Below are 514,516 nucleotides of genomic sequence, written 5' to 3'. Positions count from 1 at the left end.
GAGTGAGGGGAAGGGAGAGGGAGAGGGGGATGGAGGAGGGAAGGGAGAGGGAAGAATGAGGGGGAGGGAGAGGGAGGGGGAGGGAAGGGAGATGGGAAGGGTGAAGGGAAGAATGAGGGGAAGGGGGAGGAAGGAAGGGGAAGGGAGAGGGGAGGGGAAGGGAGAGGGGAGGGGGAGGGAGGAGGGAAGGGAAGGGAGAGGGGAAAGGTGAGGGGAAGAATTAGGGGAAGGGGGAGGGAGGAGGGAAAGGAAAGGGGAAGGGTGAGGCGAAGAATGAGGGGAAGGGGGAGGGGATGGAGGAGGGAAGGGAGAGGGGAAGGGTGAGGGGAAGGGAGAGGGGAAGGGTGAGGGGAAGTGAGAGGGGGATGGAGGGGGGAAGGGAGAGGGGAAGGGTGAGGGGAAGAAGGAGGGGAAGGGAGAGAAGAGGGAGGAGGGAAGGAAGAGGGGATGGGTGAGGGGGCAGGCAGGGGGTTAGGGAGGGGAGGGGGAGAGATGGAGGGTGAGGGGAAGGAAGAGGGGGAAGAGATGGCGGGAGAGGGGAAGGGAGAGGGTGAGGTAAAGGGAGGGTTAGAGGGTGAGGGAGAGGAGAGGGGAAGGAAGAGGGAATGGGAGAGTGAGGGCGAGGCAGAGGGAAGAGGGGAAGGGTGAGGGCAAGAAAAGGGAGAGGGGAAGGTTGAGGGTGAAGGGAAGGGAGAGTAAGAGGGAAAGGGTGAGGGTGAAAGGGTGAGGGTAGGGGAGAGGGTTTGGGGAGGGGAAGGGTGAGGGGAAGAATGAGGGGAAGGGAGGGGGGAGGGAAGGGGGAGGGGAAAGGTGAGGGGAAGAAGGAGGGGAAGGGAGAGGGGAAGGGAGAGGGGAAGAATGAGGGGAAGGGAGAGGGGGTAGGGAGGAGGGAAGGGAGAGGGGAAGGGTGAGGGTAAGGGGAGGGGGGAGGGAGGAGGGAAGGGAGAGGGGAAGGGTGAGGGGAATAATGAGGGGACGGGAGAGGTGAGGGGGAGGGAAGAGAGAGGGGAAGGGTGAGGGGAAGAATGAGGGAACGGGAGAGGGGGATGGAGGAGGGGAGGGGGATGGAAAGGGTGAGGGGAAGAATGAGGGGAAGGGGAGGGGGAGGGAGGAGGGAATGGAGAGGGGAAGGATGAGGGAAGAATGAGGGGACGGGTGAGGGGGAGGGAAGAGAGATGGGAAGGGTGAGAGGAAGAATGAGGGGACGGGAGAGGTGAGGGAGAGGGAGGAGGGAAGGGTGAGGGGAAGGGTGAGGGGAAGGGAGAGGGAGGAGGGAAGGGAGAGGGAAGGGTGAAGTGAAGAATGAGGGGAAGGGTGAGGGGAGGGAAGGGAGAGTAAGAGGGAAAGGGTGAGGGTGAAAAGGTAAGGGTAGGGGAGAGGGTTTGGGGAAGGAAGAGGGTGTGGGGAAGGGAGTGGGTGAAGAGAGAGGGAGAAGGGAGGGGTAGGGAAAGGGGAAGGAAGAGGGAGGGGTGAGGGGAAGGGAGAGGGGGAGGGGTGAGGGGAAGGGAGAGGGGAAGAGTGAGGGGAAGGGAGAGCGTGAGGGAAGGGAGAGGGAAAGGTTAGGGGAAGAATGAGAGGAAGGGAGGGGGAGGGAGGAGGGAAGGGAGAGGGGAAGGGTGAGGGGAAGAATGAGGGGAAGGGAGGGGGTGAAAGGGTGAGGGTAGGGGAGAGGGTTTGGGGAGGGGAAGGGAGATGGGAAGAGTGAGGGGAAGGGAGAGGGTGAGGGGATGGAGGAGGGATGGGAGAGTGGAAGGGCGAGGGGAAGAATGAGGGGAAGGGAGAGGGGAGGGGGAGGGGAGGGGAAAGGTGAGGGGAAGAAGGAGGGGAAGGGAGAGGGGAGGGGAGGAGGGAAGGGAGGAGGGAAGGGAGAGGGAAGGGTGAGGGGAAGAATGAGGGGAAGGGAGAGGGGGAGGGAGGAGGGAAGGGAGAGGGGAAGGGTGAGGGTGAGGGAAGGGGAGCGGGAGGGAGGAGGGAAGGGAGAGGGGAAGGATGAGGGGAATAATGAGGGGACGGGAGAGGTGAGGGGGAGGGAAGAGAGAGGGGAAGGGTGAGGGGAAGAATGAGGGAACGGGAGAGGGGGTGGAGGAGGGGAGGGGGATGGAAAGGGTGAGGGGAAGAATGAGGGGAAGGCGAGGGGAGGGAGGAGAGAGGGGAAGGGTGAGAGGAAGAATGAGGGGACGGGAGAGGTGAGTGGGAGGGAGGAGGGAAGGGTGAGGGGAAGGGTGAGGGGAAGGGTGAGGGGAAGGGGGAAGGGAGAGGGGGAGGGGGAGGGAGGAGGGAAGGGAGAGGGAAGGGTGAGGGGAAGAATGAGGGGAAGGGTGAGGGGAGGGAAGGGAGAGTAAGAGGGAAAGGGTGAGGGTGAAAAGGTGAGGGTAGGGGAGAGGGTTTGGGGAAGGAAGAGGGTGTGGGTGTGGGAAGGGAGTGGGTGAAGAGAGAGGGAGAAGGGAGGGGTAGGGAAAGGGGAAGGAAGAGGGAGGGGTGAGGGGAAGGGAGAGGGGGAGGGGGAGAGGGGAAGAGTGAGGGGAAGGGAGAGCGTGAGGGAAGGGAGAGGGGAAAGGTGAGGGGAAGAATGAGGGGAAGGGAGGGGGAGGGAGGAGGGAAGGGAGAGGGGAAGGGTGAGGGGAAGAATGAGGGGAAGGGAGGGGGTGGAGGGAGGAGGGAAGGGAGAGGGGAAGGGTGAGGGAAGGGAGAGGGGAAGGGTGAGGGGAAGTGAGAGGGGGATGGAGGGGGGAAGGGAGAGGGGAAGGGTGAGGGGAAGGAGGGGAAGGGAGAGAAGAGGGAGGAGGGAAGGAAGAGGGGATGGGTGAGGGGGCAGGCAGGGGGTTAGGGAGGGGAGGGGGAGAGATGGAGGGTGAGGGGAAGGAAGAGGGGGAAGAGATGGCGGGAGAGGGGAAGGGAGAGGGTGAGGTAAAGGGAGGGTTAGAGGGTGAGGGAGAGGAGAGGGGAAGGAAGAGGGAATGGGAGAGTGAGGGCGAGGCAGAGGGAAGAGGGGAAGGGTGAGGGCAAGAAAAGGGAGAGGGGAAGGTTGAGGGTGAAGGGAAGGGAGAGTAAGAGGGAAAGGGTGAGGGTGAAAGGGTGAGGGTAGGGAGAGGGTTTGGGGAGGGGAAGGGTGAGGGAAGAATGAGGGGAAGGGAGGGGGGAGGGAAGGGGAGGGGAAAGGTGAGGGGAAGAAGGAGGGGAAGGGAGAGGGGAAGGGAGAGGGGAAGAATGAGGGGAAGGGAGAGGGGGTAGGGAGGAGGGAAGGGAGAGGGGAAGGGTGAGGGTAAGGGGAGGGGGGAGGGAGGAGGGAAGGGAGAGGGGAAGGGTGAGGGGAATAATGAGGGGACGGGAGAGGTGAGGGGGAGGGAAGAGAGAGGGGAAGGGTGAGGGGAAGAATGAGGGAACGGGAGAGGGGGATGGAGGAGGGGAGGGGGATGGAAAGGGTGAGGGGAAGAATGAGGGGAAGGGGAGGGGGAGGGAGGAGGGAATGGAGAGGGGAAGGATGAGGGGAAGAATGAGGGGACGGGTGAGGGGGAGGGAAGAGAGATGGGAAGGGTGAGAGGAAGAATGAGGGGACGGGAGAGGTGAGGGGGAGGGAGGAGGGAAGGGTGAGGGGAAGGGTGAGGGGAAGGGAGAGGGAGGAGGGAAGGGAGAGGGAAGGGTGAGGTGAAGAATGAGGGGAAGGGTGAGGGGGAGGGAAGGGAGAGTAAGAGGGAAAGGGTGAGGGTGAAAAGGTAAGGGTAGGGGAGAGGGTTTGGGGAAGGAAGAGGGTGTGGGAAGGGAGTGGTGAAGAGAGAGGGAGAAGGGAGGGGTAGGGAAAGGGGAAGGAAGAGGGAGGGGTGAGGGGAAGGGAGAGGGGGAGGGGTGAGGGGAAGGGAGAGGGGAAGAGTGAGGGGAAGGGAGAGCGTGAGGGAAGGGAGAGGGGAAAGGTTAGGGGAAGAATGAGAGGAAGGGAGGGGGAGGGAGGAGGGAAGGGAGAGGGGAAGGGTGAGGGGAAGAATGAGGGGAAGGGAGGGGGTGAAAGGGTGATGGTAGGGGTGAGGGTTTGGGGAGGGGAAGGGAGATGGGAAGAGTGAGGGGAAGGGAGAGGGTGAGGGATGGAGGAGGGATGGGAGAGTGAAGGGTGAGGGGAAGAATGAGGGGAAGGGAGAGGGGAGGGGGAGGGGAGGGAAAGGTGAGGGGAAGAAGGAGGGGAAGGGAGAGGGGAGGGGAGGAGGGAAGGGAGGAGGGAAGGGAGAGGGGAAGGGTGAGGGGAAGAATGAGGGGAAGGGAGAGGGGGAGGGAGGAGGGAAGGGAGAGGGGAAGGGTGAGGGTGAGGGGAAGGGGAGGGGGAGGGAGGAGGGAAGGGAGAGGGGAAGGATGAGGGGAATAATGAGGGGACGGGAGAGGTGAGGGGGAGGGAAGAGAGAGGGGAAGGGTGAGGGGAAGAATGAGGGAACGGGAGAGGGGGGTGGAGGAGGGGAGGGGGATGGAAAGGGTGAGGGGAAGAATGAGGGGAAGGCGAGGGGAGGGAGGAGAGAGGGGAAGGGTGAGAGGAAGAATGAGGGGACGGGAGAGGTGAGTGGGAGGGAGGAGGGAAGGGTGAGGGGAAGGGTGAGGGGAAGGGTGAGGGGAAGGGGGAAGGGAGAGGGGAGGGGGAGGGAGGAGGGAAGGGAGAGGGAAGGGTGAGGGGAAGAATGAGGGGAAGGGTGAGGGGGAGGGAAGGGAGAGTAAGAGGGAAAGGGTGAGGGTGAAAAGGTGAGGGTAGGGGAGAGGGTTTGGGGAAGGAAGAGGGTGTGGGTGTGGGGAAGGGAGTGGGTGAAGAGAGAGGGAGAAGGGAGGGGTAGGGAAAGGGGAAGGAAGAGGGAGGGGTGAGGGGAAGGGAGAGGGGGAGGGGGAGAGGGGAAGAGTGAGGGGAAGGGAGAGCGTGAGGGAAGGGAGAGGGAAAGGTGAGGGAAGAATGAGGGGAAGGGAGGGGGAGGGAGGAGGAAGGGAGAGGGGAAGGGTGAGGGGAAGAATGAGGGGAAGGGAGGGGGTGGAGGGAGGATGGAAGGGCGAGGGGAAGGGTGAGGGGAAGAATGAGGGCAAGGGAGAGGGGAGGGAGGAGGAGGAAAGGGTGAGGGGAAGAATGTGGGGAAGAATGAGGGGAAGGGAGAGGGGAGGGGGAAGGGGATGGAAAGGGTGAGGGGAAGAATGAGGGGAGGGGGATGGAGGAGGGAAGGAAGAGGGAAGGGTGAGGGGGAGGGAGAGGGCAGGGAGAGGTTGAGGGTGAAGGGAAGGGAGAGGGAGAGGTGAAGCTGGAGGGAGAGGGGAAGGGAATGAGAAGGGTGAGGGTACATGGTGGGGGTAGAGAGGGAAGGGGAATGGTGGGGGTAAGGGAAGGGTGAAAAGAAGGGAGAGGGGAACAGAAGAGAGTAAGGGGTGAGGGGAAGTCGGGCAGCGGAGAAGATCGGGGAGGGAAGGGAAGAGAGATGGAAGCGAAGGAAAGTTGATCGGAAGAGAAGGGAAGGGAAATTGAGTATCAAGCCAGTTTCAAGTCAGTTTCAAGTCAGTTTCAAGTTTGGTATCAGTTTGGTTTCAAGTTTGGTTTCAGTTTGGTTTTCAGTTCAGTTTTCGTTTGGTTAATATATACTCACCTTGTTCCTTTAGACCCAGCCCACCCACTTCTTTGTGGAGCCTGGCAGACCCCCGCTGCCTCTGCCTCTCGCGGGCCTCAGCTCCAGCCGCCAGCAGTGGTCCTCTCCGTCCGGTGCCCATGGGTGCAATGCTGCTGCTGCCTGGCTACCAGCTTTTTATACCAAAGACACGTCACAATAGAGACTATGCACCGTGTCATCACCATACATCACTGGCTTATGGGCGATGACAGGTGTTGCAGTGTAAGGGGGGGGGGGGAGCAGGCGAGACACGGCTTTAATTCAATTTCCCGTCGGGAAAAAAAGCTATTTAGTCACAAAAATGATCCGGGATGAACCTCAAAGACGATCCCGTCCTCCCCGACATTCTTCCAAGTCAGTGGCCTCTGCTTGTCTCTGCTGCGGCGGAGGCCCCCCCCCCCCCCCTCGGCACTTGGCGCCGCCCTCGTGACATCACAGTGAAGGGCCCGGCCTGGCCTGTCACAGGGGTTCCACTCACAGGATGCGGCTGCAGGTTCTCGCGCGGACCTCGTGACATCCCATTGGAGGGCCTTGCACGTGACGTCATAGGGTTCCACTCAAAGGATTCTTCAGCTGGTGCTAGCGTGGACATCGTGACATCACACTAGGGCCTTGCACGTGACGTCATAGGGTTCCACTCAAAGGATGGCTGCTGCTGGGAAGGCGCGGACGTGATTGTCACAACTTGCTTGCACACACACATCCACACTAACTCTTACACTGGGGTGTCATTCCGGGGTAACTCGAAAACTCATTTTGGCCTACCCATCCCTTTGGGCTGCGGACCGTCTTTAGAGAGGATAGGGGGGTGCCATAATCTCAAAGGACTGCTGGGACTTCCTTACCAGACATCTAGATAACTTTCAGGGAGTTGCGATCCTAGGTTTCTCCTTGAGGGGGCGGAAGGGCAGCTCTCTTTCTGAAATACCGTGGTCCTGTCCTCCGGGCTCTGCGGTTTCTTGTGTGCCAACCTTCTCTGTTTATATCTAAAATTTGGTCCTCTCACTCAACCAACTTCTTTTTATGACTCATTTCTTTGTAAAGTTGAATATTACATTTGTAAGTTTCTCTTTCCATCGGATCAAGGTTCGTCCTCCACTTTCGTTCCTGTGTCTGCCCGAGGCCACCCGGTGGCCATCAGGAGGGCGGGCCCTTAGTCACAGAGGGCTGCCCCCGCTCCTTGCTGTGGTCAGCCACCCCTCCTCAGGGCAGGCTTTGCCCGGTGGAGGTGGGCGGATCCGTGACGCGCGTCCGGGGGCGGCAGGCAGGGAGAGGGTATATCTCTCCCCCTCGCCATTGTGGTGGCCTCTTTGCCGCTCCGGACGTCGCGCATACCACTTCGGGACACTCTTTCCCTCCCTACCTCTAACCCGGAGTATCAGCTAGGGGGGGGCTCCTGAGGGAGCTTTAATGTGTTTCTTTTTTCGTTGCAGGCGGAGTTACAGGGCAATCCGGAACCAGAGAGGTGCAACACTGTACTTCAGCGGGTACATAGGGGTGCCAGAGCCTAACCTAGAACCTCATGGGAGGTCCAGGAACCCGTGTTGGCACCCCAGTAGTCCTTCGGGCGGTTGTGGGCCTGTGCAACCGGGGGTTTGCCTAGATACGCCCCGCAAGGGGCGTGAGTAGTGTTATTACCATAATGGTGCAGCAGCTGGGTTGTTCGACACTGTGCTGATTGGCTCATCAGGCGGGCAGGTGGCGAGAATGCGGCCTGCCCTTGGATTGCCCGTAAGATAACCCACCGTGATTACATAATGTTGTATGTAACAATAAACCTGCAGCAACTTTTCCCAATCTTAACACTTGTGTCTGTGTGTTATTTGCGGGATGTTGGTTATGTTGGGGCGGGGGGTTCCTGTGGCCCTGATGTGACTATGTCTACAGCGCTGCTGTATTTCGAAGCCTCCGCTGTTCCGTAAACCAGGGTTCAGAAAGGGTCACTCTGTGACTGTTGCAGGGTCCGATGTCTCGTCCGAGGGAATAAGCGCGATATGCTTGAAATTACAATACAATTACAGAGGCTTTATTTAGTGGACCGAAAGGAGAGCGACAGGCGTGTTTGAGGCTGTTCACCTTTTCAGGGGCAAGCAAGGGTCAATTTAGGGTAAAAAAAACTCAGTGCAACCTGAACCAGGGTGCCCAGGACACACAAGAGAAGACGCGCAAACACGCACACTTTACAGAGCACCAGAAGCCCCAGCACACACAGGAGGAGACACAGAGAAACAAAAGTTATCTTTACCTTCCTGCATTTCTGGGATCATGGCTGCAGCAGCTCAGCTCACCAACCTCAAAGATGAGGCCACTTGCTCCATCTGTTTGGAATATTTTATTGATCCTGTGACTATTGACTGTGGACACAACTTCTGCCAGGTCTGCATCACTCAGAGCTGGGAGGGAAGGGGTCGTGGAAACTTCCCCTGTCCCCAGGGCCGGACTGGGAAACAAAACCGGCCCGAGCAAAGTGCTCGGCCGGCCCCCCCTCCCCACTGGGGGGGGGTTGGAGGTACCGCCGAGCTCTTTGCCGGGGCCGGTTTTCAGCCGATTTTGGTACAGGTGCCGATTTTGCAGCTATGCTGAAAAAACGGCACCTGTACCAAAAACGGCCCCCAGGGGCCCAAAACCGGCCCCCACTCGTGCGGCGCACCGGGGGATTGCCCGGTGCCCGCTATGGCCAGTCCGGGCCTGCCTGTCCCCAGTGAAGAGAAATATCTCCTGGGAGAAGCCTCCGACCCAACAGGCAACTGGGAAACATGGTGGAAATGGTAAAACAGCTTCACCTGCCCCCAGTGGGACCCCCGCAAGGGAATCTGTGCGAGAAACAAGGGGAGAAACTGAGGCTGTTCTGTGACGAGGATCAGACACTCATCTGTGCTGTGTGAGAGATCCGAGGAGCACAGGTTTCACTCAGTGACTCCCATAGAAGAAGCGGCCCAAGAGTACAAGGTATCTGTGCAGGTGTTATGGGATCAGAAGTGAAGGCTTGCGAGGAGTACACGGTATGTGTGCAGGTGTTATGGGATCAGAACTGAAGTTACTTCTCGAGGATTATAGGGGAGGCTGCAGAGGAGTACATGGTATGTGTGCAGGTGTTATGGGATCAGAACTGAAGGCTGCAGAGGAGTACACAGTATGTGTGCAGGTGTTATGGGATCAGAACAGAAGTTACTTATCGAGGATTATAGGGGAGGCTGCAGAGGAGTACACGGCATGTGTGCAGGTGTTATGGGATCAGAAGTGAAGGCTGCAGAGGAGTACACGGTATGTGTGCAGGTGTTATGGGATCAGAACAGAAGTTACTTATCGAGGATTATAGGGGAGGCTGCAGAGGAGTACACGGCATGTGTGCAGGTGTTATGGGATCAGAACTGAAGGCTGCAGAGGAGTACAAGGCATGTGTGCAGGTGTTATGGGATCAGAAGTGAAGGCTGCAGAGGAGTACACGGTATGTGTGCAGGTGTTATGTGATCAGAACTGAAGGCTGCAGAGGGGTACACAGTATGTGTGCAGGTGTTATGGGATCAGAAGTGAAGGCTGCAGAGGAGTACACGGTATGTGTGCAGGTGTTATGGGATCAGAACTGAAGGCTGCAGAGGGGTACACAGTATGTGTGCAGGTGTTATGGGATCAGAAGTGAAGGCTTGCGAGGAGTACACTGTATGTGTGCAGGTGTTATGGGATCAGAACTGAAGTTACTTCTCGAGGATTATAGGGGAGGCTGCAGAGGAGTACACGGCATGTGTGCAGGTGTTATGGGATCAGAACTGAAGGCTGCAGAGGAGTACAAGGCATGTGTGCAGGTGTTATGGGATCAGAAGTGAAGGCTGCAGAGGAGTACACGGTATGTGTGCAGGTGTTATGTGATCAGAACTGAAGGCTGCAGAGGGGTACACAGTATGTGTGCAGGTGTTATGGGATCAGAAGTGAAGGCTGCAGAGGAGTACACGGTATGTGTGCAGGTGTTATGGGATCAGAACTGAAGGCTGCAGAGGGGTACACAGTATGTGTGCAGGTGTTATGGGATCAGAAGTGAAGGCTTGCGAGGAGTACATGGTATGTGTGCAGGTGTTATGGGATCAGAACTGAAGTTACTTCTCGAGGATTATAGGGGAGGCTGCAGAGGAGTACATGGTATGTGTGCAGGTGTTATGGGATCAGAACTGAAGTTACTTCTCGAGGATTATAGGGAAGGCTGCAGAGGAGTACAAGGTATGTGTGAGACTGTTATTGGGTCAAAAGTGAAGTCACTCCTTGAGTAATATAGGGCAGCAGGCAATGTTCTAGAGTATGGGCCAGTTGGACCAGGCCCACCCAAGGAAGTGCCCTGGCCCACCCACGGCCTTTGAGATCTGGAAATTCCGCGGTTGTTATCTTATCCCTAATGGTCGCAGCCCTAGGATCACAAGTCCCCCACATCGAGCCCGTAGAGGGGGCTGCAGATATACAAGGTGTGTCTGTAACAGGTCAGACATAACTAATTGCTTTCTTAGGGCTCCATGTAGAATTCTGCCCTGGAGCACAGAGTTGGTCTGGAGGAATTCAGTGATCACTCGTTCATTCCACTGCAAGGTCTCTATAGAGAATTCTGCCCAAGAGCACACGGTGTTAAACCCATAGAAGGGGCCTCACAAGATAACAAGGGATGGTATGTCTGTCACAGCCCTGTGGTCACATGTCCCGCATCTTGAGCCCCACAGTAGTTGCTGCAGAAGTGTACAAAGTGTGTCTGTGGGTGTTCAGGGTTTCAAACAACAAGAGAGGGACAGGGCACCAAATTGACAGCTAGTCAAAATTAAACAATTTCCCTTTGGATGTGTTAAAAGAAGCCCGATTGCCAATCATACACCATTCTTCCCAAAATCAACCAATATCACCAATATAATTGTTGTCATTTCGGCACACTAGTCGAGCATGCTGATTTATTAAACAACTAAATCGACTCAGCCTTGGTTAAAAAAGAGACGTTTTCACAATAGTGGTTTGACCAATGATTTTTTACTCGACTTGTGTGCCGAAATGACAAATATTAATGTCTATGATATTCTCCCCTTGTAATAATATGCATCTTTACTGTTGTATTTTGCAATTATTTATTCTATTTTAGAATAATTCTGGTGTTTTTATTTTATTTGCATATAGAATAACTAGCTTTGAACATATTTATTGTTATAGTGAAAATATTTTATGTATGATATTTGAACAGGTTTTTAAAAAAAATAATACAACTATTCACTGTATTATGCAATTAATCAGCATTTCTTGGTGATATTGGTTGAATTTGGGATGAATGGTGTATGATTTGCAATCGGGCTTCTTTTAACACATACAAAGAGAAATTGTTTAATTTCGACGAGCTGTTCAGGGTTTACCAGTGAACTGACCCGGTCAGTCCCATATAGAAGGCTGCAAAGGATGACACTATTTATGCTTAGATGACTAGAAATACAAGACACGCATAAGATTCCACAGAGAGTGGTGGCAAAGATCACAAGGTATGTGTGCGAGTGTTCAGGATTCATACATGAAGAGACACTTTGTGAGTTCATACAGGAGGCTGCAGCAGAACATAAGGTGTGTCTGCAGCAGAACATAAGGTGTGTCTGCATGAGTTCGGTGATGATCACTCATTGGATTATTAGGGCTACAGAAAAATGACAGCCAAAGAGCAGAACAGACCATGTGTCACAGCTTTGGGGGGTCACGAGGCCAGCACCCCAAGTCCCATAGAAGAGTCAGCGGAAGACCACAAGGTTTGATTGTTATATTATTGTGTCATCTCATTTTGTTTCTCCTATGTCTATACTTGGCTATGTAATTATGTAACCCGTAACTCGCTGATCCTCATGTAAAACGCTCTGATACCCCCGGGTCTAGCCAGCGCTATATAAAACTTTGCAAATAAAATAAATAAAAAAAATTAGACCTAGAATCACACAACCCGCACCTCTAGTCTCATAGGTACGCCTGTTGGTAAACAACGCAACTTTTACCACGCAGTGCCTTTACGACGCAACTTTTACAATGCAAACCATTACAACGCATTGCGCTGGGGGGCGCTCTAGGATAGGGAATGTACTATCCAACACCTTCCCTACTATCCACGGGGGATGTACAACATTACAACGCATGCTTTTACCACGCATGCTTTTACATCGCGAGTTTTACAACGCATACCATTACAACGCATAGTGCTTTGGGGCGCTGGATAGTGAATTATTTAATTTACTATTCCAACTCCAGTCCCCGTGGATAGTAGGGAAGGTGTTGGATAGTAAATTAAATATATTCCCTATCCTAGAGCGCCCCCCAGCGCAATGCGTTGTAATGGTTTGCGTTGTAAAAGTTGCGATGTAAAAGCATTGCGTGGTAAAAGTTGCATTGTAAGTGATGTTTCCCATCCACGGGGACTGGAGTTGGAATAGTAAATGAAACAATTCACTATCCAGCGCCTAAAAGCACTATGCGTTGTAATGGTATGCGTTGTAAAAACCGTGTTGTAAAAGCATGCAATGTAAAAGCATGCGTTGTAATGTCATATATCCACGCCTGTTGGATGCCCCAGAGTACACAGAATGTCTGTGAGTGTCCAGGGATCCTGAGTGGTTCTATCAGCTTGATTTATAAGAAGGCCTAAGAGTTGTGTCTATGAGGCCTTTGGCATCTCAAGCGGTGTTCAGGGATCTGTGAAGAAGGGGACCCAAGTGTGGATGGTTAGTGTGCGTGTCTGAGGATTTCAAGGACTGTGAGTGCTTAGAGGTTTAAAGCCGTCCTGCCTGCTCTATAAATATGTGTAGCTCAAGCAGTGCTCTGTGCTCCATAGAGAAGGATGTCCAAGAGAACACCGCGCACCTGTGTGTTCTGGGACTTTGAGAGGCGTTGTGGGCTTCGTAGTGCAGGAGATGCAAAAGTGCACGGTATGTCTGTGAGAGTTCAAGCACCGTGGGCTCTATAGTGAAAGATGCCGGAAGAGTACACAGTACGTCTGCGAGTGTTTCAGGGATCTCAAGCATCCTGGGCTCTATAGTGAAAGATGCCCCAGGTGTAAACATAGGGCCTGATTTAGAGTTTGGCGGATGGAGTTAGTCATAAATGTGACGGATATCCCGTCTGCTGTATTACGGACCATTATATCCTATGGTATTAGTAATAAGGCAGACGGGATATCCGTCACGTTTCTGATGGAGTAACCCATCCACCAAACTCTAAATTAGGCCCTAAATCTGTTTCGGGATCTCAGGCAGTTCTGTGGACTCTATAAAGAGAGACGGCCAGGAGGTCTGATCCGGGATCCCAGATCTCATACCGTAATCCCAATGTGCAGAAAAGCACAAGGTATTACTGTTGCAGCTCAGGGATCACTAGTCACAAACTGAATGTCCCAGTCCCACAGAAGTGACTGCAGCGGAGCAGACGGTGTGTGTGTCACAGCCTTCGAATCACACTTTGGACAAGTGAGCTCCAGAGAAGAGGCTACAGAAGAGCACATGGTTGATCTGTTACAGCCCTGGGATTACAGGTCGCACACTGGAGCACCTAGACTAGGGAGTTGACGAGCTGGGATTACTCACAACATTCTAGAGGAGGGAACGAAGAACCCTGCCAGGAATGTAACCCGTACCAGCGCTTAGTGACGTGAAGGAAGCCCTTAGTCGCACCAAGGGTTTGAACACACTTGCCCATAGTTTTCATTGCACCCAGGAGAAGATGGTCTGAGAGCTTTTCCTCTGCTGGGGCATGTTCCCTCCAGAGTCTACTCTCTTCTTCAAGTTGGATTGACTGTAGAGTGTTCGATATAAAGGGATTCTTCAGAAGGAGGGAGGAGTGGCCTGGACCCCCTGTGCACAACCAGGGGCGTGGTTTTTGGCAGTAAGAGACAGGAGGTTCATAGGCCCGTATGACCCTCACTGAGCTCTCTCTTTCTCTGTTCTCGTTTGAGCCGCAGCAGCAAATATCCATCCACCCATCCCGAAAAATCTTCATAGCAGAAGATTTAAATTTTGCCAAAAATGCTGTAAAAACAAAGATTATGGACAAGCTTATTGCACCTGCTGCCAAATTGAAATTGGTCTTAACTCACCTTGATGTGGGTTACGTGCTGGTAACTGTTGCCTTCTGGCTCTACCCGGGGTGCTCACATCATGGTGTCCTCATCTGCTGTGCCTTTATCATCAGGTGCAAGCTTGTTGGAAGCCTGTTGTGTCCCTGAGGCTTCAGACCCGGATTTCAGGCTACTTACCCTTGGAGTCAGTCAGTCAGTCAGTAATTCTTTATTCGATGATTAAAAAAGCATCATAAAAGTACAAATATATTTACAAGGTTAAAATATAGGATTAAATTACATCTGAAAATCATCACGAATTACCAATACAAATAGATAAAAATGTGTACTTAAAAACCACATGATTAACTGACTCCTCTTGTGTTTCTTAGCCTCACAGCAAGCCTCAAAAAGTTCATAATACAATAGAGTGTCCATGGGTCATTAGCTCTTTGCAGGTAGAGTCACTCTGGGGTTCCGGGTTCCAGAGATACAGGTATAATCCTTCTCACCCAGGCAAGAGGGCAGCAGGCAGCCAATCAGCAGAGCAGGGCAGCAGTCCTTCAGAGCAGCTGAGTGGCAGTCCTTTCAGCAGCACAGCAGTCCTTCAATTCTTTTTCTTTTTAAATATCTTTTTCTTAAACTTGCAGATGCATAACACACATCACAGGTCAATGGCAGCAATCATAGCATGTATAGTCTTGAAAGCATTCTCATCCCCCAAGCAGTCCTTTTTAGCAGAGTATCCATAGACCAGAAGTAAAATTAAGTGGTGGTTCCTGAGGTCCAGTATACATACCCAGTCTGCCTATGAAGTGGGAAGAAACCTCTAGAGGCAGGCCTTTGACATGCACAGATGTCCTGCCTTTCCTGCCCTGGCTCCAGACTAACGTCAGGGGGAATGCAGCACTTTGTGTGGAGACAGAACATAGCCTATTAAAGTGCAAGTATTCAAGTGGAGACAAGCTCCTCCCTCCCATCCTTCCAGTGATGGCCTTTCCAGACACACCTGTCATGAGTGATGTTTGATATACAATTGTCAACCACACGCTGTCATGTGACCCAGAGATAGGCTACAAGCACCAAATGGCTAAGGCACAAAAACGGTATCTTTCTAAAAGACACCAAATATGAGCTGCCACCTGTTCCCTTATGGAAATTATGCTTATAAAATGTAATAAGGTAACGCCAAAAGGTATCCTATTGGAGAGGTAGGCCTTGCAGTAGTGAAAAACAACTTTAGTCAGTACATGTAAAACTTAAACGTACATGCCCAACTTTTTAAATACAGTGCACTCTGGACTGTCCAGGGCCTACCATGGGGGTGACGTATTTGTATTAAAAATAAAGGGTTGGCCCTAGCTGAATATTTATTTTGTCAGGTCGAAATGGCAGTTTAAAACTGAACACACAGGCTGCAATGGGAGACCTAAGGCATGTTTACAGTGCTACCTAAGTGGCTGGCGCAATCAGTGCTGTAGAACTACTTGTAGCATTTAATTTACAGACCCTGGGCACAGGTAGGTCCACTTTACTAGGGACTTACAAGTAAATTATTGTGCCAACTGGCTATAAGCCAATCTTACCATGTTTTAAGTAGAGAACACAAGCACTTTAACACTGTTTATCAGTCGTAAAGTGCTCGGAGACCTAAAACCAGCAATATAAAGTTAGCAAACAAGAGGGTTAAAAGCAAAACGTTAGGGGGAAACCATGCCAAGGATGCCAGGTCTGACATCTACTTTTCACTGTACTCCTCTGCCTCTACGCACCCATGTTTTGCCCCTCTCGGCATATGCCTTCTGAAGGCCCTGCTCCTTTCCTTCTACTCACCTTTCACCAGCCCCTCTCAGTACATTTTGCAAAAATGTGGTCTGCTAAAGGCACCTCTTCGCACCCACAGGCTGGTCCTGTAAACCTTCTATTTAAGTTGTGTTGCCCACCTACCTGGATCAGCTGCGCAAAATCAAAACTTCTGAATTCATACGCAAACGGATAGGCAACAACAACCAAAAGATAAGTCTTTGACTCCAAATAAACAAAGAAGTCCAGACTTCTTTTATAGACTAATTCTTTATTATTTTTCCAGTAAACAGCTTAAGGCTCAGCAAAACAGCCAGTACGTTCCGCTGTTGTATCACAAGCTCCACCAGGACTGCAATTACAATGTGCTCTGTAGTATAGTGTGCTGTCTAGTGCAGTGCATGATCTAGGACAGTGGGTGCTTTAGAACCGTGTACTCTCTGCAGTGTGCTCTGTAGTATATTGTGCTGTCTAGTGCAGTGCATGATCTAGGACAGTGGGTGCTTTAGAACCGTGTACTCTCTGCAGTGTGCTCTGTAGTATATTGTGCTGTCTGATGCAGTGCACCATCTAGGACAATGGGTGCTTTCAAGCTGTGTTCTTTCTGCAATGTGCTGTGTAGTATATTGTGCTGTCTAGTGCAGTGCACCGTCTAGGACAGTGGGTGCTGTAGAGCTACATACTATCTGCAGTGTGCTCTGTAGTATATTGTGCTGTCTGATGCAGTGCACCATCTAGGACAATGGGTGCTTTCAAGCTGTGTTCTTTCTGCAATGTGCTGTGTAGTATATTGTGCTGTCTAGTGCACAATCTAGTACAGTGTTCCAACTGATGCTCTGGCACAGTGTTTACCTCAGTGGTCTGTCTAGCAGTGTTCTGTGTAGTACAGTGGCTGCCTAATAAGGGTGCTGTCTGTAGTGTGTTATAATAGATTGCATCTTTCAGACAGGTGCCATCTAGTGCAGTCCAGTGTGGTCCTTCCAGATAGGTGCTGCTGGTACAGTACAGTGCACTCCCTTCATGTAGTTGCGGTACAGTGCAGTTTATTGTACAGTAGGGCGAGCCCCTTACATATAGGTACTGTCTAGTGCAGTGTCAACTATTGTGTGGTCTTTTGAGATGGTTCCTCTCTATGGTACTGTGCACTGTACAGTGTACACCTTCACGACGATACATTCTGTGTAGTACAGTCCCGTCTGCTCCTCCGAGATAGGAACGGTCTAGTGCAGTGTTTAATACAAAACGTATGCTCTGTCCAGAGAGGTGCTGTCTAGTGCAGCACCGAACAATGTGCTCCTTCGAGGTAGGTGTGGTAAAGTGCAGTGTGCTTCTTCCAAGTAGGTGCTGTATAGTGTAGTATATTGATAGCTCAGTGTGCTCCTTTCGGATATGTGCTGAGTAGTGCAGTGTAAAGTACAGTGTGGTTCTTTGTGATAGGTCCTGTGTAGTGCAGTGTACCGTACACTGTGCTCTTTCCAGGTAGGTACTATGTAATGCAGTATATTGTACAGTACATTCCTTCCAGATAGATGCTCGCTTGTTCATTTTACGGTACACTGCAGAGAGGTGTTGCTAGTGCCGCACAGTACAGTACAGTGTGCTCCTTCCATGTAGTTGCTGTATAGTGCAGTCTATTGTACAGTGGAGTACAGTGGCCTCTATAAGGTAGGTACTGTCCAGTGCAGTACATTACAGTCCAGGTAGATGTTGCATGGTGCAGTATATTGTACAGTACAGTGCGCTTCTTTCAGGTAAGTGCTGTATAGTGCAGTGTAAATTGAAGTGTAGTTTTTTGTGATGGGTCCTCTGTACTGCAGCTTAAATCTCTAATTCTGAATCTCTTCTCTGCAGTGACGGTGACTCTGGATCCTGACACAGCACATCCTGAGCTCATCCTGTCTGAGGGGCAGAGACGATTGGGATGGACAGAAACATGGCAGCACCTGCCGAACACCCCCAAGAGATTCACATCCGATGATACCTGTGTGCTGGGGAGTGAGGGATTCACCTCCGGCAGACATTACTGGGAAGTGCAGCTGCTGCAGGAGGAGGGTGGTTTGCGGGGATCACAGCAGAGTCTGTGGCGAGGAAGGGACCAAGAACATGGTGCCCTGAGGGGGGAGTCCGGGCTGTGAGGAGGGCGGTGAAAGGTCAATACTGGGCTCTCACCACCCCTCCGAACCCTCTGTCCCCTTATGAGAAGCTCCTGAAGATGGAGGTGTATCTGGACTACGAGGGGGGGGCGGGTGTCCCTGTACAATGCAGGCTCCATGAAGCCTCTCTACACTTTCCCCCAGGCCACCTTCACTCACAGGATCTTCCCGATCTTCTTTCTCCACTTTGAAGCAGAGCTGAGGCTGGTGTAGGAGCTGCAGTCCCCCACCCACACACAGCAGTAGAGTTGAGGCTGGTGTATGAGACCCCTCCTCCCAGGAGCAGAGCTGAGGCTGTTCATTTATCTTACTTTTAGACTGGCGTCCGATTAATTTGGTCAACTGATGTGTTAGAGCAATTGCTGCTCTAAACTGATGCGGTGCTGCCCATAATTGAAATTCAAGATAATTGGTGGGTAAGTCACCTTCCAATTGCTATTTGGGGATACTATTCTTTTTGCTTACCTGCGTGGAGCCCTGGCTTGTCTGACCGCGGGGTGGAGAAGAACCGGAGCAACTCGCCGCACCCGCTTCGCGGGTGCCGCTTCGCGGGTGCCACTTCGAGCCACAGCCAACAGGAGCACCACCTCATCAGGTCCGGAGGTGCCGAGGGCACAGCGGAGTTAACTAACAGCTTGACAGGGCGGAGAGCAACGCCGGCAGGGACTCAATTTCCCAGGAGTCGCTGCCTGAACTGACCGCTAACACCTGGTCGTGCTCTCCCTGACAGCCCCGCCCCCAGGACGCCCGACGGATTAAATCTCCCCGCTTCCTCCTTCACTGCGGGATACTGTTCTTTTTGCTTACCTGCGTGGAGCCCTGGCTTGTCTGACCGCGGGGTTGAGAAGAACCGGAGCAACTCGCCGCACCCGCTTCGCGGGTGCCGCTTCGAGCCACAGCCAACAGGAGCACCACCTCATCAGGTCCGGAGGTGCCGAGGGCACAGCGGGGTTAACTAACAGCTAGACAGGGCGGAGAGCAACGCCGGCAGGGACTCAATTTCCCAGGAGTCGCTGCCTGAACTGACCGCTAACACCTGGTCGTGCTCTCCCTGACAGCCCCTCCCCCAGGACGCCCGACGGAATATATCTCCCCGCTTCCTCCTTCACTGCGGGATACTGTTCTTTTTGCTTACCTGCGTGGAGCCCTGGCTTGTCTGACCGCGGGGTGGAGAAGAACCGGAGCAACTCGCCGCACCCGCTTCACGGATGCCGCTTCGCGGGTGCCGCTTCGAGCCACAGCCAACAGGAGCACCAGTTCCGGAGGTGCCGCGGGCACAGCGGGGTTAACTAAGAGCTTGACAGGGCGGAGAGCAACGCCGGCAGGGACTCAATTTGCTTGGAGTCGCTGCCTGAACTGACCGCTAACACCTGGTCGTGCTCTCCCTGACAGCCCCGCCCCCAGGACGCCTCGCGCTCTACATAGAGGAACAAAACTGCCGCAGGGCGGGCGCGCCGGGCGTGCGCCGGGCTAAGCCCGGGCAAAGGGCGGGCCGTCTGTGGCCGTCAGTGAATGGAAGAGGACGGGACGGGCTACCCCCCCTTATGTCTGCTGCAGTCATCAACGAGGATTGGACAATATAATAAAAGTACTGATATCTGGACCTAACACGCCCTGGCCAATACTGTTCATAGATGTATTCATTTTCTTGCCAGGAGGGAGTATTAATCAATTAGGTAGGGGGTAATACTTAATCACTATCTAATTACAAAAATGAGCCATTTGGGTAAAAAACCAAAACTAGCTGTATCTCGCCCGAATACTAGGCTGAAGGCGGCTACACCACAACCCTTACCCAGTTTAACAGCAATTGATAAGATGTTACAAAAAACTATCGGTGTTGTAGCTACCGCAATTGAAAATACAGAAAGAAGATTTTCAATTACTCCTACGGTATGTCTGCCCCACCAAGGAGGGGACTATTCAACTATTGAAATCAATGCTCCTGACTCAAGCTCCTACTTAACATCTTCTTTCGCCGAGCTGCCCTGTGCCCAAGCTCCTATAGAGGCCCCCGTAGATATTGAGGCTAACTCTTCTGTTTTGAATTCTCCCCCTCCTTTGGAAAACCCTGTTGTAAACAAATCATGCCCCAGAAACAAAAAGGAAAGACTGCCAAAAAAAATGGGTAAAAAAATAAATCTGGGTAATCACAACCTTGTAACACCAACTCTTAATACCCCGCAATCAACTCTAGGAGTACCGTGTTGGGTAACTAATTTGGTGGCTGATCTACAGGCCTGTTTGGCGCAGACTATTGTTACCCACATGAAGCCCTTGGTATCTAAGCTAGATAGATTAGCTTCAACTCTTAACAATATGGTTGTAGGGGCTGTTAAGCCCGTAAATTCCTTGGGGAACTCCGCTCCTTCCGAGCTCGGTGGTACAGTCAAAAATACACCTAGTGATAGAGCAGTGTCACTAAAAAACTGTTTCTCGCAGAATAAAAATGCAAGAGTCCCACCAACTATCACTGAGCCTGTACGCATCTCGACTACCCCCACTCTTACTAATAACGCACATTGCCAAATCCTTCAGACTGTTGGAAACCCTATTCCTAATACTGACAAACCTAGATGTAATCCTAAGGAGGTTAAGATTGGTACCACCCAAACCCACCCCAGTCGAATTACCAATTATAAATTTTCCCCCAGAATCCTTTCCCCACGTTCTAGTACTTACAGGAGTTCCACCTTTAAGTGAGGGGAAAAGAGAAGACCACACTGATCTAAAAAATAAGTGTATCCAATGGCTAAATGTAAACAGGCCTTTGCCTCCAAACGTTTCTGGGGAAATACTTGCTGTTAGAAGAATAGCATGGATCGGGAGGGGTCCCAAAACAACGGTAGGAGATACTGTAGTAATTAATTTTAGGGACACCTTTGCTGTGGATTATATCTGCAACATGCCTCCAAGCAGAACTAATAGCCAAATCCACCCATTACATTTGCCCCACTTCTACCCTGTTCACCATCCGAGATTACCCTATTTTAAAAGTGTCCATCACAGCGAGGGGTATAGGGACCCAACAAATAGAATGCAACAGTGGCGAACAACTGGGGAGGGCACACATTTGTATAAGTTTGCACTCCCAATGTTAGCTCACAGGAATAGGTATAGCGTGTTGGAGGAAGTGGATTGACTCCTGTTGAATGGTAATCCACCACTACAACTGGTAAATGGAGAGTCTATCAAAGGAATTGTAATGAAGGAAAGCGACCCTACCACCTCCTTAGGAGAAGGCACAATACCGTATACTGAGTTGAGGGAGGGTAGTAGTGACACGGGGGATTTGGAGTACCAACAGGGGGCCCGGTTTCTCCACCGAGAAGTAGCCAGTAAAGACACAGGGGACGTATCTAGTCTGGAAAAAAGGGATGAAAACACCTGGCCAAAGGCCCCGATTAGCGATAGACCCCCTGCAAATGGACTAGGGGAACTACAAGGAACAGCTGAGGTAGTGGAAGGATGTCTAAAAATCCTCTCTTGGAATATAGCCGGGTTAAAAAATAAATTGCTCACACCAGAGTGGGTCTCCTTTATGTCAGCACATGATATCTGCATGATGCAGGAGACTTGGGCACTTGAGGGGAGTGCGAGTCCCGGCTATGCAACTTTCGATATCCTAGCAACATCCAGGGGCAGAGGCCGTCCGTCGGGGGGTCTATCGATATGGATAGGCACCCATTTGGGCACCCATGCCACTCAAGTACAAACAAATTCCCCAGACGTTCAATGTGTGCTACTATCACTCCAGAATAAGCCTAAAGTAGCCATAATCAACATTTATTCGAGGCCAGTTAAGAATGGGCAGGAATCGAGCACAATTAAAGCACTGGACATTTTTATTCAGGCATTAGATCCCTCAATTGTGATAATTCTCTGAGGCGATTTCAATTGCCACTTCGAACCTTTGGGAAGCCCTGAGGTGTTTGAACAGGATGAAGAAGATTCGTTTTGGCACATTCCTGACCCCAAGATCCTCCCGGTCAGGGCATGGACCCCGTTGGTCCTCCAAATCAAGTCCCTCTCCCTTGCAACATCTTTGTGGGCGTGCAATGGGAGGTTGGATCCGGACCGTCCAGGAGCAGCTACATTTAATAGGACAGACCAAAACTCTACCATTGACTACATTATGATGGAAACAAAATACTGGGTCAGCTTGAAAGAATTTAGGGTCTTACCGAGGCAAGATAGTGATCATAATGCCTTAGTTCTGACCCTCAAGCCTGGGTCCTTTGGATTAACAAATCCCGAACCCAACCCGAACACTGCGGCCATACCCCTTATACTAACGAATAACAGGCGAAGGGTTAAATGGCCCTATTTCCTGGATTCCCCTAGCAGGCTTGCTAAAATATGCCAGATCGCTGTTCCTCGAATTATCGAGATGGGCGACTCGGCTTTAAACCAACAAGCCGTTGAAATACATAGGCAGCTAGCTGTGGCACTTGGGGACGTGCTTTATCCATTGAGTGGAAATAAATGGCGTGGGGATAAGTCACACCCCTGGTTTGACGATACCTGCAAGAAGGCAAAAAGGGACCTCCTTATAGCAGTTAAAACCAAAGATAGCGTAAAAATTAGGTCAGCTAGACTGCTCTATAAAAAGTCAATCACTAGGGGTAAAAGAGAGTGGGAGGAAACGAGGTGGGAAGAGTTGAGATCTACACTCCTTTTCAAGGATGCCAAGTTGTTTTGGGCCATAGTTAACTCAGGTGTAAGAGGAGGAGGTGAGGCCATTTCCCCGAATGTTGCTCCCTCAGTGTGGGAGGCACATTTTGGAGAGCTTTACACAAGTTCTGAGTGTGATGATCACACGACATTAGGTCTGGATCAGATGTTAGATGGGGCCTTGGCCCTCCTGTCATCCCCGGCCCCTGACTTTTCATATGAGCTTTGTCCACTGGGGGTCGTGGGCGCGGGGTCACGGCTGGACCACCTGGAAAATCGGGAGGCGACACCTACTGAAATCGGAGAGGATATTTCCCTTAAGGAAGTGGAATCTGCCATTGAAAGGCTTCTCCCAAACAAAGCCCCTAGCCTTGATAGATTGCCAGGTGACCTGTTTCGTTCCCAGCCTAAAATCTGGGCACCCTACCTTGCAATCCTGTTCAATGCGGTTCTTAGGGGGTCCGACCTACCGGAAACCTGGTTGGGAGCGGAGATTGTCCCCATCTACAAGAAGGGGTGCCCGCTAACCCCATCTAATTATAGGCCCATTAGCCTTATAGATACAACTCAAAAACTAATGGGTAGGATCATATTGAACAAGATACAGGGATGGATGGAGGAACATGAAATATTGACCACTCTCCAGGCCGGATTTAGATCTGGCATCTCGACCCTGGACCAAATTTTCAGGCTTCAGGTCCTATTCTGGAAAACTGCAAGAGTAGAGGGTGGCAGCCTCTACCTTGTTTTTGTAGACCTGCGGGCCGCATTCGACCTTGTGCCCAGGGAAAGATTGTGGAAAGTATTGGAAGAATTGGGCCTCCCGTCGTATTTACTCGACGTCTTGATTAGATTCCATGCAGGGAATTACGCTCAGGTTAGGTGTGGTAGGAATGGAGATCTATCGGCCCACTTCCCTGTATCTAGGGGTGTTCGTCAAGGGTGCATCCTGGCTCCTACACTATTTAGCCTCTACATAAATGGCTTGGTGGATGCCTTAAATGGTGTTAAGGACAATGACGCTCCCTGGTTAGCCACTGGTCGGGTGCCCGCTCTGATGTTCGCGGATGACACTCTGTTGCTATCCCGAACGTCAACGGGCATCCAGCGGGTTCTGGACGGGTTTGTAATTTTCTGTGCCTCGCGGGGATTGGAGGTAAACTTGGAGAAGATGAGGTTCATGATCTTCAATCCCCCGAGGCACACCCACCCTAACCCTGTTCTGAACAGCATCCCTCTTGAACGGGTAAAAACCTTTGTCTACCTTGGTGTCACGCTGACAGAGGACTTTGATTGGGGCCACCAAATATCCAAATCTGCCCTGAGACTCTCACAGATTATAGGGGGTATCGGTAAACTTCACAAAACATCGGTTTTTAAACCTGTTGCTCCCATCCTTGAGATATATAGACTGCAGGCCAGGTCAGCAGCTGTGTATGGCGCAGACCTCTGGGGTCACAAAAATAAATCGAGCCTCCTAAAGGTTGAACAGTGCTTCATGAGAAACTTGGTGGGCCTCCCTCAGAGTACACCGCTTACACCCCTGCGACTGGATTTGGGTCTGGAGTCTATTAAGGAATTGGTAGCTGCGCGACCCCTGCTCTACTGGAGAAGGCTCTGGTCTGTACCCGAGCTCTCAGCCTACAGAGCGGAATTTATTGCAGTTTGGGGACAAATAAAGAATAAAAACATTCCCTGGCTATCCCACATTAAGGCTCTTTCCTATTGTGTAGGTTTGCCTCAGCTATGGGAGACCCCTGAGCTGACCTGCCCGAGCATACCCAGGCTAGAGTTGCTGGCCCTTGTGAGGCATCAAAACACCCATGCACTACAGTGCTCGACAACTCTGGGGAGCCTCTCTGCTACGTTTCTGTTGGTAAAAGTTGATTCCCAGAGGGAGGAATTCTTAGATCTAGTGCAACCTCCCCTGGCAAGGAAACTATACATCCAACTGAGACATGGCTGCCTGCCCATTGGGGCGTTTACTTCCAAATGGGCCAATACTGATGAGGGAACCTGCCCAGCTTGTAACTGTACCCGAGAAGATGTTGTGCATGTTATGTTCTTTTGCCCGGCGTACAGTAAGATACGAAAATGTTGGCTGATCCCCCTATGTAGAAACTTGGGACTTAGGCAATGTGAGCAGGCGTGTAGGGTTTTAACATATGATACCCCCCCCATTGTCTTTGCTGTTTCCCGTTTCCTACATGGTATGTGGCGCAGAAGGAAAGGCTTTGTTTATGGTCAAAAGGAAGTATTTTGAATTAACTGCACCCCCTTTCCCTTGTTCCTTTTAAATATTTTTTTTTATCTGACTCTTCTTTGATAACTTACTGTTTAATAACCTTTTATTATCCACATCAATTGTTGATATTTATGGATTTTATTATCGTGCTTTGTATGTATTCTATCTGCACTTTTATGGTCTATGACCGAAATAAAGTTATCAAATGGCTATTTGGTTGTCATGTTGTGAATAATTTATACAACAATACCGAATACCAAGGTGTGCAATTAATTACAGCACATCGCATCAGTGTACCATTAGGAGGACCTCATCCGCCCTTTTCCCTTGGAGCGTCCAGCCCCACACAGGTTGTTCGGTTTTCCAACACAATTCCTAGTGTTGGAAAAAGGTGAGCAGTTTTGCCACATAACTCTGTACCCTATGCATCCCAATTCAGATGACTGATGGGTTCTCGTCACCCACTTGTTTTGTAGATTGCTCCCTATGTGTCCTGATGAAGACCCCCCCTGCGAGGCTCAAGTGGCCCTCACCCATTTTAGGGGTCGTAACGTCGATTTTACATTATCAATTCACTTGGATTGGACCTCTTTTCCGCATCTAGATAACATATGAACTCAAAGATGTATCTTAAAAACCCTGGAATGAATTTATGACATTTAAATATCTCCAGCCAGGCTGTTTTCTAATATATCGCTGTGACTATTGTATATATTGTAAATACTATTCTTCACGTGCTATTCTTGTACACTTTTTCACTGAATCACGAGCACCTTAATTCTCACTCTTTTCACTGTATGTGGAGCAATTGTATGATATGGAATGTTATAAACTGTAACGATCTGCGGACGCTCCCTTTTTATAAACCTTTTTGCAACCCATTTGTTGAGGTGTTATTGAATATTGGGTACTAACTAACTAGTATTTGTTAAATTGTTGTTGGGCCCACTGTATTTTGTACTGATTCCAAATATAGGCATCGCTCGCTCCAGTACAGGCACTTGTTTTAATTAAAGATAATCTTGACTCCAGTCACAGTCACCCTGGCCTCATTACAGGTGATGCTAACTTGAAGCCCAGGGACCTCTGACTACAGGCACAAGCATGCTGACTACATACTGCCAATGCTGAATCCAAGCACAAACACTGCTGACTACATACTGCCAATGCTGAATCCAAGCACAAGCACTGCTGACTACATACTGCTAATGCTGAATCCAAGCACAGGCACTGCTGACTACATACTGCCAATGCTGAATCCAAGCACAAACACTGCTGACTACATACTGCCAATGCTGAATCCAAGCACAAGCACTGCTGACTACATACTGCTAATGCTGAATCCAAGCACAAGCACTGCTGACTACATACTGCCAATGCTGAATCCAAGCATAGGCACTACTGACTACATACTGCCAATGCTGAATCCAAGCACAAGCACTGCTGACTACATACTGCTAATGCTGAATCCAAGCACAAGCACTGCTGACTACATACTGCTAATGCTGAATTCAAGCACAAGCATGCTGACTACATACTGCCAATGCTGAACCCAAGCATAAGCACACTGACTACATACTGCTAATGCTGAATCCAAGCACAAGCATGCTGACTACATACTGCCAATGCTGAATCCAAGCACAAGCACTGCTGACTACATACTGCTAATGCTGAATCCAAGCACAGGCACTACTAACTACATACTGCCAATGCTGAATCCAAGCAAAAGCACTGCTGACTACATACTGCCAATGCTGAATCCAAGCACAAGCACTGCGGACTACATACTGTTAATGCTGAATCCAAGCACAAGCACTGCTGACTACATACTGCCAATGCTAAATCCAAGCACAAGCACTTCTGACTACATACTGCTAATGCTGAATCCAAGCACAGGCCCTGCTGACTACATACTGCCAATGCTGAATCCAAGCACAAGCACTGCTGACTACATACTGCTAATGCTGAATCCAAGCACAAGCACTGCTGACTACATACGGCCAATGCTGAATCCAAGCACAAGCACTGCTGACTACATACTGCTAATGCTGAATCCAAGCACAAGCACTGCTGACTACATACTGCCAATGCTGAATCCAAGCACAGGCACTGCTGACTACATACTGCCAATGCTGAATCCAAGCACAAGCACTGCTGACTACATACTGCCAATGCTGAATCCAAGCACAAGCACTGCTGACTACATACTGCCAATGCTGAATCCAAGCACAAGCACTGCTGACTACATACTGCTAATGCTGAATCCAAGCACAAGCACTGCTGACTACATACTGCCAATGCTGAATCCAAGCACAAGCACTGCTGACTACATACTGCTAATGCTGAATCCAAGCACACCACTGCTGACTACATACTGCAAATGCTGAATCCAAGCACAAGCACTGCTGACTACATACTGCCAATGCTGAATCCAAGCACAAGCACTGCTGACTACATACTGCCAATGCTGAATCCAAGCACATGCACTGCTGACTACATACTGCCAATGCTGAATCCAAGCACAAGCACTGCTGACTACATACTGCCAATGCTGAATCCAAGCACAAGCACTGCTGACTACATACTGCCAATGCTGAATCCAAGCACAAGCACTGCTGACTACATACTGCCAATGCTGAATCCAAGCACAGGCACTACTGACTACATACTGCTAATGCTGAATCCAAGCACAGGCACTGCTGACTACATACTGCCAATGCTAAATCCAAGCACAAGCACTGCTGACTACATACTGCTAATGCTGAATCCAAGCACAGGCACTGCTGACTAAATACTGCCAATGCTGAATCCAAGCACAGGCACTGCTGACTACATACTGCTAATGCTGAATCCAAGCACAAGCACTGCTGACTACATACTGCTAATGCTGAATCCAAGCACAAGCACTGCTGACTACATACTGCTAATGCTGAATCCAAGCACAGGCACTACTGACTACATACTGCTAATGCTGAATCCAAGCACAAGCACTGCTGACTACATACTGCTAATGCTGAATCCAAGCACAAGCACTGCTGACTACATACTGCTAATGCTGAATCCAAGCACAGGCACTACTGACTACATACTGCTAATGCTGAATCCAAGCACAAGCACTGCTGACTACATACTGCCAATGCTGAATCCAAGCACAAGCACTGCTGACTACATACTGCTAATGCTGAATCCAAGCACAGGCACTACTAACTACATACTGCCAATGCTGAATCCAAGCAAAAGCACTGCTGACTACATACTGCTAATGCTGAATCCAAGCACAAGCACTGCTGACTACATACTGCTAATGCTGAATCCAAGCACAGGCACTACTGACTACATACTGCTAATGCTGAATCCAAGCACAAGCACTGCTGACTACATACTGCTAATGCTGAATCCAAGCACAAGCACTGCTGACTACATACTGCTAATGCTGAATCCAAGCACAGGCACTACTGACTACATACTGCTAATGCTGAATCCAAGCACAAGCACTGCTGACTACATACTGCCAATGCTGAATCCAAGCACAAGCACTGCTGACTACATACTGCTAATGCTGAATCCAAGCACAGGCACTACTAACTACATACTGCCAATGCTAAATCCAAGCACAAGTACTTCTGACTACATACTGCTAATGCTGAATCCAAGCACAAGCACTGCTGACTACATACTGTTAATGCTGAATCCAAGCACAAGCACTGCTGACTACATACTGCCAATGCTGAATCCAAGCACAAGCACTGCTGACTACATACTGCTAATGCTGAATCCAAGCACAAGCACTGCTGACTACATACTGCCAATGCTGTATCCAAGCACAAGCACTGCTGACTACATACTGCTAATGCCGAATCCAAGCACAAGCACTGCTGACTACATACTGCTAATGCTGAATCCAAGCACAAGCACTGCTGACTACATACTGCTAATGCCGAATCCAAGCACAAGCACTGCTGACTACATACTGCCAATGCTGAATCCAAGCACAAGCACTGCTGACTACATACTGCTAATGCTGAATCCTAGCACAAGCACTGCTGACTACATACTGCCAATGCTAAATCCAAGCACAAGCACTGCTGACTACATACTGCCAATGCTGAATCCAAGCACAAGCACTGCTGACTACATACTGCTAATGCTGAATCCAAGCACAAGCACTGCTGACAACATACTGCTAATGCTGAATCCAAGCACAGGCACTACTGACTACATACTGCCAATGCTGAATCCAAGCACAAGCACTGCTGACTACATACTGCTAATGCTGAATCCAAGCACAAGCACTGCTGACTACATACTGCTAATGCTGAATCCAAGCACAGGCACTATTGACTACATACTGCCAATGCTGAATCCAAGCATAAGCACGCTGACTACATACTGCTAATGCTGAATCCAAGCACAGGCACTACTGACTACATACTGCCAATGCTGAATCCAAGCACAAGCACTGCTGACTACATACTGCTAATGCCGAATCCAAGCACAAGCACTGCTGACTACATACTGCTAATGCTGAATCCAAGCACAAGCACTGCTGACTACATACTGCTAATGCCGAATCCAAGCACAAGCACTGCTGACTACATACTGCTAATGCTGAATCCAAGCACAGGCACTACTGACTACATACTGCTAATGCTGAATCCAAGCACAAGCACTGCTGACTACATACTGCTAATGCCGAATCCAAGCACAAGCACTGCTGACTACATACTGCTAATGCTGAATCCAAGCACAGGCACTACTGACTACATACTGCCAATGCTGAATCCAAGCACAAGCACTGCTGACTACATACTGCTAATGCTGAATCCAAGCACAAGCACTGCTGACTACATACTGCTAATGCTGAATTCAAGCACAAGCATGCTGACTACATACTGCCAATGCTGAACCCAAGCATAAGCACACTGACTACATACTGCTAATGCTGAATCCAAGCACAAGCATGCTGACTACATACTGCCAATGCTGAATCCAAGCACAAGCACTGCTGACTACATACTGCTAATGCTGAATCCAAGCAAAGCCACTTCTGACTACCTACTGCTAATGCTGACTGCATGCACTTGGCACTGCTGATTCAAAACATAGTCCCTGGACACTTAACTACAGACTTCAAGCACAGGCTCGGCTCTTCTGACTCAATCAGTGATAACCCAGTGCTTTGAGTCAGCAGTGCCTGTGACTGGTGTTGGAGATAACAGGCACAGCTCACTCGAGACGCAGGCACTCCAAAGTCCAACACAGGCACTTCTGATTCCAAACACAGGCGTTCCTGACTGCAGGCACAAACTCTCTTGACTCCAACTACTGTCACTTTAGCTTCAAATCACAGGAACTGTAGACTCCAGGCACAAAGAGTTCTGACTACAAGCATGGACAATGCTGATTTAAAAAAACAGGCATTACTGGTCCAGTCGCAGACACTGCTGACTGAATTTCAATTAACTCTGACCCTAAGCAGAATCACTGCTAACTCTGAGCATAGCCACTTTTGACTCCCAGCAAATGCACTGCTGGCTCCAAATGTAGGCATTACTGACACTAATGTAGATAACCTTGATCCCAATATTAGGCACTGGCGACTCCAAGCACATGCACGTCTCACTCAACCTGGCTCCTAGTACAGACACTCCTGCTTCTAAGCACAGTCACTGCAGATTTAAAACACAAGTACTTTTGATTCAAAAGATGGGCACTGCTTACTCTAGGCATAAGCAGTTCTATGAAAGACCGGCACTGCTGAGTTAAAATAGGCACTTCTGATCTCAACCACAGGGACTCCTGGATTCAATTACTACTAATTCATACCAGGCACTGCATAGTTCAGAAACTCCTGAAGCCAAGCAAAGACACCAAGGATTGAAAACATAGGCACTACTGACATGAAATACAGGCACTCCTAACTCAAACCGCTGCTGACTCCAAACTCAAGACTATCATGTTTCACAGGAGAGGAACTTATAAATAAAAAAATAAGTATTGCTCACTCCAAATACAAACACTCCTGACTCAATCACTGCTAATTCTAACTCAAAGCATCAGCACTCCTGACTCCAAACACAGAAACTGCTCACCTCAAGAAGACGCACTGCTGGCTCATTAACAGATAACCCAGACTCTGAGCTTAGGCACCCCTCATTCAACACAAAGGCACTGCTGTTTCCAAACACAGCATTTCTGATTCAAAACAAGGTCACGTCTGAATCAGAATCAGGCAGTGCTGACTACTGGTAGATTTAATGTGATGACATAATCCTTTCTTCTTATTCTGTTGTATGATTTCTTTCAGGGATTTTTTAAACTATCATGAACGTTGATTTACTGATATGTCAGGGGTAGCAAAAGTGACATCACCCTCACTATGATACCTCCATGACATCTCAGGAAGGGATCACAAGAAAAAAGAGCAGTGTTGGCCTAGAAGGTCGCACTGGTGTCAGTGCTTCCACGTGGACACTTAGCGCTCAACCTCTTATAATGCCACTGTTTGGGAATCACCACAGTCAAATAACAAAACTATATACAAAAGGGAACGCTGTATGAAATCAAGGAGTTTCTGAAAGTTCAGTAAATCAAATGTATATCCTTGTTGAACAAACAAATCGTTTTTTAGGTCTCGCGACCTATCGATGCGCGCATGCGCATCGAGCGGAGCGAGAATTCAAGCGGCGAAAACATCATGAAACCACCAGCTTTTTGCTGGCGTTTTCATGGCGTTTTCCTGCAGTTCATGTGAACCACGTGTTCAAACATGAACGCGCATCAGCCTCCCTCCATTTGCCGCAGAGCACAGCGTGCGCTCTGCGGCTTCTCCTCCCCTAATTAGTCATTTTCGCCGCTCCCCTGCCCGCCGTCTCGCATTTCTCTTCCCCCTCCCCTTCTCTGCCTTCCTTTCCCGGCGCACGCATTTTTTTCCAATTGCTCGTCACTTTTAGGTCCTTCCCAACTTTAGTTAGAACAAACAGCCAAGACTTTTTAGAAATGGCTGTCATTTTGGATGTGTTTGGAACAAGGGGGATACAGATCCTTTAATTTGTGCACCCCGTTGTTTGCAAAGTTTATTTACTCCTTATATTATCATGCACGCTACGCTCATTATAAACCCCTTTACATATTTACAGTCTCTGCTTTTTGCAGCACATCTGTTATCTTGTGTTTGTTTTTACGTGGGTGTATTTGTACAACATGCTTCTTTGTGTTTTCATAATTGTCAGGTGTAAGAATCAAAATGTGGTAACGCGAAGCATGTATTTATTACTAGAGTAGATACATTGCCATCTTAACTTTCCCTAGTGGGTATGATTATTTGTTTTTCATTTTTCATTATTTGTAGGACAAGGGCTACAAAATGAATTGCCTATAGGAGCCATGCTTAAATAGATCAATACAAAATATATGCTTCTAGTTACAGTAAGTAAAATAATCTGAACTCTCAACAAAGCGCAGCTGAAGATGAAACAAAATGTAAGAAAACTTAGAGAGATAAAGGGTTGAGGCAAAAGACCTGCACCTGTTATGAGTTGTGACTTGCAGATATTATGATGGTGCTTGCAAAACCAAGGAACACAACCCTATCTGTTCCTTTAAGGACAAAGTCCAAATACAAGACACAAATTGTGGAATCAGCACCCATCAAGAAGTATCGCTCATAATGGTTAATGTCCTTCAATCAGAAATTATAGTCCACTTCAAATGAACAGGTCCGAACTTGATCACGGGATATTTTCAATTCTTTATTGTAGTTTTCACAAAGTAGAAAAATATTCCAATTCACAGCAGATTTATTTCTTTTTCTTTTTTTAGCCAACGCGTTTCGTCTCAACACTGAGACTTCTTCAGGGCTAAAATTAAAACATACAAAAATTCCTTTATCAATTCACATCTATAAACAAAATACAAAGTATTTTTACAAAAAGAGATATTGACATAACTGTAAATCAAAGATTCACAAATATATCCTATATTAGTCCGAGTTATGCAAAAAATAGAGTCACTTTAAAAACCATAACATCTTTATATTTACAAAATTGCTTTTTCGAGACATGATTGGCTTACTGCACATAACCTTACATGTCAAATCAGTACAAGCATTGGAGAGGATTGTGACTAATACAAAAACACAAATTATTTACATAGAAGAAATCAACCACATATTAAAAACCATACCTCAAAAACCTGTCTTTGTGAAGTATGGTGTGAGTTGCACAATTTTTCTAGATCAAGCATCTATTGGAAAGGTCTGGAAATATACATAGGTCATGTTAGGATAATGATTTTATCACATGTTTATAAAGGTCAATGATTCAATACTAGTAAACAAAGAATTGATGAGCCTCATCTTCCAATGTTTAAATTATTTAGTTGATGCTAAGAAAGAATAATAATAACAGGGTGTTTAAGAAAGAATTTAGACCTCTTTAGTCTGCGTTGTTCAATATTATATTTTTGAACAATTCCTACATAATGAAATCTAAGTGAATATGTAAAAGTATTTAGCATTGTTAGGAAAAGAAGACCCGCTAGCTGTAAAAAGTATTATTCCAGCAGTTGTATCTGTTGTAACAGAAAGGCAGAAATGCCCAAAGCTATATCTGAATAGTATATAAACACAAATACCTGTTGTTTCTGATGAATATTCAGAAAGAACTGTTGAGAAAACAGGAAAAAATATGTATATACCTATTAGTAAATAATCGTAAGAATAAGGCTTAATTCTGACAGTGACTCTCAAGAGATTTACTTCAGGCTATAATTCGACATATTTATCTTCTGAATAATCATGTGTAATTCTCCAGACACACGAAGGAGAGATAACACGAGTTAAATCATCTTATTATATGGTATCTAAACGTCTCGATTTTAGAAAGGAGTTAGATTTGATGAAAGCCTATCTCATTGAACTACCCAAAGACCATCACAGACTATTTGACATCTGGTAACCTTTTATCAGTTCCTGCAAAGTAACCTGATATATTAGAAAACATTTGTTGATCGAAAAAGCGTCAAGTTAAAAAAAAAAAAAATGTACACCCATTTTTTATATAAATTGACGAACAACTTAATCTATTATATGGCATTATCGTCTGAGACGTCATTAAATACAACCGTCGTTGTGTTTCAAGAGAAATATTCACACTGATCAATCCGAGAACCCCATAGGCTGTCGGACATCTTGGAACGGCGTATTGACTAACCAACTTCATCTATCAAGTCTAAAGACCACAAATAACATGGTTCCACCGAGAGAAGAAATAAAGCTAAACTATAATATAAGATATTGGAATAACAATTGAATTGGAATCTGTCCCTGCAGCGATAGGGCAGAACCCGCAATAAAACTTACCCAGAAAGACGGCATGGTAGCCCGCAAAAAAACGACCAGTAGAGATTCTGTGATGACGAACAACTGGCTGCAAAATCTCTGGTTTATATAGGAAACCAAATGATTAGATTGATAAAACCTGTTAAGCACCAACTTCCGATTACGTGAAACCGGAAATAGATATCCATGCAGGTAGGAAAAGCGAAACCGGCGGCCATCTTCAAATGTATGTTTATGTGCGTATATACACTACGTTTAATACAAATGAAACCCTAAAAGGGTTTATACCAAACAAAGATACATGAAAAAATGTAAATCCCTTAAAGTAAAACCGGTTGGGACAACAAATACGAAGTTTGTATATTATCGAGCTATCCAGAGTAAATCCAAATGTAATGGCACCAGAAACTCTTCTAACCTCTTTTCAAACCACCGTATGTGGGGAAAAGCTGTGTATGGATGAGATAAGGACTTTGCGGTAGCTATCAAGGTTGGAAAATCTGGAGGACAACATACCATCCGAGTCCAATTTTGGAGCCCGAACCTGTCTTTCATATAATTATAATAAAATAATCAGGCGACCATAATGTACTATCCAATAAGAAATTGGCCAGATTAGTTCATTTGTTACCGAAAAACCCAAAACCGTGCAAAGAAATAAATGAAGGAAAATGAGTAATAGAATTGAGGGATAATTATCGAACCCATGTATCTAATGCCCCCTAAAATTGCAAAGTAAGGGGCTGTGTGTCTTATAGTATTTAAATAAAATCATAAAAGCATAATATATATGAAACGAGACAGTTGAGAGTCCTATAGTAATAGTTAGAATAATCGGGCGGCCATCTTATACTGGCTATGAGAACTTGTCAAAAGGATTAGCTACTTAGGTATAAGGTCACTAGACCAGTATATCCAATACTCCATAAAGAGGGTTGCCAGACCTGCTACTTGGTTGCAAGATGGTTATGAAGCCTATATGTCAAATCCTTCCTAAAATTGCTGAAGATGTAGCTCTATATATTAGTATATTTGCATCAATTGACAGAAGCCTTGTATACATGGAGAGAGGCAAGGATAGTTTCTCTAAGTGCGGATTAAACTAGGTCCTAGAATAAACAGCTTTTTCACATAATACATTCTTTAATCAATACATTCCGAGAGATAATCCTTGTTCATACATGTGATTTTTGTGATTACAAGATGAAAAAATTGAAAAAATTCTATTTGCAAACCAAACACTTATGCTTGTACAATGAACACATTATTGTGAAAATCATTTCTATTGAGTCAGTTAAATTCCATGCAATTGAACATTTACAGACTAATCTCAGAGGTGGGAATCGAGAACGTGATCTGAGACAATTGGAATCCAGATGGATTTGTCGTTTGAAAAGTGTACAGTATGGGATAAATCAAAATAATGAATTTCATCATTTTCTTTGAAATTTCTCATTTATCAGTGTTTCGCTATTATTCAGCTGAATACAATTGTATACTGTGTTTGTTATTTTAAAATGGAATTTGTTATTCAATACTTATAAATTCCCTGTGAGAATGGCACTATCAATAGAAATGATTTTATTCTAACTATTACTATAGGACTCTCAACTGTCTCGTTTCATATATATTATGCTTTTATGATTTTATTTAAATACTATAAGACACACAGCCCCTTACTTTGCAATTTTAGGGGGCATTAGATACATGGGTTCGATAATTATCCCTCAATTCTATTACTCATTTTCCTTCATTTATTTCTTTGCACGGTTTTGGGTTTTTCGGTAACAAATGAACTAATCTGGCCAATTTATTATTGGATAGTACATTATGGTCGCCTGATTATTTTATTATAATTATATGAAAGACAGGTTCGGGCTCCAAAATTGGACTCGGATGGTATGTTGTCCTCCAGATTTTCCAACCTTGATAGCTACCGCAAAGTCCTTATCTCATCCATACACCGCTTCTCCCCACATACGGTGGTTTGAAAAGAGGATAGAAGAGTTTCTGGTGCCATTACATTTGGATTTACTCTGGATAGCTCGATATTATACAAACTTCGTATTTGTTGTCCCAACCGGTTTTACTTTAAGGGATTTAAATTTTTTCATGTATCTTTGTTTGGTATAAACCCTTTTAGGGTTTCATTTGTATTAAACGTAGTGTATATACGCACATAAACGGACATTTGAAGATGGCCGCCGGTTTCGCTTTTCCTACCTGCATGGATATCTATTTCCGGTTTCACGTAATCGGAAGTTGGTGCTTAACAGGTTTTATCAATCTACTCATTTGGTTTCCTATATAAACCAGAGATTTTGCAGCCAGTTGTTCGTCATCACAGAATCTCTACTGGTCGTTTTTTTGCGGGCTACCATGCCGTCTTTCTGGGTAAGTTTTATTGCGGGTTCTGCCCTATCGCTGCAGGGACGGATTCCAATTCAATTGTTATTCCAATATCTTATATTATAGTTTAGCTTTATTCCTTCTCTCGGTGGAACCATGTTATTTGTGGTCTTTAGACTTGATAGATGAAGTTGGTTAGTCAATACGCCGTTCCAAGATGTCCGACAGCCTATGGGGTTCTCGGATTGATCAGTGTGAATATTTCTCTTGAAACACAACGACGGTTGTATTTAATGACGTCTCAGACGATAATGCCATATAATAGATTAAGTTGTTCGTCAATTTATATAAAAAATGGGTGTAAATTTTTTTTTTTTTTAACTTGACGCTTTTTCGATCAACAAATGTTTTCTAATATATCAGGTTACTTTGCAGGAACTGATAAAAGGTTACCAGATGTCAAATAGTCTGTGATGGTCTTTGGGTAGTTCAATGAGATAGGCTTTCATCAAATCTAACTCCTTTCTAAAATCGAGACGTTTAGATACCATATAATAAGATGATTTAACTCGTGTTATCTCTCCTTCGTGTGTCTGGAGAATTACACATGATTATTCAGAAGATAAATATGTCGAATTATAGCCTGAAGTAAATCTCTTGAGAGTCACTGTCAGAATTAAGCCTTATTCTTACGATTATTTACTAATAGGTATATACATATTTTTTCCTGTTTTCTCAACAGTTCTTTCTGAATATTCATCAGAAACAACAGGTATTTGTGTTTATATACTATTCAGATATAGCTTTGGGCATTTCTGCCTTTCTGTTACAACAGATACAACTGCTGGAATAATACTTTTTACAGCTAGCGGGTCTTCTTTTCCTAACAATGCTAAATACTTTTACATATTCACTTAGATTTCATTATGTAGGAATTGTTCAAAAATATAATATTGAACAACGCAGACTAAAGAGGTCTAAATTCTTTCTTAAACACCCTGTTATTATTATTCTTTCTTAGCATCAACTAAATAATTTAAACATTGGAAGATGAGGCTCATCAATTCTTTGTTTACTAGTATTGAATCATTGACCTTTATAAACATGTGATAAAATCATTATCCTAACATGACCTATGTATATTTCCAGACCTTTCCAATAGATGCTTGATCTAGAAAAATTGTGCAACTCACACCATACTTCACAAAGACAGGTTTTTGAGGTATGGTTTTTAATATGTGGTTGATTTCTTCTATGTAAATAATTTGTGTTTTTGTATTAGTCACAATCCTCTCCAATGCTTGTACTGATTTGACATGTAAGGTTATGTGCAGTAAGCCAATCATGTCTCGAAAAAGCAATTTTGTAAATATAAAGATGTTATGGTTTTTAAAGTGACTCTATTTTTTGCATAACTCGGACTAATATAGGATATATTTGTGAATCTTTGATTTACAGTTATGTCAATATCTCTTTTTGTAAAAATACTTTGTATTTTGTTTATAGATGTGAATTGATAAAGGAATTTTTGTATGTTTTAATTTTAGCCCTGAAGCAGTCTCAGTGTTGAGACGAAACGCGTTGGCTAAAAAAAGAAAAAGAAATAAATCTGCTGTGAATTGGAATATTTTTCTACTTTGTGAAAACTACAATAAAGAATTGAAAATATCCCGTGATCAAGTTCGGACCTGTTCATTTGAAGTGGACTATAATTTCTGATTGAAGGACATTAACCATTATGAGCGATACTTCTTGATGGGTGCTGATTCCACAATTTGTGTCATGAAACAAAATGTGTTCAACTTGTTGCTGGGGTTTGAACTCCTTAGAAAACAAGCATTGGCATAGCCAATAGGTCTCGCTTGTAGGACCTTATAAGTATTTAGTTACAAGGATATTGTGCTGCAAAACAAAATACTTATAAGGTCCCACAAGCGAGACCTATTGGCTATGCCAATGCTTGTCTTCTTTTTTAGTCCATCATGAGGCGGGAGCCATAATGTAGTATCCAAAATAGTTTTATTGTTATTCTTTAGACATCACAATCCAGCCCAGCCAACGCATTTCGCCCTGAGGAGGACTTCATCAGGGCAGCTATTAATTCCTTGTAGAATAGAAGAATTTAAACGCGCGACTCTGACTGCCGTGCTTAATTTGTGCTGGTGCTTTGAGGTGCTCAGCACCGGCACTTAATTGCCAGCACCGGGGCTTATGACTGTTGCCACATGGTAGTGGTGTCTGCCAATTTAGATGCAAGCACAACAACTTCTGGTAATTATTTATATTTAAATTTCCAATTAGTAGTATTTGCCTCCAAAGCCATTCTTATAGCTGTGGGGGCCTGTAATAGGATCCATTGTCACACTTTTAAGAGTGTGATGATTAGTAGTGTGTTGCTGCGTTCATTGGCAGTGCTGCCAGGGGCAACGGATGGTGCAAGCTCTAGTGTCCTCCTGTCGAGGGCCCCGGCACTAAGGGGCAGATTTACAAGCCCCTGGCGCCACCCTTACCTCACTTTTCCCCATGTTAAAAAATGATGCAAAAGTGGCGCAAGGGGCTTGTAAATCTGCCCCTACGTTTTTTACAAATTAAGCACTGGACTGGAGCCAGTTCTAAACAAGAGGAAAGTGTTTTATTTCTTACTAAAACGGCATGGTTCCTGGAGTCAATTCAATAACAGCTGCCTCCGGGAAACCGGTCCAAAGCGGCCTAAAAAAGGACTGAAGAAATCTCCATTAGACTCCAGAGCGTTATTACTACTCCCTCCGAGGGAAATCTTAAACCTGCATCTGGTAAGAGTCCTGTGTGCAACTGTCACATCAGGCTTCTACGTTCGATAAACCGAGTACCATTACGCTAAAGTAAGATGGGGGAAGGGAGGGGAGCGAACACAGGCCATACCAGTGAGACAGGGCGTACGCCAAGGCTGCGTGTTGGCACCTACTCTGTTCACACTTTTTGTTAACGATATACCCACGTACTTGGGGAACTGTGTAAATGATTCTCCAAAACTAGGGGGTGAATTGATTCCAGCACTACTTTTTGCTGATGACACCATCCTCATTTCACAGACCCCAAAGGGACTCCAAAATTTGGTGAATTGCTTTTATAGTTACTGTGTGGACAAAGGATTGGAAATTAATTCTTCAAAAACAAAGTACATGTCTATTAATCCCCAGAAAACCTTTAGGAAAAATGTGGCTCCGAACAACCAAAAACTAGAACATGTGGGGAGTTTTAATTATTTGGGAATCATGTTGGATAGTAAACTATCCTGGAAAGGGCAGCTTGAAAAGAGCAGGATAGCCCTTCGTCAGAACTCAATGCCCGTTCTAAAAATTCACGGTGGAAGCCAATCTAAGGCCATCACCCCAGCGTTGGAAGTATTCAATGCAAGGGACCAATCAGCTGGACTTTATGGGGCTGAGATTTGGGGTCCATCCTGCAAAAAGAATTTTGAACGGGATGAAAACATCTTTATACGGAGGTTGTTAAAAATTCCATCTAGAACCCCCCTAGTTCCTGTGTTTCTGGATGTTGCTATCAAACGTACAGACCACCATGCTACTTTAAGGCCTTTACTGTACTGGATTAAGATATGGACCACTCCTGAGTTGGTCAACTATAGATGTGGCCTGATAGAAATTATGCAATTCGATGGGCATAAAAACATCCCTTGGTTCAAACATATTTCTTTCTGGACAAATAGACTAAGGTTATCCCATTACTGGGATGAGCCCTTGTCATTGACACTCTCTTGTAAAAAGTCTTTAAAGTGTGCATTCTGGTCTTATATCAGTAACCCACTAGTACAGGGCACATCTTTTGGTCCACTCACCCAAAAGTTTTTAACTTTTAAAGATACTGGTTCCTTTGAACCCCTCATGGATGAGATTGGTCCACCAATAGCAAAAAGTTTATACTTACAGTTTAGATATGGGGTCCTACAGATAAACGCAAATACATCCAGGTGGGGGGGAAATGCGGATATTTCCCTATATAACTTCTGTACACAGCAGGCGAAGGAAGATGATGTTCATATATTCTTCTTCTGCCCGTTATACAAGTTGCCCAGGGCTCGCTGGATTAGACCCTTGTGCAGGAATATGGGTGTTAGGTCTTGTAAAGATGCTGAACGCATATTGAAGACCAATACCACACAGGTGATTGTGTTTTGCATATCTAGGTTGCTATATAATGTTTTCCTAATCAGGAAGAAGGCTGGGCTCAAACTATAGTGCAATTGAACCGTTTATTTAACTTCTGCTTGTAAATATTAAGTGCTGCTAATATATTTTAAACTGGCTTTTAAACAAATTTTATTATATTTATGAAGTAAAATGTATATTTTTAGGGCATAATTTATACAGCTGATAAATTGTATATCCTCTTTCCCCAAACTTTTTGTAAATGGACTATGGAGTTATTAACTATATGTAATGTTTCTTTTATCTTGTGCTTTTATGGCTAATGTTAGCCGAAATAAAGTTTAAACGAACGAACGAGTACCATTGAGCTGGATGAGGGCTCTCCAGGTGATTGATAAGTTAGCACATTTGAAAGAAAACCTATTAATAACCATAGTTGTGTCAAACTGTAACATCAATTGTTCATTTTGCAAACTATAACAATAGCATGACTTGTATCAGAGATGCAACAGTAAAAGCCCTGAGCGGGTATGGTGGTCAACTGAAAATATTCCTTATTGGATCCCAGTGTCAATGATCCCTAATGTGTTATTAAATAGCCTTCAAAGTGTGTAGGTGTACGGAAGCTTCACGAAACATCGACATTATCCAAGATGCCGCTAAACTACCACACGGGGAGTGAGCAAGTGTTGTCTGTGGCAGCTCTTCCCAAGTGGCTCCGCTAGATCTGCAAACGAGTCACAGCATTTTCATTTAACCTCAATGTGTGATCCTGGGTAAATCAAAGTTAGCAGTGCCTAGCAATGGCAAGGAGCCCAATATAAGTGGTGTACAAATAAAGGGGCTCTGCTCTATTATATGTTATGTGTATGTATGTGTAATCTCCCCTTCAGTAGGTGTCCACATTCCTAAATGAGAACAGATCAGTTTAATTTCGAGTTTTCTTCAGTACTCACTGCTGCACGATGGCCTGTGGTTGTGATCGCAAGTGTGGCCTTAAGTGTCTCAAATACCTTATAGTGTCCTGGAAAAAGGGCTCATCTATTGTCCCACCTAAACATTTTGGAACTGACCAGAAGGGTATTTTGAAGGTAGAGCTGCACATTTTAGGCTGTGTGATGAAATTGTCCCCACTGTATTGTTTTGCGCTTACTACCCCTGACGAGGCGTCAACGCGCTTTTTCGGCAAGTAGCACGCTACTCCGGGACCCCTGGAGGATTAGTGGGAAGCCCATAAAGGATTAGTGGTGAATTAATATGGTGAAATATGAAGTAATGTCAGAGGTGGATATTAGTCAGTTATTTGGAGTGAGAAGGATAGCGGAGGGATAAAAGGGTAAGAAAGGTTTGCATTCATTTAGCACTTGTTACCCCTGATGGGTGTTGAAGCGCTTTTCTGGCGAGTAGCACGCCACTCCGGAACCCATAAAGGATTAGTGTTGTAATTGAGTATAGTAAAATATGGAGTAATTTGAGTAGTGGATATGTTATTCAGTTATTTGGGTAGAGAAGGGTAGGTGGCGGGATAGTAGAGGGAAAGAGGTTTCTATTTATATAATGCCTGCTACCCCCGATGGGGTTTTGAAGCGCATGTAGCACGCTACTCTGGAACCCATCAGGATTAGTGTTGAATTAGTATGGTGACACATGAAAGTAATTTTAGTGGTGGATATGTTAGTCAGTCAGTTATTTGGATTGAGAAGCGTTGGGGAGGGGTAGAAAAGAGGGAAGAGTTTAGAAAGGTTTGTTTTAGGGGATCAGTATAGTACAAGAGTTGTCAAATGATGCAAGGAGGGGTAGAGTAGGAGAGAGTCTAGAAAGGGTTATTTTGGGGGTCATAGTAGTAGTATGGGGTTTGGGATAAATGAGAGAGTGGATGTAGAGGATATATTGATAGATGTATAGGCTGAGAAATAGGGTAGTGCATCTGAAATGCTAAATTAGAAGAAAGTGATAAATATATAGATCCATAAGAACATTGAAAGTATATAGATGCATAAAGGAGGTAAGTATATTGGGCAGCATTTCTGGCCCTGGTCCTGGTCAGTCTCGAACAGGCTCAAAACAAGGATGGGGCGGGGATTATAACATACATTCAGGGGGAAGAGGAGGCAGAACTTTATAGTGTGCTGAAGGAAAGATGGACTGTAAAAGGGTTAATGGTTGGGCACTACAAAACAAGTCACCTTAATTTAAATTTAATTGTTATTATTGGGAAAGTTTGTAGGTTTGGTTTACAAATTAAAAAATAAGCTACACTTTTGGCTTTGCCAATGCTTGTCAAAATACCAGCCTATGACCTGCCTGAATTATTAACAGGACTACTATGTCTCTACATTTCCACTTTTCATCAGGCAGAAGGCGATGTTTGGGCTTTCTTACCCAAGTTACAACCTCCTCAAATTCAGTGCAATGGGGACAAGCGGAGGGATTGCTGTTGAAAACTAAAAAGTGGGTAAAGAAATCAAAACTATCTGTGGTCAGCTGAAACAAAGACTAAAGACTGAGTGAGCCATGTGAAAAACTCAGACAGGAGAGAGGACGCCAGATAGTAGGAGACGCTGGGATAGATGTAATTATATAGCTTCAGCCATGAATGTCAGGATATTGTTACTTACTAGTCCCGCCGGGGCATTTTATTAGACTTCACACTTGCTGTTTTATTACTGTATCTATAACTACAAGAGTCTTGAAGTAGACTTAAGTCAAAACTAACTGACTCTCCTACACAGTGATTTCCCGGAATGTACCTGTGTGCATTGTTTTTGCCCTCTGCAGTTTGTAATAGTGAATGAATGAGTACGGATTTGTAAAGCGCTGGCTACCCGGAGGCATCCCAGCGCTTTTTGACCCATAACAGAGCAACACCACTCAGCAGAACAGGAAGGTCTTCAGCCGCTTTCTAAACAATAGATGATAGATGGTGTTTACCTGTGTTTTGATATTAAAGGACTTTGAGTTACAAGTGAAAGCTCTCACTGGACAATGAGTTTTAAACTTTTATTTGCTTGATTGGCGAGTTAGTCTCTACTGTACACCACTTCCCTGAGTAAGACTTGGGGTTCTCCACTTTGGTACCCAGAGCGTCTGGTTACTTTGGGGCTCTCAACAAAGTTCCCACTGTCAAGCTATGGAAGCCCCAGCACTTTGAACATGAATTGTATATTTTGTCTGTGATGTTTGTCAAGATCTAAACAGTGCTGATCACAATTTCTGTTGGTGAGGTGATCTGGTGATTTATCAGTGTTAGAAATTGGATTTCTATTTGGCAGAGGTATGTACCCTGTTCAAGCAGGAACCACAATCGTAGTCAGGGTAAGTAAGAAACACACTGTAAATTAACCTGTGCTCACCCTCTGGTAGCTTGTCACAGAGCTGGCAGGATTAACTTAAGAGGTATTGCTTAAATTACTTGTGCCAAACTTCAAACAGCAAAATAGTGAAAAATAGACCTTAATGTAATATAGAAAACAAAACCAGAACAACAAAAATCTAATGCGTAGAACTTGAGATATGAATTTTTAAATATTAAACTGTAAAATTGTGCTTAAAAGCAATAAGCTCCTATTTGGGATATCTGGTTGTGCTGGGCTGGGGCAAAGTCAAATGTTTAGGCCAACTGCGAAGGAGCACGGGCTGGATACATAGACCCACTTTGGCCTGCTGAACAAAAGTACATTGATCCTGGTATTGCCAACAATGATGAAGAAGTAGGGTGCAGCTGAGGCGATGCGTCTGTGTTGATTCCGCAATAAGAGGAGATGCTTATATTTGCTTTGCAAAGTCGATGATGCGTCGTTTCTGAGTGCGATACACTGGCTCCGTATACTATGCTTCGGGTCTGCTCCTGCAGTGGAGAATGCGTCGATTCCGAGGGTGATGCTCTGGTTCCAGTGATGATGTGCTGGGTGTGATCCATACAATGGTAAAGTTGTGGCGATTCTGATTCACGCAACGGCAAAGATGCATCAGTTCTGATGAGGATGAGTGGATTTATCTGAAGAAGCACTTTATTCATACTTTCAAGGGTCCAGGACTGGAATGACACCACTTGGTAGGGCAAGACTCACATATGGCAGGGTCCAGGTGATGTATGTGGGTGGTTGGAAGTCTTTGATGCCCCAGAGACATCAAAACGGGTGGCAATCAATCAAGACCTTGGAATCCCTTTGGTTGTGGGTTGCAGAGATGCAGTTTGTCTCACTACCAGAGAACCACTGTAAGAGCTGGACCTCTGACACCAACACTTCAGTAGACTTCTGGAACTGGGAAGACTGACAGGATGAAGGACTGCTGTGCTGCTGAGGGACTGCCACTCTGCTGGACTGCTGTTTTGCTGAAGTTCTGCCTTGATGTGCTGACCTTCTGCCTGCTGCCCTCTTGCCTGGGGCAGGGGACTGGACCTGCGTAATATGAACCCAGTGTGGCTCCAAGGGCTAGCCGGCTGGCCTCCTGATCTGAAGTCTCGCCGGCTGGCCTCTTTATCTGAAGTCTCAGGGGCATAAAAGACTTCCACCCAGCCCGCTTCAGCACCTGAACTGTGCTATCTGTGAGTCTGCTTTGCCAAGTGGTGCCAGCCCAGTCCTGGACCCTTAGAAGTGGGACTAAGGTATTTCTCAGAACCAACACATCTTTTGCCGAGCACGCATCCCCGAGCAGAATCAACGCATATCCTCAGCTGAGCGGCGCATCTTTGAGAAGAACCAATGTATTGCTTCTGTTGCGTGGATTGGACCTCTGGCAAAAGACTTTCATCGCAGCTGCATCTCTCATCTGGGACTGATGCACCACTTTCGGAACCGACACTGTGTGACGCTTTTCCCGGCGCAAGCTCCTAACATCTCTCATCAACGGCAGCCTAGATGACGAATTTCTGCATTGCACCTTCACCACTCATCAGAACAGATACATCGTCTTCACTGTACCTTGTATCCTCGACATCGACCTTTACATAACAAGTCCTGTTTACAGGATTCTCGATGTCGACGCTTCAGGACCTCGCGGATCCACGTAATGTTCCGCACCATGATTAAGGTAGTTTGATTCAGCGGTGCTAACTTGGTCCTTGTAGCAAGCTGCGCTCAATCGCGGTTGGCTTGAACTTTTGAATTTGTCCCAGGCCGGCGTGACCAGATATCCCCAATAGCACTTTTTGCTTTTTGGCACTATTTTTCACAATCAACTTTAAAATTTAATGTCTCAAGTTCTACTTCTGGGAATTTTGTCGTTTTGGTCTTGTTCTATTTATTAAATGAAGCTCTATTTTCCTAACCTGGTGTGGAATCATACTGTGTGGTGTTTTGACTGTTTTACTGTTTGAAGTGTTCCGCAAATACTTTACACATTGCCTCTAAAGTTAAGCCTGACTGCTCTGTGCCAAGGGAGGGCACAAGTAAATTTAGAGTTGGTCTGCCTTTTAGGATATACGTCTTTCTATAAGGTGGAAAAATTATGGTTTCTCTAACTGCAGAACCAGGAATGTTGTGTACGCAATTACTTGTAGTTGCGAAAAACTATATATCGGAAAAACCAATCAGCAGATCAACACTCGCATCACACAACATAGATCACGAATTAAAAACAAAGTGGTGTCTGCCCCTATGGTCCAACACTTCATAGAAAGGGGCCATACTGAAACTGACTTTAAATGGACAGTTTTGTATACAATCACTCATACAAAACAAATCAAAGATATTGATGATGTCGTACTAAAAAAGGAAGCCTATTTGATATTGCGATTCAATAGCATTCAGACAGGTTTGAACTGCATGTCAGAAATTTCCAGATTATAAAACGTATCGCACTAAATATGTATAATGCACCACGTGCGAGATCGTCCAGTCCAAATGACAAAAGGACTACATATCCCATAATTCCGAAAACCACGTGCTGTAAGTAAATACCACGCCTTGTTCAATATGGCGCACTGACGGAGAGCCACGGTGATCGAGTATAGCAGCTCTGACCAGAAGAATTCGGGTAGGTGAACAAAAATGCGATGCCGACTGTTGGAAATGGGATCCCCGGCTGGCCAGGGCTTTCGCCAAAGTCAGTCAGAGACCACCACACCCAAGTCAGGGCAAGGGAGTTACACGCCAAGATAACCCCTACTCACCCTCTAGGTAACGTGGCGCGAGCAGCAAGGCTAAACTTGGAGGCGATGTAGGCTAAGTATTTGCGCACGCACCCCAGCAACAACAACCAAAGGCCCACCACAAAGGAAACTCCACACAAGGTTATATAAAAATAGCGTTTGTATTACACCAAAACACATTAGATAAAACACACACTTTACCATGTGCCAGAGGCACGGGCAGAATTTACAGGGGATATGTACAAGACAGGGCCACCTGGACCACTGTCAGGAATCAGAAGTAGCACTTTCAGAAATAGCACTTTAGAAAGTAAAATCAGTGTAGCACACAATATAAAAATAGAGCACTCAACCAGTAATCACTGGTAACAGGACCTCACTAGCACCACCTGTACTAGGGAGAAAAACAACCACCTACATGTCACACTACCTGTAGGGGTGTAAAGACAAAACACATGATGCATTAACATTCAGAGGTGTAGCAATAACATTGCGCAAAACTTAGATCAGTCACCACCTGTGACAGTCCCTGTGTCCCAATGTCAGGGCCTAAACGTAGCAGTTGCCCACGAAGTGCTGGGCAACTGGTGCAGGGAAAGTTAGGGCAAAGTTGGAGCCTCTCTGGGCTCAAGAACCACCACTGTGGCACTGTGGAGCCTCTCTGGGCTCTAGACAAGAAATGGCGCCCTGAGCCTCGCTCAGGCACTTCTTTCCAGAACCACTGCCCCAGAGCCTCTCAGGGCTCTCAAAACGAAAATGGGCACCAGAGCCTCTCTTAGGGCTCTCACGAAACCAGCAGGCCCCCTTGAGCCTCTCTGGGCTCGGTAAACAAATAGCGCCTGGAGCCTCGGGGCTCCTCAACCCTGGGGGGACTTGGGGTGCACGTCGGAGCGGCCCTCTACCAACGGGGCCGCTCGAGGAAACAAAGAGAACCCGCCCCCGCACTCACCGGGACTTCACTGGTGCTGCGGGGGGCGGGAACCACTGCCGGCTTCTTCCACACTCACCGGCTGTCTGGCGCTGCAGCTGGGCCGCGGGCGGGGCTCCTCTCCTCTCGTCCCGGGGCCTCAACCAGACGTGGCAGGCTCTGCTCCTTCTCTCTCGTCCCGGGGCTCCCCTCTCCACTCGGGGAGCCTCGGGGATCCGGCCGGCAGCTTCTCTGCTGCGAGGGGCGGGACTTCCGGGTTGCCTGTCTCGGGCCGCGCTGCAATTGGTCAGCCGGCCCAGTGCTTCCGGGTCACCGCGGGCAGCGCGGCGGCTCGCTTCTTAGGCAGGCAGGCGGCTTCCCAGGATCCGAGGAGTGGGCTCCCTCGTGAATCCAATAAATCACGGGCAAACCAAGCGGCAATGAGCGGGGTGGCACTCGCGCCGTCAAATCGCCACACGGGGCAATCAGATGCCGGGTGGGCACCGGCTGTGCTCTCAAAGCGCTAGCAGCGCTAGAAAGGAAGGGCAGGCGCTCCCAAGCGCCTACAGGACAAAACACAGCGCTCACAGCGCTATGGCCAAAATCAAGCGCTTCCAAGCGCTAGGCAGGGGATTTCAGCGCTCCCCAGCGCTGAAGGGCAGAGAGCAGCGCTCTCAGGCTGCAGGCAAGAGAATCCTCAGTGCTCCCCAGCACTGGAGGACAGGACAAGGCTCCAGCAGGGGCTGGAGGCAGGCAGGGGGGGCAAGGCTGGGCCAGAGCCAGCACACTGGGTCTCCAGGCAGGGAGACAGCCCAAGTGGCGGTCCTCCTGGCCCCAGCAGCAGCAACAGCCCCCTCTGGCAGGATCCAAAAGCAGAACAACTTCTGTGGGGACACAGCCCCATTTTTATACACCATTTCATTTGTCTGAAGGTGCAGAGTGGGGGCGGAACCAGTCGCAGCTGGTTCTTGAGTACTCTGTTTACCTCAACCACCCTCTCTATTCACTGGCAGGGCTTGGGTCATTAGACGCACCACAGGGGGGCGGAGCCAGCATTGTGTGGGGAAAACCCAGCCCATCCAGGACACAGGTACACTCCTCCCACACATCACTCATGCTAATCTCACACTCACCACCGGGCAGACCCATCCAGACTTCCTGGAGCCTGGCATGCCAGCCAGCTCCAGCCAATCACGCTCCAGCACCCTCACTGCACACATATCTCAATGTCCAGAAGTAGCACTTCCCTTCTAGACACATACATGCTGCAGACACCATCTCGCAGCATTCACTCTCACGAGTTTACACATACTAAACTCGAGCCTGCACTCCCCACGCATCAGGAACTACCAGGGACACACACATTCCCCATGCATTCCTATGGGAGGGCAGGCCAGCCATGCTACACGCACGCACTTTCACTCTGGGACCCAGGGGAAAGTGCGCAGAGACCCAAAAATCACTGACACAGGGTCACACATAAGGCAAAAAGTTCAGGGGTGAACCAGCCACAAGGCCCGGGTCCAACACAACCCCCTTCCAGCCAAAACGCAGGGGAGAACAAGCACCACCATGATGGACTTCCCTGCTTGGGGCGATAGAACACGGACGCAGGCCCGCCACTGCCGGGACACCCTCCTGTTCTATGCCACGGTGAACCCCTAGGGTTCCTTCTAAAGCTACTGTAAGGACCAGCTGGGCTACCCCACTGGTACTCCTCAGCTGTCCGCGGCCAGGACCAGGCCCTAGGCCACCCAGGTGCCACTGGTTCCTGCCTACTCACGAAGTGGGGGGTAGTAACCCCAGGCCCATAGTAGCCACTCTCCACTTTTCCTGTCTGCAAGACAGGGCCAGACTGCCACTGGTTCTCCAGCCTAGGGTCTACAACCTCAGGTGGACCAAGAGTCTCAGGGAAGGCTCTCCTCCCCTTACCTCTTCTTTTAGGGTTCCTCCTCCCCGTGCGAGGGGGACACCTAGAACGCCATTCCAACCCAGGGTTTAACCCCTCAGGTTTCACCGGGGTCAGAGGTGGGCTCTCCCACCCTCTGCACCCCCTTCCAGAGGTCTGCCCTCTCCCACCTGGAGAAGTTCCTCTGGAAGAAGAACCAGTCAGGACACTGGTTACAGTCGTCCTACCCTTCAGGTCAGGCTGACCCTGAACCTGGCCATCCAACCTCCGGTCTAAAACCTTTGGTGGAACAACTGCCTGGCACTCCAGGACTTCTGGGGACTCACACACAATCCCCCTGAGGCTAACAAATGACACATCTGTTGTGTGACCGTCTGTCTGGCGCAGATCTCCCGCCCTCTGTCCACCTGACAGTGCGTGACGATCCCCCAGACCAGAAGTGGCACCACCCGGGTCCCTCCAAGAAGATCTAGCCCAACTGGCTAGTCTCTGGTCCACTGGTGCATCCACTGGGAAACTCATCCCCCAATCACTCCTCACGCTGGACTCCTGTACCCTCCCTACCGGAGCGGTACTGCCAGCCTCTAGAACCACAGGAGCGCTGGTTACAGACGCTCCAGGTCCTCTACTCACTAGGAGATCCTCCTCAAATGGGCTAACAGGACAGCCTAGGTCCCCAACCTGGTGTTCCCTCAAGAAACCACCCAGGTTCTGAGACAGGGCTTCCGGCCTCTGGGGGCTCTCAGCCACCCACTGACTCCTGCTCCACTGAGCCAGGTGGTCAGCCCCTACACCCTTCTCACTATACTGGGACCTAGCTGGGCTACACTGAGCATCTTCCACCACGCTGGGCTGGAAGATCCCTGAACCACTACTTTCGGAGTCACTCACCAATGACTCTACAGAACCTCTGGTCCCTTCCCAGCGGTCTGCTTCCTCTGCCAGCTCATGAGGATCAAAGCATTCCAACCTCAACAGGTGCTGGCGCAACTCTGGACACAAAATACTGAGGAATTGCTCTTTGAGAACCATGTCGATCACTCCAAGCCACTCCTGCTGCGGGTTAACCTCTAACCAATCCATCAGCATGCTGCTACAATCATCCACATAATTTCCCCAGACCCGGTGAGACGGCTTCCTCCTACTGTTCCTGAATGTCAACCTATATTCCTCCTCTTGGGAAACAGGTACCATACTCGGGGCACTGGGAGTGGGACTTCCTATACTGGAATCTAAATAGCTGCCACCACTGGACTCAACCCTCCCTGGGGGATCCAGAAAATTATGACTGCGGTCAGGGGATAACCTACCCTCTAGGCCTATCTTCTCCCTGGCCAAGGCCCTCTCAGCCTCTGCAGTCCGCTCATTCACACCCAGCTGCGCCATCTCTCTGGCATGCTCTAACCTGAGCTTCTCCATGGCCAGCTGGTGCTCCCTCTCTTCTCTCCTATCCAACCACTCCTCTGGGGACAGGGAAAGGGATGGGGTGCTACATCTGACACTGGACCCAGCAAGGGACTCCCTATCTAGGGGGTACTCGCTCTCTGCTGGCGCCCATCCACTGTCAAACTCACTCTCCACATCAGACTCTTCAGGGCTCCCCTCAGACCCACCACCCTCCTGGTGTGCGGCCCGGGCCCTCTCTCTCTCACTGTACTCACGCTCCCAGTCACTCTTCTGCCACAGGATCATGTTATCCCTAAGCTTGGACTGGGTGTCTGACTCACTCACTGGGATGTCTCTCTCCTTACATAACCGTACCAACTCATGCACACTGTACTTAAACAGGCCACAAAGGTTAAAAGGAGATTCCATCTTGACAGGATGCTCACAGACACGTGCAACACAAGGGACCTTGCAATCTGAAGTAGGAGTACACAATTCCAAAACTTCCACCCTCTCCTTAAAAAAGAACTCACTCATGCGTCCAGGGAAACACACCATTCATCCACACACACCCTCCCCTCGGATCGGTAAGGCAGTTTCTACCACCCCTGACTTCTCAACCTGACCAAAAGTGACACAGGTACCAAACTCTGGAAGCAGGGCGGGGGACAAATGTACTGAACACAATTATAAAATGACACTCTTCAGGAGAAGAAACAATGGAATTTTACCAAAAACAATAATCCCCAAAAGGTGGTTATCTAACAATGTAGAGCTTTGAAGTGCGGCCAGCCCCTACTGTGGTACAACGCAAACACAAATCCTTATCCCACCGCTGCCACCAATGTTGGAAATGGGATCCCCGGCTGGCCAGGGCTTTCGCCAAAGTCAGTCAGAGACCACCACACCCAAGTCAGGGCAAGGGAGTTACACGCCAAGATAACCCCTACTCACCCTCTAGGTAACGTGGCGCGAGCAGCAAGGCTAAACTTGGAGGCGATGTAGGCTAAGTATTTGCGCACGCACCCCAGCAACAACAACCAAAGGCCCACCACAAAGGAAACTCCACACAAGGTTATATAAAAATAGCCTTTGTATTACACCAAAACACATTAGATAAAACACACACTTTACCATGTGCCAGAGGCACGGGCAGAATTTACAGGGGATATGTACAAGACAGGGCCACCTGGACCACTGTCAGGAATCAGAAGTAGCACTTTCAGAAATAGCACTTTAGAAAGTAAAATCAGTGTAGCACACAATATAAAAATAGAGCACTCAACCAGTAATCACTGGTAACAGGACCTCACTAGCACCACCTGTACTAGGGAGAAAAACAACCACCTACATGTCACACTACCTGTAGGGGTGTAAAGACAAAACACATGATGCATTAACATTCAGAGGTGTAGCAATAACATTGCGCAAAACTTAGATCAGTCACCACCTGTGACAGTCCCTGTGTCCCAATGTCAGGGCCTAAACGTAGCAGTTGCCCACGAAGTGCTGGGCAACTGGTGCAGGGAAAGTTAGGGCAAAGTTGGAGCCTCTCTGGGCTCAAGAACCACCACTGTGGCACTGTGGAGCCTCTCTGGGCTCTAGACAAGAAATGGCGCCCTGAGCCTCGCTCAGGCACTTCTTTCCAGAACCACTGCCCCAGAGCCTCTCAGGGCTCTCAAAACGAAAATGGGCACCAGAGCCTCTCTTAGGGCTCTCACGAAACCAGCAGGCCCCCTTGAGCCTCTCTGGGCTCGGTAAACAAATAGCGCCTGGAGCCTCGGGGCTCCTCAACCCTGGGGGGACTTGGGGTGCACGTCGGAGCGGCCCTCTACCAACGGGGCCGCTCGAGGAAACAAAGAGAACCCGCCCCCGCACTCACCGGGACTTCACTGGTGCTGCGGGGGGCGGGAACCACTGCCGGCTTCTTCCACACTCACCGGCTGTCTGGCGCTGCAGCTGGGCCGCGGGCGGGGCTCCTCTCCTCTCGTCCCGGGGCCTCAACCAGACGTGGCAGGCTCTGCTCCTTCTCTCTCGTCCCGGGGCTCCCCTCTCCACTCGGGGAGCCTCGGGGATCCGGCCGGCAGCTTCTCTGCTGCGAGGGGCGGGACTTCCGGGTTGCCTGTCTCGGGCCGCGCTGCAATTGGTCAGCCGGCCCAGTGCTTCCGGGTCACCGCGGGCAGCGCGGCGGCTCGCTTCTTAGGCAGGCAGGCGGCTTCCCAGGATCCGAGGAGTGGGCTCCCTCGTGAATCCAATAAATCACGGGCAAACCAAGCGGCAATGAGCGGGGTGGCACTCGCGCCGTCAAATCACCACACGGGGCAATCAGATGCCGGGTGGGCACCGGCTGTGCTCTCAAAGCGCTAGCAGCGCTAGAAAGGAAGGGCAGGCGCTCCCAAGCGCCTACAGGACAAAACACAGCGCTCACAGCGCTATGGCCAAAATCAAGCGCTTCCAAGCGCTAGGCAGGGGATTTCAGCGCTCCCCAGCGCTGAAGGGCAGAGAGCAGCGCTCTCAGGCTGCAGGCAAGAGAATCCTCAGTGCTCCCCAGCACTGGAGGACAGGACAAGGCTCCAGCAGGGGCTGGAGGCAGGCAGGGGGGGCAAGGCTGGGCCAGAGCCAGCACACTGGGTCTCCAGGCAGGGAGACAGCCCAAGTGGCGGTCCTCCTGGCCCCAGCAGCAGCAACAGCCCCCTCTGGCAGGATCCAAAAGCAGAACAACTTCTGTGGGGACACAGCCCCATTTTTATACACCATTTCATTTGTCTGAAGGTGCAGAGTGGGGGCGGAACCAGTCGCAGCTGGTTCTTGAGTACTCTGTTTACCTCAACCACCCTCTCTATTCACTGGCAGGGCTTGGGTCATTAGACGCACCACAGGGGGGCGGAGCCAGCATTGTGTGGGGAAAACCCAGCCCATCCAGGACACAGGTACACTCCTCCCACACATCACTCATGCTAATCTCACACTCACCACCGGGCAGACCCATCCAGACTTCCTGGAGCCTGGCATGCCAGCCAGCTCCAGCCAATCACGCTCCAGCACCCTCACTGCACACATATCTCAATGTCCAGAAGTAGCACTTCCCTTCTAGACACATACATGCCGCAGACACCATCTCGCAGCATTCACTCTCACGAGTTTACACATACTAAACTCGAGCCTGCACTCCCCACGCATCAGGAACTACCAGGGACACACACATTCCCCATGCATTCCTATGGGAGGGCAGGCCAGCCATGCTACACGCACGCACTTTCACTCTGGGACCCAGGGGAAAGTGCGCAGAGACCCAAAAATCACTGACACAGGGTCACACATAAGGCAAAAAGTTCAGGGGTGAACCAGCCACAAGGCCCGGGTCCAACACCGACCAAAAAAATGGAATGAGAGCGGTAGGTGGCATTTAATCGAATGCTTATAACTTTGACAGGATACGGACCAGACCTCTTGAAATAGAATACAGTAGACGCCGTAGAAAAGAGGAGTGAGAGCGAGCGCGCTGAGCCCGAAACAGAAGGTACATATTTACTACTGGGTTCAGGGCGTTGTCCGTCTGTTTGTGCAAATAAGCTAACTGAACATACTTAGTCACACAAAATACCCTTCACAGGTGTAGAGAGCCACCCGGCCTCTCACATACATTGTTACCACACACACACACGCGCGCCTTCACCCTCGGGACGGGCACGCCCGAGGTATATATAAAAAGCGCGCAAGACCGCTCGGGGTCTTTCCGGCATACCCTACTATCCCTGTGTGTGTGTCTTATTATTTGATCAGCGCTGCGTGCGAGGCCCTGACCTCGCCCACCACACTGGCGACGAGGCCGGTTCTACTCCCACGTGTGCCTGGCCGCCCCGCCGGAGCTGTCCGCTCCTCACCTTTTCTCTGCTGCCGGCCGCCCCTGCTCGGCTGTTTTCCCAGGCCGCGGAGCTCGTCCGCCGGCCTGCTGTGCCTGCTCGAAGTCGGCTCCCCGCCCACGCGCCTCCCTGGTGGGATCGCGTTCAGCTGGCGGGAGCCGCCTGGTGAGTGCCTCGCCCCGCGGCCTTTGCCCGGCCCCCGCGCTGCTCCTGCTGCCATCTGCGGGCCTGTCCCGCTCTGCATCCAGCGCGAGTGCGCTTCCATTGCGTGCTGCCCCGGAGGGGGAGGGGTGAACAGGGGAGACGCTGCACGTCAGCCCCGAGGCAGGAACACGTGGTGCCTCCAACGCGTGTCTGGCCCAGCTGCATCCCGCCGTGTCCTGCGCGCCTGGGTTCTCACTGGGAGCAGGTGGGGGATGTGATCATCTGCTGCAGCGCGAAGGAAGGAAAATAACAATAAAAGGCGAAGGGCACCTACAATAACTTCACGGTGGGCCCTTACACTCAGTTCACTGAAGTCAACATTGCCATCAAGCATTGGCGAGTGCAACTGACAGGAATCAACAGTGCCATCAAGCATTGGCGAGTGCAACTGACAGGGATCAACAGTGCCATCAAGCATTGGCGAGTGCAACTGTTCGATCATTTACTCACCTTTTCTATCTCCAGTCCACGCCACGCGGCCCGCGCAAGTGGGGTGTGATCCAAGGGAAGGGTCGCCATCATGAACGACGCCGCCACAGGGGGTGCGCCCACGTGGACGGCCGCACATACCGCTACGCCACGCCCACCTCCACGGCGCGGAGCTAACACGCACATAGTCAGCCATGCCCACACTGGAGTGGCCCCGCTTCCGCCATTTAGCGAGACTGCGGACCCAGCAACTGCAGCGCCGAGATGGAAGGCGTGGCTGGGGCGTTTGAACCTCAACTTTCGAGGCACCAGAGAGACAGACAGCACAGTGAAAAGATCACTCCTGATCCTGTACGGAGGCCCAGAAATCTATGACCTCTTCGAGTCTCTCCCGAACACCGGCGAAGACGACGACTATGACGCGGCGGTGGCCGCGCTGAATACCCACTTTGACCCCCAGGTCAACACAGACTATGAGAAGTTCAAGTTTAAGCGGGCGTGGCAGACTGAGGCCGAATCTGTGGACATGTATTACGCGAGGCTGCGCCGGCTGGCCAGCAGCTGCCCGTTCACGGAACCACGTGAGGAAGTCAGGGACCAGATCATCGTAGGGTGCAAATCAAAACTTCTACGGAAGCTCATCCTCAGACAACCGGGCATCACGTTGGATGCCATTCTCGTCCTCGCCCGCTCCCATGAACTGTCGGACTCCAGAGCGGACGAAATGGAGCTGGCACTTCGGTCCCCCATAGCCCCGCAAACCGCGCCCAAAATGGCGCCCATCAAGGAGGAAACCGTCGACGCGATACAGAGGAGACCAGCGGGCGGCAAAGCTCGACAGTGGCAGGCCCGGGACGCTCAGTGCGCCTACTGTGGGGGAGACCATGCGGCGACCGCCGTGTGCAACGCGAAAGGAAAGACGTGCTCGAAGTGCGGCAGACTCAACCATTTTGCTGCGGTATGCCAAGGAGGACGATACAGGCCCAGCGCCCAAAGGGCGCGAGGCGGATATGGATCTCGGTCGATGACATCCAGGGTGAGACAGCTGTCGCTGGAACAAGAACACCCACCGCCCGACACAAAGGCCCAAGAACGGAAACCGTACTATGAGGACGAGGAAGACGATGAGGTATATGTGGTATCCTATGTCAGCAGGATATCCACCCGGAAGAGGCCACCACCCATGTGCACGATCTCTGTGGAAGGCTCGGAGATCAGGGCGCTGATCGACACCGGAGCCTCCGTGAATGTCATGGACTCTGACCAGTATGAACAGATGTCGCCAAAACCCACACTAGCCCCGACGAACGCTCGGATCTACACATATGGAGGCACCGAACCCATGCCGCTACGCGGCGTCATCAGCACCACCATTCGTAATGGGGAATACACAACCGAGGCCCGGTTCCATGTAACTGAAGGGAAGAAAGGGACACTACTCAGCTGCAACACAGCGGAGGACCTCGGGCTGGTCTTTTTCGCCAACCAAGTACACCAATCACACGCTGACTCCATACTAGGAGACTTCCCTGCGCTATTCAGCGGCCTCGGAAAGCTCAAAGATAAGAAAATCAAACTACACATAGACACCACCATCCGTCCCGTCGCTTTGCGTCACCGAAGAGTGCCGTTTAACCTCCGCGCTCAGGTCGAAGAGGAGCTGAAGAAGCTCGAAGACCTCGATGTCATCGAGAAGGTGTCGGGACCGACTCCGTGGGTGTCTCCCCTGGTGGTTGCCCCGAAGCCCAAGCAGCCGGGTGCCATCAGGCTGTGCGTCGACATGAGGCTGCCAAACACTGCCGTGAAAAGGGAGCGCCACATCACGCCCACCATGTACGACATCGTCGCCGACCTCAACGGGGCGAAGTGGTTCTCTAAACTTGATCTCAACGCGGGTTACCACCAGTTGGAACTTGACCAGAACCGCCGATACATCACGACTTTTTCCACACATGTCGGGCTCCGGAGATACAAGAGGTTAAGTTTTGGAGTGTCATCGGCGGCTGAAGTGTTTCAGAATGCAATAAAGGAAGTTCTGTCCGGGCTGAGTGGGGTCATCAACCTGAGCGACGACATTCTGATCTACTCGAACACGCTGGAGGAACACCATGCACATCTGAGGGCCACCTTACAGAGGTTGCAGGAACATGGACTAACCCTCCACAGGGAAAAGTGTTCGTTCTACCAAGAAGCAGTGGACTTCTTTGGTTACCGATTCACACGCGAAGGACTTCGAGTTGACCCAAAGAAGGCGGAAGCCATCCAGAATGCCAGCACGCCCAGAAACCCCACCGAGGTGAGAAGCTTCCTCGGGATGGCGACGTACTGTGGCCGATTTATACCTAACTTGGCCGACTTGGCCGAGCCCCTCCGCGCACTCACTAGACAGGACCATGAATGGGAATGGACTGGCGCGGCAAACCAAGCTTTCCAGGAAATCAAGGCGAGCCTTCTGGACAAGGCCACGATGGCTTACTTCCAGCCGCGCAGGAAGACCGAATTGGTCGTGGACGCCAGCCCCGTAGGTCTCGGCGCCGTTCTACTGCAGGAATATGGCCAGAACGACTGGAAACCTGTCGCCTATGCGAGCAAGGCTCTCACGGACACTGAAACGCGATATGCTCAAATCGAGCGAGAGGCGCTAGCCATCAAGTGGGCCTGCCAACATTTCCACTTGTATCTCTGTGGCCAACCCTTCACCATCGTGACCGACCACAAGCCACTCCTGCCCCTGTTCGCCGGGTCCTCCAGGCTTGCCCCACCGCGGATTGAACGATGGGCTGTACAGCTACAAGGCTATAATTTCACCCTGGTCTTCCGGCCCGGCGCCCACAATCCAGCGGACTATCTGTCCAGGCATCCGGATGTCACCAGAAAAGCAATCCCACTGGCGGATAGCCCGTTGGTGGAAGAATTCGTCCACATGGTGTCCGTAGCTGCCTGCCCGGAGACCCTCACCCTGCAGGAGATGGGAAGAGCCACCGCTGAAGATGAGACGCTGACCCGCGTCAAGACTGCCCTGGACACTGGAAGCTGGACGAGGTTTCTGGAAGGAGCTCAAGGACTTCGTCCGGAGATTAGTCATGCCCGACAACAGCTGTGGCAGATCCGCCATGAATTAAGCGTCGGTGACGAAGGCGTTCTACTGAGAGGGCACCTAATTGTAGTACCGGCGAGCCTCCAACAACAGACCCTCGTGATTGCTCACACGGGCCACCAAGGAACCGCCAAAACAAAAGCCAGACTACGCAGCAAAGTATGGTTCCCGGCCATGGACCGCATGGTGGATGAGATGGTGCGCTCGTGCCACGCCTGCACCATCACGGGGTCAGATCCGGCCCCAGCCCCAGTCATCACAGAAGAAGCGGCGACAGCGCCCTGGACCCAACTGAGCATAGACTTTGGGAGTTTCCCGGATGGCCGACACACGCTGGTCGTCGTGGATTCCTTTTCAAAATTCCCCGTCGTGGAGCTGCTCTCCTCCACAGCATTTGGACCGGTAAAGAAAGCGTTGGACTACGTCTTTGCTACTATGGGACTTCCGGAGGAGGTGAAGTCGGACAACGGACCACCCTTTCAAGGGCGAGAGTTCCAAACATACCTGGAGAGCCTAGGGATAAAACACCGCAAGATCACTCCGTTGTGGCCGCAAGCAAACGGCGAAGTGGAGAGGCTCATGCGGACTCTCAACAGGGCGCTCCGCATCGCCGTCAACGATGACAGAGATCCGGAAGCCGCGTTAGATCAATTCCTGAGTGCATACCGACAGACCCCGCATAGCACCACTCACTGCGCACCGGCGCATGTCCTGTTCAAAAGAGCACCAAGAGGCAACATCCCTGCGTCCTCTACATGGACCCCGGAAGAGAGGGATGGTGATGCCATCCAGGCAAGGAGAACAATCACGAACCAGAAAGCAAGCGAAAAAAGACATGCCAGAAACCCAGGGTTGCAAGAAGGAGACGTCGTTGTAGTACAAGATCGGCACCCTGGGTGGAAATTCAGGACCCCGTTCGAACCAGAGAGATGGGTCGTGGAGAGGATTCACGGAACAATGGTGACGGCCCGCCTCGGCCACCAGACTGTCACACGGAATGTATCTTGTTTCAAACGAATAGGAGTGCCGGATGGCACTCCCCAGGAAGCCGATGAAACCATCGATGTCGGCGCAGATGGTCCGGATGATGGAAGACCAGGGGCCCAAAACTCCGTGCCCCTCTCGAGCTGCGACCAGCCAGGAGAAGACAGACGTCACCTTGGTGTACCCCGAAGTGAAACAACTGGGGGCACTTCTCCTTCCCGAGATGAAACAACAGCCCCGGCCGGGGCTGCTGAGTCTCCTGCCCGGACCAACCACAGATATCATCTGCGGCCCAATCCTGGGCCAAGCCAAAGACTTCGAGACTTTATATGCACTTCCCCTTAGCCATTACGTGGGGATAGTTATATGTGAACTAAATTGAAGGAGGGATGTAGAGAGCCACCCGGCCTCTCACATACATTGTTACCACACACACACATGCACGCCTTCACCCTCGGGACGGGCACGCCCGAGGTATATATAAAAAGCGCGGAAGACCGCTCGGGGTCTTTCCGGCATACCCTACTATCCCTGTGTGTGTGTCTTATTATTTGATCAGCGCTGCGTGCGAGGCCCTGACCTCGCCCACCACAACAGGCAGACAAACAGGACCCCTTCGGGCATCCACGAATATGAAATAAAAGTACAACAGCGCAAAAGTGGCGGTTTCCAATCAAAAATGAAGTGACCATGAGATAGGAGCGACTGCACTTGAAAGGTAGGATCTGAGAGTGTTGGTGGAGTCTGACCGCAGGCGATACATTGGAGCAAATAACTGAACCCAGAATATTGGTATTTTTCTAGAAACTTTAACAGAGACAAAAAAAGAAAAAAGTGAACTTAAGAAAACTGCGACGACTTACATTAAAGGTACGCACCTTGTAGTTAATTAGTAGAGCATAGTAATAGTGGGATGGCAATAAGCTAAAAATAGAGACTTACTGATTTCTTTCTTTTGCACATAACTTGCAGATAAAAAGTGATAAAGCCCTGATGAGAACCCGTAAAATAAAATAACGAGTTCGAAACGCGTCTGCAAAATGGAGACAACTAACCTATAGCAGCAAGGAGCGAACTGTCCCTTGGACGACTAGAACATTGATTAATTCTTCTAGTCATATATTTAGCTTTCATTAGACCTGTTTTCTCTCCTTTTGAACGTGACTTTATCTCTTAATGAAAGATAATGTAAATATAGAATATTTTTTGCTGCATAAAAATAGTGCAATGTATATATGATGTGCTTGGATTAATGTTTTTGTTTTTCATGTATAATGTTCTTGAATAAGTGTATGTAAAATTTGTATGTAACGTTTTTCTCATTCAAATGAATTTCCAATTGAAAAAAAATGAAAAAGTAAAAGGGTATAAATAAATGATACCGAACAAATCTAGAAATCAGATTGATTTGTTGCTCTAATTAAGGAGCACTATAAAAATATACTGTAGGGTAAGCACTTTGTTTTTCAAAACTGTGCCAAGGGAGGGCACAAGTAAATTTAGAGTTGGTCTGCCTTTTAGGATATACGTCTTAGAGCTCGGTTCTTGGTAGCAAAACAATTTTTGCTCTGAAGTATAAAAACTGGCTGACTCTTGAAAGATGAAATTGCGCTGCTGTCCCAGATTATCAAGGTTTTTGTTCTGTAAGAGCTGAAAGGGTTAAACTTGATATATATTTATGTTCAGGACACCTGTCACGCTACCACATTTTCCCCCACATGAAAACAGACTGTTATAATAAATTTAAGGCTTGTGTCTTGTACATATGTCAGGTCAGGGGAAGGATTTAACGCACTCTCTCTTGCTGGCCCTCAGAGAGTAGCACGTACCGCTGTATTCTACCCTAATGGGTGCCTGCTTCTTCCTCTTGCAGTTGCGACACTCACTTGTTTTCCGCGCATCTTCTCTTGGCACTGTTGTCCCCTTGTCTAATGGTGGCCTAGCTGCACATGCGTGTGTGACGCCAAAGCGCCCCCACTGGTGGGCAGGGTACCACACTTCATCTTGAGGGCCTTTGTGATGCCACAGCTCCTCCTACACACCTGGAAATCAGGTTGACACACTTTATCTTAAAGCGCGTTGTGATGCCATGGCTCCCCCTTCCCAGCTGGAGAGCAGACCGCCATACTTTAACTTAAGAGCCTTTGTGATATCATAGCTCCCCCTTTAACAGAACAATCTTTGAGATGTCATAGTTATCCCTTTAACTTAAGGGCCATTGTGATGTCATGGCTACCTCTTTAACTTAAGAGCCTTTGTGATGTCATAGCTCCCCCTCCACTGCTGAAGACCAGGTTAGCACTGTAACTTAAATGAGATTGTAATGTCTCTGCTACCACCCCTCTCCCTACGGGAGGGCAGGCTGCAACACATTGTCATCGTCTAAAAGCCCTGTATGATGTCACATCTCCCCCTTCCCCTTTGGAGATCAGTTGGCCAAAGGTTATTTCAAATACCTTTGTGATGTCACAGCTCCCCCTCTTCATTAGAGGACAGGCTATCACACTTTAAATTAAGGGCCTTTGGGATGTCCCGTCTCTCCCCTTCCTTCTAGGGAGCAGACCTCAACACATTTTCTTAATGATAAAGCCTTTTGTGATGTCACAGATCTCGTCCCCCATTAGAGGACAGGCTCTCATGCTTTAACTTAAGGGCCTTTTGTGATGTAACTGCTCCCCTTTCTCTTTGAAAAGCAAGTGGCCACACATTTTTTCCTAAAATAATTTTTGATGTCACATCTCCCTCATCTGCTGTAGGGCCAGTTGTCACACTTTTCCCTTATCATAAAGCCCTTTATGACGTCACAGCTCCCTCTCTCCCACTACAGGCTACTGCACTTTATATTCTTCATTAAAGCCCTTTCTGATGTGACAGCTTCTCTTGTGCTGGAGAACAGGCTGCGCAGTTTTCCTTTAAATTAAAGCCCTTTGTGACGCCACAGTTTCCCATCTTTTAATGGAGGGCAGGCTGCCACAGTATTCCTTCACCCTAAGAGCCTATGTGATGTCACAGCTCCCCTGTCTGCTGGAGAGCCTGTTACCACACTTCATCTTAAATGCATTAGTGGTGTTCACCTCTCACCCCACTCACATGCTAGAGGCAGACCTGTACTCACACGGGGCCACCGTGTGGCACATGATATGAGCTCCTTCCACACAGTTACCCAGTGACAAGCCACTAGCATATGGTGGTGCACAATGTGAGGTGGATACCCCTGCAGAGAGCGTTTCCAACACACATCATGTGTAAGGCTGAGCACAGCGGATGATCTTCGGGTTGTCACAATCTTCCCAGGACATCAGCTGCAGCCTTGAAGCTTCAATTAATTTTTTGGGGAGGCTCACGGGCGGTGACCTGCATAAAGCTCCACCCCCTCTCAATGGCCTCACCCCCTCAGAAACAGTCTTGAGGCAATGGGCTCAATACCCCGCCCACTCAACGTGCCCGCCTCTCCTAGTTGCCTCCTCTCACATGTGGAGTTTTTAGGTCTCGCCTTGCGTTGCAGCGCGAATGCGCTGCACTGATCGCTCAGCGAGGCTTCTTGTAATCGAAGAGATTGCAGAAGTGGTTATTAAGCCCCACCCCTTCTTTTAATTGGTTTGCGTCGTTGTGCATGCTAAACGCTGTCTTTCTATTGTAAAAGAGGCTTCTTAGTCCCTCCTTGTTACCGCCCTGTCTCCTTTTGGCTCAGCCCACCTGAACTGGATCTATTACTTGCGGTGTTAGACTGTCTCCTTCAATTAGTTGGTAGACACTTTCTTTTTTTCAGTCGTCCACGAAGCGAGATGCTGCAGCGCTATGCCCTCTAAATTGTATGTTTTTAAAATTTCTGTGATGTGCACGGCGCCCGCTAGGGACACAGCGTTCACTTTATTTATTAATTTTTAATAGATTAAAGTGAGACAAACTGCAGCATCCCTCACTCTCAGAATGTCCATTGTTCCTCTATGTTCTGGGGGCTGGTAACTATTTACTCATATGCCAGGTGAATGTTGAAGATTCTCTGCTATTAGCTGACTGCTGCTGAATGTAAAAAAAATATGTACTGTTTGGCCGGTCACAGTGCAGATAGAAAAGACATGTCTCTGCTCAGCCAATCAAAAACGGACAAAGTACATCTCCCATGGTAAACCCTCGCGTGCCATAGTCCAATCCACCAATCACGATAGGACAGACAACATTTTGCTGCCTCTTTCTTTGCAAAATCTTTTTTCTTCGGTCAACCTTGAACTCAGTTACCAACAAGTCAAGTCAAAACATCAGGGCTGTGTTAACAAAGGTAGAGTTACAATGTTGGTGTAACTTCACTACTTGGATCTATTAACAAACTACGAGTGTAGTTTTATGAGTTGTATCTTTACGACTGCTGAGAGCTCTGCAAATAAAAAGATAGGACAGTCTCTGGAGTCGTAAATTACTACACGGAAAACAACTCTCCAGTTTGTGAATAGCAAAAAAAACTGTAAACACACACCAACAGTGTAAGTTTATCTTTGTGAATGAGGCCTGCTGTCTCATGACTCAATCCTGCTCTGCGCGCTTCTTTGACAACAAGCGCGCTTTAATCTGAAGCAATGTAGTTTACAGCTCCAGAGCCGACTCCTCTTGTTCCCAGGCAGGTCATGGGAACATATAAGGTTTGGACATTTCCGTCACTCAACCCCCATACTTACTCTTGCTTCTGTTCATTCTCTGATATAGCAATATCAGAAGCACCCACTGTATCCTTTATTTTATCAGTATAAATGAGAGCGGACAAACAGAAATTCACTATAAGTACAAATGTATCATTTACCATGTATGTAAAGTGATCAGAAACAACGGGTGGGATGATCTTCACCTCCGTGTCCTTAATAAAAGTGAAAATTCATAAAATCTGACGTTGTGGCCTGGCGCAAACTGCCATTGTCCCCCCTCGGGCGTCCAGCTCTTTTCAAAATGATGTCCTTGCCGCGGTTTTTATACGCGCTTCAGAACACGTTTGATGTCATTCCAGCGAGCTATTTCTGGGAGGTAGAGAGTTTGCAGAGGCGGTTGATATGGGATGGGCGTTCGCATATCGCCCTCGCCAAGCTGTCGCTTCCCTGGCACGACGGCGGAATCGCACTTCCGGATATTAGGCGATATTATTGGGCCTCTCAGTTGGGAGTGATTAATCATGGAATGTACGGTCCTGCGTTAAATCCTGCGTTTGAGATGGATAAGTGGCTGCTACCGGGTGGAGATTACAACAGGGCGCTTTATTCCAAATCTGCTGGAGGGAAACTTTCGGGACCCACTAAGATAGCGGTGCGAGTGTGGCAATGTGCGAATGCGGCAATGGGATGGAGGGATCGACTGACGCGGGCGACTCCGCTCTATGCGTCTGAACGACTAGGCAGCCTTTGGAGGACGAAAGGTTTTGATAAGTGGGATGTGATCGGTATTTGCAAGATGAGTGATTTCTGGGCCAAGGGTAGGATTAAGACCTTTGAGGAATTGAAGGTGGAATAGGAGCTGAGTGACAAGGAGTTATTCCGTTATATACAGATTTGCCACGCGTTAAGTGCGGTTTTTCCTGAAGGTATTGTTATCCCGGAATCATCCCCACTCGAAGATCGGGTGCTCGACGGATATGTTCCCGACAGCACTATTTCTTTGATATTCAAGAAATTGATTAACGATCGAGCCGACCTGTTGGCGCAACTCAGAGAGGCTTGGACCGGTGACGGTCTAGTGTTGGATGATGAGGACTGGCAATCGGCGATATCCTCACCTAAGGAGGTCGCGATTCTGGCCCGTCTCCGACTTTTACAGCTTAAGATCCTACATCGGGTTTATGTGACCGGCCCTCGCCTGATTCGTATGGGTTATTCTGTGGATGGGTTGTGTAAGCGTGGATGTGGTTCAATTGGGACTTTCCTCCACATAATTTGGGAGTGTCCGGCAGTGGTGGTGTTTTGGAATCGAGTGCATGCTGTGATGGAGGAGGTCACGGGTGTTGCGCTGTTGCCTGAAGCCAGGCGTTGTTTGTTGAATGTTTGGGAACTGACTGATTATGATGTGGCGCAGACTCAGTGGGCGACCCTTGGGAATATGGTTGCCAAGAGAGATATTGCGCAATTGTGGGGTTCCCAGAGGCCGCCCACGGTCTTGGCATGGAAGGAAAACATGGACTGGTGTATGTTTAGAGAGAAGACAGTGTATGTGGCACGCGGCAGACCCAAGAAATGGGGTAAAGTTTGGGGCCATTGGAACTCCTATCGAGGCGATATATGTACGCCTCCCCTGGCGGATATTCCGGATGTTCCTCTTTCCCCCTGACCCGACATTCCTAGTTTTGTTTAAGCCTCAATGTATTGTGACCCTAATTTTCCCCCTGCCCCCCCGCACTTATAATTTGTATTAAATTGTAATGCACTTTCCTGCCTCCTTGAACACGTATCCAGCTGTATTGCCTTTTATGCCTTGTTTGTTTATGTTTTATTGATAATAAAAAGAGTTACAAAAAAATAAAGGTGAAAATTCAGGACGCAATAGCTAGAATCTTTTTTATTATATGTTATGACCGGAGGCTCCAGTTACGTTTGTTCAAAGCACAACAACCGAAGCAACTTCTACCAGAGGGTCACAATAAAACGTTTTAAAGGTTGAATCAGAAGACCAACCTGCGACCTTCACATGTTTTCCAACCCAGACCCTAATAAATAGGCTTTCAAGGCCACAACATCTCTCGCTGAATGTGCCCCAGGTTTAGTGACATCAATACCAGAGTCAGACATAAGTCATGTGACACACCTGGCCAGGGTAGCTGAAGTCACTGGACTGTAAGCTTTCTGGAGAGCAGTAAGTAACTTACCCGCAGAGTCTCGTCTAAATAACCTGGTAGAATCTTCATATGACTTTAAACATTGTACTATTCACAATTTGGGATTTTCAGGAACCACGGGATATGATAGACACCTACAATGTGTCATTGTCTGTTTGTAAACGTAGGATATGGTATATTCCTAGAATGTGTCTTTGTGCCTTTGGAAATGTTACAAGAAATTCCGTCTGGTGAGAATCCTTTACCTGTTAAGTCCAAAGCGTGCATATCAGGCACTCTTCTGCAGGAAATCAGACACAATACAACTGTCATTTTTTTTTTTTTTTAAACAAATTTTATTTGGTTATTCCGAATGAGATTTGGGCAAAGCCCTACAAATACCTGTAGGAAAGCAAAGTGTACAGAAATACCATTATTTCAAAACCTTTGCAATACCTGCAAAAATGCAGGGAACACAACCAAAACAATATGCAGAGAATTCCAGACACACAATTCTGTATCTAATATATGGTCACAGAATGACTAACAATTGCATAGTGTGGAGTGATTATATCCAGAGGAATATACCTATGTGGTAATTTCGGTCAGGGGTCCGGGGATGGTAGCGGAGGGAGCTCGATCCCACGATACTCTGCCCAGCGAGTCCAGATCCTCCGGTGCTTATGGGGGCAACCTCATGCCCGAAAGACTGCAATCTCTGCACCCATACATTTATTTAGCACTGCTTTCCACTTGCCTAAAGTCGGGGGGTCTGGGGGGGGGGTCCCTTTCCATAGCTGTGCGATATCGCGTTTGGCGATAGTGAGGGCCAAAAAGAGGAAATGTTACTTATATTTATTGCCCCCTATCTTATCCGTACTATGCAAGAGGAAGAGTTGCGGGTCATCTGGGAGTTCCCATGATAGTACCTCACTGAGGCAAGAAGATACCCTGCGCCAGAAGGGTTGCAACTCACAGCAGCCCCAAACTGTGTGGAAAAATTTACCTTCTTCTCTGTCGCATCGTAAGCATGTAGGGGATTGGATGGCGCCCATCTTCCAGAGCCTGGTTCGAGTATAATATGCGCATTTAAGTACTTGAATTGAGTGAGACGGTATCTTGTGGAAACTGCAGCGTCGTCGGTCAGGTCGGGAATGTCCTCCCGCCACGCACGTCTGGTCTTGTCGAGGGTAGTCTGGGTGTGAGTGGTCAGTGTTTGATAGATTTGTCTGATTTTGTGTAGGCCTAAATCTCCCATTAAGAGGCGCCCTTCAAGAGGAAGGAATTCCGGTAGGGACTCCAGGGTCTGGATCAGGGGGGTCAGGGCATGGCGGAGTTGGAGGGATTTATAGAACTGGGTCTTATGTAGTTGGAAATCTACTTGGAGTTGCTGGAAGGATTTCAGTGTAGTACCCCGCATCACATCGCCCAGGGTAGAGATCCCCACCAAGTCCCACCCACGGAAACCTCGCAAGACTGCCACCGGACGGAGGTATGTACTGTGCACCAGGGGAGTTGCTTGAGTTAGTGTCCCACGCCACGCCATCTGCTTGACTGTGTCCCGCGAGAGCTGTCTGACCACTTTAAACACTGTCAATTTTGTGGACAACTGGTTCCTAGACTAATCAAAATTGGCTAAACATTTGTCCATGAACCTTAAGACTACATTAACGTCCCATAAAGTAGAATATCTTGGTTTGGCAGGATTAGTGAGTCTAATCCCACTCGGCAATCTACTCATCAAAGGTTCTTCATCAAAGGGCCATGCATCCACTTGGGCATGTCCCGAAGAAGCAGCCAATCTATTGACTGACCTGTAAAACAGACGATCAGCGGCCAACTGAGACAAATAAATTATTACCAGGTGCAAGTCTGGCTCCAAGGAATCCACACTCCGTTCCTTGCACCAACACATCCACTTCTTCCAGTATGAGGAATGTCTCCTACGGGTACCAGAGGACCAGGCCTGGTGCATGTAGAACACAGCTTGCTGCAAAATGGCAGGCATCGGCCAGTTATTTTCTAGGCCTTGAGTCTCAGTTAATCTGTCATTACAATGGGTGTGAGTGACCCACTGGGTCCCGTAGAAGTTGCAGAAAGAGAGTGAACTTAATCGGTTGAACCAAGGACATTTCCACAAGGACCTTGTCCTCCAGATCCGAGTGACCAGAATGAAATCCACTTCCTGCCTCCTCGCTTGTGTTGTTGGTCCCTGGATCATCATGAACAAGGGAAAAGCAAATTGTATGTTCCTGTGCAAATTCTGAAGGAACGCATCTGCCACTTTCACCACCGGATCCATCCTCCAGTTGCAGAATTCAATCAGTTGTCTGTTCAACTGGGAAGTCAAAAGATCCACTGTGCCTCGACCTTGTTGATGTAACCACCTGCAGATTTATTGTCCATCTGCATATGCAACAATTCACCTTTCGAGGTGATAGGGTATTGATGGTAAACAAACCTAAGAGTAGTTCTTATTAATTGATGCCGTCTATCAACTCCATTTCTGACCATCATCCTCTTGTAAAGACTGAGTAACATCTTGCTCCTGAAACCCCACCTACCTATTGGCACCTGCTTTGATGAGCTCTGGCTAGAATTCAAATATGGTAATGTGTTCCACCACAACAGCTCTGTTGTGGCTTCCGTTGACAACTCAATCTGATCCTTAATTCGAAATACCCCTGTGAAGATACTGTATCTTCCACCTCTTTTGTAATGCAACTGACCTCGAAAACTCACCTGCATTGATGATGCCTAAAGACCTACAATGCAGACTAACAGTCTCAATGCCAAGGTCTGCTTGACAAAGGCTGACCTTAATTAGCTTTTTGTGTTCATCATTTTCTGCATCAGCTGCTGTAACAGAGTTTTGATGGAGTGCACTTGAAAACCTAGAAACTCTATACATTTAGATGGCCACAAAACTAATTTTTTTACGTTGATTACAAACCTTGGCTCTTGTAACAGATGGATTGCCCACGACAGACAACGAGTCGCTTGGTCGGCTCTTGAGCCATGATAATCAAATCATCCAGATAGGCTATTAACCGTCCTCACTTAACTCATAGAGTTTCAACTGCAGGTTTGAGCATCTTGAACGAGCACAAAGGAGTTGATTAAAGGCCAAATGGGAGAATAACAAATCTGAACCAAGAATGAAATACTAAAACTGCAGGAACAGTATGGGAGGCACAAAAATTGGAATGGTCAAATAACCATCTTTGAGATCTAACTGGGCAACCCAAACGTCGTTGAGAAGGTTTTATAATAGATGAATAGCTCCCATCTTTAAATACCTGTGCAAAAAACCAGTAGGCAAGCCAACAAGCCCTTGGAGATACTTTGGTTTTGGGATGTAGAGATGCAGGTCCAGTTCTTCTCACTCCCAGGTAAGAAGCAGCAGTGCAACACAGCAAAAACAGTTCAGCAAAGTGGCTTTCCCTCCTAGCAGCACAGCTGTCCTTCTTCCAGGTAGAATGTCCTCAGTTCCAGCAGTGTTCTGATTTGTTGGTGTCAGAGGTCCAGTACTGATACCCAGTTGGGCCTTTGAAGTGGGGAAACTTCCAAGAAAGGCTTTGAAGTGCACAGAGTCCCTTTCGTTCCTGCCCTGGCTCCAGATTCCCTAGAGGGGCGTATGCAACCCTTTGTGTGGGGACAGGACATAGTCCTTTCAGTTAGAAGTGTCAGCTCCTCTCTCCCATCCTGTTCAGGATGATCCATCAGCATGCAGATGGCCACTCAGTCACAACTACCCTTCCTTTGTGTGTGGCTGTCTAGAGGGAAGCAGGAAGCCAGATGTCACCAACCCCAGACATGTATTCCAGAGACACCAAATTTAACAGTCTCATTTCTTCCCATTTGATAATTACACTTATAAATTGTATAAGGAAATCCCAATGTTATCCTATAAGATAGACGGGCCTTTTAGTAGTGAAAAAACAAAGTAAGAGTATTTCACTGCCAGGACATGTAAAACTTAAAAGTACATGCCCTGCTTTTTAAATGCACTGCACCCTGCCCATGAGCTGTTAAGGGCCTACCTTGGGGGTGACCTATAGGTAATAAAAAGAAAGGTTTGGGCCTGGCAAGAAGGTTAACTTGCCAGGTCGAAATGGCAGTTGAAAACTGCACATACAGGCTCATAGTGGCAGGCCTGAGACATGTTAAAATGGCTACTTAAGTGGGTTGCACAATCAGTGCTGTTGGCCGACTAGTAAAATTTGATTTATAGGCCCTGGGCACATTTAGTGCACTCTACAAGGGACCTATAAGTAAATCAAATATGCCAATTGTGTATAAACCCAATTTTATTTTATCATGTTTTAGTCAAAGAGCACACGCACTTAAGCACTGGTTAGCAGTGCAAAAAGTAATGGGAAACTATGCAAAGTGTGCGCGATCAGTTCCAGGACAGTGTTCCACGGTAAAGTCCATAGCCTGTAGGGAGATGGACTACCTCAACAGTTTGAGATTCTCACCCCTCATCTGCCTTAACCATCTGAGGGGTCTGTGGTCTGTCTGAACCCGGAAGTGAGTCCCAAGACTTTAACTTCTTCAGCGTCCAGACCACAGCAAAGGCTTCCCTCTCTATTGCACTTCACCTCTGCTCCCCGGGAAGTGCCTCCAAATGAGGAAGGCTACAGGTTGAACCCGGCCCTCTTCGTTCAGTCATGAGAGCAGAGGCCATATGCCATGCTCTGAGGCATCTGTCTGCACAATGAACTCTTGGGAGAAGTTCAGGGCCTTGAGCACAGGTGCTGTGCACACGGCCTACTTCAGGGTGTTGAAACCTCTCTGGCACACCCCTGTCAAGGTCACCTGATGTGGATGCTTCTTGGAAGTCAGGTCTGTTTTGGGGGCAACAATGGTGCCGTACCCCTTGATGAATCTTCTGTAAAAACCAGTGAGGCCTAAGAAGGCTCTCACTTCTGCCTGGGTCTTTGGGGTTCCCAAGCCAGAATGGTATACATGTTTGGCTGGAGGGGCTGCACCTCTGGCTCTTACTGGCCTTGATAGACCTGCACTCTGCTGAGCCCAAAGCACTTCCTGGGGGTGGTGCAAGTGGTCCTCCCAAATAGAGCTGAAGATCGCATTATTGTCTAGGTAGGCAGCACCAAAGCTCTCCAACCCACCCATGACCTGGTTGGCCAACCTCTGGGAGGTGACAGGTGCATTCTTCAACCCAAATGGCATGACCCGGAACTAGAAGTGCCCTTCTGGTGTTGGGTGTGGAAAAGTAAATTTTGCCATGTTGTATGTGCCTACGTGTTCCCCATTCTATGTTATATGTGCATGATCGATATGCATGTATCCCCCTATGATCGATTAAAGACGCAATTATAGTTGTGTCCAACGTTAGTATGCCATTTTCCAGTTCTCGTGAAAGCAACGAGTATTAGGCCTATGTTGCCACGTTTTACAGTGTGCACGTTAATTCCAAGCATTGTCCCCGTTTCTAGGCCTCAAAAGGGCCCGGACACCAGATTCAAGCTCCAGTCTCCTGAACCCTCTCCGAGGAGCGATGCAGCCCCCACCTGCATCCCTGACCCTTCACTTACTTCCTGCCGCGCGGTGCCCGGCCCGGCCTGGCTCTGCCTGCCTGTCTGCCAAGAGTATGTTATGCTTCTAGCTATCAGTCCAGCTTTCCTCCTTTGCATTCCTAAGCTACTGAACCGCATCAACAGTTTCAGCTATGGTCTAGTCTTTCTGTCCCCATGCAAGAGAAATACTGTATTAATATTCATAGAATATTCCTAGCTCACGCAATACATGTAGAATAGATGCATGCACCAGTCTTAGTGTCAAGTAGCCTTTGCCCTGATAACTTTTAGATTCTATCAACATGTACTCCAAACACCAGATACCAGATATGCTATAGGTACATGTCGTCCTGACACCGCAGACTTTAGTCTCCTCTTCTAGCGCAGAAGTCATAGCCCCCAGTTTTCCCTGGTAACACGTCATTGCCCGTTTGCGCGCACCACTAGGTTAAAGGTCCCAGCTGCTCGAGTAGCCCCCCCCATGTTTCCGCCCCATTCATGACACTTCTGTGACGTTCACATCACATGTCACAGTGCACGCCCTGTACACGCCTTCTTCTTCCACCCATGTGTTCTTATCTTACGTTTGTCATAAGTTACGCCTACTGTATGTAATGTATTTGAAATGTCTTACTATATATATGCTGCACTGTCGATGGAATGGTGCAGCTGCCTTCCTTCCTGTTTTATTTCAGGCTGTCCCGTTCCAGTCCCTTCCCTTTTGCCTGAATAAATCCTTTTGACTCGGACACATCGGATCCTGCCTCTTATTTATTGAGCTATCTGTTATTGTTAATATAGTCAAAAATAGTCCCGGTATTATTTATTTATATACCACATAATGGCGCCCGAATAGGGACGAGCCCCTTCCTCACGCGCTGGCGATGCCACGCAGGTCCCCTGACCCTCTGCAGCCGTGACGGAACTCTACTGCGCACCGGCAGATATTTCTGCTTCAAGTCTCCCTCAGGCCCACGGAGGAGACGGAAACTGCGGTCCGACATCCAGACGAAGCGGTGTGGAATGCGGTTCGTCCCGACCAGAGCCCAAGCCGAGAGAGCAAGGTCCGAAGTATCCGGAGGCCCACCTGTAACCGAAGTTTCCGAAGTTCGTAGTCCGACGTCGTAGCAGTCCAGTCCAGTCCGAGGTCTTCCAGTTTCTGCTTCCCGGTGAGTACCGTCGCAGGGGAAGTATCTAGACAGGGTCATTAGTTTGGTCCTGGTCCGATGGGTTTGGGTACACAGATCCAGTCCGAAGTATTCACCTAGGTGGATACGGGTCCTGACGTGTCTCTTTATGGGACCGGTATGTTCTGTACTGTTTTAGCAGTGCACCCAGTAATTCTAGTAAGTTTCGTTCTCGAGAAATTCATGTGTTCTGTTTTCAGTGTATCAGGTAGTATTCTGTTCGAATTGTTATTCATGTATTTTTATGTCGTGGTATGAGTGCTTTGTTCGCTATTTTATTACTGTGATTATTGTGTATTGTGTTTCCGGAAATGCCTTTGTTCTCGAAATTACGTCAGTTAAAGACCAGAAAAGGGTTACTCGAAGAAGCAGTTCCTGTCCCTCCTAGGGACAGTCCAGGACATTTTATGTATCACAAGCATGGCTTAGATGCCATAATATATCTAGACTTATGGGCGGACTATACCAAGGAACTAGAAGAGAAATATAGATGGCCCGTATCAGGTACATGGGATGCCGAGTGCATCATGCGAGTAGAAGAAGCATTATGGAAAAAGAAAGCCAGACAGTCCCAGAAAGATGCCATCGAGTTATGGCGCAAAGAATCTCATAAAAGAACCGAAAAAGAATTCAGAAAAACAGAATTAAGTAGGGAGTCCGCAGAAAAAGCCCAAGAAAGGGAATTAATCGAAGAAGGTGAACGAGTTAGAGCCGAACAGTCAGACAGACAGAGAAATGCCCTTATTAAAGGTATGTATCCTCTTCTTGCCGAGGGCTTGCCAAAAGCAACCCCGGAAGTACCCTGTCATTTCCCACCACCATTGGTCCCGATTAAGCTACGTCACAAACCGACCGCAGCTGATATTTTTCTCTCGTCCTATTTGGACGATACAGTCCCAGAATATGCAAATCCTATCCCGCCTGCTCCCGTTAATAATGTAATTCCTGCTCCTCCAACCGCTGGTCCCGCGGGTCCAGTCAATGTTACAGTACCTGTTACAGCACCCCCGGCCCAACCCACAGTACATGTACCCGCTTTGTCAGTCACTCTACCAGCACGTACAGTATACACCGACGATTCTAGTTTAGAAGCCGCGGGGGGAGGTTCTCCTAGTACCCCGCCTCAACCAAGACGTCTGACGCTACATGAACTAGCGTTGCAGCGTACGCCAAAAGTGACTACATACGTAGATATCAAGCGAGCCCTTACTGAATGTCGTTATGATCCAGTTCCAGGCGATGATCACATGGTCATATATTCATTACGTTTAAGACGGGTTGCCGGCTATTTGGACACCCTGCCCGATATGGGAGAACATCTAGACAGAATATATCGTTTTATCCGTACAGGAGTGAATCCAGGAAGTATTCACGAAGCCATGGTTCAGAGAAAAGTCGAGACTCAGCTCATGATTTTAAAATTTTTGATTAACTGTTTAATAAGAGAGCAAGATTATCCAGAAAAAGATCCAGAAGAAATGAAAGTCCTGACTAGGTGGAGTGACAATATAGCCGAGGGAAAACACAAGACACAAAATTGTATAGAGAGTATGTACAAGAAAATTCGTAGGGAAATCATAACTATACACGAGAAACGAGAAGCGAAACAAGCAACCGAGAAAGAAGATGACTCTTCTACTGAAGAGGTAGACAACGAGAATCCCGACAGAATAGCGTATGTAGGTAGAACTAGACTTTCCGACCGACATCCACGCCTAGATTACAAGAAAGCTTTTCCTCCTCCAGCACCAGAACAGGGTTCTCTTGAGCAAGTATTCCAAGCTACCGATCACATTCTGAAATTACGAATAGGTTATAGCGAGCTCAGTACAATGCATGAACAAGAACTAGCCCGATCAGCAGTCCGATGGACTACTGATTCTACCACTTTTCCAGACGAAATAGTGGCACAAATGTTTCTGAAACTGCCCCCAGCCGAGCAACGACTGGTGGGTATGTATATGATCCAGCACCTCATTATACTGTATGAGGATCAGCATTCTGATCCAGGTCCGCTACATGATATATTGAACGAGTTACTCCAATACAGATGGAAAGGTCTAGGTACCGATTTAATTAGTGTCATTCTAGAACAGCGCCACAAATACCGAACGTTTCTGAATCCACATTTTGTTCACGTCTCACCCCCAGAAAGTAAATCATTCTACATAGATAGACAGAATCCGTTACGAGAAGTACATTCAGTCAAGAAAGAGGGTGGTGGTCTAGAACGAGTATTTGTTTACACCCCTATTACAAAAATGGAACTCTTAGAGATGAAAAAGTTAATTCCCTGTCACGACAAAGATCCAGCAGGGTTCCACCGTGAATTAAAAGACATGCTCCGTATGGGAGAATACACGTATCCTGATATCATTAAAATGCTAAAGGTCCTGTTGCCTGCGGGCATATATGAAAAACTCAAGGAAAAAGAATGGGAGGTGGGAGAGAAAAAGATAGATTGGACAGCTCTAGAAACTGAAGATAATATACGAGTACCAGGTACCGGTCTTGGGGATAAAGCTAAAGAATTGCCCGAGTTATTGATACAAGTTTTGCCAAGATTACTAGCCACGAAAAAGGAAGATTGGGATGCCATCTCAGCCTGTAAACAGAAACAAGACGAAGATACTAGTGATTTCTATTCTAGATTTGAGAAATGTTTTATTATTAATAGTGGTCTGAAAACAAGTAGTGAGTCGTACCCTCATCTTTTTGTTACCAAACTAGTCGAGAATTCAAGTCCACAAGTTAAAAATAGAGTCCTGAAAGTCGAAAGTACCTGGCAAGCTAATTCTCCGTCACAGATGCTCCAGATGCTCCAGTACCACCAGAACAGAATCAGGGAAGAGCAGGAACACGAAAGGAGACGTATGAAAGACACGAAAATGAAAGTACTAGTTGCACAATCTGTTCCACAAGACAGTCAGAAGAGGGGTCCGAATCAAGCTAGTCATCCTACAGCTCCCGTTAAAGGGACCTGCAATTACTGTAAACAGCCAGGTCATTTTATAAACGAATGTGCAGTTCTGAAACACAATATAGCTACTGGTAAGACCAAAGAGAGACCACGTCCGCCTAGACAAGAACAAGTTTCACAGACTTCTCAGCCACCACAGAATGCACAACAGACAGTTACAGCACCGCAGCCTATCGCTGCAACACAGCATGTTACACAGCAGATGTATCAGTACGCACAGTCAGAGTATCCAGATTATCAGCCATATTCATGAAACAGCCTAGAGAGGGAGGTAGGCTTGCCTCTCATCGAGATTCCTGTAGATCAAGAGGGTCCCTATGTACACAGTCAAGTATTAGGGAAAGACACAAAGTTTCTGATTGATACAGGGGCAAGTAGGACTACCATCAGTCATGACGAGGTTCCAGGGGCTCCGCTCTCAGGCTCTAGAAATGTTTCCCTTGGATTTTCAGGAAAGCCCATTGTTAATGAAATATCGAAACCAGTTACTTTAGAAGTTGGTCCATTGTCCCGAACTACAGACTTGTTACTCACGAAATCTTGTCCAGAAAATTTGTTAGGCATTAAGACACTGAAAGAACTAGGAGCAGTCATATGCTGCTCCCCAGAAGGGGTCCGTCTGTTTTTACGTGACTTTAAAGGTCATTATGTATTACGTGATTTTGATCCAAGATTATTGAATGTACCACAGCATTTATGGGCGCAAGGTCCAACTGATGTAGGTTGTATGCATATCACACCCCATCGTGTGACCCTGAAGCAAGGTGTTGTTTTACCACGAATCAGACAGTACAGATTGCCACCTGAGGCTGTAGCAGCCTTATCCAAAATTATTGACGAGCTCATTGCTCAAGGAGTGGTTGTAGAAACTGACTCCAATGTATGTAATTCTCCTATCATTCCAGTCCTGAAACGTACTGATCCAAATGCACCTCCAGTTTATCGATTAGTGATTGACCTTCGAGAACTTAATAAATGTATCATACCTCAGTACCCAGTAGTCCCAGATATTTCTTCCCTATTGACAGCCATTGATTCTGAAGCCACGTTCTTTACAGTTATCGATCTCAAGAACGCATTTTTCAGTGTCCCCATTCATCCAGACAGCCAGTTCCTTTTCGGATTCTGTTTAAATGGAAGAAGCTATAAATTCACACGAGCACCTCAAGGTTTCACAGAAAGTCCTAGCATTTACAGTCAAGCACTTAAGAGACAACTAGACAATATTCACATGCCAACTGACACTGCCCTGCTCCAGTATGTCGATGATCTACTGATCACAGCCCGTTCTGAACGTGACTGCGAGCGTGCGTCACTTACAGTTCTGTATTTTCTGGCCGAGATGGGGCACAAGGTGTCCCCTTCCAAATTGCAATTCTGTGTCCAGCAAGTGGTCTACTTAGGACACTTACTGTCCAAGAGGGGTAGGCAGTTGACACCTGACCGTATCCAGTTAATAGCACGTCTTCCACAGCCCAAGACACAGAAGGAGGTACGAGCTTTTATCGGCCTCACTTCTTACTGCAGACAATGGATTCCTCAGTATGCATTTCTAGCCAAGCCACTGATACAGTTAACGACACAGGAGGCAGCCGTATCGACTGTCCTCCCTTGGACCCAGGAACATACACTTGTTTTTAATGAGTTAAAGAAAGCTTTATGTAATGCACCTGTTCTAGCAACACCGAACTACAGTAAGCCTTTTACACTTTTTGTCACAGAACGTGATGGTACTGCATTATCTGTTCTTACATAAGATCAAGCAGGACAATACAAGCCCTGTGCTTATTTTTCTAGCACATTAGATCCAGTGGCCCAGGCGTTGCCTGCGTGCCTCAAGTCAGTTGCAGACACAGCTCTAGCTATCAGACAGAGTGATTCCATAGTGTTAGGACACTCCCTGACAGTACAAGTTCCACACTTTGTGGAAGTTCTTTTAAACCGAACACAGACTCAGCATTTGACAATTGCACGTTTAACAGGTTATGAACTGACACTGTTTCAGCCCCACATAGAAATCAGACGCTGCAACATTTTAAATCCAGCTACACTGTTACCGTCAGTTACCTCAAATCCTGCCACACATGACTGTGTGGAAGTTGTCAACACCATGACAAAGCCTAGACAAGACTTGACAGACATTGCATTACCTGATCCCGACCTGACACTTTATGTGGATGGTTCATGTATGAGAACAAGTACAGGAGAACTAGTAGCCGCGTATGCAGTGACTACTGAAACCGAAGTTATAGAAACACATCGTATTGACACTCTGTCTGCTCAAGCAGCAGAGCTTGTCGCTCTGACCCAAGCCTGCATACGTGCCAAGAACCTGAAAGTAAACATATACACAGATTCACGTTACGCATTCGGAGTCGTACACGACTTTGGAGTGCTCTGGCAGGAACGAGGTTTTATGACTTCTCATGGAACCAAGATTCAGCATGGCCCCCTCATTCAAGTTCTGGTAGATGCAATACATTTACCGACAGCTATCGCTATCATGAAGTGCAAGGCACATACGAAAGTCACTGATATCATTTCCCAGGGTAACGATCTAGCAGATCGAACAGCCAAGCTCACAGCTCAGACTCCAGACATTCCAGTTAACACGACACAGACACTCACTCCAGATCAGACTACTTGTATGACAGTTAAGGACCCTACACAAGATGTCATAGATATACAGTTACATGCTACTCCCGATGAAATCAAGAAATGGTCCGAACAAGGAGGGGTCCAGACAGATCAGGGATGGTTAACGAAGGGAAAAGCCACATGGTTTCTCCCCGACTCTATGGTTCAAGTCATTATTAAGTGAAATAGAGTGTTTTCCCTTGGCACAATTCATTTGTTAAGCCCACATCTTAATTTTGAACACTTTGACATTTAAACAAGATAAAACAAACCAATACGTATGTAAAAAAACTTGTACAAATTTATTATTATTAAAAACATAAAGGATCACAAGTTAAAAAATATGGTAGTACCATATTACAAATGATATTCAAAAGGGGAGAAAGAAAGCGGAAAACCTTTTCTTCCAACAGTATGAAATCCAACCCAACACAATCTAATGAGGAAAAATTAAACACGAATCCAACTGACAATACAAATTAAATTAATCAAATTCTGCTACAGCACATCAGAGAGAGACACATAAATACAATACAGTTTTGTCATTACAGCTATAGCACACCGAGTGTATAAATCTCAGGCTGGCAATCTTGGGTACATATACTTATTGTACTTTACAAAATTGACACGGTTACTCAGTTGTGCAGTTCGTTTTGCGTCGACGCGTTTCGATGGCTTATTTCATTTCCTTGCCATCTTTTTCAAGACTGTTATATTTCGTCTCTCTTTATCTGCGGCACTGGATGGTTGCCTTAAACTTAGGAAGGTCCTTTTATTTCATACTCGGGAGGGACTTCTCTGGTTATCCTGCACAGGCATATTATAGGGCAGGGCTATTCTTTATTCATGCTAGGGAATTCCTTGTTGTTTGTTCTTTTCCAATGTTAAAATCAAGCGTCCTGCACAGGGGTTATCTGTGTTTAATGTTGTCTATTTGGCGATAAACCACTGGTCACGACTGCTGGAAGGGGCGGCCCGCTCTGTTCTAATTTGGCTTATATCTTACTCCTCGAGTAGCAGAGTTTATGAGGGAGTGGATACTTGGCTGCACCCAGTCTTTTGTTTTCTGTCTCTCGAAATTCGGCAGTTATCGTGTCTCCACTCCCGGCCGGTCTCGGTCATACGTCGGATTCTCCCGTGGTGTACTCCCCTGGTTTTAAGGGGTCTCTCTCATTCAAATTAAATACTCAAGTCATTATTAACACCGCACATAGTCCAGCACATTTAGGAGAAAAAGCCATGTTAGACAGTATCCAGAACCTTTGGTTCAACAAGCATTTACGAGCAGCAGCCAAGCAGAAAGTACGTACCTGTATGATATGTTGTCAGTTCAATCCAGGTAAAAGTGTCCCGGTGGAACAAGGTGGATTCCATCCTCCTGACCACCCTTTTGAAGTCCTCCAGATGGATTATATTCAGATGGAGCGATGTTGAGGTTTCAAGTATGTCCTCGTAGTTGTATGCGCTTTGTCCAGATGGACAGAGGCATATCCAGTTCCAGATTACACAGCCGCGACCACTGCCAGGCAGTTGGTTCGTGAGTATTTTCCCCGCTATGGATTACCTAGGGTCGTGTATTCAGATAACGGTCAGCCATTCTCATCCGAGCTCATGAAACAAGTATCCCTTCTGTTAGGGTACCAGTGGAAGTTCCATTGTGTACGCCATCCCGAAGCAGCCGGTCTCGTAGAGAGACATAACCAGACCCTAAAAATCCGCATCGCCAAAGTATGTGCATTGAAAGGTGTAGATTGGATAGTAGCACTGCCAGTTGCCCTTTTTTATATGAGAATGGTCGCTCACTCCCGTTCAGGTCTATCTCCCTATGAGATAGTGTTTGGTCGCCCCCCTAACATGTGGGGTACTCCTAGACCCCGTACTATTACCGATATTGACAGTAATATGCTGACAGATTACCTTGCCTCCTTGATGTCTGCACTACAATCTTGTCGTTCACAGGTTGCCGCTGCATTTCCAGACAACACCGAGGTGAAACCGCACAAGGTCGTTCCAGGTGACCTGGTACTTATAAGGAACTTTGATCGTTCAAGTCCGCTGGAGCCCCGTTGGAAGCAACCCCGCCTCGTCCTTCTCACCACCCGGACCGCGGTGAAGGTGGAAAACCGAAAAGGGTGGCTACACGTGAGCCACGTCAAGAAATTTCATGGACTTAAACCTAAAACTTTTCTCAAGGACTGCCCCGAAAATGAATCTAAAATTCCCCTGTTAGAGAAAGCTCCGCAGCAGGAGTATAAAGCAAAGTTGCGGTCTAGTAAGTCAGCCAGTTTAATTGTCTAAGTCCCTCTCGGGTGAAACGGTTAGACAGGTTCCTGACATGTATGAGACAGACCCACACAGTGAGAGAGTTAGTCAAAACTCTAAGAGATGTATTATCATTCTATTCTTTTTATTGTTCCTGAGTCTTATGGTTACATGCATAAGTTATGCGTTACATTTATGTTTTCCTATTTCACATGTACATATGTTTTCTAATGTTACAGTAGAGCACACATTTAGTGATCTGCCTCCTCACGAGTTATCCTATCGTCTTGCTATGCGTAATAATACTTTTATCCGAATGCTGCATTATTCACACCAGACCAGCAATGCCACTAATTGTTGGGTGTGTGGTCGACTCCCCCCTTTTCAGACACCGAAGGGAGTTCTGCCACTCTTTCCTTATCCGTTTTCACATAATGGTTTGTGTGGAGCATGGTCCACGTTAACGTCATCCTCAACTGATATGTCCCTTTTGAATCGAACATGTTTCCCAGACAAGCAAGGTCTTTCCCATAGAACAGGGTTAGATCTAGAAAATGAAGTATATGATTTAGGTAATTATTCTTCGAATTTCATGGTTTTGAATGTTCAGTCCGATACTACTCCAGATTTGCCTGCTATTTCAGTACTACCAGTCAAAGGCGAATTATGTGTCAGAAGGAATGGTTCCGCACATGTAGGACATAGTGATTGTACTACTATGGTCGAGTATAGTGACAGTGGGAAATCTGATTTCAAAGCCTCACGTCATTCTTATTTTGTTTGTGGTCAGACCGCATATGTTCGTCTGCCCCTTGATTGGGATGGAACATGTTACATTGCCTTCCTACTGCCACCAGTTTTCCTAGCCCCATCCGATTATCACAGAAACACACATCTAGTACACGTTAGACATAGAAGGGAGACTGAGTCCCCAATTGTCGATCAAACTGAAACTGCTCTAGAACAATATCAAGACTTCAATAAAGGTTTCTTTTTCTTTATAGGTCCTGTCCAGAATAGTAAGTTAATACGTAGGTTAACCAGAACCCTTGAAGCAGTAGTGAATGAGACTACTTCCGCTCTAGGTAACTTAACCGAAGAGCAATCTGCTATGCGTTTTGTTGTGCTCCAAAATCGTCTCGTCCTTGACGTCATACTGGCCGCTAGAGGAGGAGCTTGTAGAGTCATCGGATCTAGTTGCTGCATTTTCATTCCTAATAACGCGCCGTCTGTTTATTCAGCTATAACCAGACTTCATAAAATTGCCCATCAGTTACACCAGAATCCAGGCACCTGGACATGGTCCGGTTGGCTCTGGAGTATCATATCTGCCTGGGGATGGAAAGTATTGTCGTTCCTAGGTATAGCAGTAATGATCATATTCAGTTGCTGCCTCTGTTTACAATGTGGCCCTGCGATTTGCGGCATGTGTGCTACCTCTTGTATTCCTAGTCCTAAATCCCGTTCCAAGACAATTCGAGACGAGCAAATGATGCTATATGAACAGATAGATGGTATCATGAATATTGATGTTTCCTAATGGAAACGTAGGGCACAAGGAGGGAATGTGGAAAAGTAAATTTTGCCATGTTGTATGTGCCTACGTGTTCCCCATTCTATGTTATATGTGCATGATCGATATGCATGTATCCCCCTATGATCGATTAAAGACGCAATTATAGTTGTGTCCAACGTTAGTATGCCAGTTTCCAGTTCTCGTGAAAGCAACGAGTATTAGGCCTATGTTGCCACGTTTTACAGTGTGCACGTTAATTCCAAGCATTGTCCCCGTTTCTAGGCCTCAAAAGGGCCCGGACACCAGATTCAAGCTCCAGTCTCCTGAACCCTCTCCGAGGAGCGATGCAGCCCCCACCTGCATCCCTGACCCTTCACTTACTTCCTGCCGCCCGGTGCCCGGCCCGGCCTGGCTCTGCCTGCCTGTCTGCCAAGAGTATGTTATGCTTCTAGCTATCAGTCCAGCTTTCCTCCTTTGCATTCCTAAGCTACTGAACCGCATCAACAGTTTCAGCTATGGTCTAGTCTTTCTGTCTCCATGCAAGAGAAATACTGTATTAATATTCATAGAATATTCCTAGCTCACGCAATACATGTAGAATAGATGCATGCACCAGTCTTAGTCTCAAGTAGCCTTTGCCCTGATAACTTTTAGATTCTATCAACATGTACTCCAAACACCAGATACCAGATATGCTATAGGTACATGTCGTCCTGACACCGCAGACTTTAGTCTCCTCTTCTAGCGCAGAAGTCATAGCCCCCAGTTTTCCCTGGTAACACGTCATTGCCCGTTTGCGCGCACCACTAGGTTAAAGGTCCCAGCTGCTCGAGTAGCCCCCCCCATGTTTCCGCCCCATTCATGACACTTCTGTGACGTTCACATCACATGTCACAGTGCACGCCCTGTACACGCCTTCTTCTTCCACCCATGTGTTCTTATCTTACGTTTGTCATAAGTTACGCCTACTGTATGTAATGTATTTGAAATGTCTTACTATATATATGCTGCACTGTCGATGGAATGGTGCAGCTGCCTTCCTTCCTTCCTGTTTTATTTCAGGCTGTACCGTTCCAGTCCCTTCCCTTTTGCCTGAATAAATCCTTTTGACTCGGACACATCGGATCCTGCCTCTTATTTATTGAGCTATCTGTTATTGTTAATATAGTCAAAAATAGTCCCGGTATTATTTATTTATATACCACATGGGAACTCTGATCTTTCTTTGGTCCCCTTGGTCAAGGCAATCTGCCAACACCCAGACATTAAATCAAATGTGCTGAGGAACTTAGCAGCTCCAAGGCGATCTATGATCTCATCACCTGTGGAGATGATTGGCACGTCCATCTTGGTGACCACATTGAGCCCACGGCAGTCCACACAGAGTTCAGGGGCGAGACCTGGTGGGGCAGCCTTTGGGGAGCAAACATTCTGGACCAAGGGCTGTTTGAGGTCCCAATAACCCCTAATGCCAGAATCTTAGAAATCTCATTTTTGATGCTGGCCCTCACTTTGTCAGATAACCTGTAGATTTTGTTCTTCACAGGCACGCTGTCCCCAGTATCAATATCAAGGGTGCACCATGCCTTTGGCAGAAATGGTACACAGAGGCCGAAACAGCTTCCTATTGGCTGCATGTGACAGCGGGATCAAAAGTAGCACATAAGAGGCTGATCCAAGATCACCAACTGGCTGTAAAGTCCATCAGCTGTTTTCTGTGATCTTTGTGGGACCTTGTGGTGATGCAGAGAAATTACTAGAATGCATTAATCTAACCTTCGATGAGTGACAATTTAGCAGGGCTGCCCAGGTCACCTTCAGATTCAACAGGGCACACTCCAACGCGACTTGAAATCGTAGCCCGGCCGGCCGTAGACACCAGACAGTGCTTAATTTGTAAAAAAAAAAAAAGAGGTGCAGGAGCTGAAAATGTTGCCAAGGAGGCCACCGCTCACGTCTTCCTCCGGTGAGCCCCACTTTCAACACTGTCACTGCCTCAGTCTCTATCTTCTAACCTTGATCTGTTGTCTGTCCCCCAAGTCTTTGCTCTAAGAGTCTATCCTCTCACCTCTCTAATTGTTTTCTATCACCTTTGTCACACCCTGTATTTCTGATTTGCCCTATATTAGTTTTAGCCCTGCCCTTTTTTCTCTTCACTTTTATCCATGCTCTGCTTTCTCTCCCCTTGATCTTGCCTCTTTATTATCACTCTCTAGCAGTGATTAGCTGTGTCTCCATTTTATTGTCTGCTTTTTTTCCTCTGTCCTGTCCTCCACATCCTTTCATTCTATGTTCTCTCTTCTTAATGCTCTCTTCTTCACATCATGGCTGCTTTCTCTTTGTATCTGATTTGCTCTCCTCCTTTTCTTCTACTTTGCTCCGTTTTATCTCTCTCCTTTCTTGTTGTTGCTTCTCCTCTTTACTCTTGCTGTCTCTCATCTCTAACACTGCTGCTGCCTTTGACCCCTGTCGTCAGCCTGTACATGTCCCGGCTATTTTGAACTCTGCGTTTTCCTGTTGTCATTCCTAAAGAAGCGGAGGATGACGTGTTTTACTTTCTTACCTACACTGAGTGCAAAAACAAAATGTACACCAAATGAAAATGCTTTTTTGCATATATTAATCAGTGCAGTATGACTGGGTTTATTGCGAACAGAAAGCTTCTCGAGCACAGCCGGCGATGTCACTGCTAGTGCTGCCTGTAATTAGTAGGTCCAGGGATGGCGATGGCATCGGCGTCCACTGCTCTGCTTGCTGTGACCCTGCCTGCTACAGCACAAGCATTGTCCCCAGCCGTAATGCTGCCAATGCCGGTAAGTATGGCTGTGGTGCCTACTGGACTCACTCACGCTCAGCAATTACCATGCTGGGGTGCAGCGAATAGATTCTACAGGTGACGCCATGGCGCACAAAAGTTGTCTTGGGTCACAGCCGCATCGAGCACATTGAGGATAGCAGCAATGCAGAGCTGCCGGATATGCTACTCTGGCTACGCAACAAGTGGAAAATCCACACTTACTTTCATTTATTCTTCCTCAAGAGCCCTCGCTCCCAAGTTCCAAATGCGCTCTTGCAGCTTCCTTGCCTCAACTCCGTCATGAGCCAGCCCCCAGCTACAATTATCCAATGGGAGACTTAGGCTCAGGCAGTGGCATGGTGCAGCAGACTAGAGGAATAGAATGCAAGCCATAGTTTGTCAATGACTTCTTAGATTTGTGATCAGTGTGATGACATCATCACTAACGTGGTGGTGCACAATCATGCCTGCCTGGACAGGCATTTGCCAGCCAGCCTATGAACATTTACCAGCCAGTCACCATGCAATGTATGTTATTCTTTTTATTTTGAATTGAACAATTAATTTTGAGACCATCACCTGCAGGTTCAGAAATTGTAGCCCCGGCCCTGTGAAAGAAGTGCAGGTGCTGAGCACCTCAAAGCACCTGCCTGCTCAAATTAAGCACTGCAGACACACCACGTGGGGATCCATCACAGACAATGATAGCTGGAGCTAATAACTGATAAAAGTGTTTTGTAGTTCATGAGTTTGATTCCTGATATGACCAGGGGTGAAACTTCACACTTCATTTAATGAAAGAATAATTGGTGCACTCCAGGGCACTGACAGGATCCAAACTACAAAGCATTTCCTTCAGAATAAGCCTTTCTAGTTTCCGATCCAACGTGTGGACGGACCACAATTTTTTTGATTGTAATCATCTTTTTATTTACAAGAAAGGCACACAGTTCCCATACGGGCAGAACACACATTCAAGAAGGATGCTGGAGGACAGCACAACTGTCAATCAGGAGCGTGCGCAAAACATGCTTCCTGCACATAGCGCTGATCGTGGAAAAGATACACGCAATAATTGCTTTTATGTGTGATCACTCTAACTGCCTAAACAACACATCCTGATGAAAGAGCCAGCGTTCTACAAATAAGGCACACACGCCCTCCCTCCGTTCCAGAGGCAACATCAACACCGCATGAGCAGATAAAGTGTAAAACACCTGGAAGTAGGCAGGACACGCATAACTGCGGCCGAAAGTGTGTCCATCCCCCCTCCAGCAGGGGGAGCTGTGACATCACAAAGGACTATAATTAAACAGACATACTGTGGCAGTGTCTACCTTTGGGTGGGAGGGGCTGTGACATCACAAAGGTCTCTAATTAAACAGATACACTGTGGCAGCCTCTGCATTTGCGGGAGGTTAGGGGTGGGTGGGGGAGGGAGGGAGGCATGTGACATCACAAAGGTCTCCAATTAAACAGATGTGACAGTCTGAACTTCAGAGGGGATGGGAGCTGTGACGTCACAAAAGCCCTTAGGTGAAAGGTAAAGTGTGTCAGCCTGCCTTCCAACAGTGGGGGCTGTGACATGACAAAAGTCTATAATTAAACAGATACATTGTGGCTCCTGCCTTCCAGCTGGGGAGGGGGAGCTATGCTGCCACAAAGAACATTCAGTTAAAAGAAAGCAGAGAAGGGAGCTGTGGCATGATATATGTCTTTTTTTTAAATTTAATTTTTTATTAAAAACATTCAAAAACAAAGTAACAAACTTCACAAGGCATGAATACAATGAAGCATGGTCATGAGTCCGTGCAGGCAGAGCTCCAACTGTACAGTACGTATAATGCATTCAATATTCGGGGGGGGAAGGGGGCAGCGAGGAAACAATCAATAATACAGTCACTGATAAAAATCGGAATGTCAGGGGGACAAAGAGACATCGGAAGATGAGTCATGTGGGGGAGTACATACATCTCCACGATATGCGTTCCACTGTGACCAGATCCTGCCCCATTTCTTGGGCCTACCCCGTGACAAATACACAGTTTTCTCCCGAAACATGCACCAATCCATGTTTTCTTTCCACTGCAGTACAGTAGGCGGCCTATGGGAGCCCCAGAGCTGCGCAATATCCCTCTTCGCAATCATATTACCAAGGGTCGCCCAATGGACCTGTGACGTGTTGTAATCGTTGGGTTCCCAGACATTCAAAAGACAACGCCTGGCTTCAGGCAGCAGTGGCACACCAGTGACCCTTTCCATCACCACATGCACTCGGGACCAAAACTCAAACACCTCCGGACATTCCCATAGAATGTGGAGGAAGGTACCAGTCATGCCGCAGCCACGCTTACACAACCCGTCCAAAGAATAGCCCATACGAACCAGACTCGGACCAGTAACATACACGCAATGGAGGATCTTAAGTTGGACGAATCTAAGGCGAGCAGGTATGGCAACCTCCTTAGGCGAGGACAGAGCCGATTGCCAGTCCTCGTCGTCTAGTTCTAATCCGTCAGCAGTCCACAAAGCCCTGAGGCGCACAAGCAGATCGGCCCTGTTATTGATCAGCTTCTTGTAGATCAATGGAATTGTGCTGTTGGGCACATGGCCATCTAGGATACGGTCCTCAAGAGGGGAGGACTCAGGAATATCGGTACCCACAGCAAAAACTGACAATAGGGCATGGTGGACCTGAGCATATCTAAAGAATTCTGTGTCACCGAGCTCGTATTCCGCCTTTAGCACCTCAAAGGACTTAACGTTACCTTTAGACCAGAGGTCACCCACCTTGCTTATACCAATCATATCCCATTTATCAAAACCTTTCGCTCTCCACAAATCACCCAAACCTTCAGACTCATACAAAGGGGTTGCGCGGGTAAGTCTATCACACCACCCCAATGCCGCATTCGCGTCATGCCACACCCGTACAGCAATTTTAGTGGGTCCGGCCAGTGTTCTATAGAGCCTCTTGGAATATAGCGCCCTGGTGAAATTACCCCCCGGCAGAAGATATTTATCCATCGCGAAAGCCGGGGCAGGACCGGGAGCATAAGTCGCATGGTTGACCGCACTCAAATGAGAAGCCCAATAGTAGCGCCTGATGTCCGGGAGGGCAATGCCACCATCATACCACGGAAGCGTGAGTTTGGAGAAAGCAATGCGCGCACGCCTGTCCCAGACCAGTCGTCGCTGTAGGCTCTCCACTTCACGAAAATAATCTGAAGGGACTTGGTCAAATGAGTTCTGAAGTGCGTACAAGAATCTGGGCAGCGACATCATCTTAAAAAGAGCCGCACGACCTAGCGGTGACAGTGGCAACTTACGCCATCGTGCAACATCAAGCTTCAGCCGTTGAAGAGGGGGCAACAGATTACGCTCATAGCGCACACTGGGGTCCAAGGACACATAAATCCCCAAGTACTTAAAGCCAGTCTCAGTTACTTGAATTGGAAATCTAAGAGGCAATGGAGGGAGACCTCCTGCCAAAACGTAGACACAGGATTTAGTCCAATTGATAACGAGACCCGAATTCTTTCCGAAGGAGGTCAGAACGTCAAAAAGTACATTCAGGGACTTCCGGGGGGAGGTAAGGTAGAGAAGGATATCGTCTGCGTATAGCGAGACACGATCCTTAAAATCAGGAGTCCACCGAATGCCCCTCCTTGAAGGCTCCCAACGGAGCCATTCCGCTAATGGTTCTAGAGCGAGGGCAAATAGCAGTGGAGACAGCGGGCAACCTTGGCGAGTGCCACGCCCAAGTGTAAAAACACCGGACACCTTCCCGTTAACCACCACCTGGGCCAAGGGCTTCTCGTAAAGGAGTTTCACCCAAGCGATGAACACCGGGCCAAATCCAAACTTCGAGAGGGCCGCCCAAAGGTAAGGCCACTCGATAGTATCGAAAGCCATGGTAGCGTCAAGGGAAGCCAAAATGGCCGATTCAGTGAGCGTCCCAGCCCTCGCGAGAACTCCATGGAGTCTTCAAAGATTAAGGGCGGTGTTTCGGTGTGGGATGAAACCGGACTGATCCGGATGGATCAAGTCCCCGATCACCTTAATCAAACGATTAGCCAACAACTTAGCCAGAATTTTAGGTTCCGCATTAAGTAAAGAAATGGGCCTGTACGACGCGCAGCGATCACGCGGCTTGCCCTCTTTATAGATGACTACTATGGTAGCAAGTTGCTGATCGGCGAGGAGGGAACCAGAATCCAAAGCCTCAAGGAACATCTCCCTTATGTAGGGCGCCATTTTGTCAGGTCGCAGTTTGTACAATTCAATGGGCAAACCATTGGGGCCCATTGCCTTGCCAGAACGAAGGGAACGGATAGCAACCGCGACTTCATCCACCGTAAGAGGGGCCTCCATGAGGTCTCTATCAGCGTCAGAAAGGCAGGGCAATGCAATGTCCCGTAACAACAGGTGGGAGTCCTCCTCATCTCTATCACAGACCGAGGCATACACTGTTTTAAAGTGGTCCACAAAACACTGAACGATCCCGACAGGGTCAATAACACACTCACCGTCAAGCCTCTCAATCACCGGGACAACGCGGTTCACTCTCTCTTTCTTGTCCAACCACGCAAGCAATTTACCGGCCTTGTCCCCCACATCATACAACCTGCCCTGCTGCTCTCTATTCATCACTTTCGCTGCATCAGTAACGAGAGCTCTGTAATCGGCTTGTTTCAAACTGAGGGAATGCAGCTTTGCGCGAGTTACTCCCGATTCAAGATCATTCTCTAGTACAGTTATTTCGGTTTCCAAGCGTACAAGTTCCACATTGTTAGCCTTCTTGGCGGCAGCAATTAGCGACAGAGAGTGCCCACGAATAACCGTCTTAAAAGCTTCCCACAATGAAACAGAAGAAGAAACAGACCCCACATTTTCAGTAAAGTAATGGTCAATAGCTTTCACAAGTTCAGAGCGGATTTTGGGATTGCGGAAGTACCAAGGATTAATAGGGGCAACTCTACCCTCACTGCCCACCCCGACCTCGAAACAAAGCCACAAAGGGGAATGATCAGAAATACCTCTGGGGAGATGACGAACTTCTCTAATGGAGGAGGATTGGGCCGAAGGCATCAAAAAATAATCTAGCCTGGAGAGACTGCCATGGGCCCCAGAATGAAAGGTGTATAGTAACTGCGTAGGATGCATCAACCTCCAACTGTCTATCAGCCCAAAGGTTTCGAGCAAGTCACCCAGCCACATATGGGACCTAGCCAAATCCCTAGGTGGACAACGATCAGAAGTGCCAGAAACCACGGAATTAAAATCCCCGCCGAGGATCAGGAGGCCCTCAGGAAACCCTAATATAACCCTGCCAAGATCGGCATAAGTTGAGGCCTGTAGGCCCGGAGGGATATATACCGAAAGTATGGACAGTGTCTTCCCCTCCCACCTACCAGTGAGCGCAGCGTAGCGCCCCCTGTCGTCAAGCGCCATTTCATCGATTTCAAAAGGGAGAGAGGACCTGATGAGAATGCCCGCCCCCCTGGAGCCAGAAGTAAACCCAGAGTGAGCCACCAGCCGGTATCCACGTCTATTCATGGCCTGACAAGCATTACCTATTAGATGCATTTCCTGCAGAAGGACAATGTCAGGGGAATGGCGTCTAAGGAACTGTAACACAACCCCTCGCTTTATCCTGTCTCCCAACCCATTGACATTCCAGGACAGCAGTCTCAACTCGCCACCCCCCATCCCCAAGAAAGGGGCGGAGCACCCCCCACACACAAGACCCAACGACTAGAGCAAATGAAAAAAACAATGCGATGCCTCGTGAAAAGAAAAAGTCACACAAACACCCCCCACCACCCTCCAACTTAACCCCGTTACAACACCCCCCACCCTGCACCCCTGCGTACGACTCATAAGCCACCCCAACTTGCAGTGTGCCTGTCATAAAACTAATCTACACAAAGAACCCTGGAGGAGGAAGAGTCCCCATTCGCCCCCCGCCACCCTCGGGCCGATCTAAAATAAGAACAAGAAAACCAATGTCCAGACTCAGCTGAAATAGTTGGAAAGTTCAGACGCCAGGATCCACAGTGTCACTCTTACTCCGGCGCACCACCGTCGGCGCCACCGGGGTGTCCGGATAAATCGTCTCTCTTAGGCAAAGAATCGAGCCAGTCACTAACATTGTCCGGGCGATCGAAGAAAAGCGTGCGTTCCTCATACTCGATCCGAAGTCTGGTCGGAAACAACATGGCGTATTTGAGGCCCAAATCCCGAAGCCGTCTCTTTACTCCCTGAAAGCCCAGCCTCTGCCGCTGAAGAAGCGGGGTAAAGTCTGGATAGAAGGTCACGGTGGAATTTTCGAACTTCACAGGGCCTTTGTCCCGAGAGGCTTGAAGGATAGCATCTCTGTCCCGAAAGTGGAATAGTCTTGCAATAATGGGTCTCGGGGGGGGGGCACCCAGCTTCGCCTTACCGCCTGGGGCTCGATGTGCCCGTTCAACAGCAAAGAATTTGCTAAGTCCGGCGGGAGCGAGATAGTTCGTGACCAGGTCTTCCACGAGAAGGTCGGTCGCAGAGGTCTCGGGACTTTCAGGGACACCGATAAGGCGCACGTTGTTACGACGGGCCCTATTTTCATAATCCTCGAGGAGACGGGTCATCACGTCGCGAGAAGAACGCAAGTTACCGATCTCGGTCTGTGCGTTCGTGACATCCGTGATCAGACTGGAAGTCTTCAAATCCAGCGCCTTGACCCTCTCGTTAGTCTTCGCCAGATCTGCTCTAATCAGTGTGACATCAACTGCCACCGTGTCGATCTTAGAGGCAAGGGCCTCATACTGCTGTCCAATGGAGGCCTTCATACCGGTGATAGCACTCATGACGTCTTGCAGCGATACTTCTGAGGTCGCAGCAGAATCGGCCTTAGGGTCGTCAGGAGTGCGGCCAGCACCGCTGGGGGACCCCTTTAAATGGGAGTAATGATCCATAATATTCGTCTTGGTCTGTCCCCCACGGAGAGGTGTCTTGGTCTTGCGTCTCTCAGAGTCAGGTCTGGCGGTCATATTAGAGAAGGGACCCCGAAGGGGCTCGCGCGACCTGGTGAAAATGGCCGGGTGTAGAAAGGCCAAAAAGACAGCTGAACCGGACCAAAGTAGCGTAGGTGCCAATAAAGCTGGAGACGAGGCACTCAACAGGGACAGCACACAGCAGTGTAGTGACACCAGGCCGGCAAAAGGGTCAATCCGAGCGGCGCAGCAAGAGAGCTGAGCCGGGAGTAGAAAACAAAACCGAAAGTTACGCTGAGGTCGGCTGGGAGGGGACCCCTTCGGCTGTTGTTGTTAAACTACTCCTCGGCCTGCCAAGCAACGGAGACCCCGGATCGGCTCGGGGTGGGCCGCAGAAGTTCCAGGCGGTGTAGAAATGGATCCCAACGTCCGATTTCAGTTCTTCAAAGAATATTGAGATCAGCGAGAGTTTGTCAACAAAAGCCCATCTTCAGAATCAGAATGTAGTCAGGATATTTGCGAAGGGCGGCGCGGGTCCGGGGAGCTCTGTGCTCACGCGACCATCTTGGATGCCCGCGAAGCTCCTCCTCCTCATGATATACGTCTTTAATTAAACAGATACACTGTGCCTGCCTGCCTTCCTGCAGTGGGGCGGGACCTGTGACATCATAAATACACTTAAGTTAAAGGTTAAGTGTGTCAGTCTGCCTTCCCGCAGTGGGGCGGGACCTGTGACATCATAAAGACACTTTGTTTAAAGGTTAAGTGTGTCAGCCGCCTTCCAGCAGAGGGGCTGTGACATCACAAATTTCTATAATTATAGATACAGTGTCGCAGGCTGCCTTCTAGAGGGGAAGGGGAGCAGTGACAGCACAAAGGACTTTTGGTTAACTCCTTCGCTGCGGGGCTAATACCCCTGCGGTGTTGGGGGGAGGGGGGCCGCGCGCAGCGCCGCGGTGCTCGCGACGAGCTCAGCTCGTCACGCTGCACGGTGGCGCTGTGCTCATGACGAGCTGAGCTTGTCATGACCACGCCCGTTTTCATGGAACGCTCAGCACAGCAGGGGAATTATCCCCACGTGGGCCTTCCGCGGCAGTCATGACGAGCTCAGCTCGTCATGAGCACAGCGCCACTGTCCCCCATGACGAGCTGAGCTGAGCTCGTCATGAGCACTCAACGGGTTATAGGAAATCTGTCGTGGCCTTCACTCCAGCAGAGAAGGGAGCTGTGGTAACTTAAAGGACTGTGACAAAGTCTGGAAGTGTGCCCTCTAGGGAGCCTTGAGATCACAAATGTAATTAAGGTAAAGTGTGGCAGCCTGCCCTCCCCCCAACAAAGAAGAGAGCTGTGACATCATGTACTACATTAAGAAAGTGATAAAGTGTGGCAGCCTGCCTTCCCGCTCTGGAGGGGGAGAGGTAACAGGGCATTAAGGTAAAAGATAGCGTGTCACAGCCTGCTCTCTAGTGGGGGATGGGAAGTTGTGACTTCACAAAGGGTTTAAGATGAAGAAACCAGAATTACACCTCGCACAAGCTTTGTAATCTCTCAATTAGGAAACATGCAAGTCCTGCAGTAAGAAAACCCAGCACTTTTGGGGGAGTCACGGAGTGCATATGTGAGTCCACAGTCACCCAAGGGTTTCCATGCCACGATAGAAGAATGTGGTGCTGTCCATTGCTACTCTTTTACCAGCTTTGGGACGATGAAAGGCTAAGTGAGCCCAACGTATTTCAAACCTGTGACCCCCAAGTCAGACACAGATCTCTGAAGTAGGTACATTAGTCCCCTGAGAACTAGACTCCGCTTAACAGAAGCTGAGGGCAGTCTTTAAACTTGGGGTGACATCTTGTCATAGAAGCTATTCCCCGGCAATCTCAGATGTTAGCATTTGCTCCGAAGATCGGGGTGTTTTACATTACCACCCAATCAAATATTGGGTGCAGTGAGAGGCCCAAAGCTGGACTTGACTTTACCTCTGGAGAACGCTCAGACATTGCTGCTGTGGCTCCATGCCATGGTGAGGCGCAGGAGACTCTGCATCATGCAGTCTCTTTCCCCCCATGTTGGTTGTATGGTTGGGGATGTATGGAGACCAAAGTACCTATTTGAACAGCTACTATGGGGCCCGCTCAGCCTCATAAGCAACGTCAAAATGTATACCCAGCTTCATGAAGGCATACGCTTTAACGTTTCACTATGCCATCATTAGTGGTTGACACACGCTTGTGTTGGCTGCGCAGATGTGTGGGGGGGGCTATCCTGAATGACCTGGGCCAAGACACGCTACTACATATTGAATATTTTCAGAGTAGACAGTGGACCTGCACTTCATCCTCTTAGGTCACACTCAACTGGATCCGGCCCTCAGATCAGTTTAAGTCATCCCACTGATTGAAGGATTAAATAACATGGTGTCGGAAGGCGACCAATAGGTCTTGCTTTTGGGACCTTCTAAGTATTTAGATATGCAGTACAATATCCTTGTTGCAACCACATCAACTGTTGCGTGGCTAAACACTTATAAGGCCCCAAAGGCGAAACCTATTGGCAATGCCAATGCTTGCTGTGAATGTGTGTGTGGTTGTGTGTGTGGTTGTGTGTGTGTGTGGCTGTGCGTGTGTGGTTGTGTGTGTGTGTGGTTGTGTGTGTGTGTGTGTGTATGTGGTTGTGTGTGTGTGGTTGTGTGTGTGTGGTTGTGTGTGGGTGGTTGTGTGTGTGTGTGTGGTTGTGGCTGTGTGTGTGGTTTTGGCTGTGTTTGTGTGGTTGTGTGTCTGGTTGTGTGTGTGGTTGTGTGTGTGTGCTTGTGTGTGTGGTTGTGTGTGTGGTTGCATGTGTGCTTGTGTGTGTGTGCTTGTGTGTGTGTGGTTGCATGTGTGTGGTTGTGTGTGTGGTTGTGTGTGTGGTGGTTGTGTTTGTGGTTGTGTGTGTGGTTGTGGTTGTGGTTGTGTGTGTGGTTGTGGTTGTGTGTGTGTGTGTGTGTGTGTGTGTGTGTGTGTGTGTGTGGGGTTGTGTGTGTGTGTGGTTGTGTGTGTGGTTGTGTTCTTCATCCCAAAGGAAATAACCAGGAATTGGTAGTGCCCATCTGTTGTGAAGAATGCTGACCTCTTTGGCCACATCAGTTAAGGCGATCTGCCAGTACCCAGACGTCAAATCAAACGTACTGAGGTACCGGGCAGCCATTAGCCAATCAATGAGCTCATCAGCTCTGGGGATGGGGTGCGGGTCAGTCCTGGTGACCGAATTGAGCCCTTGGTAGTCCACACAGAACCGGAGTTCGGGTGTGGCACCAGGCGCGGCAGCCTTTGGGACCAAGACCACTGGGCTGGCCCAAGGGCTGTTAGAGGACTCAATCGCCCCTAATGCAAACATCTTGCAGACCTCCTCCTTAATGTATGCTCTGACCCTGTCAGTCACTCTGTAAGCCTTGTGCTTAACGGAAGGACTGTCCCCAGTGTCTTCATCATGGATGCACCACTCAGTGACACCAGGAATCAGGGAGAACGAATCAGAGAATTGTCCCAACAGTTGGTGACAATCAATCTGCTGCTCAGGGGTCAGTGTGGCAGAGAGGATTGCACCATACACTGACCCATCTTGATCTGTTGCACACAGGAGGTCAGGAAGAGGCTCAGTCTCCTCCTCCATTCCAGCATCTGTCGCTAGGAGCATGCCCACTTCGGACCTCTCTAAGTGGGGCTTAAGGTGGTTAACATGCAGGACCGGCAAGGGGTTCCTGGGAGACCACAAGTTCACCAAGTAGGTGACATCACTCTTGCGCTCCACCACCTCAAATAGTCCGGTACACTTATCCTGGAGTGCACAGGGCTCCACTGGGGCCATGACCCAAACTTTCTGTCCAGGCTGAAACTCAATCAGAGTGGCATTCTGATCGTACCACCGCCTAATCTCTTCCTGGCTGGCTTCCAGATTTGCCTGAGCGAGTTGTCTGAATCGCCTACTCTGGTTCCTGAAGGCCAGCATGTAGCTATATACATCCTGAGGAGGTTTCCTGGGAGCTTTCTGCCAGCCTTCCTTAACCAGACTCAGAGGTCCTCTTACTGGGTGTCCATACAGCAGTTCAAAGGGACTGAACCCTAAGGACTTCTGTGGCACCTCCCGGTAAGCAAAGAGAAGGCATGGCAAGAAGACGTCCCACTTACGCCTCATAGGTTCCTCAAGACCCATAATTAGGCTGTGGAGTTTTAGGTTTAAACCTATAATAACTGATAAAACCCCACTGAAAGAAAAATAGCCCTCACCGGTGAAAACATATAAACACTGAAAAAACACCTGCATAACCACAAACTAAATGCCATTCAAAGAAAGGAAAAAGAAAGTGAAAGAGTCGTTTTGTTCTTACTGAAGGGGTCAATAAAATGTAACTTTGTTATACAAGCTAGCAGTAACAAAGACTGGCTAACATTATTCTGCTTGAGTTTTGTTCTTTAGGGGAGCCACTAAAATATTGTTTCTTCTTCATTTTACTTTTTTCAGTTTTTTTTTTGGTTTTTTTTTATTATAAACTTTTATTGACATAAAGGCATATTAATCAATCAGGATGATACTTTCAAGCTGGTACATTCACATTCGTATAATACAATTCTGGAATCATAATCGGTAGCACCTATGCTGTAGTGTAATCTCGTTCTCCCTTTCTAATCTCTGTATATGCTCTTCCGTATATCCTTACATATGTTACCAGTAGTTAACAATTTTTTATTTATCGGCTCCGTGGTACCCAACATGGGAAACTTTCGTGTAACTTTCAAGAGAAAGTCTCCCCCCCCCCTCCCCAACCTTGTGTCATCACTTTTAATTATGTTGCACACTTCCCTTCTCATCAGCAGGTTTCCTTGTCCCAGTGTCTTCACCCATGCAAGTTATTCCAACACGTTGCTGCATTTAACACGGAGAAGCATACCTCCCTAGCCCTATCCATCACTCCTCCTCCCCCTCGGAATCCAGTTCGTCTCCCTCTGGTAAGGGTTCACAGATCTCACCCCTATAAACATTCCATGCTGTCCACACCTTGTTCCATTTGCGGGGGGCAGCTCGAAGGACATACACAGTTCGTTCCGTGACCATCAGGATATCCATGTTTTTAGCCCATCTGTTTGCAGTGGGCACGTCCGGAGCCCCCCATTTTTGTGCAATATCACGTTTAGCTACTGTCATGGCTAGCGTGGCCCAGATTATTCCGTACCTGTCTAGGTCATTGGGGTCCCATACGTTTAAAAGGCACTTACGTGGTTCTGGTATAGTGGAAACCTTAAGTGTCTGGGATATGGTGCGCATTATTCGCCTCCAGAATTCCTGTATTTGTGGGCAGTCCCATAGTGTATGGAGCAGTGTCCCCTCCTCCCCGCAACCTCTCAAGCAAAAGGGATTGGGCGCTCTATGTATTTTGTGGAGTAGTGTCCTGGTGTAGTAGATGCGATGTAAAATTTTTAGTTGCACCAGTCTAAATTTGGCCGAGATGCCTACCCCTCTTGGGGAGGCCAAGGCTTCATTCCATTCCGACTCATCCATCATACCGATTTCCCCCTCCCATCATTCCTTAAGTTTTATCGTGGGGTCCTCTAAGTTGTTGATTAGTTTTTAGTAAGTGAGGGACGTGGCGCTCTGCTGCATAAAGTCTGTCAATAGTCTGTCCTCAAGTGGCGAGGAATCCGGCAGATCGGTGCCCGGTGGGATTGCCTGGAGCAGCGCGTGCCTAATTTGTACATATCGAAATGTTTCAGTGGGTCTGAGGTCATACTGCTGCTGGAGTTGCGGGAATGGTATTACTGTGTCTTTGTCCCAAAGGTCCCCCACCGTGGAGATACCTATCAAGTCCCACTGCGCGAACCCCTTGTATGCTCTAAGGTTTCCCAGTGACTTTGTGTCCCATAATGGTGTCATTTTGGTAATTCTTCCTTTCCAGCCCAGTCGTGCCTGTGCTATATGCCAGAGGGTTGCTGTGTGTCGTGTCGGGCCATGTAGATTATTAAGCTGCGGTTTATTATACAGTACCGATAGCATGGAGTCTGTCCCTAATTGCGCCCAATCTGCCCTGTACGCTGGGTCGTTTCTCGGGGTGTGGATCCATTGGTTAATTATTTTAAGTTGAGCTGCCCAGTAATATAGCTGAATGTTGGGAAGTGCAATCCCCCCCTCATACCAACTTTTCACCAATTTGTCATAGGCTATTCGCGCTGGACCATTGTTCCAGAGGAGGTTGGAGACCAACGCCGCAATCTGTTTGAAGTATCGCGGAGGGACAGGATGTGGGGTGTTTTCTAATATGTACAGAAATCTGGGGAGTGCCATCATCTTAAATAAGGCTGCCCGCCCCAGGAGGGTGAGGGGCAAGGTCGCCCAGTGCTTAACGTCAGCGCGTAGGCGATCCAGAGGTGGTTTTAGGTTGTTAGCGAAGAAATCTGCTTCAGAATGTGCAATGATAATGCCCAGATATTTGAAGGAGGCCACCGGCGCCGCCAGGGGGCAATTTTCCTGTAGTCTCGGTGCCGGACCCTTTAACGCGTAGATCACCGATTTTGACCAGTTCAGGGTATAACCTGACGTTGCCCCATGTGTATTACAAATTTCCAGCAGGGCTGGGATGCCGTTGTCGGGGTCGACCATGTAAATGAGCATATCGTCAGCATATAGGGAGACCTTGTCTTCCCACCCCTCCTCCCATTTAATGCCTTTAAATAAGGGCGTGTGTCTGATCAGGATTGCTAAAGGCTCGAGCACCAGCGCGAAGAGTAAGGGCTACAAAGGGCACCCCTGTCTGGTACCTCTGCCCAACGGGAACGCTGGTGAGATGTGGCCATTAGACACTACCTGTGCCACTGGTTTAGTGTAGAGTAGTCGTATCCAGGTTATATATTTCGACCCAAAGCCCATATGTGTAAGCACCTCAAAGAGGTATTCCCATTCTACTAGGTCAAAAGCCATTTTGGCATCAAGGGAGAGGATCACCGCCTTTTCTGTGAGGAGGTGCGACCGTGCCAGTACCCCATGAACCCTCCGGAGGTTCAGTGCCGTACTCCTATGGGGCATAAAGCCCGATTGGTCGGGGTGGATCAGGGTGCTCAGGTGCGGCATCAGACGGTTGGCCAGAAGTTTAGCCAGCACCTTGGCTTCCACATTTAGTAATGATATCGGGCGATATGAGGTGCATTCGTCTGGGGGTTTACCCGGCTTAGGTATAGCCACAATCGTGGCCGTGCGTTGATCCAGTGGCAGTTCTGCCCGCTCCCTACTTTCCAAATACATGTCCAGTAGGGGTCCACTAAGTTCTGAGGCCATTGATTTATACCATTCCACAGGCAGCCCATTAGGCCCTAGTGCTTTGCCCGATTGTAGCGATTGTATCGCCAATTGGATTTCTTCTTCCGAAGGATCCGCCTCTAAGTCTTGCGCAGTCTCTGGTGGTATGCTGGGGATGACAATGTCTGCTAGCGAGATTGTCGCCATTTGTGCAGTGACGACATGATCTGGGGTATATATGGTTTGAAAATGATGTGCTAAAGTGCGCACTATGTCCTCCGGGTGTGTTAGTATTTGGCCGTCAGTATTACGGAGTCTCTGAATTCCTCTCGCGCCTCCCTCCCTCCTATCCAACCATGCCAGCATTTTCCCTGCCTTGTCGCCTACATCATAAATTCTATGTTTAGTGTTTGCGATGTAGCCCTGTACTGTCGCCCTGAGGTGGGTCTGGTACTGTTGTTGCCGTAGCTGTAGTGTGTGTGTCGTAGTCGGGGAAGGGTCTGTCATATGCGCCGCGTTTGCATCGTGGAGTGCCAATTCTAGTTCTGTGAGTTCTTTCCGGGAATCACGCTTGTGCCCCGTGATGGCTGCTATTGCAGTCCCTCGTAGGACGGTCTTGTAAGCCTCCCACAGAATCGATGGTGAGGCCACCGACCCATCGTTTTCCGCAAAGTAGTGTGTCGTCGCCAGTTTTAGTTTCTATCGTATTTTAGGGACTTTCAGATAATTTGGGTAAATGGGGTAGATCCTAGCGCATTTCTGTTCTCTAGTAGTAAGGGTGAGAACGATTGGCGAGTGGTCAGATATGCCTCTGGGTAGGATGTCGATCGTGTCAATCGTGCCTAGTCCCTCCCCCAGGAACAGAAAGTAATCTATGCGAGATAGGCTGTTGTGGACGGCGGAGTAAAAAGTGTATTGGGTCGCTGCGGGGTGCAGATGCCGCCATATATCCACAATGCCTAACGCGTCTAAAAAGTCAGGGAGTGGTGTAGTCCCTCTTGAGCGGGCCCTGGTGGGAAAGGCGTCCAACGCCGAGTCCATGATTGTGTTTAGGTCACCCCCAATGATTGTGTCACCCTCTGGGAGGTCCAGGAGGAATTTACCCAGTGCAGGTAACGCTATGGAGTGCAGTGCCGGGGGGATGTATACCGATACCACATTAAGCGGCTTACCCTCCCACTGGCCATGTATCGCTGCGAAGCGTCCCTGGTCGTCTGTTGCATGTTGTGTAAGTATAAAGGGCGACGACTTTTTTAGTAGTATCCCTGTCCCCCTGGACCCAGAAGTGAAATCTGCATGCGTTGCCATTTTATATCCGCGCCTATCGAGCTCTTTGCATGTCGTCCCCGCAAGGTGTGTTTCTTGGAGCAGAACCACATCCGGGCTCTGACGTTTAATAGCCTGCAGTACCAGGCCCCTTTTTATTTTGTCTCCCAGGCCTCTGACGTTCCAAGTTAGCATGCGCAAAGGGGGCACCCCTACCGCTACCGTGGCACTCTCAGTGGGTGTAGCCTGAAGTGGGTTGGCCATGAAGTCGTCGTAAAAGTGTCGGGAGTCGCCTTTCGCGATGAGGGCTAGGAGTATGCCACTATCTAGGGTGGTAGCATTACGTGTGAAGTGAGTGATGACCAGAAACAAAAACGTGAACAATAAAACTGTAACCCCATCCCCCCTCCCTGCTCCCCTGCTCCACGGACAAAATCCCACCCGTTTCCCCAACTTCGCAGAGTGCTTTAGTCCTTCCCCAACTATCTTACTTGCTTGTGGGGTTGGTGAGGCCCCTTCAGGCACTAACTGTGCCCACCTTACTCAGCTGCACCAAGTCCAAGGTCCATTGCGGCACCCCCAGGTCTCCTCATATATAGTCAATCTTCAGATCAGTGCTGTTCGCCCAGAGTCAGCGGATCTTGTGTCGAGTCGGACTCCGTTGCCGCCGTGTCATCTTGATGAGATGGATTGTGGAAAAGTAAATTTTGCCATGTTCTGTGTCCCTACGCCTCATCCATCATATGTTATGTGTGCATGACCAATATGCATATGTTATTCCCCATGTCCGATTAATGACGCAATTACAGTTGTGTCCACCTCTGGTATGTCATTTTCCAGTCCTCGTGAATACTACGAATATCAGGCCTAGGTAAAGTTATGTTGCCACGTTTCTCAGTGTGCACGTTATTCCATTAATAAAGTCCCCGTTTCCAGGCCTCAAAAGGGCCCGGACATCAGATTCAGCTCCTGTCTCCTGAAAGCCTCGCTGAGGAGCGATACAGCCCCCACCTGTATCCTCGACCCTTCACTTACTTCCTGCCTCGCAGTGCCCGGTGCAGCTTGGCTCTGCCTCTGAGTCTGCCAAGAGTATGTTATGATTCCAGCTATCAGTTCAGTCCTCCTTCTCTGCATTCCTAAGCTACTGAACTGCATCAATAATTTCCGTCATTGTCTAGCCTATTCGGCTCCACGTTAGAGAAATACTGTATTTAATGGTCAATTAATATTCTTCATCACGCACTACATGTAGAATAATGCATGGTCCAGTCTTAGAATCAAGTTAGCTTTTCCCCTCATGACTTCTAGTTTATATCAACATGTTCCCTAAACATCAGATACCAGATAGGGTTTAGGTACATGTCGCTCCGACCCTCCAGACTCTAGTCTCTGCTCCTAGCACAGAGTTCATAGCCCCCAGCTTCTCCTAGTAATACGTCATTGCCAGTTTTCGCGCACCATTAGGTTAGAGGTCCCGGCTCCTTAGGTAGCCCCCTCCAAAGTTTCCGCCCATTCATGACATATTCTATTACGTTTGCACCACATGCCTATGTATACTCCCAGTTACACCTACTTTTACTGATATCTCTCGCGACTGCTACGCGTCACGCCTTCTGCTCCACCCACTGTTACGCCTACTGCAATGTAATGCTATGTGTTTGCGCTATGTATATAAGTTGATGTATTGTTATTAAAAGTTAGCGCGCTCATCCCAGACCTAGCCCCAGCAGCTGCTGGGCCTCTTTTCCCCTGCTGGGCCCCGGTTGTCCTGCCGGGCCCTGTCACTCTGTTCCTATGCAGGTTGTCCTGATCCTGTCCTTTATGCTGTAATAAACCTGCAGAAACTCCTACTACCTCGAATCTTGACTCTTATTTTATTGAGCTATCTGTTATTCATTCATTCATTCAAAAATAGATCCGGTATTATTTATTTATATACCACATAATGGCGCCCGAACAGGGACTTGCCCTTTCCCCACGCGTCGGTGAAGCCACGCCGACCCCCTGACCCTCTGCAGTCGTGACGGAACCATACCGTGCACTGGCAGATATTTCTGCTCCAAGTATCCCTCAGGCCCACGGAGGAGACGGAGGAGGCGGTCCAGCATCCGAACGAGACGGTGGAGGAACGCGGCGAGTCCCGACCAGAGCCCAAGCCGAGAGTCCAAGGTCCGAGGTATCCGGAGGCCCACCCGTAACTGAAGTCCGAAGTTCGTCGTCCGTCGTCCAGTCCAGTCCGAGGCCTTCCGTTCCGTGCTGCCCGGTGAGTACCATTGCTGGGGTAGTATCTAGACAGGACCAATCTAAATTGACTCCTGGTCCGTGGGTTGGTGGTGCCCAGACTCACAAACGAAGTGTTCACCTAGGTGGATACGGGTCTTGATGCGTCCCTTTATGGGACCGGTATGTTCCGTACTGTTACAGCAGTGCATCCAGTAATTCTAGTCTGTTCCGTTCTCGAGAAATTCTGTTCTGTTTCTGTTCTCAGTATTTCAGGTAATATTCTGCTCGAACTGTTATTTATAATGTTCTTTATGTATTTTAATGTTGTGGTATGAGTGTGATGTGATTTCGTGTTTTTATTGTGTATTGTATTGTGTCCAGATTACAGTTCAGTCATGCCTATATTTTCCAAGTTACGTCAGTTAAAAACTAGAAAGGGTTTATTAGAAGAAGCAGTTCCTGTTCCGCCTAGGGACAGTCCAGGTCACTTTATGTATCAGAAACATGGCATAAGCGCCATAATGTATCTAGATTTATGGGTAGAGTATACCAAACAGTTAGAAGAAAAGTATAGATGGCCCGTATCGGGTACATGGGATGCCGAATGTATCATGCGAGTAGAAGAAGCATTGTGGAAAAAGAAAGCCAGACAGTCACAGAAAGATGCCATCGAGTTATGGCGTAAAGAAGCGCATAGAAGAACCGAAAAGGAAGTCAGAAAGTCAGAGTTAAGTAGAGAATCCCAAGAACGAGCCCAAGAAAGAGAATTAATTGAGATAGGTGAACAAGTCAAAGCCGAACAGTCAGACAGACAGAGGCATACCCTCATTAAGGGTATGTATCCTCTCCTTGCCGAGGGCTTGCCAAAAGCGACCCCAGAGGCATCTAGTAATTTCCCGCCACCATTAGTTCCGACCAAGCTACGTCACAAACCGACCGCAGCTGATATTTTTATTTCGTCCTATCTGGACGACACAGTCCCAGAATATGCGAATCCTGTTCGCGCTCCGCCAGTCCCTGTAAATCAGGCACTTCCTGCTCCTTCAGACACCGGGGTGCCCTTAACAGCTCCCCCGGGTCAGCCTGCCATACAAGTCCAGCCCACGTTACAATTACCGACCCTGCCAGGACGAAGAATGTCAGTCGACGATTCTAGTCTAGGGGCCGCAGGAGGAGGTCTTCCTCAAACCCCGCCGCCACACAAGCGTTTAACATTACTCGAATTACATGCTCAAGCGTTACAGCGCACGCCCAAACATCAGTCTGTTACAGAAATCAGGCAAACCCTTAACGAATGTGTCTATGATCCAGTTCCAGGCGAATATAATATGGTTTTATATTCCTTACGTGTAAGGAGAGTGACCGAGTATCTAGTCACCTTGCCGAATATGAAAGAAGATCTAGACAGAATATATCGTTTCATCCGTACAGGGGATGATCCAGAAAGTATTGGCGAGATTATGTCTCAAAGGAAAGCCGAGATCCAGCTCATGATATTAAAGTTCCTGATCAATTGTCTAATAAGAGAACAAGATTACCCGTCTAAAGATTCCGCCGAGATGAGAATCCTGACAAGGTGGAGTGATAATATAGCCGAGGGTAAGCACAAGACCGTCAGTGCTATGGAGAGTATGTACAAGAAAATCCGTAAAGAAATAATAAGGTTACACGACCAGCGTAAAGCAGCACAAGTAAGCGAGAAAGAAAGTATCTCTGATCCTGAAGAGGAAGAGAACGAGAATCCCGCCAGAATAGCGTATGTAGGAAAATCTAGATTTCCAGATCGCCATTTACGTCTAGAACCCAAGTCTATTTTTCATCATTCAACACCAGAACAAGGTTCTCTAGAACAAGTATTCCAAGCTACCGATCACATTCTGAAATCACGAATCGGTTATAGTGAGTTAAGTACCATGCATGAACAAGAACTAGCCCGATCAGCAGTCCGATGGATTACTGATTCTACCACTTTTCCAGACGAAATAGTGGCACAAATGTTTCTGAAACTGCCCCCAGCTGAGCAACGACTGGTGGGTATGTATATGATCCAGTACCTCATTACTCTGTATGAGGGTCAACATTCTGATCCAGGCCCGTTACACGATGTCCTGAACGAGTTACTCCAGTATAGATGGAGAGGTCTAGGTACCGATTTAATTAGTGTCATTCTAGAACAGCGCCATAAATATAGAACGTTTTTGAACCCGCATTTTGTTCATGTCTCACCCCCAGAAAGTAAATCATTTTACATAGACAGACAGAATCCGTTACGAGAAGTCCACCCAGTCCAAGGGGCGGGTGGCGTAATGCAACGAGTGTTTGTATACACTCCAATTTCAAAGATGGAACTTCTTGAAATGAAGAAATTAATTCCCTGTCATGACAAAGATCCAGCAGGGTTCCATAGAGAATTAAAAGACATGCTCCGTATGGGAGAATATACTTACCCAGATATCATTAAAATGTTAAAGGTTCTGCTACCCGCAGGGGTGTATGAAAAGCTAAAGGAAAAGGAATGGGAGGTGGGAGAGAAAAAGATCGATTGGGCAGCTCTAGAAGCTGAAGACAAGGCACGAGTACCAGGTACCGGTCTTGGAGATAAATGTAAAGAATTACCAGAATTATTGATTCAAGTTTTACCCAGATTATTGACAACGAGAAAAGAAGACTGGGATGCAATCTCAGCCTGTAAACAGAAACAAGATGAAGATATTAGTGATTTTTATTCTAGATTTTGAAAGTCGAAAGCACCTGGCAAGCAAACACTCCGTCCCAGATGCTCCAGATGCTCCAGTATCACCAGAATAGAATCAGAGAAGAGCAAGAACACGAAAGAAAACGTATGAAAGACACGAAAATGAAAGTGCTAGTTGCACAATCTGTTCCTCAAGACAGTCAGAAGAGGGGTCCGAATCAAGCCAGTCATCCTGCAGCTCCCGTTAAAGGGAACTGCAATTATTGTAAACAGCCAGGTCATTTTATAAACGAGTGTGCAGTTCTGAAACATAACATAGCTACTGGTAAGACTAAAGAAAGACCACGTCCGCCTAGACAAGAACAAGTTTCACAGATTCCTCAGTCACAGAATGCACAACAGACAGTTACAGCTCCGCGGCCTATTGCTGCAACACAGCACGTTACATCGCAGATGTACCAGTATGCACAGTCTGAGTATCCAGAGTACCAGCCATATTCATGAAACAGCCTAGAGAGGGAGGTAGGCTTGCCTCTCATCGAGATACCTGTAGATCAAGAAGGTCCCTATGTTCACAGTCAAGTATTAGGGAAAGATAGAAAGTTTTTGATTGATACAGGGGCAAGTAGGACCACAATTAGTCATGCCGAAGTTCCAGGGGCTCCGCTCTCAGGCTCAAGAAATGTTTCCCTTGGATTTTCAGGAAAGCCAATAGTTAATGAGATATCAAAGCCAGTTACTCTAGAAGTAGGTCCATTGTCCCGTACTACTGATCTGTTACTTACTAAGTCATGTCCAGAAAATCTGTTAGGCATTAAGACACTGAAAGAATTAGGTGCCGTCATATGCTGTTCCCCAGAGGGAATACGATTGTTCCTACGTGACTTTAAGGGTCACTATGTATTACGAGATTTTGATTCAAGATTGTCTAATGTTCCACAGCACTTATGGGCGCAAGGTCCAACTGATGTAGGTTACATGCAAATCACACCCCATCGTGTGACTCTCAAACCAGGTGTAGTGTTACCCCGAATCAGACAGTACAGATTGCCACCTGAGGCTGTAGCAGCCTTATCCAAAATTATTGACGAGCTCATGGCTCAAGGAGTAGTTGTAGAAACTGACTCCAATGTATGCAATTCTCCGATCATTCCAGTCATGAAACGTACTGATCCAAATGCACCCCCAGTATATCGATTAGTGATTGATTTACGAGAGCTTAATAAATGTATTATTCCTCAGTACCCAGTTGTCCCAGATATTTCTTCCCTGTTAACAGCCATTGATTCCGAAGCCATGTTCTTCACTGTCATAGACCTCAAGAATGCATTTTTTAGTGTTCCAATTCATCCAGACAGCCAGTTTCTTTTCGGATTTTGTTTAAATGGAAGGAGCTATATGTTCACACGCGCTCCTCAAGGTTTCACAGAAAGTCCTAGTATTTACAGTCAAGCACTTAAGAGACAACTAGACAACATTCACATGCCAACTGACACTGCCCTGCTCCAGTATGTCGATGATCTACTGATCACAGCCCGTTCTGAACGTGCATGCGAGCGAGCATCCCTGACAGTTCTGTATTTCCTTGCCGAGATGGGGCACAAGGTGTCACCTTCGAAGCTTCAATTCTGTGTCCAGCAAGTGGTATACTTAGGACACTTGCTGTCCAAGAGGGGTAGGCAGTTGACACCCGACCGTATCCAGTTAATAGCGAGTCTTCCCCAGCCCAGAACCCAGAAGGAGGTACGTGCCTTTATCGGCCTTACTTCTTATTGTAGACAATGGATTCCCCAGTATGCATTTCTAGCCAAGCCACTGATACAGTTAACGACACAGGAGGCAGCCGTATCGACTGTCCTCCCTTGGACATCTGACCATACACTTAGTTTCAATGAGTTAAAGAAAGCCCTATGTCAAGCTCCAGTTCTAGCTACACCGAACTACAGTAAGCCTTTTACACTTTTCGTTACTGAACGCGAAGGTACAGCATTATCTGTTCTCACACAAGATCAAGCAGGACAATACAAGCCCTGTGCTTATTTTTCGAGCACACTAGATCCAGTCGCCCAGGCGTTGCCTGCGTGCCTCAAGTCAGTTGCAGCCACAGCACTAGCTATCAGACAAAGTGATTCCATAGTTTTAGGGCATTCCCTGACCGTACAAGTTCCACATTCAGTAGAAGTTCTTTTAAACCGAACACAAACACAGCACTTGACAATTGCACGTTTAACAGGTTATGAATTGACACTGTTCCAGCCACACATAGAAATTAGACGCTGCAACGTCCTGAATCCTGCTACACTGTTACCATCAGTTAATTCAAATCCAGACACACATGACTGTGTGGAAGTAGTTAACATTACGACTAAACCAAGACAAGACCTGACAGACATTCCGTTACCAGATCCCGACCTGACACTTTATGTGGATGGTTCATGTATGAGAACTAGTACAGGAGAACTAGTCGCCGCGTATGCAGTGACTACTGACACCGAAGTTATTGAAACACACCGTATTGACACCCTGTCCGCTCAAGCAGCAGAGCTAGTCGCTCTGACACAAGCCTGTATACATGCCAAGAACCTGAAAGTTAATGTTTACACAGATTCACGTTACGCATTTGGAGTTGTACACGACTTCGGAGTGCTCTGGCAGGAGAGAGGTTTCATGACTTCTCATGGAACCAAGATTCAGCATGGTCTCCTTATTCAAGCCCTGTTAGATGCCATACATTTACCGACATCTATTGCTATCATGAAGTGCAAAGCACATACGAAAGTTACTGACATTATTTCCCAAGGTAATGATCTAGCAGATCGCACAGCCAAACTTACAGCACAGACTCCAGACAGTCCAGTTAACTTGACACATACTCCAGATCCGACTACATGCATGACAGTTAAGGACCCTACTCAAGATGTCATAGATATCCAGTTACATGCTACTCCTGAAGAAATCAAGAAATGGTCTGAACAAGGAGGGGTCCAGACAGATCAAGGATGGTTAACGAAGGGTAGAGCCACATGGTTTCTCCCCGATTCTATGGTTCAAGTCATTATCAATACCGCACATAGTCCAGCACATTTAGGAGAAAAAGCTATGTTAGATAGTATCCAGAACATTTGGTTCAACAAGCATTTACGAGCTGCAGCCAAACAGAAAGTCCGTACCTGTATGATATGTTGTCAGTTTAATCCAGGTAAAAGTGTCCCGGTGGAACAAGGTGGTTTCCAGCCCCCTGACCACCCTTTTGAGGTCCTCCAGATGGATTATATTCAGATGGAGCGATGTCGAGGTTTCAAGTATGTCCTTGTAGTTGTATGCGCTTTGTCCAGATGGACAGAAGCATATCCAGTCCCAGATTACACAGCCGCGACCACTGCCAAGCAGTTGGTTCGTGAATTCTTCCCTAGATATGGACTCCCTAGAGTCGTATATTCTGATAACGGCCAGCCATTCTCCTCAGAGTTAATGAAACACGTTTCCCTTTTGTTAGGGTACCAGTGGAAGTTCCATTGTGTACGCCATCCTGAAGCAGCCGGTCTAGTCGAGAGACATAATCAGACCCTGAAAATCCGCATAGCCAAAGTTTGTAAAGAAAAGGGTGTGGACTGGTTAGTAGCTCTGCCAGTCGCTTTGTTTTATATGCGCATGGTCGCACATTCCAGATCAGGTCTGTCCCCGTATGAGGTCGTATTCGGCCGCCCCCCTAACATGTGGGGTACTCCAAGACCCCGAAGTATTACCGATGTTTCATGTAATATGCTGACAGATTACCTAGCTTCCTTGATGTCTGCCCTCAACTCATGTCGTTCACAGGTTGCCGCCGCATTTCCAGACAATACCGAGGTGGCACCGCATGAAATCGTTCCAGGTTCCCTTGTGATGGTCCGGAATTTCGACAGATCAAGTCCGCTGGAACCTCGTTGGAAGGAGCCACGTCAGGTCCTCTTGACCACCCGTACCGCCGTCAAGTTGGAAGGCAGAAAAGGATGGATCCACCTTTCTCATATTAAACTTTTCAATGGATTGAAACCGGTTTCTAAAAACATTTCCAAGGATTCCCAAGATCTTAAAAACTGTCAAGACATTGTTTTAAAGGACTGTCCCGCAAAAGACATTATTACAACCCCTCCCTTGTTAGAGAAAACTCCGCAGCAGGAGTATAAGTTAAAGCTCAGGTCTAGTAAAATAAGTCAGTCAGTTTGATTGTATAAGTCCTCCCCTAGGTGAAACGGTTAGACTGTTTCTGACATGTATAAAATAGACCCCCATAGTGAGAGAGTCAGTCAAAGTTCAATCAGATGTATCGTTTTTCTGAGTTTTATATTATTCATCAGCATTTTGATTTCCTGCACCAGCTATGCGTTCTATCTGTATTTTCCAGTTCCTCATGTAAATATGTCTGCTAATGCTACAGTAGAGCACACGTTTAGTGATCTGCCTCCTCACGAATATTCTTACCGCCTCGCTATGCGCAACAACACATTTATCCGTATGTTACATTATTCACACCAGACCAGCAATGCCACTAATTGTTGGGTGTGTGGTCGACTCCCCCCTTTCCAGACCTCGAAGGGAGTTCTGCCACTCTTTCCTTATCCATTCTCACACAATGGTTCGTGTGGAGCATGGTCCACGTTAACGTCATCCTCAACAGATATGTCTTTTCTTAACAGTACATTTTTTCCAGACAAGCAAGGTTTACCCCACAGAACAGGTTTAGATCTAGAAAATGAAGTATATAATTTAGGTAATTATTCGTCGAATTTCATGGTCCTGAATGTTCAGTCTGATACTACTCCAGACTTACCTGCTATTTCAGTACTACCTGTCAAAGGCGAATTATGTGTCCGTAGTTATGGTTCCATACATGTAGGTCATAGTGAATGTACTACTGTTATCCAGTATAGTGACAGTGGGAAATCTGTTTTCAAAGCTTCACGTCATTCCTATTTTATTTGTGGTCAAACTGCATATGTCCGTCTGCCCCTCGATTGGGAGGGAACCTGTTACATTGCCTTCCTACTGCCACCTGTTTTCCTAGCCCCATCTGATTATCACAGAAACACACATCTAGTACACATTAGACATAGAAGGGAGTCCCCAATTGTCGATTATACTGAAACTACTCTAGAACAGTATACAGATTTCAATAAAGGTTTCTTCTTCTTTGTAGGACCTGTCCAGAATAGTAAACTGATCCGTAGGTTAACAAGAACCCTTGAAGCTGTAGTAAATGAGACTGCCTCTGCTCTAGGTAACCTAACCGAAGAACAATCTGCTATGAGATTTGTCGTTTTGCAAAATCGTCTCGTCCTTGACGTCATACTGGCCGATAGGGGCGGGGCCTGTAGAGTCATCGGATCTAGTTGCTGCATTTTCATTCCAAATAACGCGCCGTCTGTGTATTCAGCTATAACCAGACTCCATAAAATTGCCCATCTGTTACACCAAGATCCAGGCACCTGGACATGGTCAGGTTGGTTCTGGAATATAATTTCCGCATGGGGATGGAAAGTCCTGTCTTTTCTAGGTATTGCAGTAGCGATCATATTTAGCTGCTGCCTCTGTATACAATGTGGCCCTGCGATTTGCGGCATGTGTGCTACCTCTTGTATTCCTAGTCCCAAGCCCCGTCCTAAATCCCGTTCCAAGACAATTCGAGACAAACAAATGGTACTGTATGAAATGATAGATGGTATCATGAAAATTGATGTTTCCTGATGGAAACGTAGTGACAAGGAGGGAATGTGGAAAAGTAAATTTTGCCATGTTCTGTGTCCCTACGCCTCATCCATCATATGTTATGTGTGCATGACCAATATGCATATGTTATTCCCCATGTCCGATTAATGACGCAATTACAGTTGTGTCCACCTCTGGTATGTCATTTTCCAGTCCTCGTGAATACTACGAATATCAGGCCTAGGTAAAGTTATGTTGCCACGTTTCTCAGTGTGCACGTTATTCCATTAATAAAGTCCCCGTTTCCAGGCCTCAAAAGGGCCCGGACATCAGATTCAGCTCCTGTCTCCTGAAAGCCTCGCTGAGGAGCGATACAGCCCCCACCTGTATCCTCGACCCTTCACTTACTTCCTGCCTCGCAGTGCCCGGTGCAGCTTGGCTCTGCCTCTGAGTCTGCCAAGAGTATGTTATGATTCCAGCTATCAGTTCAGTCCTCCTTCTCTGCATTCCTAAGCTACTGAACTGCATCAATAATTTCCGTCATTGTCTAGCCTATTCGGCTCCACGTTAGAGAAATACTGTATTTAATGGTCAATTAATATTCTTCATCACGCACTACATGTAGAATAATGCATGGTCCAGTCTTAGAATCAAGTTAGCTTTTCCCCTCATGACTTCTAGTTTATATCAACATGTTCCCTAAACATCAGATACCAGATAGGGTTTAGGTACATGTCGCTCCGACCCTCCAGACTCTAGTCTCTGCTCCTAGCACAGAGTTCATAGCCCCCAGCTTCTCCTAGTAATACGTCATTGCCAGTTTTCGCGCACCATTAGGTTAGAGGTCCCGGCTCCTTAGGTAGCCCCCTCCAAAGTTTCCGCCCATTCATGACATATTCTATTACGTTTGCACCACATGCCTATGTATACTCCCAGTTACACCTACTTTTACTGATATCTCTCGCGACTGCTACGCGTCACGCCTTCTGCTCCACCCACTGTTACGCCTACTGCAATGTAATGCTATGTGTTTGCGCTATGTATATAAGTTGATGTATTGTTATTAAAAGTTAGCGCGCTCATCCCAGACCTAGCCCCAGCAGCTGCTGGGCCTCTTTTCCCCTGCTGGGCCCCGGTTGTCCTGCCGGGCCCTGTCACTCTGTTCCTATGCAGGTTGTCCTGATCCTGTCCTTTATGCTGTAATAAACCTGCAGAAACTCCTACTACCTCGAATCTTGACTCTTATTTTATTGAGCTATCTGTTATTCATTCATTCATTCAAAAATAGATCCGGTATTATTTATTTATATACCACAGGATGGTTGGTCTGGCTGTCCATTTGCGTGCCGTTGCGGTGATTAGTCCGATCCTTGCGTGGACGGTGACGGTGCCCCACTTGCCTCCAACCCTCCAGCCAGTCGTGGGCAGCCTCTGGTGTATCGAAGAACCACGTCTTTCCATCAGCTACTATCCGTAGCTTGGCGGGAAATAGCATGGAGTATGGCAACTCCCTGTCTCGTAGTGTTTTTTTTACCTCCGTGAATGATTTGCGGCGTCTGGCTACCTCCGCCGTGTAGTCCGGGAAGAAGGATAAGGTTGCGTTTTGAATCTTAACAGGTGGGGAGACCCTCGCTGCTTGTAGGACTGCATCCCTGTCTCTAAAATTTAAGAGTCTTGCCAGCACAGGCCTCGGTGTTGCTCCCTTCTTAGGGGGTCCGCCCGGAACCCTGTGTGCTCTTTCCACTGAAAAGAAGTGGGATAGTCCTTTGGGTTGCAGTTTGTTCTTGATGAGGTCTTCAACGTAGAGGTCCATGGCCCCCTTCCCTTCCGTTTCCGGAAGTCCAAGGATACGTACGTTATTCCTTCGAGAACGCCCTTCTTGGTCGTCCAACTTCTCCTGCAGGAGTTTGGTGACTTTTTCCATGCGTTCCATGGCTATCTGTAGTTCGGACGTGTCTTCCACCAGAGATTTTGTGACCACCTCCACCTGGGATACTCTTTCAGCCATTTTTTGGAAGTCCGCACGTAGTAGCGTGACTTCAGAGGAAATGGAGCCCACTGTTGTTTTGACTTCAGTAAGGGTGTTCATAATGTCCTCCAGCGTTATTTTTGCGGTCCCCTCCGTTGCCGGGGTAGCACCCGTGGAGTTGCGTCCATTGTGTTGTGATTGTCCGTGTTGGCTGTATGCAAATTTGTCCAGTTTGGCCTGTGTGGACCCACTCCTGGTGCCTTTGCCCGCCATGGCGTCGCGACTTGTGGAGATCGGGGCCGTCCCTCGTTGTGCCGTGGACTGTTGAGGATGATTACTCCTTTTTCCGTCACGTAGGTCAGGGGACTGTAGGTGGGTGTACACTCCGATATTATGCTTGCCTGGGCAGAAGTCCCTCTAACCCCCTCACTGCCGCCACACCGACTCTAGTGCAGGACGCCTCCGGCTAGTACCTGTGTGTCCTTGCGCTGTCGCCGTCTGGAAGGCTGCTGTAGTGGTCGTAACGATTGCGGTGCCTCAATCCTCTACTTCGAGCGGGTAAAGCACTATGTCGCTGTCAGGCACTGGTTGCGTCGTGGGCAGGATGGACTCACGTTAGGTCTCTCGGTTAGGGTTCAGTCGGTCGCCACGTTGCCAGGCGGAGTACCATACCAGTTGCATTCAAGTCTCTCAACGTGCCCCTATGGCGTTGTGGTTAAAGATGTGGTCGAGGTCTTGGCAGGGTGTCTCTTACTTTGGCTGTTGTGGTCGTGTTACTGTGAGCGGGTCAGGACAGCCACTATTGTACCACGTTGTCGGGTGCTGCCGGTTATCCCCGCGTTTATATGCGTATTGATGCCGTTCTATGCTGTCCCCCGGGGGCACTCGCCTTCCCTGCAGTCGGCCTCTCACTCGCGCACTCAGATGCACTATCTCGGGGGGTGTGGGGGGGCAAGCCAGGTGAGTTTCCCCTGTCGGATCTGTCAGACGTGAGCCCCGGATGACTTGGGTTGATCGTGTACTCCCATGGGGGGGGGGGCTCACCGTCTCTCCGTATTCCGTGGCCGCTCCGCCTCTCCTCCGTTTCCGTGTCCGCTTCTTTCCCGCTCGCCGCCGCACACAGACACCGGCAGGTGGAGCGGGGCCACTGTCGTCGGCCGCTGCTCAGAGGGCGCCTCCGCTGCTCCGGTGCAAGTTTTGGGCGGTTGAGTGCTTCCGGTGGGGCGCCGGGCAGTGCCTCCCTCTCCAGGCCGGCCCGGTCTCACTTCCGCCGGGGCTTGCGGGGCACTCGAGGCCGCTGCTTCCTCCCCAATTACAGGCCCCAACGCGCCAGTGCGTGGTTCGGCGGGTTCCGGTCCCTGGTTTCAGCCAGAATTCTACCTGGTGGTGCCGCCCCGACCCCGATCGCCGCCGCTTCGGGTGGGTGATGTCACGGATAAGAGTGTCGGATTAATAATTAGGCCACAGTGCCTTCAGGAGCTCTCGTTCTAAGCTGTCGCCATGTTGGCCGCTAGCCACGCCCCCACTTTTTTCAGTTTTATGGCCTTTGGTCTAAAGATGCAGGGTTTAGTTTCACGTTTTAGGTTTAGTTTAATTATTTTATAAACTGTAGAGAATCAGGACATATCAAACTCACATTTGATATTTTGGCTGTATTTGATTCTTTCACTGATAGGTAAAATGGCTAGTTTCATAAAAATCTTTCCTAATATGTGTCATCACATTAACCCACAGAGAATGGGTAAAAACCCTTAACACATCAGACCATAGTTTCAAGTGGGTCAGTATTGATAGTAGGTGAATTGCCAACACCTCAGGCTTTAAACATTAAATGCAAGGTATAGTGACAAGTATATATATCACCAAGCTTCTGGGATAGTGGTGAAAACGTGACACCAGACTTTTGGAAAACATGAAAGGCAGTGTCACTTATTATGCTCTGCAAAAAAGGTTCTTTCCAAGTTCAACAAAGATTGGAGTGATATTGTTTGTATTTGTAGTGATTCAGCTACGTATATAAAAAAATTGTGTGATGACCTGTCAAAATTGATACCCGAGCTTAACTAATTCCCTGTCGGAGATCCTTGCCACTTGTTAGATGGTATGCTGAAAGCATCTTTACAATCTTCAGAGTTTATGAGGGATGCTATTGAGTTTTTAGTCCATTCTGGTGCACTGTTTTCTTATGCCCAGGAACTAAAATGCAAATATTTATCATTTTGTGCTTTATGTGGCATCAAAGAAAGAGTCATCCCAACTGTGCCCCTTAGCTGACGGTTCTCAGCCCAAGGGGCTATGAATGCTGAGAGGGCCTTTTCACAGAAGTTTACATGGGAAGGAAAGCGCGAGAGCACATAACCAAAGACTCACTGAAGAAGTATTGCATGGCGTACTACAATAAGATTAATTTGCAAAAATCTCTTTGGACCTCATATACACTATACGTACACTGTCTATATGCCATGTTCTTTCAGTGCAGAAAGCAAGCAATGATAAAAGGAAAACGTTCCATAAAAAACGGAAAAACACTTTTTCTGTTGTTTTTAGTGGCGTGAAAATGTGTAACCACTGATAACAACTGTTTTTTAAGATATTGAAAACACTGAAAAAACCCCACCAGAATTTACCAAAAATAGAAACTGAAAACAGGACAGCCTACCCATAATCATGCCTCTGCGGGTCCGGTTGAATCTCTCAACCAGCCCATTACCTAGGGGGTGGTAAGGAGTGGTGAACTTATAAGTTACTCCACACTCCTGCCACAGGGACTTCATATACTTAGAAATTAAGTTTGTACCACGGTCTGACACCAACTCTCTGGGAAACCCCACACGGGAGAAAATCCCCATCAGTGCACGTCCCACCACGGGGGCCATTACTGTCCTGAGAGGGATGGCTTCCGTGTACCGGGTGGCATGGTCCACCAAGACCAGGATAAACCTGTTGCCCATGGCTGTCTTGGGGTCCAGAGGCCTCACAATGTCAATGCCTACTCTTTCAAAGGGGGTACTGATCACAGGGAAAGGTTGGAGAGGAGCCTTGTGCTTCCTTCCACTTATCCCACTTGCCTGGCAAGTTTGACAAGTTCTACAATGAGTATCTGAACTCTTGCGCATCTGGGGCTAATAAAAGTGGGTGACAAGCCTTTCAAAGGTCTTGTCCTGCCCCAGATGTCCAGCTAAAGGTACATAATGAGCCAAACCCAGTAGGAAGGCTTTGAAGAGCTGGGGTACCACCAGCACATGGGCTGGCCCAGGCTCAGCAGCCTTAGGCTCGCTATACTGGAGGTCACTCTCCCAGTAGATCCAATGTGATCCAGACTGTTCACCTGCTGCCTGGTTTGTGGCCTGTTGCCGCAAACCCACAAGAGAAGGGCACTTCTGCTCTGCACAGAATTCCTCCCTGGAGGGTCCTACCTCTTGCTGCCAATGGGTCAGCTCAGGCAGGTTCCCTAGTTCGGCAACTTGTTCCCCTTTAGGTTTCAGGGCATCCTCTTCAAGGTCTGCCTCTTCCTGGACCGTGGAAACTATGGGGTCTGGTATCCCACGCCCCTACCTCTTCTCTTTAAGGCAGGTACATGGGTCATACTTTCAGGCTCCAGGACCTTTTGAACACCCCTACTGGCTGCCATAGACCGAGTGGTCACACACGCCCACTCAGGCAAACCCAACATTTCTAAATGAGACCTTCTCTTCACCTTAGCCCAAGGGGAGCTCTCTAAATCATTGCCCAGCAGACAATTTACAGGCATGGCTGGCCTCACAGCTACTTAGAGTGCCTGAGACCCCCCCCCCCCCACTTAAAGGGAACTTGGGCCACCTCACAGTGGCTCTCTGAGTTGTCCGCAGCAACTACAGTGAAGAATGCATGGGGGAATCATCTGCTCCTGAGACACCAACCGACAACTGACAGCTGTCACACTGGCCCAGGTGTCTCTCGGGACCTACACCCGAAGGCCATTGAAGGCCACCCACTGCCTGTATTTTTTATTGTTATCAGGCAGCTGGGAACTGGGGACCACCTCACAATCTCCTAAAGAGACAAGGGACATTTCTGCGGGACTCAACCAACCTTGGGCACTCATCTCCTCCCCTCCCAGGGCTACACTCGCCACCTGGCGGGGTGGTGCACTGCGATCCTTCTAGGGACACCGGGGATCATACAAGCGGTGTCCCACTTGCTTACACTGAAAGTATGTAGTGGGCCCCCTGTGAGCAGGTTTACCTGTCGGGGGCTCTGACTTTTTCTCAGGGGGAGGCTGGGAACCCTTACCTTGGTTCCCTTGGGAACTACTTTAGGGCCCTTTCTGGAACTCCCTCTGTTTACCCTTGTGCCCCCCACTCTTCTGCTGGAGACCCTGCCCACCCTTGGCGGAGTCTCCCACATGACCCTTGTGGACCCGGGTACTCGCCCAGCGGTCCGCCTCCTCAGCAGGCTTCCTAGGGTTAGTTAGCTTGCTATCAATAAGGTGCTGGTGTAGCTCTGGAAAACAATTACCAGACAAGTGCTCCCATGCAAACAAATCATAGAGCTCCTCAAAAGTACTCACTTTGCTACCCTTCACCCAATCATTCATAGCTCTGCAAAAGAAAGACACATATTCGACCAAGGTGGTTGCCTCTTGCTTTTTACAATTCCTGAACCTCTGTATATAGAGTTCCGGGGTCAATCCATACCTGGTCATCAGGGCTTCCTTCATGTGGGCATAAAGCATCCTACTCTCACTGGGCAGGTCTAACAATGTATCCCTCCCATCACTAACAAAGCGGCCCCACAACCCCGCTCCCCAATCCTTCTCAGGGACCCAGTGGGCCAACATTGCCATTTCATAGGCTGCAAACCACTGCCCAATGTCTTCAAGCTTATGGAAATCTTTGATGACATCCTTGGGGAAATATACCCTGCCTTCTGCAGGCACAGATGGTGCGCTGCCACCAGAGGAACTAATTTCTAAAATGTTTGCCTTAAACTCCACTTCCCTCAAAAATCTCTCATGTTCTAATTTCTCTTTTTCCCTTTCAAAAGCTATTCTGTTATTCTCAAGCACCAGCTTCTTACTCTCTAGGTCCTTTTGACCCTCCACCTTGAGCTTGGCCATCTACATTCTGTGCAATCTATTTCTCTCCCTGTCTTCCAGCTATCCTGGGGACAGGTCCTTGGAAGAAACACTCTGCCTATGGGGGAAGGTACTTTCTCCCCTGCTGGACCCATTGGCCCATATGTATTCTCAGTCGCGTCCACATGCTCAGGGGGATTTGTAGCTTCCACCGAGGCCCTCAGCACCTTTTGGAACTCATTGTTCTTGGTGAGGACTGGAGTAGCAACTTTAAACTTTCTACAGAAGGCTTTCAGCTGTTTCACATTATAGGTATCCAACCTATAACCCACAGACAGATGCATTGGATGCTGTAGTACTCATGGCAATAAGAGTTGTCAGCTTTTAGCAAAAATAACAGTTCCAAGGAAAAGAAATGCTATCAAAATGTATGCGATTGTGTTTTGTCTGGACTCACTAGTAGTGTACACCAATCACTGTATATGAGTCACAAATGTGAGTCCTCACCGCTGACCACCAATGTTAGAACTGGGGGTCCCTAGTTGGCAATGGCTTGCACCTTTGTCCAAATAGAGACCCTTGCTTCTAGTCAGAGTAAGGGGTCTACACTCCTAAATAACCTCTGATCAACCCTGTGGTAGCTTGGCACGAGCAGAAAGGCTTATCTCAGAGGCAGTGTGTAAAGCATTTGTGAACACATACAATAATACAGTGAAACCTCTAAGGCTGGTCAAAACACAGGTTTTTATAAAAAATAAGTATTCTTTATATAGAGTTAAGAAAAGACCCAAATGGTAAAAAAAATCCACAATACAGTATTAAGACAAGCATTGGCATAGCCAATAGGTATCGCTTTTTGGACCCTATAAGTATTTAGTTATGCAGCAGAATTTCCTTGGTGCAACAACACCAACTGTTGCATGGCTAAACTCTTATAAGGTCCCAAATACAAGACCTATTGGCTATGCCATAGTTGTTCTGCCTGGATGACAAGACAAAACCGTGCCTTTCTCTTGCAGGTGGTGCAGGAACGAAGCAGCTGGCAAGAGAGGACACCTTGTGGACACTGGCACAAACTGACGTTTCATTCTGCACTGTCGCTGAGAGCCCGTTTGCTGTGATCTGCTCGGAGGATGCAGTTGTTTGTTTCAACCCTCTTTAAGAAAAGATATTAATTGGGATCGGTGAATCGCCGTCATGGGTCAGAGAAAGCCCGATGTTTACGTGCAGAATGTAAAGCTCTGCAACGCCTCATCAGGGCAGCAAGTTCTGAATGTATAGACTAACAATACCATATGATATTTAGATATCTAGCTTTTAACAGAAGCGAAGAATGCAACGCACAGTCACCGATGACACAAATTATGAAAACATAATATTGATTGCTTTATTATCGAGTTTTGCAGTTTTACCAGTTCTCAAGCCTCCGCCTTCAGGGCACACTACTCAGGCTCAGATTACAATTTAGGCAGACCGACATTGACACACATTTTTGTGTGTGAAATTCGTTCTGGTTAATTACGAGATGTTTGGTATTCACTTGCCCAGTTATACCAAGTGTGGGAGATCCAAACAATTTGTGCGACGGTTAATGCTAGCCGGAAAAACTGCACGCAACTTTGATTGTAGCAGTAGCCAGTCTCATTCTGTGCTAGTTTTCCTAGGCATGGCTTGGCAGTTCGGGCTGGACTGTTCCCATGAGGCACAGGGTCAGACTGATTTGCATATAGCCATGTCTGAACTGGGGTGGCAGAGTGGGCTAAAGAACGGTGATGGATTAAACCCAGATCTTTTGACTGGGTGTGAGTGTTTAATTGGTTCAGATGCTCCGTCCATCACCACCCCCTTTTGTACAGCTTTTGGCCGCCACAAGTGTGGCAGGGTATGCTCAGACGTGAGTCCCTTGCTCACTTTGCCACTGGATTCAAGCAAGCCGGGCTGAAGACGGCTGAAATGCCAGAAACTGGTCCTCGGAAGCTTGTTTCCGGTCCAGGGAAGGCATGGCTTGGCAGTTCGGGCTGGACTGTTCCCATGAGGCACAGGGTCAGACTGATTTGCATATAGCCATGTCTGAACTGGGGTGGCAGAGTGGGCTAAAGAACGGTGATGGATTAAACCCAGATCTTTTGACTGGGTGTGAGTGTTTGATTGGTTCAGATGCTCCGTCCATCACCACCCCCTTTTGTACAGCTTTTGGCCACCACAAGTGTGGCAGGGTATGCTCAGACGTGAGTCCCTTGCTCACTTTGCTACTGGATTCAAGCAAGCCGGGCTGAAGACGGCTGAAATGCCAGAAACCGGTCCTCGGAAGCTTGTTTCCGGTCCAGGGAAGGCATGGCTTGGCAGTTCGGGCTGGACTGTTCCCATGAGGCACAGGGTCAGACTGATTTGCATATAGCCATGTCTGAACTGGGGTGGCAGAGTGGGCTAAAGAACGGTGATGGATTAAACCCAGATCTTTTGACTGGGTGTGAGTGTTTGATTGGTTTAGATGCTCCGTCCATCACCACCCCCTTTTGTACAGCTTTTGGCCGCCATAAGTGTGGCAGGGTATGCTCAGACGCGAGTCCCTTGCTCACTTTGCCACTGGATTCAAGCAAGCCCGGCTGAAGACGGCTGAAATGCCAGCAACCCGTCCTCTGAAGCTTGTTTCCGGTCCAGGGAAGGCATGGCTTGGCAGTTCGGGCTGGACTGTTCCCATGAGGCACAGGGTCAGACTGATTTGCATATAGCCATGTCTGAACTGGGGTGGCAGAGTGGGCTAACGAACGGTGATGGATTAAATAGATCATTTGACTGGGTGTGAGTGTTTGATTGGTTCAGATGCTCCGTCCATCACCACCCCCTTTTGTACAGCTTTTGGCCGCCACAAGTGTGGCAGGGTATGCTCAGACGTGAGTCCCTTGCTCACTTTGCCACTGGATTCAAGCAAGCCGGGCTGAAGATGGCTGAAATGCCAGAAACCGGTCCTCGGACGCTTGTTTCCGGTCCAGGGAAGGCATGGCTTGGCAGTTCGGGCTGGACTGTTCCCATGAGGCACAGGGTCAGACTGATTTGCATATAGGCATGTCTGAACTGGGGTGGCAGAGTGGGCTAAAGAACGGTGATGGATTAAACCCAGATCTTTTGACTGGGTGTGAGTGTTTGATTGGTTCAGATGCTCCGGCCATCACCACCCCATTTTGTACAGCTTTTGGCCGCCACAAGTGTGGCAGGGTATGCTCAGACGTGAGTCCCTTGCTCACTTTGCCACTGGATTCAAGCAAGCCGGGCTGAAGACGCTGAAATGCCAGAAACCGGTCCTCGGAAGCTTGTTTCCGGTCCAGGGAAGGCATGGCTTGGCAGTTCGGGCTGGACTGTTCCCATGAGGCACAGGGTCAGACTGATTTGCATATAGCCATGTCTGAACTGGGGTGGCAGAGTGGGCTAAAGAACGGTGATGGATTAAACCCAGATCTTTTGACTGGGTGTGAGTGTTTGATTGGTTCAGATGCTCCGTCCATCACCACCCCCTTTTGTACAGCTTTTGGCTGCCACAAGTGTGGCAGGGTATGCTTAGACGTGAGTCCCTTGCTCACTTTGCCACTGGATTCAAGCAAGCCGGGCTGAAGACGGCTGAAATGCCAGAAACCGGTCCTCGGAAGCTTGTTTTCGGTCCAGGGAAGGCATGGCTTGGCAGTTCGGGCTGGACTGTTCCCATGAGGCACAGGGTCAGACTGATTTGCATATAGCCATGTCTGAACTGGGGTGGCAGAGTGGGCTAAAGAACGGTGATGGATTAAATCCAGATCTTTTGACTGGGTGTGAGTGTTTGATTGGTTCAGATGCTCCGTCCATCACCACCCCCTTTTGTACAGCTTTTGGCCGCCACAAGTGTGGCAGGGTATGCTCAGACGTGAGTCTCTTGCTTACTTTGCCACTGGATTCAAGCAAGCCGGGCTGAAGACGGCTGAAATGCCAGAAACCGGTCCTCGGAAGCTTGTTTGCGGTCCAGGGAAGGCATGGCTTGGCAGTTCGGGCTGGACTGTTCCCATGAGGCACAGGGTCAGACTGATTTGCATATAGCCATGTCTGAACTGGGGTGGCAGAGTGGGCTAAAGAACGGTGATGGATTAAACCCAGATCTTTTGACTGGGTGTGAGTGTTTGATTGGTTTAGATGCTCCGTCCATCACCACCCCCTTTTGTACAGCTTTTGGCCGCCATAAGTGTGGCAGGGTATGCTCAGACGCGAGTCCCTTGCTCACTTTGCCACTGGATTCAAGCAAGCCGGGCTGAAGACGGCTGAAATGCCAGAAACCGGTCCTCGGAAGCTTGTTTACGGTCCAGGGAAGGCATGGCTTGGCAGTTCGGGCTGGACTGTTCCCATGAGGCACAGGGTCAGACTAATTTGCATATAGCCATGTCTGAACTGGGGTGGCAGAGTGGGCTAAAGAACGGTGATGGATTAAACCCAGATCTTTTGACTGGGTGTGAGTGTTTGATTGGTTCTGATGCTCCGTCCATCACCACCCCCTTTTGTACAGTTTTCCTTTTTTAGCAGGAAGCTGCATACAATGGTACATTATAGAAACTAGGCCTTTACAGATAGCTGGCACAGCCTAAACAAGCCCGGGTGTTGTGTGCGCGCGCTGAAAGAAAAAAAAAAGCATGCGAGTGGTGCGCGCACCGGCAAAAGTAAAACAAGAAAAGACAAGCGGGCGCACCTTACGCTGCAAGTTAAACAAGCAACAGAACATTGGAGAGGCAAACACTTGTGCGCGTAACAGCAAGCTGGTGGCTGCTTTTGGCAGCACTTTAAAAACCCGCTTACTTAATGTCTCGCCAGACCAGCGCATGCGCTGGCTCTAGCGAGACCTAGAAATGACTTTAAGATGATGGTAAATGCGACACGTTTCTCTCAAAGTACCTTAGGATGCGTCATGCAAGATAAACAAAAGGTTCGCAGGGAGAAAGATGCGGTGGTTCCTTGCTTCGGGGGAGGTGATGCGTCTGTTCCTCAGTGCTTGCACAAAGCATGCGTCGGTTCTTTACCGGAGAGGAGGTGATGCGACGATCTCGTGGTGAGTCCTGGTTGTGATGCCACAAGATGGCAACTCGCCGCGATGCGACGAGTCGGTGCGATGCGCGAAGATGCCGTCTTTGATACGATGCGGAGATGATGTGTGCACACCTGACGGCGACTGTAACTTTGGAGCTGCGACAGGCCCTGCGCGCTTCTCAGGTGATGCGACGGCGACCCTTGCGGTAGCGAGACGCTTCTCCGGTGATGCGACGGCGACCCTTGCGGTAGTGACACACTTCTTCGGTGATGTGACGACACACAGCTGCGAAGGAGCCACGCTTTTCCAGTGTGAGAAGGCAAACCGTGCGTTAGCGACACGCTTCTATGATGATGCGACGGCGACCCTTGCGGTTGTGACACACTTCTTCGGTGATGTGACAACACACAGCTGCGAAGGAGACACGCTTCTCCGGTGATGCGACGGTGACCCTTGCGGTAGCGACACGCTTCTCCGGTGATGCGACAGCGACCCTTGCGGTAGTGACACACTTCTTCGGTGATGTGAGGACACACAGCTGCGAAGGAGACACGCTTCTCCGGTGTGCGAAGGCAAACCTTGCGTTAGCGACACGCTTCTCTGATGATGCGATGTCGACAGCTACGGATGCGACACGCTTCTTCTAGTTGAGTCGCACTTACAGCTCCCAACAACACGCAGGCTTCTGCAGACAGAATTCCCAGCAAGGAAATTCAGGGTGGGCTGGTGGTGAAGTCTTGTATCCCTGAGACTTTAGCAGCAGCCAAGCACAGTTCAATCCCTTGGAGATTCTTCTTCAGGATGATGAAAGTTGCAAATAAAAATCTTTCTCCTTTCCTTGGCAATAAAGAAACCACTGCAGGTCAACCCAAGAAAGCAACACACTGGATCAGGGGAAGTAAAAAACTCCTGCAGATTCTCTGGTTCTTCTCCTTGGCAAAAGGTCTGTCTAGATGTCTGGAAGTGATCTAAAGTTCTGGGGTCTGGGTCCCCCTTTTTATGCACACAAATCCGTTGTCTCTGAAGGCAGAGAGTGTCTGTACCTAGTCCAAACCAATTTGGATGCATTCTGCCATTGCACAACTTCTTCCTTTGTCAGAGTGGGCCAGGGTCATCAGACGCACCACAGGAGGTGGAGCCAGTATTGTGGAAGGCAGGCACAGCCCTATTCAGGCCCATGTGCTACTCATCCCACCACTCCCAATGCAGATAGGTCTTTTCAGCCTAGTGCTGACTCACCCTGCCTCCTAGAGCCCACTCAGCCCCTGTCACTCACAAACCAGACATGCAATACACAAACTAGCAGAGGCAGGCTGGATGGTTTAGGCAAGAAAATACCTACTTTCTAAAAGTGGTATTTTCAAACACAGAATGTTAAAACCAACTTTACTAAAATATATATTTTATCATTCTGAGTTCAGGCATACTAAATTCGTTTTTCTACCATGTTCCCTGGGTGAGTTAGGATTATAAGATGTTATAATGAAACTGCCCATTCTGGCCTATGGGGACAGGTAACCTTGCAGTAGTGAAAAACGAAATTGGCTGTAATTCACTATCAGGCCTTGTACACACATCAGGGCATGTCTTACCTTTCACATACAATGGACCCTGCCCTAGGGCCTACCTTAGGGGTGGCTAACATGTAGAAAAGGGAAGGTTTAGTGACTGTTAAGTGGGTGCACTTACCAAGTCACATGGCAGTACTAGACTACACACAGGCTCTGCAACGGCAGGCCGTGAACACATTTTACAAGCTGCTTCTGTGGGTGGCACAACCAGTGCTGCAAGCCCACCAGCAGCATTTGATTTACAGGTCCTGGGCACACATGGTGCACTGTACTAGGGTCTGACAAGTAAATCAAATAAGCCAATCATAGAGTCACTAATCCATTACAACAACTTACAATATGGAGCACTTGCACTGTGGCACTGAATATCAGTGGCACAGTGCCCAAAGCATCTAACCAGCAAAAAAATATCAAAAACAGGAGACAACAGCGAAAAACGGAAGGGAGACTCACGCCAATGGTACAAGGTCTAACAGCAGCCAACGGAGCTGAGCCAGGACTAGGGAAGCGGAATGATAGTTGGGTATCCCAATTATCAATCGTGCCGTGGAGTTTTGTAGGACTTGTAATTTACTTATTAGTCTTTGCTGTACATTAACATATAATCCGTTACAGTAATCCAGTTTAGACAGTGTAGTAACTACCAATTTCTGCATTTCTTGGGGGATGAATGGAAACATATTTCTCAAGATTTTAGGACAGTAGAACAATGGGGATGTCAGCGGATTGATGTCACCCTTTCCTCTATCTTTGCCATTGAACAGGGCTGCACCCTTCATCTCTTCTCTTTAACCTCACCATTCAACCATTGACAGAGGTCTGATAGCAACAAGGCTTTAGGTGGGTGATTTTGAGGGAAGATGGAGTATATTTATACGCGGATAACATCTTGATTTATAAATGCAACCTCGAGTCCTCTATCCCTAGGCTGATGCTGGCATAACAGATTTATGGTGAAGTATTAGGACTTACGGTCACTGGGACCAATACACATTTGTGGCATTCTCCGGGTGTCATGACGAACTCCAATTACATACTAAATTCAGACGAGCCACAGACCAATTTAAAGACTTAGGTATGTACATAGCCCCTAGCAGTCAGAGGACCTGGGACTTGAATAGCGCACCCCTGCACTCGTGGGCCAAACGTGACATGGATACCTGACACTCTCTAGGCCTCTTAATATTGCAGGCAGGGGTGCACTATTCAAAAGGATTTCCCTCCATCCGTTGCTATACATCCTCCAGAACGTTCTCTATGAGATCCCAAATTCCGCCTTTCAGTCATTACAACCAGCAATTACAGAATTAGTGTGGGTGGGGAAAAATGCGGCATGACACTCTGGAAATGTGCCCTATCCCATATGACAGTGGTATTGGCGTGGCAGACATCAGACTGTGCTACTGGGCCAACCCGGTTCGAGTCTCGGCGTCGGTCTCCCCGCGCCAACCAAACAAAAAAAATAAAAATGAATTTGTCCATGTGTAATGTAACTGGTGCCCATGTAACGTTCTCCAATACCTTCGGGTCTAGTTTGCGCTATATTGTTATTGTTATTGTTAATGTCAGTTTATATAGCGCCAAATCACCTGCAGGTCTCAGGGCGCTTTTGACCGCAAAACGTAACAACCTAGTCAGCAACAGGAGAACGAGTAGAAGCTAAACCGGGCTCAATGCTGCTCTGAATAAGATGGTCTTTAGGGCTTTCCTAAAGCGGAGCAGGTTTCCGTCTTTGCGGAGAGCCTCAGGCAGTTCATTCCAGATCCTAGGCAGCAAGACCGAGAAAGATCTTCCACCTTTTGTAGCCAGTCTGAACCGGGGGCACACGAGCAATTGAGCCTCAGAGGACCTTAAACTTCTTTCAGGCCGATAGATCTCTAGCCTTTCTTTGATATAGGCAGGGGCTTGCCCATAGATGGATTTGTGGGCTATGCAGAGACTTTTGAAAACCGACCTTTGCGTCACTGGCAGCCAGTGAAGGCTCTGCAGCAGCGGGGAGGCATGAGATTTCCTTGGGAGTTTAAAGATGAGTCTTGCCGCATCATTCAAGACCACCTGCAATCTGTTAGTTAATACTTTTGGTAAGCCCAGATAAAGCGCATTTCCATAGTCCAGCCTCGACCGTATGATGGCAGAAACTACAGTACGAAGCATGGACTGGGAAAGGAGCGGGACTAGTTTGCGCAATTGTCTTATGAGACCGTTACAAGTTCCCACTACGGTAGAGATCTGGCTAACCATTGAGAGGGCACTATCTATCTTGATGCCGAGGCTTTTGACCGAATCAGCTGGCTTAGGAGTGGGGCCTAGTTCCTGAGGCCAATACAGGTCACTCCAAGGGGAACAGGTAGATGAAACTATTAGCACCTTAGTTTTTTCGGGGTTTATCTTCAGGAGGTTCCTGGACATCCAGTTAACTGTGTATCTGAGTACCTCCTGTGCCTGTGACTGGGCCCGTTCAGTGCCATCTATGCTCAACAACAGCTGAGTGTCGTCAGCATAGTTGAACACGCGGCAGCCCATCTCAGCCAGGGCTTTTATTAGTGGTTGTAGGTACAAGTTAAACAGGAGGGGGGACAAGGCAGAGCCTTGGGGAACCCCACATGTGAGTTTTCCCACTCCAGATACCACATCTCCCAACTGGATCCTCTGGGTTCTCCCGGACAAAAAGGATTCCAGCCATTGATAGGCTGAGTCCCGAAACCCTAACCCAGCCAACCTGTCCAAAAGTAGGGTATGGCTGACAGTATCAAACGCCGCTGACAGGTCTAATAGTATCAGGGCGCTTGGTTTTTTACTGTCGGCCATCCCTCTGAGATCATCCAGCACCGAGAGCATAACCAACTCGGTGCTGTGGTGTGCTCGAAACCCTGCCTGCATCTCATGGAGAAGATGGTTGGACTCCAGGAACGATGCCAGAGATATCAATACATGTTGCTCGAGAACTTTGGACAGGAATGGTAGCTGGGAGATCGGCCTATAATTCTTCAGCACTTTGGGGTCTGCCCCTGCTTTCTTTATTAATGGTTTTACTCGGGCTTCTTTGAAGCCAACTGGTAGCCGTCCTGTGTCTAATGACTTATTCAGCATGGACAAGATATGGTCCTCTAGGCTAAGGCGAGCTAAGCGAAATACGTTTGGGGGGCATGGGTCCGCTGGGGAACCCGACTTTGTTTTCCTCATCAATGTTTCAAGACCTAGTGAGTCAATCAAGGGGAAAGTAGACATAAGGTCCCACCGGAATTTTAGCAACTTGTGGTTCCATAGGGCCAGTGACAGTGTTTTTTATCTCCTTTAGAATAATATCAACCTTATCCAGAAAGTATTTCAGGAAGGTGTCACAACTAATTGTGGTATCCGTATCTTGGGCTCTCTTACTTAGTTCCGCGAGTATTTTAAAAGTTTCTTTCTGGACATTGTCCGCCTTATTAATCCGGTTCTCATAGAATGTAGCTTTAGAGTCCTGTATATATTTTTTATAGGTACGAAGCGACTTCCTGTATTGTTCACAGGATTCCTCATCTTTTTTCCTGCTCCAGTTTCTCTCCACATTACGTAGTTCTGTCCTACGCTCTCTCAGAGCAAGGGTAAACCAGGGAGCCCCTTTACCATCACTAATCATTTTTTGGGACTTCTCGGGTGCGATCAGATCAATTGCTCTGATTGGTATATAAATGTGCCAAAAAAAATAAAAAATCTTGAAAGTATGGCATACTCAACCTTATATATGGCCTGCTCCAACGCCTCGCTAAGGTGTTGGTATCAAGTATTTTGCTGGGGAATATGCTAGCCAGATAACTCAAGCTACTGTGGCCCAACTTCTAAGTTTAATGCAGACCATAACACTACCTTATGGACCTATTTTACATGACAAGGTCTTCCTTTGTTGGCAGTCCCCAATAACACCACCTCGTTCCAAGATGGCGCCCTTGTGGTACACCAATATACCTAGTCCTACCCTCTGTTTTGCCGTTTCTAGATACATTGGGTGTCTGTTGGGTTTTGCCGCTTAGCAACGCGACCGGGGGCACTCTTTACCCCAATATACTCCTTTTTGGTAACAAGCCCTTTTTTACCCACATGATGGTCGATGCGGCCTATATATCCATGACATCCCTCATCAATGGGTATAAGGATGGATCGATTGTACAACCAGAGCACAATGTTTTCACGTTCCGAGTAGACGGTACCATCCCCTTACACATTGCTTATTTAGAGCACTTTTCCCTTTCCAACATGGCGCGCTATTACGGCGCGACGGCATGCAGACGTCATTACTCTTGTCCTGCCCATACGCATCGCCGAGCCTGGTTGGCCGCGGCGCCTAGCAACTAACCCTGGGAGACGCCCACAAACAACGGCCTCGAGGGTCCGTATTTAACAGCGGCAAGCACCGCAGTGCGCTGTCAGCTGTTCTGCGTGCCGAGTCACGCCGAAGTGTGGGGGTAGGTGCCTAGAGGAACGGCCTCGTGCTAACCAGGTAAGGTGGTGTGGTGTGATATACTAAGATATGTACCGGCCCATGGACCTTCCAGCGAGGTCGTCTGGGTCTTACTCTGCCGCCACTCAGGGGTGCCCGGAGACTGCCCTCACCCGGGTATGTGGCGCGGTTGCGACCCACGTGGTACCTTCGGGTCACTGGCCGCCGCGGGGCCACAGTGGGATCACTCTGACCATTGTGCCACTTTGCCTACGACAATTGGAGGTACCGCCACCAGTGGGATGAACCGTAATACATCCCAAGGGGTACACTGTGGTAAGGTTTGGGGCCCGACTGGTGCCCGCGGCTTCTCCGCTTGCGCCGCTGCCTGACCTGAGTGGTATGTCTAACGGGCACCGACGGGTGGGGGGGCGAGACCACAGACGGGTTGTTGGTCGGGTTCTTTCCGCCCCTTCTCCCGACCCGGGAAGAAGGGGCTAGCTAACCCTGCTCTCCTCTCCCCATTTTACAGGTATTTACCTAGCAGCACAGGTCCCACAAGAACAGTCTGTGGGGACCATTACCAGGGATTGAGGGTAAGATCCCAACCTCTCATATTACACACTCGGGATCCCCCTCTTTCCTTACTCCCTGTTCTTTGGGCCCACGTGGCCCCCCATTCCTTGCACAACTAATTAATTGAATCTGACATACGAACCAGTAGCAGAATATTGGTTAGTCACATAATGTGGATACACTTGTTTTTATATAAGCATGAAAAGATGTCTAGCATCGTTTGTCTCTCTCTCACGGTTCATTCACATGACCCCACTGGGCGACAATCCACGCTTGGGTTAAGGGTCTCTTCTTTATATACAGCATTGACCTGCATAGTACAGTATGTATGCGTCTGTGGAGAATATTTACATGTTTATTTTCCTTTCTAGGGCTGATTTCCACGCAGGATACCTGCCTGCCTTGGTTACTGACCCCTCAGGTTGTATATTACACACTTCTCAGCCCGCATCGGGCACACTATGAGTTTATGAGCACAATTAGGTCCTGAAGAATTGCCGATAGGGCATGAAACATGTTGACCAGACTATAGGCGAGGGTTGAACGGGGCCAAACTACATTGTCTTTGAGTCCCGGTACCCCTCCCTTCACCATTTTAACAAGGTATTTAGCTACATGAATAAAGTTGTCTTAGTGGACTATACTAACCTTTTTTAAAAAACACTCTTTCACGCTCACTACCTCACCCCTTAGGCCCCTCACACACACTCAATCAACGGCCAGGAACAAAAGAACTCCACAAAAGCGTAGCACTTTGTGCTACCCGTCAGGCATTGCAGCGCCGGCTTGACGTTGGAGCAGGAAGCCGATGATGAGACAAGACAACCATCTGCCAGAATGACATCAGTCATCAAGCCAATTAGTTGTGTGAGGCATCCTAAGTTCCGACAAGGGATCCCTTTGATTCCCTGACGATTTTACACACATCGAATCAGAGAGAGAGAGACATACTAGCATTATTCCTTGGGGAACTTTGTACACCACTTGGTTACAACACTAATATGGGAGGAAGCCTTGACTGCAGAGACTCCACTGTGAGATGGCTCCTGGGTTAGACACCACAAACCTAAAAAGAATTCGATCTTGGAACCACATAGGCATCTCCAGACTTGGTAATATATGAGCGAGTCACACATTCGACCCTTGTCATACTTGGTAGACACCTACAACATGCATAAGTCACAAATCTTTAAATGCCTTCAGCTGCGCAACACTCTGGAGGCATACATGAAGGACATTCTTCCTGATCACAGCCCCATGGAGGCAAATATTACACTGGCAGCTCTTAAAGGAAAGGGTATATCTCAATTATATCACACTGGTGAATAACACCCCAGATCCTATGTTGAATTTGAGGGACAGATAGGCTAGACACTGCAGACTGAATGGCAACAAATATGCCCCATTGTGGTTTCTATAAGAATGAAGCTCAATCAGCATAAATATCTACAGCGTGCCTACTATAGTCCAACAGGATTAAGCAGAATGAGCAGCCTAGACCCCCACTGTCTGCATTGCGGGACCGAACTGGGCACCTTCAATCAGGGAAACGGCCTGTACAACACAGGCTGAGAATGCAGCACACATGGAAAAAGCAAAAAACTAGGAGAAATTAATAATTTCTCCTCGTATTGCCATTCTAACACCTGGTATTCCATGGTTAGTTTTTGGCGCTTTCTCAGCCTTGTAAATCTGGGGCAGCATCAAAAAGCACTGCGGCCGAAAGGGGCATATTTACAAGATGGCGTTAAGCTACGCTAAGTGGATAACCGCCACCTTGTAAATATGGCAAAATGGCACTACGCCACTGGAGAATAAAAAAAAATTGATGCTCCGTGGAAATAGGGGCTTGTAAATAGGCCCCAATGTGCTTTCAATGATCTTATTTTTGAATTTATCCACACTGAGAGGATGATGCCATAATTGATCGTGCGGGTGGGGGGGAGGGGGCATGAAGGGAAATTATGTATTATGTTTTAGATGATGGTGGGTTATCCAAGCCTGGGTGGTCTTGAAAATCACATTTGGAAATGAGATATCATCTAGGACGGAGACTTTTAGATACTATTTGGTATCATCAGCACATTCATTGATGGTGAGATGGGCCAAAGATTCTCAGAATATCCCCAAGAGGTGTTGGCTATAAGTAGAACAGAGTTTGTGGGAGAAGGCATCCTTTATAGACCCCTTGCAAGAGGTAGTTACTTGCGGTTAGTTACGTATGAAGCAAAACTGTTTGTACTTTTCATTTGATACTCAGACCTATGCCAAAAGTCACCAACAAATTGAACAGCATTTGGAGGCAGGAGTCACCAATGTCGAGGATGTGTAAAATGGCATCCACCTGTCTGGGTGACGGGTATCTCAATATCCTGGCTTAGTCAGGAACTTAATCAGAAGTCATCCAGGATTTTTTAATTAAAATATTGTTTTAGTTGAGCAACCACACAACTCACAATTGTCTTTGCAAGGAAAAAGAGTTGTGAGACAAGAAGAAATTGATTTAGGACTGTCTGGTCTTTTTTTGGTAGCAGCAGACATGTTTTGAGACAATCAGGGGCCTCACCACGAGCAAACAATAACTGTTTCCACACAGAAGCAGTATAATGGCTCAATGTTTTTTCCTGGCAGGGATAGAAGTGATTGGGTTTTAAGTTGTCATTGATTTTGAACAACTCAGTTTGATAATTGCCATTCAAATTTAGCCAGTTGTTCAGAGAATTATTTAAAAATATATATTTTATTTTGTAGCACAAAGATCAAAGGTGCACCTATAAACATTACCATTGCTGGGTTTACGAACATCAATACAGCGTCTGCAGGTACCATTCTCATCAACATGTCCAACATATAGTAAAGTATGTGGTAGACAGGTGATAGACTACAGCTAGCCATACAATGTGTGTTATGAGGATTGGCTAGCAGGGTCATCAGGATTGTCATCCTCCAAATCAAGCTTGTAATATTTATTCCAACTTCCCTAAATCTTATAAAGTTTACGTAGACATCCTCTATTTTTGTAGGTTACCTTCTCAGCCGCATGTATGCATCCATACCAGTCCTCCAATCCTGCAGTGTAGGCGGCTCAGTTGCACCCAATTGTCGGTTTACTTCTCATTTTGCCACTATCGGGCCCAGGTTACTGAATAAGAGCGTGGCTCAGGGGACATCTACATCTGTGGGAACTACCAGGTCGTGAGGGAGGCTATCCCCTAGTATCGTCCCCAGTTCTGATATTACCCTTTTCCCTGGATAAGTGTATAATCGGGTAGGCCCAAAGTGTGTGAAGAAAGCTCCTTCTGTCCCTTCCGCACAGTAGGCAGTCTGGGGGTATCACCCTACTAAACGTATGCAGTCTAGCCCTGTCAAAATAAAACCAGTGCACGATCTTTAATTGGGTTAGCCACAACCTTGTTTTGATTTCCACCTCTCTGGGGTGCATCAACGCAGCATCCCAGTCCTCATCATCTAGATCCCCAATGTCATTTATCCACCTATGCTTCAGGGTCTGCAGAATCTGGGATGTTATCAAGAATGGTCCTTTAAGTGTATGAGGCTGCTTTTTCCTTTAGCTCTCCCATCAACAGTCTCCCCTCCAGAGGTGCACATTCTGGTACATCAGTAATATTTACATTCTTGGCCGTCCACCCCATAAACAGTTTCCCCGTCCAAAGGAGCATATTCTTGTACATGAGTAACATCTAAATTCTCGGCCGTTCATGTATGATCGAGCTGCATTTACTTGTACCTTTGGGTATTTTAAAACTCATAGTCCCGCTGAAGAGAAGTAAAGGGGACCAATCAGCTTTCTTCAATGAGAGTAGATATGACTATTAAGTCCTAGGGCTTAAATCCCTTTAATTTCCCCAGTTCCTTGAATCGTGCACTCACCCATATTGGGGTCTCTTTAGTGATCTTACTTGCCCACCCCGATACGCCTGGTCGCTTTGATCCACGCCTCGATCGTTACTTGGGTTGCTAGTAGCAGTATTCTTGCTCCTTTCCCTCCAAAGATAGTTCAGAGAATTCATATTGTGCATAGAAGTCTTGAGGGATGATGGGAAAGAGTGAAAATTACCAAATAATTTGACATATTCCTCAAATTTGACAACTGGGGAAGTCACAGTAAAGAATTATGAAGATTATGAAGATTTGAAGGCCTGTTCAACACTCTCAATATTTTACTCCGTCACTAATTAATTGAGTTAATTTGTAGTATATCATTTTCTGCCTGAATGTAATTTTTAAGCTCAGAGCTGCGGGACATCATTGCCATTTTTCTCTAAGGTCCCGGGACATTTTTCCTTCATTTAGCTCCTTTAAAAAACACTGTGCAAATAGTTTGGATGATGCAAAATCAAAAGAGAGAGCTAGGGAAAATTTGTACAGGGGACGTCCCTTCCCCAAATTAATACAAGACCTAGTTTATTTTCACAATTGCCACAATAAATGTGTTATTTGCCACCATCATTCTGCACATATTCTGTACTAGGTTGGCTTCTAATAATACTGGCAAAGATGCCTTGTGTGGGTGCTTACCTAGGGGAATGGGTATGGGGAACTCACCTCTAAACTGTCTGTCTGGCAGGAATGCTTGATATCTTAATGCAGATCCTCTTTCTTCAGTCCATACAGTAGATTATTGTACCTGTACTGCATGTGTTTTGGGACTAACACTGCACTATTGATTCAGTGTATAATAATATTTTATTAGCTAATATCATTGCTTCTTGAACTTGTAAATTTAATTAATTTCGCAATCTAGTGCGATGTTTAATAGTTGCCTAGAAGAAAGGGTCTATGCTCAGATATACAACAGGACGGTCACGAATAGTACGTACAAACTACACACTGACCTTTTGTGCCATGACTAACTATGTACCATTTCTGTAACCGTGTGATGTGACCTATGTACTAATAAGTCACATTACAAATCTTTCATGCGCAGGGGTTAGCAGAACAACCTTTCTAATGAATATTAACTATGCGGGTCGCTATTTGCGATCCCCTCCAATTGGTTATGAATACAGATATAGTGGCATGCGAGTCACAGCAGACCACCATTTCTGCGTTCGCAAAAGTGAAATCTTTTTGTATAGCTATCCCATTGTTCCTTAAAGGTACCGGTGCTACTGTTAAAAACATTCTATTGTTGAAGACATCTGGGAGAGCAGGCAGTGGTCTCCTAAATAACATGGAACTCTTATGTAAAAACTGGAACTACAAAGAAATAGCTTGTTTGTGCAGCTTACCAAAAAGTGCAACTAAGATGTATACCAGAAGTAAATGGTACACATATAAAGATATGAATTTCTGTAAGGTGAATTCCTATGGCTGTATTCCAACAGTGAGGCATAACTCAGATCTAGAGAGAAGATGTTATTAGTGAGTTTAGAAGGATTGTCAAAAACTAGATCTTTAAATTGTCTTGGGACAAGAATCAATATTACTTGCAAATCCCAGAGTAATTAAGGGGAAAGTCACACAAGACCCTGAGTTGCACAATGTGCATAGATCACGTAAGGGAAAAACATATAAGCGCTCCTTCTCAGGAATGGCGCCTAGGATCTGGAACTCACTCCCTCCCGAAACCAGGCTTATCTCTTCCACTACACTCTTTAAAAATGAAGTAAAAGCTATCCTCATGGCTAAATACACTTGAACTATTATCTCGAACTCTGTTAATACTCTGCACCGAGCTGTACTACATGTTTGACCCCTTTGCTTATTTGTATTAGTTGTCTTATTACTCACATGATTGGCTCTGCAGCCACCTATTTGTACTGTTTGATCTATTGATTTATCTGTCTGACTATGCTCCCTCATGTACCCCTTCTATGTAAAGCCCTCTGATATCTGCAAAGATCTTGTCCGCGCTATATAAAACTTTCAAATAAATAAATAAAGGGGGGCAAATCACAGATGGGAGAGATGTTGAATCAGTTATCCTTCAAATGTTGGCCACCAAGGAGCTTCTACAGGCAAAATGATAAAGTAGCAACCATATTCAAGTGAAAGTTCAGGAGCTTTCATGCCATGTGATTGAGCATCTTGTTGGCGGTATGCTCAAGTCATGCACCTGCCATATCTTGAGGGACCCTCAGCACTGATGTTCAGTGGCAAAAACAGTACACAGATGTATCTACTGAAGGAGTTTCTTAGGCGACAAAAAAAGTTGCTTGCTAATGGCAAACACATGCATTTTTCTTCACAAGCGTATCAGTTAAAAAATATCTGTCTCCAAGTAAACAACCCAATATGATAAATAATGTTTGGAGAAAAAAAAAGAGCATGATTGACACCATAATAACCCCACCCGATACATTTAATAATGGATTTTTCATGTCACATTGAGACTGTTTTTGGAGTTGACTGACAATCAGCTTGTCTGTTGGCAATAGTATCACAGCATAAACTACACATGAACTACAGGGCATCTGTGAACCATAAAATATTGGAATGTTTGACGGTAAATGTTAACCATTTTGCATTATATATTTGTTGGCAGACTGAAAAGCAAATGGGACAGCCTCAGCGATTTAGCAGATTTGTCATTTACTGCTGGAGAACCATGCAACAAATCACAACTCCTGGGACCGCACATATTTATGAAAATAATTAATTTATTGTCGGGTCTCAGCAGTATTTAAATTTAGTAAATCTTCAAATGAAGAAAAGGAAACATACTTTTTAAGAGAAGTTTTACCATTGTTTTATGTGGTTATAGACATTTTAAATGACTTTACAGTGCTAATCTGATCAGAAAAGTGCTGGAGGAAGTCCGCTTCCGAACAGTAATCGCCAGGAATTAGGTATTTTCCATTTTGTAGAAGTTGCTGTAGAATCTCCACTCTATTGATTTAAAATAAAATAAAATGACATTAGCATATGTGCACTTTGCCAGACGACATCATCAATACAAAATATAATGCATCTGCTCCACATGGCTCCCAATTCATGCACCCTTTTTGTCTCTGGCTGTGCTCTCGGTAAGCCATTTGTATGAGCAAACCCAACCAGCACCCATTTACTTTAGTGCACCATTCAGAGAGACCAAACAACTTGCAGTCTTTTTCTACTGTCAGTGTTTAATGTTCTGAAGGGTACACATAGTACGTCCAATAGGTACACATCTCAAGACGCCATAATGGTTCACTGAGCCCATACTTATCAGATGTCATAATGTCCCATTATGCCCACATTGTTTGTTTCAATTTTGCCAGACTCTGCCCACATTAGGTTTCTTAATGCCCCAATACGACCACAATGTCAGTTTTGATGTTGTTTCTGCATAACCACATTACCAGTTTCCACAAAGTTCAGGAATGTCCACCTAATCAGTTTATGTTCCAAAATAGTTGGCCCATTGCCAATATGCCCACAATTCCAAACTGTTAATAATATTGGGATACTCGGATGAGATGCAGGTCCCAGAAGACTTGATGATCCCACATAACCAGGTTAATTAATGCTCAAGATGCCCGTGTAATCAGTATCCATACTCCCAGTTTGACCGCACTACCAATTTCCATAATCTGCCAGCACTGGTGTCTCTAGGGGGGAGGGTGCTATGCCCCAGCTACATTCGCCCTGCCCCCCACCGCCTAAACGAAGCTGTTAAATGTGACCTTCAAAACACACAGAAAAAAAGAAGACACAAACAGCACAACTTACCAAACACTTTGCTATGCGCACTGTTCACTGGATAGCAGCGAGTGTGGCCATACACGAACATACATATTTACTTAAATATCTAAATGTACATATGTAAATATGTAAACGTGTGTGTATATATATATATATATATATATATATATATATATATATATATTACACCCACTGTGGATTGCACCACCAGAGACCAAATAATACAAGTTTCAATAAAGAATGTCCATAGATTGTTATATAATTTTTTGTTTCTTCTTTATTCAATATTCTTGAGGCAGCCAGCGCGTTTCGTTCATAAGAACTTCATCAGGGCGTGCTGGCTGTGTCCAATGTGCACAGACATCACATCTTGTTTCTCTGTATTCTGCGTCCAAATCAAAGTAAACGGCTGCTGTGCCGAGCGAAAAGTAGCGTCCTCTCCCGAGAAAAAAGTATCCGTTTGAAACGGATACTTTTTTCTCGGGAGAGGACGCTACTTTTCGCTCGGTTGATTTGGACGAAACGCGTTGGCTGCCTCAAGAATATTGAATAAAGAAGAAACAAAAAATGATATAACAATCTATGGACATTCTTTATTGAAACTTGTATTATTTGGTCTCTGGTGGTGCAATCCACAGTGGGTGGAATTTTCATTGTTTTCTTTAACAATTGCCTCTTGGGAGCAACAGGGGCGGTGGTAGTGCACACCACAAGAGATAACAGCTCTGCATCAATCATATTATTGAGACGGGTGGGCCTAAGGCCAGTAGAGAGGTGCGGCACACTCAAAAGCTCTCTTTTTTGTGTGTAGAGTTGAGTTGTTCAAGAATCGGGTCACTTTTATATATATATATATATATATATATATATATCTATATATACACACATACACACACACACACATACACCCAATCTCTCTCTCAAAGTGCACACTTTTCATAATTTGCCCTTTGCAGCAGGCCCCTCAATTGACCTTAGCACCCCTTCCCCCGAATGAATGACTTCCAGAGATGTCATTGTGTGCCAATGTGCTCGCAATAAGTGTTCATACTGCACTATTAATCCTACATTCCAGTTTCTTCATTTCATATTTCAGCATGCCTATTTCCATAATGATCTAGTATGCCCACATACTCTGTATTTAAAATGTCCCAGTATATATACATTTTACTTTCCTGGAATGCCCCAATGCATCCTTGTAACAATTCTGTTTAAAATTTGACCTTTCTGGGTCACGCTTTTGCCTTTTTGCTGAACCTTGTGCACTTTACCCCTGCTGACCAGAGGTAACATGCTTGTGCTCCTCCTTTCAACATGGTAAAATTGGTATCCATCTGATCCTACATGTCCCTAGTATATAGTCTACGTGTACACAGGGACTGTACATTAAATACCACCAGTGGTCTGCAGCACCCATTGTGCCTTCCACTGCAGTGGTACTGTAAAGCAGGTCACCAGGCCTAAGACCCTGGCTGTGCAGTTTTAAACTTCAAATTCAACCGGTCAAAAAAAAACTTCCTTTTAAATATGAATAAGTCACCCCTAAGTAGGCCTTATTGCCTTTAGGCAGGGTGCATGTTATTTTAAAGTAAGGCGTTCAAAAATTGAATGTTCCACATGTCCTTACAGTGAAAAAGTCTAAAAGCGATTTTCACTGTAGCAAGTCTGGCTACTTCCATAGGAAAGCACTGGATTACACTAGTACACCTTATAATGATAATTTTGGTTTGGTATCAGTTAGAAAAAAAAAAATCAAGGACTCTTCAATAGATAGACAAAATTCAACTTTAGCATTACATTGGATTTTGGTTAACTAGTCAGGAAAAGGTACATTAGAAGTTACCTGCTGGCTGTCTAAAGCCTCTAATGCTTTCTGTGACTTCCAGCTCTCATCTGGCTGTTGACAGCTCCTCCACTGGAAGATGTGAACGGCTCCCAGGGCAGGGACACTGAGCCCTGGGTGTGGGGAGGTGTTGTCCTACCCTTGACAAAATGGCCTGGGGGGTTGTGCCCAGCCCCTTGGTGCACTTCAACGAGGCTTCTCCTGTCATAGGTAATTGTTAGCTAACACCTAGGCCTGCACCCTTCTTTTACCCCCTCCAGTCAGAATGCCCCCCATCACAGTGAGTCTCTTGTTAACATCAGTGTCAGTCCTGCTGGAGTATCAAGACCTGCTTGACTGGCCTGCTAAGGATATAGATATAACATTTGACCCAAACTTCAAGGGAGGGAACAGAATACCAAAACGCTTTGTGTGTATCTACTGTCTGTTTGCTGAGTCTGTTGGGAGTACAATGACTCCCCAAACCTGGACTTTAGTGTAAGATGTAGGAGGACACTAGGATTACCATAGTACAGCCCCACGCATTCCCCTAGCCCTCAGAGTCCAAGTTTTGCGTGGCTGAAGACTTCGGCCATGTTGAAAATGCCCGAAGTGGGTAGGGTAGGCCAGGAACCCTTACCTCATTGGTTAGGGTGTCCCCAGGGGTCATCCACACCCACTAGCTAGTGCAAGTATACATATATGTGGCATCTCCAGACCACTCCTGGACCTTGTGAAGATCAGAAGAGGAATAAACCTGCTCTCTGAGACCTAAGAGCCTAGAAGGCTGTATCTGCTCTCCCTTTTGTACCCAGGATAAAGAAGTGCACTCCAAGGGTCATGAGGCTGACAGCTTGTTAAAGCTACCGGGACACAACAAGATACAAGACACCTTTTCCTGCAACTGCTCAGCTGACCAGTGGCAACTGGATGTGGACTAGACCCTGCTGTGGCCTCTTCTCCTTACCTTTTCATTTCAGAGGTCAAACATACAGTACTACATATCCAACTTCACTTGAGGCAGTTGCTAACTTCTACGATGGTGTATCAGGTGAGTTAGCCTGTAGAGAAACAAAGCGATTGCCGTACAGACCAGCTGCAACTCACAAAGGGTAGGCAGACTCTAGGGGTTGTACAGCAGGTCTAAAAATCATTGCAGAAGTTATCAACTGCCACATGTAGACTTGGACATGTAGTATCGGATGGTTGACCTCTGAAATGTAAAAGCTAAGGAGAAGGAGAGTATACCTGATGATCAGGGTAGAATGGGGGTACCAGGATCATGGTGGGGCCTCCCAGGGGAAAGGAGAGGTCTGGCTGACAGGATAATGGTGTTGGGTGTATTGGGGGACTGAATATGGACCACAGTTTAGGTAGGGGTATCAATGGGCACGATGAAGATAAGAGTGGACCTGGAGAAGGGTGGAGTAAAGTTGAAGGCCTAGTGACTTAGGCAGAACCTGAGAGGTCATGTGCAGCACTGTGGTAAGTGATTGGGGAGTACTGGAGGTACTGGGAGAACAAGAAGTATGTGGGAGATAAACAAGTGTTTGTAAGTTGAAATTGGGGCCAGGATATAGCTGGGCTAAACAGAGAGGCCTGAAGGGGTGCCTAGGGGAAAGGAAAGGAGTTTTATTGGGAGACCAGAGGGTGGAGGCAATCACTTTGATGCTACCTGGTACCAAAAAGGAAAAAGGGGATTAAAGGAGTCCTAAAGTAAATGGGGTGAGGATCAGCTGAGAGTCCCTTATGAGAGTGGACGGGGTATGAAAGCCCATGAAGGTACTGAGTGAGGTGAAGGAAGGAGGTGGACGACTGGCAAGATACCAGTGGAGGGTATTATTGAGGGTAAGCTGCCAGAGATGGGGGAAACATAATACTAGGAGATGGAAGTCTAGCAAGGACCGGATGGGAGTGACAAGCTGGCTGACTGGTGTTACCAGTTACGGGCCTTCTGGGGACCCAAGGAAGGTGGGTTGTACTTGATTGTGAAATTTGGCAGGACAAAGATGTTGAACCTAGCAAGGAACACTATTGATTGGATTTGAAATAGGCATGATAGTTTAATGAAGGGTTTAGAAAATCAAGAAGTTTATTGGTGATCGGAGTAGATCATTGTATGTGGTTTGCTAATCAATAAATGTCTGTAATCTTGCATCTTTTGAGCAGTAGATTCCAAGTGAGAATTCACAAATGAAACAGAACTATCCCATCACAGAAACAGGAGTTGTCCTGCAACATATCAAGAAAGTGAATACTCACTGATTGATCAACCAGCTGCAGCCATTCATTGAGATAATTCACAAGGCCAAAGGCATCAAGAATGTTGTCTCCTTCCGAACAAAATTTTAAGAGAATGGCCATGTGGATGCCTTCTGCAGAGCTAAAAACAAGAAAGCAATAGGTTTGTTTTGAATTGCTGGGAAACGGTTCAAGTTTCAATTGAATTAGAACTCACTTTATCCATTTGCCTTCAGTGCATCAGAAAGGAAAATGTTACTTACCCTGTAAGCATCTGTTCATGGCATGTATAACATATAGATACACATGCTCTGCATACTCCTGCCATCTAGTGTTGGCCTCAGACGTGTAAAACTTGTTATTCTACGAAGAAGTCTTTTGAGTCACAAGGTACATTGACTCCTCTTATGACGATAATGCGCATGGGCATCAGCTTCATTGTTAGATTGTTTTCCCTTATGGGGCGCGGATAGATGTGGAGCACACAAAGTGCAGTTTGATGACCATGAAAGAAAAGTGGAAAAAGAAAGTCATAAAAAAAGCATCAACAACCACCAAAGGCTTCGGGGAGGAGAGTGCGTGTATGTGAATCTACAGCGCTACATGCCACTAATAGATGCTAAAAGGGAAAGCAACATTTTCAGTTCATGGCATGTGTAGCTGTAGATAGACATGCTCTGCATAGAATGTAAAGTAGTTCTCTCCCCTAAGCGGTGGCCTATCCAGAGGATGTTGTAGAATATTGAAAAAGTAGACAGAGCACAGCCTGGCTCACTTGAGCTGGCTGGCATGCTAGCACATCCACACAGTAGAGTTTGGTGAATGTGTGTGGTGTGGACTAGGAAGCTGCCTTACAGATGACAGCCACTGGGATATTACCCAGAAAGGTCATGAAGGCTGCTTTTTATGGGTAGAATGCAGCCTGGGGGAGCAGAGTTATGTCTTTTGGCCTTGGCATAGCAGGTTTGAACACACTTGACTAGCCAGAAAGCTATCCCTGCTTTGGAAATGGGAGTGCCTAGTATGTGGTTTAGTGTAGGCCACAAAATGTTGTGGAGTTTTATGAAAAACTTTTGTCCTATCAATATAGTATATGAGGGCCCTCTTCATGTCTAGTGAGTGGAGGGCTCTTTCTGCTACTGAATTTGGATGTGAAAAGAACACGGGGAGTTTAATTGTTGGTTGAGGCTTAAAGGAAAGATCACCTTAGGCAGAAACTTTGGGTTAGTTCTAAGTACTACCCGGTCAGCGTTTTACCTTAAAAAAGGTTCTTCGTGGTATGAGAGCTTGAATCTCGCTCACCTAACTGAGGGAAGTAATTGCGACTAAAAACACGATCTTCCAGGGCAAAAACTGGAAAGAGCAGGTGTGAAGGGGCTCAAAATTGGGTCTCATGAGCCTAGCGAGAACGGGAGAAGGTGGGGGGAAGGAGGGGGAATAAACCTCTTAAGTTGTTCCACAAATGCTTTAATGACTGGGACTCTGCATAATAGTGTTCCATGTTCTGCAGGTATGCTGTAACTGCAGCCAAACGTAAGTGAAAGGAAGTGTAAGCCAGGCCTGAGCATTTCATTTTAAATGGAGTAGCTAGCAGACTATGTCTTGGACTGCAGGCTTGAGTGGATCTATGGGTTTGAAAAGGCAATAGTGGGCAATCGTTTCCACTTTGCTACAGAGCATGCCCATGTAGTGGGACGGCAAGCCTCGAGTATGGACATGCACTCAGCTGGTAAATTGAGATACTAAAACGCTGGGTCCTCAGGAGCCAGATCGCTAGGTTGAGCTGCCTGGCTGTGCCCTGGTGTTGAGTGAGATGGTCCAGCCTGTTGGGGAGCTTCTCGAGAGGGACTATGGACAACTCAAAAAGGGTTGTGAACCACGGCTGCCTGGCCCACGTGGAAGCCACCAGGACAAGGGTGCGGGAGGTTTGCCATAGCTTCCAAAACACAAATGGAAGGAGTGGGAGAGGAGGAAAAGCGTGGGAGAATATCCCTGACCAGTTCATCCATAGTAAATTGCCCTTGGACTGTGGGTGTGGAAAGTCTGGAGGCAAAGCTTGAGCATTTGGCGCTTTCAGCTGTTAAAAACTGATCTATGTTGAGAAATCCCCAATGCTGTAAGTATGGGAGCAGTGCTTGGAGGTGGAGTTCCCACCTGTGGCCTTGTTGTTGCATTCTGTTGAGCTTGTCTGCAAAGTAGTTGTCCACTCTCAGAAGGTACTTGGCTAGCAGATGTACTCTGTGGTGGATCGCCCAATGGCAAATGCTTTGTGCTAATGCCAAGAGTTGGGAAGAGTGCGTGCCTCCCTGTTTTTGCAGGTAATGCACATCAGTCATGTTGTCGGTTTTGCCCAGGACTGTTTTGTAATGTACATGGTGGAAGAAAGCCGACAGAGCCAAATGGACTGCCAATAACTCCAGAAAAGTGATGTGGAAGGTCTGCCTCTTGAAGAGGTGTTGACCACTGTTACAGGCACTCTTGGAGCGAATGCATGTGTAATCGGGCGTGGGGAACAGTGGCCGAAGAGGTGCATTACTGTCCTGACTGTTAGCTGGCGATCTGCCTGGAAAATAGGCAGCAGAAGCTTGAACTTGTGCGGATCTGGGTTGCTGTCACCATGGGAAACGGCCTGATAATCATCCCAGAGTGCTACGTCACATGGGGCATCATAAGGGTCAACGTTTTCAGACTCCTCTCCATATATGATGAATGGGTTGAGCTTTCCAGTGAAGGAGGACCATGTGATGCGAGAGGAGGAGCAGGAGGTGGAAGTGATAGAGGAGGTAGTTGTGATGAAGGAAGAGGAGGGCAGGGGATGAGGAGAGTGAGGAGGAGGAGCAGGAATAGGAGGTAAAGCAGGTTGAGGGGGCAATGGACTGGTGCCTTTTTCTTGATGCCTCTTCAGCTTGGGAGGTAGAGGGGGCTTTAATGCCAGCTGCTCCTCAAATGCAAGGTTTTGCTTGTGGGGAAGCATCTCCTGCATCTTATGTAATGGTTTAGCTGTAATTTTACCCATGAAGGGGGTGAATAAAATGTATCTTTTGCAAGGTGTCTAACTGCTGTCCGAGATGTTGTAGAATTTGCAGTTTCTGATCCTCAGAGTTTGCTGTGGATGGCTGACTGGGCACCACAGTCTGTTTTGGCTTCGAAGCTGGTTTTGATGTGGACCGTTGTTGCGGTTCCGAAGAGCCAGTCGGTGTTTGAGGCCTCAAAGGCTGTTGAGGGCATGGTCAGGCGGAAGTGGGCTGGGTTTCGTGTGGCTGGCTCGGCACCAGGGATGGAATCAGAGTTGGCTCTGAAGTCTTAGAGCGGTGCCGGACATGGCTGGGATTCATTGAAAGACTGGAAGGCGGTGTCCCTGAATGTGGGATTGGACGCCTGATCCACGTAGGGGCGGTGAGTGACCGGATGATGGGAGCGGATACTCACTGTTGCTATTTTCTGATGTTGACATGGAGAGGGATGCATGACTGGAGCCTAGGAGGTCAAGGATGAATTGGGTATCAGACTAAAGGCTGCGGCCTGTTTGAACTCCGCCTCTACTTCCACCTCAACTTTGATATTCTCCCGAATAGGTCGGGGGTATCCTCAGCTCGCTGTTGTTTCATGGCACGTTGAGCAAGCTGATTATCTAAATGGTTCTGGAAGGTCTTTTTGGACTGGAAGGCCAGGCAAGCGGAGTTTGAGTCCTTGTTATGCTCCAGGGATAAGAAGAAGTTGCAAATGTTGTGCTGATCTATCCACAGGTACTTGGAATGGCACTGTGGACAGGAGCAGAAAGGTAGATTTTCCATCATGGTACTTGCATTGTAGAAGGCGAAACCGGTGGGAACAGGCCTGAGAGCAGCATTGACAAACCCCACGACATGGATCCGAATGAAGGGCCAGGATGTTGATGAACAGAAAACGCAATGCAGAAACAATTGTACAAAGTTATCAGGAGCAGAGGACCCGAGAGGCTCTGGCGAAGAGCGCCATGCGCATCAAATCAGAGCGTGGCGATGTACACTCGAACTTGACGGTGGAAGAAAACAATCTAACAATAGAGCCAATGTCCATAAGCATTACCAGTCAAGGGAGGAGTCAATGTACCTTGTGACTCGAAAGACTATTTAGAAGAAAAACAAGTTGTACACATCCGAGCCCAACACTAGATGGCATGCGTATGCAGAGTATATGTATCTACAGCTACACATGCCACAAACATACATTTTATACAAACTTAAAACAAATACTGCATTACTAAAGCATGCTGATAAAGCAGCAGGAAAGAGGGGACCAGTCCCTAAATTAACACAGCTAGAAAAACAGAGAATATGCATCTAGTAATAGTCATTTTATGCACACCTTAATGTGATATGAATGCAGAGGATTTCATTTCCAGCCAGCTCACTAAACCTGGAAAGGAGACAGAGCACAGCTGTTCTTTGTCATCTATCAGCTTATTTTTTGGGTCTCGTGGAATTCCTACCCATCAAACTATGAAAATACACTCCTTTGCAGGCTCCAATTCTGGAACATGGATAGCTTTAAGTTTCCTTGAGTCTCCAGTCCAGATCATCCCTGCACTGATAATGTAAGACTTGAATTCTATTCCTCTGGCACATCTACTGTGGACACTGGTTGCCCTAAAGCCACCCTAGCTAGTTTCTAAAGTTTCTACTTACATTAGCCTTGTTACTGTTAGTGCTTATATGAAAATGCATCCACTATACAGAACAATCATGCTTTCCCAATATATACAACGTCAATGCAGGAGAAAAGGGGAAACAATGAAGATGAAACCCCCCCCCCCAAAAAAAATACATCTTTCAGTGAGACTGGTAAAGTTGGAAATTCAGACTGCATACGACTTGAATGGAGTGCACTTATACTACACTAGCTCTTGAGGAGGCCAAACCGAACAAATAAAGAATACAACATTTTCATCTGTTACCAACAAAAAGAGGAAAACAATTGGGAACAAAAGATAGACCACATGTTGCCAGACCCATTATAGTGGAATAAAAATATCAGCAACTTTACCTTTTTTCCCTATTAGTTTCTACACATTTTCAGCTAAACAAAAAAAGGAGCTTTAACACTCAAAGAAGAATTAATGCTCTATGGAGCATGAACTATGGGAACATTTACCTCTCACTGTATAGTGACTTTGTGATCCCTCCACCAGGGATAATGATCCGTTTCTCAGTCTCATTTACTCCGGGGTAGGCTGCAACCTTCTCCATCTCCTTCCAGTGCAGCCCATGAATTGCATCCTCTGCACAACTCTGCATGGCTGGAGTCAACAAGTAACGAAAAGGAGTGCTTTGAATGCAAAAAGATAACATTTATTTAGCAGTGACTACTAAGCAAAACACAATGGCACAATCACAATAAAATACTAACATGTTAATTGTCTAAAAGAAACACCACCCAACACATTTTGCTGTACTGAATCATTCGATTCATTTCTTTTGAAACACCCTTCATCAAACTGGTTTATAGATATTGGTACCACAAGGACACCGCTGTGTATGCGGCCCATCCGCCATAGCCCAAGTCAGAAACAAAAATCTCCCCGCACACAGAAGCAATCCATCGGTTTCCTTTCCCTATACGCCAATAGAGATCTTGGACACAACACCCCTCTTCTACATTTTTTTGGGGGATCAACTCTTACAAAACCAGATTGCCTTTCTGATCAGGTTTTCTCGTTGGAGCCAACTCCCTTGTTACCAAACCATGAACTACTGCCTTGATGCCACATGGTATATTCGTGCTTTATAAATGTGTTTTTCATTTAATTTCATGTATGTGTTAATGTTTTTGATACTAGGGTGCAGAACAAAAAGTGTTATGGAAATGCTCATGATAGCTTTTATAAACCACTAGTAATATTTTACACAAAACCTAAGTAATTTTTAGTGGATCCATTTTCTCAAATTGATTTTTTTACTCATCAACGGTATGCCTCAAAACCTTGCTAACAACTTAATTGAACCACTTAACATATACATAATGGATGGAATGCAATGTGTTACTAGCCTGAACAACATACCCAAGAAGTTGCTGATCATTGCGTTGATATGCATGGCTGCTGGACAGAAGAATTACTTGTGCAAATTCGCTTCTTTTGATCCAGGAAATCAGCGTTTTACGGAATGATTTTGCTTTATTCTATAAAGAAGCATTAAAAAGGAAACACAAGTTAAACAACAAATCAGAAGTGTGCAGCACACCTAATACTGTTGATTCTTCATCACTCAGGCAAGACAATCTAAACACACATTCTATTCCTAATTTCCACATTTCTACTCAGACATGCCTTAATCCTCACCCTATCTGCCCCTCCCTCCTCCAGCCCCAATTCATACAGCTCTTTGTTTGTAAATCGGACTCTTACCAAATGTTCACTTATGATCTGGATTGTTCCCCTCGCCCCCCACCCTTTAGCAAGGATAGAACAGTCCAAGCAGGAGTCAGTCGAAGTGGAGTTTTATTCCAGATGATGCCTCAACTGGGTTCTCTTCGACTGTTTGGAGAATACCTTGTGGTTAGGTGATGAGACCTTTGGAAGGCCCTCTCTATGTAGGGTATAAAGGCAGACCAGTACCCTACTTGATCACCCAATATTTCCTTCTAATCCAATACTAGATATCAAAAAAGCTGTTAGTCCTAGGAAAGATTCATAGTTTATTTTTTATTTTTTAAAGATGCGATCAGTGCTTGTTTTCTCTCTCCACTGTCCCGCTGCCTTGTTCAACTACTCCTTCAGTTTCAAGTCTAGAAGGAACTTCTAATTGAAGAAAAGAACATTAAGTGTAAGGAATAGTGTAGGACTTACTCATCTTTTAAGATAAGCTCATTTTGGCTCCAATAACACACTTTTGAGTGCAATAAGGGTACTAAGAAACAGGTCACAAATTAAGCAATTACTTTTTCCAAGAGGACTCCGATTTTGCAATACAACCTATATACTAATAGGTTGCATAGCAAAATCTATAGTTTTAGGGGATCGCCGAACAGCCTGCCTAATGAATACCAACATAGGTAGGTCGCAGTTTGTGAACCCCTGTGATTGACTACAAATATATGGATGGAGGCCTGCACGGAACAGCAGACCATCAAACATGTGTTTGCAAATTAAAAAGCAGCCCGTTTTCCTTAAAGGAATTAATATATATATGGCGGACTGGCTGGTCAAATTTCAATAAAGATACTTTGATTGGCACAAGTACCTGGGTCCACTATCGTCTCCTTGTTGTGGGAGAAGCAATGTTAAGCTACGTTGGAGAAATATATATATATATATATATTGTTGGAAATGGGATCCCTGGCTGGCCAGGGCTTTCGCCAAAGTCAGTCAGAGACCACCACACCCAAGTCAGGGCAAGGGAGTTACACGCCAAGATAACCCCTACTCACCCTCTAGGTAACGTGGCGCGAGCAGCAAGGCTAAACTTGGAGGCGATGTAGGTTAAGTATTTGCGCACGCACCCCAGCAACAACAACCAAAGGCCCACCACAAAGGAAACTCCACACAAGGTTATATAAAAATAGCCTTTGTATTACACCAAAACACATTAGATAAAACACACACTTTACAATGTGCCAGAGGCACGGGCAGAATTTACAAGGGGTTATTTACAAGACAGGGCCACCTGGACCACTGTCAGGAATCAGAAGTAGCACTTTCAGAAATAGCACTTAGAATGTAACATTACTTTAGCACAAAAATGTAACACAACCAGTAATCACTGGTAACCAGGATCTCACTAGCACCACCTGTACTAGGGAGAAAACAACCACCTATGTATTACCATACCTGTAGGGGTGTAAGAGGAAAACACATGATGCAATGCATAACATTCATTCAGAGGTGTAAGGCACATGACGCATAAACAATACATTCAGAGGTGCATAGAAAGTACAATTGCGCCAAACTCACGTAAGTCACCACCTGTGACTGTCCCTAGGCCCTCTGGCCTTGTTGGGGCTAGGACGCCCTGTGTCCAATGTCAGGGGGGGCCTAAACGTAGCAGTTGCCCACAAAGTGCTGGGCAACTGGTGCAGGGAAAGTTAGGGCAACGTTGGAGCCTCTCTGGGCTCAAGAACCACCACTGTGGCACTGCGGAGCCTCGCTGGGCTCCTGGACAAGAACTGGTGCCCTGAGCCTCTCTCAGGCCCTTCTTTCCAGGACCACTGGGCCCCAGAGCCTCTCAGGGCTCTCAAAACGAAAATGGGCAATGAGCCTTTCTCAGGGCTCTCACAAAACCAGCAGGCCCCCTAAGAGCCTCTCTGGGCTCGGTAAACAAATAGCGCCTCGAGCCTCTCTGGCTCTAGTTGGAGTCCCCCTCTTGGGGACTCGAATTGCCCAGAAATGCCCCCTAAGAGCCTCTCTGGCTCTGAAACACAAGGGCGCGAGGTCGCGCTGCTGAGGGGGCGGGGGGGGGGGGCGGACACCGACAGCGTGTCCCGGCGCCCCTCCCTTCGCTTCTGGCAACACTCACGTTGGAGCCTTGACGGGCTCGAGATACACACAATGCCCCCAGGTAGGTTCCTGCTACCAGGATGGCACAGGGGGGAGGGGCGGGCACCGGCAATGTGCCCCGACGCCCTCCTCCCTTCGTCTGTACCGACGGAGTCCCCCCAGGCCCGGCTCCACTTACCGGGCGACTTCTTCCTGGAGTGCTGGACTCTTCTCCCACACCGGGGAGCTCCACTCTGCTCCCGGTCGTGCTGCGGCGGCTCTTGGGCTCGGAAGGCAGGCGCCGCTCTCCCTCCTCACTCACCGGATCGGCTCCCGGCAGCTTCCGGCTTCCTCTGTCCTCTCGGCTGCGGTGGGCGGGACTTCCGGTCGGCCGCGCACCGATTGGTCGGCCGGACAACCACTTCCGGGTCGCCGCGGGCAGCGCGGCGGCTCGCTTTTAGGCAGGCAGGCGGGCTCCCAGGTGATCCGAGGAGTGGGCTCCCTCGTGATTCACAACTCCATGGGCAAAGCAAAGCGGCAATGAGCGGGGTGGCACCCGCGCCGCCAAAGCAAATATAAAGCGAGGTGGCACTCGCTTGGGACGGACAATGCCGGGTGGGCACCGGCCTCTGCAGACAAAGCGCTCTCAGCGCTAGAGGGGTGACCACAGCGCTCCCAAGCGCTACAGGGCACAAAATGCAGCGCTCCCTGCGCTAAATGCAAATAAAGCGCTATTAAGCGCTCGGGCCGAAATCAAGCCCCACAGTCCTTCAGCAAGGCAGGGGGGGCAAGGCTGGGCCCAGAGCCAGCACACTGGGTCTCCAGGCAGGGAGACACCCCAAGTGGCGGTCCTCTGGCCCAGCAGCAGCAGCAGCAGCCCCCTCAGGATCCTGGAAGAGAACAACTTCAGTGGGGACACAGCCCCATTTTTATACAGTGCATTCCTTTGTCTGAGGGTGCAGAGTGGGGGCGGAACCAGTCGCAGCTGGTTCTTGAGTACTCTGTTTACCTCAACCACCCTCTCTATTCACTGGCAGGGCTTGGGTCATTAGACACACCACAGGGGGGCGGAGCCAGCATTGTGTGGGGAAAACCCAGCCCATCCAGGACACAGGTACACTCCTCCCACACATCACTCATGCTAATCTCCCACTCACCACCGGGCAGACCCACCCAGACTTCCTGGAGCCTGGCATGCCAGCCAGCTCCAGCCAATCACACGCCAGCACACGTACAGCCATGTCTAGAAATGATACTTCCCCACTAGACACATACAAGCCGCACATACCGTTGCGCAGCATTCATTCTCACGAGTTCACACATACCAGACTCAAGCCTGTACACCCCACGCATCAGGAACTACCAGGGACACATACATTCCCCATGCATTCCTATGGGCGGGCAGGCCTAGCTCAGCACATGCACTCAGAGTGCGCACGCACTTTCCACTGGGACACAGTGAAAGTGCGCAGAATCCCAAAATCACCATCTCCAGGTCACCCTTTCAAGCAAAAAGTCTAGGGGTGAACCTGCCCTAAGGGCCAAAGTCCAACAATATATATATATATATATATATATATATATATATATATATATATATATATATATATATATATATATATATATATATATATATATATATATATATATATATATATATATATATATATATATATATATATATATATATATATATATATATATCGCACTTTAAATAAAAGGTACAATAAGAAATTATGTGTAATATACTAAAGCATGGAAGTAGGTTGTAATTGATTAGGAACTGTCCGTTTTTTCAACCAAAATTGCATTAAGAAGAACTGAGAATAATATGCTCTAAAATGGCCACCATGTTTGCGGTGTAAACCTGGATCATACATTGTTGTGAAATGTGATTGTCCTTTGTCAATGTCGATACCCATATACTGCTGTTCTTTTGTATTTAAAATGAAGTGTACGAGGCATATGAGCTGCAGAACACAACCTGTGCATAGATGGCCACCTAGTGTTGGGCCCGGATGTTTGCAGTTTGTTTTTGTTGTAGAAAAGTCTTTGGAAGTCACAGGATAGGTGACTCCTCCTTTGGATCATACTGCGCATGGGCATCGGCTCCATCCCCAGATTGTTTTTTTCCGCCACCGGGCTCAGATGTGTTTCCAGCGCTTCGTGTTGGAACCGATTTCCTTCGGCGTGCAATCCTCACCAGCTTCGCCGATATAGTTTCGATCGCGTTTCCAGTTGACGCTACTCTTCAACTTCGAAGTCTTCGATTCCGGTCGTCAACGAAGGCCTTCGGGCCCACCTAGGCCTTAACTTCCAGCTCATGGAAAGGACTCCATTTAAAAAGTGTCCTCAATGTGGGTCAAAGTTTCCCCACACCGAACTACATGAGGTGTGTAACCTTTGCCTCTCTCCGGAGCACGAGGCCAGAGACTGTTCAGCTTGTGCCTCCTTCCGGTCCAAAAAGACGATCCGGGACCGAAGAGCTAGGAGAACAATGTAAGTAAGTAACGTAAGTAAGACCGTCGACCCCAACCCTTCCTCGACACATTCAAAAGAGGCTTCGGTCACACCCTCGCCCTTGGGTGCACACCGGGACACTGCTTCCACTGCCCCGCCCTCGGGCCCGGCAAAGAAGCTTACTAAGCCTTCTGGCGACTCGGGCTCGAGTCTGTCGCCCACGGTGCCGGCGCACACCTACCGACACCGAAAAGATATCATCGGCCGCCACACCGACATCGAAACAATCGGCACCGAGGCCTACTGCTAGTCCCTCAGCACCGAAACCCAAATCAGACCCAAGCAAACACGCTTCGGATTCGAAAAAATCATCGGATCAGAAAAATCCATGGGAACCGAAAAAAACGTCGGATCCCAAAACACCATCGGAGCCAAAATATTCATTGGAGCCGAAAAAAGCACCGGAGCCAAAAAAGACTCTAGCTAAAGACACTACCAAACAAGTTTCAAAGCTATATATATATTTATTTATTTTAAAGTTAGGCCCAAAGTTTCCATAGGAAACTTATTTGTTGTTTTTACGAATCTTAACGAAATTTTCAAAAATCTTCTCCTTTTTGGTTCAGCTGCTGTGTTGAAAGGTTCGGGGTGATCTGTCAAGCGGGGGTCGATAAAAAAAGAGGTTCCCAAAACAAGTTTTCCCCATGTTAGGTCTATGGGAATTTTTCGTTTTTTGAACACTACTACAGCAGAAACTGCTGAACGGAATTACACAAAATTTGGTAAAAAACTAGGAGGTTAGGCCAGAAAGTGTGCTTTTTGGGATATGGCGTAAATCTGTTTATTAGTTTCAGAGAAATTAAAGTTTTCAAAATATAGATATCAGGGAGCCCAACAGCCTACTGAGACCCTACTGAAATTTGATTCGCTGCCAACACTTCAACCAAAAAATGTTGGTAGCCATCTTGGTGGGGGGGGGGGGGGGGGCTAGAAACAACCTGACCCCCTAGGCCTCTTGGAGGGGGAGGGGTCCCACTGGAAACCTGCAGGCGCAAAAAAGCTTCTTTTTAAAAAAAATGTTTGGGTGGGTCCCTTCGCCGGGGCTAAAACAAAGAAAGGGCACAGTCCCCTCCTGGAGCCCTAGATGGCCCTGTGGACAGCCACCCCGCAGGGCCGGCTCCAGTAATGTCCCGGGGTGCCCATCCCTGGGACATAGCAGTTTGCTATGGCTTGGCGTGAGCGGTGCCATAGCAAACACTCCACATTCAGCAAGCAAGAGCAGAAAATGCTCTTGTTTGCTGAAAGCTGAGCATGTCCGTTTCCCTGCCCGCTGTCAAGCGAGCAGGAAAACAGACAAATTGCTTTGAGATCCAGAGAGCTGCATGTTAGCAGTTCCCTGAGTCTCAAAGCAATGCCGGCTCGCGCAAGAGTAGAGGAGCCAGCAGGGACCACAGGTGAGGGGGAGGGTTTGTCCCCTTGCCGCCTGAGGGCCTCAGGACTAAAGGCGACTTCTTACCCCAAGCAGCAGTGCACCAAAAGGCGCGTTTGAAGAGTGGTGGAGACAGGGGACATAGCCTCTGACAACCTCACAGCAATCCAGCTGTGTGGGCCTTACTGAAGGTAACAGGAGGACCAGTTGGCCTCCAAGGACTCTCGCGAGCCAAGGGGACTTCACCCCCCAACTAGTAGTGCGCCAGGAGGAATGTTTGCAGAGTGGTGGGGAAAGGGGGTGTGGCCCCCTATTAGGTCTCAGCAATCCCGCTGTGTGGGACTTATTGGAAGTAACAGGAGGGGTAGTTGGCCCCCACGATCGTCATTGAGACTGGAGAGCCAACTACCCCTCCTGTTCTATTCAGTAAGTCCTACACAGTGAGATTCCTGAGAGCTGGTTGGATGCCCAGCCCCCTTTCTCCACTACTCTGCAAACACGACTAATACTTTAAATAAAACTAGAAATTCACTGAAAAAATCCAGAGGTCACAAGTATGTTATGGTTAGGAAATGGATTATAAAAACAAGCTTAGAAATTCACTGAAAAAACAAAGGTTACAGAAACTTTATAGTTAAACTCAGGTTTCACTCATACAAAACCAGAGAAATTCAGAAGTTATAGTTAGCCGAGCTAACTATAACTTGCACCCCCACAATGCACTGCTTATAACCTCACATGTTACATCACTCATGACAGTCAGTGACATCACTCATGACATCTCAAATTACATCACTGATTACATCATCCACAGTCTGATGCACCCACTCACAACCCCATATAACCTTTTATACACTCACTCCAACCTCCACACTATCATTATCAAACCCATTCACACACCCAATAAAAGTAGTTACACAGCCACTCCCTGATTCTTAGGACTACACACACATCCACTCACTCACCCAAACAGACTCTCATACATCCACTCACTCACTAATACAGCCACTGACATCCACTCATACATCCGTACAGCCACTCATACACTGAGTCAGTCACCCATGGAGCTACTCACACACCTACTCACTCACCCATACAGTCAGTCAATCAGACACTTACTCACCCATACAATTACACACACATACAGATACTAACACGTTCTCACTCACCTTAACAGTAACTAACATAAGCACACACTCACCCATACAGCCACTCACAATCACACACCCATAGTCACTCATATATCCCAACATTCACCTATACTGCCTTTCACATACTCAGTTAATCACCCATATACTACTGACACATCCACTCACTCACTGGCACAGCCATACACACACTCACTCACCTATACAGCCCTTCACACATGCACTCACTAACCCATACAGCTACTGACTCACCCACTCACTCATCCATACTGGCAGTCACACACATCCTCACCCGCTCACACAGACACTCATATACCCATACAGGTAGAGACAACCAATCATTCACCCATGCAGCCACTCAGGTACCCACTCACACACCCATACAGCCACTTAGACACCAACTGACACACTGATACAGACATTCACACAACCAGTCATTCACACAATCAGTCACTCACCCATACATTCACTGAGACACCTAATCACTCACTTAGTCAGTCACGCACCCACTGAATCATCCATACAGGCACTCATACACCCACTAATTCACCATTACACCTTGGTATATATATTTAACACATTTTTAAAACACTCACACTCACTGGATGAGGTCATCAGTGATGCCATTTAAGATGTCATGAGTGATGTCACTGACCATGTCATGAGAGATGTAATGTGAGATTATAAGCAGTGCATTGCGGAGGCGTGAGTTATAGTTAGCTTAGCTACCATTAACTGCTAAATTTCTCTGGTTTTGCATGAGTGAAACCCATGCCTAACTATAACGTCTGTAACCTTTGTTTTTTCAATTAATTTCTGAGTTTTTAAAATCTATTTCCTAACTAGAACGTACCTGTAACCTTTGTTATTTTTAGTGATCTATATATTTATATATTTTAGGGCTGCTGCCAGGTGAGGTCCGTGACTTCACAGGGTGGGCGCGATCGTTGTATCGGTGCCCAACAGCCCGGCTGACTCCTGCGGTTGGGGCTAGGGCGTTTGGGGACTTAAGGAAGTGTTGGACATTATCCCAAACTGGGACTTACTATCTTCACGCTGCCCTCTTTTACCAGAATACCAGCACCAATTATGGGAACATTTGGCCTCCGTGTGTAGGAGAGTAGGATCTGCTTACTATGGTTACCCTCACTTTTTGCTGGTGTTTCACTGATTCATCGAATTTAGTCTGGATGGGGCCCTGCTAACCAGGACCCCAGCCTAGCTGCTTCCTCTCTAAACTGATTGCATGTACTTTAGGTACACTCCAGATTGGTTACTGGGTTACCCTTGTGAGTCCCTAGTATATGGTACCTTAGGTACCCAGGGCACCGGTACCCCAGAGGCCTACCAGGGGCTGAAGCATGTATTATGCCACCCCTGGGAATCCTTCCAAAATGGCACCACAGTTCTGCTCTTGCAGCCTGGGTAAGGTGGTGTAGGCACCCCTCTCTAAGATATAGTATACCTATAGTATACCTATATCTACCTTTAAATACAGACACATATAAACCTATAAGTCACTCCTATGCAGGCCTTGACAATCCTGGAGGCAGAGTGCTTGGTTTTGTGTGAGAGGGTGCCCAAGCAGGAGCTGAGCTCCTCTGCAGCTTTCGGAATCACTTTTCTGTAGCTGTTCTGTGATACAGCCATACCATATACTCTTAACTGCATTATAACCTCGCGGTAAATGCTAACTTTGGAATGGCTGCATCAAAACATGTCATGTTTGGTGTCAAACACTTTGGAATCCTATCCCCCTCTGCCCCCCTCCCGCCAGTTCTGGCAGCGGGGGTAGAATTCCACCCTTCTAGAGGGAGAAGACATGTACACACTTACCTAACCGGTAATAGTTTAAAAGAGCCCCAGCATCACAAAATGGTTGCTGCTGCCACAGACACGAGTCTGACCTCCAGCTGCTGGACGAAACTCTGGCAGGGAAGGCCTGGACAATAGGTTTCCTGCCACAGGGATGTGTAACCACCTCCCCAGACAGGCTTTAGTGTATTGGGCAGGGTGGGTGCCTTCAGTGAATGCTTTTCAGACAGTGCCTGGGGCACACAAGGTGTCCCTGTGCATACCCCAGTTCAAACCGGTTGCAGGGGCGCACAGCCCTGCTCTGGCGCAAAACTGGACACAGGGGAAGGGGTCCTCCCATTGGTGGGGCCTTAGAGTTAGTCCTTCCCCTAAACTTAATATCAGTATAGGAACCCAGTCCCTAGGAATTTAGATTATCCTGGATGAAACTCTGCAACATATATCTTGGAACCTTCAACATTCTTTTCTGACTAGAAGACTGAAGAATCTCCCTTGGGGTCAAGGAGTGACTCCCCTGTTCAAACAGGCACCGAAGAAGCATCTTGCCGGTCGGCATTTCCAAGGCTCCCGCCGGATCCCGAAGGATTTGCGACATAGGACACGTACTTCCAGACATCTCAGAGGCCGACACGAGATCACCGCAAAGTTGAGACCCGCAGTCATCACGAGAGACGTGGAACCGGAACTCCTGGACACTGTGCATATTTGCAAGTGCACCTACTTCCCGAGCTTTCCCGAAGTTGTGCATTGGGCTACTTGTAGTCCAAGCCCTGAGCACCATCTGCACCGAAGATTGTCGATCTACACTCTACAAGTGTTCTGTGGGCCTGCTTCTAGCATTTCTGCTCGAGGCCCCTTCGCGATCCCTGGTCCGTTGACTGGTGGGTCCCCACGAAGGTAACTCTTTTGTTTCTTGGGCTTCCCTGGTTGCTCCAGACGTGCCCCGACTCCCCTCCAACGGGTGAGTCCCTCAGACCTTGCTGGTCTGCTCCGAAGCCGATCTTTGCATTCTGCGTGGGTTGCTGTTGCCAAGGCTTGTTGGGTCCAATCCGGATACAGACACCGCAGCACTAAACATCCGAGTGGGATAGCTCGAATCCAGCTTCTGGTTGTCGTCGACGCCTCCTGGTCCTCTTGGCTGAAGAGTCAAGCTTCACCTCCTGCACCTGAAATCACCTGACATCAGTGGGCATCTTCTTGTTGCATCCCTGGTCACTGGCTAGTGACCCAGACTCTGTCCCCTCTGCTTTCAGGTTCTTCAGATCTTTGATCCACCCTTGGATCCATCTGGACACTTTTCATCTGGTCTCCTGCAGCACTTCTTTGCAGCTCTCCAAAGAAAACGATGACGGAACCCGACACGAAAAGACACCTATGCACACGGCTTCCCTGGGTGAGGTAACACGAGTACTTCGGTGCTCTCGTGGGTCTGGACTCTCGAACTGTCCAGTACTGAAGGGTTTTGTTCCTAGTCCACTCTTAAGTGTCCCTAATCTTTAAAATTCTAACCGCAACTTTCTCCATAGAAGTCAATGGTGATTTGTGGCTGTGTTTAGACACTGCACGCGTCCCCCGTGGGTCTCCTGCCTCCCTACCTTGGGTGGTTCCTGGTTGCCCCAGTGGTTCTACAGGCTCTAGGCGGCCTTGTCTCTATGTCCCTCGTGGTTCTTATACCACTTTTAGTATATGGTTTGTGAGGCCCCTAGGGCAAAACATATACTGTGTTAATTTACTGTGTGCTAATTAAGTTTACTGTTTGTACGTTGGCCTCTAGCCTCATAAAGAGACTAGAGGGATGCGTTTAGAATAAATACATATATTTTTATATATACCCGGTGTGGTTCTCCTTTCATTTGGTCATTCACGAGATTATAGACTGGTAAAACAAGCTGCTTTACATTCCTTCAAGACTTAGCCTGAAGGCTGCTCTCCACAGCTACTACTAGGATAACTTTCTATAAAGGTTGTCTTTAAACCTACCATCAATAAGGGTCGTTTGGAGTGGTGCAAGGTGCCCACTAGAATAGTGGACAGCATATGCCAGGCCAACTTCTCACACCGTGGATGTCAAGCACCCGGCTGTGTTGCCTGCTGGGAGCTGTAGTTCCTCATCCAGAACTACAGCAAAACGTACTGAGGTCAGCTGGACTCCCACCAATGGGAGCACTGCAGCATGTTTAAAAGAGGGCGGAGGCACATCATCCTAGTACTAGCGGCATCAGAAGAAGGCATTTTTCGTCAAAACGCGTCATGCCAAAGCTGGTAATAAAGTGGCTTTCGAAAAATCCCCTGCTTTGTCCTCCTACTGCTTTCTAATGAAGTGGTTTTCCTGTGATTTATATCTCTCACACACACACACACACACACACACACACACACACACACCCATACACACACCCTCCCCCCTTTTCACTTACCCTCCTGTGGTTCAGAATGGATCACAAATCTAATTTTGCAAGTCAGAAAAGTCTTTGGAGTAAATGGAGTTAGTAAATTGGAAAAAGCCATTTTTCAGTTGCTAACACTGATTTTGTAGATTGCAGGAATTGCTATTGGAAATTACATTTTATATTTGTCCCTAATTTACTAACTTGGAAATGCAACCAATTTACACATAGGTATATGTACTAAGAATTTAAAGTTCCTTTATTTAGCAGTTGTCTTTTCTAAACACAACAACCTGTCCATCAAAAGGTTCTTCAAACCCAAGTTTACATTTCAAAGCAAACTAGGCTTATTTTTTTTATTTGTATTATCACATATTTTGATTGATTTTCAAGGTAGTACAAAATCAGAGCAGCATTTCTTACGCAATTAGGAGTGTACATTTATATATATCATCTTAGTGTACAGATCATGGTATTTTTTTCACATACGAAGGAATTGCTGATGAAATGGCCAAGATAGGAAATAGCTATGACAATAGTTTTAAAATTGTAACGCCTAATGCTGTCAGAGCAACATGCTCTACCCCACCCCCCCTCCCACCTAGAACTCGCTTGGATGGTCCGGATAGTGTGACGCATGCAGTAAACTTGAAGGAGTGCCATAATGCTGGGGGGTGGGGTGGGGGGGGGGGCGAGAGAGAAAGGGTCAATAGATGTATAACAGTGTTGTATTATCACCAATACAATGAATGGTAGTATTTTAGTACATACAGTGGTTCGTTTCATTTTTGCACTAATCAGTATTAATGTCAGCTTTGAAGTTTTCTAACAGATGTGGTACAAAAGGGGGTGGTGATGGACGGAGAATCTGAACCAATCAAACACTCACACCCAGTCAAAAGATCTGGGTTTGATCCATCACCGTTCTTTAGCCCACTCTGCCACCCCAGTTCAGACATGGCTAAATGCAAATCAGTCTGACCCTGTGCCTCATGGGAACAGTCCAGCCCGAACTGCCAAGCCATGCCTTCCCTGGACCGGAAACAAGCTTCCGAGGACCGGTTTCTGGCAGATGTGCCCACTCCATTGAAATTGACTTTTTTCGTAGCCCTCTATACTCCTCCCTTTGAAGGGCTTCTCTTTCTGCCATGGCCCAACGTATTACTTTGATCCCCCAAGCTCCCTTTTTCGGTGCTGAGTGGGATTTCCAATGCTGAGAGAGCATTATTTTAGACAATATTAAGGAGAGATCAGTGAAACAGCGCAGCACTGCAGCTTTCCGTAGTAGAGGGAATAACACCAAGAGACACACCTCTATAGTAGACCATGAGGGTCTTTCCGATAATTGCGACAAACCTTCAGTAACTTCCTGCCAATACCCCTGCAGGGAAGGGCAGGACCATAGCATGTGGATGAATTCAGCTTCAGGCAGATGGCAGCAGGGGCTATCAGAGAAGGCCGATGGATACATTGTAAGGATCCTATATGGTGTCAGGTATGCCCTATGTAACAATGAAAGCTGTATGAACTTGAATCGAACATTGTGAGATACTCGTTTGGGGTATTCAAGTATTTTGCCCATTCTTTGTCCGTAAGGGCGCGTGCTATATCCGTCTCCCTTTTCTCCCTAAGGAGTAGTAGCGTAATTTTCAAGTGCTGTCTTAAGCTTCTATGTAAATGAATGAATGAATGAATGAAGGGGCATTTGTAGAGCGCGTGGCTACCCGGAGGCCTCCCAGCGCTAGGCAAAACTACTCAGTTAGTGGACAGAGCAGGATGGTATATTACAGGAATAGGAGGGGTTTAAGCTGTTTCCTGAAGGCACCGTGACAAGGTTTGTTTCGGAGATGGAGAGAAAGGGCGTTCCAGTGTCTGCCTGCGTTCAGGGAAAACAGTCTGCCGCCGTTCCTGGATCGTTTGATTCTAGGAGTGGGGATGAGGTGAAGATCATCCGAACGCAGTTTTCTCCTGGCTTTGTAAGGTTGAATTATGGCTGAGAGCAGGGGCGTACCCTTACCCTGAAGAGATTTATGGACGATGCAGAGTGACTTGAAACTGATTCTCTCTTTCACCAGCAGCCAGTGAAGGAGGCGCAGGGCGGGTTTTGCAGAAGAGAGTTTGGGGGTCCCCATCAGCAGTCTGGCTGCGTAGTTCTGGATGACTTGTAATCAGTTGATGACCGAAGTGGGGGCTCCCAAATAAAGCGTGTTACCATAGTCCAGTCTGGGGAGCAGGATGGGCTGGACCATGGTTTTCTTGGCTTGGGGAGGGAGCAAGGGGAGGACTTTCCTTGCTGTTCTGATGAGGCCGAAGCAGGTTGCCACTGTCTTGCTGGCTTGTACTTGATAGGTCAGTTTATTGTCTAGCCAGATGCCCAGGCTCTTTATTTCTGGCTTAGGGATTGGGACTGGACCCATGCATACTGGCCAGATGGTTCTGAGTGCCGTATTATCAAAGTTACCCAAGGTCATGACCTCGGTCTTTCCCCCATTTAATTTCAGGTGGGAGGACCTCATCCAATTTACCACTTCCGTGAGACAGGCTTTAGGGTCGTGGAGTGAGGGGAGGATTGGTATGTAGCCATCTAACTAAGTGGCTCCCATGGCCCATTATGTGTAGCACTTGTAACAGTTGGAATGTAGGGGGCTCACGTTGTTCAATTAGACAATCCTGGAGGACAAAGTGGAGGATGCTGGCATGGGTCAAAAACAATGTGTTCGATGCGTTATAAGTGAACACTAACTCGGGTTGAGGCATTATAGTTTTATCATTAAAAAGCGATCCTACGGTTGTGATTCCAACATCTTCCCAAGGCGCCAAACTGTGGGATGATAAAATTCCTTGCAGAGTTGGGAGACCGCAGAGAGGAATGTTCGGGCATATGGGATGGGTGTATTAGTGTATTTCAGGGAAACTTTCCTATAGTGGAGCGCTACTTGCAGCAGCAAGGGGATTTCCGTTTGTCTCCCAGGTTCTGGGGAAAGTAGAGCCTGTAATGTTCCAAGTTATAATTGCGCAGGTGTATACCCAATTTCAAATAAATTATGGCCAGCAAGCCAATATGCCAGCCATTGTAACTGAGCAAATATACAATACACCTTAAAGTCTGGGGCTCCCATACCCCCCCTAGTCGTAGGTAGTTGTAGTTTAGTAAGGCCAATCCGGCGTCATCCCAATCCCCATACCAAGTTTATCAAAAAGGTATTTAACATCTTGAATACCCATGCTGGAACTACCACCGGGAGGTTGACAAAGTGATATAGGAGCCTCGGTAGTATCACCATTTTAGCAATTGCAAGGCGCCCCGCCGTAGACAGTGGCAGTTTAATCCAGAAGGAAACCTGTGATTTTAGGGAGTTAACCGTACTGATAAGGTTTCATCCCAACGTGTCGCGGGTATTTCTATAGATATGGATGCCCAGGTATTTTAAAAGTGACTGGTTCGACCCCGAGTTGCTCCTCACCAAATTGTAGGGTGGGTAGGGTATATGTGTCATAAAACAAATATACTATTGATTTCGAGGTGTTCAAATGTAGTCCTGACAGTAATCTCAAACGGGCCAGGAGAGTCGCCAGTCTATCAGAATATCTTTAAAATATAACAACATGCCATCATTATATAAAGATACGGAGTGTGTATTCGGGCCGATCGGTATCCCATATGTTTTCATTGCTTGGCGCAAGTGTTGGGCAAGGGGTTCTAATGCCATTTCAATAGAAGTGGTGACAGGGGGCAACCCTGACTTGCCCCCTGGAATATATGGTATGCGGGGGAAATGTTGTGACCTGTTTTTGCGCGTGCTGTTGGTGCGGTACAAAGCAACTGTATCCAGCGGCAATATGTGTGGGGGATCTCAAACTTCCTTAAGGCTGCTAGCATATATTGCCAACTCAGAGAATCAAAGGCTTGCTTAATATCCAACGACAGACATCCTGCAAGTGAATGTTGGGCTTCGGTCATGTGGAGCAAGCTGAAGAGATGACGTATATTCAGGGAGGTACTTCGGGGGAATAAAGCCACTTTGGTCGGTGTGTATCAAGCTAGGGAGGAGCAGAAGGAGACGTGATGCCAATATCTTGCTAAGTATCTTATATTCGGTATTGAGAATGGACAGAGGTCTATTTGAGGAGAGGTCCATAGGTGGTTTTGTCAAGCTTTAATAAGGAGGTTACTGTTGCCTCCTTTGTTGTGGGGGACAAAGTTCCCTCTTCTAGGGATAAGTTATATAATTGTAGTAATTTGGGTACTAACTGTGACCCAAATGTGGAGAAAATTCAATTGGGAGCCCATCAGAGCCCGGTGCTTTATTGCAGGCAAGGTCCCTGGTGGCCACACAAATCTCTACTAGGGTAATTGGAGCTGCTAAAATGTCACTGTTTGCATGCGAAATAACCGGGAGAGAAACAGTCGCAGGCAGTCATCTATATCTTCTGGAGGGGGCTGAGGGGGGCCGTGTAGAGGTGTGTATAGTAATCATGGAACGCAATATTTACCCCGATCTTCGTGCTTACTAGTTCATAATTGTTAGTTTGCACAGCCAGTATGGGCGTAGGGGAAGCTTGGGGCTGTATCATTCGGGCCAGTAATGTGCCAGATCTATCTGCCTCTACATGCACGCAGACACTGTATGCATGCAAGTCAAGTAGTCGCAGATGCTCTAGTAGTATTGCATATTTTTACCCTGGCTTCTTGAAGCCTCTCTTTTCCTAGTGTGTCTCTCTGGGCCGCTACTTCTAGTTTTTGCAATGTTGACTCCGATTCTGTGATGTCCCGGGAAATCTCACGCCTGGTTCCTACTACCGCCCCCATGGGTACCCCCGGATTGTTACCATAAAGGCCTCCGATTCCATTGATCTTGTTGTGGCTGTGCCTTTGTTAGTGGTAAAGTAGGAACTGATGTTGCTATAGTATTTCTAAGTACCGAAGTACCGGATAGTCTAAAAGTAAAGGCTGTTGGCGCCATGTTGGGATTGGAGACAGCACACGGCCCCAGTTAAGGGTCAACTCAAGCGGGTTGTGGTCTAATATGGTCTTGCCTAAGTAGGTAATGTGTGGTACAGTCGGGAGAAGGGTCGGCGTACGAAGAAGTCTATCTAGGCGGGAGTGCAAGCAGTGGGGATGTGAGAAAAAGGAATATTCACGCAGGTTTCTGTTGCGTAAACGCCAGACGTCCTCCAAGCCCCACCCCAACATCCATTGCCATAGGATCTTAGCTTGTTGGATCGCTATGGCTCCCGGTAGCAGAGGGTGAGATCGGTCCAGACCAACATCAAGGACCGCATTAAAATCTCCTCCTAAACGCCAAGGATATTGTGACCATTCCGCTGAGGCAATTGACAAACGGGATACAATTGCGTTCTGATCAGTGTTAGGTGCATATATGGACCCTAGTACTATCTGCTTCCTGTCTAAGGAGCCGTGTAGTAGTATATATCTGTTTTGGTCATCAATTGTGCTACTTATTAGGGAAAATGGAACACCTGAACGTATCTACACTGCTGCCCCACGTGAGAATGCAGAATAAGTAGTCGCAAACAATTGCCCCGCCACCTTTTTTGCAATTAGATGGTTTCAGTAGGCACTAGATGAGTTTCCTAAAGGTATACTATTTGAACCCGGCATCTGTGCAATTGGGTCAGTATTTTATGCTGATGTTGGATTGAGCCCATACCCCGTATATTCCAAGTGATGAGATTGTATGGTTTAACCGCTCATGCCATTGAGGGACAATATTCAATAGAGAAACTCCTGCCCACGAACCCCAAGCGGCCTCTCCCATGTGCGGACCCCCAGACCAACATCAAGTGTACAACTTCCCAATTCTCGGTCGATTGAGACAACATCGTTCGACCAAACTTTAAACTTAAATCAAAAGGAAAACCCTGGTTAACTCTATCGTAACAAGTGCCTTCGCTAGTGGGGTAGGTGACTAACGTAGTATATGTGGGGCATTCTAGTGGTGAATAATTCTGCTCGGTACAAGTCAGGCCACAGGTTAGCATATTATTACATGTTTTAGTATCCCTGCAATTATTTGCCATTTACTTTTTGGTCTTTTGTAAATGGTCCACTACTATTACTTACAATTTTTGTGAGCAGTGACTGGTACTGCCACAACCCTGTATCCACTTTAAAGTCCCCGGGAAAAGTGCAAATAATGAAATACTTAGGAAACGGAACAAACACATTCACTTATCCCCAGTGAGGCAACATTTCTACAAGTCTTACCCCAGCGGGTCATTGCTTAGCTGCGTGGACACGGATGGAAACAATGCGACACTCCCCCCGGAGTCAGAGTCCGATGACGCATTTCCCCAGGGGCTGGAGCCGAATGGAGGGCAGGTGATTCGTAATGCATTTGCAGTGTGGAGCGCTTCCTGAATACCCTCCAAAACTAATTTTGGGGACGGGGTTCTTGATGGGGTCTCTTGTGTAGCAAGTCCTCTTCTACGCTGAGGCAGGGATCTTTGCGATTTCGGCTGCGATCTCTCTTGGCGACTACCTCCAACTTTATCAGGAAAGTTCCTGTCTAGCCACTCCCAGGCACCCTCTGCTCTGGCGTTTCCAAAAAATAAGAGCGTTGGTTGGAGGATTTTCAACTTGGCTGGAAATAAGAGCGCGAATATTAGGCAGATAGCGCGCATTCTGGACTTGACCGCCAGGATTGAAGAGCACTTATGCTGGACCTCAACGGTATAATCTGGCAGAGGACCATTGCTTCGGGCTACTTGTAGGAGCAAATCACGGTCTCTAAAGTTCAGGATTTTGGCTATTGTAAGACTGTGTGGTGCAGTCTAGTGTTTGGTGGGTGGAGCGTAGGGGAGGAACAGGAACGGGAGGAGCTGGGGGACGGTCTAGGGGGCAGTTAGAGTAGGGACGAGGTGTGATGCGGACGTACATAATAAAGCTCTTTGAAAACTACAAGTAGTGTCCGCCTGTTCTTGCTAGGGCGACACTACAGCTATGATCAGTCGAGGGTTTGCACCGGGAATAGGTTTTTTGCCAGGTACTCAATGTGCACGTTCTACTGTAAATAAGGCAGAGAGTCCCGTGGAAACCACCTTTGTTCGTAGCCATTCCTCAATAAATAGTGTTGGTTGCTGGCCTTCTGTGCCCTCCGGAAGGCCCACTATACGCAGGTTGTTCCGTCGGGACCTCCCTTCAGCATCCTCTGCCCGGGCCTGCAGAGTTTCAATTTGTTGGCGCATTTGTGAGAGCTGAACCTTGTTATCCTTCACCTTAGGTATTGTGAGGTCCACCATTGCCTCCGAGGACTTTACATGATCTGATAACTTCCTGTGGTCATCTTTTAAGAGATTGAGCTCAGTGGGAATTGTGCCCTGGTGCTGTGCAATGGCAGATCTGGACTCGCGTATTTCTTGCTGTATCATGTTTAGTTTATCTGTTGGGGGGTGGGAGATATCATCTTTACCCAGTACAGAATGCATGGAAGAGGCCTCAGAGGGGGAGAACAGGACCAAGTCCCTGCCAATGATGCACCAGACTATGCTTTCATGCGTCCCATTGTTTGCGGTGGGTGAGCCACAGTAGGAACAAAACGCTGTAGATCCGATGGGGTACGTGGCAAACAGTGCGGTTTCTGCTATTAACCCTTGGTAATTGACTATCTTTGCCCCTAACCGTTAATCCCCGTTTTCCCTTAGACTCACCCCGTTATCGTGACTGATGTTGTGGCAGCACGATTCACGCCGGTTGTAAGCTATCGGATGCCGGCTCACTACCCGGACATTTGGATCCGACGAGTGTTTTTTGGAAAGACGGTGTGAATGAGCCGCCTCCGCTCTTTATTCAATTACAGGCCTTGTAACTTGGCGACATATTCCGTGCTTTTTGTATAATTGACGATTGTTTCGCTTATCACTTTTAACAAGGGGCTGCCCACTTTGACAGTCGCTCATGTTGCGACCCTCAAACCAATCACCGTGGCCTCGATGCAATAGACAGCATATTGCTCCCGGTTGGTATATTGGGGCCCCTGTTTTAGTTTGTTCCGGGGACAGTTTTAAATTAACAGATAACTCTTCAAATCCAGTGTGCCTTAGTCCAAACATCTTAGATACTTCCTTTATTTACTAGATCAGCCCCAGGTCTTGATTAAGAAATTTGACTGTTTAACCAATAGTGGTCACATTATGATAAAAGTTCCCTATTTACTGGTTGTCCTCTCTCCTCTGTAGCTCTGCGAATTAATTACGCTGTGATCGACTTGTTACTACTGCACAGTCCATCATACTTCCACGTCCTGATCCCAGTTGGGCCACGACTCCATGGTAACTAATTTCTCCAATTATCTTTTGAATTCTTCATCGTAGTCTAAATCAAATGGCCATGGTGTTTATATCACAATGGAGAACATTGACTAATCTATTATTAATTTATCTTACAGGATTGCCCCTTATTTTCCCTGTTGCATATGTCCTGATGAAGACCCCGTTTAAGGACTGAACGTAGCCTACATATAGGGGTCGAAACGTCGACGGCTTTCCTCTTAAACGTCCGGCACAAGCCCTCTACAGTTTTAAATTGACTGTGTGTCCGCTGAAAGTTTATCTGTTTAATAATTCATCATTGTGTGCCCCGAGTCTTGGGCTTATGTATATGTATTTGAATCACCTTGATTTTGTTGGAAACTTTTGTACTTACCACTTGTTTCCTTAACTGTGTTTATCTCTTCCTTTATCCTACACTCCCTTGAGCACTTTCCCTCCCCCTTCCCTTTTCTGGGGCTAATAAATTGTTTGATTATGTAACTATCTTATGGTATTGATAATAAATTAACAGTACCTAGATTGATTTTTGGTGTATCTCTTGTTCTATGAAGTTGTTTAAACAATAATTGATGGTTGTTAGACACAACACGTCTCTCTTGCGGGGACCCCTTCTATATGTATCCCAAGCAAACTAGGCTGTTTGACTACCACATACTAAGCACAAGTGCAGAGGTATGTTGACCAATTTGCATTTTTACCCAAATGAAGGTACTGACAGTTGTAGATGGTGCTTTGCCCTCAGATGAGTATTAGAAAATTGTAAAGTATACGGAAAGACCTAGCTATGTATCACATATCTTGGCATAAACATGTTGATATATTTGTTTATTCTGAAATGTACAAATTAAGAAGAACACAACGATTTAGATGACACAAAGATTGTATTGGACATGCCCCATTGCTTTGCTTGTGACTTTTTAATATTTTTCTTGAGGTATTTTTAAACAGTGTTTAGGACATTAGAAAATGCATCTTTTTGAAAAACTGAAATCTGCTTACCTTTATTATCAGTGATCTGATCTGAAGCACAGCAAGCTTCTTATCAGGAAGTAAATATACTACAAAAAAATATATAAGAGCAATAATTCATTAACCATGTAGCAACTTTGTCCTCAATAACGTATAAACAACTGCAGGATATTTAAAAGTATATTGCTAATACAGAAAAATGTAAGCAGCATGTTTTGGTTCTTTTCCTGAAAATAGTAGTGTGGCCAAAAACGGTGTAGGAAATGCTGCATTCATAGCATTCAACAAGACTATTGTGCTTTTGCAGTTATCAATTGTGTCTTTCTGCTTTTTGTGCCTCTCTTTTTTTTTTTATTCCATTACATAATTCTGGGTTGCAAATTATTTTCAATTAACTTGCTAGCTGATCAAAATCTATGTTTTTTTTTTTTAAGTTGCTCTCTTGAATCTGCCTTTTCAGTACGATGCCAACAGTGCCCGCTTCTTAAAAAGAACTAGCAAAAGCAATAAAATGGGACATGGTGAGCACATCCTTACCTCCAGGATTTACTGACGGACCCTCCCATGGTTTAATTAACCTCTTGAGCGCTCATGACGAGGTCAGCTCGTCATGAGCCACGGCGCTCCGGTGCTCATGACGAGCTGAGCTCGTCATGACCGCGCCCGTTACTTGGAACCCTCGCACGCTGGGCTGATTCCCCTGCTGTGCTGAACGCTCCATTGGAACGAGCGCGGACATGACGAGCTCAGCTCGTCATGAGCACCGGAGCGCCGTGGCTCATGACGAGCTGACCTCGTCATGAGCATGGGGGCGCTATACGCCCCACCCCCTAGCACAGCGGGGGAATCCCGCCAGCGGTGAAGGGGATAAAAAACACAAAGTGAGTAGCAGTATCCCGAGATCCTTTTCTAGATTCACAGTGCACTGACACCTAAAATGGCACCAGGGGTCTGTGGTATGTGCATCAATATCATGGATCCAGGGTTCCATTTGAAAAGAGGGCAAGCTTCGACAACCCACGCCTCACCACTTGGGGTTTTGCAGTCGGAACTGTGGACCCCAGAAAGCAAAGCAAGACACAAGTCAGAAAACCTTTCCCTAGTTTGTGGTACCTGGCCATGAAGACTGCTCTGGGTTCGTGGAACTCATGCAGCATGTAGGGGACACCAAGCCAGCCCTGAAATTCCCCTAACATTTATTTAAAAAATGGGGGGTTAGGGGGAGGACTGGATCTCTGGCAAACACCCACGGGTAAAAGGGGGGTTGGTTGTCAATAGAAGATGACCATGGAGAGTTATGCTTAATGAGTGATGGAAAAGAAAGGAATCACATAAAAAATATATATAATTATAAAACCAAATTAAATTCAATGAAAACCCTAAAGTTAGAAACTGGGTTATGTTTCTGGCTCGAACATGCTAAGCCAATGTAATTTGCAAGTCATTGTCGGGCCACTGGAATTATGAGATAGGTCGCTGCTGCGTTTTTTGCATATTTATGGATCTGACGCATTTGCCACATAATCCATCATCTGCCTCATAATTTGCAGATTTTAACAAAAAAAAAAAATTGGTTTTAGCTCAAGCGTTTCAAAAGCTACTAAAATCACATTGACATGTTTTGCCACGCGGTGGAAGGTCCTTTGCAAAGACTGACTGGTCACTTTTTTGTTGCTTATTGCTATGTTTGGATGTTAATCTGAGGTGTAACCTATGCCCAGACAGTGTTAACAAGTGTAAATATTTCAAAATAATAAAAGCAAAATCCATCAGAAAATGCTGAATTATGCAGATTAATTCGACTTTTCTTGCCGAATAATTTAACCCCTTAGCTGCGGCGGCTATCCCGCCGCAGTGCTAAGGGGGAGGTGGGGCCGCGCGGCGCTCCCGTACTCATGACGGAACCGCTCTGTCACGGCCCTCGGGTGAGCTGTGCTTGTGATGGAACGGTTCTGTCACGGCCCCGCCCGCTCTTTAGAACGCTCAGTGCAGGCGCGGAATTCGCGCCGCGCAGGCGCGGTGAGCGGGCCGTGACGGAACCGTTCTGTCACCAGCACAGCCCACCCGAGGCACGTGACGGAACCGTTCCGTCACGAGCACGCAACGGGTTAATCAACCCAGCCGCATGATTCGGCCCTCTCCTGATGCACAATTCCTGTGGCCCTGGTTATGGCATGCAAAGCACAAAACACACAATGAGTGATGCCGCCTCTCATGCATAAAACGCCCATATCAAATGGCACTGTGAAAAAAGACAGTGTAGCAAGAGTTAAACATATCAGACGATATCAATTATAGTGCATGTTGTGTGCATTGCATAACCTAAGCGGCAAAATTTTGTGGTTTTGCATGTTTGAGCCAGTACCACAACTAGGTTGCTAATTGCAATAAATGTTCAGTAACAACATAATGTTTTAAACTCTAAAATAAACACAGAAAATTCACCAGTTATAGTTATCTCACGTGACTATAACTGGTGCTATAAGGTAGCTATACCTTGTGCCGCACCATGCACAGTTTTCACATCAATAATTTATTTGCAAAAGTTTGGAGTGATAATATCAATGATGTCATAAAAGATGTCATGAGTGATGTAATAATTAGCACTGCATGGCGAGGGCGCGAGTTATAGTTACTGAACATTTTACCTAACTATAATGTTACCTTAACCTATGTTTTTTTCAGTGAATTCCTAGGGTTTTTACTGTAAAGTAATATTTTATTACCATATGAAAATCCAACCCCTGCCGCACGGCCAAGAAGTGGGAGTTTTGGCTGCAGCCTAGGTCCCCCCAGGCCTTTGTCTTGCACAGAGGGGGCTTAGCCACAAGGTCTGGTCTGTGGTCAGGCCCTGTGGCCAACCCCCCAAAGGCAGCCAACTCCATGTTGTGCATGGCCTTTGGTCGCGCATGGTGGGGGGGTGAAGGCTGGCCACAAGGCCTGGTCTCTGGCTAGGCCCTGCGACCAACCCCCCACATCGAGCAAACCCCGCGATGGGCGTGCGGGTGGGCAGTTGGCCAGGCCCTGTAAGCCTCCCCCCCCCCCCCCCCAAGGCAGCCAATTGCACGCTCTGCAGGGTCTTCGGCATTGCGTAGCAGGGGGTTTGGCCATCGGCCGTGCGACGCCCCCCCAACCTTATTAGGCCCCAGAGACACCATCCTATGTGGTTAAATAGTTAATAAAGGGAGGGGCAGTGCCCCCCTCCCTGAACCTAATTATGACCCAGGGATCCCATCCTCTGGAGCCAAAATATAAATAAAAGGATAGAGGGCCTCACAGCCCCACACATTGACCCTTATTAGGCCCCGGGTACTGCATCCCCTGGGCTGTATCTTTTTTAAATAGAGGGGGCACCCACTCCCCAAGCCTATTTGGTCCATGGGGACCACATCTTCCAGGGCTGTATTTTTATTTTTTTTAAAGGGGAAGGGGGCTGCATGGTCCCCCTCCCGAGCCTCATCAGGCCCTGGGGACCCCATGCCCATATTTATTTTAGAGGGGGGCTGCGCGGCTCCCCTTCCCGAGCCTTATTCGAACCCTGGGGGATGGGGTCCCTGGGACCTTTCTTTGATTTTTTTAAGGGGAGGAGGACCGCACAATCTCACTCCCCGAGGCTCATCAGGCCCTAGGTACCAACCACATCACCCAGGGCCTTATTTATTTTAAGGAGGGGGGGGGGAGTTCACGGAGCCCCCCTCCCTGAGAAGGGGGGGGGGGGTCATTTGCCTTTAGGGCCACATATATTTTAAAGAGGTGGGGGGCCCATGTCCCTCTCCCCCAAAACTTTATTAAGTCCTAGGAACCCATTCCCCAGGACCTTATTTATCTTGAATAGGAGGGGCCATTTGCCCCGTCCCCCCCTGAGCCTTATTAGGATCTGCGGACCCCTTCCACATTTTTTAGGTCTCGCTGAGTCAGCGCAAGCGCTGCTCTGCGAGAAATGTAGTAAGGGGATTTCCAAAGTGCTACCAGAGGCTTTTGCTGGCCTCAAGCTTGCGTTCATGTGTGCGTGCATGCGCGCAGCCGCCATGTGGGTTTCTGTCAAGGCTCACGAGCAGAGGCGCCATATGGCATTCCTCTCTCGTCATGGGTCATCAGCTTTCAAGATAAGAGAGCTTTCTTTCACATTTCTGAAGCCGATAGCTTCCTTGTTTTTTATGTGCTCAAGAAGCTTTCAGTGAGACAGAAACTATTGTAATAGATTATTGTGATCGTAGTAAGTCGTAATTCTTTTTTTATCAGCCTTATTAGTTAACCCATGCATGCCGATGAATTCAGTAGTCACCTTTCATGCATGCTGAATGTATTATATAGTCAAAACAGAGTCCACTCAGGAGTTACTGTGGCCCCTACAATGGTGGGGAGCACTCAGTGTTTTTAAAATACCCCTCACACACCAAAAGGACCCTTGGTGTCATGCTTCATCATCGGGGTCTTCGCACCCCTCTACGGGATGCGGCGTGCTACTACCTACGGCTACGCGGGAGCACTTATACACAGACTGTGTGGTGTGTGTAGGGTGGTGATTTTGTGTGAGTAGTGGGGTTTGAAAGTGATAAGTGATTATTAAAAAATAGCTGGCTGTGGGAAAAAGAATTTGTTTTTAATATGTCCCCGACTGGTATTGTTAAAATTGGTGTGGTGTGAGGTTACTAATGTATAGTAATGTACATTAACCTCGCCAGTGCGTCGACATGTTTCGGAGTCTAAAACTCCTTCTTCAGGACGGGGTTGCGCAAATCCCCACCTTACTCAAATGAGATAAAAAGTGTATTATACAGAAAAGTGAAAGGGACTACTTGTACCTAATTCACAATGTGTTTTGAGATTCTCGCCCAGTAGGCGTTGCTGTAAGGAAAAAAGGGGGAATAATATAATGATTATTCACAAAAAATATTCACGTTTCTCCTGGGAAGGTGTCCACAGCAAAGTGATGGAAAACCGATATCTAGACAAAATTTGCCATTCTATTAGTGATCGTGCCCCCTGTAAAGGAAAGAACAAGGACAGGACAAACAACACACAAAACAAAAAGCACACGCTTCTATATTAGCTTTCTTCCATGGTTATATGGTTTTTGTGAGGGTCAATGAATAATGGAGGTTATTTTAGTCGGTTCTTACTTATTGTTTTGAGCTTGATGAACCTCATGAGCCTCCTAGCGTTCTTGGGGGTTCAGTCGGTCTAATATGCAACCTGTGGGCAAACAAGTATTCGGGCTCAAGGTTTTTACTTACAGGGTTCTGTTGGTACCACCATCCTTGTCGGTTAGTTACTCACGATTACTGAAAGTCGGGCCTATCTCCCGCCCCTCGACGCGGCTCCGCTGGAATAGGTTGCTGAGCGAACCGCGCCCTATATATACCTTCAAACTATAGTTGATTGCCAATCTATCGGTAATTGGGAAGGCGGAAGGGTCCGGTATGGTGCCCAAAGAAGGGCATACTGGTAATTGTTTTGCCCTGTGCGCGGTGAGGAGCTGTGGACTGCTCTGTGCGCATGCGCGGTAGTGGTTCTCCGAGATAGAGTATCCGCGCATGCGCATAGCCGGAATAGTATGGGTGCGCATGCGCAGTAGTTGTAAGAAGACGTTCTAGTTGGCGGTGATCGTGCTACATGGGCAAAAAGGTTTTAAAACATTGAAATTTGGCATATGGATTAATTCTAAGGTCTATTCCGATCTAGTACATACAATTTGAGAAGAGCTCACTCATTTTACCTAAGATGATAATATACGATTTTCACAGGTTGAAAACCGAGGTCTTGACGATTAATCTATAAATATATTGGTCATGTGGGGATGTGATAGCCACTGTGGTACACTAGATGTAGTTAGCAAAACAGTGGAAAAGGGTAGTTGCTGCCCAATGTTGTGGATTCATTATGATGCACGGTGCAGTACGTAGAAAGGGAGGGCCATCACAGGGGGTTCATCGTAATTGCCCCCAAGGAATTTCATCGTTGAGGCCATTCTTGTTTGTACCCAGACGGGACACACATCTCTGTTCCTTATCGAATAACCCTGCTTTTGATTGTAGTTGTTCAACTATTGTCCAATTGAGGTCATTAACACAGTGTTCAGCATGCAGAAAATGAGCTGCCATTTTTGTGGTGCTTTTCTTGCACCTAATATTGCTTTTATGTTCATTTATTCTTATTTTGGCTGCTCTGGTGGTCATTCCGATGTATTCAAGTCTGCAGGGAAATGTTATCAGGTACACCACATTCTTACTGTTGCAGTTGGTGAATCTGCGTTGTTCCCATTTGCTACCATTCCTAAAAGTCAGTTCCTGACTTTTCTTGGTAAGGTGGCAACTGCTACAGTTGCCACAAGGGTGGTGGCCCTGTATCCCATGCAGTGTGGTTTGTTGTTGGTGTTTTTTCTGTGGTCTTGTATGCACCAAAATGTCTTTTAGATTTTTACCCCGTCTGTGGGCGATAAGAGGTTTCTCAAAGTCAAGTTCACCACTTGTTAAAATGCGCCAGTGTTTGTTAATCAACTTTGATACCTCGTTAGAATGGGTACAGTATGTAGTCACACAGACTGGTCTGTTTTTGTTAGTTTCATTGTTGATCTTGTCTTCTAGTAGGGCCTCGCAATTGTTGTTGCGATCTCTCTTCATAGCGGAGTTTATGATTCTGTCAGGGTACTCCCTCCGTTGTAGTTTCGGACCATGTGAGGAATTCTGTCACTGAGTGAGAATCCCCTTGCCAGATGACCAGCACGTCTGGCAAGGGGATTCTCACTCAGTGACAGAATTCCTCACATGGCTGAATGAACAGAACAAATTCCTAAAGTTCACACACACAATATCCAATGAGTCAATGGTTTTCCTTGATCTAAATATCTATAGCAAGGATGGCTACCCCCAGACCATGACACATTTCAAACCCACGGCAAGGAACTGTCTGTTACGATTCGACAGCTTTCACCCTCTGCACCTCCGAGAGAACCTTCCGTATGGCCAGTTTCTGCGACTCCGTCGGAACTGCAGTGATGTAGGCAAATACAGAGTACAAGCAGCTGATCTAAAAACCAAACTACAACGGAGGGAGTACCCTGACAGAATCATAAACTCCGCTATGAAGAGAGCTCGCAACAACAATGGCGAGGCCCTACTAGAAGACAAGATCAACAATTAAACGAACAAAAACAGACCAGTCTGTGTGACTACATACTGTACCCATTCTAACGAGGTATCAAAGTTGATTAACAAACACTGGCGCATTTTAACAAGTGGTGAACTTGACTTTGAGAAACCTCTTATCGCCCACAGACGGGGTAAAAATCTAAAAGACATTTTGGTGCATACCAGACCACAGAAAAAACACCAACAACAAACCACACTGCATGGGATACAGGGCCACCACCCTTGTGGGAACTGTAGCAGTTGCCACCTTACCAAGAAAAGTCAGGAACTGACTTTTAGGAATGGTAGCAAATGGGAACAACGCAGATTCACCAACTGCAACAGTAAGAATGTGGTGTACCTGATACCATGTCCCTGCGGACTTGAATACATCGGAATGACCACCAGAGCAGCCAAAATAAGAATAAATGAACATAAAAGCAATATTAGGTGCAAGAAAAGCACCACAAAATGGCAGCTCATTTTCTGCATGCTGAACACTGTGTTAATGACCTCAATTGGACAATAGTTGAACAACTACAATCAGAAGCAGGGTTATTCGAGAAGGAACAGAGATGGGTGTTCCGTCTGGGTACAAACAAGAATGGCCTCAATGATGAAATTCCTTGGGGGCAATTACGCTGAACCCCCTGTGATCGCCATCCCTTTCTACGTACTGCACCGTGCATCATAATGAATCCACAACTTTGGGCAGCAACTACCCTTTTCCACTGTTTTGCTAACTACATCTAGTGTACCCCGGTGGCTATCACATCCCCACATGCCCAATATATTTATAGATTAATCGTCAAGACCTCGGTTTTCAACATGTGAAAATCGTTTATCATCATCTTAGGTAAAATGAGTGAGCTCTTCTCAAATTGTATGTACTAGATCGGAATAGATCTTAGAATTAATCCATATGCCAAATTTCAATGTTTTAAAACCTTTTGCCCATGTAGCACGATCACCGCCAACTAGAACGTCTTCTTACAACTACCGCACATGCGCACCCATACTATTCCGGCTATGCGCATGCGCGGATACTCTATCTCGGAGAACCACTACCGCGCATGCGCACAGAGCAGTCCACAGCTCCTCACCGCGCACGGGGCTAAACAATTACCGGTATGCCCTTCTTTGGGCACCATACCGGACCCTTCCGCCTTCCCAATTACCGATAGATTGGCAATCAACTACAGTTTGAAGGTATATATAGGGCGCGGTTCGCTCAGCAACCTATTCCAGCGGAGCCGCGTCGAGGGGAGGGAGATAGACCCGACTTTCAGTAATCGTGAGTAACTACCCGACAAGGATGGTGGTACCAACAGAACCCTGTAAGTAAAAACCTTGAGCCCGAATCCTTGTTTGCCCACAGGTTGCATATTAGCCCGACTGAACCCCCAAGAACGCTAGGAGGCTCATGAGGTTCATCAAGCTCAAAACAATAAGTAAGAACCGACTAAAATAACCTCCATTATTCATTGACCCTCACAAAAACCATATAACCATGGAAGAAAGTTAATATAGAAGCGTGTGCTTTTTGTTTTGTGTGTTGTTTGTCCTGTCCTTGTTCTTTCCTTTACAGAGGGCACGATCACTAATAGAATGGCAAATTGTCTAGATATCGGCTTCCCATCACTTTGCTGTGGACACCTTCCCAGGAGAAACGTGAATATTTTTGTGAATAATCATTATATTATTCCCCCTTTTTTCCTTACAGCAACGCCTACTGGGCGAGAATCTCAAAACACATTGTGAATTAGGTACAAGTAGTCCCTTTCACTTTTCTGTATAATACACTTTTTATCTCATGTGAGTAAGGTGGGGATTTGCGCAAACCCGTCCTGAAGAAGGAGTTTTAGACTCCGAAACATGTCGACGCACTGGCGAGGTTAATGTACATTACTATACATTAGTAACCTCACACCACACCAATTTTAACAATACCAGTCGGGGACATATTAAACATTTTTTCTTTTTCCCACGGCCAGGTATTTTTTAATAATCAGTTATCACTTTCAAACCCCACTACTCACACAAAATCACCACCCTACACACACCACACATAGTCTGTGTATAAGTGCTCCCGCGTAGCCGTAGGTAGTAGCACGCCGCATACCGTAGAGGGGTGCGAAGACCCCGATGATGAAGCATGACACCAAGGGTCCTTTTGTTGTGTGAGGGGTATTTTAAAAACACGGAGTGCTCCCTACCATTGTAGGGGCCACTGTAACTCCTGAGTGGATTCTGTTTGGTTTATGAAATACTGCCTAGGGAGATCGAATCCACTTTTATCTCTCTCTCCCCTCTTTGTTATGATGATGTATTATATAGTCCGCAGCCCTACATTTATTTACTTCACAGCGTCTCTTGCACACATTGTGCACTGATTGGAGGAATGTTTTTTTCATTCTACCCCTCTTCTACCCTTCTAACCCTCTTGTACCCCTCTACCCCTCTTCTACCCCTTGACTACTCTTCTACCCATCTACCCCTCTTCTTCTCTTTTGCCCCTCAACCCCTTAATCCCTCTTCCACCCCTCTTCTACCCCTCTACCGCTCTTCTACCCCTCTACCCATCTACACCTGTACTCCTCTTCTAACCCTCTACTACCCCTCTTCTACCCCTCTAACCCTCTTCTACACCTCTACCCTTCTTCTACACCTCTACCCCTCTTCTACACCTCTACCCCTCTTCTACACCTCGACTAAGGGGATTTCCAAAGTGCTACTAGAGGCGTTTGCTGGCCTCAAGCTTGCGTTCACGCGTGCGTGCACGCGCGCAGCCGCCATGTGGGTTTCTATCAAGGCTCACAAGCAGAGGTGCCATATGGTTTTGCTCTCTCATCATGGGTCATCAGCTTTCAAGAAAAGAGATCTTTCCTTCACATTCCTGAAGCCGATAGCTTCCTTGTTTTTTATGTGCTCAAGAAGCTTTCAGTGAGACAGAAAATATTGCAATAGATGATTGTGATCGTAGTAAGTCGTAATTCTTTTTTTTATCAGCCTTATTGGTTAACCCATGCATGCCGATGAATTCAGTAGTCACCTTTCATGCATGCTGAATGTATTGTATAGTCCACAGTCCTACATTTATGTACTTCACAGCGTCTCTTGTACACATTGTGCACTGATTGGAGGAATGTTTTTTTTCATTTTACCCCTCTTCTACCCTTCTACCCCTCTTGTACCCCTCTTCTACTCTTTTACCCCTCTACCCCCTTCTAGCCCTCTACCACTCTTCTACCCTTCTACCCCCTACTATCCCTCTATGCCTCTTCTAACCCTCCACCACTCTTCTACCCCTCCACCACTCTTCTACCCCTCCACCACTCTTCTACCCCTCTACCTCTCTTCTATGCCACTACCCCTCTTCCACCCCTCTATTCCTCTTCTACACCTCTACCCCTCTTCTACCCCTCTACTAGCCCTCATCATCTCTACTACCCCTCAACCCCTCTACTACCCCTCAACCCCTCTACTACCCCCTTAACCCCTCTACTACCCATCTACTACCCCTCTTCTACCCCTCTACTACCACACTAACCCTCTACTCTTCTACCCCTCTACTGAATGTATTGTATAGTCCGCAGTCCTACATTTATTTACTTCACAGCGTCTCTTGCACACATTGTGCACTGATTGGAGGAATGCTTTTTTTCATTTTACCCCTCTTCTACCCTTCTACCCCTCTTGTACCCTTCTTCTACTCTTTTACCCCTCTACCTCCTACTATCCCTCTATGCCTCTTCTAACCCTCCACCACTCTTCTACCCCTCTACCTCTCTTCTATGCCTCTACCCCTCTTCCACCCCTCTATTCCTCTTCTACACCTCTACCCCTCTTCTACCCCTCTACTAGCCCTCATCATCTCTACTACCCCTCAACCCCTCTACTACCCCTCAACTACCCCTTAACCCCTCTACTACCCATCTACTACCTCTCAACCCCTCTACTACCCCTCTTCTACCCCTCTACTACCACACTAACCCTCTACTCTTCTACCCCTCTACTGAATGTATTGTATAGTCCGCAGTCCTACATTTATTTACTTCACAGCGTCTATTGCACACATTGTGCACTGATTGGAGGAATGTTTTTTTCATTCTACCCCTCTATCCCACTTCTACCCTTCTACCCCTCTTGTACCCCGCTACCCCTCCTGTACCCCGCTACCCCTCATGTACCCCTCTACCCCTCTTGTACCCCTCTACCCCTCTAGTACTCTTTTACCCCTCTTGTACTCTTCTACCCCTCTACCCCTTTTCTACCCTTCAACCCTTCTTCTACCCCTCTACTACCCCTCTATCCCTCTTCTAACCCTCCACCCCTCTTCTACCCATCTAACCCTCTTCTACCCCTCTACCCTCCTACCCGTCTTCCACCCCAATACTCCCTTCTATCCCTCTACCCCTTCTATCCCTCTTCTACCCTTCTACCCCACTAACCCTCTAATACCCCTCTACACCTCTTCTACCCCTCTACTACCCCTCTATCCCTCTTCTACCCCTCAACCCCTCTACTAACCCTCTACTACCCCTCTACTACCCATCGACCCCTCTACTACCCCTCTACTAGCCTTCTACCCCTCTACCCCTCTTCTACCCCTCTACCCTACTACCCCTCTACTACTGTTCTACCCCTTTAACCCTCTTCTACGATTCTACACTTCTATCCCTCTTCTACCCCTCTTTTACCCCTCAGCCCCTCTAATACCCCTCTACTCCTCTTCTACCCCTCTATCCCTCTTCTACCCCTCTACCCTTTTTCTACCATTCTTCTACCCCCTTCCTTCTATCCCTCTTCAACTCCTTTACCCCTCTAATAGCCCTCTACCCCTCTTCTAGCCCTCTACTACCTCACCTCTACTTGTCTACCCCTCTACCCTTTTTCTAACACTCTTCTACTCATCCACCCCTCTTCTAGCCCTCTACCCCTCTTTTACTTGTCTACCCCTCTTCTACCCCTCTACCTCTCTACTACCCCTCTACTCCTCTTCTACCCCTCTACCCATCTTCTACCCTTCTACCCATCTTCTACCCCTCTACCCTTCTTCTACCCCTCTACTCCTATTGTACCCTTCTACCCCTCTTGTATCCCTCTACCCTTTTTATACCACTCTTATACCCCTCTTCCCCTCTTCTACCCCCTTCTGCCCCTCTTCTATCCCTTCTACCCCTCAACCCCACTACTACCCCTCTTCCCCTCTTCTACTCCTCTTCTATCCCTCTATTCATCTACACCTCTACACCTCTTCTACCCCTCTACCACCCCTCAACTACCCCTTTTCTACCCCTATACTACCCCTCAACCCCTATACTACCCCTCAGCCCCTCTACCCCTCTCCTGCCCCTCTACCCTACTACCCTTCTTCTACCCTTCTTCTACCCCCTCTTCTATCCCCTTCCACCCCTCCTCTGCCCCTCCTCTGCCCACTGTAATAAGCAAAGACACTGTCACGGCAGCATCACTCAGCACCACCACCGCATCAGTCAGGGCCAGCACAGCATCAGTCAGGGCCAGCACCGCATCACTCAGGGCCAGCACCGCATCACTCAGGGCCAGCACCGCATCACTCAGGGCCAGCACAGCATCACTCAGGGCCAGCACAGCATCAGTCAGGGCCAGCACAGCATCAGTCAGGGCCAGCACCGCATCAGTCAGCGCCACCACCGCATCAGTCAGCGCCACCACCGCATCAGTCAGGGCCAGCACAGCATCAGTCAGGGCCAGCACAGCATCAGTCAGGGCCAGCACCGCATCAGTCAGGGCCAGCACCGCATCACTGAGGGCCAGCACCGCATCACTGAGGGCCAGCACAACATCACTCAAGTGGCACTTTTTTATTAAATTGTTTTAGCACAGCAGCCACACTTCTCTACAGCACAGCTTAAACACATTGGCAAAGTCAATAGCTCTGCCTTTATACTTATAAGGCCCCAAAGGCAAGACCTATTGGCTATGCCAAGGCTTATTTTTTTTAAAGGTATAGGGACTGTGGGACTTGGCCCGCAGGGCAGGTTCACCCCTAAACTTTTTGCCTTATGTGTGACCCTGTGTCAGTGATTTCTGGGTCTCTGCGCACTTTTCCCTGGGTCCCAGAGTGAAAGTGCGTGCGTGTAGCATGGCTGGCCTGCCCTCCCATAGGAATGCATGGGGAATGTGTGTGTCCCTGGTAGTTCCTGATGCGTGGGGAGTGCAGGCTCGAGTTTAGTATGTGTAAACTCGTGAGAGTGAATGCTGCGAGATGGTATATGCGGCATGTATGTGTCTAGAAGGGAAGTGCTACTTCTGGACATTGAGATATGTGTGCGTGTGCTGTGAGGGTGCTGGAGCGTGATTGGCTGGAGCTGGCTGGCATGCCAGGCTCCAGGAAGTCTGGATGGGTCTGCCCGGTGGTGAGTGGGAGATTAGCATGAGTGATGTGTGGGAGGAGTGTACCTGTGTCCTGGATGGGCTGGGTTTTCCCCACACAATGCTGGCTCCGCCCCCCTGTGGTGTGTCTAACGACCCTAGCCGCCCCAGTGAATGAAATGGGTGGTTGGGCCATTAAGAGTGCTCCAGAGCCAGCTGAAACTGGTTTTCCCCCCACCCTGCACCTTGAAACAAAGGATTTGTTACTATAAGAAGGGGCTGTGTCCCCTTAGAAAATGTTCTGCTTTTGGATCCTGCCAGAGGGGGCTGTTGCTGCTGCTGGGGCCAGGAGGACCGCCACTTGGACTGTCTCCCTGCCTGGAGACCCAGTGTGCTGGCGCTGGCCCAGCCTTGCCCCCCTGCCTGCCTCCAGCCCCTGCTGGAGCCCTGTCCTGTCCTCCAGTGCTGGGGAGCACTGAGGACTTCGTTGCCTGCAGCCTGAGAGCGCTGCTCTCTGCCCTTCAGCGCTAGGAGCGCTGAGATCGCCTGCCTAGCGCTTGAAAACGCTGGATTTTGCCCGAGCGCCGTGAGCGCTGTATTTTGTCCGCCCCGTGTGGTGGTTTGGCGGCGCGGGTGCTACCCCGCTCATTGCCGCGTTGTTGTGCCCGGTTTTGATTGATCTACGAGGGAGCCCACTCCTCGGATCATCTGGGAGCCCGCCTGCCTGCCTAAAGCGAGCCGCCGCGCTGCCCGCGGCGACCCGGAAGTGAAGGGACGGCCGTCCAATCACCGCGCGGCCCGGGAGAGTCAACCCGGAAGTCCCGCCTCCTCCACCGAGCCGCGAGAGAGCCTGCCGAGGCTCCCTGAGAGGAGAGGAGAGCCCCGGGACCAGCGGGAGAGACCCGCCGCCGCTGGAGAGCCCAGCGCGAACCCGGTGAGTGAAGGTGCCTGCAGAGGAGGGGGGGAGCGTCGGGACACATTGCCGGTGTCCGCCCTGCCCCCTCTCTGTAGCGCGACCTCGCGCCTATAGTCAGAGCCAGAGAGGCTCTTAGGGGGCCTTGTCGAGCGACCCGAGTCCCCAAGAGGGGGACTCCAACCCGAGCCTAAAAGAGGCTCCAACGACCGGCGCATTTCTTGTTTGGCGAGCCAGAGAGGCTCGCGAGTACATTAACTACGAGCCCAGAGAGGCTCTGAGGGGCATTTCGTCCGTGAGCCTGCAAGGCTCTTGAGGAGCAATTGTCCGTAATCCGGGTCCCCAGAGCGAGGGACCCCCCAGCCCAGCGAGGCTGCACCTGGTCATTGCTGGAGCCCTGAGAGGCTCAGCAGCCCCCCCCCTTACTGGTGAGAGAGCCTAAGAGAGGCTCACCAGTGCCACAGTGGTGGTTCTTTGAGCCCAGAGAGGCTCCAACTTTGCGCTAACTTTCCCTGCTCCAGTTGCCCAGCACTTTGTGGGCAACTGCCACGTTTAGGCCCTGACATTGGGACACCGGGACAGTCACAGGTGGTGACTGGTGAGTTTGGGGAAATTGGTATTTGTTCTGCACCTCTGAATGTATTGATTATGCGTCATGTGCCTTTACACCTCTGAATGTTACGGCATCATGTGTTTTGCTTACACCTCTGAATGGGTAGATTATTCATCATGTGTTCTCTTTGTCCTTTTACACCTCTGAATGTTACGACATCATGTGTGTTGCTTTTGCACCCCTACAGGTAGTGTGACGTGTAGGTGGTTGTTTTCTCCCTAGTACAGGTGGTGTTAGTGAGGCCCTGTTACCAGTAATTACTGGTTGTATGCTTTATTACTGAAGGTATTGCTTTATTACTGAAAGTATTGCTGCTAAAAGTGTTGATACCCTTGACAGTGGTTCAAGTGGCCCTGTCCTGTACAAATATCCCTTGTAAATTCCGCCCGTGCCTGTTGGCACAGTGTAACAAGATGTGTGTTTTATCTGATGTTTATTTATTATAATACAAAGGCTATTTTTATATAACCTTGTGTGGAGTTTTCCTTTGTGGTGGGCCTTTAGTTGTTGTTGCTGGGGTGCGTGCGCAAATACTTAACCTACATCGCCTCCAAGTTTAGCCTTGCTGCTCGCGCCACGTTACCTAGAGGGTGAGTAGGGGTTATCTTGGCGTGTAACTCCCTTGCCCTGACTTGGGTGTGGTGGTCTCTGACTGACTTTGGCGAAAGCCCTGGCCAGCCGGGGATCCCATTTCCAACATTGGCGGCAAGCGGTGGGATAAGGATTTGTGTTTGCGTTATACCACAGTAGCGGCTGGCCGCACTTCAAAGCTCTACATTTGTTAGATAACCACATTTTGGGGATTATTGTTTTTGGTGAAATTCCATTGTTTCTTCTCCTGAAGAGTGTCATTTTATAATTGTGTTCAGTACATTTGTCCCCCGCCCTGCTTCCAGAGTTTGGTACCTGTGTCACTTTTGGTCAGGTTGAGAAGTCAGGGGTGGTAGAAACTGCCTTACCGATCCGAGGGGAGGGTGTGTGTGGATGAATGGTGTTTTCCTGGACGCATGAGTGAGTTCTCTTTTTTTAAGGAGAGTGTGGAAGTTTTGGAATTGTGTACTCCTACTTCAGATTGCAAGGTCCCTTGTGTTGCACGTGTCTGTGAGCATCCTGTCAAGATGGAATCTCCTTTTAACCTTTGTGGCCTGTTTAAGTACAGTGTGCATGAGTTGGTACGGTTATGTAAGGAGAGAGACATCCCAGTGAGTGAGTCAGACACCCAGTCCAAGCTTAGGGATAACATGATCCTGTGGCAGAAGAGTGACTGGGAGCGTGAGCACAGTGAGAGGGAGAGGGCCCGGACCGCACACCATGAGGGTGGTGGGTCTGAGGGGAGCCCTGAAGAGTCTGATGTGGAGAGTGAGTGTGACAGTGGATGGGCGCCAGCAGAGAGTGAGTACCCCCTAGATAGGGAGTCCCTTGCTGGGTCCAGTGTCAGGTGTAGCACCCCATCCCTTTCCCTGTCCCCAGAGGAGTGGGTGGATAGGAGAGAAGAGAGGGAGCACCAGCTGGCCATGGAGAAGCTCCGGTTAGAGTATGCCAGAGAGATGGCGCAGCTGGGTGTGAATGAGCGGACTGCAGAGGCTGAGAGGGCCTTGGCCAGGGAGAAGATAGCCCTAGAGTGTAGGTTATCCCCTGACCGCAGTCTTAATTTTCTGGATCCCCCAGGGAGGGTTGAGTCCAGTGGTGGCAGCTATGTAAATCTCCGTCTAGAAAGTCTCAGTTCCCAGAGTATGGTTCCTGTTTCCCCAGAGGAGGAGAATAGGTTGAGGTTTAGGAACCTTAGGAAACCGTCTCACCAGTCTTGGGTAGACTTTGAGGATGACTGTTGTGGAGCCCTGTGTGATTGGGTACGGGAGCCCACGAAATGTGATTGGGACCTATTGCTCGATATGTTTCTCAGAGAGCAGTTGCTCAGTTGTTGTTCACCAGGGTTGCGCCAACACCTAGTAGGGTGTGGATTGTCTGAACCATGTGACCTGGCAGAGGAAGCAGACCGCTGGGAAAGGGCCAGAGGTTCTGTAGAGTCATTGGTGAGTGACTCCGAAAGTAGTGGGTCAGGGATCTTCCAGCCCAGCGTGGTGGAAGAGGCTCAGTGTAGCCCAGCTAGGTCCCAGTATAGTGAGAAGGGTGTAGGGGCTGACTGCCTGGCTCAGTGGAGCAGGAGTCAGTGGGTGGCTGAGAGCCCCCAGAGGCCCGAAGCCCTGTCTCAGAGCCTGGGTGGTTTCTTGAGGGAACACCAGGTTGGGGACCTAGGCTGTCCTGTTAGCCCATTTGAGGAGGATCTCCTAGTGAGTAGAGGACCTGGAGCGTCTGTAACCAGAGCTCCTGTGGTTCCAGAGGCTGGCAGTACCGCTCCGGTAGGGAGGGTACAGGAGTCCAGCGTGAGGAGTGATTGGGGGATGAGTTTCCCAGTGGATGCACCAGTGGACCAGAGACTAGCCAGTTGGGCTGGATCTTCTTGGAGGGACCCGGGTGGTGCCACTTCTGGTCTGGGGGATCGTCACGCACTGTCAGGTGGACAGAGGGCGGGAGATCTGCGCCAGACAGACAGTCACACAACAGAGGTGTCATTTGTTAGCCTCAGGGGGATTGTGTGTGAGTCCCCAGAAGTCCTGGAGTGCCAGGCAGTTGTTCCACCAAAGGTTTTAGACCGGAGGTTGGGTGGCCAGGTTCAGGATCGGCCTGACCTGAAGGGTAGGACGACTGTAACCAGTGTCCTGACCGGTTCTTCTTCCAGAGGAACTTCTCCAGGTGGGAGAGGGCAGACCTCTGGAAGGGGGTGCAGAGGGTGGGAGAGCCCACCTCTGACCCCGATGCAACCTGAGGGGTTAAACCCTGGGTTGGAATGGCGTTCTAGGTATCCCCCTCGCACGGGGAGGAGGAACCCTAAAAGAAGAGGAAAGGGGAGGAGCGCCTTCCCTGAGACTCCTGGTCCACCTGAGGTTGTAGACCCTAGGCTGGAGAACCAGTGGCAGTCTAGCCCTGTCTTGCAGACAGGAGGAGTGGAGAATGGCTACTATGTGCCAGGGGTTACTACCCCCCACTTCGTGAGTAGGCAGGAACCAGTGGCACCTGGGTGGCCTAGGGCCTGGTCCTGGCCGCGGACAGCTGAGGAGTACCAGTGGGGTAGCCCAGCTGGTCCTTACAGTAGCTTTAGAAGGAACCCTAGGGGTTCACCGTGGCATAGAACAGGAGGGTGTCCCGGCAGTGGCGGGCCTGCGTCCGTGTTCTATCGCCCCAAGCAGGGAAGTCCATCACGGTGGTGATTGTTCTCCCCTGCGTTTTGGCTGGAAGGGGGTTATGTGGGACTTGGCCCGCAGGGCAGGTTCACCCCTAAACTTTTTGCCTTATGTGTGACCCTGTGTCAGTGATTTCTGGGTCTCTGTGCACTTTTCCCTGGGTCCCAGAGTGAAAGTGCGTGCGTGTAGCATGGCTGGCCTGCCCTCCCATAGGAATGCATGGGGAATGTGTGTGTCCCTGGTAGTTCCTGATGCGTGGGGAGTGCAGGCTCGAGTTTAGTATGTGTAAACTCGTGAGAGTGAATGCTGCGAGATGGTATATGCGGCATGTATGTGTCTAGAAGGGAAGTGCTACTTCTGGACATTGAGATATGTGTGCGTGTGCTGTGAGGGTGCTGGAGCGTGATTGGCTGGAGCTGGCTGGCATGCCAGGCTCCAGGAAGTCTGGATGGGTCTGCCCGGTGGTGAGTGGGAGATTAGCATGAGTGATGTGTGGGAGGAGTGTACCTGTGTCCTGGATGGGCTGGGTTTTCCCCACACAATGCTGGCTCCGCCCCCCTGTGGTGTGTCTAACGACCCTAGCCTCCCCAGTGAATGAAATGGGTGGTTGGGCCATTAAGAGTGCTCCAGAGCCAGCTGAAACTGGTTTTCCCCCCACCCTGCACCTTGAAACAAAGGATTTGTTACTATAAGAAGGGGCTGTGTCCCCTTAGAAAATGTTCTGCTTTTGGATCCTGCCAGAGGGGGCTGTTGCTGCTGCTGGGGCCAGGAGGACCGCCACTTGGACTGTCTCCCTGCCTGGAGACCCAGTGTGCTGGCGCTGGCCCAGCCTTGCCCCCCTGCCTGCCTCCAGCCCCTGCTGGAGCCCTGTCCTGTCCTCCAGTGCTGGGGAGCACTGAGGACTTCGTTGCCTGCAGCCTGAGAGCGCTGCTCTCTGCCCTTCAGCGCTAGGAGCGCTGAGATCGCCTGCCTAGCGCTTGAAAACGCTGGATTTTGCCCGAGCGCCGTGAGCGCTGTATTTTGTCCGCCCCGTGTGGTGGTTTGGCGGCGCGGGTGCTACCCCGCTCATTGCCGCGTTGTTGTGCCCGGTTTTGATTGATCTACGAGGGAGCCCACTCCTCGGATCATCTGGGAGCCCGCCTGCCTGCCTAAAGCGAGCCGCCGCGCTGCCCGCGGCGACCCGGAAGTGAAGGGACGGCCGTCCAATCACCGCGCGGCCCGGGAGAGTCAACCCGGAAGTCCCGCCTCCTCCACCGAGCCGCGAGAGAGCCTGCCGAGGCTCCCCGAGAGGAGAGGAGAGCCCCGGGACCAGCGGGAGAGACCCGCCGCCGCTGGAGAGCCCAGCGCGAACCCGGTGAGTGAAGGTGCCTGCAGAGGAGGGGGGGCGCGTCGGGACACATTGCCGGTGTCCGCCCCGCCCCCTCTCTGTAGCGCGACCTCGCGCCTGTAGTCAGAGCCAGAGAGGCTCTTAGGGGGCCTTGTCGAGCGACCCGAGTCCCCAAGAGGGGGACTCCAACCCGAGCCTAAAAGAGGCTCCAACGACCGGCGCATTTCTTGTTTGGCGAGCCAGAGAGGCTCGCGAGTACATTAACTACGAGCCCAGAGAGGCTCTGAGGGGCATTTCGTCCGTGAGCCTGCAAGGCTCTTGAGGAGCAATTGTCCGTAATCCGGGTCCCCAGAGCGAGGGACCCCCCAGCCCAGCGAGGCTGCACCTGGTCATTGCTGGAGCCCTGAGAGGCTCAGCAGCCCCCCCCCTTACTGGTGAGAGAGCCTAAGAGAGGCTCACCAGTGCCACAGTGGTGGTTCTTTGAGCCCAGAGAGGCTCCAACTTTGCGCTAACTTTCCCTGCTCCAGTTGCCCAGCACTTTGTGGGCAACTGCCACGTTTAGGCCCTGACATTGGGACACCGGGACAGTCACAGGTGGTGACTGGTGAGTTTGGGGAAATTGGTATTTGTTCTGCACCTCTGAATGTATTGATTATGCGTCATGTGCCTTTACACCTCTGAATGTTACGGCATCATGTGTTTTGCTTACACCTCTGAATGGGTAGATTATTCATCATGTGTTCTCTTTGTCCTTTTACACCTCTGAATGTTACGACATCATGTGTGTTGCTTTTGCACCCCTACAGGTAGTGTGACGTGTAGGTGGTTGTTTTCTCCCTAGTACAGGTGGTGTTAGTGAGGCCCTGTTACCAGTAATTACTGGTTGTATGCTTTATTACTGAAGGTATTGCTTTATTACTGAAAGTATTGCTGCTAAAAGTGTTGATACCCTTGACAGTGGTTCAAGTGGCCCTGTCCTGTACAAATATCCCTTGTAAATTCCGCCCGTGCCTGTTGGCACAGTGTAACAAGATGTGTGTTTTATCTGATGTTTATTTATTATAATACAAAGGCTATTTTTATATAACCTTGTGTGGAGTTTTCCTTTGTGGTGGGCCTTTAGTTGTTGTTGCTGGGGTGCGTGCGCAAATACTTAACCTACATCGCCTCCAAGTTTAGCCTTGCTGCTCGCGCCACGTTACCTAGAGGGTGAGTAGGGGTTATCTTGGCGTGTAACTCCCTTGCCCTGACTTGGGTGTGGTGGTCTCTGACTGACTTTGGCGAAAGCCCTGGCCAGCCGGGGATCCCATTTCCAACAGGGACTCATGCGGTCCCTCTCCCCAAGCCTTATTAGGCCCTGAGGACCCATCCCACAGGGCTACTACTTCACATAAAGGTGATGGGGGGGGGGAAGCCCCCCTCCTTGAGCCGTTAGCCGCCCCAGGGACATCATCCCCTAAGCCCGCATTACTTAAAGGTGGGTGCCCACCCACCATATGCTTGTTGGGGGCTTGGGGTGGAGCCCCCAAAGCCCCTGCGGCCTTAGTCAGCTCCCTGAACGCAATGGGAACCAGAATTACTCCTGCCTGCAGGGAGCAACTAAGTATGCTTGTGAGTTACTTAAGCAGTGAGTGAAGCTACAGTGATACAGAATTTACTAGCTGAATTTTATACAACATTGTATTTGGACTACAGCTCCCGCCTGAGAAGCCACATTCCGGGAAGACTGTAGACTATATATAGATCAGCTTGAGGCCTTAAACCACAAACAAATCTTAGAAGGGCTGAATAAGGAATTTAGGGCCTGATCTAGTAAGGGTTTTCCCGTTAGCGAACTGGAAAAAGCCTTTTGGGATGTATCATCCCAAAAGGCCATTGCAAAATAAGGAATCATTCCCTATTTTGAGAATGCATTTAAGGAATCGCAAATTGCGATTCCTTAAATGCAATTCTGAAAGCAGCCAAAATGTGCGATTTGGCCTTAAGAAATCGCAAATTACCACTAACTTCAAGTTGGTGGTAATTTGCGATTTCCTAGAAAAATGCACTTTTTTTGCATTTTTAAAGTGCTATGTGGCGCACCTACATGCCCCTAGGGCATGTATGTGCGCCACATGTGCACACATGCATATTTCAAGGGTGCAACATGGTGTCCTTTTGTCACCCTTGCACCCTTGAAATTGCATTCGCAATTTGCGAGTACCTACTGGGTACTCACAAATTGCGAATGTCTTCCCATTAATTCATATGGGCCTCTAGGCCCATAGGAATGAATGGGAAGGTATTCCTTAATTGCAAATCACAATTTGCGATTCACAATTATGGAATATGTAGGAATCGCAATTATTATTGCAAAACCTACATATATTGCATTTTGCGAGTCCTTAATAGCAAATCAGTAAAATTTGCTAATAAGGACTCGCAAACTGCAATGATGATACATCTGCACCTTAGACAGGTTTGGGAATATAAAGCAGGAGAGCAAGAGAGTAAAAAAATAAGGAAAACACTCAGGGTTCAAAAGTCAACATACTGACATTTACATTGTAAAATATGCTATCAGTAATAATGTAAGGGTATTTTGTTTTTACAAAAAAGGCAGCCAATGTTCCTCTGCACAATCTAATAAAACTCAGGGGCACTTACTATGAAATAACACCAAGAGTAAATGTGTGTTGTATAGTGTGAAGGTAGGTTGGGATGTGGTACTTGTACCAATCTCAGGTCAAACTTGTTGGGACTTATGGTTATCTGGGGTCACTCTCCATTCATCATCAGGCTTACCTCTGTTAGATCTGGATAAGTATATTACAACAAACACATATGCTTGTAGTATAACTAAAATTGCAAGGCTAGCTGCATTTCCACCTTAAATGTTTATAATATAACGTTTTACAATAAGCCTTTGGTTTCCACATAACATTATGATTCAATATTTCATGCAGATCAAAGACAATATTATTGGTAACCTAGTGACTTATAATGCTTTAACGGATAACTGAAAGTACAATTATCAAACTTGTCTTTTAAACCTCAGGAACATACCTTCAGCATTTATACTCAGCTTTGAATTTGCTCCTGGCTCGGCGTATGGATCATTTCCTGCCATCGGTACCAGGCAGTCTGTGTAGAAATAACCAACTTTCACCATCTTCATTGTAGATATAATGAGGTCCACTGTAAGCTGGCCAACATTCCCCACAGACACAGCTGGCTGAAATGGCGAAAATTTTAAAAGTGAATTGACTCAAGACAGTCTTGCTGATTTTTGATTTTAACACATGCCCCTCAAAAAGAGTTGCAACATCTAGTAACATTTGTGCGCTCCGCTGTCCAGGAAAACAAATATGAATAAAGATTGAAGACAGAATGCATATTACCAAAGCATTCAATATAATTCCCTTTATTTCAAGTCTTGGCACTATATACATTGGCATTTACATTTACATATATATTCAGTGTTAAATCTTGTCAAATACCTACTGCTTATCATGTTCCTACTGATGTTCCCCATCACCCCTCCACTCGCCTAAATAAAAACAATAACAGGGGGGAAAAAACTGTTGGTGGTGACATGTTCTCTTATGCAAGATCAATTCGGAAGTGGATCCTCCTGAGGTAATTGGTGAGATTTTTAAATTGGGGGTACAGGGGTTCCGTTCACACAAGACTTCCCCACTTTCAAACAGCGTTTAAAGACTATCTTGCCTTTGAAATACTTTAGCCCATTATATTCACAACGATGGCCCTTCTTTCTTCTACAAAAGAACAAATGATGGACGGAACGCTGAACAAAACAAACATTCAACCCCAGTCACAGATTTGGGTTTAATCCATTGAATTTTTTTGCTCACTGCGCCACCCCTGTTTGGACCCAGCCATATGAAAATCAGTCTTGAGTCTGCTCTCCATGGGAACAGTCCAACCCGAACTGCCAGGCCAAGTCCTCCCTGGACCAGAAACAAGCACCCCGGGACTGCTTTTGGGGTAATGTTTGATTGGTCTGCATTCCTTTCATCATTTGGGTGTTTTTTGCTTCTTTCTTCTACAGCCATTTTACTGGAATTAATTTCCAAAAGTTTATTCAAGCAAACTCTTCATTCAATAACCCTAAACCTTCCTTAAGGTTAATTAGGGCCTAGCAAATATTAGACCTTTACGCTTTACCTTGCAAATATATAAATCACTTAAACGGATCTGTTATTAATGTCACTTGCTGCCACTATTCCATTAACTACTTGTTTTTTAAGCACGTCGGATCACGTTGAGGCTGTCTGTATAAATAGATAACTACATTCGCGAAGCTGAAGAATAAACGTTCTATTGTAATCGTCCTCTGAGAAGAAATAAGCACCGTAATACCTACTGGCAAGCAACACCATCAAATATGCAAAAACGAATACATTAAATCATACCTTAATTATCAATCTATATTACTTTTGCAATGCCTAAAACTAACAACATAACATCAAGGATAATGTACTTGAATTACCAGTATTAAAGTGCAATCGCGAAAATGCGGTGGAGATAGGCCAGCACAAGGAACAAACATCGTGTTGACTATAGCGAAGTTCCAGCCGAAGCGACAGCACAAGCACAGCAAAAGTCTTCGAAGCTTATCCGACTACTGGCATACTGTACAGTAGACATAGAAAGGGTACTACAAGCACTCTCTGGCGGCCATGTTGGTATAGTCATTACTTCGCGTCTGTGTTCGTTTGCTCTTCACCTTAGTCACGGCCGCACACGCGGTTTAACGGCTAAAAAGCACATTGGCAAAGGCAGCTGGTCCTGTCTGTTCCAAGGTGGAAGAACTCCCTTACTTCTGTTAGGTCACGGTTTATATTTATTGGACTCAACCAGCAAAAAAAAAATGGGGTCCTTCTTTGTACTGCGACTCATGTTGACGTCATATATGCGCTGGACTACTTTTTTGATGCCCTGATCTGTTGGTATAACACTGACCATTTGATAATTAATTATGATGTCCGACTTTCGCCGGTGCCAGTTTGGAGGAGTGGGAATGCCTTGCTTGCTGCGCGAAACGTGACTCCGCAATTTCCCTGTTTGCCTTGGACTCAGGCGGTCCGATGGGCAGCCTCGCGCCGCTCTTTCCGCCAGTGTTTGAAAGCAGTTACTGACAGTCCGTCCCGTTAGCTGCAAAGTTTTCGCAGCCGCAGAATAACTCAGGGAGGATGGCGCTGCACCCGGAGAAAGCGTCGGAACTGCGGCAGATCATCCACAGCCAGCTGCACAAGGCCAGTGGTCCCTTAGGGACAAGAGTGGGAGATTCCTGTCAATCTCAGTTCGTGTGTCTAAAGTTTTACCCAAAAGAAATGCTTCATAAGCTGACACCTGGACCTTCTATGCCAAGTTTTCTGCATGCATAGCTGGGACACTTTTTGTACGGTGTGCCTATGCTTGATGTTAAGATCTTTCATGGGTGACATGCGGTTAAACTGTGTTTTTTAGTTAATAAATAACGCATTAGAACAACAAGTACTAGAGGTGGAGGGGCAGGGTGTTCCATGTTTTCGCAGCGAGGTGTTAGAAGGAGCGTCCTCTGGTGTGGCTGTGACGAATGTGCGGAATATTTGCGAGGTGTGCTGACTATAGGTTCCTGTGTGGCTGTATAGATGGTGGTTCAAGTAGGCAGGTCCTTGGTTATGAAGGTGTTTGTAGGCATGGGGCAGGTGCTTGAACTGGCATCCCTTGTGAACAGGGCGCCTTAAGAGGTCCATCAAGTGTTTTGTAATGTGAGTTCTTTTGGGCAGTTTGAGGATAAGTCTGGCCGCCGGGTTCTGGATCAGCTGTAGTATGCATGAGTTCAGTGGTGGTGCCGGCATAGAGTGCGTTGCCGTAGTCGAGGCGGCTGGTGATGAGGGCCTGGGCTACCGTTTTTCTGGTATTGATGGGAAGCCACTTGAAGATCTTGCAGAACATTGCACTCTTTGAAACAAACATTTATTCCATATTAGCCGCTTCAGTAAGTTGCCCAACATGCAATCGTCTGGCGCGTTTCGGAAAAACGTTATTCTTCAAAGGCTGCACGCTACAAATGTACGCAATTAGCCACCAATAAATACCCTTGTAAAACATCATAGTACTAAAAACTACCAATCCCATAAAACATTGTACTGACTTGATACTCACTGGAGGTCTATGATGTTTTACAAGGGTATTTATTGGTGGTTAATTGTGCACATTTTCTTGCGTGCAGCCTTTGATGGAGGAAGTTTTTCCGAAATGCGTCAGGCAATGTCATGTTGTGCAACTTTCTTGAAGCAGTACCTATGGAATGTTTAATTCAAAGCGTGCACTTCGTCTGGGGGGCAACTCCTTGATGTTTAATACAGCTGGCCCGGCCGTGGAGTGCACCACGACGGGATTTCAGCGGGCTGCAGTTGACTTATTGGGGCAGCATTTTGTGGGTTGAAAGACTAAGTGAAGGAGTTTGCATTTGGATGAGATTTACATAACAATAAAGAAGCGCTGTTAGGCACGTAATGGAATGGCAGCCCACATGGGAAGTACTAAAAACTACCAATCCCGGGGGGGGGGGAGGGTGGTTTGGAGTGCCATCATGGCGGTCGCTCTTTAGCAGAGCTCCACATCGATCCTCTTCTTTCCGTCAGCCATCCACATCTAAGCTTGCCATCAAAGCTGCCCCCGAGGCACTGTCAGCCTCTGAGGTGGCGCGCAGCAGCCGAGGAGTCCCGGGCGTGGAGCCCGTTATGGACCCACTGCACCGAAGGTGACACCGTAGGGCTGCAAAGGCCGCCGTGGCGAGAATACAAGCAAGTGAAGCCTGCGGCGATGAGGCATGCCCGGACCCCGAAGAAGGACTGCGGTGGTGGCCTGCTGGAAGACTCTTGAGAGGGATAGCGTGCGGGGAGGGGCCTAACTGCAGGGCTGGTCGTGAGTCCATGGCAATGAGTGGCAAATTTGAGGCCTACTTTGGCCCCCCCCCCCAAACCCCCCCCACACCCCCCTCTCCAGAGAACTGTAAGGCAAATGGAAGTGGGACCCCCTGAGCCCTGGATGGACGGGTCAGGGGGTCCCCACGTGCTCTTGTAGCCTGTGGAGCTGCAAAGTCTGTGCTGCTCCGGACTCTAGTGACTGTACACACTATTTGAGGAGTGGGCCCGGTGCTTCAACTCGGACCGACTGAGCTGCATCCTTGGCCTGGGTCTTCCCCCGCCCCTCCCCCGTGGGGCCGGAAGGGTGGAGGAGGTCACCTACTGCCCTTGGGACACACCCCGGGTCTGTAATCCAGACGAGATTGCAGGGCAGAGCTGGCCGGTGTATACAGGTTCCTTTGAGGCGCAGAGAGCCCTGCGGTCGAATTCGCTTGTAGGTGAGAGGCGGTGGTGGGAAGCAGCGGATCTGTGTTGCTGGGCCTGCAGTGGTTCCTCCCTCAACACCTTTATCTTTCCGGGGGCCTGGGTCACCTCCCCCCCCCCACCGGCGCATAAACCCCTACTGCATTGGTGCCTCTGCCTACCTGACTTGCATTCGCCCTGCATGGGGAGGGGCCCTGCGGATGGACCTGGGCTGCTTCTGACTCCCTGCTGGAGACATTGAGTTGGCTGTCCAGTCGCAGTGAAGCTCTAAACCCAACATGCAGACTGCTGCTTGGGCTGAAGTGTGGCTGGAGCAGGAGGTTCGTCTCTTCCTCACACAGAAAATCTGACCAGACTGCAGCCTTATTGTCGTCTTGGGCAAGGACAGATCAGCGAGACCAGCTGCCCCTCAGACCCACGTAGAACAGTTCACTATCGGGTCGGAGAATAGTAAACAAGGAAACTCCGGGTTGGGGGCAGGGGGTAGGTAGCTCTCCTACCACGACCTAGCCACAATTCTGCAAGCTATTCAAACATCCCAAGCAGCTGTCAAACAAAATTGGTGAAGTGCTCATGGATGTGTCAAGGACGGACCTCAGAAACGCTACTGTGCGAATCACGAAGGCAGAAACATGAATCTCTGGCGTAGAAGATGAGATCACATCCCTTAAAGCCCAGGTCCACAGTCTTCTCTCGCGCACATCAGAACTGCACATGCATGCAGAAGATGCAGAAAACCGCTCTCAATGCAATAATGTGTGTGTGATTGGAATCCCCAAGGGGACCGATCCCCAGCAAGTAGCAGATTTTCTGGATGTGTGGATTAAATCCTGGATGCCAGCTGACAGTCTCTCCCCCTGGTTCGCGATAGAGCGGGCTCACACGCTTTGACACCAAAACCTCCCCCAGGGGCATCTCCACGGCTTTTGATCACTCGGATCCTAAATTTCAGGGATAGAGATGCAGTTTTGCGAGAGGCACTTGCCAGGCCAGAACTTCATTGTGGAGATGCTAAGGTTCTAAATTTTCCCGATTTACAGACGGGAGGTGCAGCAGAGGCCCATTCCTACACAGAGGTCAAGCAAAAGCTCAGGATGTTGGGCCTCCAATATAATCTTCTGTTTCCAGCCAAGCTCAGAGTGATCCATGCCAACAAATCCTATTTCTTTGAGACTCCAGAGTCCGCATGGACGTGGATCACAGAGGACCGACCCCTTCAAAATACAGTGGAGACCTCATCTTGTGGAGCGGGAGCTAGGAGACCACCTGGACACATGGTAGTACAGAAACCGAACCCACTCAGCAAAAGAAACCAACTCGCCGGGTCACCCTCTTGTTTTCTTGTGGCGCAGGAGGTATCCCCTGTGCCGTCGAGCTGCAACCTGGTTTCTGGAGATGGAGCATACAAAGCAGTTACAGAGCCACTCTTGGTTACAGGCGCTCAAATGCTGGATGCAACACTACAAGATCTTGACCGTTCGTTGACTCCTGCACTATGATATTAATGTAATGGGGTCTGATGTGCTCGGCCATGTTCCTTTTGTATGCAACCTTACTGTTTGATTGCAAGTAGATATTGGTTCTTGAAGAAGGTATCTAGATGAATACAAACCCCCCCCCTGTTGAACGTCATTCATGCCATTCTCTAGTTTCCTCGTTAGGGCGACAGATGCTTCTGGGATAGAAGTGTGGGGTGGGAGTTGGGGTCTGTGGTTCTTTAATTGTGCTACTATTTTCTTGACCTGCCATATGGTTGCTTTTTCTGTTGTGTTTTTTTCCTGGACACTGACACACACGCACCTCTTATATAGCACTATGCACTCGGATTAGTAACAGTTCCTCACTGATGGTCAAGTGGCCCCTCCCTGCTCCTATTGCTACAGGCCTACCATGCCTAGTAACACTTGCATCTTCCCTCCCCCAAGATGACGTCCTTCCACTTAATATCTTGGAATGTTAATGGCCTCGTAGATCGGGTGAAGCGTACTGTGGTCTTGTGCTATGCTCATTGCTTTCACCCAGTGGTCCTTTTGCTCCAGGAGACTCATCTCATGGGGAATCACTGCCCAATCTTGGTGCTAGAGTTAAAAAAATATATATATATTTTACAGAGTTTTATATAGCGCGAACTTCACCCTAATCGGGTATCAGAGTGCTTTACATATCACCAGTTGCATTACATGAAGACACATTCATTTTTGTTAGGCACAGGAAGATTAAGTGATTTGCCCAGAATCACAGGATTTTCAGTGTCATTGCTGAGACTCAAACCCAGTTCCCGAAATTCGAGGTTGACCGCCCTATCCGTTAGGCCTACTCCTCTCCCCAGGTTATGGCAGGGTCTTCCATGCGGGCTACTCGAGGGGCGTGGCGGTTGTGTTGTGGCATTCCTTTCCCCTGGTGGTCATCCGGAAAACACCTGACCCACAGGACCGCTTCCTCGCTATCACTGGAACACTTGAGTGCTACACAGTTAATATAGTGTGTTTGCGCCCCTTCTGCAGCTCACGCTGTGTTCCTTCATGACCTAAGACTCTACTAGACCTACCGCAGTGATTGACTGCCACAGGGGGAGGCTTTAATGTGGTCCCGGTCCCTGCGTACGATACAACCGGACCACCTCTCTGGGTCGCGGCACAATTGTGCCCAAAGACTCTGACTGGGTTTTGGCCCTGGGTCTCTGAGATGCGTGGAGGACATGACACCCACGAGTCTGACAATGCACACACACCTCTGCCGTACACCACTCTCACTCATGCATAGACCTCATTTTCTTACCAGCGCCTGACTGGTGTAATATTAGACATGTTCAGATACTGGCCCGTGGTATTTCCTACCACGCCCCGGTTCTTCCTCATCTGGTCTTCCCCGGGGAGGGAGTGCGGACTCTGTGGTGTCTATATGCCTGGTATTTGCAGGTTTAAGAGTTTGTATGGGCCCTAAGAGAAGAACAACAAACTTATTTCTGAAACAATGAGGGGTCAATTGCCACAGTAGGGACTCTGGGCAGCTAGCGAAGCTACGTTGCGCAGCTTTGCGAAATGATGAATACTTGTGCAGGACTGGGCACGTTCCCTGCGCCTCACCCAGTTAAAGGCGCCTGCCCTCTGCCTGGAGTCCCAGAGGGAGTTAGAGCCTAGTGATGGTTCCTCCCGACATTGGGCCCTGATCTACGAAGACATTTGCCTCCTCTCCCTGGAAGCAGTAAGCATCTGTGGCGGGCCACAATGGTTAGGATTTATGGGTGGGAGGACAAAAATTGGAAAGAACTTTATTGGTTGGCATCCCACCAACACGTAAACAGCTGCCTTTCTGTGGCACGGGTCGAGGGCACGCTTAACATTCGTTCACTGCCAACATGGTCTCTATGACTGTGGACTTGGTATGTCAAATTTGTACCTATATTACTTAGCGTCACACCTGTTGGTCATCCATGACTGGTTCATTGGGGGATGGTCGGATCGGGTCTATCGCTTGGAACTCACCCTTCTGGGGTTCCATCGCATCCTATCTATGTTGTACGGTTCTCCCATTCCTAACTCCATGCCCTTTTGGACCAGGCTGGTCATACAGTGTGGAGTGTTGCCTTACGACATATACACTAGGATGCCAAACTCACGCAGCAAAGGCCTCTTTGGCATGGCACATGGTTGAGGGAGGTGGCATCACTGCAGAGTTTCGGGAGTTGGGATCTCACTGCTGGGAGACGTGTGGTTGGGGACCCAAGTACTCCCCTACCAGGAACCTCAATAATTTTGAATCTTTACTGCACGAAACCCTAAAAGGAATGTGTTACATTCATACGTTCAATTCAGATTCCTAATGCTGTATTCCACAAACAACAAGAAACTGCTGTTTCTTGAGGAACATTTTAATTCTGTTTTTGTTTTACCGAATACATCAATTCTAGCCTACAGATGGAATAGTACAAAAGGAAGAGAAGACGGAAACATTTGAAGTGTGAACTTAGCCATGTTACTAGAGAACCATTTAACTAGGGACAAGTGTCAAGCCTATAAAGCTTTGGAGGAGTTGTATATTACACAACACATTCAGCCTATGTACGGGTGGGTGGAGTTCTTGATATAGTTATATATGCTCCCAATGTTGATCAGGCAAAATTTTACAACTCCCTCTCAGTTTACTCACCTGCTATTGGTGTTTGGGGTTGTGAGGGAGGGTTGACTAGAGCAAGTTGGGGAATGTAGCTTGAGACGTGTTCCATTCTTCGCTGCCTTCTCCTGCTACTTTGAAACTGGTAAAGGCCTGATTGGGAATTCATTTGGACCCTGGTAGACACTTGGCACATAACTAGCCTGGTAGCCTGAGGAATCATTTTAGGTGTATCCTAAAGGCACCTTTTGCTGATATGCCAGGCACACGTTTTCCCAAAATCATAATAAAAATACATACATTTAGATGGCTTGTAGTCAATCCTTTTAAACTATTGGGCTGCTCATTTGTCACTCAAATGATGCTCTCTCCAACCTCAATGCACAGTATAAGACACTGAGTCAGCCTACTTCAGTCTTTGGATACCTTCACATTCAATGGTTGAATTTGCTTGTGCGCAGGTATACATACACCTAAAAATAGTCCCAAATGTTAGACATATGGAGACAATTGTATTTACCAATGACTGCTAGTATCTTTGTATGGTAGGGTGTCATCACTCCTCACAAGCCACACCTCCCTGGACACCACTGTGTGTTTAATTTCCAGAACAGCCTGGGTTTGGTAGGTTTCCCTTAATGGCTACCAAGCCCCCGGGGGTTGGCGGGGGCAGAAAGACTATGCCCATTTTTTTTATCAGGGGTGGGGGCATTGAAACTGTCTAGAGGGCTTAGAATGAGGAATTGTCGATGAGACCAGAGAGGCAGCTAGCAGCACTGTTTAGATGACTTAGAATAAGGAATTACCAACGGTACTAGAGTAGAAGCTAGCTGCACTGTAAATGTAAATGTATAGGCATTTATATAGCGCACTACTTACCCGTAGGGTCCCAAGGCGCTTCGACCGCTGCGAAACCCTTCCTGGCTTCCCTGAGAGATGGTCCCTTAATGGGTATCTCCAGGGTGAGACCAGGCATCCCCGGCGGTCTGGTGGGGCCGTTAGTGAAGATGAGGCAAGCTAATGCCCAGAGTTGCCGAGTGTGAACGCTGATCAGAGTGGGCACCGAGGCGAGAGAATTATCGAGTCCGCTGACCCTGGTCCAGAAACCTGCCGCGCCGGGAATCGAACCCTGTTCGATTCCCGGCGCGGTTTGGAAGACCTAGAATGTGGAATTTCCGACTGGACTAGAGTAGCAGCTAGTAGCATTGTCTAGAGGACTTAGAATGAGGAATTACCACTGTGATCATGAGAAGCAGCTGCAGCACTGTCTAAAGCACGGCTACTCCTAGTACTGCCCGCGGGCCGCCAGCGGCCCGGCAAGCCTTTCATGGCGGCCCGCGGACCTTGAGACATCGTACCCGTGTTTTAAAAAAAACATTTTTAAACAGTGTCTGCGAACACCCCCGCAGCAGCGCAGACTCTAAGAGACTCTGCTACTCTGTGGGGGCCGGCGATTCATTCCATCGATAGTCTGAGTGGGACTGCAGGGGCGATAAGAGGTGAACAAAAGCCTCATTAACATGCAAATGGTAATTTAAAGACCTGTGAAGTGCTCGGGTGCGGCTGTGTGTGCCCGGGAGCTGTCTCAGCCCAGGCTGACACACAGGCAGGGTAAGATGACAGAGGGAGAGGGAGGGAGACGGTGGGAGGTCGAGGGAGGGAGAGAGAGGGTGGGAGGGAGGGAAAGGGAGGGAGACAGAGGAAGAGGAGGGGAAAGGGAGGGAGACAGAGAAATGGAGACAGAGGGAAGAGAAATGGAGACAGAGGGAGATGGAGTAAGGGAAGGGGAGTGAGGGAAGGGGAGTGAGGGAAGAGGAGTGAGGGAAGGGGGCGGGGGAAGTGGGCGAGGGAAGGGGGGGGCGAGGGAAGGGGGGGTGAGGGATGGGGGGGTGAGGGATGGGGGGGTGAGGGATGGGGGGGTGAGGGATGGGGGGTGAGGGAAGGGGGGTGAGGGAAGGGGGGGTGAGGGAAGGGGGGTGAGGGAAGGGGAGTGAGGGAAGGGGAGGAGAGGGAGGGGTGAGTGAGGGAAGGAGAGTGAGGGGAGTGATGGAGGGATTGAGGGAAGGGGAGGGAGGGAAGGAGAGGAAAGGAGAGGGAAGGAGACAGACAGTCAGAGTGAGGGAGAGAGAGGGAGTGAGTCAGTAAGAGAGAGAGTGAGTGAGAGAGAGAGAGAGAGAGAGAGAGAACATGTGTGTATGCCGGGTCTCGTAGCTCAGTGGACGAAGGCGTCCGCTGCAGGGACCTGTGTTCAACCTCATGGTCACAGTTTTTTTTGTTGCTCTAGCCCCGCCCCCTCCTCCACTGACCCCCGCCCCCACCAGTGTGGCCCTATGACACAAACCACACTGGAAATTTGTCCCCTGAGATAAAGTTTGTGAGTACCCATGGTCTAGAGAATTAAGAATGAGGAATTACCATTGGGATCAGAGAAGAAGCTAGCAGCATGACCTAGAGGATTTAAAATGAGGAATTTCCGACTAGACCAGAGAAGCAGCTAGCAGCACCCTCTGGAAAACTTAGAATGAGGAATTCCCGACGGAACTAGAGCAGCAGCTAGCAGCACTGTCTGGAAGACTTAGAATGAGGAATTGCAGACAGGACTAGACTAGCAGCTAGCAGCACTGTCTAGAGGACTTAGAATAAGGAATTACCTCTTGCATCAGAGAAGCAGCTGCAGTGTTGTTTAGAGGACTAAGAATGAGGAATTACCATTGGGACCAAAGAAGCAGCTAGCAGCACTGCCTAGAGAACTGAGAATGAGGAATTACCACTGTGATCAGAGACACTGCTTAGAGGACTAAGAATGAGGAATTGCCACTGGGTCCAAAGAAGCAGCTAGCATCACGGTCTAGAGGACTAAGAATGAGGAATTTCCAACGGGACCAGGGAAGCAGCTAGCAGCAGTGTCTAGAGGACTAAGAATGAGGAATTACCACTGGGAAGTGAGACACAGCTGCCGCACTGCCTAGAGGACTTAAAATGTGGAATTACAGACCGGACCAGAGAAGCAGCTAGCAGCACTGTCTAGAGGACTTATAATGAGGAATAACTGTCTGGACCAGAGTAGCAGCTAGCAACATCTTCTGGAAAACTTAGAATGAGAAATTACCAACATGACCAGAGTAGCAGCTAGCAGCACGGTCTAGAAGCATTAGAATGAGGACTTACCACTGGTACCAGAGAAGCAGCTAGCAGGACTGCCTAGAGGTTTTAGAATGATGAATTACTGATGGGACCAGAGAAGCAGCTAGCAGCATTGCCTCCAGGCTAAGAATGAGGAATTCACTACTGTGACTAGAGACCTAGTTGCAGCATTGCCTAAAAAAATCTGTAATTGTAAAGCGCGAACTACTCACCCATACGGGTCTCAAGGCGCTGGGGGCCGTCGTGGAAATTAAGTGAGCTATTGCCCAGAGTCACATGGTGCTGAGCTGCCGTCGGGGATCGAACAGTGAACCCTGTGCTCCGAAGTCAGCTGCTCTGGCTGCTTCACCACACCTCTCCACACCAGGCTAAGAGGACTTAGAATGAGGAATAAAGTATGGGACTAGAGTAGTACCTAGCAGCACTGTCTAGATTATTTAGAATGAGGAATTACCACTGGGACCTGAGAAATAGTTAGCAGCAGTGTTTAGAGGACTTAGAATGAGGAATTACCTATGGGACCAGTGAAGCAGCTAGCAGCACTGCCTAGAGGACTAAAAATGAGGGATTATCACTGGGACCAGAGAAGCATCTACAGCACTGTCTAGAGGACTAAGGATGAGGAATTTCCAAAGGGACCAGAGAAGCAGCTAACAGCACTGCCTACAGGACTAAGAATAAGGACTTAAACTGTAGGAATTACCTCTTGGAACCTAGAAGCAGCTAGCAGCACTGCCTAGAGTACTAAGAATGAGTAATTGCCTCTTGGAACCTAGAAGCAGCTAGCGGCACTGCCTAGAGGACTAAGAATGAGGAATTGCCTCATGGAACCTAGAAGCAGCTAGCGTCTCTGCCTAGAGGACTAAGAATGAGGAATTACCACTGTGACCAGAGACTTAGCTGCAGCACTGCTTAGAGGACTTTAAATGAGGAATTCCTAGTGGGGCCAGAGTAGTAACTAGCAGCACTGTCTGGAAGACTTAGAAGGAGAAAATACCAATGGGACCAGAGTAGCAGCATGGACTAGGCATTAGAATGAGGACTTACTACTAAAAGCAGTGCAAGGAAACTCCCTTTCAAAACAAGCAACGGCACAAGAAGGACAGCGAGCAAGGAGGCAACAGGTGGCCAGAGGTGGTCAACAAAAAGGAATAATCAGTGATTTCTGCTGGGAGGGAACCAAGCACCCAAAGGCAGGACAGATGTACACTAGTCACCAACCAGAGCAAAGGAATTTCAAAAGGCAGGCTAAACAACCAACCAAAAGCCTTGGGAGTCTTGAAAGCACATAGACTAAATACAGCATGCTTGCAGACAGCTCATGCGCTGTCTAGGCTCGACCTGAAAAGGCTTTGTCAATTTGGAATGCCTCTACATGGGCAATACAAAACAGTGACAGCTGCAATGCCCCTTGCACAAAAGTAAGAATATTAGTAACTAGCTTACCCGTCGCGCGTTGCTGTGATCTCAGAAGAAAGGAAATTTAAGGAAACTTGTTATGATAACATTCAATTTACATTGTGTCATTTTTATCGAAACTTATTCATTTTAATATGGAAATCATTTTAAAGGGTTGTTTTAATTCTGTTTATTTATTCGAGTGCTTGTGGATACAGGGTATTTTTTGTTTTTCCGTCTGGTGCGTACACGAATAAATCGGAAGGTTTTCCGACGTGTGAGCTGGCCACATACAGTTGTCCATGTGAGAAGCACGGATTCTCCAAATCTAGTCCACACACTTGCAGCGATTGTCCTTGTGCTTTGTTGATGGTCATTGCAAAAGCGAGTCGCAACGGAAACTGTTAACGTTGTGTACACGAATAAATCAGAAGGTTTTCTGACGTGTGAGCTGGCCACATACAGTTGTCCATGTGAGAAGCACGGATTCTCCAAATCTAGTCCACACACTTGCAGCGACCGTCCTTGTGCTTTGTTGATGGTCATTGCAAAAGCGAGTCGCACCGTAAACTGTAAACGTTCAGTATTAGAAAGATTATGAGGGCCCTGGGTGGCCGGGGGGCCGATATTTAACACATTTTTTTTTTTTTTGCCAGAAACCTTCGCGGGTGTGTACTCAACAACTTCCCAAAGTTTCATGCCGATCGGATGAATGGTGTAGTAATGCATAAAGGACGAACTGACATACTTTGGTTTTTATATATATATATATATATATATATAATATATATATATATATATATATATATATATATATATATATATATATATATATATATATATAGATATATATATATAGATATGTCTGGCCACATGTTTATCTTTCAAAAATCAGCTTTAAATATATTTTGGAAATTCAGTCATTTGTCTCCAAACATCAGCTTGTGAGTTCTGAAAATACACACATTTTCGTCTTGAATACACAGATCTGGCATTCATACATTAACTCAACAAAGAAAAAGGTTCTAATTTAGTAGGTAGTGATGCATATAGGAGAGCAGATTACAGGTAGATGGAGAGGTACCAGTAACTCACAAGCTATTCATTGGAGAGGAGTGGGTTACAGCGATGCGTATTTACCTAACACACAGACTAAATACAGCACAGATGCCGGCAGCACTAGAACTTCCCCTGTTACAGAGATAATTATTGACACGTATCCATGCTCATGTGATTAACCAGGCTACCTAAACATGTTATTAAAATACAAGCAACAACAGATGTCTATTTACATCAGGTATTTAATTATCACAGTTAAAAATTCAAAACATGTAATAAATACTCTTACTACATTTGTGTTAATCTCTCCATATTAGCTGCTGTCACATGTTTCTTGGAAGTTACTCTGCTTTCTCAAGTTGGCAAAAATAAACAGTTTGCGTTTTTGGTATTTACCTGCTCAGACATTTTAGTTTACTTTCTTGGTCAATTTGTCATCTAATTATGCATCCAGGGCAAGGAAAAGAACCTTTCCATAATTTCTCATCCAAGGTTGTCTTCTTCGAGTTGGCTGTTACTTGTATGGTCCACACAGTTTATTTTTAGCCTGCTCCTAATATGACTGCCCCCTGCAGCTTCTATTTTAAGCTGGGACCACACCTTCTGTTTTAGGAGACTCTTACTTCCATTTCAAATCACACTTATGCTTGTCTTCTTCAAATAATGCTGTGAAAAATGGCATTTGAATTTCAAGGAAATCTTTACTTCAAGAGAAGTCTACGATTCAGTGACTGCTTTTCAGTAGTGTTCAGAGCTACTTTTAGTGTTTAAGTACATTTTTTCAATAATCTGGTAACGGTTATTTTGTTACTCAGTCCAGATTGTGTTGCAGTTTGCTTCATTTTCTCAGACCTACTTTCTGGACGACAGCTCCATGCTTTTCACATGGCTTTGTGATTTCACTCTAAGAGAGCCTTCCTGAGCCTTGGGATCACTGTGGTTCTTAATCCATTTCTTTGCAGTTCGACCGTGTGCTTGGGCATTCGAAATTGATTTTGACACTATGTTGACACTATGTAAGCATCATTGAGTTTGTAAGGGGAATTGTGGTAAAAGTGTGTTCCCAATACCCTTGGTTAGTGTTGATCATTCTTCTAAACCTGTGGTGCTTACTGCTACACATTTTAGGTCGAAGCCTACCAGACAGCACAGCCGTTTAGTTTACTAACGACATCTTGGGGACATTCAGAAAGCTTTCATGGGAATGCATTCCACCCATTGGTTACCACTGGCTTTGTGGTTTGTAACTCACATTTGCTTGCATTGTATTTGCTTGCTGTACTTGTTTTAGATCGTCAGCTTGAGTTCTTCCCTTCCATTACCCAAACCCTATTTACTGTAATCTACCACCATTTCTGGATTTCTGTAAACAGGCCTTTAAATCTTCTTCCTATCTTGTCATATTTGTTGTGCATTCAAAGGCAGAGGTCAAATGTCAAGCTCTGTCGTTCAGGGAGCTTGGTGTTTAGTTTTTTTACTGACTTCAAAGTGAGAGGATTTATGTAACAATCATGCTGGCTACTGCGGGTGTGCTTAAGAAAGGATTTGCAATGCTAATTCTTTTTCTAGCAATCAACACAAATTAAATATCTATAAATTATTTGTTCAGATGTTTCGGAATATTTCAGATTTAGATGAAGTACAATTTGTTGGTTATTTTTAAGTGTTTTTAAGTGTGGTGGAAACACATTTTTTAATACAATCAAAACAATTCAATACACTAGGTGATGGCACTTCCACATATTATCGTTTGTGCATTGTATACTTTTCTCAGTTAAACCTTATGTCTATGCAAATGTAGTGGTCATTTTGATTGAAGATGTGTTGTCTGTAATGGCTTTGCGCTACCATACCATGCATACTCCACTTTACCACACTCCTCTCTACACCACTCCACACTACTCTACACTGCGTCACTGCACTCTACGCCACTTCACTCTTTACTTCTCTACTCTATGCCAATGCACTTTATCCCACAATACTCTACTGTGCACCACTGCACTCTGCACCACTCTATGCCACTCTACTCTGCAACACCGCACTGTATGCCACTACACTCTTCTCTGTTCCACTCCACTCTACACCAGTGCACACTCTGCCAGTCCACTCTATCACTGTACTCTACTATGCAATACTCCACTCTGAAACAATCTACTCTCCGCCACTGCACTCAGATCCACTCCACTCCACATCTCTGCACTCTACGCCAAAGCACTCTACGGCACTTTACTCAAAACCAATGCACTCTATGGCACTGTACTCTACTCCAATCTACGCTGCATCATTGCACTCTACGCCACTATAGTCTACTCTGCAGTACTTTGCACCAATGCACTCTACGCCATTGTATCCTAGGTCACTGCACTCTATGCCCCTCTATTCTGTGCACTACTGCTCTCTACGCCACTCTACTCTCCACCACTGAACTCTACTCTTCTCTGCACCACTGCACTCTAACCCACTGTACTCTACTCTGTACCACTCTATGCTACTTTACAGCACTGTATGCCAAATGCACTGTATGGCAGTACACTATTCTACATCCCTCCACTCTATGCCACTGCACTCTATGCCAATCCAGTCTAAGCCACTCATATCTACTCTGTGCCACTGCACTCAACAACTCTGCATTCTAGTGTGAAACAATCTACTCTGACACTGCACTCTATGCCACTTTACTCCACTCTGCGCCATTCCACTATGTGCCACTTCAATCTACCCATATCCACTCAACCCTATTCTGTGCCACAGCACTCTACACCACTTTACTCAAAACCATACACTGTGCCAATCTACTCCGCACCACTGCACTGTACGCCACTATACTCTACGCCACTCTACTTTACACCATTTCACTCCAAGGCACTTTACTCTGCACCACTGTACGCCACTGCACTCTACACCAGGCTACTCTAATCCTCGCTACTCTAATCCTCACTACTCTAATCCTCTCTACTCTGCACCTGGCACCACTCCCCTCTGCGCCACTGCATTCAATGCCACTCTGCTCTACACCACTTTATGCCACTGCACTGGTCGTCACTAGTCTGTGACGCTGCACTCTACCCTACACCATACTCCTCCACTCAACTTCACTCTACTCTGAGACATTCTTCTCTGCGCCACTGTACTCTTTGTCAACTACTCTGCACCACTGCACTTTACACCACTATAGTTTGCAATGCTCTATGCCACTGCACACTACGCACTCTGTTCTACTCTGTGCCTCTGCTCTCTGCACTAGTCTGCTCTGCAAGATTGCACTTTCCACCACTTAATTTAATACCACTCTACTCTGCGTCACTGCACGCTACGCCACTCTATTCACCTCTACATCACTTTAATGTATGCTATTGCTCTCTGCACCACTCTACCCTGCATCACTCAACACTGCAAAACTCTACTCTGCAAGACTGCACTCTCCGCCACTGAACTCAGCTCCACTCTCCTCTGCACCATTACACTCTACACCATGTCTTGTAGATCCTATAAACCCTAGATAATCTCTGCACGTTTAGACAACATACACTGTAGGATTGGTGTTAGACTGATTCTAGACACCCCCACTGGGTATGTTTCCCTGTGTACCAGCTAGCTCACAGTGCCACTAGAAACCCCTCTTATCAGGGAGAGAATAGTTCCTGGCAACTATCTAAAATGACAACCCTGATCCCTCAGGGCCATGGAAACAGTGTACTGCTTTTCACTCAGTCACTCGTGCTCCCTTAATCTCAGAGAGTTAGACACAATAAACAGTGGGGACGTTTTTCAATAAGTATTTATTGAACAGTCATTATTCTAGTGTAAAATAGGTGCGCTGGAACAACCATAAGACAATAAAAGTAATAAATGATTAGAAGCACTAAGAAAGTAAAAGGATGGTAGATTTCTACCATTTTGCTATAACCATCAATACAGGCAACTATATAAAACACATGACAATAAAATGCGTACTCCTACGATGCTACCCTAACTAGATGTACCTAAGTGTACCTAGCATGTATGTAGATGTTAAGTCAAGAATCCCTCTTCACCCACGAAAGGTGTTTGGAAAAACTCGTTACATCTTTTAGCTAGTTTTCATCAGATCAAGATTTCTTGTATACGTGTGCTAAAGGTCTTTGCTATTTCTGATAGGTTATCATTTGCCTTAATCTGAATTATGGATTTTGTAATCTCAGGTTCAACGAACATTCACCTGTACATCATGTTGTTTGATGTAGTAGGATTCCCATCACTTGTATCCGTTCTCTTACGGAGGTCATGGGGTGTTTCAGAAGTAGAAAAATAAGAGGCCACTCTAAAATATTATTTGTTAGCAAACCATAGCATATCTTACTGGCATATCTGTTACTTTCCTTTTCTCTCCTTAAATTGCAATGTGAGGCAATTACATATCAAAGTCAATCTAAAGTGATCTTTTACAACAATTTTTTTTAAGTATTTGGCAGTCTAGAACGCACCTTGAAAGCTAAACCTGTTTCTGTACATAGATTGTATACCTGGTTGCCAGATTGTCACAGGTTTCTTGGAATAAGCAAAGAATTTTCATATCTCCAATGAGTATAGTAGTCTAATCTGCTTTAGGGGTTTGTATCCTACTTTAGGAGTCCGAATATTCTTAATTACAGTTGCTGCTGTCTGCAGCACTTCCCCCTTCTGTACCTTCTGTACGTCCGCTACGTAAGTAATGCCAAGTTGTGTGATACCAGACGCAAGAGCAGCTTCTAATTGTTTTTCGTGTTAGTGTTTATTTTACTGCACAATTTGTGATGTGAAATTTTAAAACTGTAATATTTGTTGTATGGTATAGTGTACTTTTTTAAGTCTTTGCTCAGGGGTGTGATGACATCCAAAGTTTGCCCTCACACCCCACACCAAAGCTTGTAGCTTCACACAGTATTTGACTAACCACAGTGTCATAGAAGATTTAAAGTGAAAATACCTATTTTAGGCGTACGCTGTGACTTGAAGTTTTGGGCTCTTGAGTGGCTATTTGGAACATTGAAGGCTGCTGATTGTGTGAATACTTTAATAAGACAATAATAATTTTTTTCTATTTTTCAGATGGACGTCCATGGCAAAATCCGTGAAGTTCTGGCAGAGACAATCAGCGAAGAACTAAAGACAGAGAGCCATCATTTATCAGAAGAGGATTTGATGAAGGCGTTGCGTAGACGGGGGATTATTGACGATGTTCTCAAAGAGCTTAGTTTTGTTAAAGTAAATAACCTTTTTTGCCGCAACACCATGATGTGCTTTGTTGTATTTACTGGAAAATAGATACATAGTGTAGCTTCACTTGTTTGGAATCTTTTTTTCTGTCTCTACTCCCATCTGCCTGCTACTTTTTTGCACCCAGCAAGATGGCGGATGTGCGTGTGCCAACAGTTCTGTCAGATATGTGACCGGATCCTGTGTAGAGGAAGAGTGTCTACCCACTGCTTCTGCAGGTGCACAAGTTGCTGATGCCTGAGTGGTGGTATACCAACATAGCATGATTTGTTCAAATGGTCCTGGCGGCGTGAGGGAGAGCACATCGGGATTTAGGAATTCTCTCCAGACTGGATTGAGTGGGGGCAAAGGAGGAGATTTTTTAATTTCTTTTTTTAAAACCCAGAAGAAAGTAGCTGCACTCTAAACATATTCAAAAGTGTCAAATATATTAAATACTCATGATTAAGGAGCTAACGGGGTTTAATGTAAAATCAGTTCATAGGATCATGTTGTCTTCTTTATGGTTAAAAATAAAATATTAATCTGTGGTCCATGAATGTCATTTTCTTGCCATATATGTTCCAGCATCTCTGTTTCAGAAGGATATAAAGTCTGTTGTCTGTCCCTACTGTCCACCTATATTCTATATCCTTTTGGCCTTTTTTTTATTATGCTTTGTATTGCCATTTCCAAATAGACAATGTAGAACAGTACTACCAATACCAGATATAGCAAGTATTGAGTACTTATAGAGTAATAGACTGAGCACAATGGTATTAATCAGTGGATATAAACATGAGCGTATTCAACCCTCTGTGCATACTTCTTTCCTTGCCTACACTTTCTGTGGAAGAACAATGTCAGTTTATGGGGTGTCATTTGAAATGCTTTTGCCCCGACTCCCCAATTTTAATATACTTCTGAGGACATTTCCATCCATTACAAATCGGGTTTCTCCAGAAACGTATTTTCCTTCATTCCTTGTAGCTGTCCATTAAAAGTGGATGAGTATGCATGTGTGAGGGTCAGGCAGGTGTTAGTGTTCCTTCACTGCTTTGCGGTGTCTCTTTTGGGCTAACACCAGACCTGAGTTAACTAAAGATTAGACTTAGCAAGTCAATGTTCTGGCGTATAGGCAATGAATGGCACCTGTTTTGGTGAAGTTGGACATTTTTTATTTGGCTCTCTTTCCCCGTACTTTTCCTTTTCTGTTGTAGTTTTTCCAACTATAACTTTTATAAGAATCTTTTATCTCTATGTGGTTCATTTTCGTACCCTCACTGGGTTTCCATTGTTAATCCAAAGGGTAATTATGTCAACAGGAGTTGGCGTTTTTACTGCTCAATGTCATAATGATTCAATATAGATACAATTTAGTAGCTTCTTCCTTGTTTTATAAACTAATATTTTTGTTCACTCTCACCCTGCTCTTTTGTCTGCCTAACAGCTCTGTTTGTCAGTGCTAGATCTTCCCTTTTAATGTATACGCTGTATCTTTTATTTTATATTTGTGGTTGAAACACCACATTGTAGCCATTTCAGATCTCTCATCCCATGGTAAAGGGATCTTTGATATTGTGAATGTTGTAGTTGAGGCAAGACCTTGTCCCTTAGTCAGACGCATAGCATTGTCCTGATGACTTACTGGTAGGTCAGTGTTTATTGCAGATGATTGGAGATGGTCCATCACTTTGAAGTTCTAACCTCAGATTTCCAACACACACTGACTGTAATTAGTGTACTTGCTGACTAAGAGAAGGGGTTGTCTAACAGAAAACTTGAGATGTGATTCTCTTAAATAATTGAGGGACAAGTGGGCCATTATATGACACAACATCCTATTCATCAAAGGACTTTAGACTGAAAGGTTCTGAAAGAAGGATGGGGAGCACATTAGGAGTTTGAACCCTTATATCCTCCTAGATGACTGGTTTGTGTCCCAGGCAATCTATTTTATGGCCTAGGAAGCCTTCTTTAGGTGATTCCAGTGTGTAGTACCTCTGTAGCCCAATTCCATCCTTTATGCCGCTCTGGTGATACTGCTCTCGCATATGGCTGCCATTTTGTTACAGATGTGGATAATCCTAGGACCCTTGAAAGAACATTAGAGTTGTAGTTCTTTGAGGTGTGATCTACAAGAATGTTGCTCCATCTCCCGGAAAAGACCATCATGGGTCAAAATCTGTTCATTAGAACCAAATTACAGCAAAGTAATTCAGTGAAACAACAGTTTCAGCAACTTAGTTTGCAGTGCTTTCTTAGTTGTAGTGTTTTTCATGCAATATCTTACGTGGTGCAGCCGACTGGTTTAACATTTCATTTGAGACTTTGTTAATTTAACACTCACAAAACCAATCAACTTGCCCTTTGCTATAGATTAACACCACGTGTGAGAAATGCCAGTTACTTATTTTAAACACTTCTACTCTCTGCAAACCTACCTTGTCATTGCTTCCAGGATAGTAGATCTATCCTTCAGTATACAGGGTTCAGAATTGCTGTGTGATTTTGTGGATCCATCAGTGCCTTTCAGCAAAATTGACCTTTATAGAGACTGTTGCCCGCAAACAACATATTCCCTTTTTGGGTGCTATGGATCACACAGATGATATTTTCACATATCACAATTCTTTTCTTTGTGGTCTGCATCAATGTTAACCATCAATTTGAGAAGTTGAAACCATTTAGAAAGGTAGTTACTCCATCAATAGAATGATTAATGTTGAAGAAAATTGCAAAAATCCCTCTCCGAGTCAATTTAGTGTAGTATAAAGATTTACAAAGTGAATTAAAGTCCTGCCCTAGAGGTTTTGTTACCTAACTGAATACTATGATATTACAGTTCTATGCGGAAGTGGTATCCGCAGACGGAGAACCACCTCCCAACAATAAGTAGTAACTTTCTGTTAAAAAGTTAACCCAGTAAAACAGAATTCCCTCCCTTGCATTTTCAATCATTAATCTCTGTTTCTTAGTTTTGGATTGCAATAATTCTGTGTTCGGATTTCACAACAAGTGACAAGTTTTCGCTTTCTACTCCACTTACATTTTTATCCATTAGAACATCTGTTTATCTGAAATACTAAGCAAGGGTTTTTTTAGAAAATTAGGACTAAGGGGGCGCACTGCCTGGGTTAAAACGTTACGAGGTATGTGAGGAGCAAGAGTATCGTTGTGTAGTGCGTAAAGAGCAGACGGCAAAACACCCTTAACCGTCTAACAAGTCAAGAGACAAGACAATTTAACAAAAAATAAGCTCTCGCAACTACATGTGTGTACATCCAAACAAGGTACAATGACCAACAGTAATAAGGAAACGCAGAAGCAGGTTCTTTGGTGTGATTCTTCTTGTTACAGCAAGATGTTTAATTTTCTCCAGACTTAAGAATGATATCAATCGCCGATATCAATCGCCGACACGTGTTTCGTCGTGTACGGTTGAGTCAACACGACTCTTCAGGGCTGGTAATACAAAATAATGTAGGCAAATTGTAATCTAGACATGTAAAACTTGATACTGCATATGGTGACAATAGTGCAACCGACATGCAGTATGACGTGCGTTTGTGTCGCACAAGATAGGTGAAAATTGGTGAAGGTACTTGCATACTCGGGCAAGTGATCGATCTATGATGCTATTGTGCACGTAGTGAGTGAGATGGAATTAAAGACCTTAGTGTGGTCATGATTCACTCGTACACAGTGGTCCTAAACATTAGAGGGTGTCCGTAGTGATGGTGAATAAAACGTGAGATGTAATACATCTTTACTTCTAATACATAAATCTGAAAACACGTACTGAAATGAAATCCCCTGACCAACACGTCAGATTCATAACTGAATTTAATGCCTTGAACCAACTCACTAAAAAGAGTCTTAACAGACATTGGAAACTTCTATTAGGGGACCCCACACTGAAGGAATTTATTTCAGAGAGACCCTCCATCACCTACAGGAAAGGTTTCACTTTGAGAAATAAACTGAGCCCTACCGTTCCAGCAAATACCATAGCACAGAACTGGCTATCTACACGAGGCCTTGGTTTCCACAAATGTGGATTCTGTTCTATGTGTATATGGGGAAAACACGGCACAAAAAACTTTGCAGGTCATGATGGAATGGTCTATCAGATCAAACACAACATTACTTGCCTCAGCAAGTTTGTAGTGTATATTATTGAATGCAAGTGTGGCAAGATATATGTAGGGAGCACCATCAGGGCTCTCAAGGAGAGGATAGCTGAACACATGAGAGCTATACAAAGGAGGGACCCTAGATACCCGGTAGCCCTTCATATCGCAGAATGTCAACCCAATGAGGACGACATTAAAGTACGTGTTTTTGGGATCGATCTAATTCCCCTCAATATCAGAGGCGGCAACCGTGAACTGATGCTCAGACGTAAGGAGGCAACATGGATCATGCGCTTACGTAGCGTAGAACATGGGCTTAACTACGATTCTGAGCTGCAATATTTCCTTGGAGATTAGAATCTCACCGGGGGGATCCTTGGTGCACACTGAATACAAAAGAAAAATTTTTTATACAATAATTCTGAACTTCAAGATGATGACAATAGATGAGAATATGAGAGTTTTTCTCTCTCTAGGAGTTATATGTATTCCACTTCTGTGTTTTAATGTATTGAAACAACTATGCATATTGTACTATATCATAGGGCTTAATGTTTTTTGTTACAAAGTCTATCAGTACAGACACATGTCTATGATTCGCAACCCATTTGTTTACGCACAGTTGTTGATTCCCGCACTTGTATTGGAAGACTTTGTTCAAATATGTGTGTATACTTTCGTATGTACGGGGGTACGATGTGTCCCCCTTTTTTTTTTTTTTTTTCTCACATCTTCTCACGAATCTTCACACTTTCTCTTGACTATGCACCTTATTTCCGAATGATCCAGCCACACCCGGGGTTGGTCCTGCATGCTTGACGCCATAGTTTCTTTTCTTCTTCGTTTTTTTCTGTTTTTTTCTAATTGTGTACAGATGACAATGGACTTAGGGATTTGATATTTGCCGCCAGTATCGGTTTAGTAATTCTATTCCTACACAGGAATATAAGGTTATTAATTTTATCAGAAAATAGCGGGATTTTGTTTTTTCGCTAACACTTTAGTGTATTACCATTGCTCCTCTTTCCTATACCTTGGTTAGACATCATTAATATGTACAAGGAATTTCTTTTCAATCAATTAAAGCACATAGACGCCCTCCTTTTCTCATAGAATTTACCTCTTAGTAATGGCGCTGTTACACGCATCGCCATCAGGACGTCTTCCATGTCTACCAAATTCGATTTAATCCCTCCTCTCCCGGGGTCATGTGTTCGTACACGAGAGACGACCGCCGGGAACTAACTGAGGAGGGATTGCCTGTAGCGGGTAAGCGCGAGTTTCAATACCGCTGTGCGACACACCACTAACCCGCTTTTTATTTAGTAAGCATTGGGTGCACTCTGCTCCTAACGCGTGTCCCTATGGACAGCTTTCTTACCATGACTTGTGTTCACTCGACAGCACACCACCGCAGAGGATACATACTCGTTTCCTCATTTCGGCGCAAAGTAAGAATCCCCTCCCGGCTCCCCGCCTGAAATCACAGCGAAACACAGGTAAAACCCCCCCCCCCCTTTATTTCACTTTTAACTTTTATCCTTCTAGAGCGACTGGGCAAGCATTTTGCAAAATTCCTACAGCCAGCAAACGTTGTCTTAAGCAACAGATTAGCGCTATAGGATAGTAACTCATGATTTCCTTATCTCCTTTTTGCATATAGCGCTATACTTTCTATCCAAGATTACCAATGGGATACGATAACTCTATCCCTATACTGCCACCGATCACTTTTTCAACCAGCATCGTCTGTTCATGAACACACAGAATACCCATTGGTAAGAAATAGTTTGTTTTGCTGCCCGAGACTCGAGTTAAGTCTTACAAGCATTTCTTCCTTTAGAAGCCTCCTTATGAGTCCCCTTTTCTTTTTCTTTTCCTTACCTTATATAGCTTGAAACTGAGCTTATAAAGACCCAGACTTACTCCAACCACACAGTGGATTGGGAGTGGAAGGTAATACCTATCATCCATAGACTATCAGGTTTTGCATGAATTTGTGCTCTCTGGATCTTTACCCTATATAGGCACCTTGTCACTACCACGTTATGAGGTCACACAAATACCTCCTCACTTATGTATTAGAAGTAAAGATGTATTACATCTCACGTTTTATTCACCATCACTACGGACACCCTCTAATGTTTAGGACCACTGTGTACGAGTGAATCATGACCACACTAAGGTCTTTAATTCCATCTCACTCACTACGTGCACAATAGCATCATAGATCGATCACTTGCCCGAGTATGCAAGTACCTTCACCAATTTTCACCTATCTTGTGCGACACAAACGCACGTCATACTGCATGTCGGTTGCACTATTGTCACCATATGCAGTATCAAGTTTTACATGTCTAGATTACAATTTGCCTACATTATTTTGTATTACCAGCCCTGAAGAGTCGTGTTGACTCAACCGTACACGACGAAACACGTGTCGGCGATTGATATCGGCGATTGATATCATTCTTAAGTCTGGAGAAAATTAAACATCTTGCTGTAACAAGAAGAATCACACCAAAGAACCTGCTTCTGCGTTTCCTTATTACTGTTGGTCATTGTACCTTGTTTGGATGTACACACATGTAGTTGCGAGAGCTTATTTTTTATCTGTTTATCTGGATCCATCAAACTTTCTTTGCTGCCCTTTCCTTGGTTCCTTTGAAGCACAGCATTTTATTTAAATACACACCTTTTTTTAAACTGCATAAACAAGTATTATCTGATGGATCCACTTTCTCTCTTCCAGTCTGATGGAGAATAGACAGGGATGAAAATGAGTCATGAAACCTATATCCGGTGTTAATTGCCAATGTCAGAGGCAAATAATGGTTCTAATGGTAACCACAAAACAATAATTTATTCAAAAACATAATGAAAACTCCAAGAAATAATTAGGTCAAAGCCCAATGCATACATTTAAAAATAGCAAAATGATCAGTTTAAACAAGCTAAGTACTAAATTGAGAAAATATTGCTTAAACTAAGATGAGATTCAAGAAGGTCAGAAAAATATCTGTGCAGTGCTCCCACCTTTGAAGAGCAGAAAATAGTGACCATGACTCAACAGTAGTTCAGATATATGCTTTAGCCGACTGGCTGCACTGCTTCACCCCACCGGGAGACTCCCAAGGGATCTTGGTCTCTGGCATTGGTGTAAAATGACCAAGTGAGACAAGTTCCAGATGGGGCACTGCTGACTATGTTATGAAAGGAAGTACTTAGTGGTCAGTGGTCGCAGGTTGAAGATATGACAACATTTGCTGTAACGCTTTCCTTTGAGTGAATTGCACCTTTATTATAACTGCCAAACAGAAGTGTGGACAGAAGCAGTTTGTAGAACAGGTATTTTGTTATCTTGATAGTTAGTCTAGTAGTTTCTGCTTAACAAGCTCTCAAAGGATTCCGGAAGGTGCTAACGACTAACAGTCTTGTAAGCAATTCTTCTGATTCCCTACTTAGTTGATTGACAGCAAGAATGTGTTTTATGAACAAGATCTGGTGCAAAGGCGAATTATTTGTGGTAGGTCTTAGCCTCAGGAATGGTACCTGGAGTTGCAATGCTTAGTTACATGGACTTGAGTAGGCTGCTGCCTTTCAGTGCGTTCATCAGTTTAGCCTGAGCCATTTTATTAGTTGAACATTTTGGAGTCAGTCTTTTTTTAAATTAATAACATTAAGCTTATGAAGGATGAATATTGATTTACAGCCTTTTTCTGTTAGTAATTTATTGCCATCTTGCCTTTTAGGAAATGCCAGAGAGAGAAATGACATCTACTCCAAAGCCTTCCACACATTTCATTGACAAAGAAACAAGAGTACTCAAGAAAAGTAAGTTATATTTTGTACTCATACAAACATTTACCATTTGATATAATAACTGCATACACTACCTTAACAATAATTATTTTGTGGTAAATAAATAATACCCTATTTTTGACTAGACATATATCATAACAGATAGCTCAATAAATAAGAGTCAAGATTCGAGGTAGTAGGAGTTTTGCAGGTTTAATACAGCATAAGGACAGGAACAGGACAACCTGCATAGGAATAGGATGACAGGGCCCAGCAGCTGCTGGGGCTGGATCTGGGATGAGCGCGCTGACTTTTAATAACAATACATGAGCATATATACATAACGCAAACACATAGCATTACATTGCAGTAGGCGTAGCAGTGGGTGGAACAGAAGGCGTGACGCGTAGCAGTCGCGAAAGATAAGGGCGAAAGTAGGTGTAACTGGGCGTATACATAGACATGTGGTGCAGACGTAACAGAATATGTCATGAATGGGGCGGAAACCATGGAGGGGGCTACCTGAGGAGCCGGGACCTCTAACCTGGTGGTGCGCGCAAACTGGCAATGACGTATTACTAGGAGAAGCTGGGGGCTATGAACTCTGTGCTAGGAGCAGAGACTGAAGTCTGGAGAGTCAGGGCGACATGTACCTAAACAGTATCTAGTATCTGATGTTTAGAGAACATGTTGATATAAACTATAAGTCAGGAGAGGAAAGGCTAACTTGATTCTAAGACTGGACCATGCATTATTCTACATGTAGTGCGTGATGAAGAATATTAAATGACCATTAAATACAGTATTTCTCTAACGTGGAGACGAGAAGGCTAGACAATGACGGAAACTATTGATGCAGTTCAGTAGCTTAGGAATGCAGAGAAGGAGGACTGAACTGATAACTGGAATCATAACATAGTCTTGGCAGACTCAGAGGCAGAGCCAGGCTGCACCGGGCACTGCGAGGCAGGAAGTAAGTGAAGGGTCGAGGATACAGGTGGGGGCTGTATCCCTCCTCAGCGAGGCTTCAGGAGACAGGAGCTGAATCTGATGTCCAGGCCCTTTTGAGGCCTAGAAACGGGGACTTTATAATAAAATAACGTGCACACTGAGAAACGTGGCAACGTAGCTTTACATAGGCCTGATATTCGTAGTATTCACGAGGACTGGAAACTGGCATACTAGAGGTGGACACAACTGTAATTGCGTCATTAATCGAACATGGGGAGTACATATGCATATTTAATCATGCACACATAACATATGATGGATGACACGTAGGGACACAGAACATGGCAAAATTTACTTTTCCACATTCCCTCCTTGTCACTACGTTTCCATCAGGAAACATCAATATTCATGATACCGTCTATCATTTCATACAGTATCATTTGCTCGTCTCGAATTATCCTGGAACGGGATTTAGAACGGGGCTTGGGACTAGGAATACAAGAGGTAGCACAAATGCCGCAAATCGCAGGGCCACATTGTATACAGAGGCAGCAGCTGAATGTGATCGCTACTGCTATACCTAGAAAGGACAAGACTTTCCATCCCCATGCGGAAATTATATTCCAGAACCAACCGGACCATGTCCAGGTGCCTGGATCTTGGTGTAACAGATGGGCAATTTTATGGAGTCTGGTTATAGCTGAATAAACAGACGGCGCGTTATTTGGAATGAAAATGCAGCAACTAGATCCGATGACTCTACAAGCCCCGCCCCTATCGGCCAGTATGACGTCAAGGACGAGACGATTCTGTAAAACGACAAATCTCATAGCAGATTGCTCTTCAGTTAAGTTACCTAGAGCAGAGGCAGTCTCATTTACTACAGCTTCAAGGGTTCTGGTTAGTCTACGGATTAACTTACTATTCTGGACAGGGCCTATAAAGAAAAAGAAACCTCTATTGAAATCTGTATACTGTTCTAGAGCAGTTTCAGTATAATCGACAATTGGGGACTCCCTTCTATGTCTAACGTGTACTAGATGTGTGTTTCTATGATAATCAGATGGGGCTAGGAAAACTGGTGGCAGTAGGAAGGCAATGTAACAGGTTCCCTCCCAATCGAGGGGCAGACGAACATATGCAGTTTGACCACAAATAAAATAAGAATGACGTGAAGCTTTGAAAATAGATTTCCCACTGTCACTATACTTGACAATAGTAGTACAATCACTATGTCCTACATGTACGGAACCATTATTTCGGACACATAATTCGCCTTTGACTGGTAGTACTGAAATAGCAGGTAAGTCTGGAGTAGTAACAGACTGAACATTCAGGACCATGAAATTCGACGAATAATTACCTAAATTATACACTTCATTTTCTAGATCTAAACCTGTTCGGTGAGGGAGACCTTGCTTGTCTGGGAAACATGTACTGTTAAGGAAAAACATATCTGTTGAGGATGACGTTAACGTGGACCATGCTCCACACGAACCATTATGTGAAAAAGGATAAGGAAAGAGTGGCAGAACTCCCTTCGGTATCTGGAAAGGGGGGAGTCGACCACACACCCAACAATTAGTGGCATTGCTGGTCTGGTGTGAGTAATGTAACATACGACAAATCTCATAGCAGATTGCTCTTCAGTTAAGTTACCTAGAGCAGAGGCAGTCTCATTTACTACAGCTTCAAGGGTTCTGGTTAGTCTACGGATTAACTTACTATTCTGGACAGGGCCTATAAAGAAAAAGAAACCTCTATTGAAATCTGTATACTGTTCTAGAGCAGTTTCAGTATAATCGACAATTGGGGACTCCCTTCTATGTCTAACGTGTACTAGATGTGTGTTTCTATGATAATCAGATGGGGCTAGGAAAACTGGTGGCAGTAGGAAGGCAATGTAACAGGTTCCCTCCCAATCGAGGGGCAGACGAACATATGCAGTTTGACCACAAATAAAATAAGAATGACGTGAAGCTTTGAAAATAGATTTCCCACTGTCACTATACTTGACAATAGTAGTACAATCACTATGTCCTACATGTACGGAACCATTATTTCGGACACATAATTCGCCTTTGACTGGTAGTACTGAAATAGCAGGTAAGTCTGGAGTAGTAACAGACTGAACATTCAGGACAATGAAATTCGACGAATAATTACCTAAATTATACACTTCATTTTCTAGATCTAAACCTGTTCGGTGAGGGAGACCTTGCTTGTCTGGGAAACATGTACTGTTAAGGAAAAACATATCTGTTGAGGATGACGTTAACGTGGACCATGCTCCACACGAACCATTATGTGAAAAAGGATAAGGAAAGAGTGGCAGAACTCCCTTCGGTATCTGGAAAGGGGGGAGTCGACCACACACCCAACAATTAGTGGCATTGCTGGTCTGGTGTGAGTAATGTAACATACGGATAAATGAGTTATTACGCATAGCGAGGCGGTAGGACAGTTCATGAGGAGGCAGATCACTAAACGTGTGCTCTACTGTAGCATTAGCAGACTTATTTACATGTGAAACTGGGAAACATAGGAAAAATGCATAACTGGTGCAGGAAATCATAATGCTGAGAAATAATATGAAACATAGAAAAACGATACATCGGATTGAGTTTTGACTGACTCTCTCACTATGGGGGTCTATTTTATACATGTCAGAAACAGTCTAACCGTTTCACCTAGGGGAGGACTTAGACAATCAAACTGACTGACTTATTTTACTAGACCGTAGTTTCTGTTTATACTCCTGCTGCGGAGTTTTCTCTAACAGGGGAGGGGTTGTAGCAATGTCTTTTGCGGGACAGTCCTTGAGAACAATATTCTGGCAATCCTTCAAATCCTGGGAAATGTTCTTAAAGACGGGTTTCAGTCCATTAAAAAGTTTAACATGAGAAAGGTGCACCCAGCCCTTGCGTCCTTCCAACTTCACGGCTGTACGGGTGGTGAGGAGGACCTGTCGGGGCTCTTTCCAACGAGGCTCCAGCGGACTTGATCTGTCAAAGTTGCGGACCATCACCATGGATCCTGGAACGATTTCATGCGGTGCCACCTCGGTATTGTCTGGAAATGCGGCGGCAACCTGTGAACGACATGAGTTGAGGGCAGACATCAAGGAAGCTAGGTAATCTGTCAGCATATTACTTGAAACATCGGTAATACTTCGGGGTCTAGGAGTACCCCACATATTTGGGGGGCGGCCGAAAATGACCTCATACGGGGACAGACCTGATCTGGAATGTGCGACCATGCGCATATAAAATAAAGCGACTGGCAGAGCTACTAGCCAGTCCACACCTTTTTCTTTACACACTTTTGCAATACGGATTTTTAGAGTCTGATTATGTCTCTCAACGAGACCGGCTGCTTCAGGATGGCGTACACAATGGAACTTCCACTGGTACCCTAATAAAAGGGAAACGTGCTTCATTAACTCTGAGGAGAATGGCTGGCCGTTATCAGAATATACGACTCTAGGGAGTCCATAACGAGGGAAGAACTCACGAACCAACTGCTTGGCAGTGGTCGCGGCTGTGTAATCTGGGACTGGATATGCCTCTGTCCACCTGGACAAAGCGCATACAACTACAAGGACATACTTGAAACCTCGACATCGCTCCATCTGAATGTAATCCATCTGGAGGACTTCAAAAGGGTGGTCAGGGGGCTGGAATCCACCTTGTTCCACCGGGACACTTTTACCTGGATTAAACTGACAACATATCATACAGGTACGGACTTTCTGCTTGGCTGCAGCTCGTAAATGCTTGTTGAACCAAATGTTCTGGATACTGTCTAACATTGCTTTTTCTCCTAAATGTGCTGGACTATGTGCGGTATTAATGATGACTTGAACCATAGAGTCGGGGAGAAACCATGTGGTTCTTCCCTTCGTCACCCATCCTTGATCTGTCTGGACCCCTCCTTGTTCGGACCATTTCTTGATTTCTTCAGGAGTAGCATGTAACTGGATATCTATGACATCTTGTGTAGGGTCCTTAACTGTCATACATGTAATCGGATCTGGAGTATGTGTCTGATTAACTGGAATGTCTGGAGTCTGGGCTGTAAGCTTGGCTGTGCGATCTGCTAGATCGTTACCCTGGGAAATAATGTCAGTGACTTTCGTATGTGCTTTGCATTTCATAATAGCAATGGATGTCGGTAAATGTATTGCATCTAACAGAGCTTGGATAAGGAAACCATGCTGAATTTTGGTTCCATGAGAAGTCATGAAACCTCTCTCCTGCCAGAGCACTCCAAAGTCGTGTACGACTCCAAATGCGTAGCGTGAATCTGTGTAAATATTAACTTTCAGGTTCTTGGCGTGTATGCAGGCTTGTGTCAGAGCAACTAGCTCTGCTGCTTGAGCGGACAGAGTATCAATACGGTGTGTTTCAATAACTTCAGTGTCAGTAGTCACTGCATACGCGGCGACTAGTTCTCCTGTACTAGTTCTCATACATGAACCATCCACATAAAGTGTCAGATCGGGGTCTGGTAATGGAATATCTGTCAGATCTTGTCTTGGCTTTGTCGTAATGTTAACTACTTCCACACAGTCATGTGGGTCAGGATTTGATTTAGCTGATGGTAACAGTGTAGCAGGGTTCAGGACGTTCCAGCGTCTGATTTCTATGTGTGGCTGGAACAGTGTCAATTCATAACCTGTTAAACGTGCAATTGTCAAGTGCTGAGTTTGTGTTCGGTTCAGAAGAACTTCCACAGAATGTGGAACTTGTACTGTCAGAGAGTGTCCTAAAACTATGGAATCACTTTGTCTGATAGCTAGTGCTGTGGCTGCAACTGACTTGAGGCACGCAGGCAGAGCCTGGGCTACAGGATCTAGTGTGCTCGAAAAATAAGCACAGGGCTTGTATTGTCCTGCTTGATCTTGTGTGAGAACAGATAATGCTGTACCTTCACGTTCAGTAACGAAAAGTGTAAAAGGCTTACTGTAGTTCGGTGTGGCTAGAACTGGAGCTTGGCATAAAGCTTTCTTTAACTCGTTGAAACTAAGTGTATGTTCAGATGTCCAAGGGAGAACAGTCGATACGGCTGCCTCCTGTGTCGTTAACTGTATCAGTGGCTTGGCTAGAAATGCATACTGAGGAATCCATTGTCGGCAATAAGAAGTAAGGCCGATAAAAGCACGTACCTCCTTCTGGGTCTTGGGCTGAGGAAGACTCGCTATTAACTGGATACGGTCTGGTGTCAACTGCCTACCCCTCTTGGACAGTAAGTGTCCTAAGTAGACCACTTGCTGGACACAGAATTGAAGCTTAGAAGGGGACACCTTGTGCCCCATCTCGGCTAGGAAATACAGAACTGTGAGGGATGCTCGTTCGCAAGCACGTTCAGAACGGGCTGTGATCAGTAGATCATCGACATACTGGAGCAGGGCAGTGTCAGTTGGCATGTGAATGTTGTCTAGTTGTCTCTTAAGTGCTTGACTATAAATACTAGGACTTTCTGTGAAACCTTGAGGAGCGCGTGTGAACATGTAGCTCCTTCCATTTAAACAGAATCCGAAAAGGAACTGGCTGTCTGGATGAATAGGAACACTGAAAAATGCGTTCTTGAGGTCTATGACAGTGAAGAACGTGGCTTCGGAATCAATGGCTGTCAATAGAGAAGAGATGTCTGGGACAACTGGGTACTGCGGAATAATACATTTATTAAGCTCTCGTAGGTCGATCACTAATCGATATACTGGGGGTGCATTTGGATCAGTACGTTTCATAACTGGAATGATCGGAGAATTGCATACGTTGGAGTCAGTTTCTACAACCACTCCTTGAGCGATGAGCTCGTCAATAATTTTGGATAAGGCTGCTACAGCCTCAGGTGGCAATCTGTACTGTCTGATTCGTGGTAACACTACACTTGGCTTGAGAGTCACACGATAAGGTGTGATTTGCATATAACCTACATCAGTTGGACCTTGCGCCCATAAATGCTGCGGAACATTAGACAATCTTGGATCAAAATCTCGTAACACATAGTGACCCTTAAAGTCACTTAGGAACAGACGTATTCCCTCTGGGGAACAACATATAACTGCACCTAACTCTTTCAGTGTTTTAATGCCTAATAGGTTTTCTGGACATGACTTAGTAAGTAACAGATCAGTAGTACGGGACAATGGACCTACTTCTAGAGTAACTGGCTTTGAAATCTCATTTACGATAGGTTTTCCTGAAAATCCAAGGGAAACATTTCTTGAGCCTGAGAGCGGAGCCCCTGGAACTTCGGCGTGACTAATTGTGGTCCTACTTGCCCCTGTATCAATCAAAAACTTTCTGTCTTTCCCTAATACTTGACTGTGAACATAGGGACCTTCTTGATCTACAGGTATCTCGATGAGAGGCAAGCCTACCTCCCTCTCTAGGCTGTTTCATGAATACTGCTGGTACTCTGGATACTCAGACTGTGCATACTGGTACATCTGCGATGTAACATGCTGTGTTGCAGCGATAGGCTGCGGTGCTGTAACTGTCTGTGGTGCATTCTGTGGCTGAGGAATCTGTGAAACTTGTTCTTGTCTAGGCGGACGTGGTCTTTCTTTAGTCTTACCAGTAGCTATGTTGTGTTTCAGAACTGCACACTCGTTTATAAAATGACCTGGCTGTTTACAATAGTTGCAGTTCCCTTTAACGGGAGCTGCAGGATGACTGACTTGATTCGGACCCCTCTTCTGACTGTCTTGAGGAACGGATTGTGCAACTAATACTTTCATTTTCGTGTCTTTCATACGTTTTCTCTCGTGTTCTTGTTCTTCTCTGATTCTATTCTGGTGATACTGAAGCATTTGCAACATTTGGGACGGGGTATTAGCTTGCCAGGTACTCTCGACTTTCAGAACTCGATTTTTAACTTGTGGGCTTGAATTCTCGACTAATTTAGTAACAAAGAGATGAGGGTATGACTCACTACTTGTCTTGAGGCCACTGTTGATACTAAAACATTTTTCAAATCTAGAATAAAAATCACTAATATCTTCATCTTGCTTCTGTTTACAGGCTGAGATTGCATCCCAGTCTTCCTTTTTCGTTGTTAATAATCTGGGTAAAACTTGAATCAATAATTCTGGTAATTCTTTACATTTATCTCCAAGACCGGTACCTGGTACTCGTGCCTTGTCTTCAGCTTCTAGAACTGCCCAATCGATCTTTTTCTCTCCTACCTCCCATTCTTTTTCCTTTAGCTTTTCATACACCCCTGCGGGCAACAGGACCTTTAACATTTTAATGATATCTGGGTAAGTGTATTCTCCCATACGGAGCATGTCTTTTAATTCTCTATGGAACCCTGCTGGATCTTTGTCATGACAGGGAATTAATTTCTTCATTTCGAGGAGTTCCATCTTTGTTATTGGGGTGTATACAAACACTCGTTGCATTTCCCCGTCCTCTGTCTTAACTGGATGCACTTCTCGTAACGGGTTCTGTCTTTCCATGTAAAATGGTTTACTTTCTGGGGGTGAGACATGAACAAAATGCGGGTTCAGAAACGTTCTATATTTGTGGCGCTGTTCTAGAATGACACTAATTAGATCGGTACCTAGACCTCTCCATCTATACTGGAGTAACTCGTTCAGGATATCGTGTAACGGACCTGGATCAGAGTGCTGACCCTCATACAGAGTAATGAGGTACTGGATCATATACATACCCACCAGTCGCTGCTCGGCTGGGGGCAATTTCAGAAACATTTGTGCCACTATTTCGTCTGGAAAAGTGGTAGAATCAGTAATCCATCGGACTGCTGATCGGGCTAGTTCTTGTTCATGCATGGTACTTAACTCACTGTAACCGATTCGTGATTTCAGAATGTGATCGGTAGCTTGGAACACTTGTTCTAGGGAACCTTGTTCTGGTGCTGAATGATGGAAAATTGACTTGTGTTCTAGGCGTAAATGGCGATCTGGAAATCTAGATTTTCCTACATACGCTATTCTGGCAGGATTCTCGTCCTCTACCTCTTCAGTATCAGAGTTACTTTCTTTCTCGCTTACTTGTGCTGCTTTACGTTGCTCGTGTATCTTTATTATTTCTCTACGGATTTTCTTGTACATACTCTCCATGGCACTAATGGTATTGTGCTTACCCTCGGCTATATTATCACTCCACTTTGTCAGGGTTTTCATTTCGGCCTGATCTTTAGACGGGTAATCTTGTTCTCTTATTAGACAGTTAATTAAAAACTTTAATATCATACGCTGGATCTCAGCTTTCCTTTGAGACATGGCATCACTAATACTTTCTGGATCATCCCCTGTACGGATGAAACGATATATTCTGTCTAGATCTTCTTTCATATTGGGTAGGGTGACTAGATACTCGGTCACCCTCCTTACGCGTACTGAATATAAAACCATATTATTCTCGCCTGGGACTGGGTCATAGGCACATTCGCCAAGGGCTTGCCTGATTTCTGCAACAGACTTATTACTCTTGGGAGTACGCTGTGATGCTTGAGCATGTAATTCGAGTGCTGATAAACGCTTGCGTGGCGGCGGGGTTTGAGGAGGACCTCCTCCTGCGGCCCCTAGACTAGAATCGTCGACTGATATTCTTCGTGGCGGAGCGGGAAATTGAAATGCTGGCTGGACCGGGGGTACCGTAGCAGGTACTGCATGGGGTGCCCCGGTGTCTGGAGGAGCAGGATGTGCCTGATTTACAGGGACTGGCGGAGCGCGAACAGGATCTGCATATTCAGGGACTGTGTCGTCCAGATAGGACGAAATGAAAATATCAGCTGCGGTCTGTTTGTGACGTAGCTTGGTCGGAACTAATGGTGGTGGGAAATTACTGGATGCCTCTAGGGTCGCTTTTGGCAAGCCCTCGGCAAGAAGAGGATACATACCCCTAATAAGGGCATGCCTCTGTCTGTCTGACTGTTCGGCTTTGACTTGTTCACCTATCTCGATTAGTTCTTTTTCTTGTGCTCGTTCTAAGGATTCTCTACTTAATTCTGACTTTCTGATTTCTTTTTCAGTTCTTTTATGAGCTTCTTTGCGCCATAACTCGATGGCATCTTTCTGTGACTGTCTGGCTTTCTTTTTCCATAATGCCTCTTCTACTCGCATGATGCACTCAGCATCCCATGTACCCGATACGGGCCATCTATACTTTTCTTCTAACTGTTTGGTATACTCTACCCATAAATCTAGATACAATATGGCGCTTATGCCATGTTTCTGATACATAAAGTGACCTGGACTGTCCCTGGGCGGGACGGGAACTGCTGCTTCCAGCAGACCCTTTCTAGTTTTTAACTGACGTAACTTGGAAAATATGGGCATGACTGAACTGTAATCTAGACACAATACAATACACAATGAACACGATACTTATTCCCCATTCATACCACGACATTAAAAATACATGAAAAACACTTAAAATAATCAGTTCGAACAGAATACTACCTGGAAATACTGAGAACAGAACACATAAATTTTCTCGAGAACAGAAACTGACTAGAACAGAAACTAGATGCACTGCTGAAACAGTACGAAACTTACCGGTCTCGTAAAGAGACACGTCAGGACCCGCATCCACCGAAGTGGACACTTCGTTTGTGGGACTGTGTACCACCAACCCACAGACCAGAGTCAATTAAATTGACCCTGTCTAGATACCACCCCAGTAACGGTACTCACCGGGCAGCAAGAACGGAAGGCCTCAGACTGGACTGGACTGCTACGACGACGGACGACGAACTTCGGACTTCGGACTTCAGTTACGGGTGGACCTCCGGATACCTCGGACCTTGGACTCTTGGCTTGGGCTCTGGTCGGGACTCGCCGCGTTCCTCCACCGTCTCGTCTGGATGCTGGACCGCCTCCTCCGTCTCCTTCGTGGGCCTGAGGGATACTTGAGCAGAAATATCTGCCACTGCGCAGAAGAGTTCCGTCACGACTGCAGAGGGTCAGGGGGTCGGCGTGGCTTCACCGACGCGTGGGGAAAGGGCAAGTCCCTATTCGGGCGCCATTATGTGGTAAATAAATAAATAATACCCTATTTTTGACTAGACATATATCATAACAGATAGCTCAATAAATAAGAGTCAAGATTCGAGGTAGTAGGAGTTTTGCAGGTTTAATACAGCATAAGGACAGGAACAGGACAACCTGCATAGGAATAGGATGACAGGGCCCAGCAGCTGCTGGGGCTGGATCTGGGATGAGCGCGCTGACTTTTAATAACAATACATGAGCATATATACATAACGCAAACACATAGCATTACATTGCAGTAGGCGTAGCAGTGGGTGGAACAGAAGGCGTGACGCGTAGCAGTCGCGAAAGATAAGGGCGAAAGTAGGTGTAACTGGGCGTATACATAGACATGTGGTGCAGACGTAACAGAATATGTCATGAATGGGGCGGAAACCATGGAGGGGGCTACCTGAGGAGCCGGGACCTCTAACCTGGTGGTGCGCGCAAACTGGCAATGACGTATTACTAGGAGAAGCTGGGGGCTATGAACTCTGTGCTAGGAGCAGAGACTGAAGTCTGGAGAGTCAGGGCGACATGTACCTAAACAGTATCTAGTATCTGATGTTTAGAGAACATGTTGATATAAACTATAAGTCAGGAGAGGAAAGGCTAACTTGATTCTAAGACTGGACCATGCATTATTCTACATGTAGTGCGTGATGAAGAATATTAAATGACCATTAAATACAGTATTTCTCTAACGTGGAGACGAGAAGGCTAGACAATGACGGAAACTATTGATGCAGTTCAGTAGCTTAGGAATGCAGAGAAGGAGGACTGAACTGATAACTGGAATCATAACATAGTCTTGGCAGACTCAGAGGCAGAGCCAGGCTGCACCGGGCACTGCGAGGCAGGAAGTAAGTGAAGGGTCGAGGATACAGGTGGGGGCTGTATCCCTCCTCAGCGAGGCTTCAGGAGACAGGAGCTGAATCTGATGTCCAGGCCCTTTTGAGGCCTAGAAACGGGGACTTTATAATAAAATAACGTGCACACTGAGAAACGTGGCAACGTAGCTTTACATAGGCCTGATATTCGTAGTATTCACGAGGACTGGAAACTGACATACTAGAGGTGGACACAACTGTAATTGCGTCATTAATCGAACATGGGGAGTACATATGCATATTTAATCATGCACACATAACATATGATGGATGACACGTAGGGACACAGAACATGGCAAAATTTACTTTTCCACAATTTGAAAGGAGAGATTGGGACAGGACATTAAAACCTTTCACTGTAATTAGAAATTAACTTGTGTTCTTTCAAAGGGCTTTTGATTAACTTATCTGCATTATAACCGTCTGCAAGAAAACAATGGATCACATGTCAATTTTGTGTTAATTACACTTCTAGTGACTTTTTTTGTGACCTGTTGGTTCTATAAATAACCTTTTTTTACTCCAATTTAAATTTAGCCAAAGTGTTTGGGAACTGGATTGATGCCTATTCAAAATGGGCTTTTCAAGAAGGGTTACCCTGTTATAGCAAGTTCTTGAAGAAGACACGTTTATTTTGGCCTCTGGAGACTATGGCAAAACATTAACTGTTCCACGTCGTTTGTCTGCTACTTAGTAGAGTTATTTTCTAGCTTGAGAGGTTTTGTTGCTTGTTGCAAAACACAGTTACTTCAAAACGTATAACCTATTTCGTCTTTACATGTAGCGAACACCTGCCATCTCCTGAGTTCATTGATGTGTTAAAAGTTTATTATTGATGTTTTCTTGTTCCAGTATCCTTTTAACAGGTGAATATTTCTAAATGATGCTGTATGATTCACAGGCAACGCGTGTTTCACCCCATGTTGGTGCAGGCATGTGGTTTTTTCAAGGCTGGTCAGCGCCGTTTGGTCCAGTTAAAGTCTTGAAATTCTTTTGTACAAAGTTTATGTGGTGGCTGTAATCCTAATCTGAGCAGGGAGCTGATGTTGTATTCCCGTACAACAGGGCGATCTGGGTAGCGGTACTAAAGTCTCGTGCCCGGTTGAGGTCCAGAGGGGAAGGAAAGCTGATAGCGAACTGTATTGTGGTCTGTTTTGGGTTGCGCAATGAAAAAACAAAATAACAAGTATTGTTTTCTTCATACAATGTATGTATGAGATCAAGCATTTAACATAAGATGATTCAGTCTGTTTTTGAATCATCAAACATTCCCTTGTGCGTTGTAATTCACTCACTTCATAGGAGGCATAATGATACATCAAACCATCAATAGCATGAAGTGAGAGGGGAATACTTTTTTGTGTGGAGCCGAAGCCAACTCTATGAATAGGTTGTTAATTTGTAACTTTGTCATTCTTCCTATGTAATAAAATCAAACATTTATATACTTGGTAGTGAATCGTCATGACAAAGTGTAGTTACAGGAGAGCAAAAGGGTTGCATACCTGGTATACATATTTAATTACATTAATGTTCTGCAATATAAACTGCCTTTTTCTACATCAAACTATCTTGACCATATGCCTATTTTGTTTTCTTTCCCATGTCATCCACTATCTTGTAGTTTTGTGATTCTCACTGACGTCGACTTGAGCCTTTTGTCATGTTATCTGCTTCTGTGGGTCTAAAGAATCTAGTCATTGTTTCCATGATGCTAAGTCCTCATCAAGTTTCCGATCTATACATACAGCCCTCATTCTCTGTTCTTCTATGAGTGACCATTCAGGATGATCTTTTATTAACAATGAGTGATTTGGGCCCTCCGATTGTCTCCAGTGTATTGCAATACATATTTTCAATGTACCTAAGTGCAAGTATCAGTCTTAGAATAGAACAGCAAATGTACATTGCATCCGTTTTCCTTATGGGTGTCAGTGGAAGCCAAATATACATTGTTCAGGTGTTAACGCTACCATGTCTCCTAGTGTAGTTTGCTTAAAATAGTTGTCCATTAGTCAACAACCACTGGGTACATCTATATCCTATGCATAAAATTGGTGTTCTCAGTAGTACATCTGGGGTTAAACTGGGACCAAGTCCCTGATATAGCTTGCTAATTATTATTATTAGAGTTAAATATACCATGTGTAAGTACTTCAGTTGGATCACTTTAAATCGTGAATTGCTAGTTGCTTTACATATGTATTCTAGGATATTTTTACATTCAGTGTTTGTTGGGGATTGTGGTCAAGGATTCAGCAGTCTCCCATCTTTCTTATATTGTTAGGTCTTGGCCTGGTCGCAGCCACTGCCGGTGCAGGTCAGAGCGGTGGGGTCTGAATGGGGGGTGTGGGGGGGGGGGGGATTTGACAGACTACCATGAGAGAATATTAAATAAATAATTTTCACTCGCCGTCGTCTGTCGAAATCCCCTCCCCCCACAGGCCCCACCGCTCTTACCTGCACTGGCTCCGGCTGCCTGGACGCATTGCTATAATTGCAATATGTATCATCATTAAACATGCTTGAATTAATGTAATTAGTGCCTGTAAAGTGCATGAATCTGGCAATCTGCTGGGGAGAGCCTCCCATGTGTTAAATGCCACCCTGGCCACTGTAGCATATAGCAGAAAGCTATGTAATGAGTAGTGTGTCTAGCCTCATCAAATATGTGCAAGTTGGAGGAGGAGCCAAGCTCGCGAGCGTAATGGTCGCCTTTTAGCTCGGCTCCCGCAGCCCTCCGGCCTGATCGTATATCCTGTATCATATCCTGTCCGGAGACGACACATTATCGGAGAATTGGGGACGGAACATCTCGCTTGTACTCACCGTTTGACCCGGAGGTTTCGACGTGCAGCGGTTCCGAAGTTGTGCCCTCCGCAAGACCGGGGCCTCCGTGAAGCCTGGACCGGGACCTAGCCTGTCGGATCCGACGACTGTCGGCCCCGGTCGAGAGAGAGTGAACCAATGATGAGAGCCGTTGTGCGAACATCCCGGCGATCCTGATCCGGGCCTGCCCTGGTGGCCGCGAGGCTGATGTGGGTGAGATGCACCGGGGCCTGATTCTGTGAGGGGGTTCCCCCCGCCGCTGCTGTGTCCGGCAACCCTGGACCTTGCGCCCAGACTCTGCTTGTTGGGGGCGCCGGTGCTGATGTAGGCGGAGACCCGCAGTGGGCAGGTATCCTTTCTGCACCAAGGCTGCCATTGCTGGGAACCCCCCGGAGCTCTGTAAAGTCCTACATTTTTTAACTGTTTTTGAGAGTCGCGGAGGGTGGCGACTGGGCTGACTTCGCGAAATGGCGGCCGACCCTCTGAAACTTGTATCGCCTCGTGGCGGCGGGCTTGGGTTGCCTGATTGCGCGGGGGTCCGGGCTGGTGTGCGTGAGCTTACAGTCAGAGATATCCTGGAAGCTCTGAGATCCCTGCGCGCCTCTCTGGCCCCCGATGCCCCTGTGAGCCCGCCACGACCTGCCGCCATTTTGAGCAGCCGTTTCTTCTTGCCCCCCTCTTGTTTCAGAGACTCCATTGCCTCGCCCCCCTCGACTGCTGCAAGTGTTGCTGCCGCTGATCGACGATCATTTTGTGTGCCAGTGACTTTGGAGCTCCCTGCTTTTCGAGGTTTTGACCCCGGGGACTTGGACATTGTGTCGCGGCCCTGTTCGGCTCGGATGCCTAGAAATATTGGTGGACTGCCGCCTGCATCTACATCGAGGACTTCGCGTTTTTCTATTGCAGAGAACCCCTCGCTTTCCCAAACGGCGAAACTGAACTCCTGTTTTTCATTACCCGTGCTGCTATTGTTGATGCATTTAAACTCTTTACTCGGACTTTTGCTCACTTGCGGACCGATTGACCCCCCTTGTCTACATTTTAGTCATAATTTTTTTCGATTGTGTATTGGTCTTGTATTGAGTAGCTCATTTTACATTGTCATGTGGTGGGTGGGATTTTTGGTTCGGAAGGGATGGGGGTGATGTACATGACTTCTGGTGGATTATTGGTGTATGACTTCGTGGCGCAGTTGTTTGTACCCATAGCGCGGTGGGAGGTTCCCTCCTCTGTAAATTTTAGGGTGCTTGAAATGGTGTCGTCCTGGTCTGTTTTTTGCTGCGATTGTCTGGTTGGGCGGAGGGCTGCGGCCGACCGTATTGGCTTCTGTTCTCATGCTCCTCCCTCCTGTTTTCTTTATTTATGTTTGTTTCTTTTTGTCTCGTTCTTCTCTCTTTCTTTTCTTGCTATATTTCGGGTTCTGGTTTAGGGCGACCGGCACGCTGTTTGAAGGGTAGGCCATAGCCTTCTACAGGGGTGCAGGGTGGGATGGGTGGGTTGGGTTCTATTTGTTGTTTGTTTTATTGTTCTATGGCCCTTTTGTATCTCTTTATAGTTATGCCGCGTCTGTCCTTTTCTCCCGTGGTATGTTCGGGGTGGAGTCTGTGGCGTCGTTGATCCTCCTCCTATGGGTCGGTTGTTTCTCATCTCGATTGCTGTACCCTCCTTGTTGCTGATACTCCTGTTTTCTCCTGTACTCTCGCCACGGGACGCCTGTTTCGGCGTGGTCTTCTTTCTTTCGTTTTTGTATTTCATTTCTTTTTATCATTTTTCCACCTTGTCCACCTCCCCTCCCCTTCTCCCCCCCCCCCCTTTTTTTTCTTTTTTTTTTTTTCCTTGAGGTCACTATGACCGGTTAGTTTTGATGTAATGTTTATCCGATCCCTCTGTTCTGGCTCGGCTGTGATATTGGGTGGTGGACATGTAAAGATGATACTGATCACGTGTCGATTATGTCTAAAGTATCCTTATCTCCCTGTGTGTATTGTGTTGCCTCTCCTGTATTACGGCCCCCAACCCCCTTATTGGCGCTGAGGATGGTCTTGGGATTTCGGACTCCTCTATATTGAGAGTGACCCTGTCGTACTCCTTATCCCCATATTATAAAATTAACCTTCTTTATTCCTGTTTCTTGGCCGTCTGGTTCCTCGGTGTTTTCCCCCTTTTGTTACGTTTGTATCGCCTCTGCTTCTTGCTGATTGGAGCTGTAATGTTTGCCTTGGAACCTCTGACCGCTTTGCATATTGATGCCGGCCAATTTGGTTGTAGGCCTAGACTTGTATATCCTTTTGACGCTAATAAAGGTTTAAAAAATAAAAATAAAAAAAATATGTGCAGGTTTTCACCATTGTATATGTCTCCCATTAGGAGAATGCATTTATCTATCCAGCACGCTGCTTTGGCATCGGGGAGTAGTTGCCTAAACTCCCTGAGTCCCTATAACGGGGCTTGCTCAGCAAACTGTGTTTTTTAACAATCTTCTGGTGCGCCATTCTCATATTTATATCATTAAGGTAATTCAGTGGGAAGTTCTTCTGGTTGTGAGGCTTTGGCAACGCTTATATATTTTTGTGGCATTACTTCAACAGAGCTTGCTGTCTGTTGTCTTTTTTAGACAACTGGTATGGCATGTTTTGAAGTTGTTATCCTAAGCAGTAGCCTTCTGTATCCCACACTGCCATTCCTCCCTTCTATGGTAGTTCCAATATTTAAAGCTTACCTGCCCATATTAGAACTGGGAATAAACTGTTAATTCTTGGAAAACTCTTTTGGATAGGTGGGGTAAACACTCTCTGGGATACATATAGGAACTGTTGAACTATGGTCCTTTTCATTAACACCTCTTTACCCATGGTAGATAGTGGCAGTTTCATCCATAATTCTATCTGTTTACGTGTGCTCTGGAGTGTTTTGTCTATATTTACCTTTATGCTTCTGCCTTGGTCATGTGTCACCATTACTCCTGAATACTTAATATCTGTGTCTTTCCGTTGTATCCTCAAGCTTAAGCTATTAGTGCTGGCCACTTGTTCCCATTGTGCTAGTGGGATTAGTCTGGACTTTTTTTTACATTGATGTGCAGGCTAAAGATTGCACTGAATTGTTTGTGTGCCAGTCTATTTAGGTTATGTATAGTACCTGTGTTTTGAAATACATTCTATTTGACTGAAAGTTCTAAATACAAGATTATTGCTAGAAAGTGTCTGTCTAGTGTACCAGTGAGTATTTTTGTATCACCTGGGATCATGGAAAAGGGTCTGTAGGACATGCAATCTTATGGGTCCTTTTCTGGATTCAGAGCTACGGAGAATGATGCTTCTCTTCTTATATCTGGGATGGTGCTACTCCTTAGTGCTTCATTGGAGAATTCTAAGGGTTAATGTAGCAATATTGAACCTCTTCTTCAAAACTCTGTTGAAGGAATATCCAAATCAGGTGATTTTCCACTTTTTAATTTCTTTTACTCTAATTGCAATTTTTTCTGTAGTTAGCGGTGCATCTAGTGGTGTTTTGTTTTTCTGTTGTTAACCAAGATAAGTTAATATATGTCAGATAATCTTTAACATGTTGAGGGTCGATCATGTCAGTTTGCATATATAGTTGTTACGCGTAGATCTGGAATGTTTTATTTATACACTCTTTACAGTTTCGTATATGCCCAGTGTTCTCTTGTTTTGTCAAGGTAGGTTGTCTTTTTGTGTTCCCTTTTTACTAGCCATGCTAGTAACCTGCCTGACCTTTCGTCTTCTTAGTACAACTTTGGTCTAAATGAGATGAGAGTATTTAGCAAGTCTGTCATAGTGTCCTTTTCGTTCAGGCATTTTAGCCTCCAGTCGCCCCATCACTGCCTGCCTTTTCATCACTTACTGCCGTTGGAGGACCACCTTCTTCTCAAGCTTATCTATTTTCCCCTGTATTTATTTTGTTAATCCGTACATTTTACCTATACTAGCACCTCTCATAGTGCTTTATGTGCATTTAACTTTGTTGATCTGGTAGAAGCTGTGTTCCAGTTCCTATTAAAGAATCCTGTTAGTGCTTCTGCTGTTAGTCTCCATTTGGGAAGTTTGGGCCTCAAGCATTTCCAAGTATTTTTCAGTCAGTGGGGACAGTGATCTGACACGACCCTACACAACTTAGTTATCATCTGAGCATCTCTCTGCTCGCTCTCTGGACATAAGTATGTAGTGTCTCCTAGTACAGGAATTATGTGAGTGTGAATAAAATGAGAATACTTTATCTTGCAGGTGCTGTTACCAACATGCATCTACTGGGCTTAAGGATTCCATTATGTCTGTAAGTTGCACCATCATTGTGGGTGCCTCACCCATTCTCGATCGATACCTGTCTAATTACACGGTTATTGCGATATAGAAATCTACTTCCTATTTTATTGAGGCGCTAACATCCACATTCGTTAATCAAGTAAAGGACCTGTCCATTTAGGGTTCCACATATTGTCACATATCTACCTGTCGTGTTTGACAGAATATTTAATGCATGGAATGGCATTCTTTAAGCAATTAATGTTAGTACCCTAGTACCCCTCTCGAATAGTAAGAATAGTCTCCCCTCCATTTCTTTACTAAATTTTCATTTTTGTTTTTAGCTAGGTGTCTTTTGGAGGAAGCCGATCTCTACACCTTGGAGTGTTTAACTATGCTAAGATTCCTTGCCTTTTTTTTATAACCTTTTAAGTCACGCTCCATGTTAGTACATTTTCTCTTCTAGACGTGTAATTTTAGGACTTTGTAAGTTCTGTTTGTTCTGCACTGTGCTTGTCAGATTTCTCACGTCATGTCTCCTGAGTATGTGTTCATAATATGTATGTTCAATGTAGTTTGTAACTGATTTGTAGTTTAAAGATACTCATAGTTTGCATCTTTTCTCCCTCTGTGACACCTACCATTTACCAACAGAAGACGACAGTAAATCATTTTGTAAACAATGGTCAGATACTTATATTTCTGGCTGGATGCAATTCGTCAGCTGATCGCTGCACACTTCACTAATTTGAGGGGATTCAGAGTGCTGTTTCCTGGATCCAGCGTGGTTCTTTTAGTCGCTTCAGGAACTTGGGCGGTTGTCTCATTATTGTCCTTAGAATTCTGTTGTCACTTACTTGAATGCATCCCAGCTCAGTCATTGTTTCCTCTTCTTCAGTTGTCTCTTCACTCATAGCCCATCTATGGACTTGTTGTTCATACGTGGGTCTGGTGTTGTTCATCCTGGCATTTTTTAATGTTCAAATTGGTCTTCCTAATCCTCTATCCAGTCCCATACTGTTTCAGGGGCAGTGAAAAAGAACGCTTTCCTGTCCTTCAACATGTTATGTTTAGCAGGGTTGTATAACATGAATTTTTAGTCTTTGTTCTCAGAGTTGTCTCTTTGCTGCCTCGAAGGACCTTTGGCTGGCATTGGGCCAGATGTGTATTATCAGGAAAAATGTGTTTTTGTTCCTTGCTACTCTGCGTGGTTATTAATGAGTGTTTCCTGAAAGATTGCCTCCCTGTCACGAAAATTAAGAAAGCGAGCTACAATTGCTCTAGGTGGCATTTCAGGCTTTGGTTGGGGCATCAGTGCAAGGTGTACACATTGTATGGAGAACAGTGTGGATAACTTCTTGGGTGTTTCTGTTACCCATTTGTCCAAGAATAATTCAGTTGAGGGACCTTCGGTTATTCTGGGAAGCCATGAAAGAGTAGATGTATTCTTCACCTTCCTTCAGAGCCTTTGGCTCTTGCCACAGGGTTGCAGTTACTTCCTGGAATGTGCTGACTATTTCTCTTCTCTTGTTCAATTTACTTCTGATGTATTTTATTGCTTTTCTGTTGGCAGTGGACTTTTTCGCTACTTTTAAATCTTTTTTGATAGTCTTCTCTTATAAGATCTTTTGATTGATAGTGTGTCTATCCTATACCCAAGAGCTGCCCTTGTCTTGTTAATTGCTTTTAGGATGTTGGTGGGTTACTGTGCTTCAAACACTTTTTGCTGACAGACTTCTGGGGTCAGTATTTTCCATTAGGGTGTTAGGCAGAGCCTGCTGTATATTTTGTTGTGTGTGGTAACATTTTTCCTAACTTTAATCATTTTGAAGTTTAAGTACAATGTCCACTTTTGTCGCTCTCTGCCTTAACACTTAATGTGTTTACATTTAACTTTGTGTTGGTTTGATTTTGATTCAGACTTCCTTGTGAATTGCCAGCGAGCTCCTCACTGCCTCAGGTCTGGGGCCCAGAAGCTGTTCTGTGGACGGGTTAAGGCCCTCAGCAGGCAAACTTTTTGTAATCTCGACCCTTTCAGGGGGCTGCTGGCTGACGAGCCTGTTGCTTATTCTCTCTACTCCCTCTGAACCTACACATGTTTGGGTGACGTCTCACTCCATATCTACTGTGACTGACAGGCTAATATGAATGGCACTTCTGTGGCAGTCCAAAGTTTCACTGCTCACCTTAATTCTGGAGCTTCTCTTTCTGCAGCTCAACTTTGGTCATTATCTGCAGTTGCTGCCACTACTCTGCTGTGCACCGCTTTGGGCCTAAGTTTCCTTCGATTTTCCTAATCTTCGTTCATGCAGACGCCTTGTTATGATTTCATTTACTTCTTTTCTCCATGCATGCACATTGATGTTGATCACGGTCTCAGAACCCACTTTGTCAGAATTATTGTTAGGGTGGCATCTGTTTCGGCGAATGACCAGGCTCAGAAAAGTTTTTGGATTGCTGTCAGGCCATTCGGAGCACTCTTGTTTCACATGTTGCCCGCCATCTTGCTGGCCACACCCTCATCCACCGTGTGTATATGTCTTCAAGATATCTGCACTGTCAAACCAGACCCTAAAAATCATGTAGGTGTAGTGTGAAATGTATCGGGTATTTTATTAACCAAAACCTGACAGTGCATTAGAAAAAGGGGCTGACAAGTACATCACTCCTTTGTTTTACATGGTTCCTTAGGTCCAGGTCACCAAATTATGGACTCCATCCAATGCTCCAGGTCTCCAAATTATGGACTCCATCCAATGCTATAGTCTCACACTTAGCTGACTGAGAACCATACTCTTGGCTTTATAAAGGCCTTTCCTGATACTGAGGAAGCTCCTAAGCTATTTGTCTTGCAACAAGGAAAAGCGGACTCCCCTTATACATTGTTTTGTCCATCGAGGTCTTTAGGACCACAATAAAAAATTAAGTTGGCTAAGGGTTAGCCGTGCTGGTTAAAAGGCTGCACCTTTTTCAGAGAACTTTCCATTTCCGATGTCTCCAAAACCTGCAGCTCCATGAACATACGAATTCTGAAGCTGGCTCCCTGTGAAAAATAGCAATAATCTGCAGTCACCTGGAATTATGAAGCGGTAGAAAGATTTGGCATTTACCCAAAACATAACATCAACTGGATACAACCTACAGGAAGTAGCGATCTCTTTTTGCAAGATACAATCTTATCTCTCACACTTCTTCGGTACACTCCTCCTGCAACACTGCTACAACCCAGTTAGAATACATCTCCAATTCTCACACAAAATGCCGAGATATACCTCCAGTTAATCAATACCGCAACCAAAACCCTTGTAACCATGTATTACAAATGGAGTAGATACTCTTGTACAAACAAGCACTTTGGGCCTCTGAGGGAGTAAGGAAGTGGTATGAAAAAAACAATGCAGTACAACACTACACATTTGATACCCCCAATAGTTTAACAGTGTCTCTACTGATGTTGGTCCTCTTTCACTCTTGGGTGAATTCCATATAATATTCTGGCAGCTTAACACCTCCTCTAGTAGGGTCGGTCCTCTGTCGCTCATTTAAAAAAATAAAAAAATCTTTATTGCATTTTATATTTTCTGTTACATAAGATTTAATCATCTGCATATATCGTACTTGTGGTTACAATGCCAGTGCTAAAGTACTACATTTAGCAATCAATGTAGTTAGTTCCTACATACAGTCATAGCACTTCTCATGTCTATATCTCAGGGTTTGACGTGCACTCGTAAAAATAAAATAACATAGGTGCCAAGAGCCCACATATACTCTTACCTCTAATTGTGGAGCGAGACATGGTTGTTACTTGTATCTCATTCCAGCAGTGGTCATCCTTGTGCAAACACAACAACATATACGAGGGTACGTGACCCGTACTTAACTCGGCTTCGAGAGCATGACACGCAATGTTTCATGAGTAATAAAATGTAAAGGATATACATATTCTGGTATTCGTTGTCAGATATCTCCTTTTTCCAACATTTAAACCACAACCAATTAAAACAAAATAAAAGCAAAAGAAAGGGAGACATCACTTGTGCAAGGAAATATATAGTTGATACATATAGTGCTGTTCGAGTGTAGTCATAACTAGGCTTACCTGATCAAGTTGAGTGTGGACCGTCGCACTTACGTCATGCACAGTTGCATGGGAAGTACAGTATCTTTTAGCAGAAGTCATGCTTATAAGTAGTCATTGAGGAGTGTGAGGTCAGTGCCCATCCCAACCGCCGTGTCCAAGAGTTCCCCTGATTGCAGCGTATCCGCTACACCCAAGTGTCATGTCAGGCATCGTCTCCTGTTTGTTGTGTGGAGGGTGCACACAGTGTGGCATCAGTTTGTGTAAGGGCTTTGAGAACATCATCCCAGGGCTGTGCGATAGGATACTTTCGCAACCCTGCTGTTTCTTCCCTGTGAAGGGTAGTGCTCTCCGCCTGCGCCCAGACCTCTATAAAGATTTTCGCCAGTGAAGTGCCTCCGAGGGGTCTTTGCGTTTCCATCTCTTAGTGATCAGCCGTTTTGCAGTTATGAGGCCTAGGTCTCGAAACCTTGAACTTACTTTGTTGGCCTTGGTCCGCTTGTAAAGTCCCAGGATACAGACTTCCCATGTGGGAGGCACCTCAGTGCTGGTGCAGTCTGTAAGGCCTTCTGTTATCGCGTGCCAGTAGGGTAGAAGCAGGGGGCAGGACCATAGCATATGTAGTAGTCAGCGCCTAGGAGACGACATCTCGGGTATTCAGAGGTATTCATGTTGAAATATTTATTGATCTTCTCTGGTGAGAGATACGCTCTATGAGAAATATATGTTTGTATGAGTTTAAATCGTGAGTTGCGTGGTATGTGTGTGGCGCTGGCTAGGACATGCTCCCATTCCTTATCGGTCCAGGGGCATCTGTCCTCAGTCCAACTTGTTCGGAGTCTTTGTAGTGGTTCAGTACATGTATAAACGGGAAACATCATTTACCACGAAGCAAATAACACGCATAACGTTTACCACGCGTCACTCACCACGCAAAGGTCTTTCCCACGCGTAAACCTTCAACGACCGTCTTTACCACGCGAGTGGTATTCCTTCCTGTCGTCGTTCCGCAAGTACGATCTGCGTTGGCTTTGGGGGGCTGGGGGGAGGGGGGATTAAGGGGCTGGGGGGCTGGGGGGGGGACTGGGGGGAGGCTAGGGGGGGTTGGGGGGGTCTCCCCCCCAAAAAAAAAACCAAGCGGATATTAATAAATAAATAAGAAGAAAATGTCAAAAACGTAAAAAAAAACGCTCTACAATGCCTCAAAACGCTGAAGTAAAAGAGCACGTCATAATAGAAGTCCGTTATCAGTTTTGATAGACATGTTTTGACGCTTGTTTCCGTGGTCGGTGGAAGAAAGGGCTGATGGTGAAAGACGTACAGGGGTAAGATATGAATCAAAACTTTGTAAATTAGGGTATTAATTAAGCGCATTATGAAAAAAATAAAAATATAATGTAAGGGAATCTGTTTATTATTGTTTAAAACATCGATCTTTTCCTTCGTACTGCATGTAGCCTATCAGTATCATTATGTAAATGGGACGTCAGATGTTTCGTAACGTTATGATTGCGGAGTAAAAACATGCGTTGTCAAATGCTGCGTGCAAAAGACACATGCGAAGTAAAATTCGCGTGGTAAAGGCATGCGTGGAACTTGAAATCGTTGAATAATCATATATTCAGTATAAACAGAGCCTGTACTAACCAATGGACCACACGTGACCCCTCCCCCATTACATGTAAATACTGCAATAGCTGATGCGTCTGCGGCACATTTGTCAGGTTTCCCCATGCGTGCGTCAGTGTCCGTATGATAGCTGCATGCAGAAGGGATTGGCCTACCGGTAAATCATTATCGGCCGACAGGGTCACGAAAGGTAGGAGGGTGCCGTCTGCGTATAAGTCCCCCAGCGTTTCCACTCCCCAGTCTGTCCAGGGCATTAGCGCTGCGTCGGTTATGGAGTCTCTGCCTCTGGGCGTTCCAACAAGTGGCAATATTGGGGCATATGGGATTGTATCTTTTGTGAGTTGAAGGCTTCTCTTGTAACATCTGTGGGCCAGCTCAATGTGTAACTGTGTTGGGCAGGGGAGTTTCGCCAGTGGGTGAAACAAACTGTAAACCTGTGTGTGTTTCGCCAGTGGGTGAAACAAACTGTAAACCTGTGTGTGTGTCCACAGCAATGTCTTGGTTGCTGTGTCGATCAGATTTTTCCCACTGAGCCACTTCGCAACTCATTGCAGCTGTGCGGCTAAGTAGTATAACTCCAAATGAGGAACTGCCAAGCCTCCACACTCCGGTGGAGAGTATAATTTCTGCAATTCTATTCTGGGTCGCCCCGTGTTCCAGATCAGGCCTCGAGTTAATCCCTCTAGTTCCCGAAAGAAATCGGTCCTCTGTCGCTCATGAATGAAATCCACACAGTTCTCCCCGGTAGCTTAAATGTGCATCCTCCAGTAGGATAAGTGCTCTGTCAATCCTGGTAGGATCCATATAATACTCCCTTTGGCTTAACAGTGCCTCCAGTAGATTCATAATCTTTATTTGATTTTATAGATAAAATCACAAAAAACAGGTCATTAAAAACAACATAAAAAATATCAGTGTCCTAATCATTCATATTTTAGAACTCCCACCAGAAAACGTACAAGAAGAAAGCAGGTAAACGGTGAGTTCAACAGCTGTAAAAAAACAGTTAGGGTGGCCTAACTTGGTTAAAATTCAGCTGATAATAACATTGGGCGTATGAGTTTGTGTCTCAGGTTACTATATTTTGGGCAAAACATAACCACGTGTAATGTGTCATAGATTGATTTGTTATCGCAGTTGCAGGGGTGCAAATCTGAGTTATTAAAACCACCACGATTAAAGGGACCAGTTGGTGAAATAAATGTAATCTAAAATAGGTCAACAATTGAGGTATATCCCAAGACAGATAAGGTTCAATGTTACTAACTGTTTACACCAATAGCGCGTGTCGCATAGAGTATTTTGTTAAAGCAACATCCTCTCATTCTGATCTCAGCTCGTCCATAAGAGCGGTTTCAACCCATTTTCCATCAGCACGAGTTATGTTTGTGGTGTTAACAAGCATATCCGGCCTCCCTATAGCCTGCAAGCTACGTGCCACATACACCAGCCATGGGATCTGTAGGGACTTTAACTCAACACTACCCCTTCGTTTGCTCTTTGATTTTCTATACACCAAGCTGATACTATTCACTCAAACCTCATAAAGCGTATGCCAGCATATCCTACATAGTACAAGCTGTACCCAACGCCCTTTCAACCAACCACTCTGGTGGGACACAGAAACCTGGTGCATATCTGAATGCTTCACAAGTTTGAGAGATAGTGCCACTTACTCAACTGCCCATAAAGCATTAGACCTTGCAAGAAGTAAGGAAGTAATGACTAATCTAATCTCAGTACACCAGTAAAAAAAATACTTTGATCTGAAACCGTCCTGAAAGTGGTGCAAGAGGCTATTTGTATTCAAGATAGGTGTTTTTTAAAGGCCCCCACAGTCTTGTTGCTGCTTCTTACAACATGATCTATTTGGAAAGGAATAATCGCATCTTTTGTGGGTAAGGTTTGGCATCCTAAAGTACCAGAAGTATTCAAATAAAGCTACTCCTCCTTTAGCCCAGTCACTGGTTTGGATGAGACAACCACTACACTCCCTTGCCACTATGAATGCAGTCAACATCTCATATTCCTCCCAACTATTTTAATCTCTAGATCCAAGTTTTAGTAATACTTCCGCAGTGTACATATGTCTCAGAATCTGCATCACCCGAGCCTAGATGCACATTTGAGCTCCAAACTTAGCTACATTTTCTTTTCCAGTGAACCAGTGCTGGCCTCCTCTGCTCTCTGAAGCCACCTCTTCATTTAGGTTCCAGAGGTATGGCAGCATACTCCAGTTTCATGTGCCCAGAAAATAACTCCAAGGATGTAGCAGTCACTAACAATGTCAAACATCATCTGGAATATTTCGCGATTTTGGCACTTAACTGACATTCTATCCAGTACAAAGCATCCTCAGTACTGGACAATATGTGGGAGGGTGGAGGTTTCAACCATTTAGTCCATCCCTCATCTCCACATATGAAACCATCAACTTTAATGGACAATGGCTGAAGAGATGAAGGTATGTGGGAGGGTGGAGGTTTTAACCATTTAGTCCATCCCTCATCTCCACATATGAAACCATCAACTTTAATAGACAATGGCTGAAGAGATGAAGGGGCTAAAAAAATTGGTGGTTATAGATTCTTTGGGGTGTCCAGGATTTCTTCCTACTCCAAACCCAAACCTTTCTTTAGAGTCCCTGTTGGTCCATGTTTGGTCAGGCCACTGATAGATGCAACACAACAGCTACATTTTGCTTAGGAAAGCAGAGGGCTGAAATGCTAGACTACTCAGATGCAAGAATTCACAGAAGAGTAACTTTAATAAAATACACAGATGAGCCTGAATTACTACGGATGAATTTAATTTAAACAGAAATGAAATTCTGAATTAAACAGTATTTCATCTATTTTTCATGACTTTGCCTGCAGTGCTCTGCATGGGGTGCTTATATTTGAATACAGTATAGAGATGTAGAAAGTTATCCGAGGAGTACGTGAATTGGTATAAAGAAATATTATCAAAAACAGGAAATTTGCAAGTTGGAGTCACACTTTTGGCAAAGGTATTGGTGTCTCACATTTCAAATCATAAGTGTAGTATTATGGATACAAACTTAACTCAGTGTGTTTCATGTTATAAGGTGATATGATTTTTTTCTTTATTGAATAAGCAAGGCGGTCTTCAGAGAATCTTACCAGTGATTCAAAACTAAAATCTAGGTCTCCACTGATGGTTTGTAATCTACTAGTGGTATGTTTTTTTTTTTTTTTTTTTTTTAAAACCTTTATTATTGTAAAATGAAGACAGATACAGACCTACAACCATCAAGGCCGGTCAGTAATGCAAATCAACAAGAATAAATCAGTACATAGCTCATCAGCCGACAACCCAAGGGTCCGGCAGCATAGAAGCAGGATGAAATTAGGAGCATCTGGCAAAGGAGGATAAATAATAGGTTTTATATTTTTATACATACAAACAACAAAAGGAAAACCCACAAGAAAAAGTTGAGGCAAAATTATCAGTATGAGGGCTGCTACGTGCGGCAAGGGGGAGACAATGAAAAGCAAGCATCAGGAAATCACGGAGGTGGGGAGCGGGGACCAGTAGTGAACAATACTATACTAAGAACCGAAAAGCAAAATGCTGGAATGTCAAATTCAAGGAGATCCCGTAGTATCAGGGGGTTCAGCAAGGGGAGGGTCACAAATCTCTCCACGATACGAGTTCCACTGACCCCAGATCCTAACCCACTTCCTGGGCCTTTCCCGGGAGATGTACACGATTTTTTCTCGAAACATGCACCAATCCATGTTCTCCTCCCAGGCCAAGACCAGTGGTGCCCTATTAGAGCCCCAGAGTTGAGCAATGTCCCTTTTCGCAATGATATTGCCCAGCGTGACCCATTGAACCTGAGCAACGGTGCAATCATTCGGTTCCCAGACATTCAACAAGCAGCGTCGGGCCTCAGGAAGTAGCCCGACGCCCGTCACTTCTCTCATCACCGCATGTACTCGATTCCAGAAAACCACTACCGCCGGGCATTCCCATATAATATGAAGGAAGGTAGCAAGCAAGCCACAGCCACGCCGACATCACCCATCCACAGAATAGCCCATATGCATCAAACGTGGACCCGTGACATAGATGCGATGAAGAATCTTTAGCTGCACCAGTCGGAGACGCGCCGGACTAGCGACTTCCTTAGGGGAGGATATTGCAGCCTGCCAATCCTCATCGTCTAATTCCAGCCCGTCATTAGTCCACACCTCACGCAGCCGTATAAGAAGGTCCGAACGGGTATTAATAAGTCTTTTATATATGAGGGAAATAGTGCTGTCAGGGACATGCCCATCCAGCACTCTATCCTCCAAGGGAGATGACTCCGGGATCGAGGTACCGGCGGGGAAGACCGAGTCGAGCGCGTGGCGGAGCTGAAGGTATCGGAAGTGCTCTCTGTCACTCAGCTTGTATTCCCGTTTCAGCTCGTCAAAAGTTTTGACTCTATTGGTGGCCCAGAGATCCCCCACTTTGCTAATACCGATAAGGTCCCATCTTTCGAATCCCTTTGAAGACCACAATCCACCCAATCTCTCAGAGGCATATAGAGGAGTCGCCTTAGTAAGTTTACCAGTCCAGCCCGTAGCCGATGTTGCACTATCCCATACACGTATCGCCACCGCAGTGGGGCCCGTCAAACACCTCCTGTCGATCTTGGAATAAAGCGCTCTATTATAATCACCTCCCGGCAGCTGCCACCTATCCATATCGTAAGCGGGATTAGGAACAGGACCATACATGGCGTGGTTGATAGCACTCAACTGGGACGCCCAATAATAGCGTTTGACGTCAGGCAATGCTATACCACCGTCATACCAGGGCAAAGTCAATTTCGCCAGCGCTATGCGTGGCCGCCCGCCCCAGACCAATTTCCGCTGGAGGCCCTCGATTTCACAGAAGTAACCAGCTGGAACCAGATCCAGCGTATTCTGAATGGCATATAAGAATCGGGGAAGAGACATCATTTTAAACAAGGCCGCCCTCCCCAGGGGGAAAGAGGCAATCTACACCATGCCGCTACATCCGATCGAAGTCTAGCAAGCGGAGGCAATAGATTCCGCTCAAACCAAACCTTGGGGTCCATAGAAATATAGATCCCGAAGTACTTGAAACCAATGCTGGAAACAGGTATAGGGCAAAAGCGGGGCAAAGAAGGCTGACCACCCGCAAGTGGGTAAATACAGGATTTAGTCCAGTTGATAACCAAACTCGAATTCTTCCCGAAAGAGCTCAGGACATCAAACAGGACACCCAACGACTTACGGGGAGAAGTAAGGTATAATAGTATATCATCGGCATAAAGTGACACCCGATCTTCGAAGGTAGGCGACCACCGTATTCCCTTGAGCGAGGGCTCCCAGCGGAGCCACGCGGCAAGGGGTTCAAGAGCAAGCGCAAAAAGGAGGGGCGACAAAGGGCAGCCCTGTCTCGTGCCACGTCCGAGAACAAAAGGATCCGAGGCCCGTCCATTAACCACTACCTGTGCGAGCGGTTGTTCATATAAAAGTTTAACCCATCCGATAAACTTAGGACCAAAGCCAAATTTAGCGAGGGCAGCCCACAAATAAGGCCATTCCACCGTGTCGAAGGCCATCGAGGCGTCAAGGGAAACCAAAAAAGCTGGTTCAGCAAGAGACTCCGCCCTCGCCAAGACACCATGGAGACATCGAAGATTGAGTGCAGTATTACGGTGGGGGATAAACCCAGACTGATCAGGGTGCACCAGATCGCCAATCACCGTGATCGCGCGGCTTGCCAAAATTTTTGCAAGAACCTTAGGCTCAACATTCAAAAGCGAGATCGGCCGATAAGACGAACAGTGTTCCCGGGGCTTTCCGTCCTTATGGATGACCACAATGGACGCCAGTCTCTGATCTCGGGGAAGAAGCCCGAGTGCACATGATGCCAAAAACGTCCGACGAAGGTACGGCGCCATTTTGTCGGGACACAACCTATACAGCTCGACTGGCAAACCGTTCGGGCCCGAAGCCTTACCACTGCGAAGTGCACGGATAGCGAGCGCTACTTCATCGGTAGAAAAATCCGCCTCCATAAGCTCCCTATCCGAATCCGACAGACTAGGCAGCGTGATATTGTGGAGCAACAGATGCGAGTCCTCCTCAGATCTGTCCGAGACCGGCGAGTACACCGTCCGAAAGTGCTGGGCAAAGACCTCAACTATCTCGACCGGGTCCACCATCCGCACACCATCCATACGCTCAATAACAGGCACCACACGATTCACTCTGTCCCGTTTATCAAGCCAAGCTAGCAATTTCCCTGCCTTATTACCCACATCATACATACGTCCCTGTTGTTCACGATGCATCGCCTTAGCCGCATCGGTCACCAGAGCCCTATATTCAAACTGTTTAAGCGCCAAGGAGTGCAGACTATCAGGCGTAATTACAGATTCCATCCGTTCCTCCAACTCAGAAATATCGTTTTCAAGTTGCACCACTTCTGCATTTTTGCGCCCCCTTTCGCTGGCAATCAAAGAGAGAGTCTGGCCCCGAATCGCAGTTTTACATGCCTCCCAGAGGGTCACAGGAGAGGATACAGACCCTTCATTCTCGGCGAAGAAATAATCTATACACTTAACCACTTCCTTACTAATGGTGGGGTTACGAAGATGCCAAGGATTAATAGGAGCGACACGACCCCCGGACTCCAGCCGCACATCAATAGTGAGCCACAGTGGGGAGTGATCTGAAATCCCCCTAGCCAAATGCCTAATTTCTCTCACGGAGACCATCTGGGCCGCTGGTATAAGAATGTAATCAAGTCTCGAGAGACTACCATGGGCCCCCGAATGAAAGGTGTACTGGAGCTGTCCAGGGTGAAGTCGTCTCCAACAATCCGCTAATCCCAGCGTATCAATGAAACTGCCCAACCATAGTTGCGACGCGGGGAGGGTCCTACGAGGGCTTTGATCCTCCTCTCCACTAACAACCAAATTAAAATCTCCACCCACCACCAGTAAGCCATCGGGGAGCCCCAGGACCACCACCCCCCCCCAAATCGGAAAACGTGGTAGACTGTAGACCAGGGGGGACATACACAGACAAAATGGAGATCGTCTTCCCCTCCCATCGACCCACGATAGCAGCATACCGTCCCCTATCATCCAGCACCTCGTCATCTACTTCTAGGGGGAGGGAGTTCCTAACCAAGATACCCGCCCCCCTCGACCCAGTGGTAAATCCAGAGTGGGCCACCAAACGGTAGCCTCTTCTATTCAGCGCTCGGCATGTATTTCCTACCAGATGTGTTTCCTGTAGTAGAACAATATCAGGGGAATGCCGCTTTAAATACTGTAAAACAATCCCCCGTTTTAACCTATCTCCGAGTCCATTAACATTCCAGCTCAGCACCCTCAGCCCCCTACCCCCCATCCCAGACAAAACCCAACAGTCCCCCCCGCCACAAAGCAGGCACAAAGGATAAAATAGCGACCAGATCAGAGCCTCGAAACAAACAAACAAGAAAAGACCCCCCCACCGCCCTCCAATGAACCCTCAACACACAACCCCCCTCCCTGCACCCCTGCGGTAGACTAGAAAGCCACCCCAACTTGCAGTGTGCCTGTCGCCCCATTAATGTAACCTACAAGAAGAGAGAGAAAAAACGTTCCCTGAGGAGGAAGAGTCCCGAATCCCCCCACCCCTGGGTATCTACAACGTATAAAACATCACTATCACAGAGCCACTGCAAAGCGTCCAATAATGGCTCATCGGCACCGACTCACTACTCCTGCTCTTCCGGGCCGCCTTCGGCACTTTTCGAACTCTCCGGATCGGCATGCTGTGTCGGCAAAGTGTCCAGCCAGTCACTGGCTACCCCAGGGCGGTCAAAGAAAAAAGTACGTTCATTATGCACAATCCTCAGGCGAGCCGGAAGTAGCATGGCGTACTTCAGTTCCATGTCCCTGAGGCGACGTTTCACCCCCGTAAAGGCCATACGTTGCTTCTGTACCTCTTGAGTGAAATCCGGATAGAAACTGACCGATACGTTTTCAAACTGGACGGGACCATGAGTGCGGGAGGCCTGCAGGATAGCGTATCGGTCACGGAAGTTAAAAATCCGAAACATCCGTAATCAGGCTTGCTGTTTTAACGTCCAGGGATTTGACCCGTTCATTAGTTTTCCCCAGGTCCGTCCTGATAAGGTTGACCTCAATCGCAAATGTATCCAATTTGGTGGCAAGCGTTTCATATTGTTGACCCATAGAAGTCTGGACACTGGCAATGGCGCCCATGACGTCCGTCAGAGTCGGCTCCTCAGTCGCAGGAGAACCGTCGCCAGCTTCTCCGAGGGTCTTGCCCGGACCACCCGGGGATACCTTAGGGTGAGTGAAGCGTTCAATAGTCTGGGTCTGAGCGGCTCCCCCTCGATTCGGGCCTCTGGTGGTGCGTCTCTCAGCGTCCGACCTGCCCGCCATGATGATCAGTGACCACCAAAGGGTCCTCCGAAAACTGGTCAAAATGAATCACACCACGGCAAGCGCAGCAAGTCGAGAGGTCGAGAAACAACAGCCAGAGTTGAGTCAGCGACTGAACCAGGGCAGCAGCATCCGTCAACAATGAGTCAGCACCCACGATGACCAAAATCGAAACCAAAAGTACACACAGGGGCAGCGGAGGCGTCACTCCAGCCGTTGTTGTTCAATTGCCACCTGGGCACCTCGGGAACTCAAGCCCCCGGATGGTCGTCACCGTAGGCCTCAAATTGCGGGGAGCAGCAAGTCCAGTTCCCGGCAGCCAAATCAAATTCCGAAAAATGCTTTTAATATCAGCAGGGCATCAGCAAGAAATACCCGTCGACCAATTCAGGATTAATGTCAGGATAGACGAGGGTGGCGGAAGGGGTCTCGGGAGCCGTCTGCTCACGCGTCCATCTTGGATCCGCGCGTAGCTCCTCCTCTACTAGTGGTATGTTGATGGTAGAGTGGTAGAATTTCCTGCGTTGTAAATTGTTGCCACGAACGTCCCAGCAATACTGTCGCCTCAAGAGATTATGCTGGGAACAATGGCAAAAGTGATAGATACAAAATGCAATCTGTTAAAATTGCACGTGTAAATACTTAGTCATGTCCATCCATGCAATTGCTGAATGGATTTGCTGCTACCTGTTGGAAGGAAGAAATACTTGGTGGTAACTAATGGGTTACGTTTTGCATTTGTCATTGTATCAAAAACAGTTTGCTTAATATATCAGTTTTAAAATGAGTACTGGTTTTAGGTGATGTTTTAAACTTTTTCAGCAAATATTGATCCTACAAGAAGATATCTGTACCTTCAAGTCTTGGGTGGAAAAGCCTTCCTAGAACACCTGCAAGAGCCACAACCTTTACCTGGCCAAGTTAGCTTCAGCTTCACACTGTGTTTGCATTTTCGTAATCAGCGTTTCCGATCAAAACCTGTCCCATGTGCCTGTGAGCCAGACTTCCATGATGGATTCTTGCTTGAAATACACAGAGAGATTCTAGGTAAGGAACCTTCTGAGCTTAAATAACTGTAATTTGGAAATGTGACTGTCATGTCTTGTTTACTAGGGGTGAATTTATCAGATATGACTGAAATTCCGTAATGGCCTTCATTTAATGTTTTTGCAAAACTGTTAGTTTTGCATTATTGTTGTTTTAATCGATGTAATACAGACACTTCCAACTACTGAGACTGCTTACTCTTGTATTCCATGAGTAAGCCAGCAGTATGTCTGGATTACTTCTGAGTTCCAGGGTAAGCCAGGAGTGTTACAAGTGTAAGTATGAGCAAAATCTCTTAAATCGGTCCAATGTGGTTGAGAGACTAATTCAAGTGATTTTTGGTAGTGAAGTGACTGCGACTGTAGAGAATGTTTGTGCCTTAAAAAACTGAGGTTACGCATGAGTAACTTTTCTTTTTCTCCATCAAAAGCCTTTTGTCTTTTTTCCAGTTAGCCAACCAGAGCTCAGTACCCATTTCCAAGAATGTGTTGTGAGAGGCAGGAAACCTGGCTTGATTGACCCATTTCTCAATAGCTAAACGCCAACAAGCACACAACCTTTTCCATAAATTTTGCTTTACAATAGTTTTTTAACCTATGGCACTTCTCTATCAAGAAATAATACAAGTGACTCACTGTCACTTGTTCCTGCCTGCACTGCAATACAAACCCTATTGTTTGCTGTTTTAGAACCTAAATTCCTTGTTCTACATATACTTCAACCTATCTTATATTTACAAAATCATAGTGTTACTCAACCTGTATTTCAATCAATAATCAATTGGTACATTTTATTTTCCAAAATCACAATTATATCATCCATGGTTCTGGTGATTCCAAACTAAAAACATGTTTCAAATTTGCATGATAAACTAATACATTGAAATAACATCAACGCTGTTGTGGGTCCCAATGCATTTCAGGATATTATCCCTTCATCAGGGTAACAATGCGTTCAAAAATGTCACCTATCCAGGAATCACGGTTTTCGCTATGTCAAATGCACACTACATAGAAACGTAATCCAATTAAAATTCTCACTGATAATCAGTGTTCTGTATACAGCGGTCGTTGGAGCCTAGTACTCGTCACCTGGAGAGCAGGCTAATGTTCCGTAGCTTAAACTGGATCCACTGTTTACCACTACTTCTTCCAATCACGCCTTAACATAACATTGTATCCTCCTCTTAATAGAGAAGCTTCGTGGTCAGTTGAAACACGATCGATTCACTCGCGGTCCAAACATTCTGTTTTCCCTTCTTGAACAACCAAACTGCGCTGTATCCCCTTGATCTATGCACGCCAAACTCGCACAACCTTTCCTTCACCACTGCTTCATTTCTCCTACTCTGAGTCAACGTCGAGAACGCCAGAATGTTTTCTTCTCTATCAAGGTCTCATTCCAATATCTTATTTTTAACATCTTGTAAGAATGTTCTAACATATGCTGTTACTTCAACCCCGAAAACATTATGTGAGAACAGGCAAGAGTAGGAAATGCAGTCTGTGCGTCAATTACAGTAGCAGTGGCAAGTCAAGATTAGGGTGGTTTGCACAGCAGGTTTTTAATGTTATTCCCAAACTTAAACTCCGATACAGTTCGGAAATGTAAATGGAAACCAGATTCTATGGGGGAGAGAGGTGGTACCTTGGTGTACAGATCTGTACTCATCTTGACTAGAGGCCGATTATGAACTTCACAGCCACGGAGGTATGATGGATAGTTGGGATTATTGTTCCGGCTAATTGTTTCATGCTGTGTGCGGCAGTGAAGTGCCTCTGGGCATCCAAGGATGTATGCACCAAAGCTATACCATGATTTACTATGCAAGTGAGGGCAGTGCCATTACTATCACATCAATGGTGTTTGCCATGTCATAGTATTGTTTCTCCACCTGATTTTAAACTCATCCTATCTTTGTACACATGGTTCGGTTGTAGCAGACTTCACAATCTGCAAAGGCAGACATGCTGTCAGATCTAATTAATGCATCACTGATGTCATCTGAAATGTTTCATCCTAGAGGCAGTAAGCGAAAAATTGCCACTATAACCTATATATATTTTCTTCCTCTATGATGCTCATCTCTAATGTTTTGTTTTCAATTGCTTATTTCTACCCTGTCTTTGTTTTCTATATTATATTCTTACCTCTCACCCATTTTACTTGTCGGATCTCCAGAACCCTTCTTGACTTTTTCTCATTCGTCCATCCACCATTTATTCGTTGTCTTTTCACTGTCATCTTGTATCTCCTCCAAATCTCCACATCTTACGTTTTGACTCGTGTGCCATTAATTCTCTCCCTTCCATCGTTTTTCACCTTTTGCCAGCCCCACCTTGCAGCATGCTTTCCCACCTTCCTTCACCTCCATCTGCTCTCCTTTCTTTCTCTCTCTCCTCTCTAGGTTTTATCCACTACTACCATGTCCTTCATTCTTGGCTCTATCCGTTACAACAAACCTGTTTCATCCACCGCTATTCCTTCCTGCACTTTCTGTTATCCCCACATCCACATTTCCCATCATATTGTGTTCTTTTTCCAGAGCACCACTCTGTTTTTTTAAGCATGATGTAAGCATGAGACGCATGATGTACTTTTGCAATTTCCATTAGTTAAAAATGTAATACATTTATGCTGTGTGAGGTGTCAACTAATAGCAATATTTTAACTAGTTTTCTCTGTAAGTGTTGCGTGCAGACTGAATGTTTTGCTTTCTTACTCCTATTTATTTTGCCTGCTGCAAAGACCTTTTTCTACTTCCTTGAAGCATTTCTCCAGCAAACCTTACACTCTCCTGCTGTTGGAGTTTTTTTTCATTAAAGTCCGTGTCCAAAAGGGAGAAAGACTTTAAATAAACTTTCGCGACCCCTGCAAGTGAAAGTGAATTGCACTAAGCAGAAAGACAGTTTGATCTTGTTTTTTATTAGTGTACGAGGTGCGTGTTCTCTTTTGCAGAGACCCTGAGCACTGTGAGAAAGAAGGCTGCATGCGCGCAGCTCTCAGGGAACTCCGGTTATCATACTGTCTGACAGACTGGGATGAGGTATCTGCTGCAGGTTGTAATAGGTGTCCAAAAAGTAAGGTGTTGACAAACCCAATGCTGATTGGGCTTCATCCTTCAAACACGGGAGAAGCAGTGTGGAACACTATAGTACAAAAGGCAAAGAGAAAACCAAGGTGAGGGAGTACAGTGAGTGCAAACTTTTACAAGTGGCAACCTTACAATACAAGAAAATTGTTGGCCAAGTTGTTCTAGTCTGATTCTGCCTTTATAGCCTGGAACCTTTCCCGCCGTAACTCCTCCTTGACCCACGTTTGCTGGGTTCCATCCTTGATCTGTACCCCAGCCTTAACAGGTCCATTTTCCAGTTCTACCCCGGTCCTTTTACTGTTCTAATACTCCTCAACTCCAGGGTTTTGGTGGTAACTCTCTTCCTACACGTCATCAGAAGTCATGGGTTCTGACGGGATGGAGAGTAAATCATTTAAGCACCCTCTGTCCCCACCCCTTCAACCGCCCAACATTCCCCCTCCAAAGGAAAGCTCTTGAAGGCTTGTTTGGGCATCTTTAATGGAACTCCTTTAGCCGTCTAGGGGTATGTGTAATGATGCTTGTCCCCATGATCTTTCTAAAATATAATACTCCCTCCATCACACAGACACCGTTCTTTACTGACTCTAGAACCTAAGATGGCATAGATCTTTCGAACTTGGGTTCTCCATAAACCACAAACACTGAAGGTTCTGTCTATGTGGTTAATCTGATTTAAACCGTCACCCGTTTATAACCTATTCTTTGGTATTTAAAAGGCCTAGGTGACCAGCAGCAAGAGTAATCATGAACCTGGGAGAAGAATCACTGTTGTAGATCTTCTCCAGGAATGCACCGACTTTGCTGAAGCTTTCTTTGCTCTGGTTTGTCTCAAAATCACTCCTCACTGCGTGTGAGAAGGCGTTTCCTGCCTGCACCCATGAACTTTGTTTTTGGCAGTAGTCTGGGGTGGGACTATGACCCCCAGACTTCAGTGTGGTTGGACAAGGGCGGGAGGTACGTGCTAAAAAGCACCAACAGAGTCCCACAGCGCGACGTGCATGTAAAAAGCACTTACCTGCCAACACATGTAAACTTGTTTTTTGGCGCTAGTATGGGGTGGGGCTACATCTCCCAGACTTCAGTGGGGCCGGGAGCTACGCGCTTAAGAGCGCCAACAGAGTCCCGCATTGCAGGACGCGCACGTGTCCGAGCGATGAGCGGCCCAACTGCGGCGTGACAAGAATGGGCCCACTTTCTAAGGGCCTGACACCTGTGGTTCTGGAGGAGAAATCTACCTGGGATATGAGGGGAGAGACTCTATATTCACCTACTGACTGACACATTGAGAAACTGATAAGCGGCATGGTTGACAAACAAGGTGCAATTAGTGATAGGAACTCCCCTCCGCTGCAGGTCCAAACAATTTTGTGTCATTTGAGGACCTGTAATTCTCAGGTCAAAGCTAAGTGTGTGATGAAGCCCTGTGTGACCAGTTTAATCACGCACCAAACCGGGCTGCTAATCCAGGGGGTATTCCCCAACCAATGGAGTTGAACCTCACAGATAAGGCTATGACAGTAGATACCAGGCAAAAAGAGAAAAATCCCAATAACCAAAGGATTCCATGGGCAAGGTAATACTCCATCTGAGGATATACTGATTCACTACTGAAAATTGGGAGTCACATTTTGCTGACAACTATGCAGTCCCCCACTCCCACCCCGGTGTAGAATTTATAACGGTCCTTCACAATTTAAGAGGCTTTCAAATAAATCTAAAGGTAGTAGACTGTGCAATTAGCCAAAGCATTCGTGTCAAGGCGCCAGGACCTGATGCTTTCCCTATTGACCTAATGAAATGTAATACAGATTTCTGGGCACCCTTCTTGACTAATGTTTTTAGCAGTTTATTTTACATCCCGTTGCCTATCTCATGGTCTACCTCTATTGTAGTCCCTATTTTTAGGTCTCTCCTAGGCAGCGCTTGTGCTGCCTCTTCGAGACATGTTGTATTCAGGTATGGACTTTAAGCTCCTACCATTTTCTACCCATCTTTTCAATAGGCTTCTATTACTGTCCTTTGTAAATGGTGGCTTTTGATTTGTGAATAGACTTAGTAGTCCCTCCTTACCACCTCTGTCTTTTCTGTTGTTACCTCCCATGAGGACAGCCCCTCTTACATGTGTCCTTACTCTCTAGGTTTCATTAACAGTTAGTGAAAACCGTTAGATAATGTTGTGCTGAAGCAGTCACGACATGCTGTCTGGCTTTTGCAACCTGCCCTGGTTTGCAATTGCTGGATGAGGCACACATTCAACCCGTGACGCGGCAGCGGATGTAATTTGTTTAAAGAGTGATTTTGTGAAATTTGCAAAGGTATGTTTTTCAAAGTACTTATTTACCTAATTAGCATTCACGGCACGCTGCGCTTTACCTTCACATGTTTAAAACTGAAGTGCGGCAAGGCGTGATTAATTCAAAAGTACATAAATAGAAAAAAGTTGTGCAGCTGCCATTTAATTTCTTTTGGAGCAGTTGCGCTTTAGCTGTAAACATTTCAAGCGAAAGCGCGGTGTGTTGTGATTGCGACAAAAGTAAATAAATAGCTGTATCAGCCAGCAGCACACATTCTGTTACTTATGCAATACATCCTAATGGCGGACTGCATTTTAACGCTATACAAAAGTTAACATATTTTTTAGAAATAGTCTTTCAGTCATCCTTGCATTCAGCAGGCTGCGCTTTAGCTTCACACGTTCAAAGAGAAAGCGCTGTGTGCCGCAATTGCTTCAAAAGTAAATCAATAGAAAAAAAGGCATGCCACATTTGTTTTTCAATTATTTACTTTTGTAGCAATCGCTTCTTAATCCTCTACATATTGCAGCTAACTGCTTCTCTGCTCACATTGGAAATTCATCATTCTAATGCATCTACACAGTGCTGCTAGCACTACTCTCTGAACTGATCGCTAATACCTCATTCTAATAGCTCTATACACTGCTGCTGATGCTTTTATCTTATCAGGAATTCCTCATTCGAAACCCTCTACACAATGCTGATACCTACTTCTCTGCTATCATCACTGATTACTCGTTCTAAGTCATCTATACAATGCACCAACTACTTGTTTAGTACCATTGGAAATTCCTCATTCTGAATCCTCTACGCAGAGCTACAGCTTTATCTCTCTTAGTAACAGTGACTGTAGCCCCGTGTAGCATGAGTGATAGAAGTATGTCCTGTCACCTGGTTGGTGATGTCTCCAAATGTTCAAGAGGCGCAGGCCAGTTTTTTCCCCTGCTAATGTCTGTTCCGTGCGGCGCTTAAGACCCTCCATGAGAGGGGATTTGTCATTTCACCAATTTTGTACACAATTAGTCGCCTGCTCAAATAATTTGCATCCCATATATGGCGCTATTTACCGTAACACTGCCAGAAAGAAAGAACCATTGTACATTATTTGGTGCATAGGTGTTTGCTCCAGGCAGGTCTTAAATCCATCCAACTCCCCAACTATTATCAGATGTCTAACTTTTGGGTCCGCATGCACCACTTGCTTGTTGAACTCGACTAGTTTTCTAATACTGACCTGACAAGAAGCATATTTACTGTTAGCCCTGTTTTTCTGTGGTATGCTGGATCATATTGTTGCAGGAAGTATAAAAACTTACTTCCTGCTGGGGGGCGCTAGAGGGCGCCAAGCAAGATGGCCGCACCTTCGTGAGGCTCTTGCAGCTCGCACTCTTATCCGCCCTATATCCTCTTCATCCCGTGAGACACCCACTATCTACTTACTGCAAATTGCTGCTCATGCCCCGGAGAACCTGCTGTGCTGATTTGATCCGTCTTGACCCCTCTGCAGACGACGAAATCCAAGAGTGCTGCACACCCTGCGGCGGGGCTGAAATGGCGGCCTAGCCTTTCGGCGACTGTTGGACTTTGGCCCTTAGGGCAGGTTCACCCCTAGACTTTTTGCTTGAAATGGTGACCTGGTAATGGTGATTTTTGGGTTTCTGCGCACTTTCACTGTGTCCCAGTGGAAAGTGCGGGCGCACTCTGAGTGCATGTGCTGAGCTAGGCCTGCCCGCCCATAGGAATGCATGGGGAATGTATGTGTCCCTGGTAGTTCCTGATGCGTGGGGTGTACAGGCTTGAGTCTGGTATGTGTGAACTCGTGTGAGTGAATGCTGCGCAACGGTGTATGCAGCATGTATGTGTCTAGTAGGGAAGCGCCATTTCTAGACATGGCTGTACGTGTGCTGTGAGGGTGCTGGCGTGTGATTGGCTGGAGCTGGCTGGCATGCCAGGCTCCAGGAAGTCTGGATGGGTCTGCCCGGTGGTGAGTGGGAGATCTGCATGAGTAATGTGTGGGAGGAGTGTACCTGTGTCCTGGATGGGCTGGGTTTTCCCCACACAATGCTGGCTCCGCCCCCCTGTGGTGTGTCTAATGACCCAAGCCCTGCCAGTGAATAGAGAGGGTGGTTGAGGTAAACAGAGTACTCAAGAACCAGCTGCGACTGGTTCCGCCCCCACCCTGCACCTTCAGACAAAGGGAAATACTGTATAAAAATGGGGCTGTGTCCCCACTGAGGTTGTTCTCTTCCAGGATCCTGAGGGGGCTGTTGCTGCTGTCGCTGGGCCAGAGGACCGCCACTTGGAGTGTCTCCCTGCCTTGAGACCCAGTGTGCTGGCTCTGGGCCCAGCTTTGCCCCCCTGCCTGCCTACAAGGACTTTGCTGGATCCTTTCCTGATTTATAGCGCTAGGAGCGCTTGGCTTTTCCCTCCTAGCGCTAAGAGCGCTTTATTTTGCATTTAGCGCAGGGAGCGCTGCATCTTTGCCCTGTAGCGCTTGGGAGCGCTGTGGTCACCCCTCTAGCGCTGGGAGCGCTTTGTCTGCAGAGGCCGGTGCCCACCCGGCATTGTCCGCCCTAAGCGAGTGCCACCTCGCTTATTTTTGGATTCATTTGCCCCCTGGCAGGTGCCCACTCTGCCAGGGACCGTGCCGCTATATTTTTAGTTTACCTCGAGGGAGCCCACTCCTCGGTAAACTCACCCCCCGCCTGGAAGTGCCAAAAACGGGCCGCCGCGCTGCCCGCGACGACCTGGAAGTTCAAGGGCCCGTCGGCCAATCGGAGCGCGGCCCCGACCCACGAACCGGAAGTCCCGCCCTGCTGCTGCAGAGCGAGAGAGAGAGCCGGCGCCTGGTCTTCCCCTCCGGGGCTCCCAAGAGCGAGGGAGAGCCCCGGAGAGAGGGGGAGAAGTGTGGGGAGGGAGCCCCCGAGGAGCGGGAGCTCCCGTGAAGAGCCGCCGGGCAGAGAAGAGCTGCAGCACCAGAGACCGGTGAGTGCCCGCCCCTCCCCTCCAGAAGCGAGTCACTTGTGCTGAGAGGCCCGTGGGGCCTCAAGTGATTCCTGAGTCCACAGAGGACTCCAACGACCGGCTGCACCTTTGCTTCGAGAGCCCAGGGAAGGCTCGAGGTGCCCCATTTGTTTAGAGCCCAGAGAGGCTCCAGGCACCCCAAGTGTTCTCGGGTCCCCCGTGAGGGACCCCAACAGCCCAGTGAGGCTGCATCTTTTGGTTCTAGAGCCCAGAGGAGGCTAAAGGGGGCATAGTCGTTTTGAGAGCCAAAGAGGCTCTGGGGTGCCACAGTCATTTCTGCTTCAGGAGCCCAGGGAGGCTCAAGAGGGCATTTATTAATTTCGAGTCCCCAGAGGGGGGACTCCAACGTTGGTGCAAGTCATTTGCCTAGAGCCCTGAGAGGCTCAGGGGGGCCATTTTGGTTGGTTAAAGTCCCCAGAGGCTATTGAGGGTCTCATTCCTTTCTAGGGCCCAGAGGGGCTCAGGGGACAGACAGTTGGCCAGAGCCTGCGAGGCTCCAGCGTTGGCCCCATCATTGTTCTTTCAGCTGCCCAGCACTTTGTGGGCAGCTGCCACGTTTAGGCCCCCTGACACTGGACACAGGGACAGTCACAGGTGGTGACTTGTGAGAGTGGCGCAATTATTATTGTTTTTACACCTCTGAATGTATTGTGATGCATTATGTGTTTTCCTCCCTTACACCTCTGAATGAATGTTATGCATTGCATCATGTGTTATGTGCTTCCACCCCCACAGGTATTGTGATGTGTAGGTGGTTGTTTTCTCCCTAGTACAGGTGGTGCTAGTGAGGTCCTGTTACCAGTAGTTACTGGTTGTGTGCTCTATTTTGATATTTGTGCTACAGTGATTTATATTCTAAGTGCTATTTCTGAAAGTGCTACTTCTGATTCCTGACAGTGGTCCAGGTGGCCCTGTCTTGTACATATCCCCTGTAAATTCTGCCCGTGCCTCTGGCACATTGTAAAGTGTGTGTTTTATCTAATGTGTTTTGGTGTAATACAAAGGCTATTTTTATATAACCTTGTGTGGAGTTTCCTTTGTGGTGGGCCTTTGGGTGTTGTTGCTGGGGTGCGTGCGCAAATACTTTACTTACATCGCCTCCAAGTTTAGCCTTGCTGCTCGCGCCACGTTACCTAGAGGGTGAGTAGGGGTTATCTTGGCGTGTAACTCCCTTGCCCTGACTTGGGGGTGGTGGTCTCTGACTGACTTTGGCGAAAGCCCTGGCCAGCCGGGGATCCCATTTCCAACATTGGCGGCAAGCGGTGAGGATAAGGATTTGTGTTTGCCTTGTACCTTGGTAGCAGCTGGCTGCACCACAAAACTCTGCATTTTAGATGACCACATTTTAGGGGATTGTTTGTTTTTGAAGTTTCACATTTTCTTCTCCTGAAGGTATCATTGTGCAATTGTGTCCAGTGCATTTGTCCCCCGCCCTGCGCCCAGAGTCGGTACCTGTGTCACTTGTGGTCAGGTTGAGGAATCAGGGGTGGTAGAAACTGCCTTACCAGTCCGAGGGGAGGGTTGTGTGTGGATGAATGGTGTGTGGCACTAGGCAAGTGAGTGTGAGTTCTCTGGGGTAGAGAGCTTGCTGATACCTTTGTGAATTGTGTACTCCTGTGTTAGCTCAGACCCCTAGGTTCCCTGTGTGATCTTGTCTCTAGAACGTCTGCCAGAATGGAGCTGGTCTTTGATTTCAATGATCTAGCCACATACGGTGTGTGGGAGCTGAGAAAGTTCTGTGTAGAGAGAGGCATAGGGGCGGATCAGTCAGGATGGTATGCACTTAGGAGATGCATGGTCAAATGGCAAGAGGATCAATGGGATCTTGAGCGCAGTGAGGAAAGGGCCCGGGCCCCACACCAGGAGGGTGGTGGGTCTGTGGGGAGCCCTGAAGATTCAGAAGAGGAGGAAGAAGATGACAGCACCTGGATGCCAGTAGAGAGTGAGGACCCCATAGATAGGGAGTCCCTTGCTGGGTCCAGCGTAGGAGGCAGCGCCTCATCCCTTTCCCTGTCCCCAGAGGAGCTGGAAGATAGGAGGAGAGAAAGGGAGCACCAGCTGGCTTTAGAAAAGCTCAGGTTGGAGCATGCCCAGGCTATGGCGCAGCTGGAGCTTAAGAAGCAACAGCTAGAGACCGAGATGGTCTTAGCGCAGGAAAGGATAGAGGAGGCTGAGAGGGCCTCCACCAGGGGCAAAGTAGCTCTGGAGGATAGACTATCCCTGCGCGCAGTTTTAATTTTCTGGATTCCCCGGGGAGGGCTGAGTCCAGTGGTGGCAGCTATTTAGACTTCAGTGCAGGAAGTCCCCTACCCCGTGCCCAACGTATGGTCCCTTGTTCCCAAGAGGAGGAGTTAAGGTTAAAGTTCAGGGGCAGTAGGAAACCGCCTCAACAGAAGTGGTTTTTTTTTGTGGATGACTGTTCTGATGCAATGTGGGATTGGCTGGCGGCTAGCTCGGATGATGAGAAAGACGGAGTACTGAATATGTTTCTCAAGGAGCAGTTGCTCAGTGTTGTTTGTCCAGAGTTGCGCCAGCACCTGTTGAAGTCTGAATCCCTTAGTCCTTGGGCGCTTGCTGAGGAAGCAGAGCGCTGGGAGAGTGATAAAGGTTCTCTAGGGTCATTAGGGAGTGACTCCAAAAGTAGTGGTTCAGGTATCTTCCAGCCCAGCGTGGTGGAAGAGGCTCCGTGTAGCCCAGCTAGGTCCCAGGATAGCGAGGAGGGTGTAGGGGCTCACTGCCTGGCTCAGTGGAGCAGGAGTGAGGGGGAGACCGAGGTTCCCCAGACGCCCGAAGCCCTGCCTCAGGACTTGGATGGTTTCTGTAGGGAACACCAGGTTGGGGACCTAGGCTGTCCTGTTAGTCCACTTGAGGAAGATCTCCTAATGAGTAGAGGACCTGGAGCGTCTGTAACCAGACCTCCTGTGGTTCTAGAGACTGGCAGTACCGCTCCGGTAGGGAGGGTACAGGAGTCCAGCGTGAGGAGTGATTGGGGGATGAGTTTCCCAGTGGATGCACCAGTGGACCAGGGACTAGCCAGTTGGGCTAGATCTTCTTGGGGGGACCCGGGTGGCGCCACTTCTGGTCTGGGGGATCGTCACGCACTGTCAGGTGGACAGAGGGCGGGAGATCTGCGCCAGACAGACAGTCACACAACATATGTCTCATTTGTTAGCCTCAGGGGGATGGAGTGTAAGTCCCCAGAAGTCCTGGAGTGCCAGGCAATTGTTCCACCGAAGGTTGTAGACCAGAGGTTGGAAGGCCAGGTTCAGGATCAGCCTGACCTGAAGGGTAGGACGACTGTAACAAGTGTCCTGACCGGTTCTTCTTCCAGAGGAACTTCTCCAGGTGGGAGAGGGCAGACCTCTGGAAGGGGGTGCAGAGGGTGGGAGAGCCCACCTCTGACCCCGGTGCAACCTGAGTGGATAAGCCCTGGGTTGGAATGGCGTTCTAGGTGTACCCCTCGCCGGAGGAGGAGGAACCCTAAGAGAAGAGGTAGGGGGAGGAGAGCCTTCCCTGAGACTCCTGGTCCGCCTGAGGTTGTAGGCCCTAGGCTGGAGAACCAGTGGCAGTCTAGTCCTGTCTTGCAGACAGGAAGAGTGGAGAATGGCTCCTATGTGCCAGGGGTTACTACCCCCGCTCTGCGAATTGGCAAGGACCAGTGGCACCTGGGTGGCCCAGGGCCTGGTCCTGGCTGCGGACAACGTGGGAGTACCAGTGGGGTAGCCCAGTTGGTCTAGACAGTGTGTTTAGAAGGAATCCCATGGGTTCACCGTGGCGTAGAACAGGAGGGTGTCCCTGCAGTTGCGGGCCCGCGTCCGTGTTCTATCGCCCCAAGCAGGGAAGTCCATCACGGTGGTGATTGGTCTCCCCTGCGTTTTGGCTGGAAGGGGGTTGTGTTGGACTTTGGCCCTTAGGGCAGGTTCACCCCTAGACTTTTTGCTTGAAATGGTGACCTGGTAATGGTGATTTTTGGGTTTCTGCGCACTTTCACTGTGTCCCAGTGGAAAGTGCGTGCGCACTCTGAGTGCATGTGCTGAGCTAGGCCTGCCCGCCCATAGGAATGCATGGGGAATGTATGTGTCCCTGGTAGTTCCTGATGCGTGGGGTGTACAGGCTTGAGTCTGGTATGTGTGAACTCGTGTGAGTGAATGCTGCGCAACGGTGTATGCAGCATGTATGTGTCTAGTAGGGAAGCGCCATTTCTAGACATGGCTGTACGTGTGCTGTGAGGGTGCTGGCGTGTGATTGGCTGGAGCTGGCTGGCATGCCAGGCTCCAGGAAGTCTGGATGGGTCTGCCCGGTGGTGAGTGGGAGATCTGCATGAGTAATGTGTGGGAGGAGTGTACCTGTGTCCTGGATGGGCTGGGTTTTCCCCACACAATGCTGGCTCCGCCCCCCTGTGGTGTGTCTAATGACCCAAGCCCTGCCAGTGAATAGAGAGGGTGGTTGAGGTAAACAGAGTACTCAAGAACCAGCTGCGACTGGTTCCGCCCCCACCCTGCACCTTCAGACAAAGGGAAATACTGTATAAAAATGGGGCTGTGTCCCCACTGAGGTTGTTCTCTTCCAGGATCCTGAGGGGGCTGTTGCTGCTGTCGCTGGGCCAGAGGACCGCCACTTGGAGTGTCTCCCTGCCTGGAGACCCAGTGTGCTGGCTCTGGGCCCAGCCTTGCCCCCCTGCCTGCCTATAAGGACTTTGCTGGATCCTTTCCTGATTTATAGCGCTAGGAGCGCTTGGCTTTTCCCTCCTAGCGCTAAGAGCGCTTTATTTTGCATTTAGCGCAGGGAGCGCTGCATCTTTGCCCTGTAGCGCTTGGGAGCGCTGTGGTCACCCCTCTAGCGCTGGGAGCGCTTTGTCTGCAGAGGCCGGTGCCCACCCGGCATTGTCCACCCTAAGCGAGTGCCACCTCGCTTATTTTTGGATTCATTTGCCCCCTGGCAGGTGCCCACTCTGCCAGGGACCGTGCCGCTATATTTTTAGTTTACCTCGAGGGAGCCCACTCCTCGTTAAACTCACCCCCCGCCTGGAAGTGCCAAAAACGGGCCGCCGCGCTGCCCGCGACGACCCGGAAGTTCAAGGGCTTGTCGGCCAATCGGAGCGCGGCCCCGACCCACGAACCGGAAGTCCCGCCCTGCTGCTGCAGAGCGAGAGAGAGAGCCGGCGCCTGGTCTTCCCCTCCGGGGCTCCCAAGAGCGAGGGAGAGCCCCGGAGAGAGGGGGAGAAGTGTGGGGAGGGAGCCCCCGAGGAGCGGGAGCTCCCGTGAAGAGCCGCCGGGCAGAGAAGAGCTGCAGCACCAGAGACCGGTGAGTGCCCGCCCCTCCCCTCCAGAAGCGAGTCACTTGTGCTGAGAGGCCCGTGGGGCCTCAAGTGATTCCTGAGTCCACAGAGGACTCCAACGACCGGCTGCACCTTTGCTTCGAGAGCCCAGGGAAGGCTCGAGGTGCCCCATTTGTTTAGAGCCCAGAGAGGCTCCAGGCACCCCAAGTGTTCTCGGGTCCCCCGTGAGGGACCCCAACAGCCCAGTGAGGCTGCATCTTTTGGTTCTAGAGTCCAGAGGAGGCTAAAGGGGGCATAGTCGTTTTGAGAGCCAAAGAGGCTCTGGGGTGCCACAGTCATTTCTGCTTTAGGAGCCCAGGGAGGCTCAAGAGGGCATTTATTAATTTCGAGTCCCCAGAGGGGGGACTCCAACGTTGGTGCAAGTCATTTGCCTAGAGCCCTGAGAGGCTATGGGGGGCCATTTTGGTTGGTTAAAGTCCCCAGAGGCTATTTGGGGTCTCATTCCTTTCTAGGGCCCAGAGGGGCTCAGGGGACAGTCAGTTGGCCAGAGCCTGCGAGGCTCCAGCGTTGGCCCCATCATTGTTCTTTCAGCTGCCCAGCACTTTGTGGGCAGCTGCCACGTTTAGGCCCCCTGACACTGGACACAGGGACAGTCACAGGTGGTGACTTGTGAGAGTGGCGCAATTATTATTGTTTTTACACCTCTGAATGTATTGTGATGCATTATGTGTTTTCCTCCCTTACACCTCTGAATGAATGTTATGCATTGCATCATGTGTTATGTGCTTCCACCCCCACAGGTATTGTGATGTGTAGGTGGTTGTTTTCTCCCTAGTACAGGTGGTGCTAGTGAGGTCCTGTTACCAGTAGTTACTGGTTGTGTGCTCTATTTTGATATTTGTGCTACAGTGATTTATATTCTAAGTGCTATTTCTGAAAGTGCTACTTCTGATTCCTGACAGTGGTCCAGGTGGCCCTGTCTTGTACATATCCCCTGTAAATTCTGCCCGTGCCTCTGGCACATTGTAAAGTGTGTGTTTTATCTAATGTGTTTTGGTGTAATACAAAGGCTATTTTTATATAACCTTGTGTGGAGTTTCCTTTGTGGTGGGCCTTTGGGTGTTGTTGCTGGGGTGCGTGCGCAAATACTTAACTTACATCGCCTCCAAGTTTAGCCTTGCTGCTCGCGCCACGTTACCTAGAGGGTGAGTAGGGGTTATCTTGGTGTGTAACTCCCTTGCCCTGACTTGGGGGTGGTGGTCTCTGACTGACTTTGGCGAAAGCCCTGGCCAGCCGGGGATCCCATTTCCAACAGCGACTGATCTAAGACCTGGGCGGGACTGCGCTGCCCCTTGCGAGCCCGTGAGACCTGGACATCATTGCTGCCGGCCTCCTGACTGGCCCGCGGCGGACTGCTGGATCTGCTCTTGCCGGTGGTGAGAGGCAGAGCCTGGAGACATCGGCCCGGGCTGTGGGAGGGAGGAAGGCCGGAGCGGCGGAGATTGCCGGAGGCCCTTGGCCGTGCCTAGATGGCTCTGGGGAGGATAGCCGGAGAACCGCCTGACCCTGGTGCGGCCTGCGGGAGTGCCTGGGGGCTGATGCGGATCCCGCGCGCCGCACTCCCAACCGACGGGGGCCTCTGATCGCAGTGAAGGACCTCGGGCGCATGTACTGCGTCTACAAAAAAGAAGACTACTTGCAGGTAGGAGAAGGCTCCATAAACCCTCTGGCCGGGGCGGGCCCGAGTTTGCCCACCCCGCCCCGCCCCCTGGAAATTATTGTTGCATAGGCTGCGCACTGCTCGGCTCAGGACGGGACAGGAGAGTCCTGCGGCTCTGGCCTGGACCCAGGTCTTGACTGGGGTCGGCTGAAATAACTAACCTCTGCACATTCAGGCCTGGGTGACCCCATCCCAGTGACTTGGGGGGGGGGACTGCACTCCCGGAGCTGCTCGGCCGGACCCTACCTAGATTAAAGCAGACAAGACAAAATGCCATCCCCCGCCCCACTCCCCCTCCCCACCCCCCGCACTTGTGGACAAGATAACTGGGGCTGGGGCCCTATAGACCCCCCTGGATAACGCGCTTAGGGATGGAAAATACACGCAGCTAGCACAAGAATGTGGGAGTATAACACTGCGCCATATACCCCTTCACCTATTTGGGGCTCACCATTGCTGAGGCAGACTGGCCCCAGACGGGACTCCACACGTGCTGGACACTCCGGTAAGCGTACACGACTAACCCAAGACTGCCTGCTGTACCTGCAGCTCCCTTGCATCCCCACCGCCTGCCGACACTACCAACGCAGACGGAGCCGTGTTGAACCTTGGGGGGCACCCCGCACGCCCAGAACACCCCACTGCTGGAACTTGTGAACAGACATCCGGAACTGGGGGACAAACCTCGTAGGCGCTGCCGCAGCCCCCCCCCCCACACTGAAAACCCTGTCTCGAGAACCCGAAACCTCCGGCACGGGCCCTGCGGACACTGCTTGCTGGCCGCCCGCTGCGACCTGCCCCTCCTGAGTCTCCGCCGCCAATGCTTCAGTCCTAACCGATTGCTGCACCACCCTCTTCCTTCACCTGGCAGATATGGGGAAACCAGACGGGAGACAGCCAAAACTTACCTTCGATGCTCGCAAATCAACCCGCTCCTAGACAGAGCTGGACGATGAACAACAAGGGACATCGACCACCTCCACTGCAAACCGCCAGGAAATACTTCTAGTGATGCAGTTGAGCCTAACCTCCATAGAATCTGAAATGGACTCCATGAATGCCAGACTGGACGGCCTGACACATAGGGTCAAGAAGCATGATAATCGTATTGTGGAAGCTGAGCTGAGCACCACATCTCTGATCTGGAAGATACAGACAGTTCCACCATGAATCGCACCCTCGAAATGGAGATGGTCCTCATGGTAATAACCGCTAAGAACAAGGATTTGGAATCCCGCTCGACAAGGAATAACCAGAGAATTTTCGGCGTATCGGAGTCCACGGCCAAGGGGACGATGGAGGAGTATGTAGAGCGGCTACTCATCACACTTTTTCGGGAGAGAAGCCTTCTCGCAGGTCCTGGTGGTTGAGCGGGCACATCTCTCGCTTGCGAGTTGGCCGGCTCTGGGGGCCCCCCTAGGCCCATAATAGCCAAACTGCTAAACTATCGAGACCGGGGCACTGCTCTCCGACTCTCTAGGGAAAAAGGACATTTGCGACATGAGGGAAAGGAGATCTCGATCTATCCTGATTTCACTGTGGCCGTCCAGGACCAACGTCGGACATTCCTGCAGGTGAATATAAAACGGCAACCGCTAAATATCCCTTATGCCATGCAATTCCCGGCCTGCCTCAATGTTACACATTCAGGGAAGCTCCATTTCTTCACCAACCCACAGCACGTTCAGGACTTCCTCAAACCTTTACCCAGGGCCGCTGCGGGAGGACAGTCCCCTACCCGCCGCACCAAGGACGGGAAAGGCATGTCAGACGTGGAATAACATAAGAATAGTCGCCGCTCCGCCTAGACATGCGATGTCCCAGACCCCAACGGTTACACCTGTAATGCCTTCGACACCAGAAAACTACTGAACGATAATGACCTCCCAGCCCTCATTGTGCAGAATGAACCAGGACAGACAACTTATTATTGTGTTATGGTCAATTAAAGAGTAACATGCAGGAGGAAATGATCTGGACTGCGACGGGGAGGGCCCACTGCCTGACATAGCTCCTAATCTGCTGGTCAGTTTGCCGCCACCCCACCATGTACGATATGGAGCAGTATGTTAGGAAATTGTCTTCTAGCAGCTCACCGAACAGTCATTTCACGACCGATATAACTGCACTTGATATAAATTGGGAATGATAGGCACTGCAGGCACTGCAGAACTTGCAACCAGCATTAAAGAGTTCCTCTTTCAGTAACCTGGAGATGAAACGACAAGCTACCGAACACCCTCGCCCGAGTGAGGAGAGACTGGTCGCCTTCTAGAAGGCACCCGCCAGGCAAACCCTCAGAACTTTTCCCTACTTTTGGGTAATTTGTTGACCTCATTCACTGTTGGGGCGATGGACGGAAGATGTTATGGGGAGGGGGGCGGGAAGGGACACTGTGAAATTGGGTCACCGCTGTGGGAGGAGGGAGGGATCGGGGAAGGTTTACACTTCATATTTCAGACAGTTACACCTCAGCATGCCATGGGAACGCGGTTGGGGAAGGGGGGAGATAGGAATCGTTTTTCACACACCGTTATGCACACTACCAATTTGTACATATCTGAAGATGCATCCCGGCATAAATATGCACACTGCATTCTACTGCTCCATGGAGTCCCGACCTAAAACAATCCAATATGACTTTCTGACGTGGAACGTCCGTGGGTTGGGGAATCCCCGTAAGTGGCGCCATATATTGGCCTAACTAGACCGTCACAATATACAATGCTCTATGCTCCAAGAAACGCACCTCGCCCCCACCCTGGTGGGCAAACAGATGCTTTTACTCCTACTCTTCATATGCACGGGGAGCTCTCATCCTGGTGAAACGCACGCTCCCTTACACCCCCATTGGATCTTACGGGGACCCACAAGGTCGATACAGCATCCTGTGGGGGAGACTATCCGCACCGACCATTACATTAGTGTCCTGTTATGGGCCCAACACTGATTATCCAGAATTTTTCAGGATAATGTGCGGAAAGATACAAGACATAGGATCCACCTACTTGGTATGGGGGGGACTTCAATGTTACCATTAACCCAGGCTTCGACAGATCGCACCCACAGCCTCATCACTACACCAACGCACAACGCCCCTTGAAAGACATTGTCTAATGCCATGACCTCATGGACCCCTGGAGGTATCTCCACCCACAAAAGCGGGAGGGAACCTGCCACTCCTCCGTTCACTCCTCCGGGTCGCACATAGATGCCTGGTTCACTGACAGGGGCCTGGCAACTTGGTCGCCACACTCGCTACACCTCCCTCGGACATACTCGGACCATTCCCTGGTACTTCTCACTTTGACACCACCACATGAAGAACCCATCTTTCTCTCCTGGCGACTCAACCCACAAACACTCTTAGACCCCGTCTTCAAAGACGAGCTGGAGCAGGAGATTTCGGATTTCTTTCTTTGCAATAATGGCTCCACTCCGCAATACTCCAGGATATGGGAGGCTTTTCAGGTCACCATGCGGGGAATATGCATAGCCAAGAGCGTAGGTGTCTTGAAAGATATTCGCAACACACTCCGGAAACTAGAGTGAGACATCAAGCAAACTGAGAAATCCATACAAGCTGCACCCTCCCCTGCATTGCAAACGCATCTGCGTGCCCTGCTAACCGGCTATCAGGAGACGGCGGAACGAGAATGTAAATTTATAGGGAAAAACCATCAGGCCCGTCGATATGGAGAGGGGGAACGACCGGGAAAGGCACTGGCCTCCTCCGTCCAACCCCCCTTGTTTCGCCAACACGGTCCTCGAAATCGAAGACGGAGATGGGTTAACACTTAGAAACACCTTAGACATCTTGGAGGCGTTTAAGAGATTTTATAAAAAACTGTGTTCAACCCAGCGACAAACCCCAGTAGACTTTACATCATTCTTCGAAGACTTTGCCATAGCTTGGCTTGGGAATGGTCAAAGAGAGTTTCTCTTGCAGCATCATGAGGATGAAGAGGTCATCTCTGCTATCATGCAGTTGCAATCGGGCAGGGCCCCGGGCCCTGACGGCCTCCCTGCCGAGTTCTTTAAAGCTTTTCGCCACCTTCTAATTCCGATCTTACGGCATGTGTTCGAGGAGGCCCGGGAGTCAGGAATCTTGTCCCAGACAATGCGCGAAGCACTCATCATCTCCCTTCCCAAGCCTGGAAAACTAACCACTCAAGTCGACTCGTATAGGCCCCTATCCCTCGTAAATATAGACACTAAAATCTTGGCTTAGTTAATTGCAAATCGAATTAGCCCCCTTATGCCAGTACTGGTCCTTCCAGATCAGTCTAGATTTGTCCCAACTAGGAGCACGTCCCATAATTTACATACACTTTTGGCGCTACTGCACGATATTGACCCCGAGGAAGACGCGGCTGCTATCTTCCTCGATGCCACTAAGGCGTTTGGCTCCCTGGAGTGGGATTATTTATCTTTCGTACTCACACGTATGGGATTTCCTCTCCCATTTTTAGCCTGGATACAGTTACTGTACACCGGACTCCACTTTTCCACTGGCCAGAGGCACAAGACAGGGATGCCCTTTGTCCCCCCTCCTTTTTGCCCTGGCCATTGAGCCACTTGCCGCCAAGATCCGGCAACACTATCACGAACATGCTATCATCTACCCCAGCAGACAAATTCTTATTTCACTATATGCAGTTGACCTCACCCTCTATCTGCGACAACTAAAAGTCTGAACCCCATCCTGAACCCCATACTCCGACTGTTTATCCTCTTTGGCCAGCTTTCAGGAGTTAACATAAACTGGAACAAGTCCCTGATATACCCACTCACTGACTCCATCCCCTAATTCACACCTGATTATCCCCTCAAATGGTGCGACGACGCGCTAACTTATCGTGGCATAACTATATCCTGCAATCGTGAGGAACTGATGAGGGCCAACTATGGTCACGCGTTGACTCCATAACTGAGAGAATAGCGAGGTGGATTGCAATGCCTCTGTCCATGGCTGGCAGGGCTGCCTTGATTAAAAATGGTCATATTGCCCAAACTTTTATATCTATTCGTAAACATTCCCTACGCCCCTAGTCGCTACTTGTTCTCGTTCCTGAAAACACAGCTCATACGACTTAAGAGGAAAACAGGCCAGATTGCGATGGGACACACTCATGCGCCCTTTCTGCGAAGGAAGGTCCGGGATACCAGACATGGAATTATACTTTAGGTGCGCACAGCCCACTGTGCTGCATACTGGATGAAACTCTTTGCCCACCCCCCACCCCCCCTTACATGCCCGACCGTGCAATAGAAGATTGCTACATGGCCCCTGTCCCCTTCACCGCCTACCTCAATACACCCGCTGTCCCGCGCCGCCTTGCCTCTACTACCGTTCAGTGCACCACTAGTGCCTGGCGCGACTTAACCACGGCCACACAATGCACGTTAATGTACTCTCCGCTTCTACCCCTCCCCGGGAGAGTTGATGTCCCAGTCAACCAAGAAGGAGGATGCAGGCCGGCGGCTCCTTCGCAAATTGTCCATACAGACATGGGGACATCTCTACGCAGGCGGCAAATTTCGTACAGGTGAAGATTTTTTCGGCGACACTAATCCCACCCCACTGGAGCGATTTTACTATGTTAGACTGCGCAAGGTCGTGACAGCCATCACACCTGAATTTCCGCTAGAGCCCCTCATTATGTTCCCACTGCATGCACTTCTACAACAGCCGGCCCCTGCACATGTGCTTTCGCTACTATACCTCAAGGTCCAATCTAACAGGGATTACACAGGAGCCCCCAATAATTAGCATTCCGATAAATGCTCCATTTGCGCTATCTTATCCTCATTACTGGCTGTATCACACACCAGTTTTTATTCCCTTGCAATTTTGTGGAATTACTGTAATTTTTAAAAGCACTTAACTAATCCTAGCATTACCAATGATGTTGTTTTTGTTTTTTAAACATATGTTTTATTTGTTTGCAAAGGTTTTAATTAATCATGCAATAAAGTGGATGACTTACTTCTATGATCATTTTTCTGGTTTTACTCTCTTTACATCGTGGTGCTTTGATGGCAGTTTGGGCAATAGATGCAGACGTGCTGGGGACCCTATTCTACAGCCTTGTTGAATGTGAGAAATCAGGATGACAGGAGCTCAACTGAGAGTGTAGTTTTTCTGCTATACTTACATCAATTTTGCGGCTGTTTAATTCCCATAGTGGAGACAGATTCCCACCTACCCCTCACAATACAAAATCTCTGACCATGTTAAAGCTAGAAAAGTACTTGCCAAATTGGTGAGTTCTCACAAATCAGTGCTTAATTTGAGCCGGTGGTCTTCTGTGCTCGCTCCATTACTAAATTGTCAACACTAGCGCTTATTACCATCTGCCATAAACGCTGTTTAGCTAATATGGAGATGAGCAATCCAACAGGGACTACGACCCCCACCTGACCGAAATAGGTGGAAGGAGGAATTGGGGCACCCCCTTACCGACGAGCAGTGGATATTCTGCTGTTGGCAGACGGTAGTGATATCTGCCAGCAGCAGATTTAGAATCATACACCATAAATATGTACACCACCTCTATTACAACCCAGTGCGGCTACACTGACTGCAGCTCCAAGATAATGATAGCTTGAACTGCTGCGCAGGGGAGGGAGCGGATTTTAAACACTTGGCCTGGGACTACCCGTCCATCCAACACTTCTGGTCAGAGATATTGAACACACTAGACAATATGACGGGATTACCCATACCAAGAGATCCCCTAACGGTGCTCTTGGGCTACACTGCACCCATTGCTGCTAAAATGTGACGCTACACTTCCCTTGTGCGTCACCTACCTAAGAGACAAATAGCCTGTCGGTGGGGAAAAGGGAGGGTGCCTAAATTTAAGGATTAGCTTCAGGACCTTATCTATTGCCAAGAGCAACTACATACCTATGCTGAGCTCCAGCTCCCTTCCTCCCGCCCAAGAGATATCTGGGGGCCCCTACAGATGTACCTGCTGGAACGCACCACAGGGAACACACCACAGATACAGATGCAACTCCACCCTAACTGAAACATGCTTTGCCGCAACGTGACCCCCAACCCATGCCCACACATACCAGCTACTGGATACCACGGGACACCAGGAGACACCACCCACCACACTACAGGAGCAAGATTCATCTTAACCTCAGCCATACACTCACTGCATATGTTGTGCTGATGGAAATGTTAACTTCCTTTTTCCTCTACAGGCCCTATTCGACATCATATGACAACATATAGCTGACTACCCCTCAAATGCATTACCCCACCTAACATGGCCAGCCTGCTGTGTAATTTCCCACCAGTACAGTATACTCTTTTTTTTTTTTTTTTTAAATTGTATTTTTATTCGCTGAACCACATTGCCGGCCTGAATAAGGATGTAGGCAGCAAAATCTGTTTTTGTACCATCTTCTCTACCTCAAATAAAGGTTTTCAAAACTTTAATTAAAAAAAAACTTCCATCCTGCTGGTTGTTATGCTGATCATTATGCTGGCACAGTTGTGGATTTTATAAGGGACTCCAGATTTTGTGTACACAATTAGTATCAGTGGCCTACTTGAGCTAAAGGTAAATTAAAGTAATTGGAAGAATAATAAAGGGGAGGGTCTGAGGGAATATTTTAAAGTCCTAAACTGATTCAATCCCCCTAAATCTAATAATCACAACACGTAGTATAATCCTCGGATTTAAGAAAAACTACCTAGGACAACACACTAGAGATTGTTAACAAAAGTATTAGAACGGGTAGTACTTCATCTCAGTGGTTTATCCTTTTTAATCGCATCTTTTTCATATTTTTCTGCACTGCATTCCAGAAATCATCTTAATTAATTATTCTTTAAACTTAAGTCTCATCTGCAGGTATTTGTTCCTTTTGTGAGAACCGTACAGAAGGATACGACTCATTCTTCCTATTCCCTCTGAGAATTAAGAGGATCGGGAGAGAGTTGTTTGGGATCCCAGATGATGACACTGGGCACATAATTGTGTATTGATGGGACACCAGCTATCCTTAGGTGGTTTCCAAGTACATGTTCCCTGTTTTTCTCTGCTTACCTTGCTCTACAAAATAGTTAACAGTGTTTTGGGCTGTGAATACCTCCACACTTGGCTCTAGAAGTATGTCCTGTGTAGTTTTTCTAAGTCAGGGGATTATACTACGTGTTGTGGAAATTAAAGCAATTGCCTGTGCTACAGCGTTACACAGTGTTTCTGTCTATTCCTTGTGATCGAACGCCATTCGTTTCCCACCGGGTTCAGGTTCTCTGTTAAAAATATGACATGCTGTGTTGGAAACAGACTATATCTTGCAGCAACAGTAAGCATTTGTAAGGAAATACCTCTTCTTGTATGGTCACTCCCAAGTTTTTGGACTGATGCTGCTGTTTTTTCAATTCTCAAAGTGTACACTGAGGCCTACTAACCAGGCTTTAGTGCCTGTGCCCTTACCCATATACTGATAAGTCGAATTGGCTCATACCCAATTGGCTAATCTAACATACCTGTAAGTCCCTAGTAAACGGTACTAGGGTATGTAAGTAAGAGACCACAGGGATTGCAGCACTAGTTGTGCCACCCTGGGTGTGATACTTGTAAAACAAGACTCCCAGCCTGCCATTTGCAAGCTGGAAGAGAAGTTTAAACTGCTAGTCCAACTTTGCCATTTAAAGTAGTGATAAAGCTAGACTTCCCCCTGGCATATGTGTAAGTCAGCCCTAAGGCAGGCCTATCGAGTCCAACGACCGGGTGAACATATCTCATGGTGAGAACATGATTTATACATGTTCAGATAATAAAAATGTGAAACTGTCATTTGTACTGTAGGAAGGCGTGGTCCGCACATTGGTGAGTACAGCGTTTCAAGCTGACCCCTCAGGTGTGCTAACTCTGGAATGGTGCGACTAAAGTGGGTCATTCAAGGTATCAAACAACTTGTTACATAAGGCTGGATTTGATTCTCAAGTTGAAACTTTAACAAAGTTGCCACTTTGTTGCCTTTAGTCCCCTATGTTCAGACCAGTGGCATACAGGGCCCTGTCAGACATAGTTCTTCCCTCTTGGGAAGACATGCTAAAAACTTCCAGGAAAGGATACAAGGGGGTCTGCTCTGGAAGGAGGTGTCAACCTCCCTCCTGCAGGAAGCCACACTGCTGTTTTCCCCAAATGGCGAGCTTCAAGGAGAAGCAACCTTTGAAGGGCACATGAGTTTACACTTGGATAGGGGCTGCTCCATTGTTTAGGCAGACAGGTTGGCACTAGAGGAGGGGAAAGGGAAACCAGTTGCCAAACTGGTTTTCCAGGGGCGTTTAGCCTCTTGGTAGTCGCACCTCTGGGTTGGGCTAAGGAGATCCACAAGCTGGGAGATGTCCTGTCAAATTAGAAGTGGGCAGAATGGTGCCTCCTGAGATGCCCAGATGCCACCCTTCACCGCAAGTGATCATCAGATGGGTGGGAACCTGTTAGCCATCAGCATAAGGGCAGTTTATGAGCATAAGTAGGTGACCCCTGGCACCCGGATTTCAGATCTCGGCTGGACTGGAAGACGGACCGAGAAAAGACTGCCCTGCTGCACCTTGGAACCGGCAAAGAGAGGCTGCACTGTTGTGGAGTGCATCTGATGGCTAGCAAAGGAGAAGGATTGTGCCATGTCCAGCTTGAGGAGAAGTTTTCTCCAGAGCAAAGCCAAGAGACTCCAAGGGCCAGCTGACTTGCCTCCTGTTCGCAGCAAAGGGGCACAACAGCTGAAGAAGCTTCCTATGGTAATTTGATAGAAGTCTTCAACCCACTGCAGTGCAGAACCAGGAACCTGGATCCGTTACACCAAGTTGCTCCCGAGTTCGCTTAGTCCAAGAGTATCGTCGGAGACCAGCTGGGACCTCCAGTTACCAGGAAGGATTGCCTCTGGCCGCGATATTGGGCGACCGGTAGTCCAGTAGTGACTGGACTTCTGCCGGTACAGAGTGCACTTTGAAGGATGTTGACCCTGTGACCAGGACCACTTCAGCCCCTTTGTGGACTGAGGAATAGTTGCAGCAAGACCCCAGGCAATCGGATTAAATCCACAGCATCCTTAACCATATTCAGCATCCTTCATCCTTTGCATTAAGACAATTTCTACACGAAAGCCCTTCAAAGCATAAAAGTGCCTGGAACAGACTGAAGACTGCGTCACGTGAGGAGGGAACTGTTTCTTGCTGGTCCTCCTGACCACCTCCTTCCTTAGTTGGTCACCTAAAGTGACTCTAAGCGGCTGCGTTATGACTACTCTAAAGTTTTTTGCAAAAAAGCTTCCAAGTGTCAGATTCCCTGAATTTGCCAGTGCTTGTTCGCAGTTGAGTGAAATGCTTTGATTTACCATACCTTGTGAATTCTATGTTTCTGAAACCCTCCAGCATATCTTTTTAGTTGTTGTGTCTAAAAATTTAAAAAATGACCGTCTATTTTTATAAATTGGTGTTGGATTTCTTTAGTGTCTTGTTGATTTCTTCTTCAATTGTTTTGATACTGTTTAAATACTGTAGACTTGTTCCTTTGTGTAAGCCTTCCTGCTCAGAGCCATGGCTACCCAGTGTTCAGCTGAAGGTTTGACAAATGAAACCTAAGGGCCCTAAAGAAGGGGTAGGTAAGTGTATTACATTGTGAGGTTGCATGCCTGTACAAAAAAGAAGTGAAAACAGTTCTGTTGAGCATGTTTTTGCCTTAAGATCACACCTTTTGTTTATTGATTTTATACCTGTCCGTTATACATTTACTGATTTTGACTACTACATTGCTGACTTCCTGTGGAGGTCAAGCTTATTAATTTGTTAATCCTGATGTTTGTACCTCGATCCTATATGTGACTGGTTCTTGATCTCTTACCTCCCCCTCATGTAAAGCGCTCTGATAACCTCTTGGGTCATGTTGACGCTATATAAAACTTTATTAAAAAAACTAATAGAATGCATTTCCACACAGCATTGATATGTTATAATGTAGAAAACACAGAGGTTAGATGGCGCATCACCACCATATGGACTGTGGTTACTGCTCTTTCCAACATATTTTTTTATTTTATTTATTTTTATTTATGAAGTTTTGTATAGCGCGAACATGACCAAGGAGGGTATCCGAGCGTTCCCAATTAGGGTAGGATTGATACAGTTGTGGAAAAAGAACATTAATTATATATATGTGCATAGCATGCTAATGCTGGGATTCCCAGGTGCACAACAATATAGTAGTCAGGACATCAGAGCAGTGAAGCCAAGGCCTTTTAGGGCAGAAACTTGTTCATTAGGATTTTATACACTTCATTTTTGTTAATTAAGCTTCTCTAGTCTCACATATTCTTCATTGCTATCATGTAACTTGTGTACATTTCCTCTGTGGCAGGTGACGGAAGTAAGATGGCAGATGCAACAACTATGTTGTCAATTTGTGATCCAGTGCATTTGGTTCTAATAAAAACAGACCCATCTGGTGAGACAACATTGGTATCTTCTCATTTTCTGCCGTGGCGCTCTGTCCTTGGCTCAGAAAATGGAATTACAACAATTGCTGTGGAACTTCTGGGTGTAGGTAAGTTGACGTCTGTCGTGTAGCACTCTGTGCTGAGGCTATTATAGAAGGTTGTTTTGTTCTGTGCAGTCAGGAAACCTTTTGAAGAAATACATTATTGTACCGGGGTCAGAGTGCTATTTTAGTCACAAAACTAAACATGTGGAAGAGAGTATGAAACAGCTTGATAGTTGATCTCTATCTCTGTACAGTTGTCATGATGAAAAATTATTGTAGGTATTTACAGACTGTGGTTACAAGTGTAATGAAAAGGGTTGTAGGTGGCTACCCATTAACAGAGGAGCTTTCCAGAGGATTGCTGCCAGAGAGGGCAATACACAGGCATATAAGGCACTGGTTAATACACGAGAGAATCCGTTTTTGAAGAAGCTTGACTCACAACTATCAACACCTTCTGTTTACCTGAAATGTATTCCAGAAAACTACCAAAGAGAAATGGAATTCCACTTGAACCTTCTCTCTCTCTCCGTTTCACTCACCTCTTTCTGAGCCCCTAGCCCTCTTTTTCAAGCTCTCTGCTCTTGCTATCATTTCCATACCTGTGTTCTCCTCCATTGCTTTTCCACATCTATGCTCTGTTTTTCTACACTGCTCTCTTCTGTTGTGTTTCCACACTTGTGCTATTGTTTTTCCACACCTGTGCTCTCCCTACTCACTTTTCCCCCCACAATTTGTGCTCTGCTTTTCCTGTTTTTCCACACATCTCTCTTTCTCTCTCTGGGCCTCTTAAATCCCTTGTGTGCATTTCTCCTTTCTGCTGCTGTCTCATCTCATTCTGCTTCCCTGCTCCTCTCTTGCCCTGCGTGACCCTTCCAGCCTCCACTGCCTTCCCCACCCTTCTCGTGCAGTTTCATCCTTCCTCCGCTCCTTACCTTTCCTGCATCTTCTTGATTCTTCCTGTGTCTTTCACCCCACTCTAGCCCCACCCCCTGCGCTTCTCTCCATGCCAGAACCTACTTAATGGCGGCTGGGCACGCTGAAGGTGCACTAACGGCAAGTCTGTCTGCGCCCGTCAGTGCCTGGACTGCGCCCAGTGCTATGACCCCTGGTTTGTGCAGCCCGACACTTCACAGCAGATACCCTCTGCTCGCTCAACCCAGAGCGCCCAACAGCCCACACCTGCCCCACTGCTCCACAAAGCACAGTAGGAACTTTTTTCTGCTTCCACTGCAGTTTTGCTGGCAGCATCCCTCCTACACACGCACCCGCACTCTTAAAAACCTATACTGCCCACCCAGACCAGCACCCCACAACATGCCATATTTGACTCTCAACAGACACTTGCGTGCTTGCTTCTTGACACCTGCTCTCTCGGCAAACACGCCCTCAAAATCTGGGACCTCCTAAGCAACAGCACTTCAGACCTCTTCCTGTCGGAAACCTGGTTGAACCTGTTATCTCCTATTATAGTCATGGCCATCCCATCAGAATACAAAATCGCATTTATATGCAGTCTCATAAACTGGGAAATTGAATCGTAATTCCCTACAAAGACACAATCAAGTGTGCTACAACCACGGACTCTGACACCCCCGTTATGAAAAATATGCACTTCAGTCTCTAAACAAATGGCAACTACACCCTGAAAACCATACAGACCACTAGGACCAGAAACAAACCTCAGCAACCTCATCTCAGACGTCATCACTCCTCTCACCATCAACTCCAAGGAATTGATACTACTCAGCGACTTTAATTTTCACTTGGGAGAATCCAGGGATCCATTCTTAGCCGACTTCTTCGAAAGCCTGAAGAACATCAGTCTTTCTTAGCTCGTCACAGACCCCACACACATCGTAGGACACACCCAGATCCTATTTTCATCTCCAGAAACTACCTTAGATACACCTCCGCCTCACTGTTCACTTGGACTGACCACTCTGTTATGCACTTTCAAATCTGCACAACGCAAGCCAAAGCACCCACCATCATCAACCAAACCGGGCAAAACTGGAGCTAAGAAACAGAAGTTGACTGGTACACCGCCCTTGAAAGGACCATCCCAACACCACAGACATAATTGCCAAGTATATCCCCAACTTCTACTAGTGAATCAAGCCCTGTGCAGACTCCTTCTTACCCTTCAAAATTCATGCACATTGCAGAACCAACAGACAGGCCACCTGGTACACAGACAAGCTCCGGGCTTTTAAAAGATACTGCAAGCAGCTGGGTAGAAAATAGAGATTCAAAAATAAAGTCGACACCAGATCTACCTACAAGGCTGCACTCTGGCACTACCACAATCTCCTGAGAGATACCAAGAGAAGAACCTTTATTAACACCTTCAATGCTAAGGAGATTTTCCTCCTGTGCTGGATATTTCATTTTCCCATTGTTCATGACAAGGTCAGCTCATCATTAGCACAGCTCCAGTGTACTGCATGACGAGCTGGCCTTGTCATGAGCATGGAAGGGGTTAAACAAATTGAGGATAGCTCCAACAACCTCAAAGAGATTTTCTCGATCATCAAGGAGTTCACCACAAAAGAGGCCGCAGCCAACGCTCCTTCTCAGGAACTCTGCAACAACCTTTACAACTTCTTTTACAGCAAAATCGAAAAGATCTACAGTAACTTTCAAACAATAACCCAACCTCAAGAATATCATCGCCAACCTGACCAAAGCCAGCTAAAACACTCTCCTAACCAACTTGAGAACACTCACGAGGAAGACACCACTGCAATCATGAAAACTGTCCACTCTGGGTCCCCAACATATCCTTACCCCATCACATTTACAATGTGGGCTGACCACTTATTGGCATCATCCTCACCCACTTTAACTCCTCCATCATATCCGCCACCTTCCTTGAAGTCTGGAAACATCCAGCACACCCTCTTCCAAAACTTTCCACCGACCCCAGCGAGATGAACAACTTCCATCCCATCCCCCCGCCAAACTGATAGAGAAGACAATCAACCAACAACTCACCAGCAACCTTGACCTCCATAACCTACTCAACCACACCCAGTCAGGTTTTCGAAACAACCATAGCAAGGAGACCGCACTCATTGTTACCATAGATGAGATTCATACCATACTGGACCGTGGAGAACCAATGCGCTTATACTGCTTGACCTCTCTGCTGCATTCTATACCATATCACACTCCAGCCTCATCAGAAGACTGCACGACAAAGGCGTCCAATAAACGGCCCTCCACTGGGTATGCTCCTTCCTCATAGGAAGAACACAGTGAGTCAGAATTCCACCCTACATATCAGAATGCAAGAACTTGATCTGTGAAATCCCCCACAGTTCATCACTCAGCCCAACCATGTTCAACATTTACATGACACCACATGCTGATCTAAACAGAGCATGCAGCATCCTCATCATTTTCTATGCTGATGACACCCAAATCATCTTATCAATGTCTGACAAGCCCACCATCACGAGAACCACCTGCACGGAATGTATGATCACTGTAGCAAAGTGGATGAAAACCAACTACTGAAACTTAACTCCGACAAGATTGAAGTGTTGATCTTCAGAAACAGGAACTCCCCCTGGGACTCCACTTGGCATTCAGAGCTTTGTTCCACACCAACCAATCATGCAAGAAACCTTGGAATCATCTTAGCCGCAGGTAAGCTCCTCCTGCTTCCATATACTCCGCATGCTTCAAAAAATCTTTAAATGGATTTCTAGGAACTCCAGACGTACAGTCACTCAAGCCCTTATCACCAGCAGACTACACTGCAGCAGCATACTATTCGCTGAACACTCCAAACACCTCCTCCAGCAACTTCAGAGATTCCAGAGTGCCGTAGAAAGACTCCTCCTAGACTTCCCATGGCACACCCACATCACCCTACACCTCCGAGAGCTCCACAGACTGCCTATACACAACACTGGCAATTCAGACTCTTCTCTCATGCATACAGGACTCTGCACAACAAAGGGCCAGCATACCTTAACAGCAGCCTTCACTTCCACCAATCCACGATACATCTGCGCTTAGCCTCGTGCGCACACACCCCCGTATCCGCAAAAGCAGGTGTCTAGCTTTCTCAAACATCGCAACCAAAACCTGAAACGACCTCCCTCTACACATTAGGTCCTCCTCCTCACTTCTCGCTTTGATAAAAAGCTAAAGACCACGTTTCGGAAATTTTTCCAAATGAATGCTTGCAGACAGCAGTCTTCTATTTGAGTACAAGGTTCAGCGAGGGGTTATGAGAGTGTTCAGAAATGTTAAGGCGCTCTACGGGTAGTGGTCAGTGGGTCACTAGAGAAGTTGGTGGTTGGTGCTACTTGCTCTGAGATAACCCTTGTCTCAGAAAAGGAAGGTGGAGGAAACCTCTATCTTCTGTATATATATAAGCAATGTCAAGCGCACACAACCTGCATCAATGTTCAACATTTAAGTTTGGTATTCATGTAAGGTGTTTATTCATTCAATATAGGTATTTGTTTCACAAGAAAAACCAGCCGACACGTGTTTCGTCAACACCGGGGTAAACCCGTGACTCTTCAGGGCTGGGGAAATAAAGTAGGAGAGCTGAAACAATACTAATTGGCGGGGGCGATAAGTGAGAACAACTTTTTGTGGTGAGTGATAGGGTTAATAGGGTTAAAAGCCAGTGGGGGAAGCGTGAGGGACGGTGAAGAGAGGCAACAAGCCTGTCTGTGAAGAGTGGAGACCTAGAAAATGTGTGGGGAGAATGGCAGGTGTGAGTCCGAAGAAAAAATAATAAAATATCACCTAAGTGAGACAACAGAAACAATATGTGGGTGTTTCATTGTGGTGGTGAGCTGCTGCTGACAATTATGCAACATTGTAGCCTAAAATGCAGCGACGCAATGGAAGACCACATGGTGAGTGTCATGTGGGGTGGCAAACAAATTCTTTAAAAATATGCATACATATCACAGAATGAAAATTACTGATAATTGGAATCACGAAATCTAACAAAATATCACCTGAAAAATGAAAGGGAGAGAGCATGGGTAATATAAATGCACCCAATATTTACATTGCCAAAATGAGGATGGATTGTATCAGAAATGAAGGGGAGAAAGCATGGATAATACATGCAAAATTATTTACATTGTTGAAGTGAGGATGGTTTGTATCATGCAGTGCCTCTATGTGGTTGGTGTTCAACAGTAGTGACACGCTAAAAATCACAAAAAATCTAAACATGCACAGTGTGTTTAAACAGTATCCGTTCAGAAGAAAAAACATCTCATTTTTACATCGCTAGTAACCTGGTGTGATTGTACGTCCCCGTAGTACCTCTGTATATATGCATCTGGTGTGCGCCTCGAATACATAGCATCATGAGCAAACATAATGAGCACAAATAAGATTAATCAAAGTAAAAATACCCCAAAAAAACAATGTCTTTGGGCCCTTAAGAATAGACCATTTACAGATAGAGATGTCCAAATGGGTACATTAGTAACAAGATAACAGCCATATTGTTGGGTAAGACAATAAACTGAATAGATGCGTAATAATGGGTGTGCTCAGCACATTATTAAGTCCCGTATTTTCAAGTACATGAATTACATAAATGCTGGTGTTAAGTAATTATCATGAGGGAGGGATGCGAGGTAATGTTTTTAAGCAACTTATAGTACCATATCCAGAAAAGTATAGACTAACATACCTGTAGGGTATAATGATATGAGCTGTGTCTGCAGTCTTCTATGTGTCTGCTGCTGTTCCCCTTTCCTTGTGTCCTCGGCCAGTGCTTAGACCTTCAGAATCCTTGTGGATGTGGGACTGCCATCAGTGAACTCACAGATTTACCTCCTTTCACATGTCTCTCTGGCCATGTTCCCCCTTACCCTGTATTATTTAAAATGTCTTTTTATTTAACTCTCCTTTTCTGACTTTGAATTTTATCGAGTTTATCTTTAGTTTAGTCAGGCCAGCTTCCGAAAACACAATAACTGTAAAACTAAAGTGCACTTATTCTGCTCAATCAATGAGCTCAACAAAGTTCGGGACTTGTACTCTTTTTTTTTTTTTTTTTTTTTTTTTTTTTTTTCTTTTCAAAAACCTTTATTGGAGCAAGCATAGAAAAGTACAAGAATGGGCCTACAACCGCACGGGCTGGCCGCTAATAACAAGGCACAGTGCATGAAACAGAAACGTACACCCGCGGTCGGGTACAGCTCGAGCACAAAGCATCGCTCCACAAATATCACAGAGCAACTCGAATTTTTATTTTACAAAAGAAAAACAAACACTAAAAGGCGAATGTACGATAAGTAAGGTCAGCCCAAAGAAAGGAGGGGACGGTCCACGATCAGGAGAACACACCTAGAGCCCGGAGGCTCCAATCGAGTCGGAAGGGGGGGGGAGTGGAGCAGCGGGGAGAACCGGAAATATAGAAAAAACCCGTATGGGGAGGTTCCGGGAACGCACGTCTAGGGAGATAGGACAATCTCAGCAGTGCCTACAAGGGGAGGGGTGCAAACATCCCCACGATATTCATTCCACTGGCCCCAAACCTTCGTCCACGCCCTGGGTCTGCCCCATGCCACATAAACCGTCTTCTCACGAAACATGGACCAGTCCATGTTGTCTTCCCACTTCGAAACCTCAGGGGGCCTGGAAGCGCCCCAGAGTTGCGCAACATCCCGCTTCGCAATCATGTATCCCAGGGTAGCCCATCTGGTCTGGGCCACAGAGTAGTCAGTGGGCTCCCACACATTCAACAGACACCGTCGCGGCTCCGGCCGCAGGGCAACACCAGTCACAGCAGTCATCACCTCAAGCACAGCAGTCCAGTAAGCCGCTACAGCCGGGCATTCCCAAAGGATATGTAAAAAGGTCGCATTCAAACCACAACCACGCTTGCATAGCCCATCCGAAGAAAAGCCCATCGTCACCAGACGCGGACCCGTGACATAAACTCGATGAAGAATCTTAAGTTGAACCAAACGGAGACGGGCAGGAATGGCCACCTCCTTGGGAGAAGAGAGTGCCGACTGCCAATCCTCGTCGTCCAGCTCCAACCCATCGCCAACCCAAGTCTCCCGAAGTCGGACCAATAAGTCCGCCCGATTATTGATCAATTTCTTGTAAATCAGAGAAATAGTACTATCGGGAAGATGCCCATCAAGGACACGGTCCTCGAGGGGGGAAGATTCAGGCAGGGCCTCATTAGGAACCAAAACCGAGGCGAGGGCATGCCGGACCTGCAGGTAGCGAAAAAATTTCCTACCACTCAAACCATATTCCGCCTGGAGGGCCTGGAAGGACTTCACACTACCGTTCGAGCACACATCACCCACCTTACAAATCCCTATCATATCCCAGCGGTCGAAACCCTTGGTGGACCAAAGTCCGCCCAAACGTTCCGAGGCGTAAAGCGGCGTCGCCAACGTCAAGCGATCCTCCCACCCCAAACTCACATTCGCAGCTCGCCATACAGTTACTGCGATCTTGGATGGGCCCACAAGATGGCGCCCGGCCGATCGAGAATAAAGTACTCTAGTAAAGTCCCCACCCGGGAGCTGGAATCTGTCCATCTCGAATGCAGGATTACGACCCGGGGAAAACATCACGTGATTAATGGCTGACAACTGGGAAGCCCAGTAATATCGCTTGATATCGGGGAGCGCCATGCCCCCGTCATACCAAGGGATGGTGAGCTTTGCGAGTGCGATACGCGGACGCCCATCCCATATCAATTGCCGCTGAAGACTCTCAATCTCTTGAAAATAGGTCTTAGGAATAGCGTCATAGGAGTTTTGGAGCGCGTAAAGGAATCGCGGCAAGGACATCATTTTAAACAGAGCCGCCCTGCCCAGAGGAGACAAAGGAAGCTTACGCCAACGGGCCACATCCAGGCGCAATCTAAGCAATGGTGGGAGGAGATTACGCTCAAAGCGGAGCGTCGGGTCCAACGTAATAAAAATCCCTAAATACTTGAAACCCGAGTGGACCACCTGAATCGGAAGTCTGCTCGGCAAGGGGGGCAAAACCCCCGAAAGAACATATACACAGGACTTGGTCCAGTTAATAACAAGGCCCGAATTGGCTCCAAAGGAAGCAAGAACGTCGAACAGAACAGACAGAGATTTACGCGGGGAGGTGAGATATAAAAGGATATCATCCGCGTAAAGCGACACGCGGTCCTCAAAGTCCGGAGACCAGCGGATCCCCTTGAGGGAAGGTTCCCACCGAAGCCAAGCAGCCAATGGTTCCATGGCGAGCGCAAACAGTAACGGAGACAAGGGGCATCCCTGACGGGTACCCCTTCCGAGGGTGAAAGGAACCGAGACCCTACCGTTCACCACTACTTGCGCCAGAGGTTCCGCGTACAATAACTGGACCCAACCAATAAACTCAGGCCCAAAACCAAATTTCTCAAGAGCCGCCCAAAGATAAGGCCGCTCCACCGTGTCGAAGGCCATGGAAGCATCCAACGATGCCAAAATGGCCGGCTCCGTCAGAAGCCCCGTCCCCGCAATCGCGCCGTGAAGACGACGCAGGTTCAAAGCCGTGTTGCGATGCGGGATAAATCCAGATTGATCCGGATGGACCAAGTCACTAATGACCGTCAAGAGACGGGATGCCAGGAGTTTCGCCAACACCTTGGGTTCAACATTTAGTAGAGATATGGGCCTGTAGGAGGAACAAAGATCACGTGGTTTACCCTCCTTGGGGATGACAACTATTGTGGCCAGTCTCTGATCATAAGGGAGAATACCCCGTTCCCGGGACTCCAGAAACATGGCGCGAAGATACGGAGCCACCCTATCGGGACGCAACTTGTACAATTCGATCGGCAACCCGTTCGGGCCCAATCCTTTGCCCGAACGGAGGGAACGATGGCAGTAGCTATCTCATCAACCGTAAAGGGGGAGTCCAACGCCACACGGTCTAAATCGGAAACAATGGGCAGGGCTATATCACGCAACAAAAGGCGAGAGTCAACCACATCCCTCACAGACACAGGGGTATACACCACACGGAAGTAATCGGCAAACCGGTCAACTATTCCAATCGGGTCCGTTACACTCACACCACTCGCAGACTGAATCACGGGTACCACACGATTAGCTCTCTCCTTCTTATCCAGCCATGCCAGCAATTTACCCGCTTTGTCACCCACATCATACAAACGACCCTGTTGCTCCCGAAACATCACTTTGGCGGCATCTGTGACCATGGACTTATAAGCAAATTGTTTCAGACCCAGGGCATGGAGCTTCTCAGGCGTGACACCAGATTCCAAACCCTCCTCCAATGCAGAAATCTCCCCCTCAAGATCAACCACCTCTCTATTTCTCGCTCTCTTAGCCTCAACAATAAGGGAGAGGGCCTGCCCACGAATCACGGTCTTAAAGGCCTCCCATAGGGACACAGCAGAGGAAACCGACCCCTCGTTATCCAGAAAATACGAGTCAAAGGACTTAAGCAGAAGGGTGCGGGTCTCGGGGGAGGTGAGGTACCACGGATTAATGGGGGCCACCCGGCCCACTGCCTCCACTCCAACCTCAAAACGAAGCCAGAGCGGAGAGTGGTCAGAGACACCCCTGGGCAGGTGTACTATCTCACGCACCGCTGGGGACTGAGCCGCAGGCATCAGGAAATAATCTAGCCGAGACAGACTCCCATGGGCCCCAGAGTGAAAGGTGTACTGAAGCTGCGTAGGATGCAAAAGCCTCCAGCAATCCACCAGGCCAAAGGTATCCAAAAATCCACCCAACCACTGCTGAGCCGCAGGGGTATCCCTAGGGGGGTGGCGATCGTGGAGACCGGAGACTACTGAATTAAAATCACCGGCCAGAAAAAGAGTACTATCAGGGAGGTCCAACAAGACACGGCCCAAATCTGAAAAGGTAGAAGTCTGCAAGCCGGGGGGCACATAAACAGTTAACAAGGAGAGGGCACGGCCTTCATATCGACCCACAAGAACAGCATACCGCCCCCGATCATCCTGAATAACATCATCAATAGCCAGGGGGAGGGAAGCCCGGACAAGGATACCCACACCCCTGGAACCCGAGGTAAACCCCGAATGCGCTACGAGGCGATAGCCCCACCTATTCATTGCATGACAAACATTGCCTATCAAATGAGTCTCCTGCAGGAAAACAATGTCAGGAGATAAACGTCGTATACATTTCAACACCACACTTCGCTTGATACGATCTCCCAGACCATTAACGTTCCACGAGACAAATCTCAACCCGCTACCCCCATCCCACCCGAAAAAGCCCAAACCCCCCACCAATGAGCATGACCATAAAAAGCAATCCAGATACAGAATAAAGTCGCCTTGAACCCAGAACACACAAACAACAAACTTCCCAACCACCCACCCCCCAGGTAACAAGAAAACACCCCCCACCCTGCACCCCTGCAAAAAGCTAAAAAGCCACCCCAACCTGCAGTGTGCCTGTCGCCCAAGAACCCCTATTCTACACAAAGACCCCGGAGGAGGAAAGGCTCTGTCCCACCCGCCCCCCGATCAAACCAATGACGAGAAAAAGATCATACATCAAAACACATGTGAGGTAGAGGAACATAGGCTTACATCCCTGGAGAAGGTATACAAAACAAGGCATCAGTCAAAGATAAAATGTTCAGCTCTCTACGCCACCCTCAGCACCGCCCGGGTGGGCTTCGGACTCAGTCTCAGGAGGTCGATGAGGCAGGGAGTCTAGCCAGTCATTCACAGCATCTGGCCGATCAAAGAAGAAAGTACGATCATTATACTCCACCCGCAACCTAGTCGGAAAGAGCATTGCGTAACGCATCCCCATGTCCCTAAGACGCTTCTTGGCACCACGAAATCCCATACGCTGCTTCTGGACCTGTTGGGAAAAGTCCGGATAAAAGTTCACCGTGGCATTCTCAAAGGCCACCGGGCCCTTCACCCGCGAGGCCTGCAGGATAGCGTCCCGATCTCTATAGTGGAAAAGCTTTGCAATAATAGGTCTCGGCGGGGCGCCCGGCTTGCCCTGGCCCCCTGGAACACGATGTGCGCGCTCCACTGCGAAAAATTTACTAAGGCCAGACGGAGAAAGGTGGTTCTGGATGAGGTCTTCAACCAGGAGATCAACCGAGTGGGGTTCTGGATTCTCCGGCACGCCCACCACGCGAACATTACAGCGACGTGCCCTGTTCTCAAAATCCTCCAAGCGCCGGGTCATGAAATCGTTCACCCTACGGAGATTGCCAATCTCCGTCTGAATATCAGAGACGTCAGTCGTGAGGCTGGATGATTTGATATCCAACGACTTCACCTTTTCGTTCGTCTTGGAGAGATCGGCTCGAATCAAATTCACCTCAATTGCCACAGTGTCAAGTTTGTGGGCCAAGGTTTCGTACTGTTGGCCTATGGATTCCCTCATGCCAGAAATGGCGCCCATGATGTCCTGCAAGGAGGGCTCCGTCGATGCATCCACTACCTGATCGGACGCGATGGGACCGGGCAGGGCAGCTCCGGGGGACCCCTTAGAGTGGGTATAACGATCCATAACATTGGATTGAACCGGACCCCCGCGCAGCGGTGTCTTCGTCTTGCGCGTCTCTCGGTCCCCTCTGCCCGCCATTTTGAAGATGCGTCACGAGTAAAGTCACCAGGGTCGACGGACCGGGCACCAGAAATGGAGGCCCCGGGACCAAAGGACTACAAGAGGGATATCACCAGGATAGAGGCAGCCCACTCCAGGAACAGTGCAGCCAAGGGCCAGACAACCCACTCGTGTCCCGGCCGCAGCTCTGGCCCGACCCTCTCACCAGTGTCCCAGTCTGAGGCAGAAACGAAACCGAAACTTAAGAAGGGGACCCGCAAGACCAATCCCCCTGCCGTTGTTTTTCAACTCCAAGACGGCCACCGAACCTCACCCAGTCCCGGGCGTACTTCGAGGGTGGAGCCCAAAAGTTCAATTGAACATAATTCAGGCACCCGATGTCCAAATCAGTTTCTGAAAGGTCCAGGTAGATCAGCCCAACGTCCTCTATATGAATCCTCGCAAAAAATCAGGATTAAAGCAGGATATTAAGCCGGGAGCGGCGGGGGTCCGGAGAGCGCTGTGCTCACGCGGCCATCTCGGATGCCCGCCAAGCTCCTCCTCCGGGACTTGTACTCTTGAAGCTTTCAAACCTTCATGTACTTCTCTGCAGAGTTTAATTACTAGAGATAATCTTTGTGTAAATCTACTAGTTTCATTTTGAGATTCCTTTTTTAGGGCTCGGCTATAACGCGCTGAAAGCGCGTTCTCGCCAGAGAACTATTGTCGGCGTCTCAGCAGTCTGAGACACCGAAGGGAGACAAGACCTGGCCGCGCGCAGCGTTTTTCCATAGGATAACGTTGTGCGCGCGGCCAGGTCTTGTCTCCACGGCATGCATGGCAGGCCGGATCGCGTCGCGCGCCTCTGTGGAATGCAGGGGGAGTCTGCAGAGAGGCGCGCGGCGCTGATAACATGCTCCATGTGTTAGTTATTACAGCCCGCCCACTCACAGCGCTGATGCTTTGCACTGAAGCCAGCACGCGCTGCCCGCCCGCCCCGGCGTCTCGCGCGCCCTGATCTATTTCCAAGGCCTCCGTAAATGGTTTCCATGCCAGGTGAGCGCGCGGCAGCATCCGCAGCCCCTGCGCCCTCCCTCCGCCTCTCATTCACCAGCCCCCCTCACCCCTGGCCCTGCCCCCGGTGCCCTGCCAGGGCTGGGCCTGGTCGCTGCTGCTTTTAACCCACACGAGGTCAAGAGTTTAAGTGACAAGGGCTGCGAGGCAATTCTCAGAGCGGAAACGTGCAGCCTGTGCACCAATCACAGCCCGAGGAAGGGTGGGCCACGCAGGGGGTGGTGCAGCTGCACCACACACTCAACACAAACACAGAGGTGTGCAGGTGGCACGCTGCGCAGAAACAGGCAGGTACTACACAGTCATGCTGCAGCACACTCTGTACAAACGACACAAACACAGAGAGACGTGCAGCAGACTCGCAGTACACAAACACAGCAGGCTGCATGCACAGACACGGACACCACTCGTGCTTAATTTGTAAAAAATAAGTGCCAGGGCTTTCATTTGTAAAAAATTAAGTGAAAGGGCACTCGTCAGGAGGCTACTGTAGTTAGCCATACACATTACGCGACTTTGAGCTATTGGCATTGTAAATGACAATGACTTTTATTTATATTTTTGTTTTTAAAACCTAAATTAAAGACCTTGTCATTTACAATGTCAAGACCTTAAACTCGTGTTAATTTACAATGCTAATAGCTCTATCTTTTGCAATGCCGAGACCGTTGCATTGTAAATGCTTGTGTTCTATTGTGAGTTAGGCCTACTGTAATCTACTGACCTTGCGCTGAGTGGTGCAGGTTCTAATTACTGCAGTGCCAATTTTTATTTTTAACTTTGATATCATGCCCGTTTTAAATAACTATTTTCACTTCTCTCATAGAATGAGTTTACAGACCTTTTAAATTGCCTGCTACATGTGAAGACTACTACAGTGAGCTGGCCCACAATAATAGTCTTCCGCGTAGCACATAAAACAATGTTGTATGGTGTCCAATAGTAAGCTAAATTCCCCCAAATAAAAAAACGAATAACAAACGGAGAATTATTATAATTGTCCAGGAAAATGCCTATGAAGGTCTATGGGGTTTCAATTTGCTTTTAAAATATGTAATGCGTGTCACTACAGCACAGGAACCTCTTCCAAAAGGTTAGAATCTTAACCTCGGCATCACCAGCCTGTGGCGTAGAGACCGCTGCATGCTGGGCAGCAGCTCTAGAAACCAGTTTGTATAGGACCTAGTTGGCCCCACTCTGCTCTAGCAGCCATCCTTAATGCTACTTTTCTTGTTGGAGTCAAGTACCACTAGCCACACTGTCTACTTAGTGCCTCTTTCTGTTTATATGGATATTGAAGCTGTATTCTCCCCACATTTTTGGTAGGGAACTCAGTACTGGCATTTCTGCGTATTGAATCTCCATACCTGCTAATGGTGTGGCCACTCACATTTATAAGGGTGTTTGTTCTTTGATATAATGTCCCAGATACCATTTACAATCTAGAACACTGTGATCTTTTATCAATGAGGCTGGTGCCAGTCTCAGGAATGCTTGAAAATTCTAGAAAAGAAGACCAGCTGCTGTCTGCTTCATTGATACTTTGGAGCACCGCTCTATCACTGCACTTATAAAACATATTCAACTTACGGTATGTAGAAGGCCAACATTTAGGATCAAGTCAAGCAAAACGCACAATAAAAAAATGTCCGCGCCCTGGTTTTCACTCTCCCTAAAGGAGAAACATACTGAGGTTAGAATATTAGAGAGGAAATGGCGCCGCTTGTATGTAGCTGAAGAACTCCGTCATTACAAAAAAGCTAGAGGCAGTACCATGCATTAATTAAAAATGCCAAAAAAGAATACTACTTAGAAGCAATTAATTCCTCAAACAATAAACAGAAGGAGATATTCAAAATAGTTAACAACTTCATGAATCCCAGGTTTCTCTTACAAGAGATTCCTCCATCTCTCACCCTGTGTAATTCGATTGCCAACTATTTTGAGCAGAAAATATTAGGCCTTACTAGAGATTTCCCTGAACAACCGGACGCCATCTGGGAAGAGACAAGTGAAATGGGAACTGGGATAGCGCATTTCAGAAACTTCTTGCCCATCAGTCTGGAAGAGTCCCGTCAAGCGATACTATCCAGTAAATCTGTCTCTGCCTTTGATCCCTGCCCCCCTATGTTGTTGCACGCCTTAGTAGACACGGTAAACCCGACTATTAACATCATCATCAACTCCTCCCTGTCCTCTGCTGTGATCCCGCTGGAATGGAAACTGGCGGCGGTGAAACCTCTGCAAAAAAAACCTCTAGCAGACCCTTCAACACTCTCCAACCTTCGTCCTATCTCGCTGCTTCCGATACTTTTTAAACTTACGGAAGCAGCTGTGAATAAACAACTGACAAAGTTTTTAGAGGATGAAGATATTCTGCACCCTAATCAATCTGGGTTTAGGGCGTCACACTCTACGGAATCTGCCCTTCTGTATACTGTAGAGACTTTGAGGACTGCCATGGATCAAGGGAAGAAGGCTGTCCTTATTCTACTTGATCTATCGGCGGCCTTCGATACGGTGTCGCACTCCGTACTGATCAGCCGCCTAGCAACATCAGGGGTAGCAGGGACTGTGCTTGATTGGCTAAAGAATTTCCTCAGCCATAGGAGGCAAGTCACGGTGCTGGGAGAGCATTGCTCTGAAGAAAAAGCAATGCCAACAGGGGTGCCTCAGGGCTCAAGTCTGAGCCCTGTACTGTTCAATTTGTACATGACCCCCCTGATCGAGCTGATTACATCTTTCCACATCAGCACCATATCGTATGCTGATGATACTCAGCTCATCCTTGTACTAGATGGCGAAACGGTGAAGGCAGAGGAAAATCTTAGAAATTGCCTCGCGCGCCACCTTCGCTTGGATGAGGAAAAATCATCTCAAATGTAACACGGGAAAACCGAAATTCTACCGTACGGGCCCCAAAACCCTTTTTCCCCCAGATTATGGTGGCCGCTAGACGCAGAGATCCCCCCAAACACTGTCGATACGGCCCGCAACCTGGGAATTAGGTTTGATGAAGCATTATCATTTAAGCAACAAGCAGGGGCTGTGGCAGGGTCTTGTTTCAGTATCATCAGAGGACTCAGAAAATTCTTTAATTTTCTTCCACTGGCAGCCAGGAAGACGGTGGCGGTAGCACTCATAACATCTCGCCTGGACTACTGTAACAGCCTATATGCAGGATTAAATAGATCAGTCCTGAATAGGCTACAGATGGTCCAGAACGCTGCCGCCTGTCTGGTCCTGAACTGGCCAAGGAGGTCATCTGCCTCGGCTGCGCTTAGGACCTTGCACTGGCTGCCTATCCACAAACGTGTACTGTTCAAAATCTTGGTCATCACTTTCAGAGCATACCACCATCAAGGACCCAAGTATTTCCTATCCCGGTTCAGACGTTATGTACCGTCTCGTACCCTCAGGTCCTCTAACATGAACCTGCTGCTGATCCCCAAGTTCAGGTTATCCACGAAGGGAGGAAAATCTCTCGGAGTACTGGGTGCCAGGGCTTGGAATAAGCTTCCACCCAAATGGCGACAAATCCCCTTTGAGAACCAATTTAGAAAGGCCCTGAAGACTTGGATCTTCAACTTCCCGGATACAGCATGTATGACTCTGGTATAAACAAGGATACAGGCGAAGATGGGATTGATGTGTGAGTAGTTTTTCCGGCCTATTTCCATCCTAGGTTACGGGCTACAGCGCCAAGATGCTTCTTGGAGTGATAGCTGCTCTCTATAAAAGCTTACTTACATTACATTACATTAGGACTACCAACGCCATGGCTGCTGTGCCGGTGGATGAATCCTCACTGTACACAACCACCTGTCCATGAGTTTCCTTACAGGTTTCTTGAAGACACTGAGATTTTTTTTCCTCAAATATGAAAAATGCAAAATTCTAATTATTTCAACATTCAACATTCATTGCACATTCCTGTCCCTTAGCCAACTTATCGTGATCTACCAAAAAATCCTTGACAAATGTCCAAGGAATAGGAAGAACATTGATCTTTTACATATTTTCTGGACATGTCCAACATGAGCCCATAGTTGGAACAGATCATTCATACAATAGAAAAAGTAGCATATATTAAAATAAGTGCAAGTTGAAATGTATTAATGTTTATACGCTTGTCTTTAAAACAATATTTACAATCATGCACATTAAAATTATGCATTAAAAGACCCTGACCCTCCAACCCTGCCCCCAACCAATCCAGATTCCAAGCCTAACCTACTGACAAGACCCCACAGAGTCTACCAATACAAGCAGGACTCAAGTCTGCATTCTTGCACTGTCATCCAAGGATACAACATCAGCCCATCTAACGTGTATTAGAACCACAAACATCGCAGTACTAGCCTAAACGTATTTTTTAACATTTTACTTTGGCACATATAACATCTTAAGATTCCATGTTCACCAAAAGTGCTACGGAGGGCTATAAGGCTATAAGAATATTCCACCTCTAGAGGGCAGAATGTTCTAACAAATTAAACACCGGCCTCACAGAGCCCGAGGGGACTGGAAGCAACAGCTGTGAATGACAACACTGGAATGTTGGAGCTCCGGGCTTCTGCCTGCCATTAGAAGCATGTAGCACTCCATTGTTTTCAATGGAGCTTCCAACATTCCAGTTTTCTAATAAAAATGAGCATTAAAATTTTGGAACCACTATCCACACCTACAGTTATGCTCCGCATCCAAAAACGCATCAAATATCTCGGGCCTTAGGTACCTTATATTCAAAGCAAGCTGAAATTGTTATAACAGGCAAAGCTGGGCATCTGGAAATGTAGATATGTATCAGTACGCCCTCGCATTTTCCCAAGATACCATCGTATGATTTGCTGAGGGCTTCCTCTTTACCTACTCTACATCAAACAACCTTGACACTCTTCTGCAGGCCTCTTTTAATTCACTTTTGGAAAGGTGAGATGCCTCAGTCAACGTACTTTTTTTTTTTTAAGGCCCCAGCCATTTTCCCCAATCTATTTCTGAACTGTGCTGCCCATTTGAGCTCACTCCTAATGATTTCGTTAGCACAAATACCTTCTGAACCTCTGAGGACCAGATTTTGTCCCAGAACCGCAGGGTTAATTTGTAGGCCAGGAAATTCCAGGCCTGCAAATCCAATCTTCCTCCAATCTTTTCGGCAGGCAATCAAACGTTTTGGGAGACCTAACAATTTCTTCAAGCATTTACTCTTGCATTCTTCTGGCTTGCCTTCCTAATTACGGACAGTAACTCAGCCCCATATAGGCATTGTGAGGGAACCATTGCATTTTAAGCAGTTAAAAGTGGCCTCCAAGATGGACCTCCAAAGATGTTCTTAAAAGGTACTAGGCCTCCTATAGTTGAAGCTGCCTGCATCTCCACTAGTTATTTAGTTCAACATTTAGGAAGACATCATTCCTAGATATCTGTACAAGGCTACCACCTCCACCATCCTTTTATCCAGCTGCCGTTTAAATGATTTCAAGTTTTTCCCAAAGGCAACTATTTTTGTTTTTTCCAGATTAACCCTGAGTTCATTTTCCTCACAATAAGTATTAAATCTATCCAATTGCATCTGTAGACCCACTTGAGTCAGATCTAGAATAGCCAGATTATATGCACAGAGGAGGCACAATACGTCCCTACCCCTAGTTTTTGGAGAGAAGGAATTGATGGAAGCAAGCAGGAGATCTGCAAGAAAGAAAGAAAACAACACGGGTGCCAGGATGCAACCCTGCCTTAGCCCATTTTCTAAGGGTATTCTTTTCGGTAGGGCCCCATTTAGGTCAAGCTAACTTGGGCTCTATTCTGTGAGTGTAAGTCCTGCAAAATAGCAAGTAAGCTGGATGGTATTGCCTGTTTGCGTACATTTGACCACAGGATACTTCAATCCACAAGATCGAAGGCCGAGCTGAAGCTGAGGAACCAACAGAACAAATTCCCTGTCATTTCCATAACCTTTTACCCCTTGACCCACAACCTGAGACGGTGATCAACCACTAAATGTCCTTGCTTAGTGCCACCATGTTCCATTGGGATCCTATCATTTCACTCAATCCACTTCCCAAGGGAGATAAGAATTACTTGAGAATACAATGTCACACCAACGTCAAGCAGGCTTATCAAGCAAAAATTACCCAGGACATCCATCTCCCATTTTTTTGTGAATTGGCTTGATTATTGCACTTTTCCAGCTGGTGGAAATATACCAGACTTTGTTATAGAAACGAAGACTTTGTTATAGAAACAAAGACTTTAGAGAGGAAGATTGCCCACCACATTTGGTTTGACTTTCATACAATTGTAGGAAGGTTATCTGGCTCGGCTGCCTTTAATTTTAAGGAAGATATCAGGTTAGTCATAGATTGTACAGAAAACGAATCAAAATGCCCTTCCCCCCATTTTGGCCAATTAGCTCTCAAGGTTACCCACCCCAGCCTTGTAAATATTACTTAAATAGGTAAGCCAAGTGTTTTCGAGGACTGTGCACCTTAAGGGAAGGTTTGAATTTCTACACCCCCTGTGGACTAACTTCCGGAATGTTATCATATTGTTATCCTGCAGGGTGCTAATCGTAAGGTCCCTGTTAGACTGATAATAAGCCTGCTTCTTAGCACAGATCAGGACCTCATACTCCTATATTAAAATAAAACACACCCTAATGGCCCAGTTACTGGGGATTAGAATATATATACTAAGAAAAACAAGACTGAATGTAAATTCGGGAATCTGGCACCCATTCTGGCTAAAAGACATTTGGCCCGAATATAGAAGTCAAATACTCCACCAACAATAGTGCAGTGGATACAAGAACTAAACAAATGGGCGGCATCCGAGAACTCAGTTATAGCTAGCCAACAAAGGAAAGAAAGAACACCAGTTGGGACACTATACTTCTGAAGGAAGCAGAAAAGAATGAGGACAGGCCACCCTAAACCTAAACAATGTGTCTCTATAAACTCTGCAGTATAGTGCAATTGTATAAAAGAATAAGTATAATAGCCCAATAGTGTCACACCGTTTCCTCCTGCCTTAGCGAACAACCTTCTTCTCCCCACTAATAAATACGCATGAGGAAGCTGGCGTCACAGCCGCTAATAATATTTTGTGCCATATGAGAAATGAGAACAGATGGCTTAAAATGTAAAATTGCTGTCTCCCGAGTTAATTTGTTTTATGTTTAGAACAAATGTTTTAAGGAAGAACATGCATCAGAACTTCAGTAATCCTGATGTACATGTTTCACATTGTTATACATTTTTATGTTTATAAAAATGAACGATACATAAAAAAAAAGGGTGTGAAAATGCACCGGTTAGAAGGAAAACAAGCATTGGCAAATGCATAAGGTTTCTCCTCTGTGATTAATAAGCCGTTTTTAGGTCGAGCCTATAGCAGCGCAGCTGCTTGCTCGACTTTTAGTAAGGGTAAAAAAAATGCTACCAGATGCTGCCATGGCCGGCCTAAAGCTTGAGTGCATGTGCGCGAACACGCGATTTGCGTGCCTCTCTCTGCGCTTCAATTCCCTCCCCCGCCTTGTGTGCCTCTTTCCGTTTCACTTTCTCGGCATTCATCAGTTTCACTTTTGCGGCCAATGCTTGTTTTTAACGTGGGTGGTTTGCACGTAGAATTAACCGCAAGAGATATGACTGTGTCTTTCCTTAGGTGTTGTGATCTGCGAGCGGTATCAGAATGAATTTGAATTTGTACTTGTAAAGTGCACTTATACCCCAACCGGGGTTTCCTGGCGCTGTACGCATACCGCTGTGGAACCCTTCCTGGCTTTTCCATGTGTAATGTCCACTCCTGGGCACCCCCAAGGTGAAGCCAGGCATCCCAGCGCTTTTGGGGCCGTTGTGGAGATTAAGTAAGCTATTGCCCAGGGAATGCAGAAGATCACATTACTTCTTCGAAAATAAGCAAGCATTGTGGGCTGTACGCTGAACCTCACGCAGGATCTGTGCCCCCATGCACCGTTCTCAGTAGTGTGGCGGGCCTCAATAGCAGAGTTTTATTTTGTTACAAGGTTACCAACATACGGTGTTGATGACATGAAGTTTTGTTGTCAGTCTGGAAACTGTTCATTTTGTTTCATATTTTTTTCGAGCGGTATCAGAATGCAAAAGATCACATTACTTCTTTGAAAATAAGCAAGCATTGTGGGCTGCATGCTGAACCTCACGCAGGATCTGTGCCCCCCCCCGCACCGTTCTCAGTAGTGTGGCGGGCCTCCATAGCAAAGGTTTATCTTGTTACAAGGTTACCAACATGCGGTGTTGATGACATGAAGTTTTGTTGTCAGTCTGGAAACTGTTCATTTCGTGTCATATTTTTTTCTTGACAGAGCCTTTTCCTTATAAGGACAGATACGTTTTTTAGAGCCACACTACTGTAACAGCACAACTCGAATAGTTCAGGGCTCCATCACCCAGGAGGATATTTCAGTTTTATGACAAACAGGCACTGACAAAGGCAATGGAACCGGCTTTAATGAGTCAATGTGATCCAGCGGCCTATAGGAAATATGCCATAAACAACGCTACCCTACTTCACAATACTCACCATTAATCATAAATCATTCACAAGGCCCATAATCTAACATGACATATTTTGACCAACTGAATCATGTGACCTAATTAACCTATTCACAAAATATATACATTTATATACAACTGCAGTAAAACGAATTCATCACACATTAACAAACCCCACGATTAATTAAGCCACTGTGGCGAAAAGATCTGCTAATGGTAACCTAAACTCATGAAATAACAAGGCCAGCTTGTTTTTCAAAGTAAATATTTATTAACTATTTATTTTAGACAGTGCATTAGAATCTTTTATTAAAGCATTTTTATTAAAGTATTTGCAAAAGATAATGACAGTTTGAAATTAAATTCAAAGCATAATTCAAATTAGAAATAATAGTTTGGCATCACCTAAACTCTAAGTCCCTAACTACACTTGCTCCATTAAAGAATAAAGAGTAAAAGTCTTAAGTCCTAATAAGGTCTTACGTGCTCCAAGTGAAGTCCGTCAGCACGTCACAACCATCTAAAGGACAGCAAGCAGCAGCAAGTAGACAGCTCTTCCCCGGGAGAAGAGTTTTTATACCTTTCTACGCTAAACTAATCTAAGTAAAACTATATTCTTTTCCGCTCGGGCTGGGCTTTCATTGGCTGTCAGTGACAGGCCATAATGTCATTGCATTCCCCAAAACTTTAGTTCCGTCTCTTTCTTAGAGTCCATTGTCCTTTGCTTTCGAATTGTGATGCTTCCTCCAGTTTGCAACATTATAATAAAGAAGTTCATAACTTCCTCAGCTTGTCAAATTCCTCTGCCGGTTCCTGGCCTTGGCCTCGCTGCCTAAAAGAACAGTCAGCTCATCACGTTTATTTATTTCACTCCACATGAATAGTTTTTGGCAGAGAAATCTTTTTTTCTCACAGGACTCTTGCTTTCTCCGAGCAGAACTTTTGCCAGTCACGAATGCACTAGGTCCAAACAACTTTTTCACGTTAACTAGTATATAAACAAACACAAAAGAATAATTAATGTAAGAAATGAAATTCGTTCTGACACCCACCCGCCTTTGCTAATAATTAACCCATTAGTCTGTTACCTAGCAGAAGCCAAACAAAGCAACAAACAAATTCGTGCAACATTCATAACATGAAAACAAAACATGAGCACACAGAAATAAGCACATGCCATTAATAAACAGCCGCATTTAGTTTTGACATGACAATAGACAGAATTAATTCATTATTTTCACATACATGTAAAATGCACCATAATGCACGTTTATAAGCACACATGTTAGATTCCCACATGTTCATGTAAATGCAAATGTAATCTAGGTTGAATTAGTATTCACTCAGCACAGATCATTAATTTTATTAATTTATTATGGAAGTGTGACTTCACGAGCTGAAATGTATTTTATTTCTAAATCTCGCTCCATCAACTCCCTCATCTGGCGATTTCCAAATCACCACACCACACCCAAAATTTAACACATTTTATCTAAGATGAACATGGTTTGATTTCACTGTGTTAGTATTTCTAAAGACTTGTCTCAGCTGTTTGTCTACAACTATCATATTGAGCTCTACGAAACTCCTCCAGCTCTATTTCTCTTTCTTGTTCCTTTTTGATTTTGTAAATTCTCTTCTTTTCCTTCATATATGTCTTCCTCTTGTGTAACATGCAACTGATTTTCAACAAAACTATCACAAAAATTATTACAATCAAAGGTGTTAGAATCTTGCCAAGAATTGATCCACCAATCTTTTGAAACCAGGTTTTGATAGCCTGAAATCTTTTGGAAAGACGTTCTGAAAAATCATCCTCTTCTAAAGGAACTGTTTCCGAATGCATCTCTGTGATGTTCTTAATGTACATTTCAATGTTTCTGCTTTCATCTGGGATATATGTACAGCAGTGCTGAACATGTAAAATGTCACAGACTCCTCCCTCTTTTGCTAAGAGTATGTCCAGGGCAAGGCTATCCAGCATTACCATTGATCTGAATGCAATGACCTCGGTATCCACTAATTGGAAACCACCAGCTGTATCAGTTGACAATCTGTCAACTATTGTGGACAATTTTCTGATTCTTCCTGCATTCAGGGTTATACCCACTAAAGGTATCACAGCTTCAAAAATGTCTCCCAAAATTTCTGAGAAACTTTCTCTTTTGTACCTATTTACATGATTACTGATTTCAAATGAGCCTTCCGCATTTCTGTCAACATGAAATATCTTTGGAAACACAAGACCAACAAAACACGTCCCATACCAATGGTCCGGGAGATTATAATAGGCTTTGTCTCCACAGACAAAGTAAATTCCAGGAAAAACTGGGTCTTTACAATGGCTAGCTCCCACAAAATAATTATCAAAAAGTGTGTTATCTCTTCTAATGCAAAGCTTGCCACTAATTGGCTTGACTATGTGAATTGCAACATTATCAAAAGACTTACAAATGTGGTGGGGTCGCACACTACTCACACACCGGCGGTGTCGCCCCTAAGGACTCTGGTCAATGTAGTAAAGTGATCGCGATGCATCATCTTTCGATCTTCTGCTATCTTCGCTGTCTTCGCCATCCCTGGACACGTGTTTCGGGGTATCACCTCTCGTCAGCAGGGATAGGCCGTGTACTGGGTTGCCGATGGCTGCCAATATCTGCCAGGTATAGTACCACTCAGGCGCGTAGGTGCGGGATCCCAGGCTCGTCAGCCCACTGCTCACGGGAGCTTTAAAGTTACAAATGGGGTGGGGTCGCACACTACTCACACACCGGCGGTATCGCCCCTAAGGACTCTGGTCAATGTAGTAAAGTGTTCGCGATGCATCATCTTTCAATCTTCTGCTGATGGTGAAGATAGCGAAGATAACAGATAATCGAAAGAAGATGCATCGCGGAACACCTAACTACATTGACCACAGTCCTTAGGGGCGATACCGCTGGTGTGTGAGTAGTGTGCGACCCCACCCCCAATTGTAATGTTAAAGCTCCCTCGAGCAGTTGGCTGACGAGCCTGGGACCCCGCGCCTGAGTGGTACTAAACCTGGCAGATATTTGGCAGCCACCGGCAACCCCAGAACATGGCCTATCCCTGCTGACGAGGGGTGATACCCCGAAACACGTGTCCAGAGATGGCGAAGATAGCGGATAATCGAAAGAAGATGCATCGCGGAACACGTAACTACATTGACCACAGTCCTTAGGGGCGATACAGCTGGTGTGTGAGTAGTGTGCGACCCCACCCCCAATTGTAATGTTAAAGCTCCCTCGAGCAGTTGGCTGACGAGCCTGGGACCCCGCACCTGCGCGCTTGAGTGGTACTAAACCTGGCAGATATTTGGCAGCCACCGGCAACCCCAGAACATGGCCTATCCCTGCTGACGAGGGGTGATACCCCGAAACACGTGTCCAGGGATGGCGAAGATAGCGAAGATAGCAGATAATCGAAAGAAGATGCATCGCGGAACACGTAACTACATTGACCACAGTCCTTAGGGGCGAAACCGCTGGTGTGTGAGTAGTGTGCGACCCCACCACCAATTGTAATGTTAAAGCTCCCTATCCCTGCTGACGAGGGGTGATACCCCGAAACACATGTCCAGGGATGGCGAAGATAGCGAAGATAGCAGATAATCGAAAGAAGATGCATCGCGGAACACGTAACTACATTGACCACAGTCCTTAGGGGCGATACCGCTGGTGTGTGAGTAGTGTGCGACCCCACCCCCAATTGTATTATCAAAAGACTTGCCATTCAATTTTTCGTCCTCCTTCTGCCAGAACTTTGATTTGGTCATCATAGTTAGAGTAATAATATTCTAAACTACCAGTCTGATAAAATAAGCTAGCTATCACACTGCAAGTTATGCCATAAGTAAGAGGAAGCATATTGTATGTCACTCCCTCAGACACAGAAGCAGGCAACTTTACACAGATGTAACAATCTTTGACACTCATAACTTTAACATATTCTCCCAAGAGTCTTGAAAATGTATTGCTAGAAAAATCACTAACATACCTATCTTGATGAACTTCTGGTCTGTGATCAATACCTTTGTTAGCTTTGCCTATAGTACTATGTTTGTCTTGACTAACTGAAGCTTTGCTTGTCATATTGACCTTGTACATCTCCTTATCGATCCCGAAAGGAAAGATGACAGCTAAAACTAACCAGAGCAGAATTAATATGAGCATACATATCAGTCATTTTACAGCAATTTTTAAGAATGAGGTACTATGCTTCAAAACAAAAGGCATTTTCACTAACCTTATCACAGAAAAGGAAAACAAAATTTTAAAAATATGTCTAAATGTAGAACCTAAAATTTTAAACACCCCCCTTTTAAAAAATTTTTTTTTTTTTTTTTACATCCCTCTAACAGCTTTTCTTCGACCTTGCGTCACAAGTTATTTTCCAGCTAAACACAAGTTCTTCAACCTTGTGTCACCTAACACAATTTCTTCAGCCTTGTGCCAAAAACGAAAACCTAAATTCTAACAGATTAGTACCTCAATCATTGTCACTATTGTCTTCAATTTCTTCCTGACTGCTACTATTTACCTCAACTACAGGTGGTATTATAATGTAAGCCCACTCAGGAGACTTATATTTCTGGTTTGGCTTTAAAACTCTCTTTGTCTTTCTAGAGATAACTTCTATTTTCTTTCCTACCTCTGCTTTCTTTTCAGGGTCTTTCTGACTAGTTATCTCATTCACCTGTTCTTTGGATTTCTTTATCAACCTGAATCTCAGCCCTCCATTTTCACTTGGCCAGGTATCACCTTTCCTTAGTAATTTTCTCTTTGGTTCAGTCACATTAGACTCTGTTCTCCAAGATATTTTTCTGAAAGTTCTTATTTGTGAATCTTCATCACTTGCATCAAATTAACTGTCAGAAATTTCAACTCTTGACTCAGGCTCTTCTCTACTCGGCAGCTTCACTCCGTTAGGAACATTACTTCCATAACTGGTACTCGGCAATTCGTCTTCTTCTTCTTGTTCTTCAATTACCTTCAACTTCCCAGTTTCGGATTTTTTGTCCCTGCATTCAGAGCTTCTTTTCTGCTTTTCGATACTCTCCTGATCTTGATTCTGAACTTGATCAGACTCTTCTGCTGCTTCTTTTTCTAGCAGATCTTCATCATTTTCAGAGTCTACAACAATAATTTTCAAATCCTTTTCAGTCAAATCTCCATTCACAGATGAATTTTCCAGATGTCGACTTCCCTGTCGATCTTCAAAATCTGGATTTTCTTCAGCCTCTTCTTCAGAATCTGAATCAGCTGTTGTATCACTCTCCTCATCAGAGCTTTCAGGAGTAGGTATAGGAATAGTATGACTAGGATGTATCCACCGTTTTAAGCCTCTGCACTTCACTGCATTCGTCGTCACAAGTATCACCTGTCTCGGTTTCTGCCACCTTGGCACCAAACAGTTTCTTCTTCAGTGAACTTTCGTTCTCACCCAATCTCCAGGTGACAGATCATGTGCTTGCTCTTTGTCTCTACTTTTTTTTATATTTCTTTTTATTGAAACTTTTAACAACATAAACAAGAAGAAACAACAAGGCAATACAATCAATCGAATGGCGGAGCGTCCTGCGGGGGGGAAGCATGAGAACATAATACAAACAATGATATTGCAGGATGGGAGGAAAGTGGAACATAGCAAGTCTGAAGACAATCCAAGCAACATAAAAGGAGGCATGTCGGGTTAAGGGGAAGGAGGGTCTACCACTAAATGCGTGAAGGGAGGTGTGCAGATGTCTCCCCTATAGGAATTCCATTGACCCCAAATCTTGCCCCACTTACGGGGCCTTCCACGCACAACATACACCGTCTTCTCTCTGAACATGCACCAATCCATATTTTCCTTCCAGGCCAAGACTGTGGGCGGCCTCTGAGAACCCCACAACTGGGCGATATCCCTCTTTGCAATCATATTACCTAGGGTCACCCACTGAGTCTGGGCCAAATCATAGTCATTGGGTTCCCAAACATTCAGCAAACATCGTCTAGCCTCAGGCACCAACGCAACACCCGTGACCTCTTTCATCACCGCATGCACTCGGTTCCAGAAACGAACAACCACCGGGCACTCCCAGATTATATGGAGAAAAGTGCCCAACCACGCCTGCACAGTCCATCCGAAGCATAACCCATACTGACCAATCGTGAACCGGTAACATAGATCCTATGAAGAATCTTAAGTTGCACGAACCGGAGGCGGGCCGGAATTGCAACCTCCTTCGGAGAGGATATGGCCGATTGCCAATCTTCATCATCCAACTCCAAGCCATCACCGGTCCAAGCCTCCCTGAGTTGCTGTAAGAGATCGACCCTATTGTTTATCAGCTTCTTGTAGATAAGCGAAATCGTACTGTCGGGAACGTGTCCGTCCAGCACCCGATCCTCAAGCGGCGAAGCCTCTGGAATGATGGTGCCCGGGGGAAAAACCGCCAACAACGCGTTTCGGACCTGAGCATACCTAAAAAACTCCTTGTCACTCAAGTCATACTCCAGTTTCAATTCCTCAAAGGTTTTGACCCGATCCTTAGTCCATACATCATTCACCCTACCTATACCGATAACATCCCACTTATCAAAACCTTTCGTCTTCCACAGGGAGCCTAGCCTCTCGGAGGCATAGAGAGGGGTTGCGCGCGTGAGCCTGTCCCTCCATCCCATTGCATCGTTGGCGCGGTGCCATACCTGCACGGCTATCTTGGTGGGGCCAGTGAGTGTCCTCCCAGCGGATTTCGTATAAAGTGCCCTATTGTAGTCCCCACCGGGCAGCAACCATCTGTCCATTTCGAACGCGGGGTTAGACGCGGGGTCATACATACCGTGGTTAATCGCCCCCAGCTGGGAGGCCCAATAATAGTGCTTAATATGTAGGAGAGCTATCCCACCGTCATACCAAGGAAGTGTTAACTTGGCAAGAGCTATGCGGGACCGCCCACCCCACATCAGCCGTCTCTGTAGGCTTTCGACCTCACGAAAGTAACTAGCCGGGATGGTGTCAAAAGTATTATGGACGGCGTAGAGAAACTGGGGCAATGACATCATCTTAAATAATGCCGCCCGTCCGAGCGGGGACAGTGGGAGACGACACCACGCCTCAACGTCGGACCGCAGGCGCCGAAGCGGCGGCAACAGGTTACGTTCGAAGCGGACCGCGGGGTCCAAAGTAATAAATACTCCCAAGTATCTGAAACCCGCCTGTACCACCTGTATCGGGCACCCACGTGGCAAAAGAGGAGAATCTCCCGAGAGAACGTACACGCACGACTTGGACCAGTTGATCACAAGGCCAGAGTTTTTACCGAAGGAGGTCAATACATCGAATAGCACTATTAGCGACTTTCGAGGAGAGGTGAGGTATAGCAGGATGTCGTCAGCATATAGCGGCACTCTATCCTCGAAATCGGGGGTCCAACGTATACCCTTCATTGATGGCTCCCACCTCAGCCAAGCCGCCAAGGGTTCCAAAGCAAGGGCAAAAAGAAGCGGGGACAGCGGGCACCCCTGGCGAGTACCCCTCCCGAGCGAAAACGAGCCAGAGACACGACCATTAACGACCACCTGAGCCAAGGGATCCTGGTATAGTAGCTTCACCCAACTAGTGAAAACTGGGCCAAAACCAAACTTGGCAAGAACGGCCCAAAGATACGGCCATTCCAGCGTGTCAAACGCCATTGTGGCGTCCAAAGAGGCCAAAACGGCCGATTCACGCAGTGAGGACGCTCTCGCGAGGGCGCCATGTAGACGCCGAAGGTTAAGTGCCGTGTTTCGGTGCGGAATGAACCCGGATTGATCAGGATGGATCAGATCGCAGACAACCGTTACCAGGCGATTCGCAAGCACTTTTGCGAGGATCTTAGGCTTGGCATTCAGGAGAGAGATGGGCCTGTATGACGCACAACGATCCCGAGGCTTCCCCTCCTTATGGATCACAACAATAGATGCAAGTCGTTTGTCATAAGGGAGGGCACCAACTTCGAGCAACTCCAAAAACATGGAGCGAAGATGTGGTGCTATGTTGTCTGGACGTAGCTTATAAAGTTCGATGGGAAGTCCGTTCGGACCCATGGCCTTCCCGGATCTTACAGAGCGAACCGCGACCGCAATCTCCTCAACAGAGAGCGTCTCGTCCATCAGCTCCCTATCCAAATCCGACAAGTGGGGCAAAGCGATATCTCTGAGGAGCAGGTGCGAATCCTGCTCCGGCCTATCCGACACGGGGAAGTAAACAGTTTGAAAATACTCGGAAAAACATTCCACAATCTCAACTGGGTCAGTCACTCTCACACCATCCGCCTTCTCAATCAAGGGAACCACACGACTAGCCCTCTCCCTCTTATCTAACCAGGCAATCAACTTTCCGGCCTTGTCACCCACGTCATACAAACGGCCTTGCTGCTCCCTGCTCAGTACCTTCGCAGCGTCAGTGACCAACGCCATGTAGTCAGTTTGTTTGAGGCTGAGAATGTGCAGCCTGTCCGGAGTTACATCAGATTCTAAGTCCCTTTCTATATCCGCTATCTCAGTTTCAAGCCGGACCACTGCCTCGCACCGACGCCTCTTAGCGCCATTGATTAAAGATAAAGCATGACAGCGGATGACGGTCTTATAAGCTTCCCATAGCGAAACAGACGATGACACAGACCCCACATTTTCCACAAAATAATGGTCCAGTGATTTGATCAGTTCCATTCGAATCTTAGGGTCACGGAGATGCCAAGGGTTGATCGGGGCTACCCGGCCCTGAGTCCCCGGCCCGGTTCCCATTACAAGCCATAAGGGGGAGTGATCTGAAATGCCCCTAGCCAAGTGTCTGATTTCTGTTACCAACGGGGCCTGTGTTGCGGGCATCAGGATATAGTCTAGTCTCGAGAGGCTACCGTGTGCACCGGAGTGAAAGGTGTATTGCAATTGTCCAGGATGTAGCAGCCTCCAGCAGTCTATCAATCCCAGAGTGTCAAAAAAGCCACCCAGCCAAGACTGGGACCTCCCAAGATCCCTGGGTGGGTAGCGATCGCTATCACCGGAGACCACCGAGTTAAAGTCGCCTCCTACAACAAGAATGCCTTCTGGGAGCCCCAATATCACCCTCCCCAAATCAGCAAAGGTTGTAGCCTGAAGACCAGGCGGGACATAAACGGAAAGCAAAGAGATGACTTTCCCCTCCCATCTTCCAATAATGGCGGCGTACCGCCCCCTGTCGTCAAGAGTGACGGCGTCGATCTCAAGGGGGAGGGAGGCCCTGACCAGGATACCCGCCCCCCCTAGAGTCAGTGGTGAAGCCGGAGTGCGCAAGGAGACGGTAGCCTCTGCGATTCATAGCGTGACATGTATTCCCAATCAAGTGTGTCTCTTGCAACAATACAATATCAGGGGAGAGACGTCTCAGGAGCTGTAATACCACACCACGTTTTATCCTGTCCCCCAACCCGTTAACATTCCAACATAGCAGTTTTAGCCCCCATCCCAAACATGGTAGCAGCATCCACCGCACATTAATCGCGACAGCCAAGTCCAAAAGTCCATCAATACAGTGCCTTGAAATGAACCAAACAAAAACAACTTCCCCCCTCCGCCCCCCAACCAACCCCAAGAACAATACCCCCCACCCTGCACCCCTGCGTTAGACTCGAAGGCCCCCCAACTTGCAGTGTGCCTGTCGCCCTAGCAAATAACTAATCTACGAAAAGAAACCCCCGAGGAGGAAGAGACCCACTTCCCCCGCCACCCCAGAGACCAGGTCAATGGAAAGGATCAGTGAACCACAGCTGAAAGGCCTATATGAAGCCATCGGAACAAATTTCATCACTATTCCTGTTCCACCGGACCACCTTCGGCTCCACCAGAATGTCCAGAATGTTCCTGCCGCCCGGGCAGCGAATCGAGCCAGTCACTTGCAGCCTCAGGGTGAGCAAAGAAGAAAGTTCGATCTGCATGCACCACGCGTAGCCGGGCTGGAAATAGCATTGCATATTTCATGTCCCTGTCTCTCAATCGCCTCTTCACTCCCTGAAACCCCATCCTCTGTTTCTGCACCAACTGAGGAAGTCCGGGTAGAAACTCACCGTTGTGTTCTCAAATTTCGTGGGGCCACCCAAACGCGACGCCTGCAGGATAGCGTCCCGATCACGAAAATTGAACATCCTTGCGATTATGGGCCGCGGGGCTGCACCCAACTTGGGTTTACCACCCGGCACTCTGTGAGCCCACTCCACCGCAAAGAATTTACTGAGGCCTTTGGGTGCCAGATGGTTGACGATGAGGTCCTCCACGACGAGGTCGACATTCAAGGTGTCGGAATTTTCAGGGACACCCACAATACGGATGTTGTTTCGCCTAGAACGACTTTCAAAATCCTCTAGACGACGGGAAAAGAAATCATTGGAGGTCCGTAGATTACGGACCTCCATCTGTAGGTCGTAGACATCCGTCGTGAGGCTAGAAGTCTTCAAATCTAGGGATTTAACTTTTTCGTTTGTTTTAGCTAAATCCGCCCTGATCAAGTTAACCTCAATAGCCACTGTATCCAGTTTGTGTGCCAGGGTTTCATACTGCTCGCCAATTGAGGTCTTCATACTCGAAATGGCGCCCATTACATCGTGGAGAGTCAGGTCATCGTCCGCCGTAGAATCATCTCCCTTGTCAGCCGGGTGCTTGCCTGCTCCACCGGGGGACCCCTTAGGATGGTTGTATCGATCCATAACATTAGTTTGTACGGAGCCCCCACGGTGAACAGACTTGGTCTTTCGCTTTTCAACCTGGGGCTTGCCGGCCATCTTGGAAGCGAGGTCCCCGAGGGGACCCTGAGATCTGGTGAAAATGGCTACCTCAAAGTCACTCACAGATGCTCATCCAAAGGACAGTGTGGCGCACGTCTCACACCAAGCGTTCAGCACGGTCCCGGCCCTGGAGGAGGACCACCGAGTAACGCCGACCTTAAGCGGAGGGACGAGTCCGCGGCTCAGAAGGGTCCGGACCAAAAACGAAACTGAAACTGAAAGCCACGTCCAGGGTCGATAGCCGGATCAAGGACAGCCGCTGTTGTTCAATTACCGCCCAGGCAGATATCAACTCAAGCCCCGGGCAGATCCGTGGAACAGGCCAGAAAAGTTCAGATCGTCATAAAATCGGTGCCCGTGGGCCAAATCGATTTTTGGAAGCAGCTAGCAGATCAGCCGGGTCGCATCTTCAATGATCCATCTTCAGAGTCAGGATTATAGTCAGGATAAGTGCCGGAGGTGGCGAAAGTTCGGGAGACCTGTGCTCACGCGACCATCTCGGTTGCGCGCGGAGCTCCTCCTTCTGCTCTTTGTCTCTTGACTGTACTTCAGTTCCCACCTGATTAGACACAGAATTCACGACATCAGACAGCTTCCTGCAATATTCCAAAATTGCACTGTCATTAATGCTCAACAGTTTTCCTACTGGTATAAATGCTTGTCTCATGACTCTGCCCATAAGGATATCGTGTGGACTTAAACCTGTCTTTTTATCTGGTGTACTTCTTAGAGTCATCAGAACAAGTGGAAGAGCATCTGTCCACTTAATACCTGTTGCTAGACACATTTTCCCTATCCTGTTTTTTATTGTTCCATTTATTTGCTCAACAACTCCAGATGCCTCTGGTCTGTATGCACAGTGTAACTTCTGCTCAATGTGTAAGGCTTCACAAATCAATTTCATCAGTCTGTTCTCAAAATGACCTCCCCTATCACTCTCCAGAGTCACAGGAAAACCGTACCTTGGTATGATCTCTCTTAAAAGCAACTTTGCCACAGTAACTGCATCACTGTGATGTGTGGGAAATGCCTCAACCCATCTTGAAAACAAACAAACAAATACCAAAACATATTGTAGCTTTTTATGTTTGGGCATCTCAATGAAATCCATCTGTAATCTGGTGAAAGGACCCCCCTCTCGTCCTATGATTCCCGTTCCTACAATCGTCTTTCTGTTTGGGTTCATTTGTTGGCAAGTCAAACACCTTTGACAAAGGGATTCTGCAATTGTTCTGAATTTGGTATTAAACCAAGTTTCTTTAAAAAGCCTAATCATTGAATCTCTTCCAATATGTCCTGAGCCATGATACATTCTGGCCATGTCAGCAATCATGCTATTTGGTAAAACCACCCTGCCATCTTTGTAAGTCCAAACTCCATCCTCATCTCTCTGCCTACATTCTGCTCTCAACCATGAGTTTTTCTCATCATCAGCCTCATCTTGTAAATCTTTGACTTCCTGCCATGTCTCAACTACTGAAGTTAGCATTAATGAATTTAAAACATGTTCATCGTTTTTCTCCCGATTAAGTGCAAAATTGTTTCTTGCGCAGTATTTTGCAATTTCATCTGCGTGAGCATTTCCTTTGGTGATAAAATCTTCACCTTTCTTATGAGCAGCACATTTTACTACTGCAATTTTCTCTGGCAACTGTATGCCATCAATTAATCTTTTGATCAATTTTGCGTTTTTGATTGGTGAACCTGCTGACGTCATATAGCCTCTCTGAGACCAGAGCTGTCCATAATCATGCACAACTCCATACCCATATTGGCTGTCCGTTATTATGGTGACTCTCAAATCCTTTGCTCTTTCACATGCACGAATTAAAGCAATTAATTCAGCCACTTGTGCTGAACGAATTCTTTCAAGACATGATGCTTCCACAACATCTGCAACTGTGCAGACTGAGTAGGCTGCTCTGAAAAAGCCTCCTTCTGTTCTCAGACAGGAACCATCAACAAAGTAAACATGGTCTGAAACAGGCAAAGGTACATCTTTAATATCCTGCCTTGGCTTGGTACAGTATTCCAAAACATCCAAGCACTCATGAAACACATCGTTTTCATCTCCAACTTCAGTTACAGTACCATCAGGCAACAATGTGGAAGGACTTAAATTCACACATCTTGCTATTGAAACATTATCTGATCCCAGAATAATATTTTCATATTTTGTGAGTCTATTGCTTGTTAAGTGTTGCGTTTTACTCCTTGTAAGGAGAATCTCAACTGAATGGGGAACATAGACTTTTACAGGAAATCCCATTATGATTCCTTCACTTTGCTCAAGGCTCACACTAGTTGCTGCAACTGCTTTTAAGCAGCCTGGTAATGCTTTTGCAACTGGATCAAGGACTGCTGAGAAGTATGCAATAGGTTTCCTTAAATTTCCATGTCTCTGTATTAACACAGACAATGCACATCCTTCTCTTTCACTGCAATACAGTTCAAAATCCTTTTCATAATCTGGCATGCCCAGAGCTGGAGCTTCACATAGACTTCTTTTTAATTTTTCAAAAGCTTCCAACTCAGTTTCAGTAAGGACAATTGGATCTTTTATGTCTGATTTTGTCAGTCTTTGCAGTGGTTTCGCAATTACTGAAAACCCACTAATCCATTGACGACAGTAACCAACCATTCCCAGAAACATTCTAACCTGTCTTTGGAGGTTGCATTCCTTGAATCATTTTAATTCTTTCAATTGTCACCTGTCTGATTCCCTTTGCAATTCTATGACCAAGATATTTTACTTCTTGTTTACAAAATTGCAATTTTCCAGGAGACACTTTATGTCCCTTATCTGCCAGGTGATTCAAAAGAGTAATCGTATCTGTGACACATTTGTCTCTTGTTTTTGCTGCCACTAACAGGTCGTCAATGTATTGGACCAATGTTGATCTGCCAGGTAAATTTAGATCTTCCAAGGATTTCTTTAACAATTCATTAAAGATAGAAGGACTCTCTGTATACCCCTGAGGAATTCTACACCATGCTAGGGTCCTACTTTGGAACCTGAACGCAAAGATTTCCTGACTATCTGGATGCAAGGGAACAGTAAAGAATGCGTTGCAAAGGTCAATGACAGTATACCATTCTGCATCATGCGGAATCTGGTAAAGGATAACTGCTGGGTTTGGAACAACTGGACAGCAAGGAACAACAATTTGGTTAACCTTTCTCAAATCCTGAACAATCCTGTACATTCAATTTGGCTTTTTGATCCCTATAATCGGTGAGTTACAAGGACTGCTTTCAATTTCTTTTAAAACACCTTGCTTAATGAATTTTTCAATCACAGGAATGACGCCCTCAATTGTTTCAGCTTTCATTTTATACTGTGGTATATTTGGAAATTCAATCCCTTGTTTCACAGTAATTTTGACTGGATCAACATTTTTCATCAGACCCATTTCATTTCCTGTCAAATCCCAAATTTCAGTTTTGACTGTCTCTTTTAATTCTTCAGGCAGATTTTCTTTATCAAATACAGGAAATAATTTTGTTTCTTCTGCTTCAACCATCAACATTGTTAATCTGTACAGTCAATATATTTTGCAATTCATCTTGCACAATATATCTCTTCCCAACAAGTTTACAGGACTGCTGTTGCAAACTACAAACCTGTGTTTGTCTTTAAAATTGCCAATTTCTACCTTCACAGGTTCTGTCAAATCTGTTTTAATTTGCTGATTACTTACACCAACTACTTGGATGGTATCCCCAGAGAGAGGCAGGTTTTCAATTTCCACTGATCTAACAGTAGAACGGGTAGCACCAGTGTCCACAAGAAAAGTGATTTCTACATCATTCACTTTACCATTCACATATGGACCAGACTGGTCAACCTCAAGAGTGGCTCCAATTACACACTCTTCCCCCTCTCTCGGGCACCGTCAGAAGCAGTCATCAGAATCACTCCCTTGGTTTCCTGTTAACAAAAATTGTCCTGATGCAATTTGCACATTTGGTCTTTGAGTTCTTATTACCTGATCACCTCCGCTGAATCCTGTACTTTGGTTATACCTCTGACCACCCCCGCAGTTTGGAAGAGGAGGCTGTGGAATCTGACTCTGCTGATGTACTAACTGTCGCTGTAGCTGTTGCTGAAGACTCAAATCATTCAACTGTCGCTGTAGCTGTTGCTGCAGATCTACATCATTCTGCATCTGCGGATTTAATGATGCATTTTTAAAATTTCTGGGCGGGTTTTTACACTCGCGCTTCCAGTGTCCAATTTCGCCGCAATTAAAACAAGGTAATTTCTGCTTTAACTCCTCAATGTTAACATTAAATTTTGGCTTATTGAAGTTATTTTTAAACTTTCCCTGACCCTGATTCTGGTTCTGATTCTGAACAAAGTTTACATTTTTATTCTCCAGGTTTGCAATTTGATGTTCAGCTACCTTCACCTGTGCCCACATTGCTTTCTCTTTTAATTTCTTCTGTTTTGCTTCCAGTTCGTCACTGCATTATTTTGCCTTTCTCAAAATATCGTCAACTGAATTTGATTGCCATCCGACAATATTATTTCAGATCAGTTCTCCAATTTCTGGTCTAAGACCATAAACAAATCTATAAATGAAGTGGCTCATGTCCTTTTAATGTAATTTTTCATAGCCACTGTACTGCTTAAAAACTAGCAATAACCTTTCATAAAATGAATGAACTGACTCTTTTGGTTCCTGATTTGTTCTGTCTATTTTTAGCCAATCTACTTCCTTTGGAGGAATTTTCTCTTTCAACCAGTAAATCACCTTGTCATACAGATCCATGAACTCTGATGCTGGAGCACCTGTCTCCTTGTTTCTCTCTGGTTCCACTTTTGGCCAACTCACAGCAATTTTACATTCTGTCCAGAGATCTGATGGGACAACTATGTCAAAGAATCCATCCAGATCAATCCACCGAACTTTCGAAACTTTGATGAATCTGTCTACCTGACGATACCATTCCACTGGCTTTTCTCTCAGCCGAGGGAAATCATTTGTAAATAACAAAATGTCCTGTCTTGACCATGGAACATGAACATAACCACCACCTGCAATTTCTCTCATTGGAAACTGCTTAGCCAGTTTATCCAACCTTTCTTCTTCCTTCTTTTTAGTCCACTTCACTCTCCACTTACTCAAGTCACCTAATCTTTTGATGTACACAATCAATTCCTTTACATGCATAATTCTTCCCATTGTGTTAAAGTTCCCAATGTCCTTCTCAGTAAAGTCTAATCTGTAATGATTTCCCAAATTTTTCTGTCTGCTCAAATCGATTTCTAATTCTGCAGCCAATTCCTCCAACTGATCATATTTATTCTTTGTTTTCCACTGAATGCTCTTGCTAATGAACAAGAGTTCATCTTCTCGATAATACGTCAAACTGTCAGGACCAATTGTGCCAATTATTAAATCCTCTAAATCTGCTTTTAATTTTGCAACAGCAAGTTATGAGTTAGACTCTGCTCTCTCTGAAGTTTCAGCATCTGACTCTGCACCCATTGGTGTTTTATTTAAAGAACCTTCATTAAAAGTTAAATCAGGCATTTTCGTTTTCTCTCGATGTACTTCAGTTAATTCAGAATAAAATGTTTCAGCTACTTTTTGAATTTCTGCATTTAATGGAATTGTCAAACCTGGTTGTTTAATTTCTCCTTGATCAAAAACAGGCTGAACAGGACCAATCGTTACTGGGACTGTCACCGCTTCCATGCCCTTTGTTAACTGCCGAATTAATTCCTCTTTTGATCGTAAATATTCTGAAGTATTTGCATCTTCCTCATTTCTGCCAGCTCCCGTTGAATTTCTAGGAACCTCCCTTCCCATTGGGGTTTCAGAAAAATTTCTATTTTCATTACAAACACTAGAATTAGTTCTTTCTGGGTTTTAAAAAAATTCAGAATTATTTGGATACAATCTTGGTGATCCTTCATTTAATGGAGGTGCACTTGGTGTGGTTCCTGGAGAAACCATCGGAGTGGACCATGAACAAGCTGGTTTTAATGGGGCCTGTTTCTTATTTGTCATATAGATCTCTTCTAAAACTGCATCGTCTGTTTCACTTTCTACAACAGCATTATGTTTCTTTTGGGTACTCTTTTCACCTGGTATACTAGAGACCATTTCTCTTATTACGTAAAGACCATCACACATGTCTGACTGTCTCCACATACGCATTCTATCCTCATGCGTTTCTCGTTTGTAAATCGATGTTTTAGGAGGTCTAATTAAACCATTTGCTTCCTTCTGAAGTTGAAACATCTCATCCTCCCATTCAACTAAAGCTTCAAATTGTGTTGGTCTGGGTTTTGGTACAAGAGCTGACATCTTTTCTCTCAAATTTCTCAAAATTCTCATGTTAAATGAACCATCAACTGGCCAGGCTAAAACACCATTGTCTTTAGTGTAATGATTCCAAGCGTCAAACCATAGGCAAGTATGATAACCATATTCACCTTCCATATACGCTGCAGGTGTTTTGTATTTATGAAGTAATTTTCCACCTCGCGTTTCAATTTTCTTATCGGGAGAAATAAAAATGTTAAATCTCTGAAACAATGTAAGCTTTTTCTCTTCTTTCTTGTAAAAATAACTCATTTTTAAAACAAATTCGTTTAGTTGGAAATGATCGTAAATATTTCCTGGTTGTTCCGCAAATCTAGCCAATCCGTGCGCGAAACACACCAACAAGCCAATCAGGGTTGAGCTACGTCACCACCTTACTCAACCAATAGAAATAGTGCTTTCTTAAAGAGCTAATCAGTTTACAGCTCGTCCAAGTCACGAGAGCCAATCAGTGTTCAGCCTGTGACGTATGCTACCCAATCACTGCGCGGACTGTGTGACGTACACAGCCGCTGCGGTTTCTCGCGTCTCACTCTCAGCGCTCACCCCTCCTTCACAAAAACTTTTCACAGCGCCATTTTAAGAACGCTATTTCAATATAACTCAATTAATAACGACAAAAAGAACAAACCATTTGTCTGTTTCTCTAAAATAAAGTGACAGAATTTTCAGGCATGTAAGAATTTCTTTTGCGTGGAGTAGATGACGCTACTCTCACAGAATATACATTCGTCGATAAAGTAAAATTTTACTCTACCCTTCAAACAGGTAATAACGAACTTGTTTCCCGCTGAATGCACATAGAGTAGCAATTCAAAGTTTGACTCGAACGGGATTACAGAATCATTTACGCACTTTCAAACGGAAAGTATTCCTAACCATACATACACGGAATTCTGGCAGGACTCTAACCAGCCACAGAAAACCTGAATCGCCAGCTAAATAAACGACGTTACTTTACCCTTCACTCAAGTTCGAATATATTCTATTACTCTTTTCGCAGTGAATTTTAGAACGGGCTCTTTGTCCCTATACTCAAAGCTACGATTTCATAGACAATCCTCACTATACATGCATTCTTTCTAGCACACCTATATGCCTAACACGTGTTGTACGGCCACAACACTTGTGATATACATTAATACCACTATTCTGAAACAGATCAAATGCACTGTGTGACTTCACTCATGTCACACCACTCTGTACCGGTACAACTAGGATTTTTCACACTGCAGGAAAAAACCTTTAGACTACATGTAACACGAGTGAACGAACTCAACATATGTTAGACATCGATCCTATGTAACTACCATGTAGCATGTTGGTTACCATAGCAACCATCAATTCTGCTACCAGGAAATTGATCCAGCGGCCTATAGGAAATATGCCATAAACAACGCTACCCAACTTCACAATACTCACCATTAATCATAAATCATTCACAAGGCCCATAATCTAACATGACCTATTTTGACCAACTGAATCATGTGACCTAATTAACCTATTCAAAAAATATATACATTTATATACAACTGCAGTAAAACGAATTCATCACACATTAACAAACCCCATGATTAATTAAGCCACTGTGGCGAAAAGATCTGCTAATGGTAACCTAAACTCATGAAATAACAAGGCCAGCTTGTTTTTCAAAGTAAATATTTATTAACTATTTATTTTAGAAAGTGCATTAGAATCTTTTATTAAAGCATTTTTATTAAAGTATTTGCAAAAGATAATGACAGTTTGAAATTAAATTCAAAGCATAATTCAAATTAGAAATAATAGTTTGGCATCACCTTAACTCTAAGTCCCTAACTACACTTGCTCCATTAAAGAATAAAGAGTAAAAGTCTTAAGTCCTAATAAGTTCTTACGTGCTCCAAGTGAAGTCCGTCAGCACGTCACAACCATCTAAAGGACAGCAAGCAGCAGCAAGTAGACAGCTCTTCCCCGGGAGAAGAGTTTTTATACCTTTCCACGCTAAACTAATCTAAGTAAAACTATATTCTTTTCTGCTCAGGCTGGGCTTTCATTGGCTGTCAGTGACAGGCCATAATGTCATTGCATTCCCCAAAACTTTAGTTCCGTCTCTTTCTTAGAGACCATTGTCCTTTGCTTTCGAATTGTGAGGCTTCCTCCAGTTTGCAACATTATAATAAAGAAGTTCATAACTTCCTCAGCTTGTCAAACTCCTCTGCCGGTTCCTGGCCTTGGCCTCGCTGCCTAAAAGAACAGTCAGCTCATCACGTTTATTTATTTCACTCCACATGAATAGTTTTTGGCAGAGAAATCTTTTTTTCTCACAGGACTCTTGCTTTCTCCGAGCAGAACTTTTGCCAGTCACGAATGCACTAGGCCCAAACCACTTTTTCACGTTAACTAGTATATAAACAAACACGAAAGAATAATTAATGTAAGAAATGAAATTTGTTCTGACACCCACCCGCCTTTGCTAATAATTAACCCATTAGTCTGTTACCTAGCAGAAGCCAAACAAAGCAACAAACAAATTCGTGCAACATTCATAACATGAAAACAAAACATGAGCACACAGAAATAAGCACATGCCATTAATAAACAGCCGCATTTAGTTTTGACATGACAATAGACAGAATTAATTCATTATTTTCATTGTATGTAAAATGCAACATAATGCACGTTTATGAGCACACATGTTAGATTCCCACATGTTCATGTAAATGTAAATTTAATCTAGGTTGAATTAGTATTCACTCAGCACAGATCATTAATTTTATTAATTTATTATGGAAGTGTGACTTCACGAGCTGAAATGTATTTTATTTCTAAATCTCGCTCCATCAAATGCATATAAAAACAGACTTTCTCCAATGTTGTATACAAGCGTTGCATGCGGAAATGCTCTTTATCACATTAAAGCCTTCCCAAATTGGCTTTGTCAGGGTCAAAAGAAGAAAGGAATTAATGCTTCCTGGATAAATGTATATAGGAGAATTCCTTGTGACAGCATGATGACTGAGTGTACATTCTCGACGGAAAATAGTCCCTCATATAGTCCTATGGAAGCTCTTACTGGAAAGAGGAATTATACCCCAAACAGAAGGCAGTGAAAAGGCGTACTCTTTTGGTTGGAGTCAAAGACTTCTCTGTGTATATTTTAAGAACTGGTAAATATATGTCCTACAGACAGCTGCGCTGTCACACCAGACATTAAAAGGGCTCTGCATGGAGGTGCTGCACTTACCATGCCCCATAAGTGGTGCTCTTGTGCCAAGCTTCCATAGTGTCATGCAATAGTAAACTGCCCTGGTGAGCATAATTAACTAGATTAGGAGACACAGAACTTTAATCATTTTACTGTCAGGACATTTTCACCTATTCCTGGTTAGTTTTCCACATACTTCATAGTGCAATCGTACCACTAATCTGACAGAAGGAGGCTTTTAACAAGCTGTGGCAGATTTATTATTAGTGTGCATGAAAAAAGCCCCCACCGTTGACATGTTACATCAATACTTTGAGACAATACATGATTGTTTGGCGAGTATCATCAGGATCATGCTTACTGATTGGCCATTCACTCAACCGTACTTATACTTTCCTCAATGGCAAGGGTTGTAATATATCATTGTGGCAACTTCTCTCTCTCCTCTCTCCTCCTTACCTCGTTCCCTCTTTTCTTTTAGTCCCACCTTAGCTTTCAGCCAACCAGTGTCATCCATACATTGTTGAGTACTGTATCCTTTTTTTCATTTGTGTAACAGTACTTATTCATGTGCTTACCACTTTTTGTGTTGAAAACCTAATAAAACATGTGAAATTAAAAAAAAAGCCTCAGGACATGGGCAAATGCAGACAAAAATACATTCAGAGAAATTCTGCGCGTAGCACATCATTCATGTTCAAGGCAGTGCTTTTCTCTGTGCATAAAGATTTGTTAGCTTGTTGAGTTTGTGATATACAACACAAAGTGAGCTTCACAGAAAATATAATGTCCTTGCAGAGCTGCTCTCACAGGCCCCTGCATGATTTCCATTTGTAGTGTGGAGGATTTCTGCATGAATGTGTCTTTTCTCCTTGGTGGTGGATATATTGTGAGATATTTAAGGGTGTGGGCCTTACTGGCTGTCACAGTGTATCAGCCCTCACGTCTGACTGGAGGCCTTATTTAGGACCATAAGGGGATCAGTATGCTGACATAATAACAAATAGTTGTTTTGGTCAGTCTTTCTTTTCTAATTACCAGGGCTTATACTAAAACAAGCATTGGCATAGCCAATAGGTCTCGCCTTTGGGACCTTATAAGTGTTTACCCGTGCAACAGTTGATGCTGTTGCACCAAGGATATTGTGCTGCATAACTAAATACTTATAAGGTCTCAAAGGCGAGACCTATTGGCTATACCAATGCTTGTTTATTTTTTGCGAGTTGTAGCTTAGTAAGTATTTGTGGAATATAAATTACTGAAGCTCCTTTTAAGATTTATATTAAATACAATAGATTTCACAAGCACAACTCTAGCGCTGTGCAGGCGAAACCTAAAAAAGGAAAAAACAGACCAAGTATTTAATTGTTGGAAACCTGCAAAGCAGATACCATGCTGTATGGCATTCAGTGTCAGAGAGAACCTCGTCTGTTTTCTTAACGGACAGTCCACACTCAGTGAAAGTGAGGCTTTGGGAGTCCCTCAAATAAAACACTTTCAAGGGGGTATATATTGTTTAAAACTAAAACACTATTTTTAACAAAGAAATGCTTTGGATTAGAAATCACTAAGTTGAGGACGCCTTTGATGTTACCCAAAAATAAGGAGCAGTCAGAAATGTACACACCAATCTCCGTGTTCGAGTAAGCAGGAATTTGTCAGAAAACATGGCCTGACATCTGACCTTTTGTTTTGAATGTACAGCAAATGTAACAAGCAACACAGTGGGGGGAGACAGACAGCAGAAAAATGAGTTCTTCTAGAGTGCACCTGAATGTGAAAGAGAGGGGAATGCAGGAAAGTAAAAACAAGCAGCTGCGCTCAACCAGCATTTGCAATGCAAAAGGTCTCTCATTCATGCGAGTTTGAGCTATTGACATTGTAAATGAAAATTCCTTACATTTATGCTTTGGGTTCTAAAACATAAATAAAAGACATTGTCATTTACAATAGTAATAGCTTAAACTCTCGCAAATGCGAGACCTATTGCAATTTAGGGCCTTCTCGAGTCGCATTTACGGGAGTTTGAGCTATTGGCAATGTAATAGCTTAAACTCTTGCAAATGTGAGAGCTAGTGCATTGCAAATTACTAGCGCCCATGTGGCACTTTCACATTCATGGAGGCCGCGCCCCTTTCTTTAGACAAGCCGCATCTAAAGAATGGGCCGTGCCCGACATTAAAGTGAAACCGCGGCATGGGGCGCTCTTACAAAAAAAGCATCCGTTTGTTAGGTTGACAAACAGATGGTTTTTTTTGTAACTTGCTGCAGCATTTAAATTTAATTTGTGCATCTTAGGATCCAGACGTATTACAAAGTTTACAGACAGAAAGAGTAAATAAGTAAATGATGTCAGCAAGGAACAGAAAAGTGTAGAACACATTGATGAATAAGAATGTAACTAATTCACCAACCCCAATCCTGTTCAACTTTAACTGTTCTACGGAAGGTACATTTCCTTATGCCTAGGTTGAGGAAAGAAATCATTTTTTTGCGCACACAGTTGCACACACTACCAACCATTCTATGCCATGTCCTGCTCAATCTCATGGACTGTTCTCAACTTGGGCTGAGGGTCGAAGATGGCAGAGAATACTATTACCACCCGTGTTCCAGAAGAGAAAATCTCTTTTCTTTTCCCTTTCCTTGATTCTTTGTTAAAGTTAATATCCTGCACAGTGGTCTATTTAGACTGCAGCACTGGGTGTTTCTTTAATCGTTTTAATCTTTGTTGAGGTCTGTTAACAGAGGTAAGGTGAGAGCAATTTTGTGCATATAATTTGGCCTATAAAAATGAACAAATGGTCAAATTGCCAACCCCATCAGTTTAAGCCTGCAGCTCTCTGTGCGTTATTAATGCAACAGGGCTGGCCAACTATATTAGGAAATATAGGAAACGTATGAGGATAGCAGCCAAAAGGCAACACCAATAACTGTTGCAACACTACTTGGTAGAGACAAGGAGGCTCCGAGAGAGTGAGGCTCAGAGAGAGTGAGGCTCCGAGAGAGTGAGACTCCGAGAGAGTAAGACACCGAGAGTGTGAGACATTGAAACAGTGAACAGTAACACTGAGAGAGGGAGATATCAAGATTGGAAACAACAACACTATAGAGTAAAACACTGAGTGGGAGTCACTAGCACAGACAGAGAGGCATACAGAATGAGGCAGGGAGACACCAACACAGAAACAGGGAGACTTTGAGACAGAGAGGGAGCAAATTACATATACAGAGGGAAAACGGAGAGAGAGAGAGACTGACACAGAGAGAGGGAGACACCAACATTGAGCCAGGGAGACACAGACACTGAGACACAAACACTGAAACAGGGAGACATTAAGAAAGAAAGAGAGGGAGAAAATAACACAAAGAGAAAACAGAGAGAGAGACACTGAGGGTGACATTGACACTGAGACAGAGAGACGCTGACGCACAGAGAGGGAGCCACCAACATTGAGACCGGAAGACATGGACACTGAGACAGGGAAATAACAGCACGGAGAGAGAGACACCAACATTGAGATAGGGAGAAAACATTGAGACAGAGAAAACAACACTGAGACAGGGAAAATTGAGATAAGGAGGCACTGGCAAAGAGAGTGGAAGATACAGACTCTGAGACGATGAGATACTGAAATGCAGACAGGGAGAAAACAAGACAGAGCGGGAGATACGGACAGTGGAGCAGGGAGACACAGACACGGACATATGGACCCTGAGACAGGAAGACAGGGGCATCCTAAGATAGGGAGACACCAACTGTAATAAGAGAGGGAGACACTGACACGAAGATAAGGACACACCGAGATAGGGAGACACAGAGTAGGCGACATCAACATGGAGTTGGAGACACTATTACTGAGACACCAACAGTGAGACAGGGAGACATTGACACAGGTAGACACATACACTAAGACGCAGACACACACAATCAAGGAAAGACCAAGTCTGAGACAGGAAGACACCAACAGAGAGAGAGAGAGAGAGAGAGAGAGGAGGGGGGGAGGGAGATGGCATCAATGCTGGGACAGTGATACAAAGTGGCCCAAGAAACAGTGCGACACACAAAAAATCAGGGAACCACAAGCATGGACGCTGGAGCGGACTGACATAGGACACAATGTGGCGCAAGCTGCAATGCTGGAAAAAAAAGAAACAGAATGTGCACGGCCGCTAAAATTAAAGCGTGCCGTGCCTGCTCGCTCCGCGGGGAGCACAAAGGACCCAGAGGCCGGACCCCCCTACGCCTTGGTGATAATCACGCTAACTACTGCAAGGCTTGTACACGCTCCTTGAAAAAACAAACCCAACAAGAGTCCAGGAGGCAAGGCAAAAAATGGACGCAAAAATAAATCATTGTGTTAACCGTGCCCACAAATGTGACGGGTGATTGCTGTTTTGTAGCTGTGAAAACAACAGGCGTTACCCTTACTTGCCTCCATTATGCTTATAAAATTAGCGACGCCAGGTTTACACAAATCACGGGCTGTCCCCAAACACTGTGGGCCCACCTGCTGCCTGTGCCCCATTTGGTTTAACTTGGTAGTAGTTCCCACCACCATCCTCCCGGCTGGCACCTCCTTTACATATTTGTTATCCTTGTTTGTGCTGTGCCACCGCCGAAAACTGCTCTCCCCCCGCCCTCATCTACCCACTGTTTACATCCACCACGTGCTTCATCCCTCTCCATTCTTTACTCATGGCCAGTTCTGACCTTCCGGTCGCTGCTAACTTCCGTGACCTGTGACTCTTCCCCTCCGTTTACTCCTTTATTCTTTACATTGTCCAGTATTACCACTCAGCCCTCCCCACTGTGTGTCTTCATTTCCCCCCGGGGTCAGCTTCCATTCAATGCGCTGACCTCACCCATTTAGCCCCAGTGCCCCAATTTTTTACATTGTCCCCTGGCACACCTCCAGCCCTGTATGCCCCCACCCCTTGCCATGGTCTGTTCCCTGTGCCCGCCTTGTCAATGCCCGGCGAGCTGTGCCTTTGCTTACCCTAGCCTCTCCCTGGGAGCTGCAATTATGCCAACAGCAGCTTGTTTATATTTGGCTCACGCTTTCACTTTCAGTGGCAGCACGCTGCAAAATTAAACACGCTGCTGTTTTTCCGAAAACCCAGTGAAATAAAATAGTGCGCACCCAGAACATAAAGCCATCGTGTAATTTCCACCAGTACACGATCCAATCCAGATGGGTGGAGCTAAAAGGAGACAGGGCAGTAAGAAAAAAGCCTAAGTATCAATTAAAAGGCAGCATTAAACAGAAATGATGATGCTAGCCAATTATAACGATGGGTGGGGCTTAAAGTGTACTTCTAAAATTCCCTCTACCACAATATGTCTCGAGGAGCGCAAGCGCGCTCCAGCGCTAGGTCTGCGAGACCTAAAAAAGCAGAATTACGTCCTGGCAGCCACTATCAGAAGAATGCAGCACCCAGGATGCTCTACAGCCATGCACTGCTTTAAGCAACTGCAATTAGAAAGTATGTGATCCCAGAGGTGCCCTAAACAGAAAAATGCTGAACAACAAAGAGGATGCAGACCCCAGGTAGCCACTTACAAACAAAATGCAGCACCCTGGGCTGTAAAGAGTCTGGAGCATGGCACCCAGGCAGTCCTTTAAGAGTGAGCCGCTCTTACAGTCACTAAGCAGCATTTGGGCTCCTGCTCAACAAAGAAGACGCAGACCCCGGGTAGCTGCTAACAAACAAAATGCACCACCTGGGGCCGTGAAGAGTCTGAAAAACGTCCCCAAAGGATGAGACAAACAACCAAAAACAAACACATTAGAAATGCTTGCAGACAGAACGAGACAAACCACAAAAACAAGCACATTAGAAATGCATGCAAACAGGACAAGACAAACAACAAAAAACAAGCACATTGCATGCAGACAGTCTATCACAAGCCATGCAACTAACACATACAAATGGAGCACTAACTACTAAATGGCTTAAGGTCAGGGTCGGATTGGGATCACAATTCGGCCCGGGCACTGACGAAAAAAGTGGCCCACATTCAAGAGGCGTGGCCCACATTCAAGGGGCGTGCCCTTTCATGAAACACCATTTGCACAGACAAGGAATGAAAGTGGGAGGATACTGTTCTTGCACAGGACACAGGGCCAAGGTGACAATGGCCTACATGCTGAGCAACTAAAAAAAAATAGCAAGGCCCCTTTCTGTCACAAAATTATTCCAGCCCTCCAGCACAGGAGCACCTGAAAAGCAGCAAAGCCCCTGCTATTACTAACCTACTTAGCCCTCCCCAGACCTTCAGCTCAGGAGCACATGAACAGAGGTAAGGCCCCTGTAATTAGTAAATTAATCAGCCCTCCAGGCCTCGGGAAATTGTCCTGGCAGGGGAGCACAAAACACAGCTTTCTGGGTCATCCAAGGTAGCCAGGTAGCCAGGGGGAGGCTGAGGTGAAGCTGGTGCATGGGAAGTGCCTTCCCAGTGTGTTCTGGCAGTTTGAGTGTTTACCATTTACTGTAGTATTACCCTTGTACCTGTGTATGGTACCCTTTTGTAACTTGCACACGTCACTTTTCTCTGGTATCACACTGTATGCTACCTCTCACTTTTGTTTGCTTTAGATACTTGCACAAGTGCCACCATTGCCTACGTAAAGTTTGTTCTTGTGCTGGAGTGTCTGCCATTTATTGCAGTATTATACCTCTACTTGTACTTTGTACGCTTTTGTAACCTGCACACATATCACTTTTTCCTCCTGAAATGTACCGATTGCTACCTCATGTATTTTGGTTGCTCACTATTGTCACTTTTGATTCATGTAACTTAACGTTTGCTTTTGTAATTTGTCCACTTGTAATTTTTCTCCTCATGTATTATTGCTGTTCCTAGTGTGAAGCGCTCTGACACCTTCGGGTAAAGTCCGCACTATATAAAATCGCATAAATAAATAAAATAAAAAAATTCCAAACATCACATGGCCCCCACAGCAAGACCCATTCTTCCTCGCCCACTATGCCCTGAATGTAAAGGGCTGTGGGCGAGGTGTTAAGACTAACACCGTTTCTGAGCTGCATGGGCCTCAGGGGGGCCGAGGTGAAAATGGCTCAAAGGCCTGAGAAACACCTGGCCCCCAGGGAGGCCGATTCTTGCAAACAATCACCCCTCCCCAGCCCAGCCTCAGCTTGATTGCTTGGCAGGGCAGGGGTGAAGTGGAGGCCACAGCTGACAATCGCTGTCCGGCCGCACAGCAAGGCTGCTTTCATTTTCTCGGTCTGTCTCCGTGCACTCTGTGGGCCGGTTTTCTTTCTCCCCTTTCCTAGTCCACTCTCTGTGGACTGGGACAGGGGAGAAAAAAACGGCCCACAGAGTGCACTGAGGCACCGGCCCTTCGGCCCATGCCTGAATGCCCGCCTTGCCAATCCGCCCCTGCTTAAGGTTCACAGCCAGACAGGCTGATGTTTTCCTCTTAAATTAAGTGTCAGCCTCTGATGCAGCTTTAGCACTAGAGTGGGTCCCTGATTTAGCCCTGAGGGAACTGGGGGCTGGTGAGTGCAGCTGCAATCGGAGTGTGTTGCTCATGGTTTTACTGAGGCTTTTACTATAGTGAAGCTGCAGGGAGATTAAGAGGGCTGAAAAAACAGGAAGTTCCATGCGGCCGAGGTGCACACTGGAACCAAGAACACATGAACGCTGACGTTTGTCGACATCAAGAGCAGCGTAACAAAGATGTTTGTCTGGTATAATGGGGTGACCCAGTGCACCTCAGAACCTGGGTATGATTTTTTAGAGATAATGTTGGTTCTGTCGGGATAAGAATTACTTTCTCAGTAATGCAATACAGAAAAATTAATACAGAAAATACAACTTATTCCAATAATTGTAGCAATCACAATTGGTAGAGAAAAGAAACGAGGACCACACAAATCATGAATCCATCATGGGATATAATGCAAGAGAAAAAAACTTTTTATGTTTTTTTTTTTACATTTTGCTGTGTATAGGTGACACTGTAAGGCTGTCCCCGGTCCTGGCATTAGGTGGTGTTGCCAGTTGAGCTATGTGGTGCATGCAGAACATATTGTGTTCCCCATGTGTGGTTATCTTCTACCAAGGAGACCAAGTTGTCTATTAGTTTCCTCCAGTTAGTTCAGTCCGTTTTTCACAGTATCAAGTAGGTGGGTCCATCTACATTCTTTGAAGTTAAGTGATGAGGCTAGGTCACCACCCCTCGAGTGGGGGACGACTCATTCCAGTACCTACCCCCTAAGGTTTTCTGCTTGATTTTTTTTTTCCGGTAAATATTCTACCATGGGTGCTCCCTGGGACTTGCAGCAAAGTCTACTACAATGTTGTAGAATTCTGCTCTTGATTTTTTGTGTAGTCTTACAGATGTAGAGTTTGTCACACTGACATTGGACAACATAGATTATGTTGTTGATGTTACAGTTGGTAAAGTTGAAATGGACGCCCTTGGTGTGTGAAGCCTTCAACTGTGAGTTTGCATGCCTTGCATCTAGTGCATTTGAAATGACCTCTAAGTGCAGGCAGTTGTAATTGTATCCTGATATCAAGGGGATCTGGTGGTGTCAGATATGCGCTAACTACGTGGTCACGCACATTTTCTGCTTTTTTGAAAAGCAAATTTTGTGCTTCATTCTTTTAAACCCTCCATGCTCATGACGAGCTGAGCTCGTCATGAGTTGCGCCGCTCGCATGCTCATGACGAGCTCAGCTCGTCATGTAACGCGGTATTTCGAAAAAAGCCACACATCGCAAAAATTACCGCCGCACGCATGCGGTTAATTTTTTTAACCAAAGTTAGGACTTGTTTTGTGGATTAGTTAAATTCAAGGTCTAAAGGCTCTTAACAAAATTTAAACGGATAAGCTAGTACAGAATGACAGGCCTGTTGGAAGTGGCTGTGCAGTGTACAACAATTATACTAATTAGTTGTACTTAATGTGTTAGAGAAATAAAGTACAGTGAACAAGGTCGCACAAGTACATAGCACGAATGCTAATGAGCAACTTTTCCAGCATGTTTTCCGAATGTTACTTGTGCCATTGGGAGAAGCTTCTTGGGGACAAACTCTGGTAATATATGGAAAAGTAATGGCACGTGTTGTGACCGAATGGCAGAAGCTGGTGAAGCGTTAACAAACTAACGCAATGAATTGTAGTGAAGGCAGGGCACTGCTTGCGCTCATTGCTATGTTAGCACAAGCTTATTAGAAGTTTAAACACCATTTTACCTTTTTACTGCTTTTGCACACAACACTATATGTAACTGTTGTTGTAAGTTAGGCTGCGTGATACTCTTCACATGAGAATGGCTTGTTTTCAATATCCATAGACTTGCATATCGACCTTAGTCTGCACAGTGAGTGCTGAAGCCTCCAAGGTTATCATAACAATGTTAGGTGTTGTTCGGGCTGATCGGCTCATGCTGTAGACATAATATGAACTGGCGCCTTTAATATTACACTGCATGCATGATTTGAACACGCAATCATTTGCAGACGTATGCAGTCCCCTTGGAGGGCATGGCGGTACTTTTTGTGGGGAGTGTTGAACCCGCTTACTTGTTTGAGCTTTTCTAATGTAATGTAATGGTGTTTTTATATAGCGTGGCTATCACTCCGAGGAGCACCTTGGCGCTTAGGAATGGGCCCCTGCTGGAAGGGAGGTGGTTACTGCAAGAAGGTATGGAGACTACTCATGGGTTACATTTCCAGTGCCGTGCCTTTGGAGTATACTCCGTATAGGATACAAGAGATTCCGATTTCTGCTTGGCAGCACCGAGTTTGGTTTAATGACACCTTTCCCCACTCCGTAACGGCGGTTCGGTTAGGTCCTTTGTCCATCCCTGGGTCCATTTGGCCTGTTTTGGCCGGGTTTACTCCGCACCCGCGTTACTTGGCAGTTCCCGTCGGGGAATTGAGTCCTTTATACCTCTGCTGTAGGGGTTATTAGGGCTTTAGTGCAATACGTATCACGCAACATCCAGGTGGGGGCACCTGGTGCTGCGGTGCATCCTGTTGGACCGAGCTGGATGAAACTTAGTCTCGTCATGGTTAATGCGGTTATGGGCCAGCGCCCCCAAGATCAGGATGACATGCCTTTTTGACTAGCCGAGAAATTTGAGCAGCTGGAAGCAATATTTCCTAATACTACTCCTGTTGAGAAACACCGGATTCTGACCATTAGTTTGCAGAAAGACTTAGTGCCAGAAGTGACTGATTGTGATACCTGGGGTAAGATATGGCTGTCCTACCCTCCATGATTAAGCGTGTCTAAGTTAACCACGGTCCGGAGGCGGCTGTTGAATTGGGAATGAGGCTACTCGGAGTGTTTGACGTAGTTTCCGATCTGGTCCTTGCTAATGTCAAGGGTGATGAAGGGTGGAGAAGTGTGGCTCACTGGTTAGAGGAGGCAGACCTGGAAGCAGAGGTCAGCCCGGGACCAGGGTTCAATTCCCGGCTCGGCGGGGTCTTGAGTCCCAAAATGTCCATGGACTCGACAATTCTCGCTCCGGTGCCTACTCGATTCACGGGTTCACACTCTGCGACTCTGGGCAATAGCTTGCTTAATCTCCACAACGGCCCCTCGTGACGGGATGCCTGGCTTTCACCTTGCGGATACCCTGCCTGGGTTATCTCACAGGGGAATACCAGGACGGGTTCCCTAAGCAAGCGCTTAGAAACCGCTCGGTGATTTGCGCTATATAAATTCCTTTACATTTACATTTACATTTACATGATGCGGTAAACTTTCAAGTGTCTAATGCTTTGCGCGAAGTCCCCGATGCTGATAAGCCCCGACAGTTACAGAAGATTATTGCGGAGGCTTATAAGACCATTGGCCGCAATAGTTTGGGTGTTGAGCCTTTTGGTAAAGTGACGGCTCAGCCGCAAACTCAGACGGCTAAGTCCGATAAAGACGACCGTCTCAATTTTCCTAAAAATACCTAGAAATCTAAGAAACAAGGAAAAAAGCAACAGAAGCAGGGGTCACGTTCTGCGTCGCCGATACCTGCTTCTACTGAGCGCACATATGACTTGTGTGACCGCGCTAATATTAAGTCACCTGATCGTTTTCAGGTTCCTGATCAACGTTCTCCTCGCTCTTTGCAGGATACATCGGTCTCACCAACCGGTGGAGGAGACAGCGGCAGAGGTCGGGGTGCCCAACAATGCCGTGAGCAGCCCCGTAAGACCGAAGGTAAAGGCAAGCAAGATGACTCTTCGCGTCAAAGACCCCCATTTCAGAAGAAGAAAGTTGATACTTTAACAGCGAGGTATGCCACAGATAGTGAGAACACAGCTTTGAAACCTGTCATGGGCGCTGACGCTGTTAGACAGCGCGGCGGAAATTACAGAAGTGCGGAAAGCATTGCGTCCATTTCTGAAGGTGACAACAACTGACACGTTTATTGCTATTGAGACAGCTGACACTAGAATGGCTCCCCCTGAAAGACTTTATGTAATAGCCCTTTTATTTGAAGGTGACATACAACGTACTATAAAAGGGGTATTTTGGGAAAACCTGACTACTACCAATGACATTTTGTTAGCGGAGGCTGATTGGCCCCCAACCTTCGTTCTGGCCTCTCCGAGAGGGGAGGAGGTAATCCTCCCTAGTTTCGCACACACTGTGCCGAAAAAACTGGTCTTGAATTTTGCAGAAGAGTGGGCTAAGGTGCTTGCACCCGTGTTGTACCGTACAGTGTGGATGGGGTAAATTTTCCCCCAGACATGAGATACCATTGCGGTCTATGACACAGCCTCCACCCCAATATCCTAAGCGACGTGAAGCGAAAGCTCTCGTGGCGGAAATCCTTGACCAATTGGGATATCAAGGTGTGACTGAAACATGTGTGTCTCCGATGAACAATCCTCTTTTTACTGTGACCAAGCCTGATGGCTTGTACCGTTTGGTATTGGATTACCAGCATTTGAACTCTCATTGTCGGACCTGCGTGGTACAGAATACTCACAGTTCAGCCCTTGTGGATAGTCTCGTGCGTAAACATTTTAAAACGACACTTGACATATCCAATGGCTTTTTTGGCCACAATCTGTCCCCTACAAGTAGTCAATGGACAGCATTCACCTGTGGTGGCAAACAAAAACAGTTCCGAAGATTAGTTGTGGGCTATAAGAACAGTCCAGGCGTCTTTGCCTCCGAGACTCGACCCTGATGCATGCTCGTATGTTGATGACATTCATCTCCCTGACGACGAATTATGGCCGCATCTGTGTCGCGTTGATCTTCCTGGAGAAATGCGCAGAGCTGCCCGTTCCAACAACTCTGAAAAAACTATAATCTTTACTGTTTTTTTTAAATTTCGGGCGTACTTACATTCCCGATTATGCACCGCGTATCAAGCCTCTTTATGCCTTGGTGTGCCTTGGTACAACCTACTTTCACCAAATCTTGCTGGCTGCCTGAACATTCAGCCATCTTGCAATCTTTGCAGGCTGATCTTCTTGAATCTAAATACTTACTGACTCGTGACAACCACACCAACATGGTAATAAGAATTGTGCCTGGGGCGTGGGGTTCATGTTTTGACTGCAGTGCAGATGGCGATTCTAAAGGAACGAGTGCTGTTGCAGGGGAAACGCATGTTGGTTTTTACACCGTATCCTGCCTTGGAGGCAGTGACGAAAGCCAGTGTAGCAAATTAAAAAGCTTTGCATCCGCGTTGGATACAATGGGCCACATCCTTGACGTCTCCAGACTTAGGAGTACTAACAGTATGAATTCATTCATCCGGCTCCTCTGACTATGCACCCGCTTGAGGATTTCCATTGTACCATCTACGCGGATGTATCGGCGCAACCGGCGACAGGGTCAAAGCATGCGTAATCAGCGGCCTGTGTAATAGTGGTTGGTACTATAGTGAATGGAACGTTCAAGTCTGATATCGTCCATACACAGACATTAGGGGACTGTACCGCCCAATTGGCAGAGCTATGTGCTCTGGTGCTTGCACTGGAGTACGCTGACAGTTGTTTGACTACTCTTATTGTCAGTGACTCATACTACTGTGTTCAGTCTTACAATGACAATTAATTATTTGGGACTCAGAATGACTATCGTGATTCCAAGGTAGCACGATTAAAAACAAAATGCTATGGGTTCGAGTCGCAGAACTTAAATAACGTCTGCCTCTCATGTTCATACTCTTGGTCACCAACGCGTGGGGGTGCACGCTGTTGGTAACTGTCTTGCTGATGGAGCAGCCAAGACCGCAGATTCGACATATGTAGTAGCGGCAGTTACACGTTTCAAAAGTAAGATTGATGATGACATCTTGGCAGCTATTGCCGCAGCAGAGAAGGGAGGTAATTACCCTAGAGGTTTCCCTTCTAAATACTTTGAACTTTTAAGTCCTGATAAAGTTCCCTATGTGAGAATTAATAACGTTGGTGACTGGTTGATTCCCAACACGGACCGCAGGCAAACCTTGATAACAGCAGCTCACGAGGGCATGGCCTCGGCTCACGCTGGCGTGTCAGCTACTGTATCTCTCTTACAACAGTGTTACTGGTGGCGTGGATTGTACAAAAAGACACGTGATTATGTCCTTCATTGTGATATATATCAGCAGATTAAACCTTCAACTGCTGCGCGCGTGCCCCAGACACAGTTGTACATTTCGAATAAACCGCTTGGGTGTGTTTATTTGGATCACTGCGGTCCTTTCTCCTCAGATACTGCCTGTAAGTACATCTTATTTGCAGTTGATTCATGCACACGCTTTGGGTGTGGCCACAACGAAGTGCTGATGCCCGCACTGTCATCAGGGATTTGCGTGTCTCTGTGGGAATTTTTGCATGCGGCACCTTTCATTCGGACCAGGGTCCAGTGTTTGCCTCTAAGGCGTACAAGGATGCCATGGGTTCATTTTTTTTTAAAGTATTTAATTGATTTTCAACACAAACATAACCCCCCCCCCCCAAACAAGGCTCATCATCGATAGGGGCTCTTAACTGGATACATTGCATAAAGTCATTTTCCACAGTTGAGCTTGTATTCATATCAAAATTAGTATCACAATAAGCTTCCCAACCTCCTCTCCTTTTACCAGTATCAACACCATTACATGTATTCAATATACCCCACAATATAATGGGAGCCGAGCTTGGTGCTCCCACAGTTACTTGCCTCTCCCTCCCATTCCCGCCTAACCCCCTTCACCAGTGTGCTCTAAGTATTCTAAAACAGGATTTTCAATCATCATCATCATCGTGCTAGGGTGTGCCAGTGTCCTATTGTGTTTGGTTTGCGTTCCAATTCCTGCCATGTCCGACCTTGCTTCCTTTCCCCAACAGCCTCCACAAGCCTATCTATATTCTGCGTACTCCAACAATTTCCTGAGAAGCCTCCAAAGAGTCCGAGTCCGGTTCTGGCAATTTCAGTAGTGTCACCAGGGCGTCCCATGCCTGTGCAGTTTCCATCGCCTTTTCGTTAATTCGCTCTTCTGGCCTGTTGGAACCTGACCATACTCCCACTAGCCGCCCAGATCGTGAATTCCGCCCTCCATCGCTCCATGCTTGGATTTACATTTTCTTGTTAGTTCCCGTTTAGCCCACAGCAACCCCAGATCAATGAATTTGCTCGTAACCTTGGTTCGTGCTGTATGAGGAAACCAGTGCAGTATGCATGCTCCCATGTTGGGTTCCATCTGCCTATCCGTCACTCCGCATAGGACTTCAACCACCTCCTCCGAGTACGTTCCGAGCTGCGGACATCTCCACATCATATGCTGGAAGTCTGCTGCAGTCCGGTGACACCTAGGGCAACATGCTGAATCCACATTAAAGTATTTATTTATCTGCCTTGGGGTTAAGGACGCTATGTTTATGATATAGAAATGAATACGTTGGAATCTAGTATTCCGCGTTCCCTTCCACGTCCTTTGCACTATTTTAGCCCAAGTCGATTCAGGTATATCTTTGCCCAGGTCCACCTCCCATTTTCCTCGTAGCTGAGTCAGTGGCTGCAGCCCCTCCTCTACTATCCGCCTATACAGGCATGTTGCTACCTTTACCGTCCCTGCTGCCATTACGACATATTATTTACAACAAGGGGTGGTGATGGACAGAGTCTCTGAATTAAGCAGAATACTCTCACCCAGTCAAGAGATCAGGGCTAGATCCAACACCGTTTTTTAGCTCATTGCACCATCCCAGTTTCAGAACCTGGCTGTATGCAAATTAGTCTGTCCCTGGCCCAGTGCATCATGGGAACAGGGCAGACCAGACTACAAAAGCCAATTCTTACACTGGGAAGGAAACAAGCTTCCGGGGACCGGTTTCTGGCATTTCAGCAGTCTTCGGCCCGGCTTGCTTGAATCCTGATGGTGCAATGAGCAAGGGACTCACATCTGAGTATACCCTTCCACACTTAGGGTGGACAAAAATATTTACAACAAGGGGTGGTGATGGACAGAGTCTCTGAATTAAGCAGAATACTCTCACCCAGTCAAGAGATCAGGGCTAGATCCAACACCGTTTTTTAGCTCATTGCACCATCCCAGTTTCAGAACCTGGCTGTATGCAAATTAGTCTGTCCCTGGCCCAGTGCATCATGGGAACAGGGCAGACCAGACTACAAAAGCCAATTCTTACACTGGGAAGGAAACAAGCTTCCGGGGACCGGTTTCTGGCATTTCAGCCGTCTTCGGCCCGGCTTGCTTGAATCCTGATGGTGCAATGAGCAAGGGACTCACATCTGAGTATACCCTTCCACACTTAGGGTGGACAAAAATATTTACAACAAGGGGTGGTGATGGACAGAGTCTCTGAATTAAGCAGAATACTCTCACCCAGTCAAGAGATCAGGGCTAGATCCAACACCGTTTTTTAGCTCATTGCACCATCCCAGTTTCAGAACCTGGCTGTATGCAAATTAGTCTGTCCCTGGCCCAGTGCATCATGGGAACAGGGCAGACCAGACTACAAAAGCCAATTCTTACACTGGGAAGGAAACAAGCTTCCGGGGACCGGTTTCTGGCATTTCAGCCGTCTTCGGCCCGGCTTGCTTGAATCCTGATGGTGCAATGAGCAAGGGACTCACATCTGAGTATACCCTTCCACACTTAGGGTGGACAAAAATATTTACAACAAGGGGTGGTGATGGACAGAGTCTCTGAATTAAGCAGAATACTCTCACCCAGTCAAGAGATCAGGGCTAGATCCAACACCGTTTTTTAGCTCATTGCACCATCCCAGTTTCAGAACCTGGCTGTATGCAAATTAGTCTGTCCCTGGCCCAGTGCATCATGGGAACAGGGCAGACCAGACTACAAAAGCCAATTCTTACACTGGGAAGGAAACAAGCTTCCGGGGACCGGTTTCTGGCATTTCAGCCGTCTTCGGCCCGGCTTGCTTGAATCCTGATGGTGCAATGAGCAAGGGACTCACATCTGAGTATACCCTTCCACACTTAGGGTGGACAAAAATATTTACAACAAGGGGTGGTGATGGACAGAGTCTCTGAATTAAGCAGAATACTCTCACCCAGTCAAGAGATCAGGGCTAGATCCAACACCGTTTTTTAGCTCATTGCACCATCCCAGTTTCAGAACCTGGCTGTATGCAAATTAGTCTGTCCCTGGCCCAGTGCATCATGGGAACAGGGCAGACCAGACTACAAAAGCCAATTCTTACACTGGGAAGGAAACAAGCTTCCGGGGACCGGTTTCTGGCATTTCAGCCGTCTTCGGCCCGGCTTGCTTGAATCCTGATGGTGCAATGAGCAAGGGACTCACATCTGAGTATACCCTTCCACACTTAGGGTGGACAAAAATATTTACAACAAGGGGTGGTGATGCCAGAAACCGGTCCCCGGTAGCTTGTCTCCTTTCTGGTGAAGAATTGGCTTGGTAGTTTGGTCTGCCCTGTTCCCATGATGCACTGGGCCAGGGACAGACTAATTTGCATATAGCCAGGTTCTGAGCTGGGATGGGGCAGTGAGATAAATAACGGTGATGGATCAAGCCCTTCCCTTTCTCACTGCTCCATCAGGATTCAAGCAAGCCGGGCCGAAGAGGCTGAAATGCCAGAAACCGGTCCCCGGTAGCTTGTCTCCTTTCTGGTGAAGAATTGGCTTGGTAGTTTGGTCTGCCCTGTTCCCATGATGCACTGGGCCAGGGACAGACTCATTTGCATATAGCCAGGTTCTGAGCTGGGATGGGGCAGTGAGATAAATAACGGTGATGGATCAAGCCCTGATCTTTGGACTGGGTAAGAGTGGTCTGCTTAATTCAGACACTCTGTTCATCACCATCCCCTTTTCTGTATCGTTTTTGGCCACTATAGGTGTGGCAGGGTATACTCAGACATGAGTCCCTTTCTCACTGCTCCATCAGGATTCAAGCAAGCCGGGCCGAAGAGGCTGAAATGCCAGAAACCGGTCCCCGGTAGCTTGTCTCCTTTCTGGTGAAGAATTGGCTTGGTAGTTTGGTCTGCCCTGTTCCCATGATGCACTGGGCCAGGGACAGACTAATTTGCATATAGCCAGGTTCTGAGCTGGGATGGGGCAGTGAGATAAATAACGGTGATGGATCAAGCCCTGATCTTTGGACTGGGTAAGAGTGGTCTGCTTAATTCAGACACTCTGTTCATCACCATCCCCTTTTCTGTATCGTTTTTGGCCACTATAGGTGTGGCAGGGTATACTCAGACATGAGTCCCTTTCTCACTGCTCCATCAGGATTCAAGCAAGCCGGGCCGAAGAGGCTGAAATGCCAGAAACCGGTCCCCGGTAGCTTGTCTCCTTTCTGGTGAAGAATTGGCTTGGTAGTTTGGTCTGCCCTGTTCCCATGATGCACTGGGCCAGGGACAGACTAATTTGCATATAGCCAGGTTCTGAGCTGGGATGGGGCAGTGAGATAAATAACGGTGATGGATCAAGCCCTGATCTTTGGACTGGGTAAGAGTGGTCTGCTTAATTCAGACACTCTGTTCATCACCATCCCCTTTTCTGTATCGTTTTTGGCCACTATAGGTGTGGCAGGGTATACTCAGACATGAGTCCCTTTCTCACTGCTCCATCAGGATTCAAGCAAGCCGGGCCGAAGAGGCTGAAATGCCAGAAACCGGTCCCCGGTAGCTTGTCTCCTTTCTGGTGAAGAATTGGCTTGGTAGTTTGGTCTGCCCTGTTCCCATGATGCACTGGGCCAGGGACAGACTAATTTGCATATAGCCAGGTTCTGAGCTGGGATGGGGCAGTGAGATAAATAACGGTGATGGATCAAGCCCTGATCTTTGGACTGGGTAAGAGTGGTCTGCTTAATTCAGACACTCTGTTCATCACCATCCCCTTTTCTGTATCGTTTTTGGCCACTATAGGTGTGGCAGGGTATACTCAGACATGAGTCCCTTTCTCACTGCTCCATCAGGATTCAAGCAAGCCGGGCCGAAGAGGCTGAAATGCCAGAAACCGGTCCCCGGTAGCTTGTCTCCTTTCTGGTGAAGAATTGGCTTGGTAGTTTGGTCTGCCCTGTTCCCATGATGCACTGGGCCAGGGACAGACTAATTTGCATATAGCCAGGTTCTGAGCTGGGATGGGGCAGTGAGATAAATAACGGTGATGGATCAAGCCCTGATCTTTGGACTGGGTAAGAGTGGTCTGCTTAATTCAGACACTCTGTTCATCACCATCCCCTTTTCTGTATCGTTTTTGGCCACTATAGGTGTGGCAGGGTATACTCAGACATGAGTCCCTTTCTCACTGCTCCATCAGGATTCAAGCAAGCCGGGCCGAAGAGGCTGAAATGCCAGAAACCGGTCCCCGGTAGCTTGTCTCCTTTCTGGTGAAGAATTGGCTTGGTAGTTTGGTCTGCCCTGTTCCCATGATGCACTGGGCCAGGGACAGACTAATTTGCATATAGCCAGGTTCTGAGCTGGGATGGGGCAGTGAGATAAATAACGGTGATGGATCAAGCCCTGATCTTTGGACTGGGTAAGAGTGGTCTGCTTAATTCAGACACTCTGTTCATCACCATCCCCTTTTCTGTATCATTACGACATATTGGCATGTCTGGGATGTTCTTGGTTCTAACAACCCTTCCCCCCAGTGTTTCTGAATCGCTGACACCAGAGCGTCATGCAGCAAAAAGTCACCCCTGGGCAAACCGTATCTGTCCTGCAGTGTCTGATTAGACAAGAGAGTTCCCTCCTCATACAGGCCACCGACCATTTGCAACCCCAGTCCTTCCCACTCTGCCAGTGCTGACCAGTCTCCTCCGTGCAGGAAGGCCGTACACATTCCTAGAGGTATCTCCGGTGCGTACAGGCGAGTGCCGCCTCCCCTACGCCTGCTTCTATTCCAACTCGCGCTCAGCGCTTTCTCCTCACAGGTCAACAAATCAACTTGCACCCGCTGGCCTAAGATCACAAAGTATCAAAAGGAAAGGAAGTCTCCTTAATATTCCAGTTTGGGACAAGGAGAAATATATACAAACAAAGGTCAAGTCCCTGAGTTTCCAAAAGTGGAGAAAAAAATCCTATGTAACCCCTCATAACTCAAAAGCCAGTTAAATTGCAGTCAAATATCCACAAACACAAATAATAATATAATAAGCAAAATATTAAAACATTTACAATTTATTACATACAATGTATAATGCCGAAATATAAAAATACAGTGCCATACATTAAAATTAAAAATGCAATCAATTTACATCTGAGATCGTAAGGTGTGAGGAATTTAAAAATGTGTCAATTCACATGAAGAACAGTAAAATTTAGGTTGTCGATGCAGCGTTTTGTTTTTTTGTTATAACACCTTCATCAGGACAAAGTTCTATTTAGAAAGAAACATACAGTTAGATACATACATCTTATTTTTATTTACATCACTTGTTTCTCAGCTACAACATTACAGTATCCATTTCTTCAAGATCACAGTCAAAAAGGATTTTCTGTAGGCACTTATGCTTCTTTTTATTTTATGGATTTGAGTTATGGGGGGCCATCTAACCTCTAAAGGAACTGTCTATGATGCAGTAACATGTTACAGTTAAACAAAGTATGTTCTACTAGTAAGCGTACCTTTTTCAATCAACTGGAATTATAGACACCTCTGTCGTCAATTTGAGGTACTTCATTTTATTTTCCAGGTAACCTTCTTCTATATAGGTTCATATAATGATTTATTAAGTGATGAATTCACCTTTGGATTCAGCTTCCTTAATGGGGAAAGATAATTGACTTACTTAGTCTCTTTGCAATTGGCGTTTTGTCATTTGTTATAGAAAACTACCACCTTATTCTATATTATGAATACCTTCCCGTTTTTCTTTATCTGTGATGTAGTAGAGGTCAAGGGAGCCAACGAGATATGTGGAAGTTTTGCTATACCAAAAAGATAAAAGAAGCACTACTCAATATTGTATATGACATCATTTTGTTGTTTACGATCTAATATTTTAAAAACAAGTTTACCATTGGATTAAGGTATTGGCCTTTGAAGCTAGGCGTGACTGGATTGTCTCGGCAATATCCACAAAGTACTACGTCTTTGTCTTGAGATTACGGTCTTTTTACTTGACCCGTGCTGGAAATGTAATTTGCACTTCAATCAGTATCTGTTTTCAGTTAGTTTGCATTTTAATAGTGCAGAAAGCCAAAAACTATGCTTTCACATTCTTCTTAGCAACGAGCAGGAAAGACTATCAAATTGTATCTATTCCTTCGTTTGTTAAGGATTATTAGTAAACACTTTCCAACCCCAAAATTTTTTTTTGTATGTGTCTTATCAAGCTCAATTTCGCCCGATTATTTTCGCAATTTAGGAATGACATACCGCTTGGACGCTATCTTGTTATCTGTCCGCGGTCATTAATACAATAAGCTGCTACGCATATTTATAAGAGGGCTCTACTCTTTTAGTTGTTAGACAAGGTCGGGAATACTTGATTCTACACACCACCTTGCTTGTAAAATCACACAGAAACCGTACATTACAATCGCAATAGTACCTATACTACTAGGCTTTAACGGCAATTGGGTTCTATTAAATAGTAAGAGAGCCTCGAGCAGGGGGTACGTGGATCTTCTCATCTTGCCTTTGCTTCTGCATTCGGCCTCCCTGCTCCGCTTGTGCCTCGAATCCTCGAAAATCATCAGTTTCTTAGCTTCTTTCTACATGTTTTTATATCGGTACCTAATTGGCGGGTCGCGTTTTGAGTCACTCCCGCGAGATCTAGCCATGAATCAAGACCCGCCTAGTATGGCGTATTATGTAAATCACCATAGATTAAGTGAACTCCATATTATCCATTAGTATTTTATTTATATTCGTCTCTACATTTATGGATGTTTTTATTACACTGTAAATTATCTTTGAAGACAAGTGATCGCTGTTTGTTATTAAACTGCCTCCGAGAATCAAAGCAGTCGTGCCAGGTCTTGGCAGTTCTCCAGAATTTGCAGTGGCCGTCTCACATCAATAGAAGTGTTACGCTTAGGAATGAAACCTGACTGATCTCGATGTACTAATTGCGACATATATATGGGAGTAGGCGGGACGCTAATATCCTGCTCAAGATTTTGTGGTCGGTTGTCAACAATGAAAGCGGGCGATAAGCCTTCATATCTGTAGCTTCCCTCCAGGCTTCAGAAGGGGAATAATAATAGCCCCCCTAGTGGTCTTAGGCAACCACCCTGCTTTATGCGCCTACCATTTGCAACTGCGGAACTAAGCAATCTGCGTATTTGGAATAAAATTCTATAGGGAGGCGGTCCACCCCAGGCGTCTTGTTACGGGCCATATGCTTAATCACACTCCTAATCTCTCCCACTGTGATCTCACTTCCCAGCAGATCCCCCTGTTCCTTACTCAAGCTCGGCAAAGCCACCTCCTCTAAATACTCCCTTATGCCATCGGGACCCTGAATCAATTGGCTACTGTAGAGCCCAGTATAATACTCTAGGAACAAGCTGTTTATCCCTGATTGTGTGTTCACCATATCCCCTGAGGGAGCTATCAGGCCCAATACCGATACTCCCCTGGGGATCGGGTTAGCCAACCACGCCAGCAGTGCACTCGACTTGTCCCCCTCTGCAGGCATCCTTACTCAGTAATTCTTATCATCAAAGGAGCGCAGTCTCTCCACCTGAACTGCTACTGCCTATCTAGCTTCCGAGACCTCTGCCTGCGCCCCCGGGTTCCCAGGTCGGTCTTTTTTCCACGTCCCGCAACCGGCCTTCCGCTTTCTCCAGGACAGTCAAGATCGTTTTCCTTACTCTCGACATCTTGCTAACACTTATACCCCTGGTTACAACCTTAAACGCATCCCACTCACTTGCTGCTGATGTCGCCGTCCCCTCGTTCTCCTCAAAGTATTGATCAATGCCCGTCCCCAGCTCTTCACTAAAGACCGGATCTTCCAGTGCCTCCGGTCTGAGCTGCCAGGTCGGTATGACCACCCTCTCTCGACTCCACATATCTGCACTAGCAACGGGTTGTGGTCTGATATCGTTCTCGCCAGATACTCGCTACCCGTCACCTTGGAGTGAACATCAGGGGCGCATAATATTGCATCTAACCGCACATGCAAATCGTGGGCCAGAGTAATAAGAATAAACCCTCTCTTGCAAATGCTGGGCGCGCCACGTGTCAATCAGCCCCCAATGAGTTTGCCAGGCGCTTCTTTCCTTGGAGATCCTATGCACTGAGGCACCAGATAGCGGGGGTGGGACCTGTCTCGCTACACATCTGTTATTGAGGTAAAGTCTCCCCTCATTATTGTTGCAGTGGTCAAATATGGCGCTAGGCTCTCCGACAATCTCTCAAAAAAGGCAGGTTGGTCCACATTGGGGGCATACACACTGCATAAAGTTACATCCACTCCATTACTGCTACGAATCTTCCCTATGGGTCAACCAAGTGCTGCCCTGGCTGAAAAGGGACATCCGCTCTAACCCACACCAAAGCACCCTAGGCAAACGCTGAGTAGGTCGTGTAAAATAATTGCCCCCTCTATCTCTCAGAGCCACTCCCTCAGTTCGGTTAATATGTGTTTCTTGAAGGAGAGCTACATGCCCCCTTGTCGTACCAGGAAAGCATGCACCTTGTGTCGCTTTTGCATTGTATGAAGCCCCCGCACATTCCAGGTAACACACTTCAAATCATGTAACGTCCACATTGGTCAAATATTTCCTTCTCACACACCCCACATCTAAGAACACACTGGTGTCCGGTGTCACTAACTTCCCTAAACCTCCTCCCAAACCCTCCCCAACTCCCTCCCCCCAGAACAGGCGCTACAACATTAGAACCCGTCCAAACTATTGCTCAAATGCTCCCAAAAAGCCCCTAAGGAGCTACTCCCACACAAACTTACGGAAGGTAAGCCCTAAGCTTCAGAGAGTTGGACACCTAGTCGACCGCCTTCCTGCGCTCAACCCCATTATTACTGATCCAGCACCTTCCGGGGCCTTATAGCTACGAGACCTCCTCCACATATGTTCCACAGCCCCCACCTACTCCTCAACTCTGAATAGCCAGTTACCAGCCAACCAAGTTCGTAGCTAGCCCCCCCTCCACAACCATCCCCTCACTTAGTACTGTATTCATGTCCAGACAGAGTCTACATCACCCATCGGCGATCTCGAATGCCGTCCCTGCTGTCACATGAGTTAAGTTCAGGCTTCCCGCATCCGATTGTTCATTGTCCTCTTCCAAGGAGCCCCCTTCTGATTCCGTCCCCGCTGGAGATGGTCCCCTTCCCTCTCGAGAAATATCCGTAACGGCCTGCAAAGCGGCCGTGCGCCCCTTCTCCGTTTGTGTCTCTGTCGGCCTCTGGGCCGCTGGGTGACGGCGCCGGTTGCGCCTCAGTCTGCGCGGCTGAGGTCCCATCGTGCCTGCATTCACGCCACTCCCTGCTACTCCAATTCCTGCTTTATACATCTCCAACCAGTCCCAGGCCTCCTCAGGGCTGTCATAGAACGACGTCTTGTCATCCACCGTTCTCTTCAGGTGCGTCGGAAACATCAGAGAGTATTGAATGCCCTCGTCTCGAAGTGCCCTTTTGACTTCCACAAACGATACTCTGCGGCGCTGGACCTCAAGCATGTAATCCGGGAACAATGTCACCTTGCTGTTGTCCACTGTGTATGGACCCGCCATCCTGGCCTGGTTCAGCAGGAGATCTCTATCCTTGTAGTGAAGCAGCCTGGCCACCACCAGCCTCGGCGGTCTCCCTGGGGCCAATGGCTTGGCTGGCACTCTGTGGGCTCTCTCCAAAGTAAAGAAGCACGCCAGTCCTGCCGGCGCGACGGTCCCCATTAGCCATTCTTCCAGGTATTCTACCATGTTGGGTCCTTCCACCCCTTCAGGTAGCCCACCACCCGGATGTTGTTTCTTCGGTTCCTCCCTTCTGCATCCTCCGCTCGCCTCTCCAGGGTCTGCAGTCTATTTTGAAAATCGGTCATCTGCGCTGCCATCGACTTTTGAGCCGGTTCCAGGACTTCTATTGTTTCACTCTGTCTGCCAATTTGGCGTGGTTCGCTCGGAGCAATCCTGGACCTTGCGTCACATGCCCGATGTCCTTTTGCAAGGCTTCCCTGGTGTCTGTTATGGCTTGCAGTATTGATCGAACTGTTGTTGGAGCATCCCCTCTGGGCGTTGTTGCGACCTCTCTCGCGCCTCTGTGGCGGTCGTGTCGTCCTCCTGTTCCGCTGGTGCCCCCACTTGCTTCCCTCTTGGCTTCCCCATGTTCCCTCAAGTCTCGAGAACCGTTAGATCGTCGGGGTCTCTCTATGATTCACCTCCTCTCTTTGGCTTTCCACTGTGTTTCCGCACCTCAAACGGTCTAGCTGCCCCCACTGCACCGTTCTTCGCCCTCCTTCAGACTCACACACCCCAGCAGGGTTGTCTTCCAAGCCCGGTCAGGCCTTACCACGCCACAGTCTCAACCCTCCAGAAGGACTGCTCTCTAGCAGGGTATCAAAGGCTCTCTTCCATCTAAGGGGCCCCATCCAGGCCGGCAGTCTCCAGCCATGGTGTCCTTCTCGTCTTCCTAGGGCACCTCACCACTTCAGTGCTCCCTCCTGCCAAGCCCGCAGCACAGCCTCTAATTAGTGCCAGCTGTGTGATTGCTCCTCCTGTAATGTAATGTAAGGGACACTTTTATAGCGCTCCTATCACTCCAAGGAGTATCTTGGCGCTCACCCAACCCAGATGGAAGGGTTGGAGGGAAAAGAGATCGCTTACACTATGCACCACACATTACACCAGCGCTCTGCAGGCAACCTCAGTTAAAGAAAAGACCCAGGTTTTTAATGCTTTCCTGAATTGAGTTTCTTGGGACAATGATCGTAAGGAGGGCGGGAGCTTATTCCAGGCCTTGGCGCCCAGCACAAAAAGGGATTTGCCACCTTTTGTTGCCAGCTTGAATCGAGGGATTATGAGCAGATTCTGACTGGCAGACCTCAAACAGCGTGTCTGGTGATATCTTCTGAACCCATTACACAGGTATTTTGGTCCTTGCTGTTGAAATGCCCTAAAGGTGATTATAAGAATCTTAAAGAGAATCCTTTTCCCAATTGGTAGCCAATGGAGCGCATTGAGTGCTGCTGAGGCTGAAGACTTACGGGGCCAACGTAATACAAGGCGGGCCGCTGCATGTTGGACCATTTGTAACCTATGGAGTACGACCTTATTAGCTCCAGCATATAAGCCGTTACAGTAGTCCAACCTGGAATTTATTAGGGCCACTGCAACCGTTTTTCTGGCCGGCAACGGGAGAAGATCAAAGAACTTCCTCAAGGCTTTTATAATCCGGAAGCATGTCCCAGCGACGGCCACCGCTTGATGTTTGAAAGACAGTTGATCGTCGTACTTGATACCCAAGTTTCGAACAGATGTAATTGTGTTGTCCTGCCAGTTCCGCCAGCCCCGCCACCTCATAGTATCATTGCCCCGGTCCCCTCTTACTGAAGTCACTCTCAGTGTCTCCAAACGTCTCTGCTCCCAGCCCCCCACATTCTCTTCGCCCTGCCAGGCCCACTAACTGGTCATGCGTCGTCTCTTTCTCAGTCCTCCAAGCTCAATGGCGCTGACTGTTAACTCCTCAAGTGGTGGGGGGCCGCCCAACATACTCATCCAACCCCACTTGGTCTTCAGTTCCCTCCAGCTGTGCGGGCACCCCCTGCTGGGGTCGTACCATTCTCCGGTGTGCCTCTGCTCCACAATCAATTGTTAGGACCAGGCAAACCGGCTATTTCATCATCCCCACTGTAATGCTGGCATCCCCCAAGTAGCTCCCCTCCTGGTCCGTCGCACTACTCCAGCACCCCATATCTGTTATCCTCCACCTGCCTCACAGAGTGCACGCAGCCCCAGGGCTCCAAGTCCCATCCAGCCCTGCTGATCTCTGCTGCGCGCCTCAACAACAGTCGCTCCTTGTGTCTAGCAATGTCAGGGCCGCTCCGCTGCACAGCAAACTGCTCCGGCGGTCCGTCTCACTGTCAGCCCCAGTCCTGCTTTCCTCACCTCCTCGGGGGCCACCTCAGGCCAACCAGGCGGCCAGGGCAGCCTCAGCGTTTCCAGCGCTGCAATCTGGCCATCAGCGGGTGCTACCCGCCCCCCGTAGCACCCTCGCGTACTTTTAAGCCTCCTCGAGGTGGCTGATTTCTCTCTCGGGCAGGAGTGGGAGGGGCCACCCGCCGCTAAGTGTGCCCCGCTCCGTGCCGCGCCAAGGCACAGTCCATCGCTAGACGCCTCAGCTCAGCGTTCCGATCACTCAACAGTAGTGGAGACCTCCTTAACCCGCCAGCAGTTCTGGCTCTCCACTGCCGCTACTCCTTGGGGTCTCTTCCCCAGCCATTTTGCGTCCCTTTGGCTACCGGGTCAGAAATCCCTTGTCTCCCCCAGCAAACCCATACTGGGTCCACGCGGATGGTGTCCTTCCTTGCTGGCGGTCACCTTCAGTCTTTTCAATTACAGCCTCCGTCGCGTCCAGCAGGGTTACAGATCCCTCACGCCGCCATCTTGGGTCCGGGACTTGGCTCCCCTTCCAGTCGGCATTTCACATGTTCGCGCCGCTGCAAGGCTCGCCGTCCGGGCTGCCGAGTCCCTTAGACGCTCGCCACGTTCACCCCAGGGGTTTGGGGGCTCCGTACCTCGTCCTTATGCAGGATAAAAGACGGGGTCGGTGTGGAGCTCTGTGCTCACGCGTACGCTTTCATCCGCCTCTTGGCCACGCCCCATGCCATCGGTTCATTGGGAGTCCAAGTCAAATTTTCGTCGACATACATGCCTAAGGGCAATAGTGTTGTGGAGCGGATGAACCGTGATTTAAAGCAATCCTTGACAGCTAGGGTTTTAGGTACTGGCAGGAACTGGCTGGCTCATCTCTAAAGCATTCAGTGTGCACTTAATAATCTCCCTAGAAGGTCTCTGGGTGGGCAGACCCCACACAAAATGCTCTTTGGCATCAAAATGTATATTCCAGACCTTGAGGGTCTAGACATGGCAGCGTCTGCCGCATCCTTTGACGTAGATGAACATTCTGCTGTTTTACAGAACCTACAAAAGACCAGAGACAGTCTTGCAAAGGAACATTTGCCGTCCGCATCTGATGCCACTCTTCAGATTCCGGTAGTTAGCTGGCTACCCCAAACCGGTTACCTGGTCCGTGAGGAGAAGGTGGAGAACAAGGAGGAGTTTGGCCCCTCTTATTGTGCACCAGTTCCTGTGCTTGGCGTGCAGGGTACAAGAACAGTCATTTTACCTCCACTTCCTGGTCACAAGGAAAACAGGTACATCTCCATTGACAATGTCAAATTTCAGCGAGTGGCCGATTCTTCTTAGTATGACTCCAGTGGTCTCTTGTCCAGCAATGCTGAGAAATTCTATTTTGGCTCCGGCGAGTACCACCAGGCCTGACGTTGCTATAGAGATGCATACAGGAACAAATCCTTTATTGAATCCACCGGCTGGTGATTCCCTAGATGATACTGAGTATACCTATCCCACAGGTTCATCTGTAAAACAGTCACGCTTTTCATTGGACACTGACTCTACTACATCAAAGTCCCCAGCGAAAATTTTGATTTTTGCTGCTTGGTTTAAAAAACATTTTTTGATACCCCCATGGACTTACATTTGGCTGGTGCTTTTTTCTATTTTTTTATTCATATAAATTGGATTTGTGGTGTATTTTTTCCGTTTGGTGAATGGACACTATGTTAAAGAAAGTACTTCAATTAGACTAATTGATGGAACTTTAGCACCCCACTCCTCATCTCACATCATGAAGAGGGACCAGACTTTTGTTAACATTACAGCTTGGCCTGTTTTAAATGGGATTGTATGGGATGCTTTTAAATTTCAGATACACGGCCCCACAGAGGTTGTAAATGTTCCCAATATACTACGTGTTTCAATGGGGATGTGGTTAAACACAATATATGCTCTGATGATTGGGATGTCCCGGCCGTAGCGACCCTGTTTTCTAATTTGAAATATTATGCTGCTTTTGATGCTGAAGATTTGTATTTAGACTCAGCCAATTATGCGGATTTATTTTGCTACTAACATTATGGCAATCGTTTTCTGCACAAAGCAAACACATTTAGAAATGTGGTTAATTACACACAATGGGAACATTGTCCAGCTCCCATTGAGGGCAGCTCAAAATCGCTTTTGAAAAAGTTCACATATTTTACTGATTTTAATCAATCTAATCCTGTCTCAGGGATGTGGAATTCCTATAGCCCGACGCCCAGGATATATTGTTTGGGGTCAAGGGCAACAAGTTTTAATGTGCATTTTGTCCTTGGGACAAGCAGGCCCAACCCGCTGAAGCACAGACCCTTTGGCTGCCAGTTTGCAGTACCACATTAAGGATCATGGAAGGGCACTGCCTGCAGTTAAGTTAATATTTGTGTGCATATGTTAATACTGTTCAAATTTGTATGCATGGTTCATTGAGAGCCTTTATTATTAGGCTGAGCGCTCTCAGTAAATGTAAGTTCTGACTGCACTACTGACAGTGGTTCCAGTATTAAAATGTGGACACACGGTTTCAAAGTTTAGCAATATGAGGCTATGCATAATGCTCCCCGAATGCTCTCTGATTAGATGCAAATATTTGCAGAAGCTTGAAAGCAAGATTAATGATTCTTTCCTTTCAATATAAAATGTCCCTAAAAAAATGAAAGTAGGAAAACATTTTTTTGTGCTAAACTACTGTAAAATATCAGGTACCATTTCTTTGCATCATTTAGTAAAATGTGTTGAGGCATGCTAGTATTTCCCCAAAATATTCATATTAGAAAATCAGTGTAACCAGTTTCAATAAGATTTTGGAAAACATAAAAATAAACAAGCACTGGCAAAGCCAGTAGGTCTGAAATGGTGGTCAGCTTTTTAGCTTTGTCAATGTGTGACTTGTTGTGGCATGGTTTTTGTAAAACCTTATTGATGTGAGAGCTGCCGGACCCTCACCATTATAACAAATATTGGCAAAAGCAAAAATTGTTTTTGGTCTCAAAAAAGCACACACTGCCACGTTAGTTACTGGCACTGAACAAAACTACTTTGTGTGCCGATATGCTCCTTATGAAAGAGCAGAATGCTGTCACTCACATGAAGCCAGCCGATACAGAGAGAGAATTTTAATAAACACTAAAGGTCATGGTTAACACCAGACCAAATTAGAGGCCCAATTATCAAAGAAAGTCTCAAAAGTGCACCTTTGGTTTATGTCCTTGCATTAAGGGCAGCTATATGGCTTTCGTTAATTCACAAGAATTTACAGCAGTAGGGCAAAAAATAGTACTCCTAGAAAATATTTGTGAACTGCATTTTAGCATGATCAAATATGCATGTGTAGATTTGCTCATGCGAGTGTTTGCAAGTTTATTTTCCCTCCAACCACTTTTTTCCCAACTCTGAAGAAGGTTTACGTCTGCCATTGTCAGGTGTAAATTTTCAAAATTTCTCAGTATTGGAAAAGATTAGAGAAGAGTTGTTGAAAACCCTTAAAACATGCAAGTTAGTAGGTTTGCACAGACTCAAAAGGACATTCCAACCCTGAAACTATTGTTTACCACTACCTTCAGTCCCAGTATGTAAATCTGCGGAAACGTAGCAACATAAAGGGATTACTAGTATTCAAACACTACTATGGTATGAGCCCTGGCATAATCAGAGAGGCTATATAAGAGCTCTTTTATTATGAGATTGCTGCCATAATTTGTCGCCGCACAACATGGCACCAAAGGGACAAGTGGATTTTGTTACAGGACAAGTAGATTTATGAAGCAACCTGCCCCATGGACAAGTAGATATTTTAATAAATTCCACACCGCTGCGGTCTCATTTAATTTTAAGATGACTGCTAAGTCCTCTTCCAAAGTCAGGCTTACCCACACTAAATTACTATATTCGAAGTCCTTTCTTGACCTATTAGCAATAGGGGGCTATGAACTGTGGAAACATACTATTGATATTAAATCTGTTTGGGGTTCTAAAGGCTGGCAAGTACAAGGCACTGAGGCTGTGCATCGTGCATGTCTCATCCCGAACCATATGTTGTTTTTGAATTCGACTATTTCTCAAACCACCTGCTTTGGATTGGCTACATCTAAAAATTAAATGCTCCTTCTCTTCCTGATTTGGGAGAATACCCTACATGGTAAAATCATACCGTTAGGTCACTTAGTGAATTACAGTCTCTGAAGCTAAATTCATCTTTTAACATTTCCAGTTTTGATTCACAAGGTTGGTTGTTATGGAAACAAAGTTCTGATTTATGCCAACTTCGTTTCCTGGGTCTGGCACCTGGCTATACACAGGTGAGGGTGGATCCCCGTTTTGAAAGTGATCATTCTGTTACTACTTATTCCGTAGGCAAGTTATGTCAGAACTGGCTTAAACATTACACCTTGGCGTCAGTGAAACTGCATTTGTCCAAATTAACTGAAGCTGTTAATCTAAATGGTTTTGTTAAAGGCCCTGCAGCAGGCAGATCGAAAAGATGGGTATATGCTACTTAGAATGAAGTTTGGAAACTGTCTCAAATAGAAGCTGCTTCTAGAATAAGTGCTAGAGATCAAGCAAATTTAGAAAAAATGCTTGCAGTTGTTTATAACAGCATTAATACCCTTTCTTCCCGAATTTACACATTGGATAATATTATTTCATCTGTTGTGGATATCGTACAGGATGAAGTGTCTGTTTTGTATCATGGTCAAAATCAATTAGGTTCCATTATGCAATTTGCTTGGATATTGCAAACGTTAAAGGCTGGTAAAGTGCCATGGGACTACATGAATACCTCCTCTCTATTTTTACCTTTTAATTTGACTGTGAAACAACAATTCATGTCTATGAAAGATGTTGCGTATTCACTTTTGCATATTGAAAGTTAGAGCCATTTCCTTTTTATGTTGCCGAATATAATTCAGCTGTATGGCTCATTCATGGGTTAATAACATTGTCTTTTCCACTTTTTAAATTCGATTCATGTATGAAATACCATGCCATAGGCAGATATGAGCCTTTGGGTAGCGCTTATCTCCATGAAGTTTGGCCTCTACCATTCACTTATAGGTGCCTGAGGGAGGATAAAGAAGTTTAAATGAAAGGTGAAGATTGTACTTCTACACCTGATCACTGAATTTAGCATGCATTTTAAAAGGGAATTCTATCCCGGCCATGAATCCGACTTTCACGTTGCTAGCCAACTGTAGTTATTTGCTTTTAAATAATGAAGATCGCTGTGGTATGCTGGCAGGAATTCCGTACATTGTGACTGTCTCCCAACGTGTAGTTTGTTGCAAAAATTTGCTATTCCCTCCTCCGCATGGGAAGCTCGATATATCCATCTGGCCTTCCATTCCAACCTTGAAAGCAGAGTTCCACAAGCTGAGTCGAATAAGGGCTCTTTTGTCTCAAAAAGAGGTCACCCTTACATCTTCGCGTGAACCATTTGTCCTTCACGTTGCAAACACTCGCACCGAGGTGCATGCCCTATTGAATACTGATCTCCCCCTGCATTTCAGTGCCTTGATTCACACTATCTTAAATACCTCGTCGACCACAGTCTTGGTGCACTTTTTTGTAAGTTCTGGCCTTGTGACCTCATTCCAAACTATATTTGGTGTGATACCAGCATTTTTTCATTCTATTTTTTCCAGCCTCTTTGGCGGTTTACCGTTAATTCTTGCCTTAGCTGCCGGTGTACTGCTGTTAATTTGCTTGCCCAAAAATGGCTGCACAATTTGTGTCACACGACACCCTGCCCCGCCGGCTCCAGCTTCGTAACGGATGCTTGAATACTATGGAGCGCTACCGCTGGCTACCTTGAGTGTGGTGTATGGATTATCTTTCCGGTTTTCGTACTTTATGTGCATGCAGCGTGTCTTCCATTGCCTGGATTGCAGTTTTGAATTGGCTCTGGATTTGTGTCTCTGCAACGCAGTGTCTCCTAACCCGGATTATGATCTACTAATGAGTCCCTGAGTTGCTCATGAGTTAGACTGTTCTGGTATTGGAATAATGGCCTGCGCAGCGGCACATGGAGTCCTAGGCAATTGGAATACATGGACTGCAGCCCATGACTTTCTGGCACGCAGTTATCGTGAACAACACCCAAGTTGTCCTCTGATTGTGCTAGAGGCTCTGGCTGTTGAAGAACATGTGTGTTCCTTCCCATTATTGAATTGGATGACTGAAATGTTTTCGGATGAGAACAATGACTTCCTCTTGGAGGCATTTGCAACGTACTGTGCCTATATGCTTTTGGATTGAAGTGGCGTGATTCCGGCTCCAAACACGTACTGGGCTCATGAATTTTTCATTTATTTTTTACTCTGTTCACATTCCGTGCTTTAGACACTATACAGACCCTGCTTGGTTTTGAGTAAAAACATTTTTTTTGTGGTTCCTAATTCTGAATTTTACTCCCAATTCTCCAGGTTGGCAAATTTTTTACTTGGTTCTGTCTCACTCGAACCTTTTTATGCGTGTTCCGATCAAGGGAGGGTGTAGTGAAGGCAGGGCCCTGCTTGCGCTCATTGCTATGTTAGCATAGGCTTATTAGAAGTTTAAACGCCATTTTACCTTTTTCTGCTTTTGCACACAACACTATATGTAACTGTTGTTGTAAGTTAGGCTGCGTTTAATCTTCACATGAGAATGGTTTGTTTTCAATATCCCTAGACTTACAAACCGACCTTAGTCTGCCCAGTGAGTGCTGAAGCCTCCAAGGTTATCATAACAATGTTAGGTGTTCGGGCAGATCGGCTCATGCCCTAGACATAACATGCATGCGCAGCTGCAGCTAGCTGAAATTCTGGCACCTTTAATATTACACTGCATGCATGATTTGAACACTTGGAGAGAGAGAGCTTTTGCAGATCCTGATGTGATTCATCTCTACTGATCTTGGAGGTATGGGGTTCCCCATTCAAGCCTAAGAGACCTTCTAATATTTTATAAAACATAGCTCCTAGCTAGGGAGGGTGGCATACAAGGCACTATAGGACCTGTTTCCACTATCATTATAATTTGATTTCTCCTTTTGTGTTTTATGGAATTGTAACAATGCTGATCGTATTATTTTTAATCATATGCCTCCTTATGTTAGCAAAAATACTGCATCTTAGAGCACGTCGTTAATATAAACATTTTCAACTTTATCGTGTCTCTTCTTTTCCCATGTTGTGGACAGGTATGAGCATATAACGAAAGAATGTTCTTGAGTCCCACCATTCCTGAGTGTATCCTAAGTCGCATGCTCTGGGTTGTCTAATCATTGGTACTTTTGCTGTAGGACGAAGAGCTAATGAGACACTGATGCTAGTCGGTTAGGGGGTTCTGGGTACTGCGGTGAGTTTTTTGGTCCACCGCAATTCACTGAGGTCCTGGGTCTCTGTGCATAGTTCTGTGTATGAGCAGAATCCCTGCAACAGAATACAGTAAGGGGTTTGTGTGACTAGCTTGCGGAAGCTAGAATATTAATAATGTTAGTACTCCGCATCGCCTCCAGATTTTTGGTTACAAGAAAATTTGCTGTAATTCTGTTATTGTAGGCAATTTTACATTTCCCTTACTTTGTTAGCACCGGCATTTTTGCAGGCAGAACCAATCCCTGTGATCTCACTGCTGTGCACAATATTGGTTGAGGTGGACTTCTCTGATAAATGATGAAGCAATTAAAATCTTAAATCTGCATTCTCCGCTCCCACTCTCTTTCATCCCTATCTTGATAATGTGGTGCAAAGAAAGAAAACCGAAGCAGACATTCTGAAACCTAAGTGAGATAGGCAAGACTCTGTGGACATGACTCCGATGCCGTTCCTGTCTGCAGAACATACCAGTCGATACCTTGAATTTTCCCTCACAGAACACAGCCAAACGGGTATCACAACTCCACCGAACATTTTATTGTAAATAAGGTATCTTTTATTAGTATCAGACACGATGTAGTTTAGTAAATTTCGGGTTTATCCCGTTGTTGTATTAATTATGAAACGTGATTTTAATGTTTATGTATTGTATGTGCATTTTATGGTTTTTTTGAAAATCGAATAAAGCGTGCTTTGACTGACTGGGTATCACAACTCTGCTCCAAAGCGTATTTCGAAAGTGGAAAAGAGTCTGGGTGTCAGAGCTTCAACACTGGACTGTCATCAGTTAAAATATGAAAACAAATGCCTGCAGCCAGGGAACGTTAAGTAAAGGCAAAACACAGAAATGTAGCAGTGGATGATGCCACAAAAAGAATTCTTCAAATGCATTAGCAAAAGTGTGTGAACATTTGTTAAACTAAGTCGCATCACAGCCTTTACCTAATAAAAAAAAAAAGTGCCAGCCATCAAAGCGTATGACAATGAGTAATTGGGCCTCTGGATATAGATAAGAGAAGCACCCCCCCAAAAAAAGGAATTACAATGCTCAACCAATAGAAACGATGGAAAACTAAAGTGACTAGCCCACGGTCCAATAAGAGTGAATAAGAAATGAAGGCTGGATGTGAGCCCCTTTTAAGATGTATTAAATTTAATAGATTTCACAACCACAGCGCATGTGCTATGCAGGTGAAACCTAAGACAATTAGGAAGGTAACAGTAGGTGAGTGAAGGTAGAAATGCACCATGCAACTTAACTTAGCTGGCTTATGTGTGTGTTGAGGCTTTCATGGAAATTGTATAGCTACAATAATAAACTGCAACTTGGATTGAAGCCTAAAAAATATTTTTGGAAACCTCAATATAAAAAAATAGCAATTTTCATGTTGGTGAGATAATTTGCTGTTTTTCTTGCCTACTGAGGATTACAAATGACGTTGCTTTGATGGTGGTTTAAAGTTGAGGTCCATTTTATCCAAAGTTTTTTTCCTCTAAAAATGTTTAAGTGGTAAATGTTAACCCTGTCTTGATCACATCTGCATTCATAACATATCTACGACCACCGGGAATTTTGCGATAATTTATCCATTTTATCCAATTGCTTAGGATAGATACATTAAGTGGTATTTCCCCGTTAACAATTGTTAATCATGTTTTATGCTAGGTTGTACTAGAAATTATATATCGGAAAGGTGAATTAATCCCTTCCAACTTTGTAAATCTTAGCATTATTTTATCCAGGCACTGCTTCAACTTTAAGATATCCTACAGATACTCTCTCAGACTTCACAGGAAGACGCATTTACTTGTTTGAGCCCATGAATAAGTGTTGCTCGTATTTTCAACTTTTAAGAATAAAGAAATTGATGTATTCAGTTTTGTTCTGCTTCAGTCTGTTTCCTTATCTCTCTTAGCCAATTAAGCTTTATTACTTAAAATATTGATAAGAGCAATGGACACATTTCATAATTGGTTGATATAGACCCCTGAAGTGTCGTATTGCACACTGTACTCTCTAATGTACTATGATACCTTCTTTGTCCTATGGCACGGTAAGAACCAGTCACACCAACAACAAATAACAGTAGGTCAAAAGGCAAGAACCAGACCTGGCCAACACACTATTGGTCCCATTGGAAGATGCCACTGGGCGTGGAGGGAAATTGCATGATTTTTAGGAGGGTTGAAAAATAAACCTCAATCAATGCTATTTAAATGGTAAGGACTGGTTCAGTAGAAAAGGGACAATGGAAAACCTTACGTTTTACATAGGGATATGGGCATAGCTGTTTGACTGGTATGGATGTGAACATTGTTGAAGAGGCTGCAGTGTTTCTGTAGAGGGATTATCTCACAAGTAGAAAATAGACTTGTCAAAGAAAGTTCCAGGCGTAATGTTTGTGACTCGCACCTTGTTTAAGAGATAATGTCACTAGCCAGACCTGCCAACCAAGCCTCCATCAAGTCTTAAGACCCTCTTTGAAGTCTTAGAAAGAGCGGCACACATAATGGTTAACCCATTTTTTTAAAATAGCTTTATTAGTCTTTCCCAAACAATAGTAACTGAAGACAACCATTTAAACATTGACATATCAGTGATGACCCTTCTTCTCTCAACTTAACCTCAAAGAACTTTGCATGTGCTTGCTATTATGGATTGACTGTCCAGGATATTGCATTCCATGAATCATTAAACAATTTAAACAAATAGCATCTACTGGTCAGGTTTCAGGGAATCCACTGCCTAGATATTGTAGCTAAATGTAGTGTTAGCATTTGATGTGTAGAGTCAAACTAAGGCTTGGTCCACTGTGTATGGTAACATAGGGCTGATGAGCCCATATGACCTGCAACTAACCACTAGAGTATTTCTACCCAGCATGCATCACCCCCTATACTTGATCATGTTCGTCCATCCACAGGTTAGGTACATCCATACTTCCCTCCCTGCCTTCGGTAATGAGATCAGCACTCCGTCCCATAAAGGTCCAATCAGATATTTACACACGCCACTACTTTCTTCTCCATGCCGGGCTGTTCTTTCAATTGCAGCCCATTTCTCAACCTCACTACGTCATTGTTTATTTGATGGGGCACTCCCTGGGTCAGGGATCATTCCAACCCCGACCTCACCCTGGCCATTCCTAGTGACTTTCGCTCTGCGGGGTTAAACAGGGCTGGCAATAAGGTGGGTGGCGGAATTGCAGTGGTCCTTCACTCTAGCTTGGAAATCTCGTACACGAAATTCCTGAATATTGGACCCCTAGAAGCTATGTATTTCATTATTACTGTAGCACCTGGCGTCGCTCTGGCCGGAATTATATAGACCCCCCAATTCCCCGCCCCATCACTTATTAGAGCTCAACGATATAGCTGCTGACCTGTCGCTGAAACACCCCCATTTTATGATCCTTGGCGATTTTAATCTGCACGTGGATGATATCCACTGCATTAAAGACCGCCAGCTGTTAGAAACATTGGAGGGCCTTAATATGACCCAGCTGGTCTGCGGCCCCACCCGTCTGGCCAGTCATACGCTAGACCTACTTTTTACCCACAACCCCAACCTAGCAACAGCTTTCCCCTTACTACTTACATGCTCTGACCACTTCTTAATTCAGTTTAGCATTGCACTACCCCTACGATCATCTAACACTTCCACCTCCCGGGAATACAGTAGGAAATGGTTTAAAATCACCCACAATTCCATGACTCCCGCACTCTCTTCTAACCCCCCCGCCCACATCACTTGACGGGTGACCCTGAGCATGATGTAATAAACTTCAACAGCTGGCTTTCCTCGCCTCTTCACACTGTTGTCCCCCTTAAACATATCAACTCTTCTAGACAAAAGCCATCTGCCCCCTGGTTTACTTCAGCACTGTGGGCCGAGAAAAGCTGCTGTAAGAATCTTGAACGAAGCTGGAGATCATGCTATGATCCAGTGGCTAAGTTGATCTATATAGCCGCCTTGAAATTTTTTCATCAACTCAAACGTGCGACGATGAGAGAGTTCTTCATCAATAAAATTAACATCTCCGGTAATTCTTCAAAACTCTTTTTAAAATATTAAAAGACTTCACCAACCCATCTGCCATCTTGAGTACTATTCCTCCTACCCAGGATCTCTGTAACGGGCTATCTGATTTCTTCTACGATAAAATGACTTTGTTCCACCAAATCCCCACTGACACCTCACTTCAAAAACTCTTCGCCTGCAAATCTGGACCACTTAAGGGTCCCTGCACGGCGCCGTTTTTTAACACCTTAGCCCCCCTTATTAATACGCCACTGAACCGGATCTGGAATTCCTCCCTGGGCTCGGGTACTTTACCCTCTCTCTCTAAACAGGCCCTCCTACTGCCTATCCTAAAAAAATGGATGCTGACTCATCTGTTTTTAAAAACTACCATCCCATTTCCCTTCTTCCAGCACCAGCCAAAGTTTTGGAGAAACTAGTTCACGAACAATTGTCTACTTATCTTGAATCCCGGCGTCTTTTCCACGACACCCAGTCTGTGTTTGGATCCGGTTATAGTACTGAGACTGCCCTCCTTGAAGTCTTTGAGACCGTCCGCGAACATGTGGATTCAGGCAGATCAGCCATGCTAGTGCTTCTCGACCTGTCCGCGGCATTCAATACGGTCTCTCACTCTATCCTGCTAGAGACACTCCACAGCCTGGGGATCTAGGGCAACCCTCTGTCCTGGATTCGATCCTTCCTGAGTGGCCGTACTCAACAAGTCTCTGTCCAACTTTTTGTCTCCGAGGAGAAACCCTTGAATTGCGGGGTTCCCCAGGGCTTGGCCCTGAGCCCCCTCTTCTTCAATGTTTTTCTCCCTCCCCTGGCAGGACTGGTTGAATCCTGTGGGGTAAGAGTGATCTCCTATGCCGACGACACACAACTGGTGTTCTCTTTTGATGATCACTCCGAGGCAGCGTTTGTCAATTTCAGACACTGTTTATGTAATATCTCCACTTGGATGTCGCAGAACACGCTTAAACTCAACTCAGACAAAACCAAAGTTATATTTTTCAATCAAACAAGCCCCCCTCCTACATCGCTGTGGTGGCTATCTGAGCTCAATCCCCCTCCCAAATTGGTGAACTCTCCTTGGAACCTTGGGTTCCGGTTTGATAATGAACTATCATATAAATCCCAAATTAGTCCGGTTTCCTCGGCCTGCTTTGGAAAGCTGCACATGCTCCGACAAATCCTTCGCTTTCTTCCCCTGAAGTTCCGACGTACCATCATCCATGCCCTGTTCACCTCACATCTCGACTATGCAAACAGTCTTTATGTGGGAGCTCCAGCTTATCTGATCAGACGTCTGCAGATCGTTCAAAACACGGCTGCCAGGCTAATATGCAAAATCCTTTAGGGCCACTAAATATCTCCCTACTCCATTGGCTTCACGTGACCAAACACATCCAATTCAAGTCTCTCGTCCTGGCCTTCAGATCGCTTCAGGGTCACGGCCCAGCCTGTCTTAGAGCTTGAGCACTCCCAGTCCAGCCGTGTCCTCAGATCAAACAGTCTCAGCCTTCTGGCTACTCCATGCTTCTGCCGCTTTAGAACGGGCGGCAGAGCCTTTGCTGTGATCACGGCCAAAACCTGGAACAGCCTACCACTCTCCTTGCGGTCAGCCGAGTCTGAGACGTTCTTCCGACATTCACTAAAGACCTGGCTGTTTTCCAGCCCTTAGACCCTGTCTGGTACCTCATCTGCCGCCTGCCACAAGTAACGGGGCGTTTGTCAATTTCAGACACTGTTTATGTAATATCTCCACTTGGATGTCGCAGAACACGCTTAAACTCAACTCAGACAAAACCAAAGTTATATTTTTCAATCAAACAAGCCCCCCTCCTACATCGCTGTGGTGGCTATCTGAGCTCAATCCCCCTCCCAAATTGGTGAACTCTCCTTGGAACCTTGGGTTCCGGTTTGATAATGAACTATCATATAAATCCCAAATTAGTCCGGTTTCCTCGGCCTGCTTTGGAAAGCTGCACATGCTCCGACAAATCCTTCGCTTTCTTCCCCTGAAGTTCCGACGTACCATCATCCATGCCCTGTTCACCTCACATCTCGACTATGCAAACAGTCTTTATGTGGGAGCTCCAGCTTATCTGATCAGACGTCTGCAGATCGTTCAAAACACGGCTGCCAGGCTAATATGCAAAATCCTTTAGGGCCACTAAATATCTCCCTACTCCATTGGCTTCACGTGACCAAACACATCCAATTCAAGTCTCTCGTCCTGGCCTTCAGATCGCTTCAGGGTCACGGCCCAGCCTGTCTTAGAGCTTGAGCACTCCCAGTCCAGCCGTGTCCTCAGATCAAACAGTCTCAGCCTTCTGGCTACTCCATGCTTCTGCCGCTTTAGAACGGGCGGCAGAGCCTTTGCTGTGATCACGGCCAAAACCTGGAACAGCCTACCACTCTCCTTGCGGTCAGCCGAGTCTGAGACGTTCTTCCGACATTCACTAAAGACCTGGCTGTTTTCCAGCCCTTAGACCCTGTCTGGTACCTCATCTGCCGCCTGCCACAAGTAACGGGGCACCCCCGTTGGGGGTAGCTGTGCGCTCTGTAAGCTTCAAAATAAATAAATAAATAAATAAATGGGGCATTACAATGAGATAATGATGGCTGTTTTAGCCAAATCCAGCAAGGGGGGGTGTGGCCAAGCACCTAAGATGGCGGACGGGCTCTAGCAGAGTTCTGGGTCCCATCCCCTGGTTATCCTGATCATCGCCGCACAAACCTAGTGGTAGCTGCCCCTCGGGCTGCCCAGAAAAAAGAAACTCTTGTTGCGGCCAGTTAAGGGCCGTTTGCAATGCCAGAGGCGCAACCAGAGGCGGTTTGTTGGTGAGGCCTGCTTCGCAGCTGATCTGGCGCCTTTCAGAAAATGGCGGTTGACGCTATGTGGAGTTGAGTCCCCCTGCCCTTTGAGTGTACATAGTCTGGTGCTTCCAGAGCCGCTAAAGGCTCTCAGGGGTGAAGCGTAAGGAGAACCTACACCAGTGGGGTCAGCAGAACTGCCAACTGCCGCCCGGGCGGCCGGAGGGGAGGCCCCTGCTGGCGGGAGTGAAGCTGCGCCGTGAGGCCGGTTACTCCGCGGCTGGGGAGCTGCCGATACAGGTGAGCCCAGGGGCTAGCGCTTGGCGGAGGCGTGGGGAGTGGTCCTGGGGTCAATTGGGGCAAGACCCTCCTTGAGCTACGGAGATGTAGTGCTGCGGGCCACTTGGCGACCTGAAGCGATTGCTAGCGCGGACAGACAGTGCAGTGGGCCACTTTGGGCCTAAGCTGTCCTACAATTGGTGTCTGCTGCACGTGTGTGCTCTAATATTGGAGAAGCGGCAGACTGGACCTGGGGGATGTCCAGGGGCTTGTCTTGCCTAGACTCCCCCGGGGATCTGGTTACCTAAGGCTGCGGTGGATACCTGGACCCCCGTTCGGACCTGAGCTGAGCTGCTCTCACACACGGGAGGGAGGGGAATCCAGGTTTGTCGCCGGTGCTGGCTTGGTGTGCGTGTTCCCTCGTGTTCCCTCGTCTCTGCGGCATTAATTCAGCTACAGCAGGAGACCCACAGCTTCCTGGTTGGGGCACCGGTGCTGCTTGTGAGTTGGAGCTTGGCTGCTGGCCCGGGTAAAACCAAAGGGGAGTCTGGGGGTCGATCGGGCCCGGCCTCCCCTCGTGTGTTATTGGGCCACAATGGAACTGAACTAAGGGGCCTGACCGTACCCTCCCAACTAATCGTGGACTGGAACCCTGCGGGGGGTACTAAAAGAAGCACCAGAGTACCCTGAGGCCTATCTGGGCCGAGTCCAGCGGTGAACCGTTGATCGGGCGCTACCTTCCAAGGTTTGGCTGTCTGGACTCGCCACTAGGGTAGGTGAAGGTTGTCCTGTCGTCCCCCCCCCCTCCCTCCCAAGCGGTGACAGCGGCCTCTGAGATTGATCAGGACAGCGCTGTTGGGTTCGTCAGCCCCTGGGCCCGCATCCCTGTTGCTCACTTTCAACTGAGGCTAGAGGCCTGGCGTGTAGTTAGTACTTCCCCGAGGACAGCAGTTGCCGGGGCGCCACATCGGATGCTGCTCACAGAACCCCCTGCCCAGACACGGGTCCCGCCAAAACCGACAGTGAAATAATCTGCATTTCGTTTTTCACTGTTGAAAGGCCATCTTGCCAATAGGATAGAATGGGAAGGCTATGTAATATGTTTTCCAGCCTATCTTCCCAAAGGCTTAAGATGGAGAGGTGAAGTTTAGTATGCCTGAACTCACCAAATATTGACACCTCTTTTTATGAAGGTGGTTTTTGCACTGTGTGTTTAGAAGTGGCTGAGTTTTTGTGCTCTAACATTTCTGTTTGTCTCTGCCTGGTTGTGGATTGACTGTCTGGATTTGAAAGCGATAGGATCTGGGGAATGTCTTGACCCAGGGGAGGAGGTGAGGCAGCAACAGGCTGACCTGCATCTGGAGTCTAGGGGGAGGTTAGCCCCTAGAGGTAAAGAGGCCTGGGTTACTGCTATAAAACAATTGTCCCATCTCCCGCTGAGTGATTGAGAATTTAGACTCCCACTAATCAAAGGAAGAAGGTGTCACTGGCAGGGAGGCACCCAGAACTGGTTTGAACAGGGGTCAGTGCCCCCTGAGTGAAAAGACTTCAAAGCCATTGAGGGGTGTATCTATGAGATCTGAAGCTCCTGAACTTTGGTGACTAGCTTGATCAAGATTGAACAAGACTGGAGCTACTTCGTGGTCAAGAGGATTCTTTGTCAAGGAAGAAACAACTGAAGAGACTGAAGGAAAGGACTGTCCCTTGCTGTGTGTTCTGGGGCTGGCCTGCAGTTTGCTGTTTTAACCAAGGAAAGGCTAAAGGGACTTTGCTGTGTGCTGTGTCCCACTGCTTGAAAAGGCTTCGCTGTGCTGTGTCCTGCTCGAGGTGAGCTGACTCCCTGTTGCGGAAACACAGGAAAACAAACGTTTCCTGGAGAGTCTCAGCGCCGCTGTGTGCGTGTGCTTGTTGCAGCCTGAGACCCTCGTAAAGTGTGTCCAGTGGTTGTGGGCACCTGGAGTCCAAGCAAGGAACAGCGACGCTGTGTGTGTGTGTGTGCTTTTTGCAGCCTGAAACATTTGTGAGGATTGTCCAGTTATCGTGTGCACTGGAATCCAAGTGAGTCTCATTGACGCTGTGTGTGTATGAGTTGTGCAGGGTGAGACCTTCGTGAGGATTGCCTTGTTATTATGCACACCTGGAATCCAAGTGAGTCTCATTGACGCTGTGTGCGTGTGCTTTGTGCAGTGTGAGACCTTCATGAGGATTGCCTTGTTATCATGCACACCTGGAATCCAAGTGAGTCTCATTGACGCTGTGTGCGTGTGCTTTGTGCAGTGTGAGACCTTCATGATGATTGCCTTGTTATCATGCACCCGGAGTCCAAGTGAGTCTCATCAACGCTGTGTGAGTGTGCAGCATGAGACCTTTGTGAGGATTGCCTTGTTAACGTTCACCCGGAGTTAAAGTGAGTCTCAGCGACACTGTGCATGTGTTCTTTGTGCACCCTGAGACCTTCGTGTGGAGTGCCCGGTCATCGTGCACCCGAAGCTCAAGGGAATCTCAGTGACTCTTTGTGCTTGTGCCCTGTGGCAGCCTGAGATCTTCGTAGCAGTAGCGGCCCAGACCGGCAGCCCCGAAGGAGCTGAGCCGCCGGCCCGAGCCCGCCGTTGCCAATTCACAAAGATTGTATCGGGGACCCAAGCCGCTGGACGAGGAGAGGAGAGTGAGTTTCCGCCCCCCAGGTAACGTGTTGACTCCTGGGGTGGGGTGCGGGCTCGGAGGGAGACGCTCTTGGCCTCTCTCTCTCCTTCCGGCAGGCGAGCCTCCACTTCAGCTCGTATCGTGACCCGTATTGCCAAGGGAGTGGCAGTACCGGGGCCGGAGTGCGGAGCTGCACTTTTGGTTACACCATGCCTGTGTGTGTTAGGGGCAACTGTTCATAGAGGCTGACTGCCATTCAGAAGAAGGGGTGGAGAGACCGTCTAAGGCACCATGATCGATGTCGCAGTGTATTACGCTTTATCTTATTTCTGCTTAACGGAGTACCTGATTGTCATATTACACAGTGCATCATTTCTGCATAACGGAGTACCTGATTAGTGTATTACGCATTGCATTATTCTTGCATAACGAGCTACCTGATTAGTGTATGACGCATGGCATTATTTCTGCATAACGAACTACCTGATTGTCGTATGACTCATTGCATTGTTTCTGCATAACAAACTACCTGATTAGCGTATTACGCATTGCATTATTGCTGCATAACGAACTACCTGATTAGCATATTACGCATTGTCTCTTTTTTGCATAACGACGTACCTGGTGGTTGTATTACGCATTGCATTATTCTTACATTGCAGAGGGCCTGATTGTTGCGTTACGCATTTCATTATTATTACATTGCAAAGGGCCTGGTTATTTTGTTACACATTGCATTATTTTTACATTGCAGAAGTGCCTGATTTTAGCATTACGCACTGCATAACATAGTATTAGGATTACAGTGGAATGTTTAGAAGTGCTCATTAATATCACCAGAACTTACAAGGGCTGGCTGGCCTAACAACCGGACAAGAGAAATAGTACACATATTCATATGTTGGATTTATATTGTGTGGTCTTATCGTATATCTTTTTTTTTTTAAGTCCTCATCAAGCAAAAAAGGTTTAGATTATGGACGAGTCAGAGGCCCCGTTTCTGGTTTCGACCCATTTTTCTCTCGGGGGTGGAGGGGGGGGGGGGGGGAGCACTTTAGCTTATTTTCCGGGGGCCCCTTTTGTCCATATCTAGGCACATGATTGTCGGGGGGAGCTAGTCATTATGACTACTCTATTCAAGACTCTGCTTGAAATCAATGTTGCCTTTGCCTTAATCATTGGACCCCCTTTCGGTTGCCGAATTGTATGTTTCCCAAATACTCCAGAACTTGTTTTTGTTGCTCTGCCTCCCTTGTTTATCCAGTTTGTATACCCTTAAAATTGAGTTTAACCATTCAGAGTGACAAGGAGGTGTTTGTTTTATCCAATTTATACATATTTCCCTCCTTGCTAAGAGGATAAGTAGGAAAAGGATGTTTTCTTGACCCTTGGACATTGTGGTGTTATGTAAGTTATTTCTGGCCCCAAAGATAATTAAGTCAATGCTTACCTCAATATGTTGTTTTAGTACCTCTGAAAGAGTCTTACCGATCTGGTCCCAGTAGTCCTCCAACATCGCGCATTCTTTAAACATATGTAATTCGTCCACTTTCTCTACTCCACATTTTGGACACTTCTTTACTGTACTGTTTTTAAATGTTGACAGCTTTTTTGGGGTCCAATACGCTCTATGTATTGTGAACAAGTGATTTTTTTTCAGTGGAGCTGATTTTACCACTCTGCTGGCAATGCTGTTAGAGGATTCCCAAAGGTTTGCAATGTCGAGGTCTGGCATTGATTTTTCCCAGATTTCTTGAGGTACTTTGTAATCTTCCTCGCCTGATCTTATCAGAGCCCAATACCAGTAAGATATCTCTTTTTTGAATGGTTCTGTATTCGAGAGCCTTTGTTAGATGATTTCATCTCCTTGTAAATCTTCCTTTACTCCTTTAAGCCAGCTGCTTAGTTGGTAGTATTTAAATCTAGATAACTTCCCCTGGATTTCTCTATCTAGGATCTCCCAGTCTATGATCTCTTTGCCTTTTATCAATTGGCCCCAGAAGTTTATGTTGGCTTCCTTTAGAGGGTTTATTAAGCTATCTTTTAGACATTCCGGTGTTCCTGGGGATTCCCAGATTGGGGACAATTTACTATAATAAGGTATTGCCAGGGTGTTTCTTATATCGTACCAGGTTCTTGCTGCTGATCTTAAACTTTTTCGTTTTATTTTTTAAAGTACTTGGGATGACCAAATTTGTATAGGTAGTGGTCGTTTCCACATCCAATTAAAACTCTCCAGTGCATAGGCCATTTTTCAGCTTTGCCTAGCAGAAACCTTATATTTTTGAACTGGAAGGCTTTATAATACTCCAATATGTCAGGGCTGGCAATGCCACCTTGCATCTTACTCCTTCTCAATTTTTTTTCCAGCTAATCCTTACTCCTTTTGATGCCCATATAAACTCAGATATCTCCCCATGCAGTTTCTTGATCTCTACCTTGTTAAACTCTAGGGGGAGTGAATTAAACAGGTAAGTGCATTTCGGCAGTACTGTCATTTTTATTAGGTTGGATTTACCTAAGGAAGAGAGGTTAAGGCCTAACCAAGCCTTTAAGAGAGTGCTTATTTCTTTGTGTATTCTCTTGAAGTTTAGACTAGCTATTTCTTCAATGTTTTTGATATACTCAATTCCCAGATATTTTATTTTGTTCTTTACTAGAGGGTTCCCAGACTCGCCATTCCACTCCATTATTTCAGATTTTAATTGATTCACTTGGTAGCCATAGACCGCCCCATAATTACTTATGATATTTTCTATCTTTGGAAGGGAGGTGGTTAGGTTTCCTGTAAATATCATTAGGCCATCCGCAAACAATGCAACTCTCTTCTCCCAACCTTGATTTGTAAAAGGGATAATCTCTTCATTACTTCTTAAAAGACATGCTAAGGGTTCTATGTAGAGATTAAATAATAGGGGGGACAAGGGACATCCCTGTCTGGTTCCTCTCTTCATTTGGAAGCTTTCTGTAAGTGCCTCATTCACCAATATTCTAGCTTATGGATTTTTATAGATGTTCTTAACCGCATTTTCAAAGTTAGTCCCTAGATCGAACTTGGCCAAAGTGGCACTCAGGAATGGCCAACTGACCCTGTCAAAAGCGTTGGCAGCGTCAAATGTTATGACTGCCAAAGATAAATTATGTTGGGTCGCGATATCTATAGTAGCTATAAGTTCATGAGATAGTTCAGATATTTGTTTGCCCTTAATAAATCCCTTTTGGTTTGAATGGATTAGGGACCCTGCCACTGCCCCTAATCTTTTTGCCAAAATCTGTGTATAGATCTTGTAGTCACAGTTCAGGTGTGAAATGGGTCTAAATGACTCGCATTTGGTTGGGTCTTTTCCTGGTTTTAGTAGAATGCAGACTGTGGCTTCTATCCACGATTTAGGGAGATCTTCATTGTTGACAAAAATTTCGTTAAAGAGGTCTGTGAGAGGAGTCAAAACACTATCCTGGAGAGCCAGATATACTTCATTTGGTATAGAGTCTGGGCCTGCGGCCTTCCCCCTTTTCAAGGATTTTATTGCATCTAGGACCTCCTTCTCAGTTATTTTTTGGTTCAGGCCTGTCTTGTGTTCCTGTGAGGTTTTAGGAATCTCTATTTTATCAAGCAGGCATTGTATTTGAGCACCGCAACAGGTGGTTTCTTCCGTATACAGCTTTGAAAAGAATTCTGCGAAACATTTTCCTTATTTCATGGTTTTCTGAGAATTTTCCCTGATGGCCTTCCTTTTGTATTTTGTTTACCTGGTTTCTGGTCCGCTCCGTTCTTGCCTTCCAAGCGAGGATCTTTCCACATCCTTCGCCGTATTCATAGTGTGAGAGTTTGCTGGCCTCTCATCTTTCCCTAACTATTGTTTCCAGGTAATCATTCATTTCCATCTTCTTGGTTTTTATTTTTTCTCCTATTTCTTCGCTCTCTTGAGTAGTCCTGGTCCTTTTCATTTCTAGATTTAGCTCTTTTAGATCATTTTCAATATTTTTTATGAAAGCTTTTTTCTCCTTATTTTTATGGGCCATTTTACTCGTAATTGTCCCCCTTATATATGCTTTATATGCTTCCCACGTCGTTTGTTTAGTTGTTCATTCTTTGTTTAGAACGAAGAACTGCTGGGTTTCTTCCACTAGGTTAGCCACAACAGATTCATCTAGTAGAATCTTCTTATCCACTGTCCACCTTTGTTGAGTGGGTAATTCAGGTAATATTAAGTTTAATTTTACAGCGGAATGATCTGAGATATGTTCCTGAATGTGTTCCACTTTTATTGTATGTTCATCTATGCCACTACTTATTAGAAAAAAATCGATTCTGGAATCATATCCAAGCCTTTTGTTTTTAAACGTGAATTTGTGCTGTTTATTCCCTTTTTCTTTCCAGATGTCTATAATCCCAAGATCCCTCATAAAGATTCCGATCCACTCTCTCATTTTTGGAGCTGATGGTAGTTTTCCTATCGGGTGTCTATCTTCTTTTGGGTTTAATAAGATATTGAAATCACCTTCCATTATTATGGGTGAATCAACTAGCAGTAGATGAGTATACAGGTTTTGAAGCGGTTCAGGGTCGTCCACATTAGGCCCATAATAGCCCATTATCGTGTATAAGTTGTTATGGATTTTTGCCCTTACGCATACCCATCTTCCCTTCTTGTCTACTTCTGATTTCTCAATCACTGCTTTGAGGGATTTCTTGAATATGATCGCCACTCCTTTGACATTACAGTTTTGGTTTGTACAAATGCAGTGCTCAATCCAGTTTTGATTTTTACACACAAGCTCCCATTCTTCTTTAGTTAAGTGGGATTCTTGGATTATAATTATCTCATAGTCACTGTTTTATAGGTATTCCAGAATTCTTGATCTATGTTTTACAATTCGCAGCCCGTTTACATTCCATGTTAACACGTTAAGCTTTTTTCCTTTCCCTCCTATTTTTGTATTCGACATTCTTGGTCATTTTCTTGTATCTTAATTAACGGCCACTGAACTCCTCTCAGCTTGCTTTCAGGACTTTGTTGTTTTTTTTGTTTTTTTCCCTAATTTGCTCCCAACCCTGTGCGATTTTTTTTTTTTTTCGAGCTTTATTGGTGAGAAAGTCGGGGTGTGTCCCCTCCCCCCCTCATCCCCCCCTCCCCCCGGAGAAGCCTCCCTCTTCTTTCTTCCTTTGGGCACAATTGCCCATTTTTGAGCTCCCTGTCTTGTATTGTTAGTTTATCAATCCTTGTGTTCCCACCTTTATAAGGCTGCTGAAGGTTATCAGTCCTTTATTTTTAACATGTGAGCTTTGTTATAGGTGAGGGTGTGTATGGGCACGATCTTCCTGCTGGGTCTTGATTTGCTCTATTAGATTTTCCACTTCCTTTGGGTCTCTTATATTGAACATTTTGTTGTTCCACATGATCCTTAGAGAGGCTGGGAAGCGCATTTGGACACTCGCGCCTAGTGACCTTAGCTGTGGCATAAACAGGCCCAGCTCCCACTGCCTATACTGGGTAGTTCTTGAAATATCTGATCTGATCCTGCATGTCCACCCATCTTTGGAGAAAGACACCGCTTTTAAACCTTCGCTCAGGATCTTTTCCTTTAGTGCGTACGTCATGAAGTTGATCAGTATCTTTCTTGGGTTTTTCCTTTGTTTACCTTTCCTGAATGGGTCACGATGTATCGTTTGGATATCTTCGGCTAGATTTGATGATTTGGTCCAGGGAATTAGTTCTTCCAGGAGCTGGATTGTAAAACCCTTTATGTCCTCCCCTTCCAAACCTTCGGGAATATTTAAGATTTTAAGATTGTTTCTTCTAGCATGGTTCTCTAGGGACTCCATCCTCTCATTGATCTCTGCCTCTCTGGTTTTGAGTTTGTTAATTTCTTTCAGGTTCGCCTCTGTTTTTCTGTTCAGGTCTACTATTTCTCCTTCTACGTGGGTGACCCTTTCTATCAGAGTGTTAATTTTTTGATCTAACGTTTCACACGTCTCCTGGATCTTGGTCTGGTTTCTTTCAGATGTCGCGAATTTGTCTCTTAATTCTTTCATCATCTCTCCCATCTCTCCCAAGATTTTTTCTGCTTGAGATCCTCCCTTGTCCTCGGTATTATACCTGTTTGTCTGAGTTGCCTCTGGTGCTGCTTTAGAGGGAGATGCTAGACCTTGAGTTACTCTTGTGTTTGCTGCTTCCGAGGATTCGCCACCACACTCTATATCTTGGGATTCCGGAGTTTCGAGAACTTGATATTGGTTACTCACTGGTATTCCATAACCTCCTTCTTTTGATTTCTGTGCCATATTTGAGCCCCTTTGTATAGCAGCTGATATTTCAGGTTCTCTAGTTCTCTCTTTGCTGGTGCTCTTTTTCTCCTGTACCTTAAAAAAAGAACGAAGTGATGGGGTAATTTTTGGAGCACTTGTACCGCCTGGTTTTGTTAGACTTAGCCTGGTGGCCCGCGATAGGGGTGCAGTACACTTTTTGCTTCTCTTTCTGAATTCTCTCGGGGTGACGTAGGTCTTGCCTTTTCCTATATCTTTATCTTGTTCTTGGTCCTTGTCTTTATCCTTTTCACTGTCTCTGGGTATGTTAGCAGGAGTATTTATAACTTTTGTGCTTTTCGAACCCTTGGTTTCCTTGGTTTCCTGCTGACTGTTTTTCAGACTTCTCAAACTGTACCCACCCCAGTAGGTCTCCCTTCTCTCAGACACTTCTTTTCCGTGGTGGGCACTTTGGGTCTATCCAGTTTTACTAGGTTAGGTGCTTTCTCCCCCACACCTTCACCCTCAGTACTCCCTGCTACAATCCTTAAATCTCCCCCAGAGCACCCAGCCTCCCAACTTGCAGTATAAGAGCAAATGGATGCAACACTTACCGGGGCTCTCAGTGTCTTTTCTGCCTTGCTCCGCCTTTTCTCCCCTTCAGTGCTCCTAGTTTTTGCCAACACACTGCCTTGATTACTGAGAAAGCAGCCTCTTTTTCCTGTTTTGTAATCCGGTGTTGTTATTCCCCCTCTGGTTGCAACACGATGGGCAGCTCTTGTGTTTTTCCTATGGGCTCGGGCTGCTTCTGCCCATACCACCGGCGAGCTCCTTTTTGCTCCAGGGGGCTCTGCCGGATTCTGACACTCTGGTGCCTCCAGTGCACCTCCCGTGAGTTCTTCTCCCCGCTGTGGAGCGTTCCCTTCGCAGCTCCGCTCTATCCGCCGCCTCCACCTCTATGCCCTGTCGATCCCAAGCGGCAGCACCAGCCTCCCGGGCTGCTCCCGCCGCCTCCTCCGCCTCCGTAGAGCAGCGAACAAACGCACACACACGAGCACAGAGCACGGAGCCAGCAGCCCCCGGGTAACGACACCCTCCTCAAGGGCGCCGCCTCACTTAGACCTGCCCTCGGCCCGGCTGGGTGATCTGTCCAGGTTAACCGCGACTCGAACTCCAATTCAGGAAGCGCCGATTTCAAAGCATTGACGGCTCTCTCCTCAGTCCCGCAGACCCGCTGACCACCGCTACAACACCTCCGTAATCCTCAGCTCGACACCCTCGGTAAGAGTTCCTTCAAATGTGCTACATATTTTTTACTTTGCCTGCATTATCGTGGGAAGTCTCGATATTCAAGGTTCCATGACAGGGAGCTCGCGGCTGAGCTTCTTAGTCAGCCGCCATCTTCTCCCTCCAACTATCGTATATCTTTTTATATAAAATGTATACTCGTTTTTATAAAACTCGTGTGTAGTCTATTTGTGTTGTCATCATTGGGTTGCTGTGAGCGTGGTTGCAAATACTTTGCATGTTTGCCTTGAAGATCAGCCTGGCTGCTTGTGCCAAGCTACCAAGGGGGGTGAGTGAGGGCTATCTCAGAAGGTGACCTTCCTTTCCCTGACGTGTAAATGCGGTCCCTATTTGGCCTAAGGTACCTACCACAGCCAACCAGGGATTTCTGGTCTAACACATGTTACAATATCGCATGTGCCTCTTTAGCAATCGGCAAAAGAAAGTTTTTACTTGCTTGCTGTTTATAGTACTCAAGGAGGGCCCGGTATAACCTGGTCACTGCCATTTGTCCATTCCCAAAAGTGAAAAACAATTGTAGTCCTTCATGTTTTAGACCCAGCTGTTCTTGAACCCAAGTGGTGCATTATGTATTGTACTATTCCTAACCCATCTTGATTCAGTATTACAATCCAGTTTGTGTATCACGCCTCTAAATTGCTGAAATGACTTTCTCTATAAACTAGTCTTCTTATGCCCTGCTCTACCTTCATCCCAATTGTTTCCATCTCGTATCCTTCATTTAGAAAGAGCATTACACGAATTGACACCGTAGTGTAAATAGGGGGGCAGTTATTAATACATCAGTTGAAGACGTTTGCAAAACATGCTCTGGATTTTCATCATTGACTTTATTGATTGGACGAAAACTACTGCAGATCCTCATTATGAGATCCCCCATTATGATTGTGCAATTTCTGTTTCTTATGCTGTTCCTACAGGGATCTGTTGAAGAAGAGATTTCCTTTGCTCATCATTATGAATGTGTGCCACAACTGCAAATATGGGAATCTCTTCGCTAATGTGGCTACTGGTTTACTATGTACGTGTTGCTTGTCTCATAGGTGAAGTGTATTGTATTAAAGAATATTTAATTTAAACTAATGTCTGCTCTTTCAATCAAAGAAGCCAGGAGACCAAGGTTTGAGGGCTAAAGCAAGCACTGAAAATGATTCAAGTAACTGCTTAGGATCCATTATCTGGGATGCACAGCAACCAGTATCCCTCACTCTCAAGTCCCCTGGGAAACTACAACACATAATTTTGTCACAAAATCCTGTACAATGGAACATTACCTCAGAAGCATGTCGTCCAGCAACCGATATACCCTTTCGTAATGTTACAGACCTAGGAGTACTCTTTAATATAGGCTAGTTTTTTATGACCACAATTTAATGAACTGTATGTTTCAAGCCTTAATGGCATGTCATTTCAATATCCTCTGTCATTGTGGAGCCCCTTAAAATCACTCTAACTTTGTTAACTCAAAAACATAGCCTTGCAAATCCATGTGTGAGACGCCCTAATAGTTATGCTTTTAAAGCCTGGCAAAGACCCAACAGATTCCGGTTCATACCAACCACTGTCCATGTCTCAATGTGGACATTAAGCATCTCATGAAAGTGCTTGCACTGCGACTAGGCAAAGTGGTCACACAATTAGTGCACAGGGACCAATGTGGTTTCAATCCAGGGAGAGCCGTCCTTATGAACTTCTGACGGCTTGTTTTCTTGCGTGCTACTAGAAACTCTGGGCACATCGGTAAGGGCAACGTTGGTTGCCTTGGATATTGAGAAGGCATATGATACCCTATTCTGAGAATATCTATGGAAGGTGCTGCCGAGGATTGGACTGGGTCCGGGATTTTTATCCTGGGTGCGCCTTTTATACACGGAACCCCGGGCAGGGGGAACACAATTGACAAGTGGTGCCCAACACGTTCAGCATAGAGAGGTGAACCAGGCAGGGTTACCCGCTATCCCCACTCCTCTGTGTGCTTGCCATGGAGCCACTGGTGATACATCTGAGGGCCGAACTTAAGTATTGGGATGTGCAAGTGGGTAAGGTAATGCATATTGCTGTTCTCGGGACACCCCGCGCCGCACGGCCACCAGCTGCTGTGTGTGCCCCCGCCTCGCTGCTGCCTCGTAGAGCCTGCCTCGTATTTGCGTGTAGTGCTGTAACCTTTTTTTCCCTTCTGTTTATCCAGCTTTCTGCTAATCTTTTTGGTTCCCTTTTGTATTTGTAGCATTTGTTATTCTCTGGGCTGTGTTGTATTGTCTGTGCCTCCCTGTGCCTACCCTCCCCGCTTCCCGCCGCCGTGCTAGCGGCCACGCCCCCTTTTCATTCTGTACCCTCCCCGCTCCCAGCTGCTCCTCCCTCCCTCCCACTTGGCCATAAATGGCGACCGCGTGGCGCAGGTGAGTGTGACCTGTTCTCGGGACACCCCCGCGCCGCACGGCCACCAGCTGCTGTGTGTGCCCCCGCCTCGCTGCTGCCTCGTAGAGCCTGCCTCGTATTTGCGTGTAGTGCTGTAACCTTTTTTTCCCTTCTGTTTATCGAGCTTTCTGCTAATCTTTTTGGTGCCCTTTTGTATTTGTAGCATTGGTTATTCTCTGGGCTGTGTTGTATTGTCTGTGCCCCCCTGTGCCTACCCGCCCCGCTCCCCGCTTCCCGCCGCCGTGCTAGCGGCCACGCCCCCTTTTCGTTCTGTACCCTCCCCGCCTCCCAGCTGCTCCTCCCTCCCTCCCACTTCTCCATAAATGGCGACTGCGTGGACGCGCAGCGGTCACGCGCAGCGGGTGCGCCGAAGGCGCGCCAGAGGTAAGCCCGTCTGAGCCAGTCTGCGCCTGGACCGCGCCCAGCGCCAGGACCCCTGGCCCCCACTTACGCAAGACGACCCGACAGACCTACGACGCCGCCGCCCTCATCGCACTCAATGCCGGCCGGAACCCCGTCTGCTGCCGAGCCGCCCCGAAACGCTGCCACGGACCCTTCACCTGCACAACCTGCAAGTTCACCTGCCTCCGAACGTGCACCGCGCCCGCCAAGCCAAACCCCAGCAGCGACCTCAAGTGCATCCTGCTCAACACCCGCTCCGTCCACAGACACGCCGTCGAACTCTGGAACCTGCTCGACACAACATCACCAGACGTCGCGTTCCTCACTGAAACATGGATGAACGCCTCCTCAGCCCCAGACATCGCCATCGCCATCCCGGATGAATACAAGATCATCAGGAAGGACCGCGTCAACCAAACTGGGGGAGGCATCGCCATCGTCCACAAGAACACCATCCGCATCACGACCGACGACACCTACACCGCCACACACACCGACCCAAAGACGACTCTCAGAGGCACCCTCATCTACAGACCTCCGGGACCACGCACACAATTCAGCGAAGACATTACGGACTTCATCAGCCCACACGCCCTCCCCTCCGCTGACTACATCCTCCTAGGGGACCTCAACTTCCACCTGGAGAACAACAAGGACCGCAACACCGCCGCCCTGCTGGACAACCTCGCCAACCTCGGACTCAAGCAACTGGTCAACACCCCCACCCACTACGCCGGCCACACGCTCGACCCCGTCTTCTCAGCCAGCAAGCACATCACCTTCAGCCACTCCACCAAATTTCACTGGACCGACCACAGCTGCGTCCACTTCAGCTTCAGAAAAACCACTACCCACCACCACCCGCAACAGGTTCCTCACAGAAGCTGGAGCAAGATCACCGCCGACCTGCTCACCACCTCCCTCAGCCAGAACCCTCCTGCCAGCACACCGGACCCCAACAAAGCAGCCCGCAACTTCACGCAGTGGCTGACCGCCTGCGCCGACGACCTCGCACCACTGAAGAACCCTCCCAGCAAACCCAGAAGCAAGAAGGCCCCCTGGTTCACCGACGAACTCAAGGACTCCAAGAAGACCTGCCGCACCCTCGAGAAAGCCTGGCGCCTCGACCAGACCACTGACAACATGACCGCCCTCAAACACGCGACCTGCAAGCACCACCAGCTCATCCGCACCACTCGACCAGACCACTGACAACATGACCGCCCTCAAACACGCGACCTGCAAGCACCACCAGCTCATCCGCACCACCAAGAAGAAATCACTGAAGGATCGACTGGACAACAACGCCCACGACAGCAAGGAACTCTTCAGCATCGTCAAGGAGTTCTCCAAACCCAGCACCGGCAACAACGACATCACCCCGTCACAAGATCTCTGCGACTCCCTCGCCTCATTCTTCCACCGCAAGATTGCCGACATCCACAACAGCTTTGGCGCACCTTCCTCGCACCCAACCGTCGAACCAACGCACCCCACCGCCACCCTCCACACCTGGACCGCAGTGACCACCGAAGACACAGCCCGCATGATGAACACCATCCACTCCGGATCTCCGACTGACCCCTGCCCCCACCTCGTCTTCATCAAGGGCGACTCCACCATCGCACCCCAACTCCGAGACGTCATCAACACCTCCTTCGACACCGCCACCTTCCCGGAGAGCTGGAAGCACGCCGAGCTCAACGCCCTACTGAAGAAACCAACCGCGGACCCCACCGACCTCAAAAACCTCCGCCCCATCTCGCTCCTCCCTTGTCCTGCCAAAGTCATCGAGAAGATCGCCAACAGACAGCTTGCCGCCTTCCTCGAGACAAATGGATCCCTCGACCCCTCGCAGTCCGGCTTCAGAGCCAACCACAGCACCGAGACCGCCCTCATCGCAGCCACCGACGACATCGAAACACTTCTCGACAACGGGGAAACAGCAGCACTCATCCTCCTGGACCTCTCCGCCGCGTTCGACACTGTCTGCCACCGCACCCTAGTCCAACGCCTCAGCAACACTGGCATCCAAGAGCAGGCATTGAAGTGGATCATCTCGTTCCTCGCTGGAAGAACACAGAGAGTCCTCCTCCCCCCGTTTCGTTCCGAGGCCACCGAAGTCATCTGCGGCGTCCCCCAAGGATCATCTCTCAGCCCCACCCTCTACATGAGACCTCTCGCAGCCATCGCACGCCAACACAACCTCAACATCATCTCATACGCCGACGACACCCAGCTGATCCTCTCCCTCACAAGAGACCCCGACACCGCCAGAACCAGCCTCCACGAAGGGATGAAAAACGTCGCCGATTGGATGAAGAACAGCCGCTTGAAACTGAACTCAGACAAGACGGAAGTCCTCATCCTTGGACCATCACCCTCCGCCTGGGACGACTCCTGGGGGCCCCCAGCCCTGGGCACCGCCCCCAAGCCGACAGACCACGCACGCAACCTGGGCTTCATCCTGGACTCCTCCCTCTCGATGACCAAACAAGTCAACGCCGTCTCCTCTTCCTGCTTTCACACCCTCCGCATGCTCCGCAAGATCTTCCGATGGATCCCGATCGACACCAGGAAGACGGTCACCCAGGTCCTCGTCACCAGCCGGCTGGACTACGGAAACACCCTCTACGCCGGAACCACAGCCAAGCTACAGAAAAGACTACAACGCATCCAGAACGCCTCCGCCCGACTCATCCTGGACATCCCTCGATGCAGCCACATCTCCGGCCACCTGAGGAACCTTCACTGGCTCCCCGTTAACAAGAGGATCACGTTCAGGCTCCTCACCCACGCACACAAGTCTCTCCACAACCTGGGCCCCAAGTACCTCAATGACCGCCTGACCTTCCACACGCCCACCCGCCAGCTACTGTCCGCTAGCCTCGCCCTCGTCACCGTACCACACATCCGAAGAGCCACCGCCGGAGGCAGATCCTTCTCCTACCTTGCGGCCAAGACATGGAACTCCCTCCCCATCCACCTTCGGCTGACCCAGGACCACCTCGCATTCAGGAGACAACTCAAGACCTGGCTGTTCGAGCAGTAGCGGCCCCCTTCCCCCAAGCGCCTTGAGACCCTTCCGGGTGAGTAGCGGCTATACAAGTGTTATGATTGATTGATTGATAACACCCTGAAATAATTAACAGCCTGGAACGATTGGTGTCAAGCCTGCTGTGACGTATGCTTGACTTTGTAGAGTATCTGTCCTACACCTCAACCTTCACAAAACAGTCCTTTTTCCCCTGCATTCGTGGTTGATAGTAGGGCGACCGACCTAACTGAGATAGGACTGCCTTTGGAGATGTAGCAGTTCCGATATCTGAGAAAGCTGATAACGCATTACCAACACCAACAATATGAGTTAAATATGGGAAGAGTGGTGGACGTCCTCACAGCCTTCATACAATTCTGGAATACACTACCGCTGTCGATTTATGGGCAGGATGGCACTAGGCAAAATGGTTCTGCTGCCCAGGTGCCTAAATGCTATGCAGTACTTGTTCTGTGTCCTACCAAACTCTTTATTTCGACAGTTTGAATGGTTGCTGGTGTCGTTGAGGTGGTCACGAAAACTGAGCAGAATTTGACTAGAGGTCTCAAAATTGTACCATGCTGACAGCAAGTTGGGGCTTCCGGACCTTAAGTCATACTAGCTAGCTGGTCTGCTGCAGTATGCTTCATTGTGGTGCAAAGACAACCCCAATTGGGAGAAGAGACTTCTGGAGGGATTGGTTACAGCAGACGACCTTCCCAAGCTACTCATGGCAAGTTGCAGAATGCCAGCAGGTACCCCTTTTATAGTCTCGCAGGCTGTACAAGCATCGGAAAAAGTGGTCACTCAAGTTTTGAGGTGAGCACCATACGCTAAGCTTCTCCCCATTTGGTGGTTGCACCCATTGATGCGCATACGCAACTCCAGGTCTGTTTCATGCTTGGTAGAGGGTGGCTGTCAAGGGGCAGGATATCTGTTTCTAAACGGCTCCTTCATGACAATATGCAAGCGTGTCCCGCACAGCCTTGAGCTATGGACAATCTTCCCAGACGAACCCAGTGACTCGCATCCTGATGGTGATGCTGGACCCAGGGTCCACCAGAGGTATAATCTCCTGGTTGTATACTGCCCTAAAGAACGATGAGCAGTCAGACGAAACATTCGCTCATGATAATTGGAATGGAGTCCTGGAGTCCCCCCTTTCAGAATGATAGTGAGGACGTGATAGGGCGCAGGTGCATTAAGTAACCAGCAATGCCAGATGGCAAAATTATACTACTTAGAAAGAGCTTATCTGATACCTCGGCTCCTGCACAGGGTTTACCCACCGCGTTCTGCTCGGTGCACGAAGTGCGGAGTAACCTTGGCTGACTTTACACACTTCACATGGACATACCATGCAGTGAGGCCCTTTTGGGAGGAGATATTGCGTAAGGTTCAGAGGGTGATAGGAGTAAGAGCTGAACTAACAATACAACATTGCCTATTAGGACTATTCAACAAAAGAGAGGGGGGACCAAGGAGCCAATAAAGGTCCAGTGTCCATGCTCCTAAACCAAATCTGTTCACAAAAAGAGGACAAAGTTCCTATACCAGGGTGCAAAAGTCACCCACGTATCTGAGTGCAAATAGTCACCCATACATTAAAAACAGGGAAGAATGGGGAAAAGTAATCCTAGGTAAAAAATACCCTGATGGGAGAGGGAAAGACATACTACATCCTCTGCTGCCCTCACACACCCTGGAGGATGTCATGCTTCATCATCGGGCAATTTTGCTCCTAGTAGGGCCGGCGCTGCAATTCCCTACGGGTCCCCGAAGGGTCACTTTATCGGAGATCTTTTAGAGGATTAGCCGGATGTTACATGCAGGTGTGTGGGGAAGGGTAAGGGAGGGTAAATCAATTACGTGCAAACATGATAGTGTGATAAAATCAAGGGTATGGAAGCAGCGACAAGATTGTCTAGGTAACCCTTGGCAGTTAAAAGTACTGCTTAAAAATGACTGACCCCACAAGGCCCACTATGCCTGGGTGTCACTAGTCAAGGTCAACATGTTTCGCGCCTCTATCGCCCGTAGGTTATTGGCGCTTCGTCAGGACCAAAAACAAAGTGAAGTGCACGTGAGTAAAATACATAAACGTTAAAATGAGAACCCTCTTAGCTCATTCAGGGCGGATCAGGAGACCTGTGTCCCCACTATGTGGTTGTAGCTGTTACATAGAAGCTGCTCCTGGATGATACCTAGAAAGAGAAAAAGCAAAGTAAGCCGCATGTGAGCGTCAGTAACGACTTGATGCATCACAAAGTGTCACTTATGTGTACACAGCGCTTCAAATAGAAAGATTACGCGGGCACACAAGACTGGTCCACAGTAGATCGGGGCTGCTAGTTCAAGGAGCCCTTAGGCTCAAAATAACGCATATAATGGTGTTAAAAGGCAACTAACCTTGGCTGTATAAGGTTGATTAAACGTATAACAACTATAGGGCAGAAATCTGCCAATGTTGAAAATTGGTGAAAAGTACCAAACCGTGAGGTGGGTAGTTCACATCACAGTGCTTACCAAATATTAATTAAAGCTCTCCTCCAGTGGTCAAGGGAATGGATGCCCGCGAAAAGTCGGGCTGTGGAAGCAATAGACAAATACCAGGTACATAAGCACAACGGAAAAAGTACCGGTGAAGTAAGATGGAATTAATTGAAATGGCACTTACTAAGTAATGCGGGTGTAGCCTCTAGTACATCTACCCCTGTCCAAACGCTCGCCGAGAATGAAATAAAGGCGGCGAAATGGAGAGTTTAAATAAATGGATCGGGTGGGGGGTGGAAAAAAGAGAGGCGGTAACTCTTTACGGTGAAGCCTCACAAGGAAGTGTTAAACTGCGCATGTGCGAAACAACGCAGCAGCGGCGCCTGCGTATTAGCCGTGCACACTGCTCCCTCGCTTCTGCGCACTGGCTTCATAGTCAAGGAAAATAACAATGCCGGTAATGATTAGGAGTTCACAAAAATCTACAAAATGAATCCGGTTTAAGTTACTCCTCACTAGTTCAGGCCTTCCCGTATGAGACCGGTCCTAGTATCATGATTGGACCACACCTCGAAAAATAACTTAAATCTATGTAGGAATTTCCCGTTTGTGACATGTCCTGATGTCGTGACTGGACCACCCCTTGAAAATTAACTTAAATCTTTATGGATGTTTCCAAATTCACAACCATCAACATATAGTTGACGCTTAGGCCATAAAATGGGGACTAAGAGAATACAGCCAAATTGCCTAACACCAAGGACAGTAATGTAAGTCCTCACGTATTTTAATGCAAAGAATTAATCCCCCGGAATTATCCGAAGTTACCAATTCAAGGCTTAACATAAAGTCAACACCCAACGCCCCCAAGGACCCGTCTCGTGTGCCCACTTGAAAAGGGAAGGAAATAGGGTAGGTCCCGCGGCCGTACAGCCGTGCATAATCAATTCAACAAAAGAGAGGGGGGACCAAGGAGCCAATAAAGGTCCAGTGTCCATGCTCCTAAACCAAATCTGTTCACAAAAAGAGGACAAAGTTCCTATACCAGGGTGCAAAAGTCACCCACGTATCTGAGTGCAAATAGTCACCCATACATTAAAAACAGGGAAGAATGGGGAAAAGTAATCCTAGGTAAAAAATACCCTGATGGGAGAGGGAAAGACATACTACATCCTCTGCTGCCCTCACACACCCTGGAGGATGTCATGCTTCATCATCGGGCAATTTTGCTCCTAGTAGGGCCGGCGCTGCAATTCCCTACGGGTCCCCGAAGGGTCACTTTATCGGAGATCTTTTAGAGGATTAGCCGGATGTTACATGCAGGTGTGTGGGGAAGGGTAAGGGAGGGTAAATCAATTACGTGCAAACATGATAGTGTGATAAAATCAAGGGTATGGAAGCAGCGACAAGATTGTCTAGGTAACCCTTGGCAGTTAAAAGTACTGCTTAAAAATGACTGACCCCACAAGGCCCACTATGCCTGGGTGTCACTAGTCAAGGTCAACATGTTTCGCGCCTCTATCGCCCGTAGGTTATTGGCGCTTCGTCAGGACCAAAAACAAAGTGAAGTGCACGTGAGTAAAATACATAAACGTTAAAATGAGAACCCTCTTAGCTCATTCAGGGCGGATCAGGAGACCTGTGTCCCCACTATGTGGTTGTAGCTGTTACATAGAAGCTGCTCCTGGATGATACCTAGAAAGAGAAAAAGCAAAGTAAGCCGCATGTGAGCGTCAGTAACGACTTGATGCATCACAAAGTGTCACTTATGTGTACACAGCGCTTCAAATAGAAAGATTACGCGGGCACACAAGACTGGTCCACAGTAGATCGGGGCTGCTAGATGTACTAGAGGCTACACCCGCATTACTTAGTAAGTGCCATTTCAATTAATTCCATCTTACTTCACCGGTACTTTTTCCGTTGTGCTTATGTACCTGGTATTTGTCTATTGCTTCCACAGCCCGACTTTTCGCGGGCATCCATTCCCTTGACCACTGGAGGAGAGCTTTAATTAATATTTGGTAAGCACTGTGATGTGAACTACCCACCTCACGGTTTGGTACTTTTCACCAATTTTCAACATTGGCAGATTTCTGCCCTATAGTTGTTATACGTTTAATCAACCTTATACAGCCAAGGTTAGTTGCCTTTTAACACCATTATATGCGTTATTTTGAGCCTAAGGGCTCCTTGAACTAGCAGCCCCGATCTACTGTGGACCAGTCTTGTGTGCCCGCGTAATCTTTCTATTTGAAGCGCTGTGTACACATAAGTGACACTTTGTGATGCATCAAGTCGTTACTGACGCTCACATGCGGCTTACTTTGCTTTTTCTCTTTCTAGGTATCATCCAGGAGCAGCTTCTATGTAACAGCTACAACCACATAGTGGGGACACAGGTCTCCTGATCCGCCCTGAATGAGCTAAGAGGGTTCTCATTTTAACGTTTATGTATTTTACTCACGTGCACTTCACTTTGTTTTTGGTCCTGACGAAGCGCCAATAACCTACGGGCGATAGAGGCGCGAAACATGTTGACCTTGACTAGTGACACCCAGGCATAGTGGGCCTTGTGGGGTCAGTCATTTTTAAGCAGTACTTTTAACTGCCAAGGGTTACCTAGACAATCTTGTCGCTGCTTCCATACCCTTGATTTTATCACACTATCATGTTTGCACGTAATTGATTTACCCTCCCTTACCCTTCCCCACACACCTGCATGTAACATCCGGCTAATCCTCTAAAAGATCTCCGATAAAGTGACCCTTCGGGGACCCGTAGGGAATTGCAGCGCCGGCCCTACTAGGAGCAAAATTGCCCGATGATGAAGCATGACATCCTCCAGGGTGTGTGAGGGCAGCAGAGGATGTAGTATGTCTTTCCCTCTCCCATCAGGGTATTTTTTACCTAGGATTACTTTTCCCCATTCTTCCCTGTTTTTAATGTATGGGTGACTATTTGCACTCAGATACGTGGGTGACTTTTGCACCCTGGTATAGGAACTTTGTCCTCTTTTTGTGAACACTATTAGGACTATTGCCACACCCTAAAAAAGGTAGGAAGATGAGATACAGATTTGCTTGACAGGTACTGACCAGACAGTGCATCGCCATTCACTAGGACAGCCCGCTACCATCGCCGCAGGGTAAACAGAGAGCTGATCTACTGGAGTGGGCAGTTGCTCAAGAGTGTTGGTTCCGAAAAGTTCGCACAGATGACAATCTGGAGAGGGACTTCGCGATCTGAATCTTAATGATAGGCCTCTGGGGAGAGGACGGTGAAGCGGTGGTTGAAGACTCCAACCTGAGTTCACCCAGGACTTTAGCTGCAAGCCTTTAAATGGTGGTTGAGGACCAAGACAAGCTCTAGCGTGACCAGATAGCTCTCTCCACAACCCCTAGTGGAGGCTAGATGTATTTTGTGGTGCAATGGGTCTGAGAAGTGAGTAAGAAGTGTGATAGTTGGATGGTGCGGCGCTGTGCTCCAATAGACCGTTGCTTAAAGATTTACTAGCTACTGTTTGTGTGTGATTGTGTGTTACTCTACCGCATTCCCATCCTCCCCACCACCCCCAATACCCTGTGGACTGCCCCCAATGGACGAAAGTGGAATGATCCTATTGGACAACCCTTGAGAGACGGGATACTACTATGCTGCAGAACTGTTCCATTATTTCTCTGTTATTGTTTACTATTTGTATTGTACTGTTTGCACATTTAAAATGTGAATAAATATATTTTTTTTAAACGTTGCTGACTCAATCCTTAGACCAGTGAAAGACTATAATTCGGAGGCCCCATAGGCCAGCCTTCTTTAACCTTCCACAGATTGCCTTTTGTGTATTTGAGACAGAGGATGTTATCCTCCAGGGGACCGCTGTTACATAAATTATTTTGAAAGTGGAAAATACCAGTGAGCCAGTCACATGAGTAATCAAATGCCCCTTAACTGTGGTACTCTGCTCTCTCCAAATATGTGGTCCTCTTGTGATCTAAACTTTTTTTAATGACTCGGCTACAACCATAGTACTATTTAGCGACTCTAAATATTTGGTTATGAAAGATGACTTAAGGAGACCGTTGTATACCAAGTATCTAATTGGGCAATTGGTTGTGATGAATTATTGTGTGGATCGTACATTTTAAGATTGTACCTGTGTATGTAACAATATGCTCTTCATGGCTCGGTCCTGGTGGTCTTGTCAAATTTACAGGAGACTACATTTCTTATGATGCAACTTCAGTAGGGGAATTGACACAGGGAACGGTAGTTGCCTAATATGATATTTATTCCGCACATACCCAAGGGTTGTTGCGTTACCCAATGTGGTCTAAGAACCGCTATAAAAATCTACGATTCAAACCATTAATTAATGTTTCCACAGTGATTACCTAAGAATTGTTGTTTGTAATAATGCATGTAATGTGTGGTGATATTGTGCTTATACACTGACTTAAATGTGGTGCACAAGATGCAAAAAAGTGACACGTGCAAATTTATACTGTAATACTCTTTAGCACCGGGACACTCTTTGGAGTAGCTGTGCGCTGTATAAATCTCAATAACATAACATTACACTGCATACACATTTTGTTTTAATTCGGCTACTTTTGACAGCCACGTCAAAAGGTGGCTAAAGAGTTAAGAGTTGGTATTGCATTTGAGCATGCTGACTAACATACTGGATTTGGTTTAGGTGAGTAACATTTGATGTATTTTTTTTGTTTTCTTTTGCAGGTTCTGAGTGCAAGGTTTCTGTTGGTGTCTTGAATATTAAACTTGAGTTGTACCCGAGATTAAACAAGACATTATCTCAAGAAATTGTGAATGCCCAGGTAATTGTCCGTGTGTGCTGCATCTTCAATTGTTTTTATTAATACCAAGTTAGTAATGAATCTTCAGAGTCAGATGTAATGTCAGTCCCGCTATTTCTTCAGCAGTCTTTCTAACCGAAAGATTTTGGTGAACCCTTTTTGGTAACTCTGTGTTGCTGTTTAATTGGTCTAGTATGACAAATGTTTGGAGGACCCAATTGGTTACTAGATTTGAGCTCTTACCACCATCAGTTTATTTCAGTTTCTTGACTTACTGAATTATTTTTATGGCTACTGTATGGTATTTTTAGAACCATGCATTTGTTTTAATATGCTAAAAATATTAAATGAATACATAGCCCAGGTGTCCTAATCGCTGATAAGGACATTGGTATTCACCAGTACACAGGTGATACCCAGATGTACCTGGGGGTCTTGTGTGACCCTCACGTTTGGTTGGCTAGGTGCAGCCTTGGAAGCATTTAAGCATATATCTGAAGGTGTCCCCGGCCAGGAGGCAGCTTGCCCTCCTCACTAATGCCAGCAAGCAACATAAGATCCATAATTGGTTCAAGGACATTAGTCTGGATAGATTTACATTGCCGCAGCTCCCTGAGGTTCAGGACTTCAATCCAAGTACTGGTCCAGTTTCGCCTTGTTTGTGTCAGTAGATCAATGGTGGGTGCCTCCAAGAGCAATCTGACCCCCATGGAGAGTGTCCTTTATGCAGCAGCCTGCTTCATTAATGGTCTCTGGGATTTCAACAGGATAAATCAACCCTTCAACAACTCCACTGACTTCCTCTGCCATGTCTCATTACCTTCAAGATCAACGGTATTATCCATATGGAAATGAAAGCCCATACCTCTTTGAACCTGTCTGCAAAAATAAATATGTTTTGTGCCCTTTTCAAAACACAGACCAACAACTTGTTGGATTCAAAGCCAGAAACTTTTTCCAAAGGTGTAGAACTTCTTTCAAGTATAGGTCTGCCTGGGACCGTCGCTCATGTGGTCAAGGAAAAGAACTTCAAACCCTGCTCTTTAAGCAGTACTATATTGCATTGCCATTGCCTAGTTAAAAACTCCATGTATGAGTGCCCCGTTGTACCCCTGCTGCAACCAAGACCCCGCCCCTTCCTCAACTTCACTTCGCCTTCTAATACAGGATGCTGCCTTCCCACAAGCCTCCTTTTCCCTTAACACCTCATCCTTTCACCCTCTTTTTCTGAAGCCCAGCCCTCTGGTGTCAATCCTGGCACTCTTTCCCTCATACTATTGTACAGAACTGTGTTTCTTCTGGTTAGGCTTACGTGATGTAAGTCCACACATAGCAGATGGAGGCCTTGAAACCCATTTAGTCATTTGTCCTTCCTAACTCCTGAAATTGCTTTCTTATTGCTGTTGGGTGTCAGGTGAACTTTTTTTGTATCCACTATTGTTTCCAGGAGACATTTCCTGTCATTTGCCAGTTGTTTCCAGAAAATTTTTTCTTCACTTTAACATACTGATATTTGAAACTTGTGGGTGCTTTTGCCACATCATAGCAGGACTAAGTACTGCTTTCAGCAGCTGACTATCTCAGAAAGGTGTCCTACTCTCTTCTACTCATGCTTGGCACCTCCACCAAGGATCTCCCTTTATCAAAGACTGTCATGGATTGACCTGGAACTTGGTGATAAGGGCTTAGCTTGAAGGTGTTCTAGTTATTGATCGAGTAGAGCATTGTGAAAGAGGCTGTATGTACTGCGAACCTGTCATCTCTAAACTTAACACTGAATCATGTGAATGTTTTGTTTCTAACCTTTTCGGTCTTATGTTACTGCTGTAACATAAAATATATGGTGTCTGACACTTCTTCCTCCAGACATTTGGTTAAAGAACATGGATAAGGTTGATTAATAGGTATGTTAGAATTCCCAGCTCACCTTGCTGTAAGCTAATGTGAACATAACTATTTGGACACCATTGCTACGGTTATCGTACTTGACTCCTAAGGCTCATTAGAAGGTCCTTGCCCTGCCGTTTGATAACAATGTTCTGTATGCCACTGTTATAAAGTCTTTGTTCCTATGTACACCCTTGCTCCATGTCCTACTTGTCCCCTTCCCCTCTTATCCACCTCCTTATGGATTCTTCTTACATCCCAGCCGTGTGCCAGCCTTGGGAATTACCAGCTTTCCATGTGCCAGTTATTGTTGACAGTGGCCTGTCTTTGTAGCGGTCGTGGTGATGGAGGCTGTGTGAGAATAAACAAGGAGTTGAACGTACCTTTTCCAAATTACTTCTCATTTTAAGAGCCACCTTAAAAGATAACCTTATCACTGGCATTACAGCTTGATTTTGTCCGACAAAAGGAACCAAGCTTTGGGGAAGCTGACTAGGTCCCAGTGTGTAAAAAGAGGATTAGTCCCATTCACTGCTGGTATGAACATCCCCTAAATCTAAAAAAAAGGAAGATTTAGAATTGACAGTAGCCCTGATGGTGAATAGCTTGCATTTGGTCTTCTCTAATGGAGGTGAAGCAAAGGTAGAGAAAAAATCCACATGCATTAGTGAAGATCAGCTGTGGGTGGCATTAGACATAGTACAACATTTAGCAGTATAGTGGTACCTGTGAGAAAAAAGGCAAAGATATCTCTGGATTTTCAGGTACTGTTTCCGTCAGGACCACGTTCTAATTGCGGTGAAAAAACAGAAGTTACTAATGTTCCAAATACATGAAACACACAAAATCTTACCATTTGGTCTGTAGTCAACACCAACAACGTTCTTCAAGTGGATGGCAGTAGTAGCTGCATGCTTCAGAAAACAGATCATTTTCGTAGACCCCTAGGTAGATGACTGGCTGATGAAAACTTCTACTCCACAGGATGGTCTGCACACTTCGATTGACACTAAGCATTCTTGGCCCACTGGACTTGCACGTCAACCAGATGAAATGAGCTGCGGTCCCAGTTCAATCCTTTCACTATCTGGACATTGTGTAGGACACACTGCATGACGTGAAATAATACCCATGCTCCTTCCTTTTGCACTAAAATTAACTGGACAAACTGCCATTAGCAGAGCATGATGGGAATCGAGCATGATGGGATACTGGAAGACTGTAATTTCTTAAGGACCTAGTGTCAGTTTTCCAGTCTACGGGTTTGTAGCCTATCTGTCTATTGTGCTCTGCTTTTCCTATTTTTTTCTTTTAAAAGAGGTTTGTGAAAGATCCTTCTGGCCACTCCCTTTACGTAAGTAACTTTTTAAACTTGCAATTGATTTAATTTTTTTGTTAGAAAATGATTTACATTTCACACATTGATCCTTTTTGTGAGGTTCTAATGCTTTTTATTTGATATTGATGCCCACAGACCCTGATTGTACCTTGTTTTTCACCTCTTTCAAAGTATTGTTAAGGGATTTTTAGTTTGTTTCCTCTGCATTGCTACTTTTTAAAAAGCGTAGACACAGTTTTCCTTCATGGTAAGTGAATAGCACATGAAATGAAACGGAAGGATATTTGGACGAAGCACTGGAGGTACTAAAGGCAAATACATTTGAATTTCTTTAAAATAGCTGATTTGCTGATTGATTGACAGATTCTTGACATGCAGTAAGATGAAGTTTATTTTTAAGAATAGAAATCTAATGCAGTTACTCTTCTGTCCTTGCTTTTCGGTCTGTGGCATACGTTATATTCACTTTTGATCTCTCTTTCTGAAATTCAATTTTCCAGTTTTGTAAGAGTAAGATGTTCTGCAAAGTGTTGATTTAATTTTTGGACTGTAAGTGAGCTTAATACCAGCCTGTGAACTCCATCAATTAATCTTTGAAATGAATGGTTCGCTTTTCAAACAGCTCGCATTGGAACACCAGAAGACTGCAGAAAAGGAACGTTTGTTTCTGGTGTATGCTAAACAATGGTGGAGGGAGTATCTGCAGATCAGACCATCACACAGCACAAGACTGGTAAAGATTTTTGCACAGGTATGGTGGGTACTCCTTGATTCGAAAAACATTTTCTCAGTAATTCTAACTGCTTTACTGTCGTAATAATGGACCGTTGCACACCGAAAGTCCCTTCAAATCTGTGGCCCACCACATGGGCAACATTTGGTCCAGCTGAAGCGGTGATCTGACACATTTTGGAGAACGTCTTTGGTGGTCCTATTCTGCATTTCTGACCGCTCACCGCCAAGGAGTTGTTTGTGCTTATAGATATTGCCATTTCTAAAAATGACTTGGACTAAACCATAAGGACTTTTACTTATAGAAGAGAATCTGTCTACCTATGTCATTCATGTATTGCCAGAGTGTAAAAGCAAATCATTCTGTAAGGCTGAGCAGGGGCCTGCCCCATTGTAGTTAAGTGCATGCTCGTACGGCTCCCTTTGAAAATATCAGGCTGTATTGTCTAGAAGGAAAATAATGCCCCATATCTAAGCAGAAGACCTGGTGCGGGCATGCTTGACAACAAGTGACTAGGTTAATTTATTGTCAGTAACTTGGCTTATTTGTTTTTTTTCCCCTTGGGTGATCATCACATGCATTTGGTGTGTGATGATGCCAGTGGTGATTATGATGCTTACTTGTTTACAGCTATGAACAAATCAATCACCCCACCACAGCATCATTTGGATAAATCTAGTTTAGATTTCATCATTCTTAAAGCTAAAGAAAGTGCATAGAAGCCCAAGGAAAACCATAACCGGAGGAATGAGGCACCCGCCTTATTTGTCAGTTAATTTGCTCTGTATGTTCCATTTAGGAGCAAAACAACCTGTTTACTCTACAGCTATGCCCCCTTCACCTCCAGCAGCATTTGTGAAGATGCTTGTTTTCCCCTTTGTTGCCCCATTTGTTTTAATCACTGGTGTATCTTGGTTGCCATGAGTTTGACGTAGTACTCCCTGTTGTGTTTCATATTCATCGATTCAAGTGCCGCTCATGCTGGGCTGCTGTAAGCGCTTTCTGAACTCTGCGGGCTGCCTTGAGGGGAAAGGAGACGTAGTGGACTATACGCCGAGGGACTGCGAGGACCAGCAGGCTCGGTGCCTCACAGCTGCTGCCTCTTCCCTCGGCGTTGCCGCCCCCCCCCACTTGGACATTTCAAATACTTTTCGCGGCCCCCGCTCCGCGGGTGCCGTTCATGCTGGGCTGCTGCTGGGGAGAACGACGAGGGATCCCTGCGCTCTGTAAGCGCTTTCTGAACTCTGCGGGCTGCCTTGAGGGGAAAGGAGACGTAGTGGACTACACGCCGAGGGACTACGAGGACCAGCAGGCTCGGTGCCTCACAGCTGCTGCCTCTTCCCTCGGCGTTGCCGCCCCCCCACTTGGACATTTCAAATACTTTTCGCGGCCCCCGCTCTGCGGGTGCCGCTCATGCTGGGCTGCTGCTGGGGAGAACGACGAGGGATCCCTGCGCTCTGTAAGCGCTTTCTGAACTCTGCGGGCTGCCTTGAGGGGGAAGGAGACGTAGTGGACTACACGCCGAGGGACTGCGAGGACCAGCAGGCTCGGTGCCTCACAGCTGCTGCCTCTTCCCTCGGCGTTGCCGCCCCCTGCCTCCAGCGATTTAATCTCGCTACTATTCCCGCGACGCGGGACGCGCGCGGGATATAGCCCGGGGCTAAGCCCGGGCAAAGGGTGGGCCCTCTACGGCCGGATAAGGACGGGACGGGCCATACCCTTTGGCTGTCACATTGTAGGCCTACCATCAAGAGGGTAAATACCCCCCCCCCATTCGTTCCGTTTCCCTACTTGTGGTCCTGTTCATATATCGCATCCCTATTTTCCTTATCTACCATGACTTCCAAGGGGGACCAGTCTACTAGCGTAGCGGGCTTCGGGCAAATGCCCTCCCTGTTAGACGAGTTAAATCTTTTATGTAATTCCAACTATGCTTCCTTGGAAACTCCCCCTCCGCCCAAAAACGCCAGTACACTACCAGATAAGCTTACACTTCTAGATGCCCCCATATTTTTTACCAAAACCTGCAGCCTGACTACCGTAAGTGTTGTACCCCCCCTGGTTCCATCGGTGAAATGGAAACATAAAGGTGCCATTCAAGGTATAAACAACCCTAAAACTCAAAAACTGTGTTTAAACACACCCTCCGCCAATTCCCCATTGATCCCTTCGAATGTTGAGAATCCAGAGGTTCTAACACCTCCTCCCCACTCCCACATTCTAGCCCTTATCGAACAATTGGTAAGCTCTATGATAGCACCGCTGCTTGAAAAAATTAACATGTTAGGGGATAGGCTCTCTAGAATAGAGAAAGCCATCAAATCAAACCCGCGGGTTGATATATGCAGTGACATATTTAACCACCCTATGTCACCTCCTACTCACTTAGTCTCTAAACCCCCTGCGGAGGACAAAAGGCGTCAAACACAACCTGCTGGCCCTAGTGCATCAGGGCAAAAAATAGCTAAATACCCCGCCAAAGCCTCCCTTCCCCAGACGACCTCACCTGGAGCAGGTCAGAACAAAGTTAATTCTATTCATCTACCACCAGAAGCGGCCCCATTTGTGTGCATCCTTGCGGGTGTACCTGCTCTCCAACCTGGAAAAACTGAGAGACAATTTGACTTACTTAATAAAACCAAATTTTGGCTGTCCAAAAACAGGCCACTCCCTCGTAACTTATACGGAGCAATAAGGAGTGTTAGAAGGGTGGGTTGGTTGGGCTCCCTTCACAAAGATGTTGCTGGGGACTTGATACTTGTGAGATTCGGAGACAGAAATATTGTCCCTTACCTAAAAACTTGGCCGCCTCAAATAAGAGACGGCCCAATATCCTTATGGGACTTACACGACTTTTACCCCAAATTCCCCAGTTTTCCTCCTCTTCCGAAATATTACGCAATGTGGTAGGACACGTAAAATCGCATATGAACTCATTTGATACTGTCTAATTCTGGAGTGGACAATTCTCTTATGATGGAATCCCTATTTTTACTGTATTTTGGTCACTTTAAGTGTTCCTTTAATAATCATGGATTGTTAAGTGTATATTTTATGAACTTTTATGGTTTTGTATCACAAAAACCGAATAAAGTATATTTGATTTGATTTGATTCAAATGCACATTTTTTCAATTATAAATGCATAGTGCTGAGTATTGTTTATTATCTTGCATGTTTCTTTGTATATTTGTTTTGTTCAGTTTGCATGAATATATTTAGTATTTCTTTCAAAACAATCTGATAGCTCAGTTTGCAGGAATATATAATGTAATGTTTCGATAGTTTGAATGTTGTAGCCAACAGTTATTTTCAAACAGTCCACAATGTTTCACATTGTTCAGTATTTGTTTTGAGCGCATGAGTAATTGTTGATATATGTAATACAAATAGTCAACTATCTTTCACATAAGTGTAGCTAGGTGAAAGCGCATTAAGGCTCAAATGCTATTGATTGCTTATTCTGACAACATTCAACTAGCTGAAAGGAGTATTTAAACTGCATTTAGACAGTTGTTAGGGAGAAAGGAATCTTAACTTCCAGGTAGCAGAAAGCTGAGAGGTCGCACAGACAAGAGCTGTATACATCTTCTCCTTTTCAAAGGCAGGCATATAGAGTTGCCAGACATGTCTTATAAACTTGTCTGGGGACACCATAGCTGAACAGAGAGAGAGACACACACCAGATGCCTTCATACAGAACAGTAACTCCGTTCTCCTAAGGTGTGCGGGTGGAAGGCAAGGCCGTCTAAGAAACTTGCACAGTCTCCTTTTGGTTCTAAGTCTAGCTTAGTTAGAGGCAAGCAGAAGGGATTGAAGAACTGATGCAGCGAAATTCTAAATCACTGTTACAATGTTGCAGTTTTTCCTTATATTCTGTTTGTCAGTGTTGTTGCCACTATATGGTTAGTTTTTAAAGTAAGACCATAACACATTGTTCGCACTAGGATATGATTTTGATTTTAATAAGATTATAAAGATATATTCTTAGGGTGTTTATTCATGGTGAAAGAATTTTTTTAACAGACTAATAAGAAGTACTTCTGTGAGTCTCACAGGACTGATCGTTGCCTAATATGCATCTTCAGCATGTAATGCATGGGGGGTTTGTTGATTACAGTCCACAGGAAACGCGGTCTCATTTTCGTATGCAGAGTAATTCTGCACTGCCAGAGGGTGTAAAGAGTTGGAAAATGTATGGGCCTGTGAATCGGCTAGCTAGGATATGAAAACTGTGATTTCTTTCCCGGAAGCTGTGTGTGGCCCGATTCTGGAAATTCGCCTCTTAAGTCAAAAATAATTTGACCTCTCAAAATTCTGGCGGGTCATCCCAACCTCCATTTAACATTAGGAATTCTGTATTGATTCTGCATATGTATTGAAATCTCCCCAGCCCTGTAAGTTGAGTGACCGCTTGTCGGCCTCATAAATCAGAAGCCCCCATTTTAGGCTGTTACAATGTCTGCAGGCTTTTCTGCTTCACAGGTAGGCAATTCTTCTGCCACTAAAAATGTGCAAAAGTCTGGGTTACCCCTATCGATTAAGGGGGATGGGTAGGATGTGACAATGAACCTTCTGATGACCACATGATAATAAGTCCCAGGTATCCAGTGTCGATTGCAAATATGTTTGGGCCCATCTGGGCCTCAGTGGCAACTATGCCACCGATGTTGTTAAAGTGTTTTTGGTATCCAAGCCAGTCCTTACTGTCTTGACCTATTACACACTCCAAGGTTCGCTGTGGATTTTTGCTGCCAAATTCCTGTCCATAAAAATATAAAATAAAAACGGTTCTGGAATGGGCAACAGGTCATTTGTCCCATAATTGCAAGGACATCTGTTTCAATATAAGTCAGAGACTTGTATGACGAAGAGTACCAAATGTACTCATTGGATTTAGTATATTTTTAGCTAGAGAAAAATTACTTTCGTGAAATAATTACTGACCAAAAAGTAGAATTGTGATATATACTTGAATTTACAATGTTGTGACTTTGTGTCCATGGTGCTGTGATGGTCACAAATCATATAGACTCTCATAATGAATGTTTGTTGTTTCAAGCAGATAGTATATAAAAAGCCACACAGTTATGTTCACAACATGGAGTCCAACTAATGAACACTCTCAAAGTACCATCACAGTAAGTTATGCCTAGTGTACTTAAGATTGTGAGCAAAGTTTCATCCATTAGTAACATTGCAGGTCTGTGAGATCTCATATATAAAATGTTGACCACAAGAATTCCCCTTTTATGCTCATCACATACTTGTTTTCGGGCACACATAGATTCCTAGTAGCCCTTAACTCTAAAGCTTAGACTATTATGGGGTAACTATCCCACTTTGGAGACCACGTATGCGTTTATTTGATAGGCTGTTGGAGGTGAAGCAGCATATTTGTTCTGGAAAGAGTCCAAGAAAGGAACAGGTTAACTTGACAGTATGGCAGATTTTCTGACCTTCCTATACATTGATTCCATGGGTGTTCCTTGATTATCCATGCCTCCTTGGTAATTGCACGGTTAGTTGGATGGGAAAGTGCGGAGATTCCACCAGCGCAGTGTCCATCTCTGTCCTGCTTCTGGCCTGAGATCCAAGTCAATTTCCTCTGTCGGGTAGGTGGATGGGACCTCCATTCTTGTCTCCCTCCGCACGGTTTGTACATCTACTGCTCTGATTTGCTCCTTGTGTGGGAGTGGGGGGCTGCTCTCTGTTAACGTACCTGAATGACATTTAAGCAGCGTCCTTTGCTATAGGCCAGGACTGTAACTAGGTTTCACCTTATCAGGAGTTAGTCCTTCCAGTATTTTTCAGAGACCTTGCATTCCTTGGCTGAGGACATTCCAAGTCAGATGGGGATTAAGGAATCGAGGCTTCTTAGGCTAAGTGTTAATAAAGACAGGATTGGTGTTTCTTCCAAAGACAGCCCTGTTTCTATTGTCTTTGTGCCAGTGATGTGGGCTGAGCTTCATGCTTTATGCGATCATTGCTCATTGAGTTCACCAGCAAGAATAAATGCAGCTTCATCACTGGTCAGCGTTTACAGTCTTCCCCTACAAACTCTTTAGGGCTGTGTGATCAGATTACAAAACAGTTAGGAAAGATGGTCAGCAGAATAACAGTCAGAAACCTTTCCTTGATGGTAGTTCTGGTAACCTTAGTCCTGGCACCCTTTCTACACAACACCTTCCCTGCTCTCCTCTGAGGCAAGCATATGTGGTTTTACAACCTTGCATGTCAGACAAATTCTGTAGGAGTGAGGTGGAAAGTAGGTAATGTAAAGCAGTAGAATCGCTAAGTCAGAGACCTCTAAAATAAACCACTCATGCTGACAAGTTCCTTAGTAGGAGGGCCTCTCTTTGGGTCTCTTCGACAGTGATTCACTCTGACAATTATGGGTGACTGCATTACTTAAGTTGAAACAAACCGCTTTTCTGGTCCTGTGTTATAGTAATAGTGCAGGGAATTCCCAGATTGAGGCTGAGCAAGCACTAGGTGTACTGGAATAAGCATGAAGGTAATTTTTCGTGATGTTTAGTCTATTTGGAGGTCTTTTACTTCAAAGCCTGTTGCTTATCTAATCATTAAGAGTCACCTTATCTAATGCTCATCAAACACTGACTGTATTCATCTTTTTCAGGATGAGAACTGGGTAAACAGGCCTGTATGTTCATTTGTCAGACCCATGCGAGCAGGACGTCTGTTGGACACTCCTAGACAAGCTGCACGCTTTGTTAATGTCATCGGCTATGAAAGAGCCCCTGTTGTTGGAGGAGGTGGTAAACATGAACAGTGGTGCACACTTCTTGCCTTTTTGTGTAGAAATAAGGTACTAAGAACATTGGTATTGGTTGATTTATCATATCTAATTCTTTTTCATGAGTAAAATGTATTCCAGTTATTTCAGCATTTCAGCAGAATTTTTAGCACACACTACAAACTGTATTGCCTCTAGTGGTTCTTCCTACAATGGATGAAAGGACTTTAATTTCACGTTCTCCAACATTGGATCGTTCATATATTCACTTGCTTGAATCATTCCCCGTCATCAGCCTGGGAATCCTCGATACATTAAAATAGCAGTATTTAGTGTAAAATATACAACATACAGTATATGATGTAAAATGACCTTAGTATGTTCACCTACCTCATTTGAAAAAACCCAAATTTCAGCCAATTAGATTGTAAGCTTAAGCTCTCCTACTCTTCTAGAGTCCACCATAGCTCAGATTTCTACTGCATGTCATGTGAGTGAGTTCCCTGTCAGAGCTCCTCACTGAACCTTAAATTTTTCCTTTTTGGTCTGCCCTGGAATTGAACCAGCCCTATCTTCAGCACAAATGTACTGTGAGTTGTTTTTAGGGAAGATTGTTACAATTTCTGGACCAGGGAGATCTTTTGGTCTGACCATCAACTGTCACCATCTGTCAACATGGCTGACAAAGTGAAGAGATATTTTTGAAACCTGTTTATCTTGTAGCAGCAAGAAGATTTACGCTGATGACCCACATTCTGCATGTATTGTCTTTATCCTAAATATAAGTCAGCAGAATGTAAGATTTGTAAGTCTTTCTCAACTAAGACTCTTACGGACAGAGAAAGGACTCGGTCTTTATTTCTTTGGAGTTAAGAGAATTTTCCTACTTCTAAAGGAGACTCACTCTTCAGGGGAAGATACTGTGATAATTGCCCCTCCAAGCCCTTTCATGAAGGTAGCATACAAAAGGAGACTTGTTCAGTTTTCTGAGCATGATTTATTTAGTATAGCGCTTGCAGGCACCTTCTCTGCTGACGAAGCAGAGTCTAAGCGCTACAGAGATTCAACTGTTATAAAAAAGAAGAGGTGTTCAAAGAAAACCTTGAGGACACTGTCTACTACGAAGATATCGTCGATGATGACACCGTTGGCGACAAGCATTTCATTGACGACAATGCATTCTGTCGACAACCATACCGTTGACGAGGAAGCCACCGTCTATGGCATCTCCATTGAGAACCACGCAACTGATAAAGGATATAGGAGAAAATGTTTTTTTTATCTTTAAGGGTGACGGATTTACCCAGACTGCTATTATTGCAGTCAGATCAAGAAAAAGAGGCTACTGATTATGCCTCGTGGACAGCGTACAGCCCAACTCAATTGGATGTGAGATAAGTACTAGCTTTCGGAGAGGAAGCAGTAGACGATGAGGAGTCCTACAATGAAAATGTGTGACAGCAGGAGTCTGGGAGTACTTAAATTGATTTAAGGCAGAAACCATATAAATATAGAAAACCAGATGTGGTCTCTGTGCCAATGGTGGTCTTATCAATGTTGCAACAAATGATGGATACTTTTAATAAGCTATTACTGCTGCAACCAACTAATAACCTAACATGGTGTTACCTGCTACACCCATTCTTCCATCGCCTCAATCTGGTCCTTTACTAGTTTCACCTCCTAGGCAGCCAACACCACTACCTCCTCTTCCAACGGCATGGGATAGGTCCATGATGAAGATATGGATGATATTTACTCTAATGGTTCTACATATTCTGATATAGAAGGAGAGGAAGGGAAAGCTGCCATCAGATGGTGGTGGAAGAGATGATAATGGGTGAGAATTCATTTTCCCAAGTGGAAACGATGTGTCAATTCTACAGGGTGCTACAGATGATATCTCTAAATTGAATTCATTGATTGAAAGAACGGGCAAGAAATTCAGCCTACCAATAACCCCTGTAGATCAACCAGGCTTTCTTTGACGTTACAGAGCAACCTCAGCAATGCGTTCACTCCATACCCCATCTTGATTATGTCTTAATTATGTCTGGGCTCATCTGTAACAGTAGAAATGGGTCTTTATTAATTTCATTAATAAAGACCCATTTCTACTGTTACAGATGTGATACCACGTCTGGAGAAGAAATGCAAGGCTCCCGATTCAACTCCAGCTTGCCTCATTGGTCATGCTAGACTCAGTAATTGCTTCAGCAGCTCTGAGAAGAACCAATACCTCAAAACGCCTTCATCTAGTCTGCCAGTCAATGATAGCAAAAGTATTGACGATTTGGGCCGGAGAATTTCCTTTGTGGCAGCAACCTTAATTAACACAGCCAATGCTCTGACGATTCTAGGTCGTTATAATCACCAGATATGGCATTACATTGTTCCAATAATGAAACTTCTACCTGAGAAAAAGAGGGAAATGGTATGATCTAGCCTAAAGGAAGGAGAACTCACTTTTTCTTTCATTGTTGATGCTTTGAATGCAGGTTTTCACCTGTTGGCAGGAGGTACTGCATTAAGGAGACCAAGCTGGTTAAATTCCACAGCCTTCCATGCTGATGTTCAATCTAAAATCTTTAAACATGCCTTTTGATGCGCTAACTCTTTTTGATTAACATGTTCATGAAGCTTTGCAAGGCATTAAAACTGACATTGACATAGCAAAGGCGTTAGGACTCCTTCAGTATCGCAGATTACAGACGTCACCTTTCATTGCTCACAAAGATCACAACCATATCATCCTCAAAGACCGTCTGGATACGATCAAGGATGCACTCTCAGTCGAAACAAAAGGCACACTTACGGGAGGTCTTCAAGAAAAAAGAGGTTCATTACAAGCACAAACCAATGACAATCGGAAAAGAGCTTGACTCCCAGCCTGTACCCCCTTTTCCGTTTGGTCCTCAGAAGCTTAGGGGGAGAATTTCCCTTTTTACTCCCACATGGATGAACATAACATCTGACAAATGGGTGATACAAATTGTCCAATCAGGCCATATGTTGAAGTTCGTTCAGAGGCTCCCAGTTTGTCCACAAAGAAAGGAACATCTTTTTCCTTTTGAAGGAGCTGCAAAATAAAAAATTCTCATGCTTCTATTTAAAGCTTTAAATCAGCCGTGCAGATTGTCTCCAAATCAAATAGGAATCAAGGTTTTTAATCTAGTTTCTTCTTAATAAAAAAAAATGTTGGTCGATGGTAACAAACACAGGATCTGCGAGAGATGAATACGTTTCTAAAGAAGCAGTCATTTCAGATACTTACTTTATAAGAAGTCCTCCTGATGATGCAGGAAGGGAATTTTTTGACGTTCCTGGGGCTTTGAGAGGTATACTTCCACATACCCATTCATCGAAAACGCAGAAAGTACTCTGGATTCTCAGTTGCGGGCCAGCACTACCAGTACAAGGTGCTTCCTTTTGGATTCAAATCTGTGCCGAGAATATTTACTAAATGTCTCGCTCCGGTTGGCGTTTTTCGCAGGTGAGGAAGTCACCAGACATTCCCATACCTGGACAAATGGTTACTCAAAGCAGCATCCAGGGAAAGAGCAAAAGCTTCCATGAATGTTTGCATCAATAACTTCCAGAGATTAGGTCTCATTTTACACAGGAGGAAATAATCGTTGGACCCCCAAACAAAGACATAATTTCTGGAAACAATACTTTCAGTGAGTGGGGAAAAACCTTTCCATTGGCAGAAAGAGTGAGAAAGTTAGACAATGGCAAAGACTATTGCTGGAAAACAGTCAATCACAGAGAGGCAATCCAAATCCCTGATAGTGATGATGGCATAATGTGTAGGCCTCATTCCGTTTTGCAGGCTTCGTATGAGACCTGTTCAGCAAGAAATGGATTTCCAAGTGAAACCGGCAGAAGACCTATTGGAAGACATGGCCTGTGTCACAAGGCACTTAAAGCAAGATCTAATGCTGTGTTACTCATAGTACAGCCTACGGGTCGCCAGCAGCCCAGCAGGCCTTCCTTGGCGGCCCGCGGACCTGGCAGGTAATGTACCCATGGCCCCCCGCTTTTCACTATTTCACCGAAAAATTAGGACGGTGCAGTTTTGAAATAGTTTTCAAAATTGCACCCAATATTACGAGTGACAGAAGAGAGTGGAGAGAGAGAGCTGGAGTGAGAGAGGGAGAGATAGGTAGAGAGAGAGAGACTGAGAGATACTGAGAGAGAGAGACAGACTGTGAGTGAGAGAGACTGTGAGTGAGAGAGACTGTGAGTGAGAGAGACTGTGAGTGAGAGAGACTGTGAGTGAGAGAGACTGTGAGTGAGAGAGACTGTGTCAGACAGACTGTGTGAGAGAGACTGTGAGAGAGACTGCTGTGAGACAGAGAGACAGAGATGGTGTGAGAGAGAGACTGAGAGAGTGGGAGATCGAGACAGAGAGCAAGACTGAGAGAGAGACTAAGAGAGTGAGAGAGACTGTGAGAGACACTGAGAAAGTGAGAGAGACTGTGAGAGAGACTAAGAGACTGTGTGAGAGAGAGATACTGACAGAGAAACAGGGAGAGAGAGAGAGAGAGACTGACAGAAAACAGAGAGAAAGAGAATGTGAGAGAGAAAGAGAGACCGACGTCAGTACTTTGTGAAGTCAGTAATTTGTGCCAGAGGGAGGAAACAGCAAATGATTACTGTAGGGGAGAAGCAAGGGAAAGAGCATTAGCTAGAAAAGGGCAAAGCTAAATTAAGAGAGAAATATAGGGAAAAGAGCAGGACATGCGCTTCCCAGGAAAGGTAAACACAAATGGTCAAGAAATAAAAGAAAAGTTGTTCGCTGATGTCAGCATTTCAAGGAAACAAATCATTCAATCAGGGTAAAGCCAAATTCCTCTAGAAGTGGGACCAGCACAAGAATCGAGAGAAAAGCCATAAAATCAGGATCTGGCAATGGAATTGACAAAAAACCTTTCAATCATGAGCAGGGGTCTGAAGTAAAGCACACTTGATGTAATATTGTATGCAAAGCTGTAAAAGACTTCTGAAGCTGTCTATAGCGAGCCCACAAAAATGACCAGAACAGTCAGCTACACTGATAGTGCCTATGGGTAGTAGATCCAGGGTGTGTGATGGCAGTGTGGTAGCGTGGATATTAAGGTGTCCGGCTTGTAGGATGCTATGGCACCGGAACTGCAGCCAACCAAAAAGTCACCTGTCATTGTGCTAATTTGTAAAAACCTAAAGCACAAAATACATCAATACATGGTAACAATTATTTGTTATGTATTTAAAGCTAGTCTTATATGATAGCATATCAAAGATGAAGATGCTGTAAGTAACATTAATATTTGGCATACAGCATTACTATTGACAAAAAGAAACCCTTACACATATCCGGGAGAAAGGATAAAGTAAACAGTGAAAGAAGGGATTGTCTTCATCACCATGGCAGTTTGTCGTATTTGTATTACTTCAGCATGGCTGGAACACCATCCCACGTCCTTCCAGCAATGGCAAGGGCATTTCTTAGAGTCTGCACTATAAGAGCGTAACGGGAGGGAGGCCATACAGAAGGGGAAAAATTCTGGGGGCCCTTTCAGATTGGCCTCAGCGGTCATGGAGTTTGCTCCAGGAATAAAAAGTAAACTGTTCGAGTCCTTTTGACTTTCTTCAGTTTTTGATCCTTGCCTTACCGCCATCCCGTTAGGAAGACATTGCAGGCTATTGCGGGGGTACGGGTCGGCCAAAAGTAACCCTGTGATGGAATTGGGGTCAAAGTGTGTATGAAGCTATGCAACGCCTCTTAAGATTGCTATTGTCTGCTAATAAAAATGTATTCTCAAAATGTGCTCTTTGTAGTTGCATCTGCTTTTGAGATGCAGTATTGTCGCATTGTCTAAAAGTGTTTTGAAACAGATTTGATTTTTTTTACTCTAGCCCCGCCCCCCCACTGACCCCACCCCTACCAGTGTGGCCCTCGGCCAAAAACCACACTGTAATTTTGGCCCCGTCAGAAAGTTTGTGGGTACCCATGCTCTAATGTGATGGAGGATTCCAGCACACCTAGCTACAGGTCTTTCTTTTCTGCTGATAACAGAGAAGTTATTGCTCACCACAGATGCGTCCATGAACGGATGGGGAGTCCACATGCAAGAGCTTTCAACCAAAGCCCTCTGGTCAGATGCAGAAAAGAGGCTCCACATCAATGTGTTGGAACTCCGTGCCAAAAGACTAGGTTTTCAAGAGTTCCCCCCAGATTGGCAGGTCAACCGGTCCTAGTCAGAACAGACAGCACATCATGTATGTTCTACATAGCCAAGCAAGGAAAAACACGGTCCAACATCCTTTCAGAAGAAGCTTAGCTGCTGTGGAACTGCTCCATTTCTCACAGGACAGGTGTTGGTGTGAGACATCTGCCAGGCTGCCAGAACGATCAGGCGGATGCACTCAGCCGGCAAATGATGGATTGTCACGATTAGGAACTATAACAGAAATCGGTGGATTACATTTTCAGGCTGTGGGGTCACCCCATAATCTATCTGTTTGCCACTCAACAACAGAAAATGCCAATACTTCTCAAGCAGGTTTTGGCACCCGGGTTTGATGTACAATGCTCTTTTGATCAATTGATCCAAGATATTTGCCTCCTCCTTTTCCTCTGATCCCCAAGGTATTGAAGAAGGCAAAGCTAGACCATTGCACTCTGATCCTAATTGCTCTGGGGTGGTCTGTATAGCAAGCTGCAGCAGTTGGCAGCACATCCACCCATTCCTTTCAAGGTGCATCCCATTATATTGTCTAGGCATCATGGAGAGATTATTCACCACAATCACAAATTGCTGAACTTTGACAGCTTCAATCAATCAATCATTTGTAAAGCGCACTACGTACCCGTGAGGGTCTCAAGGCGCTGGGGGGGGGCGCTACTGATCGAACAGCCAGGTCTTGAGTATCTTCCTGAAGGTCAGCAGGTCTTGGGTCTGTCGTAGGCTCAGTGGGAGGATGTTCCATGTCTTGACGGCGAGGTGGGAGTGGGATCTCCCACCGGTGGTTGTTCTTCAGATACGCGGGACGATGGCGAGTGAGAGGTCGGCGGAGTGTAGCTGGCGGTTGAGGATGTCGGAGAGCCGTCTGTTGAGGTAGGCTGGGCCAGTTTTGTGGAGTGCCTTGTGTGCGTGGGTGAGGATCTTGAAGGATATCCTCTTGTTGACGGGGAGCCAGTGCAGGTTACTCAGGTGGCGGGTGATGTGGCCGTGGCATGGTACGTTGAGGATCAGTCGTGCCGAGGTGTTTTGGATGCGTTGTAGTCGTTTGAGCTTGGTCGGGACTCCCGCGTAGAGGGCGTTTCCGTAGTCGAACCACCTAGAATTTGGATATATCGCAAGAGTGTAAACAGATTGTGGCGCAGGCTTGAGCTCCAGCGACCAATAAAACTTACAGAGGAAGCTTTTCTCTGTTTGAAGGAATAATGGTCATCATTTACTTCAGATAAAGCCTTCTCAGATCTTTCCATGTGTTACGTTTGGCCCAAAGTGTTCTCAAATATTCTTCGCTCTGGGTCCATCCGGCTGCAATCTCAAGATTTAGAAGGACTGATACATCAACGTCTGATTTGTTTGCCCAAAGGCACATTAAACAGTTTATGAAAGGGCTCTTTCGAGCATTTCAACATCTTTGACATCCTCTGGTTCCGTGGGAGCTAATTCATTTCTCGGCCAGCTCATGTTACCTCCTTTTGAGCCTGTACATAGAGCAGACTTAACATTTTTCTCATTGACAACAGCACTAATCCTGGCTCTGGCATCCGCTAAGAGAGTGGGAGAGATTCAGGAATTTACCATCAGCGAACCTATTTTCCGGTTTACAAAGAATAAAGTGATACTCAGAACCAACCCTAAATGTATTTCTAAGGGGCCTCCTTACTTCCATTTGAATGAAACTGTCATTCTTAGATCATTCTTTCCCAATCCATCATCATCAGCAGAAAGATCATTACATACTCTAGGATTGCGTAGATGTCTCAGGTTCTAGAAAGACCAAACAAAGGACATGTGCACATCAGACAGCTATTTGTATCATTTGCTCAACCACTAAAAGGTCGGGGGCATGGCCACGGAGGCGACCAAGATGGCTGCTTCTGCCTGAAGCTCCGCCGTCCGGGTGGCCGATCTTCTCCATCCTGCCGGATTTTATCTGACCTGAAACCGGCCAGCACATCCATCCTGCAGCGGAAGTGATCTGCCTCCATCCGACGTTGGTCCGAGGTCCGGAGGTGCCCCGTGAGGACCGCTAGGCGGAGGAGACGGTGCGCCCACCCCATCAGCGCCCTCTATGACTGCGCCCGGCCCGCTGGTGAGTTCTGCTTCGGGGGCGTGCTGCCTCTTGCCCTCGGCTCGCCTGCGGCGGTGGGGGCTGTGTCTCGCTTCCGCGCAGCGGGGGGGGGGCTGCCCGGTGGTTTCGGGGCTCCGGGCGCGCGAAGGCCCGAGGCGTGAGCCGGGGCCTCGAGTGGTGGCTGTCCCCGGCTTGGGCTGGGGTGTGGCAGGATCTGGTTCCCGGTCCGCGGGTGGACTCGGGGTTGGGGGGGGGGGCGTCTCGATGGCTGGGACTGCGAGGGGTGCTGGGCGGCCCCACCTTCCTCCGGGGATTTCTCCCGGTGCCTGCCTGCTGGACGAGTTTCTACACGGCCTGCACAGAGCGATTTCAAATAACTACGCAGCAACCTTGGCCCACCATTTGCAGACAGAAAGGCCTGTCATAGGCCCGTCGCGTTCTTGGCCTGCCTGAGGATCGCCTCGGGGTGCCTGGGGGTTGCAGGGCCCTTCTTCTTCCCGAGAACACGTGCCAACCGCTGTGCCTCCCTCCTGCCGCCTGGGTGTCGCTACCCTCCCTGCACTACCCCTGGTCCACTGGGGCGTGGGCCCTGCTGACCACCATGGGCAAGAGGGACCCCAACCAGAGGAAGCTCAGCTTCGACAAATCCTCCCTACCTACCACTGACGCCGCGTCGGGGACATCATCAGACGCGATGCCCCCCCCTCCTCAAGATGCCACCGCCACGCTGGTCACCACTATGATGTCCGAAATGAGGGCTGGTTTCAAATCATTAGACACCAGATTCGACACTTTGGAGCAGAAGTTGGCGGATATGGGCTCCAAGGTACAAGCGCATGATCGCCGGCTGGATGTGGTCGAAGCCAGGGTTTCTGACCTCGAGGACACGAACGCGAAGGACCGGAAAAGACTAGAACGTGTTGAAAAAATCCTGAAAGAAGTGGCCATAAAAAACGAGGATTTGGAGGCGCGCGGACGACGAAATAACGTCCGTATTTTGGGCGTGGCGGAAACTACCCAAACGGGCAGAGTGAACGTGTTCGTTGAAAATTGTTGGTTGAGCTGTTTGGCAGGGATCAGTTCACTCCCGGATTTGTGGTGGAGAGGGCCCACAGATCTCTGGGCCCCCGGCCAAAACCGGGTCTCCCGCCACGCCCCATCATAGCCCGGATTATGAACTTCAGGGACCGAGACGCGGCGCTTCGAGCAGCTCGTGAGAAAGGGGAGATACGATGGCAGGGTGACTCTTTGTCTCTCGACCCAGACTTCACTCTCATGGTTCAGGAGGCCTGCCGAAAATACACGGGGGTGAAGGCCACACTCCGCAATTTAGGCCTCAAGTACGGGATGCTCTACCCCGCACGCCTCAGAGTGGACGTCGCTGGTAGGCCACGCATTTTCGATACCCCTTCCGAGGTCCCAAAATGTTGCCGTACTTATAAATCAAGAGACTCACAGACATCTGACACCTCCAGAACGCCTTCTCCAGCTCAGGAAGACTCACAGCGCAGGGTGGACCTGTTTTCTGGCTCCGGCCATGGCTGACACTTTGCTTTTCGCCTTTACTACTTCCCTCCTGCCACGGCCGTTCCTACTCCATTTGCATATCTATGGTCAGGCTTGTTGTGTACCTACTTGGATTGGTCTGCCCGGCCGTCGTGGCGTTGCCACCCCTAATGGCGGTTGCTTTGTGTCATTTGGGGTTTTTTGTTTCACTTTTAGCGGTACACCCTGTCCATCTTGTTAGTTGTCACTGCATGGCATTCTGCTATACCGCTTTGTTGGGATGGGTTTTCCTCTTCGGGATCTGTGAGAGGTTGGGTGGGGGGTGGGACTGGGGTTTTGTTTTTTTTTGTTTTTTTTCGAATGTGTTGCATCATTGTCGACATTGCCCATTGTGTGTTGAGCTGCTTCTATCGTATGTCCTCCTCCATGTCACTGTACTCCTGGCCAGGTTAGGCTTTCAGAGCGGCCCCTCTAGCCTTTCACTAATGTCGTGGAATGTCAGGGGATTGAATAACGCTCGGAAGTGTAGACAGGTTTTCAACGACATTGCTCGGCACCAGATAGACGTTGTTTTCCTGCAGGAAACTCACTTGTCGCCTGACGCCGCCTCCCAGGTTGCCAAAAGTTGGGGCCCCCATCGCTTCTTTTCCCACTACAGCAGATACTCCAGAGGGGTTGCTATTTGCATACATAATCGCGTACCATTTAAGTTATCGCGCGTGGTAACTGATAGCGAGGGTAGATATGTCATTGTTTCGGGTACGTTATTAGACCACAGACTTACGCTAGTAGGGGTTTATGGACCTAATCTTGACACACCCGCTTTTTTCACTGAGGTGCAGGTACATCTGCTTTCCTTGGAACCGGGGCTCTTGATACTTGGGGGTGATTTTAATCTGCTATTCAACCCAGCCAGAGACAGTACCTCTTCGGCCCCAGACTCGAAGCCACGCTCACGGCCAATCCTCCTTGATTTGTGCTCCCATTTTTCCCTCATTGACATCGAGGCGTCCTTACATGCCCACACTCCTACATACACACACTATTCGGGGTTTCATGACACCTGGACCAGGATTGATTACTGGTTGATCTCACCGGGAGTGGCTGGTTGGGTAGGCAATCTCCTCACGCTCCCCCGCACCCTGTCAGATCATTCCCCCATTGTGCTGCGGCTGCAGGGCCCGAGGGCGGGTGGCTATGAAAGGCAGTGGCGATTCCCCGGGAGGGCCTTATCAGACCCCGTGTTTACTGAGGAAGTTAGGGAAGCCATAGAGGAATACTTTGAGCTGAACACTGGCATGGTGGACACCTGGGTGGTCCTGTAGGAGGGCTTTAAAGCTACCATTAGGGGAGTGTGCATCGCTAAACATACAGGTGCATTGCGCGATATTCGTTCTACCCTGCTCCAGATTGAACGCGATATAGCGGCATTGGATGCGGAACAACTCGCGACACATACGGCGGAGAGGGAAACAAAACGCTTACAACTGATGCTACGATTCCGTGAGGAAGCGGACAGGGAACTTCGTTTTCTTACCAAGGCGTACATGGCTAGGCAACCTGGGGAGGGCGACCGACCGGTCAAAATGCTGGCTCAGCTACTGCGGCCCCCACACAAGTCTGCTTACATCACTGACCTCGTGGGCCCTGAAGGGGACACTCTACACACTACACCGGCGATCTGCGATACCTTTTTGCACTATTACACATCCCTGTACACTTCCACGCTGGCCGATGATACCATAGACCGTGGTAACTATCTTAATAAAATAGCGATGGTGTACTTAGAGAAGTGGATTATAGATTTTCTGGCCAACCCCATCACATCTGACCTTCTCGTTGAAGCTATCGACTCCATGAAAGGATCTTCGGCCCCTGGGCTGGATGGCTTTTCTGCGGATTTTTACAAGGCCTATAAAGAATTGCTGGTCCCCCGCTTGGTGGAGGTTTACGCTGAGGCCCAGGAGACGGGCTGTTTGCCCCCCCACGCTTAGGGAAGCGGTCATAGTGCTTTTGCCCAAACCGGGAAAAGATCCCACACTGTGTGGTTCTTTACGCCCCCTCTCTTTGTTAAACCTGGACTACAAGATCCTAGCAAAGGCCATCGCCATCCGCCTGTCTTTGCTGATGGAGTCCATTATCTCCCCGGCACAGCTTCGTACCGCATCGCTCCACGTCTCTCAACCTCCGCACCCTTTTCTCCGTCCTGCACCGGGTGGACCCTGCCGTCCCAGCTGCGGCGATTCTTTTAGACGCCGAAAAAGTGTTCGACTCCTTAGAATGGCCATTCCTTATGTCGGTGATGCGCCGGATGGGCATTCCTGAGTGCTTGGTGAACACAGTGGAGTTGCTCTACACGTGGCCGGTGGCGCGATTGCGCCTCAATGGCACTATCACTGCATAATTCCCCCTGTCGCGTGGTACGCGACAGGGCTGCCCCCTCTCGCCAATTCTATACATCTTGGCGATGGACCCGTTGGTCCGTCACTTTCTGGAACGACATATGCATCGGGGTCTCCAGTTCCGCACTGGCCCGCTTTTGGTCTCGCGTTATGCGGACGATACCATCCTTTACGTCCGGCATCCGCAGGACAACCTTGATCCGCTGATAGCGGAAATAACCCGGTTTGGCGCGTTTTCGGGCCTGCGCATAAATTGGCACAAGTCTGTTATTTTTCCACTCACGCCGAGCACTACCGAATGGTCCTGCCCCTTCCCCCTTTCTTGGAGCCGAGATTCAGTAACATATCTGGGGATACAAGTTCACCTGGATACTGACTCCATTATTAGACTAAACTATGGCACCGCATTGACTGCCCTGGAGGGTCGGATTGAACGATGGAATCGTCTCCCACTGTCCATGGCTGGGCGAATTGCCATCATTAAAATGATGGTGCTGCCACGTTTTTTGTACCTGTTCAATAATATACCTGTTCCCCTTACACAAATCTTCTTCACACAATTGCGCTCCTTACTGCTACGCCTGGTGTGGGGAGACAAAACCCCCCGCGTGTCCTGGCGCGTATTGACGCTCCCCTATGAGCGCGGCGGGCTGGGCGTTCCCGATTTTTATCTTTATTTTCTTGTGGCGCAGTGTTCCTATGCATTCCCCTGGTACCACCCCGATGCCCGGATCGTTTACTTGAAGCCTGAAGCCGACCTAGTTCTGCCGGGAACACTGGCTACCACTCTGCCATCGGGCTTCCCTAGGGACCCATGTGACATCCAGACTGTCTCGCCTACCTGCTGGGCTTGGGGCAGGCTGCGCCGCTTGACGGGGCTCGCCCGGTTGTACTCTCCTGCCCTCCCACTGCCCAATCCCTCCTGGCTTGCAATCACTGGGGAATCTGTGGTGAAACGCACATTATCCAAATTTCACATTTCCACCATAGGTGACCTGTTTCCTGAGGGCCATGCCTTTTCCCTCACAGAGGATGCCCGCTTCACTGCACGGACATTTATGGACTCCTTTGTGGTCAATAGATTGCGATCCATGCTTCGTTCCTTGTTCCCCTCGTTCCTCCTCCCTCCTGAAGACTTCCCTCCCCTCACCTTCCTAATCCAACACACATTGGGGACGCATCTGGTCTCTAAATTATATCGGCTGTGCTCTGACATGCTCCCGGCCCCAGATCAGACGGTGCGGGCGGCGTGGGAGGCGGATTTTGGTTACCCCATTACAGATGAGCAGTGGCGGTGGTGCTGCAGGGCGACAAAAGACATCTCACTTAACAGTAGACAAAAGCTCCTACACTTTAAGTTCTTGCGTAGACTCTACTTCACACCAGCGCGACTGCACAGAATAGACCCTGCGCGTCCACACAACTGCCCCAAATGTGGCGGACCTCAGGCAGACTTTGCGCACCTTTCGTGGGCTTGCCCCATGCTCCAAGACTACTGGTCCGGAGTGCACCGCACCCTTGGTGACATGCTGCGCTTGAACCTAGTCCCCATCCCCGAGATTGCCCTCCTCGGCTACGTGGCTGACTTCCCTAAGGCGTCGCGTAGACTGGCTGCGCTGGGATTTTTGCTGGCAAAGCACGAGGTGGCACTCCGTTGGTGCGACCGTCGACCCCCGTTGCACACTTCCTGGCTCCGGAGCATGGCGCACTGCAATACCACCAGTGAGGAGTACTCTGCCACTGTCCCCATTACTTCCAGGCCTAAAGATATCTGGGGCCCGTATCGTACATATCTGGCTGGCGTCGCGGCTGCGTCCCAGGTGGCCTCTACCCCAAACATGGATCCAGAGGGGATCGGTTGATATGCTTTGCTGCCACACTACCCACTGTTCGGGCTTTGCGAACCCGGCCTGACCGCCTACCGGCTACTCCCCCCTCCCTCGCTTAGTATTGTGAGACCACATGTGAAACCTCTACTTCGACACTGCTGAGAAACTTACCCTACCGCACCTGGGCATGGGGTTGCAATTATTTACACTAACTGTCAGCTATGTTGACCTGTTCTTACTGTTGGGTATGCTCAACTTATTATGCAATGTATGTATGCGCTCAAGGGGACGCGATGTGATGCAACTGTATTATCTGACATCTATGAAACATTTCATTGTATGTTTATCGTTGAAAATGATAAATAAAGATTTAAAAAAAAAAAAAACACTAAAAGGTCAAGCCCTGTCCAAACGGGATAGCTCGTTGGCTCTCAGCCTATATTGCTTTCTGCCATACCAAAGTCAATCGTCTTCTGTAGGGTAGAGGAGGACGCAGGGGCATGGTTTCAACTGGAGCACTCTATGCTGGCGAGCCTTTGAAAGACATCTGAGGTGCAGCCTCCTAGAGGAGCAGGCCTGTGCTCACAAAGCATTACTGCCTAGACGTTGACACAGAAGCTGAGGCAGCAACGGGACAAGCAGGCCTGAGAAACCAGTTTTATTAAAGGTGAGCCTGTTTCCCGCTTTTTTGTATTTCATGATTTATACGGCTTCCAGTTCTGATTCAAGCATGTTAAATAAATAAAAGATCTAAAGTTGGAGAAGAAATTAGTTACTTACCTGTAACTCCAGTTCTCCAACATTGGTATCTTTTAAATACTCATATGTGAACCCCCCGCCCTGTCAGAGGCTAGTTCTCACACTTGTGCTTTGAAATCTGACAATGGTGGCCTCTAGTGGGGAGTAGGAGAGGTTAAGCTTTCACCTTATTGATGGAAGTTTGGGTTCTTTTAAATGAGGTGGATGTGCTATTAAACAGAATAAGTTGTTTCAGGCCTATGGACATTTTATTTCATATACTGTCTGTTGTATATTTTACACTGTATACTGCTGTTTTAAAGTACCAGGAATGGCCATCCTGATGACTGGGAATGGTTCAAGCATGTGAATATATAAAAGATACCAATGTTGGAGAATTGGAGTTTCAGGTAAGTAACTAATTTCATAAGCTCTTGAAGCTGCTTTAAGCTGAATTGTGGAAGTTATGTCTTAATTTCAGGCGAACGTTTGTTCCAAACATTTGCACCCCAAGACAAGAAAGAGCAACCTCTTACATTTTAGAGACTAAGAGGGAAAGATCAGTTGATCTATGAGAATCTTAAACAGCAATATCTGGGAAGTTTATGAAGTGGGTATTGAGGTCGTGTGGAATCGAAGAATTTAGTACTGACACTACTGCGTTCAAAATGTGTTTGAATTTTTATCATTGAATGCTTCTACTGCCTAAATAATTAGGATCTTATGGTTATAGACCAAGAGTATTTTAAATCTCCCTCCCTGGTTTTTGCCATTCACAGAATTCATTATAGTGATCACTATCCCATCTCTTTTGAGATGGTGACTGAAACTGATGTGCAAACCGCACCTGTTAGATCAGGCCCACTAATTTATGATAACAATGAAGGGCTACTCAGGAAGTGGTCCACTATCAATCCTGATCGGGTCCTACATCAAATTATAACAACAAACTTGACTCATGGTTTAGCTTGCCTGGAAGATAGTATAAATCCATTAGTTATGGTAACCTCTTTCATGGCAATAATTAAGGCAGTAAATGCCGCATTAACTAAGAATTCTATGTTCAGTCACGGAATAACAAAAGATGGTTTAATGACGACTGCACCTGTTGAAATAATAAATAAATTAAGACATTGAAAATAAAACCCTGAAATTTAATGGAGGAAAACAGTTACGCCTTGATTACAAGCAGGCACTACAGAAACGCAAGCTAGAAATTAGGTATCAAGCTTGAGAACAACTGCACATAGCCTGCCAGAGCAGAGACTCTAAAGCTTTCTGGTAAACTGTTAACCAGGATTATATCAATGCGAATAACAGTGGCAAAATTGATGTGGCAATTATGCCTGAGACTTGGGTCGAACATTGTTCAAATTTTTATAAAACTACTAGTGCTCCTGTTCTTAGCATCAATAGTAATTTTGGCGCAGCAAACATGGCTTCTCTGACATTAGACTAGGTAGATAGAGCCTTAAGTCAGACTGTGAGGAATAAGGCCTCTGGCCCTGACAGCATCCCCACAGATTTGTTTCTAGGCAACACACCCCTGTGGCTTCCGCTACTTACAAATATTTTAAACTGCTATGCAGCTCAACGACCGCCTGACTTCTGGAGAACTGTGACAATAGTCCCCATTTTTAGGTCTCGCATGAGACAGCGCATGCGCTAGTTCTTCGAGACATTTAGTAAGTGGCTTTTAAAAGTGCCACCAGAGGATTTTGCTGGCCTACAGCTTGCGTTCACGAGGATGTGCACGTGCACAGCTGCCATCTGTGTTTTTATTGCTGTAATCAGGCTCCTCTGCTTGCACTACCCCCTCCCTTTTCCCCCTCACTCCTGGTCAGCTTCATTTGTCTTCTAGCTGTGAATCATGCTCCTCTGCTCGCACTCCCCCTCCCTTCTCCCCCTCCTCTTCGTCAGTTTCATTTGTGTCTTCTATCACTGTGAATGCTCCTGCTTCCACCAGGCACACACACCATCAGTCTTCAGTGCATGCTTCCACCAGGCACACACACCACCAGCCGTCAGTGCACGCTTCCACCAGGCACACACACTATCAGCCGTCAGTGCATGCTTCCACCAGGCACACACCCACCACCAGCCGTCGCACACCACCAGCCGTCAGTGCATGCTTTCACCAGGCACACACACCACCAGCCGTCAGTGCACGCTTTCACCGGGCACACACACCACCACTGTCAGTGCACGCTTCCACCAGGCACACACACCACCAGCCGTCAGTGCACGCTTCCACCGGGCACACACACCACCAGCCGTCAGTGCAAGCTTCCACCAGGCACATACACCACCAGCTGTCAGTGCACGCTTCCACTGGGCACACACACCAGCCGTCAGTGCACGCTTCCACTGGGCACACAACACTAGCCGTCAGTGCACGCTTCCACCAGGCACACACACACCACCTGCCATCAGTGCCCGCTTCCACCAAGCACACACACCACCAGCCGTCAGTGCACATTTTCACCAGACACACACACTACCAGCCGTCACACACTACCAGCCGTCGGTGCATGCTTCCACCAGGCACACACCACCAGCCGTTGGTGCACGCTTTCACCGGGCACACACACCACCAGCCGTCAGTGCACTCTTTCACCGGGCACACACACGACCAGCCGTCGGTGCATGCTTCCACCGGGCACACACCACCAGCCGTCAGTGCATGCTTCCACCAGGCACACACCACCAGCCGTCAGTGCACGCTTTCACCAGGCATACCACCAGCCGTTGGTGCTCGCTTTCACTGGGCACACACACCACCAGCCGTCAGTGCACGCTTTCACCAGGCACTCACACCACCAGCCGTCAGTGCACGCTTCCACCAGGCACACACACACCAGCCGTCAGTGCACGCTTCCACCGGGCACACACAACACTAGCCGACAGTGGACGCTTCCACCAGGCACACACACCACCTGCCGTCAGTGCCCACTTCCACCAAGCACACACACCACCAGCCGTCAGTGCACATTTTCACCAGGCACACACACTACCAGCCGTCACACACTACCAGCCGTCGGTGCATGATTCCACCAGGCAGACACCACCAGCCGTCAGTGCATTTTTCCACCAGGCACACACCACCAGCCGTCAGTGCACGCTTTCACCAGGCACACCACCAGCCGTTGGTGCTCGATTTCACTGGGCACACACACCACCAGCCGTCAGTGCACGCTTTCACCAGGCACACACACCACCAGCCATCAGTGCACACTTTCACCAGGCACACACACCACCAGCCGTCAGTGCACACTTCCACCAGGCATACACCACCAGCCGTCAGTACACGCTTCCACCAGGCACACACACCACCAGCCGTCAGTGTACGCTTCCACCAGGCACACACACCACCAGCCGTCCGTGCACGCTTCCACCAGGCACACACACCACCAGCAGTCAGTGCAGCAGGCAGGCTTCTCTCAGAGTTTCTTGGTAAATATGTGTCCGATGCCTGGGAGGGAGTGGGTCGAGATTCCCTAAACCATGCTGAGTTTGCAGGTGCAGTGCATGAACTCCTTTGTGAGTGAGTCATGCTGCCTGGAGCTCACTCACTCCACACTTGTAAATTGCACCTGCACCAGGCTTTTTCTCATTTGCAAAGTTCGGCGCATGCACACAGCTAGGCAGCACCCACAACCCTGGGAATGACTGCTTCCTACAACCAGAATGGAAACAACATTCAGAGCAATGAAAACAAGTACATTTGATGCAAAGAACTGTTAACAAAAACCATGTCCAGCTATTGTAGATCTGGCAACTTAAACAAAACAGCAACAAAAAACAAACAAGAATTGGCATAGCCAATAGGTCTCGCTTTTTGGCCCTTATAAGTATTTAGTTATGTAGCAGAATATCCTTGGTGCAACAACACCATCTATTGCATGGCTAAACACTTATAAGGTCCCAAATGCAAGACCTATTGGCTATGCCAATGCTTGTTAAAAAGGGCAATAAGGCTGATCCGACATGTTACCGGCCAATATCTTTGATTGACTGCACCTGTAAGATCATGGGCAGAGTAATCTTAAAAAAAAAAACGGAGGCTTGGGTAACAGACTCTGATATCCAATAAAGTTTTAGGAGAGGCATGGGTACGGTTGAACAGTGCCTCTATCTGCACCTGGTCATAGGCAAATACACCTTAGCTAAGCCGGGCTCCCTTTATATAGGGTTTATGGAACTGACATCTGCCTTTGACTGGGTGCAGAGAGGAAAGCTCTGGGAGAAGATGTTAGTGATGGATATAGAACCACCAATTGTGCATTTCATAGCTGCTATGCATCGGGAAGTCACCGGGAGGGTTCGATATGGAAATGGTGGAGAACTTACTGCTCCAATTAAAATGAGTTGTGGGGTCCGCCAGGGCTGTGTGCTTGCCCCATTTTTATTTTGTCTGTATATAAATAATCTGGAAATTTCTATTATAAATGGGCATGTGGATGCTCCTCAGATAGGCCGAAGGTTATTACCGGCTTTATTATATGCAGACAAGTGGGTTTTAATATCCCTAACTGGGGTGGGATTGCAACAGCTTTTAATTGGTTTTAACAATTTTATGAGTGACCGTGGCCTTAAGACCAATGTTGCAAAATCTCAGATCATGGTCCTGAGCAAACATCCTACTACTCTAAAGAAATTTTTTATAGGCAGTGAGAGATTGCTTCACATGCATACTTTTTCTTATTTAGGAGTTCTTTTTGACTCAAAAAGCACATGGCTGCAGGTAATCGAGGCAAGGATTAGCGGTTTCAATCAAAATCTAGAGGCCATTTTTAGATGTGCTGAAAAATTAGGTTCAAGTCCTTCAAATGTAATAATTGATATCTACAAAGCTCGCACGTGAGCTGCCACTCTGTATGGTGCTGGAGTCTGGGGCTCATGCAATACTTTAGGCCTTTAGCGAGCGGAAAATATGTTTTTGAAACACCTGTTGACCCTTCCACAAAGTACCTCTACCACTATGTGTCATAGGGAACTTGGCGTGATTCCCCTATCCTTTCTAATACAACTAGCTCCTCTTTTACTGTGGTAGAATATCTGGGCAAAAGAAGAAACAGCTTTGAACCGTGCCATCATCACAGATTGTTTAAAACTAGAGTGGGCAGGCAAAATCCCTTGGCTTTCCTATGTTAAAGCCCAATTGGTGAATCTGGTTTTGTCAGATTGTTTTGACAACTCAGTAAATATTGCTAAAATACCAAGGGCCAAGATAAAGAAAGAATATATGGCGTACTCTTATCTGAAAAGAGATACGCAGGAGATGGGAAAAAGAAGGGTTTTTGAGCACTCACTTTTGGTTTGTTCTGTAGGGACCGAGCCTTACCTTTCTTTTTACTTTAGTCATGCTAAATTATGTTACCTTATAAGGTTTAGGTTTGGAACCTCACATCTACTGGTTTCTTATCCACGAAATGTATATACAGATGCCGGATTGGATGTATGTCCATGTGATTCACAATGAAAGCAGAGCACGTTGCACTTTATGTTCTTTTGCAATCTCTATATCAAACCAATGCGTGCCTTTTTAATCCCACTTTTAAAATTCCTAAAAAAAAGAAGGTGCCAGGCAGCTTTGCACTATCTCCAGCTTTTAAAGGATGAATTTATTTGGTTGATGGTTTATAGATATATCTCCTCTACAGTTCAACTCAGGAATATTTTTAGAAAATGAGCTTGTGTAATATCTTATTATTGCATTATATATTTATTGATGTTTAAAATGATGCCATGAGGCAGTACAAATGTAGATTTTTAATTTTCATTTAATTATTGTTGTGTCTAGTGTGGTGATATGAATTTCATGAGCTTTAACCTGAACATTTGTAAATTGCTTTTTCTTTTTCCTTTTAAGAAATATCTATCACATCGCCTATTTTTCTCGGTCATAAATTCATTGTTTTTTTATGATGTATTCTTTTATGGCTTGGAATATAGCCAAGTAAAGATTTCTGTCTTACTGACAAAAAGACCAAGAATATGTTTAGCTGTGATATTTTGAGCCTTCTGCAAATACTCAACTTTTTTCTTCCAAGTCTAATTATAGGGCATTCACATTCAGTATACCAGATTTGATAGCTAAACTCCCAACACTTTTTTTATTCTGGTAGGAATGTAATAATTGAAGTTGGTCATTTTATTTATGCTGATGATGTTGGAGTCTTAGACACTCATTATTTGTTTGTGAGCTCTTCATTACTGTTTATAAACACAAATATTTTTGCCCATCCGTGGAACCGCAGAACACTTTTGATAGAGAGGAGTATTTCCTAGAATTTGCCATCAAATGTCTGATTGAAATACTTTATTTCCTTCTCTGTTTTAAGTAATTTAGAATCAAATCAGGCTTAAAAACATCTCAGCTGCTTGATTCCTTTCTGATCTATACCTAAAAAATGAAAAGTAGCTTTGGGCATCTGAAAAAAAGAAAAACAGCGTTAGGCAACCAAGGTGTGGAGAGGCTACCAGGAAGGACAAAGAAGACAGCCTATCTGTTGCTTGTAATCACTGAGTGCATGCGCCTTGTGTAGCTTTCCTTCATTTCATTGCAATGTTTCATCTCTCAGTTGAGCATTTCTTGCACCTGTCATAGCGGCATAGGACCTATAAAGATACCAATTCAATTCAATTAAAAAAAGTATTTATTGCGATTGTTCATCTTAAAAGACATATATAAAATACACATTTTATCTAATACACCATAAAATATTGTGTTAAGTTACATATTTGTAAAAAAATATATAAATACCTATAATTACATTTTTAAAAACACTCAATAAGACCGGATTAAATATATCGCGTACAAAGACTTTCCATGTAATAAGTAAGTTAAAAGGCAGAAGCTATCAATTCATACCATGCCATTATCAGGAGTGATACTGACCATCTATTAAAGTCCCCCTATTTTTCTCCCGTATGGCCCAGAACCAGCTCAAAAATTTGGCGACCCCTATGACTGTGATGTTGTTACACCTAATTTTCAGTAGCCTTTTGGCACATAGGGCTGAACTGGTTCCCAAGGATCTGCAAAGGGGTTTAAGCCACATACTTCGTGGATGCTGGTAAGCAGGGCAAACGTAAAGGAGATGACCAATGTTTTCAATATGCTCGGGACAGAACGGGCATTTATCTCCTGCACCTAATGCCCACTTACATGTGAACTTCCTTAATGGGAGACTCTCGACTCGGAACTGATGGTAAAGCTTGCGATCTCTCGGTTTCGTTATTAGATCCAATAGCTTTCCATACTAGGTCCATCTTTAAACTCACAGAAATCACTAGTCAGGGTAGAGCTAGACAGAGCTGAATACCTCCTATATTTAATAAAATTCCAGTAAGCTGCTCTATAGATTGCTTTAGTTGGGAAATCAGCAGTCTCTGGACTATCCCACAAGTCCCTCATCCCCATATTGGTGAGTAAAGCTTTAATACTAGTGAACCATGAGATTTTATTAGAGCCTTCCATTCCCCTAACTTCTATCAGTTCCTTAGCAAATAAGGATAATTCGGGGGTTATCCAGAGCCTTCTCCAGAAGGCCAACATTCTGTATCGTGCAATGTCCTCTATGGCGTGACAACCAAGGTCAAGCAAGAGGGGGATACACGGGGTAGATTTCGGGAGGCCCACAATTGATCTTAAGAATTTGCTCTGAGCAAGAGCTAGGTGGTACAAATTAGTGGCTCCCCAAATCTCAGCCCCATAAAGAATTGCGGGGATTATTTTCGTGGAGTACACTTTGACAACAGGGGCTATAGACTTAGTATGTGACTGCCTATGTTCCTTAATTAGGGCGCCCACTAATTGCGAGTGTTTGAGCGCCATTAGCTTCAGTTATGGTGACCAACTCAGTTTATTGCCAAAGGTGACCCCCAGGTAGGTGAAGACGTTAGTTTGCTCCAAGAGCATTCCGCTCATGAAGACTCTTGAAGTTACGGGCCTAGCCCCATGGAGAACCATGAACTTCGTCTTCTCTACATTAACAACCAAGTCATGGTCGCAGCAGAACTCCTCAAAACGAGACAGAGCCAACTGTAGCCCCTGTCTCGTTTTGGATAATATCAGGGTGTCATCTGCGAACATAAGAAGGGGTACCCTATGGCCAGCAAGCAGGGGCGCGTCCGTAGGATAGTTCTCAAAGTACCTCACGACTCCGTTAATGAATAACGAAAATAGAGTGGGGCCCAGCACACACCCTTGGCGTATTCCCTTCCCCACCGCAAATTTCTCGGTGACCTCCCCTGGTTTCCCCCATCGGACTTAAGCATAATTCTCACAGTGAAGCCTAACCACCAAAGAAACCAGTTCCTTAGGCATCCCTAGCCCTAGCAATACATCCCACAATTTAGATCTTGGGACCAGGTCAAACGCGGATTTTAAATCCACGAAAGCAGCAAAAATCAGACCTTTTCCCAACAAAACCTCTTTGCAATATAACATTACGACTCTGAAGGCTTGATCAAGGGTCCCCATGTGTGCCCGGAAGCCTGCCTGCAGCGGGGTAAGTATGTTCTCTTCGAGCATCCACGACTGGATCCTACCAAGTATAACTCTCGCTACAATTTTCGGTAGAGCATCTATAAGGCTTATAGGCCTATAATTGGCCGGTGCGGAACGATCGCCCTTCTTGTAAATTGGAATCATTTCCGCGCTGCACCAAGACGCTGGAATTGGAGCACCCCCCGCTATTGTGTTGATTAGATTCGTAATGTAAGAAATCCAGAGATCAGGATCTTGCTTAAACAAGTCAGCAGGGATACAATCCGGCCCAGGAGCCTTGCCATTTGGAATGGTCTTTAAGACTACCTCGACCTCTTTGGTATTAAATATCAGAGTTGTATCTAAGATAATATGAGGTGCCGGAACCTCACTACGGGTGCCCTTCTTAAATTGAGATTCAAAATAGGCAACCCACTGTTGTGGTTCCACATTATTGTTAGGGATATTAGACCTTTGCCCATTTTCCTATTTTATCAACTCCCAGAACGGGGTCATATTCCTGCCTTTACATGCTACCAGCAGGTCCTGCCATCGCCCCTCGTCCCAATCTCCCTTTGCCTTACGAAGAGTAGATTTGTAAGCAATTCGAGACTGTTTAATGGAACTGTAATTCCTCAATTTGATGGCTTCTATTAAAACCTTGTGGGTTGTCCTACATGATACATTATACCATGTGTTAGGTTTGTAAACGTGACTCTTCCTAATTGGTTTACAGTTGATAAAAAATTTCTTTAATCCAGTAAAGAGATCGTTGTGGATCCTAGGGAAATTAACATTAATAACCTCTTAATTACCACAAACACCTCAGCTGCTTGATTCCTTTCTGATCTATACTTAAAAAATGAAAAGTAGCTTTGGGCATCTGAAAAAAAGAAAAACAGCGTTAGGCAACCAAGGTGTGGAGAGGCTACCAGGAAGGCCATAGAAGACAGCCTATCTGTTGCTTGTAATCACTGAGTGCATGTGCCTTGTGTAGCTTGCCTTCATTTTATTGCAATGTTTCATCTCTCAGTTGAGCATTTCTTGCACCTGTCATAGCGGCATAGGACCTATAAAGATACCAAAGAGGAGAAGAGGGTTGCCAGATGTTGGACCTGGCCCTTTTTGGCAGGTTCACTCCGAAACTTTTTGCTTTTTCCTAGCCTGTTTCTGGAACCTGGTGTTGGTGATTTTAGGCCTTTGCGCACTTTTTCACTGTGGTACAGTGTAAAGTGCGTGAGCTCTCTGTGTATGTGTGGTGAGTGACCTGCCCTCCCATAGGAATGAATGGGGAATATGTATGCCCATGGTAGTTCCTGATGTGTGGGGAGTGCAGGGTCAAGTTTGGTATGTGCGAACTTGTGAGATTAAATGCTGCGTAATGATGTATGCGGCATGAATGTGTCTAGTGCGAAGTGCCACTTCTAGACATGTGTGTGCATGTGTAGTGAGTCTGCTGGCACGTGATTGGCTGGAGCCTGGCTCCAGGAGTGCCTGGGCCTGCGTGTGGATTGACTGTCTGGTTTGAGGGTGACAGGGGCTGGGGAGCCCCCAGGAGGTTGTCTGAGTCAGCCCTTGATTGAATGACTGCATCTGCAACTAGGGAAGTGGGAGGAGGTAGCACCTGGGAGTGAATAGGGCTGTGCCTGCCTGCCACAATGCTGGCTCCACCTCCCGCTGGGCGGCTGTCGCCTCTGCCCCGCACACTGAAAGAAGTTCCCTATAACCAGTTCTAGCTGGTTCTCACACTTCCTGCACCCTTGAGACAAAGGATTTATAGTATAAAAAAGGGGCTGTGTCCCCTTACAAAATGTTCTTGTTTCTAACTTGAATCCTGCTAGGGGCGTGCTGCTGCTTGGGCCCAGGGAATCGCTGAGCCCTGCCCAGCCCCTGGATACCTGATGGACCCTCCTTTTCTGGGAGCTGCTGTGCTCCACCTTATGTCCTGGACTGCTGAGGTCCTGGACACCTGAGGGACTTGGAGACTGATGGACTTTCCCTAGGGACCTTTGCCTGTGGTCCCCTGCTTGCAGACTCCTGGGAACTTTTTCTTGCTTTTGCCAGGGCTTATTATAGCCTAAAGCGCCTGGAAGCGCTTTGTTTGCTGTTCTAGTGCTAGGAGCGCTGTGGATTGTCCTTTAGTGCTTGGGAGCGCTTTATGTGCGAGTGCCGGTGCCCACCCGGCGCCTTTATTTAATTATTTTTATTGATGGGTGCCACCCCATTTATTTACTTATCTAACGGGTGCTCACCCCTTTTCTACTTTTAATTTTGCAACCGAGGGTGCCCACCCCTCGTTGTGCCCCTTTGAATCACCGCCGCTGGCCCGGAGATCGATGCAGAGGCGCTGCACCCGCCTCCCTGCCAAGGGCCGCGCTGTCATTGGCAGCCCTCAGCACAGGAAGCCAGGCAAGCAGTGGTGCGACGTGGGCGGGGCCTCGAGGCGGTCACTTCCGCTTCCCCCTGCCCGGGGGAAGCCTGCTTTTTCTTCGTTGCCGGTCTCCCGTGTGGAGAGGGAGACCGGAAATGCTGGGCGTGAGAGGAGAGTGGTTACAGGCGCAGGCGGGGCTCCGGTATCGTAGAGAGCCCCGCGCTGCCCAGAGGAGAGCCGCCCCAGCATCTGAGTAGCCGGAGGAGCCTCCGCTACAGGAAGCCGGTGAGTGGGGCAACAGAGGAGAAAGGAGGGGCGCCGGGACACATTGTCGGTGTCCGCCCCCCCCCCCCTAGCAGCGCGATCTCGTGCTCGGTGTGGTTGTAAAGCCACGAGAGCTTCAGGGGCATTTCTTTGTTGGAGCCACACGGCTCACCGCCCCCATCTTTTGTTTCCGAGCCCACGAGAGGCTCTTGGCTCATTCTGGATATCGAGTCCCCACAGGAGGGACTCCAACGTCGGGGGCAGTTCAGTGTTATTCCGAGCGGCCTCGGTTGACAGCGGGCCGATCCCGCCTTGCCCCTGAGTTGTTCGTGAGCCCAGAGAGGCTCCCAGGGCCCGAGTGTTCCTTGTTTTGCGAGCCCAGAGAGGCTCTAGGGGGCATTTATTTGTCTTGAGTCCCGGAGGGACTCCAACGAGGGGCACATCATTATTCAGAGCCACGGAGGCTCTAGGGGGCACATTGTTGATTTGGAGCCCAGAGAGGCTCACAGCCCACGTTGTTGTTTCAGAGCCTGTGAGGCTCTAGCGTTGGCCCCAGCATGTCCTGCCAGTAGTTCTCCAGCTGCCCAGCACTTTGTGGGCAGCTGCTACGTTTAGGCCCCTGACATTGGGACACAGGGCGTCCTAAGCCCCAAGAAGGCCAGTTGGCCTAGGGACTGCCACAGGTGGTGGCTCATGTAGTTTTGCGCAATTGTGTGGTTTTATTGCACCTCTGAATGTTTTTAGGCATCATGTGTTTTTGCGCTATTGAGTTGTGTTCCCTGCACCGCTGAATGTATTTTTATGCATCATGTGTTTTCTTTCCTTACACCTCTGAATGTTTTAGGCATCATGTGTTTTTCCTTCCCTGCACCTCTGAATGTGTTTTGATGCATCATGTGTAATGTGTTCTTGCTTACACCCCTAAATGTATTTTATTCTTAGGTGGTTGTGTTTTGCCTAGTATAGTTATACTAGTGAGGTTATGTGTCCATGCGTGATCTAGGCCTATGGTTATTAGTATTGCGTAGTGTGTACCTACCTTTACCAGTAGTTACTGGTTGTGACCTATAATTGTTCTTTTGTGTTACACTTATTCTAAGTTCTAAAAGTTCTATTTCTAAAAGTGTTGATTCTGACAGTGGCCCATGTGGCCCTGTCCTGTACATAATCCTTTGTGAATATTGCCTGTGCCAGTTGGCACAATGTACATGTGTGATTTCTATCTGATGTGTTTTGACAATACAGAAGTTATTTCTATATAACCCTGTGTGGAGATCCTTTTGTGGTGTGCCTAGGATGTTGTTGCTGTTGTGTGCTTGCGCAAATGCTTTACACATTGCCTCCGAGTTTAGCCTTACTGCTCGTGCGAAGCTACCAAGGAGGTGAGCAGGGGTTATCTTGGCGTGTGACTCCCTTGCCCTGACTAGAATGGTGGTTTCTGCCTGGCTTTGGCGTCAGCCTTAGCCTACCAGAAATAGCCAGTTCTAACACCAGAGCTATACAATCCCAGTGTAGTATGAAGGGCTGACGAGTTGCATCATCAGTCAACCATCCCGATCTACCCCATCCCTGAGCCTCACATCTTAATGTTGTAGTTCCTATGAATAAGGAAGCAATGGAAGGACTGAACCAAACTCAACTAAACAGATCACAGTGAGTATAATACGCAATATAGTGCCCTCCACACAGCAGGGTACAATAACATGAATAATTTGGGAGTTGAATAGGAGAACGAAAAGGGCAGCAGCTGTGGAAAAGGGAGTGGTGGCTAGGACATGAAGGAAAAATAAGTGACATAAAAGGATGGGAATTTAGAGTGGAGGGAGGTAGGTAAAGGTGATAAAATGGACCAGATACCTCCTTAGTGCCAAAGTTCTAAACAGAAAGTGTAAAGGCCAAAGCAAGCCATAAGGCACAATCAAGGAGCACAAAAACAGGTGCAGCTCGGAGAGAGAGGGTCTCGGTGAGACTGTTGTGGAGCAGAGGCATTTTTACACTCACCAGAGCACCAGTCTTTTCAGTCCATCCTTGTTGTAGCATCGGCTAACTTCACTTCTCCTATCATCTATCATTATGTGCTCGGGTCTGGCACAAGATAATACCTCCTCTAGTCCTTCATCAAGGCAAGTCTTTTCTCGTCTTTTCCATTACCTATCTCAGAAACTGGTACTATCTGCTGGTAATAGATCTTCCAGAAGCTCCAAGAATCTTTTACTGAAACCACAACGATTTGCCCAGAATTACTTTTACTACTGGGCCTTCTCTGGAATGGCTCCCAGGATCTAGAATGCTTTGCCCACAGAAACAAGAACGAACCCATCCACTGCCGCCTTCAAAAAAGAAGGAAAGTGATTTTCATGGCCAAATTCACGTGAATTACTTACTTTTTACTAGATGTTAATTATTAGTCTGTATTATTGAGCACCGTATCTTAATTGCTAGTTCTGTACTATTGAGCACCTTATATCTGATTCGCCTATAATTGTACTTTTATGCTCATTTTTCTTTTTCCATGTTTACTCTTGCTTCCAATGTATTCCAATGTATGACATGTAAAGCGCTCTGATACCCTCAAGGGTCTTGTTCATGCTATATAAAACCTTCAAAATAAATAAAAAAATTATAGGACCTCATATCTCACATCACATTACCCCCAAACGTTATAGCAGAGAAACACATGTGCATCCTAATGCACACTTCTAATCACAAATTATTCAGCACCTAGATCTTTCATATATTTACATGCTTAAATCATCTCCCATCGTCAGACTGGGATTCCTCAGTAATTGTAAATGGCAGTAAACAGTGTTCAAATGTCCATAGGCCTCAACAACATTGTTTGTTTAATAGTATATCCATCTCATTTGAAGCAATCCGAACGTCAGCCTGTATATTTGAGTTGCTAAGCTCTCCTTCTCTCCAAAAGGCCACCATTGTTCAGATTCCTACCACACGTAGTGGCTGAGGCAGTCCCAAAGAGATGTGCTCTAACTTTAAGTGACATTAATTTGTTACTTTTTTTGTCTACCTTGGAACTGGACCAGCCCTGCCTTTAGCTTTCAGATTACAGTGAGTAGTTTTAAGGTTACATTTTCTGGATTATCTTAATTTTCCCCTTTCACCACTGTCATTGTGACTGACCGAGAGAAAGCATCAAACCCTGGTCTACTGGAGGGCTAAAAAAAGGCCATACTGATGATTCACATGAGTAGTGTATTTATTGCCTTTATCCAGCATACAAGGCATCACACTTTAACATTTGTAAGACTTTTCCTTCTAAAATTCGAAGACTAGAAAAATAGGGAGAGGAGGTTAGAACTGTATGTTTTGGGAAAAAAGAAATAACGTCCTTTTAAGGGGGATGGCCTCTCGTCTGGTGATGGTTCATTGAAAAGGGCTCCACAAGCACTTCACAGTGGCAGTGCTGAAAAGGAAACCTATAGGGGTTCAATGGCTGGACTTACAATCTAAAGCAATTGCAGCCAAGTCCTCATAGGGAAAAACTGGAGTTTCCTCTGTAAAACACTCCAGGAAGAAATAACACAAACCTGTGCAAAGAAAACTGTGTGAAAAACAAATTCCAAGATATCCTGCCTGACTTACCACCTCACAGTTGACTTTTAGGCCATCCTTGTTGGTGATAAAGAAAAAAACAGCATCTACAGCATTCCAACGGTAACCTACAGGACAAGCTTTGTCAGTGGATGTGAAGTGATCTTAGCAGACGACCAGTCCAAGGATATCCATCCTTTCGCTGTCATAGCCGAAGATACAACAAATTATGCCTTCCGGCTCACTGATGATTAATTTTTCTATGCTATCTACCTTTTCACCCATCCAGATGACCGCAAGAATGGCTATCAATTTCTGGACTTTGGTCTCTGAACTAGAGACAGATCTCAGTGACCAAGATGCCTTGAAAACTGCCTACAGTCCTACACAACCCTATAATTATGATCTTGTGTTTATTGACTGAACATACATTTAACTGTGGTATTTTGGGCCTTCTGCAAATACTCTACTTTTTTCTGAATGTCTGTTATGTTCCTGAGTATGAGCAAGAAGTCCAGGATGAAGAGCAAACCTACAAGATTATGACTATCAGCCAAGAAAAAAACTTCATCTTCACTTCAGAGAGCTACAGCACAAAATTCTTCTCCTCATGGGAGCAATAAAATGGGTCCAAAGTCCTAGAGAAACCATGGATTTATTCCAGATGCTTTTTGATTTAACAAAATGGCAATGTTGACTGATTCTAGATCTCAGAGAAATGGATAGGTTTCTGCGAAAACAGTCTTTTCGCATGATCATGGGTTCGAAAAAGTCATCCTGATGATTCAAGGAGGAGATTAAATTACCTCAATGGATCTTCAAGGTGTGTATTTCCACATCTCTATACTCCTGAATCGCAGGAAATACACTACCAAATCAATTGGGAAAGGCATTTCCCTCGCTGGTCAGAGTGATGAAGCTCTAGGCCATGTCAAAGAACCTGTCTAGCAGACAAGCCGTCCCAGTCCGGCAATACATACCTCTGCTGTGACTGACGTCTTCCTGCATAGGACTTATACCCTTGTGCAGGCTCCAAATGAGACCCTTCCAACAAAAACTGGATAATGAATGGAAATAAATAGATGATTTATGGGATGATACGGTCCGCGTCACAATATGGTTGAAGCGTGCTTTGCTGTATTGGAGATTCCTCATGAATCTCAGTGCTGAACTCTCTTTCCCTCCTTCATCAGACAGAGTAATGCTAATGACGGATGCATGCATGTGTGGCTGTGGAGCTCACATGTAGAAAGCCTTGACCCAAAGCCTCTGATGAAATGTAGAAAAGATGCTCTATATTAATATCCTGCAGCTTCAGGCCATAAGACAAGCCCTACAAGCATTTCTTGCAAGACTGGCAGGTCAAGCAATCCTCATCAGGACAGAATCAATGTTTTACATCACCAAGCACGGGAACAAGGTTCCGGCCTTTCTCGGAAGAGATGAAATTGCTATGGGACTAGGCAATAACCAAATCAGCATCGCTGTGGTGCCAGAACGATTAGGCAGATGCACTCATTCAAACTGCCACGAGTTGGAGATTCACCAGGAGAGAGCAGACGACACCTTCCACAAGTGGTGTCACCCAACACTGGACTTGCTTGCCACCAAGACCAACAGCAAATGTCAGTGATGCACAATCAGATTTTGACAACCAGGACCCAAGGGCAACGCCTTTTTGATAAAATGGTCCAACGTCTTTGCGTATGCCTTTTGACCTTTTCCACTGGTCACCAGAGTACGGAGGTGGATCATTGTTCTGTGATTCTCGTTGCCATGATACGGGCACACCATTACTAATATATTTAGCTCCTGAAACTATCTGCAATCCCAGTGATACATCTGAAAGTGCACTCCAGGCACAACTGAGATAGTTCATCTAAACCTCAAATCTCTGAGCCTGACAGCATGGTAGCTGACCACTTAGAGTTTGGTCACTTGGCTCACTGTAGTGCATGAACATCCTGGTGCAGGCACGAGTACCAGCAACTACAAAGACATATACAACAGGTATAAGCATTTTTTTGTCTGGTGCAAAGGCAAAGAATTCCATCCAGTGTACATGTAACCCCACCAAATACTTCTAAACTTTTTGGACCGAGACAAGAGTGGTCTTAACCACTTGGATGCTAAGCCATGCCCAACATTCCCATGTAATTTCCATTGAAATCAATGGAAACTCCATGACGAGTTACCCTTGTCATTAGCACTGAAGGGGTTAAATACTTGTCGGCGCAAATCGATCTGGCAACATTATCAAGGTTCAGAAGAATGGAACACTCTTCGTCCACTCTTTTATCAGAACAGATCATAAAGCAAATTGTGAAAGGGCTTTTAACCCCTTCCCTGCGGGGCATAATCCCCCGCTGTGCTGGGGGAAGGGGGGGGGCGCTCGCAGCGTCCCGCTGCTCATGACGAGCTGAGCTCGTCATGACCACACCCGTTTGTGTAGGACGCTCGCACAGCAGGGGAATTAGCCCAGCGAGCGAGCGTTCCAACGGTCATGACGAGCTCAGCTCTTCATGAGCACACGAGCACCGTGGCTCATGACGAGCTGAGCTTGTCATGAGCATCGAACGTGTTAAGAGCATATCCTTTTTTGTGGCGCACCCTAGTCCCCTTGGAGCTCAACACTGTGTTGAGCCAGCCTATGCTACCTCACTTTGAGTCAGTCAACAGGGTGCATCTTAAATTCATCTATTGAAAGCCGGCACTTCTCCTTGCACTTACATTGGAAGGAGAGTAGGAAAGATACAAGCATTTTCTGTGAAAGAACCCTTTCTCTGCTTTGCAAGGGACAAAGTTGTTTTATGGACAAACCACATATTAGAGTCTAAAGTCACTACTGAATCCATTTGACTGAGCCGGTCATTCTGCGCACTTTTTGTTCTCAAATCACTCCTTTTCAATGCAACTGTCATTTCCCTCGCTGGATGTGTGCAGGTACATTAAGTTCTGCATTGATAAAAGACATACAGTCTTCTGACCAGCTATTTGTGTCTTTCAACCATCAATGAAAAGGGAATGGCATGTTAGCAGCCAGCCAGCATCACCTTTTGCCACAGCAAGGCCAAATGTCTGCGCCAAGAAAGAGTGAGGGCGCATTCGACTAGGAGCACTCTTCTCTGGTGTGCACTTACAAGACATCTGTCATGCAGCTACCTAGAAGAGCAGACACAAGTTCATGAAGCTCTGCTGCCTGGATGTGGACGCAGCAGCCTGCTCAACGGTGGGGAAGGCAGCCCTCCACAATCTGTCACTTTGACGATGAGCCTGCTTCCCATTTTTGATTATGCACTGCATAAAATTATAAATCGGGCATGTACATATATTAAAGATGCTGGAGAAGAAATTTGCTACTTACTTGTAGCTGCAATTGTCTAATGCTGGTTTTCTTTCATATATCCACATTCAAATGTCCTTCCTCTTCCCTGTCAGAGGTTCATTTATTAGGTGCTCTACTCACACTCTGAGCTATGAAAACTGAGCTTTGGTGACCTCTGGCGGGCAGTAAATCAGCTTAGCACTTCCACCTCATTGGCTGAAGTTTGGATTGTTTCAATGAGGTGGATGGTTTACTAAACAGACATTGTTGAGGACTGTGGCCATTGTAACACGGTTTATTTTACTGGGGAGTCCAAATCAGACGGTGGGTAATGAATCAAGCATGGCAATATATGAAAGATACCAAAGCTGTACAACTGGAGTTACAGGTAAGTAAATAACTTCTTCCTCGCCTTGGGAGTATGAGGAAGAAATTCGACTGGACCCAGAAGCTTTACTCCAGCAGTGCTCCTGGGCACCACTTCGTCACAACAGAGGGCTCCATTCTGCCTCCGTACCTCCCAAAGATTGACAGAGCATAGCCTCATATGAGCACCACCCCAGTGCCCTGATGTCCTCTCTTTTCATGTTTTCCGATGCTGATCCGGGGGTTTACAATTCAATCAATCTTGGGTGTTGACTTCCACTCTAAATCCAGTGTGCTAGGGAATGAAGTCTCCTCCTAAACCAAAAGATTTCAAACCATGCTGTTCCTGTAGGTTGCAGATGTCTGTCACGGACCTGCAATAGGTGTGTCTCTGGTGTCTGAGTTTGGGCCATGAATTGAATCTGTGTGATGAATGTGTCCACAGGCACCTATGTGTGATCTGAGACTGAGAAGCAAAGCTATAAATCACCAAAAATAAGTAGAGATCGCGACCCATGCGCAAGTAGCACTTCAAAGCATTGGTGTGGACTCTGTCCTGCTCCTGAGGCCGTCCCTGTGAGAAGCCTACTTTGTAGTTGAAGTCCTGTGGTAAGTCCAAATCAAAGTCCAAATGCAAACACCAAAAAGTGAAGCAGGTCTCAAAGGCGTAGGGGGGTCATGATGTGAGTCGGTATTCCTCTAGGTCTGCAGTCTGGAAGCACATTCCCCATCTGATCCAGGTGCATTCTGAATTTTCTGGGCCATTGATGACAGCGCAGTGATGCTGAAGTAGATTGAAGGCGGACATGCTGCAGATATTTGGCATGCTTCCAGCTTCCACTGCCCCGCGTTTGGGCCCCACAAAACTGCATGTGCCTCCAGTCGGGTTGGCACCAGCTGATTCGTCCCCAGTGCTGCCTGACCAATTGCAGACCTGCACTAGGCCCTGTTTTGACTCTGGTGCTGGAAGAGGATACAGTGCTGGTACCAGAGTCTAGCACAAACCAACAGAAGCCCTATTTCGACCGATGTCGCACTACGAGATTACAAAAATGCAACCAGTCGTTACGTAGCCTGATTATGAACCAGTACCTCTACCAGGTTGGATGCACCAGCAGAAGCTCCATTATCTTTTTGGCTCTGACTGTTAACAAGGTACACCCCAGAATAGAGATGGTGATTGTAGGTATGAGTGGATTTATCCCACTCGACAACACACATGACAACTTTTACTTGAATTTACCAGAGGCCAGTGGACTTGATACTTACCCTGAGACAGGGTTTAACTCACCATTTGGACCACCAACAGAAGAGTGTACTATTTGCATTAGTGACCCGACAGGCTGTTGAAGTTCTGAATTTGAAGCCCTCTTCACCGGAAACCAAAACAAACATCCTTTCAGAAATTGTAACGTCTGGGCCAACTACATCTGAGCCCTTGCTCCCTTTTAACAAGGTCCTCATGGAATTCCTTAATTGGCACTTGGTCAAAGCTTTATTCCTGCCCACCGGTAATAAGCAGGTGGCCAGGCATCGCAGACCCCTGCTCCAGGCGAACCCGAGTTTGCTCCATGGATCTTTGTGGTTCAAGCTCCAGGAGTAAGGTGAACTCCAATAAATTCCTCATGACTCTTCTGAATATGGGAGTCCAAGAGGATGGAGGTGTTTGGAAAACATATGTTCTTCTCTGTTGTCCTTCTATTGTGAATACTGTTTGTTTATTGGGGCGCTCTGGGACATGTCTAAGGAGATTTTGCCTGCTGTCCTTTAAACCATAATGCCTCCTTGACTTAGACCATTAATGAAGGGCACAATGCAGCCAAATATGGGTAATGCTAGCCTAAATTCTACTGATTGCCTGGGAAGGGCTGATGTTCTTTATCGACATGCCTGGACGCCTTCCACAGCATTTTCTGGAGATAAACAAATCTCTCATGGATTTGGTCTTTGATGGCTCACACATTTGTGGTAAAAAATCTGATTCTGCCTTTGAGCATTTTAAAGAAACTAGAGCCACTGTGTGCTCCCAGGGTCTGTTGACCCCTGATAATCTGCTCTCACATCAGTTCAAAAAGTTCAGCGGTATATCCAGAGACCTGGTGTATAGGCAAAGACAGTCTCCCCAATCAGTCACCCAAATGCTTTCCAAACTGTGGACGTGAGTCTGGCAGACAGCATGCAGGTCAGCAGGGGCATCGGTCTTCCCAGTCCCCATTCCGACAGTGGCAAGAACCAAAAATCTGGTTTTGTTTGACCTTTTGTGGTGCATACCTATCCTTTGGGGGAAAGGATTCAGCACTTCTCCAAGGGTTACGATCTATCACCTCCTACAGATGTTCAGTGTGGCTATGCACTACTCTTTCTTTTTGCCCTGCCAGCTCTTTCCTTATATCAGAGTGAAGTTTGGAGTAGCGCCTACTTGTCTGTTCTTTTACAAGAGGTGCAAGTGTTCTTCTCAAAACGTGTTATCAAAAAGGTTCCAGACTCTGAAAGAGGAGCGTGCTATTACACTTCCTGTTTTCCTGCACCAAAGAAGGACAGGGGATTTTGGCCGCTCCTCTGAATGCCTTCCTATGGAAGGACATATTCACAATGCTCATGCTGGCTGAGATCCTGTTGTCTTTGGACTCCGGGCACTGGATGGTGTCTTTTAAATTGATCCAGCGCAAACCCAATAAATTGATCAGGGATCAATACTCAGCAAAATACATTGGCCCATACACATTCACCCAATCCCTGATGCGCTGGGGTCAAATTTGAATTTACGTCTATTTTACCTCTTTGCCACTTTCATGTGTAAACAGCCTAAACTTATTACATTCAAACCTATATATTCAACTCTTCCTCTAGTTGGTCAATGAACCAATTAGTTGAAGAGTTGATGGCAATGGTATTACTGTCATAATAAATCATACATTTGGCATGAATAATCACAGACTCCTGGTATGATGAATAAGGAGATTTTGTATCTAGATTTTTTTTTAATTTTGCTCATATGCAAATACAGTCAAACCATGAAATCCACAAAGAGAGAACTTCAGCCTATTGGAAATGAATAACCTATTGGAAATGAATAACGGAACTACACATCAATAATATGTTTCACAGAGTGGATAAATGGAGAGACATTAGGTACAGGGAAAATATCAGCATAAATCATATATCGGAGTGGATAGATGGAGAGACAAAAGTTTCATAGACAAAAATACATTTGCATCTTAACTGGGCAATAAAGTTCAGAGAAATACAAACCTATAAGAAAGGTCTGTAGGGAAAACCACCCTCAGGCCTAAGTAGTGGTGGGGGCTCTCCGAGTCAGAGAGCAAAGACTCGAAGCGACAGGAATGGGACAGGACAGGATCAGCTAGGCCTCTCTGCAAACCGACAGACAGCGACGCATCTCCCTCTCGCCCACCTTCCAGCCTAACTGTAAACCACACCCCTAAAAGTACCCAATATTATACTCTAAAATTACATGTCCATCCACAATAGTTTCAAATCTTCACTTTTCTAGCTAAGGGATTGGTTAATTTCTAGGGGTGGGATGTCACCCCATCATGAGTTCATCTACTTTTTGACTACCCTATTGTTCTAAACCTTTTTACATAAGCAGGCATTTAGTTCTTTCTCATAAGTACACATGGGTTACAAGTGATACAATTTTATTATACAAAGTTGAACATCTGCCACCATACTTTGATGGTTCCCACTGCTTCTTGGCAGGCGCTCAACGTTCTGGTCTTCACCGTGTCAGGCTCTTTCTGCTGTGATCAGCGCTTTCAGTTTGTCCACCATGACCGTCTCCTCTCTCGCATGGCCGCACCACGGACAACTTTAATAAAATGGAGGATTCGCCAAATACTAAATAAACGGAAAATAGACATTATTAATTATGTGACAATGCATTTTTACTGTTTACCACCCACCTCAGCTCTATTACGTGTTTTAAGTTATCCTAGCATAGCTTAAGCAGGAAAGCAGCATTATTTATTAGGTTTAAAGCAACACACATCATGCTTTTTGCCGAATACACATGTAGCCTGACCATGCAAGTTTTCTCGTTTCATTCTAAACACAATATTACTACATTTCCGGTTATTTACCTAATATTTCCGCGTTAGTACATGCATATGCTAAGCAGATTTCCCACGTGTAGTGTAAAATGTACGTTAGTTTTGTATTTCTACTTACTGTTTGTACGTATTATGGGGAGGTTCGTTTGAGCAGGTTTCTTTTCTCGAAATTCTGCTCCATCAATCCCCCCTCTGATGGCTTTTAGGAGCATCCTAAAAATATTCACCATACTGAGTACCACCTTTATTTCATTTAAAACTCAGTCTCTCCATTGATGGCACTCTCATCTAACTCTTTCATCATATCTTGGTATTCTTCCTTCATATTTTCTAATTCAATTGCATCTCTTTCTTTTCCTTCCCTTTCGTTCTTTCTGAGTTACTGTTGCATTCTGTCTTTCAGTTCTACACTTACAACATTTATATGCAGTTATTATTACTACGGCTACCATTGCTACTGAAACTATTGGCATTATTATCCTTCCTAATAAACTATTTCCAAAGGTAGAAAACCATTTACTTACAGAGGAGAAACTCTTACCAAGCCTCTCCCAAACACCATCAACCTCCAGTTGGGTCAAATCTTCATGTAATTATGTAATGTTCCTTATATATTCCTCTATTCCCTTACTTTTGTCTGGGATATAGGTACAGCAGTTTTGAATTTTCAACATGCCACAGACTCCACCCTCTTTCGCCAAAAGAATATCAAGGGCAAGTCGATTTTGCAAAACCATAGATCTGATTGCAACCATTTCGGTGTCAATCATCAAGAATCTACCAGCAGTATCTGTTGATAAACGATCGACCACTGTGGACAATTTTGTGTGTATTCAGAATGACTCAAACTGAGGGTTTCAGTGCACCAAAGATATCACCTACTATCTCTGAGAAACTTTCTCTTTTGCTACGTATTAGTCCTTGTTTGACTTCGTTGATACTATTGCTTTTTCTGTCCACATGATAGACCTTGGGGAAGATGATGGCAAAGTAACAGCTACCATACCAATGTGCAGGCAACCTGTACTAGGCTTTCTTACCTCACTCATAATAGATTCCAGGTAAAACAGGATCAGTTCCACCCTTTAATCCTCATCCTCCCGTTATTTGGAAAGTATGTTCACATTCACTTGTACCAATGAAGTAATTATTATAGTTTTCATTCTACTTAAACATAGTTTCCCTTCTGAGACCAGCCCAGGGACATTGCAGCGTATGTCTCACCCTTCTCATAATTTCCTTCTCTAAAGGCCCATGGTGAGCCTGTGATTTCTGTTCAGTAGCCTTTCTTTGGAAACGTTTTCTTCTATTCTCTACCATCTCTAAAAATAATGTTCCTTCACTTAGTAAACTACATGTCAAATTATTCTTGTAAGAATATTCTATATCTAAAGGTTTAGTAATATGGAAGAACTCTCCCATATATCATGCATCTTTACTACACAAAACTTTGTTTAATTCTCTTATGATGGGTATTTCTGAAAATACTAAATCTATATTACCATATTGATATAAGAGTTTACCAGACGCGTAAAAGAGGCTACTCACAATATTACAACACACACCATAAGTTAAAGGAAGGTAGTGATATGTCACCCCTTCTGAGACTGACGAAGGTAATTGCATGCACGCATAACAATCACTCACATTCATTGTATTAATATACTCAGACAGCAATTTAGTAAAGACATTTAACAAAAAATAATCATTAACTGATTTATCATGATAGAGAATGCTTCCATCCAATTAGTACTTACTGGTGCTTTAGTAACATCATTCATTCCTTCAGTTGTTACATCATTAGTATTGTTTCCATTGTTATTCACAGAATATGTACAATGACAATTAGTAATATCCACAGACGTGTTAATAAAAAGACACTACAAAAGCAAGCTTTTATACATCTACGTTTTAGACTAGAGTTTGATTCTCCAGTTACTTCTGCTTCTGCCATTTTGGTATTCTACAAAAATACTAGTCTAAAAATGTATCAATTCTAAAAATTCTAAACATTTCACAGTTTAATCTATATGGACTCTACCCTATATAAAAATAAAAATTCTAAAAATTAAAAATGTATTTGTACTCCTACACTTCCAGGCTTTCTTCTGTACCCCTTTTTTTTATTTTTATTTTCTTTGACCCTTTCTTGAGGCTTCTGATTCAGTTTAACCAACAAGTTGCCCCTTGATTTTTCACAGTTCATTTTAAGATGATCTCAGTTTGCTTTCATCAGCAATTTCAGTGTCACTTTAGTCTTTTTCTTCGCCTGGATCTGAACTTTCAATCTCTTCTAAGATGATGTAGGTCCATTCAGGAGCTTTGTACTTTCTACTTGGAATTCTTACTCTTCTTGGTTTTTCCCACTGCTTTTCTTCCTGACTCATCTGGTTCTGACTGACTTGAGATCTCAATACTTTGCTCTGGTCCTTTTCCTAACTTTGTCTTTCTCCTCACTAAAGTGTACCTTAATCTTCTTGCTTCACTTGACCAATGATCGCCTTTTCTTGATCTCTTTGTCTGTACTATCTTTTCACCTTCTGTATCTGGTTCATAAGTTCTTTTAGTTGGTCTTTCTTTTTTCTGTCCCTCTACTTGATCTCCCTGCACTTCTGTTCTTGCTGGTTTGGCAGAGATTCCACTGGGTCCTGGTTCATCAGGAATCTCACCCTTTTCTAGTTCATCTGTGACCTCACTCTCTACAGTCTGGACCGCATCTTCTTCTTCCGGTTCTACGATGACCTCACTTTCTGCAGTCTGATCAGTAGTCTCTTCTTCACCTGGCTCAATGGAGACCTCACTCTCTCCAGGCTCGACAGCAGTCTCACCTTCACCTGGTTCAACGGCAGTCTCTTCAGTCCCAGTATCTGGTGCCCAATTTACTTGACTTGTGCTTGGCTGTGCATCATCTGTTTGTTCTGCAGAATCTGTCACTCTAGATTCTTCAGCTTCACACACTTCAGCTGCTGGTTTTCGTCTTCGTTTCACCAGTTGCTGCTTTTTGGGGTTTTCAAATGGACTTGGGACTCGGATATGGCTGGCTAGCATGTATCCAGCTTGGCAACCCTAAAACACTTCACTGCCGTGGTCATCACCAGTATGATCTGGTAGGCCCGTTCCAGCAGGGTTCCAGACACGTTTTCCTCACATGATTTTTGACTAGAACCCACTCACCAGGACTTATATCATGAGCTTGATTTCGCTGTGTTGTTGTGGCATCTTCTCCAACCTGGCGAGACACAGAACTCACCAGGTCAGCCAGTCCTCTGCAATAATCAAGCACTTGATCATCAGTTATATTCATCAGTTTGTTTGCTGGTAGAAATGCTGGTCTCATTGCTCTTCCCATTAATACTTCATGGGGACTTAATCCGGTCTTTTTGTCAGGAATTTTTCTAAGACTCATCACTACAAGGGGTAAAGCGTCAGGCTATTTCAGTGCAGTGGATGCTTACGCTTTCCCTAACCTGGATTTTATGGTGCCATTGTTCTGTTCAACTATTCAAGAAGCTTCTGGACGACTGGCACAATGCAGTTTCTGTTCAATCTGTAATGCTGCACAAATCATTCAAATTATTTAATTATTAAAATGCAATCCTCTATCTGATTCCAAAGTGACTGGAAAACCACATCTAGGGATTAACAACAGTTTAGCCACTGTCAGGCTGGCATTCCTTCTCGTAGGATAGGCCTCTGTAGACGGGCCCTGTGTACAAGGAGTCGGGGAGGTATCGGATGGTGGTGTAGGAACAGGCAGTACACTGATTCTTGGTGTTAATGAGGGTTTTATTGGTATTCCCCGTTGGGATTTCAACATGAGAGTTCTCCGGGTTCGGAACGTAAGTCTCTCCCTCGCGAACTGACTGGGTTCCGTTGTGACGTTTGGAAGGACTTCTTCTCCTAGGTTGTGTGTCGCGGCCCCCTCGCGGTCTGGTCACGGATGGTGGGGTGTTTATGGCCGTCGTCGTGGCTCCGGTGACCCAGGGAAAGGAGAGACCAAGCAGAAAGGGGCCGTTAGTTCTAGCGTCCTCAGGGAGGGCATGCACCGGGGTCCCAGGGTTGTAGTGTAGGGAGACACCACTCGTGCTCACACAATCAAGTAAAATGCGGTGCGGTGGTGAGGGGAGGAAACAGACTGTGAGGGGGAGTAAACGCGGGATAAATGGACACAAGAGGGGGAAGGGGGACGCAGGATCTCACACGGGGCTATTTACACTAAAGTACACGCTTGCTCCCTACCCAAGCCGCCATACGCTGACGTACCTGGGCAAGCCACGCTCCTCCCCCGGGAGAGTGGCACGGCGACTCGCAGGGTCGTTGGCCTCCTGGCTTCCCCTCGGTCGCTCCTCCGCTAGCTCCCAGCTGTTCGTCGGGTTCTCCGCTTCTTCCTCCGTTTCTCTCGTCTCCGGTTCCTAGTTCTCCGTCTTCACTCTTCTCCGACACTTCGGGGGTGACGTCACCCGCCATCCACATTGCTTCCTCACTTTTGGCCAATCCAGGCCGGCTGACGTATACAGTGGGCGGATCCTTCTCCTCAGTGTAAGTCCAGTTAAAGGAGCCGCGTTCTTCCTCGGCGTACTCCTCGGACTCCGTGTCCCATGGATCGGTCTGCAAAGAAGGAGGATGTGCCGGGTCAGAACCAGGTGCCCACCAGTCACTTACAGCGCACCCCCCTACAGCACGCGGGCTCACCCTGTCACAGCCTCCACCCAACTAGAAAACAAGCAGACAATAACAAGGACATATTTCAGCTCGTTGCACGGCGGCAACTTGATAAAATAAAGTTGAAGTCACGTAAATGGACCTCCTGCCTTTCCAATTGTACCCCAACTAACAACTGTTTTTCTGCCTGGATTTTGTTTGACATGTAGCACATCCATGACATAGGCTTTCTGCTGCTACCCTGAACTTTGGGTTATACCATGTCTGCTTGAAGAGTCTGATCATTGCATCTCTTCCAATATGTGCAATTCCATGGTAAACCCTTGGCCATATCGGAAAGTAAAGAATCTGGCAAAACTGGCCTTTCGTCATGATAGACCCATACCTCATCTTCTTCTCTTTTCTACAACCTGTTTTGTTCCGTTCTTCCTTTTCTTCGTCACTAGCCTCTTCCTGCATCTGCCTCACCTCATCCCATGTTTCAAGTATAGGGTTGGTAGTGAACATAAGGTGGGATTCAGTATTTCCTCTTTCAATTGCTCTGTTTATAGCTATTGTATTTTGTGCACAGAAACGCGCCAACTGATCCGCGTATCTGTTGCCTTTTGTCACATAATCATCTCCTGATTGATGTGCGGCACATTTGACAACTGCAATTCTTTTGGCAATTGTAAAGCATCCAATAATTATTTTACAGTTTTGCCGTTTCTGATTGGGGAACCTGAAGAAGTCAGAAATCCCCTTTGCATCCATAGCTGACCAAAATCATGTACCACCCCGAACCCGTACTGGCAGTCAGTGAAACCTGTTACTTTCAGATTTTTGGCAAGCTTACACGCTCTAATAAGAGCAATCAACTCTGCAACTTGGGCGGAGTTTATCCTTTTTATGCAGGATGCTTCTAGTGCCCCCGCTATGGTGCAAACGGCATAGGCAGCACATCATTTGCCCCTTGAATTTCTTAGACATGATCCATCAACAAATATTTCACAATCTGATTCTTCCAATGGTTCATCCTCAATATCTGGCCTAGGCTTGGTACAGAAATCTGTCACTTCCAGACAATCATGATCTGCTTCCTCTCTCACCTCCTCACATCTTGAATTTGGTACCAAAGTTGCAGGGTTCACAGTTGGGCACCTCACCACTGTCAATTTTTCACCACCCAAGATCACTCTTTCATATTTAGTCAGCCGACTAGATGTCATATGTTGGGTCCATGTGCAGGTTAAGAGGATCTCAACAGAATGTGGCACATACACTCTGACTGCATATCCCATTACAATCGCTTCACTTTGTTCCAGACTTACATGTGGTGGCTACTGCTTTTAAACAGCCTGGTAATGCTGCAGCCACGGAGTCTAGAGTAGCAGAAAAATATGCAACTGGACGTCGTGCCATTCCATGTTAGGGACTGCAAGTGCACATCCATCTCTCTCACAACAGTACAATGCAAATTCTTTAGTATAATCTGGCATTCCCAAAGCAGGTGCTCGACAAAGACTGTTTCGCAATACCGTAAAAGATTCCATGCTTTCCACATCCAACACAACTGGAACTTTCACATCTTTACGAGTCAACCTCTGTAGAGGTTTTACAATCAATGAGAACTCACAGATCCACTGTCTGCAATATCCAACCATTCCCAACCACATTCATACCTCTTCTTGAGTTCTTGGTGGATTTATCTTTTTGATTACACTGATTCTTTCCGGTGTCACCTTTCTGACTCCCTTTTCGACTTTGTGACCTAGGTAGTGGACTTCCTGTCTACAGTATTGCAATTTTGATGGTGACACTGTGTCCTCCTTCTGCCAAATGGTTCAGTAAAACAATTGTCTATCACACATGAATCTTGTGTTTTCGATGCCACCAATAGGTCATCAATATACTGAACCAAGACTGAATTTCCAGGCATGACTAGAGTCTCTAAACATTTTTTCAAGATTTGATTAAAGATTGAAGGAATCTCAGTGTACCCTTGAGAAACTCTGCACCATGCCACGACACGGTTTCCGAACCGGATTGCAAATAGATATTGACTTTCCGGATGCAAAGGAATGGAGAAAAATGCTTGGCACAAATCAATAATTATGTACCATTCAGCATCACAGGGTATTTGGTATTGAATTACAGCTGGACTTGGCACTATTGGACAGCAAGGCACTACAATTTTATTCACCTTGCTTAAATCCTGCACTATTCTCCGATTTTCCAAAAATCTGACAGCTCACTGTTGGAACCAGACAGACCTCTCTCTTCTCTCTTCCTCTCTGGCTTCCACAGTACCCGACATGACGGACCTCCCTCTTGAAGATCAAGCCGAAGCTGTTCGTGCCTGGCTTTCCTCCTCCTGTGACCTCGTCGCCCCTCTTAAAAACATCAAATCTGTGCGGCCCCATGAGGCCCACAGATGGTTCACCAGTGAACTTAAAGAGCTCAAACTCAATCTTAGGCGATCGGAGCGCCATTGGAGGCGTAACTACTGTCCCCTTCTCCGAATTAAATATAAATCACTACTTAACAGTTACAAAAAAGCCATTATTTCGGCGAAAACAGATTACTTTTCCGAAAAAGTTGCCCGGTCTTCTAATAAATCTCGAGAGATCTTTTCACTGGTAAAACAACTTGCCACATCTGATCGTTCTAATGTTAGTTTCACCCCATCCCTATCGTTTTGTCTTTCACTCAACAATTACTTTATCGATAAAATCACCATTATTAAAGCTAACATTCCCGCAGTTTCTCAAATTCAGATCATCCCCCCCTTCCCCCTGCCTCTTATGTTAGATCACTTCCCCCCCATCTCTGCTGCACAATTTTCCGCTCTGCTTGTTAAGGTCAAGTCGGGCTCACCAGCTGACTGCGCACCGGCTTGGATCCTTCAATCCCTTTTTTCTCACTCTTCTGGACCCCCTCTCACCCTTCTTAACTCGTCTCTGGCTCTCGGTTCTGTTCCCTCTTCTTTCAAAACCGCCACTGTTCTCCCCATAATGAAAAAACCTGGCTTGGACCCTTCCTCACCCTCCAACTTAAGGCCCATCTCCCTCCTTCCCTACTTGGGGAAGATTGTGGAAAGCCACGTCACCTCCTGCCTGTCCTCACACATTGAGAAGCATGGCCTCCTGGCTCCCCACCAGGCGGGTTTCCGCCCGGGTCATTCTACCGAGACTGTTGTCACCGCTGTCTTGGACGAGCTCAAGGGAAGGGCCGACTCCAATCTCCCCCAGGCGTTGGTGCTCCTCGACTTGTCGGCTGCGTTTGACACGGTTGACCATGCCATTCTTCTCGACCGTGTCAGCGCAGCCGGCATCAGGGGGGTAGCACTCTCCTGGCTGAAGTCCTTCCTCCAGGATAGGTCCCAGGCAGTCCAGCTTGCTGGCTTCTCCGCTCCCCCCCGCCCTCTGGTGTGTGGGGTCCCCCAAGGTTCCTCCCTCTCTCCTCTCCTTTTTAATCTTTATATTTACCCTCTTATTTTTTCCCTCCATGAGCTGGGGGTCTCCGTGTACAATTACGCCGACGACCTCCAGCTCATCTTTGATCTCTCTACTCCTGACTCCTCTTCCTTTTTTAGTTCCACCTTAGTTTTTATTTCGGACTGGATGATCACGAACCACCTTAAATTAAATCCCGACAAGACGGAGCTTGTCCTCACTGGTGGTCCCTCTAATCCCTGGTCCCCAACTTACTGGCCCCTTTCTCTTGGTACCCCCCTCTTCCAGCCCCCTCTGTCCGCACATTAGGCATCAAGGTCAGCAATGACCTCTCCATGCATTCCCAAGTTAGCTCTGTAATTTCATCTTGTTTTTTATCTCTCCGTCTCATCCGCAAAATTTCCTGTTTTTTTTCCTCCGATGCCCTCAAATCCATCATTACAGCCCTCATCACTTCTCGCCTCGATTACGGGAACGCCCTCTATTCTGGTATCCCCGCCTTTGAAATGCGCCGGCTTCAGGCCATCCAAAATCAGGCCGCCCGGCTCATTTTTCACCTTCCCAAATTCTCCCACATCACGCCCGTTCTTAAGTCCCTTCACTGGCTTCCTGTACGCTTCCGCTCTTCCTTTAAACTAGCTTGTCTAGCCTTTTTAGCTTACACTCATTCCGCCCCTCTCTTTATTGTTTCTTTGATCACTCCCTATACTCCTTCTCGGACTCTTCGTTCATCTTCTCAACTTCTCCTTCAAGTTCCCCGCTTCCGTAAAGCCCGTATCGGCGGCACCCGTTTCTCGGTTCTGGCCCCCCAGTACTGGAATAGCCTTCCATTATCTATCCGATCGATCCCCACCTACCCTGCTTTCCGAAAAGCACTAAAAACTTTTCTTTTTCTTCAGGCCTTCCCCGGTTAGTCCCTTTGGTTGCAGTGCAGAATCCGTTTTTCCTCCCCCAGCGCCAGGAAGCCGCTTGGCCACAGTGCGCTTAATTAAGTTTCTTTTTCATTTCATTTCATATTCTGTATTTACCACCAGGGTTTTTAATTCCAATAATGAGTGAATTACAAGGACTGCTCATTATTTCTTTTAGAACTCCAAGCTCAATCATCTGATCAATTACTGGAGTAACTCCAGCAATTACTTCCGGACTCATTTTATATTGTGGAGTATTTGGGTATATGGCTCCATCTTTCACTGTAATCTGAATCGGATCGACATTGCTCCTTAGGCCAATCTCTTTTCCTGTGAAATCCCACACATCTGATCTTACTGTACTTTTTAATTCTTCAGGCAAATCTTCCTCTGTGAGGAGTGAATATAATTCACTCACTTCTGCTTCATGTTTGGCCAGCCTTACCTTGTATTCAACATCCTCATCTGGTGTCATAAATGCAACACTATCCGGTGTACAACAAATGGTGCAATTCATTTTGCACAACAAATCTCTGCCCAAGAGATCCACTGGACTAGAATCACATACCACAAACCGATGCATGTCTTTGAAGTTTCCAATAGGAACTTCTTTTGGGTTTGTGACAGGAGTTCTAATATGATTATTTGCAACACCTACAACTTGGATAGTTTCTCCCGAGAGGGGCAGGTCTGGAATTTCTGCTGCTCTCACAGTAGAACGGGTAGCACCGGTGTCCAACAAGAAAGTGTTATCTTGACCTTTCACCGGTCCGTCAACAAAAGGACCTATTGATCTCTGGCAAAATATGCACCAAGTACGCACTCTTCTTCCCCCCTCAGGCACCGTCATTGAGATCATTCCCATTGCACTGCATTCAATACTGTAAAACCACTTGTCTTACCAATCTGCTCCCCTCCGTGGAATCCAGCAGTTCGCACTGTACATCTGCATATGAGCATTCACATTACATGGCATGGGAGGTTGTGTCACCTGTAACTGTGGAGGAACTACCCGCTGCTGCTAATTCCCCGTCACCTCATTCTGCATCTGTAGATTTAAATTTTGATTTGCCCCATTACTTTTCTGTGTAGATCTACACTCATTCTTCCAATGTCCAATATTTCTGCACGCATGACAAGGAAAAACATTTTTTAGCCTCCTCCCTACTCATTTTACCTTTTCCTTTACCTCCACTGGGTACCTGTCCGGCTTGATTCTGTCCTGATTGCAAATTATTATTTTCTTGCTGCTCTTACATCTTCACTTGCGCCCACATCATTTTCTCTTTCAACTTATGCCTGGAATCAATGTCATCACTACAGTATTTTGCATACCTCAAAATCTCATCTATTGTCTTGCTTTGCCAGCAGAGCATATGCTGCTGAATCATAGCACTAATCTCTGGTTTTAACCCATACACAAATCAATACACAAAATGTCCCATATCCTTGTCTCCAATACTTTCAAACCCACTGTACTGCTTAAATACCTGCAACAATCTGTCATAGTACGCATGCACTGATTCTTTTGGTTCTTGGGTTGTTCTGTCAATCTTAACCCAATCTATTTCCTTTGGGTACATTTTTCCCTTCAAGAATGTAATAACCTGATTATACTTTTTCATCTCTGCTTCCGATGGTTCTCCATTTTCTGCGTCTCTAGGATATTCATCCTTTGGCCAATCAAAAGGGATTTTGCATCCTGTCCATAAATCAGCTTGGACAACTATTTCAAAGAGACCATCCAAATCTTTCAACAAAACCTTTGAAACCTTTACAAATCTTTCTACTTGCTTGTACAACTCAACAGGCTTCTCCCTTCCCCTCTACACTTCAATTATCTCGTCTGCTATGTCTCTTGCAATTGTTTGTCTAGCAACTGATGTAAATTGGAACTGATGTAATCTTGTAATTGTAATTTTTGTGGAACTTCATGTAAAGCGCTCTGATACCTCCGGGTCTAGCCAGCGCTATGTAAAACTCCTAAATAAATAAGGTAGGGAAATTATTTGTAAAGAACAATATATCCTGTGTAGTCCATGGCATATGAACATATCCACCACCTTGAACTTCTCTCATTGGACACGCCCTTTCAACTTGCTCCGTTTCCTTTAACAGAAACTTGGAAGTTCCCTTACCAGTAGCTTCTTCTTTCTTTTTTCATCCATTTACTCCTCCATCGTTCTACGTTTCCCAATTTCTTCAAAACATTCATTAATTCTTTTATTTGCAACCTTTTGCCTGACGTATTCAAACTCTCTAGATCCTTGTCAGTAAAAGCCATTCTTTACATTTTCTGTAGCACTTTCGACTTTTCTATATCTATTCCATACTCACTAGCCGCTTCTGACAATTTCTCATGTAGATTCTTTACTTTCCAATGCTTTTACACAAAAAAAACTCCTCTTCATCCCCATAAGTCCCTATACCATCTGGACTTGTTGTACCAATGATCATTTCTTCTAGATCTACTTTCAATTGACTCACATTTATACTCTGTGGTTGAGGTTTTGGTTGTCATTTCCCTTATCCAAATATTTAATTCTTCAGGGGATGGACCTGCTGAACTCTCCTCTACTGGAGTAATATTTGGCCCGATTTATCTAGGGTCCAATTGAATACTTCTCCTAGGAGTCTGTGTTATCAAACCAGAAAACGGAAGATCTAACAACGTATTATTTGAGTTATCCTGTCTATTTTCACTTGTTACACTACTTCTTGGGAGTGACAATGTGTGTACCTTCGGTAAACTTGCTTTTTCTCCATACAGGGGACCTACGGGACCAATAGTTACTGGTACTGTCAAGGCTTCTGCATTCAGACTTGACTGATTTAGTTTCTGAACCTGTTCCATTCTTGCTTTATTCAATAAACTCACTTCATTTTCTTGTATAATTTTAGCTATTTCAGTAACTTGTGGAGTTAAGGGGGTTACCAATTGTGGAGCACTTGGAGTCACCTCCCCTGAACTTTCTTCATATGGCGGAGGTCTTTTGGTCATAATGTCTTCTAACAACTCGTCATACGATTCATTTAGTCCCTTTCTGGAAGTCTCTATATTTTTATTTTTCTCTTTACACTTGCCTCCTGCCTGATTTTCTACCATTAAAAATGGATAGAGTCCTTCTGTCACTACAGATTTTCTCCATCTTTTCATTTGGTCCTCTCGCCTTTCATAAGGGTATCTAGGCATAAAAGCTCTGAATCTTCTACCACTTCTATCTTTCTCTCACTCAAATGCCTCTACCCCCCATTCTTGTAACGCTTCATACGGCGTATGTTTAGGATTTGGCTTTAACAAATTCATTCAATTTCTCAAATTCTGAAGAATCCTGACAGTAAATTTACCATGTTCGGGGAAAGCTAACATACCATCATCTTTCTTATACTTCATCCAGTTTTCTAACCAAACTCACGTATGATACCCTCGCTCCATCATTATTTAAGAAATGGGCGTTCTTGGAGGTGGAATTGGAATTCCCTCCCTAGTCACAATTTTCTTATTATTTTTAAAGAAATTCTTTACCATTTGTAACCATCCTATTTCCTCAAACGCCTTATTCTAGTGTATCACAATGAACAGAACAACAAAACTTCTCCGTAATTCTCCTTTTCCTATTTGCAAATTTCTGCCCTATACCAGCGCAACTCACGCCAGCCGTCCAATCAGAGCTCAGCACACGCCCGCTACCTGACCAATGCCAGCGCGGACTTTTGTGACGTCAGTATTACTCCTACTACTGACCCTCCCTTCACAAAATCTTACGGCAATATTTTTCTGAGTTTGTCTTAATCAAAATCAGTTAGTGACAAAATATAAAGACAATGCTACCTTGTCTGTTCCGCTAAATAAAAAGATAGACATTTTCACTTGTCCCAAGAGAATTTTCCCTTACACTGCAAGTAATAATAACGACCAGCGTTATCTCGCTTCTCTAACCAGCTCCGGGAAGACCTATTACTCCTCTAGGGATAAAGACAAAGTTTCACAGGAAGACTTATTGGCATCAATGGTGTCCTGTTACTCCCCCGGGGATACTGCTAGAGTTTCGAAAGTGAACCATTCGCTATTTCAAACACTCTACTTAAATACGAAATTTCCCTAATTATAACACTGACAGCCCTGCGTAGCTTTTCCTTATTATTACAACAGACAAAGTACTTCTACAGTGTGATTTCTTTACCACACTATCCTAACTTCCTTCCCGGGATTCCTCGGGCAGCTCCGTACCTGTTCTTCTAGACAACATAGAACAAGACACTAACTTCTCATGTTAAGAACATATAATCAATAACCATTACCCAACTAATCAATAATTTAACCATCCTCTGCTACCAAGAAATTGATCCAGCACGAACCCAATAAATTGATCAGGGATCAATACTTAACAAAATACATTGGCCCATACACATACACATTCACATAAATCCCTTATGCGCTGGGGTCAAATTTGAATTTACTTCTATTTTATCTCTTTGCGACTTTCATGTGTAAACAACCTAAACTTATTACATTTAAACCTAAATATTCAACTTTTCCTCTAGTTGGTCGATGAACCAATTAGATGAAGAGTTGAAGGCAATGGTATTACTGTCATAATAAATCATACATTTGGCATAAATAATCACAGATTCCTGGTATGATTAATAAGGAGATTTTGTATCTAGAATTTTCAGTCAAACCATGAAATCCACACAGAAAGAGAACACCAGCCTATTGCAAATGAATAACGGAACTAAACATCAATAATACGTTGCACAGAGTGGATGGATGGAGAGACATTAGGTACAGACAAAATATAAGCATAAATCATATATCGGAGTGGATATTTATTTATTTATTTTGAAGGTTTTATATAGCGCGAAAAAGACTCTTGCAGGTATTAGAGCGCTTTACATGTCATACATTGAAAGCAAGAGTAAACATGGAAAAAAATAATTAGCATAAAAGAATACAATTATACGTGATTCAGATATAAGGTGCTCAATAGTACAGAACTAACAATTAAGATACAGTGCTCAATAATACAGACTAAGATAGATGGAGAGGCAAAAGTTTCAAAGACAAAAATACATTTGCATCTTAACTGGGCAATACAGTTTGGAGAAATACAAACCTATAAGAAAGATCTGTAGGGAAATCTACCCACAGGCCCAAATAGTGGTGGGGGCTCTCCGAGATAGTCAGAGAGCAAAGACTCAAAGGGACAGGAACGGTACAGGACAGGATCAGCTAGGCCTCTGCAAACCGATAGACAGTGACCTATCTCCCTCTCGCACACCTTCCAGCCTAAGCGTAAACCACACCCCTAAATGCACCCATTCATATACTCTAAAGTGTCATGTCCATCCCACAATAGTTGCAAATCTTCACTTTTCCAGCTAAGAGATTGGTTAATTTTTATGGGGTGGGATGTCACCCCATCCTGAGTTCATCTACTTTTTGACTACCCTATTGTTCTAAACCTTTTTACATAAGCAGGCATTTAGTTGTCTCTCACTGCTTCTTGGCAGGCACTCAACATTCTGGACTTCACAGTGTTGGGCTCTTTCTGCTGTGATCAGCGGTTTCAGTTTGTCCGCCATGACGACTCCTCTCTCGCTTGGCCCACTTGCACCACGGACAACTTTAATAAAATGGAGGATTCGCCAAATACTAAATAAACGGAAAACAGACAATTAATTATGTGACAATGCATTTTCACCGCTTACCACCCACCTCAGCTCTATTACGTGTTATAAGTTATCCTAGCATAGCTTAAGCAGGAAAGCAGCATTATTTATTAGGTTTAAAGCAACACACATCATGCTTTTTACTGAATACACATGCGGCCTGGCCATGCAAGTTTTCTCGCTTCATTCTAAACACAATATTACTACATACCGCTTATTTACCTATTATTTCCGAGTTAGTACATGCATATGCAAAGCAGATTTCTCTTGTGTAGTGTAAAATGTACATTAGTTTTCTATTTCTACTTCCTGTTAGTACGTATTATGGGGAGGTTCGTTTGAGCAGGTTTCTTTTTGCGAAATCCTGCTCCATCAAACCTGTAGAATGCATATTTTTATATACCTGCCGTGCAGTTCCACAGACCTGCACTTGAAGGTAGGCTAGGATTTGTTTTCATTTTGCCATGCTTCCCTTCAGCCTCATCAGCACCCCATCGGTGTTCACAAAAGTGATGGCGGTGGTTGCTGCCCACCTTCTTAGATCAGGGAAATGTCAGCTTTTCCCTACCTCGGCGACTGATCTTTGAAGGCAGGCTCGCCAGAAATCAGTCTCAGACCACCTCCAGACAATGGCAAACCTCTTGATATCATTCAACAAGCCAAAGCTGCAGCTGACTCCTTCAGAGAGGTTCCAATTCATTGTAGCAATCCTGGATACAGTGCAGGGCCTTAAGTCTGCTGCAACGAGTTCAGAGCATTCAGACTATGTTAGCGATGTTTCAGCCTCTGTGAGTGCGGCTCTGAGGCTTCTTGGCTTTTAGCCTTGTGGATCCTCCTTGTCAATTACACCAGCTGGCACATGCAGGCTGTGCAATGGAATCTGAATTGCCAGTGGGCCAGAATCAAGGAAATCTGTTGGATGTCATTCGAATCTTTGAGATAGGGCTTACGATATTCAGGGGTGGCTGCTTGAATTGATCAAATTGGTCCAGCAGCTATCCCCGTTCCCTCGCCCAGCCAGAGCTGATGGTGATGACAAACTCATCACTGTTAGGCTTGGAAGGTCATCTGTGGGAGGGGAAAATCAGGATTATAGTCTCTGACGGCAACCCAGCTCCATATTAATCTGTTGGAGTTGATAGTCATTCATCTTGCCTTTTAAATGCCTTCCTGCTATACATCAAGGGGAGGCTGATGAGGGTTCCCACAGACAACACCACCGCTATGTGGTACAGTAGCAAGCAGGGCAGAGTGTGGCCCTGGGTCTTGTGCTTGAAGGTGCTGTTCCTCCTGAATTGGTTGGAGCATAAGGGCTTTTTCCTGATCAATCCGGCAGGATCCTTCAGTGCCAGAGCTCAGCAGATGGTGTCTGTCAGATCATGAAAGGTGGTACAGAGCATCTGCTGACTGTGAGGAAAACCTGGCTAGATCTTTTTCCCGCTGATGAATGCACAGTGTCAAATGTTTTGCGCATTAGAGCTTCTGTGAAAATGCTTGCTAAGGGATGAATTATGGCTTGAATGGAACTCAGAATTCCTCTACACCTTCCCGCCACTGCTGCATCTGCTGTTTGTTCTGAATAAGATCAGGAATGACCAGGCCCAAGTCAACCTGGTGACTGCTGATTGGGGCAGGAGAGTGTGGTACCCTTAATTTCTAGGCATGAGCATCTGGCCACTTTGGGTGGACTTCTGTCGCAGCATTAAGACAATGTCCTTTACCTGAGTTTGTACAGTTTACATCTCCATGCATTGAAATTGAGCAGCAGCAGTTGACTGCATTTGATATGCTGCCTGAAATGGTGGATGTCATCTACCACCAGGCACTCTTCTAAAAAATATATTTAAGCCGGCACCGAAACAAATTAGTGGCCTGATGTGACATCCGCAAGAGTGACACTTTACAAGCACAATTGTGGGATTTTTATTTATATTCTGTTTTTTTGGTCCTGCAAGGCTTTACAGGAGGCACTATTTAAGGTTATTTGTTGGACCATTGGCCTTTCTACGTTTACCGGGACAACTGTCCCTTTTTAAATCATCTGTCATGATGAGCTTTATAAAAGGTTTGACATATGTACATCTGCTCTGTATGTCTTCTGACTCAATAGACTGTCTACTCTATGCCGCTCTACTCTATGCAACTCTACTCCCCTCTGCGCCACTCCACTCTGCACCACTCCACTCAATGCCATTCTAGTCTACTTTATGCCACTCTAGTCTACTCTGTGCCGCGCTGCTCTATGCTGCTCTGCTCTATGCTGCTCTGCTCTATGCCGCTCTGCTCTATGCCGCTCTGCTCTGCCATTCTATGCCACTCTGCTCTACGCCACTCTGCTCTACGCCACTCTACTCTACGCCACTCTACTCTACGCCATTCTACTCTATGCCACTCCACTTTATGCCACTCCACTTTATGCCACTCCACTCTTCTCAATGCAAATTCACCTCATTCTACACCACTCAGTGCCACTGCTCTCCACTCTCTTCCATGCGTCTCTACGCCACTCCACTAACCTTTAGCTATGCTGAACAGCAGCCTAGCCAATAGCTCTCACATAGGTGAGACCTATTGGCTTTGACAATGCCTTTTTATAAATAGGGCATTGATTGAATATTGAGTGTTCAAAGAGTCTTGTTCACATCACCTCCTTAAGGAAACCTTGGACTGCTCTGCTGTGCTATCCTGACAGAGACAAGTGGTGGAGAGCTGTACTTGGAAGACCAGTTTGGGGTCCAATTGTATTGTGTGTCAGGGCATCAGTGGTGAATATATGAGATTGCCATATCTAAGTCTTGTAGCCTCTGACTTCACTAAGATCTTGGAAACAAAGCCTCACATGTGACTTCCTCAAGGAGACAATCCCTCCATACTGCATGATGACCACTGGAATGAAGAACAAATGGTGTTTCTTATGTTTTACCAGTCAAGTTGCACCCAGAAACTGGGTAGTTGATCAAATACAGTAACAATCCATTTGTCATTGATCATGCCTTTAAACTAGTACTAGTCCACTGTTGTTGAAGATCAAGTTGGATAACTGCATGCTGGTTAATTTAACAAACCCACACAATCTTTGCTTGTTGAATCTTGATTTCAGTGCTGCTTTTCTCAGGCTTTTCCTGAAGGAGCCACAATAGAGATTGACATTGGTCCTGTGGTTTGTTTGAGAACACTATGGAGCCATGTTGTTTTGTTTGATATTTAGATTCAGCATAATCTACAGTATCCCTAAATTGATATATACATTTTGTAATATGTTCTGAATGAGTGTCTCCTCTGCTGCTTCTTTTTCAGGGTGACTGTGAAGACCATTCTAACCTTTTGTGCAGCCTTCTCCTTGGTTTTGGCTTGGATGCTTTTGTGTGTGTGGGAACAAAGGCAAAAGGAGTTCCGCACACGTGGGTGATGACTTGCGGTACTGATGGGACCATCACTTTTTGGGAGAGTTTAACAGGACACAGGTCAGTAAAATCGTTCATGGTAGCATACAAGATAGAATCCTTTTAAAAAAGGGGCCCACACCTTCCCCAATGTCATCTTCCTGCCTACCTGAGGTTCTCAGATGCTCTTTAGGAGTAAATTAATTTCTGGCTATTGCAGTTCAGTGGTAATGCAGATTTTCTAATGGCTATTTCTATCCGCAGATTCCACACCTTTAAAATATTCCCAGGAGCCAGACTGGATCCGGATAAGTTTTCAGCAGTGCTCCAGTGCCTGTATGCGTTGTCTCCATGTTGAATTTCACACAGGCCTAAAAATGATGGAGCAAAGCTGCATATAAGCCCCATCTCTGAGCACCGACATTGGTTCCTTTCATTCCGCACTTGTAAACGTGGATCTGGAGCTCCTCTCCCGACTTTGTTGGATGACTCCTTAATTTGGAAAACCTTGTACCAGGGAACATGCTTACTCCAAAAGCAAAAGGATTCAAAGTATGTAGGACGCAGATATCTGCCATAGACCTGTACAACATGTCCATATGGTGCTTGGGGTCTGGTCATGACTTGAAGTTGTGCAGTTAGTGGGCTCTTATGCACCCAAAGGCAACCAGGGAGCGGAATACGTAGCTTTAGGTCACTGAGCATAAGTGGAGGTTGCGTTTGAAACATATGTCCCGCTCTGCTCCAGGTTATTGGGCCGCTCTTGGTCACAAGGTCGGTCGATCCTGGAAAAAATTATGTTCCCGCTTGGAGTCTTTCAGTATGTTGAAGTTGAAAGCATGCCATAAGCGCAAATACCATACTGGACGCGTCCCCATTCTGCAAATCAAAGTCTGGCATGCAGTTGCAAGGGTGTCACTTGAAGTGTCTAGTGTCTTCTGACTCAGAGCCAGCGATCCATTGGGTCCCTGCCCTGGTGATGACGAGGAGTCGAACAATCTGCTCCTACCTCATTGTACTGTTGAAAGACTGTACTTAGTCTTGTAAAGTGCAAGTGAGCTAGATACTTCATGAGCTCGCCACCTAGTCCACCAACTGAAGAAGTTGCCTCATTTTATGTAGTGATGTGTAGTACAAGTGCTAGATTTACAACTGCATGCCCTGGAAACTAAAGCTAGTTGACTGATGTCTTTGCTTGGTGTAGCTTCATTTAAGCCCCTACCATTTAAGGAAGACCTTACGGACACTGTCGTGGCCATTTGGTTTAAAATGACACAGGCAATTCCTTGGTGACCCTGACTTCCTGATAAACACCCAACAGCTGAAAGCCTTGTGTGCAGCCATTCACAAGTAAAGTCAATCAAAACACTTTTCCGACGAAGCACCAGGATAGAGAGTCAAAATATATTCCTGCCTTTGCTGAGCAGATGTTTTCCTCTGCTAGTCTATCCTTTTGTTCTCTGTTAGTGGGCCTTCTGGACAGAGACACTCATGCCTTATAGGACCTGTCCAGTGAGATCTTGCTTGCCTTCCGGATCACCTTAGGAACTCCTGGCCCAAGCAATCCAAGATGGACAGGACGCAGCAAAATATGTGTGTAGGCCTGTACACTACCAACCCTATACACCCTGCCAGTGTAGTACTTAGAAGACATGCTTGGATGCATTCAACTGGGTTTTTTGGGTGTGTCCAAGCGTCCCTTATGGACATTCTCTTCAATGGCTCTAGGCTGTTTGTAAGAAAAGGCTGACTTTGCTCTCAAGCAATTAAAAGATAGTCACGCCACAGTTTGATCCTTGGGGTTTTATCCCTGGCCAGACAATTCCACTTTCAGTATAGAAAGCTTAAGTACTATTACAACAGCCTAGCTTACTGTCAGTGTCAACCTTCCCAGCCAGTTCAACAGCAAACTCAGCCATTTCAGGGCAGAGTGAATGTTTGAGTATGGCAGTCCTCCAACTCTTCCTCCTCTACTACAGTGGTTCCCAAGTCACTTTGATTCGCCCTCTCACAACCAGCTGATGGGGTGCAGGATACAGTATTTCCGTCATGGGTGGAAATTCATCATGTCAGACCAATGAACTTTGCAAGTTATCAAATGAGCTGCACCATACCTTTCTTCCCCACCTCAGATTCAGTCCACCCCAGGTCAAATTTCAGCAGACTACACATCAATCTTATGCAAGAAATCCACCTCCTGGTGGCTAAATGTGACATTGTACAAGTCCCAAACGCTGAGAATCTGAGACGAGTGAGGGGTGTGACTCTTACTATTTCCTCATACTGAAGAAGCATGGAGGCCTCAGGCCTGTACTAAACCTTTGGCTATTGAACACCTCTCTGAGAAAGTACAAGTTCAAACTGCTTATTCTGGTGATGATCCTATTTGCTCTGGATCCTGAAGAATATATGTCCCTGGACTGGCAGGACACTTATTTTCATATGCTGCTCATGCAGTCCTACAGATGGTACTTGCAGTTCACTGTGTGGTCGGAACTCTCCCAACTTTCTGTGCTCACCTTCGTCCTTACCTCAGCCCCTCAGGTGTTCACAAATGGTGGTTGTTGTAGCTCATCTTTGGCGGTCAGGGATACGTATATTTCCGTATCTCAATGACTGGTTACTCTAGGTGGGTTTGCTACAGTTAGTCACACACCGCTTCCGGACAACAGCCATGCTCCTGATCTCCTTGGGGTTTCCATCAACGAGCGAAAGTCACTCCTGAGCATTACATAGAGGATTCTCTTCATAGGATCTATCATAGGAACTGTGGTGTTCAAGACCTTTTCACCCCCTCAGCTAGTCCAGGATCTTCAGGATATGATCCCAACATTTTGGGCACAGTCCTGAGTCTCGTTGAAGATGGTTCTGAGGATTCTTGGGCTCCTGGCCTCATGCATCCTCTATCACATACTCCAGATGGCACCTGCTAACCCTACAGTGGAATCTAAGATTTCCCTGGGCCCAACTTCGAGTTTGTCTCTGACTCTGACCATATCTTGCTAGAGACAGCTCGGGACCTCACGTGGTGGCAGACAAGCACCAGTCTTACAATTGGCTGGCCACTTGCCCTTCCCCACCTGGATGTCACATTAGTAAGAGATGCATAATTTCATAGTTGAGAAGGCCATCTTGGTGAGGTGGTTTTTAAGGGGCCTAATGTGTCCAATGTAAACCCAGCTACACATCAATGTTTTGGGAGCCTCATGTCCTTCAAAACCTTCTACCAAACTACAGGGGAAGGCTTGTACACCACGAGGTGGTCTTGGATCCTGTACCAGAAGGTCCTACATCTCTGGAGAAGATCTTTTTGGTAGACAACCAACTAGTGGAGTCCTTAAACGCAAGAGCAGATGAGCTTGAGCACAAGTCCGCTGGTGGAGCACAAGTGGCGTCTCCATCCTGAGGTGGCATGCACAGACTAGATCTCTACACCACTATCGAGAATATGCAGTGGCAAATCTTCTGCACATTGGTGTTGCCTCCAAAAAGGTTAATGGGAGACTCATTCACCCTAAGATGGGACATGAGTATCTTGCACATGTTCCTGGTGCTTCCTCTCCTGCCTCAGACAGACAAAGCCCAAGACATCTTTATAGCCATGGACTGGCCAGGAGAGGGTGGTTCCCAGAGGTCCAGGGTTTGAGTATTAGCACTCTGATCTGGCTACCCCTTCGAGAGAGCATCCTGTCTCAGCCACAGGGAAGGATCTGAAAAATTAAACCTCCACACCTTTAGACCTCCATGCATGGAGATTGAGCAGTGACAATTTATTCTTTTGACTTCCTTCATGAAGTGACAGATGTAATTCTTGCCAGTGTTCCATCCACGGAATTCAAATATGGTCTGGTAAAGTTTTGTGGCTTGGTGCACGCTCTGTCTTCTCGACCCTCTGAAAAGTTTCTGATTATTGTTATTTGGTTTTTTTGTTTTGCAGAGGGCATTATTAAGTGTATTTATTAGCTCTTTGGCCATTTTATATTACCTGATAAACCCTGTCTCTTTAACACCTTGACTGCTAAGGCAATTCCCGCTGGGTGCTGATATTTATGAAATTCCATTGTTCATGACGAGCTCACCTTGTCATGAGCACAGCTCCAGTGTGCCTCATGACGAGCTGACCTTGTCATGAGCATGGAACAGGTTAAATCACCGGTTATGATACATTATGTCATGGGGCCTGACACATGTGTGCTTTCCAAAGCCATTTGTCTTGCCTCAGTTGGATCTAGAACTAGACCTGACATTCCTTTTGTGTGCCTACACTTGAGTCCATGTACAGGCATCTGCCAATCAAGACATTGGTTCTTATCACCATCAATTCTGCATGCCATGTGCATTAACTACAGGTGCTTTCGGCCCAATGTCTTCATCCTTATAAACCTTGGGACCCTGTGGGCTGAAAACTGCCTCTCCAATGCAGTGGAGGGGGTGGCTCCCATCACAATCTGGACATTAGCCAAATAAGTGCTGTGACTGCAGACTTCGGCTGTCATGCCAAGATGGTGGGCGCGGCCAAGGGGGCTGCAGTGGAGGACTGCTCCGGACGATAGGGAGGCCCAGATGTCTCTCCAGCCATGAATTTATGACTGGGCCCGTGGAGGAACTGAGTGGTATGCCCCTCCTGTCCTTCCTGTTGCACGCTATTAAACCTCACCTGGGGCTGGGCAAGAGGTGGGCCTGAGAGGCTGGCTTGGTGCACCTCTGGGTCCGAGTCGACATTGATGAACACCATGGGGAGAAGCTCTTGATAAGGTTGCATGGTGGTCGGATAATCCCCCCGGGCCCCACTTGTTACAGAGCCAGTGAGGAGACACTGCTTTCCCTGGAGCGTTTAAGCACCCGGGAGCCGGCTGTGGGTTGTGATGGCATCACTCTGTGGGTGTGTGAGGTTCCGCGCACGGCCGGACACCAGACACAGCGGCCCTGACTACGGCAGGCACTGTCTGACGCCGCCGACTAAATGAGACAACTCTCTTACCTTAGTGAGCTATACAACCACACACTTGCGAACATCATGGTGGCATCTTTACAGATTGCTTTTCAGTTCCTCTACCACCTGTCCACACGGTACCGGACAGCTGTAACTGCTTGCCGCACTCCACAGTGGACATGGACTGTTATTCATATGGTACAGATGCCAGGGATACATTGATACACCGAAAATAAAGGAAAAAATAAAAAACCTATAGACCTGCTTGTCTATTATGCTGTGAATTATAAGATGTCTACATGTCATTGTTTTACTGTGCCGCCGGACCCCAGGGTTGCCAGCTGAAAGGCTGTGTCATCTTGCCGATTTTTCCTATCATTGCCATCCTCCGCAGCCGGCCCTTGAGTGTTGTAGGCCAGGACTTATGTGAAAGATATCTTGCACAATAAAGGTCTTTAAACATTAAAAAAAAAAAAATCACTCTGTGGGTGTGTGGCCCCCTACCTGCCAGAGTAATTATCTTGGACCATCTGCAGTCCTTGGTAAGGAGGTGAAGTAGGCGACTCCCCCTCGCTATCCTTCAGTAGGGGTAGTGTTGTAGTGGCGATTGTGCCCACTGGACACCAGGCTCAGGGGGGTGCTTTTGGCCTGCGGATGTACGGCCTCCCCTCTTTGAGGGCCTCTACCCTTTCGAACACAGTGGGGTCACTTGCCCACCCTCTTTATTTTTGGGAGTCCGGAGTCACCGGAGGAGACGTTGTGGAGGTAATCTATGACTCCTGGGAGCAGTGGTGTAGACCTTGAGGTGACTGTATGCCAGAATGACACTGAACTGGTCAGCTGTGTTGCCCGTAAGCCTACATTGAGGTAGGATTGAGACACTGATGTGTGGGGATATTCCTCTCCCTTTTTTTCCCTCTGAGGTGTTAGCATTCTAAGGTTGAGTGGCACTCCCCCCCCCCCCCCCCCCCCCCCCCTCGACCTCCCATCTTGGAACTGCTATGGGCCACATTTGCCTATAAGTGGAGTCGCAGCGTAGGAGTTTGTTGGCGGGGACAGATTGAGTTTACACCTCAGGGTCTTTCCACCCCCCACCCTTGACCTACTGCTGCCGCCTGAACCAGCCTCCCTGTGGACTGGAGGCATTTGTGTACTTGGCCCCCTATGATTGAGAATATGGTGGAAGACAAGGAGACTAAAACGACTCAACAAATGAAGATGAATTAATATGCTGCTGGGGTGGCAGGGCCTTGAGTTTTACTAGCCTACGATGAGACCTGCAGGAGACCCAGGGTCTCTATGAAGCCCAATCCAGGTGGCAAGTTAAAACTCTCTAAATCTACCCTGAAGGTGAAAACAGACCCCATTTCCCTGGAGGTTAACCTCCTTCTTGTGGACCTGTGGAGGGTTGTGAGCAAACACTTGAAACTGAGCAAAATGTGGAATGGCTGTAGACAGAAGAAAAGACCCTCAGATCTACAATGAGCTCACTCCCAGGGCTTACGAAGCATTTAGACAATAGACTGGAGGATGCAGAGGGTAGGTCTAGAAGATGTAACCTCTGTTTTGTGGGATTTCCAGAGAAAGTGGAGTGTATAGCACCATACCATTTCCTCAAATTGGATCAGAACTGTTTTGAAACTTGAAGGCCTGTCTGACCTCTTTTTGTGGTGAAGAGGGCACATAGGGCCTTGGCCCCTTAGCCACCTCTGAGAGCCCCCTACTGAATGGTATTTGCTAAAATCTTAATTATCGAGCTAGGGATGTGATTCTGCAGGCTGTTAGGAAAACTGGTGATCCCACATATGAAGGCCAGGTGATTTGCATGTTTCAAATTGTATGTAGAGGGTCCAAAAGCTCTGAAAACGGTTTGCCTGTCGGACCATGCTGTGCTGATTGTGGAATGTAACTTGGACAGGGTTGGGCCTCGTTTTCCCCTTTAAGGTTACATGCGGAAAGTTTGCAGAATTTGGCCTTTCGGTTGGATGTGCGGGGATACTTTGAGAATAATTGGACCTTAAGGCATACCAGTGGGAATGAGTGGGAGACTTTAAGGTGGTTCCTAGGAAAGAATGTCTGGATAAAATAGATGATACCTGTAGACATCTGCAGCGTGAACTTGTGAAGAGAATTGGCAAGATTGCAAAGACTGGCCTCGGGCAGTCCCATTGTTGACATTGAGTTGCTATTAACTCGATGAGGTTTGAGTGAGGGAGTTCTGGAAAAGGTTGGGCCATTTCACCAGATGAGAATATAGATAAAGGCTACACAGGGATGGAAACTTGACAGCAGCTTCCAGGAGGCGCAGTGAGCCGGTACTTTTGCAGGAATGGATTCAATCCTTCTCCAGGTTACTTATTAAGTTGGATTCAACTTCTCCTTTGAGGACTTCACTTTTGGTGGTCTCTCCCCAGCGCACCAAACCGCAATTTTGCGCCCTTTTTCACTAATGTGAGTAGCAACCGGGCCTGCCCTACATTGGCACTTGGCCACTTTGGATTAATTACTTGGGACGCCCTTCACTGGTACCAGTATTAGGTTGGCCCTACCCCCTTGTCCTGAAGAACACCTGCAAGCAGAGGCTTCAAGTCGCCTTCTACGCACAAGACGGGTCGAAACGTCGACACATCCCCCCAGCAAGGGCCTGTCCCACCAGTTGTCCCCTACAATTTGATGTTGCATCTATGCACTCACGAATAATGTAAATAGATGCTGAATAAATGTCGTAGACCGGCTTGACAATACTGGTTCTTGCATAGACCAGTGCTTTTCTGTAATAAGGAACAGTGTGTAGCTTCTAACTGTCTGGTCTTCACTCCTTATTCTTAAGCACAAGCACTACTTTATCTTTACCTGCTGATTCATGTATGTACTGAACAATGAGAAATATATCAAAACGATGAATTTACTCAACTAAAATATGTGTGGGTGATGATGTGATCGATGCCAGTATAGACCGTCGGAGACCGCAGGAGACGCTGACTGTTGCTACTCCCACCCGGCTGAGTGCGATGGTGTAAGGGTTGGGCTGGGTAGATGCTTGGCGACACTTGCATGCTACGGCTCGAGAGTATACCTTTGTTTCAGCTGTGCATGGCTCCTTCCCGCGACTGGATTGTGTGTTTGTGCCCTGTGCGTATTTGAGTAGAGTGCGAGGGGCAGATATCCTGCCTAGGGGGTTATCTGACCATTCCCCAGTGGCTGTAGATATTGAATTGCACAGGAGGAGGCAACCGTTTCGATGGTGGATGTCCCCATGGCATCTTCAGCAGGCTGATTATGTACACCATATGCGGGGGGCGATAGCTCATTATTGGCAGGAGAACCTTGGTGCGGACGTAGATGTGACGGTAGTCTGGGAGGCCATGAAGCCCACATTGCGGGGAATAGACATAGCGTGGTGTACGGCGGCCCGTCGCCGACGCAAGGAGGCCATAGTTGCAGCAGCGGCGCGCGTGGAGGTTCTTGAGCGGCGGTGCCAGGGGGAGGGGGACGATGTGGCGGTGCGGCTACTCCTACAGGCACAGCAGTCCTATGCGTCCGTGTTGTTAGATGAGGCCAGACAGGCATGGCTGGCCACGCGAAGTAGGATTTACCAGTGGGGAGACAAGTCCTGTACTATGCTTCATAGGCTGTGTCACGGTGCCCTGCAGCCGCTTACACTGCCGGGACTCACAGATGGAGATGGAGTCACGGTGACAGACCCAGTGGAGTTGGCGGCTAGTTTTGCTCGATATTATGCGGAGCAATATGCGCCGCAGGATTGCCTCCCGGTTGATGCGGTCGATAAGTTTATTACTGACCTGCCCCCGAGGGCCGTCTCTGACGAAACGCGAGCGGCGTTGGACCTCCCTCTCACGGCGGAGGAGCTGGGAGATGCGTTGGCACAGCTCAACACCGGAAAGGCACCCGGGCCGAGTGGCTTCCTGTGTGAATTCTACAAGAAATTCCAGCTCCAATTGGGGTCCCACTACAGGGCTGTGTTGGAGGCGGCGCGGGAGCTGGGTCGGCTGCCAGCAGACTGGCGCCACGCCGAGGTGGTAGTGTTCCAGAAACCGAGTAGGCCGCCTGACCGACATGATTCGTATCGCCCTATATCTTTGCTTAACATTGAGGCTAAGCTGCTGGCAAAAGCGTTGGCGAACCGTCTTCTCCCATACGTGGCTGATCTGGTTCACCCGGACCAGGCTGGCTTCATGCCGCACAGGGCGACGCGACACAACATCAGACGGGCGCAGACGGCAGTAGATGCGATGGGCGCCACGGGAGAGCGGGCCGCCCTACTGTTGGCGGATATTGATAGGGCGTTCGACTCCGTGAGCTGGATCTACTAGTTTGCGCTTCTGCCCCATCTTAACCTGGGCCCTGTGTTTATTTCGTATCTCAAGCTGTTGTACACCGACATTACGGCGTCCGTGCGAGTCTCCGGGGCGGTTTCCGAGAGGTTTCCGATTGGTTGAGGAACCCGCCAGGGTTGCCCACTGTCCCCGTACTTATTTGCGCTCGTCATGGAGCCCCTGGCCTCTTGGGAGCGAATCGATGCGCAGCTTCGGGGCTTCAGGTGGTACGGGGGACTCACTGACTGGATCGCACTTTATGCGGACGAGACGTCCTCTTCTTCCTTACGGACCTGGATAGATCGGGCCCAAGGGTACTGGAAATCATGCGCATATTTGGCGAGGTTTCGGGTCTGTATCTTAACCCGCGTAAATCCACCATGTGGGTGCTGGGGCGTATGCGGGTTCCTGGGCGTCAGCCTTACAGGTGGCGGTCGGAGGCTTGTTATACCTCGGCGTGTTCCTGTCCGAGTCTGCGGCGATCTCTTGGGAGCGCAACGTGATACCGGTCTGGGGAAGAGTTCAGTCGGACATTAGAACGTGGTCCCGAATGCCTCTTACTATATACGGTAGGTCTGCGATTTTTAAAATGGTTGCACTCCCACGCCTTTTGTATCAGCTGCAGAACCATCCGCACCCGATCGCACCCCAGTGGTTCCGGCAGGTTAATTCTGTTCTGGGACGCTTCTTGTGGGCTGGGGGTGCCGCCAGAGTGGCGCTGCGTACCTGTTTCCTGTCCACATACTGTGGTGGTCTTGCAACATCTGACGTGCTGTCATACTATCAGGCCTCCCACTTGTTAGTATTGAATGAATTGTGGTACGGAGATAGGGGAGACCCAGCATACGCCTTAGAGCGCTCGTTGATGGGTGTTCACACACTGCACATGATCTTGTATTCGGCCAGACTACGGAGGCGGTTGCCCCGTGCCACGCAAGTGGTGTTTATGATATGACGACAGGCGCTGCGTCGCATGGGCTGGTGGGGCAGATTGACAGCGGAGACTCCTCTGTGGAATAACGGGCGACTCCCCGCATTGGCCTCGTTGCCGTGGTTTGGGGGATGGGATTCTATAGGGATCTCTTCGCTGGGAGATGTTGTGTCCGGAGTAGCCCTCAAGTCATTCCAGGAGCTTAGAGATGAGTTCCATATGCCTAACACCCAATTTTTCAAATACCTGCAGTTCCGCCACGCGCATGGGCCAGTTTGGTGGGTCTGGAGTCGCTGCCGGAGTTTAGCCCCCTGGAAGCGAAGGTTTTCATGGGGGACCTTGGAGACAAGAAGGTGTCACGTATTTACCAAACCCTAGTCATTCATTGTTCCTCCTCCCTACTTGCATTAAAGGAAGCCTGGGAAGGGGACGTTGGACCCCTGGATGAAGATGATTGGAGGGAGGCTTTGGAGTCCCCGCGAGGGACTGCTATTGCGGTGCACCTCAGACTAGTCCAATTTAAATATCTGCATAGGGCCTACTATACGCGAGAGCGACTGTGGAAAGCGGGTTTGATTGGGTCCCCAGAGTGTTTGCGATGTGGAGCTGAGATGGGTACTCTGCTTCATACTGTGTGGTCTTGTGCTGGCCTGACCCGGTTCTGGATGGGTGTATGGAGCTGTCTGTCGGAGGTGCTGGGATGGGATCTTCCCCGTACTCATCGTCTGGCCCTTCTCCATGTGCTGGAGGGCGTTGGGGGGAATACCTACAAGCGTCACCTTTTACTGCTGGGTCTTGTCGTGGCCAAACGGGACTTGGCGCAAGCATGGAAGAGTGATCGAGCCCCCCCGCTGAACCTATGGAAGGCAGGGATGGATTATTGTTGTTGTTGTTGTAAAAGCTTTATTTCGATACGTAAATATCTTAAAAGCAGTACATACAAAAATACATTCTCAAGGCTTATAGTAACATACAGTTGTGATTCCTAAAATAATCAAGTAAAATACAATAAATAGTTAAAAAGAGAATTACATTGAAATGGAAAGCCTTTTAGCTCGAATCACCCAAGCCCATTTTAAAAACTTTGAAACACCACAAACAATGGAGGGGGATGTATCAGTCAATAAAATGCGGAGGGCCACCAGATGCTGTAGTGTACCTAAGAGCCTGCACAATGGTATTAGCCAGCGCCTCCTTGGAGCACGATAGTCCGGACATTCGAAGAAAAAATGTGCCACCGTCTCCACCCGTGTCGAGCACATAGCACAGAAGGGTGAGGACTGGGAAGATGAAGATCTCCACCTGGACACCAAGTTGGCCAAATGTAAGGTGCCCGCTCTGAGTTTAAAATAGAGAGCCCTGTCCAGTGGGATGGAGATTAGATCCAGGTAAGGCTCATAAGCAGCCACGTCTTTAATTCTCAGGAATGCTGCGGTCGAGTTGCAGTGACGAGGATTGCGAATTAGTTTGGAGGCTATCCAGTCCCAATATAGCTTCTTCAGGGTGGCTTTCGGAGGAGCAGAACGAGTAACCCAGGAATCTTCCAAACCCAGCTCCACCAGTAGGCTCTTAACGTCCCTTAGCCATTTAATTCGATGCCATCCCTCCATTGCAATTACCTCAGACAGACCTGCTGCATAAGAGGCTAGCTCCGGGACCCTCCACAGGCGGGCCCACAAAAGCAGAGGCCGTAATCGCGCCTGGTCCGCGATTGGTTTGCAGCCCAAGTCAAGAAGCACTGGGACTGTAGGAGTGCTCAATGGGAGAACCAAGAGTTCTTTCAGGAATTTACTTTCTGCCTTGGCTAATACCTCCAGGTTTGTGGAGCCCCACAACTCCGCCCCATACAGAGCGGCAGCAACCCCTCTAGCTTTGTATATATCTATAGCCGGGGAGATACAATGTTTGGGGGATGAGCGATGTTCCCTGAGTAGGGCACCAGTCACCCTTTTGTGGTTGAGCAACATCTTTTGGATATGTGGGGTCCAGCTCATGGAATTATTGAGGCGAATCCCCAAATAGTCAAACTCACGGACCCTCTCCAGGGGAACGGTATTTAGAACCGGAGGGGGCCCTAGCTTTTTGGGAGGGTTCATAGTCAGGAATTTGGTCTTGTCTACGTTAATTGTCAGGCCCCTAAGGGAGCAGAACTCCTGGAAGCGGGTGAGGAGCTTTTGGAGACCCTGAGGTGTCTTTGCAATGAGCAGGGTATCGTCAGCAAAGAGCAGGGTGGGGATCCGGGTGCCTGCCAGGGACGGAGCATCTGCTGGTTCCTTAAGCAGGTGCTCAACCACACCATTCACATACAATGAGAATAGTGTGGGAGCCAGCACACATCCCTGGCGGACACCCCTGCGCACTGGAATCCTGTTGGTTTTCTCCCCATTCTTGCCCCACCGCACCTGTGCATAGTTGTCTGAATGATGTTTAATCAGAAGCGACAGGATGTATGGGGGCAGCCCCAGCCCCTGCAAAACCCTCCATAGCTCCTCCCTCGGTACTAGGTCAAAGGCAGTCTTCAGGTCAATAAAGGCCAAATAAAGACTGCCCTTGCCCAGCACCACCACCTTCCAGTACAGGAGCATCAGCCTAAAGGCCTGTTCTATCGTCCCCGTACCTGAGCAGAATCCCGCCAGGAAGTCAGACAGTATTTTGTGCTCATCTGCCCATTGAAGGACCCTCCCCAAAATCACCTTCCCTGCCACCTTTTGGGAAGAGTCAATGAGGCTGATGGACCTGTAGTTAGCGGGGTTGTCCCGACACCCCTTTTTGAATATCGGGACAACCTCCGCCCCCTTCCAGGAATCAGGTACTAGTGCGCCCTTCATGATTGCATTTAATAATGTAGCGACCAATTGTCCCCATTCCTTGGGATTGGAACGAAGCAAGTCGCCGGGTATCCCATCCGGCCCCGCAGCTTTTAATGGGACCAGAGACTTGATTACAGCCTCCACCTCCCTCTCAGTAAAGTCATCAATGCCACTAACCATTGTGTCGTCCTCCAAGGAAAAGGACTCGCTAAGGTCCCCTTCAGGTTGAGAATACAGGGCCTCGAAGTGATTGTACCAGAGCTGGGCAGGGATGTTGCATGTAACCAGCGAAACATCTGGCCTATTCCTATTCCTATTTCTGATCAAACTCCAGAAGCCCCTTGCATCCTTTCCCTTGCTTGCAGCCAAAAGATCTTCCCAAAACTTCTCCTCCCACTCCCTTTTCGCTGCCTTTATGGTGAGAGAATAGTCATTCCTTGCTGTTCTAACTGCTTAGACTTAGATTTAACAGCCCCTATCAGGCCTTTTTTAAGGTCCTGCATTTGGTCGTGTACCATCCCTGTCTTGTCCAGGATTTATTCCTATTAGACATACCCGAGGCACTGCTAGGCGAGACGAAGAGTTTGCTCAGTGCCCCAATTAGGCCACAAAAAACCTGCGTGGCCTCCTTAGGTGCACTAAGCAATGAGCCCAAATTGCTCTGGGCTGCAGCCAGCAGGGCCCCTATGGCAGATAATTTCTCACTGGACAGGGCGATCTTAGGCCATTTTAACCGCCTCCCACAGTTAGATACACTGATCGTCTGGGAGTTGGGTGCCAACGGTGATTGTTGAGACCCGACCTTGCCCCTTAGCCACTCCGGAGACAAGACAAGAGAGAGAAGATTATGATCTCCATGTCGCTCAGGGTGCTCCATAAACATACGTCGAGAAGAATATAATCTATTCTCGATGTATGGTTGGGCCTATTGTATGTGTGTGCGCCCTTCAGATCAGATTTGGACCTCCCATTTACCGCCCTCAGATCGAATTCCAAATTGAATGCGTTGATCTGCAACGCCACTTGCGACCACTTTTTAATGGGGGGCAGAGCCAGGGCCGGAATCCCCTTTCTCGCGTCCTCCTCTTCTATGCCTAACATGTCATCAAGGCCCAGGGTCTCGAACGTGCAATTTAGATCACCCGCCACCATGATGTACGAGTTCCTTGGCCGTTGCCTTAGGAGATCTTCCAGAAGTGCAATGGTGGGCGATTGTACTCCTCCCCTAGTACCTCTAGCATAGAAATTAAAAATGTCTAAGAGCAGGCGACCCCGAGAATCCCTCAACGTAATGTTGAGGATATCAGGAGAATTTGTGGGGTGTTCCTCCACCCTGCAATCCAGGGAGACAGCAACCCAAATGAGGAGGCCCCCCGAAGGGCGCCCCCTCCCTGCCAGGGACATAACAGCTGGAACAAAGTGGGACGAATAGCCCACCTTATGGCAGGGCTCCATAGCCCATGTCTCCTGGAATATGCAAATGGAATATCCCTCCACAAGGGCATTCCAGTCAGGCAACTCCAACTTCCTGTCGATTCCCGCAATGTTCCAGCTGAAAATCCTGAGAACTGGATCCGTCACAGCTGGAACACCGCCAGAGTCGAGGTCATTTCCCCCCGCCAAAGGGTCCTGGATCGCAAGGCTGCTGACCCCTCCTTGCCCATCTGGAACCTGACTTCTCTAGTAGGGGATCTCTGTGTATAGTCATAATCTAGTGAATAGTCCCGCCCATGTGCGAGGACCCCGGCAATCAAAAATAATCTCTTAAATTGTCAGAAAATTGCAGAACTGCAAAGACACTTAAGAGAGAATTTAAAGACAAATAATGCAGCCTATATCCACAGGCTACACTGTCCAGTACTTCAACTAGAAATTCCACCAAAAATCCACAAACCGCAAAGCCTGTCCAGATTTCCCTTGCTTTAACAGCAAAAACCCCTCTGGAATGATAGAGAGGAAGGCATGGACAGACGAGCCCCATAGGCTGCCATTATGTGGCTTAAATAGGGTACTGTGCCTTTAAGAGAACTTTCCAGAACTTCTCCCAGTATCCCAGAATGCATAGCAGGTCCCTCTCACTTTCAGTTCCTTTTTCCGGCTCCTGCTTACAGGACCCTGGTGCATTGAGCTCTCCCCTTTCAAGGGTTTATTGGAGTTTTTTGTTCACTTTTTGGATTTAAAAGTGTTCTCAGTGATTCTTGGTGATTCCTTTTCACTTCTGTGTGTTTGTTCAGGCTTTTAGGGCTCTAAAATGCCTGCTTTATTCGACAAGTGCCCAGCATGTGGAAGGAAGAAGGCCAAGACTGATACCCACGACGTCTGCATTCTTTGCCTCTCTGAAGAGCATGTCTTTGAAGATTGTGACATCTGCCAGACCTTTTCTACAAGGACCCTGAGGGAAAGGCTGAAGATTAGGCTCCAAGGCCTGGAAGAGAGGCGACTGCAGGCTGCAGGTGGGTCTGGGCAGGCTGGGAAGGCTCCCTCTGCCCCTGCTGAGGCCTCTGGGGGGCTCCCCAGAGGCAGGAAGACCAGCAAAAGGTCCCGGTCTCCGTCGACGTCGATAGCTTTGACGACGACGTCGAGAGGGATGACGACGGTGTGTTCCCCTTCTCCCCGGGGCTCCGGGTCGAGACAGCGTGGAAGATCGACGTCGAGAGGCCTGGCTAAGCCGCCGTCGAGGTCACCGTCGACGTCGTCGACGTCGAAGTCGAGGCATCGCCGTCGACGAAGGCACAGGCGCTCGCCGTCGAAGCGACACCGCCGGTCGCCGTCGACCAGTTCGCCGTCGACGGGATCCTCGGCGTCGAGGACTGTGAGGAAACGGTCGTCGAGGAGGAAGAGTCGACGCTCGCCGTCGAGGTCTGACCGCTCGTCGTCGAGGGGACGACGCTCGTCGTCGAGGAAGAAACACTCGACGTCGAGGAGACGTCGAAGAGACGGCGTTCGACGCCAGAGTCGAGGGATCGCCGTCCCATGCCTGAAAAACGACGCTCGACGTCGAGCAGGAAGAGATCAGCGTCACCAAGGACCTCAACCTCCTCTAAGAGGCGCAGGAGGGATTCTGGCGGCAAAAGTCACGTTGGATCTGGTGATGGACGTCGGAGGCGTCGCTCACACTCTGGAGGGTCTGGATCACAGGCCCCTCCCTCGAAGAAGTCAACGGGCACGGTGTACTCGGTGGTATATACACCGCCAAGGCCTGCGACCCCTCCACCTCTACCGAAGGAGGCTCCTCCGGCTAATCCGCCGCTCCCCTCCCTTCCTCCGCTGCCTCCTGCGGGGCAGCCTCCGCCGTCGGTCCCTCCTCATAGGCCACCGAGGTCGGTGTCGCTGCCTCTGCTTCCGACACCTCCTAAGGGTACGCCTACTCCGAAGCCCCAGGACAGGCCATGGAAGACGCCTCCACGGAAACCGGTGGAGCGCCCACGTGCTGGGAGGTCGCGCTCCCGCTCCAGGAGAAGGGAACGTTCGCGTCATAGGTCTTCCACACGATCTAGACGGCGCCACAGGAGACACAGGTCTCGTTCACGGACCAGGTCGTCTGGGACCAGGGACTACTCCCCGACCTTGTCGGATTCGCCGGACACGAGGGTTTCACCGATCGATGATCTGGTGTCCTTCCAGGACGTGCTGTTACGTGGTGCGGCGAAATTGGGCATTACTTTGACGGTGCCCACTCCAAGACATCAGTCATCTTCGAGACGCTCCATCAGAAGCATTTGTCTCGGCCGTTACTGCCACTGGTGCCGGGTCTGGAAGAACCGGCCATGGATCTTTTCCTCACTCCAGCGGTGACTAAGGCGGCACCTTCCAGACTGCAGAAGAAGTACCGGGCTCCGGACTCGGACCCGGCCTTTCTAAGGCTGGAGCCCCCTCCAGACTCGGTGATTGTGACGGCGGCGCGCAAACAGCATGCCACCACGCCTTCCTCCACGGTTCCACCTGATAAGGAATCTAGGTGGTTGGATTCGTCTGGGAGAAGAGTTTGTGGGACCTCGGCGACCTCAATGAAGGCTGCTAGTGCCACTGCCTTGTTGGGTCGGTATGACAGAGCCCTCTGGGAATCCCTTCTACAATTTGTGGAGCTCCTTCCGCGGGACAAGCGGGAAGACTTCCAAGAGGTGCTAAACGAAGGGATGTTGATGGCGAATCAAGTCATCAGCGCTGCAGCCGACTCTTCTCTACTGGCAGCGCATGGTTTCTGCCACGGAATAAACCAGCGACGACATGCATGGCTCCGCCTTACGTCTCTGAAACCGGACGCTCAGCAAAGGGTTGCCAATCTACCATTCTCTGGCGAAACCCTGTTCGGGAAGCACGCTGATGATGAAATGGCCCGCATGAAGGCGGAGGCGGAAACGCTCACTGCGGTGGGTTTGGAGAAGCCCAAGGAGACCAAGAAGACGTACCGTCCGTTCCAACGCCGGTTTGGTGGTCAAGGCAGAGGGCGTGGCCAGTCTTCTGGACAACAGCAGCAACAACAACAGCAGCAGTTCAGAAGGCCATTCCAGAAACGCCAGAGAGGCAGAGGCGGCCATCAGTCGGCCCCAGCGACTAAGGGCCAGGCCGGGTCTAGGCCCTGAGCACTTACTTCCCCTACAACTGTTACCCGCTCCGGTGGGGGGGAAGCATTCAATCTTTTCTGGCAGAGTGGAGAAAAATTACTCGGGACAAGTGGGTGCTGAATATTGTTTGCAATGGATAGTCTTCGGTTCACAATCCCCCGCCTCCATCAATTCCTCCGGTCGGCTCGCAGTATCAACTGCGCGAGCTCCAGGCGGAGGCCGATATCCTGTTAAGGAAAATGGCGATCGAAGTCGTACCTCTGTCTCAAAGAGGAAGAGGTCTGTACTCCCGGTTCTTTCTGGTTCGAAAAAAGGACAAGAACGAGTTCAGGCCCATTCTGGATTTGCGACAAGCAAACAAGTGGATTCGCAGAGAAAAGTTTCGCATGCTGTCGTTGCATCAGATTTATCCTCCGCTGCAACGGGGAGACTGGCTATGTGCCGTAGACCTCCAGGACGCTTACTTCCATGTGCCCATTGCACACAAACACAGGAAGTTCCTGCGGTTCCAAGTCGGCGCCAATCATTATCAATACACAGTACTGCCATTCGGACTGAAGTCTGCGCCAAGGACATTCTCAAAGTGCATGGCGGTGGTAGGAACAAGGTGTTTGTCTACCCGTACCTGGACGACTGGTTGATCAAGGCCTCCTCCTTCACGGAAGCGCAAGCGCACTTCCAGAAGACGTGCGTTCTCTTGAACAAGCTGGGGTTGCACATCAACATGTCCAAGTCGGTTCCGACTCCAGTCCAGTGCATTCAGTACTTGGGAGCCTCCATCGATACGCTGTCAGCAAGCGTGTCTCCTTCGGAGGAGCGACGATTATCACTGCTTCTGAAGGTTCGGGCTCTTATGACCGCTCCATCCACGACAGTGAGGACGGTGTCTTCTCTACTAGGATCGATGGCCTCATGTATCTTCCTTACACCCCATGCACGGCTGCACATGAGACCGTTGCAAGAGTGCTTGGAGGATCAGTGGGATCAGAGGAGAGGATCTTGGGACGACAAGATACGTCTATCTCTGCATGCTCTGCGGTCTCTGAAGTGGTGGTGTTCAGCAGAGAATCTCCTCAGAGGGGTTCCCTTCCACAAGGACATTCCCACTCAGGTTATCGTGACGGATGCTTCTCTCCAGGGCTCGGGAGCGCATTCCGGAGATCTACAGATTCAAGGGACGTGGTCCCCGACGGAGTCCACGTACCACATCAATTTCCTGGAACTCAGAGCTGTTCACTTGGCACTGAAGGCCTTTCACCCGTCCTTCCGGACCAACTCTCTACTTGTACAAACGGACAATACGACCACAATGTATTACCTCAACAAGCAGGGAGGCTCGAGTTCACGCACCCTGTCGCAGGAAGCGCAGGCGATCTTGCGCTGGCTTCTGGCTCGAGGACTGACGATAACGGCTACCCATCTGCCAGGTGTGCAGAATGTTCAGGCGGACGCACTGAGCAGACTGATTCAGGAAAACCACGAATGGGTCATAAACGACGAAGTACTAGGAGAAGTCTTCGCAAGGTGGGGAACTCCAGACGTAGATCTGTTCGCCACCGCAGAAAACAGCAAATGCCGAGACTTCGCCTCCAGGTACTACCAGCCGGGGACGCTGGGGAATGCGTTATGGATCAACTGGTCGAACAGCTTTCTGTACGCTTTTCCACCCATTCCCCTGATTCCGACGGTTCTCATCAAGCTGTCCCAGTCCAGGGCGCGGATGATACTGATTGCCCCGGAATGGCCCAGACAGTGGTTCACGGACCTGCTTCACCGGTCTCTCCTTCCTCACATTCGGCTGCCGTGCAGGCCGGACCTTCTCACGAAGTTCGGGGGGCTGATGTTGCACCCCAACCTCTCGTCTTTGAGTTTGGCAGCATGGCTCCTGAGATAGTGCAATATGGTCATTTGAATCTCCCTGCAGATTGTATGGACATACTGAAGGAGTCTAAGAGACCTTCCACTAGGACTTCCTATGCGTACAAGTGGAAGAGATTTTGTATCTGGTGCAGGTCTAAGAACTATGATCCGACGACTTGTAAGGAAGATGTCATCCTTCCTTATCTTCTACAGTTGGCGCAGTCTGGCCTTAATGTCCATTCTATTAAGGTTCATCTTGCTGCTTTGACTGCCTACAGGAAATGCCCTTCGCAGACTTCCTTCTTCCAGATCCCTGTGATCAAAGATTTTTTGGAAGGCTTGAAGAAAGTGTTCCCTCCTGTCAGGCTTCCTTCGCCTTCATGGGAATTGAATGTGGTGCTGTCCAGGTTGATGAAGGAGCCTCTTGAGCCTATTCATAAGGCTTCGTTGCAGCACCTGTCCTGGAAGGCGGCGTTCCTCGTGGCCATTACATCGGCCCGCAGGGTGAGTGAAATTCAGGCGCTGTGTTGCCAAGAACCTTATACTGTATTTCATGCTGCTAAGGTTGTTATGCGTACTCACCCTAAATTTCTTCCCAAGGTTATTTCTGATTTTCATGTCAACCAGACCATAACTTTGCCTACGTTTTTTCAGAATCCTTCATCTCCAGCGGAAAGGTCGTTACATTCCCTGGATGTCAGGAGGGTGTTGAAATTTTATCTGGATAAGACCAAAGATATTCGTAGGTCTGACCAATTGTTTATCAATTATGGATCAGTCAGGACGGGTCTTGCGACCTCTAAGCAGTCTATCTCTAGGTGGATTGTGTCCTGCATACAGTTGTGTTACCAAAAAGCTAATAAGACCTTAGGAGGTAAGCCTAAGGCTCATTCCACCAGGGGCAAATCTGCCACGACAGCATTGCTCCGTAATGTTCCGATTGCAGAAATCTGCAAGGCGGCCACTTGGAAGTCGGTCCATACCTTTGCTAAGCATTACTGCCTGGACACTGATGCCAGGGCAGACGCTCAGGTTGGGCAGGCTTCGCTGCGAAATCTGTTCGCACAATAGTGGTGTTGATTCTCTTTCCTCCACCGCCGCTTTGGTGTGGGGATGGGCTTGCCATTCTATTCACTAGATTATGACTATACACAGAGATCCCCTACTACAGAAGGAGTAGTTTCTGTCCTGTAACTCCAGTTCTGTAGTAGGGGTATCTCTGTTATAGTCATAAGCGCCCTCCCGCCTCCCCGGTGGAGAGAGAGAGAGAGAGATGTTCATTTAAGGAATGCGCCAGGTCTGGCGTGTTACGCCTTCAAAAAGAACTGAAAGTGAGAGGGACCTGCTATGCATTCTGGGATACTGGGAGAATTTCTGGAAAGTTCTCTTAAAGGCACAGTACCCTATTTATGCCACATAATGGCAGCCTATGGGGCTTGTCTGTCCATGCCTTCCTCTCTATCATTCCAGAGGGGTTTTTACTGTTAAAGCAAGGGAAATCTGGACAAGCTTTGCTGTTTGTGGATTTTTGGTGGAATTTCTAGTTGAAGTACTGGACAGTGTAGCCTGTGGATATAGGCTGCATTATTTGTCTTTAAATTCTCTCTTAAGTGTCTTTGCAGTTCTGCAATTTTCTGACAATTTAAGAGATTATTTTTGATCGCCGGGGTCCTCGCACATGGGCGGGACTATTCACTAGATTATGACTATAACAGAGATACCCCTACTACAGAACTGGAGTTACAGGACAGAAACTACTCCTTCTCTCATGCATGGGAGTGGGGATTACTGTGCTGGGGGAGGGTATGAGAAGATCCGTAGACAGCCCACTCAGATCAGAGTCACCAACAGATTTGCAAGCTCCGGGGGCCTCCCCAAAATTGATTTTGTTTCAATATCCCGGAGGTCTCCACCTAGGCGATGACCAGACTGCCTGAGGATAGAATAGCGGTATAGCAGGGAAATCAAAACAGTGAGTGCTATTACTCCGTCCCGTGCGGAAATCTCGGCCAGTCGGGGTTGGGACTAATCTTGGATAAAAAAACGTTAAGTCCACTATGCCGATTCCCTGCCCCCCAGGATTAGGTTTGTAGTCACAAATAGTTTGTGCTACTCTTCTATCCCTAAAATTGACCACCACGCAGTCTCCTTCCGCTTGCTTGTGTCCGTAACCCACCCAATCCACCCTTCTGGCTCCTATAATGTGGCCGTCAAGACCCCTCGCAAGGGGTCTGTTGGACTCAAGCCAGTGCATTGTTTTGTTTAGTAAAGCTTGAGGGGATTCATTTTGACCAACCTTCAGCGTGGGTACATTTATAAGGACAGCAACATTCGGGTGGCAGTCTGGGGGCAAGTTCACTGGAGGAGATTTGGGCGCAGCTTTGGAAGATACGACTTTATGGGCACGTTTGATGGTTGTGTTTGCGGGTGTGTAGGAGCAGGGTTAAAAGTCAGAGTTTCGGCTGGGAAGGCCTGAAAAGTAGCTTTGCCTCTGCCCGTCCCCTTTGGGATTCCCTTTGTTTTAACTGGGCCACTCCCCCCTGGCAGCTCAGCCCGACCCGGCTTTTCACCCGGCGCTTTAGGGGGCTTAGGGATACTAGGAAGAGCTTGCGCTTTTCGACCAGCGCTCCCCGAGGGAGCCCCCAGCGGCACTACGGGTGCAATGTCAGTCGGCTGAGGGGTTGCCACAATAGCCACAGGGGATACATCAGGCAAAGCCTGCTGAGACACCATAGTTTTACTATTTGGAGAGGTCCCTCCCTGCCCCTCCTCCCTTAACTTAGAGTGGAGTTTGATGAGTGCTTTCAGTGAGAAGAAGCTATCCAGGGTTGATTGTTCAAACCTGTCTAGCCTATCTCCCAACCCTGCTACTCTATCGACAATCGGAGACAGCGGTGATTTCAACAGCTCCTCGATTTGTACAATGGTAGCCGGGGCACAGGAAGTCAAAGGCTGGTGGGCAGAAAAGGGAGGTGTGTGGAAAATTAGTACGGTCTGGTAAACATTATCTGCGCCATCTTGCCTTTTTCCCCTGATGCCACACTTTTTGTCGTGCGCACCCGCCATTTTAGGTGCCTCGATCAGAACAACCCTTTTTGCCTGCCACTGGCCCCCAGCATAGCCCTCCTCCCTCACAAAGCCCGCACTCTGACAACCCCCGCTCGCACATGCCTTGGGTCATAAACCCCTCTTCAGCGCAGCTCTGCCTCAGAACTCCATCCTGTCCCCAGCGCGACACCTCCCTTCCTTCCTTTCATGGTCCCAGGCCTTTTTGATACAAATCCCCTTTTCCTGTGTGCCCGTTTGTCTTCCTCGTTCCCAGGCCGACACCTAGCTCTGCCGATACTGTTTATTGCCCCCCCCCCGTACAGTAGGAAGCTTCCCTCATTGAAGGACCCTTGAGTTGATCAAAGCCCCCTCCCTATGAGATCCGATCAAACCCCCCACATTCCGTGAATCGGCGGAATGTCCCGCTGCGCGATAATCATCACCTGTTGTGACCGGGGTGGGGACTTCTACTGTATATGTGTGTGGGAACGGGCTTGGAGTGGGGATTCCGCGAATGTCCTTACGTACATCAAAGCATTGCCAAGAATGTGTTGTATGTAATAAAGCAATAAAGCTGTGTATAAGAGGCCAGGCCTCAGAAGATGCGGTTAGAGCACCTCAGAACGATACCTGCTGTTTGAACTGATGTGTTCTCCTCTGGAGAGAATAAACCTTGTTTCCTGCCATCCCGTCTCCAGCGCCTGCCTCTTCATTGATTAATAATTCGTGGGTTAAAGAGGCGATACCGCCGGGCAAATATCGATTGTCCCTTGACCTTAGATTTAACAATTGGCGTCCCAAGCGTGGGGCCCATCAGCGACTCGTGGATCCAGTGGGAGAGGTCCTGACGACAGAGTGAACGACTGCAACGATCGGGAGAGCTCTTGCCCAATAGACCCTCGTCTGGCAGCCGATCATCCGAACTTCACTGGTTCCGAACAGACCTCTCCCGAGTGATCTACGGTCCTGACTGGGAACCATCAGGAGTGCTGCGAGGAATACAAAGAAAAGAGGACGATCGGGCGCTGGATTCGGAAGACAAGAAACTGTCCATACGGTCCGGGTAAGGTCTTGTAGACACGACGAAACACGAAATAATTGTTTAATTGTTCAGAAAATACTAGTATTACTCTTTGTTGACCTATTTGGAGATTCACTGTCTGCACACGAAGAAACAGTAGGCTCTTTCTCTTTGCAAACAGTGAAGGATAGGTAACGCAGCCGTCGCGCCTATCTTTCTCCCCCACTGAATCGATTATTTATTAACGGCCACTGATTAACTGTTTTTGACCCCGAGCTACTGTTCGCGGATTGTTTTCTGGAGATTCTCTGTCTACAAACAGGAAAGAACAGGTTCCCCTTTGCAGATAGTGAAAGGGTAGAGGACGCAGATCTTTTGCGAATCTACTTATTCTTCCCACTGGTCCTCTTTTTGTTCATTTGATATTGGTTCATGAGGTATTCACTGCCTGCAAACAACGTAGAATAGAAATATTCTGTCTAGTCTTTGCACACAGTGATAAGATAGGCAGTGCTGACTTTTTGTCCCTCATTGTTGAGCTGTCATGTCTGTCTTCTCCCCACTGGTCGATAGCTGGTTCAGCCCGGACCGTTTATTAGAGGTGGATCATCTAGCTCCGCTGGAAGGCACCCCTAATAAAGACATGTTCATAAACTATGGATTAGTTACCATAGCCTATAGTAAACTGTGGCACAGGTATACCAAAGAAAATCAAGAGAAACAGTGGCCACTGATAGGATCCTTCGATCTTGATAAAATAGAAACGTTAGAAATAGCCCTTCGTGATAATAAGACAACGCCTATTATGCTCGACTGCCTCGGTATGTGGCGCAAAGAAGCAATGCAACGAAAGAAAAAAGACGAGGGCAGAGCAGGTAAAGGAACGTATCGACAGGACGACCCCAGGACACAACGTCCCGAAAGTAATCCCCCGACACTACGCACAGGACGGCCAGACTTAGGGCAAAACCAATGTGCTTTTTGTAGATATGCCGGGCACTGGAAAGCCCAATGCCCGACTCTACTGAACGTGAGTAGGAGCAGAGGACCGACAGGAATAACAGGCCGGCAGAAAGGGAAAAGGCGCGAGACAAAGATGAATCAGACTGACATGGACAGGCCAGATAGAACCACCACGTTCGATTATGCCCGATGGCACAGATTTCGCCAAGCCGATTTCAGCGACATGTTCGAGTCCTGATAGATCAAAACAACGATAAGACGGGAAAACCCAGTCTAGCTCTAAATTGACAGACGACAAACCCCGAAAGAATAACGTACACACATGATCAAGCAACCTTACGTTTAGCCAAGTAGGGAAAAGTCTAGGGTATTTCGAGGTAAGGGTTACACAAGTATCCTTCGCCGAGAGGACCAGGGAGATTGCCAATGTCTGAAAACCTACTACCTCCTTTCTTCCGCATCCTTATAGGCATATAACTAAAGCCTGCCCCATTGCTCTAACAAAAAGTATGCGCAGCATATAGAAATAAGATAATTGTGGCCAATAACTGTTTTATGTTTGTCTTGGGTCTTTTTATATAATACTTGTACTGTCTCCCCGTCTGAGTTTGTGTGTACGTGATGCATGAATCTGCGTCATCCCTCTGCCTGTGTTACCGTGTTACTTAAACTTCTGTTAACAGAAGCTTTAGCATGAAACAACCTGGAAAGAAGGGAATGAGAAAACGAAATCCGTAGGCCACTGATGAACTTGAACTTTTATTTAACATGACGAACAAGAAACAAATAACAGTACGTAATAATAACAGTAAACTAGAAAATGAAAGTCAGCAGAACATTCGCCCCCCCCCCCCATTCTGGAACCTTCCAAAGTAGGGCAGGGTTACGGCTACGCCCAGCCGGCAGCAACCCATATAAGGCGGGTCCTGCTGCCAACAGTCGGCCAGGAAATCGTAACATAGGGTGGAGCCGGAGGAGAGACAAGGGCCAGCGGGACCCAGCCAGGGGATCACCTTGACCACACCGGAGAGTTGTAGGGGGGGGAATGTCTATGTCCTCGACCCCTCTCCCCCCCAGTCCGGCCACGGTGGCACGTGAGAGTTGCAGATAGTCCCGCCACATGTCTTCCCGGTCCGGCCACCAATGGCCAGGGACTGGGGCCAACTGGATCCGGCTGCAGCCGATGAGCCAAGGAACCCGTTCATGGGGCCAGAGCAAGAGGCGTCCGGCCGACATCCACCGGAAGCCCGGCCCAGAGACGGACGGGACATTTTTCCTTTTCTCCTCCGTAATGGCCGCGACAACGCGCCAGGCGCCACTTCTTTCTTTTCTCCTCCGTAATGGCGGCAGCAACACGCCAGGCGCCACTTCTTTCTTGAATAATGGCTGCGACAACTCTGGAGGGGGGATGTCTTGTACATACCTCCGCGAAAATTAGTCCAGGTCGGGCTGGGAGGGAGAGGCGACGCGGACGAGCCTCTCCCACCTCCACGGATAGGAGGTTTCCCAGCCCCCGGCCCAGCGCCGAACTCCTCCAGCCAGGCGGTGGTGCCAATACCTGCGTAGCACCGAACATACCATGGTGGCGCCCCAGTACTTGCGCAGCACCGAACATGCAACGGTGCCGATACTTGCGCAGCACCGAACATGCAACGGTGCCGATACTTGCACAGCACCGAACATGCACCGCAGGTGGCCATACTTCCGCAGCACTGGACATGGGTTCATTCCAAAAGGTCTCCTCCACTCTTGCAGACTCGACGAAGGGCGGCTGCTGCAGGCCTCAAAATGGCGTCTGGGCCCCCTGGAAGGCGGGTCTCGGCCGCTAGAGTAACTGTGAACAGCAATGTAACTCGAGCGCTTGCCCACCGGAGCACGAGCCCCCACCTCCAACAGCACCCCCACAGCCTTGAAGATTCTACAAAGGTCCCAGGAGCCCTCGGCCCCTGCAGGCTTCCGGTGAGGAACAACTGCCTTGGTCGCTAACGAAATAAGCATGACATAGCCACTCCTTCTGTTAGCATGAATTCTCGAACTGCCGAAAAGGACTCTGGTCCAACTGCCGGTTGTAGGAGACATTTTTCCCTGACGCTACTTCCGGACTAACCCGGCCCTGCCCAAAATGGCGCTGGTATCAATAGGAACTCACGAACACCTCGTGGTGTTTTTTTTTTTTTTTTAGCTAAAAAGACTCGATGTTCTGAAAAATATATATGATCCTTTGTACACTTGACGGAAAAGAGGAAGGATTCACTCGACGAACATGTAAAAGGACCTCGTGAAAAATGTTTTTCAATGTACGATTCATTATGATATTATCATATCTGACATGTAACCTCGCTTATGACACACTCCCATGGTATACCTATAGGAATTTGATTACAACTAGTCCAACTGTGTTTCCAATTATGAAATGAATGCCCCTTGGTCCCTCAACTATTCGATAGACGTTTTTAGTTCCCTGCAAATGAATGAATGAACCTTTTTAAACATGTTTTTAATCCTACAAGATAGCCCCTCCCCCCCCCTCTACTGTACGCACTTTAGCCATTGCCGTATCCGGCCAACCCCGATCACACTGTCCTATCAACATGCTGAACGATTGTGCAAATAAAGGTTTTCGAAACTATGAACTGGTATTGCATGCTTTATTTAAAATATGGGATCGGCGGGAGAGTTTTTTTCTGTGCACCCTACTCTGCTCTCTCTTTAAGGTTGATAGAAGATGGTTGCCCAGCCCCGGATGCAGGATCGAATCTAAGACACGACACTCTGCCGTCAAATATGCGACTGACTCAGGGACTCGCGCGTGGAGAAAGACCTCGATTTCTGGGGTTGGGTAAGACGAAACGGTGTAAAAGATGGAATATAAAGGATGGGTAAAGTGAAACGATGTAAATGATAGAATATTATAAAGATACGACACTCAAAGGTACTAGGGAACAGAGTTGACCGAAGAACTGATAAACCTTAGAACATCACAGCGTTGGAAGAGATTTAAGGACCCCGACAGCTAAATACACCTACCAACTAGAAACCTCGCGCTAAGTGCTTCTGATTCTCTAACGTTTTCCTACTCACAGCCTATAAGGGCACACTGCCCCCCCCCCTTTTTGGCTCCAGAAACCACAACCCCAGGGATTCTATCCCGAGGAGATAAGACGAGTATGAGGTAAGTAAAAGACCTTCGTACCCGTGCTTTTGATGTGCTCGAATGTTGTCCCCCTCCCCTCTTTTTTCCCCCCCTGCAGGCCACATCGGAATCACGACCAAGGTATGGTGAAGGTCTGAAGCCTCGCCATGTCTGATACACGAAGCGGACTAACACTGCCTGGTGGCACCTAAACACACCCACAAACTGCTCTTGTACCAAAAGAGCCAATAAATTGTATGACATGATGAAAGCGATCACCCTTAATCCGTGTTGCGTGAATGGACACCTGTCACGTATGTCTGAAACTATGAGATGATGTTTGTGTATGACTGACGCGTTGACTTAACTGGTTAAAGGACCGAGAATGCAAGAAATGCGACACAATGGTGCCCCCCTTTTTTTTACTCGATGTATGTCCCCTGTACCCGGCCTAATGCTCGTCCATCCCAAACTGCATGCTTTCAAAATTCTAACACAGACCCGTAATGTCTTATGTTATATAACGCGCTGAATAGCCTATCTTAATGCACGGTCACTCCCCATGTCGCACGTGTACTATTTAGCCTGTTGTTGCACCTCTCTCTCTCTCTCTCTCTCTCTCTCTCTCGCTCTTCCGAGCGACTAGCACCTAAATTGGCAAACCGCCACCCCTAGTGCACCACCCAATTGGCACCAAATACCACAAGTATTTGCTCAAAATTTATCCTAAATAAAAATCACCCTGACGCCGTGTCACTACCTCTCCTTTCTGCTAAAAATTGATGAAACCGAGATTTGGCCATTAGGGAAAGGACAGGTAAGACGACTGAGGTTCCCTAATCTGACCCGAAATAAGGGAACTACATGTCAGCGGCTCCTGTGTTATAAAAAGATGCCTCAGATAACGCGACCTTCCCCGTCCCGAATTGTCGCAATACCCAAACAGTAAAGGTGATCGAAACATCCTCATGTTCCCGGAACGCCCCCTGTTTCGTATCAGCTGCCCCAGACGAGGGTTATAAAACTGTCCCTCACCCCCGGTCATAAGAGATGGGTCTACTTACGCCCTTACCACAGTTTTCTATGTCCCTAGTTGTTTCCCATAAGACCCCTGTCTTTTCTAATTAAGTAGTCAGGCCGTAAGAGGCTACGCAGGAACCAGAATGATGTTTTACAAAGTTAAAAATTAGACCGAAGCGAAGAAATCATTGCAATGAACCCTGTTGAAAGCGAAAATGTTTAGGCAGGATGCATTGATAGAATGAAAAATGTTTAGCCTATGTTCGTCCCTCAGCAAGATACCTGTCAGACCATGGTGATAGCACACAGCGCCCTTTTTAAATATAAAGCCCCGGAGAACGGTATAGCTTTGTAAGGCTCGTAGTAAGAAGGTGGGTCTCCGTCAGAAGAACTGGCGTAACTGAAATGCAATAACAGGTACCAGATCTCGTACCACGACCAACAAACACCAAAGTAATAGTTGTGAAGGAAAGTTATAGTAAATCCAGCAAGCCCATCATCAATCATTTATATGTTAATTGTGAACCCCAATATAACGGACGTTTCCCATTTTTGCCTGGAGCTGGGAGAGAAATAGACTTATGTGATTACCTTCCTCTGTCAATTCTCTAAAGACTGTCTTTTCAAACTCATTTAAGGGTACGACTGTCGGAGGAAAGAAGGACCGGATGTGGGAGCACGTGGCCTGACTACAGATCGTGGAACATCTGCGACATTGGCCAAGGCGAGACCGCGACAGAAAGGAGTTGCAGGACGAGGCACTGTTTCCGTCAAAGTGAGAGGAAAGGGCTGACCTGATGCCCCTGCTCAATGTTCAACGTGTGCCGGAAAGTCCCCGCTCTCTGAATTCGGTCATGAGCCTGCCTACCTGAAATTTCCGCCCCCCTGATCTGTTCCCGATTTGGCCCAGCTCCATCCCCCCCCCCCCCCTTTTCTCCGACCTACCCTATGGACTACACACTCTTCTTCCATCTGAACCTTTTTGACAATCAACTCAAAGGACACAGGGCGAAAAGGACCTTTTTGACCAGAAGCGCGAGGAAAAGGTCGTGCCCTGCAACGCGGGACCTAGAATAGAGCTGGACCCGTAGCTCCACCGCCGGTGCTCCACAGCGCCAACAAAAGACGACAAAGAATGCTGAGAACTCATTAACTTCAAACATTGACACCCTCAATTATCGTTTCTACTACGTCTCATTTCTCTCCCAGCCACCATTGTATTAATTATGCTCCAACCAAACATGAACAGAACTCACATATGTAATGACCTATCAATTTACATTCCGAACGACTATAAGCAGCTATGAAATGTACCCAATGCTCTCACTACAGAATCATCTTTGTCTGTTATTGCATTACTATGGTTTTCCTGCAAACGAGTTTTTATCGATAGACCCGCCTCCTAAGATGAAAGATTTTAAAATGTAATGTTTATAACTCCTTCACCTGGGTACCTACTTCTTTTCCTATGACCACCACAGTCGACATGAATTGGAAATAGGCCAGCAAGATGTCTTGGATATGTTAAAGGGAGGACTGTGGAAAATTAGTACGGTCTGGTAAACATTATCTGCGCCATCTTGCCTTTTTCCCCTGATGCCACACTTTTTGTCGTGCGCACCCGCCATTTTAGGTGCCTCGATCAGAACAACCCTTTTTGCCTGCCACTGGCCCCCAGCATAGCCCTCCTCCCTCACAAAGCCCGCACTCTGACAACCCCCGCTCGCACATGCCTTGGGTCATAAACCCCTCTTCAGCGCAGCTCTGCCTCAGAACTCCATCCTGTCCCCAGCGCGACACCTCCCTTCCTTCCTTTCATGGTCCCAGGCCTTTTTGATACAAATCCCCTTTTCCTGTGTGCCCGTTTGTCTTCCTCGTTCCCAGGCCGACACCTAGCTCTGCCGATACTGTTTATTGCCCCCCCCGTACAGTAGGAAGCTTCCCTCATTGAAGGACCCTTGAGTTGATCAAAGCCCCCTCCCTATGAGATCCGATCAAACCCCCCACATTCCGTGAATCGGCGGAATGTCCCGCTGCGCGATAATCATCACCTGTTGTGACCGGGGTGGGGACTTCTACTGTATGTGTGTGGGAACGGGCTTGGAGTGGGGATTCCGAGAATGTCCTTCCGTACATCAAAGCATTGCCAAGAATGTGTTGTATGTAATAAAGCAATAAAGCTGTGTATAAGAGGCCAGGCCTCAGAAGATGCGGTTAGAGCACCTCAGAACGATACCTGCTGTTTGAACTGATGTGTTCTCCTCCGGAGAGAATAAACCTCGTTTCCTGCCATCCCGTCTCCAGCGCCTGCCTCTTCATTGATTAATAATTCGTGGGTTAAAGAGGCGATACCGCCGGGCAAATATCGATTGTCCCTTGACCTTAGATTTAACAGGTGCACTTACATTTTCTGAGGTGGGACCCGTCCCCTTAGAAAGAGAAGAGGAATTTGTTGAACATTTGGAACCTAAGCCCTTGGATCCCTGTTTCCGTGCTTTCTTAAACAGTTTCAGGGAACTTCCTTTGTACGGGCTAGCAATCCTTTTCCTTTTCCTTTTCCTTTTTGTGAATGCCGGGATCTTAGGGACCGACAGCGGTTTGCCCAGAGACTTAGAATTTCCCGCTGAAAGAGGGGTAGACACAGGGCCGGTTATAGTAGCAGGGGAAACAATAGGAGGGAGTGCCTCAATACCATCAACCTCAGGAGCGTGAATAGATGATGCAGCCAGGCTCTCCAATCTGTCGATACTAGCCCTCAATGAAGCAAGCCGCGGTTCATCAGATATATGAGGAGAGGTTAAAGGGGGAGCAGAATTGCTTATGGGTGACTCTGCCAGAGCTATAGAGCCCAAGGATGATCTCTTAGACGGATGGAGCTCCTGCGAAAGCCACCGCTCCGTCATAACTATCTCCTTCTCTATGACGGCTGCTACCCGTGTGATAAATTTATCCATGGTACCTATAACACCGCTTGGACACCCTTCGCCCCCTCCCCTCAAGCTCTTCCCTGAGCGGGTGGACATTAGCTCGAGCTATAAAGGAAGAGCAGGTACTCTCACTAATGTTAGTAGGTCCACCGGCGCTGTAGTGAGTCACCGATGTCAGAGGGGTGGCCCAGCCCAGCCTCAGACAGCCCCTGACTGCCACAGACTGCCCGCCCTCTGCCCGGGCTTCGCTCGGCGTTCCGCTCGCGTTCCGCTGAGCGCCGTTTGTGGTTGTAAGTAGGAAGTGGTGTGGGCGGGGGGCGTGGTTTCGAGGGGGCGCGGCCAAGATCTCCAAAGCTGTGCAGGGACTCCTGGTCTATCGAGTCCATGCCTCTCGCCGCCCTTCTCGAAGTAGCCGAGTGTTCCTCCGCTCCTCCCAGGTCCTGTGCAGCAACAACACCAAGCCCCTCGCTTCAACCCGCAAAGCGGCACCCGCAGAGCGGGTGCTGTAAAAAGTAGCGGGGTTAGCGGTATCCCTCTGCCGTGAGGGATAGAGGGCAACCGAGGGTCCTCGTCAGGTAAGCTCTCAGGTAAGATTATTGTATGGGGCTGGAGCGCCCAGTGTTTGAGGCTAGAGGATGCCCCCGAAAACATAACAAGATATGGAAGAGGTGGGCGGAATATAGGGGTTTAACTCTAGTCCCTCCAGTGGAACCTGACGTTGGTGTGGATTTGGTAGATTGGCCCCAGGCCTGAAGAGACGCTTGTTTCCTGGCTCGATACAAACAGTTACTTGAGGCTTACTGTGATTACGTGCACTGGGTTAGGGAGGGATAAGGGGTGGGTAGGTGGGTCGCTGGGTGGACGTGGGTGGTGGGGGGGGGGGACAGGTGGGGTTGTTTTTGATTGGGTCTGTGACATGCTCCTATCTGCTTTGATGTTTGGCAGGGCTCTCCTGACTGTGGAGGACTGCATATATGCCTTACCTGATCAATAAAATAAAAATGTTGTTGTGAAAAAATATATATATATGTGTGGGTGCAGTTTATATACATAGTTTACACGGTCAAAGTGATTGTCTTTTAGGGTGTACATTCATAACTGTACTGTATTAATTTCTAGTGGTTGACCCTTCTGGCAACCCCCCGAATCAACAATTTTCCTAATTTGATTGCTTCCTTCAAGCTAGTCAAGGACCAACTTTTTCATATTATAACGTACCCCGTCCTGTGACGCTTATTGGGTTACCCCATTATTTCATAATGGTTCACTTCAAAGGTAGTTTCGCCTTTCCAAGTTGCTCAATTGCTCACCCTGCTGTCATGTTTCACTTTGCCACACACCTTGAAAGAGGAGAAGAGGCTTCATTGGCTAAATGCTAAGTGATCTTTGGGTACACTGGCCGTATGAGAGACCATTGTGGTGATGATCAGCTCTTTGTGGAGTTTGGTCAGACCAAAAGAGGCAAGGTGGTGTAAAAGAGGACTCTGTTGAAGTGGATAATGCTTGGTATTAAAATTTGATGTGGACAGGCTAAAAGGAAAACCCCAGAATGCCTGCTGGCTCATACCATCAGGTTCATGGCTTCATCGATGGCACTAGCAGGTGGGGTGCAGGTTCTGGACATCCGATAGGCTGTGAGGTGGGCGCAGGTGTACATATTTATGCTCTTGGTACTGCAAAACAACATAATCTGAGTCCACTCCGCAGACCTTTAGAAACAACTGCACTGGTATATTTTCTAAAGGTGAGGTGTCTGCATTTAGAACCGTCTATCAGAAGAACAGGTTGTTTACTTTTGGTAACGCTCTTTCTGGTGAAAGTTCTATTTAACCACCGATTCCTCACTGCCCTCTCAACTCCTCATTCTGTGGTGTTAATTTTTGAACATCTTCATAGGGCTCCAAGTCAGATTTGGACATACTGTCACCTGCAATTTGTTTGAGGTGCTTTGCGCTAAATGGCACACACAGAGACAGAATAGGAAACTGACATCAGCGTGCCAGGGTGACGCTATATAAAACTGTATTTCCTCACTTCCAGGAAGGTGTGAAGTCCCTGTGGCACTATGCAGCACCACCAAATGTTGTATTGGGAGCTTTGCTGAAAAATCTCTGGATTCAGTCTGGTGTTTGGGAATATTCTAAAGGTGAGGAATCTGCAGTTAGAATATACACCTGTAAGAGCTTTACCAAAGTTAAGTAACTTGTTCAATTTGTTAGGTAGATGGCTGTTAGCCAGTGAGGCAGAGCCTGATATAAAATGTGTTACTGTTATGTAGTTTCTGGGCTACAGACGGAAGGCACAAAACACAAAGAACCTCAATAAGACCCTGAGGGCATGGTCGTGTGGAGGCCATTCTCTGCGGCAGTTCCCTTTACAACACTGACAGTTTGCAGAACTGGCGCCAGGATTATACCACATACTCTACAAACTTTTTGTTTAGAGAAAACAGACTCCCAAAGCAAAACTAATAGCCTTGAGGCACTGGGAGATTTCTCCTTGCATGTCTGAGTCATTCCCCATTTTCCCTGCCTTTGTCCGCCATGCCTTGCATGGTGCCCAAGCGACAGGGGAAGCGATTGAATGTCGCCTCTCCCTCAAATGGGTGGGTTGACCCTAACTGTGACTTGGCAGACCCTTACTGGATGGTCTGCCATGTCATAGGTTTCCACTGCCTGAGCCAGCAGAGGTTTCACTGATGTAAATCTAGCACTTCCCTTACCTTTGGAGATGGTAAACCCTTCTGGGTATCTAAATCTTTATTTCTGTGGGACTTTCTTTGTTGCATCATATTCTGTCTTCCGCTCTAAGAACTTATTTTACACTGCTCTGTCTTTAAGATGTGCTTTTCATGTCACTGACCTCATAACCGCTGTTTTTTCGGAACAGCCATTAGTAGCACAGTCTCTGCAGGAGACAGAGTTTCATTTTTAATAAGAAGAGTTAGGAGGTAAATTCAAGGTAGTGGTGCAGAGAATCCCTTCTGCCTTTGAGGTAACAAGACTCTCCCTGCCCCCATCAACTCTCATGTGGAAGGATGCCCTTCTTAGTTTTATACTAGTAGTGCAAGTAACCCCTAGAAAGGTATACGTTTTGGAAACCCCTTCCAGCTACCCTAGATCTCAAGAGAAGACTTGTCGCCATACTGTCCTCCATCTTCTTCTAGGACATCTTGATTGAGTATATGTAAATATATTACAGTAAAAAAGGGGAACCAAGCCATGTATATCACTCAATTCAACAAAGCACCATACTCCCAACACAAGAAATACAGGTGCAAATTGGACACCCATGTTATACACATTGCTTACTGTTCATTTACTAATTGCGAACACTGTGGTGTGTGTAATTAATTTAAAAACATAGATTAAAATTTTCCTACCAAATCTGTTCTTATTAAAACACAATTGTGATCACTATGACAATTGCAGCCCTCAATGTGTAAACAATGCTTCCTGTGGTGAAAGACAATCGTTTCTTATGTGGTAAAATCAAGTGGCTGAGTTTTAACTTTAAAGAGTTATTGAATGGGGGAATTCCTTGCTTTATCTTATGGTTTATCGTTAGGTGCTGCCTTTATCTTGAACCTTAAATATCTTGTGACCCAAACGTGCATGCATCATCTGGTGAGCATCTCTGCATTTGGTCCAGACAGAGTTCTGGCCCTTATGGGTGGATGGTAAGTTAAAGGTGGGACCTCAGTTGTAAGGGGGATACATAAGGACCATTCAGGTCTTGATCTTAACTGATAGGTGAGTGGCCTCTTCTCAACTTGGCTGGGTCATAGGACCGTTAACATTGATCAGTGATTGTACGCATGAATGTCTGACTGAATACCTTCAATCCTGCGGGTGATATATGGGGCTAGGTAATCAACATGGTCAAACATCAGCTCTCTCGTTAGCAGGCCTTATTTTCCAAGTTCACAAGTTGGGTTGTCCCCTGCTTATTTTGGGAATGTCTCTGCTTCTCTGCTAAAGTATTCTCGTGGGAACATCCTGAATGTCTTGTTTTCAGATTTTCGGTCTGCTGATTTTGACTACATTGGTTCTGTTCTTAAGGTACATCCACAAACCAATTAATCCAGATGATCCTCCACTTGTGGAACAGCCGAAACCCCTGTACCCGTATCGAACTGTGGGCTGCGTGTTCAACCATCAGCGGTTTTTGGGTAATTGCCAGCCCACAGATGCTGTAGAGCTCTGTGCGTTTGACCTGCATGACGAATGTAAATGGAAACCCATGAGCGAGGAGGCGATCAGATCTGTGTGCGCTCCAGGATCCACTACCTCGCTTCCTCCATTCCCACCTTTGTGTGCTTCCTTGATGGATGCTGCAGCAATAAGCAATGACCTTGAGTTACAGCTGAGAGTGCTTGTGTCGGAGCACAGGAAGGTAAGGATCCTCATACAGCACAATATTTGTTTTTTGAGAAATGTGTAATGCATTTTTAGTATATTCGTACTCTCACTACAGCATTTTAACGACATTTAAGTCACCTTAACTGAGTAGTTTTTGACAAAAGTATGAACTTGTTTAGTACAACAAAGCATTTCGGGCTAATTTTGTATTTAGAATCAATCATTGGATTAGTGTATCGCTAAAAGTACCTCAATCTGGCTAATGATAATTTCAATCAATGAATCCTAAACTCCCTTGACTCAGTCCTCCCCAAGAGACCCACCCACAAGAAATGTAGACTAAAGACTGCTCAGTGGTTCTCTCCTAAATTAAGAGAATTAAAACAAGCATGCAGAAGACTGGAAAGAAGGTGGAGACAGAACTAATCAGATCTCAGGAAATTAGACTATAGAGAGGCAATCAGGCTATATAAGTCAGGAATGAAAGCTGCCCAAATCGCCTTTTATGAGGAGAAAATCAACCTAGCGGCAAACTCACCCAAAGAGATCTTCCAAATTGTCAAATCTCTCTCCACCCTGCCCCAGAATCCACCGATTTTAGAGGGGCACTAACTCGGTGTAACAACCTAGCAGAATTTTTCCACCAAAAAATTCAAAAGATCTACATGTCCTTTCCAGCCTTTCAGAATGATCCCACTGCCTCTGATATTATTGAACCTCAATCTGAATCCCAGTTCTCACTAGGGCAATGCCCTCTCCTGGATTCTGATTCATTAGACCTGATCATGCCCAAGGTAAACTCGGGCTCTCCTTCTGATCCTGCCCCCCCCTTCAGTCCCTCAACTTAGTCATCAGTTCCATTCGCCCCGTAATTCTTGACATTTTAAACTCTGCCTTCTCCTCCGTACAGTTCCCCCTGCCTGGAAATGTGCGCTGGTTAAGGCCCTTTTAAAGAAACCCAACCTGACCTACTACGGCCCCATCTCCCTCCTTCCCTGGCTGAGTAAGCTGCTTGAGAAACACATAAATACCACACTGGTAGAATATTTGGACTCTTAACAATCTGCTCCATCACTCCCAGACAGGTTTTCACCCTCAGCTAGGGACTGAGACGGCTCTTCTGGCAGTAATGGAGGAGGCGAGGAGGATTCTGGACCAGGGAGGTACTGCAGTAATTATCCTCTTAAATCTCAGTGCAGTATTGGACACGGTCAATCATGATATCTTGACCTGTCGACTCAAAAATCTGTGTGTCCCCAGCATGGCATTAACCTGGCTCCAGTGCTTCCTCAGTGACCGTTTCTTCCAGGTGTTTGAAGGAGACGCTGTGTCCAACCGGTTAGCTCTTAGCTGTGGGGTCCCCCAGGGTTCCTCCCTGGGCCCCAAGCTATTTATTATCTATATGAGTCCCCTGGCGGAGATTGTCCATCCATTCGGCATAAAGTTAATCACCTAAGCAGATGAACGCAGCTTGTGGTAGCATTAAAACACCCCGAAAGGGCATCTAGCACCCTATGTCCTTGCCTAGAGGCGGTGGCCGAGTGGATGGAACTCTCATGCCTTAAGCTCAATGGGTACAAAACTGAGCTCATGCTCCTTGGCAACTCACCCTCTTTCAACCCTGCTCTCCTCTGGCCGGGCTGCCTCGGCCCTGCCCCAGATCCAAAAGACCAGATCAAGAGTCCTGGAATGTGGCTTGACTGTTCTCTCAGTTTAAAAAACCAAGCCACCAAGCTTTCAGCCACCTGCTAAGGCCTGATGAGGATATTGCGTAAGACCCTCCCCTCCAGGCGAGAAGGATCATTGTCCAAGCTCTTATTCTTTCTCGTCTGGACTATGGGAACGCCCTTTACTTGGGAGCTCCCCAATTCACTATTCACAAACTCCATATGATCCAGAACTTTGCAGCTCGCCAGCTTCTCCAGATTCCTTGCAGGCAATCTGCGAAACCAGCACTAAGGAGCCTTCACTGGCTCCCTATCACGGCAAGGATACAGTTCAAGGCCATGTGCCTGGCTCACAGAGCCTTTTGGAAGAACGGTCCGGTCATTACTCACGCCCTCATCACCCCTATCATCCTTCCAGAAACCTTCTTTCCAGCTTCTCCTATCTCGCCACCCCGAAAAAAATACGGAGAGCTAGATGGGGCGGGCGCTCTTTCTCCTTCAATGCCACTAACCTCTGGAACACCCTTCCTTCCAATCTGTGGAAGGAGCCTAATCTGTTGGCGTTTCGAAATCTCCTGAAAACCTATCTCTCAAGGTCTCACTTTAACTCTTGTGCCTTGTCTACCTGTTTCTCAGGGTAGCCATGCGCTATACAAATACAAATTCATTCGTTCATAAGTAATCTTCACAGATGGTTAGCAAAAGAGCCTTGAGGTGGTTGGGTCATACAGAGACCCAAAAGTGTGTCTGTATACTAAGAGTATTTGTTGAGCGATACCTCTAATGGAAGTACTTCAGGAAAGAGAGAGAGTCAACGAAGGATAATTAGTAACCTACAAGGACCAGTTAATTATTAGGAGCATTGATTAGGCGCATAGGATAGAAGTCTTTCATAGCAAGAAGAGAGCTACAGTAAGCCCTCTATTTCCTGTAGTGTTATGCTGTCTATTTGGGCGAGCATGCTTAAACCAAAAGTTCATGGTTTTTTGACATTGAATGAGAAATAGGTGTTTTACGAGCAGATTAGTTTTAAGACCTTTCTGAATCATTTCAGTTTTTCTGCAAAAGAGGTGGTTTTTGGAGGCGTTGAGGCTGCACTGTTGCTGCTCTTGATTGAAGGTGTACGACGTGCTCTTTCTCTGTTGTAGGGACGAACGGTGATGAGAAGAGATGATAGTCATTTTATCTGGCTCTTTCATTGAATTATTTTTCTGAGATTCTGATTCATTTTGACATGCACAATGTAAATTGATCTAAACTTGCTTCATTGCACAGGGCAAACCAGTACTGACTCCTGTGACTTAATTGAGTGATTACTTTCTAAAAAATATTTCTGGCGGGTGTCATGCCAACACATTTTGCATTTCCTGTTTGTCCTCAAGAAGTCGGAGTTTTTGCATGATCTCTCCCTGAGTAATGTAAGTTATACTTTTTCTTAGGATTTCTCGTTTTAGATTTTTTTTTCTTTGCAAAGAGAAGTCCGAATCTAGGGCCTGTAATAAAACCTAATTTCAGTGCCTGTTATTATACGAAAAGTACAATTAAATTTATTGAAAGGAATCCCATTTTTAGTTAGATAACTTCATTTGTCAGCTGATTGCTGTAGTTTCAGGGCAATCAGGGGCTCCAGCTGTGGCTGTAAGAGTTATTAACCACTGGTGTCCCTGAATTCAAATATTCCAAATTGACTTGCAAAGTTATCACTCCTGGCACTTGATACTCAATGTTATTGAAGCAGAGTAGTCCAATGTGTTTACTCAAGCAGGTGAAGAGGGTTAGACACTCAGAACACTGCAAAAGACAATACCTCTTAATAATATTTGAATGTCCAATCAGTTCTTTACTGTTATAAATAAAAAAGAAAAGTGTTTTAATAGACTTAAACTGAATGCTACACATATAGGACAGCCGTGTTGCTCTTTCCTAGCCAGAACTCAGACCCTAACTGGTATTAAAGCTCCTGATTGGTAAGCACTATATTTTCCTTTAACATTGCAATCTATAGCCCATGTTAGTCTAAGGTTGAGTTAGCAATCAGTTGCTGATTTCACGAATATGGAACAAAGGCTTTCTGATAGTTGACAATTTGCTTCTGTGGCCGGTATTTTAAAACATAATTTTAAAAACACAGTATTTGTGACCACCGTAGGAAACAGTCAAATCAAATGTAGCCATTTGTGTTGCTAAGTAATTTCTGTTTGGTTTACACTTCAGGACCTTGGGCTTGCTACCATCTGGGAAGACCAACTGTCGTATCTTTTGTCGCCAGCCTTGGCGGCATATGAGATTGAACGCACTACTGGCATTTCTGCGGGGAATGAGGAGTTTCAAGACGCCATCAGAAGAGCAGTGCCTGATGGCCACACTTTTAAAGGATTCCCCATCCACTTTCTACATAGAAATGCAAGGAGAGCCTTTGCAACCTGTCTGAGGTAATCTGTAAAACTCAGTTATAACTAATTAATTGCTACTTCAGCCTTAACAGTTTTTCTGGTCCTCGATGGGTCATAAAACACGTCACCTTGTGCTTATTTACATAATATTAATATTTGTCACACCTTAATTTTGCTTTGAATTCTATTATGCTGTGAATCTACAGTTGATCAGATAAAGTAAGTAACAACAACTCTGAAAGTCCCGCTTGTATCCTAAACCCAGCAGAAGTGGTAGCTGACTACTGGTGCTGGGTTTAGGAAACACCCTGGGTGAAGGAGGGAGAGAAAGTTGAGAGTTGTAAGTTATAAAAAGTAAATTGTCGATTAGCTCTTGAAATAGGCTGTGACATGCTAACACGGTAATGAGCAAGTTAAGGCAGTGGGTTGTGCATCATAAGTAAAAGGATGAATTGTATGTGCCAAACCTGAAGACACTACTGTAGGAGATGCATTCACAACCGCTAAGTTATGTTTCTAAGTTAAATGGCAAATATATATTGTTTAAATATAATCTATGTAGTTGTAACTTGAGATAGTAATATACTATCACATTAAACTAGAATCAAGTGAATATTTAGGTGCTACTCATTGTGGTGACTCTTGGATTGGTAATCCTCAATCCTGTTTCCCCCAACCTCTGAATGTTCAGTCAAGTAGGCCGAGTATTTTTGTACAGTACGAAAGGGATGACCCCACCTTCTGTCCCCCATTTTCCCTGCTGTCTTTCACATGAGTATTTAACACTCCTCTGTACAAGACACTACGTGTAGAGATGTGAGGGTCCCAAGAAACTTAAATGGTTGATGGTCACCGAGAACACTGGTGCAAGGTACTAATGGGCACATGCAGGAAGAGGAAAATAGCCCCAAGAAATCCTGTGCAAGCAGAAATCATAGGCACACCATTGGCAATGGAAGCTTGGTGTAAATAACTCCTGGCACCACAAGATTCCTAAGCTGCAGGGGTGGTGCATGATACCATGGGTGGCCCTCCTGGAAAGATCCCTTATCACAAGTGGTTCAGAAAACAATCCAAGGCCTTGCAGAACCTGGGAAAGTCCTAGAGGACATATCTGATGCTCCAAAGACGTCTGGTGTAAGAGGTAGCAGTGAGTCAGATGGACTGAAGAAGGTCCCGTCCAGTAAAGCCTCAGAGGGAAATCTCCTACTGAAAAAATATTCTTGAAAGAGGTTTTCATCAAAAGGCTACTGGCAACAAGACCAAAGTGCACATAGAGCAATGTCTGGTAGAAGGCTCCACTGATGAAGACCCAGTGAGCAAGGGCTACAAACTCAGTGTTTCACCAAAGGATAAAATAGTTAGATCGCAAAGGGCACGTGTACAAAACATTCACCTATTTAAAATCAATCTATTCAAAGTCAAAGGCAAACATCGCAATACAAAATGGCTCTCCAAACTTTTGAAACCAAAAAAGAAACCAGCAGCAGTACAAAAATACTGAAAGCTTGAGAGGCTGAGCAAAAAAGACCTTTGAATGTCTTTAGGTTTGCTCAGGGAAGAGGCATGAAGGTGTTTTGTCTGCAAAAGTCGCCATGCTTTAGATTTAAGCCTATTTTGCGCAGGACACAGATGCCATGTACATGGAGGAAGGAGGGGGCTGGACCCACCAATACATTTCTACATTAGAGTTTTCAAAACAATAAGTTGCTTCTTCCACGAACACAGATTTCATTTAAGTAAATTACTTGCAGCCTTCTTTCCGAGCACTTTGCATTTTGCTCATTGATAAATAGTCCATTGTAGACTAATCGGATCTTTGCTGATCATACAGATCCATACAGGATCTTCAGACAGTATTCCAAGAAGGATGTCCCCCCATAAAACAACAGGACTTTAACTGTGCCCTGACTGCAGGTAACAGATGTCGGTCATGGACCTGTGTCACATGTGCCTCCGGTGCTTAGCTTCATGTCCTGATTCAGTCATGAAATAAAATCACCCTCAAGCGCCCATAGTCAATCTTAGAGTGGGAGGCAAAGCTCTTAGTCGCCGTAGATAAGAAGAGGTTGTGGTCAAAACTCTGATCTCGATCCAGCTTCAAGCTCAACATAGTCCAGTAAGTCGAAATCAAAGACGTGCAAGAAAGCGAAGTGGAACTGAACTCCTTCCCATCACTTAAAATCAAGCAAGAAGGCCTGAGAGCTTCTGTTGAAGGGTTATATACCTTCAAATTTCCTGGGTTGTTGTCGACCCCACAGTAGATTGTGGCCTTAAAGCAGGTCCCGCTGAAGCTCTTTCAAGTGTTTCTGGCCCCCTTGAGTATTCCTGAGAGCCCCACAGAACTGTGTGGGGTTCCATTGAGATTCACGCCGGCTGGCCCTCCTTCTGCACTGACTTATCCCCATGGCATTCATTTCCATACCCGTTCCGATGCTGGTTTATGCTTCCACCTTAAGCCGAGGGTCAATTTTTTTTGTTAAACCGTTTTTATTGCAGAACCAAATGCATAGCACCTCAATCAGGAATATTGTCATCAGCGCGGAGTCCTCGCCCCCTTGTCCGTGTATCCATACTTTATACACAGCCATTCAGCCCACATCCCGGAGGCCGGGCGGCAATACTCATAAACAAGAAAATCTTTACATCCGTCAGTCGCTGTGTGTGTCGTATGAGGAGATCCGCTGTCTGCTTTTAAGTTTTCATCTCCCCCCCCTTACCCCGGTGTCTCATGAAACATTCGTCTCTTCTACACTACTTTGATCTAGAATTCCCTCCCCACTCCCCTTTCACCCCCTCCCCCCCAAATGTCCCCACTTGCGCCTAGCCAACATGTGTGTCTGTGTAGTGACTAGCAGGAGATCATAATCGTCTACTGGATGTGTGTGCTTGGTGAGGGCGCTATTGCTGTGGGTGTGTCGGTCGTGTTGTCTGGTGCCTCCCCCTCTCCTTCCTCCTCCTCTACCGAGCTATCTCGCAGGGCTTGCACCAAAATTTCCCATTCCATTGCCGCCTCCTGAGCTCTCTCGTCCGCCCTTCGGCGTGCCAATTGGTACCTGATTGTGCTCTCGCTCGCCGCCCATTTCAGAAACTCATTTAGCCACCTCCGATGCGTGGGGCCCGTTTTCGACTTCCAGCCTTTGGTCACTTCTCTTTTGGCTAAGAGGAGGCCCATGTCAATGAATTTGCTTGACATCTTATTTTTGGGCGTGGGTGGGAACCAGTGCAAAATGCTGACGGCTGTATCGTATTGGAGGTCCCTACCTGCCACTTCATTCAGTGTGTCGCCAATCTCCCCCCAGTAATCTTGTAGGTGAGGGCAGTCTCTGAGCATGTGGGTCAGATCCGCACCTATGCTATTACAGCGTGGGCAAGCTGCCTCCTCCGCCCCGAAGCATTCCTTATTTTGCTTGGGGTAAGGTAGGCCCTGTGGAGAATATAAAAATGAATTAGCTGGAATCGTGCGTTCCTCGTGCTCTTTCTAGCGCGTCTCACCAGCTGCGCCCACATGGAGTCTGGGATTTCCGTCTGCAGATCTAATTCCCACTTGGCCTTCAGCCCGGCCAAAGGTTGCAAGGTTTCATTCAGTATTCTGGAGTAGAGGCATGTGACCGCCTTGTAGGTACCTGCAGACATCATAGTGTACTGGCAGGCCAGCGTCGTTGGTGGTTCCCCTAGCCCCTCACCCCAATGTGCTTGAATGGCCCGCACCACCGCCGCGTGCAGTAGGTAGTCCCCCCGTGGCAGGCCGTAGCGCTCTTGCAGCGTTTGGTACGGGGTTAGTGCTCCATCGTCGTATAAGTCCCCCAGCACCTGTAGCCCTGCCTCCTCCCAGTATTGCAAGTGCGACCAATCTCCACCATGTGGGAGCGCTGTCACCATGCCCAGTGGGATCTCGGGTGCGTATGGGTGTTTGACTCCCGCTCCTCTTTGTGATCGGTTCCAGCAAAGACGGAAAGTTCTTTCCTCCAGGGATAGGTCTCTGAGTGCCAATCTTTGTTGTAGGGCAATATAGGCCAGCACATGTCGGGGGGTGCCGCTGTCCCTTTCCTGCTCCGGGCCGCGGTACACCTTCGCAATTTCTTGCGTAAAAGTCTGTAGCTGGGCCGCTAGGTAGTAGATTTCAAAATCAGGGACCGCCAGGCCTCCCTCATCCTTCGGGCGGGTCAGCGTGGTCCGCGCTATTCTGCGTCTGCCCGTACCCCACAGAAAGGATATAATCATCGATTTCAACTGCCGAAATATCGCACCCGGCACCCATATAGGTAGTGTCCGGAAGTAATACAGCAACCTGGGTAGGGCTATCATCTTTAGTAGGGATATGCGGCCTGTCACTGATAACGGGAGAGTAGCCCAGAAGGACATATTGCTTTTTAGGGTGCGGAGACAGCGGCCCACATTGCCCTCCAGCATGTTCGCGGCATCATGGTACACGTATACTCCCAGATATTCTAAACAGTCAGGCTCCCACCTAAGCAGTGGGCGGATGAAGGGCTGTATCTCGCCCTTCCTTAGGGGGAACAGGCAGGTCTTGGCCCAGTTGACTCTCAGGCCGGACAGCTTGCCGAAGCGCGCAAGGAGCCTTTCCGCCCCCTCCACAGCTTCGTCGGCAAAAGAGGAGGAGATCGTCCGCGTACAGCGAGATAAAGTGGCGACTTCCTCTGTGTTCCAGACCCCTGTAGTAGCCACCCTTCCTAGCCATCGCCGCGAGAGGCTCCACCCCTAGGGCAAATAGCAGCGGGGACAGCGCGCATCCCTGTCTAGTTCCGCGGCACACTTCGTATTGGTTTGATATTAGGGTGCCCACCCTCACTCTTGCTTTCGCCTCCGTGTACAATACCCTAGTCCACTTTATGTAGCCCTCCCCTAGACCAAAGCGCCGCATCACCTTATACAAGTATCCCCACTCCAAGCTGTCGAAAGCCTTTTCTATATCAACTGCCAGCACTAGGGGCGCTCTAGCTTCCGGTGGCGGATTATTCACTAATCGGGTTAACCTTCGGATATTGTGAGTGGTGTTACGCGTGGGTATGAACCCAGATTGGTCCCTGTGGACCAGTTCCTGCATGTGTTGTAGTAACCTGGATGCTAGCACAGTGCTCAGAATCTTATAGTCGGTTGTCAGCATAGATAGCGGTCGGTATGACGCAGTGTTGGTGCTCTCCCTTCGCGGTTTCAATAGGGAGATCATCAGGGCTTCGCGCATAGAGTGCGGTAGCTGTTCCTTGTCTTTGGCTTCGTTGTAGACAGCTGTTCTATGTATCGCCCATAGAACTCTATTGGCAGTCCATCTAGCCCTGGGGTCTTATTGCGAGCCATGCGCTTCACTGCACCTCTGATTTCAGCTAGGTCTATTTGATTGCCCAAGGCATCCGCCTGCGCCTGCTCCAAGTGTGGTAAATGCAGGTCATCCAAGAATGCATCTATTTCCTCTCCCCTGTCGCCTAGCGCACTTTTGTACAGCTTTTCATAGTAGGATCTAAAGCTATCAAGGATCTCCGGCTGCGTGGTACTCGTGTGACCCCCTTCCTCTAATATGGTTAGGATCGGGTGGCTGCGTCTGGCGGGGTTGGCTAGCCAAGCCAGTAGCGTCCCAGCCTTATCACCCTCAGCATGCGTTTTCGTTAGATAAGTCTTGTAATCATAACTGCGGAGGCGCTCAATTTCCACCGCCACCGCCTCACGCGCCTTGCAGAGACTCTCCTGGAGCTCGGGTCGATTAGGGCGCGCCAGCTCAACCTCCCGTAGCGCGCGTTCCGCTCTGTCCAGGTCGTCCAGCAAAGTTCTACGAGCCCCAGCGTATTTTCCTATGCAGTGTCCCCTTACCACTATCTTGAAGGCGTCCCACTCCGTGGCTCTGGAGTCAGTGGAGCCTTCGTTCTCCGCAAAGTATTGGCCAATTCTTTCCCCCAGTGCCTCGCGAAATGGTGGGTCATCCAATGTGTCCGGCCTCAGTTGCCATGTCGGGACTCGGGATATTTCGGTCATCCAATCGAGTGACAATAGCAGGGGGTTATGGTCTGATAGCGTGCGCGCTAGGTATTCGGTGCGGGCCACCGCAGGGAGCACCAGCGGTGAGCATAGAAAGGCGTCAATACGGACGTGGAGGTCATGGAGGCTGGAGTGGAACGAGTAATCCCGTTCTATTGGGTGCTGTGTGCACCAAGCATCGGCTAATTCCCACTGCGCATGCCAGTCTGATCTGCATTTCGCTAGTCTGCGCACAGGGGAAGTGTGTAGTGGTGGGTGCGATCTATCTAGTTCGATATCCGCCACCGAATTAAAGTCCCCCCCCCCCATCAAGATAGGACCTGCGAGGTAACTAGCCAATTCCCCAGATAGCTTTGCAAAGTATGCCGCTTGGTCCACATTAGGTGCATATACGCTGCAAAGCATTATGTGTCGACCTCTGAGTTTCCCCTCCACTGCCACAAATCTCCCCTCCGGATCCACTATCTGTCTGATTGCCTGAAAAGGTGTACCCGCTCTTATCCAGATTAATACCCCCCTAGCAAAGGCCGAGTACGTGGTATTAAACAAGTGTCCCCTCCATCTACGCTGCAGCGCTATTCCCTCCTTTTTCGTCAAGTGTGTTTCCTGTAGCAGCGCAATATGGACCCCTCTGCGGACCAGATACGCATGGATCTTGTGTCGTCTTGCCATGGTGTGGAGCCCCCTCACATTCCAAGTCACACATTTTATCGTTCCTGCATTAGCCATTGTCCAATGCTGTTCGGTGCATTGCAGCCCAGATACGTCTCCAGGCGCTTGTGGTGAGACATTTCCCCCTCCCCTCAAAAACTGTCACCTTCCCCCCCACCCTTTACTGTGCCTCGGGTCACCCCAACTTCCTCAGGCCCCCCCAGAACAGGACCTAACTTCACGAAAGCTGCTCCCATCCAAACTGTGTGTGAGCAACCGTGCTCTTCAACCCACCTAATCCGCAGTCTGCACTACGGAGGCCTTATGGGCCCTAAGGAGCGTGATCTGGCTTCAAGGACTTGAACCACAGTCCCATCCCCCCGCCCCACAATACTCACGATATGACAGTTCAATAGCTGCCTGCTCCGGTCGCAGCCGAGGCAAGTTCCAGCAGCCGAAAGTTAGCATAGGGGCAGTGTTCCACTCTCCGCCTTCAACAATCTCCCCCGATGTTTGCGGCGTGACCTCTGGGCCCTTCGTACTGCCAAATTCCGAAAGTTCTGTTTCTGAGCCCGTTGCTTGATCCTCCGAGCCCGAGGCCCTACCCTGATTGAGTCAAAGCTGTGCCCGACAAGTCAATTACTGCCTGTAGAGCGGCTCTCCGCTCATCTTCCGTCTGGGAGACCGTTGGTTTTCCGGCCTTCTGCGTACGTCTCCGGACCCTCCGCGACCTCCTCACCGGCAGTTGTTGTCGTGCCTCCTCCGCCCTGAGCCGCGCTCCGTCCGTGCCTGCTTTATAAGTGTCCCACCAGCCCCACGCCTCCGCCGAAGTAGGAAAGAACAGCGATTTCTCATCTACCACCACCCGCAGTCTGGCTGGAAAGAGGAACGAGTATTGTATGCCTTCCGTCCTCAGTTCTCTTTTGATGGATAAGAACTTTAGCCGAGGGTCCATGCTGGTCCTATCTCTGCTGGCACTGATTCTGCCGACACCAGCCCACAATCTGGTTTCGAATGCTTTTCTCTGACCTTGGATTGTTGCCATCTTGCTCCAGGTTTGTTTCTCTGTGAAATAACAAAAGTGCAACAATACTGTAATCCTCTACCTCAAAACAAGTGCTTACAGAGACAAGTGACCTTATTTGGCTTAAACTCTGACCTAGTGGAAGGAATGCAAAATGTTCCTCATGACCAGCTTCTCCCTCCCTGTACTAATGATGAGGGATACCTGGATTTGCCAAATGCCAGTGGGCTGCATACATCCTAATAGACTAAGCTAAACTCGCCACCTGGGCCACCAACAGGTGAAAGTACTTCTTTTGGAGTTGTTGTGCGTAGATCAGCACTTGGTTTACAGTTGCCTACTGTTGAAACCAAGGCAAACTTAACTGAGATCCTTCAACCAGGTCCAGCTTCTTCTGAGCCACCTTTGTCATTCAAGGAGGCTATTGCAGACAGCCTTCTGGCCACTTGGCCACATGTTTGCCCCAAGCATTTGTCATGCCACAATGGGATGTGAACTTATGTCCTGATTACGATGTCGAGCGGAAAGGCTCCGACCGACAGTCGGATTCTCCCAGACCGTGTCAGAACCCATCCACCGACTCGGTCGGAAACAATTCTGACCGACCGATTACGATGCTCACAGTCGGAAGGTGAAGCGTTCCGTTATTCCGAATCGGTTCCAACCAGCAATTCGAGTATCCAAGTCGGGCGGAGCCAATTAATACAGCTCTACGAACAGCTTTTCCGACCAACCAATTACGATGTCTGATTCTGACGGACTTTCCTGTCGGTCAGACAATAAAAGAGTCTCGGAAACTGACTTTGGGGGCCCCCTAGCAGGCCCCCCTCATCCTGAGGCCTCCGGCTTGGGGTCGTTGGGGGACCCAAAGGACCCCCTTTTAAAACTATGCGCTGTGTGGCATGAACCATGGGGTGCCCGCCACAGGGTTCAAGGCTTTCTGCAGACACCCCTTTTCCCCATAGGAGCCAGTGTTGTCGGTCGGAACACAGGCTCCCCTAGAAGTCAATGGGATTAGCATTGTAATTGGTCACGCGGAACAAGTCGGTAGGAGCCAAATCCGACAAGGAGTCAGGCGGAAAGTTTCCGCACAACATCGTAATCGGGCCCTTAGTGTTGACATCTAATGTTGCGCATTTTGAGCCAAGGCTCAGCTGCTCAGTGAGAGTGCTGACACTCAATACTATCTTCATAATTGCCATCAACTCTGTAGGGATCTATAGGCGCAGTTTTAGCAACTACCCTATAACCCCTTCTTTCAAGACCAGCTAGTGCTGAGAACTCGGGCAGCCATCCTACCTAAACTTGTAACACCTTTATCTGTCGGCCAATCTAGCACTATGTCACAGTTGTGCACTCAGCCCTTTGGAGGGGAGACCCCATGAGCTCAACCCCAAATAAGCATAGAGCGTATACATTGATCGTACAAATTACCATTGTATGGATGATCAACTCTTTGTCGATTTCTCTCAAAGAAGAAGGCATTGCTGAAACTGTCTTGTTAAGATGAACAGTCTTTTGCATCAAATCTGCTACGTGCTGATCCTTGGAGGGCCTGTGGGCTCATTCCACAAGGGCTAAGGTTGCTACAACAACATTGACATGGTGGGTGCCAGTTTTAGACATTTTCAAAAAGAACAAATGAATGTTATGTTATGTTATTTGGGTATTTATTGAAGCACACGTACACCAGCAGGTTTCTTGGCGCTGAGGTTCTGAACCGAGACCTGCCAGGCAAAGAAGCCATTAATTATAGGCCAAAGTAAACAGCCAAGTTTTGAGCTGCTTTCTGAATCGCATGTAAGCTACCTCAAGCCTCAATAAGATGGGCAAAGAGTGCCAGAACCTTGGTCCCAAGAAGGAGAAGCGGGTCCCGCCAATGCGTTTGCGCTTGAGTCTGGGAACCACCAGAAGATTCAGGTACATTGATCTCAAAGTACTGGGGGGAGAGTATTTGCTGATTCGTGAAGAGATGAAATTGGGCCCTGTTCCCTGAGTAGCTCGAAAGAGAATGCAACCCATTTTAAACATGGCTCTCTGTTCCACTGGGAGCCAGTGGAGATCTTTTAACAGTGGGGTAATATGACATCGTCTGTCCTGAAGATGGATGATTCTGGCTGCTTGATTTTGACTCCCCTGAAGACGATGTTTCTGCTTTTGTGAAAGTTCGAGATAGAGCGCATTACGGTAATCGATTTTTGATAAAATAGGAGCAATCACTACTTGAGTACAGGCCTCTTTGCTGAGAAAACGTCTGATCTTACGCAGATTGCGGAGTTGGACAAAGCAAGAGGAAGTAACTGACCCGATCTGGGCAGTCATTGAGTCAATGTGAAATCCTAAACTCTTTGTGACAGGTTTAGGGAGAGGAGCTGCCCCTAGTTCCAGAGGCCAATGAAAGGGTGTCCAGTAGCTGACCTTTAATTCTGGGTATGATTATCTCAGTCTTGTCAGAATGAAGTTTTAGTTGGTTATTGTACATCCAGTTTGTTATGTACTGCATAGAGTTCTTAACAAAATCTTTGGATTCATCTGAGTTCTCCAAGGGGAAAATTAGCTGCATGTCATCAGCATAGTTAAAGATCTTTACCCCCATCTGCCGGATGTTAGTGATCAAGGGCCGTATATATATATATGTTAAACAGAATTGGATATGAACGTAATGCTGAACAAATCAAACGTTCACCCCCATTCACAGATCTGGGATTAATCCATCATTTTGTTGCTGACCACGCCAACCCAGTTTGGACCCAACCATATGCAAACCTGTCTTGACCCTGCTCCCCATGGGAACAATCCAGCCCGTACTGCCAGATCAGGTCTTCCCTGGACTGGAAACAAGCATCCTGGGACTGGTTGTGGGGTATTACCCCTCATCAGCCTGGATAGCTAGAATACAGTGACACTGTGATCATTGGTCCCATGTCTGGGCATACCCTTCCCACTTAGGGCAACAAAAGCGAAAGGAACAAATGATGAACTGAATGCTGAACAAATCAAACATTCATCCCCAGTCACAGAACTGAGTTTAATCCATCATTTGTTTGCTCACCACACCTCCCCAGTTTGGACCCAGCCATATGGGAACAGTCAAGCCCAAATTGCCAAGCCAGGTTCTCACTGGACCGGAAACAATCAACCTGGGCCCGGACAGGTTCCAGCACTAGGTAGAACCAAGGGCAGTGAGAGAGCTGTGTATTATATTTGTCATATAGTGTTAACGACGTCCAATGATGTGTGTGTATATTTGCGTATCTGTGCATTGGTGTATATATATGTGGGTGAGTGTGTGTATCCCTGTGGTGTTGGATGTGGAGACGGTATCATGCTTTTCAGTTCCCACCCCCAGGCAGGCATACACTCCAGATTGTGTTTAGAGTCTCTCTTTTAACGGAAAATGCCTTTATTTTTGCTTTCTGCACGTAGGAATAAAAAGTCCCAAATTAAGGTGAGTTAACAGAGAAAATAAATGTTCACAATTTCTGTAATGCAACTCCCTCTAACCTTTTCCCAAATGTTGGTGTATGCAGTCGTTTGTCCACTTTCACTGGTATCCATGATCTGCTTACTTGTATGCTTGTTTATTGGATTAAGGAGGAATTAAATTGCATGAACTTATTGTCTGCTGATGGTGCCAGACCAGTGTCTACCCTGTGCTTTAAGCATGTGTTATACGACTTTACTTGGGTTGGCCGACTCATTCTCTCTCCTGAATGGAACAAGAAGTCTGTCTTGCACTGTGAGTCATATGAATGCAAACAAATGTTTGATGGCAAAGCATCTGAGATCAATATTAGCTGTTCTTAATTTGAGCAGTGTTGCCAGGAATTCATTTTAGAGCACCAGTGAAAATAGAGTTTTGTCAAGTGTGATTTCAGTGACCGTTGTGGCTCAGCAGTTGTATATTGCGAACAAAAAGAAGCACTACTAATTGTGAGTGACTAACACATTTTTATTTCTTGAATGGAAAAGCTGTAGTGACACCAGTACCACTGAGGCCACCCTTCCCCCTCCCCCTCCCCCTCCCCCTCTCCATCAATAGGCCAGACACATCTTGAAGGATTAAGGATTGACATGACAATCTATAATGTGCTAGCAGCTTCCTGATCTGCATCTGGCCGGACTGCCACTCACCAATAGCCTTCGGCTGTGGGTTTCACATGAAAAGGGACTCCATAACCATCTGGGTGCATTCTGGTCAGTGTGCTCCATCTCTTGCAAAGTGGCAGTTTATCCAGTGAGGCATAGCTTGATAGCTTTTCTTTTCTACCAATATTTCAATGTTTTGAAACACTTTGGCGCTTCGTACCTTCTGTGCTCCATCAAAGCTCATGAAGAGTGAAATGTGTCTGTTTTGAGTGCTGCTAAATGGAGGTTTCTGCTTTTTGCATAAAATGGTTCCCTGGTCCAATGGGGTGTGCACCAGAGGGAGATGAACCTTGCAATTACAAGCTGTTTGATGAACAGTTATAAAGGCCCTGGTCTTTAAATGCTACACTGCAAACAAGTTTGGCCGGGACACTTACTGGTAAGACACATCACTAGTGTACATATAGATGACACAGAGATACTGCCACTAGGACATAAACTCAGACACAGGTACACCTACACTTACATGGGAATGTTGAGATGGGGATATGGCACTTGACTGTTGACATGTGTCACAAACATTGACACTGGGGCTCCTACACAGCTATTATGACACTAACAAAGCAGCACCAGCAATCACACAGTGACGCTGACACAAGGGAACTTCCACAGGGACACAGATAATAGAATCAACACTAACATGGGGCTAGTGACTTTGGGTCAGAGACACTGGCACACACATTGATACTGGGACAATAACATTAGCCAGTGACATTGGAAGATTGACACAGGGACTTTAGGATAGTGACACATAGATACTTATGCCTTGAATCAACATCAGGCAACACAAGGGCACATAGTGGGATGACATGGATTCAGGTACTGATCAGTGGCTGCTGACGAGGGTCACTGACACAAGGACACTGACATTTAGACACTGCCATATGGACAAGGGTATTGATACTGACACTGTAACATTAATGTAGACATTGGGCGCACTGCAAACCTGCCAGTAGTTACTGCCACAGCAACACTGCCTGGTTGCACAAATACTGACAGTGTGACAGGGCGACACTGAAACGAACATGAGTCATTGACTTTGAGGTGTTGACATTAACACGCATAACGGAGCACATAACTGATATGGAGCCGTTCACGCTGGGACACTAATGCAGTCTGGGCACTGATACTGGGACACGGGTAGGTGGGGAAATAGGGACACAGCATTGAAATGGGATCACGAACAGTGGGGAAGAAAGAGAGGGACCTTGAGCCCTTGCACCAAGACTGACATGGGGACACTGACCTAGGAACACTGACCTAGGAACACTGATAAGTCGACAAAATCTAATGCTGAGAGACTGACACAAGGGCGCCAGAATTGTGATTCTAACAAAGGGATGCTACAACACAAAGACAATATTACACTAGGAAATGCCAAGCACAGAGGGCATGAGCAACAAATATGGAGGCACTGACAGTTGGTCATTGGCATTATAGCACTAACAGGGGCACATGGAGCCTACCACATGGACACAGACTCTGGGACAGCAACACTTACACAAGAATACTGGTAAGGGGGACACAGACACAAGTGCACTTATAATAGGGAGGCCTTGGCACAGGGACAAAGGGATATCGATATTAACAGGGAACACATGCATGGATATTGGTCAGTCCGTCAATGCCACTGGGACACAGCCAAAGATCGTGTGAGACACTGCCGGTGGTACAGTTAAACTTGCTTGGAGACACGGATATTGGAATGGTGACACTAGGAAAATGACTGATATTGATAGGGATGTTGCCATTGAGACACTGACACAGGGGCACTGAAACAGTCAAAGGGACGCGTGGAAACACCAACACTGATATCGGAAGATTGACATTTGGACACTGATGTGGAGATACTGAAAAAATAACCCTAACATTAGGGGATTGCCTCAGTAACGCACACACTGGGATGTGATGCTACTGGGACACTGGCTCTTACTCAAGGTCATTGATACAGAGGCACTTATGAATTGATACAAACACGGGGAGATATGTTGGGAGACCTTGGACATAGAAACAGGCAAGTCTATAGCAACAGCACTCAGAACCAAGAGAGCATAATGCTGGCAAATGTTGATGGTCAGTAATACTTCCTAACTGTTATACTTAATGTAATAAAACAGCCTATCAGCATTAACCCTCCCAGCCCTGCCTAAAATATCCACAATCTTTGCCTTTTCCAGCGTGAGTTGACAGAATACAACTTTGTTTTTTAGCACGGTGAAGGCCACGTGCTTTCTGTTGTCACACTGTAGGGGGCTTCACGCTAAGCCTATTGCTTGCGGAAGTTGCTGAATAGCAAGGGTGCTTAGTCTTCATTCAACCTCATTCCTCTTTCTTCCACCACTCTACCCTTCCTGTCTCTTTTTTTACTCTTGCAGAATATTTTTCTTCCCTGCTTCCCCCCCCCCATCATTATTTTCTTATATTTATATTCTTTATCCTTTCCCCATTTCTATGCCTCTCACTTTTTGCCTGGGTCAAAGTCTGAAGCTGAAAAATAGATTCAGATCCCAAAATATGAGTGCCAGTGAACACTACCTTCAACAACCTGCCCAATTTAAGTACTGAGTCCACCTCTGGAATGATGGCAGGACAGCTGCCTGGCAAGTTCTTGTGTCTTTAAGTAGTAGAAGTGGAACTATCACTACACCCACTCCCTGAGCTGTGCCAGCGCTTCCTCGAGATCCTTGGCCTATCTTGACTGCCTTTTGTACTGACTTTTCCATTGAGTTCTATTTCACAGAAAATAAATGTAGAACCACCTTACAACCCATTCAATCATTATTAATGGTTGTTTGCTAAATGTACCTAGAAACACTGCCTTTTATTTATTTATTTAGAATTTTATATAGCGTGAACATGACCCATGAGGTTATCAGAGCACTTTAGATAAGAAAAAGGTGAAAGAAGTAAACTAGGCAGACAATGAAAGCAATAATAACACTCAAAATACCAGTACATGAAAGGGTGAGGAACTACCTCTAGACCAAAATAAAGAAGCAAAGATACATAACAAGCTATGGTGTAGAGTGACATATCACAGGTATAGCCAATGTAAATAGTCAAAGTCGATGAGTTGAGGTCCTGTGAGCTGGAGCAAGTATTTGTTTATCAATAACAATTTTACTAGTTTTTTTTTTTTTTAAAGAAGCCAGTGATAGATTAACTCAGATTTCAGAAGGTAGGGAATTCCAAATTCTTGGGACCTTTTCCATACTTTTCCTTAAAGGTACTATGAAGGAGAGCACACCACCCTATGCATAATTGCATTTGTGTTCTACTTAGTTTTCAGAAAATGTACTACATGGACATGCTTTGAAAATACAAATTAACAAATTTTTTCTGAAACATATCCAGTGTTTCTGACTCACTAGGCTTTAAAAGATACATTTTCATATTTATGATCACCAATAGTTGTAAATGTAGAATAATAACATTTAAAAAAAAGTACCGAAAAGTATGACGTGTTTGTTACAATCTTACCATATTGTGCTTTTTATTGAAATATATTGTGGGGAAACAAATCCCTGTCCAACACTGAGACCCAAGACCCTGATGTAGTTATTTATTGGAGCCATGGCCCCCATAAGATCTGCTCCTGGCTATTGTCCTTTGTCGGCATAAATACACACTATCTTTTTTTAAGGTGAGTACAATGGAGTTAGAAGTATCCATTAGAAGAACAGGTTGCTTACCTTCGGTAATGATCTTTCTAGTGTGTTTCTAATCACCAATCCTCCACTGCCCTACCACCTCCCAGTTCTGCAGAGGGACTCCTGAACATCATAATAAGGTTCCAAGTTAAGTTTTGCCACAATGTCGCCTTTAGTTGGTTCGAAGTGCTGCGCATCTGAGGGCGCAGAAGGCGAAAGATAAGAAACTGACATCAGCGTAACAGGGTGCCACGTAGTTCTACTTTGACCTTCACAACTGAAGCAGTATGGAGTCATTGCAGAGCCACATGGCACCACCTATCGGTGTGGCGGAGCTTTACTGAAAAAAATCTCTTGATCTAGTCTGAGACGTAGGGAATGCCCTTAAGAGGAGGAATCTACTGTTGGAGTGCTTACCAGAAAGAGCATTAACAAAGGTAAGTAACTTATTCATTAGCACCATGAGCACAACCAATTTATTTCATGCTCCAATTCTTTTTTCTACCATATCACCTCCTCAGTGGAATTTGTGTTTTGCTAACTCTGCTGTATGCAAAAGAAACAGTTGATGGACGGAATGCTGGACAATGCAAACATTCACCCCCAGTCACAAGAATCTGGGTTAAATCCATCATTATTTTGCTCACCACACCACTCCAGTTTGGACCCAGCCATACGCAAATCAGTCTTGACCCTGTTCCTTGTGGCCGGAAACAAGCATCCTGGGACTGGTTTCAGGGCATCACTCTTCATCAGCCAGGCTAGCTTGAATCTAGTGATGTAGTGAGCACGGGACCCACGTCTGGGCATACCCTTCCCCCTTAGGGCGACATATGCAAAAGAAACAGTTGATGGACGGAATGCTGGACAATGCAAACATTCACCCCCTGTCAAAGTCTAGTATACACATTAGAGAGCACTAACGTCCATCCCGCCAGTGACTTAATATAGCCTGCTGTAGCGGGCTATACCGGCTATTAAAGGCCCGCTCCAGCGTTAAAGGCTTGAGCCGAAGGCGAGGACCTTTAACAAGGGAGCGGAACTTTAATAGCCTTTATAACCCAGCTACAAAGGGCTATAAGGATATTAGAGCATTTTGCCACTAGAGGGCAGAATGTTCTGACAAATAAAACAAAGGCTTTAGGGAGCACACGGGGACTATAATCCCCTCAGGCTCCCTAAAGTCTTTGTTCACAGCCAAAGCTGTGAACAAAAAACTTTGGAATGTTGGAGCTCCTGGCTTATACCAGCCATTGTAAGCCCGGAGCTATTCCATTGTTTTCAATGGAGCTTCCAACATTCCAATGTTCTAATAATGTTTAAGGTCCGGAAGTGTTTCTGTTGTAAACTTTTCTTAGTGAGTGGATGTTAACGTAGGTGAAGCCTTTGTATGACGTCAATCAAAATCCCACAGTGCCCATGTGCATGCCTGCCATTTTAGATTCTTTTTTTCTGCCGGAGGTGCATCTAGTGAGCTTGCAACTGTTTTGTTGGAAACAGAAGTAATCAGGTTTGATGTTGGAGAGCGGGTTTTCCGGGTTTGTCATGAGGGGGACTTGACATAGTTGAAGAATAGTATTTAGTCATTGTGGGATCCCTGGAGTTCCTTGACGCCATTTTGGAGCATGAGCACGCTCTTTAAAATTTTCCCAAACTGCCACATGAAGTTTTTACTAAACAACTAACATGCAGTCTGTATGTTCAGTGGTTCTTAACCTTGTGATTTCTGTGGAACCCCACTTAATAATTACTGGAGCCTAGGGACATCCACTGAATAATTAATGGATTGCAGGGGCCACCACTCAATCATTAATGGAATCCATGAACCCCGGCCTAAGCTTTTTCAATGGTTTGAACCACAAAATAATACACAAAAATACAGAAAAAATCATTAAACAAACAAACAAATGATTACATATTGTATTTAATTCATTAACAAATATAAAACAAATAAGTTTAATAGAAAGACCTGAGCTTTTCAAAATTCAGTTGAGGTCACTCATCGTCCCTACTATATTTTATTTGATGCATTTGCACTGCGCCAAAACATTAATCTGAGAATCCTAACTTAATATTTAGCCTCCAATTTCAAATTCTGTCACATTTTAAGAACATTTAAAAATGTTCAGTTTTACATTTTGCTTCTTCATCTATAGACACTAATTTTCTAACCAGTCGCAACCCCCCCTGAGTAGGATTTGCGGATCAATTTTGCCCAGCCCCAGACCACAGGTTAAGAACCACTACTCTAAATGCAGAGATAACATTCTTTGAGCACCTCGGGCAACTATGACATGGTGGGGTTTTCAGAGCTAGACACGGACATAAAAGGGGTGTTCCTTTGATGGGGGCGATGGGTTTCTCCATTGAGGCCAAGGAAGCTGCACCATGGATCAACATTGAGGCTATTTAGGTCGTGAAACACCATAGACTACACTTAAAACTATATTGCCACATTCTCAGAAGCCCTCAGTGGTGTCCAAAGACCATAAACACTCAAAAGGTGATAGGAGGAATGCCTGCATTAAGTCAAACCTCTGGCAATCGCTCTGTAGCATTCCAGCCTCTTTCTTTTGCTTACAATGCCACCTCAGATTACATCCAGCCAATTTGCAGATCAGTCTTGGTCTGGCTCCAGTAGGAACAGTTCAGCCTGAACTGCCAAGCCAGGTCCTCGTGACCTGATCAGACGGAAACCAGTCTTGGGTTCCTTGTGTTCCTTGTGTTCCCATTTGGAGAGGACCTGTCTTGGCATTTTGGGCTGGAACTGCTAAGCTAGGAAAGTTTGGAAGTTATAGTGGTTGTAACAACTGGGACCAGCAAGGAAATGAAGTGGTGGAATGCAAGCCACGTGCTAAAAAGTATACCATTCGCAAGCCACGTGCTAAAAAGTATACCATTCACAACATCTCTTTCTTAAGCTATCATGACAAACACCTCACACATAGCATGGGTGGCACCCATGGACTCCCTCAAAATTAGCATGAGCAACATTCATACACATCACCGATGTGGAACTGAAAACGTTCTTCCGAGCACTGAAAACTTGTCAGAGCCAAGTGCAATACAAGACAGCCTAAATACTAACTGACATTATCAAAAATGGGGTGACCCAAATTGGTCTTGGACCTGGGTACAATTCGTTATCAAAGACAGTGGTCCTAGACCCTGATTTAAAGTAGAATCCAACAAGCTTACAATCCTAGTTTAACTTAGCTTTTGATCTCCTGCATAGATTGCTCCTGATATTTAAATATAAACATAAAAATAGAGTGCAACAACCAAGAACACAAAACGATTTAGAAAACAATGGGTTTAATTTCCACAGTCTTAGAGCAGTACATCTGTGTTTGGTTGTCTTCCCAGGTCTTAATCCTATGAGGATTCCTGGGTTTGTGGCAGTACCGTCTCATTCTTTTCCGTTACCCCTTGTGGGTTGCAGATGTTCTGGGGTGTGTGGCTGTTCAGCCGTGTTATTTTTATGTTCTGCTACGGCTAGTTTAGCTGTGTTTACCTTTCTTTTGAGCCTATGAGCTTGCTCAAGAGGGCCCCTTCTTTTGTAGGGTTGTTTCTTACCCTATGTGGGGGTTTTGTTGGCAGTTATATTGCTACACTCCCTTACCAGGCAGATTTGCCGTAATTGTCTATTCCTACTGTTGTAGGATGTCTCCTCTGGTGAGAACCATAAGGTTGGTTTCTCTCAGAGTGTTCCTTTGGTGGTCTACTGTTGCCCATAGTTCCTTCCTGCCTTCATAGGGACCACCTTCACCGCCCTTTTTTCGAAGGGGGTTTGTCAAGCCTGTATTTTCCAGGTGCGTTCTTACGGCATTGCTGTGGCCGTCTTGCCTGTCTACCATGTGGACATGCGGCTCTGGGAGGGCAGGTCCATTTGTCTTCTGTGAATACTCGCATATTGGTGCACACAGGTTGTACTTCACGTCTTTTCTTCAGGCTCAAGCATGGTCTATTTCCTGGCCACTGCCCTATTCCTATTCTTACATCTTCACTGAGTGGTTCTAGTATGTAACTTGTTGCCACTCTATCTGTGCTCCACCCCACTATGTTTCCAGAGGGGGGGGGGGTTCTTTTTCACATTTGTAGCACTGGTAATGGTTTCCACACCAGTTGCTCTCTAATAAAAGCCAGGGTTGCTTCTTTCAGTGGCTTTATTGTGAGTGATTTTTTTTTCACAGCATTCTTTCGATCCTTTACTGCCAGTATCGTGGTCTCTATCCTTCCCTGTATCAGGAGAGGTCAGATTTCTTCCCCTTGGGGTGCTGTTGGCTGCTATACCGCTCACCAGGGCATTGTAATTATTGAGCGGATCCCTGTTTAGGGTTTCGTCACTTCAGTGGCAATGTTCCTGTCACCTGTGTGTATGGTGTATGGTGTAGGTTCCACACACCTCGGGGGTGCTCCATACTAGGTTTCTTCTGTCCTAGTGTTCGGACTTTTGTCTTCTATGTACTGATGTGTCTTCTTTTCTATTACTAACGGCGCCATCTGGCCATGGGTTGACTTCCTGCCAATGCTGTTACATGTGTTTAGTTGGTGCAGGTTTCAACAGTGCTTCTTGCCGCTGTTGTGCATACCAGGCCGGTATGCGCTGACTCTATCATACCAGTTGTCATCTCTCTGGGTTTTACTTACAGTCCGCACGCCGTATCCTGTGGATCTCTCAAGTACTGAGTTCAATTCCACTTTTTGCGAAGTCATGAACTTTCCAATTAACACCTACTTTTTTAGTATGTGTTTTCTTCTCTGACCCGATATATATACGGGTGTTTTCTTCTCAGACCCAGTATATATGCAGGGGTTTCCCTGCTGTTCTTTGACAGCATGTAGTACCTTTGCCTCCCATTGTTCTCCTTTCTCTTCAGAAGTTCATGGTCTGGGGTTCACTGCGCTAGCATTGCTGTCCTCACCGTGTCTCGCCACCTAGTTGACGGTACTGTTTTAGTCACATTGTTGACGGCTAAGTTCTCTCTGGAACTTGGTGGGGTTCAGTCGCAGACCCGCCTCCTCCATGGGTATGGCTTTGGTATCTATTCTAAGTTAGAGACGTCTAGCCGCAGATTCCTTATCAGATGAACGGGGTACTTACCTTCGGTAACCGTGTATCTGGTAGAGACATAGTCTAGCCGCAGATTCCTCCCACCTGTCCTCCCCGTTCTGCAAGGTCCTTTCAGGTTGGGCTTTCTATACTCGCCTCCCTCCGGGTGGCTTGTTCTTCTGCAGGGTAACGTTTTTCTCTTCACTCCAACACAGGATGCTTCATTCTATTTTCATTGATGCTCCACCCATTCTCGGGATTGGGTAGTATGCTCATATGTTATGCATTCTTCCAGCCCTCGGCCTGGATTGTGCGGTGTGACATCTATTCATGTTTTTTCTCTCCACCCCGCTCTACCCTTTTACGTCGCCTTGGGGTCTTTTACCACCCCGGCGACCCATTGGTTCAAGTCTATTGGCTCTGCCAAATTCTATGGGTCTTTTATTGGAGTTACGTCGTCTCTTTCTGGTGACGTCTTGTGGTGAGCTATCCTTAATCCTGTGTTCCAGACTTGTTGTCCTTCACGGTTCTACATTATGGATGTGGGCTTTCTGTCATCCGCTAGGCTGTTTTTTCACTTCCTTATTTCCCTACAAAGGTGCTTTGGTCTTCCCTCTTGTGAGGTTGCCTTTCAAAGCGGTGCTCTGCTCTTCCTTTTTCTACTTTTCAACATCCAGTGCCTGGCACTGTCCTTTATAGTTCTGTTTTTCACCTTTCAATTTCTTTTTTCGTTTCATCATTTTGGCACACTGTTCCCATATTCTCACAGTTTTAGGTGGTGGCTCCGCGTTATGACGCGGAAAAGTATCTGCTACGGAAACTGATGTCAGCTCGCCAGGAGGGGCATATATGGCTCCGCTGACCTCATGTCAGCGACGACGACATCAGGGCGGTGTCGTGCGGCACCACCCCCCAGCGTGCAGAGGTGCTTCTGCAGAATTTTTTTTCGGATCCAGTCTGACACCTGGGGATAGTCTAAGTTAAGGAATCTGCGGCTAGACTGTCTCTACCAGAGACATCGTTACCGAAGGTAAGTAACTCGTTCTTTAAGTAGGGCAGCAAATTATGTAGAGCTCTTCTATATACTTTAGATTATTATGACGTTTTTCTGTACAGTGTGAAGGATATTTTGCAAACCATGCTCAGTGTTTGAGCCAGCTATGCAGTCCTTCTGTTTGAAATGATGCAGTGTTGATAGTATCATAAGTGTCACAGTAAAATGTATTATCATCAGCGCATGTGCACTGCCAAATAGTTTACATAACAGAAAACTATATTTGAATTTCTGCAAATTTTTAGGAAGATTGATGGCAACATTTTTATTTTTTATCATGTTATTTTCTTACCAACAATTTACTAGTCCTAAAAACAGCCAGAGCGACCTAATCTTTAACTTAACTCCGCCATTTCATCACAAATTATAATTTTGATCTAGAGGGAGTGATATTTTGTATCTCTGCTTTAGCTTTTGAGCTGTGAAAATAAGTTTCGCACTACAGACCTGTTGTAAGAGAGTATACCTCACACACACTTTAAATTTCTCTTTCCAGGTCTCCCTTCTGTGATGAGATTATCTGCTGTCGAGGGGATCAGATGAGACTCGCTGTTCGTGTTCGAGTGTTCACGTATCCTGAGTCTGCTTGTGCTGTGTGGATAATGTTTGCGTGCAAATATCGCTCAGTGCTATGAAGCAAAAGATGTGGTGTCACCACATAATACCTTTTGATAACTCCTGAGCTGGACTTTCTTTTGAAGACAGTTTGTGCACAGAATGGACTTTTGAAAGGGAACAGTTTGCCTGACTGGCTACAACTTTTCACTATCACTGTAACAAAATTGTATAGTATTATTTATAAAACAAATTATGATGGGTGAGATTTTGAAATTGTAATATTTGTATAAATAAAGAGTGTTTATTTTATTATAAAGAGTGCATTTTTAAAGTATTCCATAGCGAAGATATTTTTTTAACTAGAGTGTGTAGTTTGACGAAAGCGATGAGTTTAAGTCTTTTCTAAGATATTTGTAACAAAAGTTTGTAATACTAAACTGCTACAGAATGTTTACATCAAAGGTTTAGGTGAATGCAAAAGCATTTGCTAACTACTGTGACCTTTCAAATAGACACTAAAGAGAATGATGGAAAGATTTGTACTGTATGTGTATGTTGCCAACCAAGTGGAACTGAGAACAAAACAGTTTTTCTAGTGCCTTGTTTAATTTATGTTATGGATTTAATTACTGTGAAAAGATGTGCATTATAGACTGACACAGTTTTAGATACGCCGTGACTTGTAAGGAAAAACAATTGCAAAGTACATTGAATGGTGTTAAAATAGTTTTTTATCAAAATGAGTAGAAGTGGGAAAACTGCTTGAATCGAGTGTCTTGATAAATAATTTAAATTGTGTTGGTCTTTTTTGTGTTGAAGAAAAAAATGTTTAACAAAATGTAATTTATATTATTTCAGACTTGTCTGTTTTATTATTGATGAGGTGTGTTCTTGAAGTTGTTGAAGACTGCTACTTCAGTTAACTTTCTACATGTTGTAGAAAAGTAGAGATCTGTGTATTTAATATATAGTGTGTAGTGGAACTAACTTTAGGAAGATTCACTTGGCAAATCCCTGCTTTGGGTTCTTGTGCTCCATTGACATTTTTGCCTTCTTTTGAACCAACATAACAAAGAGATCTCTAAACGGGAGCTGTAATATTTGGCCACGCAGACTCCAGGCTTTCCTTCGATTTCCATGGTTGTCTTTCAAGAGAGGGATGTAATTAGAATCCAATGTTGCTCCAGTGTATCAAAACTGAATACTTAAGATTCTGCACAGCGAAAGACAACTTTGTGGCTTTCGGGGTTGTAACTCACCTGGTAAAGCTGTAGTTTCCAAGTCAAACTTGTACAGGCTCAGCCTGGAGTTAACTAAATTCATGTTATCCAGAGGTTTCCAGGCAAACATTATAGATTCAACTTCTAATCCCA

General features: G+C 46.8%; 2 protein-coding genes across 3 annotated transcripts; one reads left to right on the top strand and one right to left on the bottom strand.

Moving 5' to 3' along the window:
* Window positions 1-136,297: 136,297 nt before the first annotated feature.
* Window positions 136,298-192,615, bottom strand: PSMG2 (proteasome assembly chaperone 2). Its single transcript, XM_078685697.1, has 7 exons — window positions 192,429-192,615; window positions 190,982-191,150; window positions 168,385-168,443; window positions 147,443-147,561; window positions 146,536-146,709; window positions 141,424-141,544; window positions 136,298-136,544 (listed from the first exon to the last, which is right to left on the bottom strand). Exons 1-7 carry the CDS (start codon window positions 192,486-192,488, stop codon window positions 136,452-136,454), a joined length of 795 nt encoding a protein of 264 aa, XP_078541823.1. The 5' UTR covers window positions 192,489-192,615; the 3' UTR covers window positions 136,298-136,451.
* A 384-nt stretch (window positions 192,616-192,999) lies between these two features.
* On the top strand, window positions 193,000-513,939 carry CEP76 (centrosomal protein 76). 2 transcript variants are annotated; one of them, XM_078687483.1, is made up of 12 exons: window positions 193,001-193,194; window positions 210,061-210,216; window positions 218,096-218,177; window positions 252,070-252,294; window positions 279,095-279,280; window positions 384,975-385,072; window positions 388,900-389,028; window positions 395,650-395,838; window positions 450,959-451,125; window positions 486,654-486,987; window positions 490,835-491,052; window positions 513,082-513,939. In XM_078687483.1, the coding sequence occupies exons 1-12, from the start codon at window positions 193,132-193,134 to the stop codon at window positions 513,218-513,220; spliced, it is 1,986 nt and encodes a 661-aa protein (XP_078543609.1). In that variant the 5' UTR covers window positions 193,001-193,131; the 3' UTR covers window positions 513,221-513,939. The 2 variants fall into 2 exon arrangements, with proteins under 2 accessions (XP_078543610.1, XP_078543609.1); XM_078687484.1 differs by lacking the exon at window positions 388,900-389,028 and having other exon boundaries at window positions 193,000-193,194; window positions 513,082-513,361.
* Window positions 513,940-514,516: the final 577 nt, after the last annotated feature.

The sequence above is a fragment of the Lissotriton helveticus genome, chromosome 4_1 (genome assembly GCF_964261635.1).
Source record: "Lissotriton helveticus chromosome 4_1, aLisHel1.1, whole genome shotgun sequence".
In the NCBI taxonomy this organism is placed as follows: Eukaryota; Metazoa; Chordata; class Amphibia; order Caudata; family Salamandridae; genus Lissotriton; species Lissotriton helveticus.
This window is presented reverse-complemented; position numbering and strand designations above follow the sequence as displayed.

Excerpts from the sequence above, each read along its gene's own strand:
- PSMG2 (XM_078685697.1), bottom strand. The coding sequence starts at position 192,488 with ATGTTTGTTCCTTGTGCTGGCCTATCTCCACCGCATTTTCGCGATTGC. Across the intron at positions 191,151-192,428 it reads GCGATTGCACTTTAATACTG|CCAGCTGTGTCTGTGGGGAA; the intron begins GTAATTCAAGTA and ends TCGCCATTTCAG. Across the intron at positions 136,545-141,423 it reads TGCAGCTGGTTGATCAATCA|AGTGGAGATTCTACAGCAAC; the intron begins GTGAGTATTCAC and ends TTAAATCAATAG.
- CEP76 (XM_078687483.1), top strand. The coding sequence starts at position 193,132 with ATGGCGCTGCACCCGGAGAAAGCGTCGGAACTGCGGCAGATCATCCAC. Across the intron at positions 389,029-395,649 it reads TGGTAAAGATTTTTGCACAG|GATGAGAACTGGGTAAACAG; the intron begins GTATGGTGGGTA and ends CATCTTTTTCAG. Across the intron at positions 486,988-490,834 it reads TTGTGTCGGAGCACAGGAAG|GACCTTGGGCTTGCTACCAT; the intron begins GTAAGGATCCTC and ends TTTACACTTCAG.